Genomic DNA, 576,716 nt, shown 5'->3' with positions numbered 1-576,716 from the left:
TTGTCTTCATAGCTTGTGTACATTAGCAATCCCTGACTACATGTTCTTCAACATGTTTGGTATTTCACTTGTGCATGAACTGAGATTTCCTTATGGTTTTGTGTGGCTGGTAAAGGAAATGATTTGTCAGGAAATATCTACCTTTTATTTTATGTTTTGACTTCTCCTAGGCATTTAAAAGCTGCATTTAAAAACATGCACTAATCTGGCATGTAAGTATATTTGTTTGGGCACAGTGTCATTCTAACATGCCTACTGGGCTTTTCATTTAGATCAGATACTACCAGCTTAAAGTGTGGATAAGGCAAGCTTGCCTATGCCTGTCCGTGCCCCAAATCAGTTAATTCTATTTTAACTGATAAAGTAAATAAAAGCATTTTAAAGACATTGCTTATCTAAGTCTTGCATTCTTAGGACTTTTTAAATAACAGGTGGCTTGAATGAACTAAATAAATAATCAATACAGTTAAATCAATACAGTTAAAATTGAAAGTAAACTCTAGAAACAGAGAGTATTTGAAACCTACAGTACTTACACTTAAGTTACTACTGAATACTATTCACTCTAGTAAGTATCAGTAGGAGAATACAACATTCTTAATGTGTCATTCTCTCTGCTGGCTGATGTAGTATTTTGGATCCAGAAGAGTTATATTCAAGCTTCAAGAGCTCTTACTAATATACTGGCAAATGCTATGATGTACTGAACAAGGTTTATGTCCCCAGATGAGAGATCTTAGCCTTTTCACAGCTAGAAGTGTGCATTTAGCTTCAAAGCACAGAGACAATCTCTACCCAATCTGCAGCAAAATCTCTTCACTGAACAGAAACCTGCCATTACAGTAGGATTTCTAAACACGGTAAACTACATGACAAGACGATCAAAGCACACACCTGTCTGTTTTACCGGTCGTTGTCCTTTAGATGTGGAAATTACATCGACTAAGAGGAGCTGAAATACAATCAAGTAAATAAATAAATGAATGAAATATATATTTCTACAATGTGAAAGGAAGTCTTTAGGGTACAATTTAGCAACTATAAATTGCTGTCCTGTCATTAAGTCATCGCATCCTCACTCAGAGACACCGTTCCTGTTACCCTTGTGGAAACAAGAACATTGTTATGTATGCATGACATTTCAGGTTTGGTTTGGGTGATTTTTTTTTTTTGGTAGGGGGAGGAAGAGGTTGCATTTCAGGCATTTTCATTTCCTGATGGCTTGGACACATAACAGCCATCTGTTCAGACGTTTCAGTCCAGAACATGTTGTTTTCAGAACAATGAAAGAATAGCAAAATGAATAGACAAAAGATGTAATGTATTTTCTAGCAAACATAACTTTGTAAACTTTTTTAGTAAGACAAGGAAAATTTCTGTAAGGTGAATTTACACCTTTCTTTCCCCTTTGCTTTTCTTGGTGTAAATAGTACAGTGTGTGAAGGAAAAGCACACAGAAAAGATTCAGCTACACGAATAATACCATTTCAAAGGTGTGCTGGCTCTAGTTACTAGAGGATTTACAGATAAACTGCTCTATTTCTTTAAGCTAATAAATGTACCAAGCGACAGTTTAGGCTGTTAATAGAACCAAAGGTTTCAAAGCAGAAGAAGAACAAATTAAAAATTAACTGTATTAAATGGCAGGAATGCACCAACATCCTTAAGGGTTTAGTTAGCAAGACGTTCATCAGACATTCACAATATATCATGCAACCATCAAGCATCATGCTAGTATCAGGAGGAGTGGTGGCACATTTAAGTATTTTTTTTTTCTGAACAAATACTATAACTTAGTGTGGATTTTAATATATTAAAAAAGTGGAGGGTTGGATGAGAACAGCTGCTAGAGATCATTTCTAACCTTTGTTACTCCATAATTTTCTGAAACGTGCACTATGATAAGAGGCTGGGAGATGGAGAATTGAAAAAAATCCAATGAAAATAAATATGATGAAATGCAATGATAAACAGGAAGAAGCTTAGAGATAAAACTGGGAGGAGTACAGAAGATATCTTCCTGAAATAGCCGGAAACTGCTCAGCTGTAGAGAAGCAGAGAGAAGGGAAGAAATCTGCAAAGAGATAAGACGTAGCACACCAAGATAAATACATGTACCAGCTGCTGTAGGACTGGAACGGGTTAATCATGTGGCCCGGTGTAAGGAGTTATAGTTCGGGCCCCTTAAGCGCCTTCCAGAAAATGCCCCTGGTTGGAAGAATGACCAGAGAAGGAGATAAAAAAGCTAAAGGAGCTTTCCGTTCACTTCGAGGGGGGGAGAGTGAATGTCATGTCACGTCATGTCGGAGAGTGGGGTGCGATAGGATACGTATGTTGAGAACAGAATGTTGATCAGTAAAGTTACAATAAGGAGAAGGAATTTAGGTGATGAGATGCCCACTTGCGCTTCCACGTGTAGAGCAGTGTTTGGCTTTGTAGTCTAGAATCACAGAAAATATCTTCCCAAGAGATAATAAACGCTGTGGTGCTTTGTAGTTTTTTTTTGTTTTCCCTGTTTGGTTTGTTTTGTTTATTAATTTACTTTGCATGGTTCACTAATTACATGATGTATCACCCTATTGAGTGGGACTCAATACTCTTATGTTGTGCTTGGAGGTCTGTATTTACACAATGTATTATTAGGTGCTCTCTGTTAAGGCACAGGCATAACACAGTGTAAGCAAACAGCTCTAACCTTCAGCCTGGCTGTGATCCAGTGGGTGGATCAGATGACCTTTGGAGGTCACTTAAAACCAGAGGTATTCGGTGACTTAACTTATCGCACTCTCATGAAAAGTTGTGCGCTGGCTGCGGACAGAATTCAAATAGTGTCAGCCTAAGAATAGCTTGACTGCATGTGGAGCAGGAAGATGTGGTGTGTGAGGGTGGTATGCCTGTTTCTAGGGCTAAAAAATTTAACTAGGCATTCTGAGTGACATCTATTAGGGTTCTTCCTTAAGAAGGTGATAAGGGGATACACAAAATGATCTAAACATAGGCCTTAAGTTTTAAGTGGCACCTCTAGAAATGTTGCATCTAGAATATAATGTGCAAATATTATCTCTGTAGATGGCAAAAGCACTAGAGGCTGACTGAAAGCTAGGTGCACTAACTGCGTTATGTTTTCACTAAGGGTCACTTATACAACCTGTTTTAGGTACACAGAAACAAGTCACGTGGCAACAGAGGTAAACCACAGCACCTTGTTCGAAGTTCGTTATTGTCCTTTCCCAGTCTTTGAGAAAAAGGCAGGGCTTCCCTAAGTAGAGGAAGCTTTCTTATGGGTATTTTTGAACACTCTGCTTATGGTCAAAGGTCTGCTAACTGCTTCTTCTTCTTTTAGTTTCAGGCACATGAACTAGCAGGTCTGTATGTCTTTTCACCATTACAGTATTTGCTATGTGCTAGTATGGCAAGTGAAGGGAAATACAGCTCTGACCACAAGCAAGGGTGGCTCTACTTCCAAGATGGCTAAACACTTTTAAATATGGAAATATGATCTGGGAGTTTGAAACCACCATAGCTCTCTAGAAGTGCCTAATGGAAGGTGAAAGTCTAGGTATTCAAATATGAAATACTGCTCAATATATTTGTCATAGAAATAACACCTAGGTTCTTCACTTCCAAATAAAATTCTTGAGAGGTCTAACAAACAGGATTTAGATGAAGCTGCTTATCGAGTATAGAAAACATTCATTTCTAACTGTACAGCCCAGTACTTCAGAGTATATTTGATGTCTACATCTGTCATCTCTTCAGTACACAAATACTCTGTGCTATCGTACTGCCTCCCTGCATGCCAAGTGGTGTTTTCTAGAGGCTACTGTCTTTTATGTCTTTCAGAAGAAGTGTATATTGGTGTGCTTGGCTCAGTTCCTTACTCCCTTTTATTGGGATCTGAGGCCAGAGAATATTTTTTTGAGGACAATGACTTTCCTTTTTTTAGTGACTAACTGTTACATTTACTTGACCAGGTGGGCTGCACTGTGGCTTGCTAATCTCCCTTTACAGTTAAGTGTGAGAAAACGGGTGCTGGAACTGAGAGTTGATATTCCTTCCAGAGACTAGGGTAAAACCTGAAACTAGTTGCAAGGCTGGATAGTGGCAAAGGACTGCCTGTGTGTCTCTCCAGGAAGGGGGCAGTTGATAAGAAAATAATCTTATAATCTATCTTAGTCTTCTTATACAACTAGATGCATTCATCAATGCACTCTCATGCGTTTTAACTCTAAAGGGGTTACTGCTGTTGCTATAGTAATCTCTGAAATACTGCTTTTGAGCCACAGAGTAGCTCAGCTTGTGGAAAGAAATGACACTTTGATACTGGTGCCTGTCAGGAAGAGGCATTGCTTCATCCTAATTGGCAAAATTAGTGCTACCTAAAAAAAAAATAATTGTCTAGAGGTTATGGCACGGCTGTTACAATCCATAAGGAAGTACACCCTCGTGTTTTTTCCCCTCTTGGCTCTTACAACTTGCTTTTATTGCTTCTGTTGCACATTTTTTTTTGGTGAATTAGTATCTTTCCCAATGTACTGTAATTTTTTTTTTTTGCTTAGGGGCTTCTAACTCACTGCAGCAGTAAAAAAATGTCAGTCTCTTGATCTTGGTAGGCATTCCATCTCTCAGCAAGTCTTTCACAGTGTACTCATGCATTTATGTGCGTAGATTCACATGCAGTTTGTACTGCTCAGAGTACTCATTGTTCTACAAGGTAGTTTATGAAACAGTACTTCTGGCACGAAGGCAGGACTTGGTTTCTGTCTTGCTCACTTGCCCTACCTCCATTGGGGAATATGTTAATTGTTTAATGGTTGTTGTCTCCAGTTCTGTTAGGGTGAGTCTGACACAATCTAATCCTTCTGGAAAGTAGCTGCAGGACTGCTAAGGCAACTTCCTACATTTCTTTCACAGCATGCCTATCCTAAAAACTATTTTGTAGACCTCAGAAAAACTAGATCAGTACATGGTGTTTGTACTGAAGTTGATTTTATTCTTCTATATTATCTGATCATGAGGGGCAGCACAGGACTCTACATCCTTGTCAGATTTGTATTTGATTACAGAAGCTCAAAAACATTTTTATTCTTCCTCATTGTCTCACGAATTCTAATAACGATGCAAGTTGCCAGCGAATGGTTATACTGCAGTAGGAAACACTAGCAGAGCTATCAAATATCCAGCTAGTGTTAACACAGCAGCACGCAGGTGATGGCTCTGAAGATGGGGGAAAATGTAGGTAAGCTTTTGTGGGGGGGAATACTATCTAGCTATGGCAGCCAGAGGGGAAGGTGTTGCCTCCTTTGTCAGATCTCCACAAAATCCTTTCAACATATCCATTGGAATGATCTCTGAATGCTCTCAAAGATGAATAACCAGCTCATCATCTTCCTAATTCTTGCAATGAAGATACCTCCATTCAGAGGGATAGAAACTAGACCTGGCTGGGAAATGCAGCAGGCTTCTCTTCTCAGAGGATTAAAACCTGTTAATGCTTGTCCATATGCATTCAGAAGCTGTGGCTTTTGTTTTGTTTGGGTTTTCATATGTTGAAAACTGTAATAGGAAGAGGAGTTTGCAAAGCTCTTCTTTAATGCATCAATGTCAAGGTAGAAGGGAAAGAACGATTGGACTAATTAAAGCCAAAGGCGGGGTGGGGTGGCTTTGGAATGCCCTTTATTACAATGACTTAAATGGGAGTGGCAGCCAGCCAAAGAGCAAGCAAAACTCGGCAATGGCTCTGCCATTCACGAGGCCTGGACTCAGACTTGAGTAGCAATTTTCATGCCTTAGGTAACTGGGTCAGGAATTATATGATCGTAGAATCATAGAACAATTTGGGTTGGAAGGGACCTTAAAGATCATCCAGTCCCAACCTGCCCATCCACCTGGCCTTGAATACCTCCAAGGGTGGGGCATCCACAGCTTCCCTGGGCAACCTGTGCCAGTGTCTCATCACCCTCATGGTGAAGAAATTCTTGATGCAGTTACTTCTACCATGATTATCTTAGCATGAATCTTTGTTCCGACCAGGTAAAGGTCACTGACAGATACAGCCTTAAAGCTACCCAAAAGACTATATCAATAAGCTAAAGAATTTGTTGGGGAGGAAAGAATACAACAATATAAATGAAGCCTAACAAGAGCTAATCATGACAAAGTAATGTTGAACTAGACCTTGGTCTTCAATTTGCTGAGTTTAATAAATGAAGTTCTGATTCATACAGCTAGGTCTCTCCTATGCATAAGAGTACAAACTCGGCACATTTCTGTGATTTCCCCAGCTTAACTTTAAAAGCACCGGTGCTACAGTCCATTAACAGTCTACAAGAACATAAGGAATCAGGCTAAGCCTTTATTCTCTGTAGCTAAAACTGGCAGTGCATAACTGCCTGGGTTTGTGGGTGCATGACTGCCTAGGTATGTGGCTCCTACAGAATGGTATAACCGGTTCTTGTCTTTAAGGACTGTATTTCTAGAACTTGAAGACTTTATGTGTTAGCTGTCCTTCTCCCGTGTTGTGTGCCCTACAGTATTCTGCTACAGAATGCTAGTTAAAAAGTGTTTTTGAAATGACAGTACTCTGCTGCGCTAAGCAAAGGCCATGTCAAAGGGATTGTCCCGGGAGCCGAAAAATAGAAAGGGAGTTGTGTCTTCCACAGAGTATAATAACTTGTGTGGTTCTGATGAGCACTACAAAATTCTGATGTAATGGTAACGTAAGTTTCAGGTGGAGCTGACATGTGGGCAGACGTGACTGTGTTGTGAGTCAAACACAAAGCATGTATGGGCCAATCTACTAGATTTGCACTACTGGTATGTTTCATGTGCTTCAGATCAGTGCTGGAGAATTATATTAATATCACAAGTTGCCTGTGAAGGAACATACTCGAGTGCAATAGGAATATGGGAAGGCAGAGTGTCAGTGAAGTCTTAACTGAGAAGAGTGCAAGCTTGCAGTACAGATGAATGTATTCAAATTAGGTTCCTCTCGCCATTCTGCTTAGCTCAGCTGGGTAAAAAGAGCAAAGCAGATACAGCAGCATAAGTAAGTAAGTAAGGGTACACTTAAGTTGCTAGACTACACTGAAAGCCTGTACTTCTGCCTCTTCTTAGACTGAAGGACCATGCTTATCTCTAGGCTGTAATCCCAAATCTTGCAAAAAGCTTTTAGGCTTTATCTACCTCCTGGTTAGCTGAATCTGTTCAGTTCTTTTTCTCTCTCCTCCTGTCTCTGTTTCTAATCCAAGCTAGTATATCTAAACTACGTGTATTTTTAACAGGGGCTATGACAGAGAAGTGATGCGTAGGAAGTGGAGATGGGTGCCACACTACCCATTTTTTAGTAGAACTTGTCCTCAGCTGGCAGACGAGAAAGCTGGTAGACATTTAGCAAAGAGCATTATGATACTCTGACCTAACAACAGGACAGGGTGGTCATATCTAGCAGTCCTTTGCTCAGAGCTACCCTGCTAACTTTCATCTCAAGTGGGAGTCAGAATGGTGGTGAATCAGCTGCTCCAGGGGTAGAAGGAGCTGTTCCAGGAGTCAAAGTTTCACCTGGACATCAAGTAGGGAATCCCAGTACAGGAAGACAAGAGCAAACTCCTGGGGTGGTTGGCTTGCACGTGGTGCTGCCTGAAGTCCCTTCGCATGAGCTTCAAAGTGAACACGCAGCACAGCCGCCGCCTGGGCACTGCGGCAAGGCAGCCAGGAGGCTGGTGGTGACACTGCACAGAAACATTAGTCCGAGGGCACTGGTTCAGGCGTACTGGGCACCGGTCTGGGTGTACTGGGCACCAGTTCAAGTGTACCGGGCACGGTTCAGGTGTACTGGGCACCAGTTCCCGTGTACTGGGAACTGGTTCAGGTGTACTGGGCACAATGCAGGTATACTGGACCCTGGTGCAGGTGTGCTGGGAACTGTTCAGGTGTACTAGACACTGTTCAGGAGTGCTGGGCACCATCCACATGTACTAGGCATGGTGCAGGTCTGCTGGGCCCAGTGCAGGTGTACTGGGCAGCATTCACGTTTACTGGCCATGGTGAATGAGTACTGGTGAATGAGTATGATGCAAATGTATTTGGCACTGTTCAGATGTACTGAGCACTGGTTCAGCTGTCTTGGGCGCACTGCAGGTGTACTAGGCACGGTGCAGGTGTGCTGAGCACCATCCAAGTGTACTGGGAACTGTTCAGGTATGCTGGGCACCATTCAGGTGTACTGGGCAGGGCACTGGTTCAAATGTACTGGGCACAGTGCAGGTGTAATAGGCACTGGTTCAAATGTGCTGGGCACGATGCAGATGTACTGGCCATGGTGCAGGTGTACTGTCTACGGTGCAGATGTACTGGGCACCGTGCAGGTGTACTGGGCATCATTCAGGTGTGCTGGGCACTGGTCCAGGTGTACTGGGCATGGATCAGGTATACTGGGCTCTGGTGCAGGTGTGCTGGGCACTGGTTCAGGTGTGCTGGGGACTGTTTGGGAGTACTGGGCACCATTCATGTGTACTGGGCACCGTTCAGGTGTGCCAGGCACTGTTCAGGTGTGAAGCGCACCATTCATTCAGATGTGCCGGTCTTGGTGCAGATGTGCCAAGCACCGTTCAGATGTGCTGGGTTCAGTGCAGGTGTGCCAGGCACTGTTCAGATGTGCCGCGCAGCATTCAGGTGTGCCGGGCACCATACAGGTGTGCCGGGCACTGGTTCAGGTGTGCTGGGGACTGTTCGGGAGTACTGGGCACCATTCAAGTGTACTGGGCACTGTTCAAGGTGTACTGGGCACTGGTTCAGGTGTGCTGGGCGTTGCTCAGCTGTACTGGGCACGGTTCAGGTGTGCTTGTCTCTGTGCAGGTGTACTTGCACTGGTTCCGGTGTGCTGGGCATAGTGGAGGTATGCCAGGCACTGTTCATTCAGGTGTGCCGGGCTCAATGCAGATGTGCTGGGCACCATTCCGGTGTGAAGCGCACCATTCATTCCGATGTGCTGGGCTCGGTGCAGGTGTGCCGGGCACCGTTCAGGTGTGAGGCGCACCATTCATTCAGGTGTGCCGGGGACGGTGCAGGTGCACCAGGCTCGGTGCAGGTGTGCCGGGCCGGGCCCAGGTGCCCCGCACTGGGCGCAGGTACCCGCGGCGCCGCCGCCCGGCGCGGGGAGGAGCCGCGATGCAAAGCAGGGGGCGGCCCCGCGGTGTCGGCGGGAGGCGGCGGGGCCGGAGCGGAGGCGGCCGGGAGCGCGGGGGGCGGGGAGCGAGCGGGACGGGACGCGGCGGCCGCGGCGATCGCGGCGGAGCGGGAACATGGCGAGCGTCAGGAACGGCACCGAGGGCGGCGGCGGCGAGGAGGTAGCGGCTCCCCGCGGGACGCGGCCGAACTTGTCCCGGCGGCCCAAACTCACATTCTTCTATTTATTTACTTATTTACTTATTTAGTTATTCTCGTTTTATTTTAGTTTATTTTTAATTTGTTAAAGCCGTGCGCTGCGCGGGTTCGACACCTCATCGGAGCGCGTCCCTCCCGGTGCCCCGCGACCCCATCGCATCCCCCCCGCACCCCGCCCCCCCGCGTCCCTCCCGCAGTTCACCCCCGCGCGACCGCAGCGCTTTTATCCTCCCCGCGCATCCCCGGCGGACCCCCCCCGCATCCCCCAGTGCGTCCCCTCTCCCCGCATCCCGCATCAGCCCCCGCATCCCTCCCGCGCGCGTCACCCCGCTCCTCCCGTTCCTCCCGCGCATCCCCTGCGCGACCCCGCCGAGACCCCTGCGCACCCCCCCTTCCTCCCCGCGAATCCCCCCTCTTCACTCCCCGCGAATCCCCCCCTTTTCCTTCTCGCGCACCCCCCTTTTTCTCCGCTCGCAACCCCCTCTCCCTTCCCTCCCCACGCATCCCTCTCCCTCTTCCCTCCCCGCCCATCTCCCCCCTCCTTCCCCGAGCATCTCCCCCTCTTTTTCCCTCCCCGCGCATTCCCCTCTCTCCTTCTCCACGCATCCCTCTCCCCTTTCCCCGCGCATCTTTCCCATCTCCGCGCATCCCCCCGCCGGGGTCTGGACGTTTTGCGCTTTGTCGCTGGGAAGTGAAGTCGGACAGAACTGTAGTTGGAAGCGAGGCACGTTACAGGCTGGGCTGTGTAACTTCCTGTTGTTCTGGCTAAAAGTCCTTTACTGTACAGCCCAAACGCACATCCCTTAAAACGATCACCTGAATGTTCAGATTTCCTTCGTATCCTCTCAGTGCAGAAAAATGGAATAGCGGAATCGTTGATAATGCCTCTCAGAAAGCTGGTGGTAAGGGGTCTATTAGACTGGCTTTTGAGGATTCCGCTGAACCAAGGCATTTTTACTTGGAGGGTGCTTTTACAGATCGCCACCTGTCATGCGCACATGGGACTATTGACTCGATTTCTGACTGTACGGTCTAAAATGAACGAATTTAGCGTAGTGTACCTTCAGCAGCTTCTTCGGATAGAGTTGTGAGGCATGCTCCCAGCATAACTTTGCTGAAGAAGAGTTATGAATTGTACGATTACCTGTGGTTGGGGTTTTTGTTTTTTTTTTTTACTTTTTTAAAACCCTGTTAGGATGGATTTTGAAAACGGGCACATAACCAGTGCCCTGCTCTGAGGCAAGGCAGTGCATCATACAACAGAGCTGCTGACAAATGTATAAGTAGGACTCAGTTATGCTGCGTAGTTTGGTTGAATCCTCACGCTTTGTTTGGCAGTTGCAGAAGTCATTCTTGGAAGCGATGATAAACCCCAGCTTTTTCTCATTTGGAAGGTGGGGATATAAAATGTCTGCATTTCAGAGTGTGCTGTAAAAGTTGCCACTTTCTAAGGTCATAGTGTGGAGGCACAATGTGAAGAGGATGTGAAATGCTTAAATCTCATTGTATGCTGGAGTGAATCACTGCAAAATCATAGACTGATTTTTTTGTGGAGCTGAGTTTAGTTTCCAGTATAAGGAAAGCCGTGCCAAGTGGGAACAACTTATTGAACAAACTCTTTCTGCTCTCAGCAAGCAAGTAGTTGGAATTCACATTCTTTAAAAAAGATATTTAGCAACTGAGTTGTAGCCCAGTTGTACTGCGCGAACCGTGTGCGAGAACGTTCTTCACAGAGTTTACTGTTAAGCAAGAGATGCTGTCATGCAAACAAATGGAAAGGTAGGCATAAAAGCGCATGGAAAGAGCTTTATTTGAGCAATCGTCTGCAAAAAGTGCAAAGCTTTCTCCAGATGAACTCAAAAGACCTCATGCTTTTTGCAGAGGCTTGTAGGTTGAATCTTTCAAGTCTGAAACAGACCAGAACAAGTAGTGGAGTGAGTGCTTGATATCTTCCTGGTGAGATCCTAGGGCTCAGGAAAGGGGGGCAGACAGTGGCTTGATCCTGGGGAAAGTCACTGTTTCTTCTAAAAGTTGTCTAGCCGACTGTAGGCTGCCGTTGCCTGCAGGTGCACCGTGACCTGTACTAGTGAGCTAGATACGATTTCAGTACATGATGCACGAAACAGTTGCTTTTAACTGTCTCAGCTGTTTCTTTTTTTTTTTGAAGTGTTGGCACCAGTTAAGATGTTGAGAAACTGAAGCTGGAACATAACTATTAGCTTTCTTCTTAAAAGCTGCATGCATCTATGCATCTGAATAGTGTAGTTTAGATGAAATATGGCAGATAGGGGCTCTTGTTCCCGGTTTAAGTGTACATGCCTAGTGCTAGATGAACGTAGCTTTTAGCGTAGAATTTTGGTTTGCAGGGACTTCTGAATACTTCTTCATTCCTGGGGCTATGAAGAAAAATATATTGGAATAAAACTAGAAGTTTTTTCCTCAGGAAAAAAACAGGACATTGACTGGCAAGAACTCCGCTTCTAAACTCCAAGCTTAAAGTGGCAGGTAGCTGGCCCCTGCTGTAGTCCTTGATGAACATGATGGTTTTCCTTATGTTTCTTGCAGTTCAAGGAAGTGGCAGATACCGTGTTTTTCTGTATGTAATTTTTTTTGCTGTTTTATGCCTCATTGTCATGCAGCTGTGACTTTCCAGTGGGCATGGCAAGGAAGTGGTATGAAGTGTAGATAGGTCTTTTTTTTCTTTTTCCCTGGTTAATGCAAGTGTAGTAGTCTGTTGTTTATTTGAAAAAAACCAAACCACTAACAGGAATTGAAGACACAACCTAGGAGGCTGTATTAATGAGGTAGTGTTATGAGTATGCTCATACGGGAAAACAAATGGTTATTAAATTTGGGATTTTCCTTTGCAGTGTTGCTTTGTGGGTATAAAAGTGCCTGTGGTCATCCTCTACTATGAAACAGTTTCCTGGATTCTATGTGATGAGAGTGAAAGTGCCACGTGTGGTGCGCCCAGTTGTGATCTCGGAATGTGGTATGCCATCGGCACTTAAACCCCTGCATGGCATGAATTCACCTACTGAAGGTACTCATGCTAGTATTCTTTTGAGCACGCTGCAAATCTCTGTGCTTAACTTTAAGGGCAAAATATCACTCCCAGCCAATGCAGAGGCTTCAAGCAAAACTTTAAGCCTTCATCCCCTGCCCCCCCCCCCCCCCCGTGTAAAGATTACTTAAAATAGTGGACCAGATCTGCTTCCCATTAAGTTCACTCTGTGCTGCCCTGGTTTTTCAAAGTCATAAAGCCAGCTTAATTGGTTACTTGGGGATTCCCTATCCATTAAAAAAACCAGACCCAACGTTGGCCTTTGTGCATGTGAGGGTTGTGGCCGGACAGAAAGGATCATGATCAAGAAGTATCTAGACGCTAAAAAAAATGCCTCCTTCGGCCACAGTTGGCCAGACTAAGGATTATGCACGGATCTGAAAGTGATTTGGTGCCCTTGCTGTTGTTAACTCCAAGGCTTATGTTAAGGACAGCTTGGCCAATTCAGCCAATGCCTTAGCTCTAAACTAACCAATTAAGGAAAATTTAGGTAATGAGAATCTGATGAAGCATGCTGTACTCTTTCGAACTGTCCGAGCAGGGACAAGCAGTGTATAGGCTGGCTTTATCAGCCTGGACGGTTTATCTCAGAGCTAGTTTCACAGAAACCAATGTCATCTTTCACTCAAAAGCTGTTTAGTACTGGTAGTACTCTGTTAAAGTACTCAAGGTTTTCAGCCACTGCTGCAGCAGCTGCTGCATTTACGATCAAAGAACTTGCTGGTGGTATGCTTCTGTCCACTTGTGGCTTAATATAAGAATGTACTTTTTAATAAATTATAGGACCATGCAGCACTGGCCGTTCTCTCGTTCATGTTTATGCTGAAGATTTTTCAGCAGTTTTGTTTGGTAATTCCAGCCTGGAAGAAGAGTCTCGGTGGTGTGAAATGACGGCAGCTGCACTTCCTGGACTCTTTGAGAAGCTGCAAACAAGTCACTATGGTGCCTTTTTTACCTTAAAAGTGAAAACTGTGTTTAGAACATGGAGGTAGGAAGGAGTAGTGAAGGCACGTCCTCTCACGAAGGGTGATCATTTCTATAACATGCTATTTTGATATGTATAGTTTCGTCTCTGAGTAGTAGGTCTTGCTGAACTGAATAACATAGAATTTGAACATCTTCATGAGTTTATTCCAAGGACTTGTACTTTGGCACCTAGTTCTTTTTTTTCCTCTCCCTGTTTTGACCTCTCCTACTGTCAGAGCATATCTACTGCTAAGATAAGGGGTAAATTATTCCAGCACAAATGAGAAAAGAACTATAAGAAAAGTAAGCATGACTAGTAATGTCTTCTTTATTTAGTAAAATCAGGTTGCTGGCTCTGCTCCTGAAGATCTTTATTTAAAACAAAACTTTGTTTTACCCATGAATGTACCTGTTGAGAGGTCTTCTTTTCTTGTGACCACCTGTTCAAGATAAGGATGCGCACTCCAATTCTGTATTATTTCTACTCTTCCAAGATGGCTAATTTTCATCCTTCACATTTTCGCATTTCTTGTTTGGCTTACTAGAGCATGTTTTGTTCATCCATTTGAGCTTCTTGGTTGACTGTGACTAAATTTGGAAGCCAGGAAGATAAAGTGTGGCTTAAGTCGCTATTGGTTTTCTGGACGGGAAAAGGAAATGTATGTAACATGTTCCAATTAAACTTTCTTATTTAATGTTAACTTTGGTGGATCAGTGTGCTGTTCCTTTTTGAGATGAGGGATAAAAGATAGAGTGGTTATGGGAAAAGGTGAGGTTACTGTGGAAAGCACCAGATGCGTCTTAGGTAGGCAGAGCTGACAGAAAATATTCTGAGAGCTATGTAAGTATGAAGTGAATTTGTTTGTCTGTTACAATTTGCCTTTACTTCTCTCTGTGTTTTTTTTGGGGGGGTTGAGAAGGGTAGGTTGATATTTTGTGTATAGATGGAAAAAAAAGAACAGAAGAGTCAGCTTTATTCTTAAGGTTTTGTTTTTTCTTTTTGTATTGAGCTGTTGCTCTTCTATTGTGGAAAGCAGCGTTTAAGATCTTTTGATGAAGCCTTTACTTTGAGCAGTAAGTTGGAAACAGCTGTCTTGTTAATTGCACCTAAAAGCTTACCATCCACTATAGGGAGAAGCAGTACCACATCATACATAAGCTTAAAGGAGCATAGACTCCTCGTAGTTCCAGTAATTCTGTGTGACTTTGTGGAAGTGTGTTTGGTTATACAAATGCATGTTCTTCCTTTGTTCATGTTTTGGTGTTGGTGTGCTTGGAAAAACCTATAGACCTGATGCACTTGTTGAAAGTGCTAGAGGTCAATGACTTGTCTTGGATAAAGGTTCGTGTTGGACTCCTGTTTTGCCAAACGCGTTACGTGTTGAAAGAGAAGAACAACTTAATTGCTTCTTGGCAGATCATTGTTACATAGCAGCATGGACCAGAATGACTCAACGTGTGAGTAGATTATAAGCATGTATGATCTTATGCCGCCTGTCTTGTTCAGTACGTCTTCTATTGCTTACTCAACCAAAAGACTTGAAATAGAAAGGAACATTTCATGTAAGTGATAGGGCTTACTCTTCCTGCGTGGCACCAGCACAGAAGGTGGTGATAAGATCATACCTGCTGGCGACAAGGTGACAGGAATACAGCCCTGACATCCACCTGGTGGACAGTGATTTTCACACGTGCTGTTTCTTCTCAATTAATAGAAACAATATTATGCTTGAGGGAACAGAAATGGTGGATTCCTGCTCTTGTTTGGAAAAGAGTGCAAAATCATGCAACTGAAGACCCGAGATTCAGTTCTCAAAGGTGGGTCTGTGCTGCTGCTGGTGTGTGTTCTAGTTGTGATGAGGGAATGTCCAAGACCCTTGTACCATAGGTAGCCAGGTGTCTGGTTAGATGGTCCGAAATGTAAGAAATAGTTTGTGTGTTAGTACTAAAAATTTCTCCTGCTTTCCTAAGGCCTCTCAGGTTCAAAAGCCATTTCAGCTAAGTCTGTAATAGGTGAAGAGCACAGACCTGTGGACTTAACGTCCAAGCACCAAGTGCTAAAAGCAAGATTTTCTTAGGAAGTAAAGACTTGCCTGTCACCTTATTGTGCAGTAAAGAAGGAACACTGTTACCATATAGTAAGGGGAACTATTCTGATACCTCAGGCCTTAGTAGCAGTGACATTTTTTGTTGCGATGCACTGAGTATATTCCTCTTCTCTTGTGCATTCACGCTGCAGTAGGGAAGTAAACACACTTTGAAAGCCAGTGTTTGGTGTGCAGCACTGCTTTGATTTCTTCTTATCCCTAGGAGCCAGCGTCACGTGCACTCCTGCTCTCCAGAAATCCTGTTATTGAACGATGTACAAGAACAGGCTGTCATCAAAACAGAGGGGAGATCTGGAGGAAACGTGTTTCTGAAGACAGTAATTCCTGTGTCTGGCACCTATTAGCAGTACTGGTTGTTCTAAGAAGTGTAGTGTTTAGTAGGTGAGTGTGCTACTTGACTGTAACTAGTAGTAGGGGGCCAAAGGAAGAAAAGAATACTCCTGTTAGCTTTAGTTGGGGGCCAAAGGAAGGAGAAAGTACTCCTGTTAGCTTTAGTTGAGGGAAGTATGATTATAAAGGTAGACTATGTCACACTGGCTGTTATTTTCACCAAGAAATAATGGACTAGGAAGAAGATGTTTTATCTGCGTTCTCTCCTTCAGGACTGTTAACACCCAATCCAGTGGGACAGCTAGCTAAACTTGCTCTCTGTCATGTTTTTCTTCTTTTCTGCAAACTTGGTAGGTTTCAGCACTGGAGGAAATTACTGTTTTAATTTAATATTTCCACTTTTTTAAAAAAAAGTATGAGTAATAGTTCACTACTGAATGGCCACTCTTAAGGTCCTCTGGCAAAACCTGAACTTGCTGCTGACAGTAGTGCAGAGGTATAGGATTACCGGCTGTGGCTTTCGTAAAGAGGCTTTTTAGATGAGGAAAGCTTATGTAGATCTTTAGGGTTCTTGTAGCTCACCTGGCTAGCAGGTGCTAAAGAAACATGTCAAAACCTGAAGTATTTCATGTCCTCTACAAAGCCTTCCCACTTGAATTTGGGGAGACAATAATTTGTTGTGAAAACAATTACAAATAATGAATTTGAAGACAGTCATGGTCTGTGATGTGAAGCTTAAGTGCTTCTTTTTTTTAATCAACTGTATTGTAACCGAATACTTTATAATAAGTACAATTTCTTAGAGTGTTCTCAGCAAGAACAGTAATCCTGTTAACTGCATTGAAGAAGGGTAGATGAGAGTGGGGTGTGTTTGAGCCATTTTTTCCTAATATATTATCATATCCTTACATCTTTATCATATATTAATCATGTAAATGGTTATGGTCTTTGACAGGGGAAGTATGAAAAGAACAGGAACTCAACTTTGGAGACAAAGCAGTTTAGCTAAATCTAAGTGTGTGACTTAGACTAAGGGAAGACTTCTAAGATAAGACCCAGTATTAAAGACTGCCTAAATCTGTGCCTTGTCCACGTCTTAGCATGAAAATCATATGCAACTCTAGAAAATCCAGTTAAATGTTTCTGCCTCTGTACTGCTACTTGACAGTACTGAGTAGCTGTCTCTATTAAGCTGCGTTCTACTGATCTTAAGCAAAGTGTCATTAAAATCTTGGAAAAGGGAGATTCAGCAGTACCTCAGTGTCTGTATCTTTTAATGTAATTTGGATTAAAGAGCTATATATGGCTATAGCTCCCTCTGTCAGTGGAAAATAAGGAATAGCTCATAGCCCATCACTTCTAGAAGATGGAGTGGTTAGTCTGACACTTTGCCAAAGTGCTGTGACTTCTGCTAAATGTGAACTATGTAGAAGGGACGGCATACATTGTGTAGTTAAGTTTTAAATTGAATGTATTTCTCCGTGAGTGAACACCAAAGTAGTTTTATGGTCCAAGTGGAAAAAATATAAAATAAAATGGTCAGCCATTTGGAAGTCCGTTTCGCTTAGTTGAATAGTGGGATTTTTATCTCCTGTTTGAGTCAATTAAGTGATTTTTGTTCAGAGCAGATGTATGATTTGTCCCAACTTTGTACTTTAAACTGGAAATGGAAGTATAGAGTCATGCCAGAATCACAAATCATGTTGCAGGTAGAGGATCCTCCTAATAAACTCTGTTTATTATGTATTTAATTCTTCTGTAGTTCAGAGTTCCACCGGGGACTCCTCTAATTGCTTTCTGAATAAGTACTTGTTGTGAGTTTGTACTTTGGAGTAGTCAAAAAGTGAGCTTGCAGCTTTAAGTAGTGACATGCCTGAGTGAAGAGGAGCATGTCTATGTCTCTGAGGGAAAGTAAGCAAGTAGTTACTGGAGACAGTGCACAGCTCTGTGTCCATGGTGGCTTACTGTTGGGATTTCATGCTGAGTGAACTAAGTTTGGCTTTCAGGTGTGTCACCAAAGAAAAGTAACTGCCCTGGCACAACTGAAGTACTGTGAAAAAAGAGCATGAGGACAAAGACCTAGAGGTTGGGTGATAGGAAGGGGCATGTATGTTTTCTCTGAGTGGTGACCATGAGATATAGTGTATGGTCCTTTTTATCTAGTTCCTCTAGAAAAAGCTGCCGCCTTGGCCAATGGGATTTGTGCAGTTGTCTTGTGATTCTGTCAGTTCGTGTATGCATGTCCCTCCGGTGGAGAAGAGAAAGGACCGTGCATCCCTGAAAGAGCTGAATTCTCCAGTGCTGTTAATGTGGGTTTGGTTTTTTTTGTTTTTTTTTTTTTTTGTTTTTTTTTTTTTAATTTTAAACCTGCATAACTTTCCTGGTGTGTGTTGCTTTGTGTTTGTGGATGTCCTTTGCTGTTAAAAGGACAGGTAGAATGCAAGAAGGGGAAGCTTAGGTTACATCTTTCAGTGGCAGCCCAGGTGACAGGGCTTGCCTTCTCAGTTGTGTCTGAAGCACAGTCCTCCTGTCTTTGGCTGAAGTCAGACACAAAGTTTTGCGTTTGGTGTTTTGTGTTTGTTTCAGCTTTGGTCTGTGCTGTAGGGGTGATCAAGCATGCAGTTTTATGCTGGGGGGGTACATGTTGTTGAGTGTTGTGTTTTATGTCTGTGTAGATCATACTTTACAGTAGCAGTTGGTCTCTTTAGAATACATAGATGAGTTCTAGAAACTACCGAACTTAGGTTTTGAAGGCAGCAGAATTTGGTTTAAATTGTATCTTTTACTTTGAAATCTCACCCTTTGGCAAGTGTTTTTTGCTTGGTCTGAAGAAGTAATTAGAAAGTCATGTGAGATTTCAAAACATTTTGCACCAGTTTTCTACTACATAATGACTGTGGGCTAAAGTGAAATGGACACAGATACCAGCAATGAGCTTACGTAGTTGTGATGCAAATAGTTCCCTAGCAGCCTGGAATAATTGTGTGGCTGGTATTTCTCCTTCCACAGCTAAAAGAAGTAGTCTGCACCTTGTGTTAGTGGTTTGGCTTCTCTGTTCTTGGGTATTTGGATGTTGACGGAAGTGGTGTGCAGTGGTTCAGTGCTTTAGATTGGACCATGCGGTCATGTGGGATTTCCTTTTGCACAGCGCAAGTCATGACCGCCAGCCAGTTCACCTGACACTTGCTGCAGTGTGCCTTGGTGTAAAGGAACCAGTGCTCTGATTGCCTGTGACTATGCAATGCAAAAGCACCAAAACACGTGTCTGGCCATGGGGGGGAGGAGGGGGAGCGTGTGCGTGAACAGTTGCCTAGAGCATTGACACTCTATAACCTTACATTTGTTGTAAAGTGGCCCCATGGGCAGAAGAAGTGACAAATCTGGTAACAACTGCATACTTACTGTGTCATTGTTATTGCAGTCCAACTAGAACTTCCAAAGGCTATAAATTCCTCATGACATCATTGAGCTGTACGGAGAGTGTGCATGTGTTGACGGGAGGAACTGTGCCTTTCTGACAAGCTTCAATGCACAAGTAAATTATATGACTTCTATATGGGGAAACACATGCTGTGTGCAGTGCAGCCGCGTAGCCCGTGTAGTGTACTCCAAGTCTTTTCTGGATCCTGCAGCTATCCTGCAGGGTCTGATGAAATACCGTGCACCACTTGAGAGTAGACTGGATAAAGAGTTTGAATAGAGGGGTCTCAACTATAGAATGGAATCCATAGACACTTGATGCATTAACAGACTTGAGGGGGACATTAATGGTTAACTCTTACTTTATGTTAATGAAATTAGATGATGTGTGTTACTTGTAATTTTTCTATTATCTTAACTTCAGGTGAGAAGGTGTTCTGGTTTGTGCTTGCTTGTAAGTAGTCTTGGAAGAACTAACACTCTAGCCACGGTCTGGTTAAGTCAAGATCTGATTCTGCTTAGTGTAGTTCAATGCAGCACTTGGTCTGAATGTGGCACTTTATTTTTGTGTCAGGTGTTTGTCTGTCTCACTTTTTTTCTGCTGGAAATATGAGAAACTCTCCAGAACACTTGTATAAATCAGCTAGTCGTTAGTTTTATACTAGCAATGAGGTTAAGTTGCTGTGTCCTTAAGAAAATCCTTTTCTATTAATGAAAAAATTCTGATAGCTTCTTGAGGGGGTGGGAAGATGCCCCATCGCTGTCTTGCACTGGGGGAACAAGCTGTGCTCTGGACAAGAGTCATTGCCTAGATCTTATATTACACACCTAACTGTAGATAATGTTGGCTTCTAAAGCTCTAGTATTATTGCAGTTAGTACTGCTGGTGGATCAGATGATATCCATGGAGACTTTCAGATTTTGTTATGAGAACAACATTATTGTAAATAGGGTTGTTGGAATTACTGTTACTGCAGCGAGACCTTCTTTTAAAGCAAATGAACCAGTTAAGAAAAATCACTTAAATTAAATTACTTTATGCTATAATGTAGAACTTTGTGGTGGTGAATACGCAGCAACTGCTATTGCATTCTGTACAAATGAGTAATCAGCTTCCCTTCCATATTTGTCTTTTTTTTTTTTTATTAGGTATAGGCAATGCTGGCACAGAATCATGTTTAATGTATGAGGAAGACTTGTTTGTTCTCCAAAATTTGATGATGATTTGGGGTCATCTCTGAAAAATATTATCGGCAGTTCCGAGGTGATGCCTCTGTAATGAGACTTCTTTAAGAATGTTGATTACATTATAGTTGGTAAGCATTATGGAATGCTGTCAAGTTATCCTTCCACAGTCACTGTAATTTGTAAGAGGTGATGCTTTTGTGTGGGTAAGCCTGTAGTAAGTGTACTGTGAACCTGTTGTGTAGTTAGGATTTTTCTTGGTAGCTTCAGGAATCTGTGGAAGCAGTGAGCATCTTTATATGAAATTACCATTGTGTGGACAACACAATGTGCTCTTCCTTTTAGCTGTTTGTATTTTGCCCGTTTACTGGGAAGTGGTATCCACTGTGTCTAGTTCTTCCTTGTAATGATTCAAGATTGACTCAATTTTTAATTGCAGCTTCACTTAGACTATGCCTTTCTGTTTGATCCAACCTAATATATGTAAGACTCTTCTTTCTTAAAAAATTACAGAATGTATGATTTTTTTTTAATTTTTTTTTTTGTCTTCAACTTGGTACATTCCATGACAGACAGATATGTTGTGGGGTGAGGACAGAGAGACTTGAACTGAGGTTTTGTTGCTTCCTGTTGAAAGCTACTCATGCTTAACATTAAGTTGATTGTGGAATTGGAGACCTCATAAAAGCTTGGAAACTACTTTATGCTAACAAGAGATCTTTGCTGAAGAAGGGCTTGGGAAATCTAGTAAATGCATGTAAATCTTAATTGCAATTACTTTTTAGCGTAGGTCTTTTTAATAAAAAGACCACCAGCAAACAGTGGCAAACCTCTTATGCCTGGAACTGGATACTAACTCTTGTAATGATAAAAGCGTATTATTAATAGTTCTGATGCACTTTAAAAATTTTACCTAATGACTAACTGAGGGAAAGCACTAGTACTCCTCTTGCTTGCACTTTCGTAGGTGACTATTTCTCTCCAATAAGCATAAGTGTATGTTATGCTTCAGAGACCCTATATTCTGTTCAGATGTGGTATTGGTGTGTCACGACACTTAAGATAAAACTGCAAGTTTATTATTATTTAAAAAGAAATTATTGTTATGTGGATGATATGAGGAAGTCATTGGGGGTACGATGACTCAAGTTGCATCTAAATTGTATCTTCAGAAAGCTTCATGAGAGAGGTGCTTCAGTCCTCTAATCATCGTCATGGCCCAGTGCTGGACTCTCTCCAGTAGTTCCTCGTCTTTCTGGACACAGAATTCCAGATCTAGCCTCACTAGGGCAGAGTAGAGGAGGAGGTTAACCTCCCTTGACCTGCTAGCCACACTGTTCTTAATGCACCGTGGGATACCGTTGGCCTTCTTGGGCACACGGACACATTGCTGGCTCATGGTTAGGTTGTTGTCCACCAGGACTCACAGCTCCTTCTCCACAGAGCTGCTTCCCAGCAGGCCAACCCCTAACCTGTACTGATGCAGGGGATTATTCCTACCTGGGTACAGGATTCTGTGCTACTTTGTTAAACTTCATCAGGTTCCTTTCCACCCACCTCTTTATCCTGTCCAGGTCTCACTGCGTGGCAGCACAGCCTCCCGGTCTATCAGCCACTCCTCCCAGTTTTGTGTCATTGGCAAACTTGCATAGGGTACACTCTGCCCCCTCAACCAGGTCGTTGATAGATATGTTGAACAAGACTGGGCATGATACTGACCCTTGGGGAACACTGCTAATTACAAGACTCCAACTAGACTCTATGCTACTGATCACAACCCACCGAGCTGTGCCATTCAGCCCATTCTCAATCTATCTCACTGTCCACTCATCTAACCCACAGTTCCTAAGCTTATCTGTGAGGATCTTGTGGGAGACAGTGTCAAAAGCCGTGCTGAAGTTGAAGTAGACGACATTCACTGCTCTCCACTCATTGACCTAGCCAATTATGCCCCTGTGGAAGGCCACCATATTGGTCAAGCATGATTTTCCCTTGGCAAGTCCATGTTGACTACTCCCAATAACCTTCTTTTCCTCCAGATGCTTGGAGATGACATCCAAACTGAGCTGTTCGATCACCTTTCCAGAGATAAAGGTGAGGTTGGCTGGCCTGTAGTTTTTTGGGTCCTTCTTCTTGCCCTTCTTGAAGATTGGAGTGACACTGACTTTTCTTGTGTCCTTGGGCACCTCTTCTGTTCTCCATGATCTTTCAAAGCTAAGGGAGTGGTTCAATCTCATCCATGTAAAAATGTATGACACATTCAACATCTTTATTAATGCTATAAATTACTTGGTCGGGTGTCATACTATAAAGAGAAAAAGCCCACCACACCCTAAAATGAAAACAGGAATTGGCAAGGTAGAACCGAGCTTTACTAGAAATTTTATTGACTAAAGTGCTGCTGGACAGTTAGGAATGCAGTCAAACTTCTGTGTCACTTAGCTCAAAAATTACATGACAGAACCCACAAGAAGACAGGTTTCTCCATTACTGTCTGGCAAGCAGTGTCCTTTCGATGCAGCTGATCACCCCAAAACCACCAGAAGACGTACGAAACGTGAGTCTTGAAAGATCCACCCTCCATTTTTTATAGAGAACAGATGCTTGTAATGAAAGCAACTGACATAATTAAGTGCAAGTAATCAACGTGTTTTTAAGAAGTGGACAATTCGTACTCTGCCTTCAGCTGCATACAAGCTGGGCAATTCTGAAACAGCATACCAGCCACACAGTATAAAATGAATGAACATGACCTGACGGAATTGCATTCGGAGATGTCAGTCATTGGGGGTTGGGGCAGTTGCACACCAATGGGTATGTGTAACAAGATGAAAGCTTTTCTGAACCTGCTTCCTCAAACAGGGCATAAAACAGTCATACTTTAGTACAGCGACATAGAATCATAGAATAGTTAGGATTGGAAGGGACCTCAAAGATCATCTAGCATCAACCGCCCAACATCAGCCTCTCCTGTTCTAAGCACGACTGGTTGAGCTTGTGGTGTTTCAAACACCTCGCCCTTATAACTGAAAAGTAGAAATAAACAGATTCAGTTACACAATTAGCAAGTAAAAGATCGCAATATACTTCACTTTAATTGACATGCAAATGTCTGCTGTCAACAGTTATTCATGTTCAGATTAATATCCAACATTTTGCACATAAAAGCAAGAGTACAGTTTCAGTTAAAGTTGGCTGAATACCAAGTTGGCTTCCCTTACTGTTTATACTGGCACCTTCCTGCTTTTGACCTGCAGTTGACAGTTGGGCCTGCGGTTGTTTTTGCACAAAGAGCATTTCTAAAAGGCAGACGAATAGAGTAGTATCATCGAACTTCGTTGCTGCAATAAAATTTTTTTTCTTATTTTTTAAATTAGCTGACCATCTTTCCTGTCTGTCTCACATACTCCCCCTCCTTTGAGTCTAAAGGAGTATTGTATAGGCTTACATTTGTTTGTGAGTGGCACCAGAAAAAAAAACCTCAAAAAACCAAACCAAAACGCCCCCACAATAAAACAAATAAACCATGCTCTCAGCCAGGGGTTCCCAGTCTAGTACAAGTGCACTTAAGTGCTCCTACTGAAAATCTCTGCAAAGACTGCGCATGTCACTATTCTTAATCAACTTCAGTGGACAAAACTGATTGCCAAGCAATTCTAAACTGAAAGGCAACTACAAACAGGTGCACCCTGACTGGACACATCTTCATTATCGTACTGTAGGGAGAGTGATTTGAGAAGAATGTGAAGGTGTCTAGGGACTGAAGGGGTAGGGACAATACACAAACGTTCTTCTCAAAGCAGACGCTATGTAAGGGCACACTGCAAGCTTGTCCTCTCTAGCTGTAAGAAAGATTGTTCAATCAAATTAATTCTTGCAGCAGATATACCTCTGCTTTTTTAAAAGTGGACAATTTCTACTCCACCTTCAGCTGCATGCAAGCTTGACAATTCTGAAACAGCATACCAGCTGCACAGTATAAACCAGGGCAGGGCTGAGAATGAACGTCAGCTGAAGGAATTGCATTCAGAGATGTCAGTCTGCAAGAACTTTGTGTCGAGCTCATTGACATTTTTACAAAAACTTCGGTGTTGTCATTCAGTCGTTTCACAGAAATTACATAACAACCCAATAAAATAAATAGGAACTATTTATTACATCTATAAAGTTGGTGAGACCCTTGTTATGTCTTTCTGGATCTAATTCTTCTAACACATTTAGGCACACATACCAGGGCCTAAAATGGACAGCATTGCATATCCTACAAGCTGTATATAAGGCGATAACATTTGCATTACTGCAGTAAATTGTAGTATTTTAGCCAACCTTAGACAGAGTTCTGCAAAGGGTGCAGAGTGTGTCATGGTGTGTGCTGCCTCCCCTGGGGAGGTCTCACAGGAGAACGTTTTCTTTTAATGGCTGACATGCTGGGCCCTGCAAGTGAGGAGTAGGATCTATCCTGTTTGTCAAACAGTTGGTCATAAAAGTGTTTGGATCTTTGTTCAGATTTCTTGAATCTTTTAGTTTCTCCACAGCTCAATTACAACCTCAGTAGGGGAAGAAAGACTATCCCCAAAATCCCGCAGGCAATTTATGAAGTTATCCACAGGTACCATGTGTCCCTCCATGGTCAGTACTGTCGATGAGTGGGCATACAATTGTGGTGTGTGCTTCACAAGCTTCTGCTGCACGGATCATGTCCGTTTTGCCTGATATGGATGTATCAGTGTTCATGGCTCATTCGGATGCATATAAATCGTGTCCCTCTGGGCTAGTTCTGACAGGTACCTGATAACATTTCTCTATCTTGGTCCACTTGTTAAGATGGACTTCAATATTGTGTTTAAAGGGATACCTTTCCTTCACAACTGCCCAGAGTCGCCTCCGGAGGCTGATGGCTCTATCCCCATTTCCAATCACCTTGTCAATGCCTGCTTCTTTTGCTGGAGATCTCAATTGCTTGACTTCGTTTCTGTCTAGTTCAAAACTGTTGGCCCCATTATCTCAGCACTGAAGCAACGAGGTAAGAATTCATTCATCATCAAGACAGCCAAAATCCTTGCGGATATCTCTGACCTCACCCATGGATTGTGATTGGGCAGTTATCTCCATGTCTGTGTTATCTCCTTGTGATGGCATCGGTTCAGCATTATGAGCTGCTCCTTTTATTTTATATGTTCTTTTTGTGATGGGGGCAACTGGCACCAGCTGGGTGAGAAAGGCCATAGTGACTGTCAACTTGCTCAAGATTTGCACAGATTGACTAGTAGTGTTAATGATGCCTAGTGCTGTGCTTGCCATGATTGGATCAAATTGTGTTAAAATGCCCTTAGTAGCTGCTGATGTGTTTGCAAGTACTGGCAAGTGTATGGGTTGGGTTGAGGAGCTGGTGTACTTGCTGTGACTGATACCAGTGTGGGTGTAACCATGATAGTCGTCTATGTCATGTTGTCTTGTCCAGAAGCTACTGGAATTAACTTGGTGTAATATGAGAAAATCTAATACCTCCAGTTTAGGCCCTCCAGCTGGCAGCTAAACTGGATAGGAAAGACCACATTCCCCCAGGTAATGCCAAATCTGTAATTACTAACAAAGGATGGTAGCTAGTGTCCTAGGTTTCCGAGTGGGATCACAGCATAATACACACCAGGTAGTGTGTAGTAACAATTACCTCATACCAGTGCCTAAAACTGATGGCAGCTAAAACAACACTGATGACAATTAAGTAGCCAGACACTGCATGTCCTACAGGCCGTACATAAGGTGATAACATTTGCATTATTTCAGTAAATTGTAGTGCTTTAGCCAACTTTAGACACAGTTCTCCAAAGGCAAGACATAGTAGTTTTCTCAGAAGCCACATAAAATTGCTGTCCCTCTTAATTTCCACCCCCTTCCACTCTCTCAAAGAACCAATATAATGTTCTCTTCATTGTACTATGTTTTATCCAAATCTGGGATTTGGATTACAAACCTCAGGCTACAACTGTTGTAGTGCTACCAACCAAGCTGCCCAAACCCAGCACTACTCTGTGCTCAGACTCACTTGACAGGCTTTTCCAAGTGAAAGTCTGGTGTACTCCCAGCTAAGCTATCTGGGCAGCTCAGGTGGGCAGATAGTCTGGTGCAGTTTGGAGTGGTCTGGTTCAGCCCAGTAGGCCCGATCCTGCCCTGTGCTGGGCACCAAGAAACCGTCCTGGGTTTAGCACCCCGTAAGCCAAGTCAGTAACTAAACTGGGCAGCTGTATCCCAATTTCGCAGGAACAGAGAAAGTGGAAAGGGCATTAGAGGGAAAGAGAGACTTGCAAGTTGGAAACTAAAGCAGCTTTAATTAAACAATAATAATAAAAGGAAGATAATAATAAGAAAATAATAAAGTGCTTGTATGTGAGAAACACTTGTTCACTAGTAAAAACATCAAAAAGGACAGTCTTCGAAGCAAAGGCATAAAAGCTGAGTCGAGTGAGTCTCTCTTAAAGAGGAGAGCACCCCATTTTACAAAAATTCGGAGTATTTATCTCTCATTCTTAGTTGCCTGATTCCCTGTCCCCTTTTCTCATTGGCTGGGACTCACATTGTTCTGTGATTGGTTGCCTTATCATAGATGTTAGTTTGTATTCCTTTCTTCTTAAGGGAGTGTTTATTGTTTCCCGTTATCTAATCTGTGTCAACATGTCCGGAGACTGGTTTCTGCATGTCATCTCCTGATGCAAAACAGCTGCATCTTGCAAAATAGTTAAACATACAAAATGAAGCAAAATGCATGAATCCATTCTCACAATCTACCCCCTTTTATTTATTATGCTTTTGCCAAAGCCCATAGCTTTGTTCTAAATTACACAATATTAATTGCAGATTCTCATCTTGTTCTTCTTTCTTCCGATCTCTCTTCTTCAACACGTAATCTTCTGGGCCATCTCACTCTCTCACAATTAGAAATTCCTTCCTCAGTGGCTTTGGTACAATTGGTATTATCTTTGGACCAATACCATAGGGGTTCTTCAGGCCAGCAGGTCCCATGAATGCCTTTATGAGTATACACCTGACTACAGGGGGTCTCTCCTACCCACTCTATGTATCCTATACGACGTAGGCAATTACTTAGGAACTTAACACCCACCCCAGTGGTCTTTTCTTCTGAACTGGTTGAATGATTCCATTTTAATATTTGGAGAGGATCTAGACTGGTTCCTTTCCAGGGCCATTCTTCACTCATTAAAGGACCTCCACATACCCAACAACCAGACACATGTAGTTCCTTGGCTATTCTTTTGGCTAGATCTACAAATCAATTCTTTCCCAAAGTGGGGAATCCTAGTTGCTTTCACAGTTCTTCTCAGATTGATTACTGTCTTTTGGTTTCCCTGACTGGACACAGTTTGCTAATTGCCGTGTAATATTCTTTGCTAACTGTTCTTTATATTGATCTTGGATTGCCCCACCATCTGATATGTCACAGTGTCCTTCCCTGGTAAAACTTATGTATTCTTCTCCCTTAGGGCACCCTGTTCCCAATCTTGCTCCTCCTTTTCCCAAGTTTCTTCCCACCACAATTCTATTTGCCCCAAGTTACAAGTGGTTAAACTTTGCGGTTCCCGACACTGCCTATTTATGTGAGTGTGGTAGCTAAGCCTGGAACACCCCCTAACATGTAGATGTTGATAACGTTTAGAACACTCAGTCAGAGAACTTGGGGTATAGCTGTAGGTGAGCACAACTCGCAGTAGCAGAGTCCAGGCAGCCATCGTAAGCCAAGGTCTGATGTAGCATATATTTTTGTCACTCAACACCTATTGGATTGCAGCCAAAAGCAGAGTTTAGATTCTTCTTGGTGGCAAATATAGAGGTTAATCCAGTCTTGCCCTTGGCTTAGTGCATATCGTATACCTGAAATCACCTTTGAGGTTTTCAAAGGGTTGCCACTTCCAACACACTCTACAGTACCACCAGTCTCCCTTGCGGGTATTTAGTTTTACAGTCTTTACAGATTTCACAAGTAGTTAATCCCACTTGCCACCCTGTTTGTAAATTTCCTAATAGATTTCTGTAATTCGTTTTGCCAGCCATTGACTTATCCCGACTTATCGCCTAAATGTTAACTTCAAAGGATCACTCCCTGATTTCACAGCCCTTTCTCTGGGAGGCACAGCCACTGGCCCTTTTACCCTAAGGATGTGGGTCCTCCTGTTCTCTTTAGTCCTTATGGCTACTTCCATTGTCAGGAGTAACAGGAAGGGTCATTCCTGCATTGAGGTCAGTATTCTCTTTCCAGGATTTCACTAATACTCAGTCTCCAGGTTGTATCTGATGTAGGCTGAAATCCAGGCAAGCTGTTTGGAGTAGCAGTCCATGCTTTCTTAAGTCTGTGAGAGATTGAGTTATTCCACACAAATAGCTTTTAAGATACATATCATTGATTTCGGGGATTGGCAGACCCTCTTCTCTTCCTAAATATGGGAGGCTGAATAACATTTCACACAGAGACACCCGAACTCTTTCCTTGCGGCAGTCCTGATTCGTAACAAGACTAAAGACAGGGATGTGGTCCATGTTAGCATGGTTTCTGTCATTAGCTCGGTAATGTGTGTTTTAGGTGTTGCATTCATCCTTTCAATCCTACCAGAGCTCTGAGGGTGCCAAGGGGTATGGAAGTCCCATCGCACTTCCAAGGCTGCACATATCAGTTGCAGTGCCTTTGAAGTAAAATGTGTTCCTCTGTCAGAGTCTGTTCTTTCTACTATTCCGTATTTTTCCTCATCACTTTCTTGTTAATTTTCTGACGAACCAGACATCGATCTCTTAATCGTTTAGCTACTGTATGTACTCCTAAGCAGCCATAAGTTCTTAAAAACTGGTTTTTAGTTTTTGGTTTAACCCTTTAAATTGCCGTTGTGTTCCCTGTGTCCACTTGTACCTTCCAGTTTCTTCTTGTAATTTTTCATATAATAATTTAACACATTGACTAAAATTTTCAGTCCATAACCTGCAATACCCTAGTAAGCCTAAGAACTTTCTCATTGCTTTCTTACTTTTTGAAAGGTTGAGTGCTACAATGCTGGAGATTCGTTCTGGATTTATTCTCCTCTTCCCTTTGCTAATCAAATGCCCCAAATATTTAACTTCTTTTTCCACAAACTGTAACTTGATTTTTGATACTCAGAGTCCCTTTTCCCATAGGAAGTTAAATAGCTGAATGGTGGCAAATCAAACTTCTGCTCCCATCTCCCGTGATACTAACAGGTCATCTACATACTGGAGCAGTTTGATTCCAGGAGTAAAGGTAATTTCTTCAAGTACTTTTTCCAAATCTTGTCTGAAGAGGTTGGGTAAATCCTTGGGACAAAGCAGCCCAAGAAAATTATTGTTTCCTCCCTGTCATGGAGTCTTCCATCCAAAGGCAAACAGGTCTTGAATCTCTAACACCAAAGGGCAAGTCCAAAGCGCATCTTTAAGATACACCACACTGAACCACTTATGATCATGGGAGATTTTACTTCACAGTGTGTAGGGACTGGGCACAACTGGGTGATGACTCTGAACTGTTTTGTTTAATTCCCTTAAATCCTGTACTAACCTCCAATTCCCATCTAACTGTTTAGCACATAAAATAGGTGTATTATAGAGGGACATACATGGTTCTGAGACACCTTCCTTCAATAACCCTTCGATTACAGGTTGGAGTCCTTCCTTCTAGCGATATAGGGTATTGCTTCACACACATGGGTTGGCTTTCCTTCTTTAATTCCACCTTCAAAGGGGGTATATTTAATCCTCCCCTATTATCCTCTGCGACCCAGACTACTGGGTCTATCCCGGATTGCTGCATGAGGGAAAGGCTGGATGTAGTCTTCTTGGACTTCAGTAAAGCCTTTGATGCAGTTTCTCACAGCATTCTGCTTCAGAAACTGTCAGCCTCTGGCCTGGATGGGCGCACACTCTCTTGGGTTGAAAACTGGTTGGATGGCCGGGCCCAGAGAGTGGTGGTCAATGGAGTTAACTCCAGCTGGAGGCCAGTCACAAGTGGGGTTCCTCAGGTCTCGGTACTGGGTCCAGCCCTGTTCAATGTCTTTATCAATGACCTGGATGAAGGCACTGAGAGCACCCTCAGCAAGTTTGCGGATGACACTAAGCTGGGTGGAAACATGGATCTGGTGGAGGGTAGGGAGGCTCTGCAAAGGGATCTGAACAGGCTGGACTGCTGGGCCAAGGCCAGTGGCATGAGGTTCAACAAGGCCAAATGCCGGGTCCTGCACTTGGGGTACAACAACCCTATGCAGTGCTACAGACTAGGAGAAGTCTGGCTGGAGAGCTGCACGGAGGAGAAGGACCTGGGGGTGCTGGTTGACAGCCGACTGAACATGAGCCAGCAGTGTGCCCAGGTGGCCAAGAAGGCCAATGGCATCTTGGTTTGTATCAGAAACGAAGCTGGTGAGGGGGCTGGAGAAAAGTCTTATGAGGAGCGGCTGGGAGAGCTGGGGTGGTTTAGCCTGGAGAAGAGGAGGCTGAGGGGAGACCTTATTGCTCTCTACAACTACCTGAAAGGAGGTTGTGCAGAGGAGGGAGCTGTCCTCTTCTCCCAAGTGACAGGAGACAGGAGAAGAGGGAATGGCCTCAAGCTCCACCAGAGGAGGTTCAGGCTGGACACCAGGAAAAAACTTTTCATGGAAAGGGTCATTGGGCACTGGAATAGACTGCCCAGGGGGTGGTTGAGTCACCTTCCCTGGAGGTGTTTAATGGACGGGTGAGTGAGGTGCTGAGTTTCGTGGTTTAGGGAGCGTTAGGAATGGTTGGACTCGATGACCCAGTGAGTCCCTTCCAACCTAGTGATTCTATGATTCTTCCTCATCTTCATTTGTTAATTTAAATAGCTGGACTACCATGTCATTATCCTTTGGGACTATCCCAGTTCTCAGTGGAATCTGAAAGTCTCTCCCTTGCAAATTTATTCCTGCTGCTGGTTTCACTACCAAATCGACCATAATCTGTTATTTCCTTGGATCATTACTTCTTCTACAATGGATGCTGGGAATCCTTCCCCTTTTATTCTGACTACATTAATTGTAGGTTTTCCTGTTTTATATCCTTGTGGAATCTTTACGATGCTTGTCCTCTCTGCTCTTGAGTCTACTAAAAATACATATATTCCTCTTTCTGGGGTCCTAATTTTAAATTTATCAGAGGCTCAATATGATGGTGAGACCCCAGAAAATAGAGCCTCTCGCACCCATGGTCTTGAAAATAATCATCCCGCTCCACAATTTGGAACATTCTGTTTTCTCTCTGTCTCATTGGGCACTCCCTCTTGAAATGTCCTTCCCATCCACAGTGAAAACACTGCCTGGGCCCTACTGACCAGCCAGGTGGGGCTTCTTTCTCTTTATCCCTGTGGGAAACTGGAGCTCCACATCCTGGTCTATAACAGGGCAATCAGCCTTAATTAGGTAACCTTCCGCTTCTTTTTCTTTTTCAGGTTGCCTCTTTATTAAAACTCGTATTGAACAGAAAGAAGCCTGAGAGAAATTCTGTTAAAAGCAATTTAGTTACAGTCTTCTGCTGACAACTTTTCCTCTATCTTAAAAAAAAATGTACATTTTATCGGATACATCCTCAAAACTAAATCAGGGTATCATGTAATAAAAGGGCTTATTCTGTCCAAAGTGTTTGTCTTTACAATTTGTTCAGCTAAGAGAGATTTTGAGTGTTCTTAAATCACCATTTATTTCAAAGCATGTAAACTCTGCTCTTGTTCTTTAAAAATTAAATATAACTTTTTTTTTTGTGGTGTGTTTTGTTTCATTTTGTTTTGTTTTGCTGAGATTGGTGTCATGTTAACCGGTTTACAATAGCCAAGGTCTTTCTGTAACTGCACATCTGGAAATTTTGCTAATTTCTTTGCTGTTTACTTAGGAGGTTTTCTAGCCTCTGTGAGCAGTTCTTAGTTCAGTCAACTCAGCTAAGGAGAGAAGATGGTATGTTATCCTTTCGTATCCTTGAGTAATAATCTTAGGAGATTGCATGTTGCTGTAATGTCTGTTAAGTTTTAAATGACCAGTGCTTTTGAATTGTCGCTCCCGTGGCTCTAGAGTTTTAAATTTTTAGCCAATGTTTACTTTGAATCATTTTTAATCTACTGCTGGCTAAGGCAAAATTAATATTTACGAAGTTGCATAATAGAAAATAGGTGTATGTACACAGATGCTGTCAAAGATATTTTTTCTAATACTATGTCCCATTTGATAATAGGACTGTGCAGGTACTACTGACATACAGAAACTGTCTACAAATGAAGATCTTATGGGATGATTCTCTCTCATAGTCCCAGGTCATAGTATGGGTGTTGTAGATCAGTTTCTTCTCATTATTCTCCACTCTTTTCCCATGGTCAGACTTTTTTCCTATATTCAATATTAACAAGGAAAAGGAGATATAGTTCATACCCTCACATGCTATGGATGTGCTTTTGCCCTTTCAGCTGGGTCTAGACAGTTCTAGCCAAAGGGAACAGGGTGCATCTCCCCTGATTTTAGAAAGTTGCCTCTGAGCTTTTCCACTGAGTTTTTGTTTAAACTCCCTGAAGTCCTGTGAGAGGACTCCTTATACATACTACTATATAAAACTTATATTAAAAACCATATAATTTACATATATGTAAATAAAACATAATAATATCTGTATAAATTTATCCTATTGGATTGAGAAATTTTAGCCCTCTCAGTGAAGCCTCTTTTCTCTTTATGTAGAATCCAGCCACAATAACTTTTGTGCTTCCCACAAGCAGGCAGAGTCACAAAGTAAGCAGGACTGCGTTCTTGTTGACAGAGCCTGGATTTGCTGTACATAATTTTCACCTAGTCTTGATATTTTATTTGAGGGGAAGGATGGTATGGGGCTGAATTACAGAAGACAAAAAGAGGACAAAAATAATTAGGTGTACCCATCACTTTAATAGCAATTTGGATGAAAGCATCAGGACTAAAAGCATTTCAAATTGTATGTGTTTGATAAATACGTAACTGTCTTCATAGATTCTCATGGTTTGCAGTATTTTAATATGTGGGCTTTCCAGGAAGGGGAGTTACTGTTATATTTATGGTTCTTCAAGTATTTCTTCAGAATTTTAGTCTATTTAGTACCTACAAAATAAAGCTGAAACTAGGCAGGTAAATGTGATTTAGTAACAGTATCTAATTCTGGCTAGTATTATTTCACTGTTATGTCATCTCATTTGTCTCTTCAATGTACAGTCTTATTCACGTTATGTTTATATTTTTGAGGTAAGGCTTCCTTACGTACCCTTACCCAATCTAGTATGGACTCTAAATAGTGGACAGTGGTCCTCAATACTATTTGACTTAGTTTTCTGAAGTTATGTTATTATCAGTGGTAAGAATCTAGGTGGTTAATACCTTATATCTTGTTCTATAGCTGAATTTTGAAGGAATAGTTTAGATTGAGCAAGTTTGTCTACTTCACTTTGAAAAGAGCAAGTGTACACTTAGCTTGACAAAATAATCGCAAACTTAAGGCAATGATTTACAAAGAGTTACGAGTTATAGCCTAAAAGTTGCTTAAAGTTAAATGACTTACAATGAGTGTGGAAGAAAGGAGAGTTCACCTTTGATGCTAAAATTCATGTAATGATCAAGGCAAGCAGTTTCCACTTTCTTCTAGTCTTTTAGAACAAAAGTACAGTCACTAATAAGCATAGTATAGTAGTTCAGAGGTCTTATTTGCACATGTTTTTTCATGAGGCTTTATAGGTGAATTGTGGTCTGCTGTGAATGGTTTCTGCTCTAATAGCTGAAGAATACAGGCGCTCTGGTCAGTTTTTCTACATTAGTACACTGTGTCCATTTATATCTCTGTCTGATTTCTTGGATTTGCAAAACAGGAATATTTTTAAGTTCTGTAAACTTAATTCTTTTCAAACCTACTCACATGTTGAAAATGATGCATCAAAAATGTATGAAATAGTACAGTAGTAAACCAGAAAAAAACCTGGAGGTGATGTAATTCAAGAAAAATCATTTTGAGACAACTTTTTTTTGGTCAACTCTTATGCTAGTTATTTTCTTGAGTTTGTGGAAAAGGCTAAATCAATTTCTGTCATGCCACCTAGTGGCAGTTTTATTTAGATTCGGATGTTTAAAATTCTTGGATTGATGTTTTCTCAGGAAAAGGTGCAATAAAAATCTGAGGATTGAAGCTTTAGCCAGCACTACATAACGAGAGACATGGTTGTTAAACTGTCAGTTTCTCCTGTTAGTGACTTAAGTATTAATATACCTCTTCTGAATAGAATATCAGTGTTGCATGTTTTGTGGGTTTATTGGCTGTTTGCATTTCCTGAAGGTTTCTGCTGAATGTGTGTGGCTGTTGAAATAAGGATGTACTGGAGCAGGACCTTTGGGACTTGCTGCAGGATGGACCTGGGTCAGGTGAAGGAAGTGAATGAAAGGCTGTGTTAACCTCAGTCTTTCCAGCCGTGTAAATAAAGGAAAATGTATTCCTATGCTAATACTGCTTAAGTGTAGAGATCGCTAATATGGCTGATTTGTTGCACATGACTTCAGGTTTAAAGGAACTTGTATTCTTTCAGGTTTGAAAGGGCAGGCAAGAGGTCCAATCTCACAAATATTTTTACATCTTGATGTAAATTTCTGATTGGTACTGTTCTTTATAAGTATCTGACAGTTAAAAGTACTGTGACTTTTGCTTGGCAAGTTTGTTCTCATAGGAAAAATGGAAATGTGCTCAAAAAGCTGTCCCCATGTTTTGTTTATTTATTTATTTTGCTGATTTTCTCCTTTTGTCTCTGTAAGTAGCTCAAGGAGACAAATAGTCTTCAGAGATTCACTTTTTTTTAGAAGACTGATGACGTCTGTCAGTGTCTGGGGTGAGAGAGACATGGGTAATGGTTTCTGATCAGGGTGCTTATTCCTGTTGGTTTCTGTTCAGCTTTTCAAAACTCAGTGCAGCTCTTCTCAGATCAGTCTTCATTTTATTGGCTTCCTCTGGGTTGATTACTTCACAGCAGGTCTTGTTCTACCAACTGTAACATTGTTGGCTGATAAATTTGACTTGAAAGAGAGCATTTGGGCAGTCTGTTAATAACTTGTCTTTAAATACATTCATGTTACTCCTTTGCAGTGGCAGCTGCAGGCAATAGAGAACATTCAATTGTGATGGTTCAGAATGGGTGTAGTAGCTAGCACGTTCTGTGAAGGATGATAAAAGTCCTGACTTTTTGCAACAGTTTGGGGTTTTTTTTCTGGTTTTTTTTTTTTTTTTTTTTTTTTTTTCTGAATTGAAATCTTTCCTCAGTTAAAAACACAAGTAAAGTAACATTTCCTGGAGAGTGGACCATAGTCATGTAGTGTATTGCTGGATTTGTCCAGTGGCAGAGAAACAGTATCTAGTGAATCATTAAGATGTCTGGTTATTTACCAGCTACCTTTTCTTGTCAGTTTGCTGACAAGTGCAAAATTTGTGAAGTATAGGTGTGTTTTCTCAAGTATTACCAAATTGTAGCTTAGGGTAAATACCACCAAACCACCAATCCTTCACCTCACTCTCATAGAGTGTAACAATATTCCAAGTCTGTGGATTGTCTTAGCTGAGTAGACAGCCTTGAAGCCAGCTGCAGTTGGTGTTTTAACAAGAGACTTAAGTTGTTTCTTTTTTAGTGTTAGGTTTGGTTTGAAAACTTTGTTTGGAAGGTTTGATGCGAACACTGTAGTGCTTATGTCATTCATGGTTGCATACACCAAGAATGCAGTGCAAGGTTTGTATTATAGTATTCCTTTGCACACCAAGTCAGTGTTATTCCTGGGATATGCTAAAAATTGGAACAATCTATTCCATTATGCTTCCAGTTCTTCTGATGGAAAGACCAGAAAGGACAGTGATAAGTAGTAAATGGTTTCTGTTAGAGGAGTGACTGAGTAAGGGAGCAGTCTTTTGCTTGGAAAAGATGTGATTTGGATGATATATAACAAAGATTTCTCAAAATCTTAAGTGTCAAGGTAAGCACAAGTAGTAACTGATTCTTCACTGTCTTTCAGTGCAAAAGCTAAAGACTGTTAAACAAAGATAGTAGGAACGCGATTCAAGTAGAAATGATTATTATGCACAAAATGGGTGGCAGACTTGTAGAATTCCTCACTCGGGTTATGACCTCATGAATAAAAAGAACTGTGCATGAGATCAAAGGGAGGCAGGACTCATACTTGAAGCAGAGATCTACTGAAAATCACCAGTTGAAAAAATGACATCAGGGCCTGGAATTCCTTCAGTTGCCGAAGGCCAGTGAGCATGTGGTGGAGGGAAGGATGTAGGAGGGAGGGCTGTTTGTCCTGCTGTCTCTGCTATATGCTTCTGCAGGCCATTTTTTGAAACTGGACACAGCAATAGATTACCCCTTGAGCTGAATGATTCTGACCGTTTTTATATTTGTGCATATTTTCCTTGAATTTAAAATTTGAACTGAGGTGGAAAGGAATTTGAATGGAGGTGGAAAGAGACATCCTCTGGATGTATGGACCAAACGGTTCACATAACTGCTGCTAATCAGACAGTGAGATAAAGTGCACCCTCAGCATGTTTGCAGATGACAGCAAGCTGAGTGGTGCAGTTGCCACACCAGAAGGATGGGATGTAATCCAGAGAGACCTGGAGAAGCAGGAGAAATGGGCCTGTGCGAACCTCATCAGGTTCAACAAGGCCAAGTGCAAGGTCCTGCACCTGGGTTAGAGCAATCTATGGTTTCAGTATGGGAAGGGGGACGATGTGATTGAGAGCAGCCCGGTGGAGAAGGATTTAGGAGTGCTGATTGGTGAGAAGCACAACATGAGCTGGCAGTGTGCGCTCACAGCCCAGAAGGCCAACCATATCCTGGGCTGCATCAAAAGAAGTGTGGCCAGGAGGTCCAGGGACGTGATTCTGCCCCTCCATTCCTCTCCTGTGAGACCTCATTTGGAGTATTGTGTTCAGTTCTGGAATCCTCAACTTAAGGAGGATATGGAGCTGTTGGAACAGAGGAGAGCCATGAAGATGATCGGAGGGCTGGAGCACCTCCCCTGTGAGGACAGGCTGAGAGAGCTGGGCTTCTTCAGCCTGGAGAAGAGAAGGATCCGGGAAGATCATATAGCAACCTCTCAATACCTGAAAGAGGCCTGCAGGAAAGCTGGGGAGGGGCTATTCGTAAAGGCGTGTGGTGGTAGGACCAAGGGGAACGGCTATCAGCCGGAGAGGGGCAAATTTAGACTAGACATAAGGAAGAATTTCTTCATGATGAGGGTGGTGAGGCACTGGCACAGGTTGCCCAGGGAAGTTTTGGACGCCCCATCCCTGGAAGTGCTCAAGGTCAGGCTGGATGGGGCCTTGGGCAACCTAGTGTAGTGGGAGGTGTCCCTGCCCATGGTAGGGGGATTGGAACTGGATGATCTTTAAGGTCCCTTCCAACCCAAACCATTCTATCATCAGGTCATAGAATCACTAGGTTGGAAAGGACCTACTGGATCATTGAGTCCAACCATTCCTAACACTCCCTAAACCATGCCCCTCAGCACCACATCCACCTGTCCCTTAAACACCTCCAAGGAAGGTGACTCAACCACCTCCCTGGATGGAATCTCCTATGATTCTATAATTATTGTGTGAGCTGGCTATACATGCACACTGTCTGTAATGCATCACAATTCCGTCATTTTTAATATGTAGATACGCTGGTGTGCACGTGCATCCTGGATACATTAAATGTGCTGTACAAACTCCTGAGGCATAAATCTGTACTCTCTTCTGTGATTTGCATGGTGGATGTTTGAGAATCTGAAAAGAAAGAGGTATTTGGTTTAACTTACCTATAGTCTGATGTATTAGGCCCATAGGAAATGTATTTGTTTGGGTAATGATTTCCACTGAAAGCATAACAAAAAGTCAGTAGACTGTGAATATTCTGATTATTACTGTATGTTGCAGGATTGAGTGCTGTCTGGCAATGGTAACTTTCTGCTGTGTTACAGATAAGAGTTTCAAAACGTATGCACATTTGATTAAAACAGGTTTTTTTTTTTCTTTTACAGGAAAATTTTGAAGATGCCTTTGAAAATATCCCTGTGTAAGTAGAATTTTTTTAAAATGTGTTTATACAGCAATGAAATACTGCATGCACACCGTTCCAGGGAAAATAATTTTATGTGCATTGGCTTTGTTCACATTTTCCACGTCAGTTAAAGTCTCCAAGAATTGGGAAACAGAAATGTAATTAGGTTGATACATGTGATGAATTATTTATGAACAAATGTGGAAGTTGTAAAGACTTAAAAATTGCAGATTTAGTGAAATTTTAGTTACATACCAATGACTTTAGGCGTTTCTGCATGGTGAAAAAATGATAGCTTTGCTTTAGCAAAAAAACTTTGAATCATGTTAATGTAAAACTATCTAAGCAAGCAAGATTTTCGGCTGGACATTTCTATTCCTCATAAAGTACTGCTGCACAGATGTTTTTCTCCAATGAAGTGAGATATAATCACTCCTCTAGCATTAGATTTCATGCTGAAGGACTTCTACGGATATTCCTACTTTGCTAAAACCTTTCTAGACCCAGGAACAGTAGCTTTGGACTGCATTTAATTGCCCAAATCTCTATGACCTTGGCAAATCATGCTTTGCAGATTTACCAGATACTCTGTATTTTACCTCGAGTAGTAGGGTCTGCTCTTTATGTAAATCTGTAGTTAAAGTAAACATGGCATATGGAGACCCAGAAGGAAGGAAATAAGAATCTGGCATATTTGTGTTGAGAGCTTTCCATGTTAGTGATCACTTTTTCTTCCTATGAATCCCTAGAAGCTGCAGTATGATCAAGTAACTTCTCTCTCAGACCCTTGCATCCCTCGGAAGAGGGAGGAAAGCGACTCTGTAATATTAACTTTATGACACTAGTTATCCAACACTCATTCCTTCTATGGGAAATTGTTTTGTTTTTATTGGTATCTGATCTGGGCATTTATGTTTATTATTGGCATGTAGAGCTTTTATCTCTTCTTCCTTAGTCTCTCTTCTGTGTTCATAGCTGTCATACAGAGTCACTTTTATAGCAGAGTAGAAGTTTGGCGGGTATTATTTTATTCTTGCTGGTGTTCCTTCTGTTGGTAATTATCACTGTATAGAATATTAAATATAGATGATGGAGAGAATATTAATGGGTCAGAAATCATTGTTACTTAACGTCTCTGGTTGAACAGTTGTCACTGTGGTTGCTGTCCTCATCCATTGGTCAAAAGTACTATGCCTGCGCTATTAAATTGTTGAATAATTTTGGTATATGTGAGTTCTAAAACTAACTTTCCATTTGTTCAGGTTTTGCAGCCTTTAGATCAGCCTTTTTTTAGTAATATAGGACCACCCACAGTTCTCATTTGGGTGTTCCTGCACAAGCCTAGGAGAGAGCACAGTATGACTAAATCCAGTCCATGTGAGCTCTTACTCGTTTTTCTGAAATAGGATTACTTCAGTTTTTCGTGTAGAAAATAAATACACAAATTAATTTTCATGTCTCATGTACTGTTTTATTTTGTGGAACAGCTACAACAAAAAAACCACTAGCCCACAAGATCCATGAGAATGGTGTCTAAAAAAACCCGCAAGAATTGAACTGACAATTGCTTATGTTAATAGGCTGCACTAAATGTAGTGTAACTTCTTGCATAGATAGAAAATGCGGTATCTGTTACATGCTAACAGCCTAGCACATTGACCCATCATGACATGTACTGTGTGCTAAACGCTCTTCACAGAGCGTATCTCCTGTTTATTTAATTATTTGAATAATATGAATGTAAGTCAGCAGCTTTAACCTTGAAATAATTTAGGGATTAACCTGTCTCTCCTTCAGTGGCAGGCTACTGGAAGAAAGAAAGGTATCTCACTTTTTGTAATTGTTAGGAAGGTGTTGTGTGTACTAAAATGCAGCTTACTTTAATGTTATGTTGAATGTTCAGGCTCAAAAATGACTTCATGCATCCTTCTCAGGTGTGCCTGATGATAAATCCCCAAAACAGTTGGCCATCTAAGTAATACTGCAGAAGTGAGATGCTTTAATGTTTGTTGATCCAAAGGAAGAAAGTATTAAGCCTCTCAGTCTCAAAGGGATATGTATAAAGGAAAGAACAAGCATGTGAGTTTCCCAGCATCACACTCTGAGTGCTTTCTTGTTTTGAGTGTAGATTTGAGTACTAAATTTTTGTAGACTGACTTGTAGTATGAATAAAGGCAAGAGTAGTATTCAAGGAATATGTCTAGTTTTCTGTGTTTTATTTCTAGACTCTCTACCATTATTCCAACCTTTACATGTGAGTTTAGAAGTTGCTATGAAGTGCTGAAGGTTTTTTAATTCTAATTTTTCCTTCCTCTTTGGAAGAGAAACTTGGAGCTCTATTTTAGTGGTTTTGATTTACATCTTGTCCAATTTGAATCCTCTGGTTGCATTCAACTGGCAGAAGACATTAGGAATACGCCAAACTGTTTCGAATTTTTCAGTTTAGCTTCTTGGAAATTTTTATTCCACTGTTGTACTATGGAAAATGGGATTTGGAGTGTATTTTACGGCTATAAAAACTCGTGATATGGGGGGCCTTTCACACAATGTTACTGACCTTGAGCTGCTTTTGTCAAATATTTTTCAGATAGGGAGGTTATCCTGAGGTTTGGTTAGTCAACTTTATAAAACATCTATAAATTCTTAACCGTCCTGTATAGCAGAGGAAGAAAAGGAAATTTCTTACTGAGAAAGGTTTGCAAGATTCTCAAAAATATTAATGACTGACAGTGTCATCTTCTTGTTTTAATTAAATACTTTGACGATTAGTGGCTACAGTAAGTATTGAGCATTTCTGGTGGCCTTTTCTTCTGGATTCCCTGTGTGTACTGTAGCTGTTAGAAGAACATACCATGAACACTGAACTAATTGAGTTTCATTTTGTAGAGATTATTGTCTTACGAACCTATACATTCCCTCACCAGATGACTCAAGCTTTCCTTACACGTGTCCTCGTTATCTGCTTACCTCTTTTCCCTCACCTGCACCTCTGTTCTCCTTACTCCTGGATGGTGAGCAGGTAGCTTGATTTTTCAGCAAATTCCCTATGTGAACATAGTGCATATAAAATTCAGGTATTTCTGCACTGTCTAGATGTTGATTTTAATTTTCTCGTGAGCCAGCTGTGGACAGTGTGCATAATTTTATATGTTGTTTCCTTTGAAAATGAAGTTCATAGAAGAGCAGTTCAGTTTGAGTGTTTCGGCAATAAAAGAAGGATGGTCTGCCTCCTGTGGATAACTTCCTCTGTGTTTAGATAATTCGTAACTCTGCAGTTATGGAAGTGATACAGAAATGTGTGTATTCTTCTGTATTTAGGCAGAATTCTTCACTTGATTAGACTCTTTCATCTCTCTGATTCTTCAGAAGGTAGAACTATTTTTGATAAGTGCCAGAGGAACTGAGAAAAACCCTTGGGACTTGTGGAAGTCTTGAATCTTTTTTTCTTTGAAACTTTTTGGTTGTAGATTTCAAATGGCACTGGTAGTTTGTGTGCGGAGAAGCCTTTTCCAAATCTAGTGACACACTGGCTATTCCTGACCTTTCCCTGTCTAGAATTGATGATTGTTTTTTTTTCTACTAATAATACAGTAGTAGAAATTCGTAAACGTAACTACAGTGAAACAATGACTCACCAGAGGTTCAGTCTTTTGGGAAGCTGTATTTATTTTTTTGATTGTGCTACTCATAATGTTTGTCTTAAAATTTTCCTATGTATCGGTGTTAAAATCTCTTTTATTTCAGATAAGGAGGTGGCATTGTTACAGCTTTGTGATGATATGTCTAACATTGGTTGGAGAGGCTTATTGCACTGAATATTACTAAAATGAACCTCTTTTGTAGAGAGTTATGTCTACAGAGGTTGTTGATGTTTATTTATGAGATCAGAGTTGGTTCAAATTCTGTCAGATCAGCTTGTTGGTTTAGAGAATTCGGAAAGAATGTGTGGGAACTATGTCTTCATAGTATTTCATAAACCACTCTGTAATTCTTCGAATAAAGTACATATAGATTAACACTGCTTTGTCTATTGTCCAGCGAATGGTTTGCTAACCTGATTTGGCTTTAACTGGCTTTATTCCCTAAATATTATTGCTTACATGCCAAACATCTACAAGCTGAAAAGCAGGTTGATGGAACAGATTTATATGTGGTTTGTTCTTTTAGTTAATACTTGCTAGAAGTGCTTCATCGGTATCTGAATCTTACCATTGAAAAAATGTGAACTCTAATTTTAGTCTTACTGAACAAATTAATTTTCAACTTACGTGACTTTTTTACCGCTATATATTTCTGCTACGTTAATTTTCCCCCAAATTATTCAGATTTTCCTTTTGTGGAATGCAGAGATCCATGTTTTCCATTGCCAGATTATAATTTTGTAAATTAGCTCATCTTTTGTTTTACAGGAAGAATAATAGAGTTTTGATTTGACAGTTTTTAACCATGATCAGCTTATGCCTAGCATGTACTGACCTTGTGACTGCTATTTTGATTTCTGGGTGTATTTTTCCTTCTCAAGTTCTCAATTTGTTAGGAACTTTTATGAAATTTTGATTTTATTTGCATTTCCTCTCATCTGATTTTACTTACCATTCCTTAAAATGCCATCTGTATATGACAGGAATAAGTTACCATCAAGTTATTATGCTTTTCCATGGTACTGGATGGCTTGCAATCTTTTTCTTTGAGGTAATGGCAAGATGGTGTTTTCAATTACCACCCCAATATCAGATGCTTATGCAACAGTATAACAACATTTAGAGTAATTCTACTGTGGTAACAGCCTAGGTATGTTTATGGAAGATGCTTTGTAGTTGTCTTTCGGAAGAAACGTGGTAGTCTGCCTAACTGCTGCTAACAGTTCATAGACAGAGCAAGCCTTCATGTTCTGCTGTTTGTGTAGAAATTTCTGACACCAGACTCTGAGTTATAGCATCAGTGGAAAGACAGTGAAATCTCATTTAAACACATTTAAAAAATGGAATAGTGAGAGCACGGAAGCCAGAATCCTGTAGACAAGCAAACAGATTATTTTTGATGAGTAGTGGAATTTTTAAGGTTTCCTATCTTGATCAATTTCAGCAGGAAGAGGCATGTTTCTTTGCTATATTATAATTCCTCTTTCTTTTTGTTACCCAAAGCTGGATACTGTTAATCCTTGATCTTACCAAAGCAGCTCTGTGTGGTATTACTGGGGTGATAGATTAAGGACCAGAAGTGTTTAAGGAAGTTAGAGCAGGTTATCCTTGTAATCTCAGAAATGTAGTTAAGATTTCAGTTATACCTGCACACATTTGTGTTTTGTCAGTGGATGAAATATAAAAGCTGAGGAAATGGCCCTGAATTCAAATTTTAATTCAGGGAGCCAAAAACTTTTAAGAACAGTGCTTGTTTCCATACATTTGAACTCAGATTTTGACATTGTCTTAATGTGGTGAGAAATGGCTGTGACAACTTGATCGGAATTTTATTTTCTTTTGTTTGGTCCTCAAGATCAAGAGGAAAAAAGTCCAGACAAGGACATTCATTTTTTAATCCAGGAAATAAAATTTTCATAGCTGTGTAAATATGACACAGTAGCTCCTTTGTATTATCAGTCTTAAGATTTGGAGCAACAGTAGTGAGGAACCAGCCTTATCTCACTAACACTTCTCTTCCCCAGACAGTTCTTGGATTATAACTTGTTTTAAGCTTAAGGGTTTTTGAGTGGACAATAGTTAAGTAATTTCTAACTCTTCCATGTTTGTTGCAACTACACCTTTTGCCTCTGTGCAGGAATTTGCTCTGTATTTGTATTTCAGTAGAAGTCTTCAGGCCATATTATGCAAATCTTTATTTTTGTTGACTTTGTACCTTTTGTTGACTTTAACATTTGCAATGCCACCTGTGTCCATAGTTTCTTAGAAAGCAGGAGGAGATCAAGATGGCGCAAAAGGAGAGAAGAGAGGAGAGGAGAGGAGAGGAGAGGAGAGGAGAGGAGAGGACAGGACAGGACAGGACAGGACAGGACAGGACAGGACAGGACAAACAAAAACTGAATAGAACATTATTTGAGGGATAGTCTACATAGAACTGCCCCAAACTCTGCATCTCTTCCACACCATGGTAATCTCTTGCAGGTCTTCGTTGAAAGGCTGGCACACAGGAATATTTTGCTGTGATCCAGAGTTTGCCAACAGAAATTTACGTTCATTGAGCCTAAATATTTGGGTTGCTGCTTGTGACTTGATCTTCTGTAAAAAATACACGAGCATTGCGGAGGTGTAATTGCATAATAGTTTTGTGGTGAGGGACCCTGGAGGCTTCTGGAGTCTATTAATTATCACATTGGTGTCTTGATGTTGTGTTGGAAGGCATGATTTACTTATCATATCTGTGTTTTCCGTCTTTACATTTCTTTAATAAAGGCTGTGTAATGCTGTTTGCAGTCATGCAACTCAAGAATTGCCTTCTGTGGAAGACTTCAGAGTCTTTGAAAGGCATGCAGACTCAATGTTTTGAATTGGTGGTACAATCTTTAAGTTGTTAATGCTTTAGATAAGAAAATGAAAATATGAGCTCTGATAGATGAAAAAACCTAAAACTTATAGGCTGTGATAAAGAGGTATTGAGGAGGATTGTTTTTAGGAAAAGGATTGAAAACCAAATTGGCTATAGTCTTTATTTTAAAATATCAATCAAACAAAACCCTTTCTGGTCTTTAATAATGTGTTTTGGTTGTTTTGTTTGGTTGGTTCCCCCCCACCTGGGTGATTCTTTGAGCATTCTGGGCAACAATCTGAAGGGAAGGGGGCTTGATTGTGTATTAGTAGGTTTTTCTTTAAGACAATCCAGGGAGAATCTTTTGAGTGTGTTGATATGTGCAGACAGAAAGCTTACTTTTGTCAAATTGGAGACATGTTCCTGACTCAGTTTTTACTGGGAAATACTTCCTGACGTCTCAAGCATAGATTGTCTACAACTTAGGCTGAGTTAAAGACAGGACATTGTATGTTTTATGTGTGAACGCAGTTCAGTTTTTATGTGACTGCTCAGCCTTGATTCAAAACTAGTTTACTGTTCGTGTGGAGTCGAGATGAGAGAAATCCTGGCATTTTGACTTTCCTTTCCCCAATGATGTTAATATAAGAAGTGACAGTACACGTAAGCGTTACTTCTAAGTCACATGGAGGAGAACTCTTAATATCACTCAGCTCCTTGGTGTTTAACACCGTTGGGTAGAATTTCAGGGAAAAGGTAGAAATATGCAGACTTTAAAGGTGTGATTGTCTGTAAGCTATAGCTGTCCGTCTCATATCTGTCCTGTAAAGCCTTTCTTGCCTCATCATAGCCCTTGGTTTCCTTAGGTCCTCTAGGGAGTACTGTGCAACTCTTAGGTTGCTGCAAACTTCTTTCAAAAGTGAATTGTTTAAATAGATTGGTTTTAAGTATTACTTTTATTACTTGACACCCAGCTGAAATGAGTAAATGCAAATCTATAGTTTCCTGCATTGTGTTTTAAAGGTTTGCTTTGAGGCATGTTTGTAAATAAATCTCAGTTTATGACAGTAAACATAGCTAGGAATAGGTACTATTAGCCCAGGAGGTACAGCTTTAAAGACCTCTTTTCAAAGGTAACTGTGGAGGACAGTTTAATTTTCTGCTGCTTAGCTCCTGCGTGCTGAGCTTTCCCATATCTCGTCTGAAGAGATTAGACCAAGGAGATGAAACTGTCTTTGTTGCAGCTGGTTTGCATCAAACTCCTGCTTTCTCCCATTGCTGCTGATATTCACGAAGATAGCAGTTTATTAGCTACCTCTGTGCTGTAGATTTATTTTTGTCATGGGATTCTAGCTGAAATTTCAGATTTCTGGGGGAATAAATGTCAAAGGGTTAATAAAAGAATTATATTCATTTGTTTGAGTACTATCAAATAATGAGAACCAAATATGAGTTAGTTTTATTCAGGGCTGCTTACTACTTACTATTATTATTGATCTATTTTTACTGCAGTTGCATTAGTATACATTTCTGTCTGATTTTAATTGTAGCATCTTTTTTTTTTTTTCTTATTCAGGAAATACTAAAGTAACTCCCCTTTTGCCTTTAAATATAAATTGCTCTGCGTTCCTCATGTCTCCATTTTCTCCTTGCAGTTAGGAGTGATGGATTAGAATTAGGCTGCAGCACAGATTGGGAAAATCTCCCAGCATCCTTTTCCCGCAGAGGTATCAGCTTCCAGCATTGACTGTAGCTGCTGCCACTCTAACTGACATTTCTTTTGAATTCAGCTATGGGGAGTGTCTGTGAAGCCAGCTGCTGGCTTGTGAACTTTTATTCTTCTATTCTTTTTGCTTGATAACTCATTAATGAAACCTCCTGGATATGGAGAAATAAAACAGAATCAGTTTTCTCTTCATGCTTTTCTTCTGTGTTGTTTTTTTTTTCTGTGCATGTGGTAGAAAAAGAACAGAGTGAAAGAAGCAGCGCTTCTTTTTCCATAAGGACTATATTTATATGCCTGAAGTTAACTGAATTAATTCTGTAAGTATATTATCTCTGCCTACCTTGTCTCTGAAATAATGAATGTGGTAGTCAGATTTATGCGGTATTATCTGTGAAAATTTGCTTTGGCAGGTATGGTCAACACTTAAACTAAAAAGAAAAAATAATATTTAGATGGATTTCCTTCAAGAGAAGGGAAAATGGATATATTCACAGCGGGTTTATGAAATAATTGTTTTTCCTCTGCACTTTACAGTGATGAACAATGCTTTTAGAGGGCAGAAGCTTCTCTGCTTATGTCAGTGCTTAATCAGCTTGGATGCTGTGGGTTGTAAAACACTGCAAGGTGTGTGTTTTAGGACACTGTTCTTTAAACTGTGTTAATTTAAGAACACTGTTAACTTGTACTTATTTTATCCATTTATAGTGTATGTCTTCTTCTCTTGGTAGCTGTGCTGATTTAACCATTTGAGGTTATAATATTTTGACTTAAATATAAATAATTCATTTAATGGTATGCAGTGCTGTGCTAAGTACTACATGTTAAGATAATACAGTGTGCTTTTAGAGATTTTAGTTATTCAGGGTCTCTAACATTGTAAATTCACTGTGTAATAAATTCCAGTAAATTGGTTTGAAGTTTAGGAAGAGTGTCTTACTAGGATCACACTGTCCTAATTTTCACTTTGGATCTGAGCCAATATTTATATGACGCAGTGTTAGTCCTATAAACATCTGGCCTGATCTGGTGTCCTGCTTGCTGCATGTTGTAGTTCTTGTTTTTTTCTGTAGCAAGATAAGTGGATTTTATTCATTTTGTGTAAAACTCTAAGTAAGCTGTCATTTATATATGCAGGCTCTTTCAAGAGAATTGTTTTCAACCTATTTTCTTGTCAACATGTCTTATTTACACATTGAACAGATTTAATTTAATTTTCTGGTTAATTTCTATTTCTATTTATCTACATATTGTATATTAAGTTTCGTCAGTCTCGCTCTCTGCCATATTCAGATGCTCGTTTTTCTGCACAGTATAGTCTGTATTGACCTTAGGTGGATTGTTTGATATAAAATATTAGTCTGGTAAGATGCATTCAAACATTGTAAATTCTCAGTTTACTTGCAAAGATCTTGTGCAAACATACAACTAAAAATACTGTTGAAGCTCTGAGTTCTGTTAAATAAATCTGGTAACAACCTTTCATAGCACTGTGCATTTCCATTAGTGTCCGGCAGAACAGTATAAAGCAGATTTTTCTCCTACCTGCAGACTGACACTGACACTGCTTTGTTTTTTCTTTCCCATCTCACAAACTGCAGTCCCTTTTAAATACCTGTGCTGTGATATTTTTGCTGACTGTTCTTAGGATTATGTTTATTTTGCAGTGCTGCATCAAATGCGTGCTGGAGTAGCTAGATACACTTGAATAGGATTATTTCACAATCATTTTAGTGATCAGATAAACTGTTTGTACATATGCAGGTGGGTAACCCAGGTAGTTGCCATGTGTCCCTACTCCCGCAATATGGCTGATTCATTATGGAAAATTTGTGTCATGCTTACTGTGCATGTGCAGTGCAGTTTGCTGTTGAACTTAAAACACTTAGTGTCAGATAAAGCTGCTGATGGGGATTGGAACTAGATGATGTTTAAGGTCCCTTCCAACCAAAACAGTTCTATGATTCTATGTTTCTTTTTCCTTTCAGCCCGTAAAAACACCAGACTTGCAATAAATTGGTAACTCATTCATGGTCAGTCCAAAACTGAGACATTGGTGAATTTTCATGTTTCTTTTCTTTAAAAAAAAAAAAACCAACAGTGTCTAGAAATGTACCCTGTCTTCTCATGTTTTTCGCAGGGATGGACTGTGATGTTGGCAGTGGTGGATGCTGGTCTGCCAGTATGATGAGTATGTTGGCTCTGTTTCTTGAGGAAGGTGCAACCTCACTGAATTGAATTTCCTTGTGACATGGTTTCTATCCTCTGCTGTTATCAGTTCTGTAGGTGGATAGGTGTCTCCAAAATTCAAGTGAAAACTGTTACGCAGTAAGGGCTTGAGTAAGAACAGAGTCTGTTTGCCTGTGTCTGCTGTGGAATATGATTTTAAATACAGCATGCAACAAAGTCCCAGGGGAGTAAAAAGTGAAAATAAGTGTGTTACCCTAACAGTTTTGCCAAAATATGTAAACCAATATAATTTGAAGTAAATTACCACTGTCAGGGTGTATGTGTGTCTGTTGTGTGTTTTTAGGTGGGTTTTTTTGATTCTTTTTGTTTATTTGGTTTTTTAAAATACTGTCTATTGTGGAATGGATTGTAATATTTAAGCTTTTAGAGTAATTTCTGCCTGTGTGCAAATTTAGCTAGAGCAGCACTGGATAGTTTTGCTGACAGTTGGGTTTCCTTAAATGAATGTTTAGCACACACACTACAGTATGCGTTGGTGAAGTTCTGAAACAGTGAAGACACTACGCCTTCAAAGGAATGATTTTATAAAATCTGTCTTGCATCAGCATGATTTTTTCCCAATGCTTTTCATAAGCTGGTAACATTTCCATTGAATACGTAAGCTACACAATTTTACTTACCTAAAATTCATACTTCTCGTAAAAAGGGATGTTTGCATTATCAGTCCAGAATTAGCTGTGGAGGTAAAATACGACTAATGAATTTACTCTATGGGTAAAAAAAGTTAGCGTTTGCTATTCTGATCAGATAGCTGTAGTTTGTAGCCTTTCTACATTAACGATGATAGTAGCCTAGGATAGGAAGTGATTTTTGTAAATCGGAGAGAGAATTTTGGACACCTAGGTTTATGGTTTACGATTTTTTCTATTATGTGATTATAGTGGCATTGAAGTCTGGGTTGTAGGTGAAATGGTAAAACAGTTTGCAAAACTTATTTTGTTTGTGATAGAAAAAAATGTTGATCACATGGTCTTACATTTTTCTCTGATTATTTCAAACTAACGCATCAGGTTAAGAATCCTTTTTGCTCACAAACTGGAAGTGATTGGCAGTTAAAAATACTGTGATCCTTTTAATATAAAGGATTTGACATGCTTTGTTTTGTTAGCTGCAAAAGACATCTAAGTGTGCGAGAGATTACTTCAGTTTGGCTCTGCCTTTCTGAATTGTTCTCCCAGTGGAAGGAATGCATAGGATGCACACAGAAGAAAATCCGGCCTCACTAGGGCTTGCCTGATACACCTTGCTTTTTCAGAGCAAGATACAGAAAGACATGTGCCCTAACATAATGTGAGTGCAAGGAGTGTGTGCAGTTTCTTACTCATGTCAGTAATCCTCAAAGAAGATGATACATGCTCTGCTTTCATGAGGGTTCCTTAGATTCAGACTTGATACAGAAATTGTTCCTGAAAGCGTTGTTTGTATTTATTAAAAACAACCCTACTAAACAAAACCAAACAGAAATTTCATGCTTGTAAGTTTTAGGATTAGTCCCCTGCAATAAGAGGAAAATCCAACATAACTAGAAGACTCTCTACTTATATGAGCATTTCCTTACGTTCACTGTATGTAACTCTGTGGATTTTACTGCTTAGGACCTTGTAAGCCTTCGGTGACCCTTTGCTGAACTATCCTGAACGTAAAATATAGACCTAACAGAATATCTCAGTGGGATTGGGAAAAAAGCTTATTTTATGTTAGCCTTTGCTTCATGTCCTAGAACTGTTGGTGCGTATTTGTAATGAAGAGTGGTGGTACCTGCTGCACAGTGGTAGGTACTACTAAAAAATGTCTCACTGTTTATCTGATGAGATTTTTACTTGTGTTGCAGCCTGGAGTCTGTGTAAGGGATTGGTCAAAGTGATAGGGAATAACATTGTTCCTTAGGGAATGATCCAAACCAGATTTTGGCACATCACTGAGTGCAATAGTGAAGTATTATGGGTGGCTGGATATGAGTGATGGATGAGAGGGATAAGATTAAAAAGATTTTTCTTCTGCGATGGCTAATTTAATGGTGAGGAGTACCGTGCTTTCAAAATATGAAGAAAATTATTTGAAGAGCTGTTTCCAGGTGGCAGAACTAATAGCTGAGTTTTCTGTGTGCTTGCTTAGGTATGATGGATACACATGGATGTGTGGTACTGTTAATTTGAAAGCTGTTTCGATTGGAGATTGCGAATCTGTGCAGTTGCTAGCTGCACATGTAAAAGAAAAGTCACATACAGTTCTATAATAGAATTTTCAAGGACATAAACATACAAAAATGTGTAATAAGGAGATTAGCAATCCTGGAAACACTGCACAGAGACAGGAGACCACCATCTATTTGGAGGAACATTAAGGAGGTAGAAAGGGTCATTGTTAGGTGAAATAATCAAAGAAAATACGAATTTTGTTTTCTGTACTGTTATTTTATAGGGCTAGGCAAGAAGAAAGTGTCTTTATCAAAGTAAAAGATGACTGGTTTTCCTTCATTGAGACTGAAGAGAGAGGGGTAGTACATTATTACAACAAGACTTACTGTGGTTGAATAAAAAATTATTAGTAGGGATCAAGAGCAAAGAACCTGTTCATTACCAGTTTACTCATTCTTAAAGCATGACAATTGAATATTACGTAATTAAGAGTGGAAATACCCTTGTTCTAGTGACAAGCTGCTAATCTGAGGCATAGTTCAGAATTAAAAAGAGCAAAAAGAAGGATGCCAGAGACAGAAGCCTTCGTGGTGCAGTAACACTAAGTGTGTGGGTCATTTGAGTTTACCAGGTGATTGGTGATGTGGTGATCGGAGTTTTTAAATATTTTGGATTTCTGCTAAATAATAAGTCCAGCCAAGGGGATGCCAAGTACATTTTGGCATGTAATGCCATGCAAGATGTGAACATGAAGTAATGATTTAATGGTACCTCTGTGAGCTGTAAACTGTAACCTTTGATGATGTAGTTTGAGTAAGGTTTTTTGATCTTGACTAGAAGAAAATATTCCATGGAGACAGTGAGTTCCGGCACCCCAGGACTCTGTTGAAGACTTGAGTTTATTTTATACTAGGGATGCATGGCAGTACACATCGGCACAGAGCTCAGTACCATGAATATGTGGAAGAAGCGTGGCGTTGTCAGCACAGTAAGTCCCCTCAGTAAGGGATGGAGGGGAAGAGGGTTCCCATTAGCTAAAAAGCATCGGAATCACTGCTGTTCTGGGACTTTACAAAGAATCAATACACTTAAAGTAGAGCAGCATTCAAAAGTACGTTGAGCCTCCTAGCAAAGAAAATGGAGTAGACTCTGGTGATGATCAGCTGCTGTGTTAAGAAGTCGTGTTCTGGCTTTAAGGTGCTTGATGAGATAGTTAATCTTTTTGACATGGTAAGACATCAGCAGTTAAATAATAAGTTTTCTGATTAAAGATATTCATTACTACAAAGGGAAGGATCTGCTTCAGAAGGTATAGGAACATTCTGAATAGTGACAGTGTGTGTCAGATTTTGACAGTATGTTAGGACAATTTGACTTATCATCTTCCTGCAGAGGACAAGAACAGCCTGTGAGCAGTAAATTTTAATGCTGTTTTGTCATCATTAACTTTGGCAATAAGTTCTATAGCAGATGCCTGCCTCTATGTTACTGAAGAACAGTGCTGCAGGTGGTGGTTTCTTGCTGCTGTACCTGCTGGTTCTGTGGTTGACAAAGAGAATAGTTTTTATTTGAGTTTAAGCAAACAAATGCCTCTAAAAGGTTCTTCCTCTGGGGAAGCTTCTTTTAAGTTTATCATCAAGATAGCATCCTCTCTCTATACTCCTTGACTTTTAGAAGACCTTATTTTCACTCCTTTTGTTTATGTCAGATGTGCATTTAACGTGGGTATCTTAAAACTAAATTGTTATTGCTAGTTTCATCTTTATGTGAGCTTTTCCTGTGGAGAAGTTTTGCTTTAGTCCAACTACTAATTTCAGATATTTTCAGTACCTGTGGCCCAGTGAGACTTTTATTAGTGAAAACAGTAGCTGTAGAAAACCAAATTGCTGGCAATTAAATGTTGTTTATCAGATGAGGCTGATTATTTTGTCTGTGTTTTAAGGGAGCCAACAAATAGTTTTAGAAGTTAAAAAAATAAATTGTGCCGTCACTAAGTGTACAAAATAACGCTTGCACATTTAAGTCCAACTAATGGTAATAAAGTGTGGAACTCAGTCCTAAATATATGATTTAAAATGTGAAAAATGTACTTGGATTAAGGGTGAACTTTTCTGCAGTTCTATTTCGAGCTCCTGAATTCCCTTTCAAGGGAATAGTTGGTAGATCAGTGCACCAGGGATATTAAAAGCTGATCAGATCTCTTGCAGATACAAATACATGTACCAAGTTAATACTTAACTTGAGCTATATGACTGCCTTTCAGGAATACCCTTATATTACGCCTCAGTGTAGACATACAGGTGTTATTGCCCAACTCATTACATGTTTAAATAACTTAGTTTTAAATGCTAGAGCAATGACTTTTTAATTTGTTGTAGGGTAGTAGTTATGGTCCTTTTTTAATTAATCTGTAGGGAAAAAAGGAAAGCAGCTTAATACGCTGCCAACTGTTTTGACATTTTAAATTACTAAATGCTTTTGCTTTGTGTACATCCCGAGGATTCTCGTCCTAAGACTGACTATTCCAATACCTCTTAGGGTTTTCAAGTCAGTGTTCTTTGTTTCTATTGCGGCTCCAAGTAGTTGACTAGAAGAACCTACTTAAAGCTGCTAATAATTTCCTTATGCGCAGGATATCTCCACTGTATTTCATGAGTAGCTCAGCACCAAGCCAGAGATACATAAGCTGTTGCTGGAATTCAAAAAATTTTTTATTCTTTCATAAAAGAAGTTTGAAATAGTAGCGAGAAGAGAACTTATAAAAATGCTGTGTTTTTAGAAAAGGTATCCTTAAAATACCTTTAGTAGACACTAACACAGTGGTGTTTTATTCTCCTTGTATTGTGGCATTATCTCTGTGTAACACCTAGTATAGCACGTTTTTCTTTGCCTGTTTTTGTTTAGATGTGAACTTCATTCACTGGGTAAAATCAATAGTAATTTCACTGAAGTAGTGTTAATTTAGCCTGCTGTAGTATAAGTAAAAGCATATGCTCATCTGAGGTGATAAAATGTGTTAAGTTTCTGTCCATTCTAGGAAACTGTATGTGGAAGTAGGGAAAAAAAAAAGTGAGATTGCCAAAATAAGATGGAGTAAGAAGAAAAAGAACATGAGTCAGAAAGAGAGTTCGAATCAGCCTTGCTCACTGAACTATTCATCGATTTGCTAACTGCTGTAGAAATAGGTTTGTTGTGATTTGGGAGAAGAGGAAGAAATGTGATTTTTCTGAGCATAGAAATATTCCTGGTCTGCCAGCAAAGATAGCCAACTTATCTTGAGTCAGTATTTTTCTTTCTTCTGACTGTTCTGGTATCAAGTTATGAATCTGAGTTGGAGTGTATCCTTCTGGTTATGTTCCTCTGTTGCAGGATGTAGGAAAACATTAGAAAATATATGTTAAGAGGAATTAAACAGGAGTGAGACTCGTAGAGGGTATAATTCACTTGTAAGAAATAGGAGTCTGAGGGAACTGGCTTCCAAAGTTTTGTATCTGAAATGGCAGAATAATTTCATAAGCTTGTTTGATCTAAGGCATGGTAAATGTATTGGTGTAAGGAAGATGGTTTGGATTGTCTGCTGGCTTTGGTCATACATCAAGGCAGCAAAGTGGGAACTTGTCTGTAAAACAGAAAAAGAACATGATGGCAACGTGCTGGAGAGATCTATTGCTTACCCACTTAATAGGATAAGATACTTTTTACAGGGTGCCAAGGCTCTTTTGTTCTAAGGAAGTTTGTTAATGGAATTGTTTTACAAGTATTGATGGTGATGCTAGAGTTGGTGCTGTGATGGTGTTTGGGAGCCTGGTGGCTAATGGTCCTCTGGTAACAGCTAAAGAGCCAGCATGCCTGTGACTACGTTATACAAAACAAGTATTAGATTTTCCTTCCGAAGGATGTTCCAGCACTTACCGATTGCACAGTATGAAGTGTGCAGATTTACAGCGTACAAACGTAGAAAATGTGTTTCTTTTCACTGGGATGAGGCTTAGTGAAGCGGTGGAAGTAGGGAGTTGGGCATCCTGATCCTTTCAGAAGAATGGTACAGTGGTATGTTTAGTATTACTTTTTAGGTGAAGTTATAGGAAACTCTCTTTCTATGCTGAACCCAAACGTTTTACAACTAAACTAATAAATTAATGGTCAGTTGTTAAATTACCTGCTATGATGAATGACCCATCTTGCCTTCAGATTCTTGCATGAACTGTGTGATTATACATATCTGTCTTGTGGTCATCTACCCTCTCTTACTTCAGATGACTGTTCGTAGTTCCTCCATACTCTGTGTAGCGTGTCATCACCTCTTGTTGGGTTCTTCTGTACCAATAGTTCACAGAGTTCTTAGTCCACCTTAAGGTTAGCAGATGTGCTCTGAGGGAAGGGAACCAGAAGATCCATCTGTCCTCTGCGATTTGGAAGATTTCCCTTCACACACTTAATATGGCCACTGGGATTTGTGTTGGAAGACACCTGGAAGAGAGCACTGCGTCAGTGCTGTCACAAAACAGTTCTGGTGTGCAGGAATGAGGGAATAAAAAATTCATTCTTGCCATCTAGTTGCTCTCAACTTTGTTTACTGGTTGTTTGTTTTTTGTAAGACAATCTTGTGCATCTGGTATTTGAGAAAGAAAATCCTCTTCTTGAGAAATTATTTGAAAGCATCTAGCCATTTTTCCTAGCAGGAAAGGAGGAGCAAATGGAATGTGTAATCTGACCAGGCACAGTTTCCTAAAAAGCGAATGTGAAATTTGACTATACAAGCATGGCAACACATGGTGGTGATGGCATGTTATTGAGGGTCTAACTCTGGTCCTTGCTCGTGTATCAGAAAAAAACTCAGCATCTCAATCTAGCTAAAACTAGGTCTTTGAAAATTATTTCTTAGCAGATGGTATTCTTGGAATTCGCTAATAAAATTTAGTGTTTTACAAAACTTTCAGTCATTGGAAATTAGTCTTTATTTATTTCTTAACACTGTTCTTTGAGGACATACTGTAGAAGTCATTTGAAGAGGACGTGAGTGTGTACATTTCTCTACTCTTTGGCTAAATATTTTAATTTAGACAGATTTGCTTACATATTCAGTTTGAATGCACTAAAATAAAATTTCTTCATCTTTGCTTTGATAAACATTTTAATTCTGCTTTATTGAGTAGGAAGTGTAGGATTTTAAGCATGCTTATTTCTGATAATTTTTTGTTAATGGAAAACTAACCAATTGAGTATTTTTAGCATGAAGACTTAGAACCATTCTTTTAGGTGTGATGCTTCATCATGTAGAGTCTGTGGATCTTCTTTTGATTGAGGCTTTGGAAAGAATTTTACTTTGGGACTATGAAGAGGTGTTACAGGCTGAGGCTTTGGCAGGTATTCACACTAAATGTTCAGTCTGGTTATTTTGTTTTCTGGATTTAGAGTCTAGAATGTACAAAATACAAAATGAGCTTGCAATAGCCATCATGGTTTGGGGGTCTTTTTCCTAAATTGAAGTACAGAAGGTTTGAATTTGTGATGTGTATCTGCTACCATGGCTTTCAGGAAGAGATGGTGGAAGGTGTCACTGAGTTAGAATTTTAATACAATTTACATTTTGGCTTGTAAATCTGTGCGAGATTTGAATAATGTGATGATTTGTACTTACAATTTAATGTCTGATGTAGTTTTTCAAAGATTATTCAAGTTGGATTTGAGAACTGCAAAGTCCCCTGTAATTTCAGTGCAAGAATCACAGAATCACAGAATCACCAGGTTGGAAAGGACCCACTGGATCATCGAGTCCAACCATTCCTAACACTCCCTAAACCATGTCCCCAAGCACTTCATCCACCCGTTCCTTAAACACCTCCAGGGAAGGCGACTTGACCACCTCCCTGGGCAGCCTGTTCCAGTGCCCGATGACTCTTTCTGTGAAGAATTTTTTTCTGATATCCAACCTGAACCTCCCCTAGCGGAGCTTCAGGCCGTTCCCTCTTGTCCTGTCCCCTGTCACTTGGGAGAAGAGGCCAGCTCCCTCCTCTGCACAACCTCCTTTTAGGTAGTTGTAGAGAGTAATAAGGTCTCCCCTCAGCCTCCTCTTCTCCAGGCTAAACAACCCCAGCTCTCTCAGCCGCTCCTCATAAGACTTGTTCTCCAGCCCCTTCACCAGCTTCGTTGCTCTTCTCTGGACACACTCCAGAGCCTCAACATCCTTCTTGTGGTGAGGGGTCCAGAACTGAACGCAGTATTCGAGGTGCGGTCTCACCAGTGCCGAGTACAGAGGGAGAATAACCTCCCTGGACCTGCTGGTGACCCCATTTCTGATACAAACCAAGATGCCATTGGCCTTCTTGGCCACCTGGGCACGCTGCTGGCTCATGTTCAGTCGGCTGTCAACCAACACCCCCAGGTCCTTCTCCTCCGTGCAGCTCTCCAGCCACTCTTCCCCCAGTCTGTAGCACTACATAGGGTTGTTGTGCCCCAAGTGCAGGACCCGGCATTTGGCCTTGTTAAACCTCATGCCATTGGTCTCAGCCCAGCAGTCCAGCCTGTTCAGATCCCTTTGCAGAGCCTCCCTACCCTCCAGCAGATCGACACTTCCTCCCAGCTTAGTGTCATCTGCAAACTTGCTGAGGGTGCACTCAATGCCTTCATCCAGGTCATTGATAAAGACATTGAACAGGGCTGGACCCAGTACTGAGCCCTGGGGAACCCCACTTGTGACTGGCCTCCAGCTGGAGTTAACTCCATTGACCACCACTCTCTGGGCCCGGCCATCCAACCAGTTTTCAACCCAGGAGAGTGTGCGCCTGTCCAGGCCAGAGGCTGACAGTTTCTGAAGCAGAATGCTGTGAAAAACTGTGTCAAAGGCTTTACTGAAGTCCAAGAAGACTACATCCACAGCCTTTCCCCCATCCAGTAGTCGAGTGATTTTGTCATAGAAGGTGATCAGGTTAGTTTGGCAAGATCTGCCCTTTATAAACCCATGTTGACTGGGCCTGAGCACCCGGTTCTCTTGCATGTGCTTCATGATAGCACTCAAGATTACCTGTTCCATGACTTTCCCCGGCACTGAGGTGAGACTGACAGGCCTGTAGTTCCCCAGATCCTCCCTGCAACCCTTCTTGTAGATGGGCACAACATTAGCCAGCCTCCAGTCCAGTGGAACTTCCCCAGTCAGCCAGGACCTTTGGAAGATGATGGATAGGGGTTTGGAAAGGAGATCCGCCAGCTCCTTCAATACTCTTGGGTGGATCCCATCCGGTCCCATAGACTTGTGGGAGTCTAGCTGGGCAAGCAAGTCTCTAACCGCCTCCTCTTAGATCGTGGGAGCCTCATTCTGCTCCTCTAACTCTTGGATTTGTAAACAGAAGGAACAACTTCCTTTGCTATTAAAGACTGAGGTGAAGAAGGCATTAAGTACCTCAGTCTTGTCATTATCCCCTGTCACTGTTATTCCTTCTGCATCCAATAGGGACTGGATATTCTCCCTCGTCCTCCTTTTCCTGTTAATGTATTTGTAGAAAGACTTTTTGTTGTCTTTCACAGACTTAGCCAATTTGATTTCTAGTTGGGCCTTAGCCCTCCTGATTTTTTCCCTGCACTATCTCACTTCCTCCCTGTAGTCCACCCAAGATGCCTGTCCTTTCCTCCAAAGCACATAGAGCTTCTTCTTATTATTGACACATCTTGAGATCTCCCTGCTCCACCAAGCTGGCTTTTCCCCCCACCGGCTCCTTTTCCGGAACACAGGGATGGCCTGCTCTTGAGCTGCTAGGATTTCGTTTTTCAAGAGCGCCCAACCCTCGTGGGCTCCCTTGCCCTGAAGGACTGTTTCCCATGGGACTTGGCTAACCAACCTTCTGAACAGTCCAAAGTCTGCCCTCTGGAAGTTTAATGTGATAGTTTTGTTAGTCCCCTTCTTTATCCCCCCTAGAACTGAAAATCCTATCATTTCATGATCGCTTAGTCCCAGGCGTCCTCCAACTGTCAAATCCCCAACAAGACCTTCTCTATTTGCAAACAGCAGGTCTAGGAAGGCACCCTCCCTTGTTGGTTCACTAACCAGTTGTACAAGGAAGTTGTCTTCCATGCACTCCAGGAACCTCCTAGACTGTTTCCTTTCTGCTGTATTGTACTCCCAGCAGACATCCGGAAAATTAAAGTCACCCACAAGGACAAGAGGCAGAGATTTAGAGACTATCCCCAGCTGTTTATAGAAGAGCTCATCAGTTGCTTCTTCTTGGCTGGGTGGTCTGTAACAGACTCCTATCACAAAGTCCCCCTTCTTGTGGGCTCCTCTGATTTTAACCCATAGGCACTCGGTCCCATCCTCACCGTAATCCAATTCAAGAGTATCAAAGCACTCTTTAACATAGAGGGCTACCCCGCCTCCTTTCCTACCCTTCCTGTCCCACCTGAAGAGTTTATATCCCAACATAGCTGTACTCCAGTTATGTGAGTCATCCCACCACGTTTCTGTGATGGCAATGACATCGTAGTCACCTTGCCCTACAACAGCATCATCAAGATAAAAAGCTGTGTCTGCTGAAACTGGAAGTTCTTAAACTCTGTGTGACCTACAGCAAATTGCTACTTTCTGATAAAATTTCTCATACTTGACAGTTTCCTTTTCCCCTCATCAAGGAGGAGCCAAATGGAAATAATTAATCAGGGTGTTTGAAAGACAGATGAGAAGGTACGAAAGGGTAAAAGATACTAAGCAAACGGTATTAAAATGGGGGACCAACAATTGTGCATCATCCTGTTGAATTCATAGTGAAAATGGTGTCTTATTTCATAACTGTCTTTGAACAATGTCAATACAATTTTTCCCTTTCTTCAATTTTTATGATAGATATGTTTCAGAACCTTTTGATGTAGTATGTGTAGTGAGGGGAAATTTAAGAATAAACCTATGGATTTACTCAAATACACTTCTGTCATTGAGAAGACTTGATTATCAACTTCCTTGCAGAGCTGAATTACACAGGGATGTATACCAGAAGACTTAGGAAAAAAAAGCAAACCCACCCAGTTTTTTACTGTTCAATTGTAGCCTTCAATTAAACTAGTCTCAAAACTAACGTTTATAATAAACCTGGTGCACTTACATCTAAATATACAAAGTAAACCTTTCTGAAAAAAAAAAAAAAGACCATAATATATTCCTGTAATTAATGGAACAGCCTTGTAAAAAATGGATGTCTAGATAGCAGGATAAGTAAGATTAGCCAGTGTAGTCTGAATTATAAATTGTACCTCTATATTCTATTTCCCAGTGCAGTCTAGATTATGAAGAATTGTATATGAACAACAAAAAAATTGATAGCTCTGTTTTATTTCCCTGCAGCAGTACAAAAGATACTGCCATTGCTTTATCTGAAGGATTTTTATTTATTACTGGGGCTTGTGTATTTATACATAGACCTAAGTAAACCTGCTGTATGGTAACTTCCCTGAAGTACTTTTACTGGAAGGCAATTTAGATATCTATCTTAAGAGTATTCAGGTGAGTGAACACAAATTAACAGTGGCAATGGAACAGTTTTTTGGTGGTGACACAGGCCAGCAATGAAGAGAGCACAAATGTAGATTTGCTCTCCAGTAGCTGTACACTACTGATCAGTACAGGCTAATAAAGACTTTGGTACCTGCCATACAGCAGGGCAAACGTGGGCTGTGTTGCAGTGCTTATTCCCCATGCCCTCACCTAGGACTAAATGTTGGGATGAAACTTGGGGTGTGATGTGCTGGCACATGGGAAAAGAGGGGGGATGCTTTGCTGGTAAGGCATGTTCTGGTTGACAGGGTCACTGCAATGCCCCTTCTCTGCTGGTGGTGATGGTGGTACGTTTATTGGACAGCTGGAGATCAGGGCAGCAGGTTGTATGAGAATATGACTGTTCCTGCAGTGTTGTAAGCAGCCAGAGGACATGAAACTTAGTTAATGGCTAAGGATAACAGTTGGGCAGAGCTGCAAATGTTTCAGCTTTTAGGAACAGTATTTTTTTTGCTACATAAAATTACATAAATCTTAAAATTGTAAACATAATAATCAAGTTGAATCTCAGTATGAGGGGGAAATAAAGGTATTTAAGTTATATATAAAATTGTTGGTAACAGTCTGATGGTAAAACCACTGGACTGCTAGACCAGTCACTACTTCATGGTGAAAGGCAGGATTTGCCTCCTGGTATGTTTGATAATAATATCTAGTGGTTGTCAAGTATTGAGTAAGAGATTTTATTTTTCTGCAGAAGGTGAATTTTTTAAGAGGAAAACAAATGCCACTAAGAAATCACCGCAAATAATGCTGAAGAAGAGTTTGAGGTTGCTATCTAGTCTTAGCCCAGTTTTCTGCCCCAGAAGGGGTACAAAAACCCCAGCAAACGTTTTTAAAGCTTTTGAGAGCGTGCGTTTCTGTCAGATTTAGAGCAGCTGCACTCGTCTGTTGTTTCTCTTCTTAAATTCCTCCTTCACTATTCTTCTCTTCTGGTCAGTGCTTAAATATTTATCTCATTGAAATGATCTGTTGCTTACCACTGCTTAACCTTACTTGGATAAAGCCCATTACAGAGCCTAAACCTGTTGTTTCAAAGCTGCAGACAGATTATCTTTTCCAGATCCAGCTGTGCACGTTGAAGGCTGTGTAGATTCTAGGTACTTGTCACTACCGTGAAGGTCCAGTTTGTCATCAGTTCTGCCCAGGGAGCAATTTGCAAGTGCTCCTGGGTCTTTCAGGCAAAAGTGGCCAAGGTAGTGGTAATGGTAGATAAATTCCTCTTAACCAAGAGCAAGTGATTATACTTGAAGTAAATTAGGAAGAACAGAAGCTTTTGGCATAGCTGGAGTCTTCTGGCAAGACTGGTTTTGACATAGCTGGTTGTGCAGTGAGTGTCTGCTTACTGCTTTCGTGGATTTGAAATTACTATTTTGTCATCTCTCTCAAGATCTAGCAACTACATTCATACTGATGGGGGAATTGAGAGCTTGGACACAGTGATGAGTTTTGAGTATTTGTGTTACATATGTAGCAGTAAAAATTACTCCATTGCATATTGACTGGTACAAAAAAGAGGACAAAGCCATAAATATCACTTAAATAATGAAAGAGGGCACACCCATGTAGGATAAACTGTTAAGCATATGACTTGGTTTTGTAAAGCTAGATTTTAAAAACAAGTAACAAAGTTGCTATGAAAAACCCCGATTAATCAATTTTCTGTTTATATTTACAGTTTGACTAAACTAAGAATCTTTTTTTTAGGGCATCCAAGATGGATCTCAAGTGTGCTCTGGAAGAATGTTCAATGGCACTGAACTTATTTCTAAACAATAAGTTCTCTGAAGCCCTGGAACTGCTCCGTCCATGGTGAGGTCCTGTTATTTGCTGAAGTTACTGTAAACAGATAGTGTAAAGTATGCTATCTGGTAGCTGAAGATTAATTTAAGGCCTCTGAAGATAGCGGTTTTCATTTATTCCTTTTTGTTGTAAAGCTTTTCTCAATATCCTTGGGTTGTAGCAGTGCACTTGTTTCTCCGTAAGACCATCGCAAAATATGGCTGTCAAGTATTTGGTTTTAGTGGTGTGGAGAGCTTGAGTGTCGATGAGGTAGGCAGCACTAACACCTTTTAAAATTAGCTGTGCTGTCTTCTCTGGGCATTTTGCATTATGTGTAAGTGAGCAATTCTCTGAGAAGGCCCACTTGCACTTGTGTATGCTAAAACTCCTTTTGAGTAGTATTGCAGAATACTGAGTTTTACATGAAAGGATTGTGCATGCGTGTATTGCTGAATACATACACATATTACCCTTTTTTTTTGTATGTTTCATACGTATTTCATTTTGCATTGTAAAACAGAAGACTTTGTTTCATGAAACACTGTTTTTATATGCAGCGAAGTATTTGTTTTAGTTGATGTTTACTGTGAAGAAAAAAGATGTGTGAACTCCATGGGTTTGATGCTCTGAGTCTCTGACAGCTAATAGACTTTAAGCTTATTATGTAGCATATTAATCTAATCTACAAAGGAGTACTCAGCCTAACAAGGAAACAAATAACAACCTTTAAAAAAAGAAAAAAAAACAATTGTATTCTGGAAAATAGCTTTTCAATAGAAGTTAAACTTAAGTCCTTAAATAATGTAAAAATTTTAGGGCAATTGTTGATATATTTAAGAAATAAACACTTGTCCCATAGGTCTGTCTTCCTTGACTCCGCTGAAATTTTCTGTCTTCAAAAATACCTTTGGCAAGTAGCTTCCTGTTTCAAGTGGAAGAAAAAAAAGTTGAGGAAACAGGAGAGGATCCAACAGAGAGCTAGCAGCGTAACTAGAAGACTAGAACATCTGACTTGTTAAGATTTTGAGGGCTGGGTTAGTTTTGGTTTGGCAAAAGGAGACCCGGGCTTTAATCTAGTAGTGGTCTGGAGCTGTTGAAAGGAGGTTGCAGAGACGGAGATATGCTTCTCCATAGTGGAAGATGGTAAAGCAAGAGGCTGTTACCACAAGCTGAGGCTTAAGAGGTTCAGTTGAATGTTAGGAAAAAGTACATTGATTGTGGTGTACCAGAGAGGGTGCCAGAAGAGTATGCAGTCTTCATTGTCTTGAATCTCTTGAAACTTGGTTAGATAAAATACGGATTTGCCTGGCATAACATTGGCAATAATAGGTTTGAGTATATGACCTCCTGTAGTCACTTACCATCAACTTCTTATTTTTTTGATTATGTAATTACTTTGTGAAACCCAGGCTAGTTCAGTGTAGCCTTTTATGCAGGACCGAGCATGTGTATACTGACTTCTCTGTGATACAAATGCAGATTTTTGTGTCTTTGGATCAAGTAGTAATGTTAGAAGGATGTCCTTACTTCTTATGTTAAGTAAAAGCAGAAGAAAGAGTATTTATGTCAAGGCTTGATTAGCTAAATTAAATAGATGTATCAGTGGACTATAAATGGGATATTATTAAGTGCAAATGTTTGTGTAACCCAGTTTGGATATCTTCTGGAACTTGCTGTGACAATGTCCTCTGGAGACTGACAAACAGCACCCAGCGAAGATGATATTAGCTAGGTTACGTTCTCACATCCATTACTTCCCTGCTTTATTCTTCTGTGTTTTTGCAAATTAATGCAAGTGTCCCAGCATTTCATTTTATATTGTAATTTAAAGTTTATATGGCTTTATATGTTTGCCCTAGGTCTAAAGATAGTATGTACCATGCCCTTGGATACAGCACTATTTTAGTTATGCAAGCTGCTATGACCTTTGAACAGCAGGATATACAAGTGGGAATCTCTACAATGAAAGAAGCTTTGCAAACCTGCCAAAGGTAAGCCCAAGCAATGGACATTTACGAGGTACTCGATCCACTAAGTGTTCTTTGTAAGATATACCAACTGTCTGTATGCTTTCAAAGCAGGCTATTGTGCCAGTATGATGGTGCTTTAAATTTGGAAATGTAGCGTAAGTCTCACTATTGAGCTATTATTAGTAAAGGTACGTTTCCCACAATTGCAGAAACAACAGACTTGTCAGATCTGGGCATGTGTAGCCTCTAAAGTTAATTAAATGATTGGTTAACTGTGTAGACCACGTAAGCTGACACTACATGATTGAACTGCCTGAGATATTTCAACTTGTGACTTTGGTTTTGATAGTGATCAACAATTGAAAGGTCCGTATTTTGAATTTTCTTTTGTCATGAAAATATTCTTTTTTAAAAAGTTATTTGCAGAGGTAGACCCACTAGTCTAATAGGGTTAAGCTTGTGCTAAGATTACTTCTAAAACCAAAACATTTTTTTATTATTGTTACAAAGGTAAGCATTTAGCTTACCTTAAAATTAAAGGTCTAATATTCTGGTCAAGAGCATTCTGAATCTTTTGTTTCTGGTCCTGCTTGGAACAACAATGAAATAGAGTATAAAATAGTAGTTATTAGTGACCTTTATTTTTTTAATTTAAAAAAAGATGTAGAAAATGCATTGTCAAAGCTAAAATGCTTAACAAATCTGACGAAACAAGAAATGAGTGCTTTATTCTGCAGTACTGGTTCTTCATCATATTGGTTATGCCATAATTTATCATGAATGATCACCAAATATTGTTATTTTAGACGTTTAATGTCACCTCCTTAGCGATAACAAACAAGAGGAAGGGAAATGGGAAGGACAAGAAAGAAGGAAAGAGGAAGGGGACAAAACGATCAGATACTACTTGAAGAAAATAAAGAGTCAGCAGTTTCTGCCTCTTTTTCAGGAGTGCTATTGATGCACAGTTTCATCTGAACTATGTTGTTTACTATGTCTGAAAATGAGGTTCTTCTTTGTACTTCAGGTAGTTTCAATATGGGCCTCTTTCTCTGCAGGATGCAAAGTTTTATGCATAAGTTCTCTGGTCTAGTCTGTCACAAAACTCCTATGAATGCAAGACAGACACTCAATGGGTGAAGAATTGCGAGAACTACACGTGCCTTAATTGACCCAATATTTTTTCTGTGTTATGTTAACCTGTAGTGACATAATCTCATTGTCAAGATCCTGAGCTTTTCAATGTGCAGAGTAGTGTAAGCAAATGATAAGCTAATACTCAGTATTTAGAATTAGTAACTTCCTGGCTTACGAAGTACACTATTCCTTTTCTGAATGTAGAATTATTTCTTTAGCTTCTTTATAAATCTGTTTGTAAATAATAATGAATTCATTTTTTGAATACCATACTAAAACAAACTAGTAATGGAAATTTATAACACAGATAGTTGAGATCTGTTGAAAGTAAAGTATGTGGTGGTTTTAGAGTCATAGCATAAAATCCCATCAAATACTGAAGTATTTATATTTTTGCTATGGTGAAAACAGCTTTTCATTTTTCATTCTAATTCTGAGTGCAAGCTTAAGAAATGAAAAAAAGTCATTCATGAAACATTCAAGTCCAGTTCAGGTGGCTGGCCTGGGGTTGAAGAGACCTCTTGCAGGTGGTGGTAGAAGTCAGGTAGAAGCTCTTGTACATTTAAAGTAGATTAAATTGGAGCAAGTTTGGATAGGCTTCTGAGCATAAATGCATACCAGTGGCCACGATTGAACTCCTCAAAGAATTGCAGTTATTGGAAAACGGTCAGTTTACTAAGAATGTCTATAAATTGTGGTTGGAAATAGTTAAGAATTATAAATTATCAGTTAAGAATTATCAGTTAAGAATTATCAATAAAGTTAATTTTTCTGTTGAAATGTCGCTCATGCTGTGTGGTCTTCTTTTCTTCCACATACAACTGATTTAGATTCCGTAAAAGAAGCACAGTGGTGGAATCCTTGTCCAATCTAGTTTCTAAACAGTCAGTGGATCAATTGAGTGAAGGTAAGTGGTTTATAATATATTTCAAATTACAAAGTGAAAAATGCTCAAAAATGTCCTGTCAGTGAGTACCAATATGCTTAACTCTGTAACTTGTAGTGTCTTATAGTAAAAGTCAACCACACAAACCACCTGTATGGTGTTTTTTTTGAATTTGCAAAATTCTCAGAATGGGGGATTCAGCTTAATTTTTTTTGACACTAAGCATGCGTGAATTAAAAAAGGATGCCTTTCACAACACATTATACAGCTCCCAAAAGTTTTAAGAATCAGTGATGCTGTGGAATACATCCTTATCACTAATTACATTGGAATCTGAATACATTAACAATTTTTGTGCCTGTCTTGTTTGCCTTAAGGTGTTTTTGAAAATGGTATCAGTACATTTTATGGCTCTGAAAATGCTGATCTCCTCTTTCTGATTTGGGCAGAATCAACTATATCTTTTTTCCTGACACAAAAGAATCCTCTTTAATAGTAGACATGTGAAACTCACCATGCGTGCCCTGTACGTACGGAAGCCTTGTGCACGTGGCTGGTCTTGCAGCATGGGTACAGAGTTACTTTTATTGTGTATGCTAAGTCAAATGTACTTCAGTGCCAAATGAGGACAGAAAGTCTGCCCGGGGCTTTCTGTTTGTTGAGCATGACTTGGTGAAACCCTGTTCATGATGTCTTACTGCACTTTCGAAAAGCCTGAGCCATCTGTGAAAGGGTGGAAGGAGGGTTGGAAGACCTAGTCGCTGTAGCCTGATGCTTAAACTTAGGATCAATGGAAAGTACATATCATCCACCAGAATGACAAGTAGTTTTTGTCCCAGGCTGAACTCAGCTCTGCCAATTTCAAAATTTTTGTCTGAGAAGTGAAATGTAAGACTTCTGTTGGGATTTGTGTGTTACAGCCATCATTCAGCAGTTACCAAACCAGCAACAGCAGAGTCTTGCTTTTTTGTCTTCTCTTAGCAGCATTTTATTTGATCCATTGACCCCAAAAAGGAGAATTTTAACAATAATACTGTCTTTGCTGACAGTAAATAACTTTTCTTTCTTCTATAGAGGAGATGCATGCTGAAATCTGCTATGCTGAATGCTTACTACAGAAAGCAGCTCTCACCTTTGTACAGGTAAAGTCAATTTTTGTATCTCTTTGTAGCAGTTTAATGGAAAGATGTTAGTACTTGTGAAACCTTGCTCCCACAATAGATAGGCTATTTTAAAACCACACTTTTCCTGAAGAATGAATGTTATTTCATGGCAGTGGTTGAAAGTGGGGTGAACACTATAGTACCCAACAAAACCCTCTCTTACTGTATATGAACATCCAAAGATGTTACTGATACTCAGGAATCAAAAACCTAAGGTGTATTGCGGTCTTATACAGATGTTGTGTCAAAAAGACTTGCATCACCTCTGACAGCGTACAGCCCTTGTTTAAAAAGATGTTAAAGTATGAGGAAATTTCTTATTTGAAAGTGTAGGTCTTTTCTGCACAAAAAGGATAGCATGTTTCCTTACTAACAAAACTTGAACCGATCCACACTTGTCTCCAATTCAGTATCACTTTCCATGCACTTTTGACATGATGTCAAGAGCAATATAGTAATGGATTATTATAAAATGAGGATGCCCTAGTGTTGCTGAAGTAATAATTCAGTTCACAGAAGGATCTGATATTTAATACTATCTGATTTGTACTTCTTGTTTGGCTTGTGGTTACAGGGACTTAATGCTACAATGTTTTTAAATTCAGTTAGAAATTTCATTTTGACAAGGGTAATTGTTAGTTGTACTTTTTAAATTTGTTTGTGTCTTACAAATGTTTAATGAATGTGTTTTAGATAATCCCTTCAGATTCAAATTATGAGGAAGAAGTAGGGCATTAAGATTATAAGATCAGATGGACCTAAAAAGTTAATTTGGCATAGCTTTACAAACCACTTAAAGTAGTACTTTGGCTGGAAGAGTCAGGAAATATTATTAATGGTCTGCCAGTCTTTCCTATAACTGACCTTTTCCTTAATTAACTAAATGGAACAAACCCTCTTTCTTGTTTTGTGGGTGAGGTTTTTTTAAAGCAGGAAGAGAATTTTAAATATTTATCAAAGGAGGGGAGTTTAGGACTGTACAAAATGACAGAAGCCATAGGGGTATGCTTTCCCTACAGCAGCACCTCACTACTCGTCATGTCAGAGATGCACTGTTGTTGACTATAATATCCTGTTCTGCTCACTGCTGTCATGACCCATACTTTTCATCCTTATAGAATCATAGAATAGTTTGGGTTGGAAGGGACCTTAAAGGTCATCTAGTTTCAACCCCCCTGCCATGGTCCTTGACTGACCTTGATTCATCTGAGGATGATAATGAAAATGTAACCATTCAGAAGGAGATAGTGAGAATACTTGTACTAAGACATTTATGTTTGGCTGGTCAGTCTTGCAGACAAAACAAGCGAGGTAGGCCTTTGAAATTGTAGCCCTTTTATGGAAGCCAGTATGTCCATTGGTTGATGATTCTGATTCTTTTTTAATATTTTCTGTCTTTCATTTCCACATCATATATGTAGCTGAGTATTTAAATTTGCATTTCTGAAATGCTTGCACATCTTCACCTTCTGTGGCAACTCTGAGAAAAAAAATCTGTCCTGTTAAACCGTTAACCTTCTTGTTTTTCAGGAATTTATTTTTGATGGCTAGTACATTGTGGCTTTACTTTGATTTTTCTAGAGGTTAATAAGCACATATTTTGGGTAGTACATGTTGTCTTCTGCCAGGTTCTGGGCTCTCTAAATGTGTGTCAGAATCGGCATTTCAGCACTTTCTTAAAAAGTTCCTACAGCACCATCTGGTGGAGAGCTTTCTTGTTTCATTTGTATGCATTGGGAAATTCGTTTAAAAGTAATTGACTTCTTTAATATCCCTCTTAAGTTTTAAATTTTGTAACATGCACCAGAGAAATGTTTCCCTGACAACCTAAAGCAAGTATTAATTTCTGTCTTAGAGCTGAGCCTAATAACTGAAAAATATTTCTAGTATTTCCAGTGACTCTTGAGTTATAAATAATTGTAAATGTAGCTGGAAGGTGATTATGCATGTGCTGTATGTAATAGCTGAATCCACATTTTTGTATATTTTTCCTTCCAGGATGAAAATATGATCAACTTTATCAAAGGTGGCCTCAAAATCAGGACAAGTTACCAAATATACAAGTAAGCCATTAGGAAACACTTAGATTCAGTGTTGTATAAGCAGATACAGTTGCATGAATGCTTTCAAAATGAAAAGAAATGTTTTTATAGCAGTAATAATAATTATACTTCGTATATTTCTCAGTCATGTTTCCCTTTCCCTCCTTTTTTTCCTGCATCAAAAGAGAATGTCATCAGGTGCTACAGATGACTCAGGGGAACAAAAGCAAAATTGACACTTATTACCAGTTTGAAGGAGGAGTAAAACTTGGAATTGGAGCATTCAACTTGGTATGACTTTTTCAGACTACATAAAGGCTGTTGGGATATTTCTGTAGGATTCTTTCTTGGCAGATACAGTACTACAATCCTGTGTTAAAAGATGCGTATTTGTAAAATGGAAATACAGGCTTTGAAAGCTTTATGTGATATGAAAACAGCAGTGGCTTTTTGCACGCATGTCTCCTAGAATCTTTCTACTGATTTATTCTGAATTCTGTTTAATTTTCTTAGTAATTTACGTATCTATTTCTTAAAAGAAAAAGCATCTACATCTAGGTGTGTGTAGCAGGAATTTTTAAGATGCTTATGCTGTTGGTTACAGGACACCTGGACAGTCTGCTTTTGTTCTACTACCCCGATGTATACCATTATTTTGCTTCAGAGCATTCTGTAGATTGGCATAAATAATTACAAATTCAGAAGAATGAGCAGTAGTTTATTGAGTTCGTGCAAAAGAAAATGGGGCAGATCCACTAGATTTTTCTTTTCTGTAGTTGCCTATTCACATGTTTAATGGCAACAGTGAGAGTTGATTTCTGCTGGTATGTTCATTTCTGTATCATTCCAGACTGGAGCTGGCCAGTTCTGAGTATGCTCAGAAGAGCTCAGGTCGGTCTGCAGCTGTCAGTCTTTAAAACCCAAGCAACTGGTAGATGTCCGTGTTACTAGGTCCTTTGACCTTTCTTAGTCTTTAAAAAGTATCCTCAGGAAGCTTAACAGAAAAAGCCTTTGCTGGGCAAAATGTAATAGGGTGAATGGAGCTTTCAAAAACTGACTTTCAAATAGAGCTTCTGGTAACGGTTTGTTGAAAAGGTGGTTGTGGTCTTTGTAAGTTTTCTGTTGTGTAGGATGTGGAGAATGCAGTTATAAGGGGAACAAAAAGCATGTAACAGAGGGTTAAAGGAAGATAACAATAGCTAGTATTTCTAAAACAAGTATGTTTGCCGGTCTGCAAATTCAGTAGGAGCAGCCTTAACACTTGTGATGAGATCATGTCATTTGATTGGGAGAAAAGATCACAATAGTAGGTTCTAAGTATCAGCAAAATGGGTAGAATTTTGTTGAACATGACCCACAGTTTTCAAACAATGCTGATTAGCTGAATACAGGAAAATCTGCCATTATCTGAAGAAGCACAGCTGGACTCTGTCGTGCTGTTTCCATACTGGATGATCATCAAAAGTCTGAGCTTCCTTGGAGCTGTAGACTGATTGTTGATCATGCGTGCCTATTTTTGAGTTCTTTTGGATTTTACTTTTTCTTTAATATGTAATAGCTTTTACCATAGTACCTGGCATTTTTGGCTCAAGTTTACAGTAGTTTTACTTTTTTAAAAAAAATGTTTATAATTTGTTATTAATTTTATCTTATTTTTGTTTGAAATTTATTTCAGATGCTGTCACTTTTACCAGGAAGGATCCTTCGACTTTTAGAATTTATTGGATTTTCTGGCAATAGGGTATTTGATCTGATATTTGTTTTGTTCAAATATTTGTTATTTCAAATATCTCTTCTCAGATAAAGACTTGATGGATTTAACATAATGTATTTCACACTAGAAGTATAATGTTCTGTATTGTTTATCAGTATTTCAGTACTGTTAAAAAGATGAGAAGTGGGCTAGATGTCACAGGCATGAAAGCACATATGGAGATATCCTGATCTTGAACAAAAATAGGAAATGACCAGTCTGCTTCAGAGGGGGTTTTCAAATTGCAGTTTCCTTTATTTTTTCTGATCCTTTAGGAGAAGATAGCAGCTTTCTCTTCCAGCCTATGAAGTCAGAAATTAATAAGAGTCAGTTCTATGGTTTTCCATTCACAATTCTAGCCCCTGTCTTTGGCAGAAGATATTTTTGACTATAGTAAGTCACTGTGGAATCTCAGGACATCATTTTCTCACAGATGAGGAGATTATTTGTAATCATAGCCTTGGTTTTAAAAGCCTTGGTTTTTTTGTTTGTTATGTAAGTATCTTACAGGCCCTTTAAAACACTTTTTAGCACCCATTAGAACCAAATAAAGCAGCCCATAGACTTATACATAACTAAACTTCAACTTATTAATGAGACTAAGAGTCACCATATGGTCTTATTGCTATTAGTTTGTCCACAAACATGGCCCTGCTTATGTAAACTTAGACTTTAGTAGAGACCTGTTCATTTAGTTTATTCCTGTGAAAGACCTGGTTCATGCTGAAGGTCCTCCATAATACACATTTTTGCCCTGACTGAAAAGATAGTAAAAGCTGAAAAGAAAAGAACAAACAATTTTGGTGTATCGGCATATCACCATATTTTTTTTGTGTGGTGCTTGATTGCTCCCTAAACTCATCAAGTTGTTATGCAATAAAACTCCTGTTAAGTTAATATTTGTTTTGAGGCATAACATTTGATATGTGTTTGAGGAGCCACTGCTTTTGAACAGGAAAGCTCTGAGCTCATCTCAACAATCCCCCAAGTGGTCAAGCTGTCCTGTAATGGGCATAAACTGGAAAGGATGGGAAGAAGTTTCATGAATTAAGAGCTGAATTAGTCTTCGTTAATCTGGATTCCTTTTCCTACAGAAGCATTAGAATGGCTTCGGTTGAAAGGGGCCTTTAAAGGTCATCTAGTCTAACCTCACTGCAGTAAGCAGGGACATTGCCAACTAGATCAGTTGCTCAGAGCCTGGCCCAACCTGACGCTGGCTGTTTCCAAGGGTGAGGCTTATAGCACCTCTCTGGGCAGCCTGTTCCAATGTTTCACCATGCTTTTGGTAAAAGATTTCTTCTTTATAGCTAGTCTAACTCTACTCTGATTTAATTTAAAACTGTTACCCCTTTTCCTATCACAGCAGGCCCTGCTAAAAATTTGTCCCCATCATACTTACAGGCCCACCTTGAAGTATTGAAAGGCTGCAATAGGGTGTCCCTTGAGCCATCTCTTCTCCAGAGTGAACACCACCAGCTCTCTCAGCCTGGGCTCATAGGAGAGGTGTTCCATCCCTCAGATCATTTTTGTGACCCTCATCTTGACCCCCTCCAACAGGTCCATATCTTTTTTGTGCTGAGGGCTCCAGAGCTGGAATTCAGTACTCCGGGGGGTTTCGTCTCATCAGAATGAAGTAGAGGGGGAGAATCACCTCCCTCGACCTGTTGGCCACACTTCTTTTGATGTGCCCAGGATATGGTTGGCCTTCTGGGCTGCAAGAACATTACTGGCTCGTGTGCGGCTTTTCGTTCCTCAGCACCCTTTAGTCTTTGTCCACAGGGCTGCTCTCGTTCCCTTCATCCCCCATCTTGTATTGATACCAAGCGTTGCACTGACCCAGGTGCAGGACCTTGCACTTGGCCTTGTTGAGCCTCTTGAGGATCACACAGGCTCACTTCTTAGGCTTGTCTGGGTCCGCCTGGATCGCAGCCCACCTCTCAGGTGTGTCAACTGCACCAATCAGCCTGATGTCATCTGCGAACTTGCTGAGGGTGCACTCAATCCCACTGTCTATGTCATTGATGAAGATGTTAAACAGTAGTGATCCCGATATGGACCACTGAGAGACATCACTTGTCACGGATCTCCATCTGGACATTGAACCATTGACTACTACCCTCTGGTTGTGACCATCCAAGCAATTCCTTGTCCACTGAACAGTTCACCTGTCAAATCACTATCTCTCCAATTTAGAGAGAAGGATGTTGTGGGGGACCGTGTCAAAGTCCTTACAGAAGCCAAATAGGTGACATCTGTTGCTTTTCTCTTGTCCTCTGATGTAGTTAGTTCATCATAGAAGGGTACTAGGTTGATCAGACAAGACCTGCCCTTGGTGAAGCCATGCTGGCTGTCTTGAATCACCTTCCTGTCCTCCCTGTGCTTTAGCATAGCTTCTAGGAAGATCTGTTCCATGATTTTCCCAGGCACAGAGGTGAGGCTGACAGGTCAGTAGTTCCCAGGGTCCTCCTTTCTACCCTTTTTAAAAATGGGTGCAATGTTTCTGGTTTTCCAGTCACCAGGGACTTCACCTGACTGCCACGACTTTTCAGGTATCATGTAAAGTGGCTTGACAACCACATCAGCCAAGTCCATCAGGACTCTGGGATGCATCTTGTCAAATCTCTTAGATTTGAATATATTCAGGTTCCTCAGGTGGTCACAAACCTGATCTTCTCTTACAGTGGGAGGAACTTTGCTCCCTCAGCCCCCATCTTGTAGTCCATCTGCTCATGAGGTGTGGGAGAAGACGTTACCAGGGAAGACTGAGACTAAAAAGTTTTTGAGTTCCTCGGCCTTCTCCTTGTCTATTGTTACCAGTTTGCCAGTCTTGCTCATCAACGGGCATAATCTTTCATTGACCTTCCTTTTCTGACATACTTATAGAATTCCTTCTTATTGTTCTTTGTACCTCTTGCCAAGTTCATCTCCAGCCTTGGCCTTCCTGACCCAGTTCCTACACAACCGGGCAGTGTCCTTATACTCTTGCCAGGTTATCTGTCCTTGCTTGCACTGCCTGTCCATATCCTTCTTACCCTTTAGTGTGAACAGCAGATCTTGACTTAACCATGCTGCTCTCTTGCCTTCCTTTCGTGATTTCTCACAGCTGGGAATCTGGGGATCGGAAGCTCTTGCACTTTATGATTCTCAGTGCACACAAATTCCATTGCCTGGAAACAGTGCCTGGAAGTTGATATGTCAGCGGAGCTGATAATTTGAAAAGAACATCAAGATAGTGGCTGACTTGACGTAATAGAATTGGTGATAACCAGGGATTTCTGTGAAGGAAAACTCCTGCCAACAAGTAACTGTGGAACAGTTGAGAGAGGTTCTCATCAAACACAGATTCAAAGACATTGTTCTGAAAGGGTCATAACCAGAAAATTAGCGGGGAAAGGATGTAGACCTGTGTGCCTGCATGGTCTGTGTGGTGTTCCCATTTCACTAGAGCACTAAAATGCATGAGTAATTTTATTCCACTGTAACTTAACTGTAATCTTTTCCTTGCTATCATCTGTAGCAGAACTGTTTTGATAGAAGGTTGTGTTGGACCTGACGTAATATTAAGTGCTGATTATGAAGCTCTTATAATTGAAAGGAAAACTGGTTGTGGGGAAGCCAGGGACTGTTCATAGTAACTTGGTGTACTGATAGTTAATTCTGCATGTGTTTGTGATGTTTCTTAGGAGTTGGGCCTCTGTCAACTACGGGAAGGCGCATCTGGCAGCAGTTTGAGGGCCATTCTGTGTACTTTCACCCTGTTGGTTTATCATACTTACGTCTCCTTAATCCTTGGTGAGACCCACTGTGTAGCTGCTCAGTTATGCTACACATTATGGTAGATATTGTGATTTTTTTGAACTGAATTTTGAAACTGTGGCCAATTAGCTTTGTAACAAGAGATTGCTGAATATTTAATTATGATCTCTGACAAAGCTGTATCTGCAGAAACAGTGAGGGTAGATACCGTTATACCAACATCTTGTTCCATTTGCAGGGCCATCTCAACATGCAACAGCTAAATATCACAAAACACTTTAGTTCAGACAAATAAATTAATGTCAGATATTCTGAAAGCTATCTCCAGAAAGGAGTTTGTACTCCCAAACAATTTACTTGGAAGTTCAAACATGTAGAGAATTAATTGGCTTTGCCACATCAGGCTAAAAGTCACCATTAATTCTGTATGTATCTTTGACATATTTTCACATTCTTAAGTCTGGAAGTATTTTAGTCCTTGTCCCTCAGGCTCATCAGGAAATTAAGGAGAACTTCATTTCTTTCAGTATCACCTGTATGTCATTACTGAGCTTAAAATTGGGAAAGGAGGTAGCTGAGGAATGTTTTCCTAATTTGCTAAAGCAATTACAGGAATTTATAAATATAACCAGAATTTATAATGGAATTCTATAAAGAATATTCATATATTCTATTTTGTTTTTACTTACAGACCCTGACTGTCTTAAAAGCACTTATTACCATCAGGACAGTAACTCATTTTTACAGAAACACAGTATGATGAAATAATTCTGCTTTTGCATAGAAGCAGTCATCCATTAATCTGTCCAAGCCATAATAGAATGTAAAACCCAAAATCTTAACCTATGAAACTCAGGTTTTTAAGTACATTGAGGTTGGTGTGTTATGTTTTGTAGGTACTGGGGAAGCCAATCTTCAGGAAGCGGATAGTCTCCTGGAACCCTATCTCCAGAAGTTTCCAAATGTGTGTATTCTCAAAAAATTTAGTAACAGCAATGTACTTCTCTAACCTTAAAACAGTAACTGAGTATTTTTCTCATCTCCTTTCCAGGGTTCCATTATTCTGTTTTATGCTGCCAGAATAGATATACTGAAAGGAAATTTTGAAAAGGTAAATGATTTTTTTCTTTTTAGGGTTTTTGTGTGTTCAGCGTGGGGGAAAAATATTTATGTCATCTAAGTAACTTATTTCAGTTGGACTGATAATTATGCTTGTATCCCTGTTTGTGTTTGTTGTCAATTTTGATTTCAGCTTTCTCTCTAAGTGAGGCTAGAAAGGGAAGTTTATTTTGTTTTACTAGTCAAGTGTTCTCCACTTGGGTGCTAGGAAAGAATTTGCTCTATAATTAAACATAGTTCTCATGTGGAACTGTAATTGAGCCAGTTTTCATCATTCTTACTTAATGATGTCACAGGCGCAGTTGAGGTTCCAAGAATGTATAGCAGCCCAGCAAGAGTGGAAGCAGATTCATCATCTCTGTTACTGGGAACTGATGTGGTGCCACACCTTCCAGCAGAACTGGCTTCAAGCATATCGGTATGCAGACCAGCTCAGCAAAGAGAGCAGGTGGTCTAAGGTAAATGGGTAGGTGGATGTTGTTATGATACACCAGTAGTCTCTCTGCAGTTAAGTTTGCATTTCAGTTTGCAAATAAGTGTAATTTTTGCTTCTGAAACCCATAAGCAAATAGTACCAAAATGATGGATTTAACTGGGTAGTTTAGAAATTTTTATTTCAGATTCCGAAGCACCAGAACCATAACTAACAATGCTGCAGTCATTCTGCAAACAGAGATACTTACCAGGTTTTGAAAGGGAGAGGAAAACTGTTAACTTACATCTCAAGCCAAGTTCTAACACTTACTAATAAAACTTGGCAGAAGAAACTGTGTTTTTTTAGTTAATTATTAAGTGACAAGAGCACGCCTACTCAGCAGATGCTTTGCAGCATGAAATGAGAAGGCTGCTGGAGACAGGGTCTCATGAGAAAAGCTGGGCTACCTATCTTGTTATCATGAAGATGTTTCTCAAAGTATGAACCAAGCACAATCTGCAAGTAATTTTTGGTACGTCATTTTTGTGTGTTTCTTTCTAGATTAGTGCGGTGTTATGCTTAGTGGAAAAGGGATACATCCAATTTTTGTCAGAAGAGGAAGATAATATATTCAACATGAAGTGTAAATGTCTTGAATACAAATATGGATTATTGGTTTTTTTTACTGTAAAGTCCAGTTATTGAACTTTCCTTGGATTAGTACTCAGATATTTTCTTCTGTTTTTTTCAGGCATGTCTCTAAATGTAATAGGTCATATAATGACAGTAATGAACTTTAGAGTTCTGCATTTAACCTCATCTCTCTATGTGTGATTTGCATGATTAATATTTCTATTCTATGCCGGAGACACCCTTAATGTTCTAACTTATTTATAATATGAGTAAGTATGTTGAAAATAAAATTATAGCGTAAATTACGTGACAAATGAAATGTTAAGCTTCTGTAGTTCCACCTGCCTGAGAATTAATGGAAACTTGTTGCTACAGCAAATGGTGTGAGAGATTAGAGTCCCTGGAGTATTGACTGAACACTGCAAATTAGTTGTGGTAATATGTTGCTGTTTCTTTTTTAAACAGGCAATATATGTGTTCCAGAAAGCAGCAATTCTGTGTATGCTTCCAGAGGATGATTTGAAAAGGACTGGTGAGGACATTATATCTTTATTCAGGTAAACATTTATAAAGCAACTATATGCGCTGCCTTTTTTCCCCATATAAAAGTTTTTGAATCCAGTATCTTTGCCTTGTATGACTTTGTTCCTACTTATAACCATCAGCTTTTCAGTTTTTCTCTTACTTTTAGCCTCAGAATATTTAAAATGCTGCTTTTATCAGCAAACGTACGTCCTACAACTGTAGCATGAAACAATTTAAGACATTACACTTCAGAGTTGCAGAGCAAATCTTCATAAACAAAATAAGATTAAAAAACTTTACATAAAGCAATTTCTATTTTCTCTTTTCCTTCCTTGTAGGCAGGTGGAAGGTCTAAAACAGAGAATTGCAGGAAAATCTATCCCAACTGAGAAGTTTGCAGTAAGGAAAGCTCGACGCTATGCAAGTCCTCAACCAGTGAAGCTGATATTACCTGCCTTGGTATTTAAGTTTGCTTTCTTTTCACCCTTTTAAAATAGAAAAAAAAAAAAAAAGAAGTATGTTTTGTTATACAGGGAAAGAATAATATTGTCAGGAAGCATTTGCCTCTGTGTTTTTAAACTTCTCTTTTAAAAGAATTATTGCATTCATGCAAGGGGATTTTTGTGAAATTCACTAGGAGCTGGATCATATTACTGAGTAGTAGAAGTCCAAAACCAGAGTCAGATTTTTCATGTCAAAGTTCAGACATAGAGAGAATGATTGCTGTTGCCACATGAAGCTGGAAGTCACCTGGAAACCTGTATGGGTTTCTAGCACATATGTTCATATTCTTTAGTTTGACAGAATTTCAGTCCTTATCTTCTAGATTCATTGGGAAGTTACGGATTACTTCAGCAGTTTCTGTTCTAGTGAACATGAAGGGTGGTGGGGTGTTTTTTCTTACATTGATTCTGGGTAAAATGTGCAGGAGTTAATGATGCTTTACTAATGTTATTCTGATTTCCGATGCTTTTAACTTCGAAGGCATTTGTGCTGCAGTCTGTCTGTGTGTGCACAGTAATGATACTTTGCATATGTATATGCTAAAATTTTTGCAGATGGATAATTTAGCAACAATTCAAGATGAAAAACATAATTTGAGAAGGAGTTTCTTCTGTTGAAGCTCATTTATACAGAGAGTCCTAAGAAAATTAATCCATTAGTTTTAAAATTCATTGTATACTCATTATGTATAAAGACATAAATAATAAGGTTGTTTTGGGCTTGTATAGCACAGTGCTATTCTGTTGTGAGTATACATCATTGGGCTTGATGTCAAATGAAGTGTCTTTGAAGAATTTTTCCACTGTGAGTTAAGTCAAAATAAACATAATGTATGGTGATAGTGCAGTAAGTGTAAATTAGATAGGACTACAGAACTGAAATGAATTTAGCATAATGTAGTTGATAGTGTCAACACTATTTCAGACTTAGGTAGAACCTTTTTTTTCCTCCCGAAAGTGCACATAGTGACAGCAGAAATATAAGCAGAAATATTTCAACAGTCTGTTGCATCAGCTTCAGAATGACATCAGGCTTCATATTTCAGAGGTGTAATTACAAGTCAAATACAGTAGAACAAATTATACTCTTGTGTTTGTGATGGTTTGGTAGGGGTATCAGCCAAGTTTCATATTCGTTAACATTAACTCTGTGTAGATATTCTCTTATTCTCGCTGTGCTAGAATGTAATAATGTTTAATGCATCAAAACAAGCTTATTATTTATTGTACCGAAGCATTCGGGAACCTTTGTGCTAGGATTTGCCTTGATTTTTTTTTTTAAAAATCACTTTATAGGAATTATATAGAAGTGTGTATTGGAACCACATGCAGAACGTTTTACCTCTTTCCAGTGTTGCACCATATGGAAGGAAACAGACTATAGGTTATAGCACCTATATATAAACACACTGTGGGTTGTACGCATATGTATGTATAGTGTATATATATGCACACATCCACAAATATACACACAGAAATTGTGTAATCCTGTAGGGTGTAACTACTTTAATGTGCTTCTATATTTCACATGGCAGAGGCCACTAGTTGAACCTGAAATACAGTTTGGCTGGTGTTACATGGATGGTGGTAAACTATCGTGATAAAATCCATTCAGTTTAGTTTTCAAAAATATATGAAACTGCATGATAGACTCTTATTAAAAAGGTGTCAAAACATAAAAAACTTAAAAACCCAGGCTACTTTGCCCATACACGTTCAATATCATTTTGCCTCCCCCTAGGCATAGATGCTCTTCTGCAGCATTAAATTATTGTTAAGGCAAATGTGATTGTCTTTGTAAACTTTGCATGTACTGACTGCATGTCCTGTACTCATTGTGGATGGGTGGTTGAGGTTGTACAGATACTTTTATTCATGGGCTTCTTCACAGTAAGTGTTCAGGCTTTGAAACCGTTCATATTGTTTAAAACAAGGTTTTTTAGGCAGTATTTTTATGTGCTCAGAATGTTCCATAATAGCCTTCCACGAGATATTTAAGTCTCTAGTTATTAACTCTCTAGTTAAATATTTATGCAATCCCATGCGTTTGTTTCATTTATTTTTTTTCTCAGGAAATGATGTATGTCTGGAATGGCTTTGCAATTGTGGGCAAAAGAGCAGACCTCACTGAAAGCTTACTGGTAACAATTGAAAAAGAAGAAATGGCTCTACAAAATGAAACTAGTAAGTGATCAGTTAAGATGTAGTAAGAAATGCTGATGTTTTTCTTTACTTCTGTCTACTAATATTTTGTGAGGTAAGTGTTCATTCAGGCAATATACTATTAAATCTACTGAAATTTTGGAGCTGCATGAAAATTGGTGGTAATTCTTCAATATGTTCTTTATTCAGCTTGACTCATGCTGCAGAAGAATACAGAAAATTCTAGCATGTGAGGTTATTAGTTACAAAACTTAACTGATTCTTACAAAGACATTCTGGTCCATGAGAGCATTCTTGGAGTGTAATCTGCAAATTTCTTAAATATCTGAAAAATAATTTGTCTAAACCAATCTATACCACACGTCAACTTTACTGCTGAGTTCATATACCAAGCAGAATATAACTAAGTATAAATAATGAAGTATTATGCATGAGGGGTTTTTTTTTTTTTTTTACTTTCTGGCAAAATAAAATATTTTTGCTAGTATAAAATAAAATATTTTTAATGAAAAAAACCTTTGACCGTGGGTTTAGATCTTGATTTATTTGAAGCATATATATTCAGGGTATTATTTAGAGAGTCAGTCCATAACTTATTCTTAAAGGAGCTTAAGTTCCATTATTAAAGCAACTTTACTGCAGAAGTACCTAGGTTTATCATATTTTATCAGGTACACTTCTCCGTGGACTTCTGAGTTATTCTGGAATGAATAAATGTTATCTTTTTGCACATGAAACTACTTAAATGGTAATTCACTAAAAATAATTTATAATGAACCCAGGTTTTAATCACAGCAGCAATTTAGGAAAGGCTAGTTTTTACACGATTGTAACATTAATTGTGAAATGTACAAGTACGTGTAGTTATCATTTACATGTAAACTGAGGTGATGCATCAGAAATTATGCAAAGACATACAAGAGAGGTGTAGTGGTAAAATTTGGATGATATAGTAAACTAAATGAGAGTAACTTGTAAGACCAGGACTGAATTGCATCCCTTAATTTTTTTTATGGTATTCTTCATGTATCTGCAGTATCAGTACTGTGCCTCTTAAATCTCAATCGTTTTTCCTTTTTTTGTTGTCATATTGAAACTAAAATGTAGCGATATGCAAGACATCTGCAGTATAGTAATGTTCCCATGCGTTCTGTACTGAGGGTTCTGGCAGAAGCTTCTGAGAATCTGGTGCTGTATCATGCAGAGGCTTGTACTATAAGTGCTAATCAGTTGTAACAGTGGAGTATATTTCCTGTCAAATTCCTAAGAAGAGATGCACAAGGCACCAAAATAAAAGGAACAGAAATAAACCCAATATGTTTTTCTTGTGGAAATATGCAGTTTATGAATAGGATGTAATCTGGAAGCATATTTGGGGTTTATGCTTTCTATATCTTCTTTTAGTAATAACTGCAGTTGAATGTAGTTTTGTTCTGGAGTTTGCATCTGTAAGCCTGATTTGCTTTTAAATATATGGATTCAGACAAGATAAAGACTGATTACAGAATTGCTGCTGAATTGAGACCCAAAGAAAGTAATTAAGGGTATTTAGCAGAGTGTGTCAAGGATACAAGGAAAATTTTAAGAGACGGCTATCAGTACTAGGTAACTGCAAAGAACTGCTAAGATGCTGTAGGAAAGTGTGTTAAATATGCATACAGGTTATTTAGGGATTGAGACTGCTTAGAGCTGTTGATACTTCATTTGCTTCAAGTGAAGAGGCACAGCAAGGAATCTGCCAAGGCCTGAAAGTGGGTTTTTGTTGCGTAAAGCAGAAAATAGATGTTGTAGAAGGAACAGATGAGAGACATCAGATTTATTTTTCTCCCTCGGGATTTCTGGAAATCTTATTTTTGCACATTTGTGTCATCTCCAAGATACAAAAAGAATTTTGTAACTTCAAGAAAAATTCTCTTCTTATATGTTTTATTATCCTGTTAATGATATTTTTTCTGATATAGATGACTGCAGGAAGATGGTTCTCCACATTTATTGCAAGGTTGTCTGTGTTAAATTGGCCTGTGCGTTTACTGTCATTTACTTTCAGTGTTTTGGCATAATAGCTTTTCTTTCTGTGTGAAATATCAGGGGAATACTAGTTGAAATTATTACAGTCTCGCAAGCTTGTACTGACATCAGTGCTTACCCCCAGTAATTTCAAATGAATGAGTCCTTTAGGAGACAGTCACATGAATCCAACACCTTAGCCTGGCAAAACAGGCTAGAGGGAGTGCAAAATACTTACTCAGTGCACTTCTACCTGTCACTAAAAGCGCAGTCTGTCAGTTATTATCTATCAAGATTTTCGGGGTTTAAACACAGACAGAAGTAAGCATGAATGTAGTGGCAAAGCACTTTGCTGAATCCTAAGATGCTGTAGTGTTGCATATTTCAGAACTGTTTACATAAGATTTTCTTGGCAGACTATTAAGAAAAAAATTAACGTGACCTTAGAGAGATGGTAATTAGTTATAAACAACATGATCTAAAGGGAAAGTGTTTTGCTTCCTGAATTGTTAATGTATGTGCCACCATCTGTCTATCCATATGTGTTTTCTTTCCTTTCTTTTCCTTCCCCGCACCCAGCAAGTGCTATAAACCAAGGCAACAAGAATGAACCACACTTGTTAAGGTTGTATTTCTGAATCACTTCACTAACGCTCTATCATCAGCTATTTTTAGTGCTATTGAGCTTAAAACTTCCTTGAATTCTCCAAATGTTATAAACTGCTAGTGAAGCTTTTTAATGACATGATAGTAATACAAATAACTGTGGCTCCTTGAATTTGTGCTGCCAAATAATGCTTCAGAAATGTTCTGCAGGACAGAGTCCTAGTGTGCTCTTGTACTTTTTACGTTACTGGTGTTACTGGAGGTCTGCCAGTGCTCTGCAACAGGGGAAGCTATTAAGATAATGTAGCATGAAGGAGGTTTCATCTCACACTGTAGGTTTTACTTGCTGTTTTAAATGTCACAAGAACAGAAATCTTTAACTGGTACCAGTTAAATCTTCAGACAACACTTTTTCATAAAGTGGATATTTATGCTTTATTTGTACTGACTTCCAGATACAGAAGATTGGGCAATATCTGACTGCAATTTCTTCTTATTGCATCTTGGCCTGTATCTTTAAAGAGAAAGATATAGAGTTATATACACATACATCTTCTGTAGTAGACCATATTTAAAGTCTGGAGGTTATGTATGTTTTGAGGTATAAAATCCGAGAAGCAAGGTTCTGAGTCTAAATACATATTCTAATTTTCCTTTTGATGATATATTCAGATTGCTTGATGTGTCATACTTTTACTTTTAGATCACAATGAATACTATACAGATGATGCGTGCATGTTGCAGTTACTGAAGGGCCTTTGCCTGAAACACTTGGGAAGACTCATGCAAGCTGAACTGTGTTTCAGTAAAGTAATTCAAAGGTAAAAGTAACATAAACAGGCTTTTCAGTTTTGTGTTTTGTAGCTTTGAGTGAAATTTATGATACCACTGTAGAAGCAATCATGTTAGTATTTTGAATAATTAAACTTCGTTCTTTTAAGGAGCTGGAATTAAAATATTTTTGAAAGCAGTTCAGAAACCACAAAGCTTTGCTAGTATTTTTCTACAGCAATTTAACATTATATAGTTTTATGTAGTTTTATATAGTTTTAGATGAAATAAATCAGCCTGACAGGTAATGCATTTATATGAATACATTTAGAATTACTATTATTATAATGGTTTTGTATTTGCAGAAATATCAACGTAAGTAAAAATAGATTTCCTGTTTGGGTTTTTTTTCAGGATTTAGTACTTCAGTAGTTAGCACTTTTCTGTGTAGATGAGAAATTGGTGTTGTTAAGTGTTTCAGTTGAATACTTGATAAAATCATAACACAGGAGTGTCAAATGCTTTAGGTTTCAGATCCATATCTACTGCAATAACTTCTTTATGTAACATTAAGTCATATAATAATTGCAGTTGTAAGCTTTTTAGAACTTTTTGAGTAATTAGGCTGAAAAAGCTGATTTTAGACGTGAATTTTCAATAAATAATTTAGAAAAAATTATATTTACAAAGAATTTGTTACATATAATTCTATTGCTTGTTGTCAATTTTTTTCCGTCTTGCCTTCTCTTGTTTCTAAGATTCTAAGTGAGTTGGGTGAAGCACTTAGTAATTTACAGGGCAGTGGGTTTTGACTGGTTACAAATTAAAGGAATGCTGTTTCTGAAAATCGTGCTGCAAAGATAGTTGACAGAGTGAACACTTCTAGAGCTGAGGCATCTCAAAAATCTTCAGACAACACTTTTTCATAAAGTGGATATTATGCATAGGGAGGAGAAGTTTTCTGATAAATTAAATTTCTACATTCTGGTCAGCTTTACTGCCTACATTTCTTGGGCTGCTACCGTATGTTACAGTCTGCTTTAAGACATTTTCTGTGTGTCAAGGCTTCTCTTGGTGGATAAAAGTCCTCTTTGGAAGTGTTGCTCTATAAATATTAAGAGCTTTTGCAGAGCTTCTTGTAAACTTTCTTCACTGCAATATTGGTTGATATTATTCTATCCAGATAAGAATCAAAAAGAGTTGATTGTACACAAGAAAGCCTGAAAAAAAAAAAAGACATGAGGTGCCTTCTTCATGTTGTTCTGTAGTGAAAAGACCAACATGCTGTAATTTGAAAACTAAGTGGACACAGACTGGGACAGGTTGTTGCCATTGACCTTGCTTTGAGCAGGGGATTCAACTAGAGGAACTCCAGAGGTGCCTTCCAGCAATACTGATTCTGAGAATTTCTTGCATTGAGGAAAGTTGAATTTTCTTACTTCTCTGCTGATTTGTTCAGGCAGGCTAGGTGAAGGGCATCTCAATTCTGTGTGTGTGAAGGAAGTATTTGTGTTATAGTGCCTGACCTAATAAACATTGGTTTTATCTCAAGTAATTTTTGGGGATGGTTGGATTTTTTGAAGTATAAGTCACACAGTAGGGTCCCAGTCTTGGAATTTTTTTCATGGTAGCTTGAATAACATACTGTAATACAAATATGAATTAGGAAAGAATTAATTTTTCATTGTAGATGGTCACGCTACTGGTATTTTATGTATATTAACATGTACAGAGAAAGGCTCCAGAGTGTTTTCTCTGACTATGTGCTTTTATAGGCAGTGATCACATTTAAATTTTGACTGGTCACTTGAGGAAAGGTTGTAATTAACCATTTCTGTATTTTTCTGGTTTTTTCCAGTGAGAAGCACATAAAATATGATACTTATTTGGTGCCATTCACCCTATATGAATTGGGTCTTCTGTACAAACAACAGGATGTGAGAGAAAAAGCAGTAAGATACATAGAAACTGCAAAGTGAGTGGATTTTTTAAATTTGTGTCAGCCAGTAGATTAAGACTATCCGAGTAACTTCAGGAATGAAGGCATTTGTTTTTTCTTTCTGACAGCCTCTTTGTGGAATACAAGAATTGTGTACATATATTACATATCTCTCTCTCTCTATATATATCTGTGTTCTTGACTTGAAAAGGTTGTCTGATAATAGTTAAATTCTGCAGTTTCAAGAAACTGTTCTTCAAACACAGTGGAGTGGACAAGGTCAAACAAGAGGGGGTGTGAAGGGAAAATGTTGCCTTTTTATTCAGGCATGGGGCTCCACTGCATGCGTGGAGAAAGAGAAAGGATCTATACCACCTCTGTCCCAGAGAGTGGCTGGGGGGCTTATATATGCTGCAGTAAAGGTGTTAGTGGGTGGAAGTCAAAAGCCAGTATGCTTCCAACCACCTCCCTTTTCTCTTTCACATTGTGTCACAGAAGAGCATTAAGAAGCTAAATTTACTGCAGAGCTGCATGTTGACGTCATCTGTAGATTGTACTGTGGGGTAGAATTTTCCCCTTGTGTGTACAGAGCAGTATACCAATCATGCAGTAGTGTAAATGTGAGTGAGGAACAATCTCCTAAAACCTTTTTTGAGAAAGATGGTTGTTTTTTTGCCTTTTTGTTTGGATTGCAAAATGTGATTTCCCTCTATTTTTAATTACTCTTGAGTTGTGTTTTAAAGCTGAGCATACACTTTTAGCTAACAGTTTTTCTTTTCTATAGTCTTCTAGCTTGTGTTTTCACAGCAGCTTTCAGTAATTGAGAGGGTTGTTGAAAGGATCAAAACAAATGAAAGAGATGTTGCAATGTGGATTAGGTTTATTGGGACATTTAATTATTAGTACTAGTATAAGTCTCTGCTCAGTTTGTGGAGTAGCTTTAAATGTCTTATAGCTCATCTGTGTATCCACCTGTTTCATGTTGAAAGAATGAGGGTGTTAACTTTGGTACTTCAGTGCACATATGAAATAGGCCAAAAATGTTTTTCTTAAAATAACTTTATTGTTTGCAGAAACAACTACAAAGAATACTCTATGGAGTCCAGGTTGCACTTCAGAATTCATGCAGCACTTGACAGTTTGAAGGTGTCGCCAGCTTCAACACCTTGAATGAGGAGGGATGCTTTTCATGCATACAATGCATACAGTAGCCTACACAATCTCTTAGCAATCATTTTTTTAATAATGGAAAATATACAACCTAGTGATTGTTTTCTTTCATCTCTGATTTGATGTATTTCATTCCTCTAGACTGTTCTTTATCTGTATAGCATATATGCTATATATACTTGAGACTTTAAAAAGACCTTATATTTTGTTTGATAAATATAATTTAATATTTCACTTTGAATGGGGGATATTAAAAAAAGTTGATGGTGCAATAAAGTTTAATGCAAACATTTTATTTTTTTTATATGAAAACAGATGCTGTTTTTGCAGTGGAACTGGTGATAATTTCTGCATTTTGTGACAGTTTGAGTTTCTGTAGTGTGCTTGCTCTGGAACAAAAATGAAATGCCTGCAGATAACCTTTACTCACATTTGGAGTACCATGTTCTGAAATTTGTGTTCCAGGGATAAAAAATTATCATCTTAATTTCATTTTGGGAACAAAGTGAACCTTCCTGAAGTGCAATTTTTTTACAGTAAGATAAAGTTAAGCAGGGCTACAGGTATAATCTCTTTGCAAGTCTGTTTCACTCAAAATTAAGTGGTTACAGGGTGTATTTTTCGGTCATAGAAAAGCAGGGAGGGCTAGTAGGGACATCCAGAGATTATGTATTCTGCATTCTTGCCCTAAAGCTGAATCAACAGTTTTATGTTTTTCCTGACAGATACTTGTTTAACCTGGCTTTAAAAAAAAAAAGCCGGTGAGAGAGATTTTGTGACTTAACACAGGATGTCTGTCCGGGTGGGAAATGACAATTTTTTTCCCTATTTCTACCCCATATGATTCTTGGCACAACTGAAACTGATTGCTTCCCATCCCCCGAGTCATGGATCTGGAAAAAGGATTGTTATTCTCCTTTTTTTAGAAGCAGTCTTCTAATATTTGAAGACTGATTCCTTGTTGGTATTCTCTGTTCTTGGATTCCAAACAAAAGAAATAAAAATTTGCAGAATGTATTTATTTTCCTAATGATAGGAATAACTCTTATTAATCCAAGTTTTGTGCATTCAAAAATGAATCCACTTTTGAACTTGGAGTTAAGTAAATGCAAATATTCTAATCAGAACTTTTTACTTTCTACCAAAAATGTGTAGTTAAGATGCATTTATAAGTGCACGTAGTTTTCTTTTTACGTGAACAGTAGCATCAAATTGAGTTTCCCAGTTCATCATAGTTGCATTCTGGTAGCTGTCTGTTCTTAAAAATAACTCTCATTAATTATTGCAAAACTTGTCCATTTCCACATTTTATTAATGCTAGTATATTTACCTGTGCATGGTAAATTAATACTATGTTCCTATGTGTGTTTCTCTGCCCTTACCTTCCATCCAACAAAACAGAACTAGAGAAGAAGGTAAAATGTGTGTTCAGTAAATAAGTAACTGAAAAGTTTCTAATTAAACAGTCAGTATAATGAAAATTCTATCATTAGTCATTATTCTCAGGTGGCCAAGAGCACAGCTTTCTTTTATGACTTTATAAATACTTGAGTCATTTAATTGCATATAAATCTGCAATACACTGTGAGTGTAATACTTACAGGGGAAGTAAGAGTTTAAAAATATTAGCTAAATAAATACAATGGGTCTTTCAAAGTGGAAACCTGATCCAAAGTCTGTCGTCTTCGGTAGTTTCGATTTGTGCCTGTTGTAAATGTGCAACTAAATTATTATGTAAAAAATATACACCTGTAGGTTTGACGGCTAGATACCTGAGACACTGAATCACTGATAAATTGCGTCATGCTGATCTTATAATATATCCTCTTGACTGAGTTAAAGTCAAAAACTTAATTGTGTCTGTCAACAGAAATTAGCATATGCTACCAACTGACTGGTCTAATTACTTGCCCATTTATACATACCTGAATATAAACTGTAGGGAGCAAATACAAAATTCTGTACATCTCATTTTCAAACAATACTTTTAATACCTCTCTGCATGTTTACATGTTCAGTTTAGGATTATTTTGGTTTAATCTGATTACTAGATTGTAGCAATCAAATGGGACCACATTATTTTCTCACAAAAGGTGATGAAAACAATTGCTAGTATAACTTCTCATTTTTGTTTCAAATGGTAATTCACTCTGGAGAAGAGTTAAAACTGGGACTACAGATTCTCAGGAAGGAGCATGAAGTAGTCTCTGATCTCCTGTTTTTGTGGAAAGTGTCTTACCATTAGTATTTTATGTGTGATTTGGAAAAGAAATCAAAATTAACAAGAAGTAAGCAATGACCTTCCTTAGTAGCTGATTTATTGAAGTTTTAGTACCAAGTGTCATGTAGCAGTGTACTTTCTTCATGGATAATTATACTGACTGCAGAGAGGGTAAAGGAGAACTCTGTTTTCTTTAGTTCAGCCTTCCAAAATCAATATTAACGCCCTGTATATTTTACACTTTGTCTCTGTTGGGATCTGCCTTTCTGCACTCATGCAGAGAACCAGCATATCAACACGTATTTGCGATATGCTCTGTAGTGTTTTGAGGCCCTGAGGTCCCCAGTGTAAGTACTATTTACAGCTTGTTTTCTTTTCTGTGCAGCTGTACCAAACTCATTTGTTAGAAAGTCTGATTGATCAAGATTCTTAGCTTTGCTCTGGGCTTTTTTCCAGTTTAATAACAGTGGAAATATAAATGTGTGGGAGTGATTGTAACTCTTCACTTAAGGCAGGTCTCAGTAGTGCTGTAGACATGCTTTGTCTTCCAAATGCTGCTGAAAAAGCGTGTGTCTCCCTGACACAACGTGTTGTTGATGCGGTATTATTTAGCACGTAAGTGATATATGGCTAAGAGACTGGGCAGTAAGTCCGTGGCTGCTTTTTTTTCTTATTCTTTTTTGCCTGATGCATACTATACTGGGCCTTAAATGCAACTCTGATTTAGTCTATGTTGCTAAAACCTCTATTGATGATAGTAGGAATTATAATATATATAAGAGCAAAACTAAGTCCTTAGTTTAAGCAAGCAAGGCTAAACTTAAATAATGTATGTTATGGCAAAAGATCATTCTGATCTTTCTGATAATAGATGCATATTTTTTTAAGGTGAGAAGTAATAAAATAGCCTAGTTTATAAGACAAAGCTTCTCTTTGATTAAGAATTGCCTACTTAGAAAATATTACAAAAAACTTCCTGTCTATGTGTATCATTCAAATGTTTAGTCTGTTGGTGAAAGATTGTTTTATTGTGGTTTTGAAGTCCTAGCTCACTGCTTGTTAACAAAGGCTGAAAGATAATACATGTTAAAAGAAAGCGCATTAAAGATTGTTTTGTATGTGTTCTAGTATACATGGATAGTGTCTGTATTTAGCACCTTACAATCAGAAAAAAATACAATGATCAGATCCTCGTTATGTTTCTAAAACACATTGCTAACTTACATATAAATGAAATAATTTCTTGTAACAAATCCTACTTGGACTTTGCCATTGTTTTATAATCTGATGTTTAATGTCCTTTTATTTCTCTGTGTTCTTATTCTGCATAGTTCAACAAAGTATGTTTATATTTGAACTGGTGGTGCAGTTTATTTGCTTCTAAACTACTGAGGTTTGCACATGGTCATATTTGGTACTTAAGTAAGACCAAGGTCAGAATAATGGAAGAAGAGGGGTGATGAAATACATTCTGGTTTTAAGAACCTGTAGAAATGTTCATGTTGATGCATTGGAATGGAATATCACTTCAATGGAATAAATCACTTTTTATGCTTGTGCTACCGAGTACTGAATTTGGTATGTATCCTAGTTATGCGTAAAGAACCTTTCGCTGAGATTATCAAAACATTATGAACAAAAGAGGCCAGTTCTCAAGTTTAAAACATGTTATCTTCAGCATATAGCTCATTATATAACCTATCTAGGCTGAGAGGTTGTACAAAGCTACTTCCCAGCAAATAGGTCAAATTAATTGCTGTGATTTGAATTGTAAGAATGGTGATTATGGTTATCATAAGAACAGAGATAATAGATAACTTAGCTCACAGAAAGGCAAAAGCATGGACATGCTCTTGTATGTTTGTTTCCACCTGTAAGACACTAATTTACTCTCAATTATTTGATGTACTTTAGTACAGAATGAAATCTTTGCAGCTAAATTAGAGTGCTTGCAGAGTATTGACTAAGAAAGTACTTTGAACAGAAGAAGAACCTCTTTTAGGAACTGCATTTGGCCAAAGTTGTGATATGTTTATAAGTCTTAGCTATAGTCACCTGATTAGTTCACCACTTGGGCTTCATATATTCCAGCTAGGGAAAAGATATCAGTGGTGCTGGGACTTTAGCTCAGTGTGCTTGTTTGTAAGATTTTTTATTTTTTTTTTTTAAATGTGGTCTTGTCATTTACTCATTTTTAATAAATCCTGCAGGACAACTTCTTAAAGAGCTTTTTAGCTCCGAACTTTGCAGTTTGTAGAAGAAGAGCCTCCAGTAAAAAAACCCAAAGCCTGTGGTTAGCCCAGCAAATTCAGTGTTTAATGAATGCAATGTTAAATATTCTCCTTTTTTTTGTAGAAGTGTAACCATGCAGTTCCAGTCTATGGGAAAGCACACGTCAGCTGGTAATCACAGCTAGACCTCCTAGATTTAGTCACTTGTTTGAAGAGATAATGTCTTCAAATATGTTAGCAGTAGCAGGTGGCTGTAGTCTGTGCTCCTGTACCATGAAAAGTGGTAGGTAGAGCATCCAAGCTGCATTGACCACATTGACTGCCTACCTCATCTGAAGCCATAGAACGAAGAATACTCAGTGTTGATGACATGCCACTGTGTGGAAAAACTGAGGTTCTGCTGAAATCCCGCTTGCGAGTTTAGTATCCTTATATAATTGAGCATGTAAATGTGGATCTCAAAGCTTAATTTTCTTATTGTGATGTGATTGTAATACTATATTAAGATAACTTTTTCTGAGATGCTTAAATGACTTGCTTTTCCTTCAGTATCCAAACTCAGGGTAGAGGGTTATGTAAAATTAGGTTAATGCTAGTTATATAGCTTATGTTAGGCTTAATTTGTTGCAGAGCATTAGGAGATCTTCAGAACTAAACATGATGTAGAAAAGAGGGTAGTATGAATTTAAGTGTGGTTTTATTTTTAATAGAGTTTTACTCAAGGGGGAAGAGCTTATGTCCAGGCAAAACTCAATTTCTAAATATGCTGAAGTGTAAGTATAAAACTTCCATCCAAAACACTCAACCCACTTTGATTAGATAATGTTTCTCTCTTTTAAGACAGCTTCTGTATTGCATGATTGGTGAACCTACTTAAACAATATTTTACAGAGAAACCCAGCTGTTGCTTAAAATTTTATATGATTTAGCATGTGCATGCACAAGCTTTACTTTAACAAGATGCTTGCCTTATACCTCTTTCCAAACTCTACAGCCACATTTTCATTAGTCTTTACATAGGAACAGTCAAAACTTCCATCGTCCATTAGCAGCATTCAATGAGAAAATATTAGATGTTTTTTTCACCTACTATTGATTGTTTTATATACTGGGATTTAAGGCAAATTGAAAAAAGTTTACACTTGTGTATCTAATACAAATAAAGTTCAAGATTGTTTTCTTTCCACAACTCAAATGGAGAGTATTTCTCCTGTGTTTTACATGCCTTTTACTAGACTGTCCATATTCTGTGGAAGCAATTTATTTCATATATTCCAGTAAATAATACAAGTACTACAATAATCATTGTGTCTGTTGTATAATGAATCTTTGAAGTGGTAGCTGCTTTAAATTGGATTCTTGTAGGTTGAAAGAACAGGAAGAGGGCTGAAAGAGGAATGCAAAGTCTCTATAGAAGGTTAACATTTAAACAGGATGCTTCTTAAAAAGCAGTATGCTCTGGATACCAATGACAATACATATATTTTAGCATCTAGTGAATATGAAACGACTTACAGAATATGCTGTGGCTGTTTTTCTTCTAAGATTTTTAATAGTTTAAGCAGAAGGAAGTGAACAAACCTTGCCTGAGAACTGCAATCTGCAACTGGATTACTGTATGCTGTTAAATAATCTTGCTTATTGAACAAGTCACTGTCTTTTAAGGAAATCTGAAGAAGAGTTTAATAAGCCAGCTTCACATTCTGGTTACATGTCATAAGTGAAAAGCTACTGCATTGATATCTCTGAAATTTCTAGAGTCGTACAATCTACTAAAATCACATTGCTGCTTTTCTTGTCTAACCAGTTCCAGTGGATAATCTTCAGTGCCGCTTGGTGGACTTGATATTATGAATGTTCTGCTTTGTGTGTTTTTTGGTTAGCTGCAAAACTGAGCTTCAATTTTACTAACTGACATTGGCAGTACAAAAATTGAAAGTTAACTTCTGCTTTCTGATACAAGCAAGTTTTATTTAACTTCAGAAATCTTACCTGTGTACCTAAATGAGATTTGATCTACCAGTCTGAATGCCCTCCAATGTGTGGTGTGGAAATTTTATCTGGGTGAACTTTCAATATGTTATATCCTCAGTGTTTCCGGTGTGTGAAACCCATTTGGACATTCTGAAGGTAAAAGGGGAAAACAGAACCATCATTTTGCTTTTATGTTTCTTCCTTGAGTTTTTCATTACTTGCCTAGGACAGCTGAGTTGGAATGCTATTCTCACCTGCCTGCCTGACTGTCTGAAAGTGGTAGAAGAGCCTCTGAAGAAAAGTATTTTGTCTGCCATTAGTGTCTGTAATAATGCAGAAGCGAGATACCTGCTTGTCTTAACTAGCTGTAGCAGTTGCCTCTATTTGGAAAGGAAGGTGGATAGCCAGGGGAAATTTGGGTGTGAAGTATAGGAGTGGACCACAAGTAGGGATATATTAGATAGGCATTTCTCTAGCACACAAACCATTGATGTCACGTTACACTGTGGGACCAAACAGAATAATGTGAAAGGGTAAAGCAAATGGGATTGTCATAGAAAGGTCCCAAGTAAGAAAAATTATAGTGCAGAGTAATCAGTTTCTGGCTAAAAGGAGGCAACATGATTGAGGGGTAATGCAGAACAAAGCATTTTTTTCTGCTTAAGAAAAGAGGTGATGAGGATAGAGCTTCTGTCAGGCTGAATTCAGAAGTACCTGTGCTCCTGAGCAGGCTGTGGAGAATGAATTCTGCTTTTACAGGGACTGTAGTCAAAGAAACGATGTACAAAGTGCAAACAAAAGTTGGTTCACAGTAGTTATTTTGAAATACTTCAATCCCTACACCTGGGTGACATCTGGACAACTGCTGATTTTGTGTAGTTGGAGTTCCCCTTTGACAACTGTAGTGAAAGTGTGTTCTGAGTTCCTGTGTGAAGGCTTTGTCTCTGTCATCAGCACAGCCTGAACAGGGTTCTGTGATTGTGTGAAAACCTTGCAGAGCTATAGCTAATGGCCGTTTCTTAGGATGACAAATATCTAGAAAAAACTACTAAGTTGTGGAAAAAACATGGCAGTTTTGTAATGCCAGAACTTAAACTTTTTATGGTCTTTGATTTTTTCTGAGTTACACGAAGAGATTTTGCCTTTATCTTTATGAATTGCTGAATAACTTGGCAAGACTTTGTCTAACATTCATTGTGTTCGTTCTGGGTTAGAACTAGGCAGTTATTTACATACAGATGTGAAGAGGGATTCGTATATCTGCCTGAACTTTGTGCATCTATCACAGCTTTCCTCAGAGGACCTCCAGGAGAAAAGTTTAGGGCAGGTGTCTCAAATGAGGATCAATACTGATCAGACCAAATAGCTAAATTAAATCAAGCAATATGAAAATAGTCTGTCTTAAATCGTTACTTGTGTTGCCTTCAGTTTAAAATTAGAGGTTGGGGCTGGCACCTGTCGGCTTCCCACCTCAAATATGCTTCAGATTCACTGACAGTAAGGATCCTAGCTAGTATAAACGAGTTGCTGGTGGCTACAGACTTTCTTTACATTCTGAAAAGCTGCTCAGCCAAGTCTAGTTGTGTTATGGATGCCAGCTGTAATCAGGGCCAGTGCACAGTGTTCCTGGAATAAACATCTTTCTCAAGAGCACTATTCTTAAAACCGGTTTTATAGGCTTCATTGCAACTGTCTGTTCTCAGCTATAGCACAGTGTAATACCCACACTCATTTTGAGGGGATTAAAAAAAAATATAGAATGAATTAATAGCAGCAACAATTTGCATAGAAGCTATAGTAGATAGAGCCTGACATCCTAGTAGAAAAAGCTAGAAATGAGTTTATATTAGAGTACAGTTTTTTTCAGAATTATAATAAATCTTTTCCAAGTTTGCGAACAGCTGTTTTACTTATTCTGTCAATGGTCCTGTAAGCTCTTGCTGTTGAATTTCCTGTGCAATCTGTAATGTATACGAACCTTTACACTGTGTGCTTTATTCGTGGGGGGTTTTTTGACACAGATGCTGATACGACGACAGCAATTGAATTTTTTGACTACATAATAAATGGTTTCTATTAAAAAAACTGGTGTTATCTGTTTAGAGGTGATTGTCTGGCACTTTGAGGGACGTGATTTATGAATACAGTGCAGTCAAAGAAACTGTCCATTTCGCAGACTAAGAAGGAGTTTTAAGCCCTTGTTTTTTCCTGACTTCGGGGGGTTGTCAAAGTTTTAGTATACCATAAGGCACTGAGGAAGAGCTTGAACTCTTTTTATAAGTATGTTTATATTTTGCCAGTTGACTTCTGGAGACCCACTTATGCTAACACATTTACTGTGACAGGTAACCTGGGAAGATTAGGATGCTGCCTGGTTGTGTAGGGATGGGGTCAGGAAGGCCAAGGAGCAGCTGGAGCTGAACTTGGCAAGGGAAACAAAGACTAACAAGAAGGTCTTCTACACATATGTCAGCCAGAAGAGGAAGGTTAAAGAAAGAGTAACCCAAATGGTGAGTGAAAATCGTGACCTCATATCAACAGACAAGGAGAGGGTTGAGGTATTCAACAACTTTTTTTGTTTCAGTCTTTACTGTCAGCTGCTCTCCTCACCCCTCCTGGGTCAGTGGGCAACAAGATGTCGACCAGGAGGGTATAGCCTCTCCCATTATAGGGGACCATCAGGTTTGTGACCACCTGAGGAACCCGAACATGTATAAATCTATGGGACCTGATGAGATGCATCCCAGAATCCTGAGGGAATTGGCTGATCTGGTTGCCGAGCCACTCTCCATGATATATGAAAAGTCATGGCAGTCAGAAGAAGTCCCTGGTGATAAAGGGGGACATTGCGCCCGTGTTTCAAAAGGGTAGAAAAGATGACCCTGGGAACTACTGACCTGTCAGCCTCACCTCTAGGAAGGTCATAGAACAGATCCTCCTAGAAGCTTTGCTAAAGCATATGGATGACAGGAGGTAATTCAAGACAGCCACTATGGTTTTTCACCAGGGGCAAGTTCTGCCTGACCGACCTAGTGGCTTTCTGTGATGGGGTAACTACGTAGATGGACATGAGAAAAGCAATGGATGTCATGTTATCTGGACTTCTGTAAGAGACTTAGACACGGTCCACAGCATTGTTTTCTCTTAATTGGAAAGGGATGAATTTGATGGGTGGACTGTTTGGTGGATGAGAAATTGGTTGGATGGTTGCATTCAGAGGGTAGTGGTCAACTGCTTGATGTTCAGATGGAGATCCATGACAAGTGGTGTCCCTCAGGGGTCTGTACTGGGCCCAGTGCTGTTAAATGTCTTCAGCGATGACACAATGAGATGGAGTGCACCCTCAACAAGTTTGCAGATGAGACCAAGCTGAGTGGTGCAATTGTCATACCAGAAGGACAGGATGTCATTCAGAGGGACCTGGACAAGCTGGAGAATTGGGCTTGTGCGAACCTCATGACATTCAACAAGGTCAAGTGCAAGGTCCTACAACTGGGTTGGGGTGATATGCGGTTTCAATACAGGATGGGAGATGAGGTGTTTGAGAGCAGCCATGCAGAGAAGGACTTGGGGTGCTCATTGATGAGAAGCTTGATGTGAGCCAGCAATGTGCGCTTGCAACCCGGAAAGCCAACTGTATCCTGGGCTGCATCAGAAGAAATATGGCCAGCACGTCCAGGGACGTGATTCTCCTCTATTCCACTGTTGTGAGACCCTATCTGGTGTATTATGTCCAGTTCTGGAATCCTCAACAGGAGAAGGATATGGAACTGTTGGGACAGGACCACAAGAGTATCATAAAGAGGATCACAGGGCTGGAGCACTTCCCATATGAAGACAGGCTGAGAGAGGTGGGATTCTTCAGCCTGTAGAAGAGAAGGCTCCAAGGAGACATAGCCACCTTCCAGTACCTGAAGGGGGGCTGCAAGAAAGCTGGGGAGGAACTTTTTACAAGAGCAGGTAGTGATAGGATGATGGGCAATGGCTTTAAATTGGAAGGGCGAAGATTTAGACTAGACATGAGAAGAAATTCTTCATGATGAGGGTGGTGAGGAAATGGCACAGGTTGCCCAGGGAAGTTGTGGTTGCCCCATCCCTGGAGGTGTTCAAGGCCAGCTTGGATGGGGCCTTGGGCATCCTGGTGTAGTGGGAGGTGTCCGTGCCGATGTCAGGGGAATTGGAACTGGATGATATTTAAGGTCCCTTCCAAACTAAACCATTCTATGATTCTGTGACCTAGATGATTTTCAAATTAAGCTATTTTATTTTAAACCATCAGTGAAACATTGTGGAGGGGAACATGATCTCTAAGCACTTCTGACAATGAAATAATACAAATGTAAAAGGCATAATGATTATGTTACATAGCCAGCTACTTTATAAAGCTGAGTTCTGCAGCATTGGAATTCCCCCAATACCTAATGCTGCTATGCGAAGACAGTGCCTGCAAGTAATGAGTACGTCCATGGGGGTTTCTGCTTGGTGTCCCTAGCTGGGGCACAAGGGGATGGAGAAGAAGGCCAACCACAAATTTTTCTTTCTATAATACTTAGCCTGATAAATTTGTGATTGGACAGCATGCGTGTGCTGAAGGAGTGGGGAGTGGGTGTCTTTTCTTTTCAGTTCTGCCTGTTAATGAAGTTACTTTTTCTTTGCAGGGGGTAATACAGTTACAAGGGGTGGAAAAGCATCATCTATATTATCAATTTTAGGTCTACATTAGAAAACAAAAACACCACCAAACCAAAAAAACCTCTAGTGGTAACTTTTGCACCAAGGACCCTAGAATGAGCTAGGATATCAAACAATTTCAGAAATAACTGAGAAAACTCCATTCTTCATTGCTATTCATTTAATGAAAGCTCATATATCTTTAGTCAGCTGGTGGTATCATATAATTTCACTGAATCTCAACTTCTGAAATCTATTTTCCAATCCAGTAAATAGTTAGCTACATAGTGAAGTACATACTTCTTTCAAGGAAGAGAGCCTCTTGGATTGATTCAATAGATTGATTTATGGAACAACAGTCATTGTAGAAAAAGATACAACAGTGCAGAAGCCATGTGAAAGTCTTACACTGAAAGATTTCTTCAAACACAACTATAAAGAAAATGCTAATAAGGGCCAGAGTGAAAAGTGCTAGTGGAAGTAATCATCACTTGATAAGCAACATGAAAATCGTATTCTTATTAAAATTTTTTTTGTGCAATTCTTTGAGTTGTTTGGAGTACAATCCCTGCTTCCTCCTGAGAAGTATTTTAAAATGCAATGCATTTGTTAAAAATATCCCTGAAAAGGTACACCTGGAGAGAGCTATAGTATTGACTAGTAATCCTGGCAAGAAGAAATCTGGATCTGTTGCAGTAACATACTGCCTTGTGAATGTGAAGGTTTTTGTGAAGAACATGTATGCAAATTCATCTCATGCTGTTCTACGTTTTAATTGTAGCTTGTAGTATTTTTGTAAGAAGTCTTGCTCTTTCATCTGAAACTTCTTAAATTACAAGATCATTTTTGTAGTGTGGATCTGACAGCTCAGCCAGTAGGTGAAAAATTTTAGCAATCATTAAATCAATTAGACTTTCATGAACTTGCTGCTTACATGCACGGTTTTTAACTGTCAGACTTCTCAACTGTCAGTCACAAGATCTGAATAAGTACGTTACCTTAACAGTGAGATTTATGGGGAGAGACAAGAGGACTTTCAAGAAAAATCTTAAGTCTGAAGTTGGAGTTAATTTGGAATAGAAAAACATTGTCTTGACCAATTTAAAGCGCGCAGTTAAATTATAACACTCAAATAACAGATTGGGGGCATTTTTTTAGTTGACGTGTTGCTATGACACCATGAAAGGAGCTGATGACTTTTGTTAAAAGACTAAATGAGATTGGACTATTCTATTTATAATCGAGTACTCTACCAGAGAGTCTGCTGCATTGTATCTGAGCTGAACCAGAAGCAGTGCTAAGAGACTGACATAAGACCTGATCCAGCACCTGAAGAGTGAAATATGTTCATCCGTAAACCAATCATCTTTCCAATAGATGCTTTTCTGCCATCTTGTTCTCCCAGACTATGCACATTATGTGTTTGATAACTTGCATACTAAGATTCTCATAAACATGCAGCTAAGGTATCCTGGATGAATGGAGTACTCAGATAGTGTTTTAGCTAGGAACAAGTCAAGTAACACATCATTCTGTGTTTATAATTAGAATTATGTTCGGTGAGTTTTCATAAGTACAAAAAAGACAAAAGAAGATGTTCCAGTACACTTTTGAATGAGAAGTTAAAAGGATTAGCATAAGCCTTTGTTAATCCCCTTTACTGCTGCAATACAGCTAGGCTGAGTAAAAGTTTTAACAGGCTGACTGCAAAAGCGCAAGGACTCAGCTGGTGTACCTACGTAGTTTACAGCAGGCACGTGCAGCGAGCTTCCTGGACATGAATCTGCTGTACTGTTAATTACTATAATTAAAAACATTGTTTCTCAGAAAATAAGTTGCTTAGATAAATGTAGCTGATGGCTTTTCTCCCAGCTATTTCTGGGTGAGCATTCAGGTAACATTAAAACTGCCCTATTCTAGCCAAACATTGGCACCTGCTACCCAAATTGCATGGCAGCAGCCTGGGCAGTAGCCCTGCTGATCTCAGATGAATGACTTTGCATTATTATTCCTACTTCAAATTAAGAATAATCCACCATTACCCACGCAGTGTGTCCATATAGATTCCAGTGTGTTGTGTGTGGCATGACTATCTGATCATACTACTTAGTCTCTATGGCCTAGGCCAGCCACTGCTGTAGCCCTGTGTGGTTTGCATTACTGAAAAGACTTGAGAAATACCTTGCTACATCTTGTAAAGAAACCAGAAGTCTCCAGTGGCATAGCAGCACCACCTGAAGTTTCAGGTGCCGCATACCAGGGGCTTCGGTGGTTGTTTTTAATCCCCCACAGTAGCTTGTGTTGGCTACTAACATATACCTCAGGTACTAGAAAACAACATACCAGCGGCGAAAGCTTGTTTAGATCAGTTTAGCTCAAACACTATTGTTTTTAAAAACAAAGCTACCACCTCTCCCCCATCATCTCTCAAATCTTTCTGGATTTCTGGAACTGGGCTTCGTGGCGAGCCAGCAACTGGTGGTACCAGAGGCAGTTTCAACCGGAAAAGGTTGAAATTTTGAAGGCATGAAAATCTAGTGGTCCTTCAAGAAGTGTTAGTATTTTCTCTTTAATCTCTCCACTTTGTTTACTGTTTCTGTGAGCCATGAGGGGTGAACATTTCTGTTACAGAGCCTGGATGAAGCTGTTTCCGAGATGAAGTTCAGCAGGCCTTGTGGGACTATTCCAGTTAAGAAATATGAAGGCACAGCTACCCTGAATGCCAGTTTCTAGATGTTGGAGAATAATAAGGAAAACATTTTCTGGCATAAAACCAGCTGAAATTCAATCAAACCCTGATTATCTGAGCTCAAGTTTGTTTATACTTCAGGCTTTTTGAAAGGTCTTTTCAATCTCTTACTCAGTACTCAGTAAGCAGCTAATTTGTTGAAGGATATGATTTTGAAGAAAGCCCCATAGAAGGGTATTGAACTCTTTGTTTGAAAGAAAATAGATTTTCTTTTGTTTTGTTGCAGCATCAGATTTTTTTTGTGGCCAGTATTCTGGAAACTCAGCCAGTTTAAACTATATTTCTTCCTCTCAGTTAATGTTGTTAATACCTTGTACGAGCTACGTTTTAGTACGCTGCAGTGTTGTTAGAGCATGTTAGATGAGGAAAACATGATTATGAAACCTAGAGGCTGGACATCTCTGAACAGGCTGTGCCCTGTTTTCATGGCAAAAGAAGGCGTGCACTTGGCTTATTCGAGGCTTTGTCCCATCACAGCAATTTAAAATGGTAGAATGATCTGCTAGGAGTATGAGCAGCATATCCATGAATCTTCAGATTTAAAAAAAGGTGACATAAAATGCAGCTTTAATTAAGAATTGTTCTTTTGAGTTAGGAAAAAAATAAATCCCTCCCTCCTCCTTCCCTCCTTTCTAATGCTCCTTTGTTTCTAATATTCTTGTGGACATTAATAAGATTTTAATCTAAGAAAAGCTCTTGAACTGCAATTTTCAGGGCACTTTAGCTTCAATCTGTAACAGACTCGCTCAGGGAAGTGTTTGTCCTTTAAGCACTTAAGATATTTCACTTACAATTTTGGGCCTGTACTGATACCTAGCATTACTATAAAAATAATTTCCTGTTAACAATCTCACTGGTCCACTCTTCAATATAGTGAGACTTACAGTCCAGCTTTTCACATCACCTCAAATTTGGATTTTAGTGTTTTCAATGGATTTCAAACTGCATTGGCCAATGTTTAATTTCTGTCTTGTTTAAGAATGTACCTGTTTGTCAACTAAGGTCTTAGGATTTCAGAGTTTAACTTTTTCATACTTTTCCCTACACCTCCTTTGTTCTTTAATATTTATATTTTCTCTATTTTACATCAAATGGTTTGTTTAAAGCACATATAAATATATGCAGGTTGAGCTAGTTGTGATTAGATTGTTTACTCTTGTTAGTGCAAAATTAATAAGCACACTCACTGTGTGTGCAAATATGGGGTCTTGAGCCTTTTCCATACATTTTCAGACATCTTAACATGCTGCAGGCATTCTTCATATAAATGGTATGGATGCCACCCTACACTTACTGAACAGGGAAATTAAACAGGGCAGAAGAAGTATAGAAAGCTATAACTTTAAATTTTCCAGCTTAAAAGAACTGCACAGTGAGTATTATTTTTAACATGTGAGAGGGCATACATGGTAGGGCTTGTGGGTGATGTGGTACTTTCCCAGTGATAGATGCAGATAGGGCTGGTTAGGAATGAGGCTGATATTAGTCTTGAAACTGATGTTTTCCAACCAGTCACAAGGAAGAAATCACGGATGGTGGAGATTGGTTTGTCTACTATAGGGGTGTGGATAGTTGCATCTTTACCAACAGTTAGGCCTTGCAAGGGAAGGCAGCCCCAAGAAAGCAATTAAATAATTTAAGTTTTATAAAAGTGGTGTATTGTTATTGGACAGAGAGAAAAAAACACAGTAACAATGTATTTCTAAAAAGAAGGAAGCATTTTGATCCAGAGGGACTTTAGGATAGTTTTAGGACAAAATCTGAATAAGCTCCTGGAAGAGCTACTAGTAATGCTCCTGTTGCAGGATGCTGGGAAGGGTGCTGTCAGGTGGGACCCAACAGCGGGTCCCCTGCCAGGGACAGGAGGATGCTGCCCAGGGACATCGTTCTCACTAATGCCAGGGAAAATGTCTTGGTCTTCCTGACCATGGCAAAGGCAAATTCAACATGAGTAAAACAGAAACTACAACCTTATTGTACTGTCCTAAATTGCAGTGACTGGACAGCAGCTCTTGGGCAGGGTTCCTGGAATAACACCAATTACGTGATCTGCAACCTTTCACATTTCCTTTTTCTTTCCCTCTTCTAAGCTCATCCCCTCTACTATCTTTATCTCATGCCAAGCAAATAACCTCAATGGCCAAATCAGCACTTCCCAGAACGGAAAGACACTGCTCCTCAGGGAGAGCAATGGCTTCCAGGGGATTTCCCTCACCCTTATCAAAACAAACAACAAAGAAGAACTTTAAAATTGCAGAGAAAAATCAGCTCTTTACAGGAGCTAATTGAAATTGGGAATACAAGATGCTGTGAGAGTTGTTTTTCAGGATATGAAAGAGATGGCTGTAGCCGTAACAAGATTTACAGAAGCTGAGAAATGTGGGCAACGTTATTGAGGACGATGTTCTGGTCATCGGAGAAACAGTTGGAGGACAGAATGCAGATGACTACAGATTATAGAGAAATGGTATTCACAGAGGAGACAGCAGTCTCTAAAGCAGAAAACAAGACCCTGAGTCTAAAGGCATAATGAAAATCCTACAGGTATCATGAAGATAAAACCTTCTTAAAAATGGGTGTCATGAGTTCACAGCTGTAAACTGGTCATGGGCTTATTGGCTGTGTTGGATGCAGACACACAAGGAAATAATGAGAGGGACAGCCAAAATACCAGCTGAGAGGACAGTTTGACATGAAGTTCTGTAGCCCTGTAGACATGGTATCTGGCAGACCCAAGGCATATAGCTGCCATAAAGGGCTGCAGAAATTTCTTTGGAGGTTTGTGGTCAAGAGTAATGATGTATCTGAAACTACCTCAGAGGGAATGATGGAGACAGGTGGAGGTGAATTGTTTCCAGACTTCTCAGACTGTCTCATGCATTGCTTATTCGGCTCTCATGCAGTTTGTACTTGGGTTCTGTGCCCATTCTAGAGCAGAGCAGTAGCAGAACTGAGGTGGATATGTAGACTCCGAGCCAGATGCCAGGACTGGGCTTACGGTCCTGATACATTGATGTCCTGCTCCATTCACAGGAGAGAGAGCAAGCATTACAAAACATTGAAAATCTGTCCTTTTCCTACCACAGAATTCCAGGCAGGTGTCCAGCTGAGAAAGGAATGTGAACCAGGGGCTACTGCGAAAATAGCTGTGTGTGTCACGGCTGCAGAGGGGAGCACAGCAGAACCCAAAGAGGCTACTTCTGACTGCCAGCACCTTGCTTTGCTTGCTACCTTGCACAAGAGCCAAGAGAGATAACAGAATTGTGTGATATGAAAGAAATAAAAAAGACCTGCAAGAAATATTAGATAGTAAAGCACGAGGACCAAATGGGCATGCAGCTGATTTGATGGGATGTTCTGAGGCAAATTACTTTCAATTGTAAATAAAGTTTGTTAATGCACTTTAGAAACAAAATGTTTTCCCTCAACTTAATTTAGCCCACCAGGAAGAAAGCCAAAGATATATAGAGTGCACAAATCTATTTTGTTATCTTGTAGAGATTATGATATTTTTAAAAGTCAACCCAATTAGATTAGAGACCAATATGATAGGGTTTTCACAGGACAAGTTTTCTAGAAGCCACTGCTCTCTTAATCACAGTGTAGAGTGAGCATATCAGCTTTGCTGTAGCATTACTATTTGACTGACCAGGGGTATCTCAGCAGAGGATACACTCTACCTCCTGAAAAGGGAAGATACTCACCCAGGCAGCCACTCTCTCAGCCTGCATACAGGAAAAGCAGTGATTTCCTGTTTCCATTACTACTTTGGGTAGTGGAGCACACTCACCTTGCATTTGTCAGAGCTGCCTGGCGCCTTGCACTGCTGACCCTGCTGGCTCTGCACAGCCTCAGTGAGCACCGATGCGGGCTCCGAAGGTGCTGACACAACAGTTTACAGTTATGGACACCAGTTTGATGAGTAGTGAATTATGTGGAGCCAAAATTACACTGTGTGTGCAGTAATTTAGCTAGTGTAGCACAAGCCATTTTCTGGTACCTTGCAATATTAGTAATGATTTTTTTGCCAAGGTTTTGGTTTTTAGTTGTTTTTTAGGTTGTACCAGTCAAACTCATATTTTCTGTCTGTGTAAGATGCAATATATCTGTTTGTGCATATATCTGTGTGGGTGATAGTCTGCAGAACCATTTCCGACAGATATTAGGTTTTTGAACTACATAACCCAGTCAGCAGGATTTGAGTAATTGTTCGGCATATTTGTTGTATGTGTATTTCATATACAAATCTATATTAACATGTATTTATATGGTATCAGTTGCTGTAGTGTGTATATATATACATCCTTGCAGATACACACACACACATAAATATGTGTATATATGTTTAAGTATATTTGCTATTTAAACATCTGTTTAAATAAATGAATACTATTCCACTTAGGCATAATTTCATGTAATAATGTCACCCTTAGAATTATTAATTTCTGGCTGCTTGGAGTACACTTCTTCTTTCCTGTTAGTGCTTACGCTGTAGTTGTAGCACAGGCACTTACACAGAAAGAGTTATTTCAGGAGAGTACGACTGGCTCTGGAGCCTGAGCATCCCTCCCACCGGATGACCACATGGTCACTGCTGTATTCTTGGGCAGAGTACTCATCTGCTACAGATGTAGTGCAATTGCTTTTGGTGCAAGGTGGTGCTGGTAGCTCTGATGATCCTTAGGCTTCCCAAATTCAAATGGGAGTCCACCTGGGAGTGGCCAGAGCTGATGATTCTTGTTCCAAAGGGAGAGAGGTGAGCTCTGCTGCCAGGTAGCAATCACATCTGCAGATTATTTTGATGAAGCTTTACTTAAAACCTGATGGCCACGTGCAAAGAAACACCCAATTAGGTTTTGGTTGGGCTGAAGTTTTTACATTCTGATTTTTTTTTCCCTTTCTCCATTAAAGGTTTCAATAGCATTTTTGGTTTTATAAACATTTACCTCTGCGAATTTGAAGTGAAAGCAACCACCTCATGGTCAGTAATGTCTCCATGACTTGGGTAGGTCCATGACTTCTACATCTTGCTCTGAGGATGTGCGTATGCCAGACATTTCACACAAGAGCATGCACTGAAAAGTCTTCTAAACCATAACAGGTATTTCTAAACTTTAACAGGCAGCATTTCTCATATGCTTTCTGTTACAAAGGCAGACTCTTAGTTTCTTAAAACAATACTCCTTATAAGCCTTGGAGGTGAATAAAAATTATTAACAATTTTAGAATAGCTACAGTATGACTTTTTATTACTAGCAATTTGTGACTTAGGACATCTGAACACCTTGGATCTCTAGGAAATTTTGTGTTCCCTGCAGAAGCTGGGAGTGTTCTTCTTTCCAGTGATTTCTAGGTTTGTAAGACAAACTCTAGGACTGATTAGGGATAAAACCCCATCTCTAAGGCTTTGCTTATAAAAGAGGAGGAGGAGAAGTATTTCTGTTGTTTAATTGATCCATTGTCAGCTATCTAGAGGCGTCCAGAAGCCTTTCTGGACATAGTTTCCAAGAATGAATATGTCTATACTACATAAGAGCTCCAGCACAAATTTTCCCCCCTATTTTGGCGTTGCTGTTCTGTGATTTCCTCAGTAGGTGGCAAACTTCACAAGCTGTAGCTGGCTGGAATTTTTTTTATTTTTTTTTTTTCCTCCTGCAGGCTTTTATACCTCAAATAAAATAGCGTGTGCTGGGAAAGCTTTCCTTGGACCTCATCCAAATAATATTTGCTTCCTTTCATTTGCAAAAAGGAACCACTATTGCTCCTAATTCGATCATTCTCTTTTCTAGGCTGATCTGTGAAAAGGCAATAGTTGCTGTAATGGACTATTTGTAATACTTTCTGTGTGTAGAGCTCTTTGAGATTGTTGACTAAACAACAGGGAAAACGTCCCTTTTTTTGAAACACCTCACATCAACTCCATCCCTGAAACACAGGCCGGATTTGTTCATACCATAGAACAATCGTTAGTTAACATAAGAAAAAGCACTGCCATTTTTTTTCCTGCATGATAAATATCCTCCAGTGCTGCTGTTTGTTTTAGTACCATTATTAAGCATGGGGAGAACATTTGCAATTCTTCATACCTCAGAAACAAAGGTGACCTTGGAGAAACTCAAAGAGATCCCTCCAGCATACAAGTAAAAGGGCTTCCATCTTTCAGCAACTCTCTAACCTAATTTCAAGCAGTGATCCAGAATAAATAGCTGAATGGTACAGAGAGCGGGATCTGCCTTGGGTTTTCTTTTCGCTCATGGACCAGTGCCATTTCTACTAAGCACTGGAGGGCTTTGTAAAGAACTGATGTCTCAGAAGGCATTTGGAAGTAAACAAAATGGACGTCTGATGCACAAGGACATTAAGAAAAGAGTTTGAAGCGTAACAGGCTGTGGAAGGTTGGCCTGACCCTTACCAGAATCTCTAGAAGTATTTGTTATCATATTTACAGTATAGGACATAATGCACTTAATTTGTACATTATTTTGCACAGATGCTTACTCTGTAGATTTCACACAATAGGAAGAGAGAGTGAAAAAAAACCAGAGAACATATAAGGAGCAACAGAGAAATTTCAATATAAGATTTGAAAAGAGAACCTCAGAAGTTTGGAAGACAGTTCTGTTGGAACTGAAGTTAGATCTGTTAGGCTTACTTTTAACCTTACAGAATATACACAAAGGACAAAATCCTTCTATTCCACAGCAAGTCCTCTGCGGGAATATTTCTGGGCCTGTAAGGGAGAAAGATTGCTTGGTCACTGGCAAGAATGAAGTGTGTTATTGGAGGGAAAACTGAAACCAGTTGGATTGTAAGGTGCTGTGGTCTGAACTGGAATTTGTTCTTCTGAGTGGTCATGATGACAAGCTACTCATCTAGGGGCAGGTTGTTTCATAATTCTGTGCCTCTGTTTATTTGCACTGCTGACCATGAGGTCCTCAAACAATAGTAAATGTTGTTTGAAATCTGACATCTACCTTTTGAGCTGGAGGGCCCGATCCTGCAGGGGTCTGACTGAGGAAAGCATATCGGCTTTCTGTGGGAGAACTCTATCAATCTCCTTGTCCTTGGATCAGGTCTTTACTCTCCTTTGCACTTTCTGCCCTGCATTGTTATTTCTTCATCCTCCCACCTGCAAACTGGTTAACGTAATCACTTGGTGTGATCATTTTCACAATACAATACTATGTTTCCTATCTCCTTATTTCTGCTATCCCTACTTGTTCTCTATATAACTTGTCAAGCCTGTCTGAACTTGTGTTTCTCTTAATCTTATTATCCCACTAGGTCTAAGGTGAGATTTCCTCTCCATACTCAGGCCCTGTCGTGTCCTCCTCTTTTTTCCCACCTGCTCTCTGCATGCACCCATCTCCTCATTTTTTCATTTATGCCCCCAGTTAGTGATGTGGCAGCCATATTTCCTGAGGGAAAACTAGCTCCCACCAAAGCAAAGTAAAATGGTAGGAGCTCATAGCCTTTCTGAGTAGGCATAGGCATCTTAGCCCCATGGGGGCTGAAATGGGAGACTAAGACCCTGTTTTGGTAAGGAAAAAACAGGCAAGTCAAGTGTAGAACTGGAAGGAAACCGTGCATCTCCTAATCAGTAAGAGGGGATCAAAGCACAGCACTAGAGATGGGGTTTGAAATGGAGGTCCTCCAGGTCTGCCTCTGACTGTCCTTCTAAGAAGACAAACTTCAAGTTTCATAACTCACCATCTGGAGGAAATGTGGAGAGCAAAGTGCATATTACAACTTGTCACGTCTGCAAGCATCTGGGACACCAAGCCAGAAGGGAGACTGTGCCATTTCAGAGTGATTCCTTGAAGCAGAGAAGAAAGAAGAAAGAAGAAGGGGATCCTTCTCACCCTGACCTGGCGAATGCAGTCAGATTGTCAGGCAAAATTAAGCAGATATTTAAGGCATGAAGAAAAAGGCCATTAAAGCCAGAGAGTTACAAAAAAATGTTTGGGATTAAATTCAGGGAAAGGTGGAAGCAGACTGAGGTGCATGTACTGAGCTGAGTGCAGAGAAAGATGCTGGTATGGAGGCACAACTATTGTGGAGCTCATGCTGAGAACCGTGTCACTTGGGAAGCCAGGTTGTAAGTGTCTTGGGAAATACAGTATGATTTATGGCGTAGAAGGAGCTGGTGGGGATGGTGGGAGGGAGAGAGACTAAACATGGCTTAAAATATTTGCCTGAGGGTTTAGGTGAAGTACACTTACCTGCCTATTGATGTCCAACCAAATGCACTTGGTTTCTTTCCCTCTCAACTCCTCAGTGACACAACCTTAAGCCTGGCCCAGGGTCCCTCTGAGACAGCTGAGGAAAGCACCTGCTGACTGGCAGCACAGAGGGCTATGAAGCTCAGCCACCATCACCACGTATGCCTGTACCGGTCTGCACATCACTGAGAGGTGCATGGCGCAGAGGCTGCAGCCTTGGCCTCTCCTAACACAGCGCTGTTGCTGCAGGAGGCATCAGCCCATCCAGGCTGCAGCAGCGCTGAGTCCCATATACCCTGCTATAAGGGTGTATCAGGCTCCAGGCTCCAAGGTTTATGTCTGCCTCCGCTCACATTAAAGCTGCGTGAGGAAACTTAAAAGTCTAAAAAAGGGGGGAGAAAATAAAATCCCCTTGGAAAATTACTTTTGATTAGTGTTGGAGTTTCTTCTTGTCTTTGCTACTGAGAGGATGAATTTTTCTCCATCCGCTACCCAAAATAGGTACATGGCTAGTCTGACTCCACATCAGACGTCTTTGCATGCTTACACAGCTTGGACACTTGTGATCTCTAGCAGCATACATACCATGCACCTTTAAAAAGCAGGTGATTAATAAGTGCCTCATCAGAAAAAGGGCTTTTAAAAATTCCCAAAGGGACAACATGTTGTCAAAAACATCTCAGGAGGAAAAGGATTCCTTGATTCCCTGTTTCATTTTAACTGCAAAACAGAAAGTTTGAAAGCTTAACATGGGTAAAAATTTAAGGAAAATGCAAAGTCCCACTGAGGGAACTTTCATGGATATGCAGTACCAATGAAAAGGAGAGGAATAAAGGTCATGATCTCCTCTAGTGGCCAAGAGAACCAGTATTTCACAAGGAGCTGCCTCAGCTGGGCCTCCTGTGCCATGTTGCACAGGCTTTGGGTTGACTTTTACAGCTAACATCAATAGCAGGTTTCCTCCACCTTCCAAGCCTGTGCCTGTGGGCGGAACAAATTGAAACAATTTGCACTGCACTCATAGGTCAGGATATCCTTCCTTTACCTCCCACCCTAGTTAAATGAGCATGTTTACCAAACACAAGAGACTTTGAGAGAAAGACATGGGTGTCCTTTGCAATCTGATGGACTCCGGGCTCCATGGGCACTGAAGACCAAAATTGGAAGCAACAGTGCAGTAGAGACTCTCTTTGCCTCCTTGTGGACTTCTGGTTTGCAGTATGTAATGTCAGACAGTTGAAAAACACTGTAATCTACACCAAGTCTGTGTGAACTTGCTGCATTTTGTCACACATGTTTTTTCAGAACAGGTGGCCAGGTTAAAAGTGCAGTTGATGTTTGACATGTGGTTCAGCCTGTGTGCAGAAAATGCAAAGTTCACCAAAACCCATTCTGCTTCGTGCCTTTCCTGAAGTTCCCTACGAAATTGTCATTTGTGATTTTTTTATTACCTGCAACGCTTCATAGTCCTAATGTGACAACCTTTTATGGTCTGTGCGCTTGGAAATGTTAGAAATAAAACTTGTTAAAGGCAACAGACTGTCCTTTTCAGTAAAATTATGAAGAATCAAATTGTTTACAAATTCATGTTTTGGCACAAAAAAGGTAAATGTTTGTATAACCTGTAGAACATAGTCCTTCAATTTGCTCTCTGCTTGTCTTGCATTTGCTACACTGCTTTATCAGTATGGATTTGCAGAAGACAAAGGACCTTAAGCAAATGCAATATGAAATTAAGCTTTGTCTTTTCTTTTAACTGTCATTTTCACTAATTGTTTATTTACTTTTTCAGTCACTTGGGCTTCAAGATATTAAAAAACTTCCAGGATTTGCAGTTCCTCCTGGGCATCAGTGACGTGTGTGCATGAGAACTTCTGCAGGAAGACCCTACTTAACTGCTACAATGGCCATGTGAATTCCCTGTTGACTGAGATCTTTGCAGGATGCAGCAGTTACAACAAGTTGAGAAGAGTCTGTTCTGATAGTGTGTGCAAAATCACCCTAGCCTCTAGCCCCAGGTTGCAGCTATTGCCTTTTCTTGGCGTGTCCTATAGGTAGTGGTTGCTCTGCTGTGGGGGACTTTATCTGTGAGTTGAAGTTGAGTACTGTTGGGAGGAAATGTCGTACCAATCATAACAGGGTTATTCATTGTTAACTGTGGCGGTGTAGAAAACAAACTTTAAGATCTAATCCCTACTGTAATTTTTGGAGCAATTAAGATGTTGTAACACCAGTGAACTAGGTAAAATAAGTGAGAACAGAGTCAAGCAAGGAATAGAAATAATGAAGATAGTTTGTCCAAGGAAAGTGCATTTCACATTTCTAATTTTCTGCCAGGAAAACTTGATTGCTGGTTTTTAGAAAGCATTGTTTTGGAGGCAGTGGTTTGCCAAGTAGCCCAGCCATTTCCTCACCTTCTTCCTGATGTGCAGCATGAGGGGAGTGAAATGGAAAAGATGAAAACAGAAAGCAAAATGTTAGTTCCTCCTGAAGTCTTAGAAAGAAATGAGGGAGAAAACCCACCTTGCTAAGATCACTTTCACTAAGGCTTCTTTTCACAGAGTAAACATGTCCTGCTAAGGAGATGAATCAGCTCCCTGCAGTTCTTCTGCACAGCTCAGACTGAAACTTAGCTGAAGTGGAAGCATTTTATTACTTTTTATGTGCTGAATAATGAATTTTCCAGGACCTGCATTTGAGGAATGCATTTGAAGATAATGGACAAATTTTGAGACTGTAGTGCCCATGAGGATGCACATCACTGTGGAAAGTCCAATGGAAGTTGTATAAAATTGTGTTCTGAAAGACTCTGGAATCCCAAGGTTGGTCAGGGGATTTTACTGCTAGTGAATGTCTATCTGGGAGATGAAGGGAAGCCTTTGATAACTTCTTGTGATGATTAGCGCGCTGCTTCAACCACTCAGTACATTCAGGTGTGGCAGGAACAGCAAATCCTGCATTAAAACAAGTGAAAAGACAGAAAAAAATATTTTTTTCTATTTTGTCTGAAACACAGAGAAGATTAAAATGAGAAGGTATACAGACCAGTTTGGCTTGTTCTATGACTACAGCATTCCCATGAGGACTGCTTTCATTATTGCACTTCCTTTGTACCCTCATGGAGGTACACCTTGGTTGAATTCATCCTGTCATGACTATTCTTGGATTATTTTCATTGGTTCTTGTGATGCACCAGTAGAACAGCAGCTGTGCTAGCTCTTTTCTTGGATAATCTGTGTGGTTCTAAATCAGACCTCAGAAAGTGAGGCAGAGGATGCTAGAATTTACAATCTTGTTTCTACCATGAAAAGCAACTTCTAGCAAAAGCTGCAAAAGCTTTCCTCTAGAGATCAAAAATGGTGCATTTGTATATTTAAATATTGTCCATACAATCCACATACCTTGCCTGCTGATTTTTTCCATCTTGCTGTTTTACGGATGCAAAGGTTAGGGTTCAGTAAAGCACAGAGATTCCTGAGACTTGAGTAAACTCCCTGGGTATAAAAGAATCTGGGAGTTAGAAAATGTGTGATTGGAGACAAAAGTCTTCTACCTCTCTGTATGCACTGTTTGAATTTGCACAAACCAGTGCTCATCTTTCTATTCCCATGTGTCTCCAAATGGGCATAAATGCAATCCATCTGTGATATTGCTTGTTGAAAAATTTTACATGTACTGAATATGTACTTTCTTGGTTTAGGTCAGCCACACCCATATCTAGAGGTCTACTCCTGTCCTAAGCTCATGTCACTACAAACATAGTGAACTACTATATTATTCGAAAACATTGATTCCTCTCAAGGAAATGTAACGTGCTTCTTCTTTTCACTGTCCAACACCTTCATAAAAATTTGCCCAATACAGAATGCAGAAAAGCCCTCATGCTGTGAAGTAATTTCCTTGGGATGGGCCAGTTTCCAATATTCTCTATGGTAGCAAAGTAATAAGAATGAACTCCTCACGAAGATGCTTTCAGGAACTTGGGCTCCCACGTTTTAACTCACCTTTTCCCTAATTTACCTCCAGAATTAATCTTTTTTTTCTAATAGTTTCTTTCTTACTTTAATGCACTAGAAAGGGAATCTGTAGAAAATCATGTATTGTTTACATACATTATGTACTCTTTATGAACCAGATGTCTTCTCTGGCTCCTGAAATTATTCCTGATTTTATCAGTCTTTCCTCTACATAAATCTTCTGTTGTTGTAATAACAGTGAGTGTGAATTTCACCCCCTCTGATTACATCTCACCTCTCAGCGTCGGTGAGGTGGAAAGTGCACCGCTGACTCTGCTTTACTGAGAACTCCCCTCTAAATTACTGCATTACTGTACCTCAGAAAAACTGCCCACTCTTCCCATCTATTCACTCCCTTTGATGACTTATCTTGCACTCATTGTCTGTTCTGTTTGATATTCTGGTATTTATTTCTGATCCTAAAATTGAACTAGTATGTACAAATCATAGCTGCATCTTTCCCCTCTTGAAGCTAGTGGCTCTGTAAAAGATCTGGTGGCTCAAAGGCAGGAAGAGCAGCCACTGATTTTGTCCTTTCCAATACCACAGTCCATGGCATGCCTACAGCTTGTCAGTCAGAGAAGAAAGGCTTGTAAATATGCCATTGTGTCATGAGGTCTGCTTGCTCTATTCGGCCAGTTTTGATCTCAGAAATGTAACATCTACCATCTTTTGTCTTGCTAGACTAGGAAGGGCTTCTGACTTCATCCTCTTTTGTCCTTTGCATTCTTTTTTTATTCCACAGCATATCAAAGTACTGACTGGACCTCAAAAAATGTTTCTGATTCCTTCAATACCATGATGATCACTCTAGCTGACATTTGCAAATGTTGCATTCTTATCCCCTCTCACCCTAACCGCATTGCTGTACTTTTTATCTCTAGTCTTCACCAATCTTCCTTTCCACTTCAACAAAATTAACCACGCCCCTTGATTTCAGGGCTCTCTAGCAGTGCTGTTGGCTTTCTCTCAAAGCCGTCAGCTATGCAGCACAGCCTACATGCTTGCATGAATACCTCTTTCATAAGTTTTTTCACACAGTTGTGTCTGCATGCTTAATAAAGTCAATTTTATAGACAGAATACCCCCTGCTTTAATTTTTAGCTATTGTCCAAAAGCTCATTGGTGAATGCCATTCAATACCATTGCCTTCCTCAATTAGCAAACAAACTGAAATGCAATATAAAACATTAAAGGAACCTCCACTGTCATTCCCTGCTTTGACTACTGAATTGCTACGTGTTTCTTTCAGCTTTTGCCTGGCCCTCTTCTAATCCTTTCCCCCAACCGTTGTTTTTCATGTTGTGGGGACTGTAAAATATCTGATAACAAAAGTAATGTGTCAGCTCTGTAAGAGGGTCATAGTCTAGGGAGTAGAAAAGAGCTCAAACATGCTTTTTGCAGAGCTCATTAAAAAAATGCCTGATGCCTGTTTGTCTGGAATGTCTGAGCAACGCTCCCTGGCTCTAGACATTTTAAAATCTTCTGCTGTATTCTTTGGTTCATCACTTTGACTTTACCCTTGTAGAATTCATTCGGCTTCAGTACCACAAGGTACTGATTATTCCGACTCCTCTTCAAAATGTATTTTCTTGCTGCTTGAGGGTGGCTTTTTCTTTTTACGACTAATGGGTTACATATATCCCTCTTTAAATCCTTCGCCCTTACTATGTATGTGAAATTAATGGCTTTTTATTAATAAAAACAGATGACGTTTCTTCATTTTTGTAATATGTGCATTTATATGCAATATATTATTTCCTCAGTTTTATTGTGTCTTAAATTCTTGATATTAGTGCAATAGGAAAAATACCCCTGTACTGGAGTGCATTGAACCCTTGCAGTCTTTCAGAGGAATTTTACTGTACGGACCAGAATCTCTAATATACCCAGAGTGTGTTTAAAGGCTTGGCCCTGCCGAAACCTTTCACTTTATCCTCACTTCAGGGATTGCCATAGGCATGGAGCAGCTTCAGTTTGGTGTCCCGGTTAGTGTGTCTATTTCATTGGACTTGATGCATTTACTTATACTCCTGCATGCACGACACAGCAGAGTACAGGGCAATCACAGTGAATACAAAGAGTTCAGGAGCACAGATCAAACATAACTAGCTTAGCAAAGCCAGGCAGCCCTTGTGTTTTTACCTTATTCATGTAATTTAGTATTTACATCTTCTGTAAGCTTTCAGATTCATGCCCAAGAAACAGCACAGCTTTCCAGCTTCAGTCAGACCTCAAACACTATTTTAATCTCTCACAGCTGCTGTGCCTACCATAAACTACAGAGCCAGCCTATGTATTTAGCTAAAATGCTTAGCAAAGCTTCTCCGCTGCCTGCAAGTTCTTTTGTTTCAACAAGATGTAAGTGCAAATGCATTTTAAAATATGAAAAGTATGACCTTTATTACTTTATATCTTACAGAAAAGGTTGCAAGATGTTATTCTGTGTGTTCCCCAATATGCTACACAGCATATTTTGGTTCATATCATGAACCAAAACCCAGTTTACAAAGGAATGTTCTTTAACAGTTAATTCTGGCCATGTTTTTTTAATCAAGTGTCTAGCAGAAGACCACACAGGAAGCTGAGCAATGCAATTTAAAGGGCAATTCCTTAGTGACAGCGGAGGGGGTGCCTAAAAGCCAGTGAGACCTCAGGAATGAAAGCTGTCTGGAATAAGGTTTTGATGGCTCTTAATTGACAAAGACCTCAGTTTGGGCCTGATTCCCCATCTGAGTATGGATGCAAAATTTGAAACAAAGTGACCTCAGGTTGTTGCTGTGCTGTAATCTTTCTGCACCAGCAACCCCCGTGTGGCACTAACTGCATCTGAGTATCAAGAACAGCAGCAGGATTATAAATCCACAGTCAGGATGGAGGCGGTATGCTGTGGTCAGTTGCAATGACCTGATCTGTTATTTGAATACTGATTGTGATGCAAGTACTGAGTATTTTCGTATGTTTCTTGGTAGTATCCTTAGTGTGCAATATGCGTTACCATCTGAGAGAATGAATTGAAGTTAGTACTCATAAACCTTTACCTGTCATTGCCTTTCACCAGGTGTGCTGTTGGTTTCTTTGTATGTGAAAGTAATATCCTTATTTTAGATGTCTTTCAGAAGCTGTGAAATTTTTTTTTTGGCTTATTGTTCCTTTTTTTTTTAGTTGATCATCCTTACCCTTCAGTTCTTTTATTAGCTGTACAATCTCTACAAATTCAGTGTAGCAATCACCTGATTGCTGATTTTCCTTGTGAAAATTTATTATGTCTCCTGACCTTTTCTGTGGCATTTTTGGAATTTCATGGTCCTGTTTCCTCTTTTACTTGGATATCTGGTCTGGCTACATTGTTGGAATTTAAAGAACAAGAGCACAATTGCAAGCAACTTCTTGTTAGTCTGGTTGTAATTTCTCTTGTGATTTGTAGTTATTATTCTTGCCTCAATTGGCTTCTCCTCATCCGGTGGTAATAGAGATGCGTCTTTCAGGTAATGAAACTATCCACCAGGCCAGTCACTTATAAACTGGAAGGCTGGCAAACAACATTTTTAGCTGTCTGAAGAATGTGGTTATTGAATTCTGTCCTCCAAAGACCAGAAAAAGATGCTTTGCCTTGCATAAAAATCTGTAATCGTGAATCCTATGGATGTTTAGAAGGAATGTCACCACATAGATTCACATTCCTATAAATACCAGTAATTTCTCCATTGGAAAAAGATGTTCTAACAGCTGTATTTAATTCCTCTGGAATGGCTCTCTTCAACGTGCACTTTGTTAAAAAACAAGGTTTTCTACTGCTGAGTGGTGTTCACTAGTGTTCACCTTGTTTCCATCAGGTTTTGTGTGCTTTATTAAGATAATTTGGTGAGATAAAATGTTTCAGTATTAGTCATCTTTCTGATTTTGGCCAGTATGTTTAAATATGCCATGGAGAAAAAACATGCATCTAGTTGCCACAGTTAAAAAAGCTGGATAAAGACTTTGTAAGGTTTGCCGGGTTATAATTTTTTTACCACCTGCCATTTTTTAAGGATCTGGGATCTGATATGAAAGACAAAATTTACAGCCTACATGCCATGTGTTTAGCCAGGGTTTATCCTGTTCACTCATCAGTCTTTGGTTTCTTCTTGTCATAATTACATTCTCTATGGAACAGTTACAACTCAAGTCATCCAGGAAAACCAGCAACATCATCGTGCAGCTGTTGCTCCCCCAGCTCCCGCTGTCTGGAGGTCTTGCTGGTTAGATAATAAAATACGTTTTGGTCTGCAGAGCGGAGGAGAAGGAGGTCTCGCTGGTATTGTTCTTTCATTAGAGTGTGTAGATGTTATTCTCTCACACATTTTCCCAGTTCCCGTGTTAGGTGGGAATTGCTGCCTCCTCTGTAGGAGTTCTCACTTTGTTCACTGAGCGCCTCTAGCAAGAACTGCAACTGCACTGTAGTCTTGTTTGAATTTATTCCTCATCTGATGAAGTCTATGCTGTATAGTGCAACTTAGCCTTCCATCTGAGATACTTTTGCAGAAGTTGTTACTGGGCCTATCAAAATTCATGGTACCTTTAGGACAAGTAGAACACATGGATTCCAAGGTCTGTCACAAATGGCAGATACTTTTTTATGGCAGATACTTTCACTATGAACTAATGCCTTAAGAGGATAACATGACAACTGGAGTTTTCATGCAGAAATTTTCAGAAGAGATTTCCAGTGGTGATTTCTTGGTTGTCTCTACGCAAACGCAAGACTGGACTTTTAGAGGTAATTTCACACCACCTGTTATTCACAACCTGGCCTGTGGTACCCATCTGGAAAAGTTCAGAAATATTTAAGAGAATAACATTTCTTCTTATTACAAAAATCAGGGTTGTTTGAATCTTATAGGAAAAATATCACCCCTAACTAGTAGGGAGCTCTATTTACAGTCAGGTCTGGACCTGCCCACAAAACACAGAAAAAGAGCCAGGTGGGGTTGACATTCCAAGAATCTTCTCTTTCAGTTGCTTCCTGCATCCTTCATGTGTTGAAGATGCGTTGGTCGAGCATCCATGGGTCTGGCAGATGTACGTGTCTTCAGAGACGTCACCTAATGGGCAGAGAAAACACATGGAACTTTGGCTGGTCTGCAAAAGCATAGCTTTCTGTAGCTATTTTTAGCTGTGATTTTTTTCTGTCAGCTTGTTTTTTTGTTTTTAATTACCTTTAATAGGTATCTTTTGAAGCTAAATAGGACCTGGATAAAGGAGGCAAGCAGATTAACAAGTAATGGAGGAAGAAACTGTTGTTTCTTTCTAAAAGCAACTTGAAAATGGGGGTGATCAGGTCACCCCAAAATACAGCTAAGAGCAGCTGTATTTTCTGTTTTAAGTAATGCAACTGCGACTTAATTGAATTGGGGGGGTTTGTTTGTTTGTTTAAAAAAATTTTAATTTCACAGAGCAGAGAAGGCTCCTCGATGCTGTGATGGAAATTCACTGCAACTGAACAATGACATATTTATGTGACTTTGCTTTTTTTCCTTTTTTATTATCTCCAGACGTAAAATGTCCACATACACATAAAAAGATTTATTCAGACAAGACAGTGGCTAAAGCTGCTCTTTCTACAAAAGTGTAAGCACCGCTACTAATGAAAAAAAAAAAACCAACTAAAACCCTGCTATTAATGGCTTCAAAGGGAGCTAATTTTCCTTCTCAGTTTCTTCTTATAACCATATTTTTCAAAATACTACAAAAATATAATGAATATGCATTGGATCTCCATCCCAGAGGTACCTCCGTCCACGGTGAAAGTGGATGCTGAGGAAAGAGCCTAGAAACAGAGAGACAACCACATGACGTTTCAGCCTTTTTGTTCCACTTCCTGCACTCCATGCTGGCTAAGCCTCTGTTTCTTTCCCATTGGCATCTTTCTGAGCCGGAAGTGGTTTCTGTATATTTAGGGGCTGACTTTTCTTCTTGGATGCACTTATAGAGAAACCTGATTTCCTTAGAATCTGTGTTGGTATGTGAATTGTTATTTCACTGCCTAAAACAGTATTGATCAAATGGAAATTTGTGTTTGTGTAGAGTTATGTGTATATCGAAAACATATCTGCTAGCAATATTTACTAAAAGCAAAGCCCAAAAGAGGACTTTGTTATCTTTTACTGAAAACTTTGGCAAATTTTAGCTGCCTCATTTGAAATTTTTGATAAATGTTGCCGAAGTTGGACTGAGGTTTTATTTCTGTGGTGGGCTCCATCCACCCTGTCTTATCCATTTCTATTTATGAGCTTACGTAAAAAGTAACTTTGAGCTCTGGTAGACATGTCTCTGAGAAAAACTGCTAAAGAATGCTGTTGTCAGTATGCTCAAACAGTGGCTATGGAGTTATATCACAGCGGTGTGTTTTCTTAGGGTTGATGTTTACATTTGAACTAAAACGCTCTTATTGTCTGTATTGTTTCTCTCTTTAGCATTGGATTGGAGGTGGAGACTGTCTCCTGCCCAAGTCTGTTAACAACTGTGTATGGACAGCTGACAACTGAAAATTCCAGCTTATATCTGTCCGCTCCCAAATGCAATGTGGTCATGTACTGCTTCTAGACAACCAACCATTGCATGCCCTGGAGTGTTTTTTTCCCAGATTCAACAGGTTGAGGAGATGTGGAAACCCACCAAAGAGTATTTGAGGTGGAGGGACCGGTGCTGCTTTATTTTTTTCTTTTTCATTCTGTCAGCTGTATGACTTTGGAAGAATTTCTTCATGGATAGGGGCATAAAGCCCACTACAATAACTTATTTCATTAGTTTTAATTTTCGGTTTCTAGATCCAGAAAGAAATTTTGGGGTTATTTTAGCTCTTGGCAGGTAAGATATTGTCTTTGCCTTTCTTTGCCTTTTACCAAATGAAGCTGCCTTAGGGTTAGTTTTCCCTTCCGTTATATACTTTTTCAAGAACTTTTTTAACTGTGAAAGCCACATGTTCCTTCTCACATGGAAGACTATCAGCCAAGCCAAGCTGGCTGCCAGGTGCCGTAGAACTTGTAAGGTGCTGTGTCTCCGGAGATGCTTTTCTTTTTCATCATTTCAGTTTCTCCCAGTCTTTTGCAGGGATCTGGCTCTAAGTTACAGATGGTTCAACAAAGAGCATGTAACACAGCTGGAATTTCACCCTCATCTTCTCTAGGAATAAATCATGTCCTAGGCCCCATTATCAGCACAATGACATGAATGCTGTTACAGACACAGAACAAATTGTTTTACTACTGCATCAGACAAGCTGTGGGCAATGATGTGACCTTGTATGCTCTTGCATAGTCTGTGCTTCAGATCGTAAATATGTATATAGGTTCATCTGAATTGGGAAGAAAAGACAGTCCTTTAAGATAATTTACTACTACTAGGTTGAGTTTTGCACTATGATGTTCTTAATGTTTTGTTTATTCTGATTCTGAGAAAAAAGAGGAATGAAATGCATCAGTTCATTGATTTATTTAATGACTTTCAGAATTATTACATATAGAATGTAGTAGACTGCTTACTCAGGATCTTTTGTTATTAGTGAGAAGTGTGTGTCAAATTTTTTAACAGTGATGAATTTACAGATGAGGATGGATGTCTTTGTTATTGCCCATTTTAGAAGAGGGTAATTCTGGCTCAGAATGAACGGAAGGACTAAAACTTCTTCTGGCAACACCCCAACTACTTTGTTTCAAGAAAAATTCCATTTCTGTACAAGCAGAAACTTTCGGTAACCATTTGAGAAAACTGGATTTAGTACTACCTAAAACTGTTGGATAGGAGTCTCATTGAAGACAATGAGACTTTGCATGAGCAAAGTATCTTAGCAGCTTTTGGTGGCAGAAGGTGGCCTTTGTGTTTGCTCCTGAATGGCAGTGTCCTCAGGGCAGGAACATATCAGCTACTTAAAAATACATCTCTGGTATTGATATTGTCTGATTTTACAGGTTTTGTAGTGTCTTCAACACATTCCCAATGATAACTGAGAAGCTTCTGCTGTATTTATTTTTCTCCTTCTTTTAACTTTAGTGGACTAAAAATCTGATGCATGGAGATAAAAAGCAAATCTTTGCACATGGATGAATTTTTCTGCTGGCATAGAAAGCAGCTGTTGCCTCTGGAACTGATGTGAGTGACAATTAGTTCCCTGTTCTGCTGCCTTTCTGAAGCTGTGCCCTTTAAGTCAGGGTCTGGTGTGGGGAGCACCCCAAGAACTTTGCATTTCTTCAGAAACTTTGCATTTCTCCAAGCCCAGACTCAGTTCCAAACTCTGGGACTTGAATTGGTCATCCTAGGAGCCTCTGCTATCCATGTAGAAGCAAAGTTCTAAGACTGAGACAATAATCCTTAAGCCTACATGATTAAAACTCCTGCAGTTTCAGAGGTGAGACAGTAGTAGATTTAGTAGAAAACCCACTAGCCATTATACCAGAGAGGTTTGAGAGAGAAAAAATCATCTGTGTAGGGTGGAGGAGTCAAAGGATCCTCTTGCCGAGAGTGTCTAAGTACTGATATGATCACACCATAACATGTCCGTTGGCATTCAGCGCTTGAAGAGTAGCAGCTTCTGGCAACTCTAAGGTTGAAGCTTTGTCTCTCTGTCACCTGTGACTTACTTTTAATAAATAACAGTTTACACAGGAATGTGTTTAACATACATGTGTTCCTATTTGTATTCCCTAAGTCTGCCGAACAATTACTTGCAATTATTTTAATCAGTGTTGGCTTGTCCTTCCTTTCAGTGTATCATTAGTGTAGGATTAAAGACCAAGGTAATGTTGCCTGCTTAATGTCTAGCTGAGAGCACAGAATGTGGCTTACTTTAGTAGCTGTTGGCCTTATTCTAACTTTACTCTGTGCACAGAGCTTGGAATGAATGTAGTTAAGCCATACAGAACATGTAACGTTTTGAAGCACTTAAATTCTTGCCCAGGGCAAAACTTTAATTAATAAAGTGCAATGCACTGTGAATAATTAATGGAGCCTTTACTTGATATTTTTTCTGTCTATCTTGGGGGCTTAGGCACCTGCCAGAAGAATCACAGGAATTCTATTCTTTTTACTGTCCTAAGCCTCTGTATGCTGAGAGTTACACCAGAGGTCTTAACACTGTTTCTTTGTCACCATTACCAAATGCATGCCTTTGCATCTGCCTCTGGAGAAAATGATGAATGATGGAGGCAAGTCATATGCTGGATTCTGGATGCTTTGGGCATCTGCACATTCAGTAACCCTGAGAAAATGCTAGTTTTCACTAAAACAATTAAAGTATATTAAGATATGATCTAAGGGAGACATGGCTGATATTTCATGGTTAGCTGTGATTTCAGAATAACCTGCGATGCACTATAATTATAGTCTATTACATAGTCTGTGGTGAGGTCTCAGTGGAGTTTATGTAAATCTAGCTATCTACAACTGTGATTATCATGGAGAAGTTTTATTAGGTCAGGCTAGATATCATGACTTTCACTGTTTGGACTTTGTTTCTAAGGAGACATCTCACAAGAGGTGTGTATTGCAACCAGTATAACGTGTGGAGATCACAGTCCTGGAAGGGACTAGTTATGGCTGTCACACCAGCTGGGTGTAATTTGAAAAAATGGGAAGACATTTTTGTACACCAGAAACTTAGTGTTCTAATCACAGGAAACTGATTGAGAAAAGTGCAAGGATTAATACCATTTCTGCAAGTGAAATGTATGTGCTTTCCTGCCTATATTTAGTTTTTTCCACTCCTTATTTTACTCTAATATCCAGTTCTGATGTAGAAATAATGAACTGAATCTGATCACTCCTTCAGCTCTGGAAATAAAAAATCTACTATTTTGAAAATAGAGACAAAACCATGGAGATACTTTGTTGAATGTTTTTTAAAGGTAGATTGGGATTGGGATGATAGTCCCTGAGAAACTTGAACTGGATATCCTATTAACAAATGCTTTCTTTTCAGGGGTTTTCTATGCATTGATGTTGAATTAACAAATTGTCCTTCGTATTCTACAGGAGAAGAGGTGCGCTCTCTTCTCAGAAGTATGAAGGAGTATAATCATGTTCACTTTGTCATGCCATGTTATTAATTGCCATTTTATCAGCCTATATTCTTCTGTCTCCCAAATAAACATCTTCCAGTCAAGTGAGTTTTAGTGTATTCATGAACATCCATGCACTGAAAGTTTATGCAGTGAAGTCTGAGTAGTAAACATTTGTTTTATATAGGAAACAGAAGCTTTGATACTATCATTATTACATTATTTTTACTGAACTGTAACCCATAAAAGAGCTTTCAAATCAGCTTTTTAATCTATTTTTCAACTTTCCTGGCTTTTAAGAAAAGCTGACCCACCTCTCTGTTTTTAAGAAGACTCTGTCGTTCTTTTCTTTCCTAAGAAGCATCAGGAGTAGTTGCTCTGCTCTGTGCTTGTTTTGGTGAAGGATTTCCTGGCCCAGGAGAAGGCTCTCGTGTGTTGTCAGCACGTAGTCTTTGATTGACAGGAAGACATTTCAAAGTGTTAGCCAAACCATTATTACAAATCAGGATAAAAAGCTGTTATCAAAAGCTTAGGAAAAAAGCTGAAAAGTTTCCAAAAGCCTGGTTTCAACACCCCTTTTGCCTGGATTTTCGGTTTCTTGACTCTAGTGAGTTAATGATTTTGCCAGTTCCCTGTATACCTTAAACCTACAAAGGCTGCTACCTTTGTAGCAGCCAAGATGTGGTGGCGTCATCAAAGAGGAAAAGAGTTTCTGCTGCTGTAGACCTCTTTCATTCCCAGTTTCTGGTTCTCTTGTACATTTGAGGTTCCTATTCCTTTTCTTTTTTTCACATTCCCCTAAAAGAAATGGTAGTGGAAAGAAGAGAACAAAGAAACAGGGAAAATAAGACTGCAAACTAGCAAATGAAGTACTACTTTGGCATTCCTACAAAAACTATCCTGGGCTGGCCCCTTACCCCCGAGCATCCTGTGCTCACAGCAAAAAATATGGGAAATACTTCTCTGTTGAGGAAGGGGTAAATTTCTTCCAAAGTAAGCAAATGCTTCAGTGGCAGAACCAGCAAAGGATTATGGCACAGCATTAACAAAATAAATATGTTTATTTGCAGTAAGCACTGTTAATTTTGATTTGCTAAACAATGTATTTCTTTTGCTGTTAAACTGTAAATGATGTAACAAGTGTCAACTCTGTGACATATGCAGCTATTAGCAGTCTGGTTTTTTTTTGAACTTTCCTGTCCTGCTCCTCCCACTCCTCATCTTTCAGAAATACAATTTTCAGTATACTAGTATCTCGTTTTAGCAAGGCTGGGAATGGCATGATAATTAGTCATACGGATGGTAACACAGGCCTCCTAATTTTATGCATATATTTGCTACAGGGAGTGAAGAGAGATTGTTCTCATTAGAGAACCAAAATATTTTGTGCAAAGCCAGCATGAATAGTTACTCTGGCAGTTACTTTGTTTATGAAGGGCGATATACATGCTCCATATCCTGTTATCTCCGGTATTTGGCAGTGCTCTTAGCAAGAACTGGCTTGGTTAATCCAGCAGGATGCAAGCTTGGGGCCCCTTGAACTGTGGATATTCAAGAAGCCACAATCTCAGTTTCAGAGAGGAATGCTGAAATAGAGGTGGTCCCTTTAAATACATTTAAATACATTTCTTATATGCAATTACTTCTGTTTACATGAGATGTTATCTAGAGGATGTTAAGAATTCAAACATCACTGTTCATTCGTGCTTACCAGTAAAAGCTGATTGTAACCATCTGTCATAAAACAGATTCAGAAACGGATGACCTTTCTGGTTTTCAGTTCTTGCCTGCCCAAACTCAGCCTACCAAAATGAGAGAGCAGTTGTGTTGCTGGGTCCTGGCTGAATGCTAGATAGCATTGGGGGGGATCCATCAACACGTGATGCAAAACAGAAGTATTTCCCTTGAGAGTACTGTGCTACACCTAAATTTTAAATGCATTTAACAATCTATTTGCCAACGTTTGTGGCACTGGAAAGATTTCTGCTTTGCTTGCAAAACAGGTAATGCTAATAATATTTCTGTTGGATTGTAGATAAATGTGAGGCTTGGATCCTCTGATAAACTTTGAATAGGTGGAACTAGATTTATTTCAGTGAGGCTCCATGAAAGTGCAAAGATCCACCAAGACAGTGATTATTCATTGCAGGACTACAGGTTGGACACTTGGCCTGCAGGAAAGGCAGCTGTTTCACTAGTGTTTAGAATTAAGGTAACTGAAGTTTTCTAACCAGAGATATTTTAGTTTTAATGCACATTGCCAGTAAACATTTGTAAATGTACTACATGTTAAAATGTTGACTCTGATCTTGTCGTCAGGTGTCTGTTGGTAGGACACTGTCACATGAAACCCTTCACATCTGGTGCCCGCAGTGTGCAGATGTCAAATGCTCAGCACCTCTGCAAGTCAGAGTATCTCATGATGATGTCCAAATGCAGGATGCATATGCAAATTGCCATGTATATAGGAGTTGCCCTGTGCTACTCACAAGACTGAGGTGGGATTCACTGTGGGAGACTCCTGCAAAGAGGAAGGTGCTAAAAATTATCAGGGTATGGGGTTCAGAACAGGTAGAAGCAGGAGTCCAGAGGATTACATCTATGACTTGTATGAAGATTGGGAATGAGAAAGCATGGGCTGAACATGTTAATATAGAGGAAACAGGACATTAGTTTGGATTAAGAATTTTTGTTGTTACATCTTCTTTGATACTTTCCTGCTCTCTTTTTTTTTTTCTTGAAACACAGTACAATTTGCACAACTTGTTTAGACTACTCAAAATAAAAGCTCTTAGAACAGAAGTCTAAAATGTTTTGGCTAAGGATTTTCACTTATACATTGATTTAAAAAATGAAGCTGAAGGGTCTTTAATCTATTTGATATGATTGGCTTCTCTGCATTCAATCAAAATCGATGAATCCTAAGGAGTAATGCCTCGTCCTGAAAGGGTAAAGTCACTAATATCACGGTCAAATCTCTCACTGGCTTTAGCGGAGGTGGTCTTCCACTCCAAACCTGACCACAACTCTGGTTTTGTAGCTTGCCTGCATCTCTGTTAATAACATTCCTGTTAAGTGTCTCAGCTGTCCTACAGGTAACCCAGATCCGCTTTGGAAATTAAGGCACAGTATTAGAGACCAAAAAAATAAAAGAGTTTTTACTCAGACGAACAATGTCTTTTGTAAGGTGTCTTGTTGGTCAGTATCGCACATAGTATTGGAGAAAAAAGGGAAAAACAGGTTGGGAAAGTAAGGGGGATTTTCTGGCCAACTGCAGCTTAAAATAAATACTAAAGTCAACAATTTTTATAAGTTGAACACTAAGGTCTGGTTAAGAACTGGCCTTAAACTTTATATGAGGTTTATAAACGTAATCTGCACTACTTCCCTGAAGGCTAGAAAAGTGTGACTAAGCAGTCCTTTTCTTCTGCAAGCTCTTGGGGAGGAAGTTAGCTGTGTTGGGGAGATAAAGTAGAGAGATATCAAGGGTGTAAAGGATGCCTTCTAAAATTTCCTAATGTAAAGTAATTAACAGGAAGTAATTGCTTCCCTCATGCGTACTAACAACCGTTCTCTTCCTCCAATAGTTTTTTGTTCTAAATGCCACACTAATTTGCATTTTTTTTCAGACCAGATGCACAAGCAAGCTAACAGCATATGTAAGTCTTTGCCTTCTTCAGCCACAAGCAAAATGCCATATGCTTGCTTGTACATCTGAGCTAAGTGTTTGAAGGATGAGGTTTAGCTGACATCTTAATTCTCTGTAAAAGTGCTGTGGCAGGGTTGTGAATGAAGGGAGCAGGCTTGGTAACAGGAAAGAAACGCATACTGTCAGCTGTTTCTTCATCTTCCACTCCCACGCCGGTCAGACCCTTCAGTTGACAAGAGATCACCAGCGCAGGCCAGGTTGTGCCTGAGGAAGGAGTGCTGTTTGCAGACATTCACAGGGGCCAGGTTTGCTAAGGCTGGGATTCCTGCTGGCAGCCTGCTCCTCAGCCTCAAGCTCCCTGAGGTCCCACCCAGCTCCCACCATATTCATCTCTACCATCGGGCTTCAGCTTCTTATGCACCCAAGTCAAGGTCAGGAGTTTCCCACCGCGGTGCTGTGGACCTTGACTTGGGTGCACCAGGCCGTGTGGTCTGGGGCCAATGCAGTACACGCAGGGAGAGTAGGTCTGTCCGATGCTGGTTTGCAGTGAAGTGCTGCCCCAGCAGCTGTGATCTAGCTGTTCCCAGGACATATGTACAAAGGATCTTCCAGCAGTGGCACCCAACAGTGCAGCTTCCTTCTGAAGTTGATTTTAGGAGGATGTGTGCATGAATTTAGTCTAAACAGCCAGCAAGAGAAAGATGCTTGAGCAATGTTTAGATGGGTTTTCCTGTAAACTTAGTTCCCAAATGGCTCCAACTGTGGAATCTCCTCACTTCTGAACATATCTGCCTCTTCTTCAATATGGCAACTAGGCTCAAATGTGACATGCATGGACATGCAGAAAAGAATTTTTATTAAAAAAAAAAGGAAAAGAAAAAAGGGCAAACTTTGCTTGGGTTATGCTTTCAATCTCATTTACTTCAATTACTTTTTCAGACACAATTCTTTCTACCCTTTCTTTAGGATGAAAGAGCAATTAGCAGAATACAGGAGCCTCGAAGTAGTGAAATACAGTTTGTTATAAAGACCATGAGCCAAGATCATATCCATCACCACAGGTATGAGGCCTTTGATACTGCCTGTGTAATTCCCTTCCATGTAATTACATGTGTGACTTGAGCCTGTGATTTAAAAGGATCAAGCTACAGCTTTTGCCTAGGCTCTTAATAGGGTTTTTGTTGATGTCTGCATTGGTTGGTTTTAATAAAGCTATTGGCTGCAAGTCTGAATAGTTCAGTAAATTCCACTGGTAATGCTTTTGGTTTGTTTTGATTCAAACTTTGAACATTAGTGAGGAGGAGTTTGGTACACTTTATAATGATGATCCTTTGATGCACATTTAAATTTCTACCCTCCTGAAACAATTTCAAGTGCAGCCTCCACCTTTTTGATATTAAAACTCATTTTTTCAAGTTTTTAACCATAAAGGTATTTAATAAAAGGTCTTTTTTAGTTTTTGAAGTCTCCTTAAGTATCCAATGCTGTTGTTACAGCTTACAACAGGTTAAACTATTAGGAAGTAAGAGCTGTTAATTCTGACAGCTGCAGAGGAAAATATTCTCTCTCCTCAAAATCTATGAAAAGTCAGCTTTGCAAAACTTCAGTTTCACTGGGCACTGTCACTGGGCTAGATGGCTAAAGGGCAAATCTTTCAGGAAATGAACCAACAATCAACCATTTGAAAATTCGGCTTATGTTCACTATTCTATTCACTATATATTTTTCTTTTTGATAAAGGCTTTAATCATGTCAGGCTAAAGCTCTGGTTTTATGGATTCAAGTAGACCTTCATGTTGGCTTTCAGTTCTAAACCCTCACCTGCTTTGGTTGCGTCCTGACAATTACCTGCATCTTGTGTGCTGATGTTGTTGGGAAGAACCAAGGCCATTTCCTCTGATAACCTTGCTTCAGGGCTGGTGATCTCTGGACAAGGGTGGTCACAAGCTACTGAGAGGTGGGGACAAATGGATGCCACTGCAGCTCTCAGTGAGTGCTAGTGTAATGCCTCAGATCATTACGTCTGCTTAAAGCAGGGTTTTTCCTCCAGGGAAAAGCTCGATATTGACATGGCTGCACATCAGTGGGTGCCAAGTGAACTGATTTGCCAACAGCCAGGGAGTGATTGCTTACTGTCATGGTGCCTGCAGGTAAAGCCCTTCCTCTGGCTTTGCCAACACAGATGCCTCTAAATAACTGAGCAGGCTTGACCTTTAGGTAGGTTATTTATTTGAGATCATTCAGTTTGACTCTGAATGCAGTTTGGAAAATGCCATTTGCAAAAGCTGTCAAGGACTAGGATGAACAATTCAAATTTAGGTGCATAGATCCATGCATAGCTGCTTCCTACACACTGTACTTCTGTTAAGGCTGAGTAGGTCTTTTGTAGCTCTGCCCAGGCTTTGGGGGAGATGCTTCCTCTTCTCTTTCTCTGTGTGGATGGATAAAGTAATTGGATATTTCAGTCTAACATAGACACCTGAGATGTGGCCCCATCCAGTGAAATCCGTATCAAGATAAGCTTGACTGAGACTTGGAACAACCTGATCTACTAAAAGATGGGATGGCTAGATGATCTTTAAATTATAGAGTCATAGAACTGCGAGATCGGAAAAGACTTTTGACATCATCGAGTCCAACCATACCTGTCCACTACTAAATCATATCCCTAAGCACTCCTACCCATCTTTTAAATACCTTCAGGGATGGTGACTCAATCACCTCCCTGGGCAGCCTGTTCCAGTGTCTGATAACCCTTTTGGTGAAGACATTTTTCCTAATGTCTAATCTGAACCTCCCCTGACGCAGCTAGAGGTCATTCCCTTTTGTCCCATCACCTATCACTTGGGAGAAGAGACCAATACTCAACTCTCTACAACCTCCTTTCAGGTAGTTGTAGACAGTGATAAGGTCTCCCCTCAGCCTTCTCTTCTCTAAGCTGAACAACACCAGTTCTACCAGCTGCTCCACATAAGACTTCTTCTCCAGCCCCTTCACCAGCTACATCACTCTTCTCCGGACACGCTCCAGGACCTCAATGTCTTTCTTGTAGTGAGGGGCCCAGAACTGAACACAGTATTTGAGGTTTGGCCTCACCAGTGTTGCGTACAGGGGCAGAATCATTTCCTGCTGGTCCTGCTGGTCACACCATTTCTGATACCAGCCAAGATGACATTGGCTTTCTTGGCCACCTGGGCACAACCTGGGCTGTCAACCAACACCTCCATATCCTTCTCCTCCAGGAAGCTTTCCAGCCACTCTTCCCCAAGCCTGAAGCACTGCATGGCGTTATTTTGTCCCAGTTTTGTCCCAGTAGAACTCTGCACTTGGCCATGTTAAACCTTATCCCATTGGCCTCAGCACATGGATCCAGCATGTTCAGACCCCTCTGTAGAGCCTCCCTACCCTCCAGCAGATTGACAATTCCTCCCAGCTTAGTGACATCCACGAACTTACAGAGGGCATATTCTATCCCCTCATCCAGGGTGTTGGTAAAGATATTGAACAGGATTGGACCTAGCACTGAGCCCTGGCAGACACGACTTGTGACTGGCCTCCAGTTGGATTTAACTCCATTTAGCACGACTCTTTAAGCCCGGCCATCCAGCGAGTTTCTTACCCAGCAGAGGGTGCGCCTGTCCAGGCCAATGGAAGCCAGTTTCTCAGATACAACACTGTGAGAAGTGGTGTCAAAGCCTTTACTAAAATCCAGGTACACTACATGCACAGCCTTTCCCTCATCCATCAGGCAGGTCACCTTGTCATAGAAGGTGATCAGGTTAGTTTGCAGGACCTGCCTTCCCCAGAATTAAGGTTAGGCTGAATGAAGGTCCCTTCCAAACCAAACCAAACCAAACCAAACCAAACCAAACCAAACCAAACCAAACCAAACCAAACCATACTGTGGTTCTATGATTCTACAAGGTTTGTCGGTAGACTTGAAGTTTCGCAGCTTGCTCAATTTTTGTAATCTAGTGCTCTTGCTATTTGAATCTAACCTTGACTTTTTGGTAGAAAAATGTCAGAAAATGGGAGAATGTTCTTTGTCACTTGTTCATATTTCTGTTCTTCCACAACACCCACCTCTCTCTGGAAACACTAGTGTTTCTGGCCAGCACACTGCAGTCCTCAGAGAGTTCCTTTGTGCATTTTTACTCAGACCTAGTCTGGCTAATTTCAAATTGTGTTTGGACAAATTTCCAAGTGAAGAGACACATCAATCTGTAATTCACTAGTACCTTGTAAAGAACCTCAGCTGGAAAGAGGTTTTAAATTAGGTAGATTTATTTCCTTTAAGTATTTTTTTTTTAGCTGAATTCACCCTCTGGCCAGCGCAGGAGGGAAGCTGAATGACTTTTGACTTCCTGTGTAGTTGAAATTTTGAAAAAGAGGAACTAAAAATGAAACCACAACTAGCAGGACATGTTGATTCAACTCCAGCAGAAAGCATTTAACATCCAAAATTTAGCACAGAGGTTTAGAAAATGAAGATACTAGCTAACCAGTTGCTAAGTAAAAATTCAGAAATGGCTTTAAGAAAGAAACCGGCCCTGAAAGTAAAAACTAGGTGCTTCCAGGAGAAACTGAAATGGAGCTACGTTTTGAACAATGAAAGAGATAAAGAAGAGGAGTTGGCCCTATTTTAAAAAAAAAAAAAAAGCTACCACCTGCATATGTGATTATGTATTTATTTATGTATTGCAGTGCTACAGACTGGGGGAAGAGTGGCTGGAGAGCTGCACGGAGGAGAAGGACCTGGGGGTAATGGTTGACAGCCGACTGAACATGAGCCAGCAGTGTGCTCAGGTGGCCAAGAAGGCCAATGGCATCTTGGCTTGTATCAGAAACGGTGTGACCAGCAGGTCCAGGGAGGTTATTCTCCCTCTGTACTTGGCACTGGTGAGACCGCAGCTTGAGTACTGTGTTCAGTTCTGGGCCTCTCACCACAAAAGACTGCAGGAATACCCATATGTGCAGTGGGGATATGGTGGAGAGGTCTTGACTTCACTTTTCCAGTTGATAATTTCATTTATTGCAAGCAAGGATCAGATCTGATGCTGTTATGATTCAAATTGCACACCTTCCTAGATTTCCCCAAGCAGTCTCCAGGTTCATACAAGTCGGGTTTTTTTTCTTCCTGTATCTCAAAATGTTCCGTCAATTTTCTCTAATTAAACTCTCATTTTAATAATATTTTGGCTGAATGACAGAATATGAAAATTCTTCAGAAAATAATCTTTTTAGAGGATTATAGCAAATTAAAGCACCAAGCTTAAAAACTTCATCATACCTTCCAAAGAGGGAGTGCAAAGGTTTCAGAATATGTTATCACACTTACTAAAACATTGTTATCAGTAAAAATGAGAAATTCGGAAGGAAGAGGAATTCTTTATGGAGATTAGCATTCTTGGTTTTCAGTCTGGATGCTGTGTGTAGTGTGTACAAGGGTAAGCAGAGGATGATTTCAGTATTCTAAAATGTGTGGATTTGCTGGGGCTGCCAGTTTAGGTCAGGACTGGTATCAGTTACGAGTTAGTCGTACCTGATTACGCTTCCAAGAAGAATTCTGCCTTTGCACAAGTTGTAACTTTCTACAGAAAATGAAATAAAATAGATGACATAATTTGGAAATTTTTTTTTTGCAGTTGTCACAAAGTCAGTGGCAGTGTGAGCTAAATAAGGAAAGTCAGTGAAATTTTAGACACATTAACTGAGATGAAAATCCAGTTGTTCCAGCTGCAGTCTAAATGCATGTCAGCCCTGCCCCCCAAAAGACTGGGTTTCAAAGTCAGTTTTCAAAGACTGGGCAAAAAATGTTCAGAATCTCAATAAGTTCACTTTGATTGATCTCAATTAAAACAACTAGAGTAACATTTTCGAAGTGTGTTGGTATTCTTTTAATGGCAATGGAGTAATATTCCTCAAAGCTTATCAGTTTGTAGTAAATTGGATAGCAGTTTAACCGTGAGAACAATTTTCCATCTGCATGAACGGGGTTGTGCAGTTTGGGGGCTTTGGTGGTATGATGGGAACAGGAACAAGAGGCTTTAAAGAAACAGAGGAAAAACATGGGCGTTTTGAACACGCATTTTGAAGCCTAGTTGTGAGCATCATCACAAGGAGTGAGCATGTATCTTGGGGTTTTTTGTAGCCTGTGGTGTCTGACTACATTTTGAACATGGAAATTCTACCCTTTCTCTCCTGTGCTTCTTCGCGGGAAAAAAAATTGCTTTTTTTCTGTCCCGTATTAGGTACTTTAAAGAATAGACCAGCTCTTTACAAGTTGGAATCTAATTATTTCCTCTATTAATTAACCTCCAGTGCATTCATTAAGTTCTGGTCTAAACTGGGCCAAAGTTTTTACTTTCACGGTGATCAAGACCTCTCTATGCTGCGTGTAAACATACTGGTTCTCTCAAGAAAGGGTGGAAAAGGGTTCATCCTGGGCTTCACCTGTGGCATCTAAGTAACAGACCAGATTGTCCCCAACCTCAGAAGTTAGAAATGCTGCTTGTCATCTTAGCTGCTGCCAACAATTTCATGCTATTCTACCTGAAGATTTGAAAAAGGCAATCTTTAAGTTTTTACTGTAGATAAGCAGTGTACAGCAGCAGCCTGGAAAGGAAACAGGAAGAATCGATACCTTTATAGATGCTGGAAACACAAGTACAAGTATTTGTAACTACAATCTCTAGAACTGAATTTCTGTAATGAAATTTGAACTCCCAGGCATGCCTTTTAAAGCTGAAGAAGGTGTTCTGCAAGAATGGTGGTAGCCTAAGCTTCTCTTCCTACTGTGTTGTTACGTATCTCTACTATCCTGATCCAATGAGGGACGTTTGATGGTCACATAGTCCCACAACCCCAGTAGCCGTGCTCCCTGCAGTGAGGCTACCCTACATGGCAAGTAGAGAGGGCTCCACTATTGTGTGGCCAACTGTGCCTGGTCCCTCTCACATCTCTGAAAAGAAAGCCTCTGCTATGAGGAGATGTTTTCATGATTTGCAGTATATACACTGATCCTTATAGTTGCATAATTTGAAGAAACCTTAGAAGTGATGATGATCTCTAGATGTATTCCTGCCAAGATGCTGAAGTCTTTAAAGACGTCCATTCACTATTTCTCTGCAGAGATTGAGGAGCAGCTGAGACAGCTGGGGTTGTTTAGCCTGGAGAAGAGGAGGATGAGAGGAGACCTTATTACTCTCTACAACTACCTGAAAGGAGGTTGTGGAGAGGAGGGAGCTGGCCTCTTCTCCCAAGTGACAGGGGACAGGACAAGAGGGAATGGCCTGAAGCTCCGCCAGGGGAGGTTCAGGTTGGATATCAGAAAAAAATTCTTCACAGAAAGAGTCATCGGGCACCGGAACAGGCTGCCCAGGGAGGTGGTCGAGTCGCCTTCCCTGGAGGTGTTTAAGGATCGGGTGGATGAAGTGCTGAGTGTCATGGTTTAGGGAGTGTTAGGAATGGTTGGACTCGATGATCCAATGGGTCCTTTCCGACCTTGTGATTCTGTGATTCTGTGATTCTGTGATTGAGAGCATAACCCACCATATGAAGCATTTTAAGAAAAATCAAACTCTTGAAAAAGAGAGAATACCATTAAGTATCGATTTTCAATGAAGCTACTCATTTTACTGAAAATGCTACTCAACCTTGCATCAAACATCAATTTCAGACAACATTCTATATTTTGGATCTGCTTGACACAATGCAAATATCTCTGTGCTTCTTTGTTGTAGGGTTTTTATTAGTTTGGTTTTCCAGAATATCGTTCTTAACTTTATGTTTAGTGCTTCTTCTACAGTCAAAAACTTGAATATTTTGTTGTGGTCAAAGCTTTTGCAATGAAGCAACTGGCAGTGACACTGTGCATTTGATCTCCTGACAGCTGTGCTCTATATAAGACAGTAATACATTAGAGTAATTTCTTTAGAAGTTATGTGAGATTAATAAAGATTATAATGCTAATACTTGTTACATTACAATACCTGGCTTTACCCCCTGGAGCTGTATGCAAATCTGAAGTGGATTATTTTTAGACCCAATTCTTCACAGTACCTGAAGATCAATTAATAGTTATTTCTATTATTTTTCATGTATAAAGCAATGTTTTGTTTGCTTTTAATTGAAATACCAGACAACTTTTTTTTTTCTCAAATACGTGGTGCATATATTGAGCTGCAATCACTAAAAAGAGGGAAGCTTTAAAAAATAATGTCAGTTACTGACTAGATTCAGTATGCGCTGGATTTTTACTCCTGCTGCCCTTTCCTATTGTATCTGAATACCTAATTGATGATCACAATTCCCAGCTGACTTGCCTGCAGTGTACTGTTATATGTTTCCTTTTACTTGTGTAGAAGCAAAGGCAACCACACAGCAAAGTTTTCAAATTTGTTTTGCTGAGAATTCGAAAATGTCACTATTACAGTGACTGTGAAAATTAACAGTCACAATGAACATTGTCATTATTGCAGTGAATATTGTGTTGAACTAGGTGATATTTGAAGGTCCCTTCCAACCCAAAAACTTTCTGTGATTCTGTGATTTTAAACAAAACCAGGAAGAGCTCCTAATAAGCCTACCTGTACCAAATGAGGAGAATTGATAGTTGTGATAAGGTACAGGGCATATAATTTCAGAATAAACTCCATAATAGCAAGTGGTATGTCTTCAATTGATCCACAGGGCTTACTGTAAAGATGACTTATGTGCTGTGCCAGCCTTCCTCTAATAATCTCAGATGTTAAGGGCACAGCTATGGAAATTTTAGGACAGTTCTGCAAATATAAGTCAGATTTTGTAGAAATGCTGCCTTTCCCAAAGAATGATTCATCTAGATTTCCAACTTTATTAAAAAAAAAAAAATTTCATTTCCTGTAACATAAGCAAAAAATAACACCTTGACTCTCTCTCTGCCCTTTGTTCTTTGCCAAAAGACTACACTGTTTTAATCGAAAGACTACACTATTTTAGCAAAGTAAGATTGCATTTACCATCATATATTAAATAAGTAGCATTGTTATTCTCTATAATTTGTTCTGGTTGAGAATCTCAGTGTTTCACAAGCATACACCTTGACTTCTTAAGAGCAATCACGCCTTTGAATAGCTTAGATTCAACCTGGGCATCAATGGATCAGGGCAGTTTAACACGACCGAGGTGAGAATAGTTTTCACTTGATAGGAAAACTGAGACATAAAATGCTTTCCAGGATGCTGGACTAAAGCTTTTGAGCTGAAACTAGTACCCAGAATTTCTAAATGCAGATGTTATGCTCAATCTGTTGAATATTTTGACATGCTGGCATGTCACTGCCATGTCCATTACTTGTTATAAGTAAGCTGAAGGGCAGCTGTTCTTGCAGAGAGATTCTTCTACTTAATCCAAACTAATTCTCTAATGCAATCTGCAGTCAATAACAGTAATTTTTCTGCTGGTTTGAGGCTTTGCAGCTGGGTAAATAGAGGCTTCCTTGTATTTGGTAAGTAGCTGTTGTCAGTGGATTGGATCTGGGTAACATCCCTTACTCCCTGAAGATTAACAGCTCGCCTTTCTATCACTTTAGTGGAAGTGTATGCAGGTTAAAACTCCCTTTAGGTCACAGTTTTAGTGTTTTTCAAACAGCACAGCAATGTCATGGTTCATAAATTAAGAGGTCAATTGTTTGTCACTGGAGCTGAAAATATCTCTCTAAAGGTTAGGCCCCTGAGACATTCTTTAAAATGCTGGCAAGTTTCTGTGACAATGATCCTTTGAAAAGAATGTTTTCTGATACTTATCAGGAAATAAACATCAACAGTGTAATACCTTATCATTTTGGACTCATTAGTGTAGAAACCTTTGCCACAATGTTTGGGGTGTAGCTTGACATTCCTTTTGTTGATTACAGGAAGAGTTAAATGTATGTCACATAAAATTCAGTAGCACCGGTAAAATGTAATTTTCAGTATTTTTCTTTCCCAAAGACTAGAATGGTTTTGTGAAATATAACCAAACCCAATACCCTTCACTCACACAGTTCTACTACTGTTATCTAAAGGGCTGTTTTGTGGTATGCCCATACTTGTAAGGGGGTAGGTATTGTCTGAATCAAGATCTCCATGCTACCAGGCCACAAACCATTAGGTTCTTTATGAAAGTCACAAAAACTGCCCAGGACTATGTGCCAAATTGCGAGGATATGTAGGACGTGTGTTACAAGGAGTCTGCAGACTCTAAGGTTGTACCTGATAACCAACAGGTCCTCAGTCTCCTATGGGAGAAGTCAAAGGAATTTCTTGGGTAATACTGATTGGAAATGCTTAGAAAGTACTTTTGGATATAAAGAGGAAATAACCAGCAGACTGTTTCGTTGTGAGTGTCATCAACTTCTTGCTTGTGAACTCTGGGTTATAGTGGATGAAGATGGCAGGCAGGAGCAGCAGCATTACCCTCCTAATTGTGGTGGCAGTACACAGTGATGCAAAGAACACCCAGCCAGTGACTTCAGCCACAAGCACATAGTAGTCACAGATCATCCTTTTTTCCTCTGTAGAAAAGGTACTGTTTTTTTGATGGCCTGAACATGATTATCATGGGAATCAATAGGCAAGTCTCCATGCAAGCCTAGAGGATTGATAGCCCCTTGCAGGATCAGTTTTTTGTCAACATATCTATCCTTATTCTACTGTTCATTGTCTGACCTTGCATTGCTGATCTAAAATATTTATACTTAGGAAGAACATAACTTAGTGCATGCATGGACCTTTAAACATTTGTGGTAGCCAGGAGAACAATAAATCTTTATGCCAGAGAAGAAGAAGATGGGTAAGGAGAAGAAAGTAAATTTTTTCCTCAGGTTGCATTAGAGACTGAAGAGCAGACTGCTGCATCCACCTGCTGTCACTCACAGAATAAAATTTTGCCATGTAAATACTTGGGAAATTACTCTGCCTTTTTCCTCCCACAGTTCAGCAGATCTTCCTATGAAGAACCTTCAGGTTTGGGATGAGCATAAGTCTTTTGTTACTTTTAGAACTTCATGTTCCTTACAGTAGTGTTGACTGAATGTACAGATGACAGAAGATGTGTGGTTTAGGCCATTGCTTATCAATGCAATGAAAGAGAAGAGACGGGGAGATGCAGTGCCATGGGTATGGTGGGGTGTGTGTTCTTGCCGTGTGCTCAGGTACACTTTTTATCTTTTCCAAATAAAAGCCTGGAAGTAAAGGTGCTGATTATGTCTGTACCTTGTTAAAGGAAGCTCACAAAAACATTTGACTGATTACCTTCATATCAACACTCTGGACTGCATGATTTTAGCTAGTAAGTAAGAAGGAACATATGCCACGTTTAAGTTTCATTCACAGGAAACTGAACTATTCTTTACTTTATGGATAAATGTTGAAATAAAAAGAGTGAGTATGTGTGCAAAAGCATGTCTTCGCTTCAGTGCTCTGGCATTTCTTGAGAAAAACTTTGGTAATTTTAGTCTATCTTTTAGATAATGTGACCTTGATAGACTAAAAAAATTAATTGTAGTTAAGGAGTACAATAAGAAATAAGATGCCAAGTTCATTGCATGAGTAGTCAAACTTGTATGAAAAGAGCTTCTGCAATTATGTATTGGATTAATGGATCAGTCATTATACTTTAAAATAAGCCACCACTTCTTAAATCGACCTGTAAGTACAGTTACATTGATGATCCTAACCAGACTACTGCACAATACAAACAGGCCATTCATCATGGTGAATTGGAAGCTATGTTCCTGCAAGCACAAACACAAACACACAAGATAATCCACAGCCATCTACACTACTCAAAGTAGATAAATACTCATTCCAATTTTTTCTGAAATTTGATAGAATCTGAGGATTACTATAGGTCTGAATTCCAGCACAGCATACCACTCTGATACTAGTATCCTCAAGGAAATTTTTTGTTTGTGTAGTGTTTTTTTCAAAAGCAAATGTAGATTAGGTTGTATCATATTACACATGGTGTAGCTTTGAGTTAATTTTAATTTTTAACAGTCATCTGTTTTCTTCATCTGCCTTTAAGTTAAGCCACAGGAACATCTGCTCTTTCTTTTCTATCATGCTATTGACTTTGTTTCTGCATTTTTATAGTGTGGGTTCTGTTTCCATATGAGGGTTAAAGTTAGCTTGCTAGCTCAAAAAAGGGTAGGGAGAGGCAACATGCTACAGAGTTACAGTAGTACTGGATTTGGCCCCTGCTTACACAGGGAACCTGAGAGTCAGTACCTCTTGCCCATACAGTCCCTCTGCCACATGTAATAACGCCACGTTGCTGGGCTGAAAATCTGTTTCTTCTCTATGCTTAAAAGTGCTTTTTGTCGCTGTGCTGAGAGAGGAGTGGACTGGTCTGTCCCTGTCCCTGTATTGTGACTTCGCAATACAGGCTCTGTGCTCTGAAAATGTGGGCTGTCAAGTTTACTTCTCAGGATGCACCAACGAGGCACTGTGTGGTATCACATTTTAATCAAGCTCCCACCAGCCAGTCAAATCTGCAAAATCTGGTGTCAATCTTGTGACAATGTCTAGAATTCTACGAGGTATTAAATAATTGGTGGGACTTGACCTGAACCTTTCGTCTTGCCTGCTGTTCTTAGTGAAAAAAAAAAAAACCAAACTCCTGAATTTTCCTTTGTTGCAAATGCAATTAGTCAGTAAAATAAATACCTGTTAATTTGAATATTTAATACTTGAACATAAAGTGAGGTTTCGAAGATTGTAAAATGTATCACATTTATAAGTAGGCAATATACATTACTATTAGATTAATTATTCACTTGATTTTAATTTAATCAGCCACCCTGAAATAAGATCATACCTGCTTTGCTATTATCTTATTGAGGAAATTAATCACATTTTTATTTCAATAAAGACACTTTTTCCCTTCTTTTGGGGAAAATTGATTGATCCAAAAATTTTAGGTTACCTCTTTGTCTGTAAATCTGTGATACACCAATGAGTGCTTGTGTGTGTGTGTGCTTGTTTGTGTGTGTGTGTTGAAGGAAACAAACTAGCAGAAGTGGGAAGAAAAAATAAGCAAGCCTTATTAACAGGAGCTCAATTTTTATTCCCAGCAGACTTAACTAGCAGAAGAAGAAAGGAAGATCTGGGGCTGGCTGCCAGAGAAGCATTGCTGGATGTAAACTCTCCAAGACATCTCAGAATGCCCTTATCAGGGAGCCCAAAAGTGTTTGTACTCTGGGACTCTGCAATCAGGAGCAGTCTTGCAAGTAAAGAGCATTTACTGTAGATTTGTAGTACAGAGAAAACTACAGCCAAGCTGACCAGAAAGACTGGAATTTCATCTATCTTTCCCCACCACCACCCCCTCCCGCCTTCTCTCTGTCGCCCACTCATTGGATTTCTTTCTCTGCCAGCGTTTTAAACCAGAGATTACTGGGTCAGTGACATTCATTATTCCTCTTATTCTAGTATGATCTCGTGCTCAGCCTCCTGGAGAAACATTGCTACCTGTAAGTATCTGCTTCAAGTTTGTTATATACAATGAATGATGTTGTGTTTGTGTCTGTAAGAGTATTTAACAGCTTGCAACATTCTGTTTGCTGCTGAATGTTGCGGCAAAGCAGTCAGACAGTAATTTTTGTACTCAGGACGGATTAAATCTCAATTCTAACTTTGGAGGAAAACAGGCACTGATTCTTGCCAGTAGTTTAGTAGAAGTTAACTTGGAAGTTAAGGGTTCCAAGCAACTGAGTTTATCCTGGTGTTCAAGTTGATATAGATTTCTCAACTATGCTGGCTTTCTTCCATCAGCTCTAATAAAACTTTGTGGTTTTATCTTTTATAAGAGCTTGGAAGCACTAAGCAAGATTTCTTTTCTTAAAATTGTTGGTTTAGGAAAACACACTTGGAAATGTAACTAAAAACACTGAAAAACATCACGAAAACTTTCAGTATTAGTAAGTTTTTCTAGAGGATGTATTTTATTTAGCTGGCAGAACTTGTTTTTTTAAATGTGTGTCTTAAAATGGTAGACTTTTATTTTGCAGTGGGGATCTGTGAGAGTTATCATAATTTCATGTACATTCAGACAGCTGACTTCATTCATCTGAATTAGACAGATGTTAATTCATCAGATGTATGTATAAATGTTTATGTGTTTCTGAACACAAATACACATCCTTGCAGAGTTTTTACATTTCCCTCTGATTTTTATGCATTTACCTAGAAAAGAAGTCTAAAACATCATTTTTTAGAGATTAGTTTTTTCTCACCCTGTGTTGTGCTGAAACACTTGAAAAAATTCCTGTAGATAACTATACACAGTTTCTGGAAACTGTTATTAAAAGAGGATTTTGCAAGCTACATTTTTGCTAGTTAGAGAATGGCACTAGTTAATTTATCATCACAGCAGCTAACTCAGGGCTGCACATTACCTTAGGGAAAACAAATCTCTGCTGTTGACATGTGTCCAAGGTGTCTGTGGGAGGCACTGGCATTGTAAATCACTGGGTGCTTTCACAGTAAAAGAGCACACACATCTGTAGAAGTTGTCCCACCTCTTTTCTCTCACTTGGATTTTAGTACTCAGGGCCTGCATTTTCTTGATAATTCTTCCCTATGGTTTATTTTGCATAATTTTTGATCTAGAGATATTTTAACCTAGAGAACGATAGGATTTGGATCTGGGTAGATTTTGAATATTTTTTCCAGCATAGATCCCTGCTCTGAGAAGAATTAGGCAAGTATAAAACGAAATGATTAAACAAGTCTCTGGACAATGACTTGATTTTTTAAATGAACTTACCCCGTGCCTGTTCATTTGTTATATTCATTTTCTGCAGTCCTTGAAATAGTCTTGATAATATTGGTCTATTATAAAATTAATTAGAGCAAAAATGGTCTTGGTAATACGTGTCTATGATAATATCAGTAGTACAACAATAATGGTGACCACTGACTTCATCAAGCTAACAGTGAATTAAATGGTAACAGCAGTATGTATATCAAAAATATCACAGTAAAATAGCATGTGCTAGTCAAATAATTATACATTAAAAGTGCATTCCACTTGACTGTACCTGTTGAGCACAAAGGGAGTCTGAGCAGATCATTTGCATCACTACTTTAACCTTGCTTCTCTCATTTTTTGAGATTCTGTTGTGGACACTTATTGACCCTCATGCTAATAATGGCTAGGTGGGCTACAGTTATTGTAGTGAGGGTGTCTGTGCACAGCTTCATGCTTTCACACTTTTCAACACAAGATCCTCAGGATAATTCAGCTGCCTTTTGTGCAGCTGATGTGCAACTGTTTAATCTGGTGCATACTACTTGTCTATCAAACGTAATTTGAAGGCAGTCATACTGCATCTAAGTAACTCTCAGATTTCACAGAAGAATCTCAAGTAAATTCGTGTTAAGGATGAATCTATCCTCTTTCCCTTAGATAGCTATATAACCAGGAAGGAATTTCTCATTGGAGGCACATCTTTTGCTCCTAGAATATTTCAAGAATCCTGGCAAAAAGCTTAAAGGAACATCCCAAGTTTCACATATCTGAGGTGCAAAGAGGTGAACCAAGCCTGTGTGTTTGTGGGAAAGTGTAAACGATGCCACCTCCCAGCTGTTAAAATTTAAGCATTCAACAAAAGCCTCTGTGTAGCATGTGTAGCAGATCGCATATCTTCTGTTCAGCCCTGTGAGATGCAGCATACCCTCCAATGAGCTTGTTTTCGTGAAGAACAGTGCAAAGTCTTCCTCCTCAAAAATTAACAACCTTTGCCATTACCTGCAAGGCTCACCAGCTCAAAGATCAGCCTTCTTCCCTACACTCTGTTAACCAGCCAGCCAAAAGCAGTACATGAAGAAATTAGTATAAAACCACCAAAACTACACGCTGCACTTCAGTTAGTTTTCTGCCTGTAAGAAGGAGTCTGAGAGAGATGGAAGTCCACTGCCATTTCATTGTTCTGGTATTTCCATATAGAGCACAACTGGGTGTTACCACATCCAACTTACTAAATACATGAACAGAGGCATAACACTGTGAGAGGTGCAATGTATCAGTGATACTGCATTTCACAACCACTGCCTGACAACTTTTTCACAGAAGCATCAGACCTTTCAGTTGTAACAGTGTAATGAAACGATGTCATTTTGGGGCAGATGGCTGCATGTTCCTTGTCCTTAACATTTCACCTTGCTATTCCTTGCATAGAAGGCTTTTCCTGCTCCTTTTCCATGGGTTTTGACACCTTCAAACTTGTGGGTCAGAGATGTGTTCATTCTCTGGTGAAGTTGCTCTGCCATAACTAACTCGGGGCCGTATAGCACCTCATGCATGAGATCTGACCACAGCTTGCAAAGGTCATGGAAAAGCATGGGCCTCCAGAGCTGGTGGCCCATATTGTCGTGTTAAGTACCGAATGCAATGCTGTCAGTTGTGTTTTCACTAGCCCAAGCTGTGAATCAGGGTGAAGGTGATGATTTTGTCCTTGTAACACAAGCACAATCGTTACTGACTAATCCTGGGCTGCTTGCTGTTTCACTAGTTTCTTTTCAATCCATTACTAATTACGTGCTAAAATTAAATGTCTTTCCAAAGAAAAGTAATAGACTGCTCTTCTCTTTAGAAGAGTAGGGCTCATTCCCTCTCTGCAATGCATAGATGAAACAATAAATATGGTTATTGTAGTCTTTCAACTTTACTGCTTTCACTAGTTTTCCCTTCCTCTTGCCATAAATGAGAATCTCCAGTATGCCCCTTTCCCTTCTCATACAGGAAAAGGAGAAAGAAGAGAGATCAGACATGCTCCTGACCTTTACAACTGTGTCACAATCTTACGAGAGTACCAGTATGACATTAAACTACAAAACAATGACAGGAAAATAATACCTTATAGTTGTTTGTGTTAACATTTACACTGAGAAGTAGTCTACTGCCTTTGACTGCCAAAACTCCAACCTTTTGCTGTACTTGAATGGTCAAAAGAAAATCTTAAGTGGAAATAGTAAAACCTTCTGAAAAATTAATTAGTCCTAGAAATGGCAAAGTTGATTCAGCCTGTGTTTCTCATAGGCTAGCTTCACTTTCTCAGCAAAGAGCTAACCTCTATAGCTTTATACTCCTAGAGGGAAGATTGGAAAACAGTGAGTACTGAGACCCAGGAGGATAATATTCACGTGCGGGATAGTAACCTGCAGATAGCGTCACTGGGATAACCTCACTGGAAGCTGGAGTGTTTTATGAACTTCCTCAGACAGCTGCCAAAAAGATGTAACTATTTCTTTTCCAGAGTAATTTCTGCATTGCACTCTGTTCAAATTCAGCATTCATGTCTGATGGAGAATGGGTAGTCAGAGGGCCATAGTTCCTGTAATGGTCTTAAAAACACATACAGGGCAACTAAAAGAAAAAAAAACCTTTGCTTTATCTTGTCAACTTCTATTACATGAGATAGTTTTCTGGGCCTAAAAGAGTAGAGGGCAAAGCGGTTTTTGTTGATCTTTTGAGGAGAAAATATTTACCTGGTCAGAAAATGCAGTTTAACTAGGTTAGTGTCTTATCTTCATTAAAACAAAGGCCAAGAGGATAAGAGTTGGTTTTATTTGCTTTTGCAGCTGTGTCAATATAATAGCGTCTGCTAACAATGTGACCTTGATCTCTATCTTAAAATTTAAAATACTTCTAACAATATAAGTAGACATTAACATTTAAAAGGCAACAATGCATTGTCTTCAAGATAGTATTTAAGAGACACTCACAATCAATAGCTCCTTTCTCTTAGTCTCATCCTGGGACTCTGCACTGCTGTGCCTTTTTAAAAAAGAATGTTTTTTAATCGTTGAAGGTCAAGCTGTTAGGTATCCCTGCTCTCGATTTTTTAGAAGTCCTCCTCTCAGTGTTTCTATTTCCTTTTATTTTCTTGTTCACCACTGCCTGAGCAGCCCCCTCCTCTCCCTTCCCCGCCTAAAGCTTAGCTCGGTTAAATGGGAAAGAGTGAAGCACTGGCCTTATATTCTGGTTGATGCGGAAGTGGGTCTCAGAAGGAGTAGAAATTAAAAGGGTTCAGCAAGGGCTACAGAGGCACACAATGGAAAAGAATAATTAATTTTTCAGACTTGCACTAGGCTGCAATACTTGCCATTACAGTGCAACAGCATTTAGTGTTACATTCAGATTTTTCTCATCTACTACTTTTCTGCCTTTGTGTAAAGTCACATATGCTTTCTGTGTTACATTGGCACATCAGCATCTGGGGATACTTCTGAGCTCAGTTTCCGCTAACTAATATCCTAAGCTTCAGTCAATCTTAACTTAGTGTAAACAGTGACAATCACACTGGGAATGAACATTTAAATCAGAAATAATCTCCGTAAATTAAAACTATACTAGGCATGAATCTGATAATCACTGTTAAAATAGCTGTAATGTGAATAAGGGTAGAATAAAGAAAAACATTTTTCTGTTTTATAGTAATCTGCTTTTATACAACAAGTAAATGGAGAACAAGAAAGAAGTGTTAATAATCTGGATATATCTGATGTGTTTCACATCCTTCAGCTATTTTCCCTGACAAAGAAAGGTCTATTCATTGACCATGCAATGAAACACTTATTTCCTTACTTTTCTAAGAAGTGTACAGGATTTGTCAAAAAGTGTGCAGGAATTCACAGACCAAAACTGAGAAAGGAAAAAAGAAAAGGAACTGTTACATACCATTCCTTAGCTCTGCAAACACCTTGCTCAATACTTATTTTCTATGTGACCTATAATCCTTGTTTGTAGTACATGGAACAAAACATTAAATAGCAGACAGTCCAATGGGTGCATGTGTTAATTGCATGTTCTGAAATGACAGCCCCTTAATTTAATAGCTCAGAATCCTTTCATTGCCCTGGGCTAAGTTTTAATTGCTGTAATAATATTCATCTTGTTTCCTAGAAATCGCGGAAGGCTGCCATTTGTTTTCTTTAATCCCATCCTTTCTAAAAAGAAAAAAAAAATACCACGTTCTCTCTGTTTCTTGTAAACTTTGCCTGTTGTTCATTAAAACAAATCAGCCTGACTGCCAACCCACAACAATCATCCTCCATAATCCTCTTCAAGATTTGCAAAAGAAGAGGGCAATTTTGGATGCAATTGTTCACTGAAATCTCCCAGGCAACCACAGATTTTGTCACACGCAGCAAAACTCTTAAGGTCTCATCCAAATCCCATTGAAGACTTTGGATGTCATTGAGACTTGGTTCAAGGTCACTCACGATTGCAGAATTTTTAGTCAGATTTTAGGTATTACAAACGAGAGCTATTTGTGCAGTTTCTGATCTTATTCTCTGCCGTTTTGTATTGGTAGCTAGCTATATAAATTGTTTTGGTTAGTCTTTATTTACATCATATTATACCTTTGTAACTTGTAAATAAAGAGTAAGTGCGGGAAACCTTCCCAGATATGTATTAATATTCAAATCCTTTGAAGAAAATTTCATACATGGTGGAGTTGTAATGATAAAAAAATATTTCAAAATTGTCTAAAATTTGTCATATGTATCTATAGACACACAACTGAGAGCTTCTACACATAGCTTGGATGGTCCTGTACAGATGTATGTTTTGTCCAGAGTCTGCTGCAGGAATATCTAGCTTCCAATAACTCATGGATAGTCTTGTGGACTTAACACAGTTCTCCAAATTCCCAAAGGCAATGCACATATTCACAAGTTTTGTCAGATACTTCATGACGATGATGATAACTCTACAGCAGTGTTTAAGTTCTTTATGGGCAGTTTTTCTTTCCTCCTTCTTTTTGAGAAACTTGAAAACAGTTGAATTTAGTGAGAATGCTGATGTTTGTAATTAGCCATTGCATCATTTTTCAAATGTTCACCAGCAGCCCTGCGGGAAAACTAGTTCTTATGTTAGTTGGAGGAAATCCCAGTCTGGTCTGTCCCTCTGTTAACTCTTCAGAGTTACATCCACAGCCTCTTCAGAGGCCCTTCTCCTTATACCTTCTCCACTGATTTTATCTGTAGAACAGGGTCTGCCAGCAGATGAGAAGCTCCTCAGAGTTCCCCTTGCTGAGTGTCCCTTGCACAATGCCTTGGACATGTGTTTTGGGGTGAAGTCAGGGGCCAATACATCTCTAAATAATGGAGGTAAACTTCTTTTCTAGACTCACAAATCTCAGAGCCAGCCTGCCCAGTCTACCTCTATTTATCAAAAACTACCTCTTCCTTTGTCACCACTTTTTTTATACCAGTATGGTTTTATGTTGGATTTCATGGAAATTACTGGTCAGTTTGCAGGGTACAATGCAGTGTTTTGCAAAAATACACCAGGTAATTAATGTGGGTCTTGTTAGCCAGACAGCTCTGTCATTTAAGCTTAGAGTCATGACATGATTTAGAGTGTAAAAGACCTCTGCAGATAACTTCTCCCACCCCTTGCTTTCAGCCACCTTTTACAGCAAGTCCAGCAGCAAAAGCTGCAAAACTACATCAGGCTCTTCAGGTCCTGATTAGCTGATTTTTAAATATCTCCGAGGATGGAAACTCCACAGTCCCCCCTGGGAAACCTATTCCATTGACCACGCTCACTGTGGCTTTTCTTTTTTCTTTAATATCTAATGTGAATTTCCCTTGTTGTGAATTTTGTGGGTTGCAACTCATCCTTTTGCTGTGTACCTCCAGAGTCTCTGTAGTCTTCTGTCGGATGTCTGAAAATAGCATTAGGACCTCTCTTATTCAGGCTAAACAAACACAGCTGTCTCAACCTCTCCTCATAAATCATGTGCTCCGTCCCCACTGAGGAACAACAACTAATATATGATGTATCACTGAAGCTGCTATTTTGCTTCTAGGACAAAAACGGGTAGTTTTCTATGAGCTTGTAGGTACATGGGGCATGTGGAGGTTCAGGTGTTACACCATGTGGACAAACCCTTAGAAAGTCAGTGAGGAAATGGGCTACCTAAAAACACTGATTCTCCTAACGTGTTGTTCATGAACACTTAGACCTCTAAGCATACCTGAAATAACATGGTGCATTTGAAATTAAATAGTGCCTCAGTCATTTTTTTCATTCTGGATACACAGGTGATAAAGCCGATGAACAGCAGAAATGATTCAGACTCAGTTGTGGTATGAAGGGTAGGTATGTAAGACTTCTGTAAAGAAGTCTGAAACAGCTGCACAATATGGCAGCGGCATCACAGGCAGTTGTAGACCTACCAGAGAGCAGAGCATTGTCACTGTAGACCAGCATAAGTCCTATGTAGTACACGCATGGTTTGCTGAAGCAGTGTCCTTTTCCACATAGAGGGGAAAATGGTACTGGGATGGCATTCACTCCAAAACCTTCTCTTTTTATTGCCATTATATGCTGAAAATATCTCTTGTTATCTCCTTTTGCTGTCATTGGATAAGCGTTTGAGAAAGTGATGTTATACTTCTCAAGATCTTCACTTGGCCACATAGGAAACAGCCCTGCAGCTGACAAGGAGAGGCCAATGTCTGCAACATATGGGGCAAACATACATAGTGTTACAGGAGTGGTACCTGCAAGAAAAGCAGTCAAAGCTAAACCGTAATACACAGCGACAACATAGGACCAATTTTGTAGCAGAGAATGGGTTGCATGCGCACCACAAAATTGGATAAAATGATGCTGTCTCTTTTTGAAGCATTCTGCTCTTAGCGTTTGATGCAGGGTAAGAAAAGTCAGCAAAGAAGGCAACACCTGTGCCTGAGGCTTGTACCTGCACTGAGTGCTAGGGTTTATGAGGCAGGCAACAGAACCCAGATCATGGACTCCATGAGTCAAGGTACAGATGCGACTGCATGAACAACACTGGCAGGCCCTGCTGGAGAGAGATAAAGCCTTTTTCCTTCTTGCAAGCACATATGTAAGGTGTAAAGAGAACAATAAGCTTCCTGACCCATGACATTTCTGAACTGGTGATTAAGCTGTCTCTGAATCATAACTTTTTTTTGTGGTAGATATACCAGTGGGAGTGGAGAATGTAAAAACTGTCCACTTCAAGTTTATAAGTTACCCAGTGCCCTGTGAATAAAGATATTTTATGTCCTGGTTTGGTATCATAGAGCACTAAGTTACCGGCATTACCACAAGCTGTAAATCACTAGGTGTATGCTTCAGAGTCATTGACTGTCTCTTAGCACTTTGTGAGGTCCTAGTCTGAGTTTAAAATTCCTAATTGTTCTCATCTTATCTGAGCCCCCTCAAGGCTTAAGAAACCAGGTCTTCCCTGAAACTAATGCTACTTTCTCACACATTGCTTCTTCATCAGGGGCTGGAGTCAAGGGATTTAAAATCCATTGCAGTCCCTGTGTCAAGAGCTTCTTGCTGGCCAAGAAACCCTGCATGCCTGAAGTCACAGATGACACTAGGCAGACCATCTTGAGACACATACCAATGAAGTTAGTTTACTTCCATCAGCCCTATAGCACTTTTTTCAAGTCAGGAAGCAGGAAGGAGGCACAGTAACAGAGAAGGTTTTCACTCACAACATCTCTCCATGCCTTGCAGTGGTAAAGCAAACACAAATCGTATTTCACAAATGCTAGCAATCCGTGCACTGTGATAAATGTCAATCAGATATTACGATTAAAAAGGTGCACTTGCTGCAAAGCGTACTTTCTCACTTGGAGAATGAAGCATGATCGGTTTTCCTCCCACACTTTCCAAGTTGTCCTTTGTAGATTTGCAGATTGCATTTTAAAACTGTGAATTTTAGGAAGCTGAGTGCTGTCTCAGATGTGCTTATTTCCATGAAGCATCATGCATACACATCCCACTAGAAAGAAACAAAAATTAGCAAGTACATTCACATATCTGGATTTTAGCAAAAATTGTCTGTGTAAATAAACTTCTTTTAAATTAATTGAGATTTTTATTTGTTTCTGGAACATGTGAAGAAACTTTCATCAAAGAATTTCATTCCTTTTCCTCTGGCTAGAATTCTAAATTTTCTCTCATATTTTGTTCAGATTGATCTGGCTGAATAATTTTAGATAAAAAGCAAATTTTCAGATAAAAAGCTAGAAACTCAGAGTTAAGATTTGCAGCCTGGACTACACGGTCAACATGCATCTAACTTTAAGCATATGTTAGTTCCAATGTCTTTAACCTTGGATCTGGGCTGAAGTGAGTGGAACTGTCAGTTAAGAATGAGTGTTACTTTTCAAAGTGAATAATTTAAAAGGAATTCTTAACTGCTGCTCATTGTTCAGTTAAACATAAATCTGTGTGGGTATGCGCATACAGCTGTAGACTGTTCAGAAGATCATCCTGCTGGAAACAATAGAGAGAACATTTAGTTGTTAACTATGATGAAGGAAATAAATAGCTGTATGAATGTGGGTTTTATGCATTTTCAAGTGGCAGGGTTGTGATTAAAGTAAATTGTGCAAATAAATAGTCAAGCTAGTAAAAATTTACAAGAAACTGAAGGAATGTTGATGCTTTACTAGCTTGGAATTGCTTATAATCGTATCAAATTTAATTAAGTCAATACTATTACCTGTTCTTTGGGCCATAGACTCAGTTACTTTGGAAGGCTGCAGAAATGAAGGACTCATAAGGATTTCAATAATGCTTGTTCAATGTCAGAAGAACTATGCTTTTCTTATGAGTTTATAAATGTGAAATATGAAAATTAACTATAACTGGCTTGAGAGTCTCGTGTAATTTTATTTTCTGTGTTACATTTGTTCCTTATTTCCACTGAATTTGCCTTAGAATGGTCACCTGATGATTTTTGTGGAAAAGAAAAAATTTAACTTTGTCATGCCACATCACAGGGTTTCTGTGTTGATGTCCTGGCATAGTTCCTTACTATAGCCAGAAAAGTAGAGTGGCACTGGCGAAGCATTTTCAACTAAAGGATGAATATTTTCCCCAACATTCAATGGCAAGCCAAAAATAGATTTAACTAAAGGCCACTCTCCCTTTATCCCATTTTTGGGTATATTGAATCTGGTTTAATGCCTGCTCCGGTGCTTTCAAATTACTTGGAGGTCCATACCCTTTCATTAATAACTACTTAGTCCACCGGTAAAAAAGGCCAGTAGTGAAGGATCCTACACAGCAAGTGTTTGAATATACATATGGATCAAAGATGCCTAGAATTCATATTTAGAGCTGATCCATTGAGGGAGAAGTCTCACTGGCGCATAGCTAATTTTCTAAGCATGTGTGCACTTAACAGTATTCAAAGGTGACGTTAATCTAGTGCTTGAAATGAGCTGCAAGTTTAAGAAATGGCAGAAGGTTTTTGTGTGGTTATTTGTTTTCTGCAATGGTTTCTCAATGCCTTATATCTATTTTCTTTTTTTTTTTCAGGATTAACAAACATTGAAAGTACTCTGAGAACACATTCATCATTTTTGTCAGGCTTGACCAATGAATTCTATAAAAGCTCAAGAATATTTTTAAAGGCCTCTGTTCCAATTTCAATCAAGGTGTGCATCTTAATGGAAAACGTGGTACATTGCTACCTGCAACTAGCATTTTAGTCTTTCATTATATGGTGAAAATCTGCTGGTGGAGGAGGAGAAAACCTCTTTTGTAGAGAACATTTTCATGAGTGGAGAAGTCTTGTCATTCCTACATAATATGAAGCTCCTCAGGAGAAGCTGTTTGTTTCCACTGCTAGCTGGTGTACTAAGAGTTGTCTGCTCCTCCTTTATTAGTGTCAACCTTGGTGTGAAAGTGATGAAGGGACAGTCTGTCTTTCTGTCAGAAGATGACCTCAAGTTTTCCATCCCCAGAGAGAAGGATGTCTGCAAAGTAGAAGTTGTGATTAATGAGCCAATAACACAGAGGGTCGGGAAACTAACTCCTCAGGTATTTGGGCTCTATTGTGCTGCTCTGAATGACCGCTTGTGCACAGATGTGGGAGAAACTAGGAAGATCTGCTTTATTGATTTGGGTTTTTTTTTTTCGGGGTATTGACTAAAAGGTATGAAACTGAATGGCCTTTGAGATTCAGCCTTTTGCTAAAAGTAGACAGCTGACAGAGAACTGCACCCCCTGAAATCCAAAAATTGATCTCATTAACATAAGCACATAAAAGTGGGTTTGGTCAGAGTCTCCTTTCACAAGTGCAAAATGGGTATTTTGAAACTTTTGGTTAGGAGATGTTCTCTTGTCTCTCAGCTGCTTGTTCTGCCCTGAGGTTAACCAGTGCCCCTCGGGTAATGCACAGCCCGCTACAACATTTTGCATTTTAGTCACGCAGCCACTACTTAGGGAGCAATTAAGAAAAAAATCATCACATACAATAAGCACATTGTGTACATGGTTGTTTGCTCTCCCCTGCAACAGCTAAATTGCTAGCAGATGGCAAATACATTAAAAAATGTTTTCTGTTAGAATTTTGATCTTGTAGGAATAATGAAATGTATTTCATGTGTTCTGCTACTCACTTGCCTCAGGAATTGACTACCTGAGTCATAGCAGGAAGGAGCTGGGAGTATCTGACATGAAGATGTAATTGTAGAAACAGAAGATCCATTACTTTAAATTAAACCATAACCAAACAGTTCTGGTTTACTTTTGAAAAACTTTGTGAATTGCACCGAGCAACATGGACTTCCATACATTTATATATGTATATTGTTTTATACATCATCTGTGAGATTTCTGGTGGTCACTGCGAAGGCAGATGCAGGAGAACCATCTCAGTAGACTTCAAAGTTTCTGACTTGGTCATTACCATTATTTTTGCAGACACCTGGTGAGTACTTCAGCTGAACAAATACTTGGAAGGATCAGAGGCATGCCAGGCGAAACACGAGGTGATGAGCAGGGCAATGTGTGATCAAGAAGTGCAGCACCTCTGCTGAGATTTCCTTAGTGCTTGCTCAGTCTACAGTCTCTGACTGGTCTCTCTGTACACTACCCCAGTCTAGTTTGGCCCATGAGAACAAAAAGAAAGATTTGCATGTCTCATTGCTAGCAAACTTCTTCTATAGGCAAGCTGGCCAGCTCATTGAGTGAATTTGCTTTCAAATTCTGTCTCAGCCTTTATGTGTAGTAGGATGCAGGTATTTTAAAAGCTATTTTGTCTTTTGTAACCTGATGTGATTCAATTACAGAGTCAGAGACAGTTTTCCAGAGACCACAGGAGATGTGTACTCTCCATACCTTGTCTTCCAAAACACCAAGGGTCATTGCATTTCCCCTCTCCCAGCCCATCCTCCGTTAAGTGCCCATCCTTTCATGGCCCCAGTGTGGGCTCAGGCAGCCAAGCGTGACCCCTGGAGCCTGCAGGCACATTTGATCTGGAGTTGTGAGCTCTGATGGGCAAATGGCACTGGGGTACCAGGCTGCAAAGGGGCTGTGGCTGCTGGCAGTTCATGAGATTCCTTCCCTGGATGGCTCCTGGCATGAGTGTCCTCCTGCTAGGAAAGACGTCTAGTGTTCCTCTCTCTGGAGAGCTGAGAGTGGCAGAGTCATACCACCACTTTGTGTCCTCAAGTGACATTGCCAGCGAGGTAGGCAGTCTCGAGTCATATTTCCTTGCTAGGAAAGAAAAAAGTGGCATTTGTAAGTTAAAGTCTTCTGTTTTAAACGTCAAAATCCTGAACCAGACACTGAAAAGCACTGCCTGAGCTTTTATCACTCTTGAAAAATGTGCTAGAGCCTGACCCTCCTGGTGCCATACATGCTTTTACTACTAGGAAATTCTGCATCTAGAAAATGGCTCTGGTCTGAGCTGTTTTACTGCTATTAAAGTGAGTAATGTCCTAGGAATGTATGACAATTTAATTATAAATTGTAATTGAAAAGCAGTTGGAGTAGAAAAAAACCAAAGCTCAACAGTAATTAGGAAAAGATTTAGATCTCCTTTGTCTCACCCAGTGAATTTATAGACAATCAGAATTGCCTGTTCATATAAAAGGAACACATATTAGGAAACATAAAACAGATGTTTCTTTTTGCAAAGCAGATTGTGTCTTATACATGTATAAAATGACTGTTAGTCAGTGGTAACAGACCTTTGTGGAAAGGTCCTTAATTTTCCACCCCCCTTGTTATCAATTAAAAGATGGGACTAATGATGTCTTATAAAGAAATATAAATTAATTCCTTGCAAATATAAACCATGTCTTCTACTCTAGGCAGTCCCCTCTAATATGAACAGGGAGGCATCATTTGAGCAATATCTCATTGTCAGGTACACACCAGACCTACATGTCACTAAAATCCTTATCGACTTTGAGGGCGCTACACTGATTTACATTAGTGAAGAAAATAGTCTTCAGTGTAAAGCATTAAACTAGGGGAAGGTGTAATGTGAGTGGCTCTTGTATACAATGTATATATTTTTCTATAAGCTAACACACCATCTAAGTAATTTTTTTTCTTTTTTGTAAAACATCACCCAGGACTATATAATTAGTCACCTCTCTTTATGTTAGCTTGAACTAAGAAAGACATTAAGTCAGAAAAAATAATATTTGTTGTTTCATAAATACTGAAAAATAACAAAACACATATTTCTGTGACATTTGGAAACAATACACAACAGAACAGCCATAACATAGTCAAAACATTCATCATATGAAAACAAATTTATTTTTTTCCACAAACTGTTCCTGTCCTTCCTTTCTAAACAGTCTCAACAAATAAAATCAATCATATTTTCCATAACACCATCTCTTATGGATTATTTCAAGATTATGATAGTCAATAGGAAAAGTAGTAAATCCACATATATGTGTCTGATAATCAAATAACTCATTACTTAAAAAAAAAAGACTTTGTACACTATGCTTCTTGATGGAAGTTAAAAGAAGGCAAAACATTTTTACATCACTATGAATACAGAACAATTACCTCACAGCTTAAGTGTCAGAGAATAGCTCCAGTGGAAGTGGACACCATCAGTAATAATGAAAGTTGATAAGTTCAAATTATTTTTCTGTTACAGAAAGATGCAAGTTCTAATTCTCTGTAGTAGTTAGAAAGAAACAAAGGTCGATAGTTCTTAAGCCATTTCGTGTAAAACCACAAGGTGGTCATGACGCACTTCAGTAATCTACACATTCACAACTAATTTAGGAATTTAAGTATTATTTAATTTTTACACGGAAAGTCAGAGTATCCAAGACTTTCACTATGCGCTGCACTTCTACTCAGCATTTCAGAATGTCACTAAATCCCCATTCTATTTCATCCTCCACCAAAATGTTTGGGGAGATACAGGTAATTTAGAAACACTTGATTTTCATGATTCTTTTGGTGTATTTTAAGAAATGACTGGTAGTAAGAAATGACTTCACCGTTCTTGAAAAAAGATGTAGTTTGTCATTCAGCTAGATATGTATATTAATCCTTATTAGTTACAGCCTCATCAGATCTATTAGTGAATGATGAACAGATTTTAATTTATTCCACAGAAGAACTAAACATGTATGAGTACTGCCCATTAAAATTGAACCCAACCCACATTTAGTTTCATAGTGCACTCAGGAAATGCAATGATTAGTTTTTGCCTTCTTGCTGACAAGAATGTTCTTTTTGTCTTAGCAGATATGAAACATAAGCATCCTAAATCTATGCATGGGCTGTGAAGGGGTTCCTGTTATCACAAGGATAACATGGATATATTCTTATTAATGCTACGTACTTTCAGCTGTTAATCCCTATAAAGAAAAGTAACTACATGAGAACTGCAATTTGCCTGACTTGCAAATTATCCTATGCGAGAACAGGAAAATCCTGTGTCCCAGACGACAAATCACTTCTCCAAGGAATGTGTATGACAGAAGTCTTCAAAGTCCATTTGAAGCAGACATTTTTTCTCATAGTTTTATTTTTGCAAGTCAACAAACCATTAAATAAAACAATCAGCCTGAAATAAATATCTGTCTTAGACGGTTAAATTGTGGCCAGCCATCTTTGCAAATACCATATTAAGTATATCATAAGAATTTAATTTAGCTGGTGGACACAATATAGAAATTCTGCTTGCTTTTGTGTTATGGGATCACACTGGCATTGGGGCTGGGTGTTGGTATGGCAAAGAGATGACATCTGATCTGTTAAAGTCTACAGGGACAAAGTTAGTGCTCCCAAACCATGTAACAAATCCAAGCTAAAAAGATTTTTAACAGAGAAGTTTCACAGAAACACAATTTTTTAGTCTGGTGGTAGTGGCCATAAAGCAGGATTTACTATAAAGCCAAACTATATCCATAAGTAACTTTGAAAGCTAATAAATATAACATTATTCTGCAGTTCTCCCACTGAACACAACTGTATCCATCAGGCTGCAGAGGCAGAGAAGTGTGCAAACTACTGGAGTGATTTTGCAGCCTGAAATGATCACATCAATATGCCCATTCCCTTGTGGAGTGCCAGCAGACACACATTAAAGTGGTTACTCTTCCTCTCACTGGGAGACCAAAGGACAAGTGAATACCTGCTTAAGGAAATAAACTATGGATTAGTCTGTGCATTCCTGACAGTCAGTGAGAAGTGGAACTGAGTTGTGAAGTCAACAACGTTGACGGTGTTGTACTTGTCTATTCTTTCTCCTTCACAGGTTTTTGACTGTCACTTCCTTCCTAATGAAGTCAAGTACACCCACAATGGCTGTCCTATTTTAGACGAAGACACGGTCATGCTTAGGCTGTACAGGTAAGCAGCAGCTGATGGATCACACTTCATTGTTGCCAGGAGAACTGCTGCCCTCAGGAAGAGGAAGTAGTCCATTTTCCACAGTAAAAGCATGTTCTGTTGTACATATCATAGCTGCTTAGATCCAGTAGCAGCATCGTTAATCAACAGGTGACCATCTGTTTACAGAAACATTTCTCACAATGCATTTTAGATGTGCTTAAATAATGTGTTTGTTAGTGTTAGTAAATAGGTATTGCTTGTGTATTAGTGAAAACCAGTGCTTTTTGTTTTTATTATTGAAAGGGACAACAGTACCTTCAGAGCACTCTATGTTTTGTGCTGCCCTGCTGATGGGGACACAGACCCTTGCATATACACAACGAGTAATCTCCTCCTTTGCACAGACACCCTTTTTTACAAGTATGAGGAGGTGGGCAGCAGTGTCTGGAACCTCATGGTCTCTATCAGCCTGGCTTTTGAAGGGTTCAAAAGTTTAGAAAGTGAGGCCAATGCTAAACTCACAGAGTGACAGAAGATGGGATGAAGCAGAATTAATTTCCTTCTATCACCTGCAGGTTTACAGAAACGGAAACATTTGTAGAAACGTTCACCCTTCATGTGCAGTTACTTGAGCCAGACTGCAACATCATCAAAATGCGCTCCCATGCCCTGGAGGTCTCTGAGTATTATGGTCTGTCCAGAGTCATTGACAAGAATGTCCTCACTTTTGACTATGACAGGAAGATAAATCTGGATTGCACCATTTCCATAGCCTCTTTGGAAACCCACTTGCCTGCTCATGGCCAGCTCATCACCAGGGAAGTGCAGCAAGAGCAGCTTCGTGGAGATCAGCTACAGACCTTCTTCCCTGGCCCTAGTAGGATGTGCTTTAGTATTTTGTATTAGCAAATTCGAAGAGACACAGCAGATTAAGTCTGCTGCAGTAGGTTTCTTTAGATGTGCTGAGTAAGAGTGGGTCACGTGAAGTTTAATGAACAGCTTATCATGGAAACATGATTTTTGTGTGTGGCACAATGCAAATCACAGATTCAGGTTAGAAATTCCCCTGTTGGAGTCTTGTTTTCGCTCCTAGACATGTGGACCAATGTGATGGCTTTGGGAGTGCCTATACTCAGTAGAAACAACACAAGGAGCTGGAGGCAGCACTTAGCAACAGACCAAGGAAGCTGGATTTGGAATATGTCAGCTGAAAGCAAGCTCATGTAGGAAAATTTAAGTTAGGGAATGAGTCCTAATTCGCATCATGCTGGCTTTTTATCAGGATTAGATTAGCTACATGGACAGGCTTCCTGTAGTAACTGTTTCACTATTGCTTCTGTTGGGTTATAGAGCACAGCCTGGGCCAGGAGTGCAGAAATGGGAGCTGCATGCTGGGACTGGGAGTCATTAACAACACAAAAGTGAGCTGTGAAGAATTTTTGAGGATGGGCATTCGATATCAGCACCTTGATCCTCCCTCACCTGACATCGATTATGTTCCTCTGAGGCTGGATCTCACGGACCGTAGAAGCAAAACTCTGCACAAGGTAGAATTTTATGCAACCTTAAAAAGTCTAATTGTCTTCCTGACTTTCAGAAAACTTAATTTCATTGTTCATTCTCACATTTGAAGAGAAATAGCTATCCTGAAATTTTGTTCAGTTCTTACAACATTGCCAGCTGGGCAAATGTAAGGTACCTCTATGCTCAGATTATTATTATGCCTACAGATATAGCTACAGAGAAATACTTCTGGTTGTTTACTGGCAGGCCTAAGTAGTTTAGTCTGAGAATAAAATTAATTCTGGCATAATTCCCCCTTTTTTATAGACCATGAGATGCACTGACTTTAATATATATAGTAATTAACAAGTTAAGAGCTGTGTGAACATATTTAGTTAATAATTAATGACGTGTTCATGTTTCTGTCAGGTAAAGTTATTCATTAAACTCACATCAATTAAGGAGGTTGTTTCAGCCCAAAATTAAGGACATGAAAGACTAGTGAACCTGGAAGACCTTTTCATGAGGTCTAAACACATTAGGCATGTTGTCATTAAAATGTTTCAATTTTTTTTTTCAAAATAATTATTGCTGTAAAGTGCATAATATGCTATGTGAAGGTAATGGATATTGCATTTATTCTGTGTGCTTCACTTTATCCTTTCAGTTGTCTCATTTTTTCCTGTTGTAGACTGAGTATGCATGGCTCCCTGTTCAGATTAAAGGTGCTATTCCCAATCAAATACCCAAAGCTACCCCAATGGCCAAGTACATCTTGGAAGTAGATCAATTTATTTTAACACCCATTACAACCATAATCATTGATGCTGAAGACAATGAAACTCCAAAGTCCCTTCTTGTATTCAACATTACCAAACCACCTCCACGGGGCTTCATCACTCATCTATCTGACCATACAAAAGCTGTTGGCTCCTTCACATGGAAAGATCTCAATGACATGCTTATTGCCTATCAGCCTCCAAATATCAGCCACACAGAAAGGAGGAATTACGAGGTAACAGTGTAATCTATTTGCTGCTTTTCACTGCCTTAAGATTCAGTTAGCTGTAAATAGATGCATTCACTTGTAATGGAATTATTTCAGAGAAAAAAAATCTCTAACCATACGCATGCAGAGCAGGAACTTTTACCACTTTTTCCCATGATGCATCAGCTTAACTCTCTAACGCAAATCAGGTATTTGTTACTCACTACTTAAAAAATTCTTTGCACTCAAAGATTTTCATCCCTTCTGAGTGAAAATATCTAAAGAGGATTTTTAGTTCTTCTTTTTTATTTTATTTGTGTTTTTTAAAAAAATGTATTTTTTTTTAATTAAGGGAACAGGGGAATAACACTACTTGTAGCTCTAACCACGATCATTGGGAAATATCAGTAGTGCCTTTTCCACGTAGGTTTTATCTCTGTGTGACAGTACTGATCCCTGTGACCTGTGGACAGGAGACATATTTAAAGCCGTGAAAGACAGACCAGCTAAATGTCAGGATTGCCATTTGATCTCACACCCTATGTGGGTGTGGTGGTATAGGGGTAAAAAAAGGGACTCCCAACAATGCCTGTGTGGAGTAGTGAAAGCTTGTCACTAACATAGAAAACACGAAGCAGGCTGGTATCTGCAGGGTGAGGAGTAAGTGAGTAAATAAATAGTGCCAATCTATGAAATCAAGGCTGCAGAAATAAGTTTCTGTTTTATGGAAGTGAACAGAGGAACAATTGTACCATTTCCATGCTGTTTGAACAGAAGATCAATACTTAATTTAGCGCAGAACCCCAAAGGCTCTTTTTAGAAGCTAAAGCAAGTTTCCTTTGTCAGCATGTTATGAGAAGACTTTAAGGTCTCTCAGGTAAGAACACACTACATGTGCTTTGAGGTGCAGCTGATTTGGTGGCTTTTTTCCCCAATAAATTGTTTGTTTTCACAACAGGTGGAGTTTCAGGTTCATGACTTCTACTTTGAAAGGAGTTTACCTATCACTGTGCAGCTTTCTATCAGAACAACAGACACAAACGCTCCTCGGGTTTCATGGAACACAGGTGAGATCTCTGCCGCAGTTTATATTGCTATAGAATTTATAACACTTTGACACATACATTTGTCAAGGGTCTAAAATTCAGACTTATGCCTGGAGTTTAAGGATCATTAAACAGAGGGATTGTAAATCTATTTTTTCCAATTATCCATTTTGGGTGGAACATGTCACAACTTGAAAAATATCTTTGTCCTAACTGGAATGAAAAATAGAGATAAAGGTGAGTTACTGTAAAATCAGGATTTCCATGTATAGCATTTTCCTCAAGAATGAACAGGACATAAAAGAGTATAAACTGTAAAGGCAAACATGATGGTATAGAATTAGTGGTGTAGTGCATGGGAAAGACTGAGTCTTGTTGGTCTTTGTTAAAATGGAAGTCCGCAAAAATGAACAACCAGAAAAAGAGGGTATGATACACCATCATCCGTTTAAAGCCTGGAAACCTTACAGGGTTACAGCTAGTTCAAACAGATTTATTATGCCTGCACTGGAGAAGGGACAGGCTCTCCAATCCAGAGTGAAATGTACATGGCTATTTAATCATCAAAAGACAAATGCGTAAGATCAAACAAGCTACTGAAGTTAATACCAGAGAAAGAGCAGGCTCCTTACCATAGAAAAGAAAAGGAACTGAGGAGCAGAGGCTTCTTGTCTCCCAGAGAAGCCCTAGCTGAAAAGACTGTCTGAGTAAAAGGAATAGATACTGTTTTCCGTTATGAAGATCAATATAAGTTTTTAAATGCAGACTCACTAGTGAAGCTGAATGCCCAGTTTCAGGCACTGTTAAATTGCAAGTTTGTGCAAATGTCCAGAGATGTGTCTAGGTAGTCTGTCGGATCATTTGGAACCAGAATATATTCTTTCTCTGAAATAAGTTCTTTAAAGACAATTGACTAAGGCAAGCATGTCAGAATAAAAGCTGATACCAAGCTCTAATGCTGGCCTTGAAATGTCTTTGACAGGTGAGTATGTAGATGAAATTAAACACGCTTTTTTTCCCTGAGTGCAAAAAGCCTTAGAAGGGTTAGATGCTGAGAGTCCTGAATGTCACAGACATTTTGGTGAAATAACATTCTGCTCTTTGCAGGCCTCAGCCTCCTGGAAGGGCAATCCCGACCGATCACATGGCAACACTTCCAAATTGTAGACAATAATAGCATCCAAAATGTTCGCTTGATTACAGTTGACGGCTTGCAGCATGGGCAGCTCACAGTGAGAGGTAATCATTTCCACTTGAAGGCCTGGAAACATGTTTTCTAGTGACAACTGGTTATGATAACGTGACAGTCAGTAAGATGTTGATAGAGTCTGTCATATGTCACTCTGCTGAAGGCTGCCAGCATAAGAGACAGATTCACAAGGAAATGAAGCTGTGGAAAGAAATACCTGGATGCACAGTAAGAAATCAAAAAATTCATGAACTCATAAAGAAAGTCAATTGCATAGCTTAGACACTTTTGCAAATAGTGTATTTATGCTGTCCACAGCCTTAAATGGGAGGTACTTGGAAGTATGTCAGTCTTCACTGATAACACCTCTCCTTGCCCCTTCTGGGTCATGGGACAGCCAGATGGTGACCAGGGGGGTAGACCCTCTCCCACAGTAGAGGAAGATCAGGTTTGCAAACACCTGAGGATCCTGAATATATATAAGTCCATGGGATCTGATGAGATGCATCCCAGAGTTCTGAGGGAATTGGCCGATGTAGTGGCTGAGCCACTCTCCGTGACATTTGAAAAGTCATGGCAGTCAGAAGTCCCTGGTGACTGGAAGAAGAGGAACATTGTGCCAATTTTTAAAAAGGGCAGAAAAGATGACCCTGAGAACTACTGACCTGGGCCCCACCTCTGTGCCTGGGAAGATCATGGAACAGATCCTCCTGGAAGCTATGCTAAAGTACATGGAGGACAGGGAGGTGATTAATGGCAGCCAGCACACTTCACCAGGGGCGAGTCCTGTCTGACCAACTTCGTGGCTTTCTATGATGGGGTAACTGCAGCTGTGGACACGGGTAAACTGACGGATGTGATCTCGCTAGACTTCTGTAAAGCCTTCGACATGGTCCACCACAACATCCTTCTCTCTAAATTGGAGAGATATGGATTTGATGGGTGGACAGTAAGGTGGTTAAGAAACTGGCTGGATGGTCCTATTCAAAGAGTAGTGGTCAATGGCTCAAAGTCCAGATGGAGATCCATCACAAGTGGTGTCCGTCAGGGGTCCGTACTGGGACAGGTGCTGTTTAATATCTTTATCAATGATATTGACAGCAAGATTGAGTGCACCCTCAGCAGATTTGTGGATGACACCAAGTTGAGTGGTGTAGTTGCCACACTGGAAGGATGAGATGTCAACCAGAGGGACCTGGACAGGTTGGAGAAGTGTTGCCTGTGTGAACCTCATGAGGTTCAACAAGGCCAAGTGTAAGGTCCCACAGCTGGGCTGGTGCAATCTCCATTTTCAGTACATGATGGGAGATGATATGATTGAAAGCTGCCCTGCAGAGAAAGACTTGGGGGTGCTGGTTGATGAGAAGCTCAACATAAGCCGGCAATGTGCTCTTGCAGCCCAGAAGGCCAACTGTATCCTGGGCTGCATCAAATCAAGCGTGGCCAGCAGGTCCAGGGTAGTTATTCTAGCCTTCTAATCCTTTCTGGTAAGACCTCATCTGGAGTTTTGTGTCCAGTTCTGGAATCCTCAGCTTAACAAGGATATGGAAATTTTGGAATGGGTCCAGAGGAGGGCTACAAACATGATCCAAGGGCTGGAGCATCTCCTATACTAAGATAGGCTGAGAGAGCTGGGTTTGTTTAGCCTGGAAAAGAGAAGGCTCAGAGGAGATCTTATAGCGACCTTCCAGTACCTGAAAGGGGTCTACAAGAAAGCTGGACAGGGACCATTCACAAAGACTTGTGGTGATAGGACGAGGGGCAATAGGAATAAATTGGAGAGGGGCAGATTCAGACTAGACATTAGGAAGAATTTCTTCACTGTGAGAGTGGTGAGACATCGGAATATTTTCTCAAGGGAAGTTGTGGATGCCCCATCCCTGAACTGTTCAAGGCCAGGTTGGATGGGACCTTGGGCAGCCTGATCTAGTGGGAGGTGTCCTTGCCCATGGCAGGGGGGTTGGAATTAGATAATCTTTAAGGTTCCTTCCAACCCCAACTGTTCTATTATTCTATGATTCTTACATCGAGGATTCCAGGACTGGACATAATACTCCAGATGAGGTCTCACAAGAGAGGAATAGAGGGGAAGTAGATCTCCCCTCGTCCTGCTGGTCACGTTTCTTTTGATGCAGCTTAGGATACGGCTGGTCTTCTGGGATGCATGCACACATCGCTGGCTCATATAGAACTTCTCATCAATCAGCACTCCCAAGTCCTTCTGTGCAGGGCTGCTCTCAATCACATCATCTCCCATCCTGTACTGAAATTGGGGATTGCTCTGAACCAGGTGCAGGACCTTGCACTTGGCCTCATTGAACCTCATGAAGTTCACACAGGCCCACTTCTCCAGCTTGTCCAAGTTCTTCAGGAAGTTTCCACTGCAGTGGGACGAGGCTTGCCAGCAAGCTCTACTCCCTGTGCTGACAGGCTTCTCCTGCTACCACCATGCTGGACTTGGGCAGCAGAATAAGACTATTGAAAAAATCAGTATTTAAAGTTTTACATTCTCGATGTAGTTTTACATCCCAAAGCTGAAATATTAAAGAAATCTGCTTTGCTTTCATTAAGCATGCATGACCTGTGCAAAACATGGTCAATATATTCTCACTTCTCACATATTTACTCAAAGATGCTGAGGAATGCCAAATGATTTTGATTTGTTGGCAAATACAGACATTTGGATATGGTTGTTATTTACTGGCAGCTTTAAGGTTTATTCCAAAAAGTGATAATTAAATTGGACTTCTAATTTGTTAGCCTTCTGCATTGTCAATATTATAATACTAATTTAGCTTTAGAATCTCATAAATCACCACAGTGCTGGTCTCTTTGGGAAAATGATTAGGTAAAAACAGTCACTCTGCCACTGGCAGAAGAAATTCTTCACAATGAGTGTGGTGAGGCACTGGCACAGGTTTCCCAGGGAAGTTGTGGATGCCCCATCCCTGAAGTGTTCAAGGCCAGGTTGGATGGGGCCTTGGGCAGCCTGATCTAGTGGGAAGTGTCCCTGCCCATGGAAGGTGAGCTGGAACTAGATGATCTTTAAGGTCCCTTCGATCCCAAACTGTTCTATGATTCTATGATTCTGATTCTATGATTCTGATTCTATGATTCTATATTTAGGATTTAGTGGGAACAGACACTATTCAGAAGAATGTTTTATCTCAGAAAACTACTAATAAAGAGTTTAGTGTCTGCATTATCATCCTCCTGTAATGCTACAAACAGAAACTCTGTGGTGTCAGCAGTGTTAGATAGACTGAGCCCCAGAGATAGGGTTACAGGTAGCCTGTGCGTCCAGTCAAGGAGTGCCATAGAATGGCAGAGGAGTAGCATCTGCAGGAGCATGCAGGACCTGTCTTGAGGTGGCAGTCCCTTCCTTGTCAACAGCCACACTGGGGCTTCTGAGCCTCCTGTGGACCAGCCAGGGGTGGGTGTTTCTTCTCCAGTGGCTGCATGTTATTATCTTCTACGTGTCCCCGTATGCACATGTAAAGAAAAACATCACCACATATTTTGTCAATTGCCTTTTTTATCTAGTAAGCATGAAATGATATAACTTTAAAGGAAAGCTTGGCATTATCTCTCCAACTACATCACAACTCTGATGCTGCTGGCAAATGGTCTGATCACTGAATCAGTGGAGGGATTCCCACTAACTGTGAGGAATAGTGAATTAACCCAATGGTTTGAATGCTCTTTTGTTGGGTTTAGAAAAGCCAGTCCAAGAGCTACAGGAAAGCCCTGGAAGGAAAACGTATGTATGGTGTTGTTGCCTGCCTTCTGTCATGTTTAACAGATTTTTGTTTGGTGGTGAAGTTATCTCTCCATCCTAAAATTTGACCAAAATTTTCTTCAAGTAAGGAGCAAGGGGAGTGGGTAGACGCCTTAGCTGATGTTGCACAGTATGGAGGGTAAAAAAATATTTTCCTAGGGTGTACTGAGGATATCATGTCTCTCAGCACCAGCCTGCAGTTTTTGAAACTTTTAACCTGCCTGAATGTTTGTATGTGTGCATAGTATATGTAATGAAGCAAAGAAGTAAAATTGTCTTATTACAGACAGTAATCTAAATATGCAGAAAAAGCAAGACCCACAAATGAAATGCTGACCTGTACTTATAAAGTATATTCTCTTTGATGCTTAAAATACATGCAAAATATTCTCGTAAAAAAAAGTAGGATTGAAATTAAAGTGGAAACAGTCACAGTTAAAAATTCTTGACATCTCCAGTTATTTCTAGTGCCATGGATTTTCTGTGCTACCACAGTTGCAAATTCTGCATTCTTATTAACTATTCCAAATTCTACAAACTTGTTTCCAGTAGGTGAAGTTAAATTTTTTTTTTCTAATTAGAAATGCATGCTTCTTCTCTCTCCCTTAATAACATTCATATTGGTGGAAGGATTCTCCTCTGGGCTGAAGCGCGTGTTTTTTATGTGTTTTCTTCCACTGCTTTGACAGGAGGGAAAGGATTCATGTTCACAGTCTCTGACATTCAGGCTGGAGTTGTTCGCTACCATCATGATGACAGTGATTCTACTAAGGACTTTGTGGTATTTAGGATTTTTGATGGCCTTCACAGTATTCGCCATAAGTTTCCAATCAATATCCTCCCTAGAGATGACAGCCCTCCATTTCTTATCAGCAATGTGGTCATTGAAGTTCATGAGGGACAGATGGTCCTGATTCAGGGCTCCATGCTTCATGCTTCTGACATTGATTCCAGTGATGACTACATACTGTTCAATATTACCAAGCCACCACAGGCTGGAGAAATCATGAAGAAACCAGGACCAAACTTGATAGGTACTGAAACACATCCACAATAACACTCTTTTCTTTGATGCCTCCTTTTTAAAATACATTAAATGTTACAATTAGCCAACTACTTTCCAGGACAAACCATGGCAAATTTGAATTTCTTTCAATTATCATTAATTAATCTTAGTTTCTGCACCAGGATAACTATACCTGGGAACACAATTTATCCCATGATTCTTCCATTCTGAGTCTATTTCCCTGCTGAAATTTTCTCCTTGAGAAAAGTTGGGCTAGTCAGGGATTATTTTGTTTCTTTCTTTGTTTGTTTGGTTATTTGTTTATTTATTTGGTTAATTAGTTGTTTATTTATTTATTTAATTAGTTAGTCAGTCAGTTAGTTATGGACCTCTTACAAATTCAAAGCTATTAGATTACACTAATAATACTGAAAGAGAAAGCAAGCTCTCTTTCCATTTAAGTGAACTTGGAAATTCCTCTGCTAGACTGCAGAGGCTGCTAGTCTTGCAAATTCTCTTTTGTCCTCCAAACAAGTCTTTAGGCCTGTTTGATGTGTTGCTTCATTTTTCGAATGAGATTTAAGTGACTTAGGAAAGAAGCTGATGATCTTCAGGAAATGTGGAAGACAATGAGATAACATTTCAAAGTGCTTAGCCTTGAATTCGTGTGGGAAAGAAGTCGTTATTCTTCACGAGTTACTTGCACAGCTAGTGGATAATTTTTACGAATCATTAAAACATGCACTGTTCAATAGAAGACATATTCTTCAATTCAACAGGCTATTCTGTCAACAGTTTTCTTCAAAGAGATTTATTTAATGGAATAATTTATTATCATCATTTGGGAGGAGAAGTATTTGAAGATTCCCTTGAGTTTGTGTTGTGTGATAGCCATGACCCTCCCAATCTCTCAGAGCCACAGGTATGAACCTGCAGCATCTTTGGCAGAGTCTTGCATTTTTCCTTCAAAACACTGATGATTCTATACCTTCCTACAGACTTCCAAGTCAAACTGGAATACCTGTTCTCTGTTTCCCATCACCACAAGTAATATTCCTGGGAGATAGTTCTTGTTCATTCTTTCCATAGAGTAATTGTCTCTGCCTGACCACAGAGAAACAAATCCACTGCAAAAACTTTATCCTACATTGTAAAATGAAATGTTGAAAACAAGTTAGATTTGGAGACAGTACAAACAAGCCCTCCTGCAGTCAACCTAGAAGAGACCATTTATTCAACTCAGGAATCCAACATACTGAATTTAACTTTGCTTTTGATTTAAAGGGAAGTTATGCAAAGATTCATAGGTTCTACCATTAACTGTTGTATGTCCTTATTTTGTGCATGACAGCCACATCCCATATCTCATATTCCAGTGATCCACTTAATTCTGTATGAGCATGTTTGTAAACAGCTACTTAGATGCACTGTTGCTGAGAGAAATGGCTGCTGATTTTACCGTATTCCTGATTTCAGGTGATGATAGTGCACATTATCCCTGTGGATGATCAGCTACCCAGAGAAGCCCCAGGAGTGACTCGTCACCTGGTTGTTAAGGAGACTGATATTGCTCATCTAACTAAGAAACATCTCCACTTTATAGATGTGGAAGAGCAAGATAGGCAACTCACATACACCATAACCACTCCCCCTTTTTTCTCTTGCATGCATGGGTAGGTGTGACTTGCTATTCCTACCAGATGGCACAAAACAATGACTCAGGTAGGAGGAGCATCCTCAGTGGCAGCAGCAAGCTTGTGTCTCAGGTTCTTAATCCATTTGCTTAAAGTGTGAGTGACAGTAGCTGGGTGCAGCTCTCCTATTGATGATTAAGTGTGAGCTAGAGCTGAAAGTAACAGAATAGGACACAGAGTAATTAAAAAGAAAAAATATAGATTAGTAAGAAATAAGAAGGAGGAAAGCAACAGAATATTTTGATTCCCTTTGTTGGACTACCATTTTACACTGGTCTGTGGGAACCTTCTGTACAGCCTTGAGCCCAAGTCACAGCATCTCTTGTAACTGATGAATGGGGTTGACCTTGGCCTACCCCACAGAGAAAAGATGAGGTGCTACAGCTTTTCCTAGGATGTGTATTATAACCATGCCACTGTGAGGAACACTTGATCCTGGACCAGGCACCTCTGAAGATCAGCAGTTTCAATCAGTGTGCAGCTGGGGGAAAAGGATGTTTAGGCTGCTTCCTTATTCAGTCTGATAGCCACATGGTTATCCAGTTTGCTTGTTACTGCTTTTGCAAAGCTAGATTGCTAGAAACTGGTTAGTTTCAGAAATACATAAGATGCATGAAACCCAGAAATAGTTATTTTTCCCACAGAAAGATAAATGCAGATCTGTAAGGAATAAGAAGGTTATGGACTAGACTTGCAGGTAGTGTAAATGGTATCTGGGGTGCGCACACATTTGTAGCAAACCCAGAGCTGATTTATAAATCATGCAATGATTCTTCAAAACCATCCTTAAAAATATTTCTTGTTCAGTTTTCTCTGACAATGTTTAAATGGACAACAATGATGTAAGAAAGAAAAATGTTTTCCCTTTCAATGCAGTTGGGAGTGAGAAGTTAAACGCAAGATTGAGCTATATGACTGTTATTTGTCGTATTCTTTAATATTGCTAATCAGGATATGACGTACTTATTTTTATACAGACACTCAGATGCTGGGAAGCTGTTTATGGTGGACAACATCCCCAAGCTGGCCAAGGATCCTGCTGCTCTTCCTCTGAAGTCATTTACTCAGGTTTATTATGTTACTTGATACCATAACCAGTTCTAAACAATTTTTAAAAGTTACAAGAATACAGCTTCTTGTTGACAGGAAAACAAGGAGTGAAAAATGAGCAATGCTATCCTGAGCTCTGCTAAGAAAATAAAAATTTTGCTACTTGTATTTCAGCTTTTAAAACAAGTTTCCATCATTCTTCCATTCTGAAATATGTAAACGCAACTTCTTTTGAAACCAGCAGGAGCTGCAAGCTGCTTAGGGTAGGCTGAATTTGACTCTCCTACGATCTTATGATGAAGGAGAAAATATACAAAATGTGAAAATTAGGCCTTGACAGTTTCGTGTTTCTTCTCAGTGTCTCCACTGACTGATATAATATAGGCTGGAATAGGCCTTTACCAGGATTTTGTTGTTGCGTTTCCATGCTTCTGTAGTTTCACAGGTATTTTACAAGCATTGATAAAGTACCCTATTTTATACCCTGCTGTACGACTAAGGTACCATAATGGTGATCATCGCGGTACCATAATGAAAGCTGTGAGCCTACAGATCTTTGATCACGTACCTAATATGGGTGCCTATATGCAAGATTTTGGTTATTGTTTTAGCTTTTTCACTGGCCTGCCCGCACCTGGGGAGTCAATGTGTGCAGTTTAATCATACTGGTGAGGATAAATTCAGCTGCTCTGGGAGATGTTACATTAAAAGCTATGCTTTGATGAATTGTTTATTTTAACATCACAGTTAGAAAAGGCCGTGGTATTAACATTCTTAAAGGACTACATCAAGAAAGTAAGACCACTGCCTCTGTTATCACTTATAAACCACGTCTGTATTTTTGCCACAGTTTTGAATATCTGAATCTGTTCTTACCTGATTTGTAGCTAAAGATGCCTTTAATCAAGGCATTCCCAGTAGCTAAAGAAAATGTACAAAGTTTCTGGAATCAACTTTGACAGTTTAGATAATAAGTAATCAGGGGATGAAAGGTCCCTAATATCCTGAATTATGGCTACTCCTCTTATCTCTTTTTACATGCACCTCTCTTCTGTTTTTCCAGCAAGCTGTCAACTATATGAAAGTTGCCTACATGCCACCACTGCAGGATATTGGGCCTGAACCTCAGCAAGTCCAGTTTATTTTTTCTGTTAGCAATCAGCATGGTGGCACTTTGTATGGGATCTGCTTCAATATTACAATTCTTCCTGTGGACAACCAATCTCCAGAGGTAGGGTGGTAGTGAAGGCAAGAGGGAAGGACTAGGAAATGCTTTTTGGGTAAAAATAGAAATGCAAAGAGATGTACTGGTCTGACTGAAATAAAAAATAAATTTCCTATAGGATCAGGGTTTCTGTGTCTTGCTTGTTGCCTGCATCGGTACTAAAGCAGAAGGCGAAGTCTGGTGATTGCACAAAGTGATTGTTCTAAATAAGCTGAGAGCTACTTTCAGTGCTGGAGTGGCTATAAAAAAATATGTGTATCACCTCCTGGTTAGCAAAACTATGTCCCTCCTCTTGTGTTGCCTATTGCCTAGGAAGACCAGGAGCTCTCATGAATGAGACCTAGACTGGGCTGCATCTATTAGAGTGTACTGTTAGTAAATTCCTTAGCTTTTCCTACCACAGCAGAGAAGAAAACAGACTTTGGCATTTTGGTTTTTCAGGTGCAGTACATCTTCATACCAGAGCAAATTGAAATTGTCCTGATTGGTTTGTGTTTGGAGAATGCAAAAGACAGTTCAGCATTTCTCCCCCATACAGGTTTTTACAAGCCATTTGAGAGTGGAAGAGGGTGGCCTGAACCCTGTGACAGAAGGACATATTCTCATTTCTGATGTGGACACTAGAGAGGAGCAACTCTTCCTCCTCCTGCAGCAACAGCCTCAGCATGGGGTGGTGGAGCTGGATGGCATTCCAATGAATGAAGGTGACAGGCTTTCTTGTGAAGACCTTCGTAACCTGGCAGTCAGGTTAGAAGAGCAGCTGTGTTTTCCTCTTGCGGTGGCTAAGTCTCTCAGCTGGATGAGTGAAAGATCTGTGGTGAAGTGGTGGGAGATGCAAAGGCTACAGCTGGCCATGCTCATCATAGCATATCTCTGGCAGAGCTTCTCCAGGTCCAGACTCCTGAGCCTTGGGACCACAATGGTCGCTGTGGAAACTGAGCTGTTTTGTGGCCAGGAAGTGGAAACTAGTGATCATGTCTGATGTAGATGCCTTTCTCCATAAAGCAGTCCCTCATACAGAATAGGAGGCAAAGTTTGTATTCAGCCATGCAGTTCCTCTGAAGAAGGCAACGGTTGGCAGCTTTTTTGTTTAAAGGAAGTTATGTGTTTATTAAACTTGCTTAGTTTACAAGAACGCTTATTAACACTGATGAACCTAGACATGAAAATTTTCGTGCTAAATTTGTGACAAGAAAAAGACTTGACTTTGATGCAGGATTAGAGTTCCCTGACTCTGTTTCCATCTGTCAGTCAAGGAAGGCATCTACCGCAGCGAGGACATATGTGTTTGGTAGACACCTCACAAGCAGCCAGAATATAGATGACAAAGCTTTAGTGAAACCTTTTTCCTAGCTGATGGCTGGTTTTTCTTGTGGGTTTTCTTCTTGAAGGAGACCTCACAAGCCTTCTTAAGACTTTCTGATCCAGCAAAGATGGACATCCTTGCACAGAGATTGGCTTTTTATATTGTGAGGGATCAAAATTGTCTGTAACGACCAGGAAACACAGCTTCTTTGTCTGTGTGAAGTTTGTCTAGCTATTTTTTTTTAATTATTATTTTTTTTAATCACAGGTATCAGCATGACGGCTCTGAGACTCTCAGTGATGAAGTTCTCTTTGCAGCCACAGATGGCATCCACTTTGTAGAGTTCATCCTGCAGGTCAAGGTCAGTGTGTTGCATATTTCTGAGAGCAGTTGCCTGTGTAGAAGGCAGCAAAGCTTGACTTCTAAAACTCTTTGTGTTCCCTTGGAAACTGAAACATAATGGACCTGTTAGGCTTCCATTTTGACCCTAGCTTTCAAGCTTATATGGCAAATTTGACAGGAGTTTTGATTTGAGCTACCTGACAGACAATTGTGCTTGCTCGAGCTTGGGTTCTTCTGTCTGCAATTACTGTCCATGTGCTTAAATATGCAGACTGACTTTTCTTTCTCAAGCTATCATTACGTAGTTGGTTTGCTTTTGTCTTTGAATTTTAAGAGTGACCTTAATTCAGCTGGTTTCAACTTGTTCATGTAGGGAAGTGACTCTGACACTATACTGCTGGTTTGGGCTGGAAAATAGTGTATTAAAATAACAGATTTGCTCTGAAACGAAGAATAAAAGATCTTAAATGATTTTTTTGTTTAGGTGGTGCCTGTGAATGACGAGCCACCTATCATGCGAACAGGCCTTGCTCCTGTTCTCTACTGCCTAGAGGGTGAAGAAGTGGTCCTCTCCTCCAAGTATATTTATGCCACAGACACAGACAGTGATGACCTGAAACTGATGTTTCTGCTGGCTCACCAGCCCTACCATGGGGTAGTGAGAAAAGCTGGCATTGCTGTGGATCGCTTCTCCCAAGCTGATGTGATCTCTGGTTTAGTGACATATAAGCACACTAGTAAGTGACTTAAAGGCAGAATTAGACTGGAAGGTGGTCAGAAAGTTTTTGGCAGAAAATTTTAACCTGCATCCATATAATCTTTGCAGAAGCTAAGGAGGAACTGCTGAGAAAAGGCGTGTGTTGTGGCTTGGGAGAAAAGTGAACTGGCTTTAAATGAAGGCTGATGATACACAATTACTAAATATTTTAATGTTTTTGCCAAATCCCTGCTTGAACTAAAATATTAGAACAAGTACATGAAAACATCATAATCCTGGAGGATCTCTTACACTGTTGCTTGATAAAACATCTTGGGCCTTTTTTGGCAGAACTACTATTAATTTAGGTACAAAGTAGAGCGTTTTATTTGTTTTGTGACATTAAAAAATTAAAAAAACTTTGTCCATACTCATGTTTAGATAAAATTATAAACACTGTAAATAAGGACATTGAATTTTAACAGAAAACTGCTAAAAGCCTGAGGTACTTTTTGCTTGCCTTTCCAATCTAGACAGATAGCCACTTTTGGACTGTTTATAGTCTTTCTGTACCACAAGATAAATGATGTTTGGATTTTCTACAAGGGAACCGCAGTGCTAAAAAGATGTTATTATGTGGTTTTATCTTTCAAATCCAAAAATACTTTTTTTAATTACTCACAGAAATCAGAGGACAGTTAACACCCTTTCCTACTTAATTTTTTTCTTTCATTAACATTAAAGGGGTTCTCTTTTCTACATCTCTGATGACAGCTTTAGTATTTTTGTTTTCAAAGGCTCTGTTTTTCTGTGTAATTATGTCTGTAATTTTGTGCTAGCATGAAGAATATATGGGATATTTTCAGACTTGGCACTGTTTAAAATGAACAGCTGGTATTTGAGAAGAGATCGAAATACTTAATTATGGCCACCCATAACAAGCTTTTCTTCAGCACCCTAAAGATATCAGGAACACTATTTCAAGGTAGTGTTCTGCAGAGGGGATGAAGGACAGAAGCTGACCTTCAACGATGCAGTGCCTGTGTTTGTCATTCCCAAATTTCTAGGCATTAAATGTGCTGCCAGTAGATATCACAAGAAAGGGTGGGAGTCACTGTCTTACCTTTGCAGGCAGCTTATTAGTAATATCTTGCAGCAAGGCAAGGCACAGGCTGCCAGAAGTGCTGAGAACTGAAATATGCTCAGCCACAGATGCTTCTTGCAAGGAGTAGCAGTTTCTAGTCCGATGCTGTATCAGCCCATATTTTCAATGTGTTAACATGTAGGCATAATATGCAAGACAGTAACAAAGCACAGCCCTTGTTTTAGTCTATTTTGTAGGAATAAGAGGTATATAGGAATGCATGCATTTCTTTGTATGCAAAACCTTTTTCTTCTGGAAAAGCACAGATATTAGCACTGCTAATATATATATATATAAAAGAGTATATATATATATATATATAAAAGAAAAGTATTTTCCTATATTCTTAGAGAAGGAATGCAGAAAAAAATCTCTCTTTCTGCATAAATGTAATTTTGCACATCCCTTACTGCTCAAAGAACAGAATAATGAGAATCATTAGCAATTTTATTATCATAACATCATAACATTGCAATAATAATATTACAAATATTAGTAATACTAACTTGTTGTATATTTGTCTATAAACTTTTACTCTAAATTAGAAGTTGATTAAAATTAATTACAAACAACAAACCAAATCCCTAACTAAACAGCATCCCCACCTGACAGAATTAAGAATTCTATTAATTTGGCTGTCATTTTCTTCTTCTTCTGGCTTTAAATACTGCAGACTGTCCTTGCAGGATATAAAATTATCCCTCACTAGGTTTTGGTAAGATGCTTCTTTTGAACTCTAAAATTTTTTTCCAGGTGGGGAGATTGGCCTAGACCCTTCCATTGAGATCTTAACCTTCATTGTTTCTGATGGTGAGGCTGGCCTAGATGCGAAGGACTGCTGTTATGATGGACCTCTTTCTTCTCCAACTCCGCTTCATGTTCCATTTCCAGTATATGACCTTAACATCACTGTACTTCCTGTGGACAACCAGCCTCCATCAATCACTTCTGGTGAAAGCTTCCTCTTATGACAGTGCTACAATGTGGGCTATGCTGTACTGTAACTGCTAAAGTCTAAGGAGTTTTGTTTGTTTGTTTGTTAGTATCAGAAAAAGTCAACTGAGATCAGCATACAAAAGTTTTGGATTACAATTTCCATCAACATTCTTTTTTGTTTGCTAGTATGTTGCAACCACCAAAGATGCAAGTGTGAGCAGGTAGAGACGAGAATGCTCACCTATATACATGCCCTTTGCTGCATATGAAAGCTATGTCTGAGTAAAAGCAATCAATATTGCGTCCCTGAACCGAACTTGGGTCCAGACAATTGTTAGGTTTATACAATGCAAAAACATAAATGTAAATATCTATCTACTTTTTCATGTAAATTACACAACAGAAATTTAGACACTAGGCCTTATATGAAGGGAGAGAAGCTTTTATTACCTGTGTTCAATTCTGTTAGTGAATAAAGACAAATCTAGGCTCTGTAATAGATCAGATCAAAAGATATGAAGGCACTCTTTGATCAGTACTCTTTGGAACCAAAATACTCAGTTAAAATGGAAAGAATGTTGAAAAGGTACATTTAGTCCAACAACAGCCTATTGTGTGAAATTTCCATCGACTTATTGGGCTTCAGATGAGGTCTGTAGTATACCTATTAAAGGTACGCATTCTGCATGCTTGTCTTTTTCAATGCCATTTGTTTGTAAGTGTCATGTAGATGCTATGTAATATTTAAGCATATGTATGAGTAGTTTTCTAATTTGCAGGCTCTAACCCAAGTAATGTTCTGAAAATGAATCATTGTCCCAGCAGGGAAATTAAGCAGTGGTGCATGAAAAAAATTGTTCATTATAAACAATTCGTAACAGCTCTCATGTAATTAATGTTCTGACAAACAGAGCTAACAAATGATTTTGAGCAGCACATAAACCATACCTAATAACTTACCAGTAAAATAATTTCATGATCCCCTTCCTTGCTACTTATATGACAGCAAAACTAGAGTTGCTGGTGTAAATAGGGAAAAAAACCCTAAATCAAAACCTCTCAGCAACTCAGTATTTGTTGTCTTCCCCCCTCAGTCGTTATTTCCATTCTTGTTAACAAAAACAACAGTAAAATGAGCTAAATGAGCTAAATAAACAATAACGCTTATCCTATTGTTTGTGTGCAGGTGCAAGGTTTGTGGTGGAGGAGGGCTCCTCAGCAGTCCTTACCATCAACCATTTGTTTGCCACCGATGCTGACACTACTGCAGATGACTTAGAGTTTGTCTTGGTTTCTCCTCCCCAGTTTGGTTACCTTGAAAATATACTGCCTTCTCCAGGTTTTGAGAAAAGTAACATTGGTATAAGTATAGGTAAGTCTTAACGATGTACGGTAATCAAGCAGATGGATTAATATGGGTTTATTGAGGAAGGCAGGTGCTGGCAAATAAAGAGCATTGGGACCATGCAGGAGGAGTTCAAAGGCAGACTGCAGCTCTGAAAATGTGAACTGGCACTTCAGGTAAACAAGCCAGTCCTTGTTTTATGCATTCCAGCTGCATGCTATAAGATGTGGCAATACGACAGACTGCTCTGCTCTTCTTTCCTTGCTGTCCCCTTCATTCTCCCACACTTCACTTTACATATAATGCTGTCAATTGAATGCTGCAGCTGAGAATTTGAGAAGTCTAGGTCCCACATTAGTTTCCAAGGCAAAGTTACAAAGGGGGTAGATGTGGTTGACTTCTGTCTCTTCCTTTGTCCAACTTTAAAGACTGTAAGGCCGTCTCATTCTCAGCAGAATGGACTGTGGCATGCTCTGTTATACTACCTGCTTTTACCAGCGGTATATCCAGAATCACTGAGCCTTTTGGTCACCATTTTCCTGGTCTGTCAGTTAAATAATAACTAATGTAATTACACAGAATCACAGAATCACAGAATCACAGAATCACAAGGTTGGAAAGGACCCATTGGATCATCGAGTCTTAGACCTCAGATCTTTTCCCACCTGTTATTTAGGTCTTTTTATTTGGACTCAGAGAAAAATGAAGTTGCACAGTCCCACAGAAAGCAAAAGGATACATCTTTATTTCAGAAGAAGGGCATGTGTCCTGCAGTAACTTGTGCAGTAAAACTCTTTCAGCCAAGCAATAACGGAGAATTTATAAAATTCAAGTTATTTGTTCATTGAAGAGAGGTGCTTTTTCAGATTTATTACGATATGTAATATCAGAAGGCAAGAAAAGATTGCATTAACTCTTCATCCCTTTAAAATTTCTAGCTTCATTTCAGCTGAAGCACCTGAAATCCCTGAACATAAACTATGTACAAGCCAGGCACCTGCGAATGGAGCCAACAGAAGACCACTTTGTACTTTATGTCACTGATGGGCTGCATCGCTCAGCTGAGACTCCATTTTTTGTGCTGATCAACCCAACCAATGATGAAGTCCCAGAATTCATAGCAAGGAATATTACCGTAAGGAAAGAATCAAAATGCCTGTCGTGGAATTATTTTATACCAGAAAATACCCTTTAACATAAATAAGACCATTGTTCTAACACCTGTTCTGCATCTTTCCCCATAGTTCAGGCTCGTTAAGAAAACAGCCCATTTAAATCCCATGTAAAACTCTAAGAAAGAGCTTCAATGGAACTAGAGCAGTGCATAGCTTTGTCTGGTAACTTGCAGATAAATTAAAAAAGAGGCTCAAATCTTTAAACAAATAAATAATCTAGAAAACAGATATATCTTAAGACTTCTTCTGGTTTCTCAAGTGCTTTTATAATTTTTTTAGAAATTTTTTTAAGTTTGTGGCATAGCCTCTTCCCTCCCTGAAAACCTCTTTTAATATCAATAATAATTCTGCGACCATCATGCTAAGGTAGTATAAGCTTACTGTAAAGTAAAAAGTGCACATGTATTTTTATATTTATATGTATTCATATTTATATAGAAATATATATATTTATGTATTTAAAGGCTTTCTTCTCTGTGTATTTCTTAGCACTTCATGTGATTTTACTTGCCTACAAGCATTTCTACCAGCTGGGGCAGATACAAAGCTTTTACTACACTGTGACTCAAACTGGTTGAAACGAGTACCTGGTTCAAAAACTACCGGGAAAGGGGCACAGAAAACAAAGGCATACCCTCACACACAGAAATACCCTATTTAGGAAACTATGCTAAATTTCTATAAATTTTTTTTATTTCAAAGATTTGAACATCTTTTTTTCTTTTGCATTCAGGTTCAAGAGGGGGAGATGAAAGAGCTGGATCTGTCTGTAATCAATGCAGTTGATCTGGATGTTCCTCAAGACCATTTGATATTTGCAGTTGTGCAAAGGCCTTCATATGGGTTTCTTATTAATGGAATTCATGGCAATGATGTTCTACACCATAAACAATTAATTAACCATGACCATCGCATCCATGGGTACCTTGTTCACAACTTTTCCTTGGAGGTACTGAAGAATGGTATGTTTAAGATTCTTCTGACATTGGTCTTTCGTTCCTTTAATAGGGCAAGATGGCATAGTAAGAAATCTTCACCACTTATTTATTCACTTGTATATATATTTCCAAGACAATGTTTAGGAATAGAAGTTAACTTATTTAATGCTGAAGTTGTCTATTGAACTGTAAATAAAATCACCCTGAAAGACCTGCATGTCAAAAAGGGTAGTGATTTGACTAGGAAGGCCATCTGCCCTGAAAAAATAAAGGGAATGTTGTAAGATATCTATAGAATCATAGAACTGCTTATGGGGGAAGGGACCTTTAAGGATCATCAAGTCCAAGACCCCTGCCATGGACAGGGACAAATTTCACTACATCAGGTTGCTCAAAACTCTGTCCAGCCTGACCTTGAACACTTATGGGGATGGGGCATCCATAACTTCTAAGGGAAATCTGTTCCAGTGTCTCACCACACTTACTGTAAACCAATTTTCCTTATGTCCAATCTAAATCTACTCTTTTCCAGTTTAAAACCCTTACACCTTGTCCTGCCAATATAGGTGCTGATAAACACTCTGTCTTTCCTATATGCCCTCTTTATATATTGATAAAATCATAGAATAATTTGGCTTGGAAGGGACCTTAAAGATCACCTAGTTTCACCTCAGTCCTGCCATGGGCAGGGACATCTCCCACTAGATCAGGCTGCCCAAGGCCCCATCCAACCTGGTCTTAAACCTCTCCAGGGACAGGCCACAATAAACATATATACCTTCATAATACATTCATATACATAATGATAAGCCCATATGAACCTGGGCTCTATAGCTTAGCATAAGGAGTTAACCTGCTTTGAAGCTGCAAAACTCTTTCAATTACATATAATCAAAAAGTGTATTTAACACTGCCAAAAACATGGTGGATTCTTGCAGGCTGCGGCCATTTAGTGAAATATGAGATCTGTCAATTCAAAGAAGGACATGAATTCAATCCTGCCACACATGTTGCAGTTCAGCCCTCAAAACTCAAATAAAGCTTCTTCTTCTCTCTGTTTCTCTAATATGAAGTTTCAGAAATATGTCCCCACCCCAAATTCCTTAGCCTTCCCAAGACCTGTTTTTTACTTGCTTCTAATTGCTGTTTTTTACTCTTTTCCTGCCCAAAATGATGACTGAACCGTCTCCAGCCCAGATCTTCTGATTGTCCATGGTCATAGCCACAAGACCAGCTGTCCTCCCAAAGGCCTCTCTAAAGCTTCCCAAGAACTATGTTAGACAGATCTTTTCTATGGTCCCCTGTGAAAATGAGTTGGAATGAGAAGAAATGTGCATTTTTCACACTTACAGATACCTTTTTGTGAAGTCCTTTTTAGTTACACTCAGGTCAAGCTGGTGTGTTTGAATCAATAGTATGCTGTTATATTAAGGAATGGCAGTGGCTCACCAAGCTTCCAATAGTTGAAACAAGCTTGCTGAGACCAGGGCATATGGGGAGGGGATATGGAATAAGGGTGATAGAAACAGAGTTAAATGATGTTAGAAATTTTGCAGGAGTCAGTTTTATTTGTTCTTTCCACTTCTGACCCTCTCTCTCCCTCTACTTTTTCTTCCCTCCATCACTTGCATAGGAATGAAGCTGATGTATGTGCATGACAATTCGGAAAACCTCTCTGACAGCTTTAAAATCCAGCTATCGGATGGGAAACATAAAGTCCTCAGAACCATTTCAGTAAAAGTCATCCCAGTTAACGATGAAAAACCAGTACTGAGCAAGTAAGCACCATGTTCCTGTCTCTCACAGAGGGATGAGTTCAGACAAAATGATCCAAAAATGATGAAAACAGCCCAACAGTGACTGATGGGTAGAGGATGCCATAACTAGTCACAGACTACGTCAATATAGATGTTTTCATGTGGGTCTTCGTCAGCCTGTTTAACAGAAACGATTTTAGTGAAAGAAGGGCATGCTTTAACGCTACTCTCTATTAAAAGAATAGAGAAAAAACGGGGGAGAGGGGAGACATGCTTTTTTTGTCTTTCACAGCTTACTTCAAGAGGTTTGCCAGAGAGCCCTATCTTTGCACACCTCTGCTGGCTGCTGACCACCATGGTATTAACTACAGTTACTTTGCTTTCCCCTGTCCCAGGACACCCACTCATCTAAAACACCTCTCTGAACTTATCCTTGACTTTTGACATGAAAGAACCCTCAAAGTTGATGCTTCCTTGCCTAATGGAGGAAGGCCTTTCAGCTTAAGGACTCTCTTCTTCTCTATAATAAAACTCTACTGTTTAGCCATAATTCAACTTTTGAAAATGTACATGCTAGCTTCCCTTATGGTTCAAAACTAGGAGTCATAAATTAATTAGACATGGTCAGAAATTGTCTGGCAGACCATTTGCAGATAGGCAGCTGGCTGTGAGAGAGTCCAGCCTCCTGGACATTTTAATAAGGAACTTGTCCCTTGGGATCTCAATTTTGTAGCTGATGATCTGCCACAGAGCATCAGGGCCTCCGTCCTCCTGGCTGCTTTCCATCCGCAGGCAGGCAGATGGGGAGCTGGGGGCCTGAAGGCTTTGAGGGTATAGCTCTGAACCTCTAAAGTTTGCATTTCAGAAATGATTCACTTCTTGTTAAGCAAGCTGCCACTCAAGTCAGAATTTCTGATCCCTTAGGATATTTGGCCTACCTTCAGATCAGACCTACATTTCCCAGAGGAATTTTGAACGTTTTCCATGTAGAACTTCTTGCATTAACAAATGTTTGTTTTATCATTGAAAATTTATGAAGGACCACATAGTGCTAACAAGAAAGGAAGTCCATTTCTAGTTAGAATAAAGAATATAGTTTCTGTGTTCATATCATGTTCCGACCGATAATTGCCTATTTGTTCCTCATATGCTATGATATGTCATTTTCCATGAGCTGCCTCAAATTTCTCTCTTAAGGTGATGGAGATCAAGAAGACAAGTGTTTTTAGCTTTGTTCAGCTGGATACAGAAACTGTTGCTGTCTTCTCTGGCGATGTTAGATCTCACAACTTGCCACCCCTGTGGTGAACAGTAGCGCATAGCAAGCCATCTACTTGCAAAATAGCTATTTCATTATGACAAGTTACCACCTCTTGCTTGTTACTTTTTCACTGAGATGCAGTATGCTGCCAGTGGTTAAGCAGTTGTGCTTTAAGGAAACATGTTCAGTTTGGCATTGAATTAGTTTAGCTGTCATGTTCAGTCACCACATCTTCACTGTGGGGTAGGAGCTCCCTTATGCCACTGCAGCGTTTTACAGGTGAACATTTGACAATACGTGTAAGTTTTTTCTCACCTTTTGAACTGAGGGGCAGCTTTCTGCCTTAGGAATTTTCATCTCTCATCTCCTTTAGCTATGGTCAACAGACTGAAGAATTTGTGATGGGATGGTTTTGGCTGCCAAATAGTGACTGTTATTCACAGTGAATGCCAAAACCTCAATCTGTCACCTCTTGGATTGTGATTGCAGCAAGGAGTGCTTTGGGGAATGTAAGGCCCTCACCCTCTTCCCTTGAAAGCCTCTCAAATGCGACATGTGGGTGCTAGAAGAACTTGAAAAACTAATTGTTATGCAGAACAATGAGTTTGGATTAGCTGGTAGTCAGTGTGTTTATCTTCCCTTATTGTTTTGTCTGAATCATCCCTTCCTGGCTCTTGGATTCTTTGGGTCAGACACCTGGTCTTCCTGTTTGCATAGTCCCTGTGTGTTTATTACTGTTTTGAGAAAACGATTAAGGTTGCTTGATCTGTCGTTAATAGGACTTAATATACTTTGTCATATGAGTCCATTTTCTTTGCTTCTGATTTTGCCAAACTTGAAATTTCTAGCTGTCCGTATCAGTTTGAATATGAAATATCAAGAAAAAAACTCTCTTTCTGAGAATAATAAATGTATTTTCAAAAAATCACTAAATGATTGTGGATGACTTCTTCGTTGGAAATCTCAGTTGTCATTCTGCTTTGGAGCAGGCACTTGCAGCTTGGCAAAGAAAAGTGGTGTTATACAAAGAATGCATCTTTTGCAATTCTTGTAAAAATCCATCTTGTTTTGACCTTTGGAATAGCATGGCTTGCACATGTTCAGTTGCATCTTTCCAGAGCCTAGCTGCCCAAACAGCCTACAGAGTCTGCCATTTTCCAACCTGCTCTGTGGTCCTAGGGGACATTAGCTTGAGCAGGGCACATTCTTGGGGTGACTGAATATCCTGAATCCCCCTCAACATCCCTGCACCTGTTGTATAGTCTAATAATATTGTTTGGGTGCTACATTGCAAAAATGTAAGACAGGTAACAGCAAAATGATAACGCAGGATGTGCGAAGGTAAACTGGAGAATGGTTACTAGCTGAGAATAGAAACAGAGGAGACATGATCTAAGAATCATACTGGAGAAAGACTCTGCATGAAATTCAAACTATGTGGGAATTTTTTTCCCAGAGCTGCCTCAAATTTTCGTTGTGCCTAATGATTGCCACCTCTGCCAAGGAAGAGGTGGCCTTAACCTACTTTTCTGAACCAAGAATCCAGGAAAATTCTGCAGCCGGGAGCACAGAGAAGAAGCCCATTAGGTCTTTGTTAGTGTCTCTTAAAGGTTAAGGTGAGCAATGACAAGTAGTCATTTGAAAGACAGTCTTTCTCTAATGAACAATCATTCATTAAAGCCAGTATTGCTGTGGTCTACAGCAGCTGAAACATATAATAGAGTTTATTTGTTTACAGTGTCCTCTTCTTACAAAATGCATGAAGGTAAGCCAAATAGGGCCCAGGGGAAGAAGACAGATGTGGAATATCCCATATTTTTTGAGGTATCTGCATTATTGTTTTTCACCATTGTAAGGAGAAGCTGGTTTGCACTGTTTGCTTTCTTTTTTAATCTGTTTTCAACTGAAACAGGCACTCTTCTTCAATTCTTTCTGCAGCTGTCATTTCTGTCAGCATCTGGGTAATCCATATTCCTGGCAGAGAAATTACATATTGGAATGGTTATTTTTCTTTTATTGCATCAATACATGGTTTTTAATTTTTTGCAGGAAGGATGATATAGAGGTGAACATGGGTGAAACTCAAATAATTTCTAGTGCTGTTCTGTCAGCAGAAGATAAAGATACCACCAGGGAGAAAATTTACTACTTATTTGAAAGACTTCCAGAAAATGGTCAGCTTCAGCTCAAGGTCAGTCTTTGTACTTCCAAGAAAAAGCAAGCATTCAAAGAGCTCTCTCTTTTAGGGTAGAATGAAGTTCATCTTCCTTTTCTCCCAAAGGTCTGTCATGTTTTGAAGTAGAAAGCTGTGGCCAGTTTGATTGTTGAAAGAGTGAACAAAACAATGATGGAGTCCCAGAGATTTTGACTCTAAAGCCTAGATCCTCAACAGGAAGAGAGGGAGGGTGAAAAGCATGGCAGATCATCTGAGGTGACAATGGAAATAGCTGCTGGGATAATCAGCCACTGAGGGGGAAAAACCAAGCATCAAAGCCTCTAGAGGTGGGGGGAATTCCTCTATCAAAAAAAGTGACAAGTAAACAATTACTTCAGTTACTTCAGGGTTCAGAAAGAATGGAGGGTAATGTGTGTGAAAGAGTGAGTAATAATCACAACTTAGAAGAAAAGTATGGGAGAAAGGATGAAAGAAGATGGAAAGGATATAGCATGAAGAAAGGCAAAAAATAAAAATAGAAATGCAAGGAAAGATAAACCATGGGAACAAAGATAGAAAAAAAAAGCATCTTTTTAATTGCATGTATAAATAAGAGAAAAAAACAACCCCAACCCAGTTTCTAAGACCTGTGAGCCTGCAAAGTATTTTGATGCTGGATCCCTGCAAGAATCCATGGATCATGTTAGACTTGTGAATTAAAGGAGCCCCACACACTGGGCCAAGAGCCAGCTACTACCTGGAGTCTGACATTTTGAACATATAGGGTACCTGCATGTATTTGAGCTCTCTGTCCTTGATAGCCTTATCTCTCAAGCTGGTGACACTGTTACTGCAGGCTAAATGTCAAATACACATACCAGTCTAATATGAGGTACTATACTATCTTCACAAAAGCGGGACATTTTATTCGGCAATTTCCATTTTTTTTCATCAGATGACCTCTGGAGCTATAAATTTCTGTGCTTCCCTGAAGTTTTCTCTAGCTTAATTTCTGATATCCGTTTCAGTATGGCTTTGGATAGAACCATGAGCAGATTTGTGAAATTAAGAAATAGAAAACATAAGTTGGGTCAGGAGCTGTTTAGTTTCATCTTATTGGTGACTTGTTGAGAAGTGTGTAGAAATCTGTTCCCTGGAGTAAGAGTGGCTAAACTCCATTCTCACTTTATTTATGATCATTGTATCTTCTCAGCCTTATTGCCACTTCGGAACAACTCCAGCTGCTTACTGCCCTTAGAAACACTACGAGGAAAGGGTCTATAGCTTAGAAGGAAAGACAAGTAGGTGCTGCTAAAAGTCTGGATAACAGCAAAGAAACACAATTAACTGGGCAGGATGCATGGGAAACTGTTTAATGAAGGATGTTTATTCTTTCTAGGTAGGCCAAGGCTGGGTGACTCTCCAGACTGGAATGAAGTGCACTCAGGAAGAACTGGATGCAAACCTTGTGAGATATGTCCATACAGGAGCTATAGGATCCAAGAACCCAGACAGTTTCACATTTTATCTGTGGGATGGGTACAACAGATCTCCAGCTACAGACTTCTACATAAATATCAAGGGCATGGAAAAGGGTAAGATCTGCCAGTCTTGACATTTTATGATTCTTGTTTCTGAAACAAAGATGAACTGAGTACATGTCCTCATCCTTCCCTGAGGCAAGTCTCCCTGCAGAATCCTAAAGTCTGTCTGCTTGGATTTCACTGCTAGCCAGAGCCCTGATGTTACTGCTGGTGAAGAAGTTGTCCTGGGATTTGAAAAGGCTCTGCCTTAGGAAACGTGTTGCACCTTGCCTCCTAGAACTCCCAGCTGCTATTCAAACAGAGTTGAAAATACCCTTCTAAAACTAGCACTAAGGCTGAGCAACCTGGTTATGGCTGATGTCATGGCTGACACTCCTGCGAGCTGAAGGTTGGACTTGACACATCCTCAATTCCTTCCAGTCTGAATTTCCCTATAATACTACAGTCCTATGCTTTTTCTACAGGTGATGAATTGCATGTGATGAAAGAATGCCTAAGAGATCTACCTAGAATTCAATATGACTCTGTTATTGTTGTTTTGTCTATCCTGCAGGAGATATTGATGTTTTCATAAAACCTCTTAGAGTGACAAAACAGGATCGGGTCTACATTACAACTGATGTCCTCCTTGCACTGGATGGTACTGACAAGCCAGAGGAGCTCCTTTATGTGATAACCTCCCCTCCTCAGCACGGACAAATAGAGTACATCAGCTATCCTGGCATACCTATTACTAGCTTCAGTCAAATGGATGTAGCAAGACAGATAGTCTGCTATGTTCACAACACAAAGTCAGTTGTTTCTGAAGATACATTCAGGTAAGGCACAGCACCCCACCCTCCAAACTTTTCCCCTTTGATTTCTTTGGTATTTAGAAACACCCACAATGCAAGCCAAAGAAATTCCCAAAACAAATTATTACAGAGAAGTGGAAGCTTCTCAATATTTATATAACAAAGATATTTCTACTACAATACAATTTATTATGACTGCTTTTGTAGTATATGCAGTTTCTAATTGATGTTGAAGTTGTAGGCAGAGCCACATTCACTCAATAATACTAGCTTCAATATCATTGTAGCACTGAAACATCCACAGCTGTCAAGGTTTAAGCCAGGGAGAATGATGAAGAACATACTTGGTGGAATTTTCCTTTGTTTTCTTGCTGCAGCTTGATGTAGTAAAAATTGGTTCATCAAGTTACTAAATAACTGCTTTCTTGTCTATTCCTATTTAACGTATTAATTTAGCTCTAGCCTTTTTTGAATCTATATGTAGTTTTTGTATCAGAAATGGGGTCACCAGCAGGTCCAGGGAGGTTATTCTCCCTCTGTACTCAGCACTGGTGAGACCGCACCTCGAATACTGTGTTCAGTTCTGGACCCCTCACCACAAGAAGGATGTTGAGGCTCTGGAGCGTGTCCAGAGAAGAGCAACAAAGCTGGTGAGGGGGCTGGAGAACAAGTCGTACAAGGAGCGGCTGAGAGAGCTGGGGTTGTTTAGCCTGGCGAAGAGGAGGCTGAGGGGAGACCTTATTACTCTCTACAACTACCTGAAAGGAGGTTGTGGAGAGGAGGGAGCTGGCCTCTTCTCCCAAGTGACAGGGGACAGGACAAGAGGGAATGGCCTGAAGCTCCGCCAGGGGAGGTTCAGGTTGGATATCAGAAAAAAATTCTTCACAGAAAGAGTCATTGGGCAGTGGCAGAGGCTGCCCAGGGAGGTGGTCGAGTCGCCTTCCCTGGAGGTGCTTAAGGAACGGGTGGATGAAGTGCTTGGGGACATGGTTTAGGGAGTGTTAGGAATGGTTGGACTCGATGATCCAATGGGTCCTTTCCAACCTTGTGATTCTGTGATTCTGTGATTCCATTTATCTGTTCTGACACTGTAATAGCTCAGAAATTTGTGTAGACAATTGGATTTTGGGGATAAACCTGGTGACCTATAGGCCCAGTTCAGAACCTTAGTGATACTTAATTTCAATTTCACATGGTTCTGAACCCTTTTGCCAACTGAAACTAGGTGCATTCCTAAAGTGGATATTTACTTGTTTTGTTCTTAAATGAACCTTCCTTGGTTACAGATTGGCATGATGTAATGAATTATCATCAGGTAAAGACAGAGCAGATTTATTGTTTCTTAGAGTCTTGAGGACAGTTTTGTAAAAGATAACAAAATTCGGAAAAAAAAAAGGTCAGAAATAAGGAAAATGTTTTTAAATGAAGAACATTAACTTCTTGATAGTATTGTCTATTGCCTCTGAAAACAGCTTTTTACAAAATATGGGCTTTCTGTAAAATTCAAATTTTCCTCACAAAAAGAAAAGCTTATTGTTTTTTTCATTTGCAACTAAGAAAAAAGAAGGATTTAGCTTCAAAGACTTGCAATTCAGAAAAGACCCCTTTTTACACTCTGTTATGAATAGATTCCTGATCTAAATGGCATTTTTCATGATGCGTGATGAAGATTCCAGGACATGTTGTGTCATCCAGTTTGAGAGCTTTTTTTGCAAAGAAGTCAAGAAAATGGGGCATGATTACATCAAATAGCTCAGCTCAAGTGACATTATCAAGAGTTAAGCCAGAACTAATTTTGAGACTTTCCTCAGCTGAAACATTCCAAACTACCCCTTCCAATAGATCAATGTGGTGGACATTCTAGTTAGGAGATTCATCTGATCCACTTGCAGTCATCACAGAAAAGGTGAAAAGCTGTTCTCTGGCTTTATGGTTTTTTATTGTGAAACTATCACCAAAGCTAGAATTATCTTATACATGTAAGATTGCAGTCATGCCAACCATAGGTTGAGCAATGTGGCAGTGACCTGCAGTAGTGTGACTTGTATACTACACTAATGCAAACAGAACAAACAGTTCTAGAGAAACTGTGTGTGTATGTGTGTGCTTAAACACAAAGTCTTCTGTTTAGGCCATAGGCTAAGAACCAAACCAAAAAGTCAGCCTTATAAAAGTAAGGTTACAATGCTTTAATAAATATTGATATCCAATAACTATTTTAATCACAATAATTGACGCTTCTTGATGTTATCACTTGGAGAAGAGTTTGGTTTTGTGTAGACATATAAATATTGTGCCAGAATATTATTATTATTTAAACAAGGAATGGTTACGTTAATTATATGGGTAATTATAGAAGAGAGGGGATTAACTGATCAGATTTTTACTTTCCACTGAAGTATTTCCTTCAGACATAAATTTGCCTGTATTGTTTGGTGCTGCTGGCCTGGAAGAAAGACTTGGCTATGCTTGTTTGGACAGATGACTTCAAGTGATTAGCAACCTGACATCAGATGCTGGCAGCAGGATACTAAAAGAACATGCTAATGTCCTCCATTTTGACATGCTGGCTTGATTTTGTAATGAGCTGGCACTATTTATGATTCCATTTTTATCTTTTAAATGCCATGACAGATGGTAGGTCCTACAGCCAACTCTGTTGCCATCAAACTGCAGAAAGTATGAAATGTTGGTAATGGTGAAATCAAACCATGCAACATGTCCTCCTAACTGTGCCCGAGAGTTGTCCCCTAAATTTTATCAGAGTGAGGAGAATATTTGCTGCTTTTCATTCCTAATGAAAAGATGAAGAAGCCATAAACCAGAAATAAACAACCCAAATCTCCTGAAGTGCAGAAAAAAGGAGGTCTTGGATACAGACATCTTCAGCACATTTGATATCAAGTGGTGTATGACATTTGCATCATAAATTTCAGTCTGATGTATATAACCAGGAGGCTTGCTCCTTTCTGCTATTTTGTAGAAGTCTGGATGAATCTTCAGTTTCATGAACCGAATTATCTAAGTCTTTCACCTAAATGTTGTTTGAGACATCATCCAAATGATTTTAAAACCATCTAAAGAACCAGAGGAAACTCACTTGTGCTGCAATTTTTCAGACTTTTTGAGACACGGTTAAGGTCTTGACTGAACGATTTTTGCCTTCTTTTTCTTCCTTATCATAGTATTTGTCATTATTATTCTAATTCTCCATTTGATTTCAGCTGCATTGCTAATAGCACAACCCTTATACCATTGGCACAATAGCATTAGATCAGTGCAGACAGATGTCTCTAGGTTACCAGCTGGGAATACCATCCTCAGTAAACATATTTCTAACTGCTATGCAGTCCCTGGTCTGCCTGTGCTCATCCCCATCTGTTTCATGGCATACTGCCAGCTTACAAGTTGATCAGGTCCTCATAATCTGGCATTGGTGAACACAGTGAAGAGTTTTAGGTGGACAGTCTGTGTGACACAGTAAGCTACTCCACAGCCTAATGGAGATCATTTACATTCAAGGCATGCAACAACAGGTCAGGTTATTTAAGTATGTCTTTGCAGTCAAGAGGGCAAGAGGAGGCAGATAATCCGAATATTAGCCAGTGCCCATTTCACTTATGTATGGCAGAAGCACACTAGGTGGAAAACAGTTAGTAACGCTAGCCCTCATATTCCCATGATGAAGAGCTGTGTCAGCGTAACTGTACGTGCATTCAAAGTGCGGGGCATTGGAGGGTGGCAGAAAAAGGAAGGTCAGGAAATGTGCTTAGTCTACCACAAGCAAACTTCTTGTCAAAGCAGACACTGTTCTGGCTCAAGCAGAACAAACCTTGGTGAAAACCACTATCCAAGATGCTTTTGCAAGTACTATGTGGCATAACTTCAGAAACTTCTGTAGTAAGAAAGGTAACTCTTATCTACTATATGGGAACAGGACATGAAGGATCATGAGACATTTATAAAGCAACTTTTGGTTTCCTATATCCTTAAAGGTTCTTGTTACAGGCATGACAATGTTCAAAGTAATTGCTTTCAGAAAAAATACTTAAGTAATAATCTTGACAATGAAAGCTAGGATTAATTTTGAAGGTTAAAATATTGTCTTTTTCTTTATTTTTATCCACAACTATATTTGATATAAATTTCTGCAGAGCATGCTGTCACTTTTATGGCAAAAGGCCATAACCCAGGTGGTACACTTCCAACATAGTTTTCTCCAGCCTTGGGCACCTTTCTCTTTTTCTTTTTCTTATTTAGACAAAGAAAATCAACTGTAGGGCATAATCAAATCTTTAGTATGTCTAAACAAGCATTACTGCTTGAGAAAGAACTATAAGAAACTATGCTGCTATGAACAGAAATTCACAGCATGGAATAAGAACTTGGCAGATTTTACCCTTTGATAAATACATGGTATGGACATCTACCTTTCAGAAATTACCCTAGAAACTTGCACAGTTCTCCCCAATATTCTCCCACAGAATCTTAGTATTTCAGTGAAACCTTACTTGAGTTTTGTAAAGAAATATAAATCAATTCTTCTGAATATGCAGAAATTTACAGATACAGTTAGGGCCTGAACAAGCCTGTAAATCAAGATGAGGATGGACCTTTTTCCAGCTTGCTTTTTAGATAGTTTTGGAGCTGTTTGGTATGAAAGACTTGTAACAGTGAACAGAAAACAAAGCACTGTCCCAAGCAGACCTAGCAAGACCTAGCACTTTACACACCTCTTTCTGTAAGTTGTAGTTGAAGCCAGAATTTTCACTGGCAATTGCCACTGACAGGTAGCCAAGTGAAGATATGCTTAAGGCTGTGTAAAAATCTAAATGTATGCTAAAGGGTGCAATAAGCTCTCCAGCCAGCCTCCCATTCTAGGTTTGCTCCTTCTGTATCTATGCTAGAAGATCAGATCCGATCAGATCTGTTATGACTGCTGAGACTGGTGGCTACTTAAAGCCATCCCTCTACCATGTACTCAAATTCCTGCAGATGCGCTGTAACTCTTGCCATACACCTGGCCACCTGCTTTCATGTTTTTTAAGTTATACATTCACCTTACCCACAGTCTGGGCTTGAGCTCAAACCAGCTCAAAAAGAAGTGGATACTTTTACAGTATTAACACAGGCAAGTCCTGTAGTAGAGATGCGTTATTATCATTTCATTACAGTACACGTGAATCAAGAACACATGCTGAAGAATACCTTGCCTCTCTTTGCCAGATTCATCATCAGCAATGGACTGAGGACTAAGCATGGGACATTCATGATCTCCTTGGAGGCAGTCGACCAAGCTTTGCCCACACTATTTAGGAACATGGGGTTAAGATTAGTGGAAGGTGCTATGGCACTCCTTTCTCCTGATGTCCTACAGCTTTCAGACCCAGACACTGCCAAAGAAAACCTTACCTTCCTCCTGGCTCAGCTTCCCAAATATGGTCATCTCTATTATCGTGGGGCTGTGTTAATGAAGTACAATTTCACCCAGCAAGATGTGGACAATGGGGATGTTGCATACAAGCATCAAGGCGGGGATTCCCAGATTGACAAATTTACATTTACTGCAACGGATAGAACCAATCAAGGCTTCATCGTGAATGGGAGGGTGCAGAGCGAACCAGTGTCATTCACTATTCAGGCAAGTGTGACCATGGGCCTACTTAAGAGATATATAGCATGATAAGGTGGAAAATACAGTAATTTTGATGGCAACTGGCATTTGCTGCAGTCTATGATTTAACTGAGGTATTTATCAACTAAAATGTTTGCTTTCTCTGCTCTGTGAGTCATTAATTTGGAGAACTAAATGGTTGCCACAACAGCAACTAGTTGATGGCAAAGAATTTCATAGAGTGCAAATAAAGAGACTGTTTTTAAGAGAAAAAAAAACATCCTGATCATATAAATATAAGCAAACATATACTTATCCACTTATACTTGCTAAAACATTTCACATAGAAATCTCAACCCTAAAGTTGAGCCCCGCTATGGAGGGAATTGTACTTCCTCCTGATCCACTTCCTCATTGATTTGCAGATGAGAGGTAGCAGACTGTTGATATTCATGTCACGGGGTCTTGAATTGCAGCCCCTTGTTCCCACAACTGGACAGCCTGTCTTCCTTCTGTGAGTCTTTGTAAGATGCCTGCTCCTATTCTTCCTTCCTTTACTAGAATCTTTCTGTTCATTTCCCGTTTCCCTAATTTTATAGCCCTTCCCACAGTGTCATAGCCTCAGATGCCTTTGTTATTACTTCTTGTATGTACCTCTCTGGCATGTTTCAGTGTGCAAAGCAGGCCTGGTTGTTATCATGCCTCAAAATTCTGTATGTTTCAAAACACTGTTATTAACAAATAAACTCCTAGCTTTCCCTGATGACAAAGTCTGAAGTTTCCTGATGAGCGAGGAACGCAATTTCAGCAGAAGGTGAGATATGGAAACAGCAAAAACCATCGTGGAGTGCTAGAAGACTAATCAGAAGTTGTGAAAGGTGACAGACATTAGAGGAGACATATTGGTCAGGTCTACGACTGTGATTATCATAACCCTTATGTTTCTATGGTTGCAATTGTACAAAACAGAGGTGAGAAATATTTCTGGAGTTTTAATTTGCTAGAAAATTGCATCAAAGGGAAAAGGTCTATGGGGAGTCTGGGACATCAGAGCAGAGGTACACAGAATTCGTGTTGCCCTCCCCAGTGTGTGCTGTATACTGCCGCATGCAGCAAGTGCTGGACAATCTGGGCTTGGAAATCTCTCATGGAAAGTGCTACTCAACTAGAGGTTAGACTTCTTCTGGAGCAGACTATGAGTTAAGGTGGCTACTGCCATCCTGAGTAGGCTACTCACTTTTAGCAAAAGCAGGACAGAGAATATCTTACAAAATGCTGCAAAGTGAATACATGTTTCTCTAATTTTGATATAGGTGGATCGCTTGGACAAAACGGCACCAAAAATTATTCGTCTCCATTGTTTTTCTGATGTGGAGCTGCTGAAGAATGACAAATATGGAATCTATATTACTGCCAGGTCTCTGAAGGCTTCTGATCCTAATACAGAAGATGACAAAATAATTTTTAAGATTTTACGAGGTCCTCATTATGGCTACCTGGAAAATATAACAACAGGTTCTGTCTTCTATAGTCTCTGCATTTTGCGATATATTCAAATAGAATTAAAAACCTATCTTGTTAACATTTGCTTGATAAAAGAAATGAAAGTTTCTTAGTGAATATTGGGGAAGGCTTGAATGTAGTAAGAAAGTTTTTATGCTAAACACTGAGTCCCGTGTTCATCATGAATCCTTAGACAGTTACTGGCTGCCATTAAGGAACTATGGGGTTTTTTGCATCAAGATATAGAAAGATTAATATTGAACTGGCCATTTGATAAACTTGTTGCATGGAAAGAAATTGGCTGGGGCTTGGATCATGTTGCTGTTTAGCTATAAAACCACATTTCTCTAAGTTCAAATTTTCTAAGTGTTCAATGAAAAGAAAAGTTGAAAAAGTCTGTACGAGCTATGTCTTTCTTATTAACAGGCTTTTTAATCATCTGAATGTTTCTCTTCTTTCCCAGGTGCACTTATTCAGGAAGGTTTTAGCCAGAAGGATTTAAACAGCAAAGTCATACTTTATGTCATCAATCCATTGCGGGAGGTGAATTCAGACAACGTGGAGTTTCAAGTCACAGATATGAGTGGAAACTCTGCAGTACCTCAAAGGTAGCTCCATCCCTTGGTGGTGTGTGGTGGGGTTCACAGTGTGCACATATCACATATGGGTGAATGAACCCATGCTGGCCTTGAAGCTGTGCAGATGTGGATGTAGCTATGACTCAAATTACCATTTCTTTTGTTGAAGAGTGGAGAAGGTTTCTTCCTCTCAGGGAGGTGATTTACAAAGCGCTAGCTCCAGGTTAGACAGGGGCACAGTTCTCAAGGGCCTTTGGGGCCTCCCAGAGAAACATAATGGATTTTACTTTAAGTGGCACTTGGGCATTTGGAATCTGAGATAAGGTACTGGACACTGAGAGATGAGACTGTTGCTTCACGGTCCTGAAGCTAGAGGTCACTCGTGCCCTGTGCTGATGGCCACGCTTTTTTCACCAGTTTGAGATTATGAGGGAGGGGATGCTGTCACTCAGCAAGAGCTTTGAGAGCAATACTCATGCAAAAGAGTACAGGTGGAGGGCACACAGCATGTTCTTTGTCATCCACTTACAAAATATATATTAGGCATAATATCAAATTTCCTTGTAACATATGATAAACTTAGTGCACAAAAATTAGAGACTGGTGTATCATCTGAATGGTGCTTTGATGATAAAGATCAAAAATGGAAGCAGCTCTACAGAGGAGGCAATGTTGCTATTTATTTCTGAAAATTGGCCTGAATGTTCAACCAATTTATTAATCAAAAATACTGAGAAAAATAACTCAAGCTATTTTCCTGGGCTAAACTGGCTAGCCACAAAACAGGACTCCTGGCAAGGGAAAAAGACTAAAGAGCCAGCTCCAAAGGCCAGGCTCTACTGCAGAGCATTTTGCTGCATTCGAGAAAGAGAACGGGAACAGAGCAGAGCCACAGACAGCATTTCAGCAGTTATGTGCTGTGCCAAAAGATGTCCCCATACACAAACACATCTGAACACAGCCAGCCTGAGCAGCTCCCAGCTGCACTGTGATGGCTCGCAGATGCACTGATATTAAAACCACCATTAAAATGCTGCCACTTCTCGTGGGATAGTGTGGCTTCTTGTATATAAATAGCAATATGTGACATAGTTTTATGAAGGGAGGAAAGAGAAAACACTTTTTGTATGGAAAATTCGAGTTTCAGAGAAGTAGAATTTATCTGTTAGTTGCACTAGACCTTGGAACAAAGGGGAATTTGGGTATTAAGAAAAAAATAATAGTTTTAATATTGTATTTATTAGCTTGTTAGAATTTTTTAAAAAAAATATTTATCACATAATGGTCACTAATTCAAAATACAAGTTTGATTTTGACTCAGAATCATTAAGGTTGGAAAAGACCTCTAAGATCATAGAGTCCAACTGTCAGACCAGCACCACCATGACTCCTAAGTCCTGTCCTAAAGTGACAAGTCTATATGTTTTTTTAACACCTCCAGGGATGGTGACTCTACTATACCCCTGGGCAGCCTCTTCCAATGCTTCACTGCTACTTCAGTAAAGCAATTTTTCCTTATATGCAATTTAAACCTCCCCTGCGTCAATCTGAGGCCAATTCCTCTTATGTCATTGCTAGTCACTTGGGAGATGAGACCAAAACCCATCTCACCACAATCTCCTTTCCAGCATTTGTAGAGAGTAATAAGGTCTTCCCTGAGCCCCCTCTGCTCTAGACTAACATCCATTTGACATCCATTTGCATGTTGATATTACCAAAACTGAATCCTGGCTTTTATCTGAATGATGCTGGACTACATCTGACACATGCATCCTACTTAGTAAAAATAGAGCATATTAACTTCTAAATGGCTTGCCCACAAAATGAGTATCAGAGGAGGAAACTTCCACTGGTATAAGAGCTAATCAACTCTGAGAGGTCTAGAAATTTGCTTCTAAAAACTTAAAATTGTTTTGTCAGTAGCACAGATCATTTTCCTTCTTTCTGCTCTCTTTCACTCCTCTCTGACTCTCAACAATTTTTATCACAGCTTTTAAAAAGGTGAAATCTTTAATGGTAATCCTGTACAGCATGCAGTCCTCTGAGGTTTTGTCACAATTCTAAATAATAAACACTTCTAAATTTTAGTGTAGAGAAACCTAGACTCTGTCACTTCCATGGCTGAAGAGTGAAGTACACAGAGTTTTAAAGGGGAAAGTGGAGGGCACTTGCACAGAGGTAGTGAAGTCCTAGACCATGCCCTCGATGCTGGAGGCAGAGATGTAGAGGATAGCTGAAGGAGGGCAGGAAGAAAGAAAGATATTGCAGAGAAAATACAAGGGGGTGCAAATAAAACAAAACTACAGGGTTAAAGGCAACCAGTAAGAAACAGTGGTAGCTTGTCCTGGCCTGTTTGTTGTTACAGACACATTTTGCTTTTCTCAAAGTTGCTGCAGACCTCCTCTTGTTCCAAAATGAGGTTCAGGCTTCATTTGGGATTGACTAGGTCTGGACTGGAAGATGTATTAACTGCCTATCCTTCTTTCTAATCAGCCAAATCACAGAAATGTGTTGATTTGGAAACAAAGACTGAGTATGTGTATTGGCTACCTCAGCAGTCAGGAGAGAAATGGCTTCCCAGTGAACCTTGAGCAGCAGAGAGTGGGGGTAGCAGGGGACGTGGCTTTGCTTCAGGCAGCTTTTCCTCCTCTCCCACAGGTTGGAGCTACGGTGGTCTCGGATTGAAATGCAACAGACTGAATATGAAGTATGTGAGAGCGTAGGAGTGGTGTCACTGAAAATCACCAGGGCAGGACACACTGCAGAGTCTGCCTTTATTGCTGTAAAGGTAAAGTTAAAAGCCAAGCTTCTAACTGGAAACTTAGTAAGTAGTGGAGCCTGTTATTTACTTCCTCAGACTTGACAGGTATTTTATTAATCAGGAAAGGGCATGCAATTCAAACCAGACTTACTGGGACATTGTCCTTGCTAGAATAGATGGTTGGAAAATCTTTGACAAAACTTTCTGAGTTTTAAGTAGAAATGCTGATTAACCAAAACTAGAATGTTTTTGAGCAGTTTTTCAGTTTGAACGACCTTCTATGACAGAGTAGGCAGTTTCCTCTAGTGTTGTGCTCAGAAGCTGGATTTCCAGGATTTACCACTTCAAAAACCAGGCTTTGGGCAACCTAGGGCCTTGAGTCATCCAATTGCCCTGATCAGGCTTTAAGAGCCCAGGAGCTATGGGAGCTTCAACTCCATAGTCATGGCAGCCTCTCCTAGTTCTTCCCCACTTCCATAAGCCTAGGAAAAAGCCCAAGGAAACCCCTATATCTTCAGTAACAGCTTCTGTCTTATGTTGAAAAATTTAGGCTGAAATCTGCCAGTTGTAATCTTGTAAAGCAGGATTCATGCAACTTGCCTTCAAAAATGTCATCTTTCCTTGTAAAACAGAAATTCCAGGATTTTACCAGTTCCCCTTGATAGAAAAATACTAGGTTCCCCCTCACCTTTTCTCAGGATTATACCCCTAATTAGAAACATAGTTTTGATTTTTTTTTCCACTGAAGTCAGTGAATTTTGCTATTAGGAGCCATTCTGCCCTGTCTTTCATGGACTTTAGTGACTCTACTCTGATCATTAGTCAGCTACAAAGACCAGTAATATTGAGCCCAGCACCAAGAACACAGCATGGAAACTGGTGTCCTCTGCTGGTCTCCTATGAAAATTCTCCTATGAATATTACAAAAGGGAGTCTCAGGAGTCCCCATACTTCCATATGAAGCAGTCCATGCCTATCCCCATAAGTCTTTGGGGCTGACAGCTCTGCATAAAAACGCTTCTTCCAAGACCTCACAAAAGTCTAAATAGGCAAACATGGACAGGCTGCTGCTGCTCTACTGGAATGCCATGATGTCCCTCTCCAGGAGCCAGCTATGGCTGTGGCCACAGGCATGGAGTGTTAGCTGATGCTGTCAAGTAGCAATTTGAGAGGGAACAAGGCAAAATTTTAAGATGAGCAAATTTTTGTTATTATGAATTTTAAACTATAAGCAAAAACATTACAAGGTTTATAATGCCTCTATTTGTTTTTCAGCCTAAGAACATGTATAGGTTCACATGTTTTTTTGAGATTCCATGGAGAGGCACACAGTAGCTTCAATGTAGAGCAGAATACAGTGGAGTGGTGAAACAGGTCACAGCACAGCATTTACTGTTGGATTTCTTCTCAGGTCAATGAAATATCTGCTACGCTGGGAAAAGACTTTACAGTAACTCCCTCCAAGCTTGTTCAGTTTGATCCAGGTATGAAAAAGTGCACTAAATAATTTTAAAATTAATTTGCTCATTCTAAAATTGTAAACTCTCATTTTGGAGAATGGAACCTGTTATGTATTTATAGCTAGAAAATCTCAATAGGATTAAAGACACTTTTGGGCATATGTTCCAGAAGTGCAGTGTGCTTCCTTGTGAATTAGCATTCTTATGATCTCAGAATCATAGAATGGTTTGGATTGGAAGGGATCTTAAAGATCATCCAGTTCCAACCCCCTCCGCCATGGGCAAGGCACGCATCCCGTTAGACCAGGCTGCTCAAGGCCCCATTCAACCTGGCCTTGAACATTTCCAGCGTGGAGACACACACAGCTTCCCTGGGCAACCTCTTCCAGTGCCTCACCACTCTCATCATGAAGAAATTCTTCCTAATGTTTAATCTAAATCTTCCCTCTTCCAATTTATAGCCATTCCCCCACATCCTGTCACTACATGCCCTTGTAAAAAGTCCCTCCCCAGCTTTCTTGTAGCCCCCTTCAGGTACTGGAAGTTTCCTATAAGGTCTCCTCAAAGCCTTCTCTTCTCCAACCTGAACAAGTCCAACTCTCTCAGCCTGTCCTCGTAGTAGAGGGGCTCCATGTGTTAATCATCTTTGTAGCCCTCCTCTGGACCTGTCCTAACAGTTCATATCGTTCTTATGTTGAGGATTGCAGAACTTGTCACAATACTCCAGGTGGGGTCTCATGAAAGCGGAGCAGAGTGGGAGAATCACCTCCCTCAACCTGCTGGCCACACTTCTTTTGATACAGCCCAGGATACGGTTTGCCTTCTAGGCTGCGAGCACACATTGCCGGCTCATGTTGATCTTCTCATCAATCAGCACCCCCAAGTCCTTTTCTGCAGGGCTGCTCTCAATCACACCATCCCCCATCCTGTATTGAAACCGCAAATTGCCCTGACCAAGGTGTAGGACCTTGCACTTGGCCTTGTTGAACCTCGTGAGGTTCACACAGGCCCATTTCTCCAGCTTGTCCAGATCCCTCTGGATGACATCCCATCCTTCCAGTGCGGCAACTGCACCACTCAGCTTGGTGTCATCTGCAAACTTCCTGACAGTGCACTCGATCTTGCTGTCTATGTCATTGACGAAGATATTAAACAGCACTGATCCCTGTACGCAACCCTGAGGGACACCACTTGTCACGAATCTCCATCTAGACATCAAACCATTGACCACTACTCTCTGAATGTGACCATCCAACCAATTCCTTATCCACCAAACAGTCCACCCACAAATCCATCTCTTTCCAATTAAGAAAGAAGGATCTCAGGGGGGACCATGTAGAAGGCTTTACAGAAATCTGGATAGATGACATTCATTGCTTTTCCTATGTCCACTGGTGTGGTCACCCCATCATAGAAAGCCACTAGGTTGGTCAGGAAGGAATTGCCACCGGTGAAGCCATGCTGGCTGTCTCTAAACACCTCCCCATCCTCCATGTGCTTTAGCATAGCTTCTAGGAGCATCTGTTCCGTGATATTCTCAGGCACAGAGGTGAGTCTGACAGCTCACAGAGGCACAGCTGACAGGCTGGTAGTTCCCAGGGTCATCTTTTCTACTCTTTTCATAAATGAGCACACTGTTGCCCTTCTTTCCAGAAATGATGATGGATATTCCAGCGTAACGGTGATTATCAGCACCCTTATCTTTAGAGTGAGGTGGCATATGGCCCCTTTATATCAGTTAAAATATCAAAAGTGCTGAAACAATGCCTTCTAAACTCCCTACAGCTGGGCTGGCAAGGACTGACACCGAGCTGAGCTGTGAAGTGTTTTGAATATTTAAGGCATAACAGGTAAATCTCATGACGCTGGTCAAATTTAGACAAAACTGACTACAATTTTAGGTGAAGCAAGGTAACCAAGGTCAGAAAGGTGCAAAAGAACCTGAACATTGTCCGACTTAGTCTTTGCTTTCACTACAATCATAATAGCAGACTGACCTTATCTGAGTCTGCAAATAGCAAGAAATAATAGTAACTGTGTTATTAAAAGGAGATTGATTTTTTTTTCTGAGCAAGAATCAATAGTAAAAATGAATACAAATCTGTAGATACTGAAGATCTGTAGATACTTTGTTATTGTATTATTATCATCATCATAATCTCCCTGGGTCCAGCTTTAAAAAAAAAATCCAGGCGAGTTTCACAATTCAGCTTTGCAAAATTCAGCCTCATCTGAAAAACTTGATTTGACCATACAAATAAATTATCTGGGTATAAAAATCCATTTGATAGCATAATCACTTCCTTTGCATATGTAACTCTGAGGGTTTTGTGGAACACATCCTATTGGCATAGTCCAGGACTTACTGAATATAGAAAAGGGCCTCCCAGGGTGTTGCCTGCAGTGCCAGCAGAGGTTATCCCAAGACTGCCAGTGGTAAGATTTCAATGGCAGAAAATCACAGTGACTATAGAGGGGACAAAATATATCATCTGAGAAAGGCTGAAACAAATGGCATGTATTTGATGGAAAAAAATTGGTCTAAGTGTCTATATTTGAAAAACAGGTATGGGCAATATAATAAGTCAATTCCAGCTAAAGCCTGGGGATCTTTACTTTAGTACTTAATCTTGTTATTTTGACAAAAGGCATTGCATGCTACTGACATTATGTAGCACTGCATCTCGTTGATGACTTCATATACCCCAGCTTTGCTTGGCTATATCATAGCAAAACTTGTAGCTTTTAGTTCAGAGTCACTGATCTGATTATTCTGGAAATCTGCCACTACAGCACATCTGGACAAAGGCAAGGTGTATATAAAGGTGTAGAATGAGCAACTGCTGCTTAGTTTTCAGAGGTGGATGAGGGAGGACATCCAGCAGACAGGGGTTAAAAAAAAAACAGCTGGACAGAAAAGTGCAAATCTGCCCTTATTTCCAGTGTTTCTGGAACACAAATGAAACTCTGAAAACACTGAGCCACTCTCTGAGACTCTTTGTCTAACATTAGAAAACTACTTTTCTTTGTTTTAAATTAGAAGATGGAAGAAAGATCTGGGAGATCTGTGTAAAAAGTACTTCATACTGTGCTGACCAGCTCTTTCCTCTAATGTACTATACAGTCAAGCTTACTAGCCCCTGGATTGAAATGGCTGGAGACTGTTGCAAAGATATTTTTAGTGCAAGGCCTTTTAGTATAATAGAATTTTAATTTTCTGCCGGTCCACGCTGATTCTCCAAGCACGGGACAGTTTGGAGTTACTGTTAATGTGTTTCTGAATATTGTGGTGTGCTGGCAACTTGAAAATTAACTGTGAACATAGACAGGAGAGATGCACACTGTTCCTCCTTTTTTTGATATTTATTAATCAGCAGTACTTATTAGTTATTTAGTAAGGCCTGTCGGTTTGTTTTAAAAACATACTGCAACTATGCTAATTGACTGGACTGCAATCAATACATTGTGGTGGAAAGCAGCAGAAGACCCTATCCAAATTTATGGGTCTGTTTGCATTGACAGCTTCTCTTAGCTACAGGATTCACACCGGAAAGGAGCAAGGAAATAGAGGTTATGCAGTGTGATAAGGATGAAGAGGTTTTTTTTGACAATGTTGCAGATGTACCTTCGATATTAATTTTGGATGATAGCACTGACTTTGTGATGCAGAAGCCATTCCCAAAATGTTTTGTTGACAGCAGTGTGTGTGGTGAGATCTGTTTCTGTCCTGCTGCCTCTGACTTTTCCTGAACAAATTTTGTAGCCTTTCAGGTAACAACCAGCCTAGTCCTTTATCTTGGAATGATCTTTTCTCATTCACATAATGCACGCCTGAAGTTACCCAGTAAAGGCAAGCAAACAAGTAAAAATTTAGTGACCAAGTATGAAATCTACCTAAAAGGTTGTACGTCAATCTAACATAGTCTTTGATCCATTTGCAGGTATTCTCTTCCAGCTCTAAAATTAAGCTTTTGAGATAAAAAGCATAGGATATACTTCTTCTTGAAAACTGCAATGGAAGTCCTAAATCTTTATATTGTAGTGTCATTTCACACATCTACAGCAGCTTTTTGTTACAATGTGTGCACTTGAGCTGAATCATCATTGCCCAGAAACAAATTAAAACTTAATATTATTCGGGAAAACAGCAGGAATCCAGTCAGTTGGTAGAAGCACAACAGCATACACCAGCTACTCCATTCTAGCTGCAGACATGTTAATTAATATATTTCTTTGACACACTGATTGATTGAAATAGCACTTACAGAGTAATTAAAAGGTTTATTTCTGTTAGGAATGTCAACCAAGACGTGGAATATAGCAATTACCTATGACAGATTAGAGGAAGATGATGAAGTCTTTGAAGTGGTTCTGAACTCCCCTGTGAATGCTGTTCTTGGCACCCGGACAAAAGCTGTCGTGAAAATTTTGGACTCAAAAGGAGGTATTCTATTTTGATCTTCATCATTAAGAAGTTGGGACAATCTTGGCTGAGTAGCTACTTATTTTCAACCACAGGTTGTTCCTAACACTCACCTTTAGATCAAAATGCTTAATTTCTTTTTAGAGAAAACAAGCTTGATGGTTGCAGGCCCTTTATTCTCCCACGCAATTATATGCATCCTCCTAGGAAACACAGCATGGAGAAAGCAACAAGTACAAAATGAGAAAGATGCAAGGAAAGAAACCACTTTTCATAACAACATGAATTCAGTTCTCATTTATGAAAGTGGGGAAAAAATGTTTTTAGGTCCATTAGGTTTTTTTGCACATTTATTGTTTAACATTTGTTACACTCCTCTGGAAAAGATTTATTTTTCTTTCAACAAAGAAACCTAACAACTAAACCCAGCTCTTAGCAATATATTTTCTAATGCTTAACAAACACAGTTCACAACATTATAGCACACAGCAGTAATCACTACAGAGTTTAGGCTTTTATTTCTGCATTATTATTGTGTTTTTCAGTCATCAAATGTGGTGTGCCTAAAATCACACCAAAAAAGAAGCTAATGTAGAAAACCAGAAGTAACTAGCATAGCAGCTGAGTCTTCTGAAATCTGAAGAGTGTTTTTTCCTCTCGTGCTAAGTGAAACAACATTTTAAATACCTGTGTTGCAATGTATTAGGCTTCATTTAAAAAAAAAATCCTTTTAAATTTTGAAAGCTGTTTTCTAGTTTGTAGAAACAACAGTGCCCTGGATTTCTGAAGAGAAAATTGTCTGGGCATGATAGAAAGAAATAACACCGACATTAGTTAATGTTACCTATCTATCCATGACCAAACAAACAGCTCTTCAAACGCCAATGCAGGCATGAAAACAGGTATTTTTAGCAGATGCTTGGTTGAAATTCTGATCTGTGGGTAAGCAGAGGCGTTATATGTAAAAACATACATATACAGGTATTAGTTGCTGTCATAGTCACAGCAAACCCCACAGATGAGGATGACTGAACAAACAGCAAATCAACCACATCAAGTGAAAGAATCATCCAACTTTTAATGACAATCTGTTTATGTGCCCATGTCAACATGACCCGTTATCTGCTCATGCAGTTAGAACTGACCATCTGCCACTTTTTATGCTTTCAGGTCAGTGCAGCTATTCCCATTCTGCTGGCCAAAGGAAGCATGACTTCTGGGGGAGAGGCACATGGCTTCCAGTTTCCTCAAGCTCCTCATCACCTTCTAGGCCTGGCAAAGCTCCCTTGGAAGGGATCCCACCACCTCCTTTCAAAGGGATGAGACAGCATGGAGGGAACCCACAACAGGAGCAAAGCTCGGCGAATCAGTCAAGGACCGTACTGAGAGTGACTGGAAATGGCAGAATAGTAAGACAGTTCTATAGTGTGGTGATGGACTGATATTCAGTTTATTAGGATGTGATGTCTTCATTTAGTTGTCATATTTTTTTAATGGTCATACTTGATCATGCAATAACCATATAATACCTCAGCTTGCTCTGAGTCAGACTTTAGAGCTATTTAAAAATATTGTGAGGGAAAGCCAAAAATTCCAGATTTTCAAAATCCATGTATGCAAGACAGGAAGACAGACAGAGTTTGGAGGAGTTAACATGCATCAAGAAACATCAGCAATTATGCAAATTCTTAATCATGTCTAAATTGCAGTGAGCTAGAAGAAAGAAATCACTGGAGCTAGGTAAATGTATAGAAACTATATATTTGGTCCTGAAGTTTCAAAGCTGAAAATGTTGTTAGCTTACATTGAAAACAGTTAATTAAAACTTGTCCATTGATTTTCCTGCCTAATTTATATTGGTTTAGCTAGGTAGCTTGGTAACATTCTGCTATTGTTATCTTAAAGTTAATGGAAACTCTTTATAAACACATGTGTAATGCATAATTTTTTTAATGGCTATTTTCAGAGGTGATCAGTTTCCATTCTGAAAGAGAAAGAACTAAACCCAAGATATGGTCTGCATGATTTGTAACCTAGATCTTGTAGTTAATCTTGCATAAAGTCTTTTTGTTTCTACAGTGCATGAATATGCTCATCTTATCCTTCTATCTTTTTCAGGTTCATCCTTCATCTGTATTTAGGAATGGAACTGATGTGGTTTACAAAGTAAGAGCATTATGAGTATGCTCACACATTTCTATGATTTCTTCTTAGGTCTGTTCTTTTGAGGCTTTATCACTCTTAATAATATAATATAAACAATACTTTATTTTTCTACGTATCTTTCTTTTTCTTTGGTGTCACTTTCCCTGGATTTGCAAGAATTTGTATTTTTTTTTTTTTTGAGTTTATTTCAGAGTTGCTTGTATGTGCTAACCCTTTCTTTTCCCTCGCCTGTTCTCCTTGTGTGTGTGATACTGTAAAACGAAGTACCATGGAATGGTATCACTCAAAATAGAGGATGACACCTCATCAGCTAAAGCAAACAAGAAGACTCAAGTGTCTGTAATTGACCAAGCACAAACACAGATAAATGTCATCTCCTCTAGGAAAACAGAAATTCCACAAGCTGATAAGGCAGCACTAGCATCTGAACCAAGCTCAAGACATCAGGTATGAAGCCTTTTGTTTCATAGGCCTTTTTGCCATCTGTTTTCAGCCATATTATTTTCCAAAATGATTTAACACCTCTGAGATCTGCAGTCTAACACCTCCCACTCCAAAGCTGAGTTTAGCTGATACACAGATAAATTAATAATTCAACCCTTAAAGAGTTTTCATGGCATAAAGTTCTAATATAAGACCTATTTAATCTGTTTCATATAGCTTGTTTGCTTTGTGTAATTATTTTCCTTCAAATGTTCAAATGACATTTCCAGGACTTCTACTCTTTCCTAAAGGTCTGTACACCAGACTTAAAAGGGCTATTGCATTATGAAGAAAGCACTCAAAAGTTATTTCGATGTGATGGGATAACATGGAAATTCTGAAATTCCCAAGACAAGGTAAAAATGTTGCCACAAGAATGCATATAAATCAGACCATGGAGTCTACCATGAGTGAAACTCTCAAGCAAAGTACGTTCTTGTAGCAACTATTGATTTATAGAGGGAATAAAGGAGTTGTCCAGAGTCAGGTCTGAGGTCACCAGAAATAAAAGATTCCCAGAGACGTGATGAAGGCTTGATTGCTGTGATTGCCTTTCCTCTCTGTCACTCACAGGTGCTCCTGTACAAACCACATGAGCACAGATATCTGGGTTGTGGGCACAAGACCATTAATGAATGAAGTCTGTGAGAGAATGAGTGGGAGTCAGTAAAATTAGCTCACATAGTGCTCTGTAAATATACGTGTAAATATACGTGCCCTATGTCAGATGTAATTCTGAATTTTGTTGCATTGCATTTCCTACACAGATTGGGGGAGACAGAAAATGATGTCTAAACCAATATTGCCTCTTAAGAGGAACTGAAACCTTGTGTCACCTTTAAAGTTACTTATCATAACCTGTTGACTCCCCTGGCAGGCATTTATTTCTTTACATCTCTTAAGTGATACCGCAGCTTTATTGTTACACTTCAGAGTTCATGTTCGTGTCTGGGAGGTCATAAAGCAGCACATCCAGCCTTCAGTCTGATTATTAGGCCACAGACCTAGGTCACTGCAAGAGTCTGTTTTGCCTTTTCCCCTTTTATTTTAGGAGGCAAGCACAAAGAAATGTCCCTCCGGATGGAGTCATCACAGGGGCAGCTGCTACTTCCTGGTAGTGAATCACAAGGTCACCTGGAACGCTGCTGCACGGGCTTGCAGAGAACAGTAAGAGAGAATGCGTTTGCTGTGCACTGCAGTTGCCGTGAACTGAATGCTGCTCTCAATGTCAAGTTTATTTGGGTGAGCCATTTCGGCTGTGCTGAACGGCTCCCCACAAGTTAAACAAGCCATGGGATTCAGACCCAATAGAGGACAGGAATATTATTAGTCTCATAATACTTCAGGTGGTGATGCTACCACAAATTTGAATTCCCAAAGCTGTCTATCTGCAGGGAGGATGCGTTCCTAATGGGAGAGTTAGTTTGGGAGAAGTGAAATAGAGTAAAGACAGATTTTTAACCTCTCTGACCCATCAATTCCTTGGCTGTACCTTCACTTCATACAGCAACAGTACAATGTTGCCTACCCTTGTATTCCTCAGGATACTCTTCTGAAGAGGCAGCGCCTTACAGTCAGTAACTACTTCAGGACTTTAACATTCTATTCAACAGTATATTTCTAGCTTCTAAGGATAAATAAAACCTAATAAATAATAATAATAACAATAATAGTAATAATAGTAATAATAATAGTTGTCTTAAAGTAGGAGAAGCACAGAAGGCCCACCAGTCCTGCTCTTCGGAGGCCTGCTTTGCAATTTTGTTTTTTTAGGAATGATAGCTTAGGAGTGGATGAAATGCTAGCCACGGTAATATGGAGCTTGTCCTGGGATTGTGCATGTTCTGAATTTAGAATCATAGAATCACTAGGTTGGAAAAGACCTCTTAGATCATTGAGTCCAACCATTCCTATCTGCCACTAAACCATGTCCCTGAGCACCTTGTCTACAAGTCTTTTAAATACCTCCAGGATGGTGACTCAACCACCTCCCTGGGCAGCCTCTGCCAGTGCCTGGTGACCCTTTCCGTGAAAAATTTTTTCCCGATGTCCAGACTGAACCTACGCTGGCGCAGCTTGAGGCCATTCCCCCTTGTCCTATCACCTGCCACTTGGGAGAAGAGGCCAGCAGCCTCCTCTCTACAGCCTCCTTTCAGGCAGTTGTTGAGAGCGATAAGGTCTCCCTTCAGCCTTCTCTTCTCAAAGCTAAACAACCCCAGTTCCCTCAGCTGCTCCTCATAAGACTTGTTCTCCAGCCCCTTCACTTTGTTATGAATTGTGAACACTGGGCTGAATACCAAGCTGAACAAAATGAGTAGCTTTAACAGACTTCTCCATTACTCCGTGAAATGAAAATTGAAACAGGGAAAAGTTGGAGAAGAAAGAAATAGAACATATTCCATAAGGGGTTGAAGGGGACTCAGGAAACATGAAACACGGGCAAGCATGCATAACAAATGCTGATTCATTCCACTCAGTTATGTCAGATTATGTTGCCTTAGTAACATGCAAAAGGAAAGTCTTCGTCCTAATATCACCCTGCTGATGGAAGTTACTCTTTACCAAAATGCTATTACCTGCTCTCATAAGCTCACCACATATTTCACATTGTTAATTGGTTTACTTAAAAGTTCAGCTCCTGAAATGGTTGTCTACTACCTGCTTTTACTTTGTTATTCAAGCAAAGTCATAAGCTGTGCATATTCTAATATTTTTTTTAAAGTCTTCAGCATTCAATTGATCCCTTGGGAACATATGTCACTCAGCTGGGAGATGTTCCCCATTTCCTAAAACAGTGTGTTCCTGGTGACCCATAATATTTGTAAAAATCTCAGCTAATTGCTGTGAAAATCTTGCACCGTTTCTAACCCTTCTCCAACAAATTGGAGAGAAAGGTAGTTTAAGGACTCATTTCTCTAGCTTTGTTTTGTATGCATAAAGAGGCCCTTGGCAAAATGAAGAGAAGCATCTGGGGGGATATTACAGCTGAGTGATCCCACAGCAGACTGATTTAGCAGCAATTTTGGTGATTCCTGTTACAGTTCTTGTTTATCCCACAGGAGCGTGTCTTCCCCAAGGCTCAGTGCAGCTGAGCTTACTTGCACGTGAGATAGTTTCACTGCTGTGACTGAAGGGACTCTCCACTGGATGGCCAGAACTCATACTTGGATCTTTTTCTTTGTTAGTCAGATTATACCTTCATCTTCTCGAAGCTGAACATTTAATTAGAACTTAAATGTGGTCACATTTCAGATCCTTTACTGCCAGCTTTGTAAGGCAGTTTCGTGCTTGTTACATTAGCAGCACGTGGTCTTAATCCTTGAGAATCACAAGGCAGAACCACATCTAAAATAATAGTTTCGAACCTTCAGGAGGGCTCAGAGTTGCCCAATGCAAAGCAGGATGGACCCTGCTGCCCTCCTCTCCTAATGCTGTACTAGTTCTCTAAGTGACTGGTTAAAATTACATTACTGCTACGGATTCCAGCACAGAGATTCAGCTAGAGTCCTTTTAAAGGCCCAGTGTATTTTGTTTGATTTCCAACTGCCACTCTGGAAGCACAGGGCTCTTGTAAGCTCTGCATCATGCCAGCCTTATCTGAATGTTTTGAATACTGCAAGGCATTGTAAGCAACAATATACACCTATTTTAAGGCATCAGGGTTACTCCCTAAGGGATCAACGAAAAGCCTGGGATAAGCAGAGCCTCTCAGTCACACATACCCTCCCCCTCCCCCCCCACTTCACCATTACTATAGGATGTGGATTTACTACATCAATTCAAATTAACTCTCCTCCTGTGTGTAGAAACCATCATTGCTAGACAAGTGTGCTTTTGCTGAAGTTAAATTTATCAGAATGGTACAAATCTTCCTTTAAGTGTATTGGATAATTTATTGTAAAATCAGCAAAGTCTTCATGCTAATTTGATTATAATACTTCAAGGTCAACGGCTACCCAAAATATGTCCTTAATTTGGGCAGCTGCTCTAAGATGATGGATACTCTTGATTTGCTAGCAAAAATTTTAAAGCTCGCAGGAATATTTTCAGGTGGACTTATTTAGTACAGAAATCAGCGATATATGTGTGTGGAGGGGTGGTTTTGTTTGGTTTATTTGGTTTTTGTTTTTTTTTCCATAAGGCATTATGACCTCTTCTCTAAAGTTGTTTCAATTAGGAAGCGTTACATTTACATAACTCCATAAATGACTTTATCTTGTCATTTCCTGTGTCTGGCACTCTGCCTAGAGGTACAGTTAGTAATATTATTGTAAGCAGTGTGTTCTTTCAGGACTGTTCTCATTTCCCTACAATGCATCAAAATCCCTGACTAGCTGTAACAATTAGAATGGATGATCTCCCTCGAGTCATGTGTGTTTCTCAGGCTGTATTTAGAAAGCACTCCTATGGAGAAAAGATTAGATAACGTTATAATTATTACAGTGCTTTCCTTTCATAGTGCTGAAGTCTCTCCCTGGCAGGACCGAAGTAAATGTCTAAAATGTACTGTTCATACCACCCCTCTATGTCAGAAATGATACAGCAATCACTGATACACATTGATGCTTTTTGTTTTCACATTTTCTAAAACAATTGAAACAGCCCAAGTAAGCTATGGTTACTTAGATGCCTTTTTTTTTTTTTCCAGAGTTTTAATTGTTCTTAAGCAGAAGCCAGATAAAAGGCTCTGGTTTTGTTCTTTGTCAGCTAGCAGTGACACCACAGAGACTGCTGCCCAAATCTCTTCTTAGCTTCAAGTGTGGTCAGTGACCAGCCACAGTCACCGGGAGGTGAAATGGCATCCTGCTGCTGAATTGATTACCCTGGCAGGACACTGAGCCTGCTTTCCTGGACTTTTTATCCCAGGAAGAAGACTAAGTACAAAACTTTCTAAGACCTTTTGTCAGTTTAACAGCTTTGTTACTGATTCACCGAAAATTCAGTGCCTACTAGATGGGCCCAGAAGTGTGAAAGCATGTCACCCTTGGGACATGCAGGCAAGCACAAAACTTTACTGTGATGAGAACCGCAGTCAAAGCCTCTGCTGGGAGCTTCACTGGATGAAGTTCTGTGAGCCTGTACAATGTCTGCCATTTGTAAACTCACCATCAGCGTATCTGAGGCCATCCTGCCACAGCTCAACCTGAGGACACCGTTCACAGATGTCAAGAACATTCTCTACACTTTGTTCTCTGGTGTTGATGGAGACTACGTTACTGTGTGGTGCTTGGTCTAAGGCAGCCATGATTACACAGACTGTGAGGACTAACACTCAGATGGCCTGCAGATTTTGGCAGACCCTCCATGTAAAGAAGACCAAAGGTCAAATGCCCTGCTGCTTTGGTTGACTGCAGGAATAATGGAGGAGGCCTTTGCAGCAGGAGTATCCCATCAACATCACAATTAATTTGTTCCATACCATGCCCCTCTGTGTCCAGATAAAGGAATGGTCCAGATTTTGTGCAGCAGAGACTATGCAGAATATTGTGGGCTACCATTTTGAATTCCTTCTGACATAAAATTTGCCTGCTTCCCAACCTTGTGTGGTTTTATTATACGACATCCACGGTATCAGTACTGTTAGAAGAGATACAATTCAGCAAACAGAAATGGAGCTCAAGGTGTGGTTGTCTAACTGAGCAGCAGGCTTGGTGGTGGCCTTGCACCCCAAGATCTGTTTATGGTCTCCATAGTGGATTCAAGTCTGCCACGCCACTCTTGAGGTCTGACTGTTGACCCAGCTCTTAAAGAAGACAGTCTCTACCTCCTTCAGACAACTATTGATCTTCTGTCTCCCTTATCTAGCAACAGTCATGAAATTAGCAAAATCTTCATCATGCTGTTGACTTATTCTGCTCCAAGAAAAGTTTTTGGCTGTCTTTTGGCTGTTTTGATGAGCTGTATTGTTTGCTTAGGCCTTATCAACCATTACCAAGGATGTTTTGAGAGGCTAAAGACGACGGCACCACTTTTAGACTGAAGGTCACTCAGAAATACGAGACAATAGAAATTACAAAGGTGCAGCATTGGAGGGAAGGCAACAATAGTTGTGGCAAGTAAAAAGATGACATGATATCAAGGCAGGCAAAAAGATGGATAAATAAGGAAGTGGAGCCAATGATGGTTGACTATTCCTGACAGCAGTGAAGAATGCCTTATGTCTGTTAAAGCTTTAGGATTTAGCCTGATCTCTAAACAGCTTCAGAGCAGCCTGTCAGTCCTTGCATGTTTGGTAATAGTTGGAAAAATTCACAGCAGCAAAGCCGCTCAGTGGCTAAGGTTTGCAAGTCTTCCTTTGGGCTTGGCATACTTCAGGTACAAACACAGAGCAGAGCTTATGCTTTCACTTCCTTTTGAAATAGTCTGGTTTAATACAAACCAAAACTCCTTTCCTATCTGAACTAAATGCATGGTTATTGCAGACAATCCAACATTACCTCTCAAAAGCATACTACCACTTCAAGGCAGACCCCTAAATTTCATGCATTTAGATCTGTTCTGAAACATGACCAAGATTTTAACCGTGTTATACAAAGTGTTACACATAACATATTTAACCATGTTATTTAGTTTCGTCAGAACACGTTTCTAAAAAGATATAGCCTGCTCTGCTACCAAGTGGTCAAACTCTGTCTTTCAGTGGCTTGGATTTTGGTGCAAGCAGATAATAATTTTAAAGAAAAGAATGTTTCAATGATTGTGTCAATGGTTTAAAACACAGTTTGTGAGTATGAAGTACACATTTCCTCTATACATTTCTTTCTGTTGTCCAGCTAATCTATTTTTTCTGCTAGAAAAATCAGAGTAGCACATTTGTTCCTCTTGAAGTAATTCAGAATTTTAAGATTTTATCATTATGTAATTACTCTTTCATGACAGGAAGCAGCAGTTTTGCTGTGAAACATTATTTATGTTTGGTACTAGAATCAGTGCCCCTTTGTTGATGTTGATGTGAGCTGTCTGTCACTCCGTGGAATGCTAATTACTCTGTCCTCTCTCCTTGAGCTTAGATACCAGGGGAGTCTAGCAAGTGTGGCTAATGAACAACACATGCAGTGGCTGTGGGACTTCAGCGGGAGGAAGCCCTTTTGGATAGGCAAGTAAACACACTACCTGTCCTCTCTGAGAATTACCATTCCTGTGCATCTCGGAAAGCAGAAACTGCTGCAGCAGTTCCAGCCCAGTTTTCAAATCTGCAGCTTTTATTATTTCAGAGCAAGACATAAATTGAAAGTCATAATTTACCTGGCCAATTTTATAAGTATTAATCAAAAGAAGATTTTGTTGCCTGTTGCTGGATGGTTTTTGCTTTCAACACCTTCCCATTTTAAAATATGTTTTGGTGAAACATGTTCTAGTTGAGCTCCTACTATCCCATTTCTCTCACCTTTCTTTTGCCTGTTACTTTATTTATCTCTCATTTATCTTTTTTTTAAACTTTATTTTAGGTAATTATTTATGTTACTTGTAATTTAATAGTTTTATCTTGCATCAGAAATATTGTGAATTAATTAGATCATCAGCTGAAGATTACATTATATAATTTTAGATTTAGATGTCTATTTCTTATTATGCACTTTTCATTTCATGAGAAATGGGAAGGACTCAGATAGGCCTTCTCTGCAACTTCTGACCCCTTTCTGTGAACAACTGCTTCGGTTCACAGGCCAGTGCTATTGCTCTTTTCTAACCCTTCTTGTTTCTGCTATACTGTCCACATTATAGGTACTTTTTTCCAATTGTTAGCTGCAATTTTCAGCTCTTAGTAGCGTTATGAGATGGACTTACTAGCTATGCTAAATTATCTTTCAAAACTACAATTCCAAACAATGGAATGGAGGAGAAGCTGTAACCTACATAAACTGGAGAAGAGGCTCCTACCACTTTCCAAAGAGAGAAAGAAAAACATTATATAATCATGTTTAATTATAGTATCACGATTCTGTCAACCTGAGAGAAATAAAATCCTTTGATAAGTAAAAAAAAGACTACAAAAACATTGTGACAATTTCCTGATTTTGGTCTCTTCTAGCTAAGAACACAGGTCATATCTGAAAACACATTGGTCTGAGTAACTCAGAAGCTAAGTGAAAAGACAGGTTTTACGTTGTATTTATTAACCTAATTTCACAACTGTTAATTTCAACAATGTAAACAAGGTCTACAAAGATCTGCAGGATTTTATTTTCAGAAGGAATCCGAAGGCATCTGAGGCTGCCCAGACTTGAACACAACATTCTGTTTGTCGTCTTAAGTATCAAAAAAGAAACTTGGGAGGTGAAAGATATACAATAGACAGAAAACATTTTAGATAGGCAATAACACAAAAAAGTATATTTTCCCCTACTCAGATGGCACTAATTGTGATTCAGATGGCCTTGCAAAATACTAAATCGTAATTTACTTGTGTTCTTCCAGATTTTTTTTTTTTTTCTCTCAGGACAATATTTTATGCATTTTTCAAGAAAGGGCTAGAATAACATGCTTCTGTTGGCATCAGGCTCCAGAAATGATAAACATCATTGATATGGTCTATCAATTTCACACAGGCCTAAGTGACCAAGTCAATCCTGGACATTGGGAGTGGAATGGAGGAGAAGCTGTAACCTACATAAACTGGAGAAGAGGCTCCTACCACTTTCCAAAGAGAGAAAGAAATTGTGTATTGGTGCAGAAGCGAGGAAAATGGCAAGCAACTGACTGCTGGAAGGTCAAACGAAGCCGCTACATATGTTCAAGAAAGCTGTAAGAATGGAGGATCCCTGTGAAAGCATGTAGACATTCATGTATTTATCTGCAGATTGTGAGGGTATGCAGTTAGAGAACTGTCCTAATTATCAGCAAGATTTGTTTCATATTCTGCCAGATGCATTGGACTCAACCAAGGAACAGTGGCCAGTTGCAAAGATTAATCCCAGGTGAATGTTTTGAACTCTCTGCAAAGACTTTGATCTTCACTTATTTATATATTTTATTATACCAAAGAGCCAGGCCTCAAGGCATCAGTCACATTTTTGTGTAAAAACACACATATTTTTGGGAAAAAAAATTAGCACATCAGTTGATTTGCTCTGCTTTTAAGCAGGGATTGTGAATTGGCTGTTGCTTTAATTAATTTGCATTAAAAACTGCAGTCTTACCTTGCAGTCATGAAAGGAGGAAGACTGCTTGGTGTGGAAGTGAGGGCAGACTATGCAGGCTATATCCTTTTGGGTGACAAGGGGAGGGACATTATGTCAGGAGACTGGAGCCTCTTTGGCAGATTCTCTAGAACAGTGTCTTATGAAAATACCAACAGCAGGATTTAGTAACCAACAGGAGGAAATCCTTGTATTTATTTTTCTACATCCCAAGGACAGCTTAAAATCTAATGGATCTGCTCACAGAGCTGCATATTGTTTCACGTTCCTAAGCAAAATTGTTCAATGTTGTTTGGAGCTGCAGGACAGCGCTATAATTTTTAGTGCAATTAAATGATGGGGACCTCTGTAAATCTAATGCAATTTGAAAGATGATTTACACACATATGAAAATTCATACTGAAGCTTAATGCTAGAATATTATCCAGATATTTACTTAAATATGAACACTTAATAGGATTTTTATATGTGGATAAACCAATGTAATTGTGAGACATATTTTATACTAAAGCAGCTGTGGCTTTTGAAAAGTATCAATCTAAGTCCTTATTAGGGATATGAGGTTTTTAAAATTAATAATTAAAAATCCACAATTAGTTCTGGGAAAGGCTTAAAAATCAGCATTAATAGCCAAAACCCATTTGCCCATAGAGTGAATTTGCTCTGTACTTTATGAACTCTCATACCTCCCATCTATGGTACTTGCCTGCTGCCAGCAGTTGGTTCTCCTTTTGTCGCACATCAGCTTGTCCATTCGGCCAGCCTCTGGATCAACTGCATCTGTACACTACTTGCACCAGAGGTGCAAAAGCTCCTTCTGGGGTTCCTCATGCCAGTTTCTCATTCCTGTGAGGGACAGATGCAGCAGAATCGCCATTCTGGGCTGAGGGACAGTGTTTCAGGGATTAATTGTCCCTCCTCCTTGCTTTTGGCATGCACAGCTTATTTATCTTGCCTTCTTGCCTGTGACATGTTAAATGATTATGATTGTGAGTCAGTGGACAATCTTTTATATAGGAGAGAACCTTTCTGAAAGGACTGTTGCAGACAAGCATGATTGCATTGCAAAATTAGAGGAAAAACACTATGGACAGAATCTCCTCTCCCTTATTATTGGTATCAACATATACAAACAAAAATATTTCCAGGATTTTTTTGTTTTTCAAGGTAATTTTTATGCTAAGCTTCTGGACAATTTTGCTAGACTCTAACATTTTTGCTTAAGGAATTTTCTAGGTAAACATAGATAGGCTAATTGTTTCAAGAATTCCCCAAACCAAGCACCCTGAGCACTACCCATAGACCTGCTTCCATTTCTGATATTTTTCACTACAAAACAATCCTAGAATCTAAAAATCACTCTTGGGATGTCTTGCTGCTGTGCTCTGGGATTCCAGGGAAAATTGACTGAGAGAACTTAGGCATAAACATGAACTTTTATTTCTTTGGCGCCTACTTTTATAAAAACAGTTCAGTTTATTTGTGCTATCTTGATAAAGCCATCAACATTATTTAAATACCTCTCTTAATCATTTAATAAATGAATGATATCAATGGAGAGGGTATTTTGACTAATGTGTCTATTACTTGATCAGTAACTAATAAATGACTTTTTACTTGTCTACGTCATAGACAAAGGTGATCTCAGAGGTTTGCTTTTGTAAGAAGAGGGAAGATTTTCCCTTTTCTGTATTTGTGTATATGAACTACTTTGAAGTGATTGAAGAATATGAAGATTTCAGGCCACAACAAACTGTTAGTTGTATAAACCATATGTATTTACTGGTTTCATTAGATCTAAGACAATACAATAATGAAGCTAAAATTCTGTACTGAGAGACCACTGTATTGTTTTTCGATACAATGAACCATTCCACGTATTTATTAATATATTTTAATCTATCTGCTGTTAAAAATTAAGTATTTTTTCACAGATCTTTACAGGTTTTATCAGAACACTGGATTTCAAGAAATATGACACACTCAAATCAGGAAAAGCACAAATAAATCAGTTTTTCTGTTGCCATGGGAAGTTATTGTCTCTAAGAGGTTTAGTAAAGGAAGAACATAAAATCCTGAGGATTTATTGGGAATTTTTCCAGTCTTCAGTACTTTTGAGTTAGACTCTGAGTAAACTCAAGGGAAAATCAGTATTTAGAGGATCAGGATCAGCGGGGGAATTCCAAGAGGCTGAAAGTAAGAACAAAGAGTATGGAAATTCTGGTGTACATCTATGGATGCCACACTTTCTGGATGAACAATTTATTTCACCAGAACTATCTATGTAACTTTAAAGAGCAACAGAACCAAGACACAACAGTCCTGTGAAAAGAACCCAGTGTTTAGCCTAGATTTCTATAAAGGGATAGTGGGGATATTTCTATAAAGGGATAATGGGGATATTTCTAAAAAGGGATGTGGGCTCTTTGTGTGCCTGTCACTTCAACAACCTTCTTTCCCTGTCAAGTATCTTTTACATCTGTTGATCAATTTCAAATAAATTTGACAGAACCAGTTTACTCAGAAACAATAGTTATAAAAAAATTGGCAGGCAACTGGCCAGAAGAGCATGTCTTCCTAATCTAAACATTCTAAAACATTTGTGTTGTTATTAACTTCACAGAGATCAAGTTTTTAATCTGAAAACAAAATCAGAAAAAAATTATAAATCTCTTTTGTATATACTGAAAATGACAAAACACCTTTAAGTCTTTATTCAGTCATTCTAAGGTTATAAAAATAGCTTTGAGAGAATTATATATAGAATTCAGTGAACACAGTGTTTCTGCATTATTTACATCACAACGATGGTGCTATTGTATTTTTTGTATTCAGAACACTATATATATTGTGATGTTTAACTTTATAATGTATGTTAATACAGAACTGAAACATATTTTGGTGAATATGTATTTCTTCAGCTTCATAATCTCACAAAAGCTTTTTTGCTAATAATAAAAACTATAGCATTGGACATTGTAGAACTGTACTTTCAGTTATGCATAATATACCTACTGTTTACTCTGTGCAGACTTTGAATTCTGTTTCTTCCTCTGCCTGAGCCTGTCCCTGAATTAATACCATAAGGACATTTATATCATGAGCAAACCATTTTCAAGAGAGTAAATGCTGGTTATTTTGAGAAGCAAATTCAAGAAAAGTTACAGACCTGCAAGCAGATATACAATAGGAAAAATGAATTCAAGAAAGAACGTCAGCCGACAAAACTGTATTCTAATATGATTCTTGATTTAAAGGATAATGTGGGAAAGAAGCCATTATCCCTCACTAACCTCAGTCATCTTCATGGAAGAGATGCAGATGCCAGTTCTCCCCTGTTACTGACATCTAAGAAGCAATTCTCATAATATAGAGAACTCTACTACTCTAATTCCGTTGTTTAACTGCCATCCTTTACACTACTACACAAGTAGCATATGTTTAGAAGACAAGAACACAAAAAGACTTGCTTGCTCATTTTTATAACATCAAGATAATGTATTGTTTTCAGTCAGCAGTCCTTATGAGTAGGAATTCAGTATCTGAAGTCCTGGATGTAAGCACAGTAAGCAAAAAGATAGGATTTTATTCACACAGATGAAATTTTCAGAAAGGTCCAAGTATTTTTTTACTTCAAATAAAGAAACCTTATCTGCATCTTTTTCCTTGGAATACATTACAAACTTTTTCTGGGTGGTGTCAAACCTTTCAGTGAATCACCACTGCCCTCAAATTATTCAAGGCGACATAAGAAAGACCTGTCTTCTTGAAGACTCAAATGTCTCTGCTCAGACTCTTTCTCCCCTGGTTCACTGTCTCACACACTTAACAACTTGAAGTAAGCAAGCACATACCCAATGTGGCTCCTCAGGCTTGGTTTGGAATTAGGTACGCTATCAATTAGACTGTATGTATGTGCCAGTACAATTCAGGAAATGCTTCAGATGGTGGTCATCTGTTCAAAACCTACCAGCCTGAGGATTATAAGAGGGATAAAATCATCCATTGCATCATGTGTACGTAACTACAGCCACAATAACAGGGGCCAATACACATGAAAGGACATTCATCCTAGCCTGGCTGGACACACATGTGAATATCTTCAAGCATGAGCACCTACATTTTGGCAGTAGTTTGAAACTTAAGATTGTTCTGTGTTCTGTTGCTACAGCACAGCAAAAAGAAACAGAGAAATGTGAACCAGAAGGTATAGATGAGTGAAGAAACAAGCTATGCAACAGAGGACTTGAAAATGAATAGCAAAGGGGGGAATTAATGATGAACAGCATCTAAGGTTGAAGGTACAAAACTAAACAGATTTATCGTCTGTCCTTTCATATCATACCGTGCAGAAAGCCTTTGATTTCATAATTATACCTTTCCCATGAGGCTTGTATGTGATCTGTTTCCCTGAAACTCAGTAAAACAAAAACCACAGATGGCTTTCTTTGATAAGTACAATAATTGGAGAATAAACTGCATAGTGCTAATTCATTAGTTCTGAGGTCTTCAAATGGGTTCTGTTAAAGATATATCTCGATACAAGTTTATCTAAATAGGATATGTTTTGAAAATGATAGGATATTGAACTGGGTTATAATACATAAAATCTATTTTAATGATTTAATCATCTATCATGCTATGATGAGACTATTTAGCTCAACAGAAGGCAAGTAATTCAAGCGCTGCCTAAGAATTATTTTTAGGCGTCAACTGGCAGTGTAACTAATTACTCAGTTTATGTCCATAATGACTGAATAAACTCCGGCTCTGAAACAAATGAATAATACCACTTTGCATTTGTATAGCACTTGTCATCTATAGACCTGACAGTTTTAAAAGGATGGGCAAACATTCACAGTGACTATTTCTAGTGAAAACAGAATGTCCCGGATAAATTGCTACTATGAAGCAGCAATTCAAAGGCTGCTTGAAAGACACCGCTTTATTTAGCCACAAGATTTAACAATCAAAATACAGTGAAAACATGTGATACATTTCTATGAAAGGGTAATCAGGCAGGAAAACAAGTTTTTATAAATGATATAGCATTGTTTTTTGTAGAAATCTAAGATTAGCTGTATTTGGAACAGAATGATTATATGCCCAGTCCAATCTCTGTTGTCAATTATTAGTCTATGCAGTTGATGTCACCACAAAAAGACTTATAAATACTTACTATTTTTAACTTCAGAATGATTTTCCAAAATCACTGTCTGAGCTGGGATGCCTTCCTATAATGCAGGAAGCTCCTGGCTGAGCCGAGAGGATGAATACAGATCTGCTACCTGGGCACAGTAATACAGGCTCCAAAACTGATTTAGACATTATGTAAATATAGAACAAATTGTGCCAGATGTACCAGTTCCCATTTGTTACCAACCCTGTCTCTTGTAAAGCAGCCACAGCTTACCTATCTTAGGCATAAAGGAATAGTATTATACTGGCCTGGTAGAACCAGACGAGGCATGCTGCTTTTGGCTCTCAGCAAATCTGAGGTAAGAAACCCCAGGAACTAGAACCAGCTTGACCTTGAGGACAAAAGAGCTCTGTTTTCTGTCTTTGGGTTGTGGAATGGTTTGCAGAGTTACTTGCTGACACTGCTCTGCTTCAGCCTTCTTTCCCATTCTTTGGTCAATAACATTTTGTTCTTTTATGTCTGAACTCCTTTAAGGCATTTTTTTTCTTGCTGTGTATTAGACAGAATTGTATGTACCATGAATCCTCATCTTGAATAGTTTTTTTTCAGTGCCATTGTACTGCAAATGGAACACTAGCAGCTTAACTTCTAAACATAAATGCTAATACTAAGACTTTTATACATTCCTTGTCAGTATTTGTACTGCACTGATCACCACAGACCAGTTTAGTTTAGATAGAAGTGTCTGGGCAGCGCAATCATTCCAGTACCACAATTTATTTAATTTTTATCTGTGCATCAACAGAGATATCCTTAAGCAATTTGCACTGTATTTGCTGCTTGGAACATGATTCCTTGTGAACAGCTGCAGAAAGAACCCTCTGTAAACAGCAGCAATAAAATTATTTTGCTCACATTCTTGCTACAAAGAAGAGAAACCCCTGACTAGGACGCTATCTGCACAGCAAACCATACCTCAACCACATCTGATTAGAAGGGCAGAATACACCTGCACACATACACATATGTTTTTTTTCTTTCAGGGCAGATCAGGGCAAAATTTAACTGAGACTTAAAAGCCTTTATTCTTCTGCCTTGAACATAGTGGGATTTTTTAAGTAGGCTTTGAAGGAAGTATATTTGTCCTTTCAAGCACTTCATTTTCAGATCTGTAAACATACATGTGAGTAATTTGATGTAATTTTGCTTATATGATTTAGTTAAATACAAACATCACAGGATTAAGACTGCACCTGGAACTTTTAAACAGAAAGACCTGGTACCACTGACCTAGACAGAGGAAAGACACTTCCTAGCTCAGGAAGTGAAAAATTGCTTAAACAGATAAAAGCAAACAGAAAGAATACTTGTGTTGCTATAATCCAGACATAATAATCTTAAATTCGTTTTGTTATCTTTATATTTTTAAATTCTGAAGCAAAGAACTGCAAAAATACATGTTGCTTCAAACAGTCAAATCTCGTATTTGAAGGGCATTGCCAAATGCACCAGGGTTACAGGCTTCAGATGGGAGCCACCTTTCTCAGAGGGGGCAAAGGATCTTTGCCCAGTAGCTCGCAGGGCTTGTAGACAGGGCCTTAAACTAGATATGAAGGGGGAGTTAGGTTAACACCGAGCTAGCCCTTAACAAGAGGTGGAAGGACAGGTGTCAGGGGTCAGGTCTTAGGGAAGATACTTCTCCAAAGCACTTTATAGGCTATAGAAGGTCAACTGGGAAGGTGGTACAACCACCAGCCCAGCTGAAGTGCCTTTACACTAACGCATGAAGCTTGGATAACAAGCAGGAGAGCTGGAAGCTACAGTGATACTTGAAAGCTATGATCTGGTTGCCATCACAGAAACGTCGTGGGATGAGTCCCATGACTGGAATGTGGCTATCGACAGCTACAGGCCATTCAGGAGAGACAGACCGGGAAGGAGGGGTGGAGGCATTGCCCGGTATCTAAGGAAAGGGATTGAATGTGAAGAGCTGTCATTGAAGAGTAGCCATGAACAGGTTGTGGGTAAAAATTAAAGATGGAAGAACCAATGGGAACCTTGTGGTTGGTGTATACTACAGGCCACCCAATCAAAGAGAGACTCATGAAGCCTTCTTCCTCCAGCTACAGGAGGCTTCATGCTTGCAAGCTCTCATCCTACTTGGGGACTTCAACCACCCAGATATACACTGGAAAAGTAGCATGGCAAGCTGTAGGCAATCTGGGAGACTCCTGGAGTGCATTGAGGGTAATTTCTTCATCCAGCTGATAGAGACCCCCACCCAAGGAGAAGCAATACTGGACCTTATGGTCACCAATACAAGCAAACTCATCAGTGACCTTAGCATCAGTGGCAGCCTGGGCTGCAGCGATCATGCACTGGTGGAGTTCAAGGTCCAGAGGGATATGGGACAGGTGAGGAGTATAGTCAGGACACTAAATTTCAGGAAAGCAGAATTCCAGCTCTTCAAGGAATTACTCAGTAGGACCCCCTGGGACATGATCCTCTGAGCCAAGGGAGCTGAGCAGAGCTGGAAAATACTTAAGGGAGCTTTCCACAAAGCGCAAGAGCACTCAGTCTCTGTATGTAGAAAATCAGGCAGAAAAGGGAAGAGACCAGCATGGCTGAGTCAAGACCTTCTGGTTAAACCAAAAAAGAAGGAACTGCACAGGCAGTGCAAGTAGGGACAGGGAACCTGGGACGTGTATAGAGACATTGCCCGGTTGTGTAGGGATGAAGTCAGGAAGGCCAAGGCGCAGCTGGAGCTGAACTTGGCAAGAGAAGTAAAGACCAACAAGAAGGGCTTTTACAGGTATGTCAATCAAAAGAGGAAGGTCAAAGAGAATGTACCCCCAATGATGGTTGGAAAGGGTATCATGTATCAACAGATGAGAAGGCTGAGGTACTTAAAATTTTTTGCCTCAGTCTTCATCGATAACTGCTCTCCTTGCCTCTCCTGGGTCATGGGACAGCAAGATGGTGACCAGGTGATAAACCCCCCTCCCACAGTAGAGGAAGATCAGGTTCGCAAACACCTGAGGAATCTGAACATATATAAGTCCACGGGATCTGATGAGATGCATCTCAGAGTCCTGAGGGAATTGTCAGATGTGGTTGCCAAGCCACCCTCCATGACATTTGAAAAGTCATGGCAATCAGGAGAAATCCCTGGTGACTGGAAGAAGAGGAACATTGTGCCGAATTTTAAAAAGGCTAGAAAAGACAACCCTGAGAACTACTGACCTGTCAGCCTCACCTCTGTGCCTGGGAAGATCATGGAATAGATCCTCCTGGAAGCTATGCTAAAGCACATAGAGGACAGGGAGGTGATTAATGGCAGCCAGCACAGCTTCACCAGGGGCAAGTCCTGTCTGACCAACTTGGTGGCTTTCTATGATGGGGTAACCACAGCCGTGTACACGGGTAAACTGACGGATGTGATCTATCTAGACTTCTGTGGTCCACCACAACTCCTTCTCTCTAAATTGGAGAGATATGGATTTGACGGGTGGACAGTAAGGTGGATAAGAAACTGGCTGGATGGTCCTATTCAAAGAGTAGTGGTCAATGGCTCAAAGTCCAGATGGAGATCCATCACAAGTGGTGTCCGTCAGGGGTCTGTACTGGGACAGGTGCTGTTCAATATCTTTATCAATAATATTGACAGTGAGATCGAGTGCACCCTCAGCAGGTTTGTGGATGACACCAAGTTGAGTGGTGTAGTTGCCACACCAGATGGATGGGATGTCATCCAGAGAGACCTGGACAGGTTGGAGAAGTGTTGCCTGTGTGAACCTCATGAGGTTCAACAAAGCCAGGTGTAAAGTCCTGCACCTAGGTCGGACCAATCCCCATTTTCAGTACATGATGGAGGATGACGTGATTGAAAGCAGCCTTGCGGAGAAGGACTTGGGGAGTCCTGGTCAATGAGAAACTCAACATGAGCCAGCAACATGCGCTTGCAGCCAAGAAGGCCAACTGTATCCTGGGCTGCATCAAATCAAGCATGGCCAGCAGGTCCAGGGAAGTGATTCTAGCCCTCTATTCCTCTCTTGTGAGACCTCATCTGAAGTATTGTGTCCAGTTCTGGAATCCTCAGCTTAAGAAGGATATGGAGCTTTTGGAATGGGTCCAGAGGAGGGCTACAAAGATAATCAGAGGGCTGGAGCACCTTCCCTACGAGGACAGTCTGAGAGAGTTGGGCTTGTTTAGCCTGGAAAAGAGAAGGCTCAGAGGAGATCTTATAGTGACCTTCCAGTACCTGAAGGGGCCCTACAGGAGAGCTGGAGAGGGGCCATTCGTAAAGGCTTGTGGTGATAGGACGAGGGGGAACGGGTATAAACTGGAGAGAGGCAGATTTAGAGTAGACATTAGGAAGAATTTCTTCACTATAAGAGTGGAACAGGTTGCCCAGAGAAGTTGTGGATGACCCATCGCCTCAGTCTTTAATAGCAAAGAAAGTTGTTCCTTCTGTTTACAAATCCAAGAGTTAGAGGGGCAGATTGAGGCTCCCATGATCCAAGAGGAGGCGGTTAGAGACTTGCTTGCCCAGCTAGACTCCCACAAGTCTATGGGGCCGGATGGGATCCACTCAAGAGTATTGAAGGAGCTGGCGGATGTCCTTTCCAAACCCCTATCCATCATCTTCCAAAGGTCCTGGGTGACTGGGGAAGTTCCACTAGACTGGAGGCTGGCTGATGTTGTGCCCATATACAAGAAGGGTTGCAGAGAGGATCCAGGGAACTACAGGCCTGTCAGTCTCACCTCAGTGCCAGGGAAAGTCATGGAACAGGTAATCTTGAGTGCTATCATGAAGCACATGCAAGAGAACCGGGTGATCAGGCTCAGTCAACATGGGTTTACAAAAGGCAGATCTTGCCAAACTAACCTGATCACCTTCTATGACAAAATCACTCGACTACTGGATGGGGGAAAGGCTGTGGATGTAGTCTTCTTGGACTTCAGTAAAGCCTTTGACACAGTTTCTCACAGCATTCTACTTCAGAAACTGTCAGCCTCTGGCCTAGACAGGCTCACACTCTCCTGGGTTGAAAACCGGTTGGATGGCCGGGCCCAGAGAGTGGTGGTCAATGGAGTTAACTCCAGCTGGAGGCCAGTCACAAGTGGAGTTCCTCAGGGCTCAGTACTGGGTCCAGCTCTGTTCAATGTCTTTATCAATGACTTGGATGAAGGCATTGAGTGCACCCTCAGCAAGTTTGCAGATGACACTAAGCTGGGAGGAAGTGTGGATCTGGTGGAGGGTAGGGAGGCTCTGCAAAGGGATCTGAACAGGCTGGACCGCTGGGCCGAGACCAATGGGATGAGGTTTAACAAGGCCAAATGCCGGGTCCTGCACTTGGGGCACAACAACCCTATGCAGCGCTACAGACTGGGGGAAGAATGGCTGGAGAGCTGCACAGAAGAGAAGGACCTGGGGGTGCTGGTTGACAGCCGACTGAACATGAGCCAGCAGTGTGCCCAGGTGGCCAAGAAGGCCAATGGCATCTTGGCTTGTATCAGAAATGGGGTCACCAGCAGGTCCAGGGAGGTTATTCTCCCTCTGTACTCAGCATTGGTGAGACCGCACCTTGAATACTGTGTTCAGTTCTGGACCCCTCACCACAAGAAGGATGTTGAGGCTCTGGAGCGTGTCCAGAGAAGAGCAACAAAGCTGGTGAGGGGGCTGGAGAACAAGTCGTACGAGGAGCGGCTGAGAGAGCTGGGGTTGTTTAGCCTGGAGAAGAGGAGGCTGAGGGGAGACCTTATTACTCTCTACAACTACCTGAAAGGAGGTTGTGGAGAGGAGGGAGCTGGCCTCTTCTCCCAAGTGACAGGGAACAGGACAAGAGGGAATGGCCTGAAGCTCCGCCAGGGGAGGTTCAGGTTGGATATCAGAAAAAAATTCTTCACAGAAAGAGTCATTGGGCAGTGGCAGAGGCTGCCCAGGGAGGTGGTCGAGTCGCCTTCCCTGGAGGTGTTTAAGGAACGGGTGGATGAAGTGCTTAGGGACATGGTTTAGGGAGTGTTAGGAATGGTTGGACTCGATGATCCAATGGGTCCTTTCCAACCTTGTGATTCTGTGATCCCTGGACGTCTTCAAGGCCAGGTTGAATGGGGCCTTGGGCAACTGATTTAGTGGGATGTCCCTGCCTATGGCAGGGGGGGTGGAACTAGATGATCCTTAAGGTCTCTTCCAACCCTAACTATTCTATGATTCTATGATTCCATGATTCTCTGATTCTATGAAATGTGTCAGGTCCTTCTCTGTCAATATAACACAATATAATACGTAGGTCTTAGTATCAGCCCAGTCTTGTAACAACCTGAGCAACTAAAATAAAGAGGAAAAAAACAGGGACAGCTCAAAATGTAATAACCTTATCTTTGCTGAATAATTTTGAAGGATCACTACCACCATACATGAGACATAAGGAATTTTAGTTCCAAAAGTCAGCTGCTTCAGTTCAATTTGTTGGCCAAAAAAGATAGCATGGGAGGATTCAAATTACACTTCTAGGTTACTTAGTTATTTACCACCAAAGTAATCATCTTGATTTATTGTTGCTCCACCCTACTGCTAAACATGCTTGTGCAAATTTTAAACAAGGTCTTTTTGGCTTGCACATCTCACAGTTGATCTTGTTGCAAATGCCAGTATTTTTGATTTCACTCCTGGTAACTGTGAGAGAATTTGCCCTCCCAGGGTACATTTGAGATTTCAAGAATGTACCAAGCCAGAAGCAGAATTAAATTGCTTTTTAACTGAAATTTCACAGCAACAAAGCTTGATGTCTGTGCTTCCTTTAATTAAATCATCCCACAGTTGTGAAGGCAAAAATATAATCCTGTGTTGGTGCATGAATCCAATTCTTGCTAAAGAGTCAAGCCCTTCTGTGAACAAATTTAAGATTAGAACAAATTTTATCTCAAGTGAATTCTACAGCACAGAAAAGCTCTGCATGTCTACTAACTTTGTGCTAAAGTTGGAAGTCAGTGTCTCACAAGGAGATTGCTAGGCAATATGTTTATTTCAATTACTAGGCAATAAATGAACTCCCTGAAAATGAAAGACAAGTAACACTGTACATCCGGTACCAGTAACCTATGTTGTCAAGAACAATGAAAAGATCAGCTACAAACTTAAGACTCTACTGATAGACTCCTTCTGCTAGACACGGGAGTGTGTAGAGATTAGAGTACCTAAATGGCAAATTATGTGATGTACAGTTTCCTTTTAGCATTTTCAGATTAGGATCAATGCTGGCACGGTTTATTGAAAATATCTTTTCCTTCTCCCAAAACTGTCTTCTGTTTGGTGTTAGAACATTTTTTTTTTTTCTCACACATTGCATAGCATGATGAATTTGCAAAAGATGCCTCCAGTTTATGGTCTATTACTCTACAGATATTTCTGTTGAGATACTGCTGTCTAGAATCATAAAACATGTCAGTTCTGACATGACTTGCTTAAATGCTCACTTTATTTACCAACTTCATATGATGTCAGTAGTGGCTTTGGTGCCTGAACAGAAGCGGATATAGCAGTGTTAGTTAATATTTGAGAATCTGGGGCACAGAGTTTCTTCAGCGTGGGACCTTTTATTCTTAGCTAGCGATATGTCTGCACTTTGGCAGCTGCAAACCTGCTGTGAAGGAGGGGGAGCAAGGGAAACCTCTGCCAGATTCCTCTGGGTGTGTGAGCACCAGTTTGCCAGCTTGCAGTGGCTCGGCTTCAGGCCTTGGGTCATATCCCAGATGCGAAAGACCAGAATTAGACTCAACTTTTGAAAAAATGGGCTGATTTGACGTCTCCAGACCCAGCTCCACATTTTAGCAAACTTTAATCAGCTTGCCTTTTCCTGTTGTGATGAAATATTACTCCCTGTTTTGTCAGTCTCTGGCTTTGTGGAATGGAAAGTCAAAATAAACAATGAAAACCACATTGAACATGCTAATACACAACCTCAAATGTTTCCTTAATTCCTAGGCCTCAGCCAGACAGCTTTATCCAAACATTTCCTCCTGCTGACTCCTTCTGCCCCCCATGCCACCCTGGGTTACTAGATTTTAGATAGGAACTTCTAATACACATAATCCAGATTGAAAGCGGAGTTACATTAACACAAACTCCCCTATCATAATTGTAATCTATAGTAAATGAATACAATTAGCCACACCAGGGTCCCCCGTGATCTCACCCCTCCTCTGCACACAGCCAGCAGCCATAAGGTGACACCTGGCTTTCGCATAAAGCTGGCACGCTACATTCACTGCAATAGCAGCAGTTCTACAGCGTTGCATTTTACAGGATCATGTCACTAGTTCTCCTTCAGCTGTTAGTGCTCTCATATCTTGGAGCCACACAGCCACAGGGAAATTCACCGCAAAGGAAAAGCAGAAGGCCATTCCAGCACCTTTTCTATTCGGACAAAAATCTGCTTGAAAGTCAGAGTTTTCATGAGCTAGCAGGGGAAAACCCAGTACGTGTTCAGAAAACCCTCGGACAACCAAGCTTTTTTGTAGCAATTCCACAAACGGCATCTGAAAGTGAGAAGCAGGAGGAGAAAAAAATGTCCAGATTCATCCTTCCTAATGCAGAAACCCACGCAGACCAAGATATGGGAAACCGGGCAGCATCGAATCCTGTGGAAAACTTCTCTTCATCCCATTATTCCAGCAAGAGGGAGTCTGAACCTCCCTATAGAAAAGATGCCAAGAAATTTTGGGACCACTTCATGTTAAAGAAAAATTCAGGATCTGAAGAGGTTGTCTTGCCAATCAAAAGCAATGAAATGTACCAAGAGAACTGCAGAACCCTGCCTTTTTCCCAGGTAAGAACAGGTGTCCAAGATCAATAATTGTGTCTTATCCCGTCTCTTGTAATAAGCAAGTAAAGGAACACGCTTGTTTTATTTGCTAAGTCACAGTGCTGCTTCAGAATGCTCACACACGATAAGTGGCTGAAAAATGTTGCCAAAAAAGGCTAGAAATCTTCAGTCTGATGAGGCAAACTGCTAAATTGAAGCACTGAAAAGCTACACATTCAATTTTCAGGGAGTTATTTACTCTTTTGATGAAAAGATGTTCCGACCTAGCCAAGGCACGCAAGGTGGTGGTGGGTAATTATCTATACAATAAATATACATCTAAACAGTCTTTATATATGAATTACCTATATGCAGATGTGTATATACATATGCATACATATAAAGAGTCCAAGAGCAAGTATTCGTAGGAGAAGCTGGTTGTTTTCTTAGAGCTAAGCAAGGATTCCTTTCCACTGTATTAATTGCAAGACATGCATACATCTACTTCTGTGCTAAGAATGCTGAAGAATTAGTAAATTTCCCATGGACAGGTTAAGCCATTCTGTCATATTGTAACATTAAGACAAGCAAAGTTTTCAGTGTTTCTATAATCACAATCTGTCAAGGACCATTTTTTTCAGATCCCTCACTAAATTTATTTCACTGGCAGACATACGTAAATACATATGCGCCCGAAAAACTTGCACTATTTTACTTTTTGTGCCATGTAATATGGAAAGCTTTCTTCAGGACAGCTACACTATGACAATATCAAAGTGTTAACTTCAGACTAGCATTTTACAGCTTGGGAGTTCACATAGGCTCTCCTGATTCAAAGAATTGTTATTCTTGTAAATAAAGAGACTAGAGAACTTCCATTGCACTTTTAAGATTTTAATTAAAAAAATAATCTGCTATAGGACGTTACACGTTTTCCAATGCAGACAAATCTTCAAGATTAGTCTTCAGTCTAGCTTGTGGTTCACATACAAGAACATTAGGCCAAAATGATATTTTAAGTCCTGCTAAGTGGGTAAGACTGCTTAACTGTGTCAGAAATGTAGAAAGTAAAGAGCAATGAAAAGGTAAATATGACAAACCCATCTATTGGATTTTCCCCCATCAACTCACAAAGGCTCTGATTGAAGCAGACTTTGCCTTTCTTGCTCAGTCTAAGAATTGCCCAAAGGAGCACTAAAGTTTACTTTTAAAAGATTTTATTTTTGCTGTTTGCTTGACATAAAAAATAAACATGTTTAAGGTAAATGTTCTGGGAAGAAAAAATTACAGTATTTTGCTTTGGGTTTTTTTTGGGTTTGTTTTTTTTTTTCCTTCATGCCTTCAAGCACATTCATGCACTAGAAACTTCAAATTGTTTTCTGTTTCAGGGTGTTACTCATGAGAGCTGTGAGAGGGTAACGGTTCAGAATAATCTATGTTTTGGAAAATGTAGTTCCTTTCATGTTCCTGGCCCAGAAGATCGTCTTTATACCTTTTGTTCTCATTGCTTGCCCAACAAGTTCTCCATGAAGTACCTGGAACTCAACTGTACCAGTTCTGTCCCAGTGGTCAAAGAAGTCATGATTGTAGAAGAGTGTAAATGTGAGACTCAGAAGATTGAAGACTCTGCAATTGGGCCTCTACTGTCAGACTTGTATGCACATGTACATAAACAGAATTAACCTGTGCAAAGTACATCTTCACTCCTTGATCATAAGAATTTGCCAATAAAATAACGCCAAAAACTAAAGCTTTATTCACACTGGTATATAAAAAGATTAAAGAGGTAGCCTTTCTACTTGAACTGCTTCTCTGCTTCAACAATAACTCTACTTAAAATGTAACAGATGTTTCCTTGCAGCTGTTAAAAAAAAGTGGAAATGAGACTACTGGCTTTACATGTAGAGTTCTCTGTAGTCATGTTTCTAGCACAGACGAGGCTTTAGTCTCTTCCTTGCATAAACAGGTCTACTTTTACATTGAGATAGTGGCTGGGCACTGTGAAATACAAATGGACGTAAGGCAGATAGAAAGCCGTGACTAGTTAAGGTAATTCTGATTGCTCTCAGCTGGGGTTTACTTCCCAGTGAAAACTAATACACATCACAATTTACACACTTAGTGGTTCCAAAAGATATTTTGCCATAGAAACCACTTAGCCTCCCACTGCACAGCTGCATTTGCTCTGCATGCTTTTTTACTGGAAATGTTACATAGTAGAAGGGGAAAACATTAAAAAATAGTATACTGCTACAGAAAATTAATAAATTAATGTATTCTTGTTATTATTTTTATTATTATTATTATTAAAATTCATGTGGAAAGACAAAGCACAGTTTTCCAGTCTGATGAATTGTCAGTTACTCCATGATAAAGTTTAAGTAATGTTCTCTACACCTAAACTAAAGCAGAAATGGCATTTGTGTGACAGAAAATCTGCAGAAGGATTTTATCATCATGACAATACCCATACAGCTTTACAGGAGCAGCCAAGAAAACTCTCTGCTAGGAAAAGCCTGAGTTTAATGCCAGACAACGCAGCGTCCAAGGCCTCTAGCAGAACTGTCGGCTTCTCTGCTGTCTTCAGCTGCTTCTCCTTGGATGTGTCTTGCTGATCTGGTACACCAGATAGCGATCAGCTTCCAACAGCTAGGCTTCAGCCTATTTCTAATCCAGCTCCTTCAGTCCTCTGGGAATCTGCTGCACTGATATTGCTAAACTCTCAGACATGGGCCCTGTTGTTAAATTATACACAAGTCTTTTTGGGGGGCATGGGAAATCAGTATTGACATAGCTGCTCAATTCAAGGGTGGGGTAAACAATGCCCCAGAAGTGTCTTACTATCCTGTGAAAACAAAACATGTTCAGCATGGTTTCGTATTTACTATTTACTGAAAATTGCATCTGAATGACACAAGTTAGGCTGCACTGAGCACAAATGGGCTCAGGTGACAACTGAAGAAAGAAAGGCTTTACTAACAGGTAAAGAAGTACTAGCTAGTAACCATATAGTTTCAGAGAATAAAGTAATTCATTACCGCTTAGGCTTTTTTCAGTAGAGATTTCTCCTCACTGGGCATGTCCAATTGCAGTCAGCCCTAGCAACCAGTGCTTTGTTAAAGCAGACTGTATGCAAGTGGAAAAGCTAAGAAACAGCACCCTGCCTTTCCATAAGGTTCAAACCTCAGCACCTTATCAAACCTTTGTGAGTAATTGGGTGCAATTATTAGTGTTCTTTTTTAATCAAGCCTATAGAAGAAAAGCACATGAAGAATCAAAGTTCTGAGACTTTTTCTCTTTATTCTCAACTTCACGTTTTAATCAGAAAAAATAAGCTAAATCTCCTGAAGCTTCTAACCATTGATGTTTTAAAGCTGTGTCAATATATAAGAATGTTTGTCTGCATTTTATTTTTTTCTCAAAGGCAAGTATGTTTTACCTGCAGAGAACCACACCCTCCCAGTGAGATTACAACTCAATTAAAAAAAATAATTTTCCAGTCTTACAGTTTTGACAACTGTGACTTTTGCATGTCAGGATAGCAGAACTGAAGCTATATTGTGGACTGTAAAGTATTCAGCCTAATTTTTGCAGCTCCTTCTGTGTGCTGAAGCATTATTGTAGTCAAAGAAGGCTATTAAATTAAGGAGTCTGCAGGATCAGATTCTGAGTGTGAATTTGCACAGCTTAAAAGTAGGTGAAAAGAGGTAATGACAGCTGTAGTAATTGCTAATTAGATTAGTGCTGTAGTTTTTCTGGATGAATGTTTAATTAACCCAGCAATGACTGGTTGCATGTAATTAGCACAGTATTCAGCAAAATCAAGGACGTGTAAATTGGATCAGACTTCTCAGCCTTTAAAAAATCCATATTAGGAATAAGTTGTGCCCACCAGCCAATGGGATTTTGTTCTTTCAGCACAACTATGATGGCCTCTACTCATATTAATGAGACGGGTCAGAAAGACGAGGGAGGTGATCTATATCACTGCATGGATGCTACGAGGAGTAATGCCATTATAGCAGCAAACCTGCACAACTTCATTTGTGTCCATTCAGAGGTTGCATACTTCTGTAATGGAAGCTTTTCCAACATAACTATGCTTATAGTGGGAGTGTTGCTAATGTGATCTCTTCTATTTCAGGGCACTCCTTGTGCAAACTTATCTTATAGGACAAGACTAAGCCATAGCCTCAGACCTGTCTGAAGAGTCAACTCAAACCCAAGTGGAGTTGGTACACTTCTGCTGTTTTGTTTGACCCACTGCCTCTTTTCCAAATGGCTGTACTTCACCTTGAAAGTAATTGAGGAGAGGTGCTGTTTACTCTAACTGCTTAAGCAAAAAAAATTTTCGTTACAGGCTATTCACATAAATAAAGATTTTATGCAACCAGCTTTAATGCCTGTAATTACATCAAGCACTAGAAAGTTTGATGTAAGTAATTACATCTTATCGAATTCTGTGCAACCATATATTCCAAGGAAAAGTCTCTGAAGTTGCACTCAGTACTGCATATCGTTCTTGGTACTTCGTTTACCATTTACAAAATATTCACAGCTAACCTCATGGCTGTCAGCTAACAAGCTTTAGCATGCTTTACTGATAGGTGGCGAAATCTCCTGTGTCACTTTCTCCTAAATGTACTAGCTCCTTACTGCAGTAGCAAGACAATGAGATTCCCTACTCAGGGAGAATAACCCTGCCAGTCTGTACAGCTGCATAGTTGCATCATGTCTGGGATGTGTCTGGGAGCTTGTGTTGTGCAGGACGGTACATGTGAAGAGGTGTGAGGATGAAACTGCCTCTGATCCTTCATGAGGCAGCTTGCCAGTGGAAACAGGAAACACTGATAGTCAACGATAAATATTTTGCATTTGCTGTTTTGCTAGATCTAACTCCTTGAGTATCTGGTATGCACCCACCAACTTCTGCTCCCTGGAATCTCTTCCTGACAGCTATGCAGACACCCTTTCCTCAGATGAGAAAGAATGGGGATGAGAAGACTCTGTAGTTGGCCCATTGCAATAACATTGATAAAAATGTTAATTGTCCATACTGAGGACATAATCACCCTGTTCACAGTGCCTTGTATTCCATAACACCAGGAAAATGCACTTCAGTTTGAAAAACAAAAAAAAATGGACCAAAAGCTAAAATGAATAATAGTAATAACAAGAAAAGTCAAGGCTACCTTTATGCTTCTCCAAGGCCTTTTCTGCGGCCTTTCCATTTTGCTCATTATGGTATTGCTATTACCAGCCATTTAGTCCAGTATTCTGCTGGTGACTGCAGCCTGCAGTCAGGCTGTTCAAATGGAGCAGGTAGGTACCTAAGCTGCCTTTCTGAACAAGGCAATTTCTCAGGCTAACCCTTTGCTGAAGCTGGTTCAAACTCATCTTGCACTGCCACATATGTGGAAGCATTCAAGCAGTCTGTTGCCCAGCCTGGGCTTCAGACAACAACTGCTGAAAGGAAAGAGGTGTTAGAAGAGCTAACACTAGGACATCTGAAGCTGGACATTGTCTAAGCAGAGCTCCTCACAGCATTGGAGTTCCTCGGATGAAAATTAAATCCATAAATTAGACTACTACCCGGTCTAGCTTAGCCCCCACATGACCCATGTGGGCTAGGGGATCTGTAGATTCAACCATGCTTAACACTGAGGTGGGCAGGTCAGAAAATATATCTTGCCTCTGGTTTTTCTGGCAAGTAGGTCAGACAGAAAATGGAGTCCTTGAGACATTTTCCTTTAACATCGATTGCCTCATCCTCAATATGTGACATTGTGACTGACAAAACTTACGGGCCCTGACAGGTTTTGCTTCAGCACAGCATGTCATTAACACCGCCCTCTGTCTTCATGACATAACGAATTTTGCTCCCATTCAAGAGTTAAAAATATTTCCTGTGTACATCAGCACAGTTTACAAGAAGTGAGTAATGCAATAGTGCTGCAGAAGAGTCAATAATAAACTGCGTAATTTAGAAGGCCTCGGGAAGATGAGTGCTGTTGAGAAGGCTGATCTTTCTTCCCACTGGACACCTGCGTGCAGACAGCACCCCTTCTGCACATGAATTGAGGGGTACAGTTGGGCTCAAAATGAATCCTGGATAAGAGTCTCATGAAGCAAGGGGCTTGTAAGCAGCAAGAATCATGTGAGGCACAGCACGTACCTCTCTCTTGCTTGTGCTCTCCATAACAGAGCATCAGCTGTTACTGCACATGGCTTGATTTTAGCATGCTGATTTAATATTTACAGAGTGCCAATAAAATTTATATGATGACAGCTGGTGGCTCCTGTGGTAATTTCTAAACAGCAACAACAACACAACACAGACATCAGAAACTCCAAGAGGAATTCTACACTAACGTGCAATATTCAGCACTGAGGAATGTTTGTATTTTTCTAATTTTGCAGACTTTTAATAATCTTTGTGTAATAAATCCATTTTTTACTTTATGTAAAGTCCATATTATGCAGTATTAGTTAGAATTTCCCCTAGGTATGTATTTTTCTTTCAGAATGGAATTCACCACAAAGTCTCATTTTCTACCTATCTGGCTTTGATACTCTGACAGTACTGTCAGGTAAATTCAATAGTCTTAGCATTCGCAAGCTCAGTCGGGAAGTCCAGTACAATCATCTGTTTTTCTCCCTGCATTGTTCTTCCCCAAAAGAAATATTGTAAAGTGAGAACTGCTGTGCTGATGACTGAGCCAGAACAGGCTACTGCCCTTGTTCCACAACCTCTGTTTACCCTGCACACCTATGAGTAGAAAAGAGTAAAAATCTCTGTGACAAGACTACATTATGGCCATTATCAGTGTACCACTACAGAAAAGAAAATACCTGGTATTTGAGTAGATTACAACATTGTTGACAGATTCTTTTTCTTTCTGCCAGAAACCTTCATTGATCATACTACCCCTCTTTATTTATCTTTCTTCTCCCCATGTCTGACCCCACTCCTCCAAATCCTTGCTTTCCTTTCCAGTCCTTGTTTGGGTTCTTTTTTCCTTTTAATCTACATTTATTCTTCAACTCAGTGGAACATTTTCACAGCTTTTATATATAGGTAGAAATTCATATGTAAAACTTGTCATACAATAGAGGCAGAGGCTGTTTTCAATTACAACAACCTTTCCAGTAAGCCTTTTCCCCATATTTTTTAATAGTGTGATTACTGTCTATTATTTTCAGTGTTACCTGTTTCTAGGGACATAGGTAGGTTGTTCTTGGGGAAGCACTATATTCTGGCTTCCCTGGAACGTGCTTAATTCTCTTTCCAGATGACCTCCAGCTCCTGCTAAGAATATGCATTTTCACGTCACAGCAACTTCAGCTTGTAATGTTAACAATTGCCCCGTAGAACAGAAGACTGCAGACATTCCAAAATAAATTAGGACAAGGTCAAAAGTCTTGATGAAAGCCTGAAATCCACCTAAACACTAAACTGACTTTTTGGGTACTCTCTTTCCAGAGTAACCATACTATGATTAAGTTTTAGGAAGAGTGAAAGAGGAGTTTCTGGTTTTGGTGCTGATCACTGCATTACTCATCATCCATTTCATCCATCATTGTGTAGGAAAAATCCCCAGGGCAAGACCCCACCAATTTACAGTGGGAACCATGCCACTCAAACAGATGGGGATACTTTTAGGAAGCAAAGAGATCTTTTATGTGCATCAGCAATGGGTGCTCAAGGCACAATCCCCAGCTGAGAACACGGAAAATGCTGTCCATTACAAGCTGTCTACCGCTCTTAGCCACTGCTAATCCCGTGCGGGTCAGAATTATGTTTTAAAAACAAAGACTGGCTTCTGCAGCCACGTAAGGCCCTTTTGTGAGCAAGAGGCACAGCACAGTAGGGGACCCGAGTGTCATGAAAATTTCAGAACTGGCCTGTAGTGACTGAGAAGGGAGGCTAGGACATAAAGTATTGAATTGCAAAATAATTCTTTATTCATGCGTTGTACTGCCCCACTCACACTGCAGCACACCGAAAGCAACTTTACACATGGTTCTTGGACTTTTCAAGTGTTCAGATACAATATGATTTGACCACTCACTACTTAACACATACATATTACTATTTTGAAAGTGATGCCAACAGTCACTTGCTGCTTTCCTTTCCTAGGTGTCCCTGGAGCTGGTCTTGCTACAGTTAATTATCTATGATGCCAGATAATGGAATGTTTCACAGAGGTGCTGAAGGGACTGGGATGCTGGCATTATCTTGGTGGTTCAGGGGTATCCCTTCTTCTTTGTCTATGGCTTTAGGATGCTGCAAAATAGTTTCAAGGTTGGGGCAGTCCTCCTCCTTGCAGTGAGCTGTGGCCTTCAGTTACACTGACTGACTTAACCATGATCATGCAGCATGTAAGTTAATATACATGTCTCTTAAGGATGTTAATATAATTTTATAATACTGAGAAAGTTCATACGAGTTCATGCTCCAAATACTAATTAGTACAATAATTAAGGAGTAAGATTCTCCTAGAAGGAGCCTGGAGGCCAAGGCACAGGCTTCATCTGTAGCACGTATGTTTTGTCAGTTATTGCTATAGCTAAAGGCTATAAATTGGAGAAAGGCAGCTTTAGACTAGACACAAGGAGGATTTTTCACAACAAGGGTGATGAGGCACTGGCACAGGTTGCCCAGGGAACTTGTGAATGCCCCATCCCTGGAGGTGTTCAAGGCCAGGTTGGGTGGGCCTTGGGCAGGCTGACCTAGTGGGAAGTGTCCCTGCCCATGGCGGAGGGGGTGGAACTGGATGATCACAGAATCATAGAATAGCTTGGGTTGGAAGGGACCTTAAAGATCACCTAGTTCCAATCCCCCTGCAATCTTTAAGGTCCCTTCCAACTCAAACCATTCTACAATTCTATGATTCTGGTTGTCATCCAGAGGGACCTGGACAAGCTGGAGAAATGGTCCTTTGAAAACCTCATGTGGTTCAATGAGGTCAAGCGCAAGGCCCTACACCTAGGTCAGGACAATCCCTGATTTCAATACAGGATGGGAGATGATGTGATTGAGAGTAGCCCTGCGGAGGACTTGGGGGTGCTGATTGATGAGATCAACATGAGCCAGCAGTGTACGCTCACAGCCCTTGCGGCCAACCGTATCCTGGGCTACATCAAAAGAAGAGTGGCCAGCAGGTCGAGGGAGGGGTTTCTTGTGTCAGGTTCTGGAATCCTCAACATAAGAAGGATATGAAGCTGTTGGAACAGGTTCAGAGGAGGGCTACAAAGATGATCCAAGGGCTGGAGCACCCTCCATACAAAGACAGGCTGAGAGTTGGGGATGTTCAGCCTGGAGAAGAGAAGGCTCTGAGATCTTATAGCGACCTTCCAGTACCTGAGGGGGCTACAAGAAATCGGGGTAGGGACTATTTACAAAGGCCTGTAGTGACAGGACTAGGGGCAACGGGAATAAACTGGAGAGCGGCAGGTTTTGACTAGACATAAGGAGTAATTTCCTCACGAGTAGAGTGGTGAAACACTGGCACACGTTGTCCAAGGAAGCTGTGGCTGCCCCACCCCTGGAGGGGTTCCACGCCAGGCTGGAAGACGGCTCTGCGTGACCTCACTGCTCCCACAGCCCGAAGCACCGCCTCACACCTCCCGGGCGGGTTCGCGGCCGTGAGGGAAAGGAGGGACAGCGGAAGCCACCCCCAGTGCGCCTGCGCCGTGCGGGGGCCGGAAGCGGAAGCGCAAGTGGTCGCTGCGGTGGCGCCCCGGGGGTGTGGGGGGCGCCCCGCGACGCGCAGGGTGCGCTGGGGCCCGCGCGGGGGGAGGGAGGGAAAGCGTTCGTGAACTTCGAAATAAAAGCCGTAACTGTTGCCCGTCCCCACGAAGCTCCAGAGAGCTGCGTCGTTTCCCTGCGTGGGGAGGAAGGGGATCTCCTGAGGCTGCGCTCGCCGGGAGGACGGCGCCCCTCCAGCATCCTGGGTTCACGCTTCCTGTTCCCCGGCGCCAGTAGATTGATGGGGGGGGGGGAGGGGCGGTGTTAGTGTTAGAAAATGTGCGTGTTCAGTGCCTTCAGACTGAGGAGGCGCTCCGCGACGGCTTGAGTAACGCGTGCTGTCTGTCTGCAGGTGGCTGTGGGGTCAGCAGGAGGTAACCGTAGTTTTCCTGGGGTCTGTGACCAATGAGGATAATAGCGTGGATAGATTTAAGATCAAGCCACGTGCCCGTCGCAGCCAGTGTGGCATCTTTCGTGAATGCTGTAGATGTTTACAGGTACGCCTCGCAAATTACTATCCATAAAATACCAACTGGGTGGGAATGCCTTGCCTGCTTTAACCAGCCTGTCAACAGCCACCTCGCAACTGTGTAGCACCACGGCCTCTACCAGCAATCATCTGTTGTATAAACATGTGCAATGCCAGGTACATGGGGTTGTGTCATGACAAAAATATACTGCTGCTTGGGTCACTTGGTTGTTCAGATACTAGTTTTATTAAATGGAAGAGCTGCAAAATGGTAATCCTAGTCCAACGCTTGATAGCACAACATAAATGACTAAAATGTGGTTTAAAATAATTCAGTTGTTTCGTTCAAGTCTGCTTATTTCTGCTAAGGTGCATCGGTAGTTTTACATCAATAATTTTTGACAGTAATTCTTAAGATTTCAGGAAACTTGCATATCTAAACCCACAGCTGGATCCACAAATTGACAGAGGCTGTTGATTGTTATGGCCTTGCCTCAGTTATCACAAGTATTTTAGCAAATGGATTTCTTGTGTTTCTATCCTATGTTCCTTTTTCTGTCGAAATTGCTTATAGTGCAGTCTTTTTTAGAAAGTTATGTTTTTCTCATTCTAGAAGTATGTTTTATAAAGCATAGCATTGTTCAGTTTCTGTGGGGTAAAAAGTTCTAGAAATCAGATTTCACAAGTTTTACTTACCTTATTGAAGTGAAAGTCCAGGGCTAGAGTGGAGTAGGATGGACAAGACCTTGGTTTCCAGTTATGCATCAGTGCAACAGCTGTAAAAGTCCAAGGAACATGAGTCACCAGTAGGTTGTCCTGGGTGGTAGGATAAGAAATTGGCTAGTGTTTGTATTGTGCTTATTTATGAAACATAATTTTCTAAGTATATTTTGAGGCAGTCTTGATTCAAAATTATGTATTCTTTTTGAAGTTTGTGTTCAAATGAGCCTACTAAAGCAATCTTTATTTCGTGTTAACATTTGTGGTTAGTGCAAAGCTTTGTCCTTTTTGGGAACTGACTTTCTGCCTGCCTGTATCGTTCTGTGGTCTCACTGAATGTGAATGTCATATCAGAAGTCATACTGGAGGGGATTGTAATGAACAAATACTGAGTTTATAATGTCATTAAATGTGTTGGACAGAAAGAATAGAGCCAGGAAAGCATGCTGTCCAGGCATCCTGTAGTAAAAGTATTTTTGGAAAGGCAAGAATAGTTCTTGATCCCGTAGGAAAGACTCGGGTGCGTTTTGGCAAGTCTGGAGCTTTTCACAGCCACAGTTACTGTTTGCTTTCAAATGTCTGTGTGTTTGACATGTTTATTTACAAAAAAATGGAGTAAATTTGGGCAAGGGGGAAGAAAACCACAATATCTCCTGCATTAGTGTTGTGTATTTTATCATAAATTATTTTGTTGGAAAATTTTTAGGCATTGTGTGTATGAACGATGTCTGTAGATGGATCTAAATAATTTGTTTGTTTGTTGTAAACCTGCTTATATTTTTTTCCTCTGTATCTTGTAGTTATTCTGATCAGAAATGGTGCTTCCTAAAGAACAGAATTATTTCAGATCAGTCTTCCTTTTAACGTTTTATTTCAAAGTGTAAATATAGGTTTTTTTTTAAAATATGTTTAAAAAGAGCAGACTATAAATTCACCTTGTCTGTGAGTTAAATTGGAGTCTAATGCTTTGTAAGTCATCATCATAATGTGCGTGTGTTAGGTTTTCTTCATTTTCCCCACCCATCCTTGTGCATTTATATATGGTACATAAACCAGGAGGCAGGGGGGCAAAAGCTCACTTTTCTGGAGGGAGTCAGTGTATTAACATTATTTACGTGGTGTTGCTGATAAAAATATAATGAAAAAATTAAGACTTTATTTATCATTATAATAGGAATGCAGGATGCAACTGTATCAAAATATAAAGAAAGTTAAATGCACTGACAGTAGTTCAGTTTATATAGATCTTTCTTGGAACACTCCCATTCTTTTAAATCTATATTAAAATTGTGAAATGGCCTAGAGCTGAAATTGGAGGAACACTTATTAGAATCAGATCAGGCATGAGAGGCAAAGGATCTGCATAGCTCTATGGTGGCTTGATCTGGATATCTCTGATAGCTTGAGAGGAAGCTCTGCTCAGTGAGGTGAGATATGAAAAACAGAATAAAAGGAAATCTGCTATAGGCTGCCTTGCAAACCAGTGATGATGACTTTTGGAGTATAACACTTTTTCTGTCTCTTCCAGAAATGATACAGAAGACGATAGTGAAAATCTCCCTTTCTTGAGAATTGAGCCTTTTTTTGTATAGTTCCAACCTGAATGAGGAACTTGCCATCAAAGGTACAGGTTTTGAGGGACGTGGTGTTTGATTTTGTTTTGGGTTTTTTTTTTCTGTTTTTTTTTTTTTTTAATTATTATAAGAATGAATAATGTCAGGCAGTGAAAAGCTAGCCATTGAGTTACAAACATTTGGGATTTCCATTGTATTTCCATTGTAGGCATTCGTAGTCTTTTCTCCCTGACTATTCATTGTTTATCATTACATTTAGTAGGTCACTCGGAAACAAATATTTTCGTACTTACCTCTGTCTGTTTTGTTTGCTGACCTGTTATTTCACCTTCTGAGGAAGCACTGTCAAGTCATGGAATCTCTGCCTCTGTGGTTAGATGGAAAACAGATGGATTCCTTAGTGGTCAGCAGTGTTCCTGTCTGTTTCGGGGTTTCTTTTTTGCCTCTGTGTTTCTGTCAGTCTGCATGATTTCCCCTTCCTAAATCCATGTTGACTACTCCCAATCACCTTCTTGTCTTTCCTGTGTTTGGAAGTAGTTTCTGATGTGGGTTGTTCCACCCTCCCAGGAACTGGGGTGAGGTTAACAGGCCTGCAATGGCCTGTTGGCAAAGGTGTGTTTGCCACATATAGTGTCAGGTGGATCCTGACCTCCTCTCCCTCCAGCCCCTTCAGTTCTTATCTTCAGAGGAGGTGCTATGGATGTAAAAGCTGAGTACTAGCTTTTGACACAAACTGTGCAACCACTTGTTGACCTGCAGGAGTTGTCTACTCCTGAAGTCCTTCCCTTTCACCAGCAGGATGAAGGAGACACCACTTGGTACCCAGGGCCTGGCCCTCACACTCCAAGACATCTGCTCATGCTTGGTGGGCTCGTTGTCTCCACTAGCCATTTTCATGGTGCCCCTAGGGAAGAGCAGCTGAGCACAATAGTCTGAGGGCCAGACTACTACCAGCCTCAGTATAGCCTGCCCACAGTATTCAAGACGCAAGCCCCTGACAAGGGACAAACCTGGCCGGTTGACAGGTTGGGCAATCAGAAGTGCTTCTGTCCTTGCAGCAGGTAGTTTCCCACCACTGTTCCTTGCCCTGTCCTGCCCACACTGCCACAGGAGTTGGGCACAGCAAGCTTGGAGGCTTTGTTGCACAGAGCTGTCTGTCTTTGCTTGCTGCCAGGACACAGAACCTGCTCTGTAGACCAGAGCTGCAGGCACAGCTGGAGCCCTCTTCCTGCTGGATCTTGTGAGCTCCAGGCTCCACCAGACTGAGCATCTCCATGCCCATATTGACCAGCTAAAGGCTCTGCCCTCGTCTTCTTGGTACAGTTGGGGTTCTTGTTGCTGCAGGCTCTTGGACGAGTCTGGTTCATCTTCTTTTCGGCATCCTCGATGTACAATCTCACCTCCTTCCGACCTCTGCTTGGTGAGACATCCTCCATCAGTGCGTGCTTAAGAGTAGTCTAGAATGGTTTTTGGTTCTAAACCTGCTGGTTGCCAAAGCTGACTTACAACAGAAGCCCATTAAGAACTCGCAGATTCAGCAGGATAATATAGTACATCATTTTTTATGTCTGGAAACTGTATGTATGTGTGTAGTGTATTAATACTATGTATACAGCATACTATGGTTCATGCACTCTAAATACGGTAAAACGAAAAAAGGGTAAATGTAGACCTGAATAGTTCTTATGGTTGTCATGAACATAAAAACAGTTTTAAGGGTGCAGTAGCTGTATTCATTATGCAACCTGGTTTTCTAAAATAAGTGTTATCAAATACGATGCATTTTTAGGATAAAAGCACTTAATACAGTGTTGTACTTGAATCGGAACGCTGTTGCACTAGAAGACAGCAAACAGGGTAATTATAAACAGTGTATAGGAGAAATATGGAAAAATGTCATCTTATTTAGGTCTGATTTTGATTAGAGGCCTAGAAGAAGAAGAAAACAAGACATTGTGGGTAATATTAAGGAGAGAAATTATGAATGCAAGTGACGATAGGCAGACATGAAACAAGAAAGCAAATGCCTTGGAAAAAGAAGTGTCTAACTGATGAACAAGATGAAATTTCAATGCAACAAGTAGGCACTGCAATATTGAACGTAGCCTGAAAGGTAGCAGTAGTATCCTTTCCTTGAAGGTTCTGGTGTGTTTTTATGAGGATCAGTTTATGAAGCTCTGAAGTTCGTACTGTAGGACTTTGTGGAGTTTCTTCAGCCTAAATGAAAAATTAACCCAGTGCACTAAACCATGTTTTAAGTGTGGTTGCTAGTGTTCACTACTCCTTAATGATCTACGTCAAAGATGTTAGAGTAATGTCATTCTTTTCTCTGTTGGTTTGCTGTAATTGGCATGGAGGAGATTTTTTTAAGAAGGAAAAAAATGACACATTCGTAGGGAAGCTTGCAAAAATTTTAGCATACAAACTTTTAAAAAATAATCTTGAAATGTATTTGGGAAACTATAGTAGGCAGGTGGGATGATTCCTTGTATAACGTAAATAATTTAATGTATTTCTTGTTTGCTTTGCAACCTTTTCTTTTGCATGGGAGTCTTTAATGTATGTATACTTTGCTGCTCCCAGCTGTCTGACAGTACCTTGATTTACTTATTAATAGTTGTTACTTATTAATATTAATTATCAGCTACTTGTTCTACCTGCATCTTTATGATAACTGTCACTTTTTAGTAAGATATAACTAGTTAATGAAATAATTAAATATATGGCATTTGAACAGTGTCTGTGAAACATCTGTAAGTTTTCACTTAATTTCTCTTAATTTCTTAAATCAATAGCTGACAGGTTTTTGGTTTGTTTTTTTTTTTTTTTAACTATTTGAATGTATAGTGGAGTCCTGTAGGTTGCATAATGTTAGTTAACTTACTTTTTTTTTTTCCTTTTTATTTATCTTGCTAGGATAATCTTTTCTTCCTGGATTGTGGCAGATTGTTAACTGTTTGTGTTCAATGGGACGACGAATTCACTTTGTGGTTGACCCTCAGGGTTGGTGCTGCTTGGGTCTGATTATCTTTGTCTGGTTATACAATACAATCTTCATTCCGAAAGTCATCCTTTTTCCTCACTATGAAGAGGGGCATATTTCAGTTGTGGCAATTTTATGTAAGTCAATTTAACTTAGCCCTTTTTTCTACTAGTAAAGAGTATCTTTGACCAGTAATTAACAACTGTGAGAAAGATCAGAAAGGTGTAGGATAAGGTAGAAGATGAGAGTACTAGGATTCATCCTACATTTTTATGTTCTGAGAAATTGAGATACTCATTTCAAAGTTGTTAGGTAAGACTTGTTTGTGTGGAAACTGGAGAAAAGTGTTAATATCGCTTTCAGATTCTGTAGCTAGTATTTGTTGACAGAATTTCAGGCCAACAACTCTTAGTCCTTGTCAGAATGTGGGGTGGTAGCACTGATGGTTGGCTAACTGAGTATTGCTGATTTTGTGATATATGGTATCCCTTAATGTGTGAGCTTCATATAAGTTATGCAAATAGGTTTTGCTGGGAAAGGGCTTAAGTTATAACTGGAACCAACTTTAAAGTGAAGATGGACCTTGGGAAATGTCCTTCCACATAGAAGCTTTGAGGTCCAGAATAATTATAGATTGCTTATTTGATAAGACAATGTAGGCACTTGTTACATACAGTAGTAAGGTCATAGTGGCATCCTGCTGGTGCAATCAAAGCAATGTTCATTGCTACTTGTTTCTCCCCCTTTTTAAGTCTGTGAAGTACTTAGTATTGTAGACTGTATAGTATCAATAATATATCTAGAATCGAATGAGAAGGCTGAGTATTTTCTAACTCGGTGCTGGAGCATCTGTATTTTTGATGGAAGTGTATTGTAGATAATTTTGTACACCTGAAAAAGACCAACAAATGCTTATTTGTCTTTTCAGGTTATTACTTCTGCTCATTGTTTTGTATAGCTTCACTATTAAGAGCCTCAGTAGCTGATCCAGGAAAGCTACCTGAAAACCCAAAGATACCAATTACAGGTACATTAAGTAGTTTCTATGTAATTGAATAAAAGTGATTTTAATAATAAGGATTTTAATAATTAGGAATAGATTTGATTTAGTGATATTTGATGGAAACCGTGGGTTATCTCTGCTGAAACCTATATTATTAATTAAATTAAAATTGATATGTCACTGTTACTAACTCAAAAGTTCTTATTCAGAACTCGTATTCCATTAGAAGTTCAATTATGTAGGAAATTCTTCTACAATATCTTTCCATGGGAAGAATTTTTTTTGCATTCTAGGCTTTTAAAGATATTGCATATACTTCTAACTTTATGATATTTAATACAAAGTATTTAGAGGTCATTAGTTATAGAGCTTTTTTTCTGAGTAAATTTACAGGATGTTGAAAGTGGTGGTAGAAGGTACTCTTATGATGGATTTTACTTGTGCATTTTTTACACATATTTTAAATTACTTATTTTATATGGGCTATTAACCAAGCAAATATGAAGCTAAATATGAAGCTAATTACATTGTGTTGCTATGGAGTAGCAACTTAATGCATTGAGAATTTCCCTCTGTCCTTCTGAATTTATCCCACAATTCCTACATGGTATCCAATGTTTCAGAAATTGAAGGAAACCTTAATAATTCTCCACAGAAAATGGTAGTATTTTTAGGAACTATTGGATGGTGTTTAAGTGCTTGTCTAATGCATACAGGTTTTACACAGCAGTTTAGAGTGGAGTAGGGTTATTAAGGAGCATGAACTTTGCCACATTATCAGAAAGTACTTTTTGAATGTAGCAAGTCTATCAAATTCAGTGAGGGGTGAGTTTTTCAGTGTTGTCTTGCAATGTAGTGGATGTACCATTTTGCTCTTTCTTACTGATATTAATAAGAATATAGGGTGATGCACACAAACTAGGCAGCCATAGTAGGAAGGGATGTATCTCCTTGGGATTCAGATGTGAAACACTGATTACAGAAAATCTCATGTCAGTTTTCATTCTGTTCTTGGTAACTAAGCCTTTGATCTAATAAAACAAAAGATGGCTGAGGCTTGGCTTTTCAGAATACTTGCAGTAGGAAGTAACGTGGATTCTGCAACATGAGCTTAATGAAGACACTCAATACAGCTACAGACAATTACATTTATGACTGAATGTTCATTTAACTGAAAAATACCAGGACCAGTACTAATTCCCTTTATGCACAAATGTTTCTTTCCCTTTTGAGGGATCCCTGTGAATAGCTCTCTAAACTCTTCATGCTCCATTCATTTCATATGGCAATGATACTTTCAGATACTTCTGAAGATGAAACATTTATTCTCGACTGTGACCATGATATAATAATTTGGTGTGTGCTATACCAGGGATTTTGTACTTTCTAAAGTATCTCTTCAGTTCTCTGGTATCAGCTGGGTCAACAGGAAGACACATTTTTGCGTGGTGTAAATTGTATTTAGAAGGGAGGTTGGGGTGTTTCTGAACTCTGCTGGTAGCTACCCTATTAGAGAGTGACACCTTTGTGACACTGGATTTATGGGAACAGATTGTAAATCATTTTCCATCTGGCATTATTACTAGTTTAATAATCTCTGATATTGTGGTTCTTTACTTCCAGTGTCCAAATGTTATCTTGCAGCAAGAAAGGCAAGATTAGAGCTGCCAGCAGGTGGCTCAGAAGTGCTAAATTTAACTTAATTTTGTTTACATAGGGACAGTGCTTTACTGAATGAAATTTCAGAATGCTGTATTGTAAGAATTAAGCTTCCCCACCTCCTCTGGATTTAAGAAATTTCTCTGTATCAAAAAAGTTCTATTTAGGTAGATAAAAACAGTCAAAGTATTTGAAGATTCTTAGTCATGCATCTGTTTTGCATAAAGACAGAAAATATAAACTTTTTTGGATGGAAATATTACAGTGTTGATGTTGTTTGTTTCCCATGTTAAGGTGAATTTTATGAGTATATAACTTGAATTATCATTTTCAAAGGTTTGCTCTAATTTGGGTGGTGGAATTTGAGATAAATAATAGCTAAGCTGAGCAGTAGTAGCTCCTGGTAGTTTCAGTTACCCTGTATCTCGAGAGATGGGCTTAAATCTCACATTGAGCATCCAAAAATAGTGTATATTTTTAAATAGAAGGCTATTATCTATTAGTTCTTTGGTTGCCTTATGTGTAAAATAGTGTGTTACAAGATGCATGGCTTGAAGTTCTTTGAGATGGAAGATGCTCATGAAATTTTCATTCTGTATTTTATTTTAGTTAGCTAGCTGTGACAAATTTGAGTAACAGTATTTCCTCGGGAAGTTTTGGAGTGAAAGGCAGATTGTACAATGGTTCTGTCTAGCAGATATGTTTTAAAATTAAATGTGTAAGAAAATAATTTAATTACGTGACAGCTTTTGTGCTGTAATAATTTCTCCCTAGAAATATGTAGGAGGAGAGAGGATTTTGGAGAAGAAAACTGACATAGATTGGCAGTAATATCGTCCAGTTTAAGGTGAAGTGGGGAAAAAAGGTTTCTTATATGCTGCTAACCCTTCTCAGGTCATACTCTGACTCTTTTTTTTCTCCTTGAATCATTAGGCCATTAATTTATCATGAGTGTACTGTACTGAGTTTAAATTTCTGTAGTTTGTCTTTACATTTTCACCTAGAACGAGAATATTGGGAAGTATGTAACAAATGCAATATGATGAGACCAAAGCGTTCACACCATTGCAGTCGTTGTGGACATTGCGTGAGGAGGATGGATCACCACTGTCCATGGTAAAACCAAGACATTTGTTCTAACAATCTACTGTTGATTTAGTGAGGAATTTCGAAGTTCATCATCTTGACTGATTTGCCATATTTCTTTCCCAGTACTGCTTAATTATTTAGGCATGTAGATCAGGGGAAGAACAGCTCTGAGACGTTCCTCAGTCTACAAGTAAAACTGACGTGAAGAACTGTTGCAGTGTAGCATATAATCATTGTCAAATTGTTATGTGCCATATAGTTTTGGAAAATTCACTTTTTGTTTAAATAAGTTGAATTTTTACTCCTAAAACTGATCTCAACATAATTAATTTTTACATTGCAGATTTATTTCATTTATTGCAATTCAGTTTCTGATGCTGGAAAAAATATTTTTAGGGAGAAATTAAACCATATTTATGGTTCCTGGATTGAAATAAAAGATTGCAATTTCAATGTACTAAGGCATGCTCTTCATAATAATAAAAGTAGATCACGTTTTTTACAGAGTTTTTAATTTTTTGTTTACTTAATGACTGTGCTGAGCAGAAAATGTTTTATTGACTTGTACCATGTCCCACTTGTCATAGTCTCTTTGAATTTGTAGTGAAATTGTTTAGTTTAGTGTCTGTAACTAGTGGAGGTCAAAATGAGTCTGGCTAAAATTCTTTATTTAAACTGATTCTTAGCTTAAAGTGGAAAAAAAAGTATTTTGTCAATTTTTGTCAGAATATTTTGTCAATTGATACTTAAGAAAATTGTGCTAATATAGTGCTTAGCTTGGTCTTGACATATCTGCCAGTGCTTGTATGAAATTCCACCCCAACTACCTTTGGGATTTTTCTCTTTTCTTGAAACTCAAAGATTCTAGAAGTATTAATTATGTTTCCTTTACTCCTTTATTTTGGGGTATGGAGTTTGTGAAGAAACCTGTTCTGTCTTCTGTAACTTAGGGTCCTTCCGAAGTCACGCTTATTTGTCATTGGGGTACCCTGTGATCACATTTATTTCAAGTCAGTCATTTGCATTTCCACATTTTGGACTCTATGTAGTTCACTGTCTGTGAAATGTGTTCAGTAGCAGAAGAAAATACGTATTACTGTGAAATGGTGCAGATTGAAATGATTTTGTTACTTGAGTATTAGTTAAAATTGTAGGACTATCCTTGCTGTGTGACAATAGAGAGAAATATGTCTTCTGTTCTGAGCAGTGATCTCAGAAACACAGCCTACACTTTAAGTGACAATGTAAGGAAACCACTCTTGAAGTAACTGCCATCTGTAACTCAAAGACCATCACTTTGATTAAAAATGGAATGGTTAGTCAGTAGTTCTCATATTTGCTCCATAAATAATCATAAATTCTCTTATTTGCAATATCATAACTGCAGTGTTAATTTTTATATTTCTGTGTTTATGTATACTTTGTTCCTTTGCAGGATTAATAATTGTGTTGGTGAAGACAATCATTGGCTGTTTTTGCAGCTGTGTTTCTACTCTCAGATCCTTAGTTCCTATACGCTGGTACTTGATTTCTGCCATTACTACTACTTTTTGCCTCTGAAAAGAGAAAATGGGGTAAGAATCTTTGTTCTCTATGAAGTCAATAAATAGCTAGTACTGCAATATAATTTATTGTAGTATCTAGTTACTACGTGTTCCTGCTGGCTCGTTTGCTGACAGTAGAGTTCATCTAGACTTACCTTATCAAGTGAGCAAGCTGATTTATGGTAAGTAACAAAACATCGTTCTGAAAGGGTAAAAGATTTCTATGTATTAAAACCACAACATTAATTTTCTTAGAAATCTAGGAAAGGAGGACAGAACCAATTGGAAGTGATGAGGGAATACTGGGAAGAAGCAAGGTGACTACTTTAGGTATATTGAAATTCCTTTTGACTTTCTCCAAGTATAGGCAGACTTTCTCCAATCTAGGCAGAGTATGGGTTTTTTTCTGTTCTAAGCTCCTACTTAAAGCATATTGATATTGCCAGAAAAAAGGGAGAAATATTAGGTTTGTTTGACTTTGGCTCTATGCCGCTATCATATTTCAACATATCGTCATCAGCAAAATGCAGTTGAACAGAGAGAACATGAACTTACACATCAGACTAGAGTAAAATGTTATGGAGTTTAAGTTGTAAAGTTTCTGTGTCTGGTGCTCATTTATGTCTACTACCTGTATTGTTCGGAATATTTGAGAGGTTTGCTTGAAAGTTGCTGAATGCTTGCAAGTGCTGGAATAGCAAAGCTCATGTTCTTTCTTTTGAAGACAATGTTATGAGATCTTACTTGTAAAGAAACGGAAGTTTCTGCTTAAAATCTGACGTGAACTTTGTACTGGACTATAACAAATACATATGCACTAAAGAGAAAAACCTAGGAAAAAAGTTTAAAACGCATTCAAATTTAGATAACATTCCAGATGTCTTAAGACCACCCCACACATTGGTAGTACACTAAATTTTACTGAGGTTTTTTTTCCAAGTACTGAAGTGCTGTAGATTTTTTTTTTTATTCCATGTTCATGTGGCACCCCAGCATGATCTCTGCTGGTGACGTCGCACCCATCTTTCCAGGCTGCTGAAGAATAGCTTTTAGTTATGGGTAAGGCAAGTCCTGTTTTCCGTTTTGTTTAACAATTTAATTTTGTTACATTATCTAAAGGGGTATATAAGAATATTAAACTTTCTGAAAAATCCTTCTTCTGGAAAAGAATGGGGCATAGCCTTCCAGGCTTCTTATTTGCTTCCATATCAGTCTGCAGTGGATGTGATGTTCTGAAGAAAGCATATGTGAAGATGATGTGTCGAAAGAGAGCTGAAAATGTAGGAAGACTGTACGCCTTGGGTCATCCAGAACTGCTAGAAGTGTTACATTCCAGATGAAAGATACCAATTTTTTATTATATGGAATGTACCAAATTTAAGGATTTTTGCTCTCTCTTTAAGGATCTCTCTTAAAATAATTTCTATTCTAAATGAATTTAATTTTTTGATTTTCAGCTATCTGAGTATTCACATTTAAATAGTTTAAGGGACTCTAGAAATACAGAAAAGAGAAGCATTTGCTATCTGTTTGGTGTGTCTTTCCATAGACACTGCCCTGTAAACTGAGACAAACCTGTAAAATGCCTCTCTGAAAAGGGAGTGCTCACAATTTTCACTTTGTTTCCGGTATGTTGCAGGTAGGCTATTCACCTTCTTTTATGGGCTTTGTGAGATTTGAAGGAGCTATTTTGATTTGTCCTAATTGCATTCAACTTAAGAGGAATATGAAATTGTAGTCTTTTTTGTATTAGTGAAGAAATCTGTCTTCTAAATAAAATTTCTTCTGGATGTGTTACATTTTGAGTTTTTGGAAAGCTAATGTTTTTGAAAGGTAGCTAAATATAAATGCCTTTGCTTCTAGTATTTTTAAGGCTTCCTGGATTTGCAGGTTTCAAACACAAAAGTCTTCTCAGTGACATTGAGCTGAGTACTGTTTTGGTTACTGTAGTGCTTCTAGGAGGAGTGTTATTTTCCGAAGATAAAATTGGCATTGCTTCTTTAATAGTGTAATGTTATGGTAGAATATTTCCTTTTTATTGTGAGAGTCCTCTGAATGTTCTGATTTCTTTAAGTGATGGCGCTGTATTTATATAACAAGCCTAATTTCTGTTCATTAGCCTTACTTTTTAGAACCAAGATGAAAGAGAAGCAGATTATTTACTTGGAAATTGTGCAAGAGAGGAAATGGGAACTCATGCTTACTTCATACAGTTAAAAATCTCTACACATGTAATAATAGTTAATAATAACAATTCAAAAAAAAAAAAGCAATACCTATAAAACTTTGTTCTTGGTGGTTTAACTATCTTAATTTCAAGACTTTTGGAGAGAGGCCTACCTTTAGAAGATGTGACAGATTAGGAGGCAGAATACATATTCAGTAATTATTTTAACCCATTTTAATGTAATTGCCTGAAGAGTGGAGATGTTTGGATGCCAAAATTTACACAGTCGTGGGAAAAAATGGAGTATATTGTCCTATTTACTTTAGTTTTGGTTTATCTGTGGGTTTCGTGGCTTCATCAATTTGCGTATGTGGACACTTCATGTGACAGGCTGCTTTTTGAAAAAACTGTGTGTCTGTTATAGTATGTAAGATTCTGAGCCCTAGAGATATAAATGCGTATACACTCTATAGAAAAACACAGCAGATCCAATCTGTTCTGACTTTTCTCAGTCTAATATTACACTCAGTAGTATTTAGGTTTCTCAGTTTTTCAGGTGCAGGATGGGGGGGTACAGAAAATCAAGAATAATTTGAGTGTTTAGTCAATGTATCTGCCTGAGACATGACGTTCGAGCCCCATTAAAATGATGTTTTAAAGTGTTCCTAAGGATATAATGCCATATAACTTCACGCCACAGAATAATTTGTCATCATTATGTAACTTTGACATCAAATGAACAGGACCAGTGAGAAGATTTGCTTCCAATTAGTTATGTTTTTAGGCAACCATCTTGAAGGATTCTTTTAATCTTTGTATATGAATTAAAACTGAGGTACTCCAGCATTCCAGGAATCATTGTACCTTCTACCTTTCATAGAAGTGCTATTCTTTGTCAAAATTTTGCCTATAACCAAGAGCCTAGATTTTCTGAATTTACAGGGGCTAGTGTTTAGCAGAGATTTGAAAAACAGGATATTTTTTTTTCTAAACAGCCATCTGGGGTTAGCTTACTTCCCGCTCATTAAAAATACTTGTGAAATTTTTGGTGGTGTGCCTTCATCTTAATTTTTATTTTTTGCATATAAAATAGTACATAGCACAGAAGCTGTAGAATTAAAATTGATTTGAATGCTGTTGCAGAATAGTCATTTTATCACAGTACTGATTAATGCATTATGAAAATATAGTCACTGTATACTTGTTAGTATTTAATTCTGGATGAAAACTTGTTTTTTATTTTTAAGGTGTTAAATAAGAAAAATCTAAACATTTTTAATTAAGTATGCTAAGATGATAGCTTTAAAGCTAGTAGGGGAAACCATTTTGATAGAGATACAGTCTTTCAGCTTCCGGTCTTTTAGCAGAAAATTGATTCACAGTATTCTTGGTTCTTGTCATTAATCCACTCACAGAAAGATGGATTGTAGTTAATGCCTCTGTTTGTCCAGCAGGAGGAGTACAATTACTACTAGAAATTAAGGAAATGCCAATTAAATTGGTTGTGTTAGACCCTAGCAGAAGAAAATTACATTATTTGAATAAAACAGCACATAAGTTCCTCTAGTAGCTTTGGTGATTTTCAGAGACTTAAAACCAGAACATTCTTAATTTTGCATCTTCCTTAAAAAGTGTGAAGTATTCTGTCTTGTGGATAGTGATTTGAGAGTAAATATTAGCCTTCTTACAACTATGTAATTACTCCATATATGGCTATGCCGGTAGTGTGATTTACCTGATCCTTAGAAGGCTTTTAACCTTTTCTTTTCTAAAAACTTTTTAGCTGTCCTGAGTTCTGCTGGTAGAGGGGGGAGGAAACATCATAGAGGAAGCATTGTGGCAATTTCAGCCTGCTGTCTTGGACTCAGCTTTCCCAATTCCAAATAAAAGGTGTTGGGAAATATTCATTTGTGAATATGTGTGACTTTGTGAGAAAATTATTAGCAGTAATATTTATTTCAATATTACACATTAACTAATACTAATTAAAATCTGGAAATATGTATCATCCAAAGTCCATTTATATTAAAGAGAATCTAAAGGTCACCTTTACTGTTAGGGTCATGAAATGACCTACAAGATGTGAGAGTTTCTAAAAAATTAAAAATACATGAAAATTTTCCATCTCACTGTTCTGCAAAACCAACCCAACCACCTAGCCTTGTTCTCCTGTAGATTTGTAAGGACAGTGTGTGAATATTAAGTTTAGGAAGTCTATTGCAAAAAGACAGGAGTGACTGACAGCATAACATTTTGTTAAAACTTGACTGTCATTTTTATGCAAAGAGTCCTTGCCATTTGAGTGAATGGATAGTAGTAGTGGCTAAAGGGAACTTAAAAACCCTTAGAAAAGGCAACAACGAGGGACTACGGCACATGTAAGTTGTGTGGGAAATGCTAGGTAGAAAGACAATGGCAACAACCCACGTGAACTGAAGTTTTGACTGCGATGTTGGCAAGAAAGGAGAAAGGGGCTACCTGAAGTGCAGCTTTCACATTGTTAAAACTGTGCATTTAACATCTCTGCCAAGGCCACAGATGTCAGCCTGGCCCAACGTGGAAAAAAACTGCTAGGGACAAAACCCTGTTGTGCCATGAGAAGAGTTCATGCATTGGTGATGTTAGTTTATATGTGCTTATGCTTTGTGACTCAGCCTGTGCAGTTCCTTCTCTTGGCACAGATAGTGTGATTGTGGAGGCTGGGGGTCAGGCTGCCTCAGTACTTACAATGCACAAAGACTGGCAAGTCCTAAGTAGCATTTGAACAAGAGGTTCTGTTCAAAATACATTGAATGTGGGATTGATTAATTACTGACTAATCTTGAGGGTTGATGTACTATAGTTTTGATTCCTTTTCTTAGTTGGGCAAAATGTTTTTGTCACTTCTGAGAAGGAATAATACAAACTGGGTTGAGGTTCCATGTAGGGCCGCAACATCCTAAATTATGTATTCTTAAAATTAAGTCCTTTTTTTTTTTTCTGAATTCATGGAGTCACCTGTTTCTATTTCAATGCAGACATACGAAAGTAGCTGTGTCACTAAGGTCTAATACCAAAAGACTCCATTCCTGCCTATGCTTTGTTTTTGTATAGAAAAATGCTGTGTGTTTGTACATATTGCTAGGTGAGGGTCCTGTATTGATTTCCAGGTCATCATTGCCTTAGAGACTTTGATTCCTTTGGAGTTGTGTAATGGCTAGAAAAAAACGTTGGCGATATGACCTCTTTTCACTAGTAATTCAGCAGGCTCCCATCTTTAGTGGTAGATGCTTTCATCTTTTGGAGACGGGGAGGGAGTGGGGGAGGAAGGGAGCAAGGAACTTGATCTTAAGTGTGAAAGGTGTTTCCTTTTCTGTACCTCTAATTTTAACGTGGGTTAGAAGGGCCAAATGGAAAATGCAACCTGGCTTTTCACTAGGATCTTCTGTTGTGTTGGATGATGTCTCATTTTCCTGCTGAAGGTAATGCTCAAGGGAAGGGTCTCTTCTAATTAGAGTGTTGAGGGCATGCTAAGGGCTGTGTTATAAACTTTTGTTCTAAAGGAGGAGTGTGATCCTCAATACGGACTATGACTTTACTGCTGGCACTCTTCCCTTACCTTTCACCATTTTCTGTCAAGTAGGTTTGAATATGTTAAAACATTTCTGATACAGTGAAACAACATACCTATGAAGACATGAAGAGAAAATATTTTACAGCCAGTAGAAGTTGTGTCTTACCTTGCTTTTCTTTTTTTTAAAGCTTTGGTGGGCTGATGAAAACATGAAAAAAAAATTAATATGAAAGCTTTATATTTTGAATTGTTTTAACTTTAAATTAACTAGTAATAAGAGTTTGCAAACGGAAATGAGGCATGTATTTCCTACAGCAAGAAAGGCCAATACCAACAAGAGCTGGCTTATCAGTTCAGAAAAGATTGTGGGGGTTTGCATTTTGTTTTAGCTGGTTAGCTAGTGATTTGTACCTGTTCATTAAATATTGACTTTCTTAGTAGTAGCCAGAATTTACCTTTTTCTTGGGTTTATATTTTGAACCTGCATAGAAATAATTTAAATCTAAAATCTGACTTTTTAAAATACAATTTGCTTTAACTATTTTCTGCTTCATTGAAACCCAGTATTCCTGAAATTAAACATTTCTCTTCCTTAAGTCCCTCTGGTTGAATGTAAAGAGGGAGAGTCAAAAAGCAGTATTGCAGGTTTGTTTTTGTTTTGATTCAGTTCAGTTTTATATTCTAGTTGTAATTTAAAGTTTACTTGAAAGATTTCTATAGTTTCCTGCTGTGATCTGCCTTTCCTAAGTGGGAAAACCAGATGTGTACATTCAGAAGTCAGCCTTTAGAACATAGTCATAACTTGTAAGAGAATGGGTGTGTTAAGTCATTATCAAAGGGTAAGATAGGGTGTGAACTTACAGTACCTCTAATGTAACTGCCATGTACAAATGTTTTCCTGTTATAAAAATAGTGTTTATCCTTTGAAAAAGATGTTGAAAACTCAATTGCGTTTTTCATATTTTCTGCTAGAGGAGAGCAGGCTTTCCAGAGCAGTTGATACAGCAAATTCATATCCTCCTATATCCTTAGCCAACTGATATACAAAGTTATAATAACCCATGTAAGGCCAAAATTTAAAAAATTAATATAAATTTATGTTGGATAATAGACAGCATTATAGTGAGACCAATCCGTTAAAGATACTTGCGTTTGGTAGGTACCCTGTTCAGTACTCAAGCTAGAAATGTTGTTATTTGTAATACTGAAGAGGTGATGTTAAAATGAAATTTGCTGTGCCTGGGAGCTACATATAGGAGTCTTATAAATCACACTGCTTGATAGAATGCTTTTGTTATGTTCTGGAGCTTGTATGTTGCCATCTGGCACAGTTTGATATGGAAGATTCAGGACTAACCCATTTGAGCTTGGTCTGTTCCCAAACCTTATATAGCTCAATGAGATTCTAAACAGTCTGGCAACCCCTCCAGATATTTATATATATAAATGAAAGATAATTGGATTTTAATTTAGCACAAAAATATATTGAAGATTTTCAATGTAGCTCAATAAAGAATATTTGCCTTTAGCTGTATGTCTTTGGTAACTACTCTTACCTAGTATTTCCACTTGGTTCAAAGACTTTAATTGATTTGTAAGTGCTAAAGTCTCTCTCTTCTTTCTGTCTTGTTCTAGGATGTTTTTATATTTAGACATGAACTTGCACTCCTAAGAATATCTGCCATCATGGGTCTAATAATATTAGGTGGAATAAGTGGACTGTTTTACACACAGCTAATGGGTATTTTCACTGTAAGTATCTAATTTTAGAAGTATATATTAGTTTTATTTTCAAGAAAATCAGTAAAAGCAGAAAAGCAGATTACATTTAAGGGAAGGATAGAGAAACAGTTGCACTGTGAGGCAGCTATTTGATACGTGGTGTGCCAAGGCTCTTGTCCCCAAGGAAGTCTTAAGAAGCTTTCTAATAAACGTCTAATATTTCACCTATGAAGCCAATTTCCTCCTTTGTTTTAGTAAAATAAAACCATACATTGTCCTGGAATTGTGCAGTGTACCAGGTATGTATTTGTGGGTTTTGATTTTTGTTTAAAATAAAAATTCTTATATGCCCTAGTCTCAATTATGCTTTATGACAGTGAGGCCCACTAATCAGTCACATTCTGAGAACATGGCCTTCTTGTTACGTACTTTAATAAATATGCTTACTTTCATATCTCTTTAGTAGTGAAGTGTGGAATAGAATCATGTACGATTTATAGTCCAAATGCATATTATGTATTTAAGGATACAGAAGAAAACCCTCTGCATGGAAAACTTTTGCCATGAAATTAATTTGGTAGCATAATAAATATCAACAAGAAACAAGCTTTTGTTGCTGTAATGTATTTTTCTGTACATTAGAAGTTAATCACTGCAGTGGATTCGTTAGAGTTATCTTGAGAATCCATAGAAGTGTTTGAAGTACTGCAGTGTTAAATCATTATTCTGTGGACTGCTGAGCTGCAGTATGTCTCGATTCTTTCTTTTGTCCCCTTTGCCAAACTTTTTAAAACAAACACACCACAATAGTTGCAGATAAGGATGGACTATGAGGGACGGGTGCTGGAAAGTACAGATCTTCTGCTTTAGGGCCTCTCGCTGCACCCTACGTGTAGCAGAGAGGCTATTGTGTTTGCCTCATATGACAAGGTTTCAGGTGTGGAATTGTTGGGTTGGGATTGCTGGGGAAGTAGAAATCCATTGCTGGGACCTCTCAACTCCATTCACACCCCATCGATGCTGTTGCAATGGCTGATTGAAGAACATAGGTTATCTTAGTCCATCCCGTGCCCAAAGCATTTTTTATACCAGCAGCACAATTGTCTTCCTTTTCATTCCTTTCATCATGAGTATAGAATTGGCAAGAATAAACAATGGAGTCATTTTGATGAAATCTGCTTGGGAACAACTAGTCAGACTTCAAACAAAGCCAAATCTATTTGGTGAGGCTGTGCTTAGTCTGCAGATTGTGTCAGAAAATCTTTCTGTATAAATGGGTTTGATTGTCAGTGTTGTAGTGTGGGGATTTGCCTCCTCCATAAGCAGTTACTAATGGCTTTGCCTAACCAATAGAAAAAGGCAGAGGAGAGGGCAGCAGGTGAGCAACTAGTTTCTCTGCAGGTTCCCCAAAGACACACTTTTGATGGATGGAATGGGGAAACAAAGACACTGGGTATGCCTGCTCGCAGTGCTGAGTGCACAGCATGGAAGACATTCAAGTACTGCAGGAGCAATGAACCATGATCACTAAGAGAGAGCGATGTTCCTACTGTGCAGTGCTGACGTTACTGCTCAGCATCTAACCTTCCTGTATAAACTAAGTAAATTGTATCTGAAATGAAGTTATTTAAAATAATGAATCGATGATGAAATTCAGCTTAATTTAGAGTAACGTACAGGTCAAATTTTTTTTAACATCAGAACACAATCATTGAAATGCAATAGCGAAGACTTGAGGTTAATTTAAAAGAAACTCAGAAGGCATAGATATACACAGTTAAGTTAAAGCATTCATGTTATATCAATTACTTTATAGCTATTCTTGAAAGCATTAATTTCAGTGACTGCTGAAGCTGCCTGGAGATTTGTGCAAGAAAGGCAGACGAGCGTGGGCCTTTTGAAAAAGGTGTGAAGCAGAGCAGCTCTTACTCGTGCTTGTAGAGAAAAAAAGAGATAATGAGCATTTTCCTAGTACATGGTCCATGCCTGTGTTTGTGGTTTAACATCAAGCCAAGATAAGTTCGACAGCTCCAGGACAGAAGTTACTTTTAAGTAATAGAGACAGTCAGCGTTGCAGCTCGGTAATCTAAACTGGGTCTAATCTAAATGAGTCCAGCAAGGTCAGATTTGGTTTGGGTTTAACAGTATTATTTACTTATATTTCAAATGCTGCTAAAATTGTATTTTTTGAGAGAAAAATAAAATCGAGATTTATCAAGCTTTGATGTTTTTTGTAGCAAAACTTTCCGGTTCTCCATAAGGAAAATTAGCTTGACCATCATTGTATAATTTTCTAGAAATCAAGCTAATAGTTTCTCTGTAGTCTAAATAATATAAAGCTACGGCTAACTTTTCCCAAGGGTTTTGGATGTGCAGGTTAAAAAAAATCACCAGTTCCCTGTCTTTCAGTGTCTTCTGCATATATAGGATGTGCTATGCATACTGTCGATCTCACAGAAGCAACTGCAGAGTTGTTTGTCCTCCTTTACCATCATCAGTAGTAAGGAACTAGGAGCTGAAACAGTGACTTTTGTGCTTCGTTATTTATAGTTTATTTTCACAATCTCATGGCTCTACTCAAATGTAAATGTAAATGCTTGGAATTTATCATGCATTGTGAAGTGTGATATGTACCCTATGTCAGAGCAGTTGTGCAGATTCTTCGTGTTTACAAAAGTTTATCCCTTTACCACCGGTGCAAGGTAGATGAAGGTGTGGATTTTGCATTAAGTGACCTTTGTATACAGCATTTTTATAAGCAGAGTTGCTCCTTACTAGAATTGAGATAAGTGATAGTCTGACAAGTGAAAGGTTTTTTGTAGGATTTTAAGGGGAAATGCTGCCATCTTCTCCTCTTTGATGATTTTCTCTCAGAAGCTGAAAATGTCCAATTGAACATTTAATGGAAAGGATATATCTGATGTGCTTCAGCATGTTTTTCATGAACAGGGTGGCAGCTAAAACAGGAAAGCAAAGCAGCACTTTATGAGGTGCAGATGGAATATTCTGCTGTGGGTGCTGGCGCTTCCAAAATTCAGTGGTGTTGTGCAATTCACTGATCCGTGCCTATCACTAGATAACTGTTATTGGTTATAACAGTAGATATGTTTACATAGAAGTACTTTAAGAAGACAATGCATGTAATCAGCTCTTAGCCTGTTTCATGTTTGTTCAACAGATACTAAGAGCCTTGGAAAAAATATGTTCTCTGGTAAAAAAAGAAAACTTTTTAACTTGTGTACTCAAATTTGGCTCTTACAGAGAATGTTCCTAAGGCTGTGTTGCTTGAGAAGCTGATTAATAGTCCGAGTTACATAATGTGCAATACTTTCTCTGAATAGGTTTACTGCCGATCTTGTCATGGTATCAGTGTTAGGGTATCATTAGCGCAAGGCTATTCATATCTCATCTGGAGGTCCAGGAAGCCGAAGAGCAATGGAGGTGACTTTCTACAATGAGAGGAGAACAGCTGGTTGGCAAAAACTGTCCTTAGAGGAACTTTTGACATGAATTGTTCTCATGAAGAGGGGAGCAGCTGAGGTGGCCTTTCTATACGGGATTAGTGCTTTCTCCCTAGAAACTAGCATATGTGAAACACTTCTAGCAGGAGGGACACGTGGCCCTTCTCATCCTCCTTCTCCAATGGCATTTCCCAAGCTCTGTTTGCCATTACTCTTATTCTCCTGAACTGTTAAGACTTCTTTCAGCATGAACCAGAGATCATTCTTGGAGAACTTGTATTTGGATGCTTTGGAAATAGAAGTGTCTAAGTTCTGTCTAATAATTTTATTTTTTCTAATTCAGAAGTCTATGAATCAGAGAGAAATTTATTCTTCTTAAAATCTCAGCATAACAATTAGTCTTCTTACTTATAATTTTCATGTTTCTTGAGAACTGAGTGGAAGAAATCGGTTTCATCCAGGAAGAAAGCACTGATATAATTTCCGAAATGATCATACATTTATGTTGAAGGCCTGCTTATCTTCTGAGCTTGATGCTTACATTTCCAGTCCTCTATTCTGTGCTATTGCTTAGTGCAAACCTGAATTTTATATTCCTTATTTGGAAATGAGCCTGTATTATTACATCCCCAGATAACATGATGTTTTTTCTTTGAGAAAAATGACTTTGCTCGAGAAGTAAAAGCAAGCTAAGTATGAAGCAGTAGGTAAGAAAACCAAAGAAACTTTTTTTTTTTTAAAAAAAAATACATTGCTACCCCTTACTTCAGACAAATTCCGGCTGCTTTTACTCCCACATGCAATTATTATTATTTTGTGTCAACGGCTACAAGATTATAAGATGGCTCTAGTATAGACTCCATGAAGGTAGAGAGGTATTGTTTTATTTGGTGGTTTGTCATAAATAGTAAAAATACTATTTATAGATAAATGATCATTTTGCTTGAGGTAGATGGTTCCATTTCAGAAGATTTTAAATTTTCCTCAAAAGACATCCAAAAAGAACGCTGTCTTGTGCAACTACTGCCTGTAGGTATTAATGGCATTGTATTGCAGTGGCAAATGCAAAGTTTACCTAGAAAAGAATATTTTCTACTTAAACAGTAAGATCTTAAGAAGCATACATCTGTGTTACTCAATTTTATTTCCAATTACTATTTTCTGTAGTTACCCTCATATCAAATAATGAAATTTAATTGGAAGCTAAATAAAATGGTACCCAGAAACTTGCTGGCTTTCTCAAGACATATTTTCTTGATGTGTTTTTTAAGAAGTCCTAGTTAGTTTGATATTTTTGTATGTAACAGATACTTGTTTTCCTAAAAAAATGCATAACTAGCCTATTTATTCATAGGAAAAGGCATAAAATCTCCAAGCGACAAAAGTCTTGTTTTATCAACTACATTTTCTTCTGCTTTATGATTATAGGCCATAAAGAGCTGCAATTTAGGCTCTTCCAAAAAGAATTGTCAGTATGCTTGTGTGTATATTAGTGCAAGAGTAGCCCTGGTATTTGTAATTCTCTCACTCTTGTTCAGTTTTTGCTTTAAGGAAGTACCTCTGTATGTCTTTCATGTCACTTCAACAGTTAATCACATTATAAACAGAAAAACTCTTTTTTACGGTAAGGTTCTGGCTTCCATTATGTTTGATTGATAAGGCATTGTAGTCAATGAATAAATAATATGGCATACTTTTTTTGATATTTTGATTATTTTGATATTTTTTATATCTAGTGAGATTTTTAATTGCACCAGACACTGAAAGAAGTACTCAATTTGCTGACCTTTTTTTAAGGCTGGTACCTTTTGCTTATGTGAGGTATTCTTCCTCTCAAGATTTGCGCTGTTCTTTATTTTGTTGGCTGCCACCTGTCTGAAGCAATCAGCCATTTCTTTCTGTTCCTCTGCACAAAAGGAAAATCCTGTCTTCCCATGGATGGTGGAAGGTAACAGGATAATCAGTTCAGCAGTGATCCTCTGATGTCATTGTGGGAGCCCTGTAAAAGCGGATTATCTGTGACCCAGTTAAAATAATTAGAAATTACTTGGACACTTACAAATAACTGATCTACTAATCTCATTTCCAAAGTTAAAAAAGGCCTGTCTCTCAACTTAACACTACCAGATGTTTCAGTTAAACAGCATCCATTGCAGAGACTAATCTGAACCCTAATTTTAAAGGATTACCTTTGATTGTTTATTTCAAATGCTAAACAGTTTGTGTTTTCATTTTTCCATATGTTCAAAGAAAGTATTTATGTAGAATTTTTAAAAAATCCTTTATTTTTCCACTGTAGTCCATCAAATATTATTTTCTGTGATTCTTGTGGTAGTATTGCAGAGAAGTTTTTATTAAAATTATTTAGTAATTAATTTGTTTCTTTGTGGTGGAACTGTGTAATGGATGGGCTTTTATAAATTTGATAGGTACCATGTGGTCTCTGTGCAAGGTAGTGGATGTATTATCATAAACTAAGTGGACAGTGACTTTATTAATTTAATTAATGCTACCGGGGTTTCCTGTTAATTAACTATTTGAATGGTGTACAGTGATATGCCAATATCCTGGTGCATCAGTGCTATGTGGATGTGGTAGAGAGAAATTTCCCTTTATTTGCTTTGAGGAGGATGGAAGGAAAATAGATTAACAGCTGGTGTTAAACAGTCTGTCTGGTACACAATATGATGAGTACCACATAATTTTTTCCCCTTAAAAGCATTTTTAAATGTTCATGTTTGTTTAGTGTAAGGTTTTAATATTGTTGCAGTGCTTCTTCTTTTCACCTTCAATTAGAAAGGTATTTCAGTAGCTATATATTTTTTGCTGTTCTTGTAAACAGATCCATCTCCACATGAATGTTTTGAGCTTACTAACTCATATTTTAACTGTTTTGATTAGTGTGACTGATACTTACAGTGAGCATGTAGTAAGGAACATTATTCATTTTGCTCAGGGCTTCATTTCTTCTCAAAGGGATAAGAACTTCTTTCTAAGGAAATCAGAAAAATTGTAAAAATTGATTTTTCTGATATATTTATCCCACAGGAATATTTTCAAGTGGTTAATTTTCTTTAGGAGTGTCATTCCATTTTATAGGGTAATACAAAAATTAAATGCAAACGATGAAAATGCCAGTGACAAATTTTGAATTCTTTGAGTAATCAGTAAATCAGACAAAATTTTGCAAAGGTTGAAATACAAAATACTGAAAATGTAACTGCAGTTATTCTGTTGGTAAACCCAAAGTCTTTTTAATTCTTTGCATATTTCATAGTGCTGATCTATTGCTGTTTTAATATAGAGAGTGCACAAGTGATCTAGTTGTGGTAAAGTGCTTTTTATCTTTAAAAATAAGTATCTTATAATTAAAAATATTTGTAATCATGTCTTTAATAAGATAATCTATTAAATACTGTTTTGATTAGTGAAACACTAAGGGCTTCTGTTTTTTCAAACATGGCAGAAATGTAATCAAGGAACTATTAATCCTTATAATTAAGTTTAGCACAGCAGAAATTAGGATTGGAAGGGGAAATTACAATTCCCAGACAAAATACTATTTACCTTTTAATGAAGTGTAAGATAGAAAGTAATTGTAGCAGGAGAAAAAGGTATATAAAGTATAAACCCATATAGTAATAAGACTTTAGACGTCTAATAGAAAATAAGTTCATGTTAGCATTGTCTGTCTGTATCTTCTCTGTTATTCTTACCCCTTACCCTTTTCCTGTCTCTACCTTTAATCCACCTATAGGTAAATCTCCTATTAGAAGGCTCCATGAAGTCCTATAAATTAAATCATCAGGAATTAGTGATGTCCTGGTCTTTGAGTAGGATTTTGTTAACTGTGTAAAGTATTTTGTATTTTTCTCAGATAAACAAGCAATTGGTTTAACATTTTCAATGAATTTATCCTGATAGTCTTAAACACCTGTTTACCATCAAAACAAAATTTTAGCTTGTTTTGAAAAACTTCTTTCATAAGCTATTTAAAATGTAAGAATAAATTCAACTGGTAAGACATACTGAGTGGCAGAACATCTAATCTGTTTTATTTAGATCTCTACATACCTTTATTGAAATGAATTATTTACAATATTATTCAGGGAAAGGGTATGTTAGAAAACTTAGTCATAGAGTTCTTATGCTATGCAGAGAGTAAAAAACGTCATGCCAAAAGTATCACCTGTTCATCCTTCAAGGAGGGAATCCTTTTACAACTCAGTTGTTTTTCTAACCAAACGAAAGTAAATAATTTTTGAGTGTTCTGGGGGCTGAGTACATTTTGTTTAAATGTTACTTGTCAGATTTAGACATCAGACCATTAAAGTGGCTTCTGTGTGATAAAGATCAAAAGCTAGCCCTCCTGAGCATTTTTTTTTCTTAGTATTTTTGTATTAAGAAGGTATTTGGTCAGCATCAAGAAAAATAATGTATTTTGTCATGTGTCATGCAGTCATGCAGCTATATCCACGTAACACACTATGATTGTTGACTGAAGAGGTCTATTTGTATCATCTTCTTTGTGAATGTGCTCATGCTTTCTCATTAGATATTTTCTTTTCATTGAATCATTTTCTAATATCTGACAAATACATTGCAAATCTATTTAACTAAATTCATCGAAGCATAGAGGAGTGTTCCCTAGATAAAACCTAGTGTAGCTTAATTTTTCATTTTGCACACCATTCTCTGATTTAGTGTTTTAAAGTTAAAACTGAATTGGTCATTTTCAGGCTGAACCTAATTGATAAAAACAATCATGTTATTCTATGTGAAAAGTCTAGATGGAAAAAAAAATGCTAAAACATGGCCAAATTTAAACTCAAAATGTAATTAATGCCAAAAAGTAAAATTTCTGAAATATGAAATATTCTTTCTATTTGACGTTCAGTATTTTATATTCTTCATTTGGTTACCGGTCATTTACAATGAAAGGATGCTAAGTAGAAGGAATGAAAAAATGTTATTGTTTAGGTAGAGGAAAAGTTGTCTTGCTCTTTTGTATGGCATCGGTGGTTACAAATCTAAGGAGGCTTGCAGGTCTTGGTTTTTTTTTTCCCTTTCTGTTTTACTGTACTTGCCTGCTGCTTCTTATATACAAAGTATTGGAAAATACTTTGTATAATATAATAATACTTTGTATAAAGAAAGAATGGCATAATGCTTATATTCTTCTGTTGCAAGTATTAAATAGAGCTGTATTAATTACATGTCGCTTTATGCAAACACAGAAGAAAAAATGGAACCAGAGGCTGTGGCTCTGTGTTTTGGAGTTAGTCCTGTGAGTTACAAATTACAGCATCTCCTTTGGAGAGCATGAATCAGTAAAAGGAAAATATTCTTTCCACGTGCTTCTTCCATGATAAATTAGTTCATGGTGAATCCCATCCTATAGCGTAGTTTGTTAAACAGTGCATATAATGTCTTTTTTAAAAAAAAGCACACTTTTTCAGCAGTTGGTTATGCTAAGTAAAAACATAGACATGAAAGATATATTCCTCTTAATGCAGGTGCATTCATTTGCAGATAAATCTTAAGCTGGTCTGCAGAATTCAGTCTGTGGTGCTGTTACATATGTCTCTGCATTCCTCTTGTAACAGTCTTAGCTGTGGCACTAGCTTACTTCCCTTAGGCAAGCTGATCTTGGAAGCTTGTAGCAAGCCCTCAAAGTAAAAAAAAACATCCCTCATCCCCTCTCGGAATCTGAACCCTTTCATTTGTTTTCAAGTGATATGTTGTTAATGATTGTTTATTTCCTCTAATTTATTTTGACTTTCTCACTAAAATATGATTTTTTTTTTTCCTAGCTGCTTTAAGATGCTTGTCAGTGGGTATGTATCTCTGAATAACCAAGTACAGGAACAATAGTTGTTTCCTATCTGAATGACGACTTTGGGTGTCCAGGTGACCCATCATGTGAAATTAGTCAGTTAGTCAAGTTTGTCTTGTATACAATTGTAAATTTTATAGGATTTTTGGAGATAGATATTACTAGGACTTAATAGATATGCCACGTTTGCTCATACCAAATTGTTTTCAAGTGTTTAATCAAGTGCCAATTTTCCAAGAGATTTTAACATCAGCATTAGCCATGAGTCTGGGGAAAAAAAAAGATCTTAGCAGAGTTCTATTTGTATTGATAGTAATCCACATTGATAGATGCAGACAGCCAAAGCCTCTTAGGCTGAACACAGTAATACTGATGGTGTAGCAAAACCTCCGTATGCATCAAATGCATAACCAAGACAGATGATGTTCTGGGTGAACACCATTCGTGAGATGTGTTAATGAACAGAATACCTTGTCATTCAGAAGAATAATGGTTATTCTGACATTCCTGTCTCCAAAAGAAGAAAAATTCACCTGTCTGAGAAGACAGCATTAAATATTGGGCCAAAACTCAACTGAGGCCCTTTCCTTTCCTGTGTCCAAAGGAACTACCGAGTTTCCTAAGGTGCTGTGAAGTTTCACTTTCATTTGAAAAGGTAAATTGGTTCATTCTCAAATGAAAGTGCATTTCAATTGAGCCCAGCTGTTTGGCAGCAGTAATGAGGGAGGGAAAATGTGAGGGGAATTTGGTGTCTTAAGTTCAGTCACCAGGACTTCTATACTAGTTAAACTTCCAAGAGATGTTTTCTCCCATTCCCTCCAGTTCTACTTCACAGCTTTTAAAGTGCATTTCTGAAGGGGTTTTTTATTTCTGAAAAAGTATTCCAGAGGCAAAGGAGTCCCTGTACAGTCCCAATTCCTTTACTGCAAAGCAAAGGTATTCTAAAGTAGATGTTGGCATTTTGGTGGAAGGAAAGGAAAAAAGGAAAGGAAAAAAGGAAAGGAAAAAAGGAAAGGAAAAAAGGAAAGGAAAAAAGGAAAGGAAAAAAGGAAAGGAAAAAAGGAAAGGAAAAAGGAAGAGAAGGACAGGAAGGAAGGAAAGGGAAGGAAAGGAAGAGAAGGACAGGAAGGAAGAGGAAAGGAAGGAAAGGAAGAGGAAAGGAAGGAAAGGAAGAGGAAAGGAAGGAAAGGAAGAGGAAAGGAAGGAAAGGAAGAGGAAAGGAAGGAAAGGAAAAAGAAAAGGGAAGGGAAGGGAAGGATTGGATTTCCTTTGACTTGCTATGCAACTAAAATATTTAGTGTGGTTTAAAGGTGTGGAAGCCTGACAGTCTTTTCTCACAGAAATTTTCTGCATTTCCTGTTTTGGTGCTTTCACTTAGTTCATTAGTTTAATGGATTACATTTTTTGAGGGAAGCAGTTGCTGATGATCATCTTTCTGATCTTGATATAATGCTATGACAACTGTTAAAAAGAAATACAACCGCTGGTTCCCAATTCTTCCTGAAGTCTCAAATACAGTATTTTAGAGAGCAGTACAAATGCGTTAATGAATAAACAAAACGGAGAAACATAGTGAAAAAACATATTTAAGGTATTGTTTAATTATGTTCTGCACCTAAAGCTGTTTTAAGGCTTCTTTTGTGAAATGACAGCATAAATCTTTGATAGCTATAAATAAATTATTGTCTGAACTAGCATGCTGCCATTGAAAAATCATTAGCAATCATTGCTTTCAAACATACCAATATTATTTTGTACTGTGAGGTAGACAGCTTTGAGTTGACCAGAGGATAATTCCTAGAGCTGAGATTTTTGCAGTTGTGGAAGAGGCTATAGCATCTCATGAAAATGCAGTTACAACCTCAATGAAATGTTGTGGAAGTAATATCTGTTTATTTAGTTATTTTTATTCAGAATTCTGTATGTGATTTTCTGTGGTCAGAAAAGTTGGTGTTTGTTCTGACAAGAGTTGGATAAAAGCCAGCACAAGGAAGCAGCATGTCCCCTGTCTGTGCAGTCAGGTCCTGCCCTAACAAGGAGAATGGCTTGTGTCTTGTAATGTTCTCCTGCCACTTGTGGCAGGTGAGGGGGAATAATGCTAGACAAGCACATAAGGTGGAGAGGAGAAGCAGTTTATCTATGTGAATCAAAACAACAGACAGTATTTACAGCCTGCTGCCCCCAGTCCTGCCCTCTCTTGCTATTGAGTGGTTGTTCAAATCCACCCAATGATAATGTAGTCTGTTGTGGATGCGCGTTCTTTGCATGTATGATGGTGGGCTGACATGAGACGAGGTGACTTATTTCCTTTGCCAAAATGTGCATAGAATTCAGCTGGGTAGGTCGTGGGCAGAATTAAATTTTTGATGTTTAGCATGTGGTAAGGTATTATGTTCCAAAACCCGTCAGAGCTGGGAAGCAGATTTAGAAGGAGGAAATTTGGCAAGGCGTGTTGAGGCCATTTGTGTCCGGTGAAGCAGGGGAGCAGCTTCCTGTACGTTATTTCCACTCACATTTCACCCTTCCCCTTAAAGCTTTATGAAAGATGGTAGCAGATTCCCAACAGTGGCAGCAATGAATTGGATGTACTGATGGTAGGAAAAGTCAAAGAACACAGTACGGTTTTACTGCTAGGTAGTGTTTCCAGATGACAGTGAAGTTGCAGCCTAATTAAATCACAGCCCTTGTGTGTCTCTATGGCTGAGACAATAGAGACTAGCTTTTGGTTTCATTCAAATGCTAGTGTAATCTGACAGGTGCATAATGTGCATGCCTAAATCAATGAACAGTAAAGGGAAGTAGCAAGCTGCTGTGAATAGGAGATGCATCCATGAGATGCATGTATTTTAGACCTCATGAGTGTTTGTGGGACATAATGAGCTATGAATGTGCATTGAAAACACTACTACTGCTGAGGTTAAAATTGAAGTGATACTTTTTTGCTAAAGATACAGCGAAAAAGTGAGGAAAAGATACTATTGTTGGTAGTTGTAAAAATTTTATTTGGGGGTGATCTAATCTTAAATTGATTTGTTAATTATAAAACTCCGTGACTCATGAAATTAATGTTCAGAAACTTACAGTATGAATTTAAATGTACTGCTAGCTGTGGGGATGCCTTCAATTGGTGCATCATTTACTTTTTGTTACATTTTAAGAGAATAATTTTTTATATTTTGTGCCTCCTTGTACGGACTGTGGAAATGGGTAGTATATTCCTAGTGGTGCCGTTTGCATTATAATACTTAGGAATATAAGTATTTCAAAACTTAATAGCTCTTGCTTGTCAAAATACTACATTTGTTAATGGTTGCATTTCATTAAATTTTCCTGTGATTATATCCAAGTCTGGAATGGGTGCTTGTGAAAATTAGGGCAATAGTGTACCTTATACAGATTACTGCTAAATGCACCATGTAATATCATGAATTAATTTTAGCTGTAATAATGCTGTAAGGTTTTGTTGACATTATGTAGTATGTGCTATAGTGGTAAAACTATATAGTATAGTTCCACATCATGTTTGTAAAAAAAATCATTTAACAGACTGAGTAAATTTGTGGTATAATCTCACAGCTTTTTAAAACTAATACAGCATATGAGTAATATGTAAACCTACTGGACTAATGCCAAAGCAGCATACAGTAAGAAATATTCCCTGCTTTATTTAGTTGCTTTCATAGTGGCATTTTAGCAGTTAGGAATGTAAATAAATACTTTTTCATAGTGTTTTCTTTTCCTCAACAGGACACTACAAGTATAGAAAAAATGTCAAACTGTTGTGAAGACATGTAAGTGTTATAAAATTTCTACATTTATTTACTGAAAAGTTTAAGGAGTAACTGTTTTTTGTAACTGTGAGAAAAGGAAGTGAAGGCACTGTTATGATTATTTTGTATGGTCCTGTGCCTTGTACTCCCTATCTTTAGCAGCAGCTCACTGATCGTTTAATGCTGATTTAACACAAAGTAGCCTCATGTTATTCCCATACCTTCCAAAGCCAGTGAAACTGTATTTTCTTTGAAAAGTGTAGATCAAAAGACATTTTCTACTGTGTCTTGACATACATTTTGTTGATTGTGAGGTTCTCCTCTACTTCAAAAGTTGCCTTCAGTTGATTGATGACACAGATAGTTTCTGTTCTCCAAAGTTAAGTCCCAGCTGCATGCTGTAGTGAAAGAAAAGCTATTTGTGATGCTGGAACACAATTCATCAGAGTCCAGTAATGGATCCCCAGCCAACCTGCATTATTCTGGCTGACTGAAGTGCACCGTGGGCGTGCTGTCTTTCACTAATAATGCTGTCTTCTGTAGATCGAGGCCCCGAAAGCCATGGCAGCAGACCTTCTCAGAAGTTTTTGGCACTCATTGGAAGATCCTGTGGTTTATTCCTTTCAGGCGGAGGCAACCACTGCGAGTTCCCTACCACTTTGCCAATCATGTCTGAACAGATGGATGGTGGGCACAGATGGGTTCTCCATGCTGGAAGTGCGTTACACGTTTTATGATAATAGGACTATGACAGTCTTCAAGTCAGTTAAAATCCACCCACCAATCGCAGGCATCACAATGTGCCTCAGGCTTTATTTTAATAGTGGTCTTGATTCTGTTTTGAGATTAATGCAAGTTGTATGTTTAACTTGAGGCGTATTTACTTTATTAGTTTTCTAAAGGGATTTATTTTGCCTTTGAGATTAATACCAAACCCAAATGAATAGAGTGCAATCTTACTCTTACTTGTTTGATACTGGCTCTTTTGATACATATTTTGGTTTTTTTGGTAGGAAACACTGAAGTCTGCGTTGATTCTTGGCTTTCCAACTAAGTGTCTTATGCTGCCTGGAATTTTTTTAAGTATTTTTATCAGTAGACCTGTCTAGATCATGTTTGTGTCTTATTTCTGCTATGTGTGTTTAAAGTTTCTTTATACTGCCATTTATTTATGATATCCAGTAGTAGTTCTGAAGCACTGCACTATTTAAAACTGAGGCAGAATTCTTCCTGAACCTTTCTCAGAAAGGTTTTCGTAAATACATGTAAATGTATGTTTTTATATAGAGACATCTCAAATCTTACAGTTATCTTAGTAAAAAATGTTTGTCTTTATGTCAACAAAAGCTGTAAACTGTTCCAGGGTAAAATATGCAGATAGAAATCACGATTTACCTATATCCCAAGGATTTCTTTCCTGTAAATCAACAAAAAAGTTGTATGGTGTGAATATTAGAATGATTACCTTTTAAAAATACAAATTTAATCAGTTAGCATAATAGATCATAAAGAGAGTATATTGTCAGTAAATTATAAATTTTGTATTTACTTTTGCTTAGTTATTATTAGCTGGAATCGGTCTAAATGCTTGTATATGGGAAATACATGTGACAATATTTTAAAATATTTGTACGCACATACAGATATTTGCTACTAACATCTATAGTAAAATATATTACCTGATTTAATAGGGTACTATGTTGATGTACAATAGCTTATTGTGGGCCCTTTTAAGTATGGAAGTAATTAACCAAAGAAAGCATCCTGAAGATTACATCAGTAAAATGTTGATTCCCAAAGTACTAGCTCAGCTTTGCTGTATCTGGAAAAATTATGTGATTTATTATAGACTTCTGTATCTGTACAAATATTAGCATGAGATGTTTGTGATTTTTGAAAGTTTTGTACATTTTTGAGACATTCAGAGCTTTAGTGTTTTCATTTGTGCCACTGACTGTGTCTGTTGTCTAATCTAACAGGACTGGGATCCACCTTAAATGACAGCCATGCAACAGATAAGAAAAGGCACAAAATCAGGATGTAATATACGTAGGTTATGTTTGAAAAGAGCAGTAGTTTGTTAACAGTTCATTCAAAGAGAAGTGCTAGATTTTTCATGAGTGGTATTCACAGAGAATTTCTAGATCAGCTGTTTTTAAATTCTTAACAGTCACTGCCAATGTGTCCTTGTGGGTGTCCTTGTGTTGAATTCACAGATTTTGATCCATTGGAAGTTCCAAAAGCTGCCTCTTAAAAATAATTTGAATTTTAAACATTTTATGAAACTTCTGATATTTGGACCAATTTCACTTTCCTTCTCCTTCTAGAAATAGTCGCAATATTTCCTTCATTTAAGTTTCAAGCTTAATGCTCAACCAATTTTTCACACCATTTTTAGACGTGAGTTTATACTTTCTTTAGGATGGTGTTGGCAGCAATATTTCAACAAAAGGAAGCTTGAGGAAAACGGATGGAAAAGCCTGAGCAGTGCTTGAAATTAAAAAGAGTGAGCATATGCTTTATCAAGTAATGCCCACATTCTCTCTTTTTTTCCAAGGACCTCCATTATTGCAGTCTCTGAACCACATTGGAGAACAGCAGCAGTTTTGTTTTACGTGCCAGCATTTAAATCTGTTTCATGAGCAAAATATGGTATTTTTTTCAAGTTTTTCATGCTATTCAATTATCAGATCATACAGTTTCAAAGCCTGTTAAAAAAAGGGGATAAATTTATTGGTTTTGATCGAATGTACTGTTTTTAATTGAATTTATGTAGCGTTGCCTTCAGTGTGGGTGCACATGATGATTATTTCCGTTTTCTACTGTCATCGTTTCCTGTAATTTGACCGTGCATGGAGAATTAAATCAGAAATACACGACCTGCCCGCCGGCAGGAACCTCGCTGGTGAAAAAGCGTGTTTGTGTTCTGTGCGCGACACGCGGCGGAGTAACCGGGACCGCGAAACCCCGGCGGCTCCGCGGGGGTCCCTCGGCCGCGCGCGCCCTCTGCCGGCCGAGCCGCCGCAGGGCACCGCGGGGCGCTCAGAGCCGTTCGACCTCCCTTGCAAACAGTTAAAAAGGTGTAAATTCGAAGGCGCTGCCTGAAAGTGGCTGAAAGAAGACGCTTAAAGCTGATGTGCTTCAGTAAATCATAGAATACTACTGTGTTTCAGTAAATCATAGAATCATAGAATAGTTTGTGTTGGAAGGGAGATAATGATAATCCAGTTCCAGACCCCTGCGATGGGCAGGGACACCTCCCACCAGCTCAGGCTGCCCAAGGCCCCATCCAACCTGGCCTTGAACACCTCCAAGGAGGGGGCATCTGCAACTTCCTTGGGCAACCTGTACCAGTGCCTCACCACTCTCATGGTGAAGAAATTCTTCCTAATGTCCAGTGTAAACATGCCCCTCTCCAGTTTATACCCATTGCCCCTCGTCCTATCACTCCAAGCCTTTTGTGCACAGTCCCTCTCCAGCTTTCTTGTAGCCCCTTCAGGTACTGGAAGGTCACTGTAAGGTCTCCTTGGAGCCTTCTCTTCTCCAGGCTGAACAACCCCAACTATCTCAGCCTGTCCTTGTATGGAAGGTGCTCCAGCCCTTGGATCATCTTTGTAGCCCTCTCTGGACCTGTCACAACAGTTCTGCATCCTTCTTTATGTTGAGGATTCCAGAACTGGACACAATACTCCAGATGAGGTTTCATAAGAGAGGAAGAGGGGCGCAGAATCACCTCCCTGGACTTGCTGGCCACAATTCTTTTGATGCAGCCCAGGAAACAGTTGGCCTTCTGGGCTGCGAATGCACATTGCCAGCTCATGTTGAGCTTCTCATCAATCAGCACCCCAAGTCCTTCTTTGCGGGGCTGCTCTCAGTTGCATCATCCTGGATCGTGTATTGAAACCGCAAATTGCCCTGACCCAGGTGTAGGATCTTGTACTTGGCCTTGTTGAACCTCATGAAGTTCAAACATGAAAAAAATTATGTACATGAAAACCATGCCTCATTCTCGAAGCTCCAGCTGGTCCTCCAGCTCTCCTTAGGGTTTTTTTTTTAGTGGAAACTGCATCCTCAAGACTATTGAGTGTTTGTTATTGTTATTAATATAAAGAAATGACATTATTAATGAATTTCATCCTAATATAACATCGGAACTACACATACTTTTTTGAGTACCGTGGATATTAGCTATGAAATTAACAGGTTTTGATTTCCCGAGAGATGCAAGGAGGAGTCAGAGCACTAATGAAAAGCAACCTGAAAACATTTGAAAATAACTGGTCTATTTGCAGTATGGGGCAACTCCTTGTAAGGCTGAACGATGCTACCTTGCTGCCTTCTCCAAATAGCAGAGATTTTAGGTTTCGTTTGAAAAATATTGATGTCTAAAATGAAAGATTCTGCATTAAATAATGCCTACGAACCTATCTGCTGACCTGTTAGTTTGAAGAATGGGTTCCATTGCTGGTAGAAGAGTTGAGATACTGAATCATTTTCACTCTTGAGGAGGATTCATGCGTGAGGCATTGTCTAAGAACCAAATGCTAGGATAGCTTTTGAACTAGGCAGCTTCCTCTTTGTTTTGAATCCACAGTGGACTAACTTGAAAGGAAGATTCATAAAAGCACAGAGAAAATTGAGATGGAGCCAAAAGAATTGCTTTGATTAATTACCAAATTTTACCAAATCAAGTGAGATGACAAGTGGGAGTTACACAGTTAAATGTGCGTACCATCGTCTGATGTCTTTCAGTGCTCATCTTACAGTTGTCCAATTTTATTCAGCAAACTACACTCTTCAGAAATGCATGCTTTGTTTTGTGTGTTGATATAAGGAATGTAGGTGGCAAAAATGGCACTGTGAAAGAGAATCTTTTTCAAGTCAACTTTGCATTCAGGTGAAACGTGATAATATGAGTTTTCTGGTAACATGAAATAGTTAATTAACATAAACCACTTTTTTTTTTTTAATGGATTATTTACTATATGTGGGCAGCCTTCTTGCCAGCAGTATCACTTACAGCAGAATGCTTCTGTCAGATTTTCAAGGATGCTGTCACTTAGGTGTATTACTTAACTTGCCTATCTCTACCCAAGATCTGTCTATTATGAAGACTAATGCTGTTGACATCCCAACTAGAAGTATCATTGCATTCTTTAAAAGTTCTTTCCTTGTAGGGTAGAGTCTTGATCTTTCTGGACAAAAAATGTTGCTTAGTCTACATATATTCTCATCAATAATACTGTTTTAGCACTTCTAAACTATTCCTAAAATAAAAGCTAAGTGTACTCTTCGAAGAAGAGTTGTGTAAAACAATGTGGATCTTAATTAGCACCACTAGTACCTCTCATTCAATCGTATACTTCTACAGTTGTGTTATATGTACAAGCATAAACTGATTTGGTTTTTAGCATTTTATATAAAATAAATTCACAGTAACCAACTGAAAGTTAACTGTCAGAAGACAGAGGTGCTGCTCTGGTTTCTGTACTTTAAGAAATTTGTAGCTTTTTTATAGCCACAAAATCTTATATCTGATGTAAAAGTCAATGGAGAAGCTTTTTAATCTAATGAAGTGATCCCACTGAGCGTTGTGGCTGTCCAGCAACAATGATAAAAATAATCTCAGACAAGTTTGTATATTGCACAAGACCAACCTATATGCTTCTTAGGGCCTGTCCCTTCCCAGTGAGACCATTTCCTTCTGAAAGAATTGTTCTTTTCTGCCTTCAATATAAGTTAGTCATACTTGATCGACACTTTGCACTTCTGTTGTCTCTTAATTAGGTTGAATGAGTAGAGGGAACGGGGTGTGCTTTTACGTCCTGGTAGGCTTTAACTTACTGTCTTCCAGCTGCATCAGGTTAGTGGTCAGATTAATTTTGTCATCCTTTGAGATTACGCCTTGATGACCCTTAGATTTTGTGGTGTGCTAACTAGTGTGAATCCTTGAAGGACCTTTGAAATGAGAGGTCCCAGCTCTCTAGGAGCTTACTTTGAGCTTTGTTTTAAGCAGATGACTAGCTTAAATTTGGCTAACTTAGTTTCCCTGTAGAGTAGTTTCTTCTTGGCGTTAATGACATGATGAATTTTTGTGTTTGGAAGAGAGGGATTTGGATTTAAAAATAACCTCAGCTGGTGACTCAGAGACTGAAGTAAAAGGTGCTTGAGTATCCTTTAAAATCAGGATAATGACTTCTCATTCAGCTGTGGATCTTTTGTCCAAACTATTTGCTGTTTGACATATTTCAGCAATATATCGACATAGTAGGAATGGTCAACACAGAACACAAATGAGAAAGTTTTTAAGAACTTCAGCTGACCTAGGAAGAAATCCAGCTTGTGAACAATTTCCATTTTGATTTACATAATGGATCAGGCCTTTCTCAGCTGTACTTGAGTCTCATTTACCCAGACAGAATACTTCTGTTGTCATGAATTCTCTACAACATCAGTTACTACTTTGAAAGAGTTCTATACATTCCTCTGCTCTCTTTCAAATTTGATGGCTGTTTTCCTGTCTTCTCACTGAGCACACAGCAGCATAGAGTAGCCCTACCTGCATGTGTGTCCAAATTGTGTTGACCAGAATACACACTGTGGAAGAGTAGCCTGGGAAGGTGTGGAGATAGGTAGCATTGGTTTGATTAAAAAGAAAATATATAGATTTTTTATAAGCAAATAAAATGGCTAGTTATGTTTGGGTTTGGGTTGAGAGCAAGCAGTTGCTTAGGGGTTTTGATATGTTATGGATTCTGTTCACTGAAATATACAGAAATAATTTGACAAATCTTTATGGGTTTTGAACACATGCTGCTTTTTTTTTTTTTTTTTTTTTCTGCGATAAAGCGCAGCTGTAACCTGTGCTATACAGGGTTTTAAAAATCTATGTTTAAGTGAATGTACTTATTTGAAAATACACAGGCATTACAAAGGAATATTTGAGTGCTGTTTGCAGTTATTTAAAACAGGTAAAATGTGGCAAATTCCTGCTTGGTGTGATGTTTGTGTCAAAACATAATTACCGTTCTTACTACCATACAATGTGTCAAACACCTCATTTTCATGTTCACTTTTCTGTATGTGTTTTTTGAAGTTAATAGTTTGAATAGTTAAAAGTACAGAAAATGTACTGGGAGTTGTCTCCTGCATTAGCAAATATACATTTAATCATCTCTCTTACAGCAGTAAGTTGATTCTAATTCTAAATTAGTCAAAGCATCAGGACTTCAAAATTGGAGGACAATGAGTGATGATAGGTATTGACTTCCGGAAGAATCGTACTTCTGAATACAGTGTCTGTACTTAGGCAACATACAGCGTGACTGAATGCTTCAGAAAATGTTGTTCTTCAGAAGATTTTTGTACTATTTTCTCAGTGGTTGAGCATTTGAAGTTCAAGATTCATTGGGGTACTTGTGTCTGTGTTAGGCCTAGGACTTTGGTTCTGCTGAAACTGCTCAGTGGCATTTTGTATCTTGCCGGACTGTGGCGGAGTGATTTAAATCAGTTATTGCGTCAGGGGCCAAGTATCACCTGTGTAACTGTAAGTATAATACAGGTTTACAGTAGAACATATACTTTTTGGTTAGAAAATATGAAACTTGAGGTGTAATTTTTGTGCCTTTCCGGGTGAGTAAGTTTTTCTGTGAATATTCCCAAGACTGCTATACTGTCGATCACAGGGTACTTTATAGACAGAAAAACATCACTCCATCTCCTTAACAGCTTCAGTCTAAGTGCCAGGTAGCAAAATAATACTGATTTTTGGAAACAAGCATTCTGAATGGGCGTGTGGTTGAGTGTTACTAATTTGTTCTTTCTTTGATCTTCTTTATTTTTGAACAATGCTGAATAATGTTTATTCTGGACTTGCTGAAAATTGTGAGGTCTAATATTGGTTATGCATGAATGGGTAAGGGATGAGCTGAATGGCAGAAGAATATCAAAACAGAGAAGCTTATTCATGTATATTTATAATCAAATACAAATGTGCAAGAGTATGTCCAGCTGAGAAACAGCATATTGTCTTTTATTTCTCTTTATTTTATTAATATAATATTTCTGGTTTTTTCTTTTCAGATTGATTTAAGTTATAGATTATTTTTCATTCCTACTGAGATCTCTTACGTACTTTATTTTTTAGAAACCTTGTTTTTAAATTTAAAAAAATCCAGAGCTTCTTTTTCCATTATGGATTTCATTTGCGTTGGTTTAAAGTTGTGTAAACACTTTGCTAATATTTTCCAAATCTGTTTTTAGATTTTTCCTAATTATTTTATAAATTACTCTCATTATTTAGTATTTTTTATTGTGACAAGATTAATCTATAAGCCCAAATGATTGTTTTGTAAAATTGAACTGTGAAAAATCACTGAATGGTTACTGAAGTACTTATTGTCTGAGGTTTGTTGTTTGTTTTTAAGAGAAAACAGCATTAGTAGAAGTGTTGAAAACTTTCTCTGTTGCAAGTATCTATTGGTATAACACCAGTAGTTACAGTATTGGTTAAATTGGTTAAATTCCTTACCTAAATAATTAAATTATGTGTAGGCAGCTATATCCTCCTTCCTCCTGCCCTTTTTGTTTGTTTGTTTGTTTTCGCTTTTCTGCTCTTGTTATGTAAGGCAAAAACAATCAAATCTCTACACAGTGCTTGTTGGGGGTGTCCAAGCGCGAGAGACCCAGACAACTTCTGGTACCTTTATGCCAAGACAGAGGTTCACAGTCCTCCATAACCCCTATCAGAGTGGGAGCATTTCTTCAATGTATTAAATAATTCATTATCATTCCTGGGACACTTTTTGAGACAGTCAAATGGATCTGAATTGGCAACTCTTCTGTTTTGTGTCCATATGAATTTATGTCAGATTTTGATGCAGAGTGGCTTCACACATTTTGGTCTCTATCAAATGAAGTACTGGGTTTAGATGTGTAAAAAGAAGTGTAGATATAGTGGCCACAGGAAAATGTAGCAGAGAGGAACATAATAGAATCTGCTGGATATGGTGTGAGCAGTAGTCTCAGCTGTAGAAAAAGTAAAGGGAAGGTTTTAGACACCTGGGAAGATAGAAGAATAGTGAGCCAGAGGTTATGCCTGCAAGGAAATGATTAAAATAGCTGGGTTGTGACACTTCATGAATAAGGGAAGACGAACTACATGATGACTTCATGAATAAGGGAAGACGAACTACATGATGACGGTTTGTGGCTAAGGACTTGCGTCTTCTGTTTCAACCCCAGGACCGGATTCTGGTAATAACAGTAATAAAAATCACTTCCATACTGATCCTTCCACAACAGCATAAAAACAACCTGTAAAATTCTGTGTTGTATGTGTATTCCAGAAAAAAAGCTATTCTTGCCTGCTGCAAATAATTCCAGTTTCTCTGGTCTGCAATTTCAATGGGCCTCTTTTCCACATACAATAATTTCAAATATGGTTGATCTCTGCTTTGAGATTTATTTAGTTTAATATTTACAAATTCAGTACAACTGACTTGTGTGACTATGTGTCTTCTTTTTGATGTGTGGAAACAGAGATCTATTCCCACTTGCCCATAAAAATAATTTTCATGTGTACACTGCAGTATTTTTAATGCCTAAAGCTCCTGAAAGTGTTTCTTGATGTGTTTTGTTCTTTCATAAACTGAATGAAACTAAGTGTTTAACAGTACTTTGAGTCTATAAGTTAATTTTAAGAGGCTTGTCAGGTAGTGCCAATAAACAAATGCATGCAAACAGTGCTATAGGCTGACCAATTAACTATATGAGCTGCAATTATTTTGGCATGCAAGGGCAGTTGAAGGGAAAATTGGACCCTGTGGACAACCAGCTGAGTAAACAGGCCTGGGGAAGGATGGAGGATGTGTTAGTCTGAATAAAATACAGCTAAGCTAATTTGAAAAAAAAAAAAAAAAGAAAAATGCCAGAATCTGTATCAATCACAGCACATTCTTTGTGTGTCATCTAGTTTCACAATATTTTTCTCATTAGACTTTCCCTCTCAAAAACATTCCCTTTGCTGAAGGATTAGTTTAAGATCAGACACATGCAGCAGTAGGCTTTGTATGCAGTAAGCCAAAAACCTGTATTTAGTTGCACAGAGCTGAACAAGTGTGAACTGGACAGGTGCTACTGAGGAATAACAACTCTTTCAAACCTAAGAAGTAATTTATCTCCAAATATAACATGATCTTGCTGTTTAGGATATGCTTCACAACCTCACTCTTTTAATGCTGTGAAGCTAGGACTTCTCTGTAGCTGTGGCCAAAATCCCTGTTTCCACAGTGTATTGGCCGGCATTTGGGTGATAGGCTTCTCTTTTTCTCCGAGTGGTGTAAACACAGACAATGCAGTAATTTGCAGACAACGCACAACCTTACAAAGGTGAAAATTGATAACTGTCTGGGTTAGGCTGTGAGTTTGGAACTCAGAAGATCAGCCTTCAGTTCTCTGCATGATGGTTTTCGTGGTTGGAGTTGCAATGCCAAAGGCGAAAGATGCCATCCTGTGATCGTGCACTGATGTATGTACTGCTGCATCCTGTGACGCAGAAGTCAAGGGCATAATCTCGTATTAGATTTCCCACGACAACCAGAGCACTGTGTCCCCACTGCCCAAGGCTACTTCTGCCGGAGGAGCTACATGTTTGCTTCACTCCTGTAGGACCTCAGGGATCCCACAGGGGCATTCATATCTTTGCTGGGCAACTTGTTCCAGTGCCTCACCACCCTCACAGTAAAAAATTTCTTCCTAATATCTAATCTAAATCTGCCCTCTTTCAGCTTAAAACCATTACTCCTCATCCTATCACTGCAATCCCTGATAAAGAGCCCCTGTACACCTTTCCTTTAGGCCTCCTTTAAATACTCAAAGGCTGCTCTAAGGTCTCCCCAGAGCCTTCTTTTCTGCAGGCTGAACAACCCCAACTCTCTCAGCCTGTCCTCATAGGTGAGGTGCTCCAGCCCTCTGGTCATCTTCCTGGCCCTCCTCTGGGCTCACTCTAACAGATCCATGACCTTCCCCTGCTGAGGACTCCAGAACTGAATGCAGTACCCCAAGTGAGGTCTCACCAGAGCCAAGTAAAGAGGCAGAATCACCTCCCTACACCTGCTAGTCAATCCTCTTTTGATGCAACTCAAGATATGGTTGGTTTTCTGTGTCTGCAAGTGCACATTGCCTGCTCATGTTGAGCTTTTTATCCACCAGCACCTCCTTCTCTTCAAGGTTACTCTCAATCCATTCTCCGTCCAGCCTGTATTTTTGCTTGGGATTACCCAAGCTTCACATTCCCCACCAGCTCTTCCTTGTTGGTCAGAGGAAGGTTCAGCATAGCACCTCTTCTACTTGGCTGTTCCATCACTTTGAGTAGTTATCATCAGCATACTCCTGGATCCTCCTGGATTGGAGTCCTAGAATGATGCAGCCCAAACGCAACTGGGGTGCAAGGGCAGGATTCACCAACTACATCAGCAGCCGTTGTTACATTATGGCTGTAACAAGTGATTGTGCATATCCTCAAGCAGAGAACTGCAGTTAGAGCAGTTCCTGGGGTATTCAATGATCCTGCCAGCCCTGTGTAATTCCAGCACATCTTGAGTGCTTGTGACTGCTCTTCTCAACTCCCTGACTTCCGCAGTGTCTTCACTGGAGGTTGAAACTCCTGTATTCACTGCTTTAACACCCTTTTCTAGGGGCCAGGTAGCAGGGTGTTTTTGCATCCAGTTTCCACTTCTTCTGACTCTATAGCTGATCCAGTGTAAGACTGTAAGTGCTTTTGACCTCAGAGTTATGCTAAGGCAAACATTGTTAAAGATGATAAAAGGTTTAATGACATCATTGCCTTATTTCTACAAAATATTCTGACAAATAAGTTTTTTTGGGTGGTGCTGAAAATCACAAGTGTTGAAGATAAGCTTGTTGTGTAAGGTTGCAAACTTGGTATTGGCTGTTGTTTCCAACATTGTGACATACATGGAGGAAATTCAAAGTCTGCAATGGCATCATTACAGTTGGCAGAAAAATACATAGGTGTGTATTGTAGAACTTCCAGCTTTAAAGTGAATAAAGCAACATGATGAAAAAAAGAAAAAAAAGATTTTTATTGTCTCATTTCATTATGTCTGATGAGGTTTTGTCATATAATAATGTTTCTGCAGTGAGTCTGGAGAGGCAGAAGCAGAGAATTAAAAGAGTTGATCTGTTTAATTTGCTTTCTCTTTCTAACATTATTTCCATTTAAGACCAGTCACCAAATGTCTGCTAATAATAAAATAATTTTTCTTTCTATCTTTATACTTTCAAAAAGAAGTTGTAAAGATCAGAAAATAAATTTTCTCCTTTCCCCCACTTCATTAATAAAGTAATAATTTGCCTTATGAAGAGGAAGTTGTTTTAAGCATATTTTTACAAGACAATACACTTCTCAGAATATTTACATTGCAGCTGTCTGGCAGCTGTGTCTAATTTAAATGAACAAGGAGAACCAATCAAAAAAAAGTACACCTCTGACACTTAGGGACTTCAAATGAAAGTGCGAATATTGTACTTTTTACCTTCAGTTAAATTTTAAATGCAAGTAATATTGTGAAGTCTACTGCATATACATTAGCTTTCTAAATACTTGGCATAACTAAAATCAGACTATTTTGCTACGAAATTCAGGGTTGCCTAATGACCAGGGATTCTAACATTCAATTTGGCTGGGCTTGCTAAAGACCAAGATTTCTTCAGGCTCTGAGGTGGTACTCAATAATGTGATGGGTGTGTAAGTAACTTAGAGAATAATTTTCACAGTATCTGTGAAAGTAAGTAGCCAGAAGGACAATTTTAGAAGTCTCTTAACTTAAGGACGTGTAAGAACTTCAATGTACCTTAATTACATTTGGTAAAGTAGAAGAGAAGCCACATGTGAGAGATTTCATCAATTAAGCTTGGCCCAGGTGTATTTGTCTTGTGGGTTTTTGCGCTTTTTTTTGTTTTATTTTTTTTTAAAAAAAAAAGCACGCTACATTTGGGGCCATAAAATTTATGCCATTTTACAGAAGTATAAAATAGCAAAGTTATGTTCTGGGAAGATTAAATCCCATTTCTTAAAGTGCTGCTAATAAACAAAAATAACACTGTTCCAAAGAAAAACATCTCCTACATTTTTTGAATGGCTTTCTCTTCTGAGATATGCTTCTTAAGGTGTGAGTACAGAAAGGGAAATGTTGGTGATGACAGGTACATATTCATTTTTTTAAAATAGTAGAAAGTTTATTTTAATGTGCAGATAAACTTTTCTGTCATTTCATCTGTCATAAAGACAGCATTTCTATCAGTCTTCATTATTCATGTCTTTTCTTTTTAGAATTGACAAATGCACACAGATAATTTTAATTAATATTTTTATATTTTGCTGTATTTAAAACAAAACTTTTGAAAACTATAAAAGGTTATTTTCAAATACTGTAATTGCAGAAAAAAAAGTAAGTTTTCCCAATTTCTTCACTTCATATAATGTCATTCTTGTCCTCAGATAGTAAAAGCAGACATTATTGGAGTGATTTAAAAAGCAAGGTTCTGTAAAACAGTTTTTATATCTGCCCTGATTGTTAAGTAAAAAAAAAGAGGAGAGGACTCTTACAGGAGATAAATTTTGTTTTGAAGAGGAAGGCAGAGCTTTTATCTAAAGCAAGCACATCGTGCTACTGCAAAGGGAGGAACGGTGGAAGCCTTGTACCACCAGCCTTACCGGCAACTCTCATGCTAACCACAGGTAATTAGTATAAGATAGGGTAGGATAGGATGGGATGGGATGGGATAGGACAGAATTGAATTAGAGTAGGACAGGACAGGAGAGGACAGGACTATTCTTAATAGACAGGGGAAGTATGTGTAAGAGAAAATAAAGAACTGTTTGTCGGGGCAGTGAATGGGAAGTTTGATGGTAGGTTTGGCAAGGTATGGCTGGCACGTGCGCCCAGCAGAAAGGTAAACTAGCAGGAGGGAGGAACCTGCAAAGGAGTAAAGTGCATGCTCATGTGCAGCAGCCCACAAAGGCACTCGTCAGCTCTTTTTTTTCCAGCAGTTGCATATGTAGGAGTGTTTAAAGAGAAGAGGAGGGAGCTATCTTGTGTTAGTAATTATGTTGGATTTCATATATTTTGCTTCTACTCACCAAAAAAACAATTCAAACAGCACACAAGTGTTCTGTTTCACACACACACAGAGTGGAACATTGTGAACTCACAAGACAAAAATAAAATTTGATTAATGTACTCTGATTAATTGATTAATTGGTTGCTGAGAAGTAGTTTTTCTCCAAATACTTCATTTGCACTCCTTTGCTGGCAGAAATGTATCTTATCCCTCCCACACTAATTAATTGCAGCTTAGATCTGTAAGGAGTTGCTATTCTTTGGAGGTATGGGGCGAGAAGATAAAATGTGGAAATCAATCATAGCACACACAACTGGTTTTCAGAGATAATTGTAAAATTACCACTGTCTCTCTTCCCAGTTGTTTCTCATTTCAAGGGCTCAGGCCAGTGGACCAGTAATCTAGAGTGCATTGGTTCAGACATTAAAGCTGCATTTGCAGTGTCAGGCAGAACCTCTTTCTGGAAGTAACTTCTTATAGTCTTTGCTCACCAGTCACAATAGATGCATAGACAAGTTATGGATTCAAGATCTTAAAACAAGTTAAGAAAAAAAGACAATATAACTTCATTCACTCCTCTGCAATGTCCTAGAAGAGTATTTTTCAAGGTGTCAAAAAACTGGAAATCCATAATTTACCTTGGGACCCTGATCCTTTAGTTAGTTTATCACTTTTTTCCACTCCTAGCTCTTCACTGTCCTGTTTTCTAACTTCAAATTTTAGGCTTTTCCTTTTGACCATATAGGACTTGTGCTGTTCTTTCTAACTGGAAGAATCCTTGAGCAGCCAGCATTTTCTATACCTAAACTTACTTGTAAAATAAAATGAGGTTGCCTTTCAGCCATATACTTATTTGATAAACTAAGTGAACGTGCATTTACAGTTTTGCTGAAGGGCATTACTGAATAAATGTTTTTATTGCCAAGTGACGGTATTTGAAAGGAAGTTACAAATACAGGCATAATATTTCATTAAGAGATTTATTGTGGTTAGAGCCACCCATGGAAGTAAAATCCACTTCCTCTAAAGCTTGATCTGCTGCTTATTTACTCCATAACTTTTTGCTGCAACATCATTCTGGGATTTTGCCCACTTCATTTTGAAATTCAAGATATTGTTCCCTAGGCTTAGCTATATTCTTTGTTCCCATGTATAACTCTGTACTGAATTCTAACAAGGCAAAGTCTTTTGAATTTGGTCCAGCTTATTAACTGTATCAGCCATTCCTTTATCACTATGCTCAACAAGTCCTACCAGCGTATTATTCTTTTTAGAATGTGTTGGTTCATGTGTTTGATGATTTGAACCCTAATACTGCTTCCAATGTGGCCACATTAATGCTATACTCATTCAGTTATGATTCCTTACCGATACCTACTTTTTGTAATCTGTTAGCCTGGCTTTAAACTAACATTGATCCTGTGAAACTGTCAGGAGAAAACAGTGCAGAGTATCTCCCAAAATATAGGCAGATTAGGACTATGCAATAATCATTGTTATGCATCTTTTGTTCTCACTTGAGAACGAAATTAGGTCCGTAAATACTTGCATTTATCTTCCCATTTAGAACCAGAGCTATAGTGGATCCTTTCATTTGTGATTAGTCGAATCATCTTTTCTTATTATTTTTCTTGCTGCTCATCAGGCAACTTTTTACAGACTTTTGCTTGAAAATCATTTAGTGTGGCAGCATTCAAACTGTGGTTAGGTATTAGCATTTGTCTTAGCCACTGAAAAACTCTATGCTCTTTGTCACAACTGTGAGCCCTCAAAGTCTGTCCCAAGGAACAGCCGGTTTTAGAGACCCAGCACGAGAATGCCCAAAAGCAGGAAAAAGTCAAGAGCGATGCCGATAGTTTTTGATATTACTGACACCTTATTGTGGCCAGTGGCATGGGGCCAACAACTTCAACGCAGGTTTTAGAGGATACCACTCCTGCATCAGCAGCAGGGTAGTGAGAAAATATAAAATAGCACAGTTGGAGATACCAGTGTCACTCCTCTACACTCCCTTTCCTCCTCTGGCTGAGGCTAAAACTCGTGTTAGCTGTGCAGTCAAAGTTTCTTTCAGAAATGGGTGCAAACTCTGTCATCAAGGCCCCTGACAGACAATGTGCAGTACCATTAATCAGTCTTTACTGTTAATCTTTCTGTCTGCATTATTGCACATTAAATGCTTTTCAAATACTGCCCCTTCCCTTACATTATATTGTCCAGGTAGCAGAAGCCTGGATAATCTGCTTCAGAAGAAACAGCCACATCCCACAGGTCAGTTAAGGAGTTTTGGCCACCTAACATCCAGGACTACATAGGCAACTAGCATTTGAAGTGCGTGGATTTTTCAGCCCATGCAAATAAAATTTTTGGATGCACCAATGACACACATCTGGACTAAGGAGAAAGATCATGTAAAAAGCTGTCTTCAGTTTTATGCCTTTGAATTTGAATTAAAATAAAGAAAAGAATAACAGAGGAGCATGCCTTGGGTGATCTTGTTGAGATTTGAATTTATTTCATTTTGAAATATTGGAATTCTGTATATGTACCTTTAAATTGAGACTGCTTGTAGGGAAATTAAAAACACCTTTCTGCATCTAAGCTGGCTACTCTAAACAGTTACATATTATGGGCATTTCTACAAAAAAATAGCCATGGTGTCTGTGTATGAATGGGTGTCTCCACTCACCATTAGTGTATGTATCATCTTCAGCAAATAGTAAGGATAGGAATTCTTCTGGACGAGCCGTTAAGGATCAGCTCTTCAGCTGATCAGGTATTAAATTCTGGCACTTAAAAATCAGGTTATAGTTTTCCTGACCTCCTACCTTAATACTCACATTGCACAACAGCTGAGGATTTGTGTTTTCTTAGACTTGTCAAGGGAACTCACACCCTTGTAACTCTGAAAAAGTAGTCTTGCAGGGGTAAATACAACAGGTGCTGTCTTAAGGTAGGGAGAAGCCACTGACACATGCAGTGTAGTGTCACTGAGTATCTGCCACATAAACACAGGTTTACTTGTTGATCTCCAGAGTGAGGATATGTCTGTAAGTGAATATGAGGAGATGCATGCACTGAATTAAATGAAGAATTTTTCAGGACCTGATTTATGTTGCATAAAATCAGAATGCTATTGAATATCTGATTTTGGGCTGATTAGCTATAGAGAGAAAGTATATAACAAGAGGTTTATTGATTAGAAAGTGAATATGTAAATTGGACTTTTTCACAACAAAATATTTGGGTTTGAAGACTCTATCAACACAACATTTCTCACCTTTTTTTTTTTTTTCAGTGCCATTTTACTCTGTTTTCTCACTCAAAGAGACTTTCTTCTCAGTATTTTTTGAAATCTCGGGCTAGGCACACAGCTCTGCTGTTGGCAAAGCAGTTCTGAAATGACATTTTTGCAGTCCACAGACCTCAACCTGCCAAAACCAACAATTTTTAACAGCACTAAAACCATGCTTGTATTATTTCAGTCAGCCTATATCTTCACTATCACTCTGGTGCCAGTCTGTTTATTTTGTCTCTGATGGTGTTACATGGGACATTAAAATCAATACTTATTGTCACAGAACAGGTTTAACACCAAGCCACAATGAAGTATGTTAGAATTATGTATAAGTAAATGCTATATACAGGTAAAACCAGTGATCTTTTTGTCATTCAGTTCACCTTCATTTTCAAGTACTAGCATTTTTGATAAAAAAACCCCAACCACGTTCAGTCGGTTGTTTATAAGGAAAAAAGCTGTTGAAAATAATGCATCAGTATCCAGTAACCTTTCAGATGATCCATTACTTTATGAAATGAGTAACATTGAAAGGCTTGTCAGGCATTGGAACAGACTGCTCAGAGAAGCATTTGAGTTGTCATCCCTGGAGGGATTTAAAAGATGTGTGGATGTGGCAGTTAAGGTCATGCTTTAGTGGTGGACTTGGCAGTGTTAGGGTTATAGTTGTACTTGATGTTCTTAAAGGTCTTTTCCGACCCAAACAGTCCTGTGATTTTGCTATTTTATCTCTAATCAGTGAAATGCAAGAACAGATGTTGTAATACTATTTAAGTAGGAAATCAGCTTATATTTCAAATGAAGAATAACCATAAAGGTAGTGAGATGTCCAGACCAGTCAGGAACGTATTTGCTTCACACAAAGGCTAGATTAGGATCACAATCCTCTATTGCAGGTCAGGAAGCAAGTTGCAAACATCTAATTCATTGTAATAGGATTGCTGAAATTACCTGCCTAAACCCTAAGAACTGGCAAAGAGAGATTTCAAAATGCAAAGTGTCTTTTCCATCTCATTTTGATTTTGGTGCTTGAAACAAGAATTCTGACTGTAAATTTCGACTGGAGGCAAATATATTACCAAAATCTTTCTATTGGTGATGTTGCCTCTCATACTGTTCCCTGTTGTATGTAATAAAAAAGAAAGTGCATCATTACAGAAAAAGTTTCAATAGGTCCTTCCCAAAGCATGGCAGAAAGGTGTGCAGGCTAGCCGTATATTCATAGCAAACATAAAAGTGAAAATAGGCATTTAGAAACATAGGCTGAAGACACGCATCTGGTTTGCTTTAATTTTCCTGAATAAGACATAAAAAACTGTTCTTTTTAAAACTTTTTAAGACATGACTCTGGCTTATTGCAAATTTCAAAATGTCTCTGGTCCAAAGTGCGACAGGCAAGGACCAGTGCTGTTGTTAGCAAGTTTGCATGTGGAGATTCCTGAAAATTCCCTAAAGAGCTAAATTCTCAAAAATTACTTGAAGTCTGACAAAGTTATGGATACTTAGAAGAAGATGATGTAGTATTCATGGAATTGTTGAACTTCAGCCACAGCCATGTCTGATTGATCAGATTTCCCAGGTATGCCTTTTTCAAAGCAGGAAGATTATTCTTTTTCTGAACACACTAGCAAGACCAATTAGTATCTGTAGACTTCCATGAGTCTTCCTATTAAACTGCAGCTGCTGTTTTCTGACAAATGAACTCAAAGACAATTGAAAAGCCAGAGGTTAATGTTACATCTAAGATGTGCCACTCTAGATATACTATTTTAAGTACTTAGAAAAAGAATTAAAAAAAAATTACCTGTCACAATTGAATGTACTGTGCATTTACGGATGGCTACTTTAACAGTTTTGGAGATGTCTGAACAAAACTGCTATTCTTCCAAGCAGATCTTGACTTAGGCTGAAAGGCAGATGATTCAGAGTAGTATTAAGTCAAAACACTTATCTCAAGAATGCATCTCTTTTGTTTGAGGCCAACAATGGCAAATTTTCTTATAGTAACTTGTGGCAGATTCTGTGTAGAGGAAGAAATTATTGGGTTTTTACCACATTGTTTCGCTCTATCAAATTTTAGGAGAAAAATTATGGGTGTGGGTGGAAGAGAAATTTGCTTTCTCATAAAAGACTTGTGGTAAACCACGTTAATGTATGGCTTAAAACGAGGTGGATAGTATGACTACATCTAGCAGAATAATGACGAGGCTGTTCTGTTACTGCCATGTCCAATTGTCCTTGTTAGTTCTAGTAAAGGTTTTGGCAAATGTATCTCAAATGGACTTTCAGTTACTGTTCTAAATGTTTTTGACTGTGCAGGTCTATGTTGTGTTACAGTGGTGACTGAGTAGAAAAACAGTGCTTTGTAATCTCGGCTCTATTTATTTAATGTATAAAATAGATAGCAAAAAAACACTTTCAAATCAGTTTGTGAGGAGGACAGCAGGATACATATCTCCATCCATATAGTTGGTGTAGTTATTTCACAAAGGCCAACGGGCATTTGAAGGTAAGAATCTGTGTCATTAAGTAAATAGTTTGTTTTGGTGATTATCACTCAGAGGGGCTGAATAGGTGGTTGAAATTATTCCACCTGTTTGTCTAATATGTCCTTAGAATTACAACTTGTGTAGATTAACTGAGCTGCATTGTTATATGAAGGTCTCTCAGAAAAAAGCTTTAAAAAATAGTCTCTACTGAGATTCCACTGCCATCTTCAGACAGATAGTAATTTTCCCAGGTGAGAACTGAATTAAATGTTATACTCCTATCCATTTATGCTTAGCTTGCTTTGTCTGTCACAGCTTGTTCTTCTACACTTCATTGGGGTATGGAAAAATAATGAACTGAAAGAAATGAGGCTAGCTTCTGCTAATGCTGGGTTGCTGAGCTCTCCTTGAATTTATAATTCATCATGTTAGTTGTTTCCTGCAGGCCAAAACTAACATCAAATCACAATAGTGCAGTACCAGGCACTGCTAACATGCAGCACACATGAATGAATAGCTACCTAAATCACATGCCTTTAGCCATGAGAATATTGAAAACTACTCAGTCCAGCTAGTGCTTATGCTGGGAAAGCTCAACACTCCCCACTGATAATAGACAGATAACTGTTTGAGGTCCAGTGATCCTGCAGTTAGTCCTGCACAAAATCATCTGGCAAAATATGTCTGCGTTGACCCTTGCCCACCTGACTTGCCCACCACAAGCTCCAGCCTGAGGAATTGGTACTAAAAAAGGGCCTAAAATCATGTCTGTTAGGACAGTGCCAACCTACCAGCTGCTTATCAGAACTGAGCAGGAGGGAGTGCGTTGGCACCCACTCCGTTGAAGACAGATCATGGCAGGTGCAGAGCTTTTAATAACTGGACACACTCTGGCAAAAAAAAGACCTGTGTCACAGGTTAGCCCCACCTGGCTTGATCAACAGATTATTGTGAGCAGTTGTGGCTCAATTCCACCCCCCCAACACGGGGAAACGGGAAAGGGAAATGAGGGAAAGAGATTTGTGGGCTGGAAACTAGAAATGAGCAGCTTTACTGAAACAATAATAGTAATAATGAAAACAGGATTAATATGAAAATAGTGAAATATATACAAATATATGAAATTGAACACCCTTCAATGAACCCCCTACATCACCACTAATGCTGCAGAGCAGGCTCGGGGAAAGGTCCTGGACTGGACTCAGCAGCAGATGGAAACTGGATTCAGGAACTGGATTCAGGAAAGTATGGATCTTAGATCAGGGACAAAAAGGCAGACAAGTTCTGTATTAGGCACTGGCCATCGAAGAAGAGGGCTCGACTGTCATGGTCCTTCAGTGTTATACCGAGTATGATGTGTATGGAATGCAACTCTGTGGGTCTGTTTTGAGGCGCCTGTCCTGTCTGTCCCTCCCGGCAGGTGGGCAGTTTTTCACCTCATTCACTTAACAGCATCCACAAATTTGAGGGTGACATTCATCTCCATAGGGACAAATGTTAAGCAATGCCCTTCCTGCATACCAGTGCCCATTATTTTGGTGATAATAATAAATTTTAGATGTTACCAGTTCTAGAGACAGACACTGTCTTAAAAACATGGGTTAACTTTCAGAAAATGGTGTTGTTTAGATGAGTCTTAGCTGAAAAGTTAGAAAATTGATTCTGCTTTACCCCAAACCAGAACAATCTGCCAAGACACTGTGAGCAAATTTCATACACAGATATTGCTGCTGTGTTTCCTGCATGGGACTAATAGAGGACTAAAGAGGAATCTTCCTTATGCTGGGGAAGGCATGTGCTCGGTGCCCGAATAGCACAGCCTCTGTGGACATCTGCAGCAGTGTGAAGATCAACTTCTTTATTTGTATTTGTTTCTACATCTTAAACATCCATTTTGGTGTGAAACTGTGTGTGTGCTTGGGGTTTTAAGTAGTTTGTCAGTAGTTTGGCAGTAGCAGAGGAGAGAGAGGGAGGTGTGGAAGTAGGCGCTGCTGCCTCCCCTCAGCCTGGCAGTAGGTTGCTGTGGTTCTTTGGACCATGCATGCCAGACGCAGTGCTGAGGGACATGCACAGGAGTGTCCTGACTGCACATGTGCGCCCCAAGGGTTCATATGGAGGTTGTTCTGGCAAGAGTCCTTCGAACTGCCAGTGACTCCTGGAGCCTCGCAGCCCCAACTTGAGAACTTCCTCAAAGGAAATACTGTGCATGCCCAATTCAAGAACGTTCCATACAGAGCTATTGTGCAGGTGTGGCAAAGCCCTGCCCCCCCCTCAACTCTGTGCACCTCACATGCTAATAGCGGATGGAGCTTCTCTATAAATAATCCAAGAATATATAAATAAATATATAATTTATATTTATATATAAATATTTATATATAAATATATATATTTATATAGAATAAATAAACCAATAAATATAAACCAAGAAGAACATGAGGTTACCCTTTGCCCCATGGACCATATTTCCTGGTGAAACCTCCTGTAGATTCATCAACATAGTGATTATTTTTATGTTATTTTCCCCTTTCTTCTGCTACTTTTCTTCTTTTTATTTCTCTGGCCTTATTCCATCCTCAAATCTACCTTTCTTGTCTTTCTTGACAATTGTGAGTGAATTTGGTTGTGTACAAGTTCTTGTAGTCAACAGTTTTTATTTTGACCAAGCTTAAAGTAAAGAGTTGTAACTTTGGCTGCGTTCAACGTAAAGTGTGGAATTTTGAGTAGACCCTTGGAGTGGTTGTCATCACGGCTATGGCTGTCATGCATACGTTCAAAAGGAGCCTATTCCACCATCCTGCCGAGCAGATCCATTGAGGCTGGACACTTGACAAGCAGTAAAGACTCACAGTGCTGAATAGAATAATGAGAATAATGCTGAACACTTTTTAAAAGCCTGCTGAGCTTCCTCCTTTCCTGCAGCTCAGAAATCATCCGAGTAGTGTTATCATCCATCACAAGGTGGTGCCAAGCCTGGCTGAGCACAGTGCTGAGTGAAGTCAGAAGTCTTGCCTGGTGTCTGGAGGGGATTATGTTTACTATGAACACAGGATAAGAAAGATCCCTTTTGCCGGAAGATGCTGCCAAGAACGTTAATCAGTCCAGGGGATTTAACAGAAAATAGAGCTCCTAGATCTTTCGTATACAAAATTATGTCCCATCCCTGGCCTGTTCTCCTCTTTATTCCACCTGTCTTCTGTGATATAACTGGGTGAGATCAACTGCAGCCATGCAACAATGCCAAACACTACATGCAGCACAACCCCTGCCTCTGTAGTTTTGTCCTTACAAGGAAAACAGTCTTTAGGACTGTGAACTGCAGGAAGGCATGTGAAAGACCATGCAAGTGCTCATCATGGGGAAATCATTGACCATTACTACCTGAGCAGCCAGGTGGAATGAATGTAATCGAAAGTCTTAGAGATAACCCGGTAGCTACACTGATATCCAAGGTTATTTTCAGCAACACTGTTATATGATGATCCCAAAATGAAGGAGAGTCTATTATCTGTACCTTATGTCTAACTAATACCAAATCCATCTTATGTTATTTCAGCAAAAAAACATCGGAATGAAATACAGAAACTCTTCTCGGAAGAAACCAGGAAAGGGGAGAAATCGGCTTTGCTCTTTTTTGTGTGCGTTTGGCCAGATTTGCAGTGAAGTCTGGGGTAAGGGTGCTGATTTTCCTAGAGCCCTTTACATCATACTGTTGTTCACACCAGCACACAGAGAGCACCACACAGGGGTTTTGGTTCTGGTGGATAAGGTTGTTTCAGCAGGCCGTGAACTAGAGATGTGCTGTGAGCAAACTGCTTGCTCCACACCCAGTTACGAAAGTGCAGTGTACTTGATGGAGCCTATCATTGTCAGCTCTTCAAAGAGAAGGTGTAAAGAATCCATTCCTGCTTCTCAGGAGATTGTGGACAAGTAGCAAAATTATTTCTGTTTATTACTCAGCTTCTTAGCATTTTATCTCAGGGAATACAATTCACATTTCTATGATCCTTGTATGACTCATAGGATGAAATCTAACTCATACATGAGCTTGCCTACCCTGAGGTGGCACCTACCACGCCTGTCTCCAAAAGTGCAATGCTGAGCCTAGAAGACCTGCAGGCACTCGTGGTGGGAGCAAAAGGAGGGATACTGGAAAGACACTATTATTCAGACTCCACATCAGGCTTTTTTATTACTTGCAGTGAAGCTAGTTCTGGTGGCTTCTCTTATACAAGACTCTGTGATTTAACTGTGGAGGGCTCGATATTCCTGGTGGTATACTGGCACTTCCCAGGCACTGTCAAACTCCAGAAGAGAGGAAGTATGTCTGTCCTCAAGAAAGAGTTAAGATAGAAGTGTCTGGTTATAAAATGCCTAGTAAAGGTTTTTGTAAAAACACCGATTTCCGTCATTCCAGCAGACAGCAAAGATGTTTCTGCTATGGTTTGATTATTCTTTTTTTTTTTTTTTTTGAAAAACAAAGCGAAGTCAATCGCAATTATTCACCACCCCCACCATTGATGCTTTATGAAGGAATCATCAAGTTTATATTTTCCAGGGGATATAACTCAGTTGAAAGCAGCTGATTAAGTGAATAAGTTCTGTAGGTGCCAATGACTATGGACGGAAAATATATACCAGAAAACAGCAGGGCAAAGAGGAAAAGCACATGCTGAAGGGCAGCATGTGAATGTCTCCCAGGAGATATTAGACTCTGGAGAGCAGCAGTCCTTTTGGGTTCCCACGAAGGGCTGAGGAAGGGCACCTGGTGAAACAAGGAAGCACTGGAACGGATTTCCAAACCCTTTAAGCTTCTGGTGCATTAGCGCAAAGTCCCATGTCTGAGTAGAGAGCTGGAGATGGTCTCTCAGCCCCAGCTCAGCAGTGACAAGCATGTGTAAGTGTGCACAGGCACATGTGTGAGAACTGTGGGAGGCAGTACATGAACGTGATCTGTGGTTAGCTGTCTGCTACTAATATAAACTCTTTGACTTCGCTTATGACTGACTTAATAAAAAGTTTTCTAGGAATTATGAGCTGTGATGTGTGTCTGCCCACAGGCCTATTGACTATAGTGGGAAGGGAATTACCAATGCTGGAAGAGTCTCTGCATACCATGGATAGCCTCACCACACTAGACGGTCTCTATCCACTAGTGAAAAAAAATGCTTCTCTAGACATACAATAATAAAAAGGAGTTTATCAGAATCATATTTTTGTTTTAGTTTTTTTCCTTCCAAAGACAATCAAGGACTTTTCTAGTAGTGGATTAAGAAAAAAAAAGACATTTCAACATCATCCTAAAATCTGGGCATTGATCTTGTTCTTTGTAATTACTTAAAGCTACTTTAAAGTTTGAGTCTCCATGTGCAAGCACTGTGTACCCTCCAGAGCAGCATACTGTGAGTTATTTGTTTGAGCCTCTCTGTTAATAGGTGTTGGGACTTCGTGGAAACTAATTGATTCCTGAGAGCCCATTATGAGTGGTGGTCTTCATTAACTCCCTTCTGGATATGAAATGAGAATGTCTCCCTGAGTAGTGTCAAAACCTGAGCCAGCCTGGAGGAAAAACCCTTACAAAACCTGAAACCCTCCGGGAAAATTCAGACTGGCAATTATGTTCTTAACAGATTAGAAAGATGGGTATCTAGAAATTGACGAACTTGCTTGCATCTTATTTCACTTAAATAAGCACCAGATTTTTATTCTATCAAATTTTATATTCTGGTATCTTCTTTCATTCCTTTGAAAATACAGAAAAACTTGCTTAGCCAAAAAAAACCCCCAAAAAATGGAGTCAGTCAAAGCAAATGTTTCATTCAAGTTCACTCAAAAAATTCACTTGAAAACTTTTAAGTTATTCCAGTTAAAAAAAGAATCATTCTTCTACCAAAAAGGGAGTTTTAATAACCTTGAAATGCATTGCTATTATGTAACAAGCAATGCCACATCCTATCTTCATAGATATGTCTTTTCCTGAAAGGAAAGAAGATAATCTGAAAATTTTTGTCCAGTTACATATTTCTCCCTTTGTTGTGTCTCACTGTATCTTCAAGCTGCATATGAAAACTAGATCTCTTCTTACATATTACAGCATTCTAAAAATCCCATCTGCAAAACAGACATGGCTGAGATAAAGGCAGACCTCCCAGCAGGCAGGAGAAAGCATGGGAGCTGCACGTGTACGGGAAGCAAACACTGACCAGTGCTGCAGGCATTGTTTTTCTGGCTGCCAGAAATCACTGCTCTGCCTTGAGCTAATGTTAGCAGGCAACGGGCAGAAACAGAAGGCAGGCTCGTCGTTAACTCTGTCTTTTCTGGCTGCATAAAAAGTGAATATCCATGTGGTGTTTGTGCCTACAGAAAATGCATAGCCTTCCTAAAGCCTCAGGGGCTGTGTTACTCTGGGATGGAGCAGCTCTGTTGGTTGCAGGGGTTTCAACGTTATAGAAGAGGATTCTGCAACATTGGATCTGCTCTGGGCTGGGCGTCTGAGAGCAGCCTGGAGTCCCTCAGCTAGCTATAGCGTGATAAATCTTTTATCCTCTTTTGAACACAGAATACTGGCTCACAATTACCTAAGGTGTGGGCTCCCACCCCCAGCCCTCACAGTGCTGCCAGGGATTTGTGAATTGCCCTAGTAATGCAGATTATTGGCTGAAGCAGTTGTCTCTTCACCTGTGATTAGACTTCGGTAGGTGAGAAACTGCAGAAAATCCATTCGTATTGATTCCAGGTTTTCTTGTACTGGCAAGTATGTTTGTTAGCTGAGGTTAGGGGTTACGTATGAAAGCAAGTGGTAGCATCCTTCTTGTCTGAGGTTTATATTAGATGCACACTTGACTGCCGTGTGCACTCCTACCATGAAGATGGGCTTGCTGTTGAAGGCCATTGGAGACATTCAGGCTGGAACCATTTAGGGTGTCTGACTGTACACATCCTGCTGACAATAGATAAAACTGTTCTGCTGGTGCCCTCCACACCTTATAATGTGTATCACAAAGCCAGGCTGTCTGACATGCATATGGGGACTGAGCCAGAGTTAACACCTCCTGTGCACTTTGCTTTTGCTGAGCCATCCCACAGCACCAGAACATTGGTAGATCTTCCAATAAAGCAAAGTTTTCTCGGTGTCCTATTTATCATTGTGACCCAGCTGAAATGAAAAGGAAGGAAACATCATTGTCTGTTGTACAGAGCTCTTCTAGAAAAAGGGTTATATAAATTTAGGAGACTGAAGACCCTTCATTAGTTCTGTGTCTGGCTTTTTTCTGCTGGCCTCATCTGCGTATTTAAAACAAGAAACTGAGGCAGTAAGATGACCTCAATAGTGCACATGGAGAAGGGAAAAGACTTTTGAGTTCTAATCTTCTGATGCACCTGGTGTTGCTACAGATCTGTTGCCTGAGCTCTGGATATGCTCAGAGAGTCATTTCATCAGGTTCTTTCATGGTTTCAGGACCTAATTGAATGGGCCGTGGATGCCAGACCTAAGTTAGCGGAAGGTGGTAGCTCTGTGCCTGTCAAACCTGCTGCCCATCCTACAGCAATGGGGTGTATGCATTGGTACCTCCATTCTTCAGTGGGAGCATTGCAGTGCTGTGGCAGTATCTGTGGTGGGTTCTCAGCAGTGTGGGTGATTAAGTCTAGAGGTGATTGTCATGGGAGGGAAAAAAAATGAAGAGAGTGCAAAAAGTGACAAATGCAAACATGAGGAAGTAGAGATGCAGTAATAAATTGTCTTGATGGGGGCTGTGTGTAGTGTAGTGTGGACTTCCATATGCCTGTAGTCCTGGATTCTTATGGCTCATGGCAAATAAGCATAAGGAACCTGTCAACTGCAAAGACTTCTCAAGTATAATATAAAGCAAAATGTGGAAGATCATTAACTGAAAATATGACCAGTAGAGAGATTCTAAGTGTGTGGAATACTTGCTTGTTTATAGGCTTTTTTAAAATGTGATCATTTTAAAATACAATATCTGAAATATAAGGTTTTTTTTACTAAAGAGGGACTTGTAGTTAAAGCATGAACAGAATCTGCAAGGCAGCAGTAAAACCGATATTGATCACTTCAGCCAGGACCAGCAAATCCTATTCTATCTGTATATCCCCTTTCACATAAGCCAGGGTTTATTGATTTCCTCTGTGTGCTTATATACATACTTTTCCTTTTCCTCAGCTTAAAATAAAGTCAGAATTATTTGTTCTTCTAAGCCAGCCCTTACTTCAGGGAATCATTAAGTTTCCATAAGTAAAACAACCTTGCATGGAAAACCTTGCAGGAAGAACGCCTTCTCTCCCTACTGGTAGTAGGTATAATGGGGAGCTGTGGAGCAGGAGCGAGCAGCCGTAGAGATAGTTCTATTCCCCCTCTCCTCAGAAGCAGAGCAGATCATAAGCATCTATGGGAAAGGAGGAGGGGGAAAATCTGTGGCACTGAAATCCTAACCGCGCCCTGTCCCTGCTGCTCCTGTGGACTTATCAGCCTCCCTGTTCATTGTTAAAGGCTGATTGCAAAGAGTTTCCATATGTCTGGTTTGAGAACAGAGTTTGTAGCCCTTGGCAACCTCTGCTGCATCCAGATGCAGCTGCTACCTGTGTGTTCCCCGGAGTGCCCCGCCTGTGCATGCATGTTTGTGCGTGTGTGAAGGTGCATATGCAGATGCACATGTCGGCATAATTGGTCTGTCCTTACCGGGGAAGACACTAATTCAGAGCAGTTTCTTTCCCCTCCCCTCTTAAACTCAGAGCTGACCACAAACCATGTCAAACAATATACAACTGAGAAGAATGCAAATAAACTTAAGTCTGCATAGCCCAGCAATGCAGCTAGCCGCCCACTTGCAAGATACTGAACTGGTGTACACATGATACACAAAGAATGCTGGCTACTTTCACCAATCCCTTCAGACAAAAAGAAAAAAAAAAAAAGAAAAAAAAACCTGATCCTTGTCTTTATATCAGTGAGGTTGGAGTTCTTGCTAATAAAGGAGCTTTTCCCATGATGCAGTGTGATAAGGATTGGCCTACATGTAGCCCAGCAAGCCACTGCTGATGTTTTCTTGATTAGGTGTCTTATCTTCCATTGAGCTGCATCTGATGAAGGTTGCTGACAGCGTAATGGCAGGGAAAGCATCGGACAGCTCCATAAAATGGCAACTATGCTATGACATGTCAGCCAGGACCTGGTGGATGGTAAGTTGGTGTGACAACTATTTTTTTTCTCCTCCCGGAAAGGTTTTTTCCTTTCTGAACTCCTCCTTCACTTTTGCAATGCACGTGCTGCAGAGTTCAGAGTGTGCAAAGTTTGCAGCTCCAGCACAGTGACTCTGCAGAGCTCTTAAACATCAGTTAGTTAGATAGGGTTTTTCTGCTGTTGTTGCGTGGCCCTTCTTTTTAAAACAACAGTGGAATTTTTCTTTCTCCTTATTCGCCTTCTTCTTCTCTCTCTTTTATTTTTTCTTCTATTTTTTTTCTTGAAATGCAAATTTTGCAGCGCTCGCCAAGCTAGTTGGTGTGAGAATGTGGAGGTGGAAGCAGTCATGGGAAAAAAGAAAGCAGCCTTGTCATCATGGTCCTGGCTAATTGTTCTTGAGTTGGTCTTAAAAATAGAGCAATATGCCTTTTTATTATGTTTCCTCTGAATAATTATTTAGAAAGTGTATTGTATCATGTTGTGAGCAGCCTCCTAATCAGCATGCGATTGTCCCCTATGCTTCCCTTTAATTTGGAGTCCTCCTCCCTTCCAATGAATGCAGTAACTGGAGCAACTACTGATTAATATACCGCTTGTCATAATTAAATTTAGTTAATGAGGATATGCATATTCAGTCCATTTTTTTCTTTGTTTGGATGAGCATGGCTTTTTTGTTCATATTTATACAGCTGCAAATGAAAGCGAGGAGGTGGAAAAAACCCTTACAGACTTCAGGGGAGGGTGGACCCTGAGAGACAACTTTTTTCATCTTGCCGGGAAAAGGAGCCCGAAACTTTTTTAATCAAAACAGTGGGGCCAGGAGCAAGTGTTTTGGGAGTGAAAAGCTTTTCTCCCCAGCAGAGCTACAAGAAGCTTTCTCCATATACTGATTTTGCTGTGTGTGGACAATGGTCTCTTGTGTGTGATAGCCATGCCATTAAAGGGACCTTCTGCTGGGTAGCATTCCATTATGAATATTAATTTCATTCTTGGGTTGCTTTGTCTGGTTGCGTGTTTTTACCCTTTTCATTCCTTCATTGATCGCCTTTGCTTGTTTGTCTGGATAATTATTATGCTTACTGCACGGGCTGCTTTTTCACAATTAGTACAGTGCTGAGACAATAGGCCCTTTATTCTTGGGCAGTGGGTCTGGGGAGCAGCAGTGGAGAGCACGTCCCAGTGCCGGAACAGAAGGCAACCTCCTGATTGTAACTGCCTTCCTACATTGCTTTGCAAGGACTACATTACCTTTCCAAAGGTGGATGATGATACGTGCCTTCAGAGAGGGTGTCATACCTGAAGGGAGTATTTAATTTAAATTATGTTTGCTACTTGTGGTCATTTCTATACTTTTTGAATATAAGGAAGGAAACATTTTCTGTCTTTGCTACTTGTTGAACTATTGTGGTATGAACGTTCATGTTACTTTAAAGAGAACAGAGGAGAAAAGTAAAGGATAAAAAGCTGTTTTGTGAACCTATGTTTCACTGCGAGTTATATGGTGTAGTATTATATTTGGATTAATGTTTAGATCTTTAATCAGGCTTTTTATTTTAAGTGTGTACGTTATTGAAAAGAGCTGTTAAAGTGGCTGACAGATGTTTAGACATAGGCATTATGAAATGTTTGTGTGGCAGATTTCCTTAATATTGCATGTACAAAGGCTTGTTTTTTTTAAAGAGCATGTCTTAAGTTTAATAAAGGTTTCTCTAAGGACAGCTTTCAGTAAGCTGACATTGCTTCCAAAGGGAAGAGAAAATCAATACTTTCACTGCATGCAGTATTTTATCCTGAACAGTAATCTGTAAAATTCAGGTAATATGTGATGAGTGTGTATTTTATGCACACTTTAGGAGTTTGAAAATGCTTGACTATTAAGTATGGGTGAAAATCAAATTATATCCGGTTGTGCATTCTGTTTTGCATCATATTTCTAATTTATAAAGTTGCAGTTGTAGAATCTAAGATAAACCCACATACACTGTGGATTGTTTTCTCTCAACGAAGGACGAATACCTTATGCTTCAATACCATAGTGTACAAAATATTACCACCTATTTTATTGTATAGTTATTTATAGTAAATTAGTATCAGGAATATGCAGAAGTAAAACCCTAATATTTCTGAGCAAAGACTTCATTAGTTTTAGGCTTCTGCTTTTCCTGAATAATTCAAAATATTGAATTGAAACAATTCCTTGTGGGGAACAGGAAACACTGTATCAGGATGGTTACTCATAGTTATAAAAACATTCATTAACAAATGCTATTATGACAGGCATCATCGCAAAACTCAGTGGGTTTTTTTGTGTTATAGATAGGTTCTCTACTCCGCAATTATTGTGCAGCATAGATGATCAACATCAAATTTGGTTTGAATATTCCTAAAATAATGGTTTATTCTTAAATGTTTGGGGTTTTTTTAATAGTAATTACCTTGAAACTATTATCTGGAAAATAACATTCTGCTCTTTAAATTAAGCAGAATGTTTAATAAGTAAAGTCTGTGTTATCCACCTATGGTATAGTAGTACTACTACCCTATTGTTTCCTGTCTTACTGTTTGTTTCTTTCAGAGTCTTTTATTTAGCTACAACAATAACAAAATCATAGATAGGGAAAAACCAAATAAACAGAAATTAAATACTCCCCCAGTCTGTATTGTCTTGTATTTACTAAAAGGCAAGAGGTTAAAACTTAGTTACTGAGACTGCATGAGACCGTGATAAACAACCAAGTGCAAATAAAAGTTAAATTTTAATATGTTTAAAAAAAAGAAATAATTGGAGAATTGCTAACAGATTATCTCAGTCTTTAAGTTCTTTGTAATGTGACCATCTTAACTGCTTATCTTACTATATTTGCATTTAACTCAGTGAAGAAACAGAACCTATATGTCAAGTACTGTTCAGTACAATTGGCAAATACTAAAGATTTTTTTAATTGAAAAATCTCCATTTATAAAGTGAGGAGGAATGATGATGAGGAGGGTGATTGAGAGGATGATACCCATAGAAACACTAGATATTTTCTACTCTTCTTCATTAATGGCAAAGGCCTAGTTTGGGATTACAGACATATCGTATTTAGTGATTGACTTTACAGATTTTAAAATTCATCGCTTTACAGATTTAAAAATTCATCACTTTACAAATTTAAAAATTCAAATCTGAATAGCAATTTACAAAACTTTGTGGCATTGTTATTAGCCTGCTAGGTTTTTCTTGTGGGAAAGGCTTCCAAATATTGACATCTTGGGATACTATTGAAAGTTATTTTGTTAAATCTCTGCCAAAGTCTGAATGTATTTTTCTGGTCATCAGATCATTTGCATGCAAATCTATAGAGAGGTAAATATATGTACTAAAAAATCTCCTCTTCCTAATCTCAGAACTCTGTTTTTGAACACATACATGCGTGTGCAGTAGTGACAGAGAAAGAAAAACACCCTGTCTATTCAGAATCTTTGGAAAAAGTATTGAAATCACAAGTTTGTGTTAAGAACAGAGAAAACTAGGCAGTTCTGATTTGTTGCAGATACTGTACATATCTTTTTGCTTAATGGCTTGATCTTATGGTGAAAGGCATCATACTAAAATCTTAGAACAAAAATGTTTGTTAGTACAAAGTTTATTGCTTTCCTATTCTGCTCTGTATTTTCACTTTCAACAATATTTTCAAAGAGAGATTTCACATTGTATTAAAGCTGTATTATTATAATCACAAATGGAGATAAAAGTAACAACAATTGAGATGCTATATTTCAGCATTAAAAGGACTAGCCTGATCCTAAATTTATTAGTAAAGCCAGGTTATAGTGTACTTCTTGGTTTAAGACAAATGTTAATCACATTCCAAGGGAGTTGCAGTATGTCAATATTTTACAGCAGCACATCTGTGCAGTTTTCTAATTTGGATTAAAAAGATATTCGCAACACAACAACTCCATTAGTTGTTCAGATGTACAGCTTGTTAATGAATCCTTTGTTCTCAATAATGGCTTTTAATTAAATGATTTAGAAACAAATGTCGGTATAACTGTGGACATATTGAACATGCTGCGCTTACTCATGGACCTAGAACAGAATATCTTAATTCTATGAATTTCAGGGGGAGGAGTGGGTAAAATGAAGGGTTAGCTCAAGGTTATATTTGTAAGCCCTTCTTCAATATTCTTTACCTACATGAGAATACCAACTGTACATAACTTACTACAAGGTCCTTTATTGACTATGTAATGGTTATTTTGAATGATTGATCACAAGATGACTTTTTAAAGACATGCTGTATATGCTTATGAGACATTATAAGTATTTAGTTTTATGTTTTTCTTCAAAACAATTGCATTTCAGTCTATAACAAATATCTGGCTCAGCTACTATGCATTCTCAGTATATCTCAGATTGTTTAAAATCTGAAAGATCTCATTGGAGAACTATAATACTGCAATGCACGTTCATTTCTAATGTTTAATCTTTTTTTTATTATGGAACAAGGAAATAAGCTTCCTTAGTCAAGAAAAAACCTAGAAGTAGCAGGGAATTTAAATGCTATCAGTATACACTACTGTAGAATGAAAGTGCTGCTGTTCATGTTTAATACTTCTTCCTTGAGATTTTTTTTTTAAATGTCTTTTAACTAAGAAAAGGGTATTTGCACTCATTCACAAGCTCATATTTTTCTAATTCCTCTGTGTCTTTTCCCTTTTGGTCCCTCACATATTAGCTATGTATTTCCAGTTAGATTTGCTACTGTGACGTGTTCAGCAGTTGCAGCATCTTCTGAGTGAAACAGCTCTTCCTACTTGTGCTTCTTACTTGTATCCAGCAAGAGCTCCACACTGTGAGTCCACCAGTGCCTCCTTTTGCCCCTCGTTCTGGCAGTGTTAACAGTCTTCTTATGAAGAACGCCATGCATCCACAATATCATAAATATATGTTTGTGTGTATGCGTGCATCTGACTACAGGTCTAAATATGTATGCACTGCGTTGGCTTAAGGCACCATCCAGAGTTCACTGAAATCAGCAGAAAGTGACTTTTTAATTCTGGAGCATGCTTCTATATCACGTAAAATGCAGTTGTACTTTATACAATGTGTCTGTAATTTATACAACTGTAGTATTCAAGATGTAATTAACGTTGGTGTTTTAGATATCTGTTCAATAATAGTTTTTCTTTGTCACTTACCTGAACCTGTGGCACCATGATGTTGCTGAATCTGCTGTAGGACCTATATAGATCTTATGCAACTCATAATAAAGTTGCTTTTTCTATTCCAAAGTCATCAGTCTGTTCTTTGATTTTCCTGGGGTTTTTTTCTGATGTCTGTTTTCTTCGCTGCATTTTTTTTTCTGCTATGCAAAATATGTAGTTTTCTAGCTGCATTTGTTCTCATGTTATGTGGTGATTGTTGAGTCAAGATTCAGAAGAAACAAAGCCGACTTTTTCACAGTCTGATACTGATAGATTGAAAATTCTATCAAAGCTAGAAACATTTACTCCATAGGATTCAGGCTTCTAATTAGCTTTAAAAACTTGAGTAAAGAAACATCAGTAAAGACATGGAAGACCTAAATCAAAGGCAGATAGGTGAAAGTTTCTGCTATTTCTTTTTGCAATTTAAATTAGAAGTTATTAGTGAAAAAAAAAAACCTAAACAGAAAAGGTGAAGAAGTCACCCAATTAGTGCTTGCTAGAAATAAGAGATGGTTAGATGTTAGCCAAAACTGACATAATGTGTCTCAGATTGTTGCATCATGACAATTTAAAGAAGTAAAAACTGCATTGAGGAAAAATAAAACCAGCTTTTTCAATCCTATAAACCCAACATAATCAAGAAGTAACTTTTGTCTTCTTTTTTAATTGCTACTTTCAACTTTATCAATTTGTGCAGTTATACAGCAATACCATTAACTGTCTTAAAATTTTAGTAGAGATATTCAGAATTCTAAAAAAACCCCACACAATCAAATATTTTAACAGAGCTTGTATCTTGTAATGTCATATAAACACTTGAGTTCTTCTATCCTTGGACTAACAGGCACGTGCAATGACAGATCTGTTTTGTTAAGCAGAGGTTCAATGTCAAATCTCAAATTGTCGCTGTCAACTGTCAATTTCTTGAAGACATTAAATACTGATGGGCAAGATCTTCTATGTCTTAAAGAATATTACCTTCTTACGGAAGTGAAATGCATTCTTTGTAGGTCAAGGAAAGTCTGTGTACAGAGAGATTAGGCTAGATGTAAGTTTTCCCAGTGTTCAAGAAAATGTGACATATGAATTCTGATTTCTTTTATATAATAAAGTCTATCTATTTCTTCCATATAATAAATTTGATCCATCTAGGGTAAGGGATCTGCAAAAGAAAGCTGTTACCACAGCATTTTGGTCTTTAGAATTGTGGATACAATAAAGCAGATATGTTCCCCTTAAAAATTAATAGAGGATCAACTGAATCTTCTAACACTGGGTTTTTAAACTAAACCAGTTTGGCATTTGAAGTGCTTCATGTTCATATTGTGGTCCTTCCTAGTTACCCTCCTTAACAAGTCATATACCATTTGTTCTGGCAGGCTCATGTTTGTTTGTTCTCACTAACTTTTTCAGATTTTAAGGAACTCCGCTTGTGTAACACCTTTAAATTACCTATTCGTTAACCACAAAAGTATATTCTACAAGAGTCTGGAAATAGCTGACTATACCGATTGTTTTATAGAGACATCACGGGGCTACGTCAAAGTAAAAGTTAACGTGATTTCTGAAGATATTTGAGATGTATTTCTGAATATATCTGAGATATATTTTACGACTCTGAAAGGCCGATGAGGTTTTTATCTGCATACATCTGGAGATATGCTCATGTTTCTTCAGCAGAGCTCACTGCCTCAGTTTTCCGCTCACAATATTGTTCTTGCATGTGTGCTTGCAAATCAAGGATTACTCATTGGTATATTTGAGGATTCTGGGGGAATGGTGATGGCGTTTGTTTGTGTGTTCGTTTGTTTATTGCCTGCAATACTGCTATGGTTTCTTATTTGATTGCTTTCGATGAACTGTAGTCTAGTGTCCTGTCACACTAAGAAAGGGGACTACAGTCTCCTTAAGTCTGCATGAACATATTGTGAGGCTATTTGGCCCACTATTTTGAGAGCATTTTCATGGACCCAAGCTTAATAGAAGGTACGAAATGGAACTGGTTGACATCTGTTGACATCTGTTGATCCAGTTCCCGTGGCAGGTGGAGCAACAGCAGCACTAGCTTGCACTTTACAGCTGGGCTTGAAGTCCAGCTCTACAGGGATATGGAACAGTCCTAAAACTCTCTAATTTTCTATCCTTGGGACTGATAATTAGCAACTTCAAGTGGCAAGTGAAGATTCATGAGGCAGAATCTGGACTCAGTTAGGCATTTGCTTGATTTGAATGATTAATAAAGTCTTCAGTAGCCATCCCAGCTGATTCCCGATGAGATGTGCTCATCACTTTAATCTTATCAGTGATATGTCTGATTGCAATTTCACGTTGTGACATGTCATACAAATCTGTTCTTTTCAGCCAAACTAGTTATGAACCTCAAAATAATTCCAGAAGGGAAAACATTAAGAGTTTCATCTAAGGCTGAGGCCACCTTAGACAAGGAGCGTCTGTTAGTGAGAGAGGGAGTAGTTTTGTTCTTGGTCAGGTTAATTTACATTGTGGTTAACACTGCTGCCCAAATAATTGTTGCAAACACTTACGTTATAATTAAGTGAATGTGTTAATAGCAATGACTCATCAGTTTTAAATAACTAGAAGCTCTTACCCAAAGTTAATGCAGTTCGGTGATCTTCAAACCACATCATCCAGATGTGTTTTTCCATCCAGCTACTAGAATTATCTCAAAGTATCTCACTGACAAATGCTAGAACAGTATATAATTAATTTTTAGCGTTCTTTTACAAATCAATAAGCAAACTGATTTATCATTAACTGGCAGAATATCTACATTGAACACCACATAGGCATTCAGATTTTCAGTCCATTCGATTGCCTTAGCAATGTCTCTTACCACAGCTGAAATTGTAGGGGTTTTCAAACTCTGAAACATCACATTTATACTTTGAATGAATAATTTCATTTGCAAGGTAACGCCTGATGCCTGTGATGTAGTATTTGTGAATCTCTACATCTCGAATGATACTGATGCATAATGAGAAGTTTCCTGGCATCTAATGTGAAGATTGTCCCCTCTTTGACTAATTTAATGACTATTTTAATTTTCTGTATATGCTGACAACGGCAAAAAAGTGTCCATACAGAAATACCAAATGTGACGCACATGGAGGGGAAAGCACTCATATGCATTAGCTCTCAGGCACTTTTCAAAGTAGAAGGCCTAATTTCATCTTGCTCCAGTTTAAACTGGACCCAGTGAAGCCAGAACTGCATCTCACCTGTCTCTAGAAAAAGGTAGCCTAATAAATAACTTTTCTAAAGTATTTTGGAAGTCACTCAGACTTCTCCCTAAACTCTCAAATGAGTTCTATAACATGATAGCCTTAGCAACACCTTTTGTAGACTTCATATGCAGGTATTTTTAGATTTGTTTCATTTTGTCAGCATGTAAAATCAGATTTGGAGTGGTCTTATTCTGCAGTAATTTGTAATAAGAAACTTGACAGAGCACAGAAGAAAGTCTGGATTATGCATTATTGACTGTATATTGAAAAGATAGATGTTATTTGAAAAAATATATATGTTTGCTTCATATGTTTTTGCTAAAATTAACCAGACTTATTTAAACTGACCATCTGAAGAAAATGAAAGGGAGATCTTGTTCTGGAGGATATTCGTGCAGGGTTTCTTAGTAAGTTCCTTGACAGTGGCAGTACCCTTTTGGGCACATTTGTATACATCTAATACTCTGGATAGGCCAAGAGGGAGTTGTAATAGCACAAGGTTTGATATAAGGAAAGAAATTGTCCGGAATAATTTTGCTGCTCCTTGGTGCTGCCGTTCAAGTTATGGACAGTGATTTACCCATCCTTTACTGTCAAGCATTCAACAGATTGATCCACAATTAACTTGTTACTTGTAACTTGTAATAAAGAGGTCTTGATACACAATGATGAATAATTCAGAGCCTTTCTCTTCCTATCAGCGTCCTACATTTTTGCCGACAATAATGAGCTGTCACAGTATGAGTTCTGGAGACGAGATTAGTGCACGGAAGAATGAGTAAACCTGTACTCTAGGACCGTAATTAAATCAAGCAGAACATAATAACAAGCACGTTACAGCAGTTTGATATGAAACAGGGACAAATTTGAACAGGCTGCTAAATTGCATACAGGCACAAAACTGTGCTTTGTTGTTACACTTCAAGGATTAGCAGGGTTGGTGGTTCTATGTTCATTGTCACCCAACTTTGCATAGCTCTGTTTCCCTATGTGTGCTGTTAACACAAGACTATCAAGCCAAATCCTCTGTTTTCCACACACAATTCTTTTTGACGGCACAGTGTTTATATCAGAGCAGTGGGAACTGCAACTGCATGGGCTAGGAAACTGGCTCAAAGTGCAACGGCAAGCAGGTATGACTCTAAGGTATGTAATCAGCCTGTGTAGAAGGAGAGAAAAAGCTGGGGGACTGATACCTCTCTAAAAAAAAAACCACTCACATTTCCACCACATTCCAGGCAGCAGTGGAAGAGAGAAATCTGAGGTTAGCAGTGGGTCCCACAGTGGTGATTGCTTTGTGAAGGAAAAAAAATCAATTATGTGAAATATTAGAACCCAAGTCTCTGCCTTAGCTCTCCTCAATCTATTTAGGGATAGTCAGGAAAAAAAAAAGAAACTTCTCAACAGATGCCTGGCTGCCTGGGTACAGAGAGGAAAACCATAATTTGTCTGTAATCCCTAATGCAAACAGTTGTTCATTAAGAAACAAAACTAATGTAATCTTGATGATTTGCTTGGATTTCTACTCTATCATGGTGTTTTGTACAGCTGGCAGGCTAATGTAATTTTACTTAGAAACCCAAAGCAATCTGGTACCCAGACAACACCATGTAGATTTAGGTAAATTTGGGGCTCAGATTAGCATAATACTAACTAATAATGAATATCATTTGCATTAATTAGAGTATTGGGGAAAGATTTTTTTAAATGGAAGAAAATTGAAAGAAAGATTAAGGGCAAGGGCTTACAAACCTAGTTTTGCTTTATGCAAGAATATAACAGATGATTTCTGCTATGATGCCTAATATTTTAATGTGTAAGTATTAATTAGAGTATCAGCAAAAGATTGTTTCTAATTGGAAGAAAACTGAGAGAGAGATTAAGGACAGAGTTTATGAATCTGCTTTTCTTGATGCCAGTATGTAGCAGATGATTTCTCCTATAATGCCAAAATGCTTAATCTGTAAATGATAGGGTGACTGACACATTACACAGTAGAAACACTACAAGGATTTTTTTCCAAATTGAGTTTATTTCATGCTAATAGAAAACTAGATGTTGTATGAATATGTTCGTGATATTGCTAATGAAATTAAACTAATTGGGTAGAAAAATATACCTTTGAAGACATATGCTGTGGTCTAAAATGGATTGACACTCAGTGTTATAGCATTTGGCATAGCTGGTTTCTTAATAAATACAGTATTTCCAGGTTAGTTGAGTGCTTTCTTAAAAAAAAAAAGAAATTTAAAAAAAGAAGATTGAATATCTGTACTTGAGACTACATTATAAATATAGTCTAAATTGCTCTCTATTTTAAAGCTATGCTCCAGATGTGCAGCATCTCTCTTCTCTATATTGCTCTAGTCACTCTAGGCTTTGAGAGCAGATCTAAAGGCTATTTTAAATATCAGATTATGGAAACATTAACCAGATATGTCTTAGCCTAGAAATATTTCCAAGACTTCCCTTTATGTTAATTATTGCTGTTTATTACTGCAATATAGTACTGTACTATTACTAATGTATATAATTTCTCCAGGAGCATGAAAGACTTCATGGTTAAATAGTGCAATTTCAAGGTAACGACTCCTTAGTCACTGAAATGAAAGTAAAACTGATTTTACTGTGTGTAGTAGCAGGTCTAATTTGGAAGAGTGTAGAGTATCCATCAAGTATATCACTTGTTGTTGTAAGACCAATAATTATGACATAATCCAAAATTTAAATCAGTTTTCTTTCTGGCTAGACTCTTGAATATCTGCTTCATTTGAGTAATTTTATGGTCGTCAGGCATTAAAATACCTTTATCAATACACTACCACACTTCTCTCTTCTAGGGGAAAATGCTTTTGCATACTTACTGTGTGTGCAAAGAGGGAAGGATAAAAAAAACCAGGCAAAAGACACGATGTTGTTGAGGTAGGACAGAAATAATTCAGGTATCTCTCAAAGCACCCTCTGAGGCTTTTTAGTGTTTTTATAATAGGGGTGGAAAAGACTTTGTTTATCTGTCAGTGATTTGAACTTCTGCATAGATGTGTTCTGCAAGATAAAAATGCAAGGTCAACAGGAGCAGCCAAACAGCTTGAGAGATCTTTTAGCCTTCTCAGGTGTCAGGCCATGAGACAGCATCAAAGCAGAGAGAACTTCCGTGTGATATGACTGCCGTATGAAAAGCAGTGAAATTAGTTTAGTAAGGTCTCATGTTGCTGAGAAAGTGTTCAAGCTACGTTGTAAAAACATTTTAATTTTCTCTAGTCTATTGCTTCTTAGTAGTTTAAATAGCATGCCCAGCTCTGGTTTAATTTTGCTTTCCAAACAATGCCTCATGAGAAATCCAACACGTCAGTCTACCCAACCATTTGTGGACATGTTTGTAACTACTGCAGAGTGCTCACACATTTAGTGGCTGGAGACAATTTTTCCCTTTTCACATGAAGCCTGTCTGGATATTTCTAGCATTTAACTTCAAATGAATCTTCCTTTATATGATGACCTACCATATCAGAGAAACTGAATGAAGTCTGGTGAAATTCAGTACACAAATATTTCCCCAAAGCATAACTGAAAAAAGAAAGGAGGGGTATGTTTAATAATGTCATATACCATTAGAGTTTGTATTTGACAATTGCCCTGTTCCTGCAGACAGTCCAAAGTTACTGATTTTCAAAGTACTTTAATAATGAGGGAAAAAATCAATGAAATACCCTTTTCATCAGGAATAAGGAGAAGAAACTGCCATTTAAGGGAATGAATGCTTGATTGCATGTCCTAAGCTCTTTGACTGAAATATAATTCCGTCAGTGAAGAAAACAGGACAGGATTCCAGTTTTAGATGCACCTATAGAATATTGCCCTAGGTAGTCGTTGTAAGAAAAACCACAATACACATGGCAACATTGTGTGAGAAGCATTAAACACAATCAAGATGTGTTTGAATAAGAAGCAGGTTAGTTTATCATATGATGAGGTCTCTCGTACTAACGTTTCTTCGACTAACACATATGGAGTGTATCCCTCTGCCCAGTGTTGCACTGTGTGGTACAGATGTGCTCCATGGCTAAAGCACAAGAACACACTCTCTAGACAAGAAATCTGGGCACTATTGCTGAATTTAAATTCATTAGCAGTCCTGCCTTGTTTTGAATCCTCTTGCCAGACAGGAAAAATGTCGTAAGACATCTTTCTTTAACCACTAATAAATGCACACAGAACGGCAGTTACGAAACCTTCTCCATATAATAAAAAATACATATATAAAGCATCTGAGAAAGGAGAGGCAGAGGAGCTCTGAGTTCCTCAAGTACCCTACAAAGAACAACATAGGAAATTTAAGAATATTTTAATATGGATGTTCTGTGGATGAAGGCGCGCAGTAAGAAGTTCCTGCTCTGCCATTTCCCCTACACTAAGCCTCATTCTGAGTAGAAAGGTTGTTTGTCCAAAACACAGAAGTTCCAAAAGCACTCCAAGGTGGTGATCTTATCAGGCGTGTATATCTGTCTTTGATTTTGTCTGTGCTGAATAGACAGGAGATCAAAAATATAAAATATAGTGGTTAACAGTGTCCAAATGCTTGTTTTTACAAAAAGTATTAGTATACAGATTTTGCAAGTATTTTTACAATTTTTTACAGATTTTGCAAGTATTTTTACACAGCGTGTGTATTGTTCATTGTTTTTCCTTTCTAGATTTCTCAAGATACCAATATTTTCTACCTCATGTCAGTAAAAAATTGACATTTTTCCACTTTTGTTTATTAACTTCTTAGGACTGGCAAAGGGGTGGGGGGAAAGAGCAGAGAGAAGATAGCTCACAGATGAAGGGATGGTAACTGATATGTTAGGATCATAGCCAGGAAAACATATGATAAAGATTAAATTCCCTGCTCTGCCATTTCCCGTACCTGAAGTAGATAATCATTCAGTGAATTCAGTATAATTTTGTTCCACATACATGCAAGAGTTTTAAGTGGAATGAGAGTATCGCTCCAAGTAACAACTGAAGCAACAAGATGAAATGTGGGAGATGCATCTTTCATCTAAGTGAAGGAGAACAGAAGCTGGATATTGAGTTTCCTGCACTGATGATGTACTATAGATATCAAGATGCTACTGCTATTGCTTTTCTTCCCCACCTCCTTCCCTCCTCTTCTCATTCTATGAGAAATTATATACTGCCTCTATTTCTAGGTAAAGTTTTCTTTAAGTTGTTAATCTTTTATTGAAAATTTTGATTAATTGGCCTTCTTGAGAAAAATACTGCTTCAGCAAGAACTCCCAGACAGATCAAATCCATGCTCGGACGAGAAATGTGTGAAGCCTTTTATGATTAGGTAAATGTTTAAATTGGAAGTATTTACAGTATTAAGCTGAACAGAGTCCTCACCTTTAGAGGTGTCTCACCTGCCCCCAGTTAGGTTTGAAAATATTTGTGAATGCATAATCTTTTTTAAGAAGTTGAATTCTCCCTATCCTAGTGTATAAGAATAGAAGATACCAAGCACTAAGTGATGTGGTCAGACAACCACAAGCAACCTTTTAAAAGAATTTTAGGAAGTTACATCTTCTCATTTGGAAGTTGCTTTCCCAGATTTGATGCAGTAATAGTTTCAACATGTATACTTGTTGGCAGTGCAGTATATTTTGCTGCTTTACCAAGCCACTATTGGTATAAAACTGGAGTTAATATATCCTAATATACTGTGGTTTTAACTAAGACTTAATTCGCTGCACCTAACACACAGGTATATTTGGTCCTCTTTTCAGTGCTAATGGTCTTGGTTCTCTCCAAATGTAAGTTAACATAAAAACTGCCTGAAACAAATAATAAATCTTGTTTGAAACAACTGAGATGAAGGAACATTTTGAGAAAGGAATATTTATGTGTTTACTTTCCAGGAGCTCTCAGGTTTGCTCATTTTGTTCTCAAGATATAATTGAGAATAATCCATGCCTATAAATAAATGTGCCAGGTGAATCCCATGGTGATAATACAATAACAGCAATCACTGCATCTCCTACAACTTCACCTGAAGATTTTTCTTGGAGACAAGCCAAACACAAAGCATTTGATTCATTCACAGTAACACACAGGGAAAACAGGAAAGAGCTTCCTATGATGTAGATATCCACATCCAAGCTGGGGGTCATAGACTGGCTGTATAGTTAAGATTTAATCTATCAGTGGATTTCTCTCCTTAACAGACATCTGAAGCAGGCTAGTGATATAGGTATTGGCTTGACTGTAGTTTAAGTAGTTGTTCTTTTGCTCTGTTGAGCTCACAGAATCACAGAATGGCCTGAATTGGAAGGGACCCACAAGGATCATTGAGTCCAACTCCTGTCTCTGCATAAGAAACACCCAGAATTTACACCATGTGTCTGAGTACATAGTCCATACGCTTTTTGAATATTGCTAGGCTTGGTGTCATGATTAGTTCCCTGGGGAGCACGTTTTACAGCTCCACCATTCTCTGAGCGAAGAGCCTTTTCCTAATATTCAACCTAAACCTCCCGGGGCACATCTTCCTACCATTCCCTCGGGTCCTGTCATCAGTCTCCAGAGAGAAGAGATCAGCGCTTGCTCCTCCTCCTTCCCTTGTGAGGAAGCAGTAAACTGCTATGAGTTTGCTTCCCAGTCTTCTGTTCTCCACACTGAACAGGCCAAGTGACTTCAGCCCCTCCTCATATGACTACCTCTCTAGAGGCTTCACCAACATTGTGGCCTTCCTATGGACACTCCCCAGTAGCTTGATATCCTTTTCATACTGTGGCACTCAAAACTGCACACAATACTCGAGGTGGAGTCATACCAGCACAGATTAGAGCGAAACAATCACCACCCTTAACCAGCTAGCAATGCCATGCTTAATGCACCCCAGGACACGCTTGGCCCTCTTGACTGCCAGGGCACACTCTTGGCTCGTGTTCAACTTGCCATCAACCAGAACCTCCAGATCTTTTTCTGCAAGCTTGCTCTCCACTCTTCCACTCCTCAGTCTGAGCTACCATCATTTTAAGTGTCATTTCATGTCATTGTTATTGGCTGTCAAGAAAGAAGTATCATAGTAAATTCAGTAAAATTTCCTCAGAAATGTCTGAGTGTCCTTACATTACTGTCACTTCTCTTCTGGCTATTAATATATTCTTAAGAAATGGAGGTACTGAGTCATTTGCTGAGTAATTTATATGGGCTCTGTGATGAGGAATATTTTTATAGAGAATAAATGATTTTTTCTTTAGGAATATTTGGATAAGAGAAAAAGGTAAATTTGCGTGCATTATTTTTATTAGATATTCATGAATAGTCATATTTCTACTTATCTATAAATATGAATGATGCTTTTTGGTCATGCTCTGTGTCTGACTGCAGATATTTCACTGTGTTGTACATTCTTACAATGTGCCATGATGTACAGAGTTGGTATATGTAAGAAACCACATTAGTGCGTCACACAACAGATATCAGGAATTCTGTTTTGCAGGAATCTTGAGACCTTCATATAATACAACACTTTGAACTGCCCTTACCAAAAGGCAATCAAAGCCTTCCTGTAGGGAAGACTACTTTTCAGGACTACTTTAGGAACTTACCTCTCTAATTAATCTGAAACTGGAACTAACAACCAGGTGAGTAGCCATATGTTCAAAGGCGAGGCAGTCTGATCTCCATTTCCAACTCATGCATGGATCATCAGCATTAATGAAAACTAAGAGATTTTCCTTACGACTATGAAATTATCACTAAGTGTTTAGAATATAAATAAAAATATATTATTTTGCAAATATTTTTTTAAAATTTTAGTTACTTTTACAGAGTTTGTTTTTCTTGTGTCTGTGGATCTCATCTAACAGAATTGATCCCCTAGATGTAAGATGCATTGAAATAAAAAAAGATTCATATTAAGTCAAGTTCTTGTAGCAGATCTTCACTGGCCAAGACAGAGTAAGAGACAACCAGGATTTAATATTTCTATCAAAAGATTCTACACTGCTCGTAGGTCATAGAAAAGCATGCAAGGCAATCGTAGCTTTACGGAATAAAGTTTAACAGATAAAGGGAAAAAACATGCTAAGAAGTTTTTATGGATAGCTAAACAATGAAGAATATCCACACAGAGCCCCAGATAAGGCAGTTGTTTAGCCTGGAGAAAAGGAGGCTTATGGTAGACCTTATAGTTCTCTACAACTACCAGAAAGAAAGCTGTATTTAGGCGGATATCAGTCTCTTCTCCCACGTAACAAGGGATAGGATGAGAGGAAATGGCTTCAAGTTGTGCCAGGAAAGGCTTAGGCTCGATATTAGGAAATATCACTTCACTGAAAGAGCTGTCAAGCAATGGAACAGATTGCCCAAGGAAGTTGTTGACTCACCGTACCTGCAGGATGTGGCACTTTGGGACATGTTTTGATAGGCACGGTGTTGAGCTGATGTTTGGACTTGATGATATTAGAGGTCTTTTTCAACCTAAATGATTCTGTGATTCTGTGATTCTGTAGTATTAGAGATACTGACCAGCTGAGCATGAGCCTTTTGAGCTTTGACTTCCTTCAGCAAGTGATGGTGAACAATTTCCAATCCAAACCTGTGGCTTTTTAACACATATGTCTAACAAGTGACAAAGGAATAGGATCAAAAATGAGAGGGTGAAGAAGCTCTGTAGCGTATGGTGGTTACTAGATACCTAGGTTTGATAACTGGGTTTGCTGATGATGTTGCCTGGTGAGGTGAAACTATAACCAAACGTTTCAAGAAGAGCTGGCTTCCTATCATATAGTGGTGTAGTGACTTCAAGGTATATAAATACTTCCTGTGCTCCCTGGAAACAGACGCATTTGTGTTTCTCACGGGCATTGCGGCAACAGTCTATTACCTAATAGGGAAAAGTCAGAATCCTCCTTATCAAGCCATACAGCCCCTGCCTGAACGTTAGATGTGTAAATAGTAAATGGCATAATAATAATGATTACTTAAGTACCCAAAAACTAATTAAAATGTGATATTCATTTGATTCGCTCTATGTCCTGCCATTATTGACCTGAAGTATTCTGCCTTTTGGCATAGACATGTAACATCCTCCCGCCTCTCAAGGGCAGTTGTTTGTGCTTCTCTCAGAGCAGAAACTGTCTTCTAGTATTTCTTTGAAAAGAAGAGAGATGAAACTGTGGCTAGTGTGTTCGGTGTTTCCTTGAGATGACTTCCTGGTTCTGCATTGACCAAAGCTGCCGTGGAAAATATAGGCCATACAATTGTTTCTAAAAACATGATAAAATTATTAGGCGGATCTTCATTAGCACTTATTGAAACTGGATCCAGCAAAAATAACATTCCTAGTCCATCATATGACTAATTGTAATGACTAAGCTTTATCTCTGCTTTAAAAACTTGGTAATGAAGCCTATTCACTTATTTGCGCTTAGAATAAGATTGGAAACTCTCTTTCTTTTCACTGTGTATGAAAGATCCTGGTGAGGACAGGCAGTTGAACAGACACAATCACACACAGTATTCCAGATAAGTGGCAGTTTTCTGGGAGACACTTTCAAGATGACGACTTTTTCTGTCTCTCTTTAAATCCTTTTTCAGTGAAAACTTGTGCTCTGGTGTTGTGTGCACTGGTGTTTTGTGCACCATGGGTCCTATCAGTCCTGTTGGCATTATCTCTTGTTATTCTTAGCACTTGCTCACAGACAGAGCTGTTCATAATCATCGCATGACTGGCACTAAGGAGGATTTCCTTTTTTTTTTTACCCTAACCCTCTAAGTCTTTTAAGTCTGCAGGGAGGAACGCAAGAACAGCTCTGGTCAGAGAAGCACTGGTTGCTGCTCTCCCTCTGTCCCCACAGCAAAAATTCTACAGTCATAGGAGGGTATACTAGTTAAAGGAAGAGATTAAAAGGCTAACATTACTTAAGTTGACATGCAGATGAGTGAGGGGTTATGTAACAGAAACAGAAATGCTATGAGTTATAAAGAAGACAATTAGCTTACCCTCATTGGCAGTCAGACTAGATGATCATTGCAGGTCCCTTCCAGCTGAACTGTTCTGGTCTGTTCTGGTCTGTTCTGATCTGCTTAGTTCCGTTCTAGAGAACTAAGGTGTCACTCGGTGAGATGGGATACATTTATGAGAGATACACAAAAATAGTGTGCTATTGGTTAATTACATGCTCTGTAATTAACCAATGGAACTCATTGTTAAAGGATATTATTTGACAAACATTCACAAACAAGCTTTCTGAGCTTGCTGGTATTAGTAGTGAAATGAGCAGTAAGATTAAGAATGAGCAGCAAGCCTTGGGTTCAGAGAAGTTTATATTATTATAACACAGTATAGGTAAATTATAATCCTCTAAAATTGTTTATAAGCAGAGGGAGGTTCATCTTGCAAATGGATATTATGTTCATCCCTTTATTTGTCTCATCTGCTCTTACAGTTCTTATTTTCTGAATTTTGCTTTGTAGCTAACAAGTGGCCTGTGATGTCCCACTCTTTTTGCTAACTCTTTTGCTACCTAGATCGCACTAACAGTACTCTCATCTTTCAAGCAGCTAGTGACACAGAGACCTATATCTGAAGCCTAAATACATAAGGAAAAAAAGCATCTAACTTCACAAAACAAACAAAAGTAAGTAAAAATTTGAAAAGTAGGGTAGTCCCGAAGGTCTTAAATTAAAGCCTGTATTGAACAGAGGATTTTATATTGCAGCTAATCAAACCTAAACTACTCCCTAAGTCAAATCTGTTGAAATGCTGATTTTTTTAGTGACATAATTCAGAAATAGAACTGATAAAACCAGTATAGTTATGTCACTGTCAATTTCTTAGAGAAAATTCAATTCAGCTCCTGCTAGTATATGAAACATAACTGTACCAATGTGTAAGTCAGAGATGCAGTTTCAAGATACTGTACCCTGATGAAAAATTCTCCTGTATATGAGGAAGCAGCATGGGACCCAGGAACCCGAAGTGCCATGTTGTGTTTTGCTGCAAACCCCTCTGCTACAAAAATGTTTTAGCATGTTGATGCCTTGTTTTCTTCAAGTATGAAATTTGAATTTACCATTTTCATGGAGGGGCAGGCGAATTGTGTGGATGGATAGAGTAGAGACTGCAAAGAGCTGAAGAAATAAAACACTGAAATTATGAAGAAGAAGGTGGCAACTATGATGCATTCACCTGATATGACCATTTTTGCTGTTATCTGTGAACCTAGTACTATGTATATAAATGAAGTTACTTTTAGATTTTGCTCAGATATGTTGATAAGAACCGTCCCTTCAGTAGAGAGAGAAGAGCTGGCCCGGCACACTGTCAGTGGCACCATAGAGCTTCTTATCATTTCATAAAAAGCAGAGGCTTGCCCACTGTTTCTTTGCTGTGCTTTTAGCTTCCGAGACTTCAGCTGGAGTGGCAAATATTTCTCCCGGTAAAGTTTGATACAGACAGTATGTTTTGGTCTCAGTACCCCAAGAGGTGCACATGAGACACTATTTCAGAATGCTGCCCGGGGGCTGGCACCAGAATTAGGCTGGGGTGTGGTAACCCACTAGCTGCTCAGTGTATGGGCATCAGCAGCGATGTGCTGTGGCAGTTCAGCAGCAGGAATGGACATATTTGCCATGAAAGTGCTTCTGCGTTTCATATGTGTTTTCCTTACTTGTCTAAATTTATCCCATCTGAGCAATTGTTCCCTCTTTGATAATCATTCATGGAAAAATTTAATAAAATTTAGGTTTGGGTTACACTGTGAGATTCCACAGTTCTAGCCCATTATGCATAGAAAGAGAAGGGCATTTTGTCTTAAATCATGTTTTCCTTCTCCTGCTTTGTATGTGAACTGTGCAATTTCTTGTCTAATCCAGATAATTAATAAGGGCCCTATCATTCTAATACCTAATTACCTGTGAAACAGGGAAGTATTGTTATTCTTCTCTTAAAGGAGAGGCTTGATATTCATAGAGAAATTCCAGTTTTATAAATTCTGCCCTTTCCTCAAGAGTGAAAATTATAAAGGAATTCCTTCATTCAATGAAAACAAAGAAAATTCAGAGCCATAGCCATCACTACCCCTCTAGAAAAAAAGGCTTCTATTCATATAGGCAGCAAAAAGAAAGCTGAGAGAACAAAGGCAGTATTGACTCAGTTGTATCAAGTGTTCTCAGTTCAGGTATCTGATGGCTTATTCCAGGATCCTTCTGATTTTATCACAGATGTTATCTTATTTTTGGATTAAAGTTTCTTATCAGCATGGTAGAAAGGAGGTAATTATCTTGTCTTTTTTCTCTGCACAGCACAAGCATGTTGTCATTGTGTACATCCACATGAATGAGCTTCATATTGTTTTCTTAAATATTAGGTATGACTCCACTTGTGTCTTTTTTTGCCTACCAAATGGCAAAGGGACAACCTAAAGCATTCACAGATAAACAAAAACTGTGCCTTTTTTTCAGATGTTCATTTTATTAAATAATGTAGAGAGCAGAGTTTTTAGAACGCAACTGACCGTGAAAGAAAATAGGCTCTTACAGACTATTGGCAGCAACTCCTTTGATTAAGGAAAAATTATGTTGCACTGCTGACATTGTGTGTAGCTTTTTTATTGACAGAAGAGACATAGATTAGGTAGTAGTAAGAGGAGCTTGAACATGGCAGTTTTTCGAAATTTCTCAGCTCTAATTTCCCAGACTTCCCACTGATTCAGAAAGCACAATCTTGCAGCTTGTTCCTTTACAGTAGAACTGCCAACTGGTTTCTAATCCACCACCCTTATCCTAAAACTTGTAGTGAGCCTACAATGTCTACTCTAAACAATCAATATCCACCAGTGATGGCAGTTTACAATTGCTGTTTATTCACTCCTTTTAAACATCTTTGTGCATCTGGGCACTGAGGTGTTGGTCTCAACTACACAGCGCTTCTGAACCATCACGACCTAGGGCATCAGTAGTCAGAAAAGCTATTTAAAAGCCACTCACCTCTGCTGCACATCTAGAAAACCATCAGAACTCCTATAGATAGAGGAATTAATTTCTGTAAGGCAAAGACAGAGAGTGCGGCAGCACGTATCATGATATAAGAGGAACAAGTACATCTTGAGAATGAAAAAGTGTCTATAAAAAGAGAAGGGTATGTTCAATGACCCAGGAAGTTTCTCTCAGTCCTGTTTTCCTTATAACCTTTCTGCACACAGCCCCTTTTTTAAACCAAATGAATGGATGTTTAAACAGTATTGCTCAGAGATTCAGGTAAACAGTCATTTGTTTCTCCCTCATCTTGTTTGTTCCTCTGCTGATGAGATTATACTCAGTAACCTACCCTGGTCCAAGGAAGGCATTAATATACTCTGTTTGAAAGTTTGTTTGTTTGCAGTAGGTGAAACACAGTGAAGTCCTCATCTACTGGAAAGAACTAAATGATTCTATATGGCTACTAGTTTTAGTTATTAAATGTAAAAAATGAATATAATTCTTTGTTGATCTCTGTGAAATACAAACCATCATCTTTTTGCTTCTAAGCAGAGGAGTGCAGAACTGAGGGCTTCCAAACATTCTGCCTTCTGCCTGAACTTCAAGTTAGAAAAATTACTTTGTGTTGATACAGCCCCGTAATAGCATTGACAATTTGTGACCCTTGGTGGGATGACAAACTTATAGCTGATAAAATTCTCCTCAGCTACAAATACATTTGCTCAGTATTTTCTGCCCTAGAAGTGGCAAAGGAGAGAGGAACCATTCCCAATCTTGTAAAAACCTTTACCCCCAGGTCTCCCAGGCAGTGACTAACACAAAACCTTTGACTGAATTTAATTCAAGTAGTTACAGTGTTGCTAATTCTCTGAACTGTAAATAGAAATTCTTTCAAGATTAAGGTAATAGCCACTTCAAGACACATTGCAGATTTCAAGATTTGTAGGTAAAAGTTAACAATACAGTGCTTGCATCTGGCAGAACTAGGAAATGCAGTCCCCATCGATTACCCTGGCATGGTAAAATGTGCCACTGCTCAAAAATGATATTAACTACGGTAACAACTTCCACAGATGCCTCAAAATCACAGAAATGTCATCTAAAATGACAAGATGCTGAATGGTGGTCATACTATCCATTACTTTTTCCCCAATTCATTTCTGTGAAAGGCAAGCTAGGAACTGTGTATTGTAATTAGGAGTTAAAGTCAATCATGACAATGCACACAGAGACAGTGTCTTCTCTCACTGCAGCCGAGTTAGAAAGTTGCCTGAGAGACTCTCTAGCATCAGGGCCTATGACAAACATGCAGTACTGAATTCTGAAAAATTAGAATAGAGACTCCAAAAATCCACAATATGAGCTATTTTCTTAAAGGGTTCTTCTTTGACTGTGTATAATGCACTTACAAAACTGCAGTTCCATTGTTTGGATCATATTTTATCCCATCTAATATCTTATTCCATATCATCAAGTAGACCTTCACCTCACGCTCCATCTATGTCCGATGTTCCTTTATACTCGCTTGTTTCTTTCTATCCCCAATTCGTATCATTTCAGCGCTGCTGGGGACATGTCCCTGCAACTGCTCATTCTGCCTCCCGTTGCAAAGTTTTCTCCCAGTTGCTGTCTCCACTCTTCTTGTCCACTTCCCACAATAATCTCACACACTTCTTCTTTCAATAATCTCACACATCTCTGCTTCCTGGCCTTCTGTGGCTAGTGTCCTTCCTCCTATTTCTTCCTGCTGTAAAATCATTCTGCTTAATCCAGATTCCCCTCGAGAATCCTCTATAGCAAATGACTGTTCTCTTTTCTCAACACAGCTTTGCTCCAGCCCTATCAAAGTCAACAGAAAACAGCGAAAATTCTATGCACTACTTAGATATTTAGCTGGCAATATGAGGCCTGGGCTATACAGAACAAGCACAAAACTTCATGTCTGGAAGTATGAAGCTGAAATTTGTAAGAAACATTAAACACCTTTTCGCAGTTAACAATAAAAGTGCAAGCTGGTATGTACATTGTATCTGCTTAATAAGGAGGAATAAGTGAAGCTTCCTTGGTAGGCTGCTTGGGACTGATTCTAGAAAGAATTAAGACTTTAAGGAATGTTCAAGGTCCAAAAGCCTTTAGAAAATCTGGGAAAAAAAGGTTTGGCCAGGAAGTGAGAGGAAACCTTTGTGCAGGGTGAATTAAATAAGCCTGACAGGGAAGGAGAATGGGACAGACAGGTCTCGGCTATTTTGCTGTGAAGGCTCATAAATCAAAGTTACAAACTTACTTTTTTTTTTTTTTCCTCATATCTCAGATGTGGTAGCTGAATTGCTAAATTATTTTTCCACGGAGATGGAATCAAAAGCGAAAGTTTCATCTTTCCCTCTCTAAGAACAAATGTCTGGTTCTTGGCTGACACAGAGAGCAAGATACAAAACCAAGCTCCTGTCAACATAATCAAACACTGAAAAAAACATAATTTGCCTGCTGTAAAACAAACAAAAAAAAAAGAAAGTAAATAACATAATAAATTCTGTCTGGAGATGTCCTCTCACTATACCCCTGATATTTTTTTCCCATTGTCCTGTTTCGCAGAGGAATGCTTTTCAGCAATGGTTGTATCCAGCCTTCCTGTTCTAGTTACTGAACAGTCCCTATTTCCAACCACAATTGTCAGGCATTTATAACGCAGCTGCAAAAATTCTCTTGTGTCTAGACTGTAGGAAAGAAGGTATCTAAGGAAATGTTTCCGTTTTAAATACAAAAGCCTTCTATTTGTGGTACAGTCAGTTCTGCCTCGATGTTAGAAATTCCATGCTATTACCCAAAAGTGAAAGTATTTTTTTTTATATCTCACACAACTTCTCCTCAAGTCTGTTTTGTTGGCCGCGTGTGTGCAATATCCCATATAAAATGCCAAGACTGCTGCAAAATCTAGACTGCTTCCAGAAATTGTATTTCATTCCTTGTCCGTGTTTATATGAATAGTCATGCTTCTGTGTCTTACCTGAAAGGCCAGAGTATTAGCAACGGTAGAATACTACGGGATTCGCCAGAGTAAAAGACTCAACATGACTTTCTTATTAGTAAACTACATCTTTCACTGTGCATTTAAACAAAATTACCTTTGAAAAATCCAGACAAGCAGGCTGTTACAAGTAGTGAACAAGAAATATTTTTTAGTATAGTTGTGGTTCTCTTAGCCCTCTGCTTCTCAAAAGATGTACTCTAGAATCTGATCTGAATTTGGCAGTACAAAGAAACAGTACTGCTCAAAAAGAAACCAACCCTTTTTGTGCTTCATACTAAAGTACCCCAAACCCCCAACTAGTAAGTAAAGTAGTAAACACTAGTGAATAGAAAGGATACTTGCAGATACTAGGTGAATGAGTCACTGAGTCACATTTATACAGTTCTTTGAAGCAAATGGCATATCCCTGACGTGAGATGGTGGCATCTCTAAAACCTACAATGAATTTTCTTCTTATGATACTACAGTACTTAAGCTGTATCAGACTATTTTTTGCAGTAGTGATAAAGACTTTGACCCTTTCACAGGAGTCATTTGTTACCTGCTTACACACACGCAAATCTGAAGCTGCAGGCATCTGAACACAATTGGTAGCAAGCTGGAAACAAGGAAAGCTTTGGAAATAATCTCCTTTTTATTTTTCTCCTCCCTGCCCAGTGGACAGTTGTTTTTGCCTGGAAATCATTTTGCTATTTCAGGCTCCTAGCAACAGTTTTGGACCTTTCTGAAATCACTCTGCAGGCAACTCTGCCTAACTAGCTGACTGGTATAATCTTGGTATACCAGTAGATTAAACTAACAAGCCCCACGTTTCTTACAACCCATGTGGCAAACTGTCAGATGAAAATAGTGCCAAGGCTCAAACATTTCTAGGTTTGCAGTTGTAACATGGTGTTGTTCCCAGAGCTGGTGCACAGCTGAGGCCTCCACAGGGGATGAGTAGGCTCTCAGGAAAAAGATGCCTGCAGATGCAACAGGCCCTTCTTCATTACAAAGTGTGGTTCTTATGGAGGCTGGTATCCCTACAAACTGCAGTCTTACACATCCTTCTAAATGCGTCTAAGACCACTGTAGGCTGTCTGAAGCTATACATATATGTGTGCATACATGAACACAGAAGTGAGCACCAACACATAGGACCATATGTGCAGACTAATAATTATATGAACTGGCTAACAACCGGGAATCTAGAAAAAAATAAATAAGAGAATGATAGACAATATGTCTGTGTGTAACTGTAAGTAAAATAATACACAAAATGTAGGAATCTAGAGATCTTCATTTCAAAGTAGGACTGAGAGAATCAGGTACCCCTCTCTAGAAGACATCCACTTAATGCATTTCAAGACCTAGCACAGGCTTCAGGCTGTCTGTTATTTATGATTAAGTGTTAAGTAAATTCAAATGGAACATTGCTTCTGTTATGAGGATTTACAGCACCTTAAGGTCTTAAACTGTAACAAAATATGCTTCAGTCATCCAAGAATGGAAAGATATCAGAATGGATTTAAGACGCTTCAACTAAAGAGTAATCCAACTAGCTGGTGATTACGTCTCTAATTTCATATCTTGCAGGCTTAACGCTGCTTTATGTTGTACCAGTTATCCTTTGTACCTCTCCTCCTGCCTGATGGGGTAGTAGTATAAGGTAGCCCCAGATATACTCTCTTTGTGCACATGGTGCCACGTACTGTAAAATGAGGGTCTACTAGCAGCTGATGTCTCATCCGCATCACATAGTGATACCTCAGTTTTCTCTAAGTAATTAAGATACTACACCTGCAAGGCAAGCCTCTTCACATTTAAGATTTTCAGTTACTCCATCTTTGAAACAGTTATGTTATTAGTTACCTATATACATGCCTTGTGAACCCGTTGAATTAGAAATTGCATATCAATCATATTATTGGCTTAACTCTCTACAGGAGGATTCAGCAAAATCCCCCTGTAATTCAGGTGTGCCAATACCTATACCACAATTCTTTCCCAATCCCCAGCATCAAGGGATTTTCTATAGGCACTTATGACAGGCGACTATTTCTCTGCCCTGTAGCTTTTAGCAGCTAATTTGTCCTGTGAAACCATAGGTACCTGAGTATTTAAGAATAACTCAAATCGGTAAAAAATCATTTTCACTTTCCTGGGGTTCAGCACATCTGGATCACCTAAGAACTATCTTTGCAGAAATACAATATATCTCTCTCCATAAAGAGAAATATATATGTGAGTGTGTATGCATTTATTGACATAGGTATATGTATGTATATATATGTACATCTGCACAAATGTATGTGTAAATATGTGTATATATGTATACATGGATGTATGCACATATGTGTCTATAAGTGTGTCTATGTGAGAGGAAGAGCTTAGGTTTCTAAATCATATATTTGTGACTAAATGTACAATGTCTGTGCTAATCCTTGAGTGTCTTTCGATAAACATTAACAGTGCAGCATGAAGGAAGAAACAGATCTTGCCTTTGTGCATTATACTGTGCTCGGAGAAACACTGCTGCGTGTGTTTCTTGTTATAGTCAGCTGCTTAGAGTTCTTTACATGCCATTAAATGGAGATTTCTGGTCCTTACCACAGAATTTGTGAAAGTTTTCTTTACTAAGTGAGATCTTTGGGAGGATGATAATTAAATATTCTTGCATGTTTGCTGCCTAGTTTAATTACAGTGTATTTTCTTAAATGAGTCCAGGTGATTTTTTTTTCCATCTAAGCCTCGTTAAGAAAAGAGTAACTAATTGGAACCTACTGTTTTTTCATTCAGTTTTTGATCTCAGTACTTGTGTAAAGGGACAAGAGGGAGGGAAGGAACCTGGAGCTGGGAGAGATCCAGGTATCCCAGCTGTGTTTTCCAGTAATAAATCATAGAATGGCAGACCCAGGGAGGCTGGAAGGGACTGGGGGTCCCTCAAGACAGGCTCAGCTATGGGCTTAGGCTGAGCTGCCCAGAGCTCCATGCAGGCATTGTATGAAAACCATGAAAGCTGGAGACGGCCCAACCTCCCAAGTCCCTGCCCGCACCACTGGGTTGTCTTTGTGTGGGAAAGGCTTTTCCTTATCTCCAGCTTGAGTCTCTCATGTTTCAGCTCCTGCTGCTGCCTATTACACTCCCACTATGCACTTCTGTGAAGAGCCCAGCTGTCTCCTCCATCCCTCCTATTGGTGCAGGGATGTTGCTGGCTGTCCCTGAAGCCATCCCTTCCTCTCATTGAACCAGCCCCAGTCCCAAAGCTCCTACTTGCAGGGCAGAGACTTCAGTCCCACTGCCTTGGAAGCCCCCCTGCACTTCCAACCAGTTTGTGGGTGTCCTTCCTGTATTGTGCAGCTAAATCCAGACACAGACCACCTAATGAAACCATAACCTTAATTTGATTTAACTCCTCCTAGTAATCAAAATATGGAAAAGCACATTAGGCTGTTTCTTTTTCCCTATTATCTTTGCTTCATATGTATATGTCATTTAGTGTTTCCTCAAATCTTGCCTATCTACAAGCACAGAAGAATTCATGTGGAGCAATCAGTTATGTAGAAGTCATGTAGGACTTAGTGGGAATTTCACAAACTTTAGTTCTGTAGTTTCATAAATCTGGAAACTTTTGGCAGATTCAGAGGTCTCTGAAGATGAATATGCATTTTTTTTCTCTTTTGGTTCCACCTGCCAGTTCCTATGCATTTTCCTCCTTTTTTTTTTGCTTAATTCATCTGGTGATTGTTCCTTTGAGCTTGTCATTCCAAGCACTCATTCTCTCTCTGTATTTGCCCTGGGAGCAACTTACTTGTACTGCATGTGTCATGCTGCATTCAAGGTCTTGAGGGTGATTAAATATGGTCTTGAGGGCAAAGGATGAATTGAAAGAAGAAAGGGAAACCATAAATGACCCAGGGACTGAAGGCAGAGCATTTTTTTTATAATATCTGTATACATATATGTAAAATTTCTGGGTTTTTTTCTTTGTGTATAGGTTTTTGGGGTTTTTTTTTGTTTTTGTTTTTCAGGGAGGGGTGGAGGTGGGGATTGGGGAAGGAAGCCAAAAACATTAAGAAAGTGATAGGCAGTTTAGATTCTGGTGTAATCAAATACTGTTTGATCACATAATATTAGTGCAACAGAGTGATATTTTCCACCACAGGAGTGGGAAACAAGAAGTAAAGTATTATAATAATTATAACAAGAAGTAAAGTATTATAAAAGCAACAGGACAGATCATGTTTTAGGAAAGGTGTTAACTGTGGTAAGAATCAAAAACAGGTTTTGCACTGATCTTTTAATGGAAAGGGCAAAATAAAGCTGACACAGTCTTTCCTCCTCTGGAAAAAAGTTATCTGGTTGACATAGCTCCTCCATGTTGTACTTCCCTTGCGTAGCAGTTCAGTAAATGGAAACTGTAAGGATGTTTCTCTAGTCATCTGTGTGAAACCTGAGAAGGGTGGAAGAAAAACAAACCAACACTCTCGTGACCATGTTTGCATGGTCATCACGTAAAGTGGTGTGCAACTGCAGCATCAGAGAAAATTAGTGGAGCTGTAGGTGCTTCAGTAACAAGTAAACTGGAAGAAAGGTATGGAGATGTCATCTAGCAAAAATGTTCTTCAGAAATTTCTAATAAATAAAATGTAACATTTTAAAGCAGCATCATCAAGATTTGGTAAAACTCAGAGATTTGCTAGGATTTTGCAGTTGCTCAGTATAAAGTTTTGGGAGAATAAAGTGAGATATTAAACTAATCTCTGTGTGAACCTTAATAGAGTTATTTAGATCAGATAATTTTCAAGGAAGGAGAAGATAATATTTGGTCCTGTGGATATTAACGTTACCTTCCAAAATGCTGGTCATTGCCCGAGAGGCTATAAAGATAATGTCTATTCCTGTGGCAGGCTATGAAAAACATTTCATAAGTTGGAAGACTTTGTGAGAAAATATTGAGAATAGAAGAAGAATTCTGTTCTTTAATAGATTGAGAGTAACCCTGAAGAGAAGGACTTCAGGGTGCTGGTGGATGAGAAGCTCAACGTGAGCCAGCAATGTACACTCATAGCCCAGAAAGTCAACCATATCCTGGGCTGCATCAAAAGAAGCGTGGCCAGCAGGTCGAGGGAGGTGATTCTGCTATGAAGATGATCAAAGGGCTATAGTACCTCCCCTGTGATGATAGGCTTAGACAGTTCAGCTTGTCTGAGAAAAGAAGGCTCTAGGGAGACCTTATAGCAGCCTTCCAGTACTTAAAGGGGAGCTACAGGAAAGGAGTGCAGTGATAGGATGAGGTGTAACAGTTTTAAGCCGAAAGAGGGCAGATCTAGATTAGATATTAGGAAGAAATTTTCATTTGTGAGGGTGATGAAGCACTGGCACAGGTTGCTAGGAGAAGCTAGGATGCCCCACGCCTGGAGGTGTTCAAGGCCAGGCTGGATGAGGCTTTAAGAAACCTGATGTTGTCAAAGGTGCCCCTGTCTATGGCAGGAATGTGTGTTCACACAGCATCCGCAGCTCTTTATTTATAATGTTCATTATATATTAACCCCAGCTAGATACCCAAAGAGAATGTACAATGAATATTTCTGTTTGTGTTAAATTTTAGCAATTTTTCATGGACTTTTAGCATTAAAATACGCACAGACATACAAATACACACGCATGGATGTGTGAATTAGTACTTGCCTTTACCAGTGGATGAATATCAGCTTTGTTTAAAAAAACTGGGGCTGCCAGATAATTTTCAGCAATTGCAGAACCTTTCTACTATCATTTTCTCATTTTAATGGCACCATCCTAGTACCTGAAAACATAAAGGAACTCTGACTACAGCATAATATTGTGTTGGCAAGTGCTATCTACACTGCAATGGATTGCCTAACATCTCTCTGCGTTTAGGGTTACAGACAATAAATATGACACATCTCTTAATTTTTTTCCCCCTAATAAATAGGAAATTTTTATTTCTCAGGATTAAGAAATAAGGCAACCCTTCTGCCTCTTGGTACTTGTTTTCAACAGACAATGTGAAGTATTAGCAGTACAGAAGTGTTTGTAGCACCCAGCATACATGTGTCAGCTGAGCCCAGTCTTGTGATGCATAGTGCTGTAGTAGCAGTTTCTGCATTGCAATAAGACTGTGAGTAGACAACATAGTCAAATGGTTGTGGACCACAGAAACTCTGCAGTATTAGAATAACACATGATTATTTTTTTCTCATTTATGTGTGGGAAAGCAAAAAGTTCAGCTTTCTGTGCCTGCACTAGCTGCCTGCTACCATGCCTGTTCATTGAGGGGACAGCTCAGCAGTAGAAACAGTCTTAAAAAATCAGGTTTTATGAGGTGTCACGAGGGTCTTTCCTCTGGTGCACTCATGCATATGCAAAAGGACTGTTAGGCTTGAAAATCTTTCTGTTTGCTTATGTGATAACTGATGTGCAGATTTACATAAAAATATATTTCTGCAAGAGAGTGATGTAGTTTGTGCTAGTGATTATTCTTTCCCGTTCTCCAGTTGGACTGGCTTATCATTCAATTTCACTCGACTTTCAAGTCCTTTGGCTGTATCTTACTCTTCAACTAAACTATGTTTACTTAAAAGACTTTTTATTTCGGTCCCTATATGGAAGAAAAATTTTGTATTTTTCTTCATGGGAAAAAAATACAGTATATTCTTTCGATGAAGCCAGATAAGGGACTTCAAATCTAAGGAAAAAAAAAAAGATAATTTCTTTTTTGTTTTCCATCCAAACTAGCAGATCAACCTAAAAGCCATGAAGATCTGTCAGCCAGATGTTTAAGTGCAAGCATTATATATTACCTTTTCTTCCAAGTACATGACTTCCAATTAGAAAACTCAAATTAAGAACATGCATTTTAAAGAAAAGATCAGTTGTCTTGATGCAGGCTTGAAAGCTAAAAACATTTCCTTGCTGTATAATGCAATACACCACAGTATTTCCTCAGCTTTTGATGAATTGCAGTACAAAGTAACTTTGTCAGTAGGGCACTGTGCCTTGCTAATACTTTTGATAACAAAGGTAGTATTCCCACACTACCTTGGAGTTGTCATACATCACTTGCCCATAACTGCTCCATAGAAAGGGTTCCTCTGCATACATCTTTTCCGCATTGAAATTGCTCAGTCTGATTTGCAGGGCTACCAAACAGGAAAATCTTAACTTTTCCTAAGCTCTGTCTGAAGTTCCAGCTGGGAGTAGCATTTAAGGGCCTCTAAGTATAATCAAATTTGATCCTAAATCAGCAAAAACTTCGGCTAAAATTGTCCCCTCTGATTGGTGATACAGATATTTGCTCTTATTTCTCTTGTCATCTATGGCAGTTCTGCGTTCAGAAGAAATTAAATTTGAGCTTTGGAGGCATATTTTGCAGATAATAAATCAGAAGAATAAAAGTATTCTCTGCCTAAAAATGATGATGATTTTCATTACTGTGAGTACTTTTGTTAGAAAAAAAATCCTTTTTGCTAATTTTTTGCTCTGTGAGTTACAGCTTTCTGATTACACCTTCTCACTATGTAAACAGATGAATTTGATTTGCTGCAGTGAGATCTTCCATAGATGTTATCAGCATTTCTTGCTGATAACAAGTACACAGATATTTTCTAAAAAGCTTTCTTCTTAAACAATTTAACGCGAGCACAAATCTGATTCGAGGTTGTGAGGGCAAAAGAGTCTTAGAGTCCCTCAAGTGGTGACTCATGAGAATTGCAGCAAAATAAGAAACGTTGCAGCTCTGAAAGGAGCGGCCGCTCCTGCAAGGAACAGAATATTTTGACTATAAACGCTGACAATAAAAACAAACAGTGTAAAATCATGTCTGTTGGCTATAGAATGTATTTTCTATTTCTTTTAAAGAGTTCATAGTTAGACTTTTACTACGTAAGGTTATTTTCTCCTCCTTTGGGGCTGTATTCTGATTTCAGAGGTAAGGGTCTGTTTTTATTTGTTAGTGGTAGAGTGTTAGGCTCAAAAAATCTAAATAGAAGTTTGTCCGTACATTTAGGTTGTGTTTCAGGATAAATTTAAATGCATGCTCCTCTTCCTTTAAAATTAACAATGAACTTGTGAGTGTTTTCACACAAGCTTCACACTTATGACAAGTTAATTTTATAAGACTTTGTGGCGTTTCCCTCAGTGAACTGACTACTTACAACAGAACTTTTTAGAATGGAACTGTGCCTCAAAATTGTTCTTTTGTGTTTTTACTGCTGCCTCTCAGGAACAGTTCACTGTATTATTTGCCTACATAAAAGCTAGCAGGTGGGTCTTAGTGGGAGGCTGGTCCAAGGAGTTGTGCATTTTTGTTTTGCTGTGCTTTCAGTTTATCAGTATTGGCTTAGTACCACCATTTGCCATTACCTTCTTTATAGCTGAAAGTTGATGCCCCATGTGTGTGCTTCTGAGCAACTGCAGCTATGTGCGAGTGAACAAAAGACTGCTTGACGATGCTGAAACCATGACCTTCTGTCACATGCTTTTCTGCGCCAGAGAGGGTTTCAGATGTAGTTCTGGAAATTTAAGGACTTGTGCAATTACCGCCTGGAAGATTTCCTCACCACAGCTGCTATTCATCCCCTCAAGCCTGTTCTTTCTCTCCTCCTTATTTTAGCATTAATTTCTCCCATAACCCCTCAAATAATTAGTACACAAAAATTTGACTGTGAAGAAATCCAAGTTGCTCTTCAAAGAGAGACTCACACTCACGTAATTCTCCTGTACCCTTACAAATGTTTTTCCTTTATTTGTGCATCGCATCTTATGAAGCCTCCACGCATGAATTCAGTAACAGAATACAGTTGGATTAGAATTGATTTAAGCATGCTGTTCATATTGCTTTCATTCAGTAAAAATTTTGTTTCTGGTCCTTGGAAGAAAAACTTCCAAAAGTGACTAATACAGTTTGTCACCTGGGAAGAAAGCACTCATGTTGTCAGCTATCTCCACAGTTCATTTTAAAACCCTAGCCATGCCAGGCACAGTACACCTCAGTGCTGTAATCTACCTATACAAGACAGAGATCAGAGTGAAAATGAGCTCTTCCCACTGAAGTTGCTCAGAATGCCCCAGGTGGTTTGTGGACAAGAGGTTCAGGAAAACAAGTTACCCCTCCACTTGCTGTGTGCTGCATCTCTTGCTCCTCTTCTGGCTAAAGAATCAGCTTTTCTGTGCACATATGTCAAAGGCCACATCTCTCTCCAGGATGTGTGTCTGTGTGCTATTCGCATTGAATACAGACTGAGAACAAGACCTGGCTTTGTGGTCTTGCTTATACAGCATCTAATTGCAGCCAGGCCCCCACTGTGAACTCAGTGAAACTTAGCTGACAGCTCATGATCCACCTAAAATACATGCTTTTGAAGTGGTAAAATTAAGCCAAACCAAACCAAAACAATTAAGCCAAAACAAAAGCAGAACTGTGTGTGCATAGTAAGAAATGCAAATGGAGTTTTTCTGATGGGCTTTGCTAATCTGCACAGTACTACAACGTGGTTTTAAAGTCTTTTTCGTAACAGCTGCATTTACACAGTGACATGACCCTTTCCACTTTGCAACAATTTCTAATAGGAAAGTTCTGCTTTTCAGAGCTTTTGTGAGTTAGTATTATTTTTAAACTGCTTTTCTGCTTCCTAGGTAGTTAATAACAAGGATTCCAGCATCACAAATAAAGGTCTATGGCTATTAGCAAAACAGTATGCTTTTATGTAATATTTAGCAAAATAAAGGGGATTCTAAGCAATTCTGTCCATATGAACAAGCTTTCATAGGAAGTTTTCTTTAATCATAAAGACAGGAGGTTTCTTAAAATTGTGAAGTTGAAAAGTCTTCTAAAAAAATACTTAATGCATGGTTGGGTATACATGGTTCTTCCTTACAGTCTGCAGGGAGGAAGGAAAACCGCATCCAGCCCTTCACAGAAATGGAGTGGTTGATATTCCTGTTAGAACTGCACTGCATCATTTTACGTCTATAATCATACTTGCTAGGTGCTTATTGACATGGCACCAAGGAGGTAGTTCTGCCTTTTGGACCATATGTCCCTTTGAAGAGGGAAAACACTTGGACTGCAATGCAACTTTATTGTCTAACCATATCTTCCTTACAACTGTGAGCAGAAGCTGTTGATAGTACTATAGCAACAGGCTGTGGTTTATCTCAGCCACACAATGAAATTTAAAAACAACGTCTTTGCAGCAATAATCTTACGTGATCGTAAAGATTTAAAAAATGATGGGGTGAATTTATTGTCTTTACAAATATCTACATAAAATGACTGTCTCAGAAACTTTCAGGGAGCTTTGTATTGCCTTTTTTTTGGTTGTGCTCTTTTTTGTTCCAGGATGTCCACTTCCATTTTTCTATTACAGCATGGAACTCTAGCATATTCTTCTCAGCAGCATGTTAAGACAAGGGAGTGTGGAACAGTTTCAGAACAAAAGGAAACCTCTGCTCTTAACATTCTATTTGTTGGACAGTGTTATTTATTGCCATAAATTTTGTCATAAGCATTTTCTTAAAAGAAATATTTTATCAGAGAATAAGGCTTCAATAATTCAGGGCAAGAAAACATCGAGAGTTCTTAATGAATATAAGAGGACCTGACATTAGTGCTGATAATTTAGAATTTTAATCACTGTGTTTGAGTTGTTGCATTGTGTTTTGTTTGTTTCTTTCAGCTTCAAAAGGGGATTTTACAGATGAACATAGAGCCTTGAAGTATGGATGGGGGAGATTTAATCAGTGCATACGGGAATGTACTATACCACCAGATTGCAATTATTAGACCATTTCCACTTTCTTAAGAAGATCTTACTCTCAATTATTTGCTAGCAAATAAATGAGTAAACTAATAATAATGCTGGGGTCTTAGTCTTGCTTCCGTAATAGATGGCTCAGAAGAGATCCTTTGTAATTCAGCCTCAATACCATATGTCTCTGTTGACATTAAAGTGCTTAGTTCCAAATGAGTTGGCTTCATTCAAGCATCTTAATTCAAGAGTGGATGATTAGATCTTAAGCTAAAAACCTATTAGGATGTAAGCACTTATGCTGCTGAAAGGTATTAAAGGAACAGCATAGTATGGTTGTAGATAAATCCTCTATATCTCATACTGATTGGTTAAATTGTGTTTGATCTTAAAACAACATTAAAAACTAGCTTAAATGTTCAAAGTTAAATGTTGCATAAAAAAACTCCAGAATATGTTATGTGAAAATAAATTTTGAGGGCTTCTTGAGAGATGGGGAAGCTCGGAGATGAGAACATGATACTCTGTAAACAGAAATAACATAAAATGCTTTAAATACTGCACAGACACATTTTTTAGAACTAAAAACTGTGGTTTTTACTTTAGTCAGTATAGTATAGCAAGAATAATAAGCAAGTCCAGATAACTTTGTTCAGTCATTTCTTGGCATGGTAACCAGCATTTTTAATAATCCTACGAGCTGTGTATTTTATCTTATTTTTCATCTGCAGAGCAGTGCAAAGTATGTAGTTAGCAAAAAAACCCCACAATCCTTATGTTAATTGAAAAGAATTATAGTCTAATTCCTTAATGAATAAAACTCAAATATTGAAAACAAAAATTGTTATTTTGAGGGACTGATTTATGACACTATTTAATTATGTATATGACCCCTATATATGGCCACTGTAAATTTATTTTCTAAATGATGTGTTTTGCCTCCAGTCCTGTAACAGAAATAGGAGAAGAAAGTGTATAAGTGCCTTGAAATCTTGCTTAAGTACTATTTTATAAAATACTTAATACAAATAACAAAGATAAAAGCTGAATTTCAGGGTGAAATATAAAAAAAAAGGGTATGAAAAATCTGATTAAAAGTGCAATTACTTGCTTGGAGTTTGACTTGCTGGTGCTCACTTGTTGATGATCCTTAGGCAGTTTATGTGGTGCTGATTTGTTCTCATTGCTTGCTACAAAAATGACATCCAGAACCCTGGAGAAGATAGTGAACCGCTATTATACACACTGCTGTAATGCAGAAGGGGAAATAGGAGATACCTTTGCAGTCTATAGTAAAAAGAAAGGCATTTAGGACCTGTCTACTTGTGAAAAATGCATTAACTTAAAAAAAAAAAAACTTTTGGAAATCAGCTCTGTTGGAGATGCACAGTCTTACTGGTGAATTAAGAGTGTGCTCGCTTTTTCCTTTCTCTGTAGTTCTGATTTATTAAGCACAAGTCAGTAAGGGGCCTCTGCTGTAGTTGAAAACAACACAACATTCTAATTTAAGTAAGGTAAAAAGTCACAGAAGTCTGTGCTGCTATAGAGCTTGAGAATCACTTCTCTAGTCTTTTACCCCGATTTCTGCTAGGATGCTGAGTTGCTACAGGCAGGGGTAACCATAAATAGCTGTTTCTGTGCCTGTACTTGGCAATGCCGTGGTACACAGACCACAGCATTGCCATTGACTTGCAGTTCTGGAGACAACATCCTGGACCCATGTGCTGCTGAATCACAGTGAAATCCCGATTAGGTTCCAACCTAGAAGCCAAATGGTTTTCTCAAGTTAGCCACAGCATGTAATACAGAGTTAAGGCCTCAGCTTGTTTACGTTGGTGGTATGAGGAGACATATATTTGATTCGCCATGCCAAAGTCCGGCATCTATGTTTTCGGGCTAATTTGAACAGCACACAGAAGCTTTTCAGCTTATGGCCATGGTGTTCATTCAGCCATAGGGATTATGCAGCTGTGTAACATGGACAAATGACCTGGGATTCAGACAAGTTGATCAGAGTCAGACCAAAAAAGATTTCATCCATCTACCCTAGCAATTCACATCATTATTGATCAGGGTTTCAGCAACGACATAAAAAAGGAAGGTCTTTTTATGGTGTCTTTACTACCCTTTTTTTTTATTTTCTGGTATAGGACCTGGCTAACACCATTCTCAGCTGTGTCACAACAAACACCTGCATATACCCTACACCCATTTGTCACCCTTGGATACACATGGATGAGTAAATGAACTCTGTAAAAATCTATTGCAATGATGAAATGAGGTAAATTGATACAGTTATGTGAACATGATTCCTTACATCATTCTGAGTGATCCTCTGAGTACGTACTAGTTTACAGGATGAAATAAGTACATGAGAGAAAGGATTACGTTAGTGGGGAAAGAGAGAGTAACAGGGAGAGGTAAGACTAGAAAGCAAGAAGTAATGCAAGAATTTACATTCCCTGAGGCCCAGAAAAGGCACAGGAATCGGGGCAAATATTCCGTACTCCTTGACAGCAACAGAAGGTGATTTTCACCAACAAAATGGAACCCCTTGTTCCGTAACTTCAGAAAATGTATATTTTCAGTAGGTTTAAGAAGAAGGTCCCTATGGCAATCTGCAGGAACGATGAATTTAAAATCTAATGGATATATATTATCTAGCTAAAGGGGAAGATCTGAAAAGTGAGGGCATCACCTCCCTTTTCTTATTGTAAAAAACATCATACTACATTCCATTTTCTTGCATGGGAGATCCTGACTTAGACTTTCATTTCTGACAACTCACTTTCTTATTTGAATTTGCCCTTGATGACTTCCACCAGTCTTCAGTTTTCATGCTTCCTCTCTCTTGCTGTACCATCATCACTCTCACTCTCACAGCGGATCGTAGCAGAACCAGCAGCTATTGTTTTCTGATGATGTGATTGGAGCAGCAGTCTGCCTTGATGTTGCTCCCAGCTCTGTCTCGCCTTGCAGGCAGGACCCACTCACGCACGGTCAGTACTAGTTTCAGACCAGGGTGGCTTGATTTTGTGGCTAAAATCCAACTAAGCCTGTAAATTTAGGTTGGAAAACCTCTTGTACAGATTGAAGGATGATTTACTTCAGTGTTGTCCTGTGGCCCAGTGTATCCTACCAAACCCAGTCCCCCAGCAAAAGGCATGAACAGGTTTCCTCATGGCTCACGGTGAAAGAAATATCAAGTAGTTCTGCTTTTAAGAACAAGAAGATTTATGAGATAGATATTCCTTCAAGTCTTGGGGATGCCACATACTGATCCTCAGCATTGATGATGCCCTTAAAACCTAGGAAGCTACAGTTTGCAACTTCTTACGGCTGAAGCTGCATAAACCTTTGGCTACATCCCTTCCACTTGTGGAAACATTGGGCAAATTGCTCAATTGTGTTCTGAGAATAATGCTCACCCTTCTTTGATGGGGAGCAGGGAGATAATAGCTGTAATGATCAACACATCCCAAAGCTTGTGAAGCTTGCCCCTGGAATAGACCCTGGGATTCAAGAACCGAAGGCATGATCTCCGAGACTGGCAGGAGTGTATGAACTCTGTCAGTTCTGCTCTTACAGGAGTACATCAAGGCTAATGCTTTGTCTCCTTAGTGCTTTTTACAGTGCTTCTAGAAAACACAATAAACATAGACTAATCAAGTATCTGCTTTGTTAATGAATGTGTAGCGTAAAACTTTTATCAAGACATGTTTGGTCTAACATGCTAACATGTTAAAAAGTGATCAGACTCTAGTTCTGTTGTTTTGGTTTGTTTGATTGCCTGGCTCATTATTACCTCATTGTAAGGGGTTTCAGTTATCCTTCGATGTTTGCAAGTCGCTGAGCTGCATGTGAGAGGTGGTTTATCTCTTTGCAAAAGGGTGTTTCCTGCAGACTTGTCTGCCATGCAATAGAAGCAGCACAGAAAATACTGCCATAGTAAAAGCTGAAAACAGCACCAAGAACAAGTTTAAATGCAGCATAGTATCAAGAACTAGCAAATCCTGGCTTTTAAAAAATGATTCCTCTCTTTTTTGATTGGAAGAGAGGCCATGGTGCTGAACAAACTACAAAACCTGTTAAGAGCCATCCTCCCAGTCACGTGGTTTGCAACTGTTTGGACACACATGGCAGTCTCCTGGCTTTAGGTGAAAGTGTACCGTTGTGTTACAGTAAAAAAAAAAAATAAAAATATGAGGAACATTCTGTAAACAACATCCCTCCATCGGATTAACCTCAACTAATTCGCTAACAGCAGAATATTAAATGGGAAATCATGCTTACATGCTGCTTACAGTTAATAAGAACATGTTTGACAGTAACAGAACATCCTGAGACCTTTCCTGTTCTCAGTTTGTTTCTGGAGGCACAGGAAAGTATTTTCTGCCCTCGAAGAACTTTAGATATGCAGTCTTGAGAGAAACTTACACATTCAGGAGCTAAATTAGGGAGAGATCAGTACTAACTTGTGCTCCACTTCAGGTAAGCCACAATGATAGTTTTGAATATCAAAACTGATTTCCATGTTTTACTCAAACAGTATGCAAAGATTCTAAAGAGCAAGACTCATTTCAGAAGAAAATCTCACGTATGCGCATCTTCAGCCATTGCAATATAATCTGTAGGGATATTCAGTGAGATGGAGGATTTTGCAAGAGGATAAAAATTGCAAAATAAAGGGAAAACAGATGGCACGTTCACTTGTACCACAAACTGGCAGAATGAAACGTCAGTGTGGGTTTGCGCTGCATACCAGAAGTGTTGGATAACAGGCTAGGAAATTACATTGACTACATAGAGTTTGGAGATTTACTGTTTGGGAGCAGAGATTCATCTAGTTTGTTTGAATGCTGAGCTGAATGCTCTGCTGGCTGAAGCTTGTGTGAAGTGAGGTGAATGCAAGCCAACTACTATTTTCTCTTCATTGACATGGGAGTAGTGTTGTTAGACCGATTACACAACTGTGATTGCATACAAGTAATGCTGATGATATAGGATGTTGTTAATTGGAAGTTTTTAGGCATGTCATTGTTCCCTTTTGGTATAAATGTCTATATTTAAATATACATGGGTGCAGATGTGGCTACACCATCTTTGAGGTCTTGCTGTTCCTATAAGCAAAAAGAGAGTTCTGGCAGGAAACTTGAAGAGTTCTGAGCCTCTGACTAACAGGAAAAATAATTTGAAAACTGCAGGATGGGAAAACAACAAAAGAAAAGAAGAACAAAATCCTCCAAACAGGAAGCAATTTGTTCATGAAGAAAAATTACGATGTGTGCTAAAAGAAAATACTAGACATTTGCATAGTCATTCATGACGGATTATGGGGCTACACAGAACAAAAGGAAAGCATCATAGCATGTTTGGTTTTGAATTAAAAGAAAAATAGGAATCCTAAGGTGACTTTTCTGGACCAGGAATCTTTGTGTAGGAGGTCACACAGAAAATAAGAGTGCTTGCAATACTAATAGAAGTAATACTAATAGAAGTAATACTAACAGAAGAGAAAAAACTAACTGCTTTGACAGAGCTGTTGAATAAATTGCTGAAAAGCCTTTCCAGCCCAGACTTTACTTTTAATGGGCGCTAACTGTATTTTCCATCTATACACCGGTTATAGTGAAGCTCAGTGCAGAATCTGCCTGAAAAAGATATTGTAGTCAAATGGCAAACACATACTCAATAGAAAAACCCTGATTTCTCGATAATCCTGTTATAGGGAAAATTTTAAGCTACCTCATTGTGCCTCTCTGTGCCAAATGACAACCCTTTAAGTAGAAGGAGGAGTAAGTTCAAGCTTTCCTGAAGTTATGTATGACATTCCCTTACCCTCCATGTACACCCTTTGATGGCTTTAGCGTTCACTCTTCATTGTGAGGTGAAAGATGGACTCTGGTGATAGCTGCTTCTGCGAGGCAGGGGTTGGGAGTCTGCCGAGTGACTCGCTCATGTAATACATAGGGTTCTGCAAAGCTGATACAGACATGCAGGAAGGGAAGGATTCCTTGCAGGATAGGGGAGAGCACACCCTGCCTTTGGGAAGTCAAGTGGCTCTCAGTCAATACAGATAGAATGCTCACATGGAGTGGTGATGATGCTGAAAAAATAGCAGTCAGCAGTTTTAGCAGAGACTGTTTGAATGGCTTGCATGTATTTAGAAAAAAAAAATATGCCTTGCAATTGTAAAATACCTCCTAATCAAAATTGTCTATAAACATCACACCAGGACTTTAGACTGTGCAAATGATGACACGAATCTGAAGGAGCAGAGACAGCCTCCAGATACAGTCCTGAATGGTTTGCAATACTTAAACATAATTTCATCTCTCCCCTTCTTTCCTGTTCATTAGAAATAAAATCAGAGAGGATGGGAAGTGTAAATATTGGTGAAGTCAATTCTGCAATGAAAACTAACAAGCTGGTACACTATGGCATTCACTTTCTCCTGCAAGGGTGTTGCTGTTTAGGCAACATCAGAACTCCAGTTGTGCATTATTTCATCAAAGCAGCTTCTCTGATCTGGGTGATGATTGTGCCTCCTATGAATCCTAAATTTCATTCAATGTTCGTATTATTGTGCCATCAAAAACTCTTTAATCCTTTATGTTTTTAATAGCAAAGAGCCTGAAGCCAAATTTTGTCAGCCTGTAATAAATTCTGTTTTATTTTCACTGAGACAAATCATCCATGTGCATGTGTGTGAGGATAGGCTTTCTTGCCTGAAGGCACGCATAAACAAAACACTAAACACAACAAAAGGCAGTAGAAGTCTGTTTTTAATAGTAAAAAACAGTTCTAGAAAGACTTTTTCATTTGTACAAACCAAAATGTTTTGATATGACAAGTGCCTACTGTATAAATGGCAATAACCATTTAAAAATGCTTATTCAAAATCATGATGGAAAATGGTAAGAATTCAAACTAAGTAGTTTAAAGAGAATATTGGGCTTTGAACTGGCACCCAAGTCTTTTTTATTATGTGGCCAGAATAGATTTTTGGACTGCGTGAATTTACTCTTCACAGTCAGGAAAATTAAGATTGTCACTCAATATTTAATAGAGGTATTGTGTCTCTGATATTTAAGCTTTTAAAAAACACATCCATTCTGCTAGCAGCAGGTGAGAAACACACTGGGAAGCCAAATATGTAATAGAAGTAGGCAAAAGAAAGACCTCAGGGTTTTTTGTTTTCTGTGTGGATGTCTTGGGCTACCTGGCTATAGCTGTGGAGATGGCATGCCTGTCTCAGGCTTCTCTATCATCACCCTTGCACAGCTCATTCACTGCAAAGGCAAAAAGCTCCATGGCCTGATGGTGGGAACACTCAGCTGAAACACAAGTGAGTAGCCTGGAGGATTAAATGCTTGCTTATGTTAACAGTATACGGAAAAGTTCAGACTAGAGACACTTTACATTAATTAATAATCTGATAAGTAAGGAATCACCTCGGGAATGAGAGAGAGAGACAGACAGATGCTATTAGTATTTGCTTCAAGTCCTCCTTCTTCCAGACCTGTCCATGATCTTGTTGGCTATTTGAGGTGGGAGGAGTGTCTTCTGATTACTTTTGTGTGTTGACTAGAGATTGAATACCTAACCAGAGAAATGTTCTTTCCAAAACTGATGCCTTAACAGAAAAGTTGTTGTTTTGAAAGGTTACAACTTTTAGGCAAAACAAACAAACAAACAGCAAATATTTAGAATTTCTTCCTAATTATGTGGGTAAAAATTTCATATCGGTTATCTGAGCCCAAGTAAACACAGCAAGACTGGGCTCAGGGGCAGAGAGTCACACAACTGTGCAGTACTGTGCAAGGCGTGCCCACGAGCATTAACCTTCCAGGGGAAAAAACGGTGATAATAATAATAATGCTTTATTAATAGAAATGATAAAAAAACACCAAATAAATGCAAATAATGGCAAGATGCATAGGGACAGGATTGAAAGCAGAACCACTATAGTACAATTAGTGAATTTAACACATATCTTCCTGAACCACAGTTTTCCATGTTTTTTCAATGACTATCTAAAAAGGAAAGGAAAGGAAAGGAAAGGAAAGGAAAGGAAAGGAAAGGAAAGGAAAGGAAAGGAAAGGAAAGGAAAGGAAAGGAAAGGAAAGGAAAGGAAAGGAAAGGAAAGGAAAGGAAAGGAAAGGAAAGGAAAGGAAAGGAAAGGAAAGGAAAGGAAAGGAAAGGAAAGGAAAGGAAAGGAAAGGAAAAAAGAAAAAAATAAAGAAATTCTGCAGTAACAGAGAATGCTTGATACATTGTTCTGGGAGTGGCTGTTAAATACTGAGTCCAGTTTCTTTTTTCTGTTTAATTAAGGCCTTTAGAGAAATAGGGTGTGTCATAGGACATGAAAGCATTCACACAGAAGGGGGAATGCAGGGAGAGTCCTAGTACATCCTTATCACTGCTTTTTTACGCAGTTATGCGCAATTGCGCATAGTGTAATGGCTCTATGAGGCAGCGGCAGCAAATGAAAGTTGAGGGATTATTTCTGCTTTAGATGTGTGCCTCTCCTTACCCTAGTTTTCTTTCTTTCAAGCTTGTGATGATAATCCAGACCCTTAACACAGGGCTTGGCTGTGCCTGGCAGGATTGCAGCCTTCCTGTGCTGTGGAAGGATACAATGACCCAGGAGCAAAACACTTTCTGGTCACACCAAGCCATCAAGCAAGGCTGTAGAACGAGGTACAGCAATCTAAACCACTATTAGAGTGACATTTTGCTCCATGTGTCCACAGGAACCATCAGAAAGACAGAGAGAGAAAGATACATTCTTCTTACCCTCCAGCAGTTCCAGCAACAGGGAAGATGCCTCCTGGTCTTGCAGGAAGAACCTGTGAATTCCCCTAAGGCAAAGGCAGAGAGATTCAGCATTGAGGAAGACCAAAGTCCGTTTAGCAAGTTTGCATTTTAAATCATAGAATCGTAGAATCATAGAACTGCTAAGTTGGAAAAGACCTTTGAAATCATTGAGCCCAACTGCACCTGGCCAGTAGTAAATCATATCCCTAAGACCTTCATCTACCCATCTTTTAAATACCTTCAGGGACGGTGACTCGGCCACCTCCCCAGGCAGCCTCTTCCTGTGCCTGATAACATTTTCAGTGAAGAAATATTTCCTAATGTCTAATCTGAACCTCTCCTGGTGTAACTTGAGGCCATTCCTCTAGTCCTATCACCTATCACTTGGGAGAAGAGACCAACACCCATCTCCCTACAACCTCCTTTCAGGTAGTTATAGATAGTGATAAAGTCTCCTCTCAGCTTCTTTTTCTGTAGGCTAAACGACCCTGGTTCCTTCAGCCAATCCTTGTAAGACTTGTTCTCCAACCTCTTCACCAGCTTCGTTGCTCTTCTCTGGACCCATTCTAGGACCTCAATGTCTTTCTTCTACTGGAAGTCCCAGTATGATGTTTCTTTCACACAGTCTGCTTATGGATTAGTTCCCACCATGCAGACCTTCAACCACAGTAAATGCACATCTCAGCATGTTGAAGATGTGCTGAAGACATTTTAACGATCATGTATGACAGACTAGTAAGTCCCTGCTGTGGAACTGTAGCACTGCACAGGTGGTGTTGCCGTGATCTCCAAGGCTATCAGCTAGGCCAGGCTTGCAAACAAGTTAAGTTTTTTTAATTAAATAATGAATAATGTGAGGAGGGTGAGCATGAGGAAAACAGGCTGCATTTTCTGAGCAGGGCTTGAGTGTCCCAAAGCTTGCCACATCGTTCTCTTTCCCCATGATAATGCTTCTTTACATTGCACAGCTTAATTTCCATTGAAAGAACTAACAACTTTTTGCTATTGTGCCTTTCTGAATGTTTCTTACAGTCTTTTCAAAAGGCAGGTGCTTCTCAGCAGTTGCTTCAGCATAACTCTAATTGATGATCTTAGTTGATGGAAGCTAAATGCTCACTCCCATTGGACTTCATTTGTAGAATTTGACCACCTCCTTGCACAGCAGATACTGTGAATTCGGAAAAGGTGTTTTTATGTTCTGTACTTATTGCAGAGGTAAGAAAGAAGATGTAAATCTATACAAGCACTTATATTAGAACGAATTGTACTAAGTTCAACTCAGCAAATGTGGTTTTCAAAAAAGCAGATTTTGTTCTTTTCCTAACTCTGTCTCTACAGCATACTGCCAAACTTTTCTGCTGCCATGACTTTGCCTTTCTCAGCACAAATAAAACAGGAAAATAAATGTTCTTTTTGAAAAAGTTTGGGGGACAGCAGACAGGTTATTACCTCTCTCCTGAGCTTTTTTTTAGGAAAACTTAATAAGCATAGATTGTCAAAGTAAAAGTTAGTCTGGAAGCAATTTTCAGAAGATGATAACTGGTCAAATTCTGAATTGTAAGAATAGTTTGAACCAGCTACTGCTAAAACTCAGTGTAAACTGTAGGTGGCACCATTTGTATAAAATTTTGTAGAGCACTGACTGAAAAAGCTATCACTTTAGACTTTTCTGGTATCTCGTGGTAATCATATAGCCTATAGTACTCTCCGAAGTGGCTCCTGCAACCTCAGTTCAAATATGAGTCACAGCAGGAGAAGGTACATCTTTTGAAGAGGTGTAAATACAGATTGCATACCGAAACCAAGCTATTAGTATGTCTAAGACTTAGATGAGAAAGCACTTGGAAGCTCTGTGACTTGTACAAGAATATTTTGCTGTAACAGCACACATCTCAAGTATTGCCTCTGTAATCCTGTTGCAAAGCACTTTTTTAAAAATGCAAATGTTTACCGATATTGTGATAAACGCAGTGTTATAGTAACCATGTAATTTTTACTCACTACAGCTACTTAAGATCTGGACCGAGGCATGAAGTCTGTTTGATTTTGATCTTCACTACTTTTTCAATCTAATAAAGCAGTTAGCCTGAATTTCTTGGAAATAAAATGTGGTAGGTGTGGAAATCCTCTTTACTTAGGCACGCATGGCTTCTAGCAGAAGCTCTTTGCTCGTGATGGACAAGAACTGTCATTTGTTAGTATTTCCAGTTATTCCCTTTGAATTTGTGGTGGTGGCAGTGTGTGTAACTTCACTGTCTTGCCTCACTGGATAATATAGCTCAGATTCTCAGAATGAAATCTTTAAAATGACTATGTGGATTTTATAAATTATAGTAATTAGTGGCAGTTTGTGTAACAGATGATAAATTAACAACGAAATTACTTAGCTGGTAACAACTATATCAGGAAAAGATCATTATATGGAGTATATTGGATGATTTGGATACCACTGAACAGAGTTTCTGGTAGTTGGTTCTTTAATTTGGTAAAGAGTTAATTCAGGAACAAGTGCTGTTTTTCATTCACTGTTGCATCTGACAAGACATCAGTCCTCTGCATAACAGATTACATCTCCACCAGGATCAGGAGGATTCAAGTTTCATGCCACAGGCCCTACTCTTGCACGGTCTGAATGACAGGTGGTTGTCTCTTTGCAAAGCCACAGGAACCTTCCTTGCCCTCCTAGCCTGTGAAGCAAAACTTGCTTCACACCACTGTTAGGTAAATTCAGATTTTCATATGCCTGCAAACCTGGGAGGGCACCTGCACCCATAGTGGAGGCTGCAGGCTCAGATGTCCAAGTTTTGATGTAGTAGAGCAGTGAACCCTGGTATCTTATCACTTCCCTCAGGTTCATGAGAGTTCTTTCTGTTGTATTTTTTAAAATATCTTTGAGTATTCTTCTCCCAAGTGACAGAGGACACGACAAGGGGGAATGACCTGAAGCTCCACGAGGGGAGGTTCAGGCTGGATATCAGAAAAAAATTCTTCATGGAAAGAGTCATCGGGCACTGGAACAGGCTGCCCAGGGAGGTAGACGAGTCGCCTTCCCTGGAGGTGTTTAAGGAACGGGTTGATGAAGTGCTTAGAGACATGGTTTAAGGGAGTGTTAGGAATGGTTGGACTCGATGATCCAGTGGGTCCTTTCCAACCTGGTGATTCTATGATTCTATGATTCTATGATTCTACGATTCTATTCCTGTGGCCTCGGACTTTCTGCCTAAATATCACTCAGCCTTTCAGGAGCGTATCAGAGCAACTAGCTCTTGACTTCTTGGTCTAATTGATGAGGCAGATGTGACTGATTTCCCAAAACAAAGCGATTTAGAAACATGCACTCGTGCAAAAAAGATCAGGATGATCTTTCATACCCTCCTGTAGCCTCTCAGAAATGTCATCCATTGTGTTAGATTTTATAAACTCCAGTAATAACAAATTAATTAATTGCAGGTGCATATATTATTGAAAGCATCCTAGCAAATTAAGTCCTGGAACAGAAATCCAAATATTGTAATGCTAGAAATTCTGGTCTACTCACACATCATACTGAGGTTGCCAAAACACTCACGACCTCATGCCGAAAACTGTCATGACCTCAGCTTCCATGGAGTTGATTTTGCTATACCCAGTATTCATCTGTAGCTGAAGTGTTATCTTATTGCAAGTTACAGTAATATTGATAATTCTGAAGAGGTTTTTATAGGTCACTAGACAAATTTAAAATGTACTTTTTTTTATCTTATGATAAGTTAGCCAGAAACAGTGGACATTCTGTTCACTTTAGTTTATTTAGGATAGTGATATTTGTATTGCTAGCTCTCTAAACTGAGAGCAAGAATGGCATCAGACCTGTGTTACCAGTTCCCACTGCAGATATTTTTTCTCTTCACAAGAGAATCAACATTAAAACCCAACTTCATCTTGGAATATAAGCATGCAAGTGCAGATGGTTTCCAGAATTTAGTTTCCTGAGAAAATATCTGTCGATTTTCCCATCTCATTAGGGAAAGAGAAAACAAACTTTAGTACAAACTATTTTCCAAGGAAAACAGGATTGAAGACTAGAAAACACAGAAATATAATCCCAGTACTGATTTTGAAGCTTGAACGGTACAAAGACTTGCCTGTACAGGTCTGAAATATGTGGGCCTTCATTACTAGCAGGTATAACTAGATAATGCTTTTCCAGTTGGAAACCATGATCTAGTAAAAATATGTCCCAACATCCTTCTCTCTTAATTGGAGAGATATGGATGTGATGAGTGGACTCTTTGGTGGATAAAGAATTGGTTGGATGGTTGTATTCAGAGAGTAGAGGCTCAATATCCAGATGGTGACAAGTGGTGTCCCTCAGGGCTTCGCACTGGGACAAGTGCTGTTTCATAACTTCATCAATGATATAAGCAGTGAGATCAAGTGCACTCCCAGCAAGTTTGCAGATGACACCAAGCTGAGTGGTGCAGTTGCCACACTGGAAGGATGGGATGTCATCCAGGACAGGCTGGAGAAGTGGGCCTGTGTGAATCTCATGATGTTCAACGAGGCCAAGTGGAAGGTCCTATACCTGTGTGTGGGCAATATGCAGTTTCAATGCAGGATGGGGGACGATGTGATTGAGAGCAGCCCTGCAGAGAAGGACTTGGGGGTACTGGTTGATGAGAAGCTCAACATGATCCGGCAACGTGCGTTCGCAGCCCAGAAGGCCAACCATATCCTGGGCTGCATCAAAAGTAGTGTGGCCAGCAGGTCGAGAGAGGTGATTCTACCCTTTATTCCTCTCTTGTGAGGCCTCATCTGGAGTATTGTGTCCAGTTCTGGAATCCTCAGCATAAGAAGGATATGGAGCTGTTGGAATGGGTCCAGAGGAGGGCTACAAAGGTGGTGAGAGGGCTGAAGTACCTTCCATACAGGGACAGGCTGAAAGAGTTGGGTTTGTTTAGCCTGGAGAAGGCTCCCAGGAGACCTTATAGTGACCTTCCTGTACCCGAAGGGGCTACAAGAAAGCTGGGGAGGGACTGTTTACAAAGGCTTGTAGTGCTAGGACTAGGGGCAATGGCAATAAATTGGAGAGGCAAAGATTTAGACTAGACTTCAGGAGGAAATTCTTCACCATGAGGGTGGTGAGGCACAGGCACAGGTTGCCCAGGGAGGTTGTGGCTGCCCTATCCCCAGAGGTGTTCAAGGCCAGGTTGGATGGGACCTTGGGCAGCCTGACCTAGAGGGAAGTGTCCCTGCCCATGGCAGAGGGGGTTGGAACAGGATCATCTTGAAGGTCCCTTCGAAATCAAACCATTCTGTGATTCTATGTTCAAAATACTAACAAGGATCCAGATTTACATGTTTCTGAAGCTGTGATTTTTTTTTGTTTAAGCATGCTTTGAAGGCCAGAGAGAAGTGTTGATTTCAGCATCTTTCTCTGCCTTTGTGCAGGATGCTGATCTGGTGGGAAATGTAGATTAGTATTTTAAAAATGAGAGAGGAAAAAGAGTACATGCTTTTCTCTGCAGCTCTTCTGAGTCTTTTTGTGTGTACCATTGTTCTTGTGCATGGCTCATTGTAGCAAGTCAAATCTTTAATTATAGAGGTGTCTATATCCCCAACAGGCCTAATTCATATTTCGGCGTTGTGTGTAAGGTGTACCCATAAACAACACTTGGGAAGAGATTTAGTTCTTGTTATTGCATTTTAACGTTAGTTTCTTACTAGGGTTAAACCTGCTAGAGATTTTAAACTATAGTGAAAGACACCTAGTTGTTAAAAAGGCAACACTGAACAGAAAGACAGAAAAAAAATTGAAATATTAATTCAACCTTCATTTCTACTTCCTTCATTTTTCAGGAGTGCAGCAGAGTTGGTTGTATCCTGTCTGATGCTCATATTAGGTGTTGAGTAGGACAGAAAGGAACGGCTGTTTTGAATCTACAGTCATCAAATCAAATTAATTCTGGTTTTCATTTTCTTTACAGGAGTGCAGCTCGTATTAAAACTTTTATAGGCCCCCTCTGAAATCTTTTCAAAGGGCTCTGGTCAGGAAGACTCTTTGAAAGGAGATCTTCTGTGTTAAAGAGAACTCCTGAAAGCTTAAATAGCTGGTTGTGCTTTAGCAAAGAATGCCAGGAATTCATTTCACAGGTGGGATGATTTTACCTCTGGAAATTCAACTCTGAGTTTATAGGGTATTATTGCAGGATGGGTAGTAATTGGGGAAAATTTGACAGACAGGGACATTCCTGAGCCTGATGTGTAAACATAATTGCATAAACAATGTCTGATGCTGCATTCTGTAGCTTTTCTCATAATCTATCTTTTTTGTTTCTTAAAAAAAGTATGTTCTGTTCTTTAAACAAGACTGTGTGTCTTCTTATTTGTAAGCTTCAGTAGTCACTCACAGCACTGGAGAGAGCTACACTGGAGCACATATAAAGATTGTAGTCAATTTTTGAAGCTTTCAACTTGCACTGCTTTGGGTTGTTTTGGCTCAGGTTTGAATCCTACAGCTTCCTGCACTACATTTCAAATTACTGAGTACAGCCTAGTTTCACTTCTTCAAGAGTTGAGCACAAATCTCAAAACTATCAAACACCCAGACTACCTAAATAATGGTTTTGGTGGCTTTCTTTTTTTTAAAAAAAATGTTTCTCTCTGGTTTTGTATCTCTTGAATTCTAAATTCCATTTTTTATTCTTAAAACTTTATGGATGTGGCCTCGATTTGGGATTTCAGATCTTTGAGTTAGATTCATCTGATAAATATCTTTTTTACCGAGTTTTGTGAAAGTCATTCATGCTCTTAATATTTTACAACATTTTTCCTGAACTTTTTTATAAAGAAATGTGATATATATTTTCTCTGCACCAAATACAACTCAGAAGATGACATTTTGTGATGTTCCCTTTAAAGGAATATTTCTTTGCTTCAAAGAAGCCTCCATCCAAGGAGATCCCAAAATTGAATTGAATTAAATGTTCCATGCTGGTCTTCGTAGTTATACGAGTCCTACTTTAAAAGCAATTCCTTTTATCTTAGTAATTTCAAGATAGTCTTACTTCCTCACTGAGCCCTGGACAGACACCAGGCGAGTTTGTCAAGAGCTAGTAAGCCCATGTCTGGATGCCTGTATGTTGTTTGACTTCAGAAGGATATACACTGTCTTTGGAAAGGGAAACATTTGAGATTCTGGCATCAACTGTTAGAAATGTACAGCCATTTCCCGTAAAATAATATTCATTGCCTTTTCCTTTTTCATCTCCTGCTTTTTTTTTTGCTTGTAGTTGGGCTGTGTGCTTAAGTATGAAGAAATCATTTGGTCAAAATAAGTCGTTTTTACTTCAGTCAGCAAGATATATAGTTATCTAATGACAAAATTAGAATTTTGGCACTGGAACAGGCCGCCCAGGGAGGTGGTCAAGTCACCTTCCCTGGAGATGTTTAAGGAACGGGTTGATGAAGTGCTTAGGGACATGGTTTAAGGGAGTGTTAGGAATGGTTGGACTCGATGATCCAGTAGGTCCTTGCCAACCTGGTGATTCTATGATTCTATGATCTGAAGTTTATGAATACATTTGAGTATCTATTAATAACTAAAGAGAAGTAGAACTGTATTACTGCATTGTTCAATCAGTATATAAAGTGCCTGTCTGCAGGAATTTGTAAGTGTTTCTTGAAAATTTCTTTCCTTGTGCCTTTCAGCTAACTTCTTTACCTCACCATCCTCATACTGGGAAACCACTGGTCCTTAAAGACCCTGACCAATAAACAGCAGCACCCACCAGGCAGTGTAGGCAAGATGAGGAAATGGTGCTTATATAAACAGCTAATCACGTCAGACCATTTTCCCTCTTGGAGAATCCTCCCAGTAACTTCATCCTCTCCCACAAAAATGGCACCACATTTCTAGAAGTGTCTTTCTTTTCTTTATTAAAATTTCAGATCTAGATTTGATGTCTCCCATTTGCTGCTATTGACTACCAGCCTGATAAGTGCATCATTCTTGGAAAAAAGATACTAAAATGCCTCACAATAAAGAAATTAATGGAGTGCAATTTCATTCCTCCTTTGCTACCCTTTCCTGAAAAAAAAATTCTAGAGTTTTCTTTGTGGACAGATCATAGAAATCAGTTTTCACTGGAAGAGAGAAAGGAAATGTGTTAAAAAACTGACACTGAAGTCAGTGAAAATGTTGTCCTAATTAACTCTAGTACAATATCTGTGTGAACTGCTTGAAATCACACAAAAGGAGACAAAAAACCTAAAGTGCAAAGAGCGTCAACCATCTCATCAGGTACCAGTCAGCTACATGAACTTTTCTGTGCAGCAGCTTCTTCCTCTCATCTGTTTCTTCTGAACCTCAGACTCTGAAGCCTGTTCAGCAGTTACTGCAGAGCGAGGACTCAAGTGGGTGTCATGTCCCCAGTGGTGTGTTTCTAGCAACAAGCCTGCAAAAGTAAGGACTAAAAGAGTTCTCTCTTCTCCATGCTGTGACTTGGATTTGAACCAAGGTTGCTGCAGCCACAATGCAGAGTACTGACCACTATACGATCACGGCAAACTACAAAGGGTGTGTTCAGCGTTTTGCCTTTTCTGTCCCCTCTTGCAGAACCGTGCAAGCATTGCCACCTAGTGCGGACTGGCTATAATGTTCCATATGCTGACCTCCTCCCTGGGGAGATCATTGCTATTGTGACACGCCTTGGCATCCCCCAATTGAAACAGGGCTGCTGACACAGAATTATGTGTGGACGACAGGCCCAAATACTATGGTGGCTGGAAAATATTCCTGCTCCTTTTGGCAACTACAATCTGGTGTTGAAATCTTTTGTTGCCTTCTGTTTGTCTGTCTATCTTCAAATATACAATAATTATGATCTGTGAATCTTTCTTCTGTTTTTTATGCTTTGCCTAGTGATGGAGGAAAATCTGGTGAAAACAACATTCAAAGTTACATAATTACTTTAGAAGCTGTTGAAAAGGAGGCATAAAAACACACATTTCCCTCCAGCTGTAAGTCAGATTTGAATCAAAACTGCTGTAGCCACAGCACATAGTACCAGCCACTGGACTGTCTTAGCAAGCTGGGACATTGTAACGGGTTTTGAATGGACATGGCAGAAAAATAAGATTTATAGTAAAATAACAAATGTTGATGAGACTGAGTAATCAAAGAAGGGTCATCAAAGAAGGATTTCTTTTGACGCTTGAGAGTTAATGTTTCAGAACAAGTGTTCATAGTGGAGTTATTCCAATAATTGTTGTTATTAAAGATCTGCCATTTAGTCTCACTTCTTAATTCTGTGTTTGACAGTGACAACAATAAAAGATTGGTGATAGCTAGTATTGTTAATTAGTTAAAAAAGTGGAAGATATTGGTGAGTGCACTAGAGGATAAAGAAGATGGAGCTAGGCTTCTTTCTGTTGTATACGGTGACAGGACAGAGGAAAACGGGCACAAATTGAAATAGAGGTAATCCCTTTTAAATCTAAGAAAAATTTGTGAGAGTGGTCAAAGAACAGACCAGGTTGCCCGAGGAGGTTGTACAGTCTCCATCCTTGGAGATATTCAAGCCCAACTAGACATGGTTCTGGGCAACCCACTGTGGCTGACAGTGCTCGAGCAGTGGTGGGACTAGAGACTTCCAGAGGGGCTGACCAGCCTCAGTTGTACAGTTTCTCAGGAAAGATTAAAACAAACAAACAAAACAAAGGGAAAAATCCAAACAAATAAAAACCAAACCAACCAATGCCTACTAACCAAAATAAAATGTCAGTGCTTGCAGGTTTTTTTAGTATTTCTGTATTTCTACAATGTATAGCTGTACTTAACAGCAGAAACAGCTGAGCAGGAGTCTATGAGTGTCAAGGTATGGGATGCTGAAACCTTGACAACCTTCTCTGACAACATCAACAAAGTCTGTGTGAGACAGAAAAGTAAGCAACAGCTAGAGGTTGAGTATCTTAGTTGATACAAAAACACTTAGGACAAAAGTAAGTGTCTTCTCCTACTAAGTTTTCAGAATTGTCAAAGGCTTTGTAACATGGATCTGACCCAGTGCACATGTGTGTTACATTTTTGCTGGCAGTTGTAAGTGCCACATCCTGGGTATGAACGGTTAATTGTATAGATCAGCAAGATTTCCTGGGATTTTCAAGCTTCTCTTTTTGCAAAGGTGAATGAATATAGATAGCATTATTTCAGGCAAACTTCTTGTGATTACGATAAAAGGAATTGGATAATTTTTTTCTACTAGTCACAAATAAATAGAAAGATGTCAGTTTGCCAGTTTATTCAGACTATGCTCCTTTTTCTTCCCTTTTCTTTAATAGCTCTACCCAACATGGTTGATTGTATCTGCTGGTAGATAAGAAGATCAGCAATTGTACTGAAAATTAATTCCATTACTAGATGTTTATCTTTTTCCAGTATTTGCAGTGCCTTGGATTTGATCCAAAAGTCTAAATTATTTTAGACATGCATAAGGCAACATTTCTACACCTAAACACATATGTGAAGCTCTGTTTGCATTGCTTTCTAAGATTCTATGTGCTAAATGAAAGACTTACATCTGTGATACTTCTTCATGGTCTCATGTTGATGAAATGCCTATCTACTTCATATTTAAGGCCTATTAGCAGCCCAGTAATCTTCCTCTGTCACTTCCATCCTCTGTACTTGCTCTTTTGTTGAAACCAAATCAGACTATTGTCAGAGAGCTCAATGTAAAGCTGCTGATTACATGATATTTGGTATCATTCAAGACAGAGTGATTTTTAAAAACATTTTCAACTCAAAAGCATGTTTGCTACATTATAAATATGCCTCTGGCTTTGATTCAACTTGTGCATTTGTAACTGTTAAACTTGACTAGTTGCTGCTGGCATCTAGGGAAAAACTAATCGAATTAGACTGTGTCGGCATGTCTGAATACAAAATATGAGCCTCTGGAGATCCTTTGATTCAATAGCATCTTAGTTGTGTTTCTTTAATTGCTTATGGATGCTAAAATTTAGGTAAGATCTTGATTAATTTGGAAATTGGGAATCTTAGCCTAGTGGTACTGAATACATATAAGTATCCTTGAAAAATTCCTGGCACATTGTGCTTTCAGCATTTCCCACATCTAAAAATGACCCAAGAAGCAGCCTTTGGGCCTAACTTGGTAGCAGAAGCAGAAGAAACTTAGCTATGCTTACAGGTGGTAAGGCTGCTTTACTTTAGAGTGGGCAAGAGCAACATCAAGGAAAAGATGATTCCAGAATAAGACAAAACCTAGGGGCAAGTGAATTTGAACTAAAGACATGTAATTTCTTTTTCCTATGTTCAAGGTGTGGCTATTTGGAAGTAGCAAGACCTCACAAGTGTATTAGCATCCTAACTCACTGTGGTACAGCCGACCTCTGCCCCAAGACATGTATGAGGCCATTTTTAGTACAATGTTCTTTATTGCAGGAAATATTGGTTCTACAGTTCAGATTATGCTAATCCTTCCAGTACAATCCTGTCACCCTGTCATCTCTCTTTCCCTTATGTTACTGCCTTTCTTTTGTTGTGTATCATGACTTAAATCTTCACTGGAATGGGTTTCTCTTCCTGCGTAATTATACCAACATAACGGAACACATCGGTAGACGTGTTAGCTTATTTGCGTCTCAAATGATGACATAACATCTAGCAAAACAGCCCCAGAGTGAGAGGCTTTTTCCTGAGCCATGTTAGGGAGACAGAAGAGCTAACTCAGCTGCTAACTCCTATGTACTTTTCTGAAAAAAGAATTGAGCCTCCCTAAGGGAAGAGTGTTTCAAAGCAAACTCTTGATAAACTAAATTCCACTGCAATCATCCTGATGACATGGTACCATTAAATGAGCCTGAAGAGTCCTTGTGGTTAAACTAAATACTTGCAACACAATATTATCTTTGCAACTGGGTAAAATATAGAAATAGAGCATCTTGTTATACCTGGTTTTAGTTGTCTGAATTACTATGTGTTGACTGGTCATATTCAGAGAGTAGTGGTCAATGGCTCAAAGTCCAGGTGGAGATCTGTGACAAGTGGTGTCCCTCAGGGGTCCGTGCTGGGACCAGTGCTCTGTGATATCTTCATCAATGATATAGACAGCGAGATTGAATGCACCCCCAGCAAGTTTGCAGATGACACCAGGCTGAGTGGTGCAGTTGCCACTGCACTGGAAGGATGGGATATCATCCAGAGGGACCTGGACAGGATGGAGAAGTGGGCCTGTGTGAATCTCATGAGGTTCAACGAGACCAAGTGGAAGGTCCTATACCTGCATGGGGGCAATTTGCTGTTTCAATATAGGATCGGGGACGATGTCATTGAGAGCAGCCCTGCAGAGAAGGACTTGGGGGTACTGGTTGATGAGAAGCTCAACATGAGCCAGCAACATGCGTTCGCAGCCCAGAAGGCCAACTATATCCTGGACTGCATCAAAAGCAACGTGGCCAGCAGGTCGAGGGAGGCGATTCTGCCCGTCTATTCATCTCTTGTGAGACCTCATCTGGAGTATTGTGTCCAGTTCTGGAATCCTCAACATAAGAAAGATATGGAGCTGTTGGAATGGGTCCAGAGGAGGGCTACAAAGATGATCCAAGGGCTTGAGCACTTTCCATACAAGGACAGGCTGAGAGAGTTGGGTTTGTTTAGCCTGGAGAAGAGAAGGCTCCCAGGAGACCTTATAGTGACCTTCCTGTACCCGAAGGGGCTACAAGAAAGATGGGGAGGGACTGTTTACAAAGGTCTGTAGTGATAGGACGAGGGGTAATGGGTATAAACTGGAAAGGGGCAGATTTAAACTAGACATAAGGAAGAATTTCTTCACTACGAGACTGATGAGGCAGTGGCATAGGTTGTCCAGGGAAGCTGTGGCTGCCCCATCCCTGGAGATGTTCAAGGCCAGATTGGATGGGGCCTTGGGCAGCCTGATCTAGTAGATGTCCCTGCCCATGGCAGGGGGGTGGAACTGGATGATCTTGAAGGTCCCTTCCAACCCGAACTGTTCTATGATTCTGATTCTATGATTCTGATTCTATGATTCTATGATTCTATGACTAACTATTTAAGAACTCATTGCAGTTGGGACAGTGCTTGGGATAGGTATGCAATGCAATATTAGACAGTAAAAATATTTGGGTTTGAAGATTATTAGTGTTTTTTTCCATAGAGTTTGAAAAAACTCATCCTTTATGAAAATCAGAGGTTGATGATGGACATCCCATAATTTGAAACACTTTTAAAATCACCTTTAAAATGGATTTTTCATCTTGCATTCTTACTGACTTAACGTAAGAGCTAGTGAATTTTTTTTACTTAGACATAAATTTTCAAAGTGTCTAAACAATACACTGGATAATAAAACCACCTTTAAGTAAACCTGGCTGGCAAATTAAACTTCTGTGAGCTTGAGGAAATCCTATAAGCCTGAGCATTCTGTATCTCTATTCAGCTAGAATTCTTCTGGTGCAGAAACTTTCATCACATAATGCTGAGCAGAAGCTGCAGGGTAACACTGACAGTGACTGAAAGCTAACACTTGTCCCATCCAGTGTTTCAGTCTGCTTGTCTTAATTCATGACCAGTATTTTCCTTACTTTTTATTTTCAAAAGCTATTCTAGCTCTAAGGCAATTTATAATTTATATATTCCCTGTAATTAGCATGTCAGACTGGACCAGATCATTGTTTGGAGACTCCTGGTTTGAAATCCTAACTTCTATGCTCAGCTTTGATGTAGATGCATTGACAGCTACAGACAAAGCCACTTGTTTTAAAGAACAGCAAACTCCCACTTGCAAAATTCTCAGCTTCTGGATATTACTGTGTGGAAGTACCGAATGTAGGTGATAGCTTGGCTGTTCAGACAGGGTCTAGGAGACAGGATCTAGGAGACAGGGTCTCCACAGCCAGCTCTTTGTGGGTCAGTTCTCCAGGGGGACAGATTTATGTGGGGATAACACTACGCCGGGATGACTCTAGCCCTAATCCTAACCCTGACCATAATTCTAACACTAACTCAAATGGCTCTCTGCAGACAGTTGTCCCTGCAGAGAGCTGGCCACAGAAAGTTGTCCCTCCTCAGTCCCATATTTGTGATGTTTTGTTACACTGCAAGACTGCAGAGTATAAAAATTATCTGGCTTAGATTTGCATTGTGGTTAAGATTTACCTGGCAGGAGTTCATGAGGAACAGGCATAATAAAGTCAAACTTCTGGCTTCCTTGAGAAATCTGATTTGTGACCTCTTACTCTGCATTCAACTGGTCTGAAAGAGATATCCTTATGCTAAATAAACGTTTTTAGAGAATACCTACTTTAAAAGAACTCAATCAATCAGTTGCTTGATGTCTGTGAAATAACAAATGTTGAGCATTTACGATGTTAAAAATCAGACTAGGATCTAGACAGTATCATAATATAAATCTTAGAATTGAATTACAGGCATCCCAGAGATTGACTCACACTATTAAAATCTATTCGGTGGCTATTAAGTGATTTCACCAGTTATGTCTTCATTTTGCATATGCAAATGATTTAGATAATTTACTGATATAATCTGATTTTTTGTACTGGAATCTGCCCTTAATATGTTCTTTTTTGGCTAAAAGTACTTATACAGGAGACAAAAGATAAGTGACAGGGTTTTCTCTGTAAGAAGGAATGTTGTTTACCAAATCTTTCATCAACATGTTCCTCAAGCCTTTCCCTTTCTGATGCAGATCAGGATCATATTAAACATAAGATGCAGGATGAGCTTTTGTAAGTTTTCAGTCTGTAAAGTGATTGCAGTGTCACATGCTGTTCTGTTTGTAATTGAATCAGGTTTACTGATGCCATCTCTCATCTGTTAATCAGTGCTACTACACTCACCAGAGTTATAACCAGTTCAAATCCACAAGCATAACCAGTCACGTGTTCATCCTCATCAGGATGACACAGGCTGAGAGAGTTGGGCCTGTTCAGCCTGGAGAAGAGAAGGCTCAGAGGAGACCTTATAGCGACTTTCCAGTACCTGAATGGGTCCTAAAGGAAAGCTGGAGAGGGACTATTCATAAAGGCTTGTGGGGATAGGACCGGGGGGAATGGGTATAAACTGGAGAGAGGCAGATTTAGACTGGACATTAGGAAGAATTTCTTCACCATGAGAGTGGTGAAGCACTGGCACACATTTCCAAGGGAAGTCGTGGCTGCCCCATCCCTGGAGGTGTTCAAGGCCTGGTTGGATGGGGCCTTAGGCAGCCTGATCTGGTGGGATGTCCCTGCCCATGGAAGGAGGTTGGAACTGGATGATCTTTAAGGTTCCTTCCAACCCTTACTATACTATGATATGATACTACATTCCCTAAGCATCTTTCACAATAGGAAAGACTGATCATGAATGAGATATAAAAACGTCTGATTTTGGAGTATAGTGACAGGGCACAATAATGTTAACCTAGTTCAGCGCTGCTAGAAAGTCACAGTTGGTACCTCATCTGTCTATAAAATGAAAGGTACATGGAAAACTTGACATAGGTTTGCATCAGCTGACCGCAACAGGCATGTCATTCCATCTACATAAATTAGGTTTTCCATCTGTAAAACACCTCTCAAAGACACTATGAGAATTTCATTTGTTGATGTTGGCAAATGTGTTTCCCAAAAGAGACAGTACATTGTCTATGACACTTAGATATTAATCAAATTATAGAAATAATATGTCAGTGTCATTTCAAAATCAGATATATTCCTAAGCATAATTTAAAAAAACTCCTTTTAGGATACATTAATAGCAATTACAGCTGTAGGATCCTGATATTTATGCAGTCAAGTAATTATGAAACAAATTACTACATGAGCTGTCTTAAAAGAATATAACCTGGAAAGGTTAAAGTAACCCTGAGGCATTTAATCTCTTCTTCTTCAATGACCAGTACAATGAAATGTTTGTCAAACATGACCTTAAATTCCCTGGTTTTGCAATTCACTGTCACTGTGTTCAGCCTATAGTGCATTAATTGTTGTAGTGTTCCGTGAGGAAAACAAAGAACTGAGAGCCCAGAAATGTGACTTCTGTTCTCTATTCTCTCCCAGTCCCCAGCAAAACATATAACTCCTTATTTTTCCTATCTATAAAATCCAGACATCAAAATAAAATCATCATTGCTGATAGAAAAATATTTTGCAAATCATGGATGAAACACATGCAAAAAGGTCACTCGCAACAGGTATGCACTTTTAACATCAATTTGTATAACATTGTCCTAAATGTGGCTCCTACCAAATTGACTGGAAGTATTTAAGTATTCATAAGTATTAAACAATACAGTTTCATCTTTTTTTTCTGCAACGTTACTGCCTAATGCAAACAATAAATTGAAGCAGAGAAAGGTTAAAGGCCATGCCTGTCAAGAGGTAAATTTTTATGATGACTCAAATTACATGATTGATCCTGAATTTAGACTTCACTTTGACTAAAAGTGTAGCACAATGACATTATTATTGCTGCTGTCAAACAAAGACCATGGGGCTATTTTTTTAATTACTGAATTAAGCAAATGTGCTTACGCTTAGTTACGCTCCATGACAACCATTCCAAATTATTTATCTGTTAAGAATTAATAACTTGTTTCATGTAATTTTTACTTACTACATCTGGTTAGGCAATGCTTTTTCCCCCGAAACCTCAAACAGCTTAATATTTATCTGAGTATTTTTCCTGGGTAAAAGAGGCTCCCTCTGCTGGATCTATGAAAAGAGTATGAATCTGCCTTCTCCTGTGGACAAAGGCTGTGCATCAAGCAGGGAGGCCCGGCATCAACTGGGGCTTTGCCATTTATTACAGTAAAGTGTGTTTCGTTATTGATCTTGCTTGTTAAAAACACTACTTAAAGGACAAAGAGTCAAAGCTTTATCTACAAGGGGTGTTGAATCAATGACAGAGACTACTGGTTCCAAAGGGACAAAGAGGCCTTTCCTGAGAATAGTGTTTTTCACTAGTTACTAGAGAGCCACCCCTTTCTGTGAAAACAAACTAAAATTTTGCATAGTAAAGGAAAATATGTTATGAGTCTATCAGCCCCGTAGAACTTAATTTACTGACAGCTATACCTCACCTGTGTCCTTCCTACGACAGCAGAAAAATTGTTTAGCCCTCTTTCAAAAGCATGAGACCAGTTTAAAAACCATGAGGTTTGATATGAAACCATGATGACACTAAAGAGAACACATTCTTGCACTCCGTGCAGAATGAGAGAATAAACAAATAACTATTTTTTTGAATATTCTTTTATTAATGAAAACTTATATCATCAAAATTATATTGATCTGTTATTTATTAATAATAATTATATGATTGTAATTACAATCATTATAGAATCCTCATTCTCACCCAGTCGCATAAGGAAAAACACAAAATGTTACAAAAATTAGAATTAAATAATGACCCACTGTAAAAGTACAATTCATAAAATCCACAACGATTTCCTCATTTTTCAAAGTTTTAAGAAACAAAAATAAACCATGAAAAAATATGCCCTTCCTAACTACTGTTTGGCTTTTTGGTTATTGCTGTCCTTGGAATCAGCAAATGCTAATTGCTGTGTAAGAACAAAGCGGGTTCTAAGATAAGTGACATATTTCTGTTCTGAGTTGCAAAATTTCATAGATATTTGTAACATTCTGTCCTCACCAGGAACTGTGACAAATTAAGCCTAGAAAGCTTTCTTGGTCAGATCACTTTGTGTCTGAAACAGAGAGAAAACATTTTCCGTATTAAGTTATGTTATCTTTCACATCTGGAAAACTTAGTTTTCATAAATGTCACTGCAACTCACTCCTCTTCCCTGTTTCTTGTAGCACTCTAATACCTAGTTGTTACATACCTAGATCTTTTGGAGTGTTATCTATGTGACATAAAATTTGACCTATGAAATATGAAGGAAGGTACAAAACTGAAAGTGAAGAAGGAACAAAATTGTCTTTTCACATAACTGTGAGAACTCTCTGCTTTGTTACATGGTTGTAAGGAGAATGGTGTGCTTCAGCTACACAGTTAGAGCTCCATGTTACCTTTTGTGTCTTTGTATCTAAACAAACAACACTAACTACAACAAAAAAGAGCTGCTCTTAAACAGGATGGAATTAGTAGATTATGCCACAATTTCCTGTGGGGGAAAAAAGCTGCTCAGAAACACAAAATCACAAAATTATAAAATAGATGAGGTTGGAAGGGACCTATGGAGGTCATCTGGTCCAACCCCTTTTTTCAAACAGGGCCACATAGACCAGGTTGCCCAGGATTGTGCACAGACAGCTTTTTAATATCCCCACTGTTGGAACCTCTCTGGGCAACCTGTGCAAAGGCTCAGTACCCATCACAGTGAAAAGCTGTTTTCTGATGTTCGGAGGGAACACCCTCAACTTCAGTTGATGCCCACTGCCTCTTGTCTTGTCACTGGGCACCACTGGAAAAAGTCTGGCTGCATCTTTTTTACACCTGCCTTTCAGGTATTTCTATACATTGATAAGATTCTCACTGAAACTTCTGCATGGACAACACTGGACTGGCTACTGCTTCCCTTTTTATTCTGTTCTGGTTAAAAGGAAACTATCCCTAGTTGTGTTTGCCTATGCAGAGAAGGAACACAGCTCATCTACAAACCGGACACACCTTTCAATGGGTCAGAGTAGCAATACCATAGAGATGCCAAAGCCAGGTATTTCCACTGTGGTTTTACAAAATTAGATGGGGGAAGTCCTAGTAAAAATATTGCCATGTATGCTGTTGTGGTGTCCACCACATAGCCCAGCACTGGAATTAGGTAAATGAGAGCTAGCTTTTTTACCCTAAAGTAATTCTTGTTGCACCACTGAAAAGGCATTAGAGTTAATGCATGAGACCTCCCAGAACAGCTTGGGGTTAGCACAAATGCACTAAAGAATGGTGAAGTGATAATCTGTTGTAATTAGGCACTTCTTCTCAAATGTAACAAGAAGTTTCCTTTATCAGATGTAACATTAGCATGCTACAACTAGCCTTTCTTTCAACAGGTGGACAGTTCTAATCCCAAAAGCAGACACAAACAAGGGGTTAACATTTTAGGGAAGCAAGGAAACTAACAAATTTCAGCATATGCTTGGATTCAGTTCCTTAAGATTCTGGAAGATAGAAAAGTTTGCTTTTTATTTACCATTAAAATATTCATTATAAGAAAAAAATGCAAGCAAAAGATTACCTTAAACACTTTTGGCCCCAGACAATTTCTGCACCAAAGTTACAAATATTCAGCAACAAATTTCATATTGCTGAATTTCATACTACATCAGCCACCTCCAACAACATCCTGAGACACATTCTGTCTGTTCCCGTGGGCTTAGACGTGTCCAACCTGCTTAAGTATTCCTTGACTCAATCTTCCTTTACTCTTGATCCTCAAAGCCTTGATAGTAGGCTTAGGAATTGAGGAGACCTGAAAGCAAACAGAACCAGTGAAAATCAAGGCAAAAAGTCACTGAGTGCCTTAGTCTTTTCCACAGAAGTCTTTACTGCTGCTTTTCACATCCCTTGATAATTTCAACTCCTCTTAAGTTTGGCATTTCTAAGCTTCATCCTTTCTCATATCTCAAAAAGTTCTTAGAGCTTTGGCCTGTATTGCATAATAACAAAGAAACCTGTACATTATTTCTGATACTGCTTTTGTCTGACCCACTCTTCCTTTCATGTTGGTGACATACAAAGCTGAAACAAACTATTCAGTGTACACTTCCAGGGTCCAGGGATACTTCTCAATATCTGTCAATTCATCCTTCATTGTACCTCACATTAACTGCGTTTGTTTGCTGAATCAGAACTTACACAATGAAAATACAGATTCCTGTACCTCAAGGAAAAGGAAGGCAGAATTCAAAGAAACTCTGAAAAAATATACACAACTAATATTCCTTTAGTTTTATCTTCTGTGTTACGCAGCTCAGCAAGAGCAATTCTATAATACAATGCTGCTCCACCAGCAGTGATATCAAGTCTCTACAACCCTACTAAAATGTCATTTATGATTCACATTTCCAGCTGCAGGTGGCACTGCATGATACTATGCCTTTTTTTTTTTTTTTTTTTTTTTTACTTTTTCTTTATTCAGGTTTTTTTTTTCTAGATAGTGGATACGGATATGGACGAGTTTCATAACTCATTCCTGCAACAGGCAGCTGATGTTGTTTTTCTGAGAATGTAATAAAGGAACACATGAGCAGAGGATTTTTCAAAGTTAAGGGAAATTCTGTTTGAAGGACGCTAGGGCCTGTTAGGTGAAATTCTTTTACTATATTTTTCCATTAAAATCTGATGTAGAAAATTCAATGAGTTGCTTTCAAGGAGCAAATACAGCAAGGGGTATGGAGAAATAAGTGAACTACACAGCTAAGGCACACACAGCAGGAATCCAGAAATCCGATGACTGCTTGAAATCCATCTCCTGCTCTGCTGTCATACACAGAAACATGTACATTGCCTTCATTTCTTAAGCTTCAGAGATAGTGTCATCTTTGAGGTCTTTAACCCATGTAAAAGTCTGTTTTAAAGTTTAAAAGACTGACAGTATTTTTTCTATTGTCAACTCGGAACAGAAGCAGTCTGTAACCAATAGATCTTTATGCCCTTACCCAGATGTTTGTGCCTGATCTTGATGTAAAGCTACCCCTTATGCATTTGTCAGTAAAGGGGAGTGTTTTTCACATATAATACTGGACAAGTAAAATGTTTAGAAATCTGCTATGCAGATGACTATTACTTTTCTATGTGCTCAGTCAAAAAAGAAGCATAAAAGAGGAACATTTAGAACAAGCTTTTGAATGAAGCCTATTTTCTCTCAGCATACTGAATACCGTAAATGCTGGATCTGGAAACTATTACAATATTTTTAGAAGCTGAGAAGTAATCATAATGAGATCTTGCAAACAATGAACTCTATTCTCCCTCTGACATACAGAAGGATTTACGGACATATTATTGCCCGTGCCTTCAGGGGAAAATCCCTTGTGCATTAGCACAATAGGATGCAAATATCCACTGAGTTCTTCCACAATTACAGTGCTAGTTTCAGGCATTTATGTTGTTTTAATTATTATTCTAACAGTAGATGGCAACATTTAGTTGAAACTTGGCAAGCCTTTATGAGCTTTACAGAGTCATTTCAGTTCTGCCTTCACTCATGAGACTCAGAGATACAGAAAAATAACATATAGCAGCATATAACTAGAAATTGTAAATTAACTGAATTGTTTAATTATCTATATAAATTAATGTAGCAATTACCTTATTTTCTTCAAAAGTCCAGCTTTCCCAAGATAGTTTTTGACTGAAAGACAGCTATGCTCTGACAGTTTTTCTGGCTATTTGGAAATATGTGAATGTCCTAAGGGTTAAGCTTTCCTTATACAAAATCATAACTGGAGGAAAGCAGCAGATTAATTTCCTAAAGAGTTATCAATGAAGCTTTTCCTGAACTGCATAGCTTGGATTCAGACCTGAATTGACAGCATCTCAGGACATTTAGATCAAGCTTCTCAGTGCAGGCATTTACAGTTCTCTGACTTTTGCCATATCTGTTTCCTGTGATAAGAACTCAGTGAATATTCCCATTTAATGCCAAAGTTAATGAGAATTCTGCTGTTGACTTAATGGAAACAGGAACATCATCTGTAACATTAGAAGATAGAACTGCTCTCGGTTATTAAGATCACAGTAAAGCTGAAATCTCTTAAGACTTCAGAGTTTGTAACAGATGTCCGCATGCCTCAGGTGCAGGCTTAGGCGTAAGGTGAAGCAGTATGTCTCCACTCACCCAAGGTGAGCAAATATCCATATCCTGGGCTGTATTGTAGTCTTTGGATACACACTGAAGGTATGTATGTGATGTCTGACCTTGGCAAAGGAGGCCAAGAGTTTAGGAAAGGAAATGCCAGCTGCTTGGAGCTATCTAGATATACTAGTCAAAGTAAGGCTACGTGTGTGTTTAACTAGAATAGGCAGGACTGCCAGAACTAAAGACTTCCTTCATATATATGTTCAAGTAAAATATTTTCTTCAAGTTTTAATTAATTGAAATATTAAGTATAGCCCTTTGTGTAAAATACGCCTCTGTGTATGTGATTCCTTGTGTGGATATGTCTTGAAATCTTGGGCTTCAGCTTTTCAACAACAACAAGAAAGACTATACAATCCCGGAACATTCACCAAATTCTTCTGTTTAAATTACAGTGAAAGTAAAAAGCAGATCAGTGGATATTTTAATGTGCATAGCTTTGTGAACTCTTCTGACCAAGGCATAGTATTCTCCATGGATAGTGCATCAATCACTCAGAGAGACTAGGGCATTATTCCTGGCTTTTAGAAGCACAGCCTGAGCCTTGTGCGGTTGCGCAGACAAGTACAGAAAGAATGTCATTTGAGAGGGAGAGTGGGAGCTGAGTGAAGAGAGGAGGCCCTTGTATGGGGAAGAGGGAAGAAAAGAGAAAGGAAGAAGGCCCAGACACTCAAAAGCAAGATGCCTTTTAAGTTGCCAAGGCTTTTACAAAAACAATCATGAGGTTATCCGAGAGGGAGTGAGCTTCTTATCATAAATACACAGATGATTTCATGGGCATGCTCTGGATCTCACCACACTTCTATGTGTATCCTGTTAAGTAATGTTTGGTCTCTGACTTTTCTTGTAGAAGGATGTCTCAGGCAGAACTTCACTGGAGGCTGCACAATTCACAGGGCACTTATGTGGATGTGGAATAGTTCAGTAAGCATCCCGTGTATCTATAGCTATTGCACTTTTTTTTCTGATAATGAAATGAGAGATAGAGTATTAAGAAACAGAGTATTTTGGAATTGTAAAAGGTAGTAAATGTAGGGCAGAGACACTGAGATAAAGAGGTGTTTAATCAGAGGAAGACAGAAGCATCTAGAGATAGCCCTCTGTGCTTCAATTGTGACTGAAGCATTCCTTTGAATTCATCCCCCTGCAAGGAAATTCAGTGCAGCTGCTGGAAAAACCTTTAACTGTGGAGTGAGCAAGAATAGGAAGCTGCTAAAACTTTGGCTGGCTGCTGAGACCAGTTTTGAGGAGAATGTCCTAGCACAAAAGACACAGAGGCTTAAAAAGCTGAAAAGCGAGACAAATCAAGACATTCAGGGTCACACATCTTATGAAACAAGTGGCATTACACTTACAAAATGTTATGTCAATATAGATTTCTATTTACAAAACAAAGAAGTCTATAGGTGATTGAATGATCCTGGAAGGAATTAGTGAGGAAGAGCAGGCACACATTTTCAGTAATCTCTGCTCTAACAACAATGCAGTTAGGCAGTAATTGCCTACTAGCAGTGTGTGCTATTTGAAAAACCTGGAGGACACAAACATAGCTAAACCAAGAGGTTAAATAAGGAGGTTGGAGAATAAGTTTTCATACACTGCAGCTTGAAAATAACGTGGGTAAAAGAGGGCCTCTGATTTGGTGCTGTCTTTTCTGGAATGTATAGTGCAACTGGATCTAAATTTTGGGAGAGTGCCCAGTTTCAGATGTCTAAAGGCTCTGCTGAAAGCAGTGGAGTCTATGCACTGCCAAAATTTTATGTATGCAACTGCAGATTGATTGCCTAATGGCACTGGTGGGCTTTGATCATGAGTGTCTGGAGAGAGAAGTCTCAGTAGGCACTCTTTCCCTCTTTTTTCTCTTTACTTGTCTAACCCCTAATTCTGCTTTTTCCTATGTTTTCCTCCTGTATTTACTACAAGCCTTTCGCTGATACTTGAAGTACAAAAGTTCCTTTCCGCACATAATTATTTTCTTTAACAGCCTCCTGGTTGAGGACTGTGCAAAAAGAGTTAACTGAGGAAGGTGCAAAGGTATGCAATTGCTCTAACACTTTGTCTGTTTTGGGCTTTATAGGTGATAGAAACAGATGAAGATAATTTCCTGTCATTCTCTGTTTCTTATCAGTAAATTGTAAAGAATTCTTAGGTACAGAACATCCAAGCGAGATCATCATCTGTATGCAAGGGAAAATTCTTTCCTCACAGTTTGGTCAATGTGTGAGTCAGAGTCACATAAAAGATGTAATAAGCTGCTTCTGCTCACAATTAGAGGTTTTGTTCTGATGGCAAATTAAAATTTAAGTCCAGTAGAATTAGGTGAGAAATCTTGCAGATTCCCAGCTAACCATATATTGTGATTCCAGTCAGTAGTTAATAGGACTCAGAAAATGACTTTTATTCGCTTCTACTTTTCATTTGATGTGCAATTCTAGAATTGTGCAAAATGACAGCAAACTGCCATGAGTATATCTTAAGTCTATATTCATTGCATGCTTCCTTCTCTTAATGGGGTGGGAATAAAAGATTAAAAAAAACCCAGACCATATAGGCTCTGTGTTTTTTAGTAAAAAATCTTGCAGAATCAAAGAATTAAAAGATGTTTTTAAATTGCCCTTGCCCTAAAATCAGCCTGTTCATTTTTCTTTATAACTACGGTTATGGGGAATCGTCTCAGAAGCTTCCAACTCTGCTACAAAGACAGATGTTTGAACGATCCCCTCCTGCTCAGTATCAGCTGTTCGGCAGAGCTTCCCCTAGAAACAAAGGAGCAGTTACCACGCAATTCTGGCTGCCTTTTCAGGAATGATACAAGGATTTTTTTAATAACAAAGGTACCTTCTTTGTTCTTGGGGTCAGCTAGAAAACCTTTGACAAGCGCAGATTCAGCTCACCGTCTATAGAACTTGCTGTGGCTCCTTGCTCTTCAACTTTTTTACAGGCCAATTATACAACCAGCCAATTATACAACTCAGCTCATCATCCTGAGTCCCCTATGAATTCTGCATCTCTCCCTTTCAGGCATGAGGAATTCACTTATTTGATTAGCAGCAGCAGAACAGGCCACTTGAGAAAGAATGTGGGTAGCCTCACTGTCTGTTCTGCTGTGGGTAGAGAGTGAGGTAGTGAACTTGATTCAGTGTTCAAAGATAAGCAGTCTTGAAGGCTACACTGTCACATCATTTTACTCATAAGTCAGTGTCCTTGGCTCTGGATGTGAAGAGAACCTAAAGAAATTAAATTGGGAAATCCCAAACCAGGCAAGGATATAGTGTCTGTATGCTCTTCAGGGCTGTCATGTGATTTTCTCTAAATAGACTTCACAAGGAGTCCTCTGAACACAAAAGCAAGCTACGTTGCTGTTTTCCTTTCTTTGGTCCCTGGGTTACCGTTGTAGCAGTGGTTCTTTTCCTTCAGAATCTAAAAGCTTTCTGAGAGGTGAATTGCAAAGTGAAAAATAAAAGTCAAACTTAACTTTGTGTATTAGGGCATTGACCTGGGAAAGGAGCAGAACATTCCCTATAAATGAACTCCCAGTTTGACAAAATCATAAAAGCCTCATAAATGATTAAGTACAGAAAATAATGGCAGTTCAAAAATATGGTAACAAAACACAATAAATCATTCCTGGAGGGAACTCATATCATTTTCATGAATTCGGATGACAAAAAGTTCTTATTTTACCACTCCTGAGCTCATAAAAGAGGGCATATTTCATCCCAGGGGTAATGTTAAGATACTGTGAGTTAAGCCCACAAATATGTGCTGAACATCCCCCCATCGCCAGACTAGGTGGAGCCTTGTGCATAGGACTAAGGCTTGAGTAACCCTTTCAAAACCTTCCTCTTTCATGGCCCTCCCTGCTGCTGTGCTCTGGTCTGAGGGACGTGTCTGAACTGGGGTTACTGGAGTTTCAGGGAAGAAATCTTTGTTCATGCTTGGTATTGCCTCTTAGATATTCAACAGCCATCAGTGGACTAGAGGAGCCATTATTGATGTGGGTCACAAAGGGAAAGAAATGAACATAAAAAATGTAAGGCATATTTTGGCCATAAGTAGTACCAGGAGGACTACTATAACATGGGGTGGCCTCCAGCTCTGATAAATCTCACCAAAACCTAATTTGGCTTTTCTAATGGCAGGCATCCTAAGAGCCACCTTTGCCTCACCTGTCATTCCTAAATGTGCCATATGTGCTTCAGTTCCCAGAAATGCAGGACAAATTCCCAGACAGCTACCCCGTCTGGAAATGTTAGGGATGAACGTACTCAAACGGCAAGGAAAAAGTGACATCTTCCCCTCCCATCACCATTAAAGCTGCACTTGAAATCTACCATGGCTCTCCTCAGCCTTCCTTTCAAGACAGAAAAAATCTAGGTGTGTCATACTTCCTTTTTAGGTCTCATTTTCTCTTACACTTAAAGATGCCTCTTTATTTTGTTCACATATATGGCCACCAAAGACATTGGTTAGACTTCAGCCTAAATTTCTGCTATTTTGTAGTTAAGTGGAGAACTGTATTTCATTTCACAACTACAGTAGGAGCTGATGGTCTCCATTTTAGTGGGTTGCACAGCTCTGCCAACCTCATCTGCTCAAAGCAAAGCAGAGATCAGGAGTTGAACACTCTGTCCCCCATGGAGATAACGGCATCCTGATGTTAGCTTCTCAATTTCATAAAATGGGATAATACTGGCAACCTGGCTGCCTTTGAAGATTTGGTTGCCGAGCTGAGGTTGACAGCAACAGTGATGACGTATAAACAGTCAATTGATGCTAGATTTTAGATGATTAAGAAGTTCCACTTGAAGAAGTTGGAGAGTAAAAAGTTCTCAGCAAACAATGGTATCTCTTTATGATGAGATAGTGTTTGGGAGCACACAGTGCAAGGCTTATACTGCAAGAATGAGACAGCTCTGTGGAAAAGCTCTGGATAACCATGTCCACAGGCATCAAGCTAGACCGTAAACCTGCCAGTACGATTCCAAGTAATGCTATTTTTCAGTTTACTTAACAGAGAATCAGCATGCATGATGCCAGTGAACAGTTTTAGGCACTCACTGCACCTCACTAAATTAAGAGCTAAGGTGAATTCTAGAGCCTTAATACAGAGTTGAGTCCATAAGCATTATTGTGCAGTACTAAGAAAACCTGAAGTAGAACAAGACCATGACTATTTCAGGCAGGGCACATAAACTTAGTACTTTTTACTTTTGCTTCACTTAACGCTAATGGTCCCTTCACCTCCAAGGGGGTTTGTATGCAAGTAAATGAGGCCATGTTTCCAATGCCCTCATGCACTGTGATGAGAAGGTGGATGTGCCCTGCAGAAGATCCAGGGCAGAGGATGGGTCTCTTGGATAAGGGTAATGCAAGCCAGCCTTTGAGGGAGGGTACAGAGAGATGGGGACAGTGGGAGTGGGGCCAGCTGGTTGTCTCCACTGACCCAGGTGTGAAGCAGGCCACAGGTGCAGACAGGTGCCCTGGACCTCCTCCAGTGATCATAGAATCATAGAATAGTTTGAGTTGGAAGGGACCTTAAAGATCATCCAGTTCCAACTCCCTTGCCATGGGCAGGGACATCCCACTAGATCAGGCTGCCCAAGGCCCCATCCAACCTGACCTTGAACACCTCCAGGGATGGGGCAGCCACAACCTCCTTGGGCAACCTGTGCCAGAGCATCACCACTCTCACAGTGAAGAAATTCCTCCTTATGTCTAGTCTAAATCCACCCCTATCCAGTTCATACCTGTTTCCCCTCGTCCTATCACTACAAGCCTTTGTAAACAGTCCCTCTCCAGCTTTCTTGTAGCCCCCTTCAGGTACAGGAATGTCTCTATAAGCTCTCCTTGGAGCCTTCTCTTCTCCAGGCTGAACAACCCCAACTCTCTCAGCCTGTCCTTGAACGGGCTCCAGCCCTCTGAGCATCTTTGTAGCCCTCCTCTGGACCCGTTCCAGCAGCTTTATATCCTTCTACAGTTCTTCAGAACTGGACACAGTATTCCAGATGAGGTCTCACAAGAGAGGAATAGAGGGGCAGAATCACCTCCCTCTACATGCTGGGGGCGCTAGGGGGCACTAGGGGGTGCTGTGAGGGCGCTGGGGAGCTCCAGGGGACGCTAGGAGACGCTAGGGGGCACTAGGGGACACCGGGGGGCACTAAGGGGCACTAGGGGGCGCTGGGGGGCGCTGAGGAGCACTAGGGGCACTAGGGGGCGCTGGGGGGTGCTGAGGGGCACTAGGGGACACTGGGGGTGCTGGGGGGCGCTGGGGACACTGGGGGGCGCTAGGGGGCGTTGGGGGACGCTAAGGGGCACTAGGGGACGCTGGGGGCACTAGGGGGCGCTGGGGGGCACTAGGGGGCGCTAGAGGGCGCTGGGGAGGCGCGAAGGGGCACTAGGGGGCGCTAAGGGGCACTAGGGGGCGCTAAGGGGCACTAGGGGGCGCTGAGGGGCACTAGGGGACACTGGGGGTGCTGGGGGGCGCTGGGGACACTGGGGGGCGCTAGGGGGCGTTGGGGGACGCTAAGGGGCACTAGGGGACGCTGGGGGCACTAGGGGGCGCTGGGGGGCACTAGGGGGCGCTAGAGGGCGCTGGGGAGGCGCGGAGGGGCTCTGGGGGGGCGCTAAGGGGCACTGGGGGGCGCTAAGGGGCACTAGGGGGCGCTAAGGGGCACTAGGGGGCGCTGGGGGATGCTGGGGAGGCGCTAAGGGGCACTAGGGGGCGCTGGGGGCACTAGGGGGCGCCGGCCGGAGGTGTCGCCAGTGCAGCCACGAGGGCGGTCGCGGTCTCCGGGGGCGCGGAGAGACTCTGCCCAAATTAGGCGACTTTTCCTCCCGAAGAGGGGGGCGAAAGCCTCGGGGCGTCCTAAAAATAATCCCGGGGGGGGGGGGGGGGGGGGTGTCGCGGCGGTGCTTGAGGCTGGGGAAGGCGGCGGCTGCGGGTTGAGATGAGGGCGAAAAGCGATACCGCTTTTCTCTCGCTGGAAAACGGGGCTCTGTCAGCGGGATTTTTAAATCTGCGCGGAAGAGTAAATGAATAAAAGCCGCGAAACGGTGGGTGGAGGGCAGGGGAGGCGGATTCCCCCGAGCCCTCGGGGCGGCCGCTCCGCGAGCGCAGAAAGGGCTGCGGGGCTGCGGGAGGTGCCGGGGTGTCCCGTCTCCTCGGCAGAACCCCGCCGCCTTCTCCTCCGTCATCCATCAACAAATACGAGGCAGAGTTGAAACGAACCTTCCCGGGAGAACAAAAGACGTGTGTGTGTGTGTGTGTGTGTGTGTGTGTCCAGCTCCCCATCGCCCCCCAAACTGTGTGTTCCGTTGTGTTTGTGGGCTCCTTACTTTATATTTAGCCTCTTTATGGAGGCTTTTATTATTGTGTGAGGCTGGGAACGCATCTGAGAGGAATGCTGTGCTGCTCGCTGCCTGCCGTTTTACAGCCCTTTCTGCGAAGCGCTGCCCTGGGTTCCAGCCTGGGGCTCCTGCTGGAGCGAAACCGGAGATGGAAAGCGGGAAGAGGTGCGGAGACCGCAGGACAGCCCCTGCCCTGCGTTCTTAGTGCCCTCGGAGACTGTCCGAATCTTGTGTCTCTCATGATCTGCTCGCACACGAGCCTGCTTGGTTTAAATACACTGCTCCATCAGAGAAATAAATAGCAATACAAAGAGAAAAAGCCTGAGTTGAGGAACAATGTCAGCATTGCATTCCGGTTTCTTAGGTTTTCCCTACCTGCCGGAGAGAATTTATCACTTATTCTTCCAGAACGGGCAAAACAACTAAGATGCACTGCAAATACAGAAGAATTAGAGACTCCGATATCTGGGTGGGCTCGATATAATCATACAAAAGCTTACTGCACAGTAAAAATAGGTATTGAATTTATCGATGGGCACAAACAAGAAAAAGAGCCTTTCTTGTATTTTGGTATGCAATTTCGGACGGCTGGTCTGGAATTTGGGTAAGTGGGACACAATGTGCATAATTACAAGCGAAAAAAGAGTAACGATTGTAAAGGTTGGGAAGTTAGCAGCACACAAACCGTCACGAAAACAGTAGACTTGTTAGACGCAGGGAATGTTTATCTGGATGGCTGCTCACTCAATTTCTTCATAACTAACACTATTTTTATAACAAAGGTACTATTGCCTTGTCATAACAATAATCACTATACGAGGAGGATTTTTTAGCCCTTTCTCTTGTGATCGTGTTTTGTCGCTGAGAATATAATGATCTGGAGCTACAAACCCCGGATTTTCATCTTTTCTAGACGCCCCCCTTACACACATTTCAACCCCTGTGCAAAGACGGCTAGTTTGCACTCCTCTTATTCATCTGACTTTTTTCCAGTCATTGGCCCCCAGCCGCGGAGGATGCTCTTGGCGGCCACAGAAAATCTTGTGAAGAAGATCGCGGTAATCAGGCACTTAATTCAACGCAGTATTTTTTGCTGACGTGTGCGGCTGTCCATGGAGAAGTGGTATGAGAACTTCTCAAATCACAGCCGTGAAACTTCTATTATCATTTCTACATCTTAAACTGTACCTATACCATGTATTACATGTATACGTGTAAATGCGTATGACATAATAATCTCAAGGGCACTAGTTTTTAAAGTCTGAATCACTGTAATTCACTCTTTAGGAGGCATCACTTGACAGAATTGTTTTCCTCCTTTTCCATCTATTTTAGTGTGCCCCTGTATAGGCTATTTACATTTATTTTGGACAGCTTCTAGCCAAACACATAGCGAGACGGTTTTAAAATGGACATAGTAGTTGTGTCAGCTGGAAGCTCTCGGACAACGCGGGGGGGAGGGTGTGTGTGTGGGGGGGGGGGGGTTGCGGGAGGAGGGAGGCGAATATTTAAAGGCACTTTAAAGTAGTCTGTTACCGAAACAGTAGCTGCAGAACTACAGCTGGGAAAGGGGAGCAGAGCTATTTAAATGATATTTGACTCGGACCCTCATTTTAGTGCTGTTTATGCAGTGCATCTGGGACTCCCAAAACCTGTTCAGCAAGTGCCGACAAAATATATTTATCAAGGGAACACGAAGGCATGTAAATATTTTGATCGATTCTTACGTATTTTGATAGCTGCACACACCGTTACGGTCATCGTAAGGGTAGCACCTACGGTAGATTTACTAGTTTAATATTTCGGGTATTTCTCTGCAACATTTTAGAAGCATTTCTTTAGACAGGCAAATGCTCCTGTTTACCTGTTGAGAGTGATTTGTCAAGCTAAGGGAGCCACTTCCTTTAACAGGTAGTTTGACAAGGAAACCCGACAGTCTTAAATATAAAAGAGTAGTCAAACCGCAATGAATTTCAAAGCACGGAGTGTTGGAACATTTTGTTCCAGCGAATGAGCTAAAAATAACAGTCCCCACCCGTGTAAGAAGCGGGTTGATTTACCCACTTGGAAGGGCCGGTAGGAAATAGAAATTAAATTATTAATGTAATCAAACAGAAAAATCTGCCCGAAGAGTTGAAGGGTGAAAGAGTTTTGTTCTGAAGTGTCAGTGATTTAAACAAGCCCGAGCCCAGAGCCAGAGCTCTGAACGGGATTTGATGGGTTGTTGGGAGCTTTAATCTAATTTTATACCTTCCTCATGACACATCAGAATGCGTTTGAACAAGGTCATAATAATGCCAAACTGCACAGCCAAGTGTAATCCTGCTGCTCCAGCCATTCCGTCACTCGAAGCCAAACCTGAAAGTCTCATTTTCAGCCCAAAAGCAAGCTCCTTCCATTTTTTTACTTACCCGCAGGACAGGCTCTCCAAAGATGTCAGAAACTGCTTTGACATCCATTTCGGAGCTTAGAGGCTAAATGTGGTGCACGGCAATAAGGAAATGCTTAACCACATGACAATTACACTATCCACGTTACTGAGGTATTTGGAGCCCGTTAGAGACTTTCCCCATTGACGCTGCGGGAAAAGAGAGCTTTTTACTTGCAGACTGAAGGAGAAAACAAAACGCAAAACAACAGCAAAACTCCAAACACCCACGTTTCTAATCCCCCGATCACTTTTTTTTTTTTTTTTTTTTTAATTCTTTTGCAAGCAAGGAAAGCTTTCCCCCTTTTCCAATAAACGCGCTTCCAGATAGGTATTATTTCCCCCTTTCCGTGAGCGGGCACTGGTTTCCAGCTCCCCTTCTTCTCGTTCGCGTTTTATTTTCACTGTGTCCCTACGGCAAAACGCAGACACCAGCACCAGCTCTCCCCACCCGCGGCCCCTCCGACCTCCCTCCCCCTTCTCCGAGGCAAGGGGCTCTCCTGCTTACCCACCAGCCAGACCTTCCCTCGTTACCCCTCTCGCCCACCAGGAGCAGGGGGAGCCCACCACCCCCGCCCGCCTGCCCCATCCTCCCTCCGGGTCCCGTCTGCGGGACTTCAGGGTCTTTTTCCCTTCTGTCCTCCTGTCTGTCTGCCCGCCCGCCTGCCTCCTTTTTATTTCCCCCGCCAGTGACTTAACACCAAGCCAAAAGAGGCACAAGGAAAAATACAGCCGTGGGCTCCAGGTCTATAAATACAGCTCAGAGCGAGCGCCCGAAAGTTTGGAAAGGGAGAAAGGAAGAACGCAGCGTACGGAGAAAAAAAAAGCTCGGGACCGCTCCCCGATGCTCCGGCTCCGCTCGGGTTTCGCGGCGAGGGACCCGAACCCGCTCGGGGTTTGTTGGGGTGGGCAGGGCAGCAGCACACTCCTCATGTCGGGCTCAAACTCGTGAATAGTAGCGACACCCCCCCCCCCAAAAAAACCCAAACAAACAGTCGATCGATCAGCCAAGTTTGCAAGTGCTGTTGTGAGTGGAAACTTTCCTAACGCGGCGGCGGGTGTTGGGTTTTGAAATTGTATTTGGTTTGGGGTGGGTTTGTGGCTGTTTTTTTGGGGGTTTTTTTTTGGGGGGGGGGATGTCGAGGGAGTGTTCAGCCGGTGAAAACTAAGAGGCTGAACCTCTTTTTCATGTTCTCTCCGTGGTTTGTGTATCCATCGGCGAGGGAAAGAAAAAGAAGCAGTCGGCTCTTTAGTGGCGCCCCTACCTGTTCTTTGTCATTGTCCTCGAAATAGTAGCCTTCGGGGCTGAGTTCTGCCGTGGAATTAACACAGGGATGTCAGAGAGGAAACGGCCAACATATGTCTCCTGTATCCTAAGTATAAATTCAAGTTAAGTTCTTTCTTCATCCTACGTAAGCAACTGATGTCCAGCTGAAAGCATCGCCCTCTCTTAAGACCGAGCGATACCCAGACGTGCTGTGCTCAGAATAACAACCAAAGAGTCGAGGAAACGCGCGTACACTGGGAAAAGGGGAGAAAACGACCCATTTTTGGACGTAGTCTATTTGGGAGATTGGGGGACGCCGCCTGTTTGGTGTCGCAGGGAGGAAGCAGGTCTGGAGCAGGCAGACGAAGCTATCTAGCGGAGAAAGTGAATTCGGGGGCTGAGGCAGCCTCTGAGAGCACAAGCCAAACTGCTCCGCAGGGACGGTGCCAAGAGGAAGCAGTGAGAGGCCGCAAAACACAGTGCGGAAAGATGCTGCCGGGGGCTGCGGCTGCGGGCAGGGCAGGGACCGCGCCCCCCGAGAGAGTAATAATCCGCGGCTGCTGTGAAACAGGAATTAAAGGGGCTGAGGGGGTGAGAGCCGAGAGGCAAGAGGCGGCAGAAAGAGTTAATCAGAAGGAACAAACAGACGGCACCTCGTCTTTGCAGGAGCTGGTGCTCGCTTTGCGCTAAGCAGAGGGAGATGTTCTCCCGCTAAAGAGCTCCTCAGGCTTCAGCCACTGTCACCCGGGGAGAAAGGGCTCGCTCCTCTCGCCGGGCGTCGAGGTTCTTGTTTACTTAGGGGTGGTGAGAGTTAGCCGAGGGGAGTACTTTTTAAGTTGTAGATAGGATTAGGAGAGAGAAATCGTGTACCCGCTTTATCTTGGAAAATTCACCAGTGGTCAACGTCTGATGAAATAACAGCACCGTGCAGTTTTCATGGCAGCGTGGCCGTGGATCTGCTCCCAGTGACACCTCTCTGGGCTGGCTCTCACCACACTTGGTGTTTCACACATGCAACTCTTGGAGCAGGGGCTTCCCCCACACGCACACGGGCTTTCACCAAGCCACCACAGCTTTATTGATGACAGATTTCTAGCAACTGCAGTTATTTCCATGGGGTGGATTGCATTGCCAGCCTTCACAGCCTGCCAGCCTGCCCTAGGGAGACGGCAGTGGTCGGGGAGCTGCACACAGATGGGGGTGAGGCATCCTACAGCCATGTGGGCACGGGGGCAGCCAGGTGCAGCTCATCCTGGACCCTCAGCCAGCACACCCCATTGCTGAGGTGAGGCTCCTATCCCTTCAGGAGCAGCTTGCAGCTTGGTCTCATTCTATTTAAAACCTCCACTGTTGCTGCAGACTCCAAGCAGCATGTGCCAACCCTCTCAGCTTGGCAACATTATTTTTGGCCATGGCTCCCTCCCACAGCACAGGAAAAACAATAAAATTAAAACAAACAGAAAGGAAAGAAAAGAAGGAAGGAAGGAAGGAAGGAAGGAAGGAAGGAAGGAAGGAAGGAAGGAAGGAAGGAAGGAAGGAAGGAAGGAAGGAAGGAAGGAAGGGAGGAAGGGGAAGGAAAAGAAAAGAAAAGAAAAGAAAAGAAAAGAAAAGAAAAGAAAAGAAAGAAAAGAAAAGAAAAGAAAAGAAAAGAAAAGAAAAGAAAAGAAAAGAAAAGAAAAGGAAAGAAAAGATGCCGAGTGAATGCTCCGAGCAGCGGGAGAGGAACTCATGGGTGATACATGTCTGCCCAACCATGCCATGCCATTCTGCAGTTGCCGCCCCTCTGGCCATTGCACCTCTGCCTGCCTGTTTTGGACTGGCAGGAGTCAGCTTAGAGGAGGTAGCATGGCAGCATGTCCCTTGCACTGGCTCCTTTGGGGCCTTCCTCATCGTGGATGCTGGCCCTGTCACGCTCTGGGCTAAAAGAGGGTGGCCAACCCTCTGGTCAATGCCATTGAGCATCAACTTGCCCCAGGCCCCAGGGCAGATCCTGGGGATGCGCTTGGGACCACCCTGTTCTAGATTATAATTTAGGTAGGAGGCACTTCTTCTCTGTGTAGACACTGCTGCCTTAGGGATGATGCTGGGTCCTGCTGATGTGACTTGGCTTTATTTTTCACCCTGCCTTCAGGGAGAGGTGTTAGGATGCACTACAGCTTTGCTAGTGCAGGTGGAGCCTGAATTCTGATGTTGTCTATTCCACTATCACAGCTTTGCCTTGAAAAAGGGGTAGTAAAGAAAACAGACGTTTAAACAAATCCTAATCCTGAATTGAGGCCACAAGAGTTGTAGGCACAATGCATACCAGAAACAAAGAAGCCTGTGCCTTTCCAGAAAACTGTAGCTGTCAAAACTTCTCAGAAAACACAAGAGGATGTGGTTTAGGAAGGGAAAGTAATTCTACTAGGGAAAAACGAACCCCCTTTTACTGATGTAGAAGAAAACACCACATATCTTTGTAATGGGAAAGCACTGCTTGATTATGTTTTTCTCTCTGATCTACCAACTGCGTTTCCACTGCTATACACTGAGCAAGAAATTATGCATTTATGTGAAATCAATTCTTTGCTGAAAAATAGGTAGTATTTCTACTCACAAGCTGTAAGTTAAATTTGCTACCTTCTTTGGAGAGCCTCATGTACTACTCCCCTTTACACACCATAAAGTCTGATAGAGCTTTCTCCATGCCCTTTACACACCTTTCTGCTGCTTCAGCTCCTCCTGCTTCCGATGTATTTTTCTTTATTTGGCTCAGTAAGAAACAGAAGGGAGACAGGGAGGGCTAGTGACATAGATGATCGGAGTGGGGTCTGGGAGTATAAAGAAAGAGGGGAAAAGGTGCATTGCTTTGGTTTTGCCATAGCAAATCAGTATCACTCTTGTGACAAAGCTAGCCTTTGCTCATCCAGTTGGACTGAAGATCTTAGAAGCCTTCTCCAACCTTAATAATTCTATGATCCTAGTCAGACAGTGCTGATCTTGGCCTAGATCGATCTCCTGCTGCCAGCAGCCACACCTTCCTCTGAGTTTCTCTGCTTAGTCTACGCAAGAGCTGAGTGCTGTCCTGCTCCTTCACTTGTTTGTGTTAATGCATATTGTACTAAAAAATATATTACTTCATGTATCAGTTCAGCTGGTTAACAGAAAGATTAATTGTCTTACCTCATTAATTTGAGTGCATGTATGTCTATATTCAGAGTATTCAAAGAACCACAGGGTAGAGAAGTTCCATTATAAACATGTTTTCCATATGTTCAAAGCGTTCTGAAAATGTCGCCTTTGGAACTCAAATTTCCTGTGTCTATTAAAAACTATTAACACGCCAGGAAGTCTTCCTCTGAACATAAACCCCAGCCTTTCAGAAAATTCACTTTATGTTTAAAGTTTGAAGCAAGACTTACAGTCCAGCTTCAACACTTCCAAGTAATTTTCTTTGCTCTGAACTTACATGTCCTCGAGAGCCAGGATTGCTTGTCCAGCTGCTGGTAAAGGCAGGATATAGGTTTCATTTTAAAATAAGGTCTGAGGGGCTCACTATATGAAGTGGCTGCTGCCAAAGTCCAAGACCTTGTGCCAGGTTTTGGTAGCTCCTCAGTGCTGTACTGCAGTTCCCTGGGACCATACTGTTCCACTCTTCTTTCTTCTTGTGGCTTACTCCTACACAACAGAAATTACTTGTGGTCATTTGTGGCTTACACCCATGTAACTCTCCTGTCATGCAGCTCATTCTATTTTTACATGCTTGTCTCACCTTTGACATGCTGCTGAGGTTAACCAGCCCTCGACAACACCAGGCTCATCAAAGGGTTTGGTTACCCCCCCCCCGATTGGATCATGATTTACAGTTTAATATTGGTAGGTGCATGGAATATTAACAGTAAGGCACATTCAGAGACGGAGAGAGAAAGCCTGCTGTGATTTCAGGGTGTGCTATTATAAATGGCAACACCACACCTTGCTGTGCACCTGTAAAACTGTGACTCTGGCAGGCCTGAAGGATCCTCATGACTGCCTCAAATATCTCCTTTTGGCCTAAAGCTTTCACTTAACTTTTTTAAAGAAAACTGTGACTATCGCTTTAGCCACTACAGCTTCCTTGTTTCTCCACTGGGCTTCCTGTAACATTCACACCAGTACAGCACTGTGGAGTGATACTCCTAAAACATTGTCTCCAAGTCCAAACTGTAGATCCCAAATGTTTGCATGCAGTAAAAAAACCTCCATCTGAAGCTGTGGAAATCACCCATTCACCACCTCAAATCACGGGAGAGACACAGGGAATAAATTTCACAATCTCCGCAAAGCTTCACCTTAGTCTCCTGTCAATGGCTGCTTAAATTCTCCTCCTTTCCTACTCAGGATGCTAATATTTGGCTTTAGCATTTAAAGTTTAAAATATCAACACTCAGTAGGCTTCTCGGCCAGAATAAACTTCCTGTAGCTCACCAGCCCTCTCTGTACCATGGTATGTTCCTCACTCAGCGGCTCACGCAGTGATAGGTGGAGTTTTTTACTCTGGAGAAAGTTACTTGTCTTCTTACCAGCGACCTTTCCTTACTGACATCCTGGAATGACCTGCCAGTCCATTTTCCTTGAATTCTCTTGCCAGTCAGTTAAGAAACTACTCTGAAATACCTCCCAAAACATACCCGGGAGCTGGGAACCTCGTTCCTAGCATATGAAGTATGGGCCAGAACAAAGGAATAAAGGAAGAGATCTGTGGTCTTGCCATGTCATAGAACATGAAAAAGCAATTACTTTGTTTCTTCAAACAGAGGACTGACTATATGCTTTTCATTTTTCCTGAAGGAACTTTCCTTCCCTTAGACTGGGTCAATAAGCAAAGTAAAATCAACAGAGTAAAATAAAAGGGCTCATAGATGCATGAAGTACACATAAACTCTGGACAGAAGTTGGATGAACTTTTAAGCCAGTGAAGTGAGGAAGCAAAACAACTACAATCAAAAGCAAGCCATGGAAAAGGAGGAAGGTAAAGTCTTTAGAAAAGCTGAGATATAGCTCTCTGATCAGGACTAGAAGACTATGCAGCAAGGCAGAAGAGAGAAAGGACCAAAGTGGCTGGTCACTACCATGATTCCCAATGCAAGGGTTTCCACTTCTGAAGCATAACCACCCACAATATTCTACTGGTGCCTCTCCTGCGTGCAGTCTTCTCATGCAGCCAGTGGAGTGTCCTGAAAGTACAAGATTTTCACTTTTTTTCCAGGACTGGAAGTAGGCACTGGTCCCCATTTGCTCTGTTCCCACACAGTGCATTGGTGTGTGGTTAACGGGAAATTGTACCCTTCAGAAATCCTTCCCATTCACAAATGTAACTGTACCACCAGCACTTACTGGCATAGCAAATCTGCATCTTTAGAAGTTATTATAAGCAGTTGGAGTGCCTGTAATCATTCTAAAAATGCTTAAATAATACATTATTCACAATATTTTTATTTCAGTATTTTTATATTGTTTAATAAATTGACTAGACAATCTTCACAGCTATTCTTAAGCATGTGAATGTTCAGGAGAGAAGTTAGGGAGACTCTAACAAATTCAGTTTCTTGATTGTCAGAAAAGCAATGGAAAACATACCCATAGATGCTGGAGGAGTCTGCCATGATCCATTTTATTTCCATAGCATGACATTTTCTCTTGAATATTACAGGCAATGCAAGGATGACTGCAAACAGTACTTTCCTTAAATTCTTTGCCTGCTTACTGGGCCTTGCTCCACTGATGATGAACACTCTTCCTTGCCGCTTGTCTCAGGTCAACTGTGCCTTGAAAAATGGTGGAGACCCTTGGAGGTCCTTTTCCTTGGAGACATTGTGCAGGATACTGCGTGAAATAGGAACAAAAATGATACACTGGCCACACTTTTATCCAGAAGTTACTTGATAAGGATTGTCTTTTCTTTAGCTGACTGAGCTCACACTTTACCTAGCACATACTCTAGCTGACAGTCTTCTTCTGGATGCAGTGTCACCACCACAGAGGTAATAGGCATTTCTTAAAATGACACACACATCTCGCCAACATCCATACTCTTGGGAGAAAGTAAGATCCCTGCTGTTCAAATTGTTAAGTGTCATTTCTGGGGCAGCATCATGCTGGTCACCTTTCTATTCTGTGGGTGACAGAAGCCTGTATGGTCTTTCAGGCTGAGATAGCAAGGTTTTCTCTGTGATCAGTAAAGTGCAGTATCCACAGTGTTAACACAGGCTGCAAAGCAGTTTGCGGAGCTCATTCTCCTAAATCTGAGCACATTAGTAACAGGAATAAGAGCATCAATCATGCAAAAAAATCTGTGCTACTGTGAGATCTTCAGCTGTCTTGCTGACATCATAATGACACAGACTTGTCTGGACAAGAAAGCCACCAGGTGGCAAGATCATCCACTCTGGACAAAAACGTCTGCCCACATCCGCATATGCTGGAGATGAGGGGCAGGAAAAGTTTGTGGTCAGGTTTCACGTGTTCTTTTACAAGCAGAAATGCTGAACGTCCTAGGAATACACCAACTTTCTTTTGCACAAGCTGTCATGCTGGTGCACCTGCAGAGAACCCATAGTGACTGTGGCATGCCGTAGGTGTCTGCCAGACTGGCGTACCAGCACCCATAAGCAGAAATATAATCTTTTCCTTTTTTTCCTCCCTGGAGATTTCAGCGTAAAAGTGAGACACTCACATGAAAATCTCCTTCACTACCTTTCCTAACTTCTCTTGTATCCTGCTACAAGAATGCTAAAGTCGCATTCAAAAGTGGTTGATCCAGGTCAGGGGTGATCTAACAGGAAAGGTCAGAAATCCACAGGAGCTTGGGAAGAACAGAGAAGTTTTTCTTTTAGCCACTTTGAAACGTGTTCTCAAGCTGGTGATTGTCAAAAGTCTTGCAAGACTTGCCCAGAAATCCTGGCACTAAACCTATCCTAGGACCAAATCCTATCACCTCTGCAACTGCAATATAGAGCCTGTTAAAGGAATATGGCTCATGTGCAGCTCTTCAGGTGCACATTCACATGGGATTTGGTCAGCTCAGGTAAGCGTGCCTGTGTGAAGAGCAAGAAATGGTCTACCAAGTCAATTCGGGTGCTGTAGGACCCATCTCAGAAACAGTGAAGTATGTGAAGTTCAATGAAAAGAGATCCCCTAAATGGAACAGGATGGAGACTTGGATCTGGTAGACTGGTTCGTGAAAAAATAGGAAACCAAAATACTTGTCCTCTAAGGGTCTGCCCTGGCTCCATTTCACAATGTTCTAACATTTCTAACCTTAAAAAAACTCTGCTACAAAAATACAGCTGTTACAAAGTCAGTTAATGTGCTGCTGGTCTGTGCACATAGCTTGGCTGAAAATGCTGCAAGGCAAAAGTAACAACAAAGATGTGCACCCCTTCCCTTCCTGTTCACCTTAACGAGGTGTGAACTCAAAAGACTCTGTATGCCATTTAAACACTACCATTAAGCCTCAGCTATTTTTTTTTTTCTTTCTATTAAGAACAATGATGTTACAGTTCCTCAGCAATCCCGTGTATTGAGAGAGGCAAGGGTCTGGGGAAAGAAATTGTACTTCATTGTATTATTAAGGACAGTAGAAGAACTGAAGGCAGTCTGTTGTAGGGAATGTGTAGGATTTTTTTTACCTTTTTAGTGCTTCAATCTGTAATCTCCTAACCTTCTTTTAATTTGTTCTGGTGATGATGTGATTGTTTGGTGAGTTGTGATAGTGCTTCCAACGTATTTTGATAGAAGAATAGGATTAAACATGTAGAAGTACATAGTACAAGACTATCAACTAGGGAGAAATAGATGTTGTGTATCAGGATTCTGCAGCTGCTTTCCAGGGCAAGGAAAGTGAGACTTGCTGCTGGCTAAAATTGTATATGTTGTATTTACTCTCCTGTGTTGCTTTATTATCTGAAGTGAAAAACCTGGACTGCTGTAATCAGTAACAACTTTTCTACTGCTTGCCAAGGCCTCAGGAATTTAGGAACAGCTTTATGAAACCTCCTTGAATTCTCCCTTACCTAATATGCCAGAGAAAGGCTGGGAGCAAATGGCACTTGTCTGCTCTGTGGCGAGCGGGAAACCCAGGCTCCGCTTGGCAGTACAGGGAATTACTCACACCAGTCTCTCTAAGCCTGCTGACCAGCACTCCCCATCTCTTTGCCCAGAGTGTTTTTCCCTGGACCACAGAGTACTTGCCTGGGGGAAGCAGCAGAAGAAACCATTACGCCTTGCCAAGCTCAGAGTTATAATTCTACCTAGTTGCTAGGAAACTATGCAGGAGGCTCAGCGGGGCCGGGAGCCTGTAACGAGCAGCATGGCAAAAGTATGAACTTCCAGAAATAATGAGCAAGTGTCTTGCACATGTGCAAATCCTAGATTTTCTGTGGTGTGTTGCTCAGATGAAGCTGCACGGGTTGTTGCTGGAATAGCAAGTGGCACCTTTAAAGCTACAGCAGTCTTTCCCTGAAAAATCTGAAGGTCTTACTCGAAAGCTGGTGAAGAAAGATCAGTTTTTCACATGTGCAAAATGATGCCTTTAGCCAAAGCTACCTAGTTTTCTCAGTTGTCCCGTTATGCATGAGGATGGCTGTACCCCTCATGTGCAGAGCTGAACTGCAGAGACTCGCCCACTGTACTGTTGCTTAATGTGATTCTTGTTTACTCGGTTTATTCTCTGACTGCACTACTCATAGACTTCACTGCCAAAGCATTGATATGCCAGATCCTCTTTCATCCATTTTATTTTCCTCTCCTGTTGATTAGTCAGGAAACCTTGAAATTATGGACATTTCAATGAAGCAAATTGTAAGGGCAGCTTTGAAAATAAGTCTTGAAAAATATGGTCCTACAAATTCTGTTACAAAGAAGTCAAATAATTCTTAAGACTGTAATTTGTTTCAGTGAAAATTCTGCAAGTGAGTGGATCTCCCTTCACATTGTTATCTACTCATATTTAGACAGGTAACTAAGTAACAATTATCCACAGAGAAACACTATTTACAGTCTTTTCATGTTTCATCTATTACGGACATTAAAAAGTACCAGCCATACAGATACATAACCTCGGAAGACCCAAAAAATCCAGAACTGACAGAACTTAAGGTAAGCCTGTCACAAAATATATGACCCTTTGATTATATTTATGGAAAAGAAAACCATAATCAAGACATGCTCATGCTATACAACTGAGAAATCAAAGGCAATGGAAATGACAGATAACACGATTTTTGAACTTAAAAGAAAGTTCAAGAAAGTTGCCTGCGACAAACAATCTAAGCTTAAACTAAATTAACTATGGCAGTTTCGGGTAACACAATTTTTCTTTCTAAAAGACTGCGATATCCATGGCTTTTCCTATTGCAAATATTTCTCTCATTTGGTATCAAGTAAAAAGTTCCTGATTGTTCACTAAATCACTTGCAGAGTTAGGTTTACTACTTATACAGGCTCAACAAAACCAAACACGCAAACAGCAAAACCAGAGAAAGCTGCAGCGAGTAATGGACCTGAGTAGTTGTACTTGAATCTTTGTCAGCAATCACAACAGCAGCACCAAAATTAAACCTAAGGAGCGACAAAAAGCCTGGAAACCTATAATGAAATATTGCCAAAGTTCTTGTAATAAGCTCTGTTAAGTACTGATGACCTGTGCAAATTCTTAATTGTCTGTGACTCTCTGACTCAATGTTTGACTTTTATAACAAAGGAAAAAAACTAAACAATTTTAAAAAATCAACACTCATAGATTCCCTCTGGCATGGAGAAAGATCTGCTCTCCACTGAACTGACTGGCTGTCATAAAGTTTACAAAAACTGTGCTACACAGTGCACGAACAATTGTTTCCCTCATTCACTGAACAGACAAATCTGTGATTTACTTTTTTTCTAGGCTTGAATTCTTCATAAAACTGTCAGAAAAAAAAATAAAGAAAAAAACTCTTTTCGTTTTTCCTAAGCCTGAAAGCTTATGTTTCTTTTTTTCCTACTTCATGGCAATTTGTGCTTCAATTAAAGAGCAGAATGTATTTTTAGCAGCTTAGAATGTTTTTCTTGAATCAAAGAAAATTGACTTCCTGAGAGGCCCCCATGTTCCCAGCAATGGTCTCCAAGCAATTATGAAGATTCTTTAGGAGTTTGTACTCAGCAAACAATTTTTAACAGGAAGGAACGTATTTGTTATCCGAACGATTAAAGCTCTCCACACACTTTCACCTCACGTAGTTTTAGTTATATCACCGCCAGTGCCGTAATTCTGTAGGAAGTTTCAGATGCGAAATCCTTCCTATGCAAGGTGCCTCGCTGCCCTCAGGTCTGGGCTGCGAGAACAATTCCTCCGGAGAGAAGTTAATCCTGCGAGAAGAAGAGAGGGAGCGGGACGGCGTGCGAGTCTATGAACGGCACTTGAAGCCATGAAAACACAGAATCATAGAGACGCAGAATCATAGAATTGTAGAATCACGGAGTAGTTTGGGTTGGAAAGGAGGTGGTTGAGTCCCCATCCCTGGAGGTGTTTAAAGACGGGTAGGCGAGGTGCTCAGGGACATGGTTTAGTGGCAGAGAGGAATGGTTGGACTCGATGATCCAAGAGGTCTTTTCCAACCTGGCGATTCTATGATTCAATGACCTTATAGATGACCAAAAATCGCATAACCTGCTCGCAAAACCCTTCTAATAAATACGTGTGAAGGAGCGGGGTGACTCTGTCAACGGTGGAGGCGCACCCCCGCACGGAGCCCCCTCCCCGCACCCGCGCTCCCCCTCCGGGCGCCCCGCGCTCTCCATTGGCCGCGGCGCGCGCGATATGCAAATGAGCGCGCCAGTCCCCGCTGCGCGCGGCAGCCGCCAGGCGGAAGCGGAGAGCCGCGTTTCCCGCGCTTTGGGGGCGGGGGGGGGGGGGGGGGGAGGGAGGGCGTGGGGGAGACCAGAGGCGACGGTGACGGGCGGTGGAGACCATCGCCCGAGGGAAGAGGGGGCGGGGGGAGCAGCGCCCCGGGAGGGTGGAGGAACGCGCGGAGGCAGCTCCAGCCGTAGCATGCACGTCTCTCTGTGCGATATCCATGTAGACGGAGCGAGAGATACATTTTAGAACAGTTAAAAAAAAAAAAATAAATCCTGGAACGCGTTCAAGTCAACCGCCAACGAAACGTGCGCTCGAGAGAGGAAGGTTGGGAAGCGAGGTGGAGGAGGAGGCTGCTGGTGCCCGCAGGCTGTGGCTTTTTGCCGCCTTTTTCCCGGTTTCGGCCAAGAATTTTCTGTGTCAAGGAAAAAAAAAGCCGTCAACAAAAACAAATCCAAAACAAAGCCAACAAACAGCCTGAGCAAATAATCCCCCCCCCCCAAAAAAAAAAAAAACCACCAAAACCAAACCAACAGCGACAAACAAACCAAAACAAAGCACACCCCCAAAAAAAGGAGGGAAGGCCACTTCTGGAAATTAGGGGGAAAAAAAAAAATATATATATATATACACATATATAAACCCACCACCGACAAAAAGATCCCAACAAACCGAGTTCTTGAGGAAAGAATAGATTTGTTTCCTGGAAAATATGAATCCAGCGGCCCGTTGGTGTGTATTACAGATTTCAAGATCTCATTTATTTAATGCAATACACCTCAATGGTATGTGAGCTTCAAGTGATTTTTTTATATGCACTTCTTTTTTTTTTTTTTTTTTTAAGCTTGCTTGGTTCTTGTTTTGTAATTCCTCCAGGTTTAGACTGTGTCTCTGTGTTTTCTAAGTGGATGTTATACCCTCTTCTTACATGCTGATCTCACTTATGCTTTACAGAATGAGATATAAGTGGTGGATTGTTTATATTTTGCTTTTTTGGCAGCTTTTGTATATGGGTCACACTTTTATGCCAGGAATCGGTTGATGGGAGTTTACGTCCAAAAGTGCTGAACTTGGCACATTTCCTGCTTCAACTTTTTCCCGCCTCCCCCTTCTTCACTGGCAGGCAACTATCAATTAAATGCTAGAAAGGATTAATGCAAATGCTGCTTTATTTGTACCTCGCAGACACTTATTTTTCCCTCTTTCTTCTTGCTTCTTTACTCCCGTTTTAATATAATATTTTCTCTCTGACTCTCTTTGTGGCTTTCTTAGTTAATAGACTGTACTGTTAATGTTTAATGTTGAAGAAAAGGCATTGCTGTGTGTATGGTCTGCTCGATAAATTGTCTGGAGGCTTTTGATGGTCTCTTTCATGCTATATTGCAGGATGCAGTGCTCGGGAGGCATTTCTGGCTTGTTTTTTAAAGTTACTTTAGAGGGTTTCTTTTTGTTCGCTTTTTTGCCTTTTTTTTTCCAGTGCTGTTTTGTTGTGGGACCTGTGTGTGTATTTTAATTCATTCCTTTCTCTTGCGTGTCTGTGTGTACGTGTGTGTGTGTGTCTGTCTGCTTTCCCTCTTGTCCTCTCTTCGCCTGTGTGTCTGGGCCACATTTTAATGCACAATATCCCATCCATTAAGTTGTGGTTGAATGCGGAGTGTGTGAGGACTTGGCAGCTCTCAGGTTGAAGGGGGCGGGGAAGCCAGTTTCGACTCTGACACAAGATGCCGATGTGGCATGATCTGAATTATTATTAGGGCTGTGAACATGGCCATCTTCTCCTCCTGCTGCTGGAAAGCGCTGCCGTTGAACTTGAGATGGGACAGACAAGATCTCAAACTTTTGGTTTTTTTTTTTTTGAAGTACAGTAGCTAGCAGAGAAAAGGCGCCAAAACACACAAGATTAACTCGTAGCATTCTCTGAATGGATTTTGAGCTGTACTGCTTGCAATTTTAACTTTGAATCCCAAGGAAAAAAATAAAGCGCTTTTATAATTCTGATTTGGGCAGACATTTAAATGCAGTTTCTAGACACTGCCCCTCTCCCCGCCAATATTCTCAAAACCTGGCAAGTGATATAAACTGTCAGAAAAGATGGTGCAAAACTTCTATTGTTGTCATCATTGTTTATGTCCAGGGCATTTAAATGAGATTTTTAAAAAGAATTTTCTGTATATGTACTGTATTGGGGCAAGAGGGTTTCAAACCTTTGTAAGGCCGAGAATGTAACACGTAGTGAGGACAAAAACTGCACAGTTGTGTAATCCAAGACATTGTGGTTTATGGCTTTACACTTGAGGTTTGATGTTTTTGTTTGCTGGTCTGGGAATTGTGGAAAGCTCAAGTATTATAGTCTCCATCAAACTATACACGGACAGGTCAAGTGCACAGACCCGCCGTATGTATGTTCGTCTCTGTATACAGTCAGTTGTTTCTTTCTTCACTTTTGATAGTATATATGCATACTTTCTGTCTGATCATACATATACACAGTTTATATACAGTGTGTATTTCTCTTGATCACCTAGAAACAAACAAACAAAAAGTGCTAGTAAATCTTATGATAAATATATTTACAGTTATGATACTGTACTACCTTAGAAATTTTAGTGATTGCTGTTGGCATTTTAAGTCATAAATCCATTACAATTCAGCCACATATGAAATGTACCAAGACCCCATAAACCAATGCACTATCAGTTTGCTTATTGCTAGTTGCTTATTACTAGTTGTTTGTTCCCCAGATGTTTTCTACACAACTTCCTGTGCATACACATATATATCTGTATGCACATACAACATACAAAACAACATACGAAAACTGACCAAGGCTCTGACTATGCCAGAGATGCAAAACTTTATTTTGTAGTTTAGTATGATCATACAAAAAGTCTGGTAAGGCACAGACTAGTCCTACAGTTAGAATAACCATTAGATAACACTGTGACAGCATAACGTGGTTTAGGTTATTTTCTACACGTAGCTGGCATAAACTATACTTGTATTTGTGCTGGTCAGTATTTATGTATGCACCTAAGTATTTGTATACGTTATGGACTGTGTGAATGGCATTTGCTAACAAAGGATGAAAAGAAGTTAACAGTATTGCTATTAAACTAGATATAAAAGAAACTGTAAAGCTGGCATTTTGGATCAAAGAGGCCTCTTAAGTAAAAGTTTTGGAGCTGGTTCTCAGATATTTTGTCTTTTAGTTGACATGACATATGCCAGAATGAACTGTTTCTGATTCTTATAAAAAGACTACTGAAATTTTAAGGAAAACTTGCATTCTTAGAAGTTCAGCATGTGTATGTTTAGATAGTCGGCCAAGTTGCCTATTTGTAACCTGACAGAATCTCAGGCGGCATACTTCATTAGCAATGCCTTTCTCTTTGATTACTAATAGTCTTGTTCTACAAAACTTGAAAAAGTTGGGCGGTTGTTCAGGGTATCAGCTGAAATTCTGCTTGAGAAAGGATATAGGTGGCCTAACTGGTCTCTTCATTTTTTAATGTTATTATCTCTGAAGTCCAAGGGCAGTGCTACTTTGCAGCGTCTTGTAAAATTTGTGAGCGCTGTCTGTGAGAAAGAGAGGGAAAAAACTGGTTTCTTTGAAAGTGTGGCATAGCAGGATCTGCACTACTGATAGAAAACTACTGTGAGGAGCTAGGACACGTGGTGGGGAGTAAGCCCATCTGCCCGTGGTGTCAAAAAGCCTTTCTGGTTCTTTCCTGAGATTAGCTGCCTTAGATCCTGCAATGTGGACAGTGGATGTACCTCCATCCCGGTCACCCTGGGCAGAGGTGGGTGGGAGGCATGGAGCATGGGCACAGGGGGCAATCCCCTCTCTGGAGGCTGCACGTTGTTGTGATTCACACACAGCTTCAGCACTTGCCACTTACTGGTGTGAAACGTGTCTTTCCTTCCTGAAAGAGCATTTTTGTGACATGAAGTTTTTCAACACCCATGTTCATGTGCTGAGGTGTCCCTGTGTCCAGGCTTATGTTATCAGTGTTCATATTGCATCCTGCCTGAGGGCAGGATCCCTTAGGCCATCCTGCCCCTCTTAGTTGAGAACAGTTCCCAGTCCCTCTCATGAGGAAGGTCAGACGGTGACTTTTATTTTCTTAATTGCTCATGTTATAATGATAGCAGAATTTCCAGATAGAGCGTGGAGGCTCGCATAGCTCTGGCAATGAGCACAAAAAGCAACTGTCTCCTAGGCTGGAGTTTCAAGGGTAGAGAACCTGCAGTACTTGCATGTTTTTTAGCGTGTGGGGTGGGAGACAAGGGTTTTTAGGGGAATGGGGTGTTAATGCAAGCCAGGACTTGAAAGCAATTGAACTGCTTTCCCACAAGGTCTCCCTGCATGCCAGGGCTCAGCCACTGTGGCTGCTGTTGTTGCCACATTAAGACTATGTTTCTCTAGGCTAATCAAGTTCCCACATACCTATTTACGTACCTCTGCAAAGAAGTGGTAGAGAGTCGCTCTTTTTCATTATTTGAATCAAGTTCTCTCCTGGAAAGAATCTTTAGCTTGCTTTCCTCTGAAGGGTGCTGGGAGCGTGGGGTGGGATAGGGGGCTAGGATGACAGGTTCGTTCTGCCTGGACAAACCAATGGCAACCTGCGCCATGCTTGCGCTGCCAGGATCCTAGGTCATGCAGAAGATGAGATGCTGCTTGAGCCATGCTGGCCGGGCAGCTCAGGGGCCTTCACGCCAGGGATCCACTCAGTCCTGGCCAGCACACTGGCTCTGGGGAGGGTCTGGCCTTGCCACTGTCCCCCAGAAGTGCTCTTTCTGGGAAGCACCGGCACATGCTGCAGGGCTGGCTGGGCTCAACCCTTGGCCGATGACCCTGAGATGACTCCTGTGATGATGCAAATCCCAAGCTCACCCTGCCTCCACACCCCCTTGCAATAGCACGGGCTGCAGGAAGTGCCCAGTTTGGTTATCTGCCCTTACCTTACTCCATGTGCCTTTTCCTGCTTGCCTTTCCTTGCTCTCAAGAGCGTGCCTGACGGTTCTTGCTTTTTAGTACAGAGGTCTCTACTACAAAGCAGTCCCTTGGCCAGGACTTGGGAAGGAGTGGGACCTTCTGCAAGACCTGCCTGGGAAAGGAGAGATTTCTCCCATCTGTGCAGCTCACGGGGCAGCCTGGCTGATGTGGTGTTGGGGGCTTGCTCTGATCCCTGCCGAGGGGTACAAGGCAGAGGGGGGGTGGAAGAGGGTAATTAAATCAGGTCCACAGCAATGGCCTGTTGTGCAAGAGTTCAAATGCTCAAAGAGGTGTGTTCAAGGACATCAGTACATTTGTGCCACGGGGAATGTCTTTTATGGTAAATTAACTCCAGATAAATTGAATATTCAAAGGGAAACTCCAGTTTTAAAGCTGGCGTTATCAGCTTTTTGCAGTGTCTGGGTAAAGGAAAAGATGATGGGATTTGGGGGTGTATTCTTGCACCAGATATGGGAATAAATTTTGCTCACTGTGGTTAACCCCGAGTTTTCCTCATCCCTTCTTGCCGAAGCATAAAGTCTGAACTTGTCACTTACCAGCACGGTCTGCAGAAGGCAAAACCCATGGCTGTCGCCTGAACCCTGAGAACCTGAGGAAACTGGGCAAGTGCAGCCAGAAATCGAGCTGCAGGGATGTGCCATGGATTTTGCAAGGCTTACCGCACTGGGCCCTTGCTTTGGTATTACCTGTCTCTTACGGGCTCCCTCCTTCACCCGCCCATCCCCCTGCTTCTTTTGGCTTGTAAATTTATGGGAATTGCAGCTGGTAGACTTGGCAAGCTCCCCTCATTAAGAGCCCTCTTTGAAAATGGGCTGTGTTTGAGCATTTCCCTAATGAGGACAGGACGGGGTTAAAAAGTGACCATTTCATGGTTGACTTGAACCTGCCTATTTTCCTCGATGTGTCGTGAGATGCCTGACGTGAATAAAAATCTCACTTCGGGCAAGGAGGAAGTCAGCGGTTCCTTCGAGACGAAGCCGGAGCCGCTCCTTGCAGTGATGGGCGAGGGGCGGGTGCCGCTCACACCGAGCCCCCCCAGCCCCCCGAGCTGTGCCCTGCATCGCAGCCCTCCTCGCAGGAGATGAGATAGAAGTTTCGGTCACTCCTTCCCCACCCTCCGCCCTCCCCAGCTCCCCCCGATTAAAAGCTGCCCCGGGAGAACGAAACCAGACCCCGCACCCTGTTGCAGCCCGGTTGTCCCCACCTCGGCTTCGGGGGCCACCTCGGGGGGAAGAAAAGGGGCGTGGGGTGTCTGAGCCCCGCCGCCGGCAAATCGTACCCCGAAAGGAGGAGAAGGAAAAGAATCCTCCTGCAGATGGCAGACTCTTCCCCCCCCCGCACAACCTCCTCCCCCCTCCCCCCCCAATCTCCCCCCCCAACTTTCTCCCACCAGAAGAGAAGGGAAAACCAGGGATGTTGTTTGCAAAACGTGCTAGTTCCTTCTGCGGTGTTGGATGGTGATTAATAGAGAGGGAGGGCAGAGGAGGGAGATCTGGTGGAGAAGGAATGTGTTTGCAGGAGGAGGAGGAGTGTAAGCGATGATTGTGTAATTAAATAATTAATAAAAAATACTTAAGTCTTATTTGGGGAGAGAGCTGGAACGGGGTCCAGAGGGTGTAACTGATCCAAGTTTTGCCGAGCGGCGGCGGGGGTGGGGGACGGGGCAGACACGGAGGGAGCGAATCGGGTGGGGTGCCGAGTAGAGATTTACCGTTTGAATTTTCTAAATATCGTTTTTATGAGGGCAGGCGATCGCAGAGCAGGTCTCTCGCCATCGCCGCAGAAGCGAGGGCGGGGGTGAGCGAGCGGCGGCCGCCGGGGGAGCCCGAAGGCTGCGCGCTCCCGTCCCGGCGCGCTCCCTCCGGCCCCGCCACTGCCCCGGCAAGTTTCGCCTTCCATCGCTATTCCGCGAATTCCCTGCCCCTCTTCGGGCTGTAACCTTGAACTTTTCGAGAGCGTGGTGACAGTGCCGTAATAACCCACCGACTACAACTTCTTAAAAAAAAAAAAAAAAAAAAAAAGAAAAAAAGGAAAAAAAAGGAGAAAAAAAGGATTAAAAAAAGCGCCAAACAACAACAAAAAAAAATCCTCCCGCCTACCCCTCCCCCGCCCCCCCCCCGAGTCCTTCCCCCCTCATCTGCAAAACAACCAGCAGCAGCAGCAGCAAAAGCAAGACTCCTGCGCCGCCGACTACAAGAGGGTTAAAAGTGTAGATTGGATTTCACCCCGGGAAATCTAGCACACGGAGTGAACTTGAATCTTTGGCTATTTAAGGAGGACTGGGGTTTGTTGTGAAGTTGTGGTGATCCAGTGCAGAGCCCCGTCCTGATTGATTTCATCTTCCTTGAGTCTCAGATGACTGTAAAATGGATAGATGAAATTATTCGTTTTTGAGGCTTTTCTTAGGGGCTCTCCGGGCAGCGTGTTCTCAAAGCGAAGTCATGATGTATTCTCCAATCTGTCTCACTCAGGTATAGACGCGTTTTATTTAATTTATTTGTTAATTAATTAATTAATTTTCACTTTTTTTTTTTTAACGTTTACTTTTATATGTATGCGAGTTGTTATTAATGAGTCATTGCTAATAACTGTAACGGGTTAAAGCGCAATTGTAACTAACTTGTCGGATCCAAACTCCTCTCGCAGGAGGGAATAGTAGGGAATAAACTGCAGCAGGCCATTGTTTTGGGGAGATCCATTCAAAGTGTCACCCGCAGACAAATACTCTTTAATTGTTGGTGCATAAGAAGTCAAAGGTTAACAAAATGGAAATGAACATAATTACGCTAAAAAGCAGGTTTGGGAAGTATTGATTTGATTGGAATCAAACGATCTGTTCTCTTTTCAGCTCGCCAGTTTACGCAGGCTCTAATGAAAGGGGTTTTGAAAGGAAAAGTGCTGGTTTTGACAAAAAAATGAGCGCTCGCCGGTGCGAAGTAATCCCGTCTCATGCTTAATTAATGATACATAGTCTGCCAACAGCGAGGGCGATGTGAGCGGGGATGACCAAGCTGTGCGAGCGTTTTCCTGATCGGTTATGCAGGGGCATGGCATTTTCCCCCTCCCGTCTCCATCGCAATGCTGGAGGGCGAAGGGGGGACGATCCTTTGCTTTTTCGGGGAATGGGGCGAAGCCGCGGAGCGCGGGGGCGGAGAGCGGCGAGAAGGGGGGGATGTCCCAGCCCTTCCAAGACAAGACGAGGCTTTTTCAGACCTCAGGGGTCTTAGGGAGCTGGCTTGGGAAGTTCGCCGGGTGCCCCAGGAGCGTCCTCGCAGCGAGGAGCCCGAGCGCCAGGGCAGCCGGAGCTCCGTGGTGGGAGGAGAACGCGGGCTGCGAAGCCGGGGGACAGCTTGGAGAAGCTTTTGTGAAAGTCTGTCTTAGAAGGATGTGATGTAAACTGATTAAGCGATAACTGCTTGCTTCCACATTGGTGCAACAAATGGCCAAAGAAGCAGAAAATGCGCGAAAGTAGCGTCTGCTGCAGTGCTGCGATTGGGCGGCCGGCGAGGCGCTTAGGGTTTGCAGCATGAATAAATAAATAAATGTGATTTAAGTTATCCCACAATTAGAAAGAACCGTAATTCAAAAGGACCGAAGAGTTCATAAATTGCGAATGAAGATGGAAACAATGATAAGCCTTATTGGATACAGTCCTGTAGCTTTTTGGCTGACACATTTTTTATTGTTTATATTTTGTTTGGCATCTGAGTGTGATTGACTTAGATATGGATATTTTCAGCGAGTAAGCGTGAGCTGCAGCGAAGCAAAGCTGGAAAAGAGTACCGTTGAGATACTCTTCAAAAGATAAATGAATACATATAGGAAGCATTTTGTCTAATGTATGCACATGCTTACAGGTACACACGTAAAAATAATTAATTATGGTGGAATCTGCAGTTAATAAAAACCAATTCTGAGTATGGTGTCCGTCCTGTGAAATTGCTGACAGGCAATATGACCTCTGCACTGGGGTATAAAGCTGACAGTAAAACTGAAGTAAGTGGTTTTTACGTTGGAAACACGCAAATTTTCACCACCACCTCTGTTACAGCAGGTAGTTAATTTTGTTGTTTCCGGATGTAATTACACTTTTTCCCCCCTTGTGTTTGCTTTTTGGTTTCACAGATGTAATAGATTTCCTCATTCTTTACAAATCTGCATTAAAATACTGCACTCAGGTGTATACGAAAGCACAACATCATACTCCTACTGAAATAAATACAATAGTTGCTATTCCTCGCTTTCAGGCTCTGATAACTTTCCCGTAATATTTTACAGTCATACTGTATCATGTGCCATGCAGAGACAGATACCATTTAGAGGTGCATACATGGAACACAGTTGCAGCAAATATATTTTACTTTCTCTACCTATTTGGAATGACAAAGGCATTTAAAAACTGTCTCCCTTCTCCATAAATTAAAAATTAAGATTACACTGGCAATCAGAATTTGTACTTTGTGTTATTTATTTATTTAAAGCCATTGATTAACCTTACTTTGAGTTGCGACTGTGTTAGAGTAGCACTGCCAAAATTGTTCTCTCTATTGTGTCGTCCGTCTCTAGGGCTCTTGCAGTGCACGTTGACTGTGGTAGTGTATGCTCAGAACAAAATATTTTGGTAAAAGTTCTAAACACAGAACACATGTTTGGACTGAACTCCTTGTGAAATCAGTAGTTCAGTTTGTGCCGAGACAGCACTGAAGCACCTTTTGGAAACAAGTCTAAAATCCAAAGTACAGATTTAAAACAGACCCTGGCAATTCTATTTCAGTAGAAGATTGGTGGTTGTAAAATAACTCCAAGGAATAGTGAAGACTTACCCAATGCAATTTAAATTTTTTTTGGGTCCTTTCCCTCCTATATGCCTCTTTCCCCTTCTTTCAGAATGAGTGGAAGCGGCAAATATTTCTGTTGCTGAGGTACGATAGCATGTAGTTACTGCATGCCTTTAAGTGATTCATGGCTTGTGATACTTTTGCTGTGGTTTATTTTTATGTTATGGTGGTCCAGTAAACCCAGAATACGTTGTCATTGTGTTTTCCTCCTAGAATAGGTTGTTTCATTAGGCACAGAGAAAGTTAACACGGGGAAATGGAGTACGTGAAGTTTTCTGTATAAGATTCCTAGACTTCTGCATGGTACATTTATTGTGTGGTCTTCAGTTCAAACTTCAGTTCAAACTTCCATGAATTGACAAAAAGTTTATAAAAGGGGAAGAGAGGAGAAGGGCGCTGTGTTTCCCTTTTACCTACACCAGATAGGAAACCCGGCCTGTCTTATCATCACCACTATGTTTGCCTTTATTTTTGTGCTACATAGATAATAAATAATATATTTAATTTTCATTTAAATTGCCAGTGCACAATGGTTCACCTGATCCATTTGATTTGACATTTGAAAATCTTACCTCCGTAAATCACTTTATTGCAAGAGCAACTGTGGCACATGGGTAAGTGCCATATGAAAAAAAATATTTCTGCATTGCCAGTGTGAATATTAAGGGGAAAAAAATTCAAATTCTTTAGATGGCTTTTTAGGAGGTTTAGTGGAGAATGTGTGTGATTAATTGCAGATCTCCATTTAGGATCATTTTTATGGGCACTTCTTCTTGTCAAGTAATGTTTCATTTGAAAGGACTCCAGATGCACAATGAATCTCTTAAAGGCATTTGATAATATTGCTTTAGAACAGGATGTTCTTTGCTGTGTTTCTCCTTCACACTCTTTCGTATGTATTTATATCTTTAGAACTTAATGATATTATGAAAGAAAAGCCCATATACTGTTTTAAAAAGTTGTGCTCCCCCACCCCCCCGCACCGTTTGAAAAGGAAACGTTCAACCACAACAGACTGAAATTTAAAAGTGGAATTTTTCTCTATAAAATTTTCATGGATGTGAAATGCTTTAGGTTGTTATTGCTAATACTATGTGCATTACCTAGAGGCATAGCCATTCCAGAATACTTTGTGATCTTCTTAAAAATTCAAACTAAATGTGCAGTATTTTAGTAACGTAGAATAATTCTACATTAATTTTATTGCCATTTTAAGTTATAAATGCCAAAGTCTGTTTAGATGTAGAGGAAATCATTGCATTGAGGTAAAAAATAATTTTTCCCAAAGCTCTTGAGCCCCATGCCTTCACCTTTAGTCCCAGCTGTTAGAATTTTCAAAATCTGCAGTAAATTTGTTTCATTCATCTAAAGTAAATTGTAAGGATTTAACACCATGCGGCCTTTATGATTATGTTAATAGTTTTTCAAATTTGATTGGAATACGTTGATTAAGATTGCTTCTTTAGACAGAAAAATAAACTTTCTTTAGTAGTCATAATTGTGGGGGAAAGAAAGCATGGCATCAGAAAGTGTATGAAGATAGGAAAGTCTTATCATGGGTTGTGGTTACTCAGAGCAGTATTGCCTTCCCACACAAAGAACAGATTGTGGTTTAACTCTTTCCATGGCCTAGTTTTATGTGCTAGTATAGTATGAGAATTGTTCAAATCTCTGCTGGAAACTACTAATCAGTTTAATTATTGCCTTTGTGGCTCTTTGTCAAGCATCATATTGTAATGCAATCATTTATGTCCTGAATTATCTTCCTATTTTTGTCTCTCTCTTATTTTTTTCTTTTTCTTTTTTTTTTTTTCTTTTTTTTTTTCCTGTGAAGGTAACACAGTCATAGGTAAAATGCTTGCAACTTTCGTGTTTTCTGTTTGACTTGAGGGTGGTTAGGGAAGAGAAGTAACTAGATCTAGTGGGTTGTTTGTTTTTTTTTTTACCATTCTGGAAATTTTGAAGTTTGTTTGAAATTTGAAGGTTTAAATACTAAAATCTTGGCCTGAATCTTCTCCAATGGCAGTCTGAACTCTGTATAATTGAGACCATTAGTTATACTTTCATCATTTTTACCTAATGAAGTTAATCAGCCTGTTGATTAAACATAATTCATTCCTTGTCTAGCAGTGTAGCTGAAATATTAGCTTGTTAATTGTGTTCTTGAATATAATTGTATAAAAAAGGTTCGGTTTTAGTTTGATTGCAGCACGCCACTCAGTATGATGAGCAATCTGCGTGGTATTTAAAACCAAATATGCCTGCACAGAGGGAGAAAGATACCTTCCCTAAGGTCTCCTTTCTAAACCAGAGTACAGTAAAGTTTGGTAAGCAGTTTGTGCTGTTTTAAACAGTGGATTTGCTCATGGAAAAGAGGAATTAGATTTTGGGAAAGGCCTATTTAGATATTAACATGGATGTGTAGGGTGCTACTTTTAGTAGACAAACTGAATTAATTTAATGCTATAGGATGTACTTTTAGGGGACAACTAAGCATTACCTCCTTAATGGAATCCATATTGCTACTAGGCAGAAGATAAGAACTTGCAGATGAAGCCAGATGTCAGAAAGGGATATTTTGGAACTGTAAATAAATTGCATGGATTTTACAAAAGCAGCATTTGACCAGTGGTGCACTCATAATGTCACTCTGCCACAGCATGCAGAAACACAAAGAATGCAAAGTTTGTGCCAAGTTGCCATTTTTCATTGTACACCTCAGATTGATTTTTAAGGGGTTTAGAATAATTGCCACACTCATGTGATCAGTTAACAAATTAACTGACTCTGTGGGGCTTCAAAACCCACAATGGAGCTGCCGGAAGGACATAAATGTAATTTTTGTTCTCAACTTCATACACTTTTATTTTACAGAGTTTAGGGGTGGTGGGGGGGAAGCCCCAAGAGCTGAAAGTACAGAAGCTTCTGTTCAGGATTTGTATACGACACGCTGTGTCTTTTGCTTGCTTTCGCTTACTGTATACTGGTTTCTCTAGTTACCACCTCTGGAATGGTGCTGTTTCAGTGCTGGAATGTTGGACGTTTGATAAGAAAATGGATCAAGTTTAATGGCGCATGCTCTTTGTGCCACCAGCAGTCTCTTGCTGAGAGCATGCTCCAAAAGTGGGAACTGTGTGGCATTACACTGAGCATGTATATGCTTTGTGTTTCTGTGCCACAGAGAAGAGAAATGAACTGTGGCATTCGCCTCAGCGTTCTGAACATTTCTGCTCAGATTTTTTAAAACCGTACAGTGTCCTCTTTGTGCAATGGTACTTTTCCTGATGTTGGACATTCACTCAGATATTTAAGTGTTAGAAACAAAACATCGTGATGGCATCTCTTTTAAATGATATTGTCTCTGCAGTGTTGTGGGATAAAGTGAGGGGAGGCATACAAAATAAAATCTTCACCTGGTTCTTTCGAAGACTGAAATACGGGGAAAATGCGATTCTCTGGGTACTTTCTGGCTGCTGCCTGACAGCAGTGGTAATTGCATAGAATGTGTTCTGCAGAAATTTGCGTAAATGTGAAGTGTTTATTCTCTTCCTCGTGGATTTCACTTTAAGATTTTCAGAAATCTTTCTTGATATTGCTTTGATTATGAGAACTTACTGACTTTGAGTTTTCTTCTTCTTTTTCCCTCCACTTCTTTCCACAGGATGAATTTCACCCGTTCATTGAGGCACTTCTTCCACATGTCCGTGCAATTGCCTATACTTGGTTCAACCTTCAGGCTCGAAAACGCAAGTACTTTAAAAAACATGAGAAACGAATGTCAAAGGATGAGGAAAGAGCAGTCAAGGATGAGCTACTTAGCGAAAAGCCTGAAATTAAACAAAAGTGGGCATCCAGGCTCCTGGCCAAGCTGCGCAAAGATATTCGCCAAGAGTTCCGGGAGGATTTTGTGCTCACAGTGACTGGGAAGAAGCACCCATGCTGTGTATTGTCCAATCCTGACCAGAAGGGTAAGATTAGGAGAATCGACTGCCTGCGACAGGCTGACAAAGTCTGGCGTCTGGATCTAGTCATGGTGATCCTGTTCAAAGGCATCCCCTTGGAAAGCACGGATGGAGAGAGGCTCATGAAATCCCCACATTGCACAAATCCAGCACTTTGCGTCCAGCCACATCACATAACAGTATCAGTCAAGGAGCTTGATTTGTTTTTGGCATACTACGTGCAGGAGCAAGGTAGGAAGCAGATTGTTGTGTTTCTATGTTAGTATGTCAAACTGATTCCAAGTAGCCCCGTTTTCCCTGTGGGCTGGCTTCCAGTGAAACATTATTCTGTGGTCTGTAGATGTAACGTGGGTACATATCCTTATATGAATCAGCATGTGTACGTATATACTTACATGCACACAAATTCCTACAGACCTGTATAAATGACATGTATGTTTGACATACATGCCTTGTTCTCTTTCAGGAGAGAGATGGACATATCAAGGTAGTACTTTAGTTCCACTGAAGTTACTCTTTTTTTTTCTTTTTTTTTTGGTCAAAAAGAGGAAATATATTGTATAGTTTTTCCATTTGTGACTTCAGGAAACATTATTCTTGTTTTCCAAGCTGGTTTTTTTTTTATTTCCCCGGTACTGTTAGTAACAGCTGAAAGTATGTGCAATTGCACAATCACAATAAACCCTACAAATATTTATTATTGTCTTTGCAGTTCCAAATAATCAAGAATTTGTTAAAGTGATGAACCTACTATCACTTTGAAGATCAATTATAGACTTTCTCACACCTATGAAATAAAACATGAAAAAACTTTAGTGCAGAAATACTGCTTTAACTGCTTTGTAAGTGTCATACGTACACAGATTTACAGCTTACAATACTTAACGGTTTTTTCATATTTTGCATCACTACCTGATCTTACCTATCTGAGCTGTAAAACAAAGATCCAGAGTGTGATATTTTGAGGGAATTTTTCATGAATAGTATGTTTTCATAATCACATTAGTATACTTGAGTCTCTCTGGCAGATAATTGAAATTTGAAGTTGTTGTGGAAAATCGCAGGAACACTGTGGACTAGCTTCTTAAATTTAGTTTTATAGAATGAAAGTAAAACCAGGGCTTCTGATAATTATGTAGGAAGGAAAAAACTGCTAGTCATATCTATATTCAGATAACAATACTCATAGGCAGGTTCTCCAAAATTGTAAAAGGCTGTAAGCAGATAAAGTTTTGGGTTTTTTTTTTCTTTGATTCTGAGCCTTCTGAAATGCTTTTTCTCTGTGAGGGGTTATTTTGGTTCTTTCTAGTGATTGTGCCATTCTCTAAGATATCTTTCTATTGATGACAGATTAGCAGTAATGAAACATTGCTTTTTTAGTCGCAGATCTCAACTAGTGAAAGTTTAACTGTCCACAGATGGTGGGCCATTTCACTGTTTGGCCTGGTAGTAGGCAGAAATGGCCTGCGGAAGGGCAGCTGGCAGGCTGCTGTCTGGTGCCCGATACATAACTGTGCGATTTAGGTGAAAAGCAAGCGGGATGGATTTTGTTAGTAACAAAAACCTAAAATTGCATATGGCTTCATTTGGTGTGTGCTCATTCTTTTGAAGAACAGATACAGAACACAACCTTTTGTTTTTACTGTATTTGTCTTATAGCATTTCGTCACGCAAGTGGAGCACGATGTTTTCCTGAACGTATAAACGGACTTCAATTTTTAGGTTATTCATAATGAAAAAATATAGTTAGTTATTTTTTTCCTTTCCAGACCCCTGTGCTTGTGTTTTTTGTATTTTTTGTTCTACCACAGTAGACAACACTAAGATATTTTGCAGCGACTTTAAGTAGCTGCAGAGTCTGGTAAATCTGGTCCCCAGTAACAGGAAAAAAGATTTCTTTGATAGCATTAAACAAAACAGCTTAATTACAAATAATTTGTACCTTTAAACTCCTTTTGAGAAGAGAAATTCAAATGATATTTTAAATGCACATATTGTAAGACACAGCTTACTGATTAATTTTAATGGATTTACCTGTCTCTAAAAGTCAAAACTACAAAGGGAGGCAAACCAGTTTAAGTAGCTTTTGAGCTGGAAAAGCCTGGGTCAGAGTACTCTTACACATTGTCGACTTTTAAGTTGTTGGACACTAGTAACTTGAAGTGGGAGAAGGAATAGCAGGGCATAGCTCATTTCAGTGATTTAAATAAAAAAATTAAGTTTATTGAGAATGTGAGTTTATTTAAAACACCTGACTAATCACAAATGATTGAGACAAGCATGCCGTAATATTATAACTTTCAAACCTACTTTGAGAATATACTGGAAGATGAAGCTGACTGATTTCTGTGTACCAAATCACCCTTAGTAGACCCTTATGATTATTGTGAACTGCATGTATTTTATATCTGACTTGCTGCTTTACAGTAAATCTTAGGTTAACATCTGTTGGCTCTCTTCTTGACGTTATTATTAAGTTATCTTTGTATTTTTTTCCTGCTTTGCCAAACTTTGATTATCCTCCCTGAAAGCAGGTTAATTGTGACACTTTGTAGTGCACTTGATTGAGAGCACCAGGCTTTGCAAGAGATAAGCATGAAGTCAACCAAATTGCTGCTTTTATACACATGTTGTTTTGCTTTTTATTTCTTTTTTAGATTATATAAACCCGTCTAATATCATCATGTAAAAACTCAGCAGAGACATAGGACCAATTAAATCCCTAAACGAAATATGAAAGCATTAGCACATAAAATGAATAAAGGGGCCAAGTAGGGTTTTTTTTTTTTTGTTGCTTTGAAAAAGATTAGGAGAAAAAAGAGGAGGAAGGGTAGCTCGAATGCCACTGATGGTTGCCAGTGGCACCAGGATTGGCATCAGACCTTCTTTGTTTAGCCTAGGATGCCTGTGATTTGTTGGTTGGCATCCGCATTGCAGTGCAGAGTAATGTTACAATATATTGACAATTTCCAGATCTAGAAGTATCAATAATCCTTTCTATTCTTGATAAAAAAGAGCTTCTACTTCCATGCCTGCCTTGAAAGAAGAAATAAGGACCGACCTATGGAGTTCTGTCATTGACCAACTTCACCTGGTTCTATTCTTTGCTCATCTACCTCTGAATTCAGCACCTTTTCTCTCCCTCTATTCACTTTCTATTATCCTCTTATGCTTTAGGACTTTTTTAAAAAATAAAAACAAGAAAAAGAGGCTCGACATAGGTTGCAATGTCGCTCCTTTGACTGAAATGGAGGAAAAAATGGGAAGAACACACTGTGATCAAGTTTAACATCAAAAGAATTATTAATCATAACACACTTCTACTGAGCTCTGCTTGTTGTGTATATGAGGTCCACCTTTCCCCCTCCCCCCTCCAGTTTTTATAAAGCTCAAACCTTGAAAATGGCATGAGTGTTGTTTCTATTGAAAAAAATGCTTTTTTTTTTCTTTCTTTTTTTTTTTTTTTCTTTTCCCCCCCTCTCTTTTTTCTGTCAGGCATCAGAGACTGTCTATCGTTTAGCACAAAATACATCTCAGTTCATAAAATCATTTGATGATATTTGATTCAGCGCAGCGCTTATGCTGTGTTCCCGTTGCTACAAGAACCGCCATTTTGTTTGTCGAGTGCCAGGAAAGGGGAAAAAAAAGGCAGACAATGTGCTTGATGCCAATAATGGTTGCCAGTGGCACCGAGGTTGGCATCAGACCCTCTTTGTCTAGTTGCTGAATGCCTTTGATTCGTTGGTTGGCATCCGCATTGCAGTGGGCACATTGGAAAGTTTTTGACAATCAGTGAATGAAAGCTGCGGTACTTGTTTGCTGCAACAGAACCCAGATAATATAAATCCCTTCTCCTGATAGATGTTTTACTTACTCTTACAATGGCTAATTAAAAAAAAAAATGGCATTACAGTTTTTTTCTAAAACATAAAGTATCTGCAGCAATGTGCCTCATCTGCGGAATTCCTAATCCCCGAGTCATCTCTGTTGTTTTTTTTTGCAGCATAAATAAAATGCAAACTTGATGTTAGGTGTTTCAGCACATATGGAATGAAGCATAGTGGACCTTGACAAATGCTTTGCGAGTTTAAAGGACTGAAGCAACGGTACATGTAAATGCTAAACACTTGTAAGTGTTCTTAATGCATATGCTTCTCAGAGTACATTTCTCAGATCAGTCACGTTAGTGTTTACACGTTCCTTTGCCCTTGTATAAGAGTAATATAATTGGGGGAGACCACATCCTCAGCTGTTAATAAACCCTGAAGTTGATGGTGGGTCTTTTAAACTCTTCAAGAAGGAGGACAGAAAATAGATGCGATTGCCCTCAGCCTGATACTGCACAGGCACTCTTGTTTTTTTTAACTTCTTAAACCATCAACATGCTGCTACAGTTCCAGCTGCCTGACTTTGTTACCAGGAAATCAGCAAAAGGACTAAGCAATTTCTGTTGGAAGTTTCCTAGATAGTTAGCATTAATATTGCTCTCCTGTTAACTGCTATTATCTCTTTAATTAATAAGAAGGATTAGCGGCTCTACCCAAGGGCTACACAGAAGGAAGCCTGGCCTACGTGAGTCCCTGAATCGCCAGACTGTCCTGTCTCTTGTGGAGGAAAGGCAGGGGGAAAAAAATTAAAGGAAGAGAAAGGAGAAGAGGGGGAGAGCGAGGGCGCAGGCTGGCTTCTGCAGCCTCGCGAAGGGAGAACTTTGTGCAGGACCCTCCTGCCGTGCCGCTGGGATGCTGGTGACAGGGATGGCTGGCGCTGGCTGCCTGCCACATGCCTTCCGCTCCGCGGTGGCTGCCTGGGCGAGGGGCACCGGCTCGCCTGCGCTTTGGTAGCATGCTTTATGCTCTTCATAAGTGCGTGTTCAGATACTCTCCTCTGGGGCGTGGAGTGCAGCATTTGTACTGACTCAAAACGAGGTTTGCCCTATAGTTTAGTGCTGGAAAACTGGTAATCCCTAACTAAGAAGGGTTATCACTGTTTTCACTTAACACAGTTCTGGCAACGTGTATCCACTGTCTTACTTTGAAAAACTTGTCCTCCTTCCAGGAGGAATTGTAATTATTTTTCGAACATGGTGTGTCTGAGTTGCAGGAGTGGGTGGGTAAATTCTCATTGTATCAATGGCTTGATATTTTTCCTAAGCTTTTTGAGTTTTGCGAATTTATTTTATAGGGAGCTCAAATTTTGAAATAGGTTTACGTAGTCTTTTTCATGTTATGTTGTTCATTGATGTTCATCGTGTTCATTGATGATATGGTAACATAATAGTACTTATCATATTTTAAAATGCTGTGTGCAATTACTTTGATTAGTTTGCTCTGACTACAATAAATTTCACTTAAAATCACAATCAAAATTACGCTTTCAGCAGTCTCTTTTCTGTGTAAGTCATACAATGATCGTATGTCTAAGTGTCACACCACCCAGATGGATTTTGGATGTGGATTTGCATTTCTTGTGTGCACTGATGCTTCCATGTACAATTAATAAAAAAATAATGGGCTTAGAAGAATCAATCAATCCATTGAATTACTGATTGTTCTCACTTCCATTAACTTTAATGATTTGCCTCCTTCTGAATACTTTACCTGGGAACATACAGTAAAACATTTTACCTGTTTTGCAGAAGGATATGTCAAGGTACAAGGTAATTTGTTGGAGTTTACACAGCAAATTATTACCCTGGGAACAACAGGAAATAGAGCTTGTTACTGTCCGTACCTATAGTCATCTAGTAGCTTTAGGAGCTTGTTACTTACACAGTGAAATGGCATGCTAATCTATTGCACTAAATCTCAATTTTGAACCAGAGAGGCGTGCAGAAGCAAAAGTGTGAGTTTATATTGTATATAAGAGAATAAGAGAAGAGCTTTTTGTAGTTGTAAGAGCTGATAGGAAATCATAAATCTTTTTTTCAAACTTTGAATTACTTTAAGCAATTTCAGTCTGTTTGGGCGTGTGGAAAATGTAGTTTTAAAAACCTTTTTGGGTCGCCTGAAAGAGACACTGTATTGATTTCTAGTTTTTGAAAGTAAAATTTTGGATGACTACTTTGTCGAACTTCTCTATTGTGCTGAAAATTACAGGCATAAAAGACACTTGCTATTAGGAGATAAAGATTAGTTTGGCGTATATATGGAAATAATAATGTTTTTAAATTTATGATTATAGATACTTTTTTAATGAAGATCTAGGGTATTAAAATATCTAAAAAGGTCACCCATTAGTTTTAATTTTTCAGAATGTATATGCGTGAACTGACACTTGAACAGTTGATCCAAAGAATTAAAAATGTATGTTTTTTTTCTTTTTAATTTGTTTCCTTCAGAACTGGGTTGTGTGTCATATGACAGGTTTGTGAGAAAGGAATGGTTTTTTTCATTTTTAATTTATTGTTTTAGTCAGGAATGAAATTTATGTACATTTTAGGAAGGAGCTTTTAGCTTATTCTGTTTTTTCTTACCTAGTACACCAAAAGCAGAGTAATTGTCACAGGGTTAAACTATATTAATTGTATTTAAAATAAAAGAGGCTTATACTTAAATAAATTCTGTGCAACTAGTTGAAAATTTAGAGGTCGGTGTTAATTTATGAATGACATTTTGATTGACAGCAAGAAACCATAAACTGAAGAATAGAAACCAGAAGATTCTTGCTTCATGGTAGTTTCAGACAGAAGAACAATACCAAGAACAACAACAAAAAAAACGCTTTTAAGCTATGAATAAGGCCACTAATTCATAAAGGAAATACTTCAAATAACGGCAGAGATTTATGTTTTAAATTCCTTAATTTCATGCATATTGAATTCATTGTAACTGTGAAAACTTCATTAAAATAATTAAACACTAAATACCACTGCAGGTTGGATTTAAAAGTTAATTGCATGAGATTGCTGTCAAGTCTGCTGCTTTTTTTCTAGCTTTCCTTTCTTTTCTGCTTTTGCTCTTCCTTGTCCTCCCTGCTGCTAGTACAGTAATGCACATATCTCGAGGACTGGTCACCCTTCGAATCTCAGATACTTGGAGCAGTGTATCACACTGCCAAGCACAGTAATTCAAGAGCCTTCCTAAAGCCTTACTTTCCAGTCTCAGCTACAAGGTGGTATGTTGCTTCGCTATAATCACTCAGGTAAGGGTGAATATCAAATTAAATAGCTAATTTAGCTGAACAGCGTTGGTCTTTCCATTGTGGGATGGAGAAGAAATCCCATATGTAGAGACTTTCCAGATACTAAGTGAACGTGTCAAAGTAAGGTCAGTGAGATTAAGCAGTGTGTTTGACAGATGTCAAACAAGATGTCATTCATTTGGAGACATTTCATGATTTTACTCTGTCTCTCCTTTTTTATTTTTATTTTTTCTAACTCTGGTGGAACTTCTGGAAGCAGTTGCTAAAAACCTGGCTCAGAGCAGTGAAGCCTGGATTAGAAGAGATTTGAAAGGCTCAGAAGCTAGTAAAGGGGAAGTAAATCTTAGATTATTAGCTTTGTCCAAGAGAAAAGAGAGTTGATTTGGGTGAGTACTGTCTGGGAGCAGTGAGTTGTGTGTGAAGTTGGGAACGTTCTTCTAGTACACGTTAGCTTAGCCCACCGTATTATTTACAAACCGATTACTTTCTTATACTCTCCTCCCACCAAACTATCCTTTCAGAGAGGTTCTTTCTTTTTCTGAAGTGTATTGTGTTTTAAAAAATATTTAAAAAATATATATTTCTTTAGCTGTTTCTTAGGAACCTCAATTTTGGTGTGTGACTTTTGTTTTAGGTTGTTTTCACAGCTGGTCGTGCTGAGTGCGTCAGACTTAGCTTTTGGGGAGAATTCTCTCTGAGGATGGGCTAATAGTCTAAAGTGTGTTTATCAATAATAGTGTTTCAGATTTTTGTAGCCAGCCTGAGGACCAGAACTTTTTGCCTTTTTGCCCCAACGCTCCTGTGTGTTACGTCCCTCTTGCCCCTCTTCAAGTAAAAAAGGCAACCTAACATTATAGGGACACCAGTGTCATTTTAACATCAGATTCCTCCTAACTATTTATGGTGGTTGGGTCCTTCTAAACCACTTTTTTTTACTCTAAGAAACAGAATTGCACTAAAAAGATGTTGCAATGAAATGACACTGGGGAAGGCATGCTGTAAAAGCTTAGCTGAAGCCCATTCAACTGACAAGTGTATTTTTCCCTTGGAGAAACCTTGCACTTCTGAGTAGTAACTGCCTATGTCCAGGCCAGAAGGGAAGCTTTTATCTTTTCCAGTGTCCTTCCGTAAGAGTGCCTTCACTAAAGGCATCCCTATGGCTTTAAGTGGGCTTTTAATTATTTCCTCCCTGATAAAATACACATCAAAATTGAACAAAACTGTTCCCTCTTTCTTCCTTAGGGAGCGAATAGGAAAGCCAAATGAAAAAACAAAGAGTTAGTGAACTCTGTTTGAGAAACTCAGTGTGACTGTTGAGAAATTAGGAGAAAACATAAGTTTTCTGATACTGACTTGATGCAAATGCTGTGCACCGCTAAATATATTCTGTGTCCTTTGCAGTTATTTGATAATTGAGATTTTTACACATTTAGGTCTTGAATATGTTGTTTATATTCTTGTTGTCCCAATCTTCAAGTTACATTAACCAGAATTACTATAAATGTTTTAATAAAGAATGAATTTAAACAAGTGAAAGGTAAGTATAATATATTTATTTTTCATCTAGCATTGTATTTTATTTTTTAGTCAGTTATTTTGTCATATCCTTCACAAGCTGTCTTCTGGGAAGATGTCACAGGATTTATGCACTTTAATATGGAAACAAAGAAATGTGCACACATTAGAATCCAGTAATTACAAACTCCGTGTCTTTAGAAATTAAATATAATCAAAATATTTACAAAGTGTTTATTTTTTACTTGTGAATTATATTGGCCTAAAATACCAAGTGATTTTCAGTCTTTTTTGATGAAGCAACTAACAAAGAAATGCTGGATTTGCTTAGAGGATTATTATGGAGCTGTCTTGTGTCTAAGAGATAGTAAGTATATTTACTGCAGCATCAGTTTTCCTTTGCATGATTAATACCATTGAAAATGATGCCAGACATCTTGAAAGGGTGACTACACTCCAATGTCCATGATTTAAAAGTGTGAAATATCTCCTAGTCAAGACAACTTGTATTTTATTATTCTTACATCTGCAGTTTCTGGACAGATTACCTTAAATTTGTTATGCCATGTTAAAAGATGTGTTTTACGAGGGTGGCCTCAGCTCCTGGCCTTAGTGTCAAGAACCCTGTTACGTGATGCAACATGTCTTGTTAGGTTTAATTGACCAAAGCCAATTTGTTAAAACAATTCATTTGTTCTGTAACTCATGCTTAGGCCAAGTTGCTACCTGAATCTCTTGACCTTGACTTGTCTGGGTCATGAAATGCTTGCGAACTGCTTGACCTCTCCATTGTTCAGCAGCTGCCCCACTTCCTCTGTTTTTTTGTGGTAGTCACTGACAAGAAGACCTTGACCCTGAATTTACACCCCAGTGGGTTTCACGGTGTCCCTCCAGAGTGGCTGTGTCCTCCCTCGATGTGCTCCTGATGTCACCACCTTTTGTATGCTGACAGCAATGGGAATGAATTGACAGCCCTCCATAGTGGAAGACGTGGCAGGAGAATTTCTAGCAGCTGGAGGGAAACTCTATCTTCTTTCAGGCAGCAGTGCTTTTTTCTTCTCTTAGGGCGCACAGGTTTGCTATGTGTTTTGAGGGCAAATACTGTCAGTTTTAGCTGGTCCTGCTAAAATAATTTCTTGACATGAAATGGAGAAGCATTTAATTTAAGTATTCTAAGTTGCTATTTGATTTCTTTAGTACCAAAACATCATTCTCTTAAAGACCTAGACTGTATTCAGGAGCGACTGTGGCCTCTAAAGCAAAGGACTTTGCTTGCTATGCTTGATTCAGTGTCCAAACTTATTAAAAGGGAGAAAGAACAATCTTTGTCTTCGGCTTTTTTTTTTTAAAAGGCTTTGTTTCCAGGAGAAACTACTTGTCCTTAAGAATTACTCCCTGTGAGGGAGGAGTCTTTGGCCCCATATCCCAACAGGCTGCCTACTGTCAACATCCCTGGTGCTAATGTCAGCTTCTTGATGTAGGCTTTGTGCTTCCCATAATTACCTACAATTTGACTGTTAGGATGGTTTAGTTTTTTTGAGACGGGTATTATGTTTAATCATCTGCTGCATTGTGCCATGATTTTAGGAAGAAATGCCTTTTGAAATCAGTGACTGGGTCTGTTGAGAAACTGATGGCATGATAGAGCCTCGCTGGGTTAAGAACGCTTATATGCTAGTGCTATTATAAAACATGTAGATATGTAATCCCGTGGTCATCAGATAATCGGTGTGTTCTTAATTCAAAGCTTTAGGCATGAAAACTTTGCTCATGAGAGTAGATTTATTCAATCAAATTGACTTCATTTAAAACATATTTTCTTTCACAGCACAAGGTGCTGACTTTTGCAGTGTATGATCAGGATTGTATTTCTGCAGTCCAGCTGATTTCTCTGTTAACTCATTAATTATTTTTATTTAAAGCAGAAGATCAGGTTGTATGTGTATGTACAGCATTCCCATGCAACTGTAAATAACCCAAACTTTTCTTTCAGTGTGAAACTCCACGATCTGGGTGTGATTTTCAGTTGCAGTTATGTAGTTCCCTTGAAGGAAGAGGATGGGAGTGCCGATGCAAGGAGCTTGAATACTATCTCTATGATGACAACGTAAAGTATGACTCAATGTTTAGATGCAGCGAATTCAAAGTCATTGTCGTGGTCCCCAGCCCTGCTGTGGCTCCACAGGTGACTGCAGGCAGGTTGTTTAAGTCTCTCTGTGCCTCCAGTTCCAGGGAGAGAGAGCACAGCTTGCTACAGTGCTACCTCAGCAAGGGTTGTGAAATACTGAGATATTTACTGACTGAGAGGTTATAACCGTTCGTATTATTTTACTACAAGTAAAATCTGTGTGGTGGTGCCCAGCCCCCAGGTGGGCTCCGCATTGTAAAGAAATGTCTTACCTGGTTCTCTCATGCCCGGACGGAAGAAACTTGCCCAAGCAGGGAGGACCAGCACAAAGCATTCCTCCACTGTAAGCCCTGCGGTGGTACTGCTCCGTGGGAGAGGGCATCAAAGAGAAACCGCGCAGTGGATTTTGCCTGCCACAGGAGTTGGGGTCTGTGATGGAAGCACTTCTCAGGTCACCTGTGCTTCACCTGTGGGAGTCCTGAGCAGGGCTGGCCCTTGAGGATGGGACTATAGTGCAGAGGCTTCAATGTGTTCAGAAAGCTGTCTAAGTTTTCTGGCCTTTTGACAGTGAAGGGAAAATACGCTTTAGATAGAAAGATAAAAGAAACAATTGTCCTGGGAACCTCTACGTATGTTCATCCAGCCAGCCCACCTCAGCAGAGGCATCTGTAGTGCCTGCAGGGGTGGCCTTTGAAGTCAGGCTAATTCCCCATCCCTCTCTCCACTCTGAGCCCAGCCAGGTCTTTCAGTCAAATGGACCAGTAGCTCAAATCAGACCACACCAGCAGGGGGGGAGGATGGATGGTCAGGAGTTTGGGCTTAAGTATGAGATTAAACCAAAGCTAATGTAATAGCATGCTTGTGTCTCGAATATGCTGGTCATCTAGTTTTATCTCCCATGCTTGTGCAGGTCTGCTTTGTGAGACACCTGAAAGGGGACCATTGGTTTGCAAGGAATTAGTTCGGGGTCTTGTCTTGGAGTGCTTACGTCTTACTGAAACTCCCTCTGACTGTATTGAAACTCTCCTAAATAGTTACACACAGCTTTTTAGACCCAGTGTGCCACCTACTTTTACCCCTTAATTCATTGCTTTCCTCATTCCTTCCTTTATGATGATATTTCAGAGTTAGTGATGAGACAGCTATAGTATCAACACCTACTAAATTACTGTGTCTACTTCTCAAAAAGAGAAGTGACATTATTTATAAAAATTAAGTCTGTCCGTGTACTTTCCCTGGGCGATACTGAAACAGTGCAGTTCACAGCTAACCGAGGGTTAACATCAAAAGTTATTCTATTGTTTATCTTTCAGTTAAAGAATAACTAGCTTGTGCAGAAAGGAGAATTGGAAAATTGATTGGGCTGTCTAGATTCAGACACATAATTTAAAGTAAACTATATCAAATTGTGATTTTACTGTATATGCATTCCTACGTGAGTTTGCTGCCTGTAGTTCAGTGATCTATAAAGGCTTGTGTTGTAGGAGTCATGAACTTCTTTAATTTTATTAAACCTGAGGGATTTTTTTTAAAGCTATGTGTAATTACTTTAACTGACTTAATAGTTGCTTTTTTTTTTTAAAGTTAAGGAAGCAGATATCTCATTGTTACACAGACCATGAGAATTGTTTCTGCATTTTAACCACAGTGAGGAAAGCTGGTACTTTTTAAAATGTGCCTAGTTTTACATTGTCATACACAAATGCAGTGTGTATATGTAGTCCTTCTTGGCCTTTTGCTTATTTTTTTCACTGTATTGCTGCTATAATCTGAATATTCTGGGACAAGAATTATAGTTGTGCTGTAATGATTTCTGTTCTATTTACAGCCTCCAAATAAAGGAAAAGCTGCTTATAGTAAAATGAGGATCACTGGTCTTTCAGTAATTAAATAGACTTGTTATACTGCATTAATCCTTTTTGGAACATTTGGAATGACATCTTAGCACTCACAAACACAGCATTAGGGCCAGCAATTAATCTGTTGTTTGTCCTCCAACATTTGTGTCATATAAAGCATGTGCATTCGAAGATGTATTTCAGGTTTAGGAGTAGGATTACTGCAGAGTCAAATAATATTTTTAGTTCCATAATGTGAACTGAGACCTAGAATGAAGTGGCCACAATTGTTAGAAGGATTCACAGGCTGCTAGCTGTGTCCAGCTGATAGAACTTAGAGCGTTCTGATATTCAGTGCTGTCTAGTTTTGAGTGCTGCACGTGAGGAAAAAAGTGTGAATTATTTGGAGTAGACAGAAATTTTCTGGATTTCCAATCAGCCTTCTTTGTAGGTAGCACAAGAAGTGAAGACTTAACATTTCATCAGGAAAGACTGTGTTTGAGAAAAAGAGCAGTAACTTTCTAATGATGAGGGCAATATAGACTGGGAGAGGAGAAGGTGTTATTTTTATCAAGTACTGGTTTAGGGAGCATCTACTAAAATGACACACCTAAAGCTGATCAATTGTCCAGCATAAAGGTTGTTCAGGTGACCTCGTGATGTCCTTTGTAACCTCAGGATTAAAAGATGTTAAGGCAGTAGTCAACTTTGCTCATCTTCTGAGCTTTGACTTCACAAATAAAATCAGTCAAACTTTCTCTCAGACTTTTTCAGTATTGTAATTGCTTTCCTGGACATAGCCTGGTTAGTTTTCTTTGATCAAAAAGGCATACTAATTCTCTTGGTGCTGTGCTGGAGTCCTGTGCTGTTCTCCTGCATTGTTCAGCAGTAATTAACTTGAAACATATTGCAGAGCATTAGCTTCTGAGCCTCTTCGGCAGAACAGTCTTGTATTCCTGGGGTATACAGTCTTAGAATACTTTATCCTATTGCAGTAAGATAAAAGTGTTTTTAAATATAGTCCAGCCAGTATGACCTTGTCAGAATTCAAGCCACATTAATGGTAACTTGGGCTTGCTGACGTGTTCACTGTAGGACGAGCATTAACACAGAACTCCCTATTCCATCTGGTGAAGAACCTACAGAGATGGCTATACATAGACTTTTTCTTAAATTCCATATTACAGTGTAACAAGATATTCTGTCTTCCCTGTGCTCATGACATTTCCCTTGCCATTGATAGGTACTCTGTATATGAGACCAACATATGCAGTTAAGAAGAGACACTGTAAAGCAACAATATTAGATCATGTAGATATAACTGCTGAATAGTAATAGTTACAATTTATATTTCGGGAAGTAGTGATTAGCAACAATTTTATTGTAGCAAATGTATTTTTGAAGTCCCTGGCTTTTATTGTGCCCTGGGGTGAGGTGTCAAAAATAACAGAACTGAACTTAATCATTAAAATACACACTCAGTATAAGTTGCAAAAAAAGCTCTAGAATTTTTAAATTTGGTTCTACTGAAGTTTGCTTATATGGTGTAATGCAGTGATCCATAAAGATATCTTGGTGAAGTCTGAGCAAGCTCACATGGGACCTGAAAGCAACAAAACTGCATTCGTATGGCATCTTCTTCTGGTTTTTATGTACACTGCTACGTGGGTTCCTCACTGGATGATGCAGACCTACTTTGGAAAAGTACGCCCATTGAGAAACCCTAAGAGTCTCATTTGAACTTCTCTCATTTATATGTGTGTTTCATTTTCTAGTAATTAATATATGCACGTAAGTCTGACTGTGTCCCTTGATGTGATGTTTGATATGTAGTTTCCAGTTTGAGTGAATGGTGTTTGGCACACATCCTAGTTATTAAGTATAGTATTGACAAGGGTTCTCAAGGCTAGTTTCTGTATCACTGGTAGCACATGACTTATTTGAAAGTGGCACATAGAATCATTTAGATTGGAAAAAACCCTTAAGATCATCAGTCCAACCCTTAGCCTAGCACTGCCATGTCCACCACTAAATTTTGTGTCCCCCCTCTCCACGTCTTTTAAATAGCTGCAGAGATGGTAGCTGAACCACTTCCCCGGGCAGCCTGCTCCAATGCTTGACAGGCCTTTCTGTGAAGCACTTTTAGTGGTATCCAGTCTAAACATCCCCTGTTGCAGCTTGAGGTTGTTTCCTCCAGTCCAATCACTTGCTACTTGGGAGAAGAGACCAGCACCCATCTCACTACAATCTCCTTTCAGGTAGTTGTAGAGAGTGATAAGGTCTCCCCTTGGCCTCCTTTTTTTCCAAGACTTAAGCCCCAGTTCCCTTAGCCCCTCCTCATAAGACTAGTTCTCCAGTCCCTCAACCAGCTTCATTGGTTTTGTTTGGGCGTACTCCAGGACCTCAATGTCTTTCTTATAATGAAGGGCCCCAAACTGAATATCTTGTTTGAGGTTTGGTCTCACCAGTGCTGTGCTGGCATGTTCCTTGTTGTCTGGCTGGCACACACCTGAGCTGCTGAGGAACCGCATTGCTAGACATCACAGGTGCTGAGTAAATGTGCCAGTATTTCCCAGCTTCCCAGAATAATTGTCTCTACAGAGGCAGCTACCACTCATCAGCTTTTTTGGAGTCTATCACCATTTGGCTGCTTGGTAGGCATGGGCCGCGTATGCCTCTTTGACAACAGGAACTGCAGCAGTGACTCAAGTCCTACCAGAATCCGGGGTGATGCGTGGAACAGGTGAGGTGAAAGAAGACACATGTAGGGCTAGGGAGGAGTGGGAAGGTGGTGTAGCAGAGAGTGCCCAGGAGTGGGTGTGAGGAGGAGGTGATGAAGAACACCATCTCCGTTGCCAATGGCACTGATTTTGAAACCCCTGCTCTAGACAGGTCTGTAGACTTCTGAATAGTAGTCTCTCTTCTTCCATCTCCTTGATAGCCCAAGGTTACTGCATACCAAATATTTGCAGCTCCAGGTTTTGATGTTGGGAAAAGACAATATCCAATGTTGTGTTCCAGTTAGGAGAAATAAAAAAATAAAGGCAAAAAGAAATCTTAATTATTTTTTCCACTTTCCACAGTTTTGTAAATGCAAGGGGCATTCTTCTTCTGTTTTGTACATTAGTATGGATCAGGTCTGATCTCTTTGAACCTTATTTAACTCAGGAGAGGTTGTTTTACGGTAGTATGAAGTCCTAATGCTGAATTCACAGTTGCAAGGACTGTGTTCAGATTCATACTGCTCTTATAGAGGATGTTTGGCCTGCTCGAGAGCTATTCTGGTGTATTGGGTTCCCAGGCAACAAAACTAGAACACGTATGACTGAAGTACTGTAGACTCTCTAGACTGTAGACCTAATCCTGCAAATCCCTATTTACATAAATCCCACTGATTTCAAAGGGTCTGCACATGAGAAAGCAGGTTTTACAGGATCATGCCATTCTTCCTGGAGACCAACATCTGTTGCACCAACTGTGATAATCTCATGGCTGCTAAGGAAAACTCTGAGGCAACATTTTATCTGGGCTGAAAGAAAACAGGAAAAAGTAACACTGTTGGCTGTCCCTATAAAGTGGATTATTACCAGAAGCAACTCTTTGTATATACTACATATACAGAGTTTATACTCCTGTTCCTTGCCTGCATATTTTTATTTACTTTAGAGAAAGTGGTATATGTAGCTGTCTGTTATTAGTGCTGTTCTTCACTTGTATTGTGTGGAATTTGTGTATCATTTATGTAAAATTTTAAAGGTATTTTGGGTCTTGCAGTTCAAGTCCATGCTAAGTTTTGGCTCTGTCTGAATTACCTAAAGTAGAAAATTCTAAGACTTCACTTGGCATTCACTCTGGAACTGTGGATGGTGAGTTGGTAAGACTGCAAGGAAGAAAGAAATCTGAGAAAAAGCAGGTAGTGATTGTGTTGGGAGGAGCAGCGTCCACTTTCTTTGTAGCAGCACTTGCTGCAGCTGGAGTTGAATATCTTTTGTGACTTTTGTGACTTAGAGGCCTGATGTGGAAGAGACAATAGGCTTCTGCCTTACCTTAGTTGAGTCCCAGTTCCTATAGGCTTGGTTTTATAACACGTATGAGTATGTGGAGTCTTGCTGCTGGGAGCATTTGACGCATAATCTAGAGGTTTCATGCGTGTATTTGCTCCATGCCTTGGGCTTTGCAGCTGAAGACAGAAACGAGATATTATTCACTGTGCTTTGCAGCACAGATGTTGTAACAAAACAGCTGTAGAAAAAATGATAGAAAGAGCTTGACAGACTAGTTGAGCCGTATGTGTGTGTGTATGTCTGTGTCTGCGTGCGTAACCTTCCCGAAGCCTAAAAGCAATGGAAGACTATATCAATGATGCAGTGCCTGCACAGTAGCTCTAGCATCTACCCCATGTTTTGGATTCCTTACACACATTTACAGTCAGTCTGCATGTGACAGGGACAGTAGCCTGGGATTTCCGTGAACCGTATAATGGGCAATAAGCTACTGCTACTCATGTCGTCAGACCAATGGGAAAGAAGAGGCAAGAAAGCAAATATGCTGACAATCTCAGCTTGCTGTCAGAAGCTGCAGAGTTAGTGGACAGAGACATGTCATTCCTATAGACTATAGCATATTGTTGAAAAAATTCTTGATCTTTTTCAATATTTCGGATGATTACCCATTCACCTCCCTGAAATTAGTAAAATAATGTTCAAAGCCTAATAGGTAAGTCTTGGGGTGCTGGAAATTTGACCAATATGCAAAAGCTAGAATATGAATGAAGCCTCTGTGTGTTTCAACTTGGGAATGTATTATGTTTAAATATGACGCTTTTGTTCACAAGCTGTAACTTTACAGCATCTTTCCTTCTCAGTATCTTTTCTGGTTATTATGAGTCAAGTTTCCTTAAATGTGCAAGATTCATAATTAAGCAGACTTTTCATTAGGGTAACAAATGCTTTCCTGTAGGCTTTTCTTCTTTGTGATCTGTAGTTATCCCAGTTCCTCCTTCCCTATCAGAGGTCCCTTATGTTTTAATGTAAACATTTTCCCTTATGTTTTAATAATGTGTTAGGTCTTTGGAAATTATACTCTTAAAGATTTATAATGAGATTTTAACTGTTCCACTTTGCTCAGAAATGGTTGTTTTTTCCATTGGTCTGATGACATGAGTAGCAGTAGCTTATTGCCCATTATACAGTTCACAGTGATCCCAGATCACTGTCCCTGTGAAGTGGACAATAGCTTTTAGTGCATATTTTCTAGATTTTATACTGAGTTCTTTTGAAGATCAGACCTATGCCAAGTGTGCAATTTAAACCAATTATGCTGTGCTTTAAAAAGCAGAATGGAGAGGATTATGAACTGAAATTGCAAAATGTAAACCTCAAGGGAAGAGGTCTTGGGACTGAAGGTAAAACAATTTACACTTTTATTTTCGTAGACATTAATATGAAAGATTTAGGAAAAAAAAAGACATACAAAATAGTGTAATTGTGCACACTTTTTCAGCTTCCTCTACTGACTGGAGCCACAAAGAATACTGTCAGTTCTTCAGGGCCTGAATTTATCTGTTAGATTAAATCCAAATATTGTGACAAACATTGGTAGTCCTTTTTAAATTTTATTTGACTTTTTTGTTGTTTGGTTTGGGGATTTTTGGTTTTTTTTTTGCATAACTTAGAACAATCCTTGCCAGCATTTGCAAATATAATATTACAGCAGATTGTGGCAGCATGGGAAGACGGTGAAACTGATTCTAAACAAGAAGGAAACTAATCAGTTTTGAAGAATAGTTTATTGTTTTTTTTCAGAAGACAACCTGTAACAAGTAATTTCTTGTCTCGTTCTCTGTAGATTTCTATATTGCAATCTCAGCAGAAGTAATGTTCTTTTTCATCAGAACCAATGTACCTTGTTAAGTCATTAAAATAACAGGATGTCCTGTCATTCTGCTGTGTTATGGGGCTCTTGCTGAAAGTGAACACCTTTGGAATGCAAGAAGAGCTTCACATTATTTCCCCCTTAAAATAACATGCTGTCTCCTGGCTACCTAAGTGAAAAAACATTTATTCACATAAACATCTACTTTATCTTTCTGCTTCTAGAAATGTATTGACACAGGTTTGAAACTCAGTGTCTGAGAGGAGGAGGAATGCAGTGTTTTGAGATCCGTGTCCTCCTGTGCCTCAGTTCAGCACCAGTCATGACAAGATCATAATCCCTGTTGAGATGGAGTTGTATGGTGGTATTTCAAGCACCTACTGTGGAGTTTCTATGCTAAAGCAATACTTGGCACACAACAGACACATTCCAGCCTGTAGGCTGTGATTCTCAGCAGTTTCTTATTGGTAGATAAAACAAATCATTAAACTGATTGAGTTTATCAATTTGTGATAATGTATTCTGAACATACAGTAAGTGCCAGGGAATTACAGGCCAGTCAGTCTCACTTCTGTGCCTGGCAAGATCATGGAGCAGATCCTGCTGGGAACTCTGCTGAGGCACATGGAAAATAAGTAGGTGATTGATGATAGCCAACATGGCTTCACTGTGGGCAAATTGTGCCTGATGAATTTGGTGGCCTTCTATGATGGGGCTCTGCAGCACTGCTCGATAAGGGAAGAGTAACTGACATTGTCTACCTGAGCTTGTGCAAAGCATTTGACGCTGTCCCTTACAACATCCTTTTCTCTAAATTGGAGACACAGATTTGATGGAGGGACCACTCAGTGGATAAGGAATTTGCTGGATGGGTGTACTGAAAGGGTTGTGATCAACGATCAATGTCCAAGTGGAGACCAGTGATGAGTAGCATGGAACTGGTGGTGTTTAACATCTGGTTTTGAGACATGGACAGTGGGATTGAGGGTACCCTCAGCAAATTTGCTGATGACACCAACTTGTGTGTTGCAGTTGACACAATGGAAGGAAGGGGCACTATCCAGAGAGATCTTGTCAGATCTTGAGAGGTGGGCCTGTGTGAACCTCATGAAGTTCATCAGGGTTGCCCAGATGGATGCCCCAGTCCTGGAGGCAGTCAGGGCCAGGCTGGATGAGGCTTTGAGCAGGCTGGTCTAGTGGAAGGTGTCTGTGCCCATAGCCATGAGTTTGAAATTGGATGATCTTTAAGGTGTACTCCAACTCAAACCATTCTATGATTTTATGATTTAAGAGGTCTTTTGGTATGAATAAGAAAATATTTTTTCACAAGCATAAAAACATGGGTATGTTCTAGGCCACATTCTGTATAGGTATTTCATTTGTGTATGCTACCTCTGGCATCAAAATGTAAAGTCAGTGGAGAAATACTGCTCACATGCTTGTAAATGCTCGGATCTTAAACTTTTTTCCTGTGATAGGTGTCAAAATACCTGTCAATACAGGAAATCCTGGAAAGCATTCAGTTTTATTAAAAAAAACCCAAACCAACAGATTTTTTTTAATCATAGCAAACACTTAGGTTTCTTAATTTTTATAGTTGTTACAAAAGCTTAATACACCAAACAAAAGAGCAGATGTTGTAGATAGACACAGCTATGCCTTCAGCTTTACTAAGAGAGAAGTGAAATTGGTTTTAATTAAATTTTGCTTATTTGAAAGAAAACAAATTAACTAAAATGTATTTATAAACCTGAAGGATGGTTCACTTTATTGGGTTGCATTGGGATGCGTTGTACTCTTTAAAGAGCTTAGTAGGTGGTGCTTGTTCTTATGATGCTTTTAATGCTGTTGGTGCAAACTGGATAATTTGTAAAAGTTTCTGACCCTAAGAAATTATAGGACAAAAGGACATGTTGCTATGAATTTCCTTTAGATCAGTCATCCTTTGTAATTTTATTAATAAATTCATAGTGTCTTTGAAATGGCAATATCTTTTTCTTCATTTTGGAATTTCAGAAATCTTCTGACACAGCTATGAGTTCTTGGTTTTGACCATGAACATGCATAAATGCATAGGCTTCAGAAGCAAAAGTACCTAAAAGAGTGTTTTTCAATCTGTAGTGTACAGATTATTTAAGTAATCTGCTGTCTGTCCATGGAATCATATTTAAAAGTGTGTTGAATAGCTTTCTGAATTAAATATTTAATTACAAAGTACATCATGGATTGTAAGAAATGGTTAAGATCATTAGTGTAGTGTTCGTTGGTAAAATTGTTTGAGTAGCGCGGGCAGTTCTTTTGCAGGCAGTTCAAACTCTGTGTAGAAGTGGAGAAAAAAGTCACTCAATTGAAGAGTGTGTTTCTATGGGAACACTTCAGACGTTCATCTTGGACACCAGAGAAGTATGACTGTGGCACAGCTTTAGTTCAGATAATGATATCAAGCTAAAAGTGTTTTACAGACTTTATGAGTTGAAGACAGTGTTTTTTGCTATACACAGTAAATATTTGAACATGCATGGCAGGTAGTGTTCTCACACATTTGTTGAAAACTGGGAAATCTGAGGTATCTAAGCAAGTCTAGATTTTTAAGAAGCTTCTGCTTTATAATGTGAATGCATTTGTTCATGTGAATGAACTGAACTTTTGGCCTGCAGCAAATCTGTGTAAGCCATAAGTGACCTTGTTGTGATTTGTGGCATGATCTTTATTATTGCTGTGGTTGGCTTGCCTTTCGGTGTTTTTAGATTTTCTTTGTCTCCTTTACCTATATTGTCACAACATGATTATTTGTAGTGTGCATGTTCACTTATAGCAGTCTATCTTTGCATGGTTTACAGGAACAGGTAGAAGCCAGCAGCTATAATTACATCCATGTTCCTAGCTTAGCAGCAAACTAGGAAAGCAAAGTTAAAGTGTGCCATTGATGGAATACATCCATCAGGAATTACAGTGTAAAATCATTGCGATACATTCTTTTGGTTTCATGATAATTGTTACTTAGATTTGGTTTTAAGTTGTTTACTACTGTCTGTTGTGTTTACGTGACCACATAAAAAGCACTTAAGTTCTGTGTTTTGATATTTTTTTCTTGTTGTATTTATTCACCACTTCTTCCTTCTGACTCAGCAAACCTGTAAATGACAGGTAATTTTTTACAGTAACTTGGCTAGTGCTGTGTAGAACGAGTGCAGTTTTTACTACGAGTGTGCGAGGATGTAAGCAAGGTTACAGCACGTATGTCAGAGTTCAGCTGTGAAGTGTCATAGCCACTATTCTCTATCTGGCTCACTTGCTAAGGTTTAGTAAATATATTTAAATGAGGCAGCTGCTGTAAGGTTGAAATGAGTGTAATTGAGACTAGTATACAATAGGTTTTCGGCAACAGTGGAAGTCTTAACATTTAGGGATTCAGCTCAATTGCACAGATGCATTTCCAGGTATAATTATTTTTTGTTATTTGGCAGTTAAATTTGAATGTTCTTTGAGTATGTAGAATATAGTTTATTTGTTGTGGTTCATGTTTTTTCTTTCTCCTTGCCATAGCAAGGCAAATATTTAAATATTAGTTTCTTACTGAGGGAAACTTGAATTCAACACAAGATTTAATTTCCTACACACCCCCCTCCCCAGCATATGAACAGGTAAAAATGTTTCTTAATTTATATTATGAAAAATGCTTAGCAAACATGAGGGAGCTATGCAGAAACACAAGAGACAGATCTAAGTGTACTGAACCTACTGAAAGGTCTAAGTGTATGTGACAGGCAGTAAGGGGTCTGTAGTTTAACTGAAGTTTCTTCAGTTAAGGTATTAAGCAACTTTCCTTAAGCCAAACAAAAAATCAAGGGCAAAATCAAAATGAAACTCTTTAACACCCCGCGTCTGGTCTCTGTGCCCGTTCAAATGTGCCATATTACTGCATTCTCAGATATTGAAGGCTAGTATGTGTCCTGTTGTTTCTCTGAGACTCCACTAAGACTCCTTTTTGCATTTGTCTTGTGTGGTACTATCTTATTGGTGTCCAGTTTTAGAAGGCAGTGCATAATTACATTTTTAAAGATGTTTCTGTGGGCTCCTGTGAAGTGTGCTGTAGCTGGGTGTTTTTATCACAACCCAGTTCTTACGCAAAGAAGGCTGAGCTCACTTTCCAGGGAAGTACATTGTGCTAAAGTGAGTTAGACAGGAGTTACATTCAGAAAATTGAAACAAGATTAGGATATATTTATACAGAATTTTTTAAGCAGACCCAACAAAGTTTCTTTACGCCAAGCATGTTGTAGCAACTACAAGTCACTCTGTTCTGGCCAGCTGGCTTCATAGCACAAGAGAAGCCTTGCGTATGGCTGCCTACGAAATACCATGTAAATACACCCATACTTGTAATAGCAATGTGAACAGGGGAGTGGTCACCGGTGACCTCTCAAATAGCTCATTTCCAGCTCAAGTGACAGGGATGAGGGAGGTCATGTGTCAAGGGATGGTAATGGTGTTGCTTTTCGCATGCATCTTGTGTCTTCTAGCAGGCTCCCTTTGAAGTACCCAGCTGTCACTTAGCAATTTAGCCCACCCTTGTAACATGACCTAGCACAGCAGCTTCAAGAGTGGCTACAGCTAATTATCTTCTCCCTTTGCAAGACCTAGTTACCTGTTCAGCGTTTGCATAGAGGGATGTCAGCATGGGCATTCTCTAGACTACTTTGTTCTTTATGTTTCCTAGTTGTAGAGCTTCCTTGTTTAGTTTGGTCTTTAATACCCTTGATTTTTTGGGGTGTTTGTGAAAAGGCAGAATATACTTAAGTTCCCATTATTTTCAGAACACAATCTTTGATTTTTCCTGAATTATGGATGTTTTTGATTTAAGAAGTCTTGGTTTCTTCTGGCAATCACTGCAACGTTACCTTTTTTTTTTGTTTCAAAAGAAACCTTGAAAACTTACATTTGTAGATACAGGGGAGATTTTACCAGGATTTAATCTTCAGTTTCCTTCTGTACTTTCTGAACACTCACTTTTCATTTGATGGAAAACTGTTTAAAAAATGCTTATTGTCATACTAAAATAAGAAGAATAATCTGAAATAGTTTAATTCCCCAGGAAATAACAATGTTTTTTCCCCAAGTAGTATGATCATTTCTTTCTAGGGACTGAAAGAAAATGCTCAGATTTAACATGTGTACCTTGTTAACAATGTTTTCACAAACAGCAGCAGCTGTATAAACTAATCTTTCTCTAACTTTCACACACGGGACTCAATTAACAATGTCTGCCACTGTCAGTATCTAATTCTTTCTATCTTTAAAAAAAAAAATTCCTGGTTTCTCTACAGTTTTCCATGTGTAGCTTAACTGTTATTCTTACCTATAAACTGAAGAAAGTGACAGACTGTAAACGGATTGACCTTGCATGACATTTCATCTGCGATTTATAGAAGATGATGGCACTTGTGTTTATATTCCTAGTAAATTCAGATTAAAGTGAAGATTAAAGTCTGTTATTTGCAGAATGTTCTAATGATTGCAGAATCTAGAATAAAGCTTTGTTTGAAATGCCTGTATTTCAAGCTCTGAAGTCTAGAGAATCAAGGTAAGTCATTCAGCCTGCTAATAGTAAGAAAGAGGAGAAAGAGCTCTGTGGGTGTTGGTTATAGTAAGCCTGTGAATCCATGGTATGTGTTGAGCAGAAGTCTGTATTTACCTACGGCATAGTGCAGGCACAAGACTTTGACATTCCAAATAATTTTGCCTTTAATTAATCTCCAAATCAATCTATGGACAGAAGTTGAAGTATTAGAGATTTCCACAGACTTCAGAATTTTTGAGGTGTCTTAGAATAACAGCAAGTACACATACAAGCTCCTTTTTAAATGCACGTGACATTTGAACATTTAATTTGAGATTCCTAAAATAGGATTATCTAAATAAGAACCTTCTGGAATTACAGGGGCTTCTATTCATTGGCAAGAGAGCATGAAGATGACAAAAAAAATATAAAGATAGACCCCCCCCAAAAATCTCTTTTTTTTCTTTTCTTTCACCTACTGAAATTTAAGTAAAGCTTGAGTTGTTAAATTCAGAGTAGGCTATTGTCACTACTTGCCAAATAGTACATGCTTGTGCATCTGGCTAATCCATATTTGAAAGCCACAAACAGAAGCACATAATTTGGCACAGCACCAGAAGCATGCCTCGGCACACTTCTGAGGATTCTTCCAAATGACTTACTGATTCAAAAATTCTATACTCTTTGCCTCTGTGCACGCGCTGGGTGTCTGAAGAAGTTTAGCATGAGTTCTGCCAGAAAACTGTGTGTGTTATGTTTGAATTTGGGATATCATAATTATGTATCCTTAATAGTTTACCAAGAGTTCTTACGAATTTTCTTTTTTTTTTTTTGGTCTGTGTTTGTGTTGGTATTTCCACCAACAGAAAATTCACAGAGGCGATGTACCTAAAATAAGTTGGTGATGAAGAGTATTAGTCAGAAATGTTTGGGTTTTTTCCCAGTTACTTAATTTTCTACTATTTTACTCTCTTTCTGTTGAATTTTTAAAACAGGGGATTGACTAGTGCTTAGAGACCTCAAAAGTAGGTACAGACTCTTCCATAAAATAAATTTCTCAGACAAGATATCATTTTTCTTTTTCCCACAGTAACCGTTGTTTTTTTATGTTAAAACCCATAGGCTCTAGCACATCTTCTTTCACTTCACAATGAAGTGTTAAAAATACTCAGATAAATTTAAGGGTGCAACTTCATGAGACAGTTGAGATGACTTCATTGATATCTGCTGCAAAAAGGGCCTTTCCCCACTGGTGCCCTCCACCCACCTTCCCACAGCAACCTTCTCTTGCCCTGGTGCTGGTGGTTGGTTGTCTAAAAGCTTTGGTGACCTTTTCTTCATGCTGGCAGGAAGTGTTTAGGTGGTCAGAGGATGAACTTAGTCTGGGAACTGATCTGGTTAAAATATTAAATTTTAAACCCACACAAATTTTTCTCCCCAGTGATAGGCAATAGGATGAGAATGGCCTCAAGTTGCACCAGGGGAGGTTCAGATTGGACATTAGGAAAAATTTCTTTACCAAAAGGGTTATTGGGCACCAGCACAGGCTGCCCAGGAGTGTGGTTGAGTCATCTACCCTGGAAGTATGTAACAGGTGGGTAGATTAAGTGCTTAGGGATATGATTTAGTAGTGGACAGGTGTGGTCGGGCTTGATGATCTCAAAGGTCTTTTCCAACCTAATGATTCTATGATTCTATAGTAGTTTGAAAGATAACACAATGAAACATAGCAAAAAGGTAATCGGCTGTTTCATTTTTTGAAGCAGCTCAAGTTTGTCCTTTAGTTTTAAAAGAGTAGTCTTGTTTTTTTTTGTGCTTCTTTGCCACTCTCTCTATAAATATATAAAATCCTAATCAGTTTATTCTGTAGTGTTTATTCCAGTATATATTACTATTGTGGGCACGGGTGTTTTGGAAGTGAAAAAAACAATGCTTTGGAAGAGGAAAAGATGTTTTTATTCCCAAGTGAGCTTTCCAAAGGGGAATATTATAGTAGAATAGCTGCTCTGATAAATTTGCTATAGAATCAGAAAATCACTAGGCCAAATCTTATCCTTGATATGTTGGACAAATCTTTTTGTGAACAAATATATTATTTGGTTACAGACTGTATGTACAAGAAAGTGAGGCAGATGCATCTGTACCCTGTATTTCATACTTAAGTCCATAATTCAGGAGAACTATGACAGATTGAGAGAGTAATCTGCATTTTCTTAGATTTCAAAACTTTAATTGAGGAAATATTGTCACCTGGCAGTTTTCATTATATTACTTTTAATGATGAGTACACAGTGTGCTGAAAGCTGAGAGTGGTAAAAGACAACTATGCCATGTTGGACTTTTGGCATTTAGTCTGGACACTACTACTAGGACAGACAGGCCAGTACAGCATTTTTTGTCACAACACGGAATAAACAAAACCCATTTTGTCTTTTCTCAGTGTGTGTGTTGAACTGGGCTGGCTGCCAAATTCCCAGCCAACTGCTCTCTCCCTCTGCCTCCTCAACAGGACAAAGGAGAAATTAAGGCAAAAAAGACGGTGAGTCTTTATCCCTGAGATAAAGACAGGGAAATCACAAATTCCCCTCATAGGAAAGGCAAACTCCATTTGGAGAGAATTAATATAATTTGTTGCCAATTAAAAGAGAGTTGGATGGTGAGAAACAAAGAAAAAACTAAACCACCTTCCCCCAACTCCCTCTTCTTTCCAGGCTCAACGTCACTCCTTCATTCCTGACTCTTCTACTTCTCACCACCCCCAGCGGTGCAGGGGGATGGGGAATTGGAGTTGCGGTACTCTTTGCCTCTTCATCCTCCTTTCCCCCTGCTCAAGGGTGGATTTTCTCCATGGAGTACAGTCCTTTATGAAATTTCCACTTGCTCCAATATGGAGTTCTCCAAGGGCTGCCATGTAGACCCCTCTGTGGCATGGCCCTCTCCTCAAGCTGCAGGGAAATGCCTGCTCCACCGTGGTCCTGGAGCACCTCCTCTGTATCCTTCTTCTGTGAACTTTATGTTCACAGGGCTGTTTCTCAAACATTTTTCCTCTTTGCTCACTCTTTTGCCCTTTCTTAAATATGTTCTCCCAGTGTCACTACCACCTCAGTGAAGGGTCTCAGCTGTGCCCTGCAGGAGCTGGCTGGTGTCAGCTGTATGATGTGGGGCAGCCCCTAACTCTTCCACAGAGACCACTCCTGCAGAACCCATTGCCAGCACTTGGACACCTACACTCCGTACACTCAGCATTAGAGGATGTTCTTTCCTGTTGGAAGAAGACCCTGTTCACTGCACATGACGTGAGATTTTAGGTCTTCCCTTAATAGGTAATGCAGGAGGCGAGACACTCCTGTTCTTCCACTGTGCTTCCTTCAAACTTACTGCATTAAGCTAAGCGTGTATCAGATAGGCAAAGCATCCGAAATGTATTCTGCAAGGAATTTCTCAAAACTTAGTATGGAGCAAAACAATTTTAAGAATTACTCTCATTGCTTTGAACAAGCAGTATTCAAACATAGCTCTACATGTAAGGAGGATGAGATGTGTCAACAGTTGTTTCAGCTGAGGTTTTGTGTGAGCTTAAATGATGGAGATGTGAGTAAAATCCGTGTTACGTACATAAACAGCTATTTGGCATCTGTGTGAGGATCTGGTTTAGTATTACAGGACCAATTTGTTAATTTCAAAACTTCTGACACAGAACTTTGCATTTGCCTGCTTTCTTTCATGTTGCGGTTGGAGACTTCAGAACTATATGCTGCTGTTCTTCAGGCCAGCACTCTCTTCCATTCTTTCTCCTCCCCTAAACAACAGAGAAATTGGAATTTTAGGGCAATAGTGCGATATATTTATTATCTGTCAAATGAGTTTAAAGTTTTGTCTCTGTATGCAAAGCAGTTTAAAGTAAGCTAAAAAATCACAGCTGCAAATTCAACAACTCTCTTCTACATTCCAGCAAAAACTTTGTACCAGCTCTTAGTGTTAACAGTCTCAGCTTGTGGTGAATGCCTTTGTGTGGAGAAATTTATTGCATTGGCAGTTTAGTAATATGATGACATTGCTAACTCTGGACAACACTAGAGTGATTCCCTGGCATAGACATTGTTAAATGAAGTACATCTTGTAAGCTACCATATTTCCTGTGGAAATGGTGTGGATGGGCTGCTGAAGAGAAAATTCACCTGTTTATATGTTGTCCGTGTTTGGGATTTTTAAAAAGAAGACTAAAACGTGGCTTATTTGCTCTGAAATTCGATTGACAATGCCAAGAATAAAATTTAGTAATTTTTCTTAAATATTTAATAGAAAAAAGTTCCTCAGTAATGGCTTTTGTGAGACTAACTGTTAATCATCATTAGAATTGGGATTAAAAATTTGTATAAGAAGTACATGAAAAATAACATGAAAATGTATGTTAAATGAATGCTATTGTACAATTACAAGATCACAAAAATGCTTTCAATATAATGAATACAATTTTTATATGTATCACTAACTTCAGATGAGGCACATTAATTTCCTGAGGTAAATCCTTATTAAAATGATATAAAAGATTGGCTTTCGGCTTACTTTTGCAGTTTAATTTATTCAAGAAGTTTTTTACAATTGGTAATACATTTGTATGTGTACACGTGTTTGGATAAGTGTATAGATTTATGAAGTACTTCAAGATCCATTTTCATTTTGCACATAACCATTCATAGTGTAAACTGTCTTCGCTCCTATCATTCAATGGTCGGGAACTTTGACTGTATACAAACAATTCTCTCAGAATTTGGGTTAGGTTCTTCAATTTCATTAGTGAGCTCCTTGCTAATTGCTGCCTAAATGGAGGGCAAAAGGAAAACTCCTTTAGACATCAGTAGGTGCCTCAACTGCTCAGCTCTTAGGCTAAAACTCTTAATACGTTTGCTTATCTCCCAGTCGTGGTAAGTCTTAATCATGTTTGTAAGACACTTCAAAGCACTTGGATAAAAAACAGTGCAGCAGTTACCAGCATAAAATCTGCAATTCTCTGTGGTTATTGCATTGTGCTGTCTTGGAGACTGTTGCAGTACCTTGTTTCTAAAATAGGAAATTACTGTGGTATGTCAGAGGTTGTGGTTTTGGAACTGTCAATAAATTCTGTAAGGAGTATATATAAGAGTCCAGAAGCTATGGTTCAGGTTTCTAAGTGTTTTGTATTCTGTTTTGGCTTGCTGATTTGTCACAGATTTTTCAATTCTTACCTTTAAATGTAAATTTTAAGGTGATGGAAGAAGAGTTCTTATTTGAAGTCTATGATATTAAAATGGAAAATAGTAAAATGGCACTTAACTAGATCAGCAAAAGAAGTTGAGTTATGTTCTCATAAAAGACAATAAAATCTTTGTTTTTCAGGTGCTTAGTTGTCAAAAGTCCAGTTTTGTACATGTAGTCTTGCGTTCTAAGTTATGCCTAAAATCTTCTAAGTGAATTGTCAGATGGGGGAAAATTGGAGGAAAAAAAGGCTTCTGTCATGTCCAAAAATGTTTGCAGTTCTGAGTAAAACACTGATGTGTCACTGCAAGAGAACGGAGTCCAGACGCTTTATTGCACAGACAGAGAGGAAGAACAATCCCACAATGGGTGGTTTAGTCTAACAGCAGACAACTGTTGGCAGTAGTGCCACATTTGGCACTGACAGAGTTTTGGTTTGGCTTAATGACAGTGAGCTACATTGCTTTTTAAAATAATTTTGGCATCCAGCACCAGAAACATACTCCCTGTTGGTATAATCTGTAATTGAGCGTGATTCAGAACAGAAATAGAAAGTGGAGTTACAGACAGGACAGCACATTTGGACACTTCTTATCTAACAGTGGTGGAACAGCTGTTGCAGTGTCTCCTTGTCTTTGGCACCAAAGGATGCTGTATCAAAAGGCAGAATGTGTGAAAACATGAACAAAAAAAACGTAACAAATGCAAACCACAAAAACCAACCCCCCAAACTTGGAGGTTTTTCCTTTCTGTTCTGTGCTAGAGCTGAATGTTCCTTTCTCTGTTGTCCTGCAGTTTAGAGGAGGGCTGTGGCAGGGTTGGCTACTGCTGTGTTCCTTCCAAGCACTGTTGTGGTTGGAGCTCACACTGATTAATGATGTGGAGCGTCGATAGGTATCAGTCTGAAAATGGTGAAAACTGCCCCCAAAAGATTGGGAGCTACCACTGTGATTAACCAGTTAAAGTCTGGAGTAAAAATTTTATCGAAAGTGCATGCTGAAGAATGTAGTCTCATTGGCACAAAAGAGAAGACTGAGGGTTTAGTCTCGTTTCTGCTGGACTGGTGTCTGTTTTATAGAAAAGCACTTCTGAAATGGTTGATAATCTCAGCAGAGAAACCCAAGAATGTGTAGGCATAGTTAACTGAACAATTATTTCCCTCTTTGATGTGGTTCCTTTAGAAAATCATTAAGGCACACTGATAGATGAGCAAGAGGAGACTACTGCCCCTGTTTACGCGTGATTTGCTTTGTAGTTGGGGGATTTGAGCCATTAGCAGGACTGTTTTATGTGCTATTTTACTTGAGTTTTACACCTCTCCCCCTAAAAAACCTGCATAAATAGAGTATGTAATGAATTTGGTCCTTTTCAATTACATCAAAACTGCTGTAGGAGCCATGAGGTATTGGAAGGGCTATCTGCAAGTTTTATGATGATTGTCTGCAGAGAAGTGAATGGTTGCAGTACTGTCTCTGGTTCTTCACTTCCAAAGTGACTTACAGCACACAGGCAAAAGCTGGGTGGATGATAAAGACAAAGTAAGTCGCTCGGCATTGTTCACATAAATACTGTTACTTACAAGAGGCTAGAAGCCTTTTCAGTCTAAGCCATTTTGAACACCCAAAGAAGTGCTTTTAGAAATAACATATCCATATAAAGAAGGAGAAGAGCATTTATAAAACAAGAAGGAATTTTGTGAACCACATTTATCAATAAAAATTTAAAGAGAAAGAAGTATTCTCAGCACTTTTTTATTGGTTGTGGCATTTTTTTCCTGATTGCATGTTAATACATACTATTGCTGCTGACAATATCTGCAGCTACAACTGGTTTTGAGCATATTTGTGTTCTAATTTGTTTGATTGTTTGTTTCCTGCTTTGTTGCACAACATGTCACTCCTTGTCCATAGAAGCACTTTCTTGATCAGTCACCTTCATGCCTTCAGATACAATCATTGGCTTATCTCTTCAATACCATTGGAGGTGAAAAAAAGTCTGTTTCCCTCTTGCTAATTACGGTGAAGTGCCATGTTATGTTGTATTGTAGTTAACAACTTCAGGGGCGCCGAGAACCTTTAGTTTAGCCTCTTGGGAGCAGGACTTTTCCTCTTTCACTCAGCTCCAGGAAACTTGAACATTTGTATTTTCAAGACCACATACCATTGGGAAGGAAACAGGGGTGGAGATGTGTGCAGAGATTAAGTGGATATGAGAAGCAGTGTGCTTTACGTAAAGATCTAGGAACTGCAGAATTTTGAGAAGGACACTGTGTCTCTGGCATGTCCTTTGACATCTTTAAGAATTCAACGATGATGCTGCTAAATCTAGAAATCGATCAGAAAATTTTGTGTAGAACTATTTTTCACGTCTGGTTGTCACAGACTGCACTTTTCTGCATACTGTTCCCTTCTTATACTTTAGCATACATAACATGTATACAATGTATGTGTCTGTGTGCGTGTTTGTGTGTGGGTGCACAAGCTTGCATATACTCTGGCTGTATTATCTGGAATACATATTTACTGCTCATCAGTGTAAAAGTATTCCATAACTGTGTGAAGTAGTTGTTAAAAAATAACTACAATTTTTTGGACCAGTATAGCATTAGCTCTTCCCGCTCTGATGCTGCATCTGCAAGTAATAGTCTGGTTTTAAATTTGGACCCATAAATTCTATGCCTCTGCTTACTTTAATTTGTGATGAGATAATATTTTGGGCAAAAAGGTAGAGCATTCAGATGAAATTCAGATTTACTAGGTATTTTGTAATTTTATGGTAGTACTCAAACTTTTGTCATGCACATTGTTGTAAATTCAGTTAACAATATACTTGTTGAGAACAAATTTCCCACCCCCATTCCCCTTCCCTTATACCTTCTCTTTTCTCCCCTCCCTCCTCCTTCCCTTCCTATGCTTTCCCCTTTTCCTTTCCTTTCCCTTACCAAACAGTCCATTAAACTAAAATGAGTGAGAATCCTGAATGTACCATGCTGTTCCTTGCTGTATTTCTGCACAGTTCTCCTGGTGTCTTTTTGTGATAGAAAGGAACGGTATTTGTATGTGGGTCATACAGGGCAGGGATAGGTTGCAGGGCTGGCAGTGCAAGCAGTTCTGCAGCAGGGAATACAAGTGTAGCGTGGAGAAGCACACTCAGTTTTTCTGTATAGAGACCTAATTGTACTGTGGAGGAAGCTATGGGCTTCGATATCAACACATTAAGTCCCCAGTAAAGACAACTTCTGAAAAAGTGGAACTTTTGAGAAGACTGAATATGAGATTCATCCTCCCAGGCATATAAAATTGTGCAGAACAACATGCCTATGTGATTAATATATTTCCTGTTTCTTCTTTATTTGGTTTCTGCAGCACTGACACATTCAAGTGATACCAGTTTATTTTCTTTTTTTTTTTGAAAAAGCAAACCTGGGACAACTTTTTAAAGCTTTACTTTCTTTTTATGCCTCTCAACTTTGGGCTAAATGAAAAACTTGAATAAATCAACAAAAATCTTTCAAATAGGAAAAATGTGTAATTGAAGTGAAAACAAATGAAAGTACGTAGGTAAAATGAGGTTCCAACAAGGTTTTCTGAATAATTAGCATACATATTACTTAAAAAATATGAAGAGGCTAGACAACCAGTATCGTCTTGTCTGAAAGTTAATTCTACAGCATTTTTTTCACCAGAAATAATGCTGGAGGTCTTTATTTGCAAAGGGTGGTGGTTGCTACTAACACAGTGAAAAGTATGCACTAATGGGAGAAATGGTGTAGGTGAAGCTGATATCCCATCTGCTTTTCAGGTTTTGTTTTGTGGCTTACTTACATAATGTTTTTTATTCCTCTAAAAAAAGTGCTTGTGTTAGAGACACTTATTCACTGTGGACTCTGTAACAGTGAAATTACTTAGCTGTGCTGTGTGCTGTTCTGGAGGAAGTGTTGTTGACAATGTGTTGGGGCTAGTGCAAGGCAAACACCTTTTGGACATTTATGTACTTAGTACCTGACATTTCTTATTCACTAAACTGAAGCACAATACATAAGTGTATAATTGATTTATTTACCTATCACTTAATTTTGATAATAAAAAAGTCTGAAAATTATTTAAAATTAATTAGATGACGATTGCACTTCACATTTAAGAAGTACTTTTGAGAGGAAAGTACAGTGAGATGCAGGGCTATGTCTTTATAGTGAAAAATCATTATTCTTTCCAGAAAAGTGCTACAGAGTAAAGAAAATGCATACCATGTCTAGGAATGCCAGAGATCTTTAGAAATACAACAAGCCAATGCATATTTGATCTTTTCAGCTGAATTCATACTTGGGATTGAAAGAAAGAACCTGTCTTCTACATGAACTGTGGCAAAAAATCCAATAGCTTTCATAATCAGATTAGTAACCAACAGAGGTGTAAATATATAATTCTGCAGGAAAAAAATTATCTACTCCTAGCTTCTCTCCTTTAGTTCTTGCCATTGGGAAGTTAATGATGTACATTTTTAACAACTAAAATGTGGAGGGTTATATGTTTTTCTTCTGGACCTTTTTGCCATGTATTTCACTCTCCTAACGCGGACTGTGTTTATTTCTACATGTAACAAGTCTGCAGTCGTGTGTTCTTTCTGAGTTATAATGACTCAGATGTCATAATTAATTTGACGAGCAGGTGGGGGTTATTAGCCTTGTGCTTCAGTTGCTAATAGCTGCACAGCTTTTCTGAAGTACTCTTTCAAGTAAGGAGGCATTTCTTCACATAGAATAAACAGTGCAGCACAAAAGCCTCAGTTAGATAACTATCCACGGGTTTGAAAAGCTGCCAAGCAGATGTTGTTATTGGAGCGGGCCCAGACGAGATTGGGCAAGGCAGATGCGAGATGGGGGAGGAGGTTACACACAGCCCAGGCGCTTTCGCTGCGGTGGCTGGAGAATGGGAGGCTGGGAGGTGTCTTCCCATAAACCAAATCCATCCTTTGTGGGCCTCATGCTCATTCCTCAAGACCCACCCTTTAACTGTAAATAAATGAGAAGGAAGCCTTGATCCCCCCCACCCCCACCCCCTTCCCTAGCTGTGTCTTAGTATCCATGTGGGAATGAAACCGAATGTTCATCCAGCAGTCAGTGACTTCTGGTTTGCATTAAATCGGCTGTGTGCAATTTTTGAAGGGCCTACAGAGACTTTGCTTCATACCTATCAACATACGTAATGAACAAGACTGCCCTGACATTTACCAGAACTCTTAGGTTCTGCTTTATTACTATAAATTAGGTTGTGCAAATTTAAGACGAAATGCCGTTTTGTTTCCTGTCACCTCTCAATATATTTTTTTGCCTGGTACAATTTTTTTTCTTCTTTATTAAAAAATTACAAATATCAAATATCAGTTCTTTTAAATTTATTTTTTAGTTTTCCCACATAAGAAAACACTTAGAAAATCCAGTGGATTTGTGTGTGAGACACAAGTAGTTTGGGCTGAAAATGGAGCTGATCTGCCTTTTACTGTCTCCGGATTTTTTTTTTCTTCTGTGATTGTAGGCTTTTTAGAATACATTTCTGTCTCTATGTCTCTCTCTCTCTCGATTAAATTGTATAATCCCATTTTTCTTTGACTTGATCTCAAGCCAGTGGTCTGGGCTTTTATTGCCAAGGGGTAATTTTTGGTAATGGGCTATTAAAGCACTTGGAGCTTCCATCCTATCTTTCAAATCTGTATGCACATAGATTGTTTTTCTGTGGAGAAATAAAATCCCTTGGTTGGTAGTAATCAATAGATTGTATGTATGTATAATACAAATGACTTAAAAGAAATAAATGTTTGTTAAACTACACATGGCATAGGAATACAAGACATAGGTGACTTCTTCATAAAAGATGATGTTATGAGACTCTTGCCTCTGTGTTTTATTTGTTACCTGCAATGATTGTCATTTCATTTGCAGAACCATATGGTCCATGCAGACAAGCCATTTTCCTACAGTTGCCTTAACCATAGAAATTTACTGGCATGTGGCAAGATGTACAAACCATTTGACCTTTAACTGCTGTTTAAAATTTAGTTAATATTAGTTTTAAAAGGACAGAGACCTTAAAGCACATCCATATATTCTATACTAAAATGCACGCTTAAGTATTTGCTATGTTTGACTTGTGAACTTCGTTGGTCTTCTTCTAGTGTTGGTTTTCTTCTTGCAAGAATAAGAAGAGTCATAAAAGCTCAAAGCAAGACTTTATTTACCCGGATGTTCTTCTTAGTAGCTTTTCAGTCTGAATGCAGTAGGCAAAGATGCTTCACAAGACAGCAAAGTGCTAATAACTTCCCACATTAAAAAATTCATTTTTCATTGCATGAATGAAGTTAAACTCTTTCCTGCAATGGTCTTAACAATTTTTTTTGTTCCTTAATCTTCACAACGTTGTTTTTCATTGTGCTCTGTAAGCAAATTCATGGAAGCTTGCCAGTATTCTGGAAACAGTACCCTGTAAGGATTTATATAGCTAGGGTCTGAGACAATGCAATCTGAAAAAAAAAGAAAACAGAATGCAGAAATGTTTAAGAATTCAAGTCAGCAAACATTTTTGGGAGAGAACAGGAAGGAGCGGCTTCCGTACATCATGCAGCTAGCAGGCTGACCCAGAAACATTCATTTGTCACTTTTCTTGTTGCTCCATGAAGCTGAGGTTGTAAGACTTCCTTATATCAATTCTTATCTTCAAGTATTAGTTCCATTTTATATCACCGTTTTTTCTCCCTTGATCGGCAAGTATCAGATGTGTGCATTGAGATGTTGATCCTTCAGTTGTGTTCCAAAGTAATGCTGCTTTCATGTCTTGTTCAGATACATTCATAGGGTTAAGACCTGTCTTCTGCCCAGACCAAATTAGGGAAAAAAACCAACAATATACTTCTGCCACTAGAAAAATATGGTGGCAAACCAAGCAATTCACATTTTTTTCTGTAAAAAAAATAAATAAATCAAATTATCTGCTAGGACAAAAAGGTCAGCCTGCAGAGGATATTTACTAAAAGCTTTACTGCTAAGGGCCTTACACAGTTTCATTCTGGCCTTTTAATCATTTTGCCTGGTTTGAAGTTGGTGACAATTTTCTCTGGAAAGTAACTAAATGAAAATTCAAAAAACCTCCACTTTATTTGTTTAGTTTGTATTTAAGACTTTTGAAAACAATAAATGATTAGCTATGTATTTGCGGCATAGTTCCTTGTTTTCCTGATGGTATTTCAATTTCTCCATTGCAAGCATGTCATAACTATGGAAAAAAAAATAGTAAAAAGAGCTTTAGGGTATATTAAAATAATTTTAATAGTCCCTAGGACACCAATCTGATGGGTCAGCCGTCTTGTAAGGAAAAATCAGGAGAGGTTAAATTGAAAGTGAAATAAAAGCTTATTTTGCATGTAACAGTTCAAATGTTTTTAATTGTATTTTCTTAGATTTATTCAAGATAGCTCTAACCATCCCTGTAATAGATTTGTACAATGCAAATAATGGCATATGGACCTGATGATCAATGAGAGACACTTCTCTGTTATTATCGTTTTCTTTCATAAGAGTTTCTGGAGCTGACACGTTTCACAAAAAAACTAATACTTTCCTGATAAAAAATGCAGATATTGTGGGAGAGATGGAATATAACAGCAAAAAAAAATCATTGAGCAGTCTGAACTGATTCAGATACTTATTCCTTTATGTCTTCTAACTTGTCTAAATATAAAGCTGCATGGAGCAAAGAATATAATCACTCTTACATGCATGAGAAACATTGACCTTGAAAAGAAACTGATAATAGACAACTGACAATAAGATGAATGTGCCAACAAGTGTGAATTACTTATGCATAAATAGGAAAGTCCTAAACAAGAGGCTAATGGCATTTTGGCTGTCTACTCTAGAAGCAGTTACTGATACGAGACTCATTCTAGCATATGTGCCTCAAGAAGAATAATTTTTAAATGCTTGGATGAACACTGCCTGAAATAGCAGCCTATCAGCTAGTTAAAGCCAACCTTGAATCAGCAGCATTTTGAAGTGGGCAAAATATTGAACTGGATTTTCACTAACTTTTTTTTTTTCCCCTGACATTATTCTCCAGTTCATATTTCCATCTGGGACCAGAAATACTGAAATACCACAAGTCAGTCAATTTTTACACTGTTTCTGCTCCAATTGGAGAAGGAAACTATTGAATTGATCTCAAAAGATTCCTAGTCCAATATTTCCTGAAATATCTTCTTATGAGGCAAGGGCCAGATGTATAACAAGAACTTCTGCCAGTTGAATAATGCTGGTGAGAGGCTTTGACTTTTTGCGCAAAACTGCAGCATGTGCTCAGTTCAGCCACAGAAATATTTGTGTTGGAGTCATCTGTTGTGCTGTTGCACTCCCCTAAGTTACATTGGAATTCAGATAAAATAATGCTCTTCATTTACCTTTCTTCAGTAAGTCCAGAAAATCAAGCATTTTCCTCTGTTCCAGGTATTTTTCATAGCAAAGTTGGTATGCAATCAACTGAAATAATTGCTGCAAAAGAATACAGAACGTGATCATAACAGTAACACTGACAATTTGTGATATCCACAAAACAGTGTGAAGTCATAACAGTGTGTGGAATAGTTTTATTTCAAAGGTGTGAACAGTACTTTTAGAATCTTTACTTGTTCTATTACTGTCTACAGGAAAAGCATTGTGGTTTTAACCTGTTCATTTGTAGCCCTGTAGTAGCTTACAATGAATTATTTCTGTTTATAATATTATAAAGATATTAAGATACTGAGTTCATTAACTTCTTAAAATGTGTGAGTTGGCATATAGCTGGTATCTAGATATTTCAAAATGCCTGTGTGTTTTTGAAAATCGTAGCCTCAATTCTCTCCCATAAAGCTTTTCTAGCAGCTGTCCTATGCTGCATAGGACAGCTAAAACTAAACTAAAAGTGATGTAAATGCCCGTGTTTGACTACACAAAGTTGGAAGAGACACAGAGACTCCCAGTTATCCCATGCCAGGGTGGACCACTTTGTGGAGTCCAAGAATCCTGAGATACACATCTGCCCAGAATCCAAATGTACAAATGCTAAGTTGAGCTAGAATATTTGAACTCAAGAAGCAGGATCCCCTGAGACAGGCTGCAACACATAGTTTCCTTAAAGTCATACAATTCCCCCAACAGAGGCAGCATTTTAACACTTTAAATTGATTCTACATATTTATGTTATAGGACCTTGATGCACAAATTCTTTATATTTGCCAAAGAAACTGCTGTGTTTTATGTGTGTGTGTGTATTATTGGCTTGTGTGATTCAGTTAGTTTTTTACTGTACATCGTTCCCTTTACACCTGTTCTACGTCATATTACCTTCTTTACAGTGTTCTCAATAGTACATTTAGAGAGGCAAATCACCTTGTGGTGAATCAAGTGTGCTGTCTGCTTCTGAAGACCTGGTGAGCAATATGTGAACAAGGTTTCTGCATGGCCTTTTTACTTGACATGATGGTAGGCGGAATTTATTGCAGGAAGGCATTTTCCTAGTCACAGCACTGGTACAATTCACAAAACAGCCTCCCTTCTTAACAGGCGGAGGATGTTATGTATATCTCTACTGTAGATCTTCTTCAGAGGGCATCTGAGGCAGAAAGAGATACACAGCTGTAAAGTCAGCTGAGCACTGTTCTGAACCCCAAACACTCCTTAAAAAAGTGAATATAAAAAGTCTCTTGGGATAAGAAGAGTGGCTTAGGCTTTTGCTTCAAGCAGAAAAAACAACTGCTCAAGTTCCTTTGGGCCCAGAAGTTTGTCAGCCAGAGTTGTTTCAAAGGTAAATCCCTTAAGAAGCTAAGCTCTGTCATAGTACACCGTGAAGACCCATGTTGGATATCAATCTTGGCTACTAGTCATTGTCTGTTTAGCAGTGATCTGCAAAAATATTTTCATTTCTTGTCACAAAAAAGGGCTTTTGCTATATATGTTGCTACAGTTCCAAAATGTCTGTTTTAAAGGTGCAGTTACTTTCTTTTTCTTAAAAGTTTAATTCTTTCTTTTTACTCTAAGTGGAGCTGGCAACACTGTTAGGAGTCAAGGGTGCCAGGATCTTCCCATTACAAGTACACTTCCTGTTGCTTATAACTTGGTCAAGATTTATTCCTTTGAGCTTTGGCTTTTCTATGCAGAGTGTCACCTGGAGCTGAATTTTATTATAAAGTTTCAGCAAAACTGGATTAGACATTCCCAAAAATGAGATTAAACAAAAATATGTTGGATTGTAATAAATACATCTTACAGCTGTTTTATTGAGAAGCTATGGCGCCTCCATGCTTGTGAGCAAAGTCTTGAAATTTGGCATGGAGGTCATTCTGGTGTCAGGGGATGCCTGTTGCTGTTCTTGTGAAAAAATGCCCAGATTTGGCCAAGTTGTAAGCCTTTGCAAAAGCTCAGTTTGCATGTTAACTTACAGTCACATCAGACTTTGGCAGAATAATTCCTTGGAAAGTGCTGTCTGCTTTGAGCGTGTTCCAGTCCCAGAACAGCACTGGACTTTCTGCAGCTTTTGCTACCAACTCTCAAGGTCCTCTTTGGAGTTAAGAAGAGTAATACATTCCCTCATGTTGTCTTAGTTCTTTCTCAAATAGGCAAGTGAGAAGAAAATCTGTTAGATTTTAAAATAGTGGGAATGAGAAGTTGTTCAGGGGGGTGGAAGAACGGTAATAAAGTAGGATAAAGAAGAATGGGTTACTTGTAAACATTATGCTGTTAAAAGATATAATGTGATGATATTGGATTTATTTATTGATATGATACAGCCTTAGAAGATGAATGTCTTTTTTGGGTCATTTTAAGTGATTGAACTGGAAACCATTTTTTGGCTTGATAAAACGGCAGTAGTGAATGAAGGAAATGAACAAACATCATCTATTTCTCCTTGCCTTTCTTAGGCATTATTTCTTTCTTCTTCAAACAGGAAATGATAGTGAAGCCAAGAAGCCATAGAGATATGAGGTGTTTTTTTAGGTCTGATACTTGTGTGGTCAGCAGCCATTAGTCATTAAACATTCAGAAGTTGCCTTTTCTTTTCTGTGGCAAGTGCCTTTCTATGGTAAATGTACGAAGAAAGATGAGCTCCCTAGTAACACAAAATCAAACCCTAATTTCTTGAAATTATTTTGTTTGCATGATAAAAGTTGTGTTAGTTTAGGTTATTTTCAGAAACCTGATGTGAATGGCAGTATTAATTGGTGTGCAAAGGTTGGTATGACTGTGCTGTAACTCTAAAAATGAGTCAGTCTGAGAAAGAAGAGATCTCTGTTTGTGTCTGAGCAGCACAGTGTAAAATACCTTTGTCTGGTTTCCACCCTATCAACTTGCAAACTTAGCCTGGGTTATTATAGCTGCACGGGGCTTGTTCCTTTTCATCTGTTACCAGTAACAAATATTCTACAGGCCAAACTATGTCCTCAACTGCACTTTTGCCTTGGGTCAATCTGCACAGGTGTGCAACTTTAATAAACAAATGTAGCTGTAATAGAAAGACTAGAATCTGTTTCTCATGCTCTCTTAACTATATAAGCTCTTCAAAGGTGATCAAAGTAAAAGTCTCATTTACTTTCCAAAATGAGTAGATTGGCCCTGGATAAGCATGTTGCTGGGTTTTAATAATGAACCTACAAATTTTTATTATAGATTTTCATAGTAGTCTTTTCCAACTTTTTATTTATTCTTCTGGCCCTCTCTGAAGATGAAGTCCCCACACTGATGTCCCTCACTTTCAAATTTATTTAGTGAAACTCTTCTTAACAAACTAAGAAAAAATGTGTTCTTACCAATTACTAAATATATGTATTTACATAAATTTGTCTGACCATGATTTTGCAGTTACTCATATTTCTTCAGAGTATCACTCAGATTTTTATGTTGGGATTGCACAGGCAAACCATTCTGGTCAATTCTAGTATCTTCAAAAAAGAGAGCTTTCATAAACACTTTTCATGAAGAGGGACAGATTTTGTTCTTTGACCTTTTTGCAGTTAATCACTATGTAACACATATATGTCTATGGTAGTTTATCCCCACAGATTTAGTATGTTTCCATAAATTTATCTTAAATAGCTCATCACTGAGATCTTAATTATTGGTTGAACTACAGTCTAATTGACTAAACTGTCATTGTTAGTTTTAGTCAGTAGTGATTATTCTTAGGAGAGCTGTAGACTCTTACTGCCTATGTTTTCTGCACTGAATTTGAAAATGGAGCTTCTGTGGTGTATGTACCTGCCTAGAAATCAATACCAAACTCAAACTTTTACATGAAGGATCATCACAATTTTAGTCACAGAGATTCTTTTTTGTTTGTGTTTCAGAAAAGGCTGAAAGCTTCTTCCATAAGTAAGATTGAAGCCTCTGGTAGTAATGTCTGCTTGCTGAGTTATGATGCACAAATTACTTAAATAAAATATAGTAATTGCAGGAATCACTAAGCTGAAGAAGTTGTCAAAGACTTCACCTGCTACTGCCTCCCCCCTTTTTTTTTATTTTTGGTTTTTTTTCTGGCATTAGAACATTACTTCATGCATTGCATTTTTTGAAAGAAAAAAGTAAACTCTTGAAAAAATTTTGAAGGACAGTGTTTTCTTGCTCAATTGCCATCTTATGGAAGACTCCGGCTCACAAGGGGCTTGTGAGTAATTTAGTGGTACCAACTAAGAGTGAGACCTGATCATGGTCATGGTTAGGTTTCCACATGGAAATTCTGTAAAAAATCCTCATTAGTTGTGGAGCCTGAATGTTCAAATACTTTTTTTAGGACCCCTACAACAAGCATGTAAAGCAGAAGATACTTAAAAAAATAAGTAAGATTTATCTTCCGAGATTTCTTCTTCTTCTAGCAGTAAAGAAATTATATTTTTTCTAAGAAGCTTGCCAGGTGTTTACATAATACAGTCAAATTACTGTGTAGTGTAGTTGTGAAACTTTTTAAAAAAATCACGTTTAGCCTCTACTGTGTAACAGTTGGAGACGCATGACGTAGAAACATCTTTAATGGGCATTTAGTTTGAGATTTCCACGTTGAAATTGTGGTATCTTGAAAGTACAGTTCTTGAAAATGGGAGATAGTAGTTTCAAAAAGAGTTTTTATTTTATACTTTCCTAGACAGTGACCAGTAAAAGGGTGTGAGGGTGAAATTACAGCTCCACATGTGCTTTTTATTATGCTTCGGGAGGTGCACTCTTGCCTGTGACACACAATATGTGAGGGGCTTGTCTTTCTGCAACTCTCGGCTGTACAGACTAGATTGTGCACAACTGTCTAATTTGACTTTCATGGCAGCGTGAACCTGGCTGCATACATTGCCCAACAGAATGCATGGAGGGTATGTGCTTGCACCAAACTGGCATTTACCCTTTGAGTATTTGAGGTTACTTTACACTGTGCTATTCTAAGCCCTGATCTTCCCCCAGCCCTGTCCTGCCCCCCATCCTCCCCTCTCTCCTTACCATCTTTGATCCTGGCAACAAAAGTTCATTCCATAGCTCAGGTCAGACAGAAATGATGCATTGCATCACAGCTGCTTTTATGAAAGTGTTTATTTCATATCTAAAATGTTTTTATATACATTTGCTCTGCTATGACTTGCAGGAGCAGAAAGAAAGCAGTTTTACTGGAGGCAAAACAGCCACCTGTGAAAACTTAATTGCGTAGGTTGCATTGTGAATCTCTGGGAATGATCCATCAGGAAGAAAGTAAATATCCTTAATCTGTTAGGAGATCACCTGTATGCCAAATTGATCTCCTTTATCAAAGTGGTGATTGAAATATCCCTTCAGATTTCTGGTGGTACGTGTATGGGGGAAGGAAGCGAGGGAAGCATAAACTCCTGTAGAGGCAGGTGCCTCAGCCCAGCAAAATGGATAGACAAATGAAAAATGACAAACTTGAGAGACTCTAACTAATAAAGACTGTAATTTAATATGCTTGGTATCCAGTTACTTTCAAAGAAAAATTTCAAGGCACCAGGCTGCTTTTCAGCTTTGTCTTTTTTCCCTCAGTAAAGTGAGGCTTGTGGTGTTAAGTTATGCCTCTCTCCTCATTCCGGCCACAAGGTTCTGCTCTCCATCAGGTCTCCAAACATCTCACAGTAGACTTAAAAAGAACAACCAGTTAAAAAATGCAGAGCTTTAAGGCAGTTCGGCTGTGGGCTGTGTCTGGTTGTGTTGTTCGTGCAATCCTGTGAAAGCATGCTACGGAACTGTTTAAAAGTTATAGAGGCATTTCTTCAAGGCATAGACAGGAACAACTTTGTTTCTGATATGAGCTGTGCTCCTCAGTGGCTGCTGAGGATTTGTTGCTTTCGGTCTCTCTGCTCCCTGGATTGCAAGCATTTAATGGCACTACCTGAGTGCCCTGCACTTGGTTATATGTCCCCGTGTCATAGGGCTTGGTGGTGAATAGATCCTGTGTGAGCCTTGTGAGCGATGTGAGGACCTGCAGTGGGGACCCTGCTTGGCTTGAGGAAAAGCCAGGGTGTTCAATGGACAGGATTATTTCAGTCTCTTCATTCTAAGATTAGGTGACTTTTCTCGTTTGTTTTTTAACCTTCAGTTTCATTGTGCCAGAGAGACTGACCAGTCCAAAAAATGGCCATTTTTCTGCAGCAGCATGGAAACTTGCTACTGACTCTGTTGCTGTAGTTCATGACCACCGTGTTGAGTTTTCAGACAGCTCTTCACCCACAGCGTTTCTATCCTTGCTGTTTACCTATTTTAGGGATATTTGAAAGAGAGGTTGTGGGGACCCCATGGAGAAAATGATACTTGACTGCTTTTCTGACCTGCTTGTATGAAGGGGGTATTTGACTGATATTTCAATACTGCTTATTCCTTGCCATATGGAATCAGTGGAAGTAAAACGCCTTACAGCAAGTTATAAGTGTGTAAACATTTTGCAGCTCTGTATTTTAAATAAAATATAAAAACAAGTTTTCCACATCCCTTTCCTTAATCTTAACCTCAATTTAGTAAAGTTAAGGTTGGAATTTCTGGGAAAAATATCAGCTAATAAAGAAAGAACTGAATCAAAGGGCTACACTTGTCCTGTGGCATGTACTGTGGTTTCTAGCATTAAAAAGTTGAGAATAAGAGAGTATATAGTAACAGCAGACAGCTGTTACAGAGTATGAAATGCATATATTGAACACTATTCTGTTAGGAATGAATAACCACAGGAGCCAAAAATGAGAGTGACTTTGAAATCTGGAATTGACTCTTCGTATTATACTACTAATTAAATTAATCTTATCTTTGGGATTGACAGCAATGGCTATAAGTAGTAAGAAGATGTCAAAATGACAGATTGTACAGTATGGAGAGATTTCATAACATATGGGACCAGATGAAGTCATGGAACAAGTTGCTAGTGGCAGTGAAGTTCATATTTCATTAAAAGTATGCATTTTTTCAATAAATGAATATAACTGCCTTGTGTAGTTATCAAGCTTGCAGAAGGTAAACTGAGGCACAACAATTAGCTTACATGGAATTTGAAAGAATGCTGTAATCTTGAATGTCAACTCCGTGTTTTGCATCCAGGATATATGATTTTCAAAAGATTTGCCCAAAGTGTTTGAATATGATTTGCCATTCATGAGTCATGGTTTTGCTTAGTTTGTATATAGTGTAGCCATTGTACTATGCCTTTCCCAAGAATAAGTGACATCACTCTGAAAAAGGTCTGTCATCAGTTGATCTCTGATACTGTGTGACAATGGTATGCCTTTCTAACACAACTTAGAAGAACACACACTATGAGCCTAGTTGCCACCAAGTGGAAGAGTACAAAAGCTGAATGACAAAAAAAGGGTGCCTCCCCCTCAAATGAAAGGAGCAATTGTTTTTTTTTTTTTCCTGTGTCTTACAAATTAAATGGGTGACAGTTTTATCCTCTCTTGGTTATTATTGGACTACTGTTTTTTTAACTTCTGGAATTTGACAGAGTATTTTCCGTTTACAGTCATAACTGCTTTTTCAAGTTAATAGAAATGCTTGTAGGTGAAACCTTACACCCTTTCCCCTTACATTATGGAAGAGACAGAAGGGCCACTTGTCAAAAATCTCATATGCTGGAGGGGAGGAGGATGTTGCTGGTGCCAAAGAAACCTGAGAAACACAGACCTGTTGTTATTTCAGAATGCTGTACTTCTGCTGATGATTCACTGAGGTTTAAAGTTATGTGTGATTTATCTCTAATTCGTAATTCCACAAGACAGTTACACACTAGGGTGAACAAGGACAAGTCAAAAGATGAGAAGTTACTGACTGTTTGACTTTGGAAACTGGCAGCAGTCCTCCGAATGAAAAGGAGTCCCCGTACTTTTGCAGGGAGACACTGACATACATCTACAGGGACAGGCATGGGAGCTAAAGAGGTTTGAGGCTGCGTTTCAACTCCATCTGCTTTTGTCACCCATCCATCTTGACATGCTTGTTTTGTCAGCCAGAGATTTATATTTTTTTGCCCGGCTCTCTCTGTGTTATGAGAATTCCTGGCTTCCTAAACTGTTCTGGGCAGCTGTATTGAGCCTGAGGCTCCGGCTTGGTGTGTAAAGCCAATTTTTCTACTATACTCATGCTAGTTTTTATCTTGCGTCACTGCCTCTTTCACATCTGACATGGAGATACTACCTAACTGTGATCAAAGGCAGTAGAATTTGGCTTTGGAAAAAATGCTCTTGCACCTGAAGACTGACCATTAAATCAACCATTTCTCTCTGTTGTTCTTTCATGATAAAAAACACCTGCCTTGCCCTGCAGCTTATGTGAAAAAATGGACATTTGCAGCAGAAGTTGGAGGAAAACGGTAGTTCCATGACTTTTTCTTCTGGTGTAAGGGTGTTGGAAGTACTCCTCAACTTCTCTTCCTTTCCTTATATTTTTCTCCCTCTGACTGATTATTGTCCGTGAGGTCCATAGGCCTTTTCTTCAAATGTATACCTGTATCCTGCAGGTCAACTGGTTTTGCTGCACATAGCCAGAAAAAGACAGAGAGCTCAGCTGCCTTGTCAAGGGAGTGTTATTGGTGAGCCTGCAAACTTTTAAAGTGGAAAAGAAACCTAAATCTTTTTTCATCATCGCTGCATTTCACATTGCAAATGCTTTGCATGTGTACAGTATGACGTATGCTGTTGAGTATATCAGATAAGAGTGGGCAGGTCTGTATGTTGAGTTGAGTGCAATTTGCATGAAGAGAAATCTTTAATGAAAAGCATACTACTCGGACATCAGTTTCATTATATCTTTTTGATTTGTAATTTCCTTAGACGTTAATTGAACATTCTCTTCTAACACATTTTAGGAGTCTCATTTCTGTTCCATACATGTAGCTGTAATGTCTCTCTGGTTTCTGTTCAGCTTTACCAGACCCAGTGAATCTGATGTTATCTCTTTCTTTAAAAGTACTTTGAAATGTGATTTCCAGGGTGGGATTTGGTCAGTGCAATTGCTGTAGTGGTTTTTGTACAGTTACCGCAAGAGGCTTGCATTGTGCACCTCCAGCCACAGAAACACATGCTGCAGAGGTGAGTTGTGCCCTTCGTGTGCCTGTGCTTGGCTGAGCTGATGTTATTTCTTTGCATACCATTTGCAGCAACCTGAATGACTGGTTGATCTGGTCAAGAGAAAACAGCACTGACATCATGTGATTCTGGCAAAGTGAGCCACACTGGATGCTGGCCTTTGAATACCCAAGGGGCTGGCAGCAGTCTCAGGGGTTGGCCGGCAGCCCCATTGAGCTCGCTAGTAATCGGTTGACTGTCGGGCTGGACAAGCTGCCCTACTTTCTCTGACAAGCTCCGTCTAAAAGAATGATGGGCAGCCTGCCACTAGTGCTCTTTAGTGGAGTTTCTGAAGATTAACTGTTTAGCAGCTCAGCACTGACAGTGCTGAGTGTCGGAGGGGACACTGTTGAGTAAGGATACCACTTCTTTGTCTCACTTGATGCATATTTTAATCTTAAGGAGCAAGGCTTACATTTTTTTTTCTCTCCTAATGCCCTTATTGCCACATTTCATAGAAATGCCATTAAATTTGTTTTCTTTGAAGTTTCTAAGGTTTGTTTTATATATTATTGCTAATTACTCTAACCCTAAGATCCTACCCTGCAGAAATCCCTGAAGGAAAGAAAGACAAAAGAGAAGCCAACTCTTTGAAAGACCTAGAACATTTAGTATTTATTTATTATGACAGATGTACTCATGTATGTTTCTTCCAATAAAGCTTTTGATGCATCTGCTATGAAAGATAAAATAGGATAATCAGGGTAGAGGGAGAATTACATTTGTGAATAGTTTTGAAAACCTGATTGTCATAAACATGAGACTGACTGTTGGCTATCTGAAGGGTAATGGGTAAGTCATAATTATAAACAATGACGATTACATTAATGAAAAGGTTTTTTATCAGGTGATGCTGTGAATTGGTGAAAATAATTGTTGTACTATCCTACCAAAAGCAAGGAAGTGCTAAAATAAATGTTGTAGAATAGGTAATTTTTCATCAGATATTTTGTGTAATATTTTGCTTGATAGTGAGATTGTCTCCAAAATAACTTTTTTCTTTCAGTCATTAATAATTTAAAACATGCCACCGCCTTTTTTAGATAGACTTCTGAAAAGCAGAGTTTGCTGTGTTAACAACGTGATTGAAACAAACTAATGCAAATTTTTATGATGTCAGTGGAAGTCTTTATGGACATTTCCCTTGCTGAAAATTGTGAGAAGCATAAAACCTTATTATTTTGGAATGTCTTTGTATTCCATCTGTTACATGTGTAGATAAAATGTCAAACGTGCATGTAGTGTAAGCTGGCATACTTTTGCATTAGTTACAGCACAAGACAGCTAGTTCTTTTACTTTGCTGCATTTGAAAATTATTTTCCTACCTGTTAAGAAAATGGCTGGCGGAGAAATGCAAAGATAAAATTACATTCTGCAGATACCTTTGGTTGCTAATAGATTTTTTTGACATATGTATGTAAAAGCTTTCCATTTAAATATTTTGAAATATTTCATTTGTATATGTTCTACCATCGTACCTTCTGCTATGAATATAACACTTGAACTCCACTCATTTTATAGGACAGTATTGTGAAAAGCTCAGCCAGTGAGTGGCAGTTTGGAAATATTCTTCCTACTTTTAGACTTCATGTGATTGGTTTATTTTGATGTTGGTTTCGGAAGTCTTCCTCCTCACTTTTTCTAAAACGTGAGGCAGCCTTACGCTTAAGCCTCTTTGTTTTATGGCATGTTTAAATGGCTGCCTGACAGACAACATTTTATGGGCTGACTGACCAGTCATTGTAAATAACTTACATCAACTATCTGCTAGGAGATGAGACCTTCTGAAACCATGCTAGACCTTGTACCCACTGCTATTAGAAGATGCCTTAGCTCTGTCACCTGGAAGTATATCTTACCATGCCACCCAGCATGCCAATGAGACACAATTTCCTTGTTCAAGAGTGAAAATACAGCAAGAACACAAGCAGCAGTCTTCTCTAGAGACACCTGTACTTGTTTATCTTTTTACTTGTTATGTTTAGTCGCTTGTCTATGCCAGAACACCTCTTCACTTTGAAGAGTCCAGGCACGACACAAAATTGGTAGTGACGGCATTTTTAATTAAAAGCAATAGTATGAAACTGTTTAAATCCCATAAATATTGTAGTCAGTCTTTGTGTCATTCACTATGAATAAAAAAGCAGACTGTTCATACCTAGGTGAGAGATATATGTTCAGTATTTGAAAGCATTTTAATTTACTGCAACCTTAATTGTAGCACCAGTTGTGAAGATACTTCTAGTGGCAGTCAGATTTTGAAAAGAGGGTTTGTTCTTTACTCAAATAGGATCTTTTCTGTGTGATGTAGCTTTATGGGAAATGAGAGTATTGTAGAAACTCATGAAGAGTTATCGTTCTCTAATTGATATGCCTCTATAGTGCATTCATGCATAATTCAAAAAAGAGAAATTGATTGCATATTGCAGCATAAGTGCTGATTTATGATTCCTATTTTAGTTGTACATTTCTAATTCTCGAGAGATAACTTTACTCGATTAAAGAAAAAGCCTACAAGTTAATTTCTTTGCCAATGTAATTTTGAGGAATTGTCATTTGAATTCTCTCAGAACCATTCTTTTGTGATTATGATGTAGATGCCTGTATATCATAGCAGAAACATGCCTTTTATGTCTGCATTTCTCAGTCTCTGTTTTTTAGACAAATTACAGCAGATCATTGCAGGAAGGTTTCTTCAGCCATTTAACTGATTGTATCCTTTTCTTCCTTTTCTTTCAGACCGTTAAGCTAGAAAAATGTAGTGTTTCAGTGGGTTACTGATGAATGTGAGCATTTAGAGGAGGGAAAATTAAAAGGCATGGAAACCTGGAAGTTATATTTAATTTTGATTTGGGGCAAATTAATTCTTGTATATAAAAAACATATGTTCGTACCTATGTTACTACTACCATGGATTGTAGGTGTGCAGATAGACTACATTTCGGTGCAAGGGGAGAGGTTGCTAGTCTAGTTTGTGGAGAATTCATCTAGAATAGATAAATTTTTAAAACTTCCCTAGCTGCAAATATTTGCAGATATTGCACATATTCCCCCGTGATTTGAAAAGCTTCAGTGCACTTCTGAATGTGACAGTTTATAAAGCTTTAAGTTTCTCTATCTCAGTACTTCAGTGTGAAAGAGTATTTTGGACATAATTTAAACATCTTCTTGATAGTTTTCTTTCTCTGTTTTTTATTGAACAATGAACTGTATAAAATAAATTCCCATGGAGTAAAAGTATGTTGTAAGGTCTTTGACTGATACAGAGTAATTGCTTTGTTGATTGTATATCCATGCATGATAAGATATGCATAAGAAGAAATCTGGTACAGAAGTATAAATAATACTTATCTTTAAGCCAACATCTGTCATCTGCTTCAGCAGACAGTGTTTTCTTTCATTCCTGCACAAAAAGAGCTGAGAGATTTATGGAGCAGCTTTGTTTGTGCTCTGTGATGCTTAATCAATTTTTATTAAATTCTAAATTAAAACTTGGCTTTCATCATACCCTCTTTTTTTTCTCCCAGTAGACATATCTGATGTAAAGAACAGAGGAAAGACTCATGACAGCCACAAAATTTATATAAAGGTGGGAGGGCTTCAGTCCTGAACTCCTGGGCTCTTTTTTCTTGAGTAGGGCTACTTTGTCATTTTTTAGAAGCTGCATTGGTATTTCTACTTTGATGCTCATGGATACAATTAAACCAGAACAACCTTGAAGGCATTAAAATCTTCAGACTCCCTTTTCAACATAAATATTATTGATCTTTGCAAGAAATCTCTGAAAGAATTCTACTGTTACTAGTTTGCAGATGATACATATGGTTCTGTTAATCAAACTGTTTTTAAAGATGGCTTTTCAACTTCATGGCAGTTTGAAACATTAGCTAATCTACATTATACACTGAGATATGTAAATAAGTAGCATTATCTCCATTTTACAGATGAAGAAATTAAGGCAGAAGTGCTAAGTTACTTCGTCATGGTCACATCTCTTGAAAGAAGCAGACTATAGACTACAAGGGTGCTTGAGTCCTCTGCTTAAAGCACTTATATTTCTTATGATAGTAGTAGAATATACACATATTATAAAATTTTTATTTTCGATGTTTAGATACATGAAATAAATGAGTCATGCAAGATACAGAAATGTATCTTAAATTTTGTTACTGTGAGAGATGATTAGAGCATTGGGGAGTGGATTTTTTGCCCAGAGTCAGGCCAGTGTTCATCCTCATTTCATACAAGAATAGTTCCATGTGAACAATGCTAAGATACAAGTACAAATCAAAGATAAGAAGATATAATTAAAATTATATGTGAATTTATTTCTCCCAAAGAATAAACGCCTTAGGCTGCTTTAAAGAGAGAAAACAAATATATGGAGCCTGAGGTGGGAATGCACATTTGACCTTGCTGTAACCCAGTGGCAATTCTTCTTGGTCTAGCAACTTGCATTTGGTTAAGCCCATTTCCAGAAAGTGATCCAGCCTTGATTGAAGAGAGTTATCCATTGCTTCCCTCAATAGTTTATTCTGATATTTCATCTTTTGTTGTGTTGCTAAGTTGAGGTTATTAGCCTCACTATGTAGTTCTTATTGTGTCATTTATGATTAAATTGTTGGTATCTTGAGGACCTGTTATTTTCTCCCCATGAAGGTACTCACACACTCTTATCAAAATACTTTTTTCCTTCTTTTTCAAGAAGCCTCTTATTGTGGGGCTTATTCTATGACATCTTTATAATGTTTGTGTCTCAACTGCTTTTTTGTAGAATGTGGTTTGGAGCTTGTATTGAGCTTTTTATCTTGAAAGCCTCTCAGAGTCACAGGTTTGGGGCATGTAGTCCTCCATTCTTGTTTGTGCTGTCTAACAAATTCATGGAGCAGAAACTGAAGAGTAACCATCTTCTCGGTGTAGTCAAAGGGATCTTGATAGATAATGAAAGAAATTACCACTTTGGTGTCTTCAAGGAAAGTTAAAAAATAACAATATGAAAATATTTAGATTGTTTGAGTTGTGTCTTATGCACACAGTCTATGGTACACACCAGGCTGACTTTCAGGTTGTTTGTTATCCTCACTCTACTGAGTGGTTAAACACTAACTAGAACTCTTGCTGAAAAGTGAATCTCTCAGTCCCCAAAGCTGCTTAAAAAGACTCCTTCCAGTTTATGCACATTCCTTTTAAGAAATACAACAGGCAGTAACTTCGGACCAATGTGCCTGAATTCATAAATTTCCTTTGGTAAAGGGCTGTTGTAGAGAATCTGAGAAAATAATTTTGGTGATAACTCTGAGGAAAGTAGAATAGAGCCTGCAGAGTTTTTATAGCTCAACTCCTAATCAAAGAGATTTCAGTTCTCTTTGTGTCTTTTTGCCTCCTTTATCCACTCAAAATGCTGCTTGTTATCTGTCCTGAACACATTACTTTTATGTCCAGTGTAGCAGCAGCAGCCTGGAAAAAAAGCGTGGGGCTGAGAAACTGGAAGAACTTAGAAAGGAAGACAAATAAAGAGAAGTGTCACTGAAATTTTAAAATGAAAACAGGATGTGGACATGATGTACAATTGTGCTTTCATGATACAGTGCAACTGTCTTTGTCACTGCCCAGCTATATGCTGTACTGCTGTTTGCCAATGTTCCTTTTATGCTGCATGGAACACAATACAGATCTAGTAAGTTTGTGTCTGTTTCATGTGGAGTAAATTTAAAGTAGATGAACTGAGTCTTTGGAGCCATTGCCAAATGAGGTGGTGATGATGGCTAGAGAGATTTGGAATTGGGGAGTGCTTCTGACAGGAACACAGCACATACTGCATCATGCCTTTGACTGTGGTGCTTTAAACACACTGCCAAGTGTTTGTAACAAGATAGTGCTGTTACTGCACTTTACTTTTAACTTTCTAGTTGCATAGAGTACATTTTCGCTTTTGTTTTATAAACTGTGCTCTCCATAGTTTTTGTACCTCGGTAAAGAGTTCTGGTTATTGATATGTTGGCTAAGTATGAGGTACTTTCTTACAGTTTCCTTCTTGTTATATGCTGTTGTACACTCTGTACTCAGTTTTGATAGTGTGGTCAGTTTGGCTCCTTAAGATAGGATGAAGACTTGGATAACAAACAGCATTTTGTTGGTAGATGTTAGGAAAAAAACTCCAAACTTGTATCTTTTAAATGAGCAAGAAGTCAATTAAGACTATCATAGTCATATATTTGAGGATGTAACTTATCATCAGTTAGATCAAGGTTTTCTGAGGAAAACAAGGGCTTAGTCTTGCTGCTTTATATAGGGAGAAACTGAATCTTCTTTTCCATAAAATGCAATGCATGATGAATTTAAAATTTAATGAATGTTATCGAAATCTAAAAAACAATGCTGATTTTAATCCATGAATTATTTATACATATATGTGCTGAAACTTCACCTTTTCAAAGGAGAACAGTGACATTACTTTTACAATTGGCAATGGTCACATTAAACTGAACTGTAGCACACCGTTGAGACTGTGCTATAAAATAAATTCTCAAGTTTTAAAAACTAAAGTACTAGCTTTCGGTAATGTTAAAGATGATGTATTTCAGCCCAACTCTTTTTCTCCTTGTTTTTTTCTCCTCTGTTTTTAATGCTGCTCTTTAATGGATATTGTAACTGAGGTCTTAATTTGAACTAAAAAGTTGCCCCTGCTTGAAAGAGGTAGCTATCCTATATCTGATGGTGGTAGGTAGTGATTGTGCAGGATCGCTGGTTTAAACCTGATACCTAGTAGTAACCTAGTAGTAATCACAGATAACCTTTGAGTAGGTAAGAATGTTCATAACTGCAGAGGTTTGCCAGGCTCCAGCTTGAGACACTTCTGAGATAGTGGGTGTCTGAAATATTGAGTATCCTTAATACCAGTGTTAAACCTCTGCCTCTGTTCACATCAGAGGCAATTGCATGTCTGTGGTGGATAAAATGATTTGTAGTGGCATAAGCCAATAATGAACTTTCAATGTCCTGTTTCTTCAAGAGTTTTTGAAATACTATGATATTCACCCAGCAGGGTGCCATATCAGCATGGAATAGCAAAGCTCTTGTAACATTAATCTGGTTGTCCACATCATGAACAGTTTTGTAGGCTAGTCAGAGAAGCGGGTCAGACATGTGCAATGTGGTTTTGGGAACCCTTCCGCTGTTTTTTCAAGCTTATGCTTTTGGTAAAAAGGTATCTGTTAACCTTGAAAAAATATGCTAACTGATAAGTGAAAATGTACTTGTTGTGGCTTGCTACCTTAGTTACTGTTGTGAATAATCTTTGTATGTTTGTGTTTGCGAGAGTGGTTTTCCAGTCAGCAGGGTTACTGAGTCACCTTCTCAGCCTGCACACCTTCTCTCTTTCTTTCTTTGCAACAGCCATGGCTTTGAAACAGCAGCTCAGTGCTGCGCCTTCATAGCAGTAGAAAAACTGGTCACCACGAGTGATTTCCTGCTGGTGAGTAAATGTTATTGCAGAGCTGGAGATTAGGAAATGAAAAGTTAAGGACCAGGAGATTTCTCTTGAGCAAAGCATTTATCTGAACAGCCTAGAGTGTTTATCTGCTGCTTTTCTATTTTTTTTTTCTTTCTTCTGGTAAAAGAGTGAAGAATAGGTACCGAGTTCCAAAGCACTGACTCATGGGGCCACAATGAAGTATTAGGATACAGCTATTTCCTACCTTTGTTTGAAATCAGTGGAGTAGCCCTGGCGGATGCAGGCCCTTGTCTGCAGGGCTTAGTGGAAGGAAATGCTTTTCGTCATAATATATTGAGTATAGCCTGCTGCTTAGCAATTACTTTGTGCTTCACATGTGGCAAGTGTTGTGCAGAACACTTTGCTGTATGCTAGCCACCTGAGGCTCCAAGGAGCACTTAAGGAAAAGTACTTGCCAGGTAGCTAGAAAAGTGTGGTGAGGGAGGTAATGAATTGTAAGACCACTGTCTAGTTGCACCATATCTTTCTGAGACTATTCTACAGGTGTAAATTGAATATCACCAACACTTCTTGAACCAGAGAAATATTGTTCTGCAAGATGGAATTAAGGACAGAAAAAAAAAAGTATTTGTTTTGCCTGAAGTGATGCTACACATCCTGTAGCTGAATTAAAAATAAATTGTATGAATTTGGCCTATTTTTGTGATCTAGCAACTTAACTCCACTTAAATTTGGGTGTCACGGTCTCAGAAAAGACAGCACATTTGCATGCAGTAAGAGTGAATGTCTTAAAAAAAGCAACTCCCAGGGTGAGTAAAGCAGTGAAAAACTAGAAGAAGCAATGAGAGTAGTAAAATAAAAACAATGACAATTGGGAACTTATGTGGTCATTGAGTATTTGTTTTTAGCCCTGAACATTCATTGAGACTCTTTCCAGTATTTTTTTTCTGGGTTCCTCTATAAATGACTCTTGGAACCTTTTATTTATCAACACTAGACACAAATATTTAAATTTTTTTTTTTAAACTGCCTTTAATCTGTATGATTTAGAGATTTCATTTACATTTCAGAGGCAAATTGTTTATTGATGACTTACAATTCTTTTCTTAAATAGTGCCTTATTGGCATCTGCAATCAGTGTTAGTGAACACAAAAAGAAAAAAAAAGGAAAAAAGTATAATCTGGGATACTCTCCCACAAGGGTTTAGGAAACAATGTACGGACAAACCATCCTGCTTGGAACAAAATAGAAAATAGTCCCTGGTTCATGTGTTTGTGTGTGTGTTTTTAGCTTTGTTAAGCCAAAATTAAACACAGTAGAGTTCACTGTTTGCTAATCACCATGTGTTTACTTTCCCTTCCAAAACTGAAGTTGCCAACCAATACATTTCCTACCCAGTACTATGAATTTGTCCAAATAAACATGGGAAGTAGTAAAACAATGACACTATATGAAAATACATCCTCATTCATTAAACAGAGTCCAAATTTTTTTGTGGAATTTTGCAGTAATGGAGGAAATGTGCATCTTGCGGTCTCCCCAGTGAAAAATAGTGACATAACATGAATGATGTTCTCAAGAATAACACTTATCCCATTAATTTACAGAGATGAACATTGATTCTTTTATTTTATGCTCCTTCTGTAAACCCTGTGGACTGGTACATTTTGGGTATCTCATGGTTTTATCTTAATTAGAAAGGTAAGCATCTTCCAGAGAACAAATAATCAGTTCTAACTTCTTTCTCAATCATTAAAGTTTACCAATTTCTCCTTCAAAGTGAATTTAAAAAGAACTTCTCTCACAGATCACAGAAGCAACAGCAGAAATGTTAGATGTGAAATCTGGTAATGTCTTTTGCTTGTATGACCGACTAGCGGTAGGTTAAATGGTCTTATATGTGTGGCAGAAAAGAAGCTGTATGAAACAGCTGTCCATCTCTTTCCACCTGCCAAATTCAATTAATTTACAAAATTTTTGTCGTAAGACTTACATTGATGTCAAGAGGTGGTTTTGCAAATGAGCCAAAACTAGCATTAAGCCTTGACGTGGGCTATTACTGAGCTGGAGGATGGGAGATGGCTTTTCTCAACTCCTATGCTGTCTAACATACATTTGGTGGAAAACAGCTATGCAAAATGTGTGGAAGCAGACCGTGGTATGAAGATTAACAGTTCTAGTTCCTCAAGCATACTGATTTTTATGCGTTTTAGATCCCACGCAAAGTAAAAGACTTGCAGGACGCCATCAACCTTCAATGCTTGTTTTTAGAGGAAAGTGGGTTTCTGTACAAATCATCTACACGGCTGCTTGCAGTGGCTCCCTGTCCAGGAAGTGGGACAGAACTACATACAGCCAGCAACATCTTTGAAACTCAGGGGGGAGTACGTGGTTTGTGTAAAATTTCTTGGGCACCCATGATTTTCAGGCCCATTGTTCTTTAGATGCAGTCCCAAAATGGAAAGAGGTTTTGCCCTGAGAATGCTCCTGGATTGCCCTTGGCAGCAAGTCAGACAATTGACTTTTTCTGCCAGCAAACCACCTACTTGTTCCCTGTAGGTGTGATTTTTTGAACCCCATCCAAAGCATGATACATTTAAGTGTCCACGCTTAAATCTTAAGACTTGCCAAGCAAGGTGATGGCCTGGGACTACCTGATAGTGCATTGTGGCAACTATGGCATTCACACTATACATCTGTGAGGTTTCTTTTTTTAGAAGTGCCTATGGCTGCTGCCATTACCTTTTCCACTGATATTTCCTTTGCTTTTAAAATTCTATTTGTTTGTATTTATGATCTTGAATGCTAAGAAAAATGCTTCTGTTTCAGTTGGGAGCACAGCCTTTACGGTGAGGCATGATGCACAACTGCCCTGTTAGTCTGCAGCTATGCAAGCTGAAACTTCTTGTAGGCCTCTGTGCACTGGGAAGCTCTGGCTTTAATGTTGAACAGTTACTTTGTGACTGGGACGCTCTGGCTTTAATGTTGAGCAGTTACCCCTGGGATACCTACAATTTAACCATTTCGCTATTAATCATAAAGGACATGGCCGGCAAAATTACCTGAGTCATCATGAGGGCCTCTTTGCCATCATTTAACTCATACATTCCTTGGAATGTGAATTCTGGGGAACTGAGGTTTCAAGTTAGAATATTTAGATTGGTACACAAAATACAACTTGGTGAACATTATTTTGATTGTCTGGATAATTTAGAAAATAAGGTGGACATACTGGCAGCTGGAAAGCACTGACTTTGTCGTGTGGAGGGCCTTTCACCTCTTACAAGACTATTTTAAGGTGTTAGAGACAATTTTTGTTGTTGTTGTTGTTTTTTGTTGGTTCCCCCCCCAGCAAGGAATACTTAAATCAGCTGAAGGAACTATGTAGACGAGGAATGTCTGTGAGTGTGTGAAGGCAGCAAAAGCATCAGGACAGCGTGTCTGTGATTTCTCTTAAAGATTTATTAAGTATTTAAAAATATTTTTGTTCATACTTTAAATCACAGTTCTCCATTACTTGAAGTCTGAGGTCAAAAAAAAGTGAGCAGAGTCTTGAAGACATTTGATAAAAACAGTGCAATACTCCAAAGCTACTCCTTAGCTAACCTACTTCCTTTATATTTGAAAAATCTATGGATTTTTACACAGACTGAAATTTGATCTACAGATTGAGAGATCTGTAGACAGTTGGGATCAAAATTTAATCCTGCTGGGCACTGTGCAAAACCAACATATACACAATATCTGCCCTAAGGAGTTTATGGTCTACGTCAAGGCTTCATGCCAGGAGAGGGTGTAGCAACAGCGAGAACAAGGAAGAGGTAGTAGTTCTAGGAACTTGCGACTATCCTGTCTTGCTAGATAAACACTCTGCTCAGTGTCAGCATCATTCATTGAGGTTAAGATGGAAACAAAAACACTTGTGCAGTTTGTAATCTTGGCTAGTCATCTGTCTTGTGATGGTCATGGTGGTTTTATGAGATAGAGCTACTGTCAGTTTTATTTCTCAGATTTTATTATACGGGCTTGTGGGCAGGAGGATTTGGGCCTCAACTTAATAAATTCTCGTTTAACAGCTGGCTGTTGATATGTCTACTCCTACAGAGGGGCAACACTGATCTGCATCTTTGAAACATTTATTTCCAAAAGAAAATAATTTTGCTTAAAATTAGCAGTCCAGAGTTTTCTTCTTCCTTTGCATTTCTGATAAGCTGAGAAATACTTCCCTTACATGAACGTTTCAGTTACTGGGAGTCAGATAAGAAGTGAGTGTACAGTGTACCTGGAACAGATGAACCGCTTTTGAGACTACAGGATGCTATGCTCTTTAACTGCTTTCACTAACTCCCCTTTTCCTTAGCTTGTTTGTCTGGTGAAGGAGGCAGACTCCACTGGCAGGTGATGAACAGATAGCCACCATTGCAGGAAGACATTCTCACTGCAGAGCATCCTGAAGTACATTCTCAGAGCTCATAGAAATTGAACACCTGCTTAACTGTCCTGAGCAGGGAGGAATGGCATATAATCAGAGGAGTCCTTAAACAGATGCCAAAATTGCTCTGTGCATGTATATAAAATGGTAAGACAGAATTGTGCGCTGACCACAGGAGTTTTATCATATTGTGTGGAATCAGTGGTCCAGGATCATGTACCTAGCGCTTGGTGCAGCATCGCATCTTTGATAGCAACCAGTGGAATGTTGACAGTTACAGAATAACCTGCCCTTAGAGGAAGTAGCTTTCTAAGTTCAGACAATTAGAAGTTTTCTTTTGCCTTTTAGCAGGAATTTGTATATTTTCTCTTCAGTGAGCAAGCAGTTTAGTTTGCTGAGTAAGAGTTTTCACTTGGCCGCAGGAAAGTTTGTAATTGTGCTGTGCTGCTGCTTTCAGAGCTTGTGGTCTGTCTGCCACTCAAAGGTGCGGTTTAAATGGAACAGGGCAAGCTTAAAGCAGAAAGGGAAGATGTATTTTAGTGAGACATCAACAGCAAAATCTGTGTAATTTACCCTTTTATCGAGCTGCTTTTTAAGCTTTTAAGCAAAAATGTGCTTTTTGTTATTGATGCAGTGATGTATGTGTGTTACTAAGGAACACATAATATGTTTCATTTGAGGATTTTATGCTTTTTACACAGTACATTTTAAAGATGTAAAAGACATAATTATTTATGCGTTCTAATCCTTGGGTTTGTAATACTACTCACTAAATGAGACTAAAACCTTCAATACCTAAGTCTTGTCATCAGATGTCTCACTAAAATGCACATCTCAAATATGCCTACTTCCACAAACATTCTCTGATTTGGCAAAGGGAATGTTATGTCACTCCTTTGGGAAAAGATGCAGCAATGCTAAACGCCTCATGAATGCAAAGATTTTCCTGAAATTTAGCCTAAATACTCAATTTTATTTTTTTTCTTAGACTCTCAGATTGCTTACACTGTGCTGTATGATGTGCCCCATGTTTTTACTGTTTGAACACTTCAAATCTCTATTGACAATCATCAGCTGGTACTTCAATCCTGCAGCTGTGGTCTAGTTCCTGGGCCGAAAACTTTCAGACTGATTGTAATTTGCATTAAAAATTACAGCTACATCACTCTTATTGTAAAACATTTTTCAAGACCAAGAAGAAAATACACTTCTGTTTATCCACAGAATTAAAAAGCGGATACGTGTTGAGTATTTTGAGGGGACAATGGTGGATGCAGAGTTAAACAAGTGACCAGTTTGTGTTGAACTGAACATTCAGTGTTGCTGGATCCTTAATCCCTAAACAGATGGTTTACCACGGTCTCATTGTAGTCCAGAAGTACCTCTTACATGAGAAAATGCAGTCATGCAGAAACAGTGCAAACACTATTGACTTGCCTCTTTTTTTTTTTTTAAACAGGATGCAATGTTATTTGTTACAATGTCAACTTTTATGACCATACTGATTTTTGCCCTTTACCTAGGATTTCTGGTTTGCTTCTAGATTAAATTAATGTTATGGATATGATGGACCCCAAAGGTCTTCGTTATGAACTGCTTATGAACTCATTTTCAAAAAGGACTCTTGTTATTATCAGAGGAGTCTTCTTTTGCTTCACATAGCTTTTCATATCATGGCATTTCACATTCTTTAAGTCCCGTAATACTATATTTTGTGAACAAGAGAGAGGAGAAAATAGAAGGATTTTAGTTCCTGCTTTTGTTAACCCATTCTTGGTTTGTGCAGAAAAAGAAAGGGGTTTTGTTACTCAAAGTTGAAGATCTGCCAGCTTGTAAAGAATTGGTTTTTTACATGAGAGAGATTAAGTTGGCATTTTATGCAAGTTCTCTTGTATGCACCTTTGTGTCTTGTCATAAGACATATAATTACTGCATTTCACCATCAGCAATGATTCTTAAGTTAAAGCCTACTATAAACCTCTTATTAGTAAAAATAAGACAATAGAAGTAGGATGTACACCTTGAAAGACAGAACCAACTGTTAACGGTGTTAATCTTTTCCTTGCGCAACAGATAAAGAATAAATAATTTTCACTTAGGGCTTTTCTTTTACATTCAGTCAAAATAGTTTGTCATAACAGATCTAGTGTCAAGGGTTTAATAAACATAGAGTTGTTCTTCCTTTTGTGCTGTATTCAAATAAGGTAGTTTCTTTTTAAGTGTGTAAGGCTGAATCACATCGTCCTTGCAGCCTCACTGCACAATGGTGGGGCAGATTTTGATGCTTCTTCTGTTATAGATTTTGGAGGCCATCACAGGGAGCTCTGCACCACCTAGTTACAACCTCCATCAGGATAAAGACTGTTTTCTGGATAAAGAAAAGAGTGTGTCCAGAGATTTTCTCTAAAAACATTTGGTGGTGAAGTATAGCCCTAGAGCATGAGGCTGACACTGACCCTGAAAGTGGCTATTGGCAGATATGAGGTTATTTTGTGCCAGGCAGACACCTGATGTGTCTTCCAATCTTGGCTCCTATGTAAAAACTGTATTCTCTTCCTATCCAGCTCCTTCAAGCCCAAAGATAAAAAGCTATCAAAGCAGATTTTTTTTTCCTCATTTTTGAAACCTTGCTGTTAGCAGGGAAGCCTGAAAAAATTTCAGTGTACCATCTTCCAAGGTCAATGTCACTGAAAATTAAAATATACTTAAGACATCCTCCATGTCATGTCAAGATTTGAAGTGAAATTTTGCAGTGGAAGGTCTACAGTGGCACCATTCAGATGATGAATTTGCAGTTTTAAAGAAGAGCAGAGGAGAAGGTAAAAAACAAACGGAAGGAAGGAAAGGTGAAGGGAGAAAGAGTATGCAAATCTGCTACACTGGAAAAAGATGTGAGGACTGAGCTATGTTCATGACTAGCGTACCATCACATATAATAAAGTCCGTGCCATCCACATAATGCTTATGGGGTCATTGAATGAGATTTATCTCCAGGAAGCATTTTATCTTGCTTTTTGAATTCATTCAAAATTTCTGTTCCGTGTACACAAAGTGGAGGAAGATCAGCTAAGTCTTCAGCTGGTGTGCAGGAGAAAAATGTGATGAGTAGAGTAGAAATAGGTTCAAGTGAGATTTTCAAAACTGGTTATTGATGTCAACAGTAAAACTATGGAAATGCAGCCTGGCCAGCAAGGAATGCTTTTCAGAGCCCTGCTAAGTTTACTGAATCAGAAGACCAACATTGCACAGCTACTTTTCAGTGTTTGCCTACATACTCACAATAGAAGCATACAACCAAACAAGTTTCAGGTAATTTTTCAAAAAATTTTAGTGCTAGAGACAGCTTGCTAAGTATAAAATCACTGCATTTCTAAATAAAAAATAGAGAAAGCTTTCTTTTGTTGCGGTATGGTACTAGAAGTTAGTTATGCTGAATTCCTTCCCTGCCTTCCCCAAAAGCTGTAGAAAAATGTACTAAAAAAAGGCTTTTTTTTCACATTGTTACCAATAGGATTGAACCATGGCAAAAATAATTTTTGTGGAACCTACAATTGTATAATATAAATTACAGTAATGATGAAAGATTCTAAATAAATTAGTTCTTCCAGAAGCTATCCACTGGAAGTTGAAGTGAGAGCCAAACCACAAACTCTTTTTTGCCTCTTTGAAAGATTTAGTTGTCAAATGGAATGCTTTCCAAAACAAGGATGTGCTTCAGGGAAAAAAGAAGAAAAGTTGTCTTCTTAACCAAAATAAGTGTAATGCAAAATTACTTTTGGAGCTTTCCCTTTCCTGTTGAGAAAAAACAATAGAAGGGGAAATGTGCTTAAACAAAAATTCAGTTTAGATGTTGTATACACTTGCCATTGCAGAGTCCACTTTCAGTTGCAAAGTGGAAATCTCTGAAGTTGCCTAATTCCATTCTCTCAAGGATAGTGCAACTTCTTACATCTACAAAGGCTCTTAGAGAAAAGAGTGCACATAAAGTTAGTTCTTTCCAGATGTCTACGGTACACATCTTAGAGTCATGAAGCACTGTACTAAGAGAAATACCAAATAAAGCCAACAGCATTCTGCTACTGATTTTGCTCCAGGCTCTTTGAGCCTAATTACTGTACCAAGCGCACATATCACTTCTGCATAATGTGCCATCCTTGTTCTCAGGTCCAGTTAGACTACAGCTTGTACAGACATCACATAGTCAAATTACATGGTCACCAGTTAAGTGGCTCACTGCATTTCCAGGAGGTTTAAATCCCAACTGTTATATAAACCAGCATCAAATTGCTTGCTAAATCTGGATACTTATATCTGGGATTCATACAAAATCTGGGAAGCAGTTTTTCTTACACCATATTTATGAATAATGACAAGACGCTGCCAGCTGGTGTGTGTAAAGTTGTCTAGACCAATCTAAGAGCAGCATGTTTTTACATCTTTTCTTACGGCAGCTTTGAGGGCCAAGGAGGCAGACTGGATAATTTTCCAGTGACTGCTAAATGACCTCAAACTCTAGTAGAAGTAATGCCTGCAAACTCTGCAGCTTTGCCTGCTGTGACAGAAATATTAAAAAAAAGTTGGAATGGTATCAGCACTTATGTTTTAGGACAAATGCTGTCTGAGAAAGAAAGGAAGTTTTCTACCTAGGTCTCATATTTCGTAATTTCTCAAAGTGCAAGATTTGAGTAGTCATCAGAAGTACACAGTGCTTCACTCTTTGAAACATGATCATGAACTAACATTTGGAGGTGTGACCTAGTGGAGGAGGCAGTTGTATCTGCACTGTGTTCTGCAGTATTCCCACATGAAGGCATTTACTAAGTTTATTTTTTTTTTTAAAAACACATGTACTGACATCTTTTGATATTCATTTCTTTTGTATCTTATGTACACACTGAATTGTAGATGGCTACACTGTTGTGTGATATGGCTTGGGTTTTTTTGCTCCCTGTATTTTTTTGTTGGGAGAGAGCTGTCCTGCAATAGATGTCTGACACCCATACTGTTTGTAGTATGTGTGAAAACTCCAGCTAAAAATACTGGGTTTTGAAAGGAATGTGTGTGGATTTAGAAAAGATAGTAAAACAAAATGAGGCAGGATGGGAATGGGATGAAAAATGCTTTAGAAAAGTAAATTTTTTCCAGGGGAGAAAGGAGGAAGAGAAAGGCAGAGAAACCATAAAGGACAGTTAGTTGTATTGGTAGAGATCACATTTTCCCCATAACTGATATATGCTTTCACTTGGCATAGACAACAGCTCCTTTCGGGAAGGGAGGACACTAGCTTTTAGCAAGATCACCATCAACTGCTTATGACTCTTTAATTCTTCTTAATAAAAATGACCTGTAGATTTATGGGGAACATGCATGGCAACTACTCGATTCTGAAAAAAAAAAGTATAGTGTGCCTTTGTAAACAGAATTTTTTTGTAATGATTATAGATAAAACTCATACATCTGTAAGTAGCATACAGCAGGTTCCCCTGAGTGATCCCTGGAACAGTCCAAAATGCCGTTATTTTTTAAAAGTAGTATTATTGTATAAAAGCGCTAAAGGTGGCATAAACACAGTTCTTGGTAGTAGTTAGCCACTTTGACAACTTACCTCTCTCAATTTCATACTTTATATTACAGCGTGTTCACATCTAACAAGAGCACTCATTCAAATAAAATTGAGTTCAGCCATGCATAATTAAAAGATATAATTCTATTGATCTGTTAAAGTCTCAAAAGAGAGGTATATTTGAAAATGTTTTCTGTTATAGTTTCCCTCTATTGCTGTGCTGCGCCATAGTATTGAGAAAAGGGAAATCAGTGTGTGAGTTTGTTTACTATTTTGTTTTACACCTGGATACAATGAGACACTGTGGGGAAGATTGTGACTCTCAGAAGGAATCTAGACAAACTGTGACTCATTAAACATTCCTGAAGCATGGTGAAATGGAAAAGTCAATGGAGTACTATAATATCTAAGTTATGCAAGGAAAGTTACGAGTGTAGTGTTGAGAGATGAATGTTACGTGGTAGAAATTCCATTTAATTAACTAGATGATGCCATTTCTACTGTAGTGGTATCTGCAGAAAAATGAATATCAAAGTAGCATGCATGTTTAGAGCTATAAAGCCAAAAGCAAAGCTTACTTAGTAAAGAGAACTTCAATTCCTTTTTGGAAATGAATGAACCTATATATGAGACTGAAGAATTAGCCCCTTATTTATTGTTTTGCAATGAATACCTGCTTGCATCTCCTGAGGTGTGCTCCTGAATATTTTGTGGAAGGACAGTTATTTAATCTCCTGCTAAGACTCTGCATTTCTTGTTGAGCCCTGAGTAGGTGATAAGGTGATTCTGTTCTGAATAGAGAGAGGGAGCAGATTCCCTTTTGTGCTCGCTGCTGACTGCTCTATATCCCTGCTATGCCTCCTCAGGACTGTTGGACCTCTTGGTTTTCACTAAGACCCTCTTCATGGCCTTTTTTTCCCTTGCACAGACTTCAGCTTTCTTTGTTAGTCTTAATTGTGGGTGGATTTCACTACATCTTCTTCCTATGCCAATCAACAAAATGTCATTTGCAGCTTTTGTGCCCTCTTCTTCCACGAACAAGAGAGGGAACAAGTCCCTCCAAAATGAGAGAAGGGTGGGAGGGATATTAATTCCAGCAGTCTTTGTTCTCCTTCACCACTTACTGCAACTGAGGAGGGGCACAGAGGAATGGAAGAGTCAGAGAAAAGGTTGGTTAATTCGACTGATTGGAGAGGGATGGGTTTGCACAGCTGTTCATGTACATATTTGTGTTTGATGTGGTTATTACTGGAAGTGGTGCAAAGCCCTGGTCATGTTTGCAGGGGTAGCAGTCTAGGAAAAGTGTAACCTTGCCCCATTCGGCTTCTTAGTCTTTAATGTTCTTTAATGGCAATCATGTAACATTGCTCCACATTGCTCCTTCCTGTTTTAGAGAACCTCCTGACACAAGTAGCTCTTTGGGAATAAGTTAGGCCTGTTCCAGCATTGGTATATGGTGCATGAAACTGTCAGCTGGTGTTGAAGACTCTAGTTACTCTCCTGACTGATATCAGTCATGTCTTGGGCATGCAGTGTTTTCTTGTACATGCTATGAATGGCTGTCGAAACTGGAAGTAACTAAGTAGATTAAATTTTAGCAAAATATTCATGTTTGTGGTTTGTGCCCAGGCCACACTTCAAGAAGTCTCATCTGTAAAAAAGATTATGCTAAACTGGTGTAGACTGTTCTCAAGTAATCTGAGAATTTCTGTTCATAGAGCTGATCTAAGAGTGGTAAAACAAGAGTTGATATCATCTTTCTATAGTATAAAAAGTATTATAGAAACAAATAGAAACACATTTTTTGTTTGTTAGGGAAATAAGTCCATAATAACTAATACAGAATCTTATTTTACTACTGTTTTGAATAGGCTGGTTGTTGTTATCCATGTTGAGAAAAAAGCACTTGACCCACTAATCACTCCTTTATGTGACTATTCCAGCATTCCAGACTTCTGGTGGTTTAGATAAGTGGCATACTGTGAGACATAACTGTTCATATGTGCCTTTTGTGTTATTAGGAAGAAGTCATTACTCAGGATGCAGAATCTGCATCTTCAGTTTGGAAAACAAATTCCTTATCTGGAGATCTCTCTCTTCCGTTATAAGTTTCCGTCAACTGTGGGCCTGAGTATCTTAGCAGAATATGTTATCTTTGGGGAGATGGACATGTCCTATGGTATTAGATAATCTTTTCCAGAAGTTAAGTGAGGGATATTTTAAAAAACATATTTACAGGCAACTTTCTACTCCCATTCAAGGTGAATACTGGCAGGAAAAATGAGTTTTTCAGTTGAGAATCAAAAGCAATTTGTAAGTTCTTCCTAAAAGCCCAAAGACTTGAAACAATTCAACTTACATGTATGTAATATGTCCAGCTTAAGTTCTCAATGCAGTTTCTGTCATATAGAGTATTTTTTCTGCAGTTGCAAGGTTGGCAGATCTGTACTTACGATTTGCAGATTGTTTTCAGTAAGAAAGTTAATTTTTTTGAAAGCTAGGATGGAATATCTCACTTCCTGCTTAAGTTATTCCATTGGGCTTCAATATGACTACTCAGAAGGTAGATGTATATTCAACAGTATGGATTTATTAGGTTAGTCTTACAAGCTGTGGCGTCTGTGAGTCGTATGTGGCTAAAAAAGCGTATCTCAGAGATGGCTGACGTTCAGTTGTGTGTGAAGTGCAAGTCTTGGGCCAAATTTTGCACTTACCTACATAAATCTGCATTAGCTCTAATGAAGTCTGTAGAATTATTCCTAGTTTACCTTGGAGTCATTGAGAGACACCGTTCACTGCATTGCTTTAAGTATATATTTATAGCCCTAAACATTCTGGGGCCACAGAATTTATTAGCTGTTTTAACATCACTATGTCTTCTCTTATTTTCTATCCCTAGCCAGTGGAAAATCTTTAGATAACAAGGTTACTTGATGTATTTTGGATGAGAAAGGTGTGATCCTGAGTAAACATGTCTCATATTGTGTAAATGATTTGGCACATTTTGAAGTGCCTAAATAAGTTTTTGAAAACTATCCTATGTATTGAAATTGGAAGTATTAAGCTATCTTTAACACAGAAGTATGTGGTTGCTGTTTATGGATGAAATGACTGGTGCCCAGATCAATAGGAATTTAACATAGTTGTGTCATTTATTTTGTAAGCTGCTTTTGTAGTGAGTGCTGTTGGATTTCACCCTTGGCCTCAGCAACCCGTTTGTTTCACTGCTTGGCATCCTGTGAAGACACTGCTAATTTTAACACATTTTGTGGGTTTGTAATGTGGCAAATTCCCACTAGGTGCTAGACAAACAACTTCTGCATTTGTGATTTAACCCAAACTTGAGCTGGGGCTGTCAGAAGTATAAAATTAATACATAATTCCAGCTGATTAATAGATTGTTCCTCCCAAATCCTTCAGGAATGTTTCCATACTGGAAATGTTATGTAACTTTTAAGTTATGAATTTGAAATTGTCGTCAAAATACCCCAAAATATTATTACAGCATCAGTGAACAATCTGTGGCATCTTAATTGTTTTGCTAAGGAGCACACAGATTTTTGTTCCGCAAGTTGTTTTCTGTTTACTGTTCCTTAAAAAAAAGCCCTTTAATATGCTGATTTTTGAAAATATGTTCTTAATCTTAAACTATGTGTTGATGCTTAATGATAAGACAAGAGGAAAGACTGGTGACACCTTAAGGAAACCCTACAGACTACTCGCTCCCTCACTTGGAAAATCTTGGATGGCTCTCAGAATATTCAACACCATTCAAATTTGCCTTTTCTTCTAAAAAGGGTGCAAAACACTAAATCCCTTTTCCAAAATGGAATGTTTGTAATGCCATGAAAAGGGAGAACAGATGGTATCACAAAGCTTAAGGGGAAAGTATAGCACTTTAAATCAAATTGTTTGACATAGCTAAAGACAGCCACTTAGTTACCAATTGCTTAAGTAATTTATGCTCCTTTATGTAAAAGAATAAAACAACAACAAAAATTTAATGTTTTGTACATTTCAGAGAGAAAAGGGTAAGACAAGGCAACAGTACTTTATTTGCTTATGTTATTTGTTAGTAGGAATACTTAAAACGTGATTGATCTTATTAAGAATCCTTACAGAATCAGTAGAGTGACTGAAAATTGATTGAATAATTTTTGGTTTCACAGTGGGCAACTTTGCCCTGATACAGTGTGACAACCTACTAGGAAAATATGCAGAGCTTCATAACTTGCAGTCTTTTGCCATTTCCCCTCCACTTTTAACTAAATTAGTTTTGCAGTGCATCAGGATATAGACTGTGATTCAGTGCATTAACATATCCCCATACTGCTTTGATTGAGCAGCAAAGCATCCATTACCAATGCCATATTCAAAGTGACGTTTCCATACAGACTGCCTGCTGTTTCATTCATGACCACAAAGCAGCCTGGAATGACTTTACTTTTTTTTACAACTTGCAAGGAGTTAATGGACTATGCTGGCCCCCTGCCAAAACCTTTAAGAAACTTTATTATTATGAGGCTGGGACACCATAGGGTGGGATTTTATTGGTTATTCATTTTAATGAATAAAAATATGTATGCACAATTAAAACCATGTTGTCAAACAATTGCCTTCTAGTAAATGTTGTCTTTAACAATGATATTCTTAACGTTCACTAATCACATTTTTGTCTTTTTCTTCTCATAATGTAAAACTTTGCACTGCAAGAATATTAAATTTGTATTGTGAGTGTTTCCTTCAGCACAGGCCTCACTTTTAGCCCAGAGAACACTCTTTTCTGATGAGAAAAAGCAGCATTGAAGTGTTCTCGTTCGACCTTACTGTGCCCCTACAAATGAGCCATTGTAGAAGATGAGAAAGACTATGAAGACTATATTGCTGTGGAGATCTAGGCAGCTTTAATGTATTGTAATGAAACTAGTTTCAAAATCGATGCCAGAAGTCAGCTGCTGGTAGGCCAGTTGTCTGATGCTGTTTCAGCGTTATTTTGCATACATTTATTCTCACTAGGCAATGGAATTTGTTCCTGTTAAACATTTTTAAAATTCAGAATGCACTTAGACAATGAAATAGATAACACTAGATAAGACTCTCAACAGTTAATAATGACTGGAAACAAGAACAGGGCTAGTTCATTGCATAAAGACATGTGAACTCTTATTTTAAACATATGTAGTTTCCTTACTTTTCCTTCTATTTATAAAAAAATAAAAATTATCTCTTACAATCATTGTTCATTGAGAAACATCCTAGTTTTTAGTCCTTGGATGCTTTTCCCTAGAACTAGTAAATACTAGCAGAGAAAAAAAATGATCAAAGCTTTGATGAAGATAACACCAGGAAACAGAGAAAGAAATGTGGTGGTGAAATTCAGTAGGTGATGGAGTGAAGAGTTAGTAGCAAAGTAGAAAGTTTAAATAAAAATGCCTCATTCTGTTTAAGTAGTTTACTATATTAGCGCATATTGACAGCCAGTATTTCCATTCTGCATTCAGACTTCTTGTTTGGTCTTGAAATTTTCAAATCTTGCTCCCTTAGAAACCAGTTTTACTTTGCTTGTATTTTAATGGTTTGCATGTATAAGGAGACTTATGCAGTACATTCATAGAATCATAGAATGTTTTGGGTTGGAAGGGACCTTAAAGATCATCCAGTTCCAATCCCCCTGCAATGGGCAGGCACACCTCTCACCACACGAAGCTACTCAAGGCCCCATCCAACTTGGCCTCGAACACCTTGAGGGATGGGGCATCCACAGCATTACTGGGCAGTCTGTTCCAGTTCCTCACCACCCTCATTGTGAAGAATTTCTTCCTAATGTCTAATCGAAATCTTCCCCTCTGCAATGTAAAGCCTTTCCCCTTTGTCCTATCACTACATGCGCTTGTAAAAAGTCCCTCCCCAGCTTTCTTGTACATCCCCTTCAGTTACTGGAAGACTGCTGCAAGGTCTCCCTGGAGCCTTCTCTTCTCCAGGCTGAACACCCCCAACTCACTCAGCCTGTCTTCAAATGGGAGGTGCTCCAGCCCTCTGATCATCTTTGTAGCCCTCCTCCGCACCCGTTCCGACAGTTCCATATCCTTCTTATGTTGAGGATTCCAGGACCAGATACAATAGTCCAGGTGGGGTCTCACGGGAATGGAATACAATAGTCCAGGTGGGGTCTCACGGGAATGGAATGAGCCATTGACCATTGCTCTCTGAATGTGACCATCCACACAATTCCTTGTCCACCAACAGTCTACCCATCAAATCCATATCTGTCCAGTTTAGAGAGAAGAATGTTGGGGGCGATCATGTCAAAGGCTTTACAGAAGTCCAGATAGATGACATCCATTGCTTTTTCCGTGTCCACTGATGTGATCACCCCATCATATAAAGCCACTTGTCTGGTCAGGCAGGACTTGCCCTTGATGAAGCCATGCTGGCTGTCTCTAAACACCTCCCTGCCCTCCCTGTGGTTTAGCTTAACTTCTAGGAGGACCTGTTCCATGACTTTCCCAGGCACAGATGTGAGGCTGACAGATCTTTCTTGTTATAAAATAAAAAGAAAAGTACAAGGAGAGAGAAAAAGTAGTGTTTGCTGGTTAAAAGACTCTTAATGAACGGTGCTGCAGTAATTACTTCAGTTTTGGTGGTGGTGTGCACAGTATTTTCCTGTGAGTAGTGCTTCAAAATCCTAGGCACACTTTGGCATATATCCTTGCTCCCTTTCACCTCTGATGGTCTAGTGAAGAACTGCAGAACTACCTAGTGTCAATAGGATGCAGCTAAGGATGGTCACCAGCACCTGTGGTTAGTAAACAAAGGTCCCAAGGAGGTACTTCATTCAGTAGATCATCTCCAACTGAAGATTTGGATAGAGGAATAAATTTTCCAAATAAGATATAGTAATCATAATGCTAATAGAGAGACTCTATATGCAAAATAAAAATACTTTTTTCATGCACATATGTACATGCACAGGTGCTGCATATGTATTAGTACAACTTGAATTTAACTTCTTTGTGAGTTTATATAAAACTCTCAGTACACGAATATTTAAGATAATAGCTTCATTTGATGCAGAGTATGAACAAAGGATTACAAGAAGTTACATTCCAAAAGGCCTGGATAGCTAGGAAATTGTATTGTCAACACTAATTGTGACATCTTGACTTTTGAGCATCTGTCTGTGCAACTCTGTTTTTTGCATACAGCTTTTGTATACTTTAGGCAAGATGCATTAGAGATCTCTAGATGTGCAGAATAAACAAGTAATAAGTTGATGCAAGAAGCAAAATTAACTTGTGATAACTTTTGCCTCCTCATTTTTCAGGATCAAGTACACATTTCAGGGTTCTTTTCTAACAGATATTTATGGAATTTAGACCTAGCCATTAGCTAAGGAATGTGATCTTACTCACCACACTTCTGTAAAGTTGAAACCTCTGTAGTGATGCTTCTGATAGAACAAATCCTTTCACTTTTGCTGTCTTCAAAGTTCTCAGTAAAATGAAGAGAACATAGGAGTCTATATCCCAGGTTGCTGACCTGATTGCAGATCGATCAGTTAAGTGAAACAGTGGAATTTGAACTTGAGAAGACTGTTCTTATATGTCTATTTTTTTGTCTTTAATAAATGAACAGAAATGTTTTCTTGAGTACTTACCCAGCCAGGTAAAAAGGGAAAGTTTTGGGATTCCCAGTAAACTTAGTACTTGGTGCTTCCATAGGGGACAATGGCCTGTGTTTATTTAGTGTTGTAACTGAAAGTGTCACATTAAGCCAGTGAGGAGGAGAAACAGGGAAAAGGTAGCTGTTTATTTTTAAGATACACACATGCATTTGCAAGGAAGAAGATATTCACAGAATGAATCTTCATCTGTAGAGGCTGTTAGCAATAGATAACACAGAGAAAATGATATAATTTTGTGAGGATAATGTTTATGTGCAGGACATTATGCGTGGTAGATTCCTTGTCAGACAGAACTAATAGAGATGACCCTGTGCATATCCAACTGATAAAATATTTTGAACATAACCCCTTGCTATCTTTGTTTTGTTTTTATTTTTGGGTTTGTTTTTTTGTGCGGCTTTTTTTGTTTTTGGTAGAGAGCTGTTTAAAGGTGCACTTATTAAATATTAATAGAAGAGAGACCAATTGAAATTGCATGCCGACACAGTCCCCGTGCTCTTTGGAATCTTAACCCTAACTCTCTGGTACTTTACAAGAATGTCAGCATTACATAGCTATGTGACTTTGACCCTGATTACTAATGAAACAGAGGGTGAAAGTCACTCAATTCAGAAGGCTGTTGAGTGGACAGAACTATCACCGTGAATGTCCTTTCTATTTACAGGGACAAAGCTATGCTTGATAGAGTAGATAGGGTTAAAATGAAATAGAAGTTGCATAAATAATTGACTGGGCTTAATCTGAAGTCTTCTGATGCAGCACTGTGGACATAGCACAATAAGCAGTTCGTGGATTAGTTGACTAGTGTTTTCATAAAAAGCTCCTGTTCAGATATTATTATATAATGGTAGTGGATAGGGGGTGGTTTAGTACAGCAAATAGGCAGGAACAGCACTGACAAGACAAGCTTTGTATTCACTTAGTGTCTGTAATGTTGCGATTCTTATACTAATGGACTATTTCCTTCTGGTGTGGACACTTCTGATTTTCTTTTTTAATTCCAAATGATGATGAAATGCGTGTAGAGTTATGCTTTTTAGAGGAAATCATGATAGATTCGTTTTAGAGAAACATCATGATAGACTCAGGCGTCACCTGTCATTTCCCAAACCACCAGGTCTACCAATGATGCTCGAGAAACTGCTTAGCCAGAAGTAAGAAAGCAGCATTATCAACGAAGGCTCAAAATGCTTCTACTTCAGTCATGGTCAGTTATGATTACAGCACAGTAAGCATAGGCCCAAGGAATCTCTCAATTTATATTTGATTTGAAAGTCGACACAGTGAAAGAATATTCTGCTTTTATTATTCAGCCTCAAGACAGAACAGCTGAGGTTTCCTAGTTCTGGCCAAAAGGTGGGATAGCTTAGTGAGGCACCCCATCTCAAATCAAATACGGAGAGGCAGGAACAGCTGAAGCTTCAGGTGTGTGAAAGCGTTTTGTACATTTTTCTGGTTGCTTGGAAAAAAAAAGAGAGATTCGCTTTAAAAGCGGGCAAATGCAATCAGTGCAGAGGAGATATCAGACACCTGGGACCTGACTGGTGCCTTGCAACCGAGTGCAGAATAGCTGTCCATTGCGAAGGTGCCAGTGTGTGTGCTCCTGGCACAAGGGCAGCGTATGATGACTTATACATAATTTAAAACAATAAAACTAAGCTTCCCTTCAGGAAATCCTCCTTCCCCTCTTTTTTTTCCAGTTATGGAATACTTGGATCAGTCCATATGCCTTCCCACCCGCTGCTGTGCATCGTGAGCCTGGCATGACCAGCCTGTGGTGCCAGGTCCCAACTTGTGTGGAAACCCAGCTTCTTGCCTCATTTAGAACAATCAGATGGTTTTAAAATCAGCTTTGGCTTTTGCCCTTCGCACAGGACGACACTAGGTCGACGACATTTCAGGATAACTGTTTGGCAGCCATTTTAGATACTGCCTGAGCGGAGAGCTCTCTGGCTGCCAAAAATTGCAGACGCTTTGTGCCAAAACACTCTTGGCAGTAGAGATAAACTTTGCAGAGATACACAGTCCAGAAATATCTTATAATTACAAAGCACAGGGGGCAGAATGTTTTTACAATACAGCTGTGCTAATGTAAACATTTAATTTGGCAGCCTTCTCCACCCACTTTTGAATTAACCAGGTTTATGCAGATACTTTAGGTCTGCAATAAACTTTATTGCTACTTCACTTAGAGTACAGTTTATGAAACACAGATCTGAAGTATTCTGGGGGCTTTCTATCCATTTAGCAAGGCACATTGCAGATGTTAGGCTTTCATAAAGGGGAAGTGTCAATTCCTGTTTTAAAATGCCTTAGCTCTGGCTTCACTAAAAGCCTTCACTTTAAAAGTATATATATTAACTGGGGCCTGTCTCCTTTGGTTTCTCCCAAAGTGAGTAACAGGATATTAATAGAAAGAAATGAAATCACTTAAAGAGCTACAAAAGGGCATTTGTGCTGGTGATCATTAGAAAAGACAAATGTTCCTGTCATTGCAGAATGGTGCTACAGAACACAGCTCTGAACAGCAGTTCTTATGAATATAATTGCAATAATCATGTGATAGCTGCGGTAATTGTTCTTATAGAGTAAAAGAAAAATAATTTCCAATCACAAGCGTTATTCAGCCTTAGACATGCAAAGCAGCCAAAGAACCTTTCCTACTAACTCCAAAATGCTGGAGGTTACAGTATTTTATAATGAGATAATTGACTTCATGAAACTGGTTAGTGTTTTATAATACAAGAATACATATTAGATAATATCTTTCTACTCAATATCAAATAGGGTAACTCTCTCAAATTCGTTTTGCATTTTGTGGGAATGAAAAGCTTCAGTGTGACTTTGAAAGGCCAGAATGCTTAGTCCTTCCTTGCGGTCAGAACTCCCCAATCTTGTGAGGTATTGCACTGTGTCAGAGGGTCCATTCCTGATATGGAGGGCTCTGTATTCAGAATCTAGGCAAAACAGAGTTAACATACTCAAAGAACTAGATTAGCGTATGACAGACTTCAGAATTCAAAGGATCAGTTCAGTTTGACAAGCTGAGGAGTAGGAAAGATTGTATTTTTTTGAAAGTTTATTGAGACTTCAGTCATGAAATTGGACTACCATCCAAGAAACTGCTATCTTGTCTGTTTTCATTTTGGCATTTGTCGTTTCCAGACCAAGGCACTTTTTCTTGTCGATAATAACGCAGTAGCAGCAGAAGCAGAAAGGCTGTTGGTCGTTCCACAACAGTCTTAGATGACAGTTTCTGCCCTACAGAGCTTTGGTTTACACATGCGTGGGCCAGGGAGTGGTGGCATGGGGAAGGCTGATGACTTATAATGGCCATCAAAGTGTTTTCACATGGTTTTTCAACTGAGGTAGAGAAACTCGATGGGGACCACGAGAAGGATTTTTACTTTAGACTACAAAGGTGGAAAGAAAAGATATGAAAGCAGATACAAGTGACAGTGTTTGTGAGCAACACTGAAGGCACAGTTCACTATGAATCTTTTAAATAGGTAGGAGTGTTATGGCCCAAAAGCAAGTAAGTGAAATTAACTTTTTGGGTTTTTAATAAATTCCAGGATGTTTGATTTTAAATGTGAGTGACATGCCATCACGTAAGACCTTCTTTGAATTGATTTGTCCATTCATAGCTTTCATTGAAGCGAATTAATCTTAAATGGTATTTTTAAAAAAGTATATTACAGTAGACATGAAAGAAATGTGATTGTTAGCAAACACTAGAAGTACTAAAAGCATAACAGAGATTACTTGCTGTATTAAAGAACTAATTGAAGAAAATCAGCAAAAGCAGATGTTTAAGCACTACCAACATAAGCTAGGTTCTAGTTGCAAGTCTGTCTAGTTCTGTCCCTGTAACCTGAGCTTGACTGTGAATGAGGGAATATAGTTTATGGATTGGATCCCACACAACTGATTATTGCAAGAGTTCAGAATAACTCCTTGTTGCTTGTGATCGCAAGATATTTTCTTCGACTCCTGTTGTAGGATGTGGTAATTACTTTTAAATGATTGTCTCCTTATTCTTTCTATCAATCAATCAATAAATCAAACTTGCTCATAAATTAGAATGATCAAGTTTTTTTTTTTTAAAGTGCTGTTGCCTTAATTAGGAACACAGTTATTTGGCGTTATTGCTGTGATTAGAATGTAAGTAAAGCAGAGAACAGAGTAATTTTAGGAGTAGAATCAAAATTTTTTATAGACTTTGGCCATTCTGTTTCATAAGCAATAAAAATTTGGTTTAGTGGCAAAGGATCTCGCGAGTGAGATTCTTAATTCTCTCCTTTATTTGGCAACAGAAGTATGTGAGAATGCTGACCACATATAATCACCATTTTAAAAATGATGCTATATAACTCATTGTTGTACTTCTTAAAATAAAAATAAAAGCCTGGCCCCATGAATGAAAGATCTGAAAGACATTGTGCATCTATAAAAAGTTTATCAGTCGCCTTTGACAGCAACAATTTCACGGACAATTGGTAAATAAGGATCTCTATAAACTGTAATCCCTCCCTTCACAAGGCTTTACAGCTTTACAGGAGAACAGGTGATATTTGGAAAGGAAATAACTCTTGTGTTTTGTCTGTCAGTAAGACTCCTAAATAGCTGGGTCTACTGTAAGTGCAAGGAGCATTGACTAATTCTTGGAGGAATGTATCTTGTGTATCTAGGGGCTTGACTCATGTGGAGGTTTGAGGCAGAAAATGAGTGTGTGGGGTCAGAATCCCCTGCTCTGGCATTATCTTAGAGGGTTGTTTAAAAAGATGCTGAAAGTGAATATATACATAGTAGCAGCAAGCTTTTAACCTGCCAGCCCTTAGATGGTAGTAATAATGTCATGTCAGTTCTTTAGGAAACTCATAAACAAGGACAAATGAAATATTCCCTGTAAAGGAGAAGAGAATTTAAATAGATTAGGCTCTGGCATAGCACTTAAGTCTATCAGGCATTTAGTTTTTAGGATGTACAATACAGCTTATGTGACTTGCCAACTATCTGGGCTTCCCCTCTGTTTCTGGTTTGGCAACAGTGTGTTTTTTCACCCTGTTGCAATACTGAATGCCAAGGAGACATGGCCAGCTTTTTCCTTCCTCTCTTCCTCTTTGTCCTGGCTTGGCCTGCTCTCTGCCTGCCAAGTCACAGATGCCAAATGCTTATACAAAAAGGTCAAACAACCAAGGCTTGAAATCATCTATGCCAACATTTGTATTTTCTTTCTATTCTTCTGCATTAGGCTAAAGAGAAAGCACACAGCACACGGCTGAGATAGGAATATAGAGAAATTTTTGGCAATAAATGTGTATAGATTACGGCTTTGCAGACTGCTTGCAGAAGTAATGAATGCTGAACATTTTAAGAGGAATTCTTAGTAAAGCTCAATGAAATATGAAATGCTAAAGGTATATAATAAAATTTTTGGTTTTGTGGATTTATCCATCTCCCCTCCCCCACCCAGTTTGCTCTTTGCTGAGTAAAACTCCTGCAGTTTTACTCTATTTGATAGTCAAGTTCCTTTGGGTTTTAGTACTGCACTTATTTGCAGTTGGATCTGCAGCTACATTAGTATCTATGGCCCTGTTGCAACTCTTAAGAAAATTAAGCCTAAGGTAATATTTTTAACTGGGAACTTCTAATAATTGCATATCTGTTCAGAATCTAAACTTCACAAACATAAGTTTGAAAACTCCTGAACTGAACAGTTTTGTACACTTTTCCCTATACAAGATTTGTTCATCTGATTTTAGTTTAGCTTCTTTCCACCTTCTGAAATGGAAGCAGGAAAATATATCTACCACTGCTATTTCTGTAATGTTTCTTAGCATGACCATGATATTCATCTAATGCTTTAATCTCCTGTTTTTTGACCAGATACTAAGACTGATAGTAGTAGCCATAAATGCAGCGTGCCTGTTGGCCATAAGTTGTAAATTTGCATGATTGTAGGGGAAGCCTTCTGTTCAGGTGATTCAGGCTGCAAAGCAGGCACAGCTTCTTATTTCAGTCAGTCTTCAAAAGATTATTCACTTCATTCCTCATCTGCTCAGGCTCTCCTCTACCTTGCACACCTTTAAAGAGAGGGTGTTTCTTTAAAGTACCAGCAACTAGCGAGAGAAAGAAGAGAAAGATCCTTTCAGCAACAGGGCCCTTCATAATAAGCAACATTTGATTTCTCTTTTTCAGTTGAGCAAGAAACCTGTACTGTTGTTAGTGGTTTTAGTTTAACAACAAGTATTTCCCTGGACACTGAGAAGGTTGCAAAGTTGAGGAATATTCCCAGGCATATGAAGGTGGCAGGAGGAAGGTAGAGGGAGATTTCAAAGAGAAGGTAGGGAAAGGAATTTGTTGTTGATCATTTTCTTCATTCATACAGGTGGTTGCAAGTTATTGTATAGTAAATCTTTAACAATTTAATATATAGTATTATTGCTAAAGTTAATTATAGACCTTGGGTAAAAGGGCTGCCAGTGTTATTAATGGAATAACAATGTACTTCCTAGAGTCAAGTATTGCTTGTGGACAACCGCACTTGAACTCCGCACACACAAAGCCTGAATATTCTGAATTCATTGCATACCAGGGAGTAATTTATTCACATGCATGCCCTCTGCTTTTAGTAACACAACAGAAGAATCCTCTGTACCTGTGGAAGGCAATTGTTATTAATTGTTGTATATTCTGAGGGTGGCTTGTCTGTCTCCTCCCAGCTGTGCTGTGCTGGATTGTGATGTACACACTGCTAACTATATTTTCCCCGTAAGTATAGTGTATAAGGAGTTGAGTAGTCATGCAACTCTATTTCTTTGTTGGTGAATGTTTTGGATGCTCTTCAGTGCCAGGGTGGGGATAGTAATTTTCTCAGGTACCTGAAAGTTAAACATCACTGCAATTTTCACGGAGCTTGATTTTGCAGTGTTTCGGGAAGCTTTCTCTTGGGAATGCTTGAAATCAGCAAGATGATCTTGATTGCTGCTGTTTATTTTGTGACCTTAAAAATGACCTTCTGCAGAGGGAAGGATTATGGTTATGCTTAAGTGTGAACAAGAATGAAATTCAGTTTTAAATACTATCCCTTGCAGGCCATCACCTTGAATTTGTTGTTAGCAGGTACTAAACATAGGTGTTCATCTGATCTAAGGGTTTTCAGGCTTTTGGGGTTATTAACATCAGTCTGCAATCCCTGTAAAGACAACCATCTTTCCTAAGTGGCACAAACTTCATTTTTTTCGGGTTTCAGGACAGTAAGGAGTTTGCCATTTGGGCTAAGAATTTATCTTGGCTTTGTAATGACTGAAATCATTCCAGGCTTGGTTATGAGTCTGCAAATAATATCGAGACAATGAATTTCAGCAGTGTGAGAGTCATAGAATCATAGAATGCCAGGTTGGAAGGGGCCTCAGGGATCACCTGGTCCACCCTTTTTAGATTAAATGAGATGGCCCAGAACCCTGTCAAGATGAACCTTAAAAGTGTCCAGTGTAGAGAAATCTACAGCTTCGATTGGGAAATTACTGCAATGTTTAACCGTTCTCATGGTGAAAATTGTTCTTCTGCAATCCAACCAGAATACTGATTAAAATTTTTTTCTATCTACTGATTATTAAAATGGACCTATTCTAAATAAAATTAGGAAAACAACTATCATTTTGGTGCTGTTGTGCCGTTGCTCGAAGGTTCTTATGTGATTGTGTATAATCTGCATTAGCATAATGACGTAACTTGAGTTAGGCTGTAGTGTATAGTTTGAAAAGGTATAGGTGAGAGCTGTGCAAAGATACCTAAACTTGCTATTACTAAGCCAATTTGTAATGTGTACGCTTGCAAGCATGACAGTCCTCCTAGATTCATGTTTTCTGGGCTGTCTCCTGTATATGTATACATACTGTCTAACTAACTGTGGTAATCTAGACTAAACTTTGTATAAAGCTTTAGTTTTATTCTTATCATCATGGCAATCTGTCTTCATGTGCTGTTTCCGCCTCCTGAATGCTTACATCATACTGTTATCTCTATGCATATGGGAGCAATTTGATTGTTCGTTTGGTTAAAATAGACGAAAGGGGCCATACAGTAAAGCTCGTGCTTCCTAGGGAGACACAGGACTTCAAACTCGTAGCAGACAAACTGGCATGATATGGAGCATGTTTTAACTTTGTTACATAAGCTTAATTTTGAACAATTGTGTGTCTTTGAAGGCTAATGCCAGAATTACTTTGGAAAAAGTGGCCAAAGATGGTCAAGGCATATTCTTGGTTTACTTCTTTTTTTTTTTTTTTTTACTTTGCATTTACTTTGCTGTTGGTGGAGCTCTCTTTTACCAGCCCTGGCATTGCCTCACTCTGTTATGAGCAGGTCGCACCCCCTTGTTGTACTCCACGTGTGGGACTACATTGGTGCCAGTGAACAGAATAGCAAAGCATAAATCGCTGTGGGACAGCTTCAGGTTGGAGATAGTTTGGGAAGAGCTTAGGGCAGGCTGATTAGCAGGCTTCCTAACCTTGATGCATCTTGGGATCGTTGCCTTTTCTTTTTGGTGTTGGTCTTGGTTTGTTTTCTGCAAGTCTGAGGTGTGACTAGTGGCCTCTCCTCAACGCTTGCCTGTCAGTCACACCCACTGGGTGGAGAAACACAGCCCTAGGCCAAGGTGAATTTCGTGAGAGAATTGGATTTTCTCATGTTCTTGCCGTTACTGATATCATACTACATCTGAAAAGACTCTATTGTTGTTCAAGTTTCGCTTTTAAGTAGACATTAAAGGCACAGCCTTTATTACTCAGATGTACAACATCTCCCGGAACACTGTTTTACAGTAATAAAAGCATTTTGGGGCTACAGAGATTTGCTTGCTATAAATGTTCATAAGGCTAAAGATTATTGTCTAGCTAGCCAATTGTTCTCATTTACATGTCAATGCAAATTTTAGTAACTGCACGGAAACCTGAACTACTGAAAGGTAGAGACTGATTTGAATGAATTCTAGTCTTGGCATTGCATTCTTTTCCAAATTCACATTAAGATTGACTTTGCACTGCTCTGAAGTGTTGGCAGCCACCACAATGAGGGGAGGCTTGGCTAGAAAGGTAGCTGTAAGGATGAAGCACACAAGATGTGTGGGTATTTGTGGAGGGAAGGGAGGGACAGGCAGAAGAAAGGAAGATAAGGCAAAGTCTTGAGAGGTTCCCAGGTTTCCATTAATGTATTGTCATCTGCTTGAAATCAATCATGAGAGAGTCTTCTGTAATTGTGTGTAATTTTGCAGTGCACTGTGTATCATCTAATTCCTTCAGATCGAGTTTCACCCATTTGTTGGGGAAAAATACAACACAGAGCTGTCAAAGTCTGCAAATACTCATGAGGTTTTGAACTGAATCTTGAACCTGCTATCTGGGTACACAAGGGAGAAAATCATTAGTACTGTTCTCAGAAGGACAGCACAAGAATTGCTACTTTTTGCTGTAAATTATTTAGAAAAATCTGAAATATTTCTGCAAGGAATGTTGTTATGAAGGTGCTGTTGTTCACATTTATTCCTTTTTTTCAGTAATGCTCAAGAGAGTTAACATGTTTAACTCATTATACTTTCTCCTCTACAAAGCCCCAAATGTTGGTCAGTAAGATAACCCTGAAGCTGTACGCTTTTATAATTTCAGCTCACACACACACGCACACATATGAATATACAAACTCATTAAAATGGAAAGGATTGTTTGGATTAAGTGCTATCTTATATCTTGAGCCAGCAGAAAGTTATTTTTCAGTAAAAAGGGACCTTTAATAAGAATGTATTCCCCTTTTGCTCTCTACCACAAACAGAAACTCGAGTTTCTGTTGTGTATTAAGCAAACTTGTACAAGTTTTTTTAACTCCAAACACTTTTTTTATTGCTGCAAACCAAATCAGACTGGATAGATTTCTCAAGGTCCTGCTGTGGTGGAACAATGATAAGAAAATAAGCCTTAGAAACTCAGGGTGGCTAAATAATGTTCAAGGCACTGGCAATTTGCCAGGTGCAGTAAGAATTTTGAGTTAGTTTGGTGTTTTGTTTTTTTTTTTTTTTACTTAATTAACACTTAATTTTTACTCATGCAAACCAAAAAAAGTAGTGAGCAATAAAAATGAAAACCTTGGAATTTGAATCCATACATCTGTTTTTCTAGATAAAGAGTAGTAAAGTAGTATCCTTTTTCCAAGTATATAGTAGCCTTAGGTACTACATGAACATGTGCCAACTTTAGTAAATAAGTTGAAACACAAAGAGCAAACCCAGGCTCCGCTGTATATTGAACCAGCAAGCATGCTTTAAAATCTTGATTGCAAAACTGCAGTTGGTATTGTACCTATGTCAGGGAATTTCAGCTATGTAGATATTGCTGAAATACATTACAAATTAGCAGAAGGGTGGGAGATGCTTACACATAATATCAAAAATTACAGAATTACAGAACAGATGCTCACATGTGGTATTAGCCACAAAATGACAGAATTATGTTGAGAAGGCACAAATGAACATGATCAGATAGGATTTTTTTTTATAGCTTTTGACCAATATGACTGCCATGGCAGTAGTATTGGTAATGGGGAGATAGGGGATCTGTGGGAAAAATGCTTTTTAAAATTGCTTTGTTTAAAATTTGAAAGACGAGTTTCAAACTAGAATTGTTCCTCTTTTTTTAAATTATATTTTATTATATTATTTTATTAGATTATATTTTATTATATTATTATATCCTTTTAAAAACATTCCTTGTACTTTTTGCAAAACTTCCCTGCCCAGCCCCAAAACTAAGTTAGCTATACATTTCTATGAGTCAGTCAGTTTTGAGTTCTGCTGTGTCACATCATATGAACAGGTACTTCTAGTTTTTCTCAACTTAAAAGGCCAAAGTAGACAGAAAATCAGTGCATTGATAAGAATTTTTTTATCACTGGTGCTTCAGTATTGTATACATTGTCTCTTCTTATAATTTATTTGTTACCAACTTGCATACCAACTGGAAAATAAACATGGTGGCTGTGAGTAAATATGCAATTCCTATCAAGGTTATGAGCGACTGATATGGAAAAGTGAAGTGATTTTTCTCAGCCAGTTCTTGTACATTATCTGCTTAGTGCCCACCGGTAGATTTAATCTTTGTTTTGTCACTTTTAATTTAATAGCATGTGTGCGGGAATATTGACTGGCAATTGGTTTGTATTTTGTCTATGAATTTTTGGACTATAGGGCTTGAAAGGAAAGTCACTTTATAAAGAATATGATAGTATAACCTACAAATTATGTGTATGTACTGCAATTTGAGACATTGCTCTCATAAACATGATCTAGACTAAAAATATTTTACTTAAGGATACACAGAACTATGGCATTCCTTATGCCCCATCTCCATTAGATGTAAATTGATATCCAGTTTAAAAAAAAATTCACTAGCATTGACTAGAAATCTCAAGATAAAAAATATACAGCAGTGTACAGGAAACAGCCGAAAAAAGCCCAGAACAACCAATCAACCAACCAAAACCAAACCATCACTCTTTCAAGGTCTTTTCTTAGTGCAGTCTCTATTCTTTATGCTAAGATAATGTTTTACCACCAGTCATAAAGCTGAAATTAATTGAAATAAAAACATAGTTGTGGTAGCATTGTGGAGAATAGATGAAAATTAGGAGGCCCTTTGATGAGTGTTATAGTATTTAGAAACCCTGTATGATGCTCAGGTTGTCAAATCATTAAGCATTTTTCCACCTAGTTCAGAGAAATCATGAATTTTGTTTTGGGCTCCTAAACACAGTTACACTTACTGGCAGATGTATTACCTCGTGCTGTTCTTAGCTGGCTTCAAGAAGTACTAAACACTGCAGTGCTGTAGTGTAATTTTGGAGTTTCCATGATATGTAAATCCCCAGCATTTTAGTTTAATTGCTGTTTATTTCCCCCCATTAGCATATATTGTGGTGGCATGTACTTAGTATTTTAAGAGATCTCTGTTTACAGAATAAAAGAGAGCTCTCATGAGCTTCTGTTAATATTTGTAAACTACTACCTGTTTTTTTGTCAGGTGATGTTTTGGACTTACAAAGTAGCATATGATTGTAACTTTCTGAATGACTGAAGAATCGGGCTTTTATTGCTCTCCCTTTTAGTGGAGGATGCAACTCACTTCCAAGAAAGAATGCAGTTCTGTCCTAGTGTTTGTTGAATTATGTTCTCTTTTTTTACTTTTTAAATGTAATTTACCATGAAGTGCCTCAATGGGGAAACTTTCCACTGATTTTAACAACCTTTGGCTGAGACTCATATTGAACAGAACTGACTTTTTTTCATAGTCATGTCATCGTTATCCCATGCCTAAAAATATTGCCTTATGTAATGGAAACATGTATTTTATCTTTCTGAGCTCTTTTGCTTAACTGCCCTAACATGCAATAGAAAATGAAATCTTGACTGTGTGGGAGACATTGGTAAAACCTATGTTGGCTTCCATGAAACCAGGATCCACAGAGAAGTTTTTAGTAATATACATTGCATGAAGATGAGGATTGACCTTTGTCTTTCACGGCATAATGAAGTGGGTCTTTCACAACATAATGAAGTGGACAGTATGTTAGTTGCCTGAAGGGATATGCAAGCAAATTCCTGTTTTTTACATGCAAATATGAACTTTTTCATTAATATAGTCTATCTTATATTATTTTTCTTTTCTAAACACCTAACTAAGTGTTTCACTGTGTTCTGCTTTTCATTTTCTGAAGAATCTGTAATAAAAGTCCTTTATGATACATACATTAATGCAAAGGGGTTGTTGGTTTCCAAGAAAAACTTCTGAATGCTTCTGACTGTGGCTAGTATCCACAGTGTCTTCCAGATGGACAAAATTAAGTATTCATATATCATCCTTTCCTACTGAATCCAGAAAGTTTTGGAAAGAAACTTCATTCTTTCACATTCATCCACATGTGGCAAAATACCTATGTAAATCTCTTCTTAAGATATACGTTAAAAAAAGAGCTCAGATAATATTATGAAGTATGGGAAACATTTGTTTCAGGCCATGAAAAAATACAATCCTTTTCTTAATTTAAAAATATATGTGTGCGTGCACATGCGTGCCTGCATGCACGTATATAATATGTATATATTCCATGCAAAACATGTCTTATAACACAGCTGGGGAAAGTTGTTCAGTTTTCAAAATGAGCAACATAATCATCTTTATAAATTATATAAGAAATATTTTGAATGAATAAATGTCGTGATTTGTTTTGCATAAACAAATTTAAATTAAATGGATAAATCTGTGCATGGGACATAAAGCTGAAAAGCTGACTATGCTTATTGCTCTTTTAGTTTTGATAAGTGCTTCTAGGTCCTTGAATTTCTTTCAACTATATAAAAACTGGATTTACTCCCAGAGCTCCACTTCTTAACTAGGGCAGTTTAAAAACTAAACAAGGGCTGAGTCAGTTAATTAATTTAAATGAGATTACAAATCAGAAACACATTACGTAATGTTGATTTAATTACCATTTTTTATTTACCTAATTAAAACACTCTGAAGAAAAGTTAACAGTCTTGACAATGGCCAGTTGGGTGACTTGGCAGCAGCAGATCTGAGCTGCTGGTAAAAGGGGAGGTGAAGCAGGAAGACTGCCATGACCTGTGTGGCTCTGACGCTCTGAACCATCCCGTGCTGCTGCCTCGCTGCCAGCGCATGTAGTGGGTGCCTGGCCACCCTGAGCATGGTGATACTGCCCCAGATGCTGAGACCACCATGGGGGCTAAGGAGAGTGTCCCACATGGAACAGATTGGATCTTGGCTGAACGGTGTGGGATTTCTCCCAGTTATGCTAGCAGCAAGTGAACTTGTCTGTTGTGAGAGGGTGCAAGGGAGTGCAGTGAAAGGAGATGGCTGATGACTGAGTAGCTCTTGCTGTATCCCCACTCCAAAGCAAACAGGTTCTAACCAAAATGAAAACAGAGCCCAGCTCCTGCCTGCTGGGCTGGCTGTTTTCCAGTGGAAGCAGTGCCATGCCTGAGCCCTGAAAGCTTTTGCAAAATGATGAGCCTGCATTGGCTAAACTTTTGGTAACTGCCTGAGCTAACAGGCAACAGATATAGATACCTTATAGACACCTTAGGTTTGCGGGGCCAGCAGTCAGTTCTGTTCTTCGCTGCCTTTTTTAAATAAGCAAAGGTTAGATGACATCATCCTTTCAAGGTAAAGAGGAAGGTCATTGTTTTTGTTCTTCACGGCTCCTAGTGTGGCAAGTGAGTGCTGGTGAAACCTGTTCTTGGGGGATCAGCATATCCAGCCTTCAGAGTAGCTCCTGCCACTATTCTGGTCTCTCATGAGGTCTCTCCAATGCCTGCTGGGTTAAAACTAATGAAGGGATTAAAAACAGTAGAGATTACCTGACAAAATGTAGTTTGCACTGAGAAACTGAGGTTTTCTTGAGATTTGAATACACCTCATATTGGTAACAATCAGGATTGTTACCTCTGTATCAGCTTAAGAGCAATTTCACATATATTTCCATAGTACAGTTACATAAATTTGTGGAAACCAAGTCTGCAAATGGATCAAACCTAGTGACGTGTCTGTTGGAAGCTGGTGGATGCCACAGAACCCCTGCAAAGTGATCAACAAGTTGTCCTTCCTTGCATGGACAAGGGAGTTTCCCGCTACAGTGTTGTCTGGGAGAGGTGCCACTACCCCATGGCTTGCACCTGAATGTCTAGCTTCAGTTCTCTAAACTGCTCATTTACCAGCTGTATAGATATCAAGCACATTAAAAACTTGCGGGGCTAGCAGCTTGTGTACTTACCCAGTGCAGAAGCATTTTACTCCATAGCAGTCCTGGTGAACACAAAGGAACTGCTTTCATAGTAAGAGTAGCAGAATGACACTTTTAAAAGAAGTTACAGCTTCTCTGTTGTGGAGGGTTTCCATCTGGGTGTCATGAATGCATATCACTAAAAAAATTTCAGGGGAAATATTTCCATTAAATATAGTGGTCTATGAAAATGTGAAATATAAATCCTCCCTCAAGTTAACATACTTATGAAAACAAGAGTGACACTTGCACCAAATCGGTTTCCGTGTTTGTAGCACAATTTCGGCAGATACTTAATACAATGAAACATTTTCAGCTTCTTTATACCATAAACAACTGCTCTATCACTAGAGTTGGTATGGATAATGCTCGTAAAATTGTACATTAATTCAGGGTCATCTGATATAGAAATGGTGTACAATGAAAGATGTTGCTTTTCCAAAGTGAAACTTAAAAGTATTAGGGAAGTTTATCCATCCAATCAGTTGCTTTATCAAGGTAAAATAATTTAGGAAGTAGTATGTGTTTAGTAAAATTAGGAAAATAATAATTAATGGTAATGATTTAAATTACACAGGTGAAATTATTTATTTGCTTTATGGATGGATTTTTGCTGACCACATTCTTTGCGTTGGAGAAGAGGGGCATATCTTGTGTTTTGGTTGTCATGAATGCTTTTCTACCATGGTGATGTTCTGAAAGTCTTCGAAAGATGAAGGGTTGATTTGGAAAGACTTTTCCCCATGAGGACAGCCTGGCATTGGAGCTAGGGCTCAGGGAGATTGGGCCGCCTCTATCCTTGAGGGCTTTCATGCCCTGATTTTGTAAAGCCCTGAGGAGTCCAGTTGGATCTCATGGCTGAGCCTTCCCTGGGCAGGGTGCTGGGACTGGAGTGTCCTGTGATCCTGTGATTTTCAGTGGTGCAACCATTTGCCTCAAGGTTATGATGTCAGGTGGCAATGTAATCCTGAACGATCAGAGTCTGGGAGGTAGCTGTGATTCTTCTTTGAGGTAGTGACTCTCACTCGGCATCTCAGTCAGATGCCGTATAGGTATGTGAAGGCACGAACAGCACCAAATTGATACATAGTGCTACATCTCTCTGGTCTTTTATCCTCCAGATATCCCTCCAAATAATGAACTATCAAAGAACAAGGGTGTATTTACATGCTGGTGAATGATTAAATTAGTGTCTGTCAACTGAGATGAACTGAGCACACAGGCTGTTTCCTAGCCCGTAGTGAATGAAAAGTGAAATGTGAAAAAGAATAAACTAAGGGAACTTACAGTTGGGAACTACAATGTCAGTGTTGAAAATTTCAGTTTAAATGATGTCATTTTATTTGCTGCTAGTTGTATAGCTTTGCTTACAACTTCTAGCTCAGGAAATAAGTTTTTTTAAATATGCATTGAATTATTTGGTGGGAAAATCGAGTGCAAAGCCAGCTAGACAGACAATGAGTCTGGTTTATGTCTTTCTCCATCAGAGTCGAAGAAAAGCCTGCAATTTTTAAACCCAGGGCTCATGTTAATTAATGATCTTGTGCAGATGAGGACAAAGAAAGATTTAAAGTGTCTTAACATGTCTTTTACTTCCTTAGTTTCTGTGGCTTTCCAAAAATGTCTCTTACTCCTTCTTTTAGAAGAGCAGTGCTCCAATGTCTCTTTTTATTCAATGTTCTGCTTAGAAATTAAGTGATGGTATAATTTATTCCTATAATGATCATGGTTTGCTTGTACTTCACAAGGCTATGTACATCCAATCAAATCAGGAGAGAACTTCGTAATTACTGATACTGGTAAGAGAGTTGGATCATGACAGGCGTTCTCAGGTCTGGGTCTTTGTGCTTTAAGTGCATACTAGGTTCATACTCTCATACAGAATCTAATTCTTTGCTTTCTCAACTGCTTTAAGTGAACATTTATCTAAGTTGATTTTGTATTTCATCTTACAGTAATCCTTTGATTTTTCAACAACATTGAGACTCCACTGGTGAATATGTTAGTATCATCTACTGCTCAAAATACTGTGTGACACTCAATCTGCAAAAATTGTGATTGATAAGTAGCTAACATAAAACTAAGTCTGACTGGCAATTTATACTAACTAGTCAACACCTTCTTGCTATAACTGGAAAATCCTTTGCTAATTTTATCTTATTACAATAAGAAAAAGAATTGTTTATATTACTATTAATCTTTAAATCTTGAATTCAGAAAGTGGTTATGTTGACAACGAGATGGTAGGAGTAAAGGCAAATTGCTGTGAAGAGATAAATAATATTTTTCACTTTGTGCATCTTTTTAGTGAATTTTAACTGGAGAAGACTTCAAAGATTATCTTCTGGTAGGCCTCATTAATCTGGTTCAGATTTCTGTGCTCCCCAAGCTACAGTGTCCAAGCTCAATTCGGTGCATCTGCTACTGAACTGACACTCCATTTAGACACACATCTGCAGCAGTTTTGCGCATGGACTATTGCTATGTAAAATTAATCCTCTCTGATAATCTTAAATTAAGTAACAGTATGCATAGTTTGCAAAAGCAGAGAAAGCTTATTAGAAGAATATTAAAGGTCATCCCTTGCAGGGTGAATTTCCCCATTGCAACACTTGAAATAGGACGTTTCTCCATAAAAGGTACAACTGCAGAGAAGCATCATATTTTCAGCATTTCTTGTAGCTGATTGAATTTTCAAATTATCTCAATTTAATTTTTTGAAGAGATGTGATGAGTCCTATCATGAAAAGAAGCAGGTATTCGGAAGGGCTACATATTGTGCTGTACAGTGGGACAGTATCCAAATGGCCAGACCATGGGATGTGCAGAATCTAAATGGGAAGTCTGCTCTTCACTCCTCTACCCAGGAATTTCATGTGAAATTTGTAATTCAGTGTGTATTTTGTTGTGTGCAAGAGTGATTTTATTCAGTGTTGGAAAATGTAGTTGTGTTTTTAATACCATTAGAACTGGGATTCATGTGTGCTTTATTCTTCCTGTACTCTGGTAGATTCCCAGACACCTGTCCTCTGTGACTGAATTCAGATGAATTCAGTAGAACTTGAACTGTGAAATGGACTTCCATCTCAGATAAATCTTCTGTAGAATCAGGCATGTGTTAGCTCAAACTGCTTGAGAAATATGTGTTGAGCAATGTTTGCTAAGTAACTTATTGTAGCAGGTAGAAGGGATTTTTCGTTCTAGGTTGAGGGCTACACTGGCTTTAAGAAGAAGTGATGAAAATTGAAGTATTTGTTGATATGTACTTTTATCCTTTTCTATCTTTTTTTTTTTTTTTTTTTTCCCTGCAGTTGGGACACTGTAGGCAGCAACATATTCAAGAGCTCTTGACTTCTACCAGGGGTCTATTTGACAGTAGTGGATTCTTTAGTTCTATGATGCAATCTTTTCATGGTCTTATGCTACTAGCAGGTTCTGTTACTGTGAAAAAAATGATGTTTTTTATTCAGTATTTTTATTCAAACAGCTCCATGTTAGATAGCTGTATACAGAAAAAATGGTTGTGTTTCATTGATTTCTTGTTCTCTTTGCATAAAAGAGCCTTACTTTATTAATATCAATTTCTTGCAGTGGAGCAGGGTTTTGTTATAGTATTGACATGGGAATACAGCAAAATGTAGGTAGTTTTAAAACCAGCTGCATTTATGAATAAGTACACAATTTAATGTTTTTTGTGTTAACATCAAATCACATTGTCCTTGATTCATTAGGTACATATATCACGAAAAGAACATTTTGAAGTGTACAGGGTTTGGGCTTTGTTAGTTTTACGTCACATAATTTTGATTTTAAAACAGCAGTTCTCAAACACTAGAAACACAAAGTCTATACAGTATGAAAACCAACAGCTGTATATCACTCCAGTCCTGAGTCTGTGGAAGCAGTTTAGCTCTTTGTACTTTAAGAAAAGGGTGAAGAAAAAGGACTTATTACTGCAAATGCCATTAGTTGCCTCATCCAATACATCTTTCTGGTCATTACCTGAGAAGAAACTACCTCTGCTTTGCTGGTTATGCAATATCATATTTACAGGATGGAGGAAAAGGGAGTGAAAAGGTACCCTTGTAGATGAGTTCACAAATTGAGCATTTACCTGAATGATTCTCTTGTCCTTATTCAGTGATCTGTGAGTTCTTCTTACTAGGATCATTGCATCTTTAACAATGTTTCTGCTTCTGCATGAAATGGGTTACATATAGTGTGTTTGTTCAAAAATGCCTTCACGTAGAAAGTCAAGGAAATGACCTTTAAAGAAGAAAGTTAAGTATTAGTTTAATACTGAAGGAGGGTATTAAAAGGTTGTGAGATACTTTCAAAACAAATTAGTAAAACATTTCTTTCATTTCTTTATAGATTCTGGACAACCAGGAAGTCCAAGCCACAACGATCCTGCCAAGAATCCACCAGGTAAATATAAGTTCCAGAACACGTACATCTAACATTGTTTGAGAACAAAGATACTACTGTTAATAGTTAAAGAGAGCATAATTGGTCAGCAACCTATTTTGCAACGGTAAGTACATATAATAAGGACAAGCTGTGATTATTTTAGTTCTTTAAACTGGCAATGTCTCTGTTGCAGTTTTATCAACATTCATTTAATCTAAGGATTTTTTCTTTCAGTGTGTGCTTTTTAGAATTTCCTAAGTGGGGGTGGGCAGATGAATAAGGAGGCAAGATCCCAAATAACTTCACTTTTATTAAGTCTTCAAATGCTACAGTTGTTCTTTTATGTCAGACAAAACACAACTGACCTACCTCTAAGATCAGTCACCTGAGCTACCTGCTTCTTTACTTTTTTATGTGCATTATAAAATGCAAATATGTTCATTTTCTTATATTCTCCATAGCAGCTCACAGTATTTTTTGAACACATTTTTAACAGGTCGTCCTAGTGACATTTGGCATTTTTTTGAGAGAGATGTCAGTGTAAACAGTCCTTTCCAGGATTCTCTAAAAATAAAAATTCAAGAGAAAATCAAGTCCAGACTGCCATTCCACATTGTTTAGACCAAAATTTCTTTGTATTTCTGTGGAGTTATCCTTCTAATCAATTGACCTATGCTAGAAAATCTTGTAAACCTTTGTTGTTTTATGAATTTTATTGGAGCAAGACAAAAAAGTGTGACAGATATACCATCTATCACTTCTTATTGAGCAAGGAGTGACTTCTCTCACCACTAGCATGCTATGTACCTTCTCATTTCGGCTCTCAGAAGAAGTCTGTATCTGAAATAAGCTGCAGCTAACTCATTTTGCCCTTTTTCTAAATGCAAAATGCATTTGAACACTTTAAGCAAGAAACAATTGTGTGATAGTGGACTATTATGTATACATGAATATTTTCTGGATCTATACAAATGTTAGGGAAAACAGCCTGCATTGTGGCTGTACAGTTTTGTACCATGCATAACATAAACTTATTCTCTACATGTGGTGGAATATGTGTGTTGCATGTGAATACCTAAAAGTGAGAGAACCATCATAAACCATTACACAAAATGCCATATTCCTGCAATATAAGACCCAGAAGCAAATGCTGGAAGATTGCAGATACACTTCAGCGATATGAGGGCAAAACAAGTCGTATAACACAGTAAACTCTTTTTCAAGTGATTTTTCATTGTGATTTATTTTTGCAAGGGATGATGCAGGCTTGAAATCACTTTTGGCAGGAGACTTCAATACTGTTGCCCTCCGAACTGTGTGGAATGTTATGAGTAGACTTCTATTTCTCTTTTAAATATGTAAAATAAATTATGTAGGATAGTGGTTTAGAAACCCCAAACAGCAAATTTACACCTAAAACAACACTGAAAATTTTCCTTACAGATAATCCCAAATTTATAAATCTTGGATCATTTCACTGTACAACATTTATTTTAGTTTTAAAATATCTCTGTGAGTGCAAGGAAGGCCAAATACACTACCCCTCATAATTTTGAAGGATCTTCTATAAACTCTGGGTTTGGGATGCTGAAGGCAGGGTCTGGAAACTCACTTTCAACATGTTCTAAAATTCTGTTTATAAAGTGCCATTTAGCATTTGGAGTAGGATGGTAGAAGTACATATTTCATGAGTAAAGATCATATCCTCCAGTGAGTCCATTCTTACCTACTCTTACTCTCAACCCCATACTACTCGAGAAAGAAGTAATCTTGCTGCCAGCAACAGAGCCCTCGGGGGTGGGGGGTGGGGGTAGAAGATGAGCTATATAGGCTTTATTTTGTCAGCCTTGTGGGACAAGACTAGATGCCCCAATGTCTGACAAACTCCAGTGTCCCAGAAGGAGATAGAGGGCAGAGAAATCTGTTGCTGTTGTTCATCATGAAACTTCTGTTTAAAATTTGAGCACCACACTTTCTCTTGTTTTGGAGTGACTACTGGCAGTATTATCCCTTTATCTGCTGCCAAGTGTGGACAGAAAGTGGAAACTCTGCCTTTCTTCCTTTGAAACCTTTCATTTAAGCAGAGACAGAGGCATGATCGAATGTCATCTGTCTATTTGAGGATACATGAACTTCTAGCATCGTTCAGCCTCCCTGTGTGATACTGTCTTGGCATTAAACTGGCAGGGACAAAGCCTTGAGGTTTGAGAGGCTGCAGAATGCAGGACTTCTGGGGCTGTGCAGGAGAATGAGAGGGAGTTGCACTCTGGTCAACTTGTCTGGAAAAAAGGCTGCTGTCCTGTTCTTTCTTGTTAAACTTCACATGAGTCTTATTAAATTTCATGAGTAGTATTATTAGAACCAGGCAATCACTTCTGTCAGAGCCCCAGAGGATATCCACTCTGAGGTTTGTTTTCAGTTCTAGGTCAGGAGCACACAGACTGGCAGTGCCAGGAGGCTTTGTTCTTCTATCATGTTTTGGTCTGATGCCTGTGTATGTCAAGGAGCCAGGGCATTGGCAAGGGATAGGTGCTGTTAGCTTTTGGATGCACAACCTTCACAAAGACATTGTCAAGGAAGAGAAGGTTGGAAACTGAGTGGTAGTTGGCGAGGCTGCTGGTGTTAAAAGTGGCTTTTTCTAGGTTTGGCTAGACTATTGCATTCTTTAGGGTGTCTGATAATTTGCTGTTTTAACCATGGTGGGAGGGCAATGCCACTTGTCAAACAAAAAACCATTAAGGGCTTGCTGGAATCTTTACAATACATTCCTAAAAATACACTGAATACTTTGATAGCATAATACAATATTAAGACGGTGTAGTTTGTGGTGAATGTGGTATGTAGCTTTTGTAGGAAGATCCAGGGATGTCCATAACCTTCATCTGGTATATTTCTAAAGAAGGAAACTTGTTTTTCTAAGAGCTGGATTGTAAAGGTGGTTTCTCCACAGTGATTGTCAAGTAGGCTCCAGGCAGATAGATAAACTGAACTGAGAGAGGAGAAGAGTTCCAACGCTGCTGTTGTCCATGTCAGTCATTAAGTTCATGGAATCTAAAAGTTTATGTTATGCTAGCATGGTACTAACTATTAAAAGTTTATATGGTTTCAAAGAAAGAATGGATTCATCCATGAATCTGTTGAGGGTGATAAAGCAGATAAAGGCACACCTGGATTAATAAACTTTACAACAGAAAACACTTGGAGTGTTGGACACTATCCATCAAAAAAAAAAAACCCCAAACCAACAAAACCAAAATGCTTCAGGCCTTTCCTCTTTCTAACTCTTCTATTGGGCATCTGCACAGGGCTGCTGCTGAAGGGCAGGCTGTTGAACTAGACCTAGTGTGGCAGTTTCAGTGTGATGCTCTATTATTTGCTCCTTGCAAGTACCATAGATCTTTTGTTTAGTTTAAGAAAATCTAAATAATGAGCCTTCCTTAGCATGTGTCTTGAAATACCGGCAAAGATGTGGGGGGGTATGCACTGAAGACAGAGGGAGTGATCTCACAGTAAGTCCATCGGTTAGGCATAAGAAAACTATGAGGGTGAGTAAAAAGAGAAAGATGCCCAAAACTACTACTAAAGTAATGATATTGGTACCAGCCATAACAATTTTGTCTCCAGTGATCAATCCTTACCAGCCAGTTCTTCCAGTAGAGGATTTTCTGGATTTTGTTCTGCTTTATTTTTCTTTCTTCAACTTACTGGCTACTAGCCACAATTGCTTGGCTTTAACAAGGTTACTTGCTGCCTGACATTGGTGTGACGTTGCTGCTCGGCAGACTTGATTTATTTATACAGCAGTGTTACCACTATTGTGTCCAGTTGTTGCCATGTTGCTTAGATGTTTGAACACAGCCTTTTAAAGGGGCTGTGGGTTTTTTTGTCTGCTAAAGTAAAAGTAAGAAATAGCAATACTGACAGAGTAAAATATTGTCTTTATATGGCAATAAGATCTTCTTATCCAGCATTGAGGAACACAAAAGAACTTTTCAGAAGGTAGAGGAAATCTAAAGGAAACCTAACCATTCTGACACGGACAGTTATGAACCTCATTGGTGAGAGAAGGCAAGTGTGTTCAGATTTTTGCTTTTATCCAAGTAGTTGAGTTCAGGGGTTATTAGACCTATGTCTCCTAGCAAGTGGGAACTCTGGATAGAATTAACCGCCCATTAGCTGGTCCAAGGAATATCTTCATATAAATTTCGTAGACTCTATTATTAATATCAGTCAGGGCTGAATGAGGAATGGCTAAGGTTTAAGCCCATATGCCAATGAGTATTAAATTACTTATATGGAGTGACACACATAAACAGAAGGACTGAGAAACTACCTCTCCACCTTTCATTCCTCCCCATTGTTTCCCTTCTTCTTTCCTCCACAGTAACCCATGATATGCTGTCAGGAAATTAATCTATTGATAAGATCCTTAATCTGAATAAGTCATAAGTATATGGATCCCCAGCCCCAAACTTACTGCTCTGGAATTGTTTTCCCCTTTCTGTTTTCAGCAGAAATTTTGTTCTGGGAACCATTTCCAAAGAAGAATTGAGTGAAATCACAGTTTATTATTATTTATATATTTTTCTAATTAAAGAAGGTGTTGCCAAAAACTTGCAATCAGACTCACCTGCCTCTCGATATGCAAATCTCTGTTGCAGCTGTACAGCCCCAAAGGCTTTTTTGCACTTTCATATGGGCTAGCAGCCATAGAGAGAACATCCTTTTTGGATCAAGCCCTAAGAAATGTGTAACAAATTTGCCTATATATGGTTGTTTTAGATAGAAGTATTTCAGCTTTAAGTTTTAGAATGTATAGTTTCAGAAATAACTTCTGAAGAGTAATGTGGTCTCAATCTTTGCTCTCTTTTGGAAACGCAATCAGCAAATGTTTTTGAGTTCTGAATGACTCAAAACATAGATGGTTTCATTATTTTACTGTATTGCAAGTTACCTTGTTGTGGATAGGGAATTAGCCCCCTAATTAATAGGAACTGAAAAGGTATTCCCTGTCCTCATTTTAATCAGCAGTTTTTCTTGTGGAAGCAACAATGCCATAACAGAAGTTTAAATACAATTCACACAGAATTGTATTTAAACAAACATATATTCATTTCATTTTTTCAGCATGGGAGTGGCTATTCTGAAATGCTTACTGTTTTCCATATGCCTGCAGCCATGCCATCTCAGATAATGATCTTAAAATAAAACAGGACTGGGTTTGGTCAGGGCTTGATTTTCTGTGGAGTTCTCTCTTTCCCAAATGCTCTATGAATTAGTAATGCCAATGATTGAGAGGTGATACTCTTCCTTGTCAGCCTGTCAGCCCTGAGCAAGGTGGGGCATTCTGGGAGTAGTGCACAGCTGTGCTATCTTCACAATCAGAAACAAGCATGGATTGTATAGCCACTTTTTCCAAGAGGAAGAGTTTTTGGCCATGCATGCTGGTTTGAAATTTGGTGTGGGTAACTAACTGTCTACTGGTTTGCATTGGCTATCCTTCTTTACAAACCTACTGTGTAAATAAATGATGCTGTGATCACTTCTGATGCTGTTGTGTTCAATGGTGAGCACAATGGCTAGTATTCAAACCATGCACAGAGCAAGAATTTACTAAAAACTCTTATGTTACCGTTTAGAATTCCAGAAACCTGCTTTGGCACCAGAAAATTCCTTTTTGGTACCTGGTAGTCCTGTAGCTATTAAAAAGCTGCTCTTCCAATCTTTTTTTTTTTTAAATCTTGGCTGTAGTTCATGTGTAATCTGAGATCCTCTGGACGCAAAAAGAATTGCATTTGTGTTAGTTGCCTTTTCTATTTCTTGCTAGGTGTCAGGGCAATTCATTTCTTGGATTTTACTACATGGTTTTCAGTGCCTGTTAAACCAGGCATATGCTTCTTCAAATTACTGTATCACTGAAGGATATTATAGTTCTGGTTATTAACTTAAGAGTGTTGAAAAATCTCATTTGTTTTTGAAAATGGCACAGACAGCTTCTTAGTTCGTTGGTAGGCTAAAAAATTTCAGTGGAGTCAGAGGATTTTTTTCTAACATATTCATTTCCTGTCCCAGTTACAAAATCATTGCAACTTTCAGGTAAAAAACCCCAAAACAAACTGTAGGTGTGCAGAAAAACTGGAGACAACCATGTGATAACCAAATTACCCTCATTCTCTGGACAGACCTTAGTTCAACTGTTTCAAATGATATCATCAGTGAAATCTTCTGTGTCACTTCTTGCCTTACGTAATCCACCCTTAGCTGCCTTTAAGATGGTTCCTTGGGAGCCTGCTTATTGTACTCTTTTAAGATACTGACTTCAAAATGCATGCAATAAGAAAACAAACTGCAAATCTGCTAACTGTATGTTAATTTACTGTGAACACTGGGAGACTTATTTTTCACTACTAGTTCTGACTGTGAATAGTAGCTGTATGCCACTAGCATTCCTGCTGAAATTAAAGAATTTCCTGTAGAAGATAGATATTGTAGAGAGCAGCAGGAGCTGATCCTTAAAACGTAAGTTTTCAAAGACTTAGTCAAAACGAAGTTGTACACTGAAATGTTTTATTCTTTAATTGTAGCAGTTTCAGAATTAGAACAAACTTGTAGCAGCATCCAAAATATTACAGTGCATAACTTAAATCAAGCTGCAGATGTCTCCTAGTATTTTTTCCACCAGGCTGAAGCTTCCAGCAATTCTTCTCACAGTAGCTCCTGATGTTGGACCTGTCTCACTGCTAATAAGTCTATTTACTGCTGTATAATTCCTCTTTTAAAGGTCCAGACCTAAAAGTACATTAATTGTTTCCTGTGCTGATTGGTTCCCTACTCATATTTTATAAGTTGCTCAAAATCAAGGTTTATCAGTGAAAAAAATAGATGTTTAATGATACCAGGAAGCAATCTTATGTTTTGGCACTAATCAATATACAATAGAACGTAAACAGGCATTCTATTCATAAAAGAACAGTTAAACCAGAAGACACAAAAAAGGCTGATTAAAGATTTGTAAAGCTAGGTGTCAGTTGTAAGATTTTAAATAATGTGAGAACAAGTCCTTGACAGTACATTTTAGTGCAAACTCAAAATATTTTTCAGTAGATGTAAACAACTTTTTTTTTGGTTGTCCATTTTAAGACATGCTTAGAAGCTATACTTATAACTCAGCTCTTGAAAGCATAGCACAGGAGTAGATGTATGAGGACTAGGATAGAATAACTTCTACAGCAGCAGGAAACATTACTGAAGGTTTCTCCTTTATCTGACTGTGTGAGGGCAGCTTGATCAGCACCACTGCTTGGCTTAACCTGTTTATCTTTCATCCTTGATGGGACTGGTCTGTTCATTGTAGTTTTATTAGGAAAACACATTTTTTCCTGAAAAGGGTTTTATATAAAAGAAGTAAGGACAGAAGGCAGATTTTATACTCACCCTGTTCAAAACTGAAAGGAAATGCAGAAAAAAAATCCACTATTTTCTATGGGTTTTAGAATTTATTGAGTGCTTATACAGAATTGCCCCATGGTGGTTTTGAAAAAAGTGTCCTTTTTGTAGAACTCAGACTTTTAAGAATAATTACAATTAGTAAAATGCATTTCAGAAATTTTAATCTCTCAGGCAAGATGCGTTTTAGTAAATGACAATATTCAGTGCTTATATTAGCTTTGGAAAATAAAGACAGCTAAATGTTATCATGGCCATCAAAAGATACAGTAAATCCTCTATTAGGAAGGAATACAACAATAGATTGTTACCAAGTACATTAGTGTCTTTCCTGAACAGATCAGAAACACACTCCAAGAACACTAATTAAGGCTCTTTACATGTTAATGCAAGCAGTGATTAAGGAATGCTTAATAAAAAAACAGCAAGACCTATACAATACAGAGTATCACCACATTTTTTTCTTACATGCAGTCAAATAATTTGGATATGAATGTTAACTCTTATTGAGTAGAAAGATCAGCCTCCAAAAGTAAAAGGCAATGTCTCACACAATAAAGGCAAAATGTCCTGTACTGTTGTCTTGCTGCATACACTCTTAATGTTTATTTAAGCTATTGTCTTTCTAACTAGCTAAAACTGCTGAAATTTACTCGTGCTGAGACTGAACATACCGTGTTGACTTTCTGCACTCAGGGACAACTGGAATTCACCTTCTGTAACAGAGCATAAGACTTAGAATGAAGTTACTCGGTGCCTACAACATAGTTTACCATTGCATCAATTTTTAATACTATGTTGTCACATTACATCATGGAGGAAAAAAACAAGCTTTTTTTTAAGTTGATTGAGATTTACGATAACGGCAGTTTCCCTTTCTTTCCTAACGCCAAGCAAAGCATTTGCATATATCTGTGGGTGTCATGGTTTTTGGATCATCCAAGGCTGAGTGAAATGTGGGTGAAAGACAGTGATCCATCAGTCAACAGTGCATCCTTCTCTGAGGAGGTGATATGTAACGGTACCACTCAGTGGCAGTTTTCCCTATTCCCTATCTCATTATCGCAAAGAGAGAAATACACTATATTTCTCTATATTGTGTGGCTATTCTCAGTATTGCCAGTGAGTAAAGCTAAGAATTCGTGAATGAAGGCTGAAGGTTAAACACGTGTGTCTATGTGTGCACATACACGTGTATACATACGTCTGTGTTACATATAAAATCCTACAAAGGCATTGTTTTTTATTTAATATGAGCCTTAGGGCTTGTTCTCACTTAGTCATTACCTTGACTAATCTACACTTGGGAAAAGCTTCTCTCAAGTTAGCCTAACCTGAGTGAGAAAAGTCATCTTTCAAATTAGTGAGTGGTATTTGAATAAGCAGCAGAGAAGCGCAGTCTTGTCTTATTACCAGCTCTAGAGCTGGCTGCATGCTTGTACACTGACTTTAAGCCACACTTTGCTTAGTGGCCAACTAAAATCAAGAAATCATATAATACTTCAGACTGGTCCTGATGGAGGAAGTTGGCAGAGAAGAGAAAGATTGCCATTGTTGGAGGAATCACTAGCATTCCTCCAGTTTATCCATTCTTAGGTTAAAAAATGAAAACTGAGGAAGAAGTGGAAAAGAAATATTAACTCTTTGCATTTTTTAATGAAATGACTGTGCCAAGTTCTGTCAAATAAGTAAGTAAATACTTGAGAAGCCATGTTATGTTTTCATCACCATGAAAAACATGGAGGAAAGGTGCAAGATGTTGCAGAAGGTGAGAGATAAAAGCTCTTCTTTCTTATAAACTGGAGATGAATAAGATTGCAGAGGAACCTGTAACATCCTGGTGAAGGAGAATAAGAGAGGAAAAAGTATTGGATATGGAGAGAAGCTGTTGAAAATGAGAGGATGAGGTATGTGAAAGGAGGTGAAGAAAAAAGAAACCTGCAGAACTACTAGTGGAAATAAAGACATGCAGGGATATTGTATGGAGTGATGTTGACTGGAAGATAAGAAGATGAGATGATATTGGCATAACGTTATACAGGATGATCTCACATGCCTATGTTGCTCTGCATGCCCACTGCACTTGGTCCCTGGATTGTTTTTCAGCTGAGAAAGACTGACATTTGCTTATAGGAGTAACGGTGTAAGAAAGATGTCTGGAAATGTGCTCAGCTGGATGCATTTGCATTCTTTCAGCTTGAGTTGCCAAGTGCATTGTTTATACCTGCAGTGATAAATAACATCAAAGGTACTGGGTGAGGCAGCTATGTGGCCCTAGTAAGACTGCTATTAAACAGTGAAAAATGCTCTTTTTGCCTGTTCCCTCCTTATTTGACCCTTGCAAGTAAGTAGTGTACTGTTTTTACAGTCACTTTTCTGATTATAGTGGCACTGTTTTCTTAAATTGCTTGAAGATGAGAGTAATAATCGACAAAAGAAAACTCAAAACAATGATACTGAACTGTTGTTTTCCAAATATACATATACATATGGTATATATCCCAGTAGGTGCATTTTGTTTGTTAGTTAAAAAATGTAGAGTGCTTTTCCTCATTCAGACATTTGGAACAGAAAATCAACAGTATATTTCCAGAAGAAAAATCCTGTATTAATTCAGAAAAGAGACTAGGGAAGCCTCAGTGAGAGATTCTTAGTGCACTGTCTAACATGAAAGCAAATTAAACAGTTGTACTGTTTAATTTGCCTTCTGTTTAACTGTTTAACTGTTTAACTACTGGAGCAGCAGTGTGCATCAAGTATAGAAATAAGTATTTATGTTACTAAGTGGTTGGCATTCCTACCTGTAAGGACTGTAATGGTATGTAATCTCAAATTCAGTCAGATCAGTTTGTGCAGTGATTATTGATATGAGAATTCCACAGAAACCTGGGATTCTCATCTCCCCTTTTATAAGGTTATTTAGTTACACTACTGAGATAAGTCTTGGTTACTAAGTGTTGATCACTGCAGTACTCCAAGTTGTGCCTGAATTTCACAGCAGGTAAAGTGTATTATATACATTTATCTTCAAACAAGTAAACATAAGCCAAACCAATAATATGTGGTTTCTTAAATGTAGTTTCTAGGTATGTGACTCAGCATGTATATAAGAACCTCATCAAATTGCTCAGCTGTTTTGCCCAGTTCCTGCTTTTACTGGAAATAGTAGTAAAAACCTCATCTGCCTCAGAGGCGATGATTTGGTAATGGGGGTGGTAGTGTGAACATACTATCAGCAAGGTAAGAGTTGTATGTCAGGACAGAACTGCTTATAGTGGAATTGCTTAGTCCAGCTGATATAATTGTTCATTTCCAACTGAAAAATAGAAGATACTAATAGAAGTAAGTAGTTTTAGACATTTCCTGTGTTCTTAGTTAGGATATCACTGTATTGCTTCTTAGTTTTCATACATATATTAAAAGAACACTTTCTTTCAACTCCTCAAGATTTCTTGCACCTCTACTTGAATTTCAGCTCTGTGATCCTGTGAACAGCTTTCAATGTACTTTGGTCTGTGTATTATAGTTCTGAGACTCTGATGATACTGTTGTTAGCCGGTGTATAAATTTTTCTATAGTTATTAATTAATTGTCTCTGGTTATGTTATTGTGATCTTTTTCAGTGTACCTTGAGGACAGTTTTGTAAAATCTGGAGTGTTCAATGTGTCAGAACTTGTGAGGGTGTCCAGAAGTAAGTTTTTACTTTTTACATTTAATTTACATTTAATAATTTCCATAGTCTGCTATAATTAAGTGAAATTTTTTTCATTGACCTTTTTTTCTCCCTAAGATGTAAGATGTATGGAAAATTCCCATAACCACACAAAATTCTGAAAGCTTTGACCACAGTATTACAATTCATCTTGCGTGTGTTTGTAATAAAACAGAAGTCTTTTGTGTCTTTGATATTTAATGATTGAATCAATTTGTTATGTGTCCCTCTGCATAGCTTTAAGGACTGAGATGTCAATAAAATTACTACCAAAAAAAAAAAAAAGCTTCAGTTAGACCTGTAGCTTCTTAAGGGTGTCCTATAGATTCTCCGATTTTGCTAAACCAATGGACTATTCTTCTAGTTTGGTTATGAATTTGTAGTGCTTAAAAGAAAAATCACAGGATGGCTAACAATTTAGTGTATGCTTGTGTTTCTTTTATTCATAGTACTAACTGTAATTTAATTTCTAATGACGTTGGCTTGTTTTTTGAACACGCAAAAAAATGAGTAACATAAAATATTATTATAGGGTAGGTGAAGAAAATCCAAAATTTATATAAATAAAAGTGATCTGTTTTGTTGACTTCTAAGAGTTTTCTGTAATAGTTTTGAATAAAACCAGTGCTTATTTTCATTTGACATTGCTTTCTGAATGCTTCTTTTCTCCCGTTAGTATCAGCAGTATTCAAGTATTTCTTTTAAGACTTCACTAGGAAGTGAACAGAAATAGTTGAAAGTTATAAATAGAAGTATCCTCATTGGTGACACCAACTTTGTAACAACTAAATGGTCCAGGAAAATCTCTTTTCTGATGAGGTGAGGACAAAAGCAGAGAGGCACAAGTTTGCAAAACTGTCTGTTTAGATTTTGCAGAGAAGGTAATTCATGTCAGGTTAAGATGCTTAAAGAATTTAATTACCTTAGTGAGCCTTAATATGTGTGTTTCATTACACTTTCTGTGGTCAGAAATTCATATTCAACAAGTAAAATTATGTTAAGTCATTCAAAAAAATTCTGGGCAGAGACATCATGCACTGTTAAAACATATTCTTTTTTTTGTGCTTGCCTAAGGTATGATTTTGCTGTCTTAGCAGCTAAGGATGTGCGAAATACACCTTTCTTTTAGGTTCCACGTGGCTAAATACATTTTAAAGTACCAGGACATTCAGATTAAAAAAGGAATCAATATTGTAGTTATGTTATGAAATCATACCTTTTGCAGCTGTTATACACAATATAATTCTAATAATAAGCTTTAATGCATGTGGTTTCTGTGGGATTTCTTACCATGCATTTGTTTAACCTCAAGCCACAAGTGTTGTACTTCAACTGTCAGGAAAAATACAAACCTTCAGATACATTACACAACATGCAATTATTCTTTTAAGTGCCAAAAGTAGTTAAAATGCACAATGCACAGACGGCGAACAAAGGTAAATACACCATGATATGTAATATATAATTTGTTCTTGAAATGCTAAGACGTGCTGTACACAGACTGTGTAAGGAGGTAAAGATAGTGCTGAGTGTGTGTGTGTCTGTGTGTAAGTCTGCATATGCAAAGCAGAACCTGTTGAACTGTGTGAAAGAAAAAGGAGGCAGCAAAACATGCTGACAGCGCAGGAGGTTATTGTTAATATAAATGAGTTAACATTAAGGGCAGAAGAATTTTTGTGTCCCCGATTTTGTCCTTTGTGACAGTTCTTATTATTCAGTTATTTCAGTTCTTTAATAAATAATGTTGGCTATCCTTATAAACCTTCCCTCATTCATTTTAACAGTCCTTCTAGAGAAGGCTTATTTTAATGCTGAGATTTGTGTTCCCTTTTTCATATTGATGATTCCAGATTATCTGTTATACAACAAATATATTATGTCTGCATAAATTCTAAGGGACTTCTAGGGACCAGCGAAAATAATTCACTTTTTAGCTATATAAACATTGATAGAACTTGTCTGTACTTGGTTTCTGCAAGAGGCAGAATATTAGATACATGTAGTAACATCTTGATGTTTTTCCCAGAGGTAAAAATGAAGAGATAGCTAACAAGATAGAAGATTAACTTTGACTCAATATGATGATGTGTTTTTCAGCACCCATAACCCAGGGAACTGGAGTGAACTTCCCAATTGGAGAGCTTCCGAGCCAGCCATATTATCATGATATGAATTCGGGTGTAAACTTACAGAGGTCCTTGTCTTCTCCACCAAGCAGGTAAAAGCTAGAAATAAGCGCTAATGTGAAACCAGGTTTAATAGTGTGGGACAAGCAGTTTGCGAATACTGTCAACCGCCAACTATTTTAAGAATGTCCTCTGATTTTGTGAGTTAGACCACTTATATATGTTACTATAGAGAGAAACTATAGAGAAACTGCTGCTGAGTTGTAGGAAGGTCTAGCAACTGGGAACCTGCTGGCAAGGCTTGACGCAACAGAGTGGTTGCAGGCCCAAAGACTGTCTTGAGGGTTTCCTGTTGGACCTCCATCCTGAAAGATATGTTGGAACGTATACTGTTTCCTGCGGAATAAATATTAGAATAGCTATATAAAGAACTGCTATATCTGTAGGATCACCCACCGCATAAAATTGTGTTTCCTGCCTCACCCTTACATAGGGGCATTTCTAGCACAGTGGGAACAAGGAGAAGCATGTGAAGTTGTCACAGGCTCTCTAGTTTTTCTCAAGGGTCTCCAAGTGCCTGCTAAAGGCAGTTTGATCTGAGAGGCCTGCTTCTTCCTTGCTTCAACATCTCCAAAGTCTGAGAAAGACCTCATTCCCCTCCCTCAGGAGCAGCTGGTGGGCCCACAGAAGTGGAGAACCTGCTGTGCCCTGCTTTTGACTTCTGGATAATGTACGATCTGTCACACTCCTGGAACCCCTTGGTTTTCTGAAACCTCCTGATGTACCATGAAGTTGTAAGCGCTATAGGACCTCTCATTACCCCATGTTTCTGCACCCCAGTGAGTCAGGAAGTGTCTGCACAGTGGGACAGGATTTAACAGGGCAGTCAGGGCTGGAGAGCTCTTCTACCAGAGTCTAGTTCTTCTTAGTTGTTTTGCTCGTATTCATTTCATTCCATCGTATTTTTGGCTTGGAAGTTCACCTACTGCATTATAGAAATGGATACATTAAATCTCATAGTGTTGTCTACATCGTAATAATAATAATAATAATAATAATAATAATAATAATAATAATACCACCAGTAAAACCTTCATCCTGGTTTTCTTTGGCAGCCAGCACAAGAGCTTCATTATATATTGTCATGAAGAAATTTGACATCTCTCCACTGGCCTTATTTATATAGTGTGACTTGAAATATTGGCCTTTTGTTGTTTTTAATTAAACTAGTCTAAAATGAAAAGTCTTTGTTTCAGGTTATACCTCTTTGAAAAACTTAGGATTTTGACCCGGTGAAATAGAGTAAACTACATTTTTTCCTTATTAACACATTTAGCAAAGTTCCTGGTTTACCTTGACTTTATTAGTAATAGTTTTCCAGTGCTTTGTTTTGCTTTCATGGTTTCTGTGTAGCGTTTAACACTGTCATGACACAAACATTTTTTGGTAGGTTACAAGAACTGGTTTTGTGGTTGTTCAGACAAATACTTTTGAGCTTTATATGTTACCCATTAATACCATCTTTGAAATATTAAATCACTTGAAAAATGCAAGCACATACCTGCATTACATATTATTAAATAACATTGTCTATGTAATTAATGTAAGCTCCGATATCCGCTTCTTTTAGTGCTTTGTATGCCTGAATTATGATTTATTGAGATATTTGTTGAATATACTAGCTGCATATCATATTCACTGCCAAATCTCACATTACTTCAACAGCAAAAGACCCAAAACTATCTCCATAGATGAAAATATGGAGCCAAGCCCAACAGGAGACTTTTATCCTTCTCCAAATTCACCAGCTGCGGGGAGTCGGACATGGCATGAAAGAGATCAAGGTGAGTAACACGGGACCATTTTACCTGGAAGTATGTTCAAATATACAGTAAATCTCTGCATCTACCATTCCATTACTCAAATAAAAAGATGTGTTTTAAGAAGAATCATTATTTTTCTGTCAGTATGTGTATTTACTGGTTTTAAAAATGTAGTTAAAACCAACAGTTGACAGCATATGGTAGAAACAACTGTATAATAATTTTTCCATCTAGTAACTGCCTTATCTATTGTTTGAAAAGATGTGTGGCAAATGAGGTACTTGATACTGTGTATGCTGTGATCATCCCAACAGAATTTTGAGTAGAACGGTTTCAAATAAAAGCCAAACCATCTCCATACTATAGTTGAGTCAATGCTAATTTACTGAGTTTTTGCTTTACCGTGGCAGACTGCTGTATGTGCACTTAGTCAATACTATGTGACTCAGAACAGGTCCAATAGACTGTTTTCTGATGAGCCCTCACATAGTTCTGGGGTTATATCTGTATACTAAACAGTTGTTGTGTTTTGGGTTATTAGAAGCAAGGAACATGTTTGCAGGGAGAAAAAAGTTATGATTGTCAAACCAGTAAAATTAGTTGTCATAACTTCTCCTCATTTTATCTTGATGCATTATAAACCTATATGCTTAGTGCCGTTTTTTCCTTCACCTTTGTGATGTGAAAACATGTTCAAACACACATGTATTTGAACAGCATTGGTTAATGGAACCTGTGGCTGAGGAGCTGCAGCTATTTCGAGAGTCTGTGAAACGTACAGCACAGTATGTAAAAGTGAAACAGAGAAAAAGACATACCGTTGCTTCCTTTGCTGACCTTCCAATGTTTGCTCTCCCTTTACTCATCCACTGCACATCAGTGCTCTCAGTTCTTCAGTAACCAACCAACCTTTTGGTCTTACTTCATTTCTGTATTGCTTTAGACTGTTTTGGGTTTTTTTCCCTATCTCTTCACACACACACCCCCCCCTCCGCCGACTAAGTTCTCTCTTTCATCTTTGTGTGCAGGGCAGCATGTGTTTGGTTTTTAATTTAGCTGCCTTTTATTTTCACATTTTCGTTGTAGTTGGTCTCCTTTCAATCTGCTTCTGCCTACTCTGATCTATATCCTCACAATGAGGCTGTTCCTGTCACACGATGTTTACCAGTCCTTGCAGTTACTTTTGTACAGTTTGTTTGTCCTGGAGGCTCTGACGTTTTCTTATTTCTAGCTGTTTGCAGCATTCACTATTGATATATTTTTTTAAAATCTTGCCTGTGGCTTTGCATAACCAAACTTAAGAGCAACAAAATAGCAGTTGTATTAGCCAGAATCATCCCCCCTTATGTGAAATATTTTCCTTTGTGACTGTTACCTGTTTTGCCATGGCACTCTGTTACAATTTTTAATAAAAGAAAATAGGATTGTACCTCAACTAATTATTGTGCTTTTAAAATAAATTGTTTTTGTGGCTATGAGGAAAACAGACTATCATTACTTTCTGAAGTGTTCTCCACATAACCCCATATGTGAAATAAAGTCCTTTTGTTCTGCTACAGGGGCTTCTGAAAAATGCAGTGCCACATGGACGGCAGAGCCAGAGTCCTGCTGATAGAACTTTTCACAGATGATCTCTGTAGTTCTCAGCTATCTCAATTGCTTTTTTTAGCTTGAGTCATTCTGCTTGCAAAGAGCTGTGCTCTGTTAACACTGGATTTATTCAGTTTTACCATCTTTCTTAATGACACTTCTATCAGTAGTGAACAATGATATTAGTCAGATTGCTTGGGTAGATTTACAATGAACCTTTACTAAATTTCTGTGCCATTGGGTAGCTAGACTTCTGGACTCAAGCAGCCTTTACATCTCTGTGTATGTTTCATAAATTAGTGAACTCCAAAAAGATGAGAGAGAATAAAAGAGAGAGAGAGGCTTGAATCAGTGTATTTTATATTTGCTTTCTGGAGTTTACATTCCTGCCTGATTATCCTGTTCTCCAGCACTGCTGGGCCTAGTGAAATTTTATCAAATATTGGGCAGAGGTATTGTCTTTGAGCACTACGAGGGACTTTGGTTTTTTTGCCCTTAAAATCTTCCATTTGTGCAGAGGGATAGATATACCACTGTCCAGTCTGAAAACCATTGTACTGAGGGACGCATAAGCCTATTCTTGCTAGCTTTGATTTGTTTGGCTTCAGTCATGCTCTGAGATTATCCTGCTGCTGTGGAAACACTGTAAGACAGTGACAACAACGCCTGTCATTGGTACCTGTCCTCACTTGGAGGTGGTATGTTGCAGCTTCTGGCATATCTGTTCTGCTGCTGATTTGTTAGATGCTCGATGTCATCTTCATACTAGCTTGCATTTGTGTAAAGCTCTTTCTGGATGCAGAGGTCTTACCACAATAGGATATTTCTGAAAATTTATATTCTGTTTGCTTATGCCTGCAAACACAAAGATATCAGAAATAAAAGTTTGGAGGCAATTTCCACGCCAAAGGTGCTACTTCCCTCTTTCCCATAGAGATCTACATCTTAAATGAGGTCATGCGTAAATGAAGAAAAGAGAAGCTATTTAGGATCACATTTCTGTTCATCAAATGTCAGTAGGTGATGCTAATGTAGTTCCAAAAAGCACTGCTTTTCCATGCGGTCTTCAAAGGTCATTGGCACCAGAAATGTGAATCATTCCACAGTACCCACAAATAAGAATATGCAGAGGCATGTTTATAGTAAGTAGCTTCTCTTTCACTATGCTGCAATTTTATTTTTTCTAGGAGAAACAAAACTAGGAGAAGGTTTGATATTAAGATATAGCATTATTGAATTAAGTTTCATTGTCTCTGTTTTGAACCTGACAGAGAACAGTCTCTAACTTCTGACCTGAAATAGATATAGTTTCTTCATATGTATACCTAACTGTGATGTATTTTCATAGAAATTGAAATGACATAGATTTGAAAGATTCTTTTATCATGAAAACTTTTCATATCTTTGTATAGCTGCATTTGTAAAGTAGCAGAAATGAGATGGCAGTCGTAGTTTGCAACTGGAGACAGTCACAACAAAACAATGAAATGAATTGGAATAAAGCAGTTAGGAGTTTCCTAGGTGCCTAAGTAGTATCTAACCATTCGGCTAGAGAGAGTGGGACAAAGATTAATGGGTAACGCAGAAAGATATTGGGATTAAAAATCTGAGAGGTGAAAATTTGCAGCGGGGTGGAACAGGTTAGATCTACAAATATCATGTAGTTTAGTAGACACCAGGAGAAGAGTGATTCTCTATGAGCGATTCTGTTGTAATCCTGAATTTCTACAGTTTCTCTACTGTGCAAGCATGCATCATGAAAGACAGGAGCATGACTACAGGTATACTTGTGTGTGGCATTTGTGAAAGTAAGAAAAAGACATCTAGCTCTGCTACAATAATATCTTCCTCATACCACACTCAGCTTTCAGTTGAAAGCTCCATAATTTGTCTTTTTGCCTTCTTCCTGTCACAATGCTTCAAAAAATGTTTTGATAAGATTTCCAAATGTCCCATTTTACAGTCTGGTTTAGGAGAGTTGGCTGTTTGGAGATATAATTTTGTGCAGAAATAAGGAAGCATATCTGAAAAATAGGAACTTAAAATGGCATAAGGTTTGTCAAAGTCAATCTGTGAAGGGTTATGAGTAGTGGCTTCATTATCCAGTGCTCCAGTATTGTTATATATAGAATTGTCCTGATATAAAAATATAAAAAAAATCTAATTAATTAAAATTAGTACTAAAAATAAAAAAGGTCTTCCTTTTTCCAGGTTCTGTTACTGAATGCTTCACATGTTTCTATATTAAACTAAATTCTGGGTTCCTACAGTAGTGTAGGAATACTTTCTGAAATGGAAGTTGCTGCATGAGTAAATTTACTGAGTGTTTTAGAAATCAGGAGGGTACAATTTTGCAGTGAAGAAAAAAATCACCCCCCCATATGAAGTTATTAAAAATATAATGAAACTAGTGCAGTGGATAAAAACCAGTTAGATTCAGCTGTTATTGCACATCCTGATTTATTAGCTGGTAAGGAAACCAGACACTTTCCTTAACTCATGCAGAAATAGGGTTACCAGAAGAAGAGAAAATTGTATGTGCATCTTTGGCTTCTTTTCTAAAAGCTAGCTTGACCAAGTGCATTAGTATAATTACAGATAATTTCGGTATTTGTCCTTAAGATCTGTTTTACTGTTTTAGCATTACAGTGCTCTGCATGTTGTAAATAAGTAAAACAGGGGTTATCACTAATGCACACTGATCATGATAAAAGTGGTGAGATTCATGTGGATTTATGTGGTAGTCAGGTGTCTGGAAAGAGTGAATGTCAATATACAATGAAGTGAATTTTAATTTTACAGTTTCTTCATCATGTTCACTCTCTTACACCCCACCTACCTCTAACAACAGTCAAGAGTCAAGATGCCAGCATACCATTAAAACTGAAACAGCTGGATGGCCTTCACCCGTTGATTGGCCAGCAGTTGTTGGACCATCCAATTCTCAGGTCCTGCCCCCTTTCTTGGATATCCCTCTTCTGGACACTTACCCCTTTTGCTTTCTCCCCAACCACCAGACACTCCTTCCCAATTGGGGTCCTTCCTGGTGACTCTTTCCTTCTTGGGCCTTCTAATGGACCATCAAAGATGGACATTGTCATTTCTGAAGTGAGGGAACTAAAAGAGAAAGTAGTTAATGTGGCCCGGGAGCTGAGAATGGTAACAGATCGCCTTGGCTTTTTGATGGCCTGTGTTGGACAGAGCTCAGGATTCTTTCCAGCTCATGGTGCTCCTTCTGAATGATAATGCTTTAGAAACACAGTCTCCATCTAACAGATTAATTAATCTTGAAGTCATTTACCTTGATGAATATCAGTTAAATGCATTTCTGTGTTTTTGACTTGGTTTGAGTCTCAAAATCCTTGTATGTCTGAGCATGTTTTAAAGCAATGTATGTCTTATTAGTAGCTTCTGTATATCTGCCATTGAATTTTTTAATATTTCAAAATGCTCTTTAATCAATGTATACACACACATCTTTGTCATGTATTTATATATACACACACACCCATGCAAACCTTATGGATCTCTCTGAAGTTTCCATTTTTTTTATGTGTGCACAGTAGTCAGATGCTGCCATTTGATAAGTTTTTGTGACCTCACATTCATAAAATGAGAGGTATTTTTCACCGGAGTAACTTTTTGAGGTGTATTTGCAGGGGAAATTCTTAACCAAGGCTTCTATCAGCCTGTTGGCTGCTATGATGCTGGAAGTATCATGGTAGTAAATAACAACATTAGGAAGGAAGACTTGCCTGGGAGGCTGCAAGTTGGAGTCTCACCTTTCATCTTGGCTGAAGACGCTAGTAGTTTTCAATGAATGAGCACTATGTATACTTGTTAAAATCAGTAGTTCTGCCAGGAGAGTTAAAGCATTTAAAATTAATAGGGAATTGGTAAAGGTTTACATAGTGGCAATTTTACAAGAGAAAACTACTGGTATGTAAAATAGGTTATACATTACTTCTATAAAGTTGAAAGGTGTTTTTCTTTTGTTAGATCTTGAAAGACAATAATTATAGAAGGATAGGTGAACTTTCAAATGCTTATTTAAAAAGGCAGAGAAAGAGAAAAAGCACAAACAGGACAGCAAAAACATTATCTTGAAATGAATGAAGTGGCTTGTACATCAGGAAAGTTTGCATCCTCCATTATTGGAGGAGAATGATGTTAAGTTTATGCTCTCTCCAGAAATTAAACAAAGATTATATCTATTTTTCTGTGTTTAGAATAGCTTTAGACCAATTTACAACTTGTTCATAAGTATCTTCCAACATTCAGAGTAGCAGATGAGGAAATTTCTGCTCTGGGAAATAGCTTTTCCTTCAGCCCATATGCATTTCAATTTTGGAATGAATGAAGAGTAATGAAATGTTTAGAAATACAGACAGAAAGACAAATACAGTAGGAGATTGAATAGGAAGCGTAAAATAAAAGTTTGCTTTCTTTTTGTTTCTAGAAATGGCTGCTATTTGACCAGTAAAGACTGTAAAAATTTCATTAGAGGTTCTTTGTCTTTTATTTTGAATAATATATTGTAACAAAGTCTATTACTTCACGTTTTCCATGTGTGATTTGTGACCTGAGTACAAATATAAAAAATGATGTTCTTCTTGTATATGTAGAACTTATTCTGTGATGAATGTTATGCCGTGGCAACATCGTGTCACCTCTGTGATGGCCCTGGATGTCCTTTGATTGATATTAGGGATAAAATGCGTGTCTTAATGCAAGATTTGGTCCAGGACTTATAATGTGTAATTGTTGTATTCCAGTGCTGCTGAAAGAGAGATTTCATTAGTACTTTTGAAACTGGTCAGCTCTTATTAGGAATTGTACGTTAAGTATTATTCTTCATGATCTAAGCTATGTGGAGCAGAATATCTTCCATTACCAAGAGAACAGGCATTTAGTACCTCACGAATCATAGGTGTCTGCACTGACATTTTTTCCAGTTACAGTACATTCATGAGATGGAAAAAATTAATTTAGCCTACTGATTCTGATTTTTTGTCTTCGTAATTAGATTATTTGGGTTTTTGCTGTATACAGAAATGCATTTGAAAAGGTTCATAATGTCTATATTTTACTGCTTTAATAAAACTGTATAAAACTTTATCAAAGTAGTATATTTCAGTGTGAATTAAGGATTTTATGTCAGTTCAAAACCATTCCCCAGATAAAGCTACAATTAAATTAATTTAAACCATCCTCAGCTGTTACCAGTATAGACTGTAGTATTCATAAAAAGGAAATGCCATAACCTAAATGCTTCTAAATGGACAACATCCCTTACATTGTTTTATCTCAAATGCCTTTTAGACTTATAGCATTGGAAATTGAGAATACGTCTCTGACTTTCACAGTTAAGGTTACAATATTGATTTAATTTTCTAGCCAAGTTCCTTGGATTCTCATCATTAAGGAGATGTTATAGCTGTGCATTTTTCATTGGACTTTGGTTGACTTTCTGTAGGATAACTTAATAAATGAGTAAAATGTACTCTAAAGTCTTTATAATTTGTTTGGCTTTTAAATTAGATTTTCTTTCAGTCTCCCATAATGCTCTTGTATCACAACTGTCTACTGGAATTACATCTCTTAACAATGATTCATATATGATGAGATGGCCCAGTCCATTTCTAAAGTGTAAAGTTAAATAAAAAAATAGTTGAGTACCTAAAGTACATTTTAACTGCTTAAGGACTTTTTATGGCAGTGCAGAGTACTTGAAGCCTCATGTGGGTTTCTTAATGACAGTATATATATATGTATATGTCTTACAGTACTTTCTTTGTGGCACCAGCATTGTATTTATATTCTCATGCTTTTGATCTCTTTTCCAAAGTCAGCCTCATTACTTGCACTGCCTGCTCCATTTTTAAAAGGTAGCCTCCCTACTGAGCTCTGGGTTACTCCTAAGTACTTCCCATATGACATCTGATGTGCTGGTAAAGAGGTGGTCGGATAAAGTAAGTCTGAAGTTGTGGGAAGAAGAGAGGTAGGAGGGGCAGCTGCAGAATTGAAATCTGGCTCTCTGTTGCTGGCCTCTGTGGGTCACTGCAGACCTGGTGAAGATATTCTCACCTCTCTCTAGCAGCAACACCCTGGTGCCCCATGGTCTCTCTAGTGGTCCTTGTGTCTTAGATATCTCACAGCTGGATAGTGCTTCTGGTATGAGGCATGTAGGGTGAAGAAGGCTGGCCAGCTTTATGCCAGCAGGTTGATGCGTGTTAGGAAAAGGCATTTTTCTCCTCACAAGAAACAGTGCAGGTGTGATAACATAGTCGTGCTGCTGCTGAACCTTTACTGGGAGATTTGCTATTACTTTCTGACAAGGAGTGGCAAGGTGAATTTGAAGGATAAGGATGAAGAATGGCTGCTTACTTTTCTTTCAGAATAGTGGGCCATAGTTTCAGCCTAATACTAATGGGAATAAATGTAAATTTAAATAGAAATAGTATTTTCAGTGTGGCAGTTAATTACTTACATGTCATATGACACAGTCAAACAACTATTATGAGATTAAGTCCACATGTCCCATCCTACTGTTAATCATTTTTTGAAATTACTTTGTGATGTGGATGTTTTTGATGTGTACTTATTCGATACAAAAGTTCTAATCTGACCATCATATCTTTCATTTTCTCCTGATTTATAAACTGCCTTTTGTTAAAACTGGAGGAAAAAAAAAGTTACTTTTAGAAAAGATGTAAGCAGATTTCCTAATTACCCTAACTTAAAAAACCACACTCTAGTTATACTTTTCAAAAGCTAATATATATAATTTTAACAAGAACTGTACTGAGTTGTTTTCCTTTCTGTCCATAAAAAGTAGGACAATTGGTAATGCAATGAAAAAATTTGATTGTCCAACTTTTTACAGTTAGTCACACACACCAACAGAAAGCATCCTACCTCTTTTTTGTTCAGAGACTCATCGAGTTTTTGCCCACTACCTCCCATCTCCCCCTTCAGTGTGTTGAAAAATATAAGGATAGGTAGATACCAGTCTTCTGTTTTTTGTCCAAACCTCTTTCTGTTCAGGAAAAGAAAATCACCAAGGTTAACAAATCCCCCATAATGTAACAGTTGGCAATGGAATGCAATATTCTGCAAGTGTGCTTGTGGGTAAGGATCAGAAGTGTGACATGTTTACTTCATCTAAAGGGTTTCTGACTATGTGAAAGTTCTGGGATCAATTTCTTCTCTTCTGTATATTGATATTTACTGAGCAATTAAAAAATGAAATTCTGTAATTTATTAGAAAAAATAATAGAGAATGAATAAGGAAGAACTAAGTTCCTATTGTAAGAAATTTCATCTTGTTTTGCTGTTGCCTTGCTGAATAGCAATATTGTTGTAGTGTTTTCTTGCCAGCCTGCAGTAGTGAAAATGGCATTGAAATAAATTCTAGGCTAGTTCCTCTTCTTAGATTTTTCACTACAAATCACAAAAGATAACACATTGAAATGGTTTTTCTGTTGTGAAATGGCAAAACAGCACAACAATGTGTTTGGTTTCCTGATAGAAAAACCAGTGTCGCGGTCTGATAGAATGAATTGCACAACATCAGAGGGGTGCCTGGGAAAATAACATTGGCTTTAAGTAGGCTGATTTGAGGATGGGAGGTTATCAGACTTTTGTGCACTAAGATGTTCTACTGTTGTATAAAATTTTCATATGTGAAAAGGTTTTTTTACACTTGATATAGTAGCAAAAAGAAAATGGAGATTAAAACTTTTCAAGCACAGACAGCAATTGTCTTCAAACCTTAACAGTGGATGCTCCTTAAATTTAGAACACTCTCAGATGCTTAACAACGTATGTATATGTTTTCATGTAAGACATCGTTGTTTCTCTGAAAAGACTACAAAGACCGTCACACTGATAATTGCTATATATGGCTCAGTAAGTCATGGAACTGAAACAATCATGGTTATTTTTGTGCCTTGTTTTATTGATTTTTCAGTCAGGAAAACATTGATTGTCAGAACTGATTTTTTTGTGGAAATAAATTTTTAGGTGTTAAAGAAAACTTGCAGTCAGGAAGAGTGTGAAATCAACAAGCCAATGGTTAGGGAAGACATTTAGATGATTAGGAAAGCTATGTGCAAAGCCTGATCTCTTCCTGATACTGTACAGGTATTCTAGCAAATCTTTCTCTGTTCTAGGTGTAGAGTATCTCAGACACCAAGCTGTTCAGGCACAGCTGTCTTTTTCTCTTACGTGTTCACAAATATGTGTCACTGTTTCTTTTCTTGTGAAGACAATAAATGAATTAAAATGTTTTGATTTTCAGGATTCTTGATTTCTATCCAGCCTCAGTGCCAAGTCTTTAGGACAGATTTAACAAAGGCTTTTTCTTACAAATGAGAGTTGATTGTGCTTTAGAGTCACTCAGCTGTCAATATTCTGTTTAGGTGCCTTATTAAGGTCTGTGGGTGTGGAATACAGAATACTTACAGTGTTGTATAAAATCAGACTGAGCACATCTGAAAATCAATGATTTTCAGGCTGACTCTGCCTGCGCAGAGTGGCTCTTCTCAGTCTTCACATGTACAGGTTTAAACCAAAAGTAATTCTTCTGAGCGCAGTGGGTTTTGTCATGATTCGTCTTTGCCATACAGTTGTCCAATGTGAATTTAAAATTTTACTCAAGTTTTCATACGTGCTTCACACAAGCACATCTACCAAATGTGATGGAGACAGTGGAGAATGAGGCCAAACTGGAAGTCATGTATGTAGTGTTTCCAGCCACCACAAATTATCCCAGGTGCTGCATCTGGTAAAAAAGCAGTTTATTTAAAACTGTGGCATGAAAGATTGCCTGTTTTAGCTTTCCAGTGGTGCCATAGATTCCATAGCTTTCCTGCTTTCACTACTTTTATATATACAATAAGTAAATTTTTTTTTTTACTTGCTTTCTCTGGAGGTGATGCTGTAATAATGAGCTGTAAATGAATCTTTGCAGATTGTTGTCTGCAGGAGTGTTCCTTGTAAAGAAAGACTTGTGAAACTAAGCAGTAGCACAGATACTAATAGGAATACTTAAAGAATAAATGAGGTTAAAAGAGATACAGTATTTTTTCATACAAGAATGGCAGTCTGCCTGTTGTGGTGGTGAGCAAGAAAGCAGATCAGATGTCCAGAAAAAGGCACATGGATCTTTTAACTTATCCTGGATAACTGCTTGATTCCAGCTGAGTTCTCCTAACAGGTGGCTTGCTGAGCAGTGTGCCAAGGTGATGTTTGTCCAGGGCACTGCGTGGATGATGAGCTGCTTCAGACTGAGGAAGAGTGTCTTTGCTTTGACGAGGAAATTGCCAAAACTCATATCTTATTAGTATTTCCTAAGATTCTTTGGAAGTGAAAAACAGTTTAATTAAATGATGACGTAAATATGTTTCTGCATGCTTTCCCCGCAGCATTTTATCACATTAGAACTAATCAAAATTGTTGCCTTGGGCTGTCTCAAGCGGCTATACATCTGGAGCCAGATTTGTGCAAGCTACTGACGAAGAGTCTACATACGTTATGCTTCACAACGGCTCTTCTGCCTTCTAATGGGAACAGATTTACCTTGTTGGGGGATAAGATGATCTAACTCTTATTATTTGCATAAGTCCTTTTTTCTTTGATGCAATGCTTTAAAATGCCATGTATTTGTGTACATACATACTGTTATCTCCACAGTAGTATGAGAATACAGGAAAGAATGATTTAGAATGGCACTAAGAATTAAAAAAATGAGCTTGTTTTTCACATTTGAAGAAAATTTTTGGCAGGACAAGGCACAGTGTCTGATTAATATTGACCTTTTGATAACTTTCTCCAAGTTCTCTTGGCATCTTTCTGCTTTTCATCTGTACTTAGCCTTTTTTTCCAGAAGTCTAAAAATAAATCTCACTTGAAACTGTTTTATTTTCATTCTCAAAGTAGTAAGTATTGGAGTCTCATTCCTGAAACTTTGATACAGATTTAAGAGCAAGGGATATTTTTTTGTGACCTCTGTTTGTGATTCATTATATAATTGTCAGTATATAACTAAATTCTGTGTAGCTACTACGTTATATCACATATCCTGGAAAAAATAAGATATGTTTTAAGATGAGAAAAATGTGTGTTTTCTATTGTATGGAAGCTACTAGCAAAATAATATGAAGTCTCACTTTATTTAAAGGCAGTATTTCTTATGAGCAAAATTAAACGCAGCAGGAAACTGCTTTATTTTTTTTTTTTCTGTATTTTTTTTATTCTGGAAACTGGTAACTCTCCAAAGAAATGTAACTTGTGTGTCTACCTCTTAAAGCTCTAAGCTTCCTCTCTTGGTCAAGAAGGAGATGGCTACAGCCTTTTTTTCTAACCTATACAAACAGTTACTGTTCTGTCTCCCCTGTCGGTTACATCTGTTATTAGGTAGTGGCAGGAGCATGAATGTGCTGTTACAATGGCCAGGCACACAAGGGGAGAGCCACGGGGACTGTGAGGGAGAAGAGGCTGTCAGAAATACTCCTCAATGCATACTGCATTGTTTTAACAAAGGAACTGCTGCCTGTACTTCAGCCAATATTCTCTGCAGTTGCCTATGCTGTATATAATGAGACTTCTGAAATTGCTTCATTGTGGTGTGCTGTGCAGGGTACTTTAAAGTCACTGTTTTAGTGGGTAATGAGTATTTTTATGGCAGTGCTGAACTTTCTATTCCCAACTACCAGTAACATTCACCTTAATGAGGAAACAGTCTTCTGTATGAGAAGTTCATTGTGTTTGCTTTGTAATTTATGGTCTCTGTTTTGTATGTGCTGACTACAATTCTTACTTCTGTAAAGCTGGAGCAAGAATAAGTTATGCATTTTTGAAGGAAATGCTAATGTTATCATAGTCACCAGTCTCCTTTTTTGTAGATTCTTTTCAAATTAGTGATGTCCCTTGAGGGTTAATGGGTTACCCAATTACATTGCACTTAATATAGCATACTTCTTCGAAGCAACTAAAATATTTTAGTTCTGAAAAAAATGACAACTTTTGCTTTTTTAATAAAGTAGCAAGTCACAAACCAAATTAAATCTCTGTTGCATTCCAGAAATCAGAGCTGCTGATGCATATATATCTCCAGGTGCTAGGCAGCCCATTCTCTCGTGTTTCATGTGTAAAGCTGAATATGATTTTTACATAAGGAAAAGACTTTCCACTTCCAGCACATGATTGTTTTTTCCTTAGGAAATTTTAAGTGCAGTGCTTTTAATTTGAGATAAAATTAAACTATTTGTACATTCTCTCTTTTGTGGTAGCCTGTAAGTGGCAGAGTCAACAAGATATTTGGTCACTGATAAGCTCTGTGACAAATATTAATGACCACAGTTTTGTAGTGGGAGACTGTGTCTACAAGCTATTAGGCATACATCTTTTTTTTCTCAAGCTGTAACATTGCAGTGTTTCTGCAGAGACAGATTGTATGTACACAGAACCACAGTACAAAGACAATAGCTAGTTAGTTTTATCCTGGACTTTCACAAAACCTTACATCTGTTGTGGAGGTGTGTGTATTTTCTTGCTCTGGTGGAACTAGAGCCTTGCATGAAGAAACTAGGCCTGTCATTTGAGCAGAAAAAAAGCCATAATGAAATATTTGAAAATCATTCCAGATTTAATGTGTGGTCTTACCCTTGCTTGCCTATGCAAAACTCAATTAAAAAAATTCTTTCTTTCAATTTTAAAAATTCTTAGCTTAGCAGAATGCATTCCACAAAACTGTAACCATTTGGCAACTTTGTCTTCACTACCTGCTGATAGATAAAAAAAAACCCAAAATATTCTTCTGTTTCATTCCACAATGACAAATTTTTATAAGACATCTAGAGATGCCTTTGTCAGCGCTCAGTATCTTTGATAACAACATAAAATTGCAACAGATCACTATAAGAAAAAGCATATAGTAACCTTTGTCACACCTGTTAAAACTGAATGAGTCCTGAATTGCTGTGTTGTAGAACAATTCCTCACTCTTGTTGAATGCATCATATCACTCAATAAAATCTTTTCCCAACTGCCTTCCTGAAGAAGTGATCCTTGCAGGGTATTTCGGAAAGCAGCAGGTTTAGTAAGCAGGACCAATGTGGAGCAGAGGAGTTGCAGGGGGATGGTGGAGGAGCACTGGCAGAGTTTGCTCTGAATCTGGTGCTAGTGCCTATGCGGGGCTTATGTGGGATGAGGCAAAGCAGAAAAATGGTCTCTCGGTTAGTTGAGTCTTGCCCTAAGTACAGTTTACAGGGTGAAAACCCACCCTTCAACTCCAGCCAGCTCAGAAAGCACTGGTCCATTTTGTTCTCAGTAAGTGCTCACATTTTGCAGACCTGACTTTCACTTCTGAGATGATTGTGTGTTCCCCAGAATAGCACAATGCAGTGTGCCAATATTGAAAGTGCCAAAGTCTCTTTAAGGACTAATACGGTCTGTGTAGGAAAGTAAACTGCAGTGTGGCCCCAGTCCAGTAAAGTACTTATGAGATTACCTTTGCTTTAAACATGAGGTAGTCCTATTGATTTGAAATGGAACCCACTCATAATACTGATGTATGCCCTATAAAAATATTATAATTAACTTTGAAATAATTTCTTGCAAAATCCAACAAATGTTTTTTAATTAATTGAAACTTTCAGGAAGAATCCAGTATTTTGCTTTATGCAGTCAGTAACTCTATGTGGTAGAAATCATGTTTGTCCCTACTAAAGTTTTGTCTTCAAACAGTGAGCTCTAAAGAGATGTTTTTGGTGATGGGTAAATTGGAGGGAAGAAGTGGGAAGACTCTACTTGAGGCAGAGAAAATAAGAGCTAAAGAGGTTAAAGTATCCTTTATTTTTCATGAGGTTGTATTGTTTCACTGTGGTGTCTGTAAGGGGAAGGAATGGGTTTTGAAATAACAAAATAACATGTACTATAAACTGTCATGTGTATGGCATATGTATACCCTGCACACCTGAACGTAGGTGTTCCATTAAAAGTATGCAACAAAGATTTTGTGATTGTTGAAGGAGCAAATGATTTGATGATGTTCTGGGGAGCTGAGAAGTGTCTAGGGAGGCTCTGAAGACAGGCGTTTCTTCACTATTTGGCTTGTCTGGTATGAAAGGAATGCAATTTCTGTTTTGCTGGACAAAGACCAGTTAGGGGATTATTATTCATTCTCAAGTTTGAAAGCAATAGTTTAAAATTAGTTTTTTGGTCATAGGGGACTTGGGTCACCAAACAATATTTACGCAAGGACAATATAAATAAATATCTTCAGTCTACAAAATGATGAGTTGTGAGATGGACTTTTAAGCTCATGCCACTGTTCCATTATTTTTCTATTGCAGATATGTCTTCTCCTACAATGAAGAAACCTGAAAAGCCTTTGTTTAGTCCTACTTCTCCCCAGGATTCTTCACCAAGACTGAGCACTTTTCCCCAGCATCACCACCCAGGAATCCCAGGAGTTGCACACAGTGGTGAGGGTTATGGGGAAGGAAGAAATACCTCCCTGTTCATTTGTTCTGTTCTCCATTCCTGCAGTCAGATTGTGATGCATTTTTACAGTTTTTTCTTGGAAAAAAATCCTTTTATAATACCAATGGGTGCAGAAACAGAAGAGGCTAGAGTATTCTTACAGGAATGCTAATTAAACTCATTGCAGATGGTCTAACTGCTGCAAGTCACTGGAAAGGATCTAGGATTTCATCAGAAGGAAAATCCTCCCCATCTTTACTTCCTTCACCTACGGCCTTTGTTATTATGGTTGCTATGACTATGTGGTTTTTAATTAGCAGAATAGGTAGGTTTTAATACACAAAAGAAATCACAACTATGTTCATTATGTGACACAATGAAGTGAGCACCAGTGCTTCTTTTGAATGCTCTGTCTAAAGAGGTAGAGTCCTTGTAAATATTTTTCAGCGTCTGTTTTCTGAAATCACATCAATGGATGTTATCTATGTGGACTTCTGCTAGCCTTTGACATGGTCCCCCACAAATCCTTCTCTCTAAATTGGAGAGATATTGGATTTGATGGGTGGACTGTTTGGTGGATAAGGAATTAGTTGGATGGTAGTATCCAGACAGTAGTGGTCTCAGCCTGCACTCAGTGTCCAGACTGATATCCATGTGAAGTGGTGTCCCTCTGGAGTCCATACTGAGACCAGTGCTGTTTAATATTTTCATCAGTGGCATAGACAGTGAGATCAAGTGCACCCTCAGCAAGTTTGCAGATGCCACCAAGCTGAGTGGTGCAGTTGTCATGCGATAAGGATGGGATGTCATCCAGAGGGACCTGGACAAGCTGGAGAAATTGGCCTATGTGAACCTCATGAGGTTCAAGAAGGCCGAGTGCAGGGTCCTACACCAGCATTGGGGCAATCCACAGTTTCAGTATAGGCTGGGGGATGATGTGATTGAGAGCAGCCCTGCAGAGAAGGGCTTGTGTGTGCTGATTGATGAGAAGCTCAATATGAGCCCGCAATGTGCACTCATAGCCCAGAAAACCAACCATAAACTGGGCTGCATCAAAAGAAGCGTGGCCAGCAAGTTGAGGGAGGTGATTCTCCCCTTCTACTCCACTCTTGTGAGATCCCACCTGGAGCACTCTGTCCAGTTCTGGAATTCATAACATAAGAATGGTATGATACTTTTGGAATGGGTCCAGAGAAGGACTACAGAGATGGTCGGAGGGCTGGAGCACTTCTGCTATGAGGACAGGCTGAGAGAATTGGGATTGCTCCAGGGTGACCTTGTAGCAGCCTTCCAGTACCTGAAAGGAGCCTACAAGAAAGCTGGGGAGGTGCTCTTTACAAGGGCATGTAGTAAAGGAATGGCATTAAATTGGAGAGAGGAAGATTTAGATTAGACTTTAGGAAGAATTTCTTCACAATGAGGGTGATAGAGGCACTAGAGCAAGTTGCCCAGGGTAGTTGTGAATGCCCCATCCCTTGAAGTGTGCAAGGCCAGGCTGGATGGGACCTTGAGCAACCTGGTCTAGTGGGAGGTGTCCCTGCGCATTACAGGAGAGTTGGAACTGGGTGATCTTTAAGGTCCCTTCCAACCCAACTCCATTCTATGAGCCTGTGATTCCAAATCCATAGTAAATCCATAGTAAAACTTCACTTAAAATGTGAAGGAGACATTTGAAATGTGACAGAACTCATGTTATTTTGAGGATTTATCGGGAATGACAGGGAGATTCCAGCTTCATGGTCTGTTTAATTTTAGAGCTGAGATAAACACTGATTCTTCAGGTAAGAATATGGTTGGAAGTCTCCCCTGAGTAGTTCACCATACCTCCTTATAAAATGCGTATAAAGAGATTAATTTCTTGAGCAGAGCTGGGTGAGTAGAGAGGTAAAACAGATTTGAGGACGCTTTTTTAACATGCAGTTCTGCTTTTAGAAGTTTCTGTTTTGTCATTTCTCCATAAATTCAAGTCCCTCTCTTTCAATTCATGTGTAAGGACTATTTTCCCTATAAAGTCCACTTACTTTGTATTAAGAAAGCAAGCCTGGCCTCATTCTGGTCTCTGTAAAGTTTCCCCTATCAGCAAATACTCAAGCACATCAGAGATGATAGGTGAAATGAAAGGGATAGATTTCTGCTCACAAACTGTGTTTGTTTCTCACAGCTCCCACATCTGAGCAGTAACTAGTGTTTTATGATTAAACTGAACTGGTGGGGTTCTGATTAAAATGAACCTGTCTCAAAAGAAGCTTCCATAGTATTTTTGGTCCTATACTTACGTGTAGACCTTTGTATCTGCTTTAGTATATAATTTTCAGATATATGTATTTTAGTGGCAGTCATAATCTAATTGGTAGATGAGCTATTTACTTTCTAGGAAACTGTGTTCTATCTGTGTAGCCCGTTCTATTATGTCAGTGAGCAATGGTTTCAGATTTGCAAGATTTTGATCACCAAGTACAGCAATTTTGGAATATTCCTACTGTTGTTTCTTCTTGGGCAAACTATGATTTGGTCCCAGCTCAAAAATAGCAAGTCTTTTAAAAATTCAGCTGAAAATAACCAAAGATATGAAAGGTAGTTCAGAAGAGCAGTGCTAGTGTGCTTGTGCAAACACAGCATAGAACTGTAAGCAGTTTGTAAAATACACTGCTTATACAGACTTTATTTTGTAGCCTCCTGCTAATGAAAATTAAATGTCTTTTCTCAATTTCTCGTGAACTTGGTATCCTCTTTTTAATACATTGCCAACTAGGTGCCTTATAGATGTGTAGTAAGGGTGGAAAGCAGGTTCTTGTGCAGTGTGGTAGAAGACCACTCTCCACTTCCAATCAGATGACTAGCAGCAGCAGGACATGCCGCATACTCCTTTCAAGGCATGCTGTACACTCCTTTCAGGGCATGCTGTACACTCCTTTCACTGTGAAAGCTGCTCATTGTTTAGACATTACATGCAGTCTCTAGAGAGAGAACTGTACTTGTAGAGGCTAGGAAGAAAGAGAATTCAAAGAAAGTTATGTGTAGGGTGGGTAATATTTTGTTTGTCAGAGATATTTTTATTGGACGTATTAGTTTCCCAGGCCCTGAAGCTGAACGTTCATTAGCATTTTCACAAAGGTCAGCTAATACTCATGGCATTATTGATAAGTAGTTATAAACCCATCTCCACATGAGGCAGGTAGAGTGCAACGCTGTGAGAAGTCACTAACTGTTTCTTAGGACCTGATCACTGCTTTCTGTTGGAGTACTGTGGATAGAAGTGTAGGCTTTATTTATTGAGTATAATATTTTTTTTTATTCAGGCTCAAGATGGGAAAACTGTATAACTGAAATATCTTTTATGCTGGAGAGTGATTACTGTTTAAAGAACAAATGATGGTAGCATAATCCAGAAAACAAAACCAAGATACAGTATTTATGTATTTGAAACAGTAGCACTTTCCGTTGCCTGAAATGATGTGAGGGGAGAACACATAAGTTTGTCAAGATGCCATGAAGCGGGAGTGCAGTGTACTGATTTACAACTGACTTTTTATTTTTCTTACTGTAACACAGAGGTGAAGAATTTTAGAAGAAACAAGATGCGAAGTAATTTTAATTTTATTTTATCTTCTCCAGTCATCTCAACTAGAACTCCACCTCCACCTTCACCATTGCCATTTCCAGCACAAGCTATTCTCCCTCCTGCCCCGTCTAGCTACTTCTCTCATCCAACGATCAGATATCCTCCCCACCTGAATCCTCAGGATACTCTGAAGAATTATGTACCTTCTTACGACCCGTCCAGCCCGCAGACTAGCCAGGTACTGTAAAACAAAGCCCACTCTCCAAAAGAAATCCTATGAGAAATGTGTGTCTTCTGGGGCATCTGGACTGGTATCTCACTAATTCTGGTTTCAGAGCAAGCTAGGAGCTGGCATATAAGCAATCCAGCAACTTTTCCTGTGAAAAAGGTTGGTGAACAGAGGGTGCACATTAGTCATATCCACTCCCTCGTTGCTGTGTGAAGTGTAAGAAAAATGCTTGTACTAAACAACTGAGGAGCACTAGCAGGGCCGTCCCTCATTCTGCACCCTTCCTGCAGGCTTTGTGCCTCTGTGGCCATGCAGGGCAGTCAGAGATGAAGCTCCTGCTGCAGGAGAGAGCAAGGAGTGTGATAATTCAAACACATGTGTGCATGCACGTTCATGGTCATACAGGGATATTTGTAGACCAGTGATGAAAATGGACTCTGGGAAGGTAATGCTTGCTGTGTTCCATAAACATCTGACATTTCTTTGTACAGATGTAAAGACATTACTGTAGTGAGCGAAGCACAGACCCACAAACTTGTTTTTACTTCCTTTTGCAGAGAGCATGCAGTAACAGATAAGTTCCTGGCTGCTATGCCAATTCAGACTTGTGTGTGATATAGGAAATTAACATGGTTTTCATTAGCAAAGTAATTGTAAAGTACTGTGCGCAAAACTGTTCTCTGTGATAGCGTCAGCACATAGCATTAGGATGTGATCTGCACTATTGGATAAACTGCAGTTGAGACTTGGTCTGTAAATACTTGGAATATTTCCAACGTCAGTGTAATGTAATCTTTGCTGTTCCCTGTTACCTTTTTTTGATGCCTTGGCTGAAAGGCTCCTGTGGAGCCCTGGCACTTGTCCTGTCACATTTTTTTTGGAAGACCCTCGGGAATGTAAGCTGAAGAGACAATGTTTAAGTTTTCCTGCTCCTAAGAGTTAGGTTCCTTTGGAAAGACTGTCTTATCAGGGATAAAGAAGTTGCTTGACAGCATTTTGTTTTGAGCTTTGTTTTGTTTTGTTTTGTTTTTCACCATTAAAGAAGAGCCTTTTAGCATGTGTTTCAGGCAAAACAGCAACAGAGCTTGAGAATGAATCAACCTTTCGATGCTGAATAACAGATAGGCCCCTCTGGGTTGTTCAGAAGGTCATTGTGGCTGTTGTCCCCATGAGCTAATGCTCTGGCCTAGCTGCATGACTTCTTATATATATATATACACATATATATATTTAAAGTGCGTCCATAAAATCAAAGTTTACTGTCAAGGATGAAGGCCTAACTATTATATTTTTTGTTGGTTACAACATTAATGCAAATTAAACCAAAAAGTAAAAAAAGAATGTGTTGGCTTTAACATACAAATTGCTATCTGTGCATGGATTACAAGTCTTTTGGTTCCACATAGCATTTTTGCTAAGACTCAGTTGGGAATGTTGCATGCAGGACCTGATTTTAATTTGTGTAAAATTTCCATGAATAACAAAGTCTGATTAAGACATCCATTAAAAGTCCTTAATGTTAATTCAGTGTGGAAAATTTTAGAGTTCTGTTGGATTTTTTTTTTTAAACTGATGTCTTAATTAGGCTCTATTAAGGGAAAAATTATGCAAATTAAAATCAGACCCTTACTGTTAAGCATTTCTTTAATTATTCACTGCTTGTTTTACTTACATTTTGATTTCTTATATATATTAAAAGAGCAGATTAGGTGATAATCTCTCTGCATTGTTCAGCCTCCTGCTTTGAATCATCATTGAAAAAATACTAGAACTAAATTAAGTATGTGACTGCCTTTCAAAGAGCAGACAAATGTACTGTCTTGTGGTTTTAGCCTTGGGAAGTATATTCATTGAGTAGAAGCACTTCCAACTCTTTGCACACCAAGAGTCTTAATAGCTTCCGTTGTCTGTGGTTGCAAGATTAATCTGAAGACCTTGTAAGATAAAATTTTTATCTACTGATTTTTGTCAAGAGCAGTAGCAAACTGAAACTACCTAGTCTTGTGTTGCGGCACCATTGGGAATAACATGCCAAACTGGCCTCAGTTTACTACTTCTGTCACCTTTCTTAACATTTATATTAGGGAAATGTTTTTCATTTCATTTGATGTTAGATTTGGCTCCTAGGAGGAAGGCACAGAGTTAAAGAACACCAAGTATGGGATTCCAAGCATCTGCATCAGCTTTTCTCCACAATTTATTACCACTAATCAATATTATTAATGGAATGTCTTTTAAATTTAATTCTTTAAAGTCCACCTCTGATATATGCTGTAGATTAGAGGTGTTGCATGCCCGTATCTCTAAACAGAATAGTTAAAGGATGACTGTACAAAAAGTAAAAAAAGTAATAATTGTTTGTAAAAAAACAATAATAATTTCAATAAGAAATGAAGAAGCACCCATGTGTGAAGTTTCAGTGACAACAGGGAATTGTTCTGATACAATAGCATGCTTTGAGCCAAACCAGTTTCTCTTTTCAAAATAAAACATGATTTTTTATTAGAAAACTTTTAATTACTGTAAAATGCAAAAATGCATGTGTAGGAATAGCACATCAAATTTATACTTCTCACCTCAAAACATACTCCTTTGGATTTTAAAAGGAGAACTATGATGACAGTTTTAATTTCAGCTTTGGGAGTAGGAAGGATGGATACCATGACGGCATTTACCTAAACTGAACTGTTCCTCCCCAACATCTCTCAGTAATACTCTAATTTAGATTGTTACGACAAGCAACTGAGATGCCTTGTAGTCCCCACAGCAATTTTGAGATTAATTACATTACCGCTGCACTGATTATAGTGAGACAATCATGATATTCAATGAAATTAAGTAAAATCAGTTTAAAGATATAGAACTCTATTAAAGATATTGAACTCCCATATGTTTCCACGGTGGAATCAGTGGGCAATTTTCTTGATTTAATGTTAAATATTCTAAATTATGTGTGATGAACAGTCAGGAAGTTGAAACAGTCCCTTTGGCTGGAGTGAACAATGATTCAGCAATAGATGATCCTAGACAAAAGAGTGCTATGGCAGTCATTTTCATGCATATCTGCTTTTTATGCCTTCTTCAGTCTGGGGAATATATAAATGAATTTATTGAACAGAAATGGACCTTGTTAGAGCTGGACTTGCCATGAACTATTAGTCTGAAAAGTTCCCAAGGTTTTGAGAACTGTTGTACTTTTCACTAATTAATTCTACTGAGCCTTTTTAACTATAGTTCTTTCAACACTTCTTCTTAGCTAGGCACACAGGTTGCTGGATGAGATTGTGCGCGTGTGTATGTAATCGTATTATTATGGGGTGCTGATCTCCCCACAGTTATATTGATACAGGTTACTCACTAAAAGTTTCAGCAAAAAATAATCAATTAGTATTTGACTAATCCACATATATTTGTTATCCATCTGCAGAGTTTTCAGGCTTTCAAACCTATCACAAATTTTTTAATGATTCCAGATGGGTGAATTTTTTAATCTTGGAAAATATTACCTCCTCTGTGTGTATGTAGACATGTGCACAAATGCATACAAATTTGCACACACTTGAAATGCACTAAGAATCGAGAGTGTATGAATCAATATGCAGTTTCAAAATCAGACTTCCAATGAGCCTGAACAAACCACCAAGCACATCACCACTTGTGTGGCTGAGTTCAAAACCAAAACCTCCAAACTTAATGCCCCATTGAGTTAAATGGTATAATTTCCCAGTGAAGGTATGGTGCATTGTGGAAGACAGGTCAGCAAGTGCCATGAGGGAAGCAATGGTAACACAAGCAGTTAAGGTGAGTCCTACTGAAGAACATTTTGGTATCAGAAAGAAATTATTTTGCTGACTGAAGCACCCCTCATAATCCAAACAGAAGCAGGCAATCTTGAAGCCCTTTGAGTTTGGATTATGAAGGGTGCAGTTTATGGATAACCTTAAATCAAATTTTGTGATACATTCCATGAAATAAGCAGATTTCAGTGGTGTGATAAAACTGCCTTCAATTTAGGTGAGTTAAGTATTGGACACTTCTTATGATAAATGGCTTACACCTGTTACCTACTACTGCCCAAATGAACCACTGTCCACATATTGTGTAAAATTCCTGGGGCTGTTAAAACGTACTTTGTTGCACTGTGAGATTGTTTGCAGCTTTATCTTTTTAATAGTTTTACTTTTGTCTGACAGTAGAAATATCTGAACTGCTTAAGAAAAGCTACTTCTGGTAGCTGGTGAGGCCACATATTTTCCTCTTATGATTCACTTTGGTATTCAAATTTCTATTCAATAAAAGATGGGCATGCTCTTCTACGGGATGCCAGGCAGATACTTTTTCAGTCTTCAGTACAATAAGTGGAGTCATTTATTAATAGCAACTAGGAGGGAATCTTGTGAAGCTCTTTTTGCCTGGGAGTATACTAGGAGAATAAGCTGACACTAGAGATATGTATGCATGTTGTTTCTTTGATACAGCTAGCACCTTTATTTGTTGGTATTTAATACTTTTCAGCTTCTTGGGTAGATCTTCCCTTGTAATTCTTAAGAAGTTATTGAAAATTAAATATAGCAATATGCTGATTTTAAGTGTAATGAGAAGACAGAGAGAATTAGCTTAACTATATATTGAAAATGTATTTTGTAAATGATTACTTTGTATTTAGTTTTCTTATCTTAAATGCACAGTTATAAAACTCCAGAGTGCATGAAATACCATTTAACCCAAAGATATCTTTTGAGCATTATCTACAAAGAGATTTACTTCTCCCTGCTTGTGTAATACAAACTCATTCTGTTGATAATATGAGGAGAGCTGGGTGTTTCATTGTGCTCTATCTGTTGACAAATAATTCGGATTTTGTGAGTTCACGGATAATATTATGATTCAGGATGGAGGACTGTCCGCCTAGAATGTCTCATGATACTTAAGTCTGAAGATGGGTTTCTGAAGCTCTGCAGTCACTCACAGTTTCAGCAGTGTTACATCAAAAGGAAAACACTTTCTCAAATGGATGAAACTCAGAGCTTTATAGATCAAAGTCAACACCTTGATTTCTCTCATAAAGTAATACAGAAGTGATGTTGTTAGTCATGAACTGCCAGCAAGATATTTTTTCCTAAAGCTTATTCCTCAAGCAGACAGGTAGCTGTGTGTCATACCACCTGCAGCTTTTGTGTGGCGTCTCCCAGTGAGTTCTGCATAAGATGTGCTGTAGCAGTAAGTTACCGAGGTTACAAGGGTATAGAAACTAGCTTATGAAAGTAAAAAGCGGCATTATAAAACGGCAATGTACATTTCTGTTGCTACTGTAGTGTCGAAGAGCAGAAAGAAGATCCGCATGGCCTCGATTCTTGTTAAATCAATGCTTTGTGGAATATATCAGGTTCAATCTCAGAAGGAAGTACCCTACAGTACCTTCTACAGTCTCACTGGCAGTGCTTTAATAGCAACACTTTCTTATGTTTATCACAGCCTTAAAGGTCACTATTTTGTGTTACTCAGGTAGGTGATAACTTGAGGGTATGCTTTCTACACATTTAGTTAAACTACCTCCTGTACCATTGAGCTGATTCCAATGGGAAGCTAACATGGCTATTGGATGTTACAGATAATGTAGCAGTAGGGTGCCCTAAGCAGAAGCTCTGCTGAGATAAAAGGCTGGGGAGGAGTTAGTAAAATGGAAGATACTCCTTCCAGTTTCTTTTACTTGTAGATTTTCTGAAACACCTGTCACTCTCTTTCGATATCACAGAGGACAACGGTGTGGACTTAAATTATAACTATGATCTCCAGGTTTACAGATACAGCCGGTAGACAACTATTAAAACAATATATCTGGTACATAAGTAGGGGAGAAGAACTGGATTTTCTGCAGCTCCATCAAATTATTTCAATTAATGGTCTCAGAACTACACTGCTGTAGGATTTTGCAGTGATATTTGTCATCATAGTATCTGAATTTTGCAATTACGAAGGACTGGAACTATTGATAAGAAATGTGCGTCAGAGGATTTCCAAACATGCTGAATCTAGTCTGACTGAACGGCACTGGGAAAAACCTGTGTTTTGAGAAGAAAATATTTTGTTTTCCAAGTATGTTGGTTGGCTGGAATAATGTAAATTTTGTGAAGTCCTGAAAATTCTTTCTGAAATACCTGACACAGTATCATGTATAGCTGCACCTATGATGCATATAGGAATAAGCTGATTTCTGGCCTTCGTTGATTATTCCTAAGAAGATGCTTTGTATTTAAGATTTCAAGGAAAAGCAAAATTATTTTATTTGGAATTTGGAATTATAATTACAATTATTTTCTCTATTACAATTATTTTCTGAAAAAGATACTGTGCAAATTTAAACAAAAAATATATTTTATCATTTAAGCAGCTTAGAGTAGCAGAATAGTTTGAATAGCAAGGGACCTTTAAAGATCATCTAGACCAACACCCCTGCAGTGAAGAAGGATACCTTTCATCAGATCAGATTGCTCAGAGCTCCATCTAACCAGCCTTGAAAGTTTCCAGGCAGGAGGCATCTACCACCTCTCTGGGCAGCCTGTTCCATGCACTGTTTAAAATGTGTGTCAAATTTCTATTATGTTTGGATATATCACCTGTAGGTGTTATTGTTTCCACTTCACTATGGCATTAGAAAGATTTTTTTTTAACATTGGAAGTAGTGGACTATATAACAAAACACTGACCTAAAAGACCTAAGGTGTAGCTGAAGACCTAAGGTGTAAATGTGCTAATATTTAGGCAAATATGTGTACAGAAGTCTGAGAAGAGGTTGATTGATTACTGATTATAAATATGTTAGTAAAATCCTAGTAGGGAAAACAGGTCTAGTGAATTCTGGTTTTAAGGAAGTCCACTGTCATATCTGTTTAAATGTTCTAATTGGATTTCTGACCTAAGGATTGATTGAAAGTGTGCATACGGTGTACAATCAGGTATTAACAGTCTGGCAGTCTGAGTTGTTACAGCTCTGACAGTGATTACAAGTAATCCTTGGCTCTGGGCACATGAATGGATCTGTGGCAATTCAAGATGTTGTGAATTAAAAAGCTGGAAAATGTAACAGATCTGAAAGTAGAATTAGCATCCTACCCAAAAATAGAACAATGTATACCTACGTAAATTTGGGATATGTTTGCCAGACCTTCATTGTGTTTACTTCTTTCCCTCTCCCATTTTCAAATGCACAGTTTTTTTTGATATTACAGCTGCCTCCATGCAATTTGCTTGAGGTTTATGCCTCAGGCATCATCTCTCTGTTTGTCAACCCATCACACAGACATATTGATGGTAATGTTTTTTCACCTGTAATGCATTTGTGTGTAAGAATCTTTTCTAAAGAACCTAGAACTTGTTTCACACAAGGACAAAATGGATTTGTATTAAATAATGAGCTACAAATATTTGTACTTGTAATTCAAGTGGATACTGTACAAATAGATATGTGGTTTCCATACTAAAATATCAATTGACATAACTGCGAAAGTTAAAGGAGAACAAGTCACAGAATTTTTTTCTAGCAGCCAGTTTTCAATAAGATTATGAATTGACAGCTTCAGAGGGCTGAACGCTTGAAAGCAGGACAGAGGACTTAAGACATCCAAGAGCCAATGTTCTTGAGCTTGTACTGCTGTAAGCTACTACACTCCAGAATCTAGACCTTTATTTCAAAAGGTTTTAGCTTTGTGTTTGTAAAAATAACCATAGAAGTTTGAATTGATTATGAACCAATACACCAATGTCAGAGCGAATCCAAAGACAGGCCTGTGCAACAACTCTGAGACAATGATGTCTGATCTCAAGCTGCAAACTAATTATGATAACTTTAATATGAGTTTTGTTAACTACTGCACTGTTGTTCAATGCGTGCAAGAAAGTCAAGTTATGAACATTACAGGAAGATTTCTTATGAGTGACATTCATATAACAGTATGTGGGAAAGTACAAGACTGCTTTTATAAACTGTTCTAGATGTAGCACGCCTAGGAAAAACACTGAAGTTTTAAGAAAATCTCATGTGTACTAATTCCTGTGATAACCTGTGTCAAAGGGAGGACTTTAGTTCTCATCTGAAAGGCAACTAGGGTTGTTCAAGAAGGATTATGTATGTAAATATCCCAGTAGGTATGCACTTAACTACAACTGAGATTAGTTAAAAATTTAAATACAGGGAGCTTTCAGTATTGGGGGAGAAAATAGATCCTTAGCCATGGAACACCAAGCTCTTCTTGTGTACCTTGTTTTCCAAGCAATAAAACCTGATCAGGTACTGAAAGATACAGTGACATTATTGACATTATTGCAAAATTTTAGAACAGATGTTATGTTACAACTGTGAAAATGGAGGCAAAGTACTTGAAAAAGGAAAGGAAGATTGTTAGAAAAGAAAATGTTAGAGATTACCAAAAAAAAAGCAACATAAATCATGAAGTGCAGTCAGAAGATACTTGGGGAAAGGTGAAAATATGCAATAAAATTAAGAGGCAGGTAACTAGTTTATAATTACATTGGAGATCTAATGTGCAGTCAGAGCTTGAAATGTTGGAACCATAGGAATTAAGCTTACTGAAGTAAGTGGTTTTCCTTTTTATTACTTTGGAGGTTTAGTTTTCTGTCTAGTTGTTGCAGACCGCAGTTTCACTGTATTTGCACTCAGTTTTGCATGTAGGACAGATGTGGAATGATGCCTACTATTTATGAAGACATTACAATAAAAGAAAAGAAAAACAAAGGTAGGCACTTGGGGGGCTGTGTGTGTCACAATCTGCATCCTCTGAAATGACTGGCAAATTCCCCATGGATTTCAACAACAGCAAGAGTTTGCTGTCAGTTTGGGTGAAGTCGGATGATGTACTGTACTGCTGTAATGTGTCACAGGGAAAAACATGGTTTACATAAAAATGGGATATAAGTATATTCTTTGTTATATAACTCAGCAAGGGTTTGTTAGTTTGGACCGTATGTACATGGACTAAGCTGGAGTCCTGTTGCATTCCTGTTGATTCGGATCACTAGGGAACAGGTGAAGGTGACACATTTCTGTAAGTGGTCCTGATCTCCAGCTGTGTCCTTCTGATTCGTTTGAGTCTGGCTTTAGAGATAGCTGCTTCTGGAAGCTAGTGACACTGGCTATTTTAATCCATAAAATTTCTGGAATCATCTTTCATACTTTTTGACAAGATTTGTTCTTTTTCTTGAAGAATTCTTGGTTTCGTAGTACATTAGCCCACTAAATGAGTTAAGGCTCCTATGGTAGCCCTGTGGTCACAGGTCAGTGATGCCACCTAGGAGCTACTGGATGCAACTGAGAGGCGGCGAGCCCCTTCAGCAGGCTGCGTGGACAGCTAGGCTGCCAGGGCAGGAGAGGGGGCTTGCCTTTGCAGCAGGCTCCCCAGAAGCATACTGAAAATACAGTCTGGCATAGCAAGCAGGTCTTCCTGGCAAGAAGTTTGATGTTGTAGGAAAACGTTTATCATAAGGCCCGCCTACGTTTTTGACAGTTGTCCTGAAAAATGCATCAAACTGTGTCATGATCCCCTTAACTATGACAGAGCCTGCTTCATTGTAACATCGAGGTGCCTCCAGCTGAACTCTATAAAGTAAACCAGCAATCAGTGAGGGAGGATATGTATTTCTGACTTTGGAGTATCTTCGGTCATTTGTATGGGAAATTTATTTTAGGTAACTCAGAAATTTTCTGAATTTATGTTAGTCAAATTTTTTTATCTAAGGCAGGTGGCATCAGATTTCTATTAGCTGACACCTCGTTTTTGAGGTTGGCAGGCCTTTAAAATAAAGCCTGCAAAATAAAATTTCCCAAACCACTGCTAAGATGGATCTCAAGGAAAGTGGACTCATAGACAAATACTTAATATATAACTGTTTGCTGTAATACAAAGATGTAATTTGTATTCTTGAGAAAAAAAAACTGTGTAATTACTGAGTTGTCCACTTACGACCCATTTATTGGTCATGTAAGTATGCAAGGAGATGCTCAGTAAACATTTAGGCCGCATAATTATGTAGTGATTGTCTTGTATGTATTCTGCCACATCTCATTATCATTTCATGTACACATAATAAGGGAATTGTATCTAACTTTTAAGATTCCTCCAGTGAATAAAACATAACGTATCATGCCAACTATTTGGGAAGATTATATCACTTGTGAAAGTATTCTCATTCCTTTGAATCTATGCTGCCTTTTTATTTTGAAGCTCCTTTGACAGCTGACATTAATTCCCATACTGAACTTCTAGTAGTAACTTCTCAGCTTATGCAACTAGGAACATGACTGAAAAAGTGGTAAATACCACCCAATTTCTGTATTTCTGAGATCCTAGGATTCCATGGCTTTTCCATCCACACTCTCACTCTACCCTCTCCCAACCCCAGCCATACAGTTATGTGTAGGGAGTGACTTAGAGGGTTCATTTTTTGGCCACTTCTCATTAGTGTACATATTTAAGGCTTGTGATTTTAGAGAGGAAAATAATCTGCTAACTGCTCAGTGCTCCTATGAACATAAGATTGGTGTCCATTTGCACTTATATTTTCTAGTGTTTTCTTCAAGCTTAGTTTTAGGTGTTCTAAAGAAGATTCTCATTTGGGGCTATTTGCAAAGTCTAGTAGATCATACTGCCAGGAAGTTTCTCCTGCTATTAATTTTAAATTTCCCTTTCTTGATTTCATTCCATTACCCCAAGTTGATCTTCCTGTACTTCCCAAATAATTCCTTCCTCTGTCATGTGTTGTTCATGTATATTCTGCACAATTTTTACTCTACTTTATTTACCATTGGAGTATATACGGTCATGTAGAATGTCTAAGGTATGTTCAAGCATTGGGTAAGCATATACGTCTGCTGGTGAACCGTGCCAAATCCAGATGTGCCTATGCAGAAAGTACCATCTTACCTTGATGACCTGTACCATCAGGTCATATGCAGACTGCCTCTTGTATGTATGAAAGAAGATTGACTTGAAAAGTTTCTATTATTAAACACTTCTGTGGTTTTGGTAAGTGGCTTTTGTCCAAATGTTATGACATATGCATTGTAGTCCATTGTATCCTAACCCTCTCCCTTACTCCCAAACATGTAAATTGTTAGTAAGCCTTCCAGTATGTGTAATCTCTGTGGACTGCTGTGGTCAATTCTTGGTTGTGGTCCAAGCCAGAGTGGTGTGGCATGTGAAAACAGAGGTTTTGCATCGTTCATTTGATCTTAATACTTCATACATCAGGGCCTATGCCTGGTCAGTTTGATCCTACTATCGTGGGATTTACTATATTCACAGCCACTGTATGAGCAGCAAATATATTTTGAAAAGATCTAATCCATTCTGCATGCAGAAAAAAAATAGCTTATAAAAAAAAAATACTGCAACTTGAGCATATCCAAGGAGGGATCTGCCTGCTGAAAATATCACAAAGAAATTCACAGCTTTGTTAGAACACTACACACAGGTACTGTGCTGATGAGCATTCTGGAGAACCCTAAGACAGGTAGATAGAGGTCCTTAAACACAATGTGTATATTTCACAAGGCATTCTTTTGGTTTTGTTTTGTAGCCTAACAGCAGTGGTCAAGTAGTAGGGAAAGTGCCTGGCCATTTTACTCCAGTTTTGGCACCCTCTCCCCATCACAGTGCGGTGCGACCTGTGACCCTGACCATGACAGATACTAAACCCATCACTACATCCACTGAAGGTGAGGCATCTTCACCTACAGCAATCAGTAAGTATTTCTTTAGGATACAAAAAAAATGTCCATCAAAGATTCGATATCGTTTCAAATTGAGGCCAGAAAAAGATGCCTTTTCCTACTATTTGACCAAGTGGATGTTCATAATTTTACACGTAGAGCAAAGGTGATTGGACTGCAAAGCTTTTCCTCCCCAAATTTCAATGAATGCATCATGTTACGTAAACTAAAGTTTGTGACATGACAACCAAAATGAAAAGGAAAAGCATGCATATTTGACCACTATTCAAGAGAAAGTAAACCTGGTTGTTCATCTAAGGTGGACATTCTTAAGACGTTGAGAAGCACACCCAGGCAGCAAGGTTTTACAATGACCCACAGGTGGAATTCCAAACAGAGACTGGATGAAGGCTCCTCAATGAGCTTTCCTACAGAAATCAAGCCTTGTTACAACACATACTTGAATCCGAGCTATGACAATTGCATCTTGATATAGGTTGTGTGATTTTTAACAAAAACAACTGATGTGGCAAAAGAAAATTTTAATTCCTTGTAATTGCTGCAATGGATGATAGATCTACTGTTCCTTCTTTTTTAAAAAAAAACTTTCATGTTTTGCATTGTTCATTACTACTTAGGACCATGCTATTTATCCTATTATCTTCAATGGAATTGCGATTTTGGAAATAAGAGCGTAGCTGTTACTATGTATAGGGTAATTACTTCTCTTCCAAACCCTCATCTCGTGCTCAGTGACACAGAATGTTGTTTTTTAACTGCTTTCTGCATTTCTGTTGTCTTTGAAATTTTATTTGGACTTGAAATGGCCAGTGTTACCAATATGTATCAAAGTGGTGAAGATTTTTAGGAGACACTTCGAAACATACACCTGGGAAGAAAATGTGCCAGTCTTTAAAAATGTTAATCTCTTTAAGGGTCCCTTATATTAAAATGTCTTGTTGTAGACCTGTGCAGTGTTTGAACTGTGAATCCAACCCCTAACTTTTGGTCTGTTGTTAACACAGACCAGAAACTGTATGTTTCTTAGCTGTTATGCTAGTTTCAGTCTTTTCATTAGAATATGAAGCAGAGATAGCTGTAGAGGAGTGGTTGAGATGCAAAGGAGGAAAACTGTTCATGCCTTTATTACAAAAGGGTAGTAATAACATGTGGACAAACTATTGTTTAAATATAAATAAGTAATTGTATGGATAGATTTATGGAAGTACTTTAGATCTTTTTTAGTGTAATGGAAGTTTTCTCAAAAGGTGATAGAGTATGTCTGTATTCTCTGTGCTGGTTTGGGCAGTTCTTGCACCTTTTAAGAAGAGTTAGTTTTAGTAGCAAAGAAGAAACTATTGCTTTAAATCTTTGGTCCAGAATAGAAAACTGAGAAATGGCAAAAAGAATAAATACAATGTCAGAACGGCATTTGGATGTTTTCTGGTCATCTGACTATATCATTGGTCATTACAGGCAAGCAAACCTAATCTATCCATTGTCTTATTACTAAGAGAAAAGTTTGGACTATATTTTCAAATGAATACAGCACCCAGTTTCTCATACAATTTATTGGAACTTGGGTACCTGATTCCCGGTGAACCTTAGAACATCTTGGCATAGATACACTTTCACAGTGTGCAAGTAGCTTCTTGCCTAAAGGCCCAATGTCTATCACTACAGCACATAAATAATAATAAAAATCCACCTATGTACAAATTTTATTTGAATGTGCCAGTTCTGCATATGAGGTAGCGTATAAATTCTGTGTGTTCAGAGTGTTATGGCTTTCAGGGCAGTGCAGTAGTCTGTTTGGTGAAGTCTTTTGAAACTGGATTGGTAACTGTAGGATCAAAAAAAATGAAGGAACATAGCTTGTTGATTTAGAAAATAGTAAAAAAAGAATAAGAGAGATTATGTCCTGCTGATATGTAGATCAAGTATGAATACATATAAACTGTATTATCACTCATAATAAACCTGCCACACAGTGCTAATATATTAGTGTAATAGGAAGATCAAGACTAAATACGCTTTAAGGCATGGTTTTACTTTTATTTGCAATATCTGGTTGTTTGTTTAACCCATCTAGCTTGTCACTGGTATCCTTGTGTATATCTGTTCAATTTTAGTAGTTTTACTTTGTCTGCCAACAAGTTTCTAGGTTGTGGTGCTCCAGGCTGAGGTGTATACATTTCCTCATTGGAAAGTGGAGTAAACCCCCCTACCTCATTTCATAGGTGCCACTAAAAGCCATGAGAGTGAAATGGCTTTTAGGAACTATGACATAGGTGAGATGGCAGTGTGACTTACAGGTGAAGGACCAATATCCTCTAACTAGTCCTAGCATCACCTACCATTCCCCTTCTCGTTAGAAATGGATTTCTTTAATCTTCTCTAGCAGGCAGGAAGAGAATTATTTTAATTATTCCCCTGGGAAAATGTTGTTTCCTGATGCATAGGGGAGTCGAATATTTAATATTACATTGCACAGTAAAAATAAGGTCTCTTGCCGTAAAAGTACTAATTAGATTAGATCCCGTTTCCATATGCCTGTAAGATTAATTTCATTCCACACAAGTAAATGGAACTTTTGATTCTACTTTTTGTTGTTCATTTACAGTTTTGTGATGGGCCTTCACAACACTAAGATTAATATGTGTGCACTACTTTTTTTCTCTCAGCATTATAATCTCGGTGACTTCACTGGTTCTTTGATGTAATGGGAATGACAACCAGGCTTGTGATTCCTTCAAATACATATCTTATTTAATCACTTATAAAAGAATAAAAATATGCTAATCAGATGAATTTGTCTTTAACAAGATACATCATTATGATGTATACATGCAGCTTCCATTGAAGTTTATAGGAATTTACACATGCCTTTCTGAATTTGGTCCAATATTTCTTTTCCATTCTATTAAATTTTAAATAAAGGAAAACAACAGACACATCCTATACATTGCAAAATCATAACTCTGGATGTCTCATATTTGTACTGTACCTTCACAGGGTAATAGTTATGATAGGTTGATATTTTTATCAATCTGTTTTGTTCTTCCTTAATCAGCCTACACAGCCTCAGGCACATCCCAAGCCAATCGATATGTGGGACTAAGCCCAAGAGATTCATCCTTCCTACACCAGCAACAGGTGGGCAAGTTTCACACAGGTGTAATGATATAGAGAATCTTTTGCAATATTACCTTCTTACATGCTGCCACTGTTATCTTGGATTAGACTGAAATCCTAGGAGTTACAGTACTTGCCATCTGAAAATAAAGTTTATTAAAACCAAAACTGAACCCTTTAAGAAACATCAGTTGAGCAAATGCTTTATTTCTTAGATTTGTACAATCAAATGGAACTTCTAGTCATAGTTCTTTCAATTATTTTATATTTTAAGACCTAATACGTGAAATCTTTAATAGGATTTTCGGAAAGACAATAAGATGTATAAGGAACAAATACTAATTTCAAAATCAGTTTAAAAAATAAGAAAAATTTCCAAAGCAAGAAGTTCAACTTATTTTTCAGCTATTTTGTTTCTTTTTTTCACAGATATTTAAGCGTACATTTCTTCATTTCATTTCTAGAAGGTCCTTTATAAAATCAAATCCTAATGCAACACATAATTTCTAGCTTAATAGATTTAAATTGGCCTGCTGATCTCAAATGTGATAAATCCACATTTTTGTTCTAGCATCTTACATAATTTCATATCTCATTAATACTGCAAATATAATGCAAATGAAGAGTTTACCCAAACTGTAAAAATATACAGCCGAGATTAATGATGGTTTACAAAGAAATTAGCTTCAGTCAGTAGCAAGGCCATGCCTATACAGAAATGTTACATTGCTGGTAACAAGAATAAATTCAGACAATTTAGAAACTTAATGTATTTTATGGTGTGTGTTTGTGTTGCTCCTAGATCTTAATAGTAAAGGACTTTCAAATTAACAGCACGTAAAATGTTGTAAGGAAAAAAGCTGTATGTGGCAGTAAGAAAAGGGCTGCTAAATAGTCCTTGGTAATTATTGTATTGTATTTTTTTCTCAGTCTTGGGTTCCTGGCAGCAGTTGGTACATAGACCTGTTTCATTTTTCAGTAAAACCTGTTCTGTATTTGCTGAGATATAGCTGGCATGCTTCATCTTGAACTCTGTCCCTACACACACCCAGGGCAAGGTGGCAGTGTGTCCATTTTAAAGGTCACAACGCACAAAGTTCAGAGAAAATCATGAAGATGATAGTTTATTCAAGACAGTTAATAATTTGCCAACTTTTTTTTTAGCCAGTGTGACCTAACTGGAAAAATCTGTGAAAACAGATTTTCATGAAAACACCAGATGACAATTAGTGGTTTTGCCAACCAAAAATCCTCTTTCAGTAAATTTTCTGGTGTATTGCTTTTTTTTGACCTCTCAAAGATTGTTGTATTATGAAATGTGCCGTAATTACAATAACATGGTTCTTTTTAAAAGATACATAGTATATATTTATTGTATTTTAAAACACACACTTCTCTAATTTTAAACAGTGCATGCAATTTCTGGATTTCTTTTCATGTGAAGTTTTACATAGTATCCTTGGAAAATCTGTATCTCTGACATCCAGTTAATTTGTGGATGTGCAATATTATTTTTTCACTACATGTTTCTAGATACTTTTTTTTTTTTCCCCTACAAATTTGCTACTGCTTAAGCCCACTTCACGTTCTTCCATGTTCATGGAAAGAGTTACAAACTTCTTGTCACGTGCTGGAAGGTAGTGGCAGCATGTTTAATTTTCTCTTGACTGAGGTTCTGACATAAATTATATATTGCTTATGTCATGCATCTTCTATGTATTTTGGCTTTGTGTAGATGGAAATAAATCTGGAGATTTCAGCAGTGTCATAGGAACATTAAAGTGAGAGGGATCACAAGGGTCATCACAGTCATTAGTGTTTACATGGACTATGTCTTATACTCCCTTTCATGGTAAAGCATGTGGATAGATGGCTTAGGGGAAGGGGAAAATAAAGTAGGTCTCACAAACACTTCATAAATAGAAAAATTCTTCAATGCAATTGTGTGAAACCAGTGTTCTGTCTTCTAAAGTGTATCGCTTCATAGTCCTGTTATATTAAATTGAAAGCATCAATTGGTGACCAGAAATACAGTAAATTTAAAAATTGTGTCAAAGTTTAATTTTCACTGTGAATTCTGTATTCTTTTCTGACTTATGCAATGTGTATATCTGTATGCTTGCCCAAATCTTTTGAGGGGTGCATGTGTGGATGCTTACACATATAAATATGTACAAAATTAGGGAAGAGTATGTACTGCTGAAGTCATTTGAAAGAATAGAATAATAAAAAAGCTTTTTTTTTAAATATGGATAGATATGAATATGTAAGTGTGTATATATAAGTTTCTAATGAATTATTTACCTTCACTCACTTAAATCCTAAAGGCATCTCTGAGATGGCAGCGCCATATATGTTTATTACCTAAAATGTGAGGCAGAGCACTGAGATTGCCTAAACAACTTTAACAGAGCAAAGGCTCTCCTTTGGTAAGGCAGAAATGAGATTGATTTACTCTGTCCTTTCATTACTTTAAAACAATTTAAAAGAGACCACTCTTCTTGTGGCAGATTTTACATGCATTTTGTTTAAAGCAGCCCATGATGAATGAAAAGAAGAATCAAGGGGTACATGAAATAAAGAAAATCAATCATCTTGTATTAGTGGAGAGAAATTCTAAGTTAGAAAGCCAATGGTTTCAGTTACAGAGGGGTCTTTTAAACATTTACCATATCCTGTAAAGCACATTGACCTCTCAAGAATAAATATTGTCGCTTCATTGGAGGAGTCTTTATGAAGATTTATTCTCCCTGGTCATGAGAAATATTGGCATTTACTGTTAGGTACTTTTTGTTGTTTATAAGAGCCATTATGTAGCCTATTTAAATTACAGTAACCACAATAAATTTAAAAGTTACACATATATTTTGCAACATGTGCTTACGTGGGGTCTTCTGACATAGTTAAAGTTTGCTAGAACTTCCAGTAAAGAATTCACAACACAATGCACCTGGAATACTCATATTTAGATGAGGAGCACTGAATGCAGTTACGAAAGGCAGTATATAATAGCACTAGTGGGAGCAGTTTATTTGCTTACACTGAGCGGAATACTGTGAAAAATACGTTGTTACATGCATTGCCTAGCATGATACATTGATAGTTAGAAAGACAAGGTTTTAATGAGAAGTTGTAACTATTCAGTTAATTTTCTGCTGCAGCTGCTGGTGGGTCTTCCTGTTACCTGCTTTGAAATGCCAAGTATTTCTGAACTGTAATATGAATAGTTACAAAATATATCTCTTGCTTCAGTAGCATCTAGAGATTCACACATATCTTATGATTTTATTGTAAAGAAGTCATATCAGCCCCCTCCAAAGTGGCTATTACAAGTTGTTAATTACCACTTTGTTTGCTTTTCTTGATTCAACATCAGCTTTTGAGAGTTCTGAAGTATTGATGATATAACTGCAGGCAGGGCTCCATAGGAAAGGGCAAGGGAACTGGTAAGATCTAGCACCCGACTGAGAGATTTTTTCTTGATTTTACTGTGGCTCATTGGTGGGATTGTTTTATGAAGTCAAATCTATGGCTTGGTCCCTATCATCTGTGCTGAGAAACATCTTAAATGAATTGTGGGTAAAGGAAAGATGGGATAATCTTCACAGTTACATAGGAGCTTTCCCCCTTATTTCTCTGATTTTCATGTGCTAAAGATTTGTTGTTTCCACGCCTAGACTAGAGGAAAATGCAACAAATGGACAAAATTCAGCCAAATTCAATCTTCTATAGGTGGATGCAGTCGCATGTTAGATTCTAGTTGTGTTTCCATTCTTTTGGCTGAATAATTTTAATGATGAGATCATTAGTTAGTATGGATCAGAATGCTCATTTGATGAATAAGGAATTGGCTGGATGGTTGCACTCAAAGTTGTGATCTACAGCTCAACGTCCATAGACGGCCCATCCCTGGTGTTGTTAAGTGCTAGGCTGGATGAGGATTTGAGCAAAATGATCTACTGAAAGGTGGCCCTGCCCATGTCAGGGGGGTTGGAACTAGGTGATCCTTAAGATCTTTTCCAGCCCAAGCCATTCTATGATTCTCTCATTATGTTCTTGAAATGATAGACACATAGAGAGAAGTTGATGCTGGCTATGAAGCCAGAAATGCTGTGTCATAGTCATGGACTTTACCTGTGTAAATAATATGAAAAGATAGGTGGGTGGGTGGGTGGAGAGAAAGACATTTGTATTTATTGCAAATACAAATTAATGGCTTCAGAAATAAGAAGAATTTTGTTGGCCTTAATGAAATAACTGACACATTTTATTCACCATTTATTTAGCTTTAGTGAATCTTGGAGCCTTGTGTAGGCCTAGTAGCCTTGTGATTAAAGATCAATATTTAATTAGAAAATATAAATAAACAGGATGGGTATTGAGGTCTGTTGACCTCTAGAGCTTCCCAGTCTCTTACGGTAAACTGTGCTAACTAATACTGGCACAGTTACTAAGGGGCTAGTGAGCTATTAGGTCTTTGCACTGATTCATAAAATGGCATGGTTTTTACTACAGCTTGGACTTTGTGGATGTGCTGTGTGGTATGCGTGATTTTCACACACCTTTGAGAATTTTGAGTGAGATATTTGCCATATACTTAGTGATAATAAACACTTAATGTCTCTAAAATGCCAAATCAGAAAACTATTATAGATTGCTTTTTGTTTTCTACCCACCAGATTGCCCTGCTTTTTCAGTAGGAAGTTGTTCTTACCAGATGCATCCTCTGTTTATGGAATCATACAGTTCAAAATGGAGTTTCTAAATGCTGTTCATCACGGAATTTGTAAACTTAGATATCCACTGAACACAAGAGTATCTGCAATATGTTTTGAGTGGTTGTTGCTCTTGCTTGCAGCAGAAGGCTGAAAGAAGAACGCAAGCGGACACTTAAACAGAGCTTCTCAATAAAGCCAGGAAACAGGTTATCAACACTTAGTCTGTTCTTATTGTGTCCCTTATCATAACTGACAGTTTGACGTAATACTGGGACACATGACCACTAGGGCGGTATGTAAATGGATAAGAGGTCAGCTTTCACATATGCTTGCTGAAAAGGAAACACATTTAAAGGAAGTTTCAGTCAAAACAATGACAATATGCAAATGTTAAGTTTTATGGGCTTTTCTCAGCTAAAAGAAGCTGTAGCACAGTCTGCTATTATGCTTTCCAAAATACGTATCTTCTTTCATTAGCAATCACAGCAGCTTGAAATCAATGGTAGTCTTAGTCAACCACTCTTACAAAATCTGCTTAAATATTAACCCATAAAATGTATTCAGACTATGATTAAAGATTGAGCTGTTGACTAATTTATGTAGGATTTGCGTACTTTAAACTCTGCAAGGTGATTCAGTCATCATCACATCTATTAAGAAGGTTTGAAAAGTTCTTTTTGGAGCTTTCTTAAGGATAAATTTAACACATTAATTCTACATTTGCAAAGTTTTCATACAGACCATGGAAAGAAAATAATGATTTAGTGCAGAAACTGGTTTACTAAAATGTAATGTATCAGTCCCTTTTCTGCAAATGGCAAATGCAGTCAGATTCCATAGCAAGCTAAGTACTTGCCAGAGTTTTGAGCTAGGCCTAAGTGCATAAAATCATTTTGGTAATACTATATTTTTTATTTTAGTATGGTTCTAGTCAGCCAAAGGGCTTTTATTCGTAGATATTATACTTTGTGAAAGAAGAAAAGGAGGGGTGTATATTAAACTTTCAGTCTTGTGTTTCAGCTGCAAGTGAGCATTTGTAGCTAAATTATAATGCTTTAAAAGATGCATCTGTAATGAAGATGATGATATTCTTAAGTATTATTGCAGAAGTACATCTACTGTACATTGAGTAACTGAGTGACATATGCCTTCAATATTGCAATCAGGTTTACACTACTGTTTTGTATAGTCACTAAACCAAATCTTTACTTACCCCTTTCTTTAAGCATATTTAATATATTATTCACAGTTGTATAGCAAACTTTTTGACTGCACGTTTCCTTTTCTGGTTAATTTCATGTGGTTTAGTCATGCTTGTAATGGCCTTTAGAAGGTCCCTTGGAGTTCTTTAGATAACAAACAAGAAACAATCTCTATGAAAACATCAGAGAATAACATTTCTATTTCTCAGACCTTAACAGCAGGAAGTTTATGAGTCTAACAGCCAGACAGGGTCAGGTTTGCAGTATTGTCTTGTCCTCAGCATTTGTATTTTTCAGGAAAAGACCGCAATCAATTGTGCTCCTGTTAAAGTATTTTATTGCAGTTTGTTTGCTGTTGCATGCAGTATCTAAAGACTGTGAATACAGAGTAAACTGAAATGCATCAAATGCAATTAAACTCAGCAATAATAGTATCGTCAATTCATAGCGCTGTATCGTATGTAATGGTACAACAATTTATATGACTTTACAGAGGCTAAAATAAATGTTTTCTTCTCAAGCCACATACATACACTTTTTAAAACTTAAAGATAAGCTGTAGATCTTTTCAATAAATCTGCTAACACTGTAGGTCAGCTGTTAAATAAACAGAGCTACAGAGGGTTGCTTGAACAATACATGAAAGCCGAACTGATAATTGGAGGATCTGGGAAGAATTTATTTCAGCTAATATTTAGTACATTCCTCATTATATTAAAATACAATGAAGTATTCTAAATGATATTATTCCAAGTATAAAGCCAGACTAGGTTATTTTATCACCTCTTGCTAAGTAATAACACTTCCAGTAACACTAGATTAATAAAAATCAATTACAAAATGCCTTTACCCTTCTTAAACAGCAAGATAAGGACATCGAGTTCGTTTAATTTGGGCAAATTATCTTTAAATTGCATGTCTATGTTTCACAAAATGCATGCCACAAGATATTGATTGTATTTGACCTTTATTTAATACACATGATATATAGCGTTGCTTAGAGAAAAAAGCATTTTTATTTCCTTTCTTAAAATATCTCACTATTCAATATTAACATTTCCTTTTATTTCAGCTCAGTTTTTTATCTAATAATGGCTAATTGTTATGTGCTAAACACTCTTTTATGCTTTGTTAATAGAGGAACATATTAAGTAGCATTATCTTAAGCAAATCTATAGGCGTTTATTTCCGAGAATAAATTATTTTTATTTGTTTAACTTCTTTTATTTTTTAAATTTACTTCTTGGAAAAGTAAGGCTTTTGCCATGTGTACAGTACTAGTTTGCATGTGTTAATTTATATACTAAAAACTGTAGTACTGCTCGATCCATATCTGACTGCTAGGTTTCAATTGACAGCTGAGAATTTGTGACTGGACCATGAATCAAAACGGCAGGCATTTATACCCCAGTGCCAGTGAGGATACATTGGGAATTACTTGGCAAAGGTAACATTTTAATTATTTCCACCCCTACACCACCTCTAAAAAAGTTGCATTAAGCTACAGTATCTGTTTTAGTGGGCCTCCAAAGGAAAATGTGACAGCATTTGGGCAAAACATGCATATAACTTTTCTCCCATACACATTGAAGTTATCTTTAGCTTAAGTGGAATTTAGAAACTACCTTAATTAAGCACGTGGAATGACAACGCTGTGCTCTCAGTTTCAAAGGGTTTGTAGATTTAAGGGAATACTGATCTTAGGCTTTGGAAATTAAAATATCATTTGCAGAGTTAAAGGTTGTGTTTTAGTTTGTGTGATTAGTGGTCAACACAAAGGAAATGGTGATGTTCTAACAGGTATAGGTGAATATAATAATAAATGTGTGAGGTGGTGGTGGTATTGAACAATGAATAACCATACTATTTATAGAGACTTTCCTGACTAATCAGCTGGTGTAGGTTTAAGTCACTGACATATACATTAAGGTAAGGTATAAATCATCATATTTCTCAACTAAGTAACAGAACAATTAGGAATGACTTACTCAAAAGAGAGCTTCTTTTTGCATAAAATAAAACACAATAAAACCCATGGCACATGAGTAAATTATTCATTCTTATCTTTTACATGTCTTGGTGTATAATGAATTACGGTATCAGCACAGGTGTGTGTGTCTAAATAGGTGGGTAAACAAATTGTCACGATTGTGATACATCAGTTTTTCCCATCTTCCATGTGCTGAATGATCTGCAACACTTAATGGATGTGATACATGTAAAGCCTGTGTGTTGGGAATCTGTCAGATTATTACGTACTGACTCAAAATAATTTTAATTAGACCTTTGGAGTCTACAAGTATGTGTACTTCTGAGTAGTTTGTGTAAGTTTTGTGTGAATGTGAGATGGTACATGAATTATGCACATAGTACCCCTTTTATGCACCGTGTTGTGCTATGGATTGCTAGAAAGTTTGGAGGTTCTGAGCATTGACTTGGAAGAGTAATTATGGAACTTGAGAATCAGTCGTTTTTACAAATCTGAAGTTTAAATGCCTTGAATATTTTTGCTTTGCTTTTCCTTTATACATTTTTTCTGAAGTAATATTTAAAATCTGGAAGAATTGTGGGGAAAAAGCAAGATGTCATTTCTTCCCTTAAAGATTAAATAGAAAATTAGCTAATGGATTCACCTCATCTCCTCAAGGGCTGTAATTCATATTATAGATTCCCTCCATGCAGTAATTGCCTCAGTTTCGATGTACTGCCAAGAATGAATCCCATCTGAGCTGGAGTAGCGTGGAGGGGATGGTTTCTTCTTCCAGTAGAAAGGGTGTTGTTTTTTCAGGGCATTGACAGGTGTTAGGAAATCATGTCACAACTGCTTATCAAGGAATATCCTTGAGTGATTTTAATCAGTCATCACCTGAGTCCCCTTTAAAGCAATGCCAGTTTATACCAGCTGAACACTGTCCCAGTATTTCCTGAACTCTTTTTTTTCAGTACCCATTGCACAAAACCCTTGGACATGGGTTGGCAGAAAAGATTTCTAGGGGATGACCAGTGACTCTTTGGTGATGAATACAAAAATATTCCATGATCCACTCACCTTTATAGACAAAATTACTTTGCAAGTCACTCCCAGTGTGCTGCCTGTCAGCCAACATACAAAAGTGCTACAAGATGAAAGTTGGGCACAAATTCTGCCCCTTTATAGGCCTAGGCTATGCTTACTTGGCCTTGAAGGCACGGCCTTGGGGAACAAAAAACTAAGTATTCATTCTCTGTAAGTAGATGGCTTAGGATTTGGGCTTTGGAATGCAACATTCCTCCAATCCTGTGTAGGTGAGGATCTAAGAAGAGAAATGATATATGCACAGGCTAAGCAGCACTGAACATTTCTAATATTAATGCTCACACTAAAAGAAGAATACATTGCAAAAAGAATTGTTGCTGATTGGCAAAGAAATATATTCTAGTCCACAAAATTATTTGAAAAATGTTTGATTGTGTAATTTCCTCAAATCTGCAGTGCTCGTTTTGGTGGTAGTGATTCACACCATTGACAGCAGGCTTATTTGAAGTATACTGATTTTTCAGAAATACCATTGATTTCAAGATAGTAAAAGGTTTGAAGTCCAGTCTCTACAGGAATTGGAGACGTGGCCAAGCAGAAATCTTTGTCATAGAACATTGTTGGTGAACCACACCCTGGAAACTTGGAGAGAGTGAATGATGGTAAAACCTCTCTTATTTTGTGTTCACTGTTTTATTAGTAGCTGCGTGTGGTACCTGGTAGTAGATATGGTGCATAGATTTCAGGCTATGATACACACATTTCAAACGATGTTTTCTGGGTTTTTCTTTACTTATAAAATCATGCATATGTTGGTGTTTAAAGTCCCAGGTATAAGATAGCGGTGGTCGATATGCAAAAGACTGAACTTTGCGAAAAAAGGTCAATGTATATAATACAAGACAAAAAAAATCCCCAAACCTTGAAGTCATCGACGCACCATTTTCTTCAAAACCAGAAGATTCACAAAGAATAGCAGTAATAAAAATTAGATTAGTAATTTGCTTAGCTCAATTAACCATTCTAGTATATTTAAAGGAAATACATCCTGTGAGCATGCTTAAAAATGAGGGGCAACCTGCCCCAATTATTTAGTAGATATTTGGAAGTAGAAATTTTTATTTTGTTCTTGATATGCTAACTATCTACAATTTTTTTTTGCTTACTTACAGAATTTTTGATATGCATTTTATTATGTCTGCTAAACTTTGACAAACATTTAAGTGCATTGATAAAATTTAGTTCTCAAATACTTTTGAGATCATTTAGGTCAACTTTTGCTGTACATATGAAGAAGATACTCAAAATTCATTAAAAAAAGAAACATTTTTTTCGTAGACATATTTTTATAATAAAAACTGTTTTCCTAGAGACAGAAGGTGAGGGGAAGCTGTGAAAATCCGTAAGACTCAATTAGGAAAGTACAATCTGAGTGACTACATGAGAGGAAGAGCATATGCAACAAGTGAGACATGAATGAGAGTGAAAAAAAGTATGTGTGTGTATGTATGTAAATATGATAACATGAGCTTGAGCCTGAATCTGAGCCACCCATTATGCCATTGATACTAATTCCAGTGGGACCACTCCTAAAAGCTGATGTGATGGGCCTCTTTAGAGTCTATTGAGTATTTACAAGTCTTTCACAGACTTGAAGCAAATTTTCATTGCCGAAGTTTACATTTTAGCTCAGCCGTTGCCAACTATATTTTTATTCCCTGTTATTGTTATTTATATTCATTTTTAAAGCAATCTTTCTGTATTAGTTTTACAGGTGAGCTGTTATTTTAATGTTACATTTGCACTACTCAGGCAAATGCATTAGGTTAACATTTTTTGCTCTCCATCTGTTATCTTGACACATAAGCATAGTATGACAGCTGGTTTGTTCCTAGAGATGCCGAGAGTTCTCAGAGCACAGAGTTTCCTTCTCAGCTCAGTTGTAGGAGTGTTCAGCCCCAGCACCATTCTGGGTTTATGATAATAATGCTGATAAGGCAATCAAGTGAGAGAATCTCTGATTTGTGAAAAAAGTAGAAGGAGAATTGAGAATGGGTGCATATTGCTTTTGTAACACTGTACCGTGTATGTGTTGGGTATAGAGCAAACACATAGCTAAAGAAACACAGTCACTCAGTATTGCTGTGGTGAGCACATTTTAGCAAACACAAACACCTGTTAGATCAATGGTTTATACCCTACGCCCGCACATCTCCACCCTCCCTGCTCCAGTCTGCTTGGGCAGTATTTCTATCGATTCATTACAATTTAAGAACAAAACCATCCTGAAGTATCCTGATTGTAAAAGTATTTGTAGAAAGAAAACCTAATGATTTCTGGTCTTGATCAACTTAAATTGCTAACTCTAATAGTTTTGCCCAACTCAGTAATGCAGAAAGATGTGCAGAACATTATGTTTCCTCTCCATCTTCAGAACACTTCCTAAGAAATTAATTGTGTTCAAGCCAGACTTGCATGCTGCCATCCCACAGGAAATGGGTCAGCAATCCATTAAGATGCCATTAGATAATCTAATTTGGAACTTAATCTCTAAATTAACCATGCTCCATACTTGAAGCATACTTGAGAGGAAGAAAAAAAGTTTGTGTTTGAATCGATAGGGGAGCTGAAGCGTGAAGAAGGCTGTTTGTTTTTTCTGTAGCTGTGGTCACGTCTCAAGCTGTCTGGTAACCAGGAGAAACCAGACATGATGTAATTCCAGATTGAACTTGAACTTCGGGGACTTAGAATGGGGGAACAATGGACCATAGGAATCAATAATGTCCATTTTCCACATGATTATGTTTGGAGCTGTAAGTTAACCTTTATGGGAGAAACAGCAAGAACTGCAGTGAGACCAAAATGAATGAGATGATCCAGAACCAAGATGTTAAAGTAAAGAAAACAACTTCAGTAATATTTTCTGAGCAGCACTGCAGATTCCAGCAGGATTAGAGAAGTTCCCGCTCTGCAGTGAACTGGTTGCCTGTTCTGAGCACTCTTTGTTCACTTAGGTAGGACAAACTTAATCTTACGTTTCCTGTCAGATGATTTTTGGCAGCACTGCTAGGGAAGGAGGAGCATATTATAGAGAATTCCCAAGTGTAAACTGTATCTTTAACCCCTTTATTACTTCAGTTTGCTACTTGATCATCTTTCTTCCAGTTCTTTCTTTTGAAGCAGTAAAACTACACTATTGTTTTAGGATTTTTTTTTGTGCACCTAAGATTATTTCTGTTATTATTTAGTCATGCTAATTTGATAAATAAAATTTTACTCAATTTTTTTAAAAGTGCTAAGGTGAAAAATCTAACAGATAAAAATTGGAAGTTGTATTTAGGGAAAAAAAGTGTAGATGTGGAAAGTGGAGAGTTGTCTTTTCACAAGTGAGCCAATGGTCTCTGGCGTGTGCCCGCATTCCCCATGGTTTGGCTCTATCCCTCCACTTGATCATAGCTCCCTCTGTGCATGTGCATGTTTGGAAACCTCCCTTAGCCCTGTCCCTGCACCAAATGCTCATTCATGGATGGTCCAGAGCACAGCATGGACACACACCATTTCTCTGGGTCCTTCCTCTGCTATTAATTGTCTTTGTTAGTGATGGGCTTTGTGGCCTCTTCCTGATCTTTTCTTGCCTTTTTTTTTTACTCTATTACAAAAACGAGTCTGCAGGGAATAGAATAAGTATCCCTAAAGCAGAAATCCCTTTTCCGTCCTCTGGGTGTAAATCAGTAGGTCTTTACCTCCTCCATCTGCTAGATGGGTGGTATGCGCCTGTTAAACAATAAAAGTCATCCTAAATTAAGCTGAGATATACTCAATATATCTTTTGAAATGAATGCTCACCTTGGAGATGAAATTTGGCAGCTGTTTTACTACAGATAACAGTTTCAAATGGTAACAGAAGTACAGCATTAAGTAGGTGCAGGAGCGGTGGTTATTCTTTTGGCAGAAATGCACAAGTGAGAATTTAGCCTGGGCACTGAGATTAGCACAATTTCGTTTCCAAAGTTTGTATATTTGTAACGATTTGAAGTGGGCAAGTTGCTGTACTGGTGTGGGCAAGCACTTATTTAGAACGGAGATAAAATAATCTTGCTTCGTGACTTGCTACTGCCACTTTTCTCTACACAGAAGGCAAGTCTGCCTTGTCTGTCTAAAGACTGGCCTGGCATGATCCGATCTCTCTTGTCTAAGCTAGTGTATACTTGCACAGGCTTGTAAAGCTGCAAGAATGAAATACTGATTTAGGTGTACTTTCTGAATGGTGAAATACTCTTACAGACTCTGGAAGCTGTAGTAGAAAGAATAAGAATCTTAAAATAGTTCAGATTTACTCAGGTCTGATTGGATTTAATTTTTATTCCATTTAGTTAATTGTTTAACATTATTATTCTTTTAATGTTATTATAACCTTCAAAGAGGACTGTATATATGTATATAATGTAACTAATTCTTATGGTCCATTCCAGTAATATCTTAATCAGGGGTTCTTGAAACAGCAATTATTATCTTTAAGGGGAAATCATGGCAGAAATCTTGATTGAATTAACATGTGAAAACTGTAATGGAAACTGTAATAGAAAATTAACCCTGTAAGACACTTACAGAATTTTCCTTCAGTAATTTATCACATTTGAATGGATAAATGCCTTATCTTGCCATGGACAGAGAGGGAACCGGCAACTGTATGAGACACTTTGTAGTCTGGTTACAATGAGAGAAGACAGTTTCTGGTAGTGAAAGGAAGATGGTCCTGCAAACCATGCTTCTGTCACAAAGGTTACTAGTCTGAAACTCAGAGCAATATCTGATGGTGCATGTAATTTTCTTCAAAACTTAGCCTAGAGCAGTTTTCAGAGGTCTCACTTCATATTCCAAGGGACAGGCATTTATATTATAGCCTCTGTGAGTGTGGGGCTCACAGGTCTCCTCAGGAGCAGTGAGCTGGAGACTGAGGTAGACCTGCTTTATCCCAGTCATAGATACCACGGTTTTCTATCTGAAGAAGAAGCTATATGGGCAGAGGGACTTTTCATTAACTTCTGCAAGGACAACCAGCTTGCCTGTGTCCTGAGCAATGGAAAGAGCTTTGGCTTTCCCTGTGTTGAGGTGCCTAGTGAACAGAGATAGGAGCATTGCCTCTTCTTTGACAAAATTGAGATTGATTAGTTTACCCGGGAAGTGTGCAAACTGGTATATAGTGTGGTGAAGAGAAAAGTGTTTTCCCCTGTCCTGTTGTTGCCATCCATGTGGGCCCCCAGGCAGAGTTTGCTTTACAGTCAACAATAACTGGTGGTTCTGCTTGGACAGTCGGCAGGGAAACTGTAAATGGTCTCTGAGGCAGAAGTTGACCTGTGATGCTCACAGAGGTCCCTACAGAGCAGGACTGAGAAAGCTGACAGAGGACCTCACTATTCTGGGCTGTATGTCTGAGTTGGCTCCATGCAGGAGCACTGTGGAGATACAAAGGAGGGTGTGGCTCGTTTGTAGTTGATAAATTCAATTGACTTTGCTGCAGGTTTGAAATGCAGTGTGTGGGAATGTTGGATAGAGAGCTATACATAGGCAGCTTAGCAGAGCCTGAGGTTTTGAGGGTTTTTTTTGTTATTCTTTGTATCATAGCTGTTCTCAGAGCTTTCTGCTGTGATTAGTGCTAATTCATGTCAGTAACTTTCATTCAGGTTTCCTCTTTTTTCTGCAGTACAGATTTGGCAGTGGAAAGGACTGAAGTAGAGTTACATCAGACAGCAGTATGATAAGGTTAATTTTTAAAATGTGACTAAATCTCATCAAGCCTTGAATATTGTGGCTTAGGGAATGCAAGCAAACACAGGAGATGGCGTGTCCTTCCTGGCTGCTTCCAGTCATGGCCCAGCACGTGTGTGTACCTCAGGGACTGCAGGCCACCTTCAGAGGTGTCAGAGTGATGTCTTTTCCAGCCACAGACAGTGTGGAGTTGTCCTGGCAGTACAGGTGCTCCATTGCCTGCACCACAGTCAATGGTGGGAACAAGAGGCTCTGGTTGAGCAGAGTGAGAGGATTCCTAAAGTCTTGTGGGTTCCACACAGCATTAATGTCGTAGTTTTATTACTCCCTGAGGATTCATAAGGAGCATTGATGAAATTATTGCAATCTGCATTTTTGTCATGGTTGTAATGTAAAGTGGGAGGCTTGAAAGGTTTAAGTAAACACCTATATTAAATTTGTAGGTCATATGGTAACAACAGACCTATTAATCACTTGCTACAACTTATTCTTAATGAGCACTTTCAACAAAATAAAGATATCTGTCTCCTGTATGAAGCAGTAGACAAGAAAGTTGTTACAGATTGTAATTTGTTCTTTATCGGCACTGCGTTCCTTTACCTGCAATAGGAGGTTGTCAACTTTAAAACAAAGAAAAAAGTCACGTATGTTTTATGTATCCGGCCACTGAAGTATACTGTAAATCTTCAGAAAGATAACCTGGAAGTTGTGTATTTACTCTTTGCAACAGAAATTATTTAAATACCATGTTGACCTCATGCAAAATTTACATTCTTTTAGTTAGTGTTCTTTAAAGTCCATAAGCACTGTAAATCCCTTATAATAGAATAGCAAAGAACTGTGCACTGTAAAACTTATATTCATACGGATCCAGAGCAAACAAATCTGCTTGGTTGTTTTTTAAATTTAATTTTTTTTTTTTATTACTAGTTCCTATTTTTACCAATCCCTGTGCTTGGAAATAATTGCATCATGTCTGTTATTTCAGAATTTACTTCTTAACATCACTGAAATCTGAAGAGGAAGTAACAAAAAGTGCATTTAAAAAAATATGAATGAATATGAAGAATAAATTGAAACAAGCCTCTTAAATGAGGTTCTGCTATTGATTTTTTTAAAAAATATAATCTTTTCATCAGATTATATTGGACAAATCTTTCATGCATAACTGAGTTTAAGTCTTTTTGAATATTTCAAGATTTGAGGTGTAATTGTGATTTTTGATTTCAAAAGTGCTGTCTCCAACAACAGAATTTATTTTATTTGTAATAGCCAATAGAATTAAAAAAGAAAAAAGAGAAAAAATTGTTAATTAAACCTATTAGCTGATCTTAGATTTTGAAAATACAGCAAGGTGTTTTAAATCTCTGAAGAGGTTGAAATTCACCAGGTTTTCATGTGGCATTCAATAATTTCAATTGAAAAAAAACCCCACAACTCTCTTGAAAAATATTTATACTTCAGGCATTTACGTTAAGATATACATATTTCTTGTATTTCCTCAAGGAAAATGATTAGTCCTGCTCCCTCCAGAACTTGAACTTCATTGATGCAAATGGGTCAGCAATTTTTTCCACATTTTTGTGTGTGTGTGTAAAATAGATCACCTGAAATTAATTGTTAGGAATCAAAATAGTGAATTAAGAGATTTAGAGAGGTAAAGAGTATCAACATGTGTAAATGAAAGAATCTGATTTTATTTTTCTTAATATAAAAGTTTTGAGGAAAGCATTCCCTGGGTTCCACAAAGCAAGATGACCTCTTTCTATAATGTTCATACAGCAGCAACAGAAAGGATCCTATAAAACTGCCAAGTGAAATGTATGTATTTTGTACACATTTAAAATGGATAAAAAGAGTCTGTTTTCCTCTTTACACCTGATGCCACAGCAGTGCATCTGCTCATCCAGGGAGAAAGCAGTTAGTAGGAGTGTCCAGAGATAGAAAAGGAAAGAAACTTCCAGCATCTGTCCTCCACGAAATGTCTGTTGGAAGTTTTAGTCTTCGGATGTGTTATCATGAGGCCGATCAGTCTAATCCCAATGTGAATTGCCAAATAAGCTGTTGTGTTTGTGCAAATACCTAGTGTGGAGAAATCTCAACACAATGAAGTGTTTCCCCTTCCCATGCAGGGGAAGCACGTGCTTTCATGCTGTATGTCCCATTCTGGTGTTTGTTATTTGGCAATGATTGATGACATAATGATGTTTTTCGTCTGAAAAAAGTTGATGAGACTTTCTCTTAAGTCCATTATTTCTGGGTTGCCAAATACACATCTATGGAAAAGGCTACTTAGGCTCTGCTCTGGGTACTGAACAGAGGTGGCAGAGATCTGTCTTTGAGTGTCCATCTCACAAATACTGTTGTGTACGATATCTACACGTGAACACCATTGGGACTTAAGCTTATGACAAAGTGCTTTTAAAGTGATGATTTCAGTTCCAAAGTCACTGGATTGACTCTGAAAATATTGTTCTTTCTGAGACATTTGTTGAAAAATTTATGGTACTCACTGCTACCCTTGACTAATGGCTACCCGTTGCATAGAACATGATTGGGTCTTGTGCTCTGCAGTGTTCCTTAGGCACTGATATTTTTTTGTAAAAACCTGTGAAGAAAGCAAGTTCTTTGAGTATCAAGGGTCCTCAGTTCTCATGGGACCTCACGCACCTCAGAGGCACATTTTTGGGACTGAGACAAGATAAGCTGCTGAGTTGTGAGAGGGTAGGAGATTACACAGGGAGCTTAACAACCAAACCTCTGTCTTGTGTTCTTGAAAAGGGCAAACCCATATAACACAGTGCATTTCAGAAGCTCTTAAATAACAGTAAGACATCCATGGTGCCATGTAGTGTCACTTATGATTTAGTCTCTGCTCTATGTATTTGACTCTGACATTTTTGGGGGCTTTCATAAACAAATAGACCATTTATTGTAAGACAGCAGTAATACTACTTGTAAATGATATCAACAGTTATTTTTCTTTCAAATAAGTCATACTTTCACAAAGAAAACGGTGAACTAGAAGCTCAAGTAATCACAAATTTGGTTTCTTATTTTCTCTTAAGTAGTGCTATAAATAATGAATATTGGTTTAATTCTGATTCAAATTCATTGTGTTCTACTTTTTGCAACATGTTTAATTTATGTTTTGTTTTTTCTCTTTTTCTCTCTCCTTATCTCTTTCCCCTTTTCAACAGTCCTGGTACCTGGGCTAGCTTGGTTCCTTTTCAAGTATCAAATAGGACACCGATTCTGCCAACAAATGTCCCAAATTATGGTTTGAACATAATTGGAGAGCCTTTCCTTCAAGCAGAAACAAGCAATTGAGGGGAAAAAAGAAAAGAAAAATAAAAGAAAAATTAAAAAAAGAAAAAAAAGAAAGGAAGACAGGATGAGAAAAGAAACTGAAGAAAGAAGAAAAAGTAGACCAGCAATTGCAGCTCTTACAATCATTAATTCCCTTATGATTGAAACTGAAATGACATACAAAGGGTCGATGATATTTCACTGATGAGTAGAGTGCAGCCCCTGCTAAGTAGCCTTTGTTATATGAAGTCCGCTGGGAAATAGATGTTCTGTCTCTGACAATATATTTTAACTGACTTTCTAGATGCCTTAATATTTGCATGATAAGCTAGTTTTATTGGTTTAGTATTCTTGTTGTTTACGCATGGGATCACTATTCCTGGTTATCTCACAAAACAAAGGCTATACAGCAGTAACAGAGCTGCACGAGGACAAGGGCTGTGAGCCAGCCATTTTCTCAAAACTCTGATTTCTAAAAATAAGCTCTGTAGCCTTTAGTTATCAGTATGAATTTATTAAACTTTGGCCCTTAATTCAGCCTTTTCTAGTGTATTATGCAGTTTGAAGTTTTCAATCTGTATGGACACACAGGCTCTATGGAAGAAATGCCTCTACATAGGTAAAAGTGTTATCTACTCATGCAACAGTAAAAAAGAAAAGGAAAAAGGTGAAAGTTTTCCCCACTAAAGAAACACTTACAGAGGCAAGTGCAATTTAAAAATCATATCTAAGGAGTCATCACTATAAGTCCTTCAGCCCTTGGACTCTAAATTGAGGGGATTAAAAATAGAAATAAAATTACTTTGAACAAAGTTATTTTTCCCCTCGGTTTTTGAGGGCATTAAAAGGCATTAAATCAAGACAAATCATGTCCTTGAGAAAAAGAAATCAATGGAAACACAGCACTTATGTTGGTTTAGCTGCTGCCTCTACAGAGGGGTAGGATTTATTTATTTAAAGTTACTGGTTGCATCAAGAACCCATAGGGTTTACATGTTTCTGTATAATCTGCATCATAGAGACAAAGAGATAGGCAAATCCATGTCACAAGGGCAAAGCTTACCGTTTACAAACTGGTAATACCAGGATGGGGATATGTTATATTTAAATAATGCACTCTTAATGTAAGTTAGTTTCAGGGTGCTGAAAACTTGCATGGTGCTTTCAGAAGTTAGCCTTGTTCAACAATTTTCACATATTGACAGAAATATAATGTGCATGGGCGGACATTTTGCCTCTATGTCTCTTTAAAAAACTAATTAAAATACTCTTTCCAGTAATCCTAATTTGCACGATGATATAATGTCCACATTACGTGCCTTGCCTTGAAATCTAAAAAATGGAAAAAAACAAAAAAAGAAAAAAACTACAAAAAATTGACATCACTACACTTGTTTTGCTGCATTTATTATCATTTTAAATCTTTACCATTTTTATGACAAATATTTTGTACTCCAGATGGGAAAAAAGTGTGACATCATGGATTTTTTAGACAGTTATACCTTTATCTCACATTTATAAAGCATATCATGGCTGTGTATAGTTGCCGCTTAAAATTGTAATCGACCAGCAATATTTTCAGTATTTTGGTGTTTTTCTATTAACCTTTCATGTTTTTCATCTTCCAATTAATATTGGGGGGAGGGGATACAAATTTATACGAATTATGCAATACCAGGTTTTGCCTATGTAGGTAGTGCTTTTAGCTGTATTGGTTATTATAGGTAAGTACACAGATTTAAAAGAAAAAAAAAAATAATGTATGCTTTTTTTTGTTTGTTTTAATTGACCAAAGTGGGTACTGCTATTTTTGCAGTGTGATGAGGTCCTTTTCTGTACTGAGAGGTGGACAGGGGATTTTTTTTTATACATACATATATATATATATTCTGGGGTGGGTGGGGAGTATTTTTAACACTTTACAGTGTAGCTGTGAAGCAGTGCACCCTTAGCCAGGCAAGGGCTGCAAAGCGACTGTTCTGCCTACTGTGACAAACTTTCAAATCGGTTCCCTCTTTTTAACTTCCCACCTGGGGTGCAAGCTGAAATCATTTCTGGATTTAAAAAATAGATAATGAATTCTGTTGGAGGCAGACTTGGCTTGAGGAAATTGTTTAAGTACTTTTTTTCTCGAGAAAGAAAAAGAGGGAGACAGACAGACAGAGAGAGAAGAGGTCAAGACCCACAGTGAGATGAAGTCTTTTTCATTCTGGCAAAGATACTGTGTCCTAAAGTGTTCGCTTTAGAAAATGTTTTTAGCTTAGAATGACAAAAATGCTTGCTTTGTCTAGGAAATGCATGTACAGGGCCAAAATCTTTGCTGGCATAATTCCACTGACTCCAGTTGACTCTGGAGTTGCTTCTGCAGAGATTTTGCCTCCCTTAGTCTGCTTGACTGGTAGATATTCTTTTTTTTTAACCTTCTCTACATCAAAATATTGTTTGCCTCCCTCCCAAGTTTGTTAGCTCACCGCATCTGAATTACAATTTTCAGCCTGCTCAGGCCATGTCAGAAGTTTGCAGTGTCAGTTCTCATACAGCAGGTCAGATGGAGAGCTCTGAGTCATGGTAGCAAAGTAGTTTCTTAATGTACGGAATTAGATTATGGTGTAAATAAAACCGTATTTCCAGTAAAATCACATTTTGCAGAGGACCTGCTGCTGAAGACCTCTTATGCACCAGGGATTGTTATGATGTAAAAACACATCCTTTTATTAGGGTGCAAGCAAAGGAGAGTATAGACTTGTGATTATAGGATACCCTGGTGTGAAAATTCATCCCTTTGCAGTTGTTTCTGCATTTTGGAGGTTTTCCTACCCTGGAGCAGTCCTGGAGGTGCAGCTCCAGCAACAGCAACCCCACTGAGCAGTGCTGGGCAGTGTCACACCAAAGTCAGTCCCTTCTGGCTCTGGCCATCGCGCAGCAGCTAATGAGCTGTTTTGGTGGCACATCTCCATGTCTTCAGCAGGAGATACGTGTGTAGGCAGGGCTACAAAGACAGGAGCTGTAGAAAAGCAAATCCTTGAGATTAATCTATTGCTAAACTGGAAAAAAAGAAAACCTCATGTAAAAAGATAAGACATCAAAAGTAATTAAAAACCAACTTTACGTTGCTTTTTCTGAGCACCATAGTAAGTGAATTCATTCACTAAGGATGTGGCTACTGTGGAAATTACTGAGATGTGCTAGAACCACACAGAGTACATCTCAGGCTCTGGCATGGTAAAACAAAGTATATATGCTACTTTATGCATGCTACTGATACCGAGCCATTTAGGAACAGAGGGGTGATTAGATTTGTGCTGTTAGCAAGGTTCCCCACTTAAGTACACCAGGATGAAACTGAAACAAGTTCAGCCTTCAAAGTGTAATAGTCAAAATGATGATTGCCCTTGTAGGAAGATGGATATCCTTAATAGAGCTTTATTTTTGTCTCTGACCTCCTGTATGAATTAAAAACTGAGCTTACAGATGCAGTGTTTTAAAAAGCAAACTCCTTCCTTCCATGTGAATGAATTGAGTTGTTAAGCACCTGTGGGTTTTTTCCACCTGCCTCTCTTATAGAAAGCCTGTTTGGAAGAAAATGAACTTTTCATTTATTGTAGGTTTGGTTTGGGGTTGTTTTGTTTTGTTTAGTTTTTTTTTAAGCTCAGCAGTCAAAAGAATAAGATAAGATTCAGAACTCAAATCCAGTCTCTGGCCTCCTCCTTCACCAGGAAGTGTATTCTGACTAAATCAAGCCACCCCGTTCTATGTGCACTGTTCTGCCTTTATTAAGTTGCTTTGCAGCCCTGGCCTCATGGCTGTGCCACTGAAGTGTGTTTCCCCTGGAGTGACATGAACGTTTGAGGCTTGACTAAGGAAAAAAAAGGCAGTGAAGGAGACTGTACATAAAGACATGGCAAAAATATTAATTATAGCAATATAGTTGTGGGGTGATGTTCAGGTGGGCAGCTCCATTATATGTGAATGAATTTGTGAAGCTGCAAGTAGCGAGAAGAAAGGAGGATCTTCTGAATGAACCGCCTACCTTGTAGACAGTAATTTGTACACTGTATAGTTTTGTTGAGAACTTTTTTTTTAATTAAAATACCCTCGTTTGTAAAGCTAACTTTTTAACAATTATAATGGAAATGCATGTCATTTCCATTTTTAAAGTAAGCAAGAATATTCCTTGTTTGGAAACTGGACTTGGGTTAAAACTCTCCAGTTTCTTAAGTTATGTATTAAAAAAAAAAATCTGTCCATGTTAGGAGTTATTTCGCAGATTCCTGTGCTTGAAAAGCATAGGTTACTAATCCTTTAAAAATGTAAATGGAGAAAAGTTATATTTTATGAAGGTTATTTTGTTGTATTTAGTATTGGAAAAGTTGGTTTTCAGAGCATTTCAAAATGTCGGAAGCACCACTGTCTTTTTATTAGTATATATGGCCTTTAGCAAAAGTTTTTGTGATTGTTACATGATGGTATTTAAGATTAGGTTCACAGAGCAATTCAGGATAGGCAGAGAACTAAAACAATACTTATGTCTCACATAGCTGTGTCCTCAGGGAGCAGAATTTTGGATTTGCAACTTGTAGCTTCATAAGGACTGAGTGAAAGAGATTGCACAAGGACATACTCAGCTGTGACATCAGAGTGTGTTCTGTACCTAAATCTAAATTCTACTTACTGTGCGAGATTATGAAGGCTGCAGAGAGTTATCCCATATTCAGTGTACAGTATTCACTTTTAATGAAATAACTTTCTAATATTGCTGGTAGTAAGGACCCAAGTATGCCATCTGATATGGTTTACGTACTCCTGTCAAGGTCTTTTGTTAACATTAACCAGCTGTATGCTCCTGGACTTTTTTATTGGCTTTCTATAGAAAATTTGAAAAATAATGAGAGAGAATAAAATCATATGTAGGCTAATCAAGTTAAACAGGAAAAGCTCAAAGTTGTACGTTCTACTCCATGCTGAAGGAGCTGAAATCTGCCTCCTTCTTATTTGCACTTTCTGCTAGTTCCCCTGTTTTTTCTAATTCCTCAAAATTGTGTGGGTGTGGTGGAGCACTGCAGTTGGAGGATAACACAGACCACTGATTTTGCCCTTTAATCCTGCACAATGATCTTTGCATCAGCCAAACTTATTGCCATGACAACTCTTTGTACTGTTTCCACGCCACAGCTCTGTTGGTCACATTGTTAATAGTAAAGGGGACAAGTTGGAGACGGTCAATTTTATATTTTTTGTTGCAATTTTTTCTTCAATGGTTGTAAGTAGTTGTTTCTCTTTTTTTTTATGATAAAAGGGTTCACTAGTTATTACTCTTTAGAAATATCTGTGTGTTGCAATTCAAATGTATGTTGAATTTGTGAAAGGGGCTTCAGTGCCACTAGCATCATAATATCCTAGAATAAGCCTTTATACTTTTATTGCATGATACGGTAACAGTAGAACAAAATGTGGCCTAAATAAATGGAGAGCAGTGTGAGCTAGTGACACTAAAGCCAGTCTTTGTATTACTGTATTTTTGACAGAATGGTTTTGAAAACTGTGCTACAGGGACTGATGTGGCAAATGTATCTCTATATGCAGAAGGAAGTTTTTTAAGAAGTATGGCTTATTATGCATTCTTCATTGAGGGCATTGAAGTTGCATGGACTGATAAAAGTTGATGCAAAATGAGAAAGAAATAAAAACCAGCAAAATGTTTACCAAAAAAATCAAACAAATGAGCAGTGCCTGTTCAATTTCACAGTCTCTGTTGAGTTCAGTTGTAAATATGTTTCAGATAACATTTTCTTCAAAAAAAAAAAATCTCTACAACATTGTAGAATGTGAGGGGTACCTCAGTACCAGGCATAGGCTTCTCAAGAGCTGCATTAGATTATGTCTTCATCAGGCTGTTAATTTGTGCTTATATCATGTAGAACTTCTAGTAACCTGGGAAGAGGGACCCCATCTCAATGATATTTCTCTGAGAACAACTTTTGTAGGGCTGTGTGTTTCTTTAGATACATTTAGTACAAATGTAGGTGACAAGTAGTCAGTTATTGCTTGCTAGCTACACACCAGGGTTGATCCATTTTAAAACTTTTGGCATTTTTCCCCATACTGTAGGCCATAAATCCTGAAGGTTGCATTTTAATTAAAAAGAAGGTGTGTGCACAGTCCTTGTGTAATGAACCTTCACTAGTAGGATGCATTACAGTACTGCTACTTAATTTTGGAATTAGGGCCCTCCGGCATCAGACCTGTTTTTAGCCTGAGTGTTAACAAAGGGTTTTATTGTTCCTGGTTGGAGGATAATAATGGTTTTTTTTTGGTACTTTTTTAAGGTTACAAATGAACTCAACTGCCACAAGTTTTAAACTGGTGTAAATCAAGCTTGACTTAATGTGATTGTTACTGTTATATCCAGCCTATACTGCTAGCAGCTGCTCTTACTGCAGTCAATTACTGGAAGCGGATATATTTCCTATGCAAAAACTGTTTAAACAATAAAAATGAGCTATGCTACAGACCCTGGTCTTATGTTTTCTTTTCTATCTCCAAAACGTGATAATTAGTAATATCTTAGAAACTAACCTTAAACTTTGTGCCCTGATACCATTGCACAACTTATGGAGTTCAGTGTATACTTTAGATTTAACATATTTGTTTGCATACATTTTCACTTAGTGATTACACTGAAAAAGGCAGAGATCAGAAACAAAAAGATATAATCGGATAATCAGCTCAACTTAAACGTTTATGTTTAATTTCCACCATCATGTTTTATGAGCCCTAGTAACGCAAGTGACCTGGACTGCCTCTCCTGTGATGTGATATTTTGAGCATGATCGTGTAAGGATCCTAGACATCTTTTTAAATTCAGTGTTATTGACTAGTGACAGACACAAGTGATTTCTTAACAGCTTTCATGATAATGTTTTCACGAAACAAAGACAACAAAAGCAACTTTCCCAAAATTCTTCCTGATTCTAGAGATTTGTTTCAGGTCAAGGTCTTTGAACTCTGCAAAAGAAGAATTATTTTTTGTAAATGTGAATTAGCTGCATATATGGAATGTTTCGTTCAGCTCATGTTCCAAGAAATACATTATTTTCTTCTTACATAATTAGGAATCCGTAAACCAGTAGTAACAGACAACAAGTAGAATGAATATGGTCAAGAGATGACTCACTGAATTACACTGTAAAGATTCATACTGGATTATGTAAAAATCCTCTAACTTATCCCCACAGTGAAGCTGAACAATTCTCCATTTACTGAGATAAAATTATTCTACAGGTTTCAAAGCTTAAGCTCTATCCAGTTTTGACCATTTGTGTGAAAAATGTAAAAGGATGTGTTATTTTTTCCCACTGAGTTATGTACACAATGACCATTTTGTTTATTAAATGGACTCATTTTTCTGTGACAGGCCCTTTGCTGTATGTGTATCTCTCCAAAACAAGTCAGGTATTGAATACTTAGGAAATTCTACCAAATTATCCATTGAGGATTTCCTTGAATGCTGTCGTTTGAACATGATTTGAAAAATACATTAAGGGTATCTGAAGATGCCATGTCTAAAACTCCAAAACAGAAAACTTTCCTGTGTAGACCAGAGATGCTTAAATTCAGTCCTGCCTCACCTTTCTGATATGGAAATTCCCTACTTTTTGCCCACTGCCATATGGAAACCCCAGAATCCTGCAGCAAGCTTCCTACATGACTTTGATGGTCCCCTCCATGCATGCCAGCTGCACAGTGGCAGTGATGTCGATATTTCAGGACTAAAAATGGCAGCTGCTTACATTTATTCACGTTGCCGTTGCCAGAGCCAGGGCTGCAATGCCGTGCTCAAGATATGCAATGTAGTGCCCAAGAACACCAAGAGACAAGAAGCAGGAAAGAGAGCATGCAAAGACAACCATGACTTGCAACTTCCTGGTGAGGGCATCCTAAGTGGAGGAAGATCCTGGTTCAAGGCTTTCTGTTTTTCCATTTGCTGTGTTTTTGAGAAGAAATGGGCAATCAATCAATGGACTGGTATTTAATGCCTTTTTTTTTTTTTTTTTTAGTATTCCAGTGCTGGTTTTGTGTGTTTTCCCATGAGTTTAAAAATTATAACTGCAAAATTACAGAAATCCTGCCATCAGATCCTGACACATGCACTGTCAACAAGGTAGAAACATGCAGTGCCACCTCACATCTTTTTGCTGCTTAAGTCATTAGATGAAGTTGTTAAATTATCTCTGCTCTTTGGGGGTTTCTTTTTCAGTCTTATTTTTCATTCTGATTTCTGACCTAGATTTGTATATTATGGCTGGTGCTCAATCAATTTCTGGCTGATGGGGCAAATCTGAAAACAAATGCTATCTCAGTTTTTAGCTTGTAAGCCTGAGCCCCCAAATATCTGTTTCCTTGGGGATGAAGACACTGAGTACAAGGGTACCCTTCGGAGTACCCTTGTACTCAGCTGGCAGAATCTGAGTCACATTCATGAGTGCATATGAACAGAAGAAGGTTATTGAATTCTCAGAACTGACCAAATTTTGTTTGTACTTTGATGGAAAGAAAAAAAAAAAAGGCTCATTGCTGCTATCCAGGTAACTGATGTCCCTTCTTACTTCTCCACTTAAAAAAGCAGCAGCCTTAAGTCTTTCTGGTAAGGTAACTACAGGATTGTTTTATAGATAAGGGTATACTGATATGCATCACCCTCAAGAATGGCAGAACTGTCTACTGAGACTTAGAAATGGGAGAGCAGTCTAAGGCAAACCGTTGGTATTGTTGGTCAAAATCTGACAAATGTAAGTAGGTTCTACCAAGGACAACTTTATTAGAAGAGCAATCTTTCTTCTGCCTGACAGATACATCTTTAGAGCATCCACTGATGGTTTCTTTAAGGTACTTATTGGAATAAGATTAGCCACTATTACCAAGGACATTACATGCAAACATGGATTAACTGAGATGCTAACACCTATAAAGATCTCTCCAAAGCTGTGCAAGGATTCGGGCATGTCTTGAACTCAATTTCCCTTCTGGCATTCACTCTTCTGTAGTGCTCCAGGCCACTTTTCTTGCGATGTCCAGAGTTTCAACATATTCTCCAGACAAAGGATGAAGTAAACAGAGTTACAGGATATTACTTGCAAGATATAAAGCTTTGAAAAATATGGGAGGTGGTGACAATATCTCAAGTTTGACTTCATCTCAAGCTTGACTTGCAGTTAGCCTCTGTACATGCTGTTATGCGGTACCTAAACAGAACTTGCTGCTTAAAAAAGAGACAAAACCTGCCCCTCTAGGAGGTTGATTTGTTGCCATTTGAATTGATAGAAATCCCTCAGCTGTTTTTTAACGAGGATTGGCTTGGGCCTACGTTGATGGCAAGGCACCTTAATTTTGGTGAACGTGGGTTTCCAGGTCTTAATATGTGTGCATGTGTATTGGGTGTTGGGTGTTTGGCTTTGTTTTGTTTCTTTTTCCATAAAGCAGGTGCCTTAGGGAGAAAAGAGGTGCTCAAAGCAGAACCTAAATACTTCTGCTCATGAAGTTGACGCTTACTACTGAAACAATGGTCTCTGTTTACTATATTCAGCTGCACTGCAGGCTGCCAAACCCTGCCAAACACATTGCTGTGGGCAGACAAGCAAAGAAGTCTGATACACAACAGGACTGGGGCAGGGATAAAAGATATATCTCCACATAACTGACAAGTCAAGCACTGCAGCACTGTGAAGCTGGAACCATATCAATTGTGAGCAGCTGTCTATTCAATTTGCAAAAATTCTCTGATCAGATAAGTACTGATGTTTCAAGAGACAAATGGTGCCCCAGTTACACTGCTGAAATGCCTCTGAATGCCATGAGGTCACCCAAGAGTAAGTGGAGCTTTAGTACTTGAACACTTTTCAGATGTAATTTTGGTTGTAAAACGCCTCTCTCGCAAATTATCTCAGATTGAAGTTTTTCACTCAGTGTATTTTTCTACTGCAGTATATTGAAAATTGTTACAGTGGATTTGTTTTGCAGCCCAGAAAACTTGGACCTAAGAAAACTACATTATTCTGGTTTATGAAGACAAGAGTTGAAAGATGAGATTTTTTTTTTTATTGTTGGGAGATTGATCTCCTCCTACACACCTCCTCCCCTTTAAAATAATGTAATATGATAATTTACTATGTATGTAACACCTGAGGTGTCTTACGTATACTGGTTTGTTTTTGGTTTTGAACAGGTGAGAACACACACTGCACAAGCCATCACATATACTTGGTAGTAAGAAAATAAACTGAATGTATGGTGATGCTTCCCCAGGTCATTGAGTCAAGTTTCTTAAACGTCTTTTTGGAGACTAACAAGCATGATGGAGTTCAGAATCAGAATGAGAATTGACAAAGTGAGAAACTTCTGATTAATTTTCTGTGAGATACTCAGAGTTGTCTGTGAAGTTGTATTCTGTAGTTTGCCTATACCATGTCTACAAAGGTGAATACAAACCACCAGGTTGCCTGTGGCTAGTGTTACAGTGACTGAGATATAGCATGTAAACTCCCCGGGAGCCTTCTTGATACCACAGAATTACACACTTAGGAGGCTGCATATTGGTATTAAATGACATTATTGGGATTAAAAGTGCGTTATTAGTGAACCGCCTATATCACATTGCAGACAGAAACACACTGATTATTTCTCAGAGTTTTAAATTTGTATTTAGCACATAATAGCCTGGCTGTAAGTGAAGTGAGTTTTAGTTATTTATGTTCTACAATGATACAAGCATTCCTTTCCAAGCCAGTTAGTCAAATCAGTTTTCACTGTGAAATAAAAAAAAATAAATCTGTAATTACTTGATTCTATTAGATTCCCTGATGACCCTATCTGAATACTTTTGAATATTTTATTAACTTTGTAAAATATTCAGTCTCTCCTGCAGTTTCTTGTTTCATGCATCAGGTTATCTTTGCGCTGCTTTCTCTGGTATATTATTCAAAGCTTCAGGTTTGTAGCAAGGAATTTTTTTTTTACCCACTTTCTCCTCAGACTGTTACTGCTCATCTCTATGTTCAGCTCTTTCTCCTTAACACCTGTTTATAAAGATACTGTTTTCTTGCATCCAAAAAGAAAAAAAATGTTCCACTGTTTTCTCCTTCTAAAGATTTATTGAAGTTTCACAGTGCCTCCCTGTCCAAATGAGAGTTAGTGGCTCTCATTTATAGATTCTTTTGCTTCAGAGGGCTTTTCTTGAAAATACAAACAAACCTCTCAAATGGTCCCCTATACTGTCAGAATAAGTTGTGAACACTCAGACGAGAAAAGTAAAAAACCCAATTTTTTAAACAATATAAAACCAAGCAAAGAGACTGAGAGTAAGGAACAATGTAAGGAACAGAACGCCCTGCTATTTTATAAAAATAAAAGTTATTTTCGATAGGATGATTTTGTAGAGGGTCCTGGGAGGGTATTATTAAGGTAAGACAGGAGAAGCAAGAGTTTTGCCCAGTGCTCAGTGAGGCAATTTCCAAGGCTGGGCACAGCATCCTGCTGTGCAATAACAAAATTCCATGTTCCCAGAGTACTGGGGACTGAAGAGACAAACAGTTGACACATGCAGACTCACAGCAGGCTCCATTAAAAAAACTATGCTGCCAACTATGTCCTGGCCTGAGAATGGACTCACAAGCCTCTCCTCTAGCATACTTAGTGCTCTCTCTTCTCTATCTTACCCATACCCTTTATCTGGTCAGACTCCTTACTTACCATTCCACACAATCTCAGCTGGGTATTAATCACAGTGGCAGTGACGTACACAGTGACAGTAATGTTTCCCTCGTGCTATGTGACTACCTTGTCCTTCCTGAGGGTGAGGGGTGGTGGAGTTGGATCTTTCTGCCTCAGGGAGGGAAGTGGCATACAATGGGTGAGAAGGAGCCCTAGGAAGATCCCATCCTGTCTCAGAAAGCAGCAGAGATAAAAGGAATGTTAGACCCCCACAGGAGCACCAAGGATACCTGCAGAGATGACATGTCTTCTCCCTCCTTCACCTTGAATGGCATCATTTTTACAGAGGAGTGGCTACACCATGGTGCTGCAGTGTGAGGATCCTCTCTCCAACCTGACTTGAGCTTGACTGACCTACTGCCTCAGGAGAAGGTGGGACCTTCTGGAATCAGTTGTCTCAGCATCGTATCTTCAGATCATCTTCATACGTGTTCTGCCTTGGTTGCACTTATCTCCAGTTTTGAACAACAATTGCTAAATTAAATGAACAAAACCCGCGGGTATCTGTATCAGTGGCTGATGGGGTCTGTTTTGTTGCAGAGAAACAGTCAAGGTGGACATACAATTGTAGGCAGAAATGATTCCACTTCTTTGTGTTTGCTCCAGGAGTGTGAGGAGAGGGAGAAAGACTTAGTAAAAATGATTGACAAAGGCTGATAAGCAAAACCTTTCTGAAGGCCTTGTTAATGGCTGGAGAAACATGTCGAGTGCCTGGAGATCCTAACTGGCAGTATCAAGCAGGGGGAAAAGTACTAAAGGGTGAGCATAGTGTAAAGCAAAATTGTGCTCCTGAATGAACTTGTCTAGCAGTTGTAGTGAAACTGTGGATTGGGAATGAGTGGGAAGGAGTGGTACAGAAAGGGAATATTTCAAGTTCTTTGCACCCTGAAACAGCTTCAGGGACAAATTTGCTCCCTGTTCCATTAGATATGTAGTGTCTTGGGTGCTGAGTGCTTCGGTGGCTGACACAGGGGGCCAAGCTCCCAAACTGAGAGAGCAGAGAGGTGGAAGCCCGGGTCAGGAGCCTCCCCCATGATGGGCTTGTTCTCTGTGCCAGGCACAAAGTTCATCAGTGGCTGCTGCTGTGGGCAGCATTGAGGTACGTCTCAGATGCTGTATGACAAAATCTGCAGGGGATTAAAGATATAAATGTTAAAAGCAGTTCATAAGAGGAAGAGATCAACCTCTACTCTCTCCCTCCAACTTTGTTTAATGACTCAAACTTAAGTTCGTCTTGGGTGCAACTCTTCGAGCACGTTGATGACACCTGTACAGTGTAGAGATGTTTGGGCAGAATAAAAAAAACTGCTCTAAACCACAAAAATCCAGCCATTTCCTGAGGGGCATGGGTCAGCCCACAATCATTACCAATGACTCAGTGAAGCACAGAGCATGGTGCAGCTGCTGGAGGTTATAAAGTTCACTTAGTCTCAACAATTTTTAGTGCGTCTTCATAACCAAATCCATCTCTTCAAACTAGTATAATTTTGAGATTTTGCTGCACTCTCTTTGTTCGACAGAGACATGGTGAATTTTCCACTTGATTTACAGGTAGAACTTCGTTACAAATGGTCTGACGTTCTCTGCCTGTTTTCATATTGGTACGGGATGCAACAACTGGAAATCCTTTTTGTCTTATCTTCTTTTCCCTTTATTCCCTTAATTTATTTTTTTGTGGACGTATGACTTTGACCTGAGAGTATAGAAGCACAATCTGGTAACAAGCAGAAAATTTTAGATGAGTTTGACACCAAATCACACCTTCCTGAGCTGTCATGAGGACTGGTGTTTCTTTGAGGCTCTTAAGGAAGAGCAGAGCACTTGTAAACACTCAGCACATACCTCACTGCCAGCCTCTCATTCCACATCTTCCTCCATGCTGGTTCTCTGAGGAGTTTTCAGTCAATGAGTCATGAAATACTGGAAGCACCGGGCAACTGTGCACTGCATATATTTATTTTGATGATGTTGGGCAGGCAAGTGATTTTTTGGAAGGGTTTTAACTTATGTTACCAAGAGCTTTGCTGGAAATATTCTCAGCATGGTCTGTTGATGATTGCTGGCAAGTATTTTCAAAATGAAAGCTTGTGGAGTCTGAAAGCTAGAGTTTTCAGACTTTAACCTTGCTGTATCTTGATTTCTATGTAGTCAAATAGTATAACAACACTTCTTTGCATGGTCCACTTATTTAGCCTATAGGAGCTTAAGCAGGTGACTGTAAAACCCCCAGTCTAGAAACTAAGGTTTCTAGATGTTCTCATTAATATAAATATGAAACTATTATTACAAACTCAGTCCACATTTTTGGAAGAAGTAAATTTTGTGGCCTTCTACACAGGTTGTTTAGACCCAGCTTGAGGCAGATGATCGCTGTTCACTCTCCACCTGAAAGTCGACTATTGAGAGTTTTGCTGGACCTCAAATCTTTCAACCTAGAGTTTTCAAGCTGGAATGAAGAAATCAAAACCACTTCCTCAACAGACAAAACTACCTTATAACACAGAAACCTTGCAAATAATGAAAACATTCACTGGTTTGCACTGTCGCCTAATACTGGTGTGCTTGGTTGCTACTGAAGCATGTAGAATCATCTACATTCCCACAACTGTGTTTGATTAAGTAGAAGGCCCGGCCTAGGTTTAAAATAAATACAGGGATATGATTTTCAGTGATGTTTTCACCTTAGCAGTTATAGGAAAAAAGGAAATATTGACTCCTGCCTCAAAACCAGAGGCTATAGACATTGTGTTACTAAAAATCTAGCTTTAGATTGCCTTTTACTGCTGAAACTGTTTCTCAGAAAAGGAACGTGGGAAAATGCAAAGTTACTCCAGTGAAAATAACTTTAATTTATTTAACGAGTTTGATACTTATGGAAAAGATAAAGATTCTCCTGAAAAGTACCTTACTCCATATGTGGGTTCTGTGCCTGAGGGCAGAGGGCTGAGCTGCCTGGACATTGGAAATGTTGAATTCTACATCCGAAAAGAATTGGAAAATAGAGAAAAGTTCCTGAAGTTGAGAAGTTCCTAAGCTTGCAATTCTTTGATGTCATATTGATTTACTATTTTCGTCTTCTGTATTAAATTCTTTCCTTCTCTTCAACTGTTTCAGAGATGTCGACATATTAATGTGCAAAAATTTTCTTCAGCTGGAGGAAATTGTATCAAATTACTTGATCATTGATGCTCCTTCACATATTTTTGCATGATTGCCATTATACCATTACCATTAACTGTAAATACTACAAAATAAATTTGTAATGGCTAAATGGGAGTTGGTGCCCAGATCAGCAAGACAGAATAGAAAACCCAAGTATCTTCTGAAATAATTAAGAAGTCACTTTAACCACTATTGAACAAGTGGTTGCCATTCTTAGCATCTATGTCTTTAATTGTGAAGGAATTTGTATCATGCACAAGTCGACAAATTGTTAAATTATGATTATATGCTCAGAGCCAAGTGCTGCCCTGTCTCTTGCTACTGACGCGTCTAAAATGAGTTGCAACTTCTCTTGCTGTAATAACTGAAATCCCCTCATTTGCTGTATGTTTTGTTGCCTTAAACATTTACAATATATTTATCTTTTGATTAGGTTTATGCTGACTGGGTTTGCCTTTTTTTTTCATAGAGATCAACTAAGTTATTGAACACAAAACAGCTAGAAATTTAATTGCGGACTGACAACCTTTTACAGCTGCCTTGCAAGATTCTTTTTTTTTCCTGACAAGCATTCTCAGGAAAAATTGTGGGATTTCAGTCCTCTCAAGTGGGAATAAAAGAATCTGGCGTACCATCTTCTCTCTTATGAATTTGAATGATTAAAAAAACAGGGAAGAAATAAAACAAAAGGAAAAAAAGAAAGGAAAGCAAAGAGAGAATGTTTACATAGTCTTCTGATTTCTTGAGGCAGTTGAAACCGCTAATTAAACAGCTATGAAACACAAGCTGCTTGCAAAGAACGAGATAACTTTGCATAAAGTCTCTCACTTTGGTGGGGAAGTGGAGCTGTCTGCTAAAAATATGGGGAAAAATGGGGAGATGTAACATGACAAAAATGGTAAAGGGAAATGAAGGATATCAAGGAAAGTATTGTGTTTACCAGGGCTCAGAATAAGAAGGGGCCAGTGCACATTAGGAACAAAGAGACCCTTGCACTGAAAGAGGGTCGTTTACCAAATGGAGACAGCAAAAAAAAACCCAAATCAACACAATGATGCTGAAAAGACAGAATATTCCCAGTGAAGTGCTCTATCAAAGGTGCTTCTGTTTGGAAAGAAGCAGAATAAAGTCTCAGTAAATCATCAGGATGCTGGCGTGCTTAACAGTCCATTACTGAGGAAGAAGAGGACTATTTGCAAAAGTGAGTAACTAGGTAACACACAGGACCAGAAAGGGCTTCTCGAAAGAGTTAAATGTTATTTACATCTGCAAATATATCAACTTTATAAATATTAAGAACTAAGGCAGTTACAAGAGCCTGTAAAAGTGTTACAATTTGAAAAAGTAGCTTGATAGGTTGAAAAATAGCTATTTCATAAAGAGTAACAAGAACTGAAAAAAAAAATGAAAAAAATCCAGCCAAGTAAATGTTATAGAGGAGTCTGAAACTAACACCAAAAGGTTCTGGTAAATAAAATCAGAACAAGCAAGCCAAATCACTGGACTACAGCATGTATTCAGTATGAAAAATAGTGAACATTAAAGCAGTGATGGCTTTCAAAATGTTTTAATAGAGGTAAAGAGCAAACCGTGGATCAGACTGGACCATGGAGCAAAGTAAGATAAAAATGGGGAGAGCCCTTTTACTTGACCTGTGGGGGTAACGGTATGGCATTTACATATTCTCTGCAATGACAGCAAAAGCAGCATTGTTGTCCTGTAATAGTTCAAGAGTGAACTTAAAGCAAAAAAAAATTCTTGGAGGAAGAAAGATTTGATACACTTGGAATTGGGGAAGAAGGTGAACATGGTAATGGTAGAAGTTATACAAGGAGGAATTATTTGGAGGTATAATTTCTATATCAATTAACTCTATATCAAAGCAAAAAGTTCTCAGTTCTACAGCTAAATGAATTAATGGATACTGAACTTTCCACTTTCAAAATAAGCATAATTTTCTCAAAAATATTTTTTTTTCCTTCTAATCAGACTATTCACACTTTAGGTGAAGTTTGTGTAGGTGAATTCTGCGTATGTATGCTGAAGGCTCACTATAGTTCTTTACAGAGCTTATTAAGACATTTTGTAGATGAACCAGATCTATCCATATCTATCTAACCAGCAAATTATTTCTTGCTGACCTGAAGGCTGTGTCATTGTTTGCTTTCAAATTTCTTGAAGCCATAATTTCTTCTTTTGTGTCTGTAGTGGATTGACCTTGGCCAGCTACCAGACCCCAAACCTGCACGTCTTAAACTCCCTGTCCTCAAAAGGATGGAGAGGAGGAAGGTAAGATGAAAAAGCTGGTGGATCAAGATAAAGACAGGGAGGTCACTTAAAAGTTACCCTCATAATCAAAACATACTTGGCTTGCAGAAAATTAATTTGATTTATTGTCAATTAAAAATAGAGTTGGATGAGAAACAACAACAAAAACTGTAACATCCTACCTCCACCTCCCTCTTTTTCCAAGTCAATTCCCAAATCCTCTACCTCACCCCTTCCCCGAGATTACTGTTAAATATATTTCCCTCAGGGCATCACCAGCTTGGCTGATGTGTTCAGCTGTATCTTTTTGTGGGTCTGTTGGAGCCATCTGTGTCTGGCATGAGGCAGACCAAAACTCTTGAACAGAGGCTTCTGCAGCATCTCCCCCACCCCTCAACACCTTAATACTTACATCCCCTACAGTATCCTTGCCATTTCCCCCCATCTGATCAATGTTCAAGATTAGAGGTAGTATAGCTGTACTTTGTGCTTCAACAAAACATAGAAATGTTTCAGTGGCTGCATTTCATATTACTTTGTGGAACAGCTTATGCCAAATTCCTTCTGCTATTGGCAACTTTATTATTTGCTGAAAAGTGGTTTATTTGAGTGAAATCACAAAAGAAGTGATGAGCTCCGCAATGGTAGTGTTGGGAAGGGGCATAAATTTTGGGAGGATTATTTCAGTTCAGAAAAATATTGGTACTTGCTGGGTTTGTGTAATCATTTTAGCTGGGGCTTTCACAAGGTCCAGCTTGCCTCGGAGATTTGCAAGGATATCCTTTCCTTTGGGGTACAAATCCTACAAGAATGATGCCTATATTGTGGTCTTCTAGGTTCTGTTTCCAGCTGAAACCTGAAAAGACTGTGCAGAAAGGAAAAAAAAATGCTGGTAAATGAGTTCTAATGGAATTGCAACATTGCTGCATAGTGCATGTCCTCAGGTTACCTCTTTTAACTTAGCCCAGACCTTGATTCAACTCCTAGGATATTGGCTAACACAAGAACACATTTCTGACAGGAACCCTGTTCTCATCAGGAGTCTGAAACAGAGCGTGATGGTGGTGGGTGAAGCAGAGGGCTGAGAGCCAACATGTGGATGGGGGACTCTTTCTCTAAGGAATTTGAAATAACTCCTCTCCTGTGAAGTTCCAAAGCAAGATACATGACAGTTTCCTTAGAAAAGACTCTAGCTGAGTAATAGCGAGAGAATTGCCCAGCAGTTCCTTGTATAGCAGAGTCAGGCAGACAATATTGTAGCTGTGCAAGTAAACTATTCTGAGGGAAGAGGCAATAGTAAGTCTTCTGGTTGATTTATGATAGGGAAATGAAGACTATGCTGCTGTATGTAAAGCTTATGCTTACCAGCCGAACCAATCGTTTACCCCACACTTTCTAGTTTACATGAAACAGATGGGTAAAGATATAAGGATAAAGGAATAAATAAACTTTTTCTCTTTAGAGATCCTGCCAACAGTGGAAATTCTAATGGCTGCACGTTTTATTATCACAGAGAATGTGAATAATAACAGTTCCTCTCTCTGTGTGGTGAGTTGAAGGCCAGCCCAATCTGCCAGAGTCTGTCACTACATAATCACATTGTTCCCAGGGATTAGGACAAAAAAGTGGGACCCTCTATTGAATGTAAGCTGTGTAGAGGCCAGCTAAGATTAACACTTGTTCAAAATTGTTGTGACCCTTTCAAGCTGCACTTATCAGTCATAACAGAGGATTTGCACATGGGTTGCAAGGAATTGGAGAGAACGTGCAACACAAACTTGTAATACTAACTATGCAGTACCAGAATATGAAGGTATGATGTGATGACTTTGCTTATACAAAGATCAGACATTTCTCCTGTCCCAGACCAATTTTGGAGTGAAGAGAAACATGAAGAGGTGTGCTGGATCCCTATTACAGGAGTTCCTGCAGTAGGAACAGCCAGTGCAAAAATGATGCAATAAGCACATCTTATTGATTCT

General features: G+C 39.0%; 5 protein-coding genes across 21 annotated transcripts; all 5 read left to right on the top strand.

The window, feature by feature from the left end:
- The first annotated feature begins 9,224 nt into the window (after positions 1-9,224).
- TTC39B (tetratricopeptide repeat domain 39B) lies at positions 9,225-90,811 on the top strand. 3 transcript variants are annotated; one of them, XM_054054388.1, is made up of 19 exons: positions 9,225-9,347; positions 38,541-38,575; positions 62,400-62,504; positions 64,334-64,465; positions 66,412-66,488; positions 67,542-67,609; positions 69,629-69,693; positions 69,858-69,963; positions 71,348-71,413; positions 75,109-75,217; positions 76,078-76,145; positions 76,233-76,292; positions 76,597-76,758; positions 77,814-77,905; positions 78,212-78,332; positions 80,449-80,560; positions 83,856-83,973; positions 85,782-85,898; positions 86,936-90,811. In XM_054054388.1, the coding sequence occupies exons 1-19, from the start codon at positions 9,303-9,305 to the stop codon at positions 87,030-87,032; spliced, it is 1,755 nt and encodes a 584-aa protein (XP_053910363.1). In that variant the 5' UTR covers positions 9,225-9,302; the 3' UTR covers positions 87,033-90,811. The 3 variants fall into 3 exon arrangements, with proteins under 3 accessions (XP_053910363.1, XP_053910364.1, XP_053910365.1); XM_054054389.1 differs by lacking the exon at positions 9,225-9,347 and adding an exon at positions 12,407-12,427; XM_054054390.1 differs by lacking the exons at positions 9,225-9,347; positions 38,541-38,575 and adding an exon at positions 46,823-47,086.
- A 49,162-nt stretch (positions 90,812-139,973) lies between these two features.
- Positions 139,974-217,043, top strand: FREM1 (FRAS1 related extracellular matrix 1). Its single transcript, XM_054054004.1, has 37 exons — positions 139,974-140,294; positions 151,148-151,651; positions 156,360-156,454; positions 157,012-157,313; positions 157,787-157,983; positions 158,631-158,954; positions 159,886-159,994; positions 161,081-161,212; positions 165,630-165,974; positions 166,726-166,868; positions 167,423-167,619; positions 168,618-168,708; positions 169,754-169,921; positions 170,454-170,662; positions 171,489-171,582; positions 172,048-172,300; positions 174,158-174,355; positions 175,527-175,712; positions 176,624-176,820; positions 177,594-177,822; positions 179,432-179,576; positions 182,866-183,007; positions 184,371-184,566; positions 185,069-185,333; positions 190,536-190,950; positions 192,237-192,438; positions 192,890-193,034; positions 195,663-195,792; positions 197,177-197,249; positions 201,520-201,669; positions 202,819-203,057; positions 203,767-203,814; positions 204,079-204,261; positions 204,528-204,632; positions 205,349-205,464; positions 211,308-211,393; positions 212,847-217,043. Exons 2-37 carry the CDS (start codon positions 151,388-151,390, stop codon positions 213,044-213,046), a joined length of 6,573 nt encoding a protein of 2,190 aa, XP_053909979.1. The 5' UTR covers positions 139,974-140,294; positions 151,148-151,387; the 3' UTR covers positions 213,047-217,043.
- A 9,800-nt stretch (positions 217,044-226,843) lies between these two features.
- CER1 (cerberus 1, DAN family BMP antagonist) lies at positions 226,844-229,617 on the top strand. The gene is made up of 2 exons (XM_009556349.2): positions 226,844-227,408; positions 228,773-229,617. The coding sequence occupies exons 1-2, from the start codon at positions 226,890-226,892 to the stop codon at positions 229,064-229,066; spliced, it is 813 nt and encodes a 270-aa protein (XP_009554644.1). The 5' UTR covers positions 226,844-226,889; the 3' UTR covers positions 229,067-229,617.
- Positions 229,618-237,057: 7,440 nt separating this feature from the next.
- ZDHHC21 (zinc finger DHHC-type palmitoyltransferase 21) lies at positions 237,058-271,602 on the top strand. Of its 6 annotated transcripts, none has more exons than XM_054054092.1 (10): positions 237,058-237,161; positions 237,488-237,632; positions 239,853-239,948; positions 242,815-243,018; positions 243,810-243,908; positions 246,548-246,659; positions 248,068-248,206; positions 255,532-255,648; positions 268,663-268,706; positions 269,229-271,602. In XM_054054092.1, the coding sequence occupies exons 4-10, from the start codon at positions 242,865-242,867 to the stop codon at positions 269,359-269,361; spliced, it is 798 nt and encodes a 265-aa protein (XP_053910067.1). In that variant the 5' UTR covers positions 237,058-237,161; positions 237,488-237,632; positions 239,853-239,948; positions 242,815-242,864; the 3' UTR covers positions 269,362-271,602. The 6 variants fall into 6 exon arrangements, with proteins under 6 accessions (XP_053910067.1, XP_053910069.1, XP_053910068.1 ...); XM_054054094.1 differs by lacking the exon at positions 237,058-237,161 and adding an exon at positions 237,199-237,341; XM_054054093.1 differs by lacking the exon at positions 237,058-237,161 and adding an exon at positions 237,226-237,368.
- Positions 271,603-297,683: 26,081 nt separating this feature from the next.
- Positions 297,684-562,431, top strand: NFIB (nuclear factor I B). 10 transcript variants are annotated; one of them, XM_054054082.1, is made up of 12 exons: positions 297,684-297,812; positions 399,093-399,624; positions 490,652-490,705; positions 501,757-501,825; positions 503,944-504,064; positions 505,698-505,816; positions 520,744-520,875; positions 524,489-524,673; positions 536,257-536,395; positions 539,463-539,545; positions 546,803-546,891; positions 557,430-562,431. In XM_054054082.1, the coding sequence occupies exons 1-12, from the start codon at positions 297,717-297,719 to the stop codon at positions 557,557-557,559; spliced, it is 1,749 nt and encodes a 582-aa protein (XP_053910057.1). In that variant the 5' UTR covers positions 297,684-297,716; the 3' UTR covers positions 557,560-562,431. The 10 variants fall into 10 exon arrangements, with proteins under 10 accessions (XP_053910057.1, XP_053910055.1, XP_053910061.1 ...); XM_054054080.1 differs by having other exon boundaries at positions 536,257-536,422; XM_009556329.2 differs by lacking the exon at positions 297,684-297,812 and adding an exon at positions 392,717-393,064.
- Positions 562,432-576,716: the final 14,285 nt, after the last annotated feature.

Source organism: Cuculus canorus, chromosome Z (genome assembly GCF_017976375.1).
Source record: "Cuculus canorus isolate bCucCan1 chromosome Z, bCucCan1.pri, whole genome shotgun sequence".
Lineage (NCBI taxonomy): Eukaryota > Metazoa > Chordata > Aves > Cuculiformes > Cuculidae > Cuculus > Cuculus canorus.
The sequence above is the reverse complement of the archived record's forward strand: the minus strand, read 5'-3'. Positions and strand labels throughout refer to the sequence as shown.

Coding starts and splice junctions, on each gene's coding strand:
- ZDHHC21 (XM_054054092.1), top strand. CDS start 242,865: ATGGGACGACGAATTCACTTTGTGGTTGACCCTCAGGGTTGGTGCTGC. Junction 243,019..243,809: donor TTCAGTTGTGGCAATTTTAT/GTAAGTCAATTT, acceptor TTGTCTTTTCAG/GTTATTACTTCTGCTCATTG. Junction 243,909..246,547: donor CCCAAAGATACCAATTACAG/GTACATTAAGTA, acceptor ATTTTCACCTAG/AACGAGAATATTGGGAAGTA.
- FREM1 (XM_054054004.1), top strand. CDS start 151,388: ATGAGTGGAGAAGTCTTGTCATTCCTACATAATATGAAGCTCCTCAGG. Junction 157,314..157,786: donor GACCTTCTTCCCTGGCCCTA/GTAGGATGTGCT, acceptor GTTGGGTTATAG/AGCACAGCCTGGGCCAGGAG. Junction 204,262..204,527: donor AACCAAGCTCAAGACATCAG/GTATGAAGCCTT, acceptor TGACATTTCCAG/GACTTCTACTCTTTCCTAAA.
- TTC39B (XM_054054388.1), top strand. CDS start 9,303: ATGGCGAGCGTCAGGAACGGCACCGAGGGCGGCGGCGGCGAGGAG. Junction 64,466..66,411: donor GCTTTGCAAACCTGCCAAAG/GTAAGCCCAAGC, acceptor CAACTGATTTAG/ATTCCGTAAAAGAAGCACAG. Junction 76,146..76,232: donor ATCTCCAGAAGTTTCCAAAT/GTGTGTATTCTC, acceptor TCTCCTTTCCAG/GGTTCCATTATTCTGTTTTA.
- CER1 (XM_009556349.2), top strand. CDS start 226,890: ATGTCACTAGTTCTCCTTCAGCTGTTAGTGCTCTCATATCTTGGAGCC. Junction 227,409..228,772: donor GAACCCTGCCTTTTTCCCAG/GTAAGAACAGGT, acceptor TTTCTGTTTCAG/GGTGTTACTCATGAGAGCTG.
- NFIB (XM_054054080.1), top strand. CDS start 297,717: ATGAAGGTTGCTGACAGCGTAATGGCAGGGAAAGCATCGGACAGCTCC. Junction 520,876..524,488: donor CCCAGGAGTTGCACACAGTG/GTGAGGGTTATG, acceptor TATCTTCTCCAG/TCATCTCAACTAGAACTCCA. Junction 524,674..536,256: donor CCAGCCCGCAGACTAGCCAG/GTACTGTAAAAC, acceptor TTTGTTTTGTAG/CCTAACAGCAGTGGTCAAGT.